The sequence below is a fragment of the Oncorhynchus mykiss genome, chromosome 17 (genome assembly GCF_013265735.2).
Source record: "Oncorhynchus mykiss isolate Arlee chromosome 17, USDA_OmykA_1.1, whole genome shotgun sequence".
NCBI classification, from domain to species: Eukaryota; Metazoa; Chordata; class Actinopteri; order Salmoniformes; family Salmonidae; genus Oncorhynchus; species Oncorhynchus mykiss.
The window spans coordinates 32,240,344-32,750,744 of NC_048581.1; the positions used below are offsets into that span (position 1 = coordinate 32,240,344).

Sequence of the window (510,401 nt, forward strand, 5' to 3'; positions counted from 1 at the left end):
GGTTTACATACATCTTCGCCAAATACATTGGTATTTGGTAGCATTGCCTTTAAATTGTTTAACTTGGGTCAAACGTTTTGGATAGCTTCCCACAATAAGTTGGGTGAATTTTGGCCCATCCCTCCCGACAGAGCTGGTGTAACTGAGTCAGGTTTGTAGGCCTCCTTGCTCGCATACGCTTTTTCAGTTCTGCCCACACATTTTACATAGGATTGAGGTCAGGGCTTTGTGATGGCCACTCCAATACCTTGACTTTGTTGTCCTTAAGCCATTTTGCCACAACTTTGGAAGTATGCTTGGGGTCAATGTCCATTTGGAAGACCCATTTGCGAGCTTTAACTTCCTGACTGATGTCTTGAGATGTTGCTTCAATATATCCACATAATTTTCCTTCTTCATGATGCTACTTATTTTGTGAAGTGCACCAGTCCTCCTGCAGCAAAGCACCCCCACATGTTGCTGCCACCCCCGTACTTCACGGTTGGGATGGTGTTCTTCGGCTTGCAAGCCTCCCCCTTTTTCCTCCAAACATAACAATGGTCATTATGGCCAACCAGCTCTATTTTTTTTTCATCAGACCAGAGGACATTTCTCCAAAAAATACAATCTTTGTGCCGTAGCAAACCATAGTCTGGCTTTTCTATAGCTGATTAGAAGCAGTGGCGTCTTCCTTGTTGAGCGGCCTTTCAGGTTATGTCAATATAGGACTTGTTTTACTGTGGATATAGATACTTTTGTACCCAGCATCTTCACAAGGACCTTTGCTGTTCTGGGATTGATTTGCACTTTTCACACCAAAGTACCTTCATCTCCATGAGACAGAACTCGTCTTCTTCCTGAGCAGTATGACGGCTGTGTGGTCCCATGGTGTTTATACTTGCGTACTATTGTTTGTACAGATGAACATGGTACGTTCAGGTGTCTGGAAATTGCTCCCAATGATGAACCAGACTTGTGGTCTACAATTTTTCTTCTGAGGTCTTGGCTGATTTATTTTGAGTTTCCCATGATGTCAAGCAATGAGGCACTGAGTTTGAAGGTAGGCCTTGAAATACATCCACAGATACACCTCCAATTGACTAAAATTACGTCAATTAGCCTATCAGAAGCTTCTAAAGCCATGACATAATTTTCTGGAATTTTCCAAGCTGTTTAACAGCAGTCAACTTAGTGTATGTAATCTTCTGACCCACTGAAATTGTGATAAGTGAAATAATCTGTCTGTAAACAATTTTTGGAAAAATGACTTGTGTCCTGCACAAAGTAGATGTCCTAACGGACTTGCCAAAACTATAGTTTGTTAACAAGACATTTGTGGAGTGGTTGAAAAACGAGTTTTAATGACTCCAACCTAAGTGTATGTAAACTTCTGACTTCAACTGTATATATAAATCAACCTTTAACAGTTTACAGGGTAAAGACATACATAAAACATACATATAGCATTACACACATTGAACAATGCACATTATATACAGGTTAGTTAGTTCAACAGACTCTTGTCCATACAAGTAACAATAGGCCTATGCAAAGAAAGCTCCACCTCTTGCATACTTTTGTTACATGTATAGTATCTTAAGAAAGTATTCATACCTGTTGACTTATTCCAATTTTTTTCTCACCTATCTACACACAATACCCCATAATAACGAAGTTAAAATATGTTTTTAGATAATGTTGCACATTTATTGAAAATGAAAAACAGAAATATCTAATTGACATAAGTATTAAATTAAACACCCCTGAATCAATACATGTTAGAATCCCGTTTGGCAGCGATTACAGATTTAAGTCTTTCTGGTTAAGTCTCTTAAGAGCTTTGCACATCTGGATTGTAAAATATTTGCACATTAGTCTTTTCAAAATTCTACAAGCTCTGTCAAGATGGTTGTTGATCATTGCTAGACAGCCATTTTCATGTCAAGCCGATTTAAGTCAAAACTGTAAATAGGCCACTCAGGAACATTCAATGTTGTCTTGGTAAGGAACTCTAGTTTATTACATGTTTTAGGTTATTGTCTTGCTGAAAGTTAATTTGTCTTCCAGTGTCTGTTGGAAATCAGACTCAACCAGGTGTTCCTCAAGGACTTTCCCTGTGCTTAGCTCTATTCTGTTTCCTTTTATTGTAAAAAAACAACTCCCTAGTATTTGCCGATAGGCCAGTGACACAAAATCTCAATTCAATCAGTTTTAAATTCAAGCTGTAACACAACAAAATGTGGAAAAAGTCAAAGGGTGTGAATACTTTTATATTTTATCATATCATCATATTTGAATATGTTTTATTATACTTTTATTGTGTAGCCTACTACTTGACATTGAAACGTTGAAACTTTTTTTTCTTCTCAGACATAAATAAAAAATTCCAAGTGAACGCCAAAGGTCATAGATAGCTATCTAGGGGGGGAAACATTACTACATTATTAAAATATTACTCTCTTGCTAGATTTATGACTAAAGCCATAGCGAAAAAGAGCAAAACGGCTGTCAGCTCAACTTGTTTTAACCTAAAGTACGTACACTTACATGTCCCAGGTGAAATGGAGTGTCTGATCCAAGCCATTTATTTACACCCACTATACTCAAATCACAGTATTCACTTCACTATGAGTTTTATCGTGATCAAATATAGGACCCTTACCTTTTTTATTCCCATTGACAGACAGAACATGCCACATCACTGAAGTTTTGACCAAAGACAACGTGTACATTGTGTAACAGGCATCGGTGTATCATTCTAGTTGGGCTACTGATTAACCTCACCCGGAGGAAGTCTGTGACCATATTGACAAAGCATCTCAGAGTAGGAGTGCTGATATTATATCAGTTTTGCTTTTCAGATCATAATGAATAATATTATATGGGTAGGGAGGACCTGATCCTAGCTCAGCACTCCTACTCTGAGACGCTTTATGATTAAGCTGCGGGTGCACAATGGTAATGATCAACTTTAGCGCAAGCAAATGCAGTCAAAGTCAAGTAAAACTGATTGCACCAGCTACACCAGGCCACTTAATTCATAGGTAGTATCACTTTTGTAAGTTAGGTTGCAAACTATACAAATTGCAACATTGCTACAAATTCCTATGCAGTGATTACAATATAGTGGCTATATACAGGAAAGCCAAAGTTCCAAAAGCTGGGCCTAAAAGATGTGTATAGAAGATTAAAAATATATTTTGCTGTGAATCTTATGTGGGTGTTTTGTTGGTCTGATAGATGCTGCACTTGATGAATTTATGAAATTGCTTCTTCCAATTATTGATAAACATGCACCTGTTACAAAACTGTTAGAACTGTTAAGGCGTCATAGAATGATGAGGAATTGAAAAACTGTATGGTTGAAAGAGATGGGGCAAAAGGAGTGGCTAATAAGTCTGGCTGAACATCTGACTGGCTAACTTACTGCAAATTGAGAAATTATGTGACTAAACTCAACTAAAAGAAGAAGAAACTGTATTATGAGGCCAAGATAAATGACATTTTCTACATTGTAGAATAATAGTGAATACATCAAAGCTATGAAATAACACATATGGAATCATGTAGTAACCAAAAATGGGTTAAAAAAATCTAAATATCTTTTATACAGTGGGGCAAAAAAGTATTTAGTTAGCCACCAATTGTGCAAGTTCTCCCACTTAAAAAGATGAGAGAGGCCTGTAATTTTCATCATAGGTACACTTCAACTATGACAGACAAAATATTAGGTTATTCATTTTTCATCCACATGTCCATAGATCTATGTTAATTCCCTTTATTCAACATAGGACATGGTGAAACTTTAGTTTTTCTTCTTAAAAACCCTTAGTGGGCTTCCTGTTAGTAACATGACAGAAAACAGGGCAGTGGAGTTTAAAAAAAAAAAAAAAAGGTTTTATTTTAGTTTAGGTTTACACAAAAATCTTATTAATTGTTTTGTTTTTGTTATGCACTGTCTGGGTTAAGTTACTCGTGTAATGAATACTCAGGGAGAAAAAGGTGTAGATTCACACGCAGAGCGCGGCAGTTGTTTATTTCACCTTCGCAAAAGGCAGGAATCTTGGTCACAGGCGGGCAATGGTCATACACAGGTAGGCAAACAGGCAGGTGAATCAAAACTAGGACTGAAGGCTATAACTGGTTCTCACAAACGAGCTAGGAAAAGGCTTAGTAAGAGTCAAAACAAACAATACCTCACAAAGGTACAAACAGAATGAACTGAACTAAATAAGGAGCTGATGAGACCAGGTGAGTAACTAACACAGGTGAAATCAATAAACAAAAATGAAAGACAGGACTACGTTCAAGAACACAAAGAAACAGGGCTACGTTTAAGAACACAACGAAACAGAACACAAGGTAAACTAAGAAAATAAATAATGTGTTTTTGTCTTGTCTAGGGGTTTTGTATGTTTATGGGGAGTGTTTACTAGTCTAGGTGTTATGTATGTCTATGGTTGCCTAGATTGGTTCTCAGTTAGAGGCAGCTGTTTATCGTTGTCTCTGATTGGGAACCATATTTAGGCAGCCATATTCCTTAGGTTCTCTGTGGGTTATTGTCTATGTATTAGTTGCTTGTGGCTGCACTTATATTATATAGCGTCACGGTCGGTTTATTTAGTGTTTCTTCGTCTTCATTAAGGAAGTATGTATTTGTCTTACGCTGCACTTTGGTCTCGTCCATACATTGAACGTGACAACTGCTCCAGTCTTGAATCACAGCCTCAAATACTCTTAAGATGCATTTGTGATTAATCTTGTTCAGTAGACATATTGAGAGAGCTAAAAACCTAATGTCAGAGACTATACTTTCTACTCTAGACCCCATAATTCAGATTCTAGATTGGACAATAATAATGTATGCCCTCTATTTACATGCATGTTGTCCAGTCATGTGCTATTGGTTCTAGTCATTTCAGATCATGCCCTAGTGTATATAGATATTGAAATTGACAAAACAGTCCCCAAAACGAGATATTGGAGACTTAATATGTCTCTGCTTAACAATTAATTGCTCTGTGATGATTGTCTCGACAATCAATTCTCTCCTGTCTCAGCTGCAACTATCTGGGATGCTGCTAAAGCAACCATAGGGAGTTATATCATTTCCCAAGCCTCTCTGATCAAGAAGCTTAGAATGGAAAATAGGGTGAAAAAATACCAGTCTCAATGTCAACAGTGAAGAGGTGACTCTGGGATGCTGGCCTTCTTGGCAGAGTTGCAAAGAAAAAGCCATATCTTAGATTGGCTAATAAAAAGAGAAGATTAAGATGGGCAAAAGAACACCGACACTGGACAGCGGAACTCTGCCTAGAAGGCCAGCATTCTGGAGTCGCCTCTTCACTGTTGACGTTGAGACTGGTGTTTTGAATGTACTATTTAATGAAGCTGCCAGTTGAGGACTTGTGAGGCATCTGTTTCTCAAACGAGACACACTAATGTACTTGTCCTCTTGCTCAGTTGTGCACCGGGGCCCCCCACTCCTCTTTCCATTCTGGTTAGAGCCAGTTTGCGCTGTTCTGTGAAGGGAGTAGTACACAGCGTTGTACCAGATCTTCAGTTTCTTGGCAATTTCTCGCATGGAATAACCTTCATTTCTCAGAACAATAGACAAGAGTTTCAGATGAAAGATCTTTGTTTCTGACCATTTTGAGCCTGTAATCGAATCCACAAATGCTGATGCTCCTGATACTCAACTAGTCTAAAGAAGGACAGTGTTATTGCTTCTTTATATCAGGACAGCAGTTTTCAGCTGTGCTAACTTAACTGATCATTTCCTAATGATCAATTAGCCTTTTAAAATGAAAAACTTGTATTAGCTAACACAACGTGCCATTGGAACACAGGAGTGATGGTTGCTGATAATGGGCCTCTGTACGCCTATGTAGATATTCCATATAAAAATCTGCCGTTTCCAGCTACAATAGGCACTTACAACATTAATGTTTACACTGTATTTCTGATCATTTTGATGTTATTTTAATAGACAAAATGAGCTTTTCTTTCAAAAACAAGTACATTTCTAAGTGACCCAAAACTTTTGAACGGTAGTGTGTGTGTGTGTTATGGATTTTCAACCTCTGCCATATCGTGGATTCAGAGCTATCTAATATAACTCAAAGGGTTTTCTTTAATAGGAGCTTCTCTAATGTCAAGCATGTAAAGTATGGTGTACCGCAGTGCATCTCCTGTCTATTTTTACCAATGACCTGCCACTGGCATTAAACAAAGCACGTGTGTCCATGTATGTTGATGATTCAACGATATACACATCAGCAATCACAACTAATGAAGTCACTGAAACCCTTTACAAAGAGTTGCAGTCTGTTTTGGAATAGGTGGCCAGTAATAAACTGGTCCTGAACATCTCTAAAACTAAGAGCATTGTATTTGGTACAAATAAGTTCTAGACCTCAGCTGAATCTGGCAATGAATGGTGTGGCTGAGGGTCGGCGAAGTTGAGGACACTAAATTACTTGGTGTTACTTTAGATTGTAAACTCTCATGGTCAAAACATATAGATTCAATGGTTGTAAAGATGGGGAGAGGTCTGTCCATAATAAAGAGATGCTCTGCTTTTTTGACCCCACACTCCAAAAAGCAAGTCCAGCAGGCTCCAGTTTTGTCTTATCTTGATTATTATCCAGTCGTGTGGTCGAGTGCTGCCAGGAAAGACCAAGTTAAGCTGCAGCTGGCCCAGAACAGAGCGGGATGTCTTGCTCTTTATTGTAATCAGAGGGCTGATATACATAGTATGCATGCCAGTCTCTCTTGGCTAAGAGGAGAGACTGACTGCATCACTTCTTTTTATAAGAAACATTCATGTGTTAAATCCCAAATTGTTTACATAGTCAACTTATACACAGCTCTGAAACACACACTTACCCCACCAGACATGCCACCAGGGGTCTTTTCACAGTCCCCAAATCCAGAACAAATTCTGGATTAATTATTATATAGAGCCATTATTACATGGAACTCCATTCCATCTCATATTGCTCAGATGAACAGCAAACCTGGTTTAATTTTTTATATTTTTTAGATAAAACACCCGACGGCACACCGCTCCCCTATTTGACCTAGATAGTTTAAGTGTATGCATTGGTATATGTAGGCTATGTGTGCCTTTTTCAATGAATGTAGTTCTGTCCTTGAGCTGTTCTTGTCTATTAATGTTCTGTAATGTCATGTTTCATGTGGACCCCAGGAAGAGCAGCTGCTGCTTTTGCAACAGCTAATGGGGATCTTAATAAAATACAAATTGCTCCTCCTGTCTCTACCTGTTTTCAGGGAAACAAATGGTCGAAAAAATGTTACACATAGTTCATACACACACTAGGCTCCCAGAATAGGTTATATTGCATACAAGTTTTGCTCAAAGCAGCCAACTAAAGTGATGTAGTTAACTTCATCATGGGCACATTGGGAATTTATATCTGTGATGTTCAAACGATTTCTTACCCCCTGTCTTACTTGCTGAAGGCCCCAGTCATCCCTGCCTGTACCTGAACAATGAATAAAGATCATACACAAACAATAGGCTCCCAGAATAGGTTATATTACATACAGGTTTTGCTCAAAGCAGCCAACTAAAGTAATGTAGTTAACCTAAGTTCAATCACAAAGGCCGGTCTGAGTGCATCTCAACAGTTCCGATCAGTAGTACACATTGTAGTGGCACATTGTCTACTAGCCCAGTCTGAAAACTACTAGACTCGGGATAGCTTAATTTCAATCCCTGCTGACATGTATAACTGACTTCATTGGTCATTTGATTAGTCATGTACTACAGATGCACTCGTGGAGCAAAACCGTTTGTGTTTAGTATGGGGAAAACACTTTTTGAGCTAGCTAGCCAACTTAAACTAATGTAGCTAACTAGCCAACCAAGGTGCCTAACTAGCTAGCCCACCTGACGAAAGCTGTGTTCCAATACCCATACTAACATATTAAGTATGTAGTATACAGTGAGTATATACTACAGTGGCAAGAAAAAGTCTGTGAACCATTTGGAATTACCTGGATTTCTGCATACATGTCATAAAATTGTATCTGTTCTTCATCTTAGTCACAACAATAGACAAACAGTCTGCTTAAACTAATAACACACAAATGATTGTATTTGTCTTGTCTATATTGAATACATAATTTAAACATTCACAGTGTAGGTTGGAAAAAGTATGTGAACCCCTAGGCTAATGACTTTTCCAAAAGCTAATTGCAGTCAGGAGTCAGCTAATTGGAGTTCAATCAATGAGATGAGATTGGAGATGTTAGTTAGAGCTGCCCTGCCCTATAAAAAAACACTCACAAAATTTGAGTTTGCTATTCACAAGAAGCATTGCCTGATGTGAACCATGCATTAAACAAAAGAGATCTCAGAAGACCTAAGATTAAGAATTGTTGACTTGCATGAAGCTGGAAAGGGTTACAAAAGTATCTGTAAAAGCCTTGATGTTCATCAGTCCACGGTAAGACAAATTGTCTATAAATGGAGAAAGTTCAGCACTGTATCTACTCTCCCTAGGAGTGGCCGTCCTGCAAGAGCACAGTGCAGAATGCTCAATGAGGTTAAAAATAATTCTAGAGTGTCAGCTAAAGCCTTGGGTTATGTATCGGAGGACGCATGACTTTCAACCTTCGTCTCTCCCGAGCCCGTACGGGAGTTGTAGCGATGAGACGAGATAGTAGCTACTACAACAATTGGATACCACGAAATTGGGGAGAAAAAGGGGTAAAAATTCAACAAAAAAAGTTTTAGGTTGTAGTTATTATAGGAATTATGACGCGCCAACTATTTCTCTCTATAACATTTGTATTTCATATACCTTTGACTATGTCACACCCTGGCCTTAGTTATCTTTGTTTTCTTTATTATTTTGGTTAGGTCAGGGTGTGACATGGGGGATTTATGTGTGTCTTGTCTAGGGTTTTTGTAAGTTTATGGGGCTGTTTCCTTTCTAGGTAAATTGTATGTCTATGGTGGCCTAGATTGGTTCTCAATTAGAGGCAGCTGTCTATTGTTGTCTCTGATTGGGAACCATATTTAGGCAGCCATATTCTTTGGGTATTTTGTGGGTGATTGTTTCCTGTGTCAATGTTTGTGCCACACGGGAGGGACTGTTTCGGTGACAGTTCACTTTATTATTTTGTATTTGTGTTCATGTTTAGTTTTTCTTATTAAAAACCATGGACACCTACCACGCTGCGTATTGGTCCGATCCTTGTTTCACCTCTTCAGAGGAAGAGGAGGAAATCTGCCGTGACAGAATCACCCACCAAAACAGGACCAAGCAGCGGCAGGAGGAGCAGCGCAATCAGGACTTTTGGACGTGGGAGGAGATACTGGATGGAAAAGGACCCTGGGCACAGCCAGGGGAATATGGCTGCCCCAAGGCAGAGCTGGAGGCAGCCAAAGCGGAGAGGCGGCAGGTTTGAAGAGGCAGCACAGAAGCAGGGCTGGAAGCCCCAAAAATGTATTGGGGGGGCACACAGGAAGTGTGGTGAAGCCAGGTAAGAGACCTGCGCCAACTTCCTGTGCTTGCCGGAGGACGAGAGAGACTGGGCAGGCACTGTGTTATGCTGTGGAGCGCACGGTGTCCCCAGTGCGGGTGCATAGCCCGGTGCGGTACATACTAGCTCCTCGTATCGGCCGGGATAGAGTGGGCATTGAGCTAGGTGCCATGAAGCCGTCTTTACGCATCTGGTCTCCAGTGCGTCTCCTTGGGCCGGCATACATGGCACCAGCCTTGCACATGGTGTCCCCGGTTCGCCTGCACAGCCCAGTGCGGGCTATTCCACCTCGCCGCACTGGCAGGGTAACCGGGAGCATTCAACCAGGTAAGGTTGGGCAGGCTCGGAGCTCCAGTGCGCCTGCACGGTCCGGTCTATCCAGTGCCACCTACACGCACCAGCCCTTCGGTGGCAGCCCCCCGCACCAGGCTTCCTGTGAGATTTGCACGGTTATCAAAATGTCACGCCAGGTTAAGCCTACACGAAACACAGACCTTAAATTAAGTAGTTCTAAAATCCTGATGCAAAAATGAATGGTGAAAAAAATGTATTCTTCTTCGATGAGGTTTAACAGCGGTTGGCATCCAATAAATATTGCATTACCGCCACACACTAGACTGGGGTATAAATCCCTTATACTTTGTTTGAAAAAGATTATATATAATTATTATATGAAATAAATACAACAAATACTCTACCATCTAACATTACACTCACAAAAATTTTTACACTAATATTTAAATCTATTCAGTCCTACGCCAGGCCAACAGCCTGAAAGGATGGGACACCACCACTTAACACACCCTCTAACTCTTCTGATGTCAAGTCTTGCACACCCAAATACCGCTCTGCAGCTGCCACCACAAACGTTATTTTCTGTGAGTTACATTCCATCCCTGCAGTACAGTTGATAACCATTGCTATAAATACAAAAAATCCAATCTCACTGAAACATATCACTTATTGGTTTATCCCTCTGTACTGGTACAGATCTACTACTGACACCACTCCTCTCAGGATCCCTCCACCTTGACACATCTTCCTCTACTTTCTTCACTGCCTCAGCATATGACAACTTCTGCACTTCTCTAACCCTGGAAACCTCCACCTGCCTCTCTCACACGGGACATGTATGATCCCCAGCCACATGGGCACCCCTACAATTAACATATACCGCTACTTCACCCAATGCTACACATTCCTTTCTCTCATGCCTTTCTGCATACTTCTCACACCTAGGAACCTCCCTCCTACACACTGCTGCCACATGCCCACAAGCTTGACATCTGTAACAACATAATATACTCGGCACAAAAGCTCATACAGGATAACTTATATATCCTAACATCACTTTGTCAGGCAAAGACAACATCAAAATGCAAAAGAACAGACAATGACTCTTCTGTTTCTCCACTCACGCCACCCTGTCTGCGTCGCACCAAACGACGAGCATCACAAACACAGAATCTTCCCCTTCAATTGGTCAACTTTCACATTTAACACTACCCCAGTAATCACTCCTTTCAATGGCTCCCTTTCTTGAGAGCAAAACAATTCCCATCTCTCGCCCCCATTCGTTTAACAAGGAGCGCCTGCTCCCTCTGACCAGCAGAAACACAAACAATTATCACAAGACCATTTCTGGTTACCCTCACAGCACCCAACTCTGTTTTCACCCACCCGGAAACCACAAATGGATCAGCCAAAAGGCAAGGGTCCACTTTTTCCAAAAACCTCACTCCTACTGTCACAGACTCCTCTTTATCCTGACCCTCAGTGCAAGCCTTGGGCTCCGGGAACTTGGGCTCCACACCTACCACCTCTGATACTTTGCCCTCATCCACTTCAATTTCTCCTCCAGTCTTCAACTCACTCTGCTTACACTTTCTACCATTCTTATTTAACAAATCATCTCCTTTTTTCCTGCCATTTTACCCGACTCAAGCTCACCCTCTTCCCCCCTCGCTCTCTTAGACCTCCTCTGACCCCCTCCATATTCCAAGTAGAAGTCTCCTTATGATAATACTGCACTTCTCCTGATATACATCTTGTTCTTGCCTTGACAAGGGGCGCCATTTAACCAGCTGTCAAATCTCCGTACAATCAGCACGAACCCCTCGGGATGTAGCGGTAAAACAGTGCATCCCACTGGTAAAGCAGCTGCTTCGTCTTTATGTTCTTCCTCATCAATAGCTACCACAAAGCTTTTCCATTTCACACACGCTCACAATCTTTCTCGCGGAATCCTCTATTTCAGAAAATTATGAAAAAACGATTGGGTGGTAGAGAGACGCTATGCTACTACCCTCATTGCCTGAATATGCATAGACAACTCCCACATAAAGTGTTTTTTCTCAAAGTTTTTGGGATATCACGTGTCCTAATATCACTACACTCCTAAGAACTAAAGCATTACAAAACTTTTATAAGATCAAATAAACCTAGCAAATAAGTCCTACTTCTTTTGTTGTTGCGCAAAATCGACATTCATTTGACCGCCATACAAAAACTCCTTGCTTGGTGGGCGAAAAAACGCCACCTGCTGGAGGGAGACAGATTTCTCGCTTCCGCTTTGTTTACACTGGATTCTGGAGAGACACGATCGTCGCTGAGGAGTGACGCATTCTGACGTGAGACAATGCACGCTCTCTACATAACAGCCCGGAAGTTTCTGAAGAAATCCATTAAGTTTTCACGTTTTTCTCAGCACCAAGCTACCTAGAACAGGTAAAATAATGTATATAAATCATTTTGCATTAAGCAGTATACTCCGGTTGGTCAGTTAGGTAGCTAATTATCTGAGCTGCTATTCAGTAGAAACAGGCTGGAAGTTCAGCAGAGGGGAAGAGGCGAAGCGAGAGGGTTTACTCCGCTCAAAATCTGTCCACGAAGTAATTCATTTTTGTATGGCGGTCAATGAGGGTGTCGAATTTGGTTAACCAAAGATGTCATTGCTGATTTGCTACGTGAGACTTATTTGATCGAATATAAGTTTCGTAGTGGTTAGGTTGTTACTAATGCACTGGTATAAGTGGACGCGCATTTCGACAAATTTGAAAAATTATTATTTTTTTTGTCGGGAGTTGGCTAAAATGTTCTTATCTCGCCTCTCGTCTGCCTTCCATCTTCGAGGACATTAATTGCCATTGTTTGAGCAGGCACTCTACTATCTTGTCAATATAATAGATCATCTTTGAGTCTAGAGTCCGTCAAACGCTTGTCAGTTTAATGAATTAGCTAACTAGCATTATGCTAGAAGAGAACAGTTTGGAAAAACAAATAGTTCAGAAAGGGGATAGTTATCATATTCTTTGCTTATAGCATGTTATTCTGACTACAACAACCACCCGCAGATGGCGGGGTTCGATCTCGTGCCTGTAGATGGTGGCAGTCCAATACACCTGCCCGAGGGGGAGACACTGCTGGGAAGGGGTCCATTCCTTGGCGTAAGTAGCTAGCTTTAGTTGGAAAGTCTAGACTAGTAGTATGGAAAGCCGTTTTAACATAAATTAATTACATTTTTATATCAACTATTGTTTTTTTTATATCGATAATTGATTTTTTTATGTAAAATTCGAATTATCGATATTCATAAAAAAAATGATCAGTCATTTATTTTTTCATATCAATAATTCCCCATAGCATTGCATTTGTGACATCAACACATAGGTGACTGTGAGTTAGATTCCCCCTGCAGACCAACTTGTCACCCCCCCCTCCCCAATAAGGCAGAAGGCATATGTGAAGATCATTATAACAATGCAGCTAAAGTTTTATTCTCTCATGAGAAATCAATAATTACATTTGTTTATCTAACATCACTAACCACTTTTTCCCCACCTAACATCGCTTGCAGGTGGCGGAAGATGCTAATGTGCAAGACTAATAATATTTTAGATACAGTGAGTTTGAGTTCGATTCCCCCTGCAGACAAACTTTTTTCTTCAACAGCAGCAGAAGAGCCATGCTTAGGCCTACATAATGTGCATATTACTCTAGCGTCAGGGTCACAGCGGCCTGTGCATCTTTGCTGCAATGCTCCTTCTAACTTGGAGAAATACATAGTTGCGGTGTCTTCCTGTTGGGAGAAGAGAACCTGTAGGAGCATGCAAATGTGATCCTGCCCCTATGAAGGTCATTATCATATACTTTTTATGCATTAAAAAAATTATTTATTGATCAAAAATTCAAATGTATTGATATAAAAATGTAAATTATTGATATTAAAAAAAATACCCATGTTGACTCTCATTGTCAAGTTGGCTGGATGTCCTTTGGGTGGTGGACCATTCTTGATACACACAGGAAACTGTTGAGTGTGAAGAACCCAGTTGCGTTGCAGTTCTTGACACAAACCGGTGTGCCTGGCACTTACTACCAAACCCTGTTCAAATGCACTTAAATATTTTGTCTTGCCCATTCACCCTCTGAATGGCACACATACACAATCCACGTGTCAATCTTGAGGTTTAAAAATATTTTTTTAACCTGTCTCCTCGCCTTCATCAACACTGTTTTGAAGTGGATTTAACAAGTGACATCAATAAGGGATTATAGCTTTCATCTGGTCAGTCAGTCATGGAAAGAGCAGGTGTCCTTTATGTTTTGTACCCTCAGTGTATGTTAAAAAGGCATTCCATGCTAGTAGAGTTAGCTACATCTGTGTTCCCCAACCCTGGACCTGGAGCGCTACTAGATATAACCAAAGATTCTTGGTGTATATTACTGGCCAGTACAGGAAAGCCCCATACAAACCGCTGCCATAGATTTTATTTTTCAACTAACCTATTCTTAGCGATACTTTGTTCTCGTTTCGGTGAAAAAAGTAACTTACAAATGACAGTTTCCAGAAAATAACAACATCTTTGGTTATATCACATTATCTGGCATACAATCTGTAACTAGAGAGGAATCAGGGTGGTTCGTATGACGCTAAAAGCAGGCATCCCCTGGCCTGTACCTCTCCAGGACTAGAGTTGGTGACAATTGCTCTAGCTAATGCTTCATTGGTTTAATCTGCAATAAATGAATTATGACCTTTATGCTGGTAGACTTCCAAGCATTTAATTGCTCACCAAATTATTATTATTATTATATTATATTTTTTCATTTAACTAAGCAAGTCAGTTAAGAACAAATTCTTATTCACAATGACGGCCTACCCGTCGATTTAGACAAATATCCTAACTAGAAACTTGGAGAGAAAAAAGGATATACTGAACTGTACCTTGTTATATCTCCTGTCTCTTATGGAAAGAAACTGATGTCAGTGGACGTTTAAAATCCCTAGCCATACAACATTACGTTCATGCATAATATACCTACAGTACAAACAATTGTCTTTGCCCAGTCTGTACACAATTGACTATGGTAATTCTTGGGAATTTCCTAGTACTGTTTGACTTGTTTTTTATTCAGTTTCTGATTTCCCATTTGATTTCAGACTATAAAAAGCTGTATATATATATATATATATATATATATATATATATATATATATTAAACACAATGGAATTCCATGAAAACAGAACATCTACCATGAGGCAAAGATACAGCTGATTAGGCTACCTGATTATGACTATTGTGAAGCTAAAATATGCATTTCCTGGCTGGTTTCCTGGACCCAGATGAAGCTTTCTCCTGGACTGAAAATCATGATTTTTAGTCCAGGAGTAGGTTTCTTTTGGATCTAATTAAACTGTCCCTTGGTGTTTTACTGAAGTGCCTTTCAATTTGCAGTGGCAGATTTTTAGACTGCAATCAGATCAGTCTTACAGTGTAATATAGGTATTGAATTTGTAAAGAAAATGCTTTTGACGTGAATTTCAATTAAAGATCAGGACTTAGGATAATCATTTGAATGTGAGCCACATATTATCAACATGCACTTGTAACCCTATTTCAGCAGCCCAAAACTTTTTTTATTCTCAGGATTCAGGACCCTTTACTATGGAAGTGCCCTTCTTCATTTTGTATTTATTTGTATTGTCCGGACCTCCCGCCTGCTGAATGGCCGTTGTCTCTCAGGTCTGGGGCTGTATGTATCAAGCATCTCCGAGTACACTGAGGAAGGATCTCCCTGTCCATATAATCTTCATTAGGATCTAAAAGGCTAAACTGGTCCTTTTCAGCTCTCCTACTCTGAGATGCTTTAGATATCTTAAATATGGGCCCTGGTCTGTGAGTTTACGCTCTCTGTGTGTTTCAGGTCAGCGACAAAAGAGTCTCCAGACACCACTGCCTCCTTGAGAACCTGAATGGGCAGCTGCGCATCAAACCTGTAGGCTTAAGTAGAATTTATTCTTTATTCCGAGTAGACTATTCTCTCTCATCTAGGGCTCAAGTGCATGCCGACCCTATTAAGACCGCTAAATGCCGAGGCGGTCTATTGTGCCAAAGACAACAATTCTTTGAAATCCGACATCAATAGTATGTTCAAGAAGGCCCCTCGGTAATCATCATGTTTTCTTTTTATGTTTTGGAAGGGGTCTTGAACCATTTGAGAACCTGTAGATTTTTACCCCAGGGACACTGTCTTGTGTGGTTTTACCACACCTTTTATTAGAAATGTTTTTATTTCATAGTTTACAGAGTAAGGGAATACCGATTTCATGATTTCAATTGTTTATTTTAGTTGTGCAGCAGATTCATTTTCAGTAACGGTTTGGGCTAAAACCCCTCCTCAGGCTGCCTGTAAAAGGACAGAGATTCTCTCCATTTTGTCAAAGGTCACAGCCTGAGGATGTAGTAAGGCCTTTGGACTGCAACATTGCTGCAGATGAATTAAGGTTAAGAAAAAACAGTAGGAACATTTGAATTCAAGTATTTTCAACCTTCTCTTTCATCTAGTCAGCTTACTGAGAGTTTGGGAATTACCACTCAAGGGCAACACTTACACTACACTAAAGGGATAGTGACATTTTGGCAACTAACTAACTTTACTACTTAACCAGAGTCAGATGAACTTACCCTGAGTCCGTGTCTGGAGCAATTGCTAACTAGCGTTAGCATGCTAGCCCTTTAAAGTGAAGAGTGGTGTGAGAAAGACACTTATTTTAAAAGACCACTAATTGTTTACAGCCAGCTGTTGTGCAGAAATAACAAGTATATCCAACTGCACCTTATGGCCACCAATAACTCAAAAAATGCTATTCTTATTCTTTCCAATCCCAGACGCATGTGAACCCCTGCTTTTGTCAGTCCTCGCTGGATGACCTCCCACAACCCCTGGACAGGAACCAGTGGCATGAACTTGGACAGGGAGACATCATCTCCCTCCTTCCTGGGAAGTACATCTACAAGGTGGTGGCCCTGAGTGGAGAAGATGGAACACCCAGGTAACTCTACTCCTCATCTCAACCCCTGCAGTTTCCCCTCAAGGTCTAAGTATCAAATTGTCTAAAACTTGAAACCAATAAACAATGAAATCTGAAAAATGATGACTGGTTCGCACATGCACAAATAAGTAGCTTTTGAATTTAAAAAAAATATTTCTATACATACTTGCTTTTTTTTTGTACTACAAGAAGTACAATTTCTACAGGGCTAACAGCCTCTAATAAATGCCTCTGTCTAATGACTATTGTTTGCAGTTTCGCATTTTACCTTTGTTGTATGCTATAGTTAGCCAGTTCTCTTGGTAACCATGAGTGTTAAAGCACATAAAATTATCCTCAGTCTCCTCCATGCATTTTCACATTTCTGGTTAACCTGCATACTACAGCATACAACAAAGTTCTACACATGTAGGATCTTAATTTGATCATCCTTTTGCAAGAGAACGTTCCTGCAATCCAGGACATTTTTAACTTGTAGTGTATTTGAGGTTTAAAAAGGCTTAAATACAAATAAATATTCTCAGAAAAATTATTTTCTCTATGAATTACGTACTCACCTTATACGATGGGAGTCGTGATATCAAATCTATAGTCATAACAAATATTGGCATATAAGAAAGACCATCTGATTCCTTTTTAAATTCAGCTTTTCAACATCACCCTCTTTTTACCTATAAAGGTCTCATAATGTAGCTAACATCTTTGAAATCAAATCATGTATTACCTAGACTACTTAATATGTTTTTTGGGTCCATGCTTATGTATTCTTACTTTCACCTCAGGTTTAAACCTTCTAGAGTTGTTAGCTTTTCCCATTGGGAAAACATGTCACAATTAGTCGCTATGGTGGCATGACATTACGTCTCCAGTAGCAACATATTTTGTGGAGAATAATTAGTCGCTTAACATTGCTATATAAAAGGTCACACTAGTAGAGAGAGTTGTCTCCTGACTCCTTAATGAAGAGTTTTATATCTCCCCGTTTCTATGTTTCCTTTGTATACATGCAATCATCATCTATTTGCCGGTCAATATGCACATTGTGATTTATGAACGGCTCGCATCCCCGTTATACATTCTGACCACCCTTAGACAGATTTGGAAAGATAAGGATTGTTCTCTGGCACTGGCATCAGACAATAGCTTTACTAATTGGTTTGCAAATGACTACATTAATGTATGCCTTTAATCTCCTAAAGACAGGCTAGACTGAGTGTACTGAATTGGAATAAATACCAGTGTCTTATCTCTTTCTATGTAAAACCAACACCCAAGCAACATTCAATTATGGTCTTTTGTTTCTGAATTTTTACATTTCAGTTTTTATTTTCATGTTTCATTTTTGTTTGAAGTTTCGATCAAAAGGATCCTAACCAGACACTCGAGTCAATTTAGCTGCTGTCTACTGCCTACACTAAAGAAGGAACATGCATGACTCATGTAAACGGTGCAGAGAAGGTGCTCGTGTTTGCAACAAGTTGTCTCTCCCTTGCAGAAACAGTCAGGCTCTTCAAGATGAAGACGAGGCTGTTATTAAGTCTCCTCCTGCCTCCCCTGAACCAAGCGACGAACCTGCTTACCCCACTCGACAGGGCAAGGGGTGGACACCAAGCTCCCATGAACAACAATCTAGACTGGGAGGTAGTGTGGACCAGAAGGAGCCAGATGAACAGCTACCTAACCCACCTACCTCAAACCAGGTCAGGAAATCTGTAGTGTCAACAAAAGTTTTATCTTGAGATGTATCCTACTGCAATTTTCCTGGGATCCCACTGCTGACACCAATCACGCTTCAAATTCCGCTTCCTGCACCATTTACCCTTGTAATCCCATGCCTGGCACCATTTACCCTTGTAATCCCATGCCTGGCACCATTTACCCTTGTAATCCCATGCCTGGCACCATTTACCCTTGTAATCCCATGCCTGGCACCATTTACCCTTGTAATCCCATGCCTGGCACCATTTACCCTTGTAATCCCATGCCTGGCACCATTTACCATTGGAATATCACTTGTAACAGCTATTAACTTTGGCATCCCACTTCGGACACCAATTTCCCAGGGAATCCCACTCGTAACTCCAATTAATATGTATATTTCTAAATGTTTCCTGTGAGTATGGTGGTACCGATAAACCCGGTTTACATTGTGATTGTGTGCTCACAGACAGAAGCTGGGGTAGCTGAAGCAGAAAATGACAAGAACGAGCTGAAATTTGAACCAAAGAAAAGAGTGTTACCTGCTTGGATGACTGTACCCATTGCATCTCCCAAGAACCCCCCCACCACCACCAAAGGTATCGCTCCTATTTAGGACAGTGACATAATGGAATTTTGGATAACAATGAATTGTCATGCATATGACGGCAATTAACGTTAGAATTGTTATTGTTACAAATTAAGACAAGATTCCTCATCAAATGAATGATGCCAGGTTGGAGTGGATTGGCACATTTTACTATTGACACAAGGTTAGTGCATGAGAGAGACGGAATAACCTAGTTGTTAACTGCTGTTGCTATTTCTGAATAGGTCTAACTAGTCAGAGACTTCCACCATTTTTTTATAGAAGATTATTGCCCCACTCGATTCATGCACTGAATGAACTCCGCTGGAAGCAGTAAGCTGTGTCCACTGCTCCCGAGGAGCGGTATTGAACTGTAGTTCTATGTCAATATGTGAAAAGAAAGCTGAAAAAGCACGAGAAATGGCAGATCTGTGCTCAAATCCATATGTTTGCTTGCAAAAAAGAAAATCAAATGCATTAAGTTTATGAATAGTTGCTAGCTTTACAAGGCTCCATGTTAGGATTCCTCTGAGAGCCAGTTCTTAACAATCGAATCCTACTTAAATGAATAATAATATAAGGGGTTTACAACCCATTGTCTCAACAGGATGCACTGCATTGGTTTTAAACTCTTACTTATATTCAATAAAACTTGAGGCCAATTGCTTGTTACTTTACATATAGCCACCCTTTAACAACATGGCGTTAGGTGTGTGTGTATGTGTGTGTGAGAGAGAACATGTACAAAAGGATGTATCAACACACACAACTCTTACAAGGTCTTGTACAACAACAGCAGAGGCCAAGCCATAGCCTATTCTATTGGCAATCACTACTCACTACAGTAGTTGACAAATGGAAAACTTGGGAATTTCTAATATTGAGTCGGGAAGGGATCTTGAGAGCTAGGCCTACATTACCACAACGGTCGCTGTGATGTGTAATTTTGTACGTCGACGAGTGGAACACTTCGAAACACCCTACCACTCTTGAAGATGTCAATATCCTCTTCGACGTGCTGCCAAACCTTACTCTTTTGGATCAAGTCTTTGTTATTTCCTCACATCGTTGCCCTAGTTTCCTTAAAAGTTCCCCTGAAAGTTTCAACTTCCTCATACTGACTCCCTCTGGAGTCTAGTGACCCATTTACCATGCCTGCATCCAAAATGGCACCCTATTCCCCATAGAGTGCACTACTTTTGACCAGGGCCGATAGGGCTCTGGTCAAAAGTAGTGCACTCTGTAGGAAATAGGATGCCATTTGGGATGCGTTGTGCACTCTGTAGGAAATTGGATGCCATTTGGGACACGTAGTGCACTTTGTAGGAAATAGGATGCCATTTGGGACGCACCCATGGTTTCCTAATGCTAATTTAGGCTACATAGTGCTGACGTTATAGTCAACAATGTCAAAAAGGTTATCCATTAGGCTTTAGATTTGTAAATGGTGCAAACAGTGGCTTGCTCTGATTATTGATAGCCAATGCCTCTGAGCAAGCCTTTTAACAGGGACCGTCAATCTATATTTTAGGTTACGTCAATCAGCGGTCGACAGCACATAACCTTTTTCAGATTCCTAATTTCCTATCTTGAACTTCATCTAGGATCAGTTTTCCCTTTTCATTCATAATGAAAAGGATTACATGGACAGGGGGGTGGGTCCCTTATCCTAGATCAGCACTCCTACTCTGAGACGCTTTGAGAATAGGTCTGGGCAATGAATGGCATTAAGTGAATAATTAAACTCCAGGGAGAAACTGAAACCAGGGTGGACACTGCAGCCCCTGGGCCCAGTTTTTTTATTTTTTATTATCTGAAATTTGCCTATCCGATAGGATTAAATGCATAAAAATAGAAGGACTAGAATGGGAGTCCCCATTCAAGTCAATGATTCGTCCTTTCTATTCATTCTATTTCTACGCATTTAATCCTATCCAATAGGCAAAATCCAGATAGACAACTTTTGAAAAACTGGGCCCTGATGATCAGAGCTTCCCCATCTCTGCTGTTTTCATTGTGATTTGCACCTGGCGTCCCTTTATCAAGGATGGGCAACTCCAGTCGTCGGCGGCCTGAATGGTGTCGCATGTTTTCACCTGCCTTTGAGAACATATATTTTCATTGATATAGCAGTCACTCGACAATCTTGTCAATATAATAGGTAGTTTGTTACATGACACAGTCGACCCGTTCACCCAGAATTGTCCTCGTTTTAGGATTTGGAAATCGAGGCAGAGAAACCCCAACGACAAGCACCAACCAGGGCGCGGCCAAACGGGCCAGGTACACAGCGCCCTTGTCAGGGGAGGAAGAGTCTGAACACAGCGAGGCAGAGCCAACACCCAGGAAGAGGGTGAGGAGGAAGAAGAGTGATGAGGACAATGAGGAAGAGGTCCAGTCTACAACAGTTGAGTGTATACTAACGTGTGTGTGTGTGTGTGTACACAGTACAAGTCAAAAGTTTGGACACACCTACTCTTTCAAGGGTTTTTCTTTATTTTTACTATTTTCTACATTGTAGAAGGAAAAGCAGCCAACAAGTGCTCAGCATATGTGGGAACTCCTTCAAGAATGTTGGAATAATATTCCAGGGGAAGCTGGTTAACACTTTTTTGGTTACTACATGATTCCATATGAGTTATTTCATAGTTTGATGTCTTCACTATTATTCTACAATGTAGAACATTTTACAAAAATAAAAGAAAAGCCCTTTGAGAAATTTGAGTAATCAAGGTGACGGACAATGACATATTCAATACCGCCATGCACAATCTTGCCTGGATCTAGCTGATCTAGGGTGTAATCATTCGTACAAGAGTTTCTTTTGGACAAATTCAGGAATGTTTATCTCCGTTTTGTTCCATTTGCTTCCGTTTAAGAAACATTTTTCAACAGGATCTGCGCAATGAATACACCCCTGATCACAATCAAACACAATTCACTTTCATAGCAGCCACATACAAACAGCATGATCCCTTTGATTGTTGGATAATTCCTTCTCGCATCTACACACTCTCCTCCTTTCACCTTTTCCCGTCGCTTGTGGACTTCAATGCACAACACATCAGTTGTCTGTGACCAGCCGAGAGAACCTTTCCTAACCAAACCTTCATGTCATCATAACCGCCAAACGCTACACACAGCCTACATCGTTGTCACCATATTAGCTAACATCAAGTCAACATAGCTACTAAATTAACGTGTTAGTTAATCCGCTACAATCATCTAATAAAATGTACAGTTAGCAAGCAGTTACGCTGGTGAGCCCCGGTGGCAATAAATGAATACAACTAAAGTATACCTTGACTTGTAAGCGTTTGTGTTGGTTAGCCTCTCTCTTTGAGTCAACTACTCACCACATTTTATACACTGCAGCGCTAGCTGTAGCTTATACTTTCAGTACTAGATGAATTATCTGATCCGTTGATTAGGTGGACAACATGTCAGTTCATGTTGAAAGAGCTTTGATAGGTTGGAGAATGTCATCCGGAAGTTGTCATAATTACTGTATAAGTCTATGGAAGGGGGTGAGAACCACGAACCTCCTAGGTTTTGTATTGATGTCAATGTACCCAGAGGAGGACGCAAACTAACTGTCCTCCGGCTACACTATGGAGCTACCCTACAGAGTGCTGTTGAGGCTACTGTAGACCTTTATTGCAAAACAGTGCTTTAATCAATTATTTGGTGACGTGAATATATTTAGTATAGTTTTGTCTAAAAATAACTTTGAAAATGTTTAACTATTTACATTTTTCTGAAATACACAGATGAGGAAGGTCCTCCTCTGAGGAGCCTCCACTGTTCTCTATAATGTGCAGTATTGTGTTTGTTGTGTGTTGTTGGTTAATGTACATTTACAGTATATGGTATATCACTCCGCAGGCATTTAAAGCCAGGCAGCAGGTGAAGCCTAGTAAAGTAGAGGAGAGTGAGGAGTCGGACCACTTTGACGTGGAGGAGGATGATGGAGAGAAGAGAAGAGGAGAAGCTTCCCCAGTGAAAGGCAGCAGCACTTCTACGAGCAGAGCGGAGGCCAGCGAGTCCGAGGACAGGGAGAGAGAGCCTCAGAACGGTCAGAAGGTCGGCAAGGGGCCTCAAGGGTCAGGTGACGTTTCAGGCCCCGCCCAGTCCAAAGCTCGGCTCAGGACGACCTGCCCCTATGGAAAGGACTGTTACAGGTACATCCCCACATAACATTGTCTGAACAATAACTGTTAGAAATGTTGAAGATAGTACTTGAAAAGACCTGCACGTCCGAGAACATTAATTTAGGCCGGCAAATGTTCCAACAAGTAATTGAATTCAAAGACTTGACATAGTTGATGGGTATTTTTATTTTATGTTGCTCCAGGTACTACAGATGAGATAAGTGCACTTTATCCATAATGCATGTTACAAAACAAATGTATTCTGTTCAAATTGGTTCCACGGCAGCTCTTTCTGATATCAAAGAACTGAACATGTGCAGTATGTTTTCCCCCCAAGATAGTTTCTCTTATTTAAGGTTTTGTTTATTTTCAAACCACTGATAGTTAACGAACAACTACGTGAGGCATGGGATAAGCTACTGTATTCTCCAAGACGAGATGTACGTCCTGTGCGACCAGGACCTATTATGGCTCTGGTCAAAAGTAGTGCACTGCATGTGTATATATAGGGAATAGGGTGCCATTTGGGACATACACAAGGATTAGCCTAGATTGGGCCTCAGGGTCTAAAACTAAATGGCAGAGAGCAGGTTCAAATGTAGATTCTCTCTTTATTGAGGCAAAGGAAATGAGCAAAGAGAAAGTGCTAGCTCAAAAGCTAAATGTTCTTCAAAGAATACCAATCAAAATGGGATCGACCATAACTTTTTAATGATTTTCATTTTTGTTAATTGTTATTTCTATCAAAGGAAAAACCCAGTCCACTTCCAAGAATGCAGTCACCCCGGCGACAGCGACTACGAGGACAGTTCCGCAAAAGACGAGGAGGAAGAGGAGGACGCGGACCGACCTGAGTGTCCGTACGGCACAGACTGCTACAGGTGGGATGCACACCACAATGTTGTCACCATTACAGGATAAAAGAGACTGGTAATCGTGTCTCAAGACTATTATTGTCAGGAAAAAAGTAGCCTAATAGCTCCTACAATTTCAACAGGGAAAGAGAAAATAACCTATTTATTATAGCCAGATATCCCCTGTAAAAGAGTAATATAGAATAAGCCAGCAATCATAGGACTCAGAGTGTCTGACTGGACACAATTTGTTGGCCTCCATTTGAACCTTGTGCGGTTGACATCGGCGACCAAAAGGCTTGAACAAAAGGAGAGTCTGACATTTTAGCCTCATTGGCATTTGACAATACTAGTAGTCCTTGGTAGTTAATCAACCATTTTCCCTGTTTTCTTTCCAGGAAAAACCCTCTCCACTGGAAGGAATACAAACACACCAAGAAGACTCGAGGTATGTTCATTTATACCTGAGAGAGAAAGACATGCTAACCTCTCACCACCACCCCAAATGTTTTTGTTGGTTCCATTTGTGGTTCCTCTTCAATGCAGAATATAATCAGCCATGCATCAAATGAATCCAACTGGTATGCAGAGAGAAAGCAGAGACATAAGAGAAACCTTTGATCTGAAGCAATGTTGTAAATGCCATGGATTGTGCAGATGCCCAACAATCTTATCTGGGCTATTGGATAGTTTGTTTTTATCTTTCCAGATTTGGTCAGACAGCGATGTGTATGCATATCAATACACTGTCGCTCTAGTGAATACATTGAACAAACCTATAATCCACATTCCCCTCCAGAGTTTAAAGAAGCAAAAACGATCAAACCAATTGCACTCCATTTCTCTGACGTGACATCAGCAGGATCTATAAACTGATTGGGTAACATTGACTTTCTGGAAGGGAGGTGTGTAACTCAATTTGTATTGCCTCACCAAACAGACTCATAGTTATGTTATTGAACATGACTAGACACTGATCTTGGGTCACTTTTGCGTTTTCCCCACTAATGGTTAAGGTAAAGGATATGGGAAGGGGGTGCTTATCCAAGATTGGGTTGGGCCAGCTTTTTGGCTCGAGGGGCACATCGGGATTTAAAAATTCATTGGAGGGCCACGCAGATAATTTTTTTTTAACGATTTGTTTGTCAAAACCATTTCCATTTTTATTTATAATGCCCCACCACCAACAAACCTCATGTGGGCCATAGTTTGCCCACCCCTGTTCTAGATCATTACCAAGGGAAACGTCACCCCAGAGCATAGGTCACAGGGTTGGGTAGGTTACTTTCTAAATGCAATCCATTCCAGTTACTAGTTACCTGGCAAATTGCTTTCAGTTCCCCTTAAAAGGCATTAGAAGAAGACTTGTGGTCGGACTCGCTCAAGTGGGAACAAACTTAAACTTGCGCCTTTTTTTCCCCATGCTGAATTGAATGATACCTATTTGAATCCTTTTATGAGTGAATGTAATAAATTACCGTCAGCTGTTTTTGTGCAACGCACCATAAAATATTGATAGACACAACCAATGTCTTGTGCTAGCATCAATGGAATTATACAGCACGTTAATAATGCTAGAAATGGCCGTTAATAATGTTATACAATCCCTTCTACAGCGAAAAAGCCGGTATCATACAACAACGATGATGATGATGATGAGTTTGGGGACGATGACAGCTTCATCAATGATGAGAGCGAGGACATTGGTGAAGACTCTGACTATGAGCCACCTGACTCAGACGACAGTGGCAAAGAGGACCTCGAAACACTCAAGAAAGAAGCAAAGGCCTTCACAAGGCCGAAATGAACTAGTGGCCTAAACTGGACTAATCTCCCCTTACCTGTTTTAAACTGAGTGTGCTATTTAAGCGGAATATACCTTTTTTCCTCTATTCAAACACTCTTGGAATCCAGCAGGTCTACAATCTCAAATAATATTAGTCACCCTGTGCTGGGAAAATACAGTCAGCAATTTACCCCATCAGTTGGGAAGAATCAATAACGGGATTCTTGACTGATTTGTGTTTGAGGATGTCATATTGCTGACTTGACCTTTTTTAAAGTGATTGAATTTATGTGTGATACACAGTGATACTTTCTTGGATAGTAATTAATCACAAGCATTTTTGAAGTGTATGAATTCTTGATTATTGGTTTGTTTGAATAGTATGGACAAGCAGTTTCTTTTTATTTTTTACTTCCTTTAAAAATAAATGATCAGTGCCTTCAGAAAGTATTCACACCCCTTGACTTTTTTCACATTTTGTTGTTACAAAGTGGGATTAAAATGTCCTTTTTTGGTAAATGATCTACACAAAATATTTTGTAATTTCAAAGAAAAATGCTAGATTTTGTATTTATTAAGGAAAATAATCAGTACATGTTAAACACCTTTGGGTGTGAATTGTTTTGGGTAAGTGTCTAAGAGCTTTGCACACCAGGATTGTGCAATATTTGCCCATTATTGTTAAAAAAAAAATTCAAGCTCTGTCAAGTTCATTGTTGACCATTGCTAGACAGCCATTTTCAAGTCTTGTCAGATCTTCAAGCAGATTAAAGTCAACTGTAATTAGGCCACTCCGGAACATTCAATGTCGTCTTTCTGAGCAGCACCAGTGTAGATTTGGCATTGTCTTTTAGGTTATTGTCCTGCTGAAAGGTGAGTTAGTCTCCCGGTGTCTGTTGGAAAGACAACTGAACCAGGTTTTCCTCTAGGATTTTGCCTGTGCTTAGCTCTATTACGTTTATTTTTTTCCTGAAAAACTCCCTAGTCCTTGCCGATAAGTATATCCATAACATGATGCAGCCACCACCAAGCTTGAAAATACGAAGAGTGGTACTCAGTGATGTGTCGAATTTTCCCCAAACATAACACTTTGTATTCAGGACAAAAGTTAGTTTCTTTGCCACATTATTCACAGTTTTACTTTAGTGTCTTTTTGCAAACAAGATGCATGTTTTGGAATACTTGTATTCTGTACACTGTATTCTTTTCACTCTTGTCATGTAGGTTAGTATTATGGAGTAACCTCATGGTGAAATCCCTGAGGGGTTTCCTTCCTCTCAAGCAACTGAGTTAGGAAGGACGCCTATATCTCTGTAATGACTGGGTGTATTGACCTAATGAATAACTTCACCATGCTCAAAGGGATATTCAGCATCTGCTTTATTTGATTTTTACCCATTTACCAATCGGTGGCCACCTTTGCGAGGAATTGAAACTTCCCTAGTCTTTGTGGTTGAATCTGTGCTTGAAATTCACAGCTCAACTGAGGGATGTCACAGATGATTGTATTTGTGTTGTATGGAGATGAGCTAGTCATTCAAAAATCATGTTAACCACTATTATGCGACTTATGTTATTTGCTAAGCAAATGTTTACTCCTAAACTTATTTAGGCTTGTTATCACAAAGAGGTTGAATACGTATTGACTCAAGCCATTTCAGCCATTTTTTTTTTTCAGTTGTAAAACATTCTAAAAAAAAAAACGAAAAAAACATTGACATTATGGGGTATTGTGTGTAGATCAGTGACACAAAATGTAGTTCTTTAATCCATTTTAAATTCCGGCTGTAACGCAACAAAATGTGGAAGAAGTTCAAGGGAATTTAATATTTCTGAAGGCATTATAAATAATGTATAATACCAGAAGTTGTGTTTAATTGACAGTAGTTTGTCATGCTTTTTATACTCAATGCCAGTGTCATGTTTTTCTACAGTAAATATGCTTTTAATGAACAATATTCATTGTCTGTCTCAATGTATAAAGATTTGTAAAAATACACAAGATGGTAATGCAGTTTGAACATGTTTGTTGTATGCTGAATATTAGTTTCAATTTTCATGACCCTTCACTTGGTCATTGTAAAGCATTCTAAACCTGACACATTCACTTCCTTATTCATGGTTCCAATTACCTCTGGGATCATGAGAACCCAGAGTGTAATACAGTGTTTAATTCGATATTTTTTTGTGAACAAATTTAGATTTATTTTGTCATCCAGTTTGACCTCTCGTTTTGTAATCCAATCAACATGCATTAATTCATAAACAAAACCACTGCCAGACGGCCTTATGTTTTTCACTGGGCAGTGGTTTTAATAACATCTCTCTCACAATTCACCCTCTTTTGTGGACTGCATAACAAAAACAGGTAAACACAGCTCCATACATTGTAAAACATATGTTCATAAGAAACAGGAAAATAGATTAAAAGTGAAAATACTGAAATTATCCTAATCGGCATGTTCTCCTTTCCCATTTTCTGGAACCTGCTGGAAAAACATACATAATTTGGAGGCAGGTTGTTTGATTCCCATGTCTAATTCAAGCCTAGAAGTGGTAAGGGTTCTGACTTGAATTACTGTAAATGTCAAGCGCATGTCTCATAACAAGTACAAGCTAACTGGAGAAAACCCTCCTGTTGGTCTCGTAAGCATAACAAGCAAGGCAAAGACATTTCTTTTGTTTATACTATAACAAATGTAATTGCCCCCCATGTATGGCGCTACCATACGTTAACTGCAAATTTGTAAAAGAGAAAGAAAAATTGGTAGGCTACAACAGTGAAACACTTTCTATAATTGATTTACTCCTAAAATATGCTTTTGATTCAACCTAATTGTTTATAGTTATCATTCTTGAGATCCCAAAAGTTAGCAGTGAGAACTCAAAGAAGCCTGAGGAATTTCAACGCCAATTTGAACCTGGTGATTTCAATTTTTATTTCACCCTCTACCTGAACAGATTATCATTAGTACATTTCTTCCAGCCATTTATTTAATGTTACAGATGCAAACTGAGGAACTAATTGATAGCGAAAGAAGCAGTGACGATGTCACCAAAAAGATCCTCCCATGCTTTTGAAGCTGATCTGGGACCAGCACCAACTTGCAGCGGTTATTTCCCCCCAATCTCACTCCTGTCACATGCCAGGCTTTTACAGAGTGACTCCTCTGATGGCCATTGTCAAATTAAATTGGATTTGTTTACATGCAGCGAATACAACGTGAAATGCTTACTTGGTATTGTGCCATTTTGTTAGCTGGTAGATTAATACGTTAATTACGGGATTATGTTCTTTGTTTAATGGTGCACCACTACACTGTATTCTCCACTTGGTCTCATGATTACCTGCCATAAGAGCACTGTCGTGTAGGTGCTGGTGGGGAATGGCATGCTAGAAAATGTCAAAGTAAAGTCATGTGTCAGGATTTGTGAATGGAATGTTATTCAATCATGTGTTTTGAGAGTATGCATGGTAAAATAAAAAAATTAAAAAGTCAAACAAGAAAGCATGTCTTAATTAATTGATCTAACCTAACTCTTAATTGTCTATCTAGCCCCGCGCCACAATTCTATTTTAGATTGTTCGATTCGATAAATCTGCTCGTTTCTCTTGGATTATAATTGTTTTTGAAGAAGAATCGAGAGCGCTCTTATTTTATAAATGATAATATGTTGTATATTTCATATACAAATGTGTATTAGAAAGCACTGATCAATTACTTATTGTAAGACATAGAGACTTGAAATAACCACCTGAAATAACCTGTTTAGTAACCTCCAGGATTTCACCTCCAGGATTTCATCAAATCAAGCCTCTTGAATAAATACCTGGAAAAATCCTTTCAAAGTCTTAATGCCCTCCTCGTGAATGATTCCACATTCTAATTCTAATTCCATTAAACTTTCATGTTTTTTCAAAATGTCCTCCATGATAGCAGTGACAATGTGAGGCGCTGTACTAGTATGAACTAAGTTAACATGGCAGGACAATCAATCAAATTCACAATATTGACATGTGCAATCTCCGTATCGCAGAAAATGCAGTATTTTGAAACGACACTCGGCTGCGTGTAATGTCAGTTTTTATAGTTTACTCCGTCATCTCTCTTGGGGCTGCTTCCCACATACAAACCCCCACCGCCTGTCACTCGAGCAGTGCAGTTCTTCCTCCTCACTGTTAGATTCACTCTAAGGTTGCATGCTGTTCTGTTAGGTCAAATGCAGTTAACACATTGTTCCAAACAAGAACAATGCTGCTTTCCACTTTGCTTGTAAATGTAAATTGTATTTATATAATTCACCCAAGTGTTTTGATCTACTGTAGTTCGCAATATTTGGTCAGAAAAATCGCTATTAGATTTTTTGCCTTTATCGTGCAGCCCTACTCTGTGTCAACTGTCTGGACCTCTTGTCCAACGCCAAACCGTTCCCTTGACTCAATCTTATATCTCACCCTTTTGGATCTTAAAGAATGGGAAAATTGTGCAACTTGCCAGAATCCACTTGGCCTACTGGTGGTTCTACCTTTCGATAGTGTCGATCATCTCAGGATCAGGCTTCTATCTCAGGCGTGTGCACTCTACATCCTCTGTCATGCGTAAAGACGAGGTGTGCTCATCCGCCGTCGTTCCGCTGCACATTTGACAGACTTCCAGAGCAGCCTGGTCACTGTCCGCATGCACTTGGCGTTGTCGCGGACGCTCACGAAACACAGCGTGTTGATGACCCATTGCTCATGGCGACGCACTCGATAATGTAGAAGGCCACCAGGGAGTTCCTGTTCCTGGAGATCAGTGTGGAATGGAAGTCCCGGCACCAGTGTGAAGACGTAGTACGGCGCCCAGCAGAGCACGTAGGCAGCCAGCACCAGAATCAGCACCACCACCATCCTCTGCGCCTGTGCAGCCGCTTCCAGATCTGCTCTGTCTGGAAGCCAGACACGCTCTTGAACCACAGCTCCCGCAAGAGCCTGGCGTAGCACAAGGCCATGACGGCCACGGGCCCGGCGAACTTCAGGGCGAAGATGAAGTAGGAGTGGTAGTAAAGCTGGTGATCCCACGGGCCAGACCTGGGCGCAGAAGGTCTTGGGACTCTGACTGGAGATGTGCGGGTATGTGGTCTCAGAAGCAAAGTAGGCAGAGGGGATGGAGATGACGATGGGTACGATCCACACTCCCGGGATCAGGCTGTAGGCCGTCTGGTTCTTCATGCGAGGCTTCATAGGGTGGACGAAGGCCATGTACCTGGGATCACAAGGAAAATACAGACAATGCAAAGAAACTAGTTGGAAGGTTTGAGTTATGAGTGTCAAGGTGTTTTATGTCAAGCTTTATATGCCATGCAGTTGGAAAGACCAAGTGGTCTCTGAGGTTACTGAATGATCTTGGATGTTCTCTGAAAATCTGTCACAATGTAGAACTTGATTGATGGGACTGTTAACTAGGGCAAATTATTTATATCCCAAACCTGAAATGATATTATGGAGCTTACAGTCTCTTGGCTTCCTATCAAACCCTGCACATAGCAATAATTTGGAAATGCTTTAGCATTTTGAGATGATGGGAGATTAAATAGCTATTTTTACATAGTTGGGCATGTCAGCAATGATTAATAGGAGCACGTAGCCTTGTCCAAGTAACTTCCTCCCATATGATTCTAGAAGGGCAGTGTGATAGGACTAACTAAAAGCAGGTGATGGATTTTCGGTGGGAAACCCATTGGTTTTGTTCAATTGCTCTTACTTCACTGGGAATGTTGTTACCACACAACATGGCTATTTGTCAGTGCTATATATCTTAGTTAATTTTTTTCCCACATTTATTTAACCAGGTAGGCTAGTTGAGAACAAGTTCTCATTTACAACTGCGACCTGGCCAAGATAAAGCAAAGCAGTTCGACACATACAACACATACAACACATGGAATAAACAAACATTCAGTCAATAACAATAACGAAATAATTACAATTTAGCAATTTAAACACTAGAGTGATAGATGTGCAGAAGATGAATGTGCAAGTAGAGATATTGGGGTGCAAAGGAGCAAAAAGAAAATATAACAGTATGGGGATGAGGTAGTTGGATGGGCTATTTACAGATGGGCTATGTACAGGTGCAGTGATCTGTGAGCTGCTCTGACAGCTGGTGCTTAAAGTTAGTGAGGGAGAAATTAGTCTCAAGCTTCAGGGATTTGCGCAATTCGCTCCAGTCATTGAACTGGAAGAAAAGGCGGCCAAAGGAGCAATTGGCTTTGGGGGTGACCAGTGAAATATGCCTGCTGGAGCGCGTGCTACAGATGGGTGCTGCTATGGTGACCAGCAAGTTGAGATAGTGGGGGACTTTACCTAGCAGGGTCTTATAGATGACCTGGAGCCAGTGGATTTGGCGGCGAGTATGAAGCGAGGGCCAGCCAACAAGAGCGTACAGGTTGCAGTGGTGGGTCGTATATGGGGCTTTGGTGACATAACAGATGGCACTGTGATAGACTGCATCCAATTGATTGAGTAGGGTATTGGAGGCTATTTTGTAAATGACATCGCCGAAGTCGAGGATCGGTAGGATGGTCAGTTTTACAAGGGTATGCTTGGCAGCATGAGCGATGACAGGGTCTTGATCTAGTGGTCCTCCGTCCACACCTTGATTGACCTGGCTGTGTGGTACAGAGCATTGTCCTGCTGGAAAAACCAATCCTCAGAGTTGGGGTTCATTGTCAGAAGAGAAGGAAGGAAGTTTTCTTCCAGGACAACCTTGTACGTGGCTTGATTCATGCGTCCTTCACAAAGACAAATCTGCCCGATTCCAGCCTTGCTGAAACACTCCCAGATCATCACCAAACCTCCACCAACTTTCACAGTATGTGCGAGACAGTGGCTTGCAGGCCTCTCCAGGTCTCGCACACGACAACAGTCCCCGGATCCACAACCTCATCAGAATATATAGATTCTATAGATGTTATAGGTATAGAGGGTTAGATAATATACACTGAGGTTACAAAACATTAGGAACTCTTTACTCTTCCATGATATAGACTGACCAGGTGAGAGCTATGATCCCTTATTAATTTCAATCCACTTCAATCAGTGTAGATGAAGGGGGGGATTTTTAAGCCTTGAGACATGAATTGTGTATGTGTGCAATTCAGAATGTGAATGGGAAAGTACACCGGCCCACCGGTTTGAGTGTGCCAAGAACTGCAACACTGCTGGGTTTTTAACGCTCACCAGTTTCTCGTGTGTATCAAGAATGGTCCACCACCCATAGGTATTCCAGCCAACTGTGGGAAGCATTGGAGTCAACATGGACACCTTGTAGAGTCCATGCCCTTGAGGGCAAAAGGGCGTTCAGCTCAATATTAGTTGAGGTATTCCTAATGCTCCTCACACTCAGTGTAGGTATGTGTGGGAGGAAATCCAGAGTCCCTTAGTGGGGACCCAAACAATCGGTCAGTGACTGCACCCTATCCTGACCTGCACTTTGAGCCAACACATGTGTATGTTTGTGTGGTACCTGCCTAGTAAAATTAAGTTTCAATTACCCTGACAGTAAAACATTGGGACATGTGTAGAGGACTAGCTTTGTGGAAATGGCTCTCTTTGATGCCAGTCTGTGCTAATATAGAGCAGAATATAGTACTACAGCTCAAGCAGACCAGTTAGAAGTGGAGCAGATCAATATCCAGACACAAGTCCTAAATGGCACACTATTACCCAAAAAGTGCACTACTTTTGACTGGCGCCCTTTGGGAATAGGGTGCCATTTGGGACGCACACATACAGTATCTTATCTTAAACCAGTTGGACCATTTACCAGAACCCCCCCCCCCCCCCCCCCCCCCCAATGGAAAATGTGTCCTATCTTCACGAGGCACTTTATTTATCACAGCGTGCGATAGTCAAAAGCAGTGAACATCTGGACTCGTCGTGACGCCATCACATTTGAGATATCTTTGGGAGATAAATCGGTTTCTCATTTGACCCTTCTCTCTCCATTGCTCCAGGGAACATATACAACTTCATGACGAAGGTATAATTGTTCATTTGGAAATTGCTGAACCCATTGTCTGCACAAGCTTTCACCAGACATCTGATGAACACGTTGTGCTGACTATATATTCGTAGACAATATTACTGATGTGCCTGTCAGTTGAGATGCTGAAGTATTACGAAGGCAGTGCTAGATCCAAATAGATTGAACAGTCTGAATGAATGGTAGTGAATTTACTATTGTTGGGAATGCTGATCCAAGAGCTTTGCATTAACCTCCAATTCAAATTTAGAAAGTCAACCCAGCCACTTTTAAGTATTGTTTTGGGCTAATGACTGCAGGAGAGCCCAGATGCTAAACCCAACAGAACTGGCTAGATGGGTTTCTGAAGTTTAAATTGAGCTGTAATAACTGTATTCAGATCAATCTGACCATAAGTCATATAACCTATGTGCCGATGCTGGCACTAAGATCGCACTCAATGAGATGTGTACGGCCATAAGCAAACAAGAAAACGCTCATCCAGAGGCAGCGCTCCTAGTGGCTTTAATGCAGGGAAACTTAAATCTGTCTTACCTCATTTCTACCAGCATGTTAAATGTGCAACCGGGGGGGGGGGGTTCAACCACCTTTACTCCAGACACAGAGACGCGTACAAAGCTCTCCCTTGCTGAAGCAGATTTGGCAAATCGGACCATTTTTTTTTTTATACATGTGACTGGGATGGGAACTATAACAATTTGCCCACTTGATCACTGGACCAATGATTAGCATCCCCAATGTGAATTTCACATTTATGTTCAGAGAGTAAGGATATCATGGCACTACATTTTTACATGTTATTCGGCTTGAATCTACAATCACCAGCTGTCCTTTTGGGGCCTTCGGGACCAGGGCTATAAATTCAGAACATGTCAGAGGAAGCATCTGAGGCACCACAGTTACACAAAAGTCCTTTATTACTGTGCCATATAAAATAGAGACGATGTTTCGAGGATTCTCTTCACACTCCACCTCACAGCGACGGCACAGAAATCAGTCAACAAAAAAAAACTAGGAAAACTCCTGGGAGATTCCACAGTCGATGCATAAAAACAAAGGGGGGGAAAAAAATCAGGGGGTCCAACCAATCTCTAACCCAGAGTCCAATGTGTCCCCTGTCCAGTGACGTCATCGCGGGAACTACTTCTTGGCATAAGTGATCTTCATGGCGCATTGGGCCGTAATCCGGAAGCCCTGCAGTGCGTCTTTGGCCACTCCCGCCTGGCCCTCGCTCTCAAACTCTACAAAGGAGATGTCGTGTTTGCCAGGGACGAGTCGCACCTCTTTGAAACCAGGGAATCTACGAGGAGAAAAAAAAAGAGAAATCACAGGTGTATTGAGAGAAAGGAAATGTTCAGAAATCACAAATGTAATGGGATAGAGCTGACGTGATCTCCCTTTTCACACATGGCATTTCTATTTGAATGTTCTATAGTTTTGCACACTCTTGAACAGAGCCCCAGTTACCATGCTGCAAATATAATATATCAAAAGGCTTCACCACCTGGCAATGGTGAAGTCTTTAATGTGAATGATATAAAGCAGAGGTTCTTAAACGTTTTCAGCTCGCGACCCAAAATGAGAAATTGACCGCCCTCCTGTGACCCAAATCGTCCTCCAACGACCCAAATGAAGAAGAAACCGTGTGTGATTATACATGTATTCTCATAACACGCAACCCACTTCTCTCACGTGCCCAGGGCTCCTCCCCATAGTTCAAGAAACCCTGCTATAAAGCTACTACTGTATATTTCACAAGTTCATGAGCCAGACTCAATAACAATTGCTGCCGAAGTTGAATGAATGCAAATCGGGCATCTAGGCTAGTTTACTCATTTGACAACAAGATCATTCAATACTCACTGATTGAACAGCATGGAGAGCATCATTTCATTAGTTTCCTCTGGCAGGTTATTAAGGAATAAAATGTAGTTGGGTGGATTGTCTGGAACCTAAAAAGACAAAAGAAATCAGTCTAATTGTCACATGAAACCGGTCCATAAAACTTTTTTTTTTTTACAGCTTAGTCAATAAGCGGACCAGACTATCTGTAGCACTCCAACCGTTAATCCAAAACAGGGCGCATCAAACAGTAAAATGTTCCTAAAGTAGTGAGAGTAGAGATTCTTGCAAGAATACAAGGCATGGCAACATTGTGCTTATTAAAGAGTCCATCAGCACTAGTGATTTAGTCACTCACAAGGGGCTGAGTAAACACAACCCCATAGACATCTCAATGGAGTTGAGTTGTGATGAGTGTCGGCGTAGTGTACCCCCTATTCCAGTCGGTATCAGCCGATACTTTAAAATGCGTACCTTGTACCCATGTTTCTCCTGTGTAACTATGTTCTATTCTCTGGGTGCTGCAATCCGTCATTTTTGGGGAAACAGCATTATTTTACGCAACCTCCGCCAGGGGGGCTGTTGTTTGTTAACGGAGAAGGTGCAGCCACGTCATTGCTCAGCTGATTCATTTGGGGGGGGGCAGGAGATGCAAACACGTGGTAGTGCATGTTTGAAGTCACCAACTTCATATTCTATTGGAAAACAGTGGGTTACACAGAGCAATTTGCTTTTTATTTATTTTTTAAATCATAAACTACAGGTGGCAGCACCCAAAGAAAAGAACACAGGTACAAGGTACAAATATTGACTGATAACGACTTGATGTAGTCGGAGGTACACTCACAACGCCACTGAGATGTATATGATGCGGAGTTTACTCAGCAAAAGGGAAATGAACAAGTTCACTTAACATTCTAGGTTATTATACTTGATAGGGCTAGAAAGGCTTACCTGCATGGTCGTTGGAGCGTTGTTTGTGCTGGCTGATCCCTGTTAATATAAAAGATAAACAAGTTATGAAAATCGCGTTGGAGTAAAATGACTGACTACATTCAAAAGCATACAGGATGGCATATAGGCTCTGGTCAAAAAGATTGACTATAATATATAGTATAGGGAATTGGATGCCATTTGGGAAGCATTCATACAGCCTATGTGCCAGTGCAGGCGCTAAGACCGCACTCAATGAGCTGAATACGGCTACAAGCAAACAGGAAAACGCTCATCCAGAGGCGGTGCTCCTAGTGACCGGGGACTTTAATGAGGGGAAACTAAAATCCATTTTAACTTATTTCTCCCAGCATGTCTTAAATGTACAACCAGGGAAAATAATTACAACTCTAGACCACCTTTTGGTGGTCACCCTCCATTTTGAAAATCTGACCATAATTCTATCCTCCTGATTCCTGCTTTCAAGCAAATACTCATGCAAGAAGAACCAGTAACCAGTAACCAGTTTTGCTAGCAGACTGGAATATGTTCCGGGATTCTTGGTATTGAAGGTATTGAGGAGTACACCACACCAGTCACTGGCTTCATCAATAAGTGCATTGATGACGTCATCCCCACAGTGACTGTGGAGTATACCCCAACAAGAAGCCATGGATTACAGGCAAGAGCCGCACTGAGATAAAGAGTAGAGCTGCCGCTTTCAAGGAGCGGGACTCTAACCCGGAAGCTTATAAGAAATCCCACTATGCCCTCCGACGAACCATCAAATAGGCAAAGTGTCAAAACAGGACTAAGATTGGATCATACTACACTGGCTCTGACTCTCGTTGGATGTGGCAGGGCTTGCAAACTATTAAGGGAAGCACAGCCGAGAGGTGCCCAGTGATACGAGCCTACCAGACGAGCTAAATTACTTCTATGCTCGCTTCGAGGCAAGCAACACTGAAACATGCATGAGAGCATCAGCTGTTCCGGACAACTGTGTGATCACACTCTCCGTAGCCGATGTGAGTAAGAACTTTAAACAGGTCAACATTCACAAGGCTGCAGAGCCAGATGGATTACCAGGACGTGTACTCTGAGCATGCGCTGACCAACTGGCAAGTGTCTTCACTGACATTTAACCTGTGAGTTTGTAATATCAACATGTTTCAAGCAGACCACCATAGTCCCTGTGCCTAAGAACACTAAGGTAACCTGCCTAAATGACTATCGACCCGTAGCACTCACGTCTGTAACCATGAAGTACTTTGAAAGGCTGGTCATGGCTCACATCAACACCATTATCCCAGAAACCCTAGAACCACTCCAATTTGCATACCACCCTAGCAGATCCACATGATGCAATCTCTATTGCACTCCACACTGCCATTTCCCACCAGGACAAAGGGAACACCTATGTGAGAATGCTATTCATTGACTACAGCTCAGCGTTCAACACCACAGTGCCCTCAGAAGCTCATCACTAAGCTAAGGACCATTGGACTAAACACCTCCCTCTGCAACTGGATCCTGGACTTCATGACGGGCCGCCCCTGGGCGGTAAGGGTCGGTAACAACACATCCGCCACGCTGATCCTCAACACTGGGGGCCCCCCCAGGGGTGCGTGCTCAGTCCCCTCCTATATTCCCTGTTCACCCATGCGTGCATGGCCAGGCACGACTCCAACAGTGACAACAGTGGTAGGCCCGATCACCGATAATGGTGAGACAGCCTATAGGGAGGAGGTTAGACACCTGGCAGTGTGGTGCCAGGATAATAACCTCTCCTTAAAAGAGATCAAGACAAAGTAGATGATTGTGGACTACAGGAAAAGGAGGACGAGCACACCCCCATTCTCATTGACAGAGCTGTAGTGAAGCAGGTTGAGACCTTCAAGTTCCTTGGTGTCCACATCACCAACAAACTATCATGGTCCAAACACACCAAGACAGTCGTAAAAAGGGCACAACAAAGCCTATTCCCCCTCAGGAGACTGAAATTTGGCATGGGTCCTCCGATCCTCAAAAGGTTCCACAGCTGCACCGTTGAGGACATCCTAACTGGTTGCATCACTACCTGGTATGGCAACTGCTCGGCCTCCGACCGCAGGGCACTACAGAGGGTGGTGCGTACGGCCCAGTGCATCACTGGGGCCAAGCTTCCTGCCATCCAGGACCTTTATACCAGGCAGTCAGAGGAAGGCCCTAAAAATTGTCAAAGACTCCAGCCACCTTAGTCATAGACTGTTCTCTCTGCTACCACACGGCAAGCGGTACCGGAACGCCAAGTCTAGGTCCAAAAGGCTTCTTAACAGCTTCTACCCCCAAGCCATAAGACTCTTGAAGAGCTAATCAAATGGCTCCCCAGACTATTTGCATTGCCCCCCTCCCCCTTTTACACTGCTGCTACTCTCTGTTTATTATCTATGCATAGTCATTTTACCTCTACGTTACCTCAATTACCTAAACTAACCAGTGCCCTCACACATTGACTCTGTACCGGTACCCCCTGTATATAGCCTCGCCACTTATTTTACTGCTGCTCTTGAATTATTCGTTACTTTTATTTTTCACTTAAAACTTATTTTTCTTAAAACTGCATTTCTGGTTAAGGGCTTGTAAGTTAGCATTTCACCTGTTGTATTCGGCGCATGTGACTACCGTAAATTCCGGACTATAAGCCGCTACTTTATTCCCACGCTTTGAACCTCGTGGTTTATACAATGACGCGGCTAATTTATGGATCTTTCCCGCTTTCACAAGATTCATGCCGCCAAAAAACTGAGCACCGTCACATAATGTGACGTAAATCGAGCGCGCTCAAACTTCCCATCATTCTGATTACGGTAGTCATTTTGTCACCCTCATCATGGCAAAGACACGAAGAAATGCATATGATGCAGCTTTCAAGTTGAAGGTGATCGATCTGGCTGTTGGAAAAGGAAATAGAGCTACTGACAGCGTGGAGCATTGTCAAAATTCACTATCATCAACGTGTTTCGAAAGGCTGGACTGCTGCGTGTTGAAGAGGGCAGCGATCCAACATCGGATGAAGCAATTCAACTCCGACACCGAAGGAGATGACTTCAGTGGTTTCAGTGCACAGGAGGAGGAAGATAGTGACCAATGACTTTCTTGGTAGGCTACTGTTTCGTTTAAAGGCTGTGTAAAGTTAATTTGTTTCAATGTACCGGTAGGCACCTGCGGCTTATAGACATGTGCGGCTTATTTATGTACAAAATACATATTTTTTTTAAAATTCAGTGGGTGCGGTTTATATTCAGGTGCGCTTAATAGTCCAGCAATTACGTAACATTTGAACATTTGATATACTAGTCTCACCAGTGCTGGTTTCTTGGCCACATTGGCCACTTGATCTTGAGCCTTCTTCTTCCTGTCCTTCTTCTTGTCCTTGTCCCCAAATGTGCCTCTGATTTTGGAGATCACCTCTGAGTCTGTCTTCGCATACTGAATGCGCTGAAAATAAGAGATAAGTACAATCAGATGTATGCCAAGCACAGACGTGGGTCATATTCACTAGAAACCAAATGGTAGAAAACAGACCGAAAAGCAGAGAAAGTGTCTGAAACTCCCATTTTCATTGCAAAATGTTTTGCTGCTACTGTGCAATAAGTTTTGCTCATATACGGTAATGAATACCAACCACCCTGTACTACTGCCATTTGTGAAAATGACATACACAACTACTAAGTAATAACTTACCATGGGCTTATTGTAGAAAGGGAATCCTTGAAGTTGACGCAGTGCGTTCGTAGCTGATGCAAGCTCTTTGAACACCACAAATGCCTGCCCTCTCATCTTCATGGTTTTCATGGCAACAATGTCCATGACTTGCCCAAACTGCGAGAACAGGGCATAGAGTGACCGCTTCAGTTCTAGAAGGCAACAACAACAAATGTTACTTCACTGTTGTTACTTATAGACCATCGAAACAGACAAATAAATCTATGTAAACTTACTACAGCTCCAGTACAAGAGGATAAATTGCTATCTAGCTCTGAAGGAACGCTGTAGCTAACTACATGATCTTGGAACAAAGATGCACTGTGATTCTTACCATCCTTCTTGATCTTATCATTTACATTATTGATGTAAATGGTGTGGTTTGGTCGAATATCCATGATTAACAACTGTCCCCTAGCGCTCTTCCACCTGGAACAACAAAACAAAAACATCGCCACATTAGCTGGGTACTTTAGCTTGCTAACTAGCTGTAGCTACTACTGGCTAGCAGGTACAGTAAATGAAGTGGTAAGGCACGCTAACTAGCATTAGCTAGCTAGTTAACAGTTCTAATAAGCTTCATCAACTCGAACTGATAGCTGGTGCTACTGACCAGACAAATGTACAGATTAAACATATCAACATTTTTATGTGTGCAAACAAAACTAATTGCAGATAAACTGACTTGAAACTGTTAGAGCTCACCTCTCTCAACACACTTTCCAGAAAACACAGGAAGTAAATGTGTGCGCGCTGCTTCCTGGTTCTTCTTCGGTTAATCAATAGTTCTCTACCGCCATCGTCTGTACAGGAGTGTAACTATTTTCCCCACGAATGTATTTTGTCCTCTCCGACTACTCGTATCAGCCTTGTGATTTACTAACGGATGACACAGTGGATTTTGTTATTTTTCTGTGGCGGTAATGATAGCAGGCTAATATAAAGTGCACGCTCAAGTCTCAGGAGGGAGCACAAGTAGCTAGCGCTCTTCTTTTGAAAGTAACCTTGGCTCTGTGTGCAACCGGTCGGGAGGTACAGAGGGAACTGGACACATACTCAAGACACAGAAACGCGCTTGCCACATTTATTTGTACTTAACACGATTGGGTTGTGCCTTTCCAGGACAACTGGATCTAGTAACAGGTGAAGCAGACAGAAAGGGGATGTGCAATGGCATCGGTGCGGGTGGCTGTCCGGCTCAGGCCTATGAACAGACGGTAAGTAAAGCAGAAAACATGCTAAACATGCTGCTATTGTTGTTACTAATGGCTATATTGTTTCATTTTAAGAGAGGCGCTCGGCTGGACACTGGTTCACTGTGATACATTGTAACCAGTTCTGACTTCTAACAGTTTAATGCACTCTAATTTGACTGGCATCATATGACTGGCCATGTTGCAGGAACACTGCTTAATATATGTGTCATAACAAACACTGACGTTGCTACAAGTGTCTCTACCAAAATGTAAAGGGTTACAGCATTTGGGATGTAAATGCCAACCGCACTCAAAGGAACACGAGCCCACCACACACCCTCTTGCTAAACCACCAATAAGAACGCCTGGATGTTGGCACACAAACATTATTTTAGGTAGCAGACAGCTGGCAAGTTGACGGGTGAACAAGTTTAACCAACAAAACAAACACGAAGAGTAGGAACTAGAGCTACCATGGCTGTGCTGTGTCTGGTATTGGGAGTTAGTATTGGCAGCCACCCAGGGATTATGGGACGCCTTAATAATTTTCTGACAAACTATTTCCAACAGTAAATAGGATACATACATAGCTGCATGACAGAAGACAACCACCCTGCCACTTACTCTACACACCTATGTTAAATGTGGGTGTGTGAAATATGATGCACAGATGCCAAATAAGTAAGATGCACTATGCACCTGTAAAAAAAAACAAGGAAGGATTCTGAAGGAAGTAACCTTTCACACATTTTTTTGACCAAGCAGCCCAGAGTATAACCTGATCCAGTTGGCATCGTGTTGATGGTAATCTGTTCGTACGGTTTTATTTAATTCCAGTATGTCTTACTGGAAAGGCCACTAATAATTCAAGCTTGAACTGAATACTTCCACAGAGTGACTAGGAAGAGTCGTACCAAGAAACATTTCCTCCAGACTTCTAGTGATCAATTAAGCAAATAAGAACTGAGAGGATTCAGTTGGGGGCATTCTTCCAGATCCCAGACGGCCCCATCTTAGAGAGAATGTAGTCTTCTACAAAGATAACGATGCCCAACATAATAGATGAATTAGTCACAGTAAATTTGTTTACTATGTTGTCTTTTGTTGCTAATGTAACGGGTACCTTTCTTGTTGGTCCAATTTGTGAATCACAAAGTACTGCAATGTGGTACAACCTGAAAGTAATACTTTTCTTACTCTGATGCTCCTCCATTGGTTCACTGTCTCTGTTGCATCATGGTTTGGCCCAGAAAGGGAAAGCTTAATTATTTGGAAGTATTAACCTGTTTTATGTTTTTATTTTTACAGGGAGAAGGATTTGACTGCCAAGAACATAATTGAAATAAAAGGGGACAAGACCACCATTACAAACTTGAGGGTAATTTTAAGTTTTAAACAGCCTTTCTACAATAATAGCTAGGCCTGTATTTCTTTCTGTTTGGCAGATGTTTAGCATAAAGTGTTATTGAATATTATTTTTTTTAATACTAGTTCAAATTCATCAGTTTATTTTAAATGATTTGGTCTTAACATATGATCAGTGAACATGCCTCGTGTTCGGGGCTCCTGAGTGTCACAGCGGTCTAAGGCACTACGTCTCAGTGCTAGTGGCGTCACTACAGACCCTGGTTCGATTCCAGACTGTATCACAACCGGCTGTGATTGGGAGTCCCAAATGGTGGCGCACAATTGCCCGAGCGTTGTCTGGATTAGGGTTTGGACGGGGTAGGCCGTCATTGTAAATAAGAATTTGTTTTTAATTGACTAAATAAAGGTTAAATAAATGCAATTGCACTCCGCTTTGTGTTTACAGTATATTTCAGCCTATTTTGTTGTATTTCATTAGATACCAGATGGCATTTCCGGCGATTCGATGAGGGAGAGAAAAAAAACCTTCACCTATGACTTCTCCTATGATTCCGCCGACAGTAATAGCAACACTTTTGTCTCTCAAGAAAAGGTAAATGTCATATTTCGGTCGGAAAATGTGATCTTTTTTTTCCCTCCCTGTTGTTGTCCAAATCCGATTATAGTCAAAGCAGCTTACATTTGCCTCTGTTCAGGGGTCATTACATTTTATTTTTTTTTACTTGTAGGACATTTTTGTTATGGATGGAAGTTTGAGTCAAAGCAGTTTGCTAATGTTCTGTTAGTCTACATGTTGACTCACAAGCTTCAGACATAAGATATGACTTACAGTTGTGCAACTTTTTATTTTATTTTTATCATAATATTTCATCATACAGGGGTCAAAGTAGATTTAATTTCTGGTTCTGTACCTTCTCACATGCGCACATTTTGTTTTTGGAGGCCTAAACAGAATGACTTAAGACCTCTGTGGGCCAATTGGTAAAGAACCGGTTGTTTCATTTGAATGTATTTATTTTTAACGTGGCATTAAGATAACCAGTCATTATGTTTTCATCTGATTATCAAACAATTGGATGACAACGCTCTTGTAAGCCTGGTTACCTGCGCACGTTCCGCTACTCTAAAATAATTCCTGAATGTATACTGTGCACCCGCCATTAGAATAATGGAAAGAGACATCTGTAACAAAACAACACCATGAATGACATTCAGTGATCATTTTTGGTCAGGCTTACACTTGTAGCCTGAATTGCTGCGTCTGTCCACGTGCATCTCGGTCACAGCCACTCTTCTGTCTTTGCAAAATGTGTTATTGCCCAACTGCATTGCATTTTAGAACGTATTCCACACGTTTTCAAGTCCATTTGCTAATTTTTCAGGTGGGTGACAATGCGGTAATGATACAGTTTTCTTGGAATCTTTGTTTTAATTATTGTGAAAGGTTCATGTTCAACTGGCTTACTTTCACCCTTGGCATAATGTCAGTGCAGTATCAACAGTAACACAGCCTATGAGTTAACTCTTATAAATATGTTAACATTTTGCATGCTTAAATTCCATATTTTTGAGTTTGTGCTGTATTGGCTAGTTTCTTTCTTTCACTGACTGCTTAAAGTGAGATCTGTTTTAGCTAGTTAGATCTGGGGCCTGTTCAGGTTGCCGCAACTTTACAGACCATTCAGATCTAAATGTACTGTTTGGAACAAATGAGTCCCTGTCATTGTGAGTCATATCAGCTACATTCCAATTTGCCAACGCTCTGAACATTTCACCTTTTTGAACAAGGCCATGTTTGCCCTCTTCCTTTGTAGGTGTTCAAAGACCTGGGCTCAGATGTCCTCAAGGCTGCGTTCCAAGGCTATAACGCCTGCATCTTCGCCTACGGCCAGACTGGCTCGGGGAAGTCCTACACCATGATGGGAAATCCAGTGAGACGAACATTCCCTTTCTTGGCCTGTGGTCATAAAACATATCGGAGTAGGAGTGCTGATCTCGGATCAGGTCCCCCTTGTCTATATGATCTTATTCATAATTATCTAAAAAACCACTCCTACTCTGAGACGCTTTATGAATACCGGTCCTGGATTCCCAAATCAAAGACTGGGCTGTGTTCAGCAGGGCACAACGTTGTGGAATGTTTAAATATACAGTACCAGTCAAAAAAACAGTCACTACTCATTCCAGTTTATTTTTTTGTGACTATTTTCTACATTGTAGAATAATGGTGAAGACATCAACTATGAAATAACACCTATGGAATCATGTAGTAACCAAAAAAAGTGTTAAACAAATCAAAATAGATTTTATATTTGAGATTCTTCAAAGTAGCCGCCCTTGGCCTTGATGACAGCTTTGCACACTCTTGGCATTCTTTCAACCAGCTTCATAAGGTAGTCAGTCACCTGGGATGCATTTCAATTAATAGGTGTACCTTCTTAAAAGTTCATTTGTTTGAGCCAATCAGTTGTGTTGTGACAAGGTAGGGGTGGTATACAGAGGAGCCCTATTTGGTAAAATACCAAGTCCATATTATGGCAAGAACAGCTCAAATGAGCAAAGAGAAACAACAGTCCATCATTACTTTATGACCCAAAGGTCAGTCCATATGGAACATTTCAAGAACTTTGAAGGTTTCTTCAAGTGCAGTTGCAAAATCCATTAAGAACTATGATGAAACTGTCTCTCATGTGGACCGCCACAGGAAAGGAATACCCAGATCTGCTGCAGAGGATAAGTTCATTAGAGTTAACTGCACCTCAGATTGCAGCCCAAATAAATGCTTTGGAGTTCAAGTAGCAGACACATCTCAACATCAACTGTTCAGAGGACACTGCGTGAATCAGGCCTTCATGGTTGAATTGCTGCGAAGAAACCACTACTAAAGGACACCAATAAGAAGAGACTTGCTTGGGCCAAGAAACACGAGCAATTGACATTAGACTGGTGGAAATCTGTCCTTTGGTCTGATAAGTCCAAATTTGCGATTTTTGGTTCCAACCGCTGTGTCTTTGTGAGACGCAGAGTAGGTGAACTGATGATCTCCGCATGTGTATTTCCCACTGTGAAGCATGGAGGAGGAGGTGGTATAGTGGTGCTTTGCTGGTGACACTGTCAGTGATTTATTTAGAATTCAAGACACACTTAACCAGCATGGCTACCACAGCATTCTGCAACAATGCGCCATCCTATCTGGTTTGCGCTTAGACCCACTATCATTTGTTTTTCAACAGGATAATGACCCAAAGCACACGTCCAGGCTGTGTAAGGGCTATTTGACCAAGAAGGAGAGTGTGGAGGTCAGGTCATCTGATTCACCAATCACCCACTTCAACCCAACTGAGATGGTTTGGGATGAGTTGGACTGCAGAGGGAAGGAAAAGCAGTCAACAAGTGCTCAGCATATGTGGGAACTCCTCCAAGACTGTTGGAAAAGCATGTAGAAAATAGGAAAAATAAAGAAAATACCTTGAATGAGTAGGTGTGTCCAAACTTTTGACTGGTACTGCATAATGTACAACGATCATGCCTCTGACTTGGAGATAAGGAATCGGGTCTACTTTGTTTATGACATTTCTGGAACTTTCCACAACATTTGCTTACTCAACTGGGCTGTTTTTGTTATCAGACTATTGGGACTTCAGTCAGTCGTGGAGACCCTAAGCAAATATCACAGTAACGAACGAAGGCTCCGACAGTCCAGTTTTGCTTTCACAAGTCTAGGTGAAAGTGATTAGGGGAAAGTACAAAGTTCATAGTGTCAGTTTTCTCTGTGGACTCTGTTTTGGAGAAAGACTAAAGCCAAATGTGACATATTTAGAGTCTTCCTGTAATGAGTAATGGATTATTTTAAAGAACTGTTCTGTAACATATCAACATGTTTTCTCAGTCCAGTAGAGCCTGTTCAGTAGTCGATCGTTGTCAGACTTATCGTGAACTTAACTTCTGTGTTTGATTAAGCGTTTGCTCTATGGATTTATTTTTCATCAGGGAGATGCTGGTCTCATTCCACGGATATGTGAGGGTCTGTTCAGCCGGATTGCTGGGATGACTCGTTGGGATGAGGCCTCCTTCCGCACCGAGGTCAGGTAAGAAAACTGTGTCCGTTGTTATTCCCTGGAATTTTTGGAAGAATTAATTAAGAAGCTTAAAGGAATAATCCACTCAAACAATATTTTGCTATTTGTTGCATTAATCCACTGTTGATACTGTCCCAAAATGTTGAACATGTCAGCAATAAAGATTTCAAGATGATATAACTTTCAAAACACGTTGTCACAGCTTGTGTGACGCGTTTTGCATCATATGATGTGAAACTCGTCATACACTGGCTGTATTTCTACCTGTTTGAACGGCAATAGGTCCAATACACATGAAAACATTAAATGACCCCGGGAATTGATAGAACATCGTTCAGAGATGCACAAAAACTATATAACATTCAAAATGGGTGGATCTTTCCTTTTCAATGGTGGCTCAGTGAACACTTTTTAAATATATTAAAAAGGGATTGCACATGATCAATAGACGTTCCAGCAATTTGTACCTCATCCAAGAGATGACAAAAAGGGTCCCTTTAATAATAATAATTGGTAGATGTCATCAGGCTAAACTTGACCTCTGAATGACCTCTTTATCCTCTCATTGTCATCAGCTACCTGGAGATCTACAATGAACGTGTCAGGGACCTGCTCAGGAGGAAGTCTACCGAAACCTACAACCTGAGGGTGAGGGAGCACCCAAAAGATGGACCCTACGTGGAAGGTAAGACATTATAATTTTTGGATCATAATCAATATGGACATAAGGGACCTAATTTGGTCTTCCATACTGTATTTTCTCTATTCATTCTAAGACTGATCCCACACCTGTCTGTAAGGCAGAATGATGCTCCCAAACTAATTATAACAGTGGATATCTCTGTATATGAACTCCCTGTGTTAATCCAATCTGACCCCAGACCTGTCTCAGCTAGAACGATGGCTCCCAAACTCATTAAAACTAGAGGTCGACCGATTAGGATTTTTCAACGCCGATACCAGTTATTGGAGGACCAAAAAAAACCTATACAGATTAATTGCACAATTTGATTTATTATTATTTTTATTTTTTGTTTATAATAATAAAAATATAACAATTACAACCATACTGAATTAACACTTTTTAATTTTAACTTAATATATACATAAAATCTCAAATAAATAATGAAACATGCTCAATTTGGTTTAAATAATGCAAAAACAGTGTTGGAGAAGAAAGTAAAAGTGCAATATGTGCCATGTAAAAAAAGCTGATGTTTATGTTCCTTTCTCAGAACATGAAAGCTGGTGGTTCAATATTCTCAGTTCTTCAATATTCGCAGTTAAGAAGTTTTAGGTTGTAGTTATTATAGGAATTATGACGCACCGACTAGTTTTCTCTATACCATTTGTATTTCATATACCTTTGACTATTGGATGTTCTAAAACGCACTTTAATCTCAGGAGTTGATAGGCTTGAAGTCATAAACAGCGCTGTGCTTCAAGCATTGCTAAGAGCTGCTAGCAAACGCAGTAAAGTTTGAATGAATGCTTACGAGCTTGCTGCTGCCTACCACCGCTGTCAGACTGCTCAGTCAAGTATAAAATCAGACTTAATTATAATATAATAAACACAGAAATACGAGCCTTTGGTCATTAATATGGTAAAATCCGTAAATTATCATTTCAAAAACAAAACGTTTATTCTTTCAGTGAAATACACAACCGTTCCGTATTTTATCGAACGGGTGGCAACACTAAGTCTAAATATTGCTGTTACATTGCACAACCTTCAATGTTATGTCATAATTATGTAAAATTCAGGCAAATTAGTTCGCAATGAGCTAGGCAGCCCAAACTGATGCGTATACCCTGACACTGCGATGAACGCAATAGAAGTGACACAATTTCCCTAGTTAATGTTGCCTGCTAACATGAATTTATTTAACTAAATATGTAGGTTTAAAAAAATACTTCTATGTATTGATTTTAAGAAAGGCATTGATGTTTATGGTTAGGTACATTCGTGCAACGATTGTGCTTTTTTTGCGAATGCGTTTTTGATAAATCATCACCCGTTTGGCGAAGTAGGCTGTGATCCGATGATAAATTAACAGGCAACGCATTGATTATATACAATGCAGGACAAGGTAGTTAACTACACATGGTTGATGATATTACTAGGTTAACTAGTGATTGTGTGAAGATTGATTGTTTTTTATAAGATAAGTTTAATGCTAGCTAGCAACTTACCTTGGCTCCATGCTGTACTTGCGTAACAGGTGGTCAACCTTCCATGCAGTTTCCTTGTGGAATGCAATTTAATTGTCCGTAATCTGTGTCCAAAATGGAGTTTACCAATTTGTTATGAAATCGGCCCTAATTAATCGGTCGAGCTCTAATTAAAACAGTGGATGTCTGTCTCTCCATATTATGAACTAATGTGTTAATCCAATCTGACCCCAGACCTGTCCAAGCACTTGGTGCAGAACTATCATGACGTGGAGGAGCTGATGGAGGCGGGCAACATCAACCGCACCACAGCCGCCACGGGCATGAACGACACCAGCAGCCGCTCGCACGCCATCTTCACCATCAACTTCACCCAGGTGGGCCTCTAGGCGAGCTAATGCTACCGCTACTCCAGGAATTCTCAACTCCAGTGCACAAGGGCCGCAGAGTAGTTGTCCTTGTTTGTTAGTTAGGGACTGATTCAGTTGCCAAGTGAGTGGACTCCTAGCCAATCAATGCCATTAAAGGGGTTGCCACTAATAGCATCTGTGTGAGGCACTTAACCATTCTAGGAAAAATAGATCGCACCCACAGTTTAAGTGCAACATTTCGACTCAAAGGTCTTCATCAGACTTCAAGTTTTTTTACGCGTTTTCTCCTTCCTCTCCAGGCTAAGTTTGACGCGGAGATGCCCTGCGAGACAATCAGTCAAATCCACCTGGTGGACTTGGCGGGCAGCGAGAGAGCGGACGCCACCTGTGCCACGGGAGTCCGGCTCAAGGAGGGCGGCAACATCAACAAGTCACTGGTCACTCTGGGCAACGTCATCTCCGCTCTAGGTGGGTAACTGTTATACCAACTGTAATATCAATGAGACAGCAGATACGAGGACATATTCATTAAAGTCGTATAATAATATATTTTTTGTATGGAATAAAAACCCTTATCTGGCAACATCTGCCAATGTCTTACTTCTACTGAGTATGCAGAGTCGTGAGTTTTCTTCTCTGTTGATTTACCTATTGATCAGACCTGGATTCAAATACAATTTGAAATCTATCAAATACTTTGAGTGTTTGCTCTAGCCTGCCTGAAGTGCCAATTATTTTTCTTATTGGTTGATCTGAAATCTTTTCCCTGTCTTGGTCCAGCGGACCTGAGCCAGGACGGAGTGAACACCAACTTGAAGAAGAAGCAGGTGTTTGTGCCTTACAGAGACTCTGTGCTAACGTGGCTCCTCAAAGACAGCCTGGGAGGCAACTCTAAGACCATTATGATCGCTAGTGAGTCCTTAATAATGCAAAATGTTTTGCATTTAATCAAATGTTTCCAATCCTCCCCTTGAAAAGCCCCAAATACACCGGACTCTGAATCCTGGTTTTTACCTGTCCACTTCAGTATATAAGGGGAATCCTGGATTCTCATGAATATATCTCTAGATTAGATCCTGAGCCAGCCATGCTTCTTACTGGGATAAAACAACGGCATTGCTGCGGATCTGACTTTTCTGGGCCCTTCTTCCCGACAGCTAAAGGTCCCGAAGCTTCTGCACATGTGCGGGATTCTCTACTTTAAGCGCAGTCTCTGCTTTACTCATAGAGAACAGGCTATCAAAGCTTAATCAATGTCTGCAAGATATCATCTAATATGATAGTATAACTTTACTTTTAAGACAACAAAAAAAACTTAGGAGATTTTAGCATGATTGTGCAAAATATAATTTTTTTCTCATGTGGCCAAAACAGCATGTTCCACTAGGCAAAATATGTGCTTTGATTTAAACTAAACACAGGTAGACTATCCTATAGTTTAAGACCATCTGCTCAAAAATGTGCACATTTGCTATTTAACTGCAAGACCAGAGTAAGCACATTTGATATTTAATGCCACAGTTTTTGTGACAAAACTATCCGTGAGTTGGAAATGTATTGAACTTTTAGATTTTTATTCAGTGCATGAAAACTTAAGCGAAAAAGTGAATTTTGTGTGCACTACGTCAGCATGCACTGACTTTTATTGTCATGTGTCAGTGTGCAGCGGTAGGATGGAGTCAGGCGCAGGACACAGAACTGAGTAAAATATGTACTTTACTTGAAAAGAAACAACCAACAATTCCACGCAGGGAAACACACCAGCTCACAGAAGTAAAACACCAAACAAAGAACAATCACACACAAAACCATGTGGGAACCAGAGGGTTAAATAGGGAATAAATTATAACTAAATGGGAAGCAGGTGTGTACAATCAAGATGAGACAAATGGAAAACGAAAAGTTGATCGGTGGCAGCTAGAACGCCGCCTGAACAAGGAGGCACCAACTTCGGCGGAAGTCGTGACATTTATCTGCAAGAAGTTTGTTTGGTGGAAACACACCCCTGGTGTAAAACTTCTCATATTTTGTTTGAGGATTTTAGAATATTCTCATTAAAATATTTTTCCAATTGGATGGAAACTTTGCTACAGTCAACATGTTTTTACATGTCATTGTACATTTTAGCTGTATTTTGGATGTTTTCAGGGTATTTTCAACACACTAAAATCACACAAAGTTAACTGATTTAACTCTGGCAGTCCTATCATGCGCAGAATGTGATTAGGCTCTTCAGCTCAGGGGGGGCGGGATGGGGAGGTTACCTCGAGATCTGCAGTCTTTGCCAAAAAACATTAGGGACCCCAATATTTTTACAATTTTACCACAGCAGGAAGCATGAATGTGCTTTGCAGACATTTCTGGGTTCCTAGTCCAGTGTACTTGGTGCTAGAATTTGAGAACATGGCTTTCTAAACACTTGTTAAGGCTGACCTTTATGTATAAGACGCTTAAGTGTGGCGAGTGGCCATAAACTAAATACCTGTGATATGTTTGCAGTCAAAGATACAGCATTAGAACACGGCAAATGTAAAAGTGTTTTGTAGTACGACAAAGGTTTCAAAGATGTTTTGCTCTTGTTTGCTGCAGCCATTTCACCTGCTGACGTCAACTACGGCGAGACGCTGAGCACTCTGCGCTACGCCAACCGCGCCAAGAATATCATCAACAAGCCCACTATCAACGAGGACTTCAACGTCAAGCTCATCCGAGAGCTCAGGGCTGAAATCGCCCGGCTGAAGGCCCTTTTGGTCCAGGGAAATCAGGTGGGGGATTTGTCACACTGATCTAAATTGTTTTTTGTGTGTGTGTGTGCTCAACTATCCTGTCCACTACAACATTTTCTCTGGCCCTTCAAGTGTATTTATTTCATAAACAAAACAGCTCTTCAATACACTGCCTTACAAATTATGTAAAAAACTGTTATTGTACACAAATGGGTATAGCAAACATTTATTTTGTTAATTTATGGGCACATTTTTATAATGCATAACTAGAACATTATGTGTTATTGAAATGTAACATGTCCACCTTTCCAGCTACTGGCCTATGACCTTGTTGTTGTGTTTTAAATGTCCCATCTAATCTAACTAGATCGCACTGACTTAGAGTATTGAGGTGTGATTCAATAATGTGTTGATTGTTGGCTGGTTTTCATCCTTTTCAGATTGCACTTCTGGATTCACCCACTGCTCTGAGTATGGAGGAGAAACTACACCAGAATGAAGCCAGAGTAAGGCCATGTGGATTGTTCCTTTTTAGAGTAAAAAATAAACCTGATTACCCGAAATAAGCTATCGACACTTTGCAAGTGCGGTGTGTTATTCCTCAAATCAATAAACGAACAGGTCAACCATTTTCAGCAAGTTAGTGATGTGATCTCATCTTTGAAATTCAATACAATTTTTTTGTGCTATTTCTGTCATAGGTGTTGGAGTTAACCAAGGAGTGGACTAACAAGTGGAATGAAACTCAGAATATTCTCAAGGTGAGTTGGTATATATTTGTATAAAATGTCTAATTCAATTTAGCTCACAGAATCACTCTGGTTATATACATTTTTTTATTATAGTCAGCTGTGACATTTAATTGACTAAGTCAGAAACCTCAATGAATTCCTAATGATTGACAATATCTGTCCTCCATTGATCTCGTATTTACAGGAAGAAACCCTTGCCCTGAGGAAAGAGGGAATCGGTGTCGTCCTCGATTCGGAGTTGCCTCATCTAATTGGTATCGACGACGACCTCCTAAGTACTGGCATCATCCTCTACCATCTAAAGGTCAGTCACAGTTGATTTGATTATTTTTAGTTATTTTTACAATTAGTTTTTTTTCTCTCAGATTGATTCACAAGTTAATATGTCCTCCTATTAAACTTAAATATAATTTACATGGACTTGATATACTGTATCGCTTTCATTTTTGTCCCAGGAGGGCAGGACATATGTTGGTCGAGACGATGCGTCGACTGTTCAGGACATTGGTGAGTGGCCTCTGTTACATACTCTATCCGCTGTCATACTTTGCTACAAATCGGGACAAAGAAACAATTCATAATGGTAATATATGTGTGCACACACACACACTGTCTTTCCCTCTCATCCTCTCTTCTCTGTAGTTCTCCATGGGCTGGACCTGGAGAGTGAACACTGCATGTTTGCGAACCAGACTGGCACCGTCACCCTGGTTCCACTCAATGGGGCCCAGTGCTCTGTGAATGGAGTGCAAGTGACAGAAGCCTCCCCACTAAACCAAGGTATGCGCTTTTGGTCGCACATTATTTGGATTGTCTGGATTTTCCATCTGTAGATGCTACTCCAATATTATTTTAGAGCATTTGGCAGTACGTCTAACCGGCCTCATATCCCCAGACCACGTGTATGGTCTCGTGTGGGCGAGCGGTTTGCTGATGTCAATGTTGTGAACAGAGTGCCCCATGGTGGGGATATGGTATGGACAACAAACACAATTGCATTTTATTGACGGCAATTTTAATGTACAGCGATACCGTGACGAGATCCTGAGGCCTGTTGTCGTGCCATTCATCTGCCGCCATCACCTCATTTCAGCATGATAATGTCACAAGGATCTGTACACAATTCCTGGAAGCTGAAAATGACCCAGTTCCCGCATACTCACCAGACATGTCACAGATTGAGCATGTTTGGGATGCTCTGGATCGACGTGTACGACAGTGTGTTCCCGGCAGCCAACACAATGATTGTTCTGTGAATGTCCAATCCCACATTTACTAATCTCTAGTCATTTTAGAAGTATTTTTTCTCCCTTATTACCTTTATTCAATGTTTATTGTTCTATTGTGTTTGATAGGTGCTGTTGTCCTACTGGGGAGAACCAACATGTTCCGTTTCAACCACCCTAAAGAGGCAGCTAAACTAAGGGAAAAGAGGAAGGTAACACCAAAGGCACTTTCTCTCAAAGGCCTTTTAAAGAAGCTTATTAGTTGCGGTATTATTCAGTTGTTATAATATTATTATTATTATGTGGATGATCTATGCTCCCCAAGGGTTTAAATCAAGTAAGCCATGACTAGAGGTCGACCGATTAATCGGAATGGCCGATTTACTTCGGGGCCGATTTCAAGTTTTCATAACAATCGGTAATCTGCATTTTTGGACACCGATCATGGCCGATTTACATTGCACTCCACAACTAGACTGTGTGGCAGGCTGACTACCTGTTATGCGAGTGCAGCAAGGAGCCAAGGTAAGGTTCTAGCTAGCATTAAACATATATTTTATAAAAAATAATAAATCTTAACATAATCAGTAGTTAACTACACATGGTTGATTATATTACTAGTTTATCTAGCTTGTCCTGCATTGCATATAACCTGTTCATTTATCATTGAATCACAGCCTACTTCGCCAAACGGGTGATTTAACAAGCGCATTTGTAAAAAAAAGCACTGTCGTTGCACCAATGTGTGCCTAACCATAAACGTCAACGCCTTCTTAAAATCAATACACAAGTATATATTTTTAAACCTGCATATTTTAGTTAATATTGCCTGCTAACATGGATTTCTTTTTAAGTAGGTAAATTGTGTCACTTCTCTTGCGTTCTATGCAACAGAGTCAGGATATATGCAGCAGTTTGGGCCGCCTGGACTATTTCTTCCTAACAAAGACCGCCAAACGGGGGATGATTTAGCAAAAGCGCATTTGTGAAAAAGCACAATCGTTGCAGAAATGTACCTAACCATAAACATCAATGCCTTTCTTAAAATCAATACACAGAAGTATATTTTTTAAACCTGCATATTTAGTTAAAATAAATGCATGGTACCAGGCAATATTAACTAGGGAAATTGTGTCACTTCTCTTGCGTTCATTGCACGCAGCGTCAGGGTATATGCAACAGTTTGGGCCGCCTGGCTCGTTGCGAACTAATTTGCCAGAATTTTACGTAATTATGGCATAACATTGAAGGTTGTGCAATGTAACAGCAATATTTAGACTTATGGATGCCACCCGTTCGATAAAATACGGAACGGTTCCGTATTTCACTGAAAGAATAAACGTTTTGTTTTCGAAATTATAGTTTCCGAATTTGACCATATTAATGACCAAAGGCTCGTAATTCTGTGTGTTATTATAATTAAGTCTATTATTTAATAGAGCAGTCTGACTGAGCGGTGGTAGTCAGCAGCAGGCTCGTAAGCATTCATTCAAACAGCACTTTACTGCGTTTGCCAGCAGCTCTTACGCTGTTTATGACTTCAAGCCTATCAACTCTCGAGATTAGGCTGGCAATACTAAAGTACCTATTAGAACATCCAATAGTCAAAGGTATATGAAATACAAATAGTATAGAGAGAAATAGTCCTATAATAACTACAACCTAAAACTTCTTACCTGGGAATATTGAAGTATCATGTTAAAAGGAACCACCAGCTTTCATATGTTCTCATGTTCTGAGCAAGGAACTTAAACGTTAGCTTTTTACATAGCACATATTGCACTTTTACTTTTTTCTCCAACACTTTGTTTTTGCATTATTTAAACCAAATCGAACATGTTTCATTATTTATTTGAGACTAAATTGATTTTATTGATGTATTATATTAAGTTAAAATAAAAGTGTTTTGTTCATTCAGTATTGTTCTAATTGTCATTATTACATATATATATATAAAAATCGTCCGATTTAACCGGTATCAACTTTTTTTTGGTCCTCCAATAATCGGTATCGGCGTTTAAAAATCATAATCGGTCGACCTCTAGTCATGACTCGAATAGCTTATTACTCATGTAGCCAAGCATTTTGCTGCACCTGCAATAACATCTGTGTACGCGACCAATGAACTTTGATTTGAAATAACCATCTAGTGGAAGGGCACGTTTACTGTAAGCCTTTTAGGATGCAGTCGACTTGACCAATGAGTCATCATGAGGTCAATGGTCATGTTGTTGAACTTTGTTGTGTGTTGGAAATTTTTCCCAGAGTGGACTGCTCTCCTCCTTTAGTCCGTCTATGACCGATCTCAACAAATCATGTGAGAACCTCTCCACAGTAATGCTCTACAACCCAGGGTGAGTGTACGTGGGTGTATCACCTAATCCCAAATCGGCCTCTAGCCCCTACTATCTATGCACTTGTGGAGATCTGAGAGGATTGGATAGCTATAGGCAATATGGCAAACTCAAGAGGGCAAGGTGAAGCTATTCCCATATTGCTTATACTAATTTATTCCTCTCAGATCGCCAGAAGTGCATGGGGAGTAGGCAATAGGGACTGGTTTGGGATTAGTCAAATGTATGCTCCAGCGCATGAATGATTCACCCCAACTCCCTCTGCGCAGTTCCCCCTGCCTTTTCAGGAGTTCCTTTTCCTACATTCGCTTATCCGTTGCTGCTCACCCGCGTGACCACTGACTGAAGCAGTGGATTGATTGTAAAAAAACAATTCAATAAATAAAAATGTGACACTTTCTTTGCTGAAATACAATGTTACAGTGCCCAGTCAAAGACATGTGTTGTGGTAGTCTTTATGACAATCTAGGCAGTTGGCACAGGTGTAGCTCAAAAATGGAAATGGGGAAAATATTTACTTTGGATTGGAGGAGGTCTGTAACATTGCAACTGCTGTGACTCAAGCCTAAATCATGTGAGCTGGTAACGCTGCTCGTCACAAATGCCACATCACACAAACTGTATGGCCTTCATTGATTCTATTACTAACTCTCCAAAAATCTGTTGTGCCAGAGATTAATTTTGCTTGTACAGAACTGCCTGAGAATGCTTTGGTTTTGTTGTTTTACAGCACCCCTTGTGGAGGAAGTTCGTAGTCTTTTCAGTTTTGTCCAATACAACAAGTAATTCCATAGCACTTACTCCTAATTCAGACCTAAACTGGATTTTTTGTTTTTAACCTAGAGCAACCAACTAGGTACCTACTACGTAGGTATGCACACACAGACAAAAAAACAACAACGAAATTAGTAGGTCCAGAGCAACCATGGATATTTTGAGGAATACACAGCCAGTATTTAGTGAACGTTGGTAACAGTTATGGCTGTGTTTTAACTCCTTTGTGTAATTATTGCTCTTCATTGAGTCTAATTTTAAAAGTACAGTAACTCATGTATCTCTGAACCCTCCCTTGGCAGTCTCTTCACTGAAAAGGGGCCCATCTATCTCAGGTAGACCCGACCAGAGTGGTCAATGTTCACTGCTTTGTTTTAACAATGCTAGTGAAACATGACATCTTTTTCACTTTGTCTCCTGGCGCCACTGCTGTTTGTTTGAACATAAGCCGTCATCGTCTTGTTTTTTTGTTATGATTTTGCACGTCGCCCCGCTTGTTTCAAACACTGTTTTGTATGAAGCTCTTTAGTCACGCCAATTGCATCCTTCATTTCTGTGATCATGACGTCTCGTTGAGTAATACTCTAGTGTGTGTGTTTGAGTCCAGTCTCCCTGTCATTGTTTTTAAGCCAGCTAAATGCTATTGGTGTACTTGCCTAGGTTGGAAATTGAGAGGCAGCAACGGGAAGAGCTGGAGAAGCTGGAACACAAAAGGTGCGAGGGGAGACGCGCGCACACACGCATGCTCACATTTTGACTGTACAAAAAGTCCAATGTTGACTCACTAGTCACCTGCAATGCACCACACTGTAGGAACGGTGTGCTTTTTAAAAGCAAATATGCTGACATCACATGATGATTGGAGACTCTTATTGTTAGTCGTACAATACTAGTCATAATAGAAAAAATGCCTTGTTTGCTATGTACAGTACCAGTCAAAAGTATGTCCACCTACTCATTCAAGGGTTTTTCTTTATTTTTTACTATTGTCTACATTGTAGAATAATAGTGAAGACATCAAAACTAAGTAACACGTGGAATCATGTAGTAAACAAACATATTTTAGATTCTTCAACCAGCTTCACCTGGAATGCTTTTCTAACAGTCTTGAAGGAGTTCCAAAATATGCTGAGCACTTGTTGACTGCTTTTCCTTCGCTCGTCATTGGCCTATTGAAAAACAAATGATTGTTCCACTAAGCGCAAACCAGATGACATGGTGTATCACTGCAGAATGCTGTGGTAGTCATGCTGGTTAAGTGTGTCTTGAATTCTAAATGAATCACTGACAATATTACCAGCAAAGCACCCACACACCATCACACCTCCTCCATGCTTCACGGTGGGAACCACACATGCAGAGATCATGCGTTCACCTACTCTGTGTCTCACAAAGACACGGTGGTTGGAACCAAAAATCTGTCTAATTTGGACTTCTCGGACCAAAGGGCAGATTTCCACCGGTCTAAATGTCCATTGATCATGTTTCTTGGCCCAAGCAAGTCTCTTCTTATTATTGGTGTCCTTCATTGTTGAATTGCTCCACTACTAAAGGCCTGATTCACAGTCTCCTCTGAACAGTTGATGTTGATATCTGCTACTTGAACTCTGTGAAGCATTTATTTGGGCTGCAATTTCTGAGGCAAGTAACTCTAATGAACTTCTTCTCTGCAGCAGAGGTAACTCTGGGTCTTCCATTCCTATGGCGGTCCTCATGAGTGCCTGATTCATCATAGCGCTTGATCATTTTTGTGACTGCACTTGAAGAAACTTTCAAAGTTCTTGACATTTTCCGGATTGACTGACCTTCTTGTCTTAAAGTAATGATGGACTGTCATTTCTCTCTGCTTATTTGAGCCGTTCTTGCTATAATATGGACTTGTTCTTTTACCAAATAGGGCTATCTCTTCTGTTTACCAACTCTACCTTGTCACAACACAACTGATTTGCTCAAATGCATTAATAAGGAAAGAAATTCTAAAATGTATTTTTAACAAGACATACCTGTTAATTGAAATGCATTCCAGGTGACTACCTCGTGATGCTGGTTGAGATTATGCCCAGAGTGTGCAAAGCTCTCATCAAGGCAAAGGGTGGCTACTTTTGAAGAATCTCAAATATAAAATATATTTTGATTTTATATAAACACTTTTTTGGTTACTACATGATTGTGTGTGTGTGTGTGTGTGTTATGTCATAGAATAATAGTGAAGACATCAAAACTAATGTATTATCTGTATTTGGTTGGGGTGCAGGAGGCTGATTAAGGAGATGGAAGACAGGCAGAAGTGTGAGAAGGCGGAGCTGGAGCGCCTGCAACACGAGGTGACGTCCCAGCGCAAGGAGTCTGAGCAGGTGCAGCAGCGCATCCGCCGCCAGGAGGAGACCCTCCGCTGCCGCAGCCAGGACATTGAAAGCCGCCTGCGCGACCTCTTGACTGAGAAGCAGCGCTTTGAGGAGGAGCGCCACCGCGAGACCAAGGAGCTGGAGCTACAGAGGCGGCTGAAGCAGCAGGAGGAGCGCGAGGATGAGAAGCCACAGGACGAGGAGGCGTGCCGCCATAGCGAGGCGGCAGAGCGTGCCGAGCAGACAGAGATTTTCCGTGAGCTGGAACGGCTGAAGCGGGAGAACGAGGAGCAGGCGGTGCGGCTGGAGGCGGAGAGGCGGAGGCTGGAGGAGGGCGAGCTGGAGCAGCTAGGCCTGGTTGGGCGCCTGGAAGAGCAGCTGAGGGAGCGCCATGAGGCGGCGGCTGCCCTGTTGACCCGCGAGGACACCCGGCGACTGGACGAGGAGCGCCGTGCCTTGGCCGAGATCCGCGAGGCCCTGCTCTGCGCCAAGGAGGCCAGCGGGCGCTCCGACTGTGAAGGAATGGGTGTGGAGGCTGGGCACGCCGCCCAGGTCCGTTACACGGACTTCAAGGCAGCACAGGTGGAGGAGCTGGGTCAGTTGGAGGAGGGGCTCCTGCAGCAGAAGAAGTGCCTGGAGAGGGAGGTGGCTTCAGAGCGCGCTGCCCTGGCCCTCCTGGTCCACGTCCATAAGGAGCGGCAGCGAAAGCTGCGAGAGACCCAGGAGAAGGGAGTGCAGGACGCCTCTGAACTCTCCCAAGAGGAGCAGCGGATGCACCGGGCCGAGCAGTGCCTCCTCTTTAAGGAGCGCCGGCTAGCCAGCCTAACCGACAGCCTCTTGCCGGCGGTGGCCGAGGAGAGGCAGAGGGCGGAGGAGCTGCTGAAACTCGGAACCTCCACTGGTGCTGACAGCATATCTAACATATCCCTGGGACTAGACAACACCCTGTACCAGGTGGAGAAGGAACTTGAGGAGAAGGAGGAGCGCCTTACCTCGCACTGCGCCAGTGCCGAGCAGCTTCAGCAGTTGCAGGAGACGTACGAGTTCACGGCCAACGTGGCGCGCCAGGAGGAGAAAGTGCGGCGCAAGGAGAAGGAGATCCTGGAGTCGCGGGAGAAGCAGCAGCGTGAGGCCTTAGAGCAGGCGGTGGCGCGCCTGGAGAGAAGGCACTTAGCGCTGAGGCGCAGTGTCTCGCTGGTCCCCGATAGTGAGGAATCCAGGCGCAAGGCCTCCATTCTGGGGCCCGTGCGGGAACTCGACCAGAAGAGGTGAGCATGCTTGTTATTTATTGTCACTACAGATACATCTGTAGAATCAATTAATAGTAAAACATTTGTCATTTTAGTGGAAAGTGTGTAGAAGACACATTGCTGTCTGTTAAGGTCATGTTTTAAGTATCCTTATATTTCTGTTATTATACGGTGCTATCACTCTGTTATCAGTGCGCCTGTGCAGGAGTCTCATTGATGAACCTGTCCTGAGTGTAATGGCAACCATGTATTGTGCTAATACGGTTGAGTAAACGTTGTTAAACTGGAACCTTGTCGTATTTCAGTTAACACTGTCCACATAATTATGGAAAATGTAGATAAGCTTATGTCAAAGTTTCAAGAGATGATATGATGCGAGATGGTGTCCATTGAGTGATGATGGTATTATCACATTGGTCAATCTCTCCTGTTTTAAAATGGTGTTCCTCAATTGGTAATATGATTATGGACATGATAAATGAGTAACTCTGCCTTTTTTATAATGATATTGTACTAATAGTTTTGGGGAATGAGCGTATTTATCATGACTCTTTGGGTTGATAAACACATGACAACTTTCCATGTCCTCAGGGTTGAGAGGGAGATCCATAAGCTGAAGCAGAGGATCAGTAAAACTGAGGGAAGTGGAAGGAGTCACACTGGGAGCGGCGACGAAAAGACCGGTCTCAGCACCCCCCCCGTCAGCCCAATCCAGAGTCTACCCCCAGTGCTTCCTATCGCAGATGACGGGTACAGTGCCTTCAGAAAGTATTCACACCCCTTGACATTTTCCACATTTTGTTGTTACAGCCTGAATTTAAAATAGATTTTTGTCGTCCACTGGCCTACACAAAATACCACATGGAAATATGTTTTTTTTAAAATTTTAACACAAAAAAAAAACTATGAAAAGCTGCAATGTATTTATTCAAGCAGTATTCAACCCCTTTGTTAGGGCAAGCCTACATATTTATTTTACTTTTTAAAAATGTTACCTTTATTTAACTAGACAAGTCAGTTAAGAACAAATTCTTATTTTCAATGACTGCCTGCCTAGGAACAGTGTGTTAACCTAGGAACAGTGGGTTAACTGCCTTGTTAAGGGGCAGAACGACAGATGTTTACCTTGTCAGCTCGGGGATTCAATCTTGCAACCTTTCGGCTACTAGGCCAACGCTCTAAACACTAGGCTTACCTGCCACCCCAATAAATGAGTTCAGGAGTAAACATATGCTTAACAAGTCACATAATAAGTTGCATGTACTCACTCTGTGAGCAATAATAGTGATTAACAGGATTTTTTTTTAAGGACTACCTTCTCTGTACCCATACGTACAGTTATCTGAATGGTCCCTCAGTCGAGCAGTGAATTTCAAATACAGATTCAACCACAATGACCAGGGAAGTTTTCCAATGCCTCGCAAAGAACGGCACCTATTGGTAGATATTTTTTTCAATAAAAAGCTAAAAAGCAGACATTGAATATCCCTTTGAGCATGGGGAAGTTATTCATTATACTTTGGATGGTGTATCAATACACCCAGTCATTACAAATATACAGGCGTCCTTCCTAACTCAGTTGCCGGAACGGAAGGAAAACACTCAGGGATTTCACCATGAGGCCAATGGTGACTTTAAAACAGGTTTTAATGGCTGAGTGGAAAGAAGTAAGTCTGTACAGAATAAAAAATATTCCAGAACATGCATCCTGTTTGCAACAAGGCAGTAAAATAATACTGCAAAATATGCGGCAATTCACTTTTTGTCCTGAAAACAAAGTGTTATGTTTTGGGGCAAATCCAATGCAACACATTACTGAGTATCACACTCCATATTTTCAAGTATAGTGGTGGCCGCATCATGTTATGGGTATGCTTGTCATTGTCAAGGACTAGGGAGTTTTTCCAGGATAAAAAATAAACGTAATCGAGCTAATCTCACTTTGTAACAACAAAATGAGGAGAATGTAAATGGGTGTGAATACTTTCTGAAGGAACTGTATGTGTCAAATCCTATGCAATATTCACAATGATTGCCAGAAACAGCACAGGCAAATTTGTTGTAGGATTGGGAATGGTAAAATGTAGATGTCAACGTAACTACCAGATGATCATATTGAAGATGCCTTATTTTTGGACCCTTGGGTTGACCTGGCCATTGTAGTTTGAGTGTCTAATAAGTTTCCTTATCCGTTGACAGGATAAATGCATATATTGAGGAGGAGGTTAAGAGAAGGTTACAGAAGCTGAACCGCATCAATGGTGACAAAAACATCGAGCTCTCACTTTCATCTGAATCTCTGCAGGTAAGCATCAGTGATGCATTGTTTTGTTTGCATCCTCCGTACAGAGCGTATGCAAAATTCAGATGGTGTTATTCCTCAATCTCACAAATATATTTTTGATGTTCAAAGTCTTAGCCACTGTAGTCTCCCATACAATAGGAGCTTAATAAAGAAAACCCCATTTGGAAATTTTGCCTTCAAAAAATAGCAATTATATGAAGTTCTTCAATCCTACAGGAGGACAAAGAAGTTAATGATTCTAGCTCTGTTAGATTAACAGATGAGGTAAGCCCAGGTCCCCGACACGGTATACAAAATGAACTATAATCTGCATGCATTTCTGATAATTCTCTAGTAGAGGTTACATGGACCAATCACGTGGGATCTTTTTCCAACCTTTCTCTAATTATGTGGATGATGGTTTGCCTTGTTTGCTTTTATTTTCCCCAATAGGAGATGGGTCTGCCATCAGGCCAGACTCTGCTGCCTGATGCCGAAGTTGTCCATTTGCCGCAACATATGCAATTTTATTTTGAGATGAATTTGACATTGCAGTGTATCTTTTAGGAATTGTTTGTCATTGCTTAGAGGTGTGGTCTTATTCATTACAGGATGACAACAAGCTGCAAAACCCTGTCAACCCTAGGAAATTGAAATATGAGGTAAGACTTCAGTATTTTCTTTTTTTGATGGAGAAATTAACCAGACATTTTTAAACAGTAATTTAACTTGAGTGGCAATCATGCTGAATCTTCACAAACCACCACACCAACTATGGAAAAAATACATGCCGTTTGTAAAAGGCGCTTTAGGGAACATTCTGTTTTACAAATTTGGGATACCTGTATCTGATAAACCGTAAAAGATTCCTAAACCAAGAACCTTTTTAAGACCTTTATAAAGAAATGGCAAACACATAAGAATATAGCTGTTTATGGGGATATTGGCTAGAAAAATCCACACAATCACAAAGAAGCAGGAAATTGGATAAAATACTGAATTGGCTAAAGGAAACCAGTCACTGACCGAGGAGGCCGACCTAAGTGTAGAACAGGATAAGGAGAAATGTCCAGCCAAACAAGGTTGATATCTGGTTTTGTAAGAAAATAACAAGATTGCATGGAAGCCTGGGATGTGTAATTTTGTATTCCTGCTGCATAACAATCATCGATCTCTTTTAATTCTGTTTTGAATTGTAATCTTGCTCATCTCGATTTTATTTCAATCACAACTGGATTTTTACACTTGGTGGAGGAAGAACTTAATTTACTGGGGTGAGAATGAATAATTGAAAGACTATAATTCAGAGCTGTGATCTCTGGTTTGAAGTTATAGTCATGGAATCCCCCCCCTTGTCCACACAGAAAGACTCCATGCCCTTGCTGTGGCGTAGCTACCTGTATGTCCCAGGACTTGAGACGAGCACTCATCTGGAAGGGCATGCAACAAGTTCAGAAGAAGAAGGTGGCAAAGACCACTCGGAGTTAGATAAAATTCACAATCCAGAAGGGGAAACCAAAGTCTTGGCACAGAAGGGCATATTGCCTTATAAAGAGGGTGAAAAAGCAAAATGGTGGCAGGTGGGAGTGAAGGGAAAGGTTGACCAAGCTGAGAGCGAGAACAATGGCTGTGATTTTAAAACCAAGGACTGGAGATTTAGGTCTACAAACACCATAGTCAGTGAGGATGGAAGTAACAGCCAATGTAGCCCAGATAAGGGAGTAACCAATTTTAGTTGCTACATTGTTGACAAGACCAAAAGTCTATCATATTCTCAGTCCAGAGAAACCAGAACAGAAAACCCAGTGTTACACGGACTCACACAGTTTGACTCTGTGGAAGCTACCAAAGACCAAGTTCAGAACACAAGCAAGACAAGTAACGACACTGCAACCATGATCAACTCTGAAGTCCCCATACTGAGACAAAGTTCAAAGAGGCAAATCGTCATCAAGGGCTACTTTGGTCTCAACAAGATCCCCAAAGAGTCTGTAAATGGGCAGGTGCAGAGGAATCTGGTAACTTCAGAACCGGATCGACTAACCAACGAACTGGGAGCCAAACAGAGTTACGTCCTTGGATACTTGGCAGGCAAGCTGTCTGGAGTTTACAACGACGCTGGACGATATCTGCAGAGTACACGGGATATCATTAGGCAGGTTCGAGCAGGAGAGACTTCAGCATTGACTACTACATTCTCTCAGTACATGACCATAGTTACAAAAGATCTTCCATTTGTTCAGAAAAAGCAGCTTGACCATTCAATGAAACCCAACTCGAGGAAGAATAAAGTTCATTTTGCCAATTTGACAGGCAATTGCCTTTTCAATGTACCTGAGAAAGGTCATATGTCTGCAATTACGGACATTTCATTATGGCCTAAAGGCTCTGTGACAACCTACAAAGACGGGAAGCCTGTAGTTTATTGTCAGACGCTCGTGCAGTTTCCCATCTTCCTTTCGGAATTACAGTCTCTTCCACTTCAGAAGATTCTCATTCGTTTGTATTGTGTGACGCCCAAAATCGCTGCCACTTCCCACCACCTTTTGGGTATCTACTGGCTAAGCGTTGCCAATTGCAAACAGCCTACACCACAACCATGTTGCTTACTGTTATCTGAAACCGACCTCTATGCAGTCTCCGCTGGTACTGGTTTAGGTAACAACCAGCCATTGGCAGTTTTTCAGCACTTCAGTCTCTTGCACATCAAGGAGATCCAAGTGAGCTTTGCTGGGCAGCATGTACGACTCCTGGGCTCCACTGAAGACACCATCTTAGTTATCTTCACCCACAGCAGAGAGCTTACCCAGGAGCTATGCTGTACCCTGCTGAAAATCCTTGCCCCGGCAGAGGTTCAGGAAGGCCCAGGAGCCCACCCCTTGCTTCGTGGAGACCTCTCACGCCTCTCTCTGGACTGGAGGTCCCACGTTCCAGACCTCCTGCTGGATTGTGGCCTCTGTGTTACCTCACGCTTTAAGAGGATCATGGCTGACCTGCTCTACATCCTGCACGGCAACATGGAAGGACCCAACAAGCCCTCATTGGCTGACATACACCTTCTTCTCTACACTTCCATCAAGGTGGAAAACTATTCCACCTCGCGCCAAGATGTCCTTTGCCAGTTCTTTCTCACAGACAACCACATAGGCCTGGTGCAAGAGGATGCTGTGTTCCACCCGGTACCTCGAGGCTCAACTCTGGTTCCCATCCAACCCCAGTTTCAGGGAGTAGAGCTGCGCAGACGCTCAGACATCCGATGTGTGCTTGTGAGACACAGCGATAGATGTATGGTGCTTGACATCGCATTCTCCACGACTCACAAAGGGCTGATTGAGACCAAAAGAAAAACCAGGAAAGGCGTCGCCATTGTCCCTTTTCCTTCTGATTGCAGACCCCCAGCTGATTCCTGGAAACTAACTTTCAGCTCTACTTCGGATGCAGCAATCCTTATCAATCATCTGTCAACCTGATTTTAAGCCTGTGCTTACAGGTCATAAAATGATGTAATGCTAGTAGGTAATAAAAGGAAAGGAGTTTAACTGCCACTGCAGGCCTGAAGTGTAATGACCGTGCCGTCCTGCTGAACTCTTGTAGTAAATATTTCACTTGTAAATCCTATTTGTTTGAGCATGACGGCACCACCATACCACTTCAATATGTATTAAACGCTGTTTAAATGATTTTTTTGATTAGTTGAAAATTATATTAAAAAAAAAAAAAAAAAATCATTATTGTAACATGGGAACCATGCCTTTTGTAATTGTTAATGTACATCCACAATGTCAATGTAACATTTTATTGAAACGTATCTACATGAACATTGTGTTATAAGAAAATACATGTCCATATTATGAATATAGATCAAATACTAAAATGTAAAGGTGTAACTCCAATGGCTGCTATTGATTTTAACGTATTTTATAGTATATTTGAATGCTTCTCTTAACATACTGCCAATGTGGTGGTACACCTTAATCAAATCGTTGTCACTTTAAGAACAGTTTTACTCACAAACCTAATTGTTTTGTATTGGTGTAGTTGATTAATTGGATATTTCATAGATTTTCTTCCCCACTACAGGGAATAGGTTGACCTTTTTGTTTAGTCAACTTAGCTCTCCTTCTCTGTTCTTACGTGAATGCTCACATTAATCATTTTTGGCTGGTGAAATTGTTTTCTTCAATATGTTTGTGTATACGTTTATGCATATCAATCACATGGTAATGTGCGATATGGTTTTGAGGACTATGAGTGAAAAGTAACATGAAGAATGTCTGACGTACAATGACTTGTGACTATGATCACTGTAACAATGTTAATAAAATATGTTTAATTGTTTTAACAAAAAAATAAAGATGGTGTTCTGTATAAGCCTTTGCGTTGCCTGGTGGTATCTGGCTGTTCTGTTTCATACCTGTTCACTGTTGTCATATAAATAAGACTCCACCTTCCTGTCCATGTTTCTCTCTCTCTCTCTCTCCCAATTTCCTTTTGTTCCACCCATGTCTTTCCCAGCAGCGATTTGTCTCAGTCCCTCTTGGGACCAACTCCGGCTGCCTAAAGGACCCCGTTAAAATTAGCATTCCTCGCTACGTTCTCAGAGGGCAAGGGAAAGATGAGCACTTTGAGTTTGAAATTAAGGTACGCTTCTCTTGTTAATAAGTGTCTCAAGACCCAGGATCGTCACTTTGCTGTCTCTGGTCTTCCGTACATGTCTGACAGGTCCATGTCTTACTACTTACTTAGTGCTCCATTTAGAATTCTGCCCTTATTCAATGAGTTAGTTGTATCAGTCTTGTACTCAGTATTATTTTCCTCTCTCTTTAGATCACTGTAATGGATGAGACGTGGACCGTCTTCAGGAGATACAGCCGCTTTCGGGAAATGCACAAAACTCTCAAGATGAAATACCCAGAGGTAAAAAGACTGATGAACTAGGAATTACCACATACAACATGTCCTCCCCTATTGGAGATAATCGTAGTATAATTGATGCGATCTTAATGACCTTCTTCCATACCAGCTTGCAGCTTTAGAATTCCCTCCCAAAAAACTATTTGGAAACCGAGATGAAAGAATGGTTGCTGAGCGGCAGAGTCACTTGGAGGTGGGTGCTGCCATTGACACATACTATTGCGTTTCTTAACAGTAGTATAATTAAGTTGTAATGACTGACAGGGTTATCGAAATCTGACAATCACTGACAAAAGTCTGAAGGTTTGTCATCCGTCAGTTCAGGGACCTAATTGTTCCTTGACAGACATTTTAAAGCAGTAGTCACCAAACTGTCCATTGTAAGGCATTCCTTGTCGATCACCAAACATTTCTGTAGAAAGGCCAATGTTAAATCCTTATGCTCAAATGTTTTGTTTTTATTAGTCTTGCGTTGGCAGTAGGTGCACTTGATTCAGAAGCCCTGCACGCTGGGTAGGAAAAGTGTTTCCATTTTTGAACCTTTTAATTTGTCTGAAGGGACAAACTCTGCCTACCCTGCAGATCAAGAGAGCTGAATCAAGTGTGCCTACTGCGCTGGCCAATCAGATAGCTCAAATCACCATGCCTACAGCTTCCACGAACCCACAGCAAAGTTTGATACTAGCCTAGGTGAGAGTTCATAACTTTTAAAACCCTGACTAAACTGAGACTGTCAAAGATGCAGCAAATAGCTGATGTGTTTGAGTGAGTTCATGTTTGTTTTATTCAGCACTGTTTTTATTTAACACTTTCACTAAACTTAAAAAGTGTTTCTCCCTACTTCTACTCGCGCTACAACCACCACTGCAGCTGCAATGAATGTATCAACAGGCCTGTGTTTTTATTATTAGCAGCTCGTCATCTTTTTTGTTGTTTTTCGCCCCTTTCTCTAGTCATAAGAACAACGTGAATTTGTGCATGAGGCAGAAATAATGTAGTTAAATACTACTTGAGTTTCGCCATTAGGTGGAAGACTGTCCCCTCTCTCTCTGGTCAGTCTCCCCGAGGAAAGGAGAGAGCAGGGAACTTGAGGCAGACCCTCTGCTGCTCTCTCCCTCCACTGAAACTGACCATCAGATGCAGGTACCATCAGTACAGTAAAAAAAACAAAAGCTAATTTGTTGCAAATTATTTCAATTCATGCTCAGCTGTGCCTTGCAAGTTATACAACAACTGATCTTGTTCTCAATGTTTTGTTATCAAGGCTTAAGTTTTGAAATATAATAGTCTGAAGGCCAAGCATAGTGAAATGTGTTGTAATAATGTATTGGGCCTACTGCACAAACCTCATTAATGTTGCATAGGCTTACATTATTTTAAGTCATGTTTAAAAAAAAAAAAAAATCTGAGCGATAGATCTGTTTTGCTTTTTGACTACGAAAAGGTTGGTGACCACTGATTTTTAAAGTGTGTTGGAACTGTAGATGGCACTGTTATTGTTGTATTAATTGATATCCATTGTATGGATAAGAATAAATATTGTTCTATGGTTGGATGACTAAGCAGGAGATAAATGCTCCATGCTACTGTTGCTAATTCACACCCTACTAATCTATAGTATTCTCTCAAACAGACCTAACACACACTCTCTCTCTTCTGGAAAGTACATTATCTTTGTTTTCTTTTTGACTTGTGTAAATGTTTTACTTTTTACTCTCTTTTTTTTTTTAAACTCTTACTTGTAGTCATTCTTCACTCTTCTCTGTTTGTTCCTCCAGAAATATCTGAAAAACTTCTTCAGGGTTATGATGTCGCCCTCCTCGGGCTCTCCACTCCGCACTGATTCGGACTCTGAGGATGGTCTGCAGCTGTCCAAGTACACCGTCTGTGACTTCTCCCCGTTCTTCAAGAAGGGCGTCTTTGACTACAGCAGCCATGGAACTGGTTGAAGACATTTTAGATGAGGACGGGTTGGAGCTAGCCTTGCCCCAGATCTTTTTGTGCTGTTTTGCCATTTCCTATGGTCATTGTCATGCATTGCCCATTGGAGTTGCGCAAACAGATCTGTGACCAGGCTACGATGGAGCAGCTTTAATCCCAAAACCAAAGTGTGCAGTGCCTTCGCAGGTCGCAGTCTATGTATTGACCTCAGTACAACCAAGTTAGGCACTAAGGAACAGATATCCAACTTACTACTCACCTTACTACTTTTTTCCTTCTAGATCTCCTTTCCTACTCGCTCTCCTTCCTTTCCTACTCGCTCTCCTTCCTTTCCTACTCGCTCTCCTTCCTTTCCTACTCGCTCTCCTTCCTTTCTTGTGGAAATTGTACTTCTTTATGAGGACCAAACACATGAGAAATGGTCTCATCTTATAAGTCAAGTAAGTAATGTAATGACAACCGGTGTAGAATATTTGCTATTACAGTGACACAAAATGGTTCTAAAGCGGGCCTTGCTGAAAGGTAATGCAACCGCTGCCAATCTAGAAGACATTGCAAAGTCCTGGCATTATTGACTTGCTAAGTCATCCACTCTGCTCTCTTCCTGTTCACCACAGTTTACTCAGAAATAATGTTTTGAAGGGAGGCTTTACAAAAAAATATATTTTTATGCAGCTATAATTTCATTGGCAACTCTAGTTTCTACCATTTCTGGTGATATGCAATTGAGACTGACATGTGCTGTAACTATGGGAACTGACCATGAAGGCATTATTCTTCACTACCTGTAGTGTTAAGGGTGGCCTGTTTCTGTACTGTATGGGTCATGGCTTCTTGAACTTGCTTAAAGGGGATGTTCAGTATTTTATAACTTAATGTTAGATGGTTCCTACAAGGTTAGAAACCAAAAAACTGAACTTCCCCTTTTAATGTTGATACAAATTTCTCATTATTACACAATGTATCAATTGTAAATAGTCTTAGGAGAGGAACTTTTGAGTGCGATAACAAGGACTCATGATCCCTCCCAGTTTGGGTGAACTGTTAACTAGTCATTTTGGTGAGCTCTCGAAGTAATAGTCTTGGACTTCACCTTTATTGGTAGCTACTACAGTTAAACATAAAATTTAAAAAGTTGAGCTGATGTCACATATGGCATTGGTTCAGGTTGAATCATAGTATTCAGGATTGTGAGAATAATCATTGACTGTGGCATCAACTAATGGTGGCACAGTATAGTCTCTCGAGACTTCACCTTTCAACACTTAATTGTGTATTTTTGGGCCTAGGCAGTTGGTGTGCCTACTGGTCGTGAAAGCTGTTGCTAACAGTGTTCCTCTCCATGTGTCCAGCTGGCTAATAGAATGATGCTTTTGTTGACTGCATGTCTTCCGAGTTTCACACTTAATATAGTCACTGCTGCTGATTCAACATTTCAGAAACACTTTAATAACTGTACTATACTGTAGGTACAAATATACTACAGTTTCACATTCAATTTAGTATAGTGCAAAAAAAACTTGATTCACTCCCTTTGTAAACCATATTGTATACATATAATTTGAATGTTTATGTGCATAGTTTTCTAAATGAAGTGCTTGTACACACGCAATGTAAACTATTGACATTGAATGTCATAAAAGGAATTGTATATTATAACGTCTATTGTTGATTTTAGTTGGAGATGATTTAGCTTTGATATGTTAATGATGTAAGAGGAGTATCACTTTGCTTTACTGGTGTCCATTTTGAAACTCCAAATTGAGGGATTGAAAGTCGGTCATATGTAAGTACTGTAGTATAAACTTTTTGTTTTATATTTTAAAAAATTGAACTGGAATATAATTAGGATTATATTGATTTTCAGAACTGACAGCTCATTTGTGTGTATTTATGTCCTGTAAAAACACTTAGCTATCTGCAAAATAATGTACAGCAAGAAACTGATTAGCTGTACCATTTTATTGAAGTTGTAACTGACACATTTACAAAATCAATACATTTGATAAAACTTCTGCAATATATTTTGATGCGGCATTGTGTGTTTATAACATGGATGCAACTAATTAAAAATGATGGACAGTTTATGACCTCTTGAATATCTTACAGGAGCAATACACTTACTGGTGTAATACACAGCAAGCATATCAATCAATTTCTTGCGTAACTCATGTTCAAATGGGTGTAATATTTTAAATGATGAATTACGGTGCATTCGGAAAGTATTCAGATCCACATTTTATGTTACAGCCGTATTATAAAATTGATTAAATTGTTTTTTCCCCCACAGCTACACAACAAAATAACCCATAATGATAAAGCAAAACCAGGTTTTTAGAAATTTTAGCAAATGTATTAAAAATTTCAAAACTGAAATATAACATTTATATAAGTATTCAGACCCATTATTCAGTACTTTGTTGAAGCACCTTTCGCAGCGATTACAGTCTTGAGTCTTCTTAGGCTACAAGCTTTGCACACCTGTATTTGAAGTTTCTCCCATTTCTTCTCTGCAGATCCTCTCAAGCTCTGTCAGGTTGGATGGGGAGCATTGCCGCACAGCTATTTTCAGGTCTCTCCAGAGAGGTTAGATTGGGTTCAAGTCTGGGCTCTGGCTGGACCACTCTAGGACATTGAGACTTGTCTCGAAGCCACTCGTGCGTTGTCTTGGCTGTATGCTTAGGGTCGTTGTACTGTTAGAAGGCGAACCTTCACCTAAGTATGAGGTCCTGAGAACTCTGGAGCAGGTTTTCAAGGATCTCTCTGTACTTTGCTTTGTTCATCTTTTCCTCTATCCTGACAAGTCTCCCAGTCCCTACCGCTTTAAACATCCCCACAGCATGATGCTGCCACCACCATGCTTCACCGTACGAATGGTGCCAGGTTTCCTCCAGAAGTGACGCTTGCCATTCAGGCCAAAGAGTTCAATCTTGGTTTCATCAGACCAGAGAATCTTTCTCGTGTCTTTAGGTACCTTTTTGCAAACTCCAAGTGGGATTTCATGTGCCTTTTACTGAGGAGTGGCTTTCATCTGGCCACTCTACCATAAAGGCCTGGTTGTCCTTCTGGAATTTTCTCCCATCTCCACAGAGGAACTCTAGAGCTCTGTCAGAATAACCATCGGGTTCTTGGTCACCTCCCTGACCAAGGCCCTTCTCCCCCGATTGCTCAGTTTGGCCCGGCGGCCAGCTCTAGGAAGAGTCTTGGTGGTTCCAAACTTCTTCCGTTTAACAATGCTGCAGTAATTTGTTGGTACCCTTCCCCAGATCTGTGCCTCGACACAATCGGGTGGCAGGATGCCTAGTGGTTAGAGCATTGGACTAGTAACCGAAAGGTTGCAAGATCGAATCCCTAAGCTGACAAGGTGAAAATCAGTCATTCTGCCCCCTGAACAAGGCAGTTAACCCACTGTTCCTAGGCCGTCATTGAAAATAAGAATGGGTTCTTAACTGACTTGCCTAGTTAAATAAAGGTAAAACATTTATCCTGTCTCTGTGCTCTACGGACAATTCCTTCGACCTCAGTGCTTGTTTTTTTTGCTCTGACATGCACTGTAAACTGTGGGACATTTTTTTATATTTCTAAAAACCTGTTTGTGTGTGTGTGTAAAATGTCATAAATTTTAGAATAAGGCTGTAACGTAACAAAATGTGGAAAGTCAAGTGGTCTGAATTCTTTGCGAATTTTGTTGGCTGTGTGTGATTGTGTGTGTATAATTGTGTTTACTATTCCTGCATTAAAAGCTAAGCAATTCACTGACCATTCCAGTTTGATCATGAAAAAGGAACTTATCTCATTTAAGGTGACATACATACTCCAGTATTCTGAGGCAAAACAAGTTCACACACATCAAGGCTACTGGATGGAAAAATACACCAATATCAAATAGCCTTGTGAAAAAACAAAGTGATGTCTTAATGATTCAGAGTGACTTGCAAAGACTCGTCATGATAATTTCCTGTAGATTTATTGCGAAGGAGTTCATGCCCTCACTGTTGTGACTTCAGTTTGTGGAATATGGAGCATGACATAAGGGGATTCACTCTGTTTAGGAGTACCTTCACCCTTCATTCCTGGAACACCTGCCAGGTGATATATAGACTCACTCTGACCCTGATTGCTGCGTTCTGCTCTCGGCCTGGCCCCATGATCCTTTATGACAGCATAGATGTGGTCGTCTGCAATGTTCTTGCCTTCCGCTTCAGCCCTTACTGCTCTTCTTTTTGAGAAATATCTCCAGATGAAGATGCTCATTAACAGAAGCACCCCAAAACCAGAAACTACACCAACCAACACTTGCTTAGTATTATTGTGTTCGGTGTTTGGTCTTCTCTCTCCAGAACAGTTGGTTATTGGGACACTCTTGCCATTGTTTGATGTCACTCTTAGATCTACTGTTGGTTGCATGTTGCAGAAGTAGGTCCCAGTGTCTGAGGCTTTCAAACTCACTATAACCAATGACTTGTCTATTGAGCCATAATGGTTGCCTGGATCAGAAATGTGCTTTCTGTCATCGACTCCATCTTGAATAGTGACAATGTCTACTGTCTTACAATCTATTTCTCTGCTCCATGTTACACAACTTCCCACAGGGTGATTACAGCTCAAGGTTACTGTTTCTTTCTCTGGCATTGTCTTTTGGCGTAACCCTGTCATAAGAAACATCAATAAAGGGTTAGGATCCACACTTCAAGATGCTATATATTTTTTTTTACCCTGGATCTAACCCTATAGTAGGAAAATATGAATTTTGCTGCCTATGATGGTCAATGAAGTCATAAGTAAGACTGAGCGTCGATCAGACTAGACTGAGGTTAAAATAGACTGAATAGTTGTGTACAGTTTTTCCCATTAGCCAACAAAGCTCATCATACTACCCACAGGTGCACACTTTGTCCAGTTTTTCAAACATCAAATACAAGGATTTGGACACATTTTAAAATGTACTTACCAGCGCAGGTATTGCAGATATACCCAAGGATTAGAAAGTTAAGGTAAATGAACATCTTTGCTCTGTAAATTGTCTGACTGACTGGGAACTAAGGTCAGACCTCAGTCACATTTTCGTTCTTTTGAGGAACTTCTGACTATTACTGAAGCATGGGTGTGTGCATGTGTTTGTACATACACACTTAGACCATGTTATATGTATGAATTTTACAAGACTATCATTCAACATACTGTATTAGAGACAATCATTGTATTTTAACGTGTTTTAATGGTTATTTCTCAAGATTGACCACTGCATATTTTCCATGTTAAGTACATACGTTACATTATTACATGTTTATTTAAACAAGAAAAAGACAATATTACGATAATTAAAAGACAAAATAAATGCACATGTGCAGGAGACATAAAAAAAACAAGAGGCTTGTAAAAGCACCTCCCCTTTTCAAATCTAAACGTTTAAAAGAAATATACAAAACATACTTTATTTATCCATTATAAAAATCAAGTTTACATTTAGTACAGGATATGAGAACAATGTAATGATAAAATACAACTGACATTTTGTCAGTGACCACAAATTCCAGATGTGTGAATCCAGCTATGAAATAAAGAGTCCACTGTCCAAACTTAAATGGAAATGATATATTATTGCAATGCAGTTATACAAGAAGTAAAAACTATATCAAGGCATGAACGTAGGGGGATAATGTACAATTTGTGCATGAATAGGAACCCCTAGAATTACAGTGCATTCGGAAAGTATTCAGACCCCTTGACTTTTTCCACATTTTGTCACGTTACAGCCTTATTCTAAAATGTATTCAATTGTTTTTCCCCCTCATCAATCTACACACAATACCCCATAAGAAAAAGCAAAAACAGGTTTAGACATTATTTGCAAATGTATTTTTTTTAAATAAAACATTTTTTTAAACTGATCACACTCACATAAGTAATTCAGACCCTTTACTCGGTACTTTATTGAAGCACCTTTTGGCAGCAATTACAACCTCAAGTTTTCTTGGGTATGACGCTACAAGCTTGGCACTCCTGTATTTTGACATTCAGAGACTTGTCCCAAAGCTACTCCTGTGTTGTCTTGGCTGTGTGCTTAGGGTCGTTGTCCTGTTGGAAGGTGAACCTTCGCCCCAGTTCCTGAGCACTCTGGAGCAGGTTTTCAAGGATCTCTGTTCTTTGCTTCGTTCATCTTTCCTCGATCCTGACTAGTATCCCAGTCCCTACCGCTGAAAACATCCCCACAGCATGATGCTGCCACCACCATGCTTCACCAGAAGTGAAGCTTGACATTCAGGCCAACGAGTTCAATCTTGGTTTCATCAGACCAGAAAATCTTGATTCTCATGGTCAGAGTCCTTTAGGTGGCTTTTGGAAAACTCCAAGCAGGCTGTCATGTGCCTTTTACTGAGGAGTGGCTTCCGTCTGGCCACTCTACCATAAAGGCCTAATTGGTGGAGTGCTGCAGAGATGGTTGTCCTTCTGGAACGTTCTCCCATCTCCACAGAGGAACTCTGGAGCTCTGTCAGAGTGACCATCTGATTCTTGGTCTCCTCCCTGTAGACACAGTGAATTCAGAGAGTATTCAGACACATTTTGTTACGTCACAGCCTTATTCTAAAGTTGATTTATAAAAATGTTTCCCCTCATCAAAGTACAGAGAAATCCTTGATGAACCTGCGCTCAGGACCTCGGAAGGTGAACATTCACCCCAGTCTAACAGGACAAGACCCTAAGCACACAGCCAAGACAACGCAGGAGTGGCTTCGGAACAAGTATCTGAATGTCCATGAGTGTCCCAGCCAGAGCTCGGACTTAAACCAGATCGAACATCTCTTGATAGACCTAAAAATAGCTGTGCAGTAACGTTCCCCATCCAACCTGACAGAGCTTGAGAAGATCTGCAGAGAAGAAATGGAGAAACTCCCCAAATACTGGTGTGCCAAGCTTGTAGCTTCATACCCAAGACGTCTCACGGCTGTAATCGCTGACAAAGGTGCTTTGACAAAATACTGAGTAAAGGGTCTGAATACGTATGTAAATGTGATATATCCGTTTTTATTTTTAATACATTTGCCAACATTTCTACAAACCTGTTTTTGCTTTGTCATTATGGGGTATGGTGTGTAGATTGAGTGGGGAAAAAAGGATGTAATCCATTTTAGAATAATGCTGTAATTTTAACAAAGTGGAAAAAATCAGGAGGTCTGAATACTTTCCGAATGCACTGTACTATTAGTTCAAGAAAAAATCATTTGGACGCTGCACATATCAAGTTTTAAAACCTGTTGGGGCAAGGCGTTCCCCTCAGGGAACTCCATCCCCCCGTTCAGCTGAAAAGGTGGCGCAGGGAATTCAAAAATATTCTTTAGAAATATTTAACTTTCACACATTAACAAGTCCAATACCTCAAATGAAAGATAAACATCTTGTTCATCTACCCATCATGTCAGATTTTTAAAATGTTTTACAGCGAAAACACAACATATATTTGTTAGACCACCACCAAACCAAAGAAAAAACGCAGCCATTTTTTCCAGCCAAAGATAAAATCACAAAAGCAGGATTAGAAATAAAATGAATCCCTAACCTCTTGAAAATCTTCATCAGATGACAGTCATATGACATGTTACACAGTACATTTATGTTTTGTTGGATAATATGCATTTTTATATCCACAAATCTCAGTTTACATTGATGCCATGTTCAGAAATTCCTCCAAAATATCCGGAGGAATTATAGAAAGCTACGCCAGATAACAGAAATACTCATCATAAACTTTGACTAAAGATACATGTTCTACATATAATTAAAGATACACTGGTTCTGTTGAGGATATGGCAGACATACGCCCCCTTTGGAGAGATTGGGTACCCCTAGTAAACTGGAAAAAAAATCTGTCAAAAATTGTTAATATATGCAAATAAAAATTATTATTGGATAGAAAACACTCTAAAGATTCTAAAACCGTTGGAATTATGTCTGTAAGTATAGCAGAACTCACAGGGCAGGCATTCTTCCAAACTAGTTTTTGTGGCCATGAAAGTTGGAGCAACTTTGACGTCATGGCCCCCACCCTTCCCAACCAGCTATGATTCTGCGGACACTTTCTATCTCTTCCGCTAGATGTCCTCTTTCATTAGGGCTTCAAACCGTTCAAATCGCGCGAGAATTGACCCTATGGGAGTGAAATTAGTGCGTGCCACGAGAGAATAGGCTGTGCGTATGGGCGCGAATTGGTCACAGCCATTCCTTTGTTTCCAGCACTGAAGAGAAGGGCAGACGATGGCCGATTGAATTGAAGTTTGTTTTGCACGTCTAAAACATCATAAAGCTTGCTTCTGCACTTAGTTTGACCTGTTTAGTCGACATATAATGTGTAATTTTGAAGTTTTGATGCGCAACTTATCCGGACCAGAGGACGTTTTGGGTGCATTTCAGCTGATGTTATTAGCAGTAGCTAATACAAAGACGCAAGACTTGAAACCAAACGATGTATTGGGTAAGTATGAAGCCTTCCAGAACATTCTGAACGAAGACCATCGAAGGTAAGGGAATATTTATGCTTAAATCTGTGTTTCTGTTGACTCCAACATTACGTGGAAATGTAGCTTGGAACTGAGCGCTGTCTCACAATATGGAATAGTGTGCGATTTCTGTAACGTTAAAAATAAATCTAACACAGCGGTTGCATAAAGAAGCAGTGTATCTTTCTAACTATATGTAGAACATGTATATTTAGTCAAAGTTTATGATGTCTATTTACGTTATCTTGCCGCGCTACATAGATTTCCTGCGGGCATTTTTGAGTAATTTCTGAAGGTGAACTCACTGTAAATGGACATTTATGGATATAAATGGCATATTATTGAAAAAAAAAAATATGTACTGTGTAATATGTCATATTACTGTCATCTGATGAAGATTTTCAAAAGGTTGGTGAGCGATTTATTTTTTAATCCTGCGTTTGTTGATTGCATGTTTTGGCTATTGAAATGAGCTGTGTCTGGTGGTGGTTTTACATATATATGTGCTATGTTTTCGCCGTAAAACATTTTAGAAATCTGACTTGCTGGCTAAATGAACAAGATGTTTATCTTTCATTTGAGCTATTGGACTTGTTAATGTGTGGAGGTTAAATATTTTTAAGAATATTTTTGCGTTCCATGCGCCACCGTTTCAGCTGCACGTGGGAGGGTTGATTCCCAATTGGGAACCAGTATCGTAGACAGGTTAATGCAACCGCTGTGTCAGATTTTTTTTTAAACGTTACGGAAAAAGCCTAACATTGCAATAATCTGAGACGGCGCTCAGACGTAACCGCCATGTTGGAGTCAACAGAAATACGAAATTACAACATAAATATTCCCTTACCTTCGATGATCTTTCATCAGAATGTAGTGCAAGGAGTCCTAGTTCCACAATAAATCGTTGTTTTGTTCCATAATGTCCAATACTAGTGTCCAAGTAGCTGCATTTGCTATCACTTTCAGCTCACGTGCCCAAAAACTGACTGCTGGTCCAAGATAACTCGCACGAAAACTTCCAAAATATATATTCCAGGTCGAATAAACTGGTCAAACTAAGTTCGAGAATCAATCTTCAGGATGTTATTATCATATATATCCAATAACGTTCCAACCGGATCATACGTTTTCATCTGGGGCCGAATGGAACAGCCGTAGCACCCACAGAGAAATGCGCCACAGCAAAATGGCATTCAGTCGGGACACTGACTATTTTCCCTCCCATTAGGTCAAAGTGCACAGCAAATGCTCCATTACACTTTCTACTGAATGAGGACATCTAGTGGAAGGCGTAGGAAGTGCTTCCAGATCCATATCTTGTTGGGAAAGGAGGGGGCGATGACGTCAAAGTTGCCCCAACTTTCAGAATTTCAAAACTTGTTTGGAAGATTGCCTGCCCTATGAGTTCTGTTATACTCACAGACATAATTCAAACAGTTTCAGAAACGTCAGTGTTTTCTATCCAATAGTAATAATAATATGCATATATTAGCAATCTAGGACAGAGTTTGATGCAGTTCACTATGGGCACGCAATTCATCCAAAGTGAAAATACTGCCCCCTATCCTCAACAAGTTTTAAGAAATAACAACATTTTTACAATTCGGCACACAACATTGACAGACCGACAAGTAGTTAACTTCTGTGTAACCTTTGGTTGTTTTTTTTCTTCATATATTCCAACAGAAACAAGGGATTATTAATTGATACAACTGACAATCTTGAAATTGAACAAGAATTTAAAAAATGAACACGATGGTCATGACCTTGCTGTAGAGCCCTAAATTCACGTGGTCAAACTCATGGCCTCATCTCGATGTCTTCAATAGTAGTTTCACCAATGGCTGCGGCTCTCCTTTTTGACCAATATATCAGAAAGAAGATAATCGTTGTCATTCACAAGAACTCCAAAACCATTGACTAAAGCAACACACACTATCCAATGGGCTATGCGAGGTTGTTGGTCTTCTATTTTCTACATGTATTTGTTCTGCTTTGTACATTTATATTGGTTCCACTCTGTGGTGGGGTAGGTTGGGACCTCTTTTGCAGATTTTTATATAACTCTTGGATCTGCCATTGGTTGCCAATTGCAGTAGTATGTGTACCAGTCTGGGGTTTTCACTCTAACTATAACCAATGCCTTTGTCTGTTGTTGAACCATGTTTGCCTGGATCAGAAATGTATTTGACGTAGACTTCATCTTGGTCGACATTCTCCTTGTTCATCTATTTCTTTGCTCCCCACCGGGTGATTCCAGCTCAGGGTAGCTGCATTCATCTCAGGCACTGTCTGCTTGATTATCTTTGTCATAAGGAACATGAATTAACAATGACTCCTAGATCTGAGGATACAACAATAGATGGTGGACAATTGTGTCGTTTACTCCAAATACTGAGCTCGTGATAACACCGCAGCTTAATACTTTCACGCACCACAAAGGTCAAAGAAAGACATTGCTTTTGAGCACATCAAAATGTACTTACCAGTATAGGCACTGCAGAAATACCCAAAGACGAGAAAGTGTATACAAATTAACATCTCTGCTCAGTAAATTGGCTGTGTAATGTCTGACTGACATGTTTAGCCGATTACAAGTAATCCGATTACAAAAAACGTGTTAACGGCTAAAATATTGATTACGGATACTTATGAAGAAATAAAACGAGATTGTTACTTCTTGGATTACTTTGAAATTCACAAAGGATGTTGTCGGAAAAATATATATTGACACCTTTCGGTTTTCTCAATGACATTCAATTCAGAGTTGAAAAAAGGTGCAAGTTTGTTTGTTCCACCTGAGTGAGTCTGGCCACAAGTCAGAGACCACCATGATGACACCATTTGAGTTTGAAAGATCCTTTGTCTTCTAATGCTTCAACAATCTAAAAAAGATTGGGGTCAAAATTATTGGCACCCATTTTCAGTACTCCAGCACCCTACTATTGCGAGGATAATGACACTGAGCCTTTTTCTAAAATGTTTAATGAGATTGGAGAACACATTGGGAGGGATCTTAGACCATTCCTCCATACAGAATCTTTCCAGATCCTTGATATCATTTCTCTGAGCTTAAACACTGCCCTCTTCAATTTAAACCACAGGTTTTCAATTGAGACTGAGATGGCCATTGTAAATGTTATTTGTGGATTTCGATGTGTGATTGGGGTTACTGTCTTGCTGGAAGATCCACTTGCGGCCAAGTGTCAGCCTCCTGGCAGAGGCAACCAGGTTTAGGGTAAAATGTCCTGGTACTTTGTATAGGTAATGAAGCCGTACACCTTAAACAAGGGCCTCAGGACCAGTGGAAGCATAATAGCACCATAACATCAGAGATGCACCACCATATTTGACCATTTTCAAGGCCAAACCCACAACTCGTGTGCGTGGCCAAAGAGCTATATTTTCATGCCATCTGACCATAGCACCGGTTGCCATCAAATCAAATCTTATTTGTCACATGCGCTGAATAGCATGAAATGCTTACTTACAAGCCTTTAACCAACAATGCAGTTCAGAAAATACAGCTAAGAAAATATTTACTAAAGTAAAAAATGTAATAAAAAGTAACACAGAATAACAATAACGAGGCTATATACATACAGGGGGTACCGAGTCAATATGCAGGGGCACAGGTTAGTTGAGGTCATTTGTACATGTAGGCAGGGGGGGGGGGGGGGGTAAATGTAAATAGTCCGTGTGGCCATTTGATTAATTGTTCAGCAGTCTTATGGCTTGGGGGTAGAAGCTGTTAAGGAGCCTTTTGGACCTAGACTTGGCATTCCGGTACCATTTGCCCTGCGGTAGCAGAGAGAACAGTCTGACTTGGGTGACTGGAGTCTTTGACTATTTTTTGGGCCTTCCTCTGATACCGCCTAGTATATAGGTACTGGATGGCAGGAAGCTTGGTCCCAGTGATGTACTGGGCTGTCGCACTACCCTCTGTAGCACCTTACGGTAGGATGCCGAGCAGTTGCCATACCAGGCGGTGATGCAACCAGTGAGGATGCTCTTGATGGTCCAAATACCAATGCCGTTTATCAAACTCCAGGCGGTGCTTATGGTCAGATGACATGAAAATAGAGCTCTTTCACCACATTTGGCATTTGAGTACAAATTTTTCCACTTCTGACATACAGTATTACCTTCAGATGTACACACTGTATAAACAGTACACATTACAATCCATCATCTGGCATAAAGTGGAGATTAAATATCATAGCATTTATTTTAAGAACATGAAGCATGGTAAGACAGGAACACAAGACACCAAATTATAAATGTAATGTAGAAATGTATGCATTTGCTATTAATTGGTGAGAAACAAATGATCTGTCATGCAGCATGTATATCAGTCACTGTTACAACACAGTGTTGTAGCCTTTCTCAATCCCTGTCTGGCTTACACTGAATTTCTGTTGATAGTATTAGTAAAGTGATACACTGTAACTAAACGGTGACATCTGACTGATGTCACTGAGTGGACATCTCTTGGGAGACAGTCACCTATCTACTTTGGAACTTACCCTGCACTTTAATTTCATTGCTGTTTCATTTTCTTTATGCAACGGCTGCAGATGTTTCGTCTACGACTTGTCTTTAGTTGATGGCTGGCTGGACCTTCGAGGGGTCCCCAAAAGACACGTTCGCAGAGCCTCTTTTAGCTGGTTTCGCCTGCCAAAAACAAAAGAGCATTAAACATTGTATCTTTACCATTGACATATTTCCGCAAATATAATTTGTAAACATATGAGTGAAGATCACACACATGTGAGTCATGAGGCTTCCAACCAATCATGTAGAGGATCTCAAATGTTGCAGGAACAGACCCATTCTCACATCCCATACATCTCTGAGGGAAATCAATCAAATACAGTATCAGCATCTAAAACAACTGGTACCTGTAGAGCTGCTGGTTGTGCATGATTTTGTTCCAAGCCTGCGCAAACACACCCGATTCATCTGCTCATTAAGATTTGTTGAATCAGGTGTGTTTGTGCTGGGCTGGAACAAAACACTGCACACCCAGCAGCTCTCCAGGACCAAAGTTGGTGATCACTTCTCTAAAGCAGAAGTTTGAAATAAGAGTTACTTCTGCTTAGGGATTGATCAAAATGTACAGAATGGGTACCTAGAGGAAAATGGGGGGGGTCATGCTTTTTCAATTTCAGTTAAAGGGATTTATTTATTATTATTTTTTAAATTACATACACTACCGTTCAAAAGTTTGGGGTCACTTAGAAATGTCCTTGTTTTTGAAAGAAAAGCACATTTTTTTGTCCATTAAAATATCATCAAATTGATCAGAAATACAGTGTAGACATTGTTAATGTTGTAAATGACTGTTGTAGCTGGAAATTGAAGATTTTTTATGGAATATCTACATAGGCGTACAGAGGCCCATTATCAGAAACCATCACTCCTGTGTTCCAATGGCACGTTGTGTTAGCTAATCCAAGTTTATAATTTTAAAAGGCTAATTGATCATTAGAAAACCCTTTTGCAATTATGTTAGCACAGCTGAAAACTGTTGGTCTGATTAAAGAAGCAAAAATTGCTTTCTTTAGACTAGGGTATCTGGAGCATCAGCATTTGTGGGTTCGAATACAGGCTCAAAATGGCAGAACCAAATAACTTTCTTCTGAAACTTGTCAGTCTATTCTTGTTCTGTGAAATTAAGGCTATTCTATGCGAGAAATTGCAGAGAAATTGCCAAGAAACTGAAGATCTCATACTACGCTGTGTACTACTCCCTTCACAGAACAGTGCAAACTGGTCTAACCAGAATAGAAAGAGGAGTGGGAGGCCCCGGTGCACAACTGAGCAAGAGGACAAGTACATTAGTGTCTAGTTTGATAAACAGATGCCTCACAAGTCCTCAACTGGCAGCTTTATTAAATAGTACCCGCAAAACACCAGTCTCAACGTCAACAGTGAAGAGGCGACTCCGGGGTGCTGGCCTTGGACATGATTTGGAAAACAAAGCTGAAGGAATTGTCCATAGAGCTCCGAGACATGATTGTGTCGAGGCACAGATCTGGAGAAGGGTACCAAAACATTTCTGCAGCATTGAAGGTTCCCAAGAACACATTGGCCTCCATCATTCTTAAATGGGAGAAGTTTGGAACCACCAAGACTCTTCCTAGAGCTGGCTGGCCAGCTAAACTGAGAAATCTGGGGAGAAGGGCCTTGGTCATGGAGGAGACCAAGAACCCGATGGTCACTCTGACAGAGCTCCAGAGTTCCTCTGTGGAGATGGGAGAACCTTCCAGAAGGACAACCATCTCTGCAGCACCCCACCAATCAAGCCTTTATGGTAGAGTGGCCAGACAGAAGCCACTCCTCAGTAAAAGGCACATGGCAGCCCGCTTGGAGTTTGCCAAACCAAGATTGAACTCTTTGGCCTGAATACCAAGCATCACTTCTGGAGGAAACCTGGCACCATCCCTACGGTGAAGCATGGTAGTGGCAATCATCATGTGGGGATGTTTTCAGTGGCAGGGACTGGGAGACGAGTCCGGATCAAGGAAAAGATGAACAGAGCCCTCCCGAGTGGCGCAGCGGTCTAAGGCACAGCATTGCAGTGCTTGAAGGGTCCCTACAGACCCGGGTTCGATCCCAGGCTGTGTTACAACCGGCCATGATCGGGAGTCCCATAGGGCGGCACACAATTGGACCAGCGTTGTCTGGGTTAGGGGAGGGTTTGGCCGGGGGAGCTTTACTTGGCTTGTTGCGCTCTAGCGACTCCTTGCTGGGTGTCTGCAGGCTGACTTCGGTCGTCAGTTGAACAGTGCCAGCCTCACATTGGTGAGGCTGGCTTCCCGGGTTAAGCGGGCGGGTGTTAAGAAGCGTGGTTTGGTGGGTCATGTTTCAGAGGACGCATGACTCTGCGGAGCCCATTGGGGAGTTGCATCAATGAGAAAATATTGCAATTGGATATCACGAAAAAGGGGGTAAAAAAATGTTTTCTTTAATTAAGATGAACAAATTACAAAAAGAGCCAAAGTACATGCTCTAAGATGTACTTTGTTCATCTTAATCTTTTTTTTACCGTCAGTTAAGAACAAATTCTTATTTACAATGACGGCCTAGGAACAGTGGGTTAACTGCCTTATTCAGGGGCAGAGCGACAGATTTCTACCTTGTCAGCTCGGAGATTCGATCTAGCAAGCTTTCAGTTACTAGCCCAACGCTCTAACCACAAGGCTACCTGCCGCACTCAGAACCTCAGACGTGGGCAAAGGTTCACCTTCCAACAGGCCAATAACCCTAAGCACACAGCCAAGACAAAGCAGGAGTGGCTTTGGGACAAGTCTCTGAATGTCCTTGAGTGGCCCAGCCAGAGCACAGACTTGATTCCGATCAAACATCTCTGGAGACCTGAAATAGCTGTGCAGTGACGCTCCCCATCCAACCTTACAGAGCTTGAGAGGATCTGCAGAAAATAATGGGAGAATCCCCCCAAATACAGGTGTGCCAAGCTTGTAGTGTCATACCCAAGAAGGCTCAAGGCTGTAATCGCTGCCAAAGTACTGAGTAAAGGGTCTGAATACTTATGTAAATGTGATATTTACTTTTTATATTGTAATAAATGTGCAAACACTTCTAAATACCTGTTTTTGCTTTGTCATTATGGGGTATTGTGTGTGGATTGATGAGGGGGAAAAAAATATTTTATCAATTTTAGAATAAGGCTGTATGTAATGTAACAAAATGTGGAAAAAGTCAAGGGGTCTGAATACTTTCCGAATGCACTGTGTGGATGATAATAATAATAGTATAAGACGGTTTCATTTCAAGTACGTCTTTCTCCACTATGTAGCTCACCTTGGTAGATTGAAGCTGCAGCTAAAATGGTGTCTCTGTTCAACATGGACTTCTTGTTCCAAGTGCAGTTGCTCTCCCTAGAGAGTTGAAACAACGGTGAAAACTCAGCATTCGGGCACTAAACATGATTTAATGGCCAAGGCACCAGGGAGATCATTGATCCAGTGTAGGCTAAACAGGAGAAACATACAGTCCTAGATAATTGCGTGCTGCAAGTAAGCCATACAAGCCATACAAAACCCTGGGAAATATGACATGGAGGGCTCAAATCGAATATTATGTCAGAAACATGTACAGGGCCAAATCACCTCTGAGATGATGAATAGAACAAAAATAGAATAGAAACAATTAAACTATAAAAACTCAGTATGAACAAAAAGCACAGATCTACAACAGTATAACTGTGGTATACAGTAAACCTACCTTGCAGGTCACTCATGACCTCAAGTATCCCAGGATAGTGCACTTGAATTTCATCAATGTCCTACAGAAAAATAAAATGCAATATGATCGCTTGCCACAAACATTATCATTTTGCGCTAATCGCTAGTATCACAGCTAGGACCACAGGATAAAATAGAACACTCATATTAGCCTATATTGTATATCTATGGCAAGGAAACCCAAGGCCTCACCACTGTCAACATACTGAAGCCTGCCTGCCTGCCTGGCCCAGCAGGATGCCCAGGTCTGTGACGGCCATGTAGGAGAACCCCCCTTCCCGCTCGAGCTCAGCCAGCTGCAGGGAGCAGCGCAGCTTGTACAGGGTCTCCGCGCCCACCATGGCCCCCATGAACACCACATCTGGCTTCAGGACCTGGTTGATCTTTGGTAAAGGAAAGGGATTAGAATGAGAGCACAGCGATACAGACTGAAAAACCTGGATTGTTGTAATCCTGAATCCTATGTGTAATTATGTTGTTATAAGAAGGAAACGTATTTGAAAAAACAGCCGGCAAAAGGCAATAGACAATAAAGTACTGATGTAAAAAATCATATGAGGCTGTCAGTTATCTGTCCCAAGGCACCAGGGAGATCATTGATCCAGTGTAGGCTAAACAGGAGAAACACACAGTCCTAGATAAATGCATGCTGCAAGTAAGCCATACAAAACCCTGGGAAATAGGACATGGAGGGCTCAAATGGAATATTATGTCAGAAACATCTACAGGGCCAAATCACCTCAAGCTGCTGACCACCAGATGAAGCTGCTGACCACCAGATCAAATGTGTTTTCTTTAAAGGGCAGAAACTCTTCATCGGCCATGACACAGTGGGTAGGGATCTCACTTTCTCTTGTGTTTCTCTGAGGAGCGAGAAGAGCGTTAGATCATCCCCAAAAAAACAGAAGTCCCTCCATAACATGCCTCTGATTTTACAGACCATTCTATCAATCTATTGATCTATAATTAGTGGTCTCTGCTCAAAAACCCAATCATTCCACCTAGGCTATGGATGTTCTAACAGAAATACATATTAGAATTCCTATTAGTAATTTAAAGGGATATAAGGAGAAGATTTAACTCACCAAAGACTTTTCTGAGATGCCAATTAAGAAGAGCTGCTCAACTACTTCCTGAAAAGAAAAGCACAATTCAATATTCAGCCATACATAGTGAGTTAACATTTTCCCTAAAAGGGGCGATTTGCAGTTGCTACATCCATTTTTGGACTTATAAATTAATATGTACCCATTGATTCTTGACAAATACAGCTAATAAATGCCTCATAAGCTTAGTTCAACTGTTGTACCCCATCAGAACCCAAAACATGTATAAGCTTATTTTACTCTAATGTTTGTCAACAAAGTAAAAGTAAACAAACACAATATAGCCTCAAAACATTGTTAAAACTATAATTTGAATATCATGGATATGTTGCAGCCATAGCTCTGTCTATGCACTTGAGAGTGGTTACATTTCTCCAGCCTCATCCCTCAACTTTCTACCGAAACAGGGGCGGGGAATGCTTTGTTATTGTTTAAAAAGCTGCCTGCCTGTTTATGAGCAACCATTGAAGGCTACTTTGTACAAATGCTCAGCAATGTGACTTTTCCCACAGCCAATGTCCAATGCCAAAGGAAATGTCCTGTGAAAATAACTCCAAAATGTCAGCAAAATACACACCCTCACAAGAACAGATATACACTTCAATTTCAACAACAGTGCCATGAATGTGACAATTTTCATAGACTATGTCCATGCATCACAACTTCTGTTGCCTTAACTTGCAATGTCACAGGCCCTGTTTGCAACTCTGCTTCCAACCTGCAAATGAATATGAACAGTACCAGAACACATATATTTTCTTGGATAAAAGAGAGCTAGGATGGGACAAACTATCCCATACAAATACAGCTACTGTATACCTCATCTCTTCAGATAGTCATATTTGTCACTGTCTTGTATTGATGCAGCCCATTTCTTCTGACTCCTCTTCATAGTCGTGTCAAATACATTAATTGTACCTCCAGCCCTGCCTGACAACTGCATCTGAATTCCAGTCCATTGAAAACGCCGAATTTTGGAAGAAGTCAACTCTTTCACCGGTGGAAACCTTGAATGAGCTGTCATGACATTTATTTGTGAATGAGCTGCATCATATTGCTGAAGGACCAGACATCTAAAGCCGCATATTTTCAAGACTCTCCGGCAGACACAACTACCATTGAGAAAACGACTACCTATTGCATTGTTTATTTTTACTAATTGTTTACAGACTAACGAACCATTTACAGTAATACGTAGCAAACCATTGCACAACAAATATATTTTTTGGAGCGTGTTCTTCCAGTCGTCCCCATTGACTGACCTCGTCACAGTGTTATTGTGTTATTGGCTTGTTTGTTTACTCCATGTGTAACTCTGTGTTGTTGTTTGTGTCACACTGCTTTTCTTTATCTTGGCCAGGTCGCAGTTGCAAATGAGAACTTGTTCTCAACTAGCCTACCTGGTTAAATAAAGGTGAAATAAATAAATAAATAAAAGTGGACAAACAGAAAATATGGAACTGTTTTTTAATTCATTTGATAGAAAATGTGGAACTGGATTTAAGTCTGTTCACTAGTTCTACCCCCTCTTCTTGTTGTAAAGGCTAATGCATATGGTGCTGATTTCATTTTAAATCTCGAATGATACATTTATATTGCTAAATGTATGTATTGAATTTGAATACATTATGTATTGAATATGGACTGAACTGTGGTTTTGTACTTCCTGGCTTGCCGTATTGCGAAAAGGGGTGGGACAAGAAAAAGGTCACGGAAGTGGTGCATGCTGGGAGAACACGTGGATATTGGTTCGATCTCACTGGAGAAGTTGTTTTGGTAAGTCTCTATTCACCAAAATACTTTTGCACTCTTTATCTCTGCCAAATATTTCTCAGTTTACACTTTGAATTGTGTTCCTTATGCTAACTGCAGGTCTTGGAATGGCCCTTATCAAGTGTTGTTTACATATCTGACTCGTGTGTCTGACTTATGTATCAAAAGTGTTAGCTTGCTTGTAAGCTATGCAATAAAACACTCACTCGTTAGAATAGTATTATGCACCCAGGGTATTGCATTGTGGTACAGTGTACCTATTAGGACTAATAGAGAGTGGGAATTAGCTTATGTCATTCTGAGCTTACCTAGCTAACTAACTAACTACCTAGCTCGGGTGCCCATAGAGAATGATAGAGGCCTCGAGTGGCCAAAAGGTCATTTTAGCATGGGAAGCGCTATTGAGGGCGTCCACCATTTTAATGTAGTCAACTGGATGGGACTTCCAACTTCATTGGCTGATCCCTCCTGATTATCCAGTTTGAGTCATGTCCAACCTGGTCATTAGAAGGGATCAGCCAACCGTGAAGAAGAAAATGGACTACTTTAAAGTTGAGATGGCCTCTGGCTCTGTCACATATGCTATAATGTAGTGTTCACTTGCTGCTGTACAATGTATAGAAAATGAGGCAATTCAAGAGAGTGCTATGAAATTAATGTCAAAATGTGGTTTTCTTTTGCCTTGGGTATTTTTTTAGGTATTTTCTTAAAATGTAAGGTCTACTACACCTGTTGCATTCGGCACGTGACAAATATATCATTTGATGTAATAACTTCCATTGACAAACTGTCTGTCCTCTTTATAGATATTGCTCCGACGACTTAGCCATCATGGCTTCCAAAAAGGACCAAAGCGCCGATGTCCGCTTCCAAAAAGTGAAAAAGGACCCCCGCTTCTGGGAAATGCCAGAGAAAGAGCACAAAATCAAGATTGACAAGCGCTTCCAGTCCATGTTCCACGACGATCGCTTCAAGCTCAAGTACACGGTCGACAAGCGCGGCCGACCCGTCAACCACACCTCCTCTGAGGACCTGAAACGTTTCTACAATCTCTCTGACTCTGAGGGGGAAAGGGAGGATGGAAAGGATAAAGAGGAGGAGGAGAAGAAGAAAAAGAAGACCCAAGCGAAGTTGGGCTCTGTGGAGGGAGAGGATAAGGTAGTGGATGAGCCTAAAAAGCCTCTGAAGAAAGGAAAAGCTTCACAGTCCATAAAGAGTGGACCTAAAGGAGACCAGCCTATCAAAGGAGTCAGACTGTGTGAGGAGGGTAAGTAGAAGAGGGGACCTTATTGTATGACCTTCTGACTAGTGGTCGACCGATTTATGATTTTTCACCGCTGATACTTATAACAATTATTTTTTATGTAATAATGACAATTACAACAATACTGAACACTTATTTTAACTTAATATAATACATCAATAAAATCAATTTAGCCTCAAGTAAATAATGAAACATGTTCAACTTGGTTTAAATAATGCAAAAACAAAGTGTTGGAGAAGAAAGTAAAAGTGCAAAATGTGCTATGTAAGAAAGCTAACGTTTCAGTTACTTGCTCAGAACATGAGAACATATGAAAGCTGGTAGTTCCTTTTAACATGAGTCTTCAATATTCCCAGGTAAGAAGTTTTAGGTTGTAGTTATTATAGGAATTATAGGACTATTTCCCTCTATACCATTTGTATTTCATTAACCTTTAACTATTGGATGTTCTTATAGGCACTTTAGTATTGCCAGTGTAACAGTATAGCTTCCGTCCCTGTAGTTAGCGCGCGCTAACTAGCTAGCCATTTTACTTTGGTTACACCAGCCTCATCTCGGGAGTTGATAGGCTTGAAGTCATAAACAGCGCAATGCTTGACACACAACGAAGAGCTGCTGGCAAAACGCACGAAAGTGCTGTTTGAATTAATGTTTACACGCCTGCTTCTGCCTACCACCGCTCAGTCAGATGCTTGTATGCTCAGTCAGATTATATGCAACGTAGGACACGCTAGATAATATCTAGTAATATCATCAACCATGTGTAGTTAACTAGTGATTATGATTGATTGTTTTTTATAAGATAAGTTTAATGCTAGCTAGCCGCTTACCTTGGCTTACTGCATTCGCGTAACAGGCAGTCTAGAGATGATGACGGTTTTACTTTGACCTGCTTGCTCAGTCCTAGCAGAGCTGCTACTGCAGCCAAGTGGAGACTTTATACAGTGCAGTCGGAAAGTATTCACACCCCTTCCCTTTTTCCACATTTTGTTACATGGCAGCCTTATTCTAAAATGGATTGAATCAAACATTTTAAAATCCTCATCAATCTCCACACAATACCCCATAATAACAAAGTGGAAACAGGTTTTCAGAAATTGTTTCAGATATATACAGTTGATGTCGGAAGTTTACATACACTTAGGTTGGAGTCATTAAAACTTGTTTTTTAACCACTCCACACATTTCTTGTTAACAAGCTATAGTTTTGGCAAATTTTTCCAACAATTGTTTACAGACAGATTATTTCACTTATAATTCGTTGTATCACAATTTCTAGTGGGTCAGAAGTTTACATACACTAAGTTGACTGTGCCTTTAAACAACTTTAAACAACAAAATGATGTCATGGCTTTAGAAGCTTCTGATAGGCTAATTGACATAATTTGAGTCAGTTGGACGTGTACCTGTGGATGTATTTCAAGGCCTACCTTCAAACTCAGTGCCTCTTTGCTTGACATCATGGGGAAGAAAAAGAAAAACAGCCAAGACCCCAGAAAAACCATTGGAAACCTCCACAAGTATAGTACATCTTTGGGAGCAATTTCCAAACGCCTGAAAGTACCACGTTCATCTGTACAAACAATAGTACACAAGTATAAACACCATGGGACCACCCATCTATCATACTGCTCAGGAAGGAGACGCGTTCTGTCTCCTAGAGATTAACGTACTTTGGTGCGGAAAGTGCAAATCAATCCCAGAACAACAGCAAAAGACCTTGTGAAGATGCTGGAGGACACAGGTACAAAAGTTAAATCTTGGTCACAAATAGGTCTTCCAAATGGACAATGACCCCAAGCATTCTTTCAAGGTTGTGGCAAAATGGCTTAAGGACAACAAAGTCAAGGTATTGGAGTGGCCATCACAAAGCCCTGACCCCAATCCCATAGAAAATTTGTGTGCAGAACTGAAAAAGCATGCGCAAGCAAGGAGGCCTACAAACCTGACTTAGTTACAGCAGCTCTGTCAGGAGGAATGGGCCATAATTCACCCAACTTATTGTGGGAAGCTTGTGGAAGGCTACCCAACACGTTTGACCCAAATTAAACAATTTAAAGGCAATGGTACCAAATACTAATTGAGTGTATGTAAACTTCTGATCCACTGGGAATGTGATGAAAGAAATAAAAGCTGAAATAAATAGTTCTCTCTACTATTATTCTGACATTTCACATTCTTAAAATAAAGTGGTGATCCTAACTGGCCTAAAACAGAATTTTTACTAGGATTACATTTTTACTGGGATTAAACTGAGTTTAAATGTATTTGGCTAAGGTATATGTAAACTTCCGACTTCAAGTGTGTGTGTGTGTGTGTGTATATATATATGTGTATATATATATGTATATATATGTATACGTATATATATATGTGTATGTATATATATGTATGTGTGTATGTGTATATATATATATATATATATATATACTCATTGTTTTGAATCAATACATGCTGTTTTTACAGGTGAGGAAGATGACAAGGTGCCTCACGTTGAGGGGGACGATGTGGACCAGGCGGCCAGCATCTCAGACGGCAGTGAGGATGAGGAAGACGATGACGAGGATGAAGCAGATGTGGAGAGTGACGTGGAGAGCGGCTCCGAGGACGAGTCCGGTTCAGAGTCAGATGAGGACAGTAACAGCAGCGGGCCTGATCTGGCCAGGGGGAAAGGCAATGTGGAGACCAGCTCGGATGAGGACGACGATGACGATGATGATGTGGAAGCCATCTTGAAACGTGAGGAGGAGGAGATCCAGCACGACTGGGGCGAGCTGTGCAAGGACGCGCCGCGGAGTGAGGAGGTGAGGAGGTCTAAGGCTGTGTCTCAATTGTCCAGAGGGACTTCCTCTTCTCATTTCCTTTCGTCATCTTAAATGACATAAGAAATGGCATGTTCCAATGTTGTTTTTTACCACAACAGGTAACACAAAGGCTGGCCGTGTGTAACATGGATTGGGACCGGATGAAAGCCAAGGACCTGCTGGCTCTGTTTAACTCCTTCAAGCCTAAAGGAGGGGTTGTGCTCTCTGTGAAGGTAAGGCTAGATTAATTTGCCTGCTGGCTGTCACTCAAATATGATGGAAGTGACACTGCTTCACCAGACCAAGTCACAAATGTTGTGTATGTTTAACACTGTGTGTTTGTTTAGATCTACCCCTCAGAGTTTGGGAAGGAGCGGGTTCAGCAGGAACAGACCCAGGGTCCCCTGGAGCTGATGGCCCTGTCGGAGGATCCGGACAAAGACACAGAGGAGGAGATGTATGATCTAGCTACCCCATTCACACATCCCTATCCTCCCTGTATTGTTCAACCAGAAATTAACCAGAGATAAAATGTAGTGGTCCTAACAGATCAAAGGTAGGCAGTGAAATAGTTTCTATGAAAAGTTAATTGGTATTCATTTATGTGTTTGTGTATTGCAGGATTTACAGAGAGAAGATGCGGGACTACCAATTCAAGCGGCTAAAGTACTACTATGCGGTGGTGGAGTGCGACTCGCTTGACACAGCTGCTAAAATCTACCAGGAGTGTGACGGCTTTGAGTACGAGAGCAGCTGCTCCATCCTGGACCTGCGGTGAGGGAATAGACAGACACTCATTTATACTGAAGTGTACACTGGAGGAGAATGTGTTAAATAAAAGTGTAATAGAATGTTCTGTATAACTTGATAACGTAAAGCATGGTAAGGAAGCTGTCCTCAAAAGAGAGGTGGTACACAACATCTTATCAATACATAGAATAACATAATGGCACACATAGTGAGGAATCTTATCCTTGCTTAATATATTACCAGTATATCATCGTACATCAAGGTATTGCGTTTGTACATGCTAACTACTTATTAGCATGATACCATTATCGGTGCTGCTGGTTCATTCTAAACATTAGGATGTCGCTATTCTCCCATGCTAACTGTTGTGGTGGTCCCTCTTTTCTGTGGGAACAGGTTTATCCCTGATGATGTGACGTTTGACGAGGAGCCAAAGGACTTAGCCGCAGACGTGGACCTGTCTGCCTACACCCCCAAGCTCTTCACCTCCACAGCAGCAGCCACGTCAAAGGTTAGACACACTCTGTCTAATAATCTCTTATGGTCATAGCAATATTTCCTCCATGGTCGGTCCCAGGCTTACCACCTGTGGAGCGATGGTCCTGCAGTACACTGAACAAAAATATAAAAACAACATGCAACAATTTCAAAGATTTTACGGTGTTACACTTCATATAAGGAAATCAGTCAATTTAAATAAATTAGGCCCTCATCTATGGATTTCACATGACTGGGAATACAGATATGCATCTGTTGGTGACAGATACCTTACAAAATAAAAGTAGTAGCGTGGATCAGAAAACCAGTCAGTATCTGGTTTGACTGCCATTTGCCTCATGGAGCGTGACACATCTACTTCACATAGAGTTGATCAGGCTGTTGACTGTGGCCTGTGGAATGTTGTCCCACTCCTCTTCAATGGCTGTGCAAAGTTACTGGATATTGGCGGGAACTGGAACACACTGTCGTACACATTGATCCAGAGCATCCCAAACATGCTCAATAGGTGACATGTCTGGTGAGTATGCAGGCCATGGAAGAACTGGGAGATTTTCAGCTTCCAGGATTTGTGTACAGATCCTTGCGACATGGGACTGTGCATTATCATGCTAAACATGAGGTCATGGAGGCGGATGAATGGCATGACAATGGGCCTCAGGATCTCATCATGGTATCTCTGTGTATTCATATTACCTTCTATAAAATGCAATTGTGTTCATTGTCCGTAGCTTATGCCTGCCCATACCATAGCCCCACTGCCACCATGGGACACTCTGTTCACAACGTTGACATCCGTAAACTGTTCGCCCACACGACGCCATATACGCTGTCGGTCATCAGCCCGGTACAGTTGAAACCGGGATTAATCCGTGAACACACCCATAGTCTCATCAGCTGTATCGAGTTGCTGGTCTTAGACAGTCCTGCAGGTGAAGAAGCCGGATGTCAGTTATCTGGCAACAGCTCTACAAGAAGACCAAGGCCACCCAATTGCACACTCCCTCAAAACTTGAGACCAAACTTGTCTGACAAATTTTTTTTTTTGTGGCCTTTTATTGTCCCCAGCACAAGGCGCACCTGTGTAATGGTCATGCTGTTTATTCAGCTTCTTGATATGTCACACCTGTTAGGTGGATGGATTATCTTGGCAAAGTAGAAATGCTCACTAACAAGGATATAAACAAATTTGTGCCTAACATTTTTGTGAATTTAGTTTTTTGTGCGTATGGAACATTTTGGGGAAATCTTTCATTTTAGCTCATGAAACATGGGACACTTTACATGTTGCGTTTTTTTAAAATGTTTTAAAAAACATTTTAAATGTTTTAAAATGAATAAATATTCATTGTTCAGGGTGACATTTTTTGCTGAATATTTGCATCTCGTACATTTTCCTCTAGTCCTATCATCTTCTTTAGTTGAGAAAGGACTATGTAGTTATATTTCAGGTTGTTTACATTTATGACCTATTGTGTGTTTTCCACCCCAGGTGGAGTTGACCTGGGACGAGACAGACCATGAGCGTGTCACTGCCATGAACAGGAAGTTCAACAAGGACGAGCTGCTACAGATGGATTTCAACGCCTACCTGGCCTCCTCCAGCGATGATGAGGATGGAGTGGAGATGGAGAAGGAAGAGGAGCTTCCAGAGGGTAAGAAGAAAAAAACACTAAGTGATTTTGATGAGCTTTTATAAAATACCTTTCAAGCCTGTATACTCGAAGGACAACCTCACTTTAAGGGTATTATTCTTTGTGCTGGTAGATTATTGCCAACGGGGACAAATCACTATTACTGTCATTTAAAGGAGAGATGTTATTTTATGTATATTGCTTATGTTTGTTGCGTTGACTTTTATTTCCCCTTTTGGTCACCTAGTTAAACAGCCAGAAGAGGCCAGCAAGGAGGTGGAGAAGAAGGTCAGGAAAGGGAAGCAGAGCAGCGGTAAGCAGATAGAGAAATACAGAGAGATGCTGAAGAGCATCCAGGAGAAAGACCAGAAGAAGGAGGACAAGGGCATGGAGATGGAGATCACATGGGTGCCAGGTAGGGACAAATAAAAAATTCCCCTGTGTCAGACAGACTTTTTCATTGTCAGTAGTGCAACTTTTCATTATGTCAGTGCGACCTTTCCCCATATGTCAGACAGTGCAACTTTTTGTTGTCAGACTGACTTTGACTCGTCAATACAAATTGCATTTAGTTGGCACAACCAACCACTAAGCAGCCTCAATTACACTCCCATCTTCCTCACCTCAGGACTGAAGGAGACAACTGAACAGTTGGTGAAGGAGAAGCTAGAAGGAAAGGACAAGCTGACACCCTGGGAAGAGTTCATTGAGAAGAAGAAGGACAAGAAAAAGCAGAAAAAGACCAAAGGAAAGCAGGTGAGATCACTAGATTAAAGAAGGTTGTTAAATGTCTCACACACATTGTATTGGAGGGTGACAGACTTTTTTTTCCCTTTCCTTCAGGAATCTGATGATTCGGACCTCAGTGGCGATGAGCTTCCTGCAGACGTGGACTTTGATGACCCGTTCTTTGCTGAAGAGCTTGGTTCTATGGGTGAGTCGCGTCGTGTATCATACTCAATCAGTTGCCACATTTACTCGAGTGCACTGGTAAAACAAATCACAATATGCTTTTATGCATGATTTGGTCATGACTTGTTTTCTTCCTAAACTCCCAGATCTGAAAAAGAAAGCAAAGAGCAAGAAAAACAAAAAGGTGGAGGAGAGGACAGCTGAAGAGGAGGAGGAGTTGGAGAAACAAAAGGTAGGTGTCAGTGACGTGGAGTTGAAAGCACTCGTATACACTAATGCAATGGACTTAATACTGTTACTGGTATTCAGGACGTTGCACATTACGTTTTGTGAGCAGATGTCTTGACACGGTTCGTGAGTAAGCTAAACAAAAGTAACCTATTTTATTTCTCCATAAACCCACAGGCTGAGATGGCCCTGCTCATGGATGACGACGACAAGCACAAACACTTCAACTACGACAAGATCGTAGAGGAGCAGAACCTGAGCAAAAAGAAGAGGAAGAAGCTTCTGAAGAAGGACAACACCAGCCTGGAGGAGGACGACTTCCAGGTCGGAGCAGCCTTTTGGTTTCTTTTCATGGCAAAGAAATAGCTTGTACTCAACAGGCAGTATTTTGAAGTGGTTCTTTTTTCTTACCATCGTTTCCCATTGACATCAATTAATGATTTTGTAAAGTCTCAAATCAGAGGCTTCATGAATACACTTATTGATAGGGGAGTGTAGGTTACATTTCCTGGAATAAGGTGGAATTGGTTACACATACAATTTTGCCAAAGTTCATTAACATTAATTAAGGACCATTTTTCTGTTGCCTTAAGATGCACAATTTGTTTTACTGTCGAGGATTTTTTATAGACTTCAATGAAATCTCACCCCCCAATCTCTTCTCTCTGACAGGTGGATGTGAAGGACCCTCGTTTCCAGGCCATGTTCACCTCCCACCTCTACAACCTGGACCCGTCCGACCCGGGCTACAAGAAGACCAAGGCCACCCAGAGCATCCAGGTCGAGAAGCAGCGGCGAAGGGAGGAGCGCCAGCGCGACCAGGACGAGGCACTCAAGAGCTCACAGGCCCCGCCCGCACAGGAAGTGGGAGCAAAGAAACAGGAAACCGATGCCAGTGGCCAGGCGGTGGCTGAACCCACCAAGAAAATGGACCCCGGACTGTCCATGCTCATCAAGTCTATTAAGAACAAAACGGAGCAGTTTCAAGCACGAAAGAAACAGAAGACCATATAGATATTTTTAACTGGACTATTGAGGACTACGTTTCTAGGTGAAAAGCCATGGACTGCTCTTAACCAGCAGCTATGTGCAGCGGCCTTACGCTACACTATCTCTTTGTGATGAAGATACTGTTGGTGTGTGTGAGGCCTGAGACAAAAGCCTTGCCCACTTTTATTGTGAACTATCACTCTACAAAAGAGGCCTAATCAGGAACACAAAGTTGAAGATAGAATAGTTTGTGTATTTGAATGTGAAAATATGCTAATTAACATTGAGACACTTGTATAAACCATGTTCTGAGGGACTGCCAACAGTAAATGGTGGTTTGATACATCTCTGAATAGTATTTTTTTTACTCTTGATTTACATTATACAAACCTGCTCTATAGCCCCAGTCTGAGCCCTTTAAAATACTTATTTTATGTAAAAAGACACTTCACACAATTTTAGAGAACTGGTTAATTGTATTTTCTATATGCAACAACAGTACATTCATTGGTCCATTGATACCGTCAACCTCACAGCATGGCAACATTCTCATTGGAACCTCATTCTTCAACAATTCATACTGATTCATTCATTTTTTTTAAAAGCCCTAAATGAATGTACCGGTAAGCGAGATACAAAAAGGCTGTCCCGTTTGAAAAGAGGACCAATAGTAGTGCAAAAAAAAGTTAGCTATATACTGAGATGGCAACATACTCATGTATCTTAAACCTCAGCACAGGTTTACATTGCGTTTTTGTCTTGTTCTCAGTTTTATTCATCTCACAGAAAACCCAAGGGGATACTTGGATTGAGGTAACAATATTAACAATACAAAATCTTTAGAAATTGCACCATCAAAATGTTTAACAATTTATCAAGTTACAAAGTACAAAAATATTTGATTATACATTAAGTATCCTCTATATCAATGTCGAGTTTCTTGCACAGGTTGAAATATTTTGTTTTCAAGTTGTAGTGTTTTCTTTAAAAAAAAATAGGAATGTTTGAAGTTTTTAAAAAAAGTTGTTTTTTTTTAAGCTACCTGCAACACACTAATAATCTTGTTAAATGAGAACTGTGCTTCATAAACAGTAGAACAAAAATGTGTGAAAAGTGTTAAATGTGTTATGACCTATCCTTTATAAGAAAATATTTGGTCACTGCAACCCAGTCACACTAGGTCCGACATACTCATAAGGCAATTGTATAGTGAACTAAATAACCACCACAATAAATTGGATATGTTTGTTTTTTCCTAACCAGGTATACTTTTAAAGCCATAGCTAAGAGCTGATGCTTTCTGAACAGCCGGAGGGGTGCATTTACTGTGGCAGTAAAGATGGAGGGTTATGTTTCCCTCACATTCGACACCTCAAGCGTAAAAGATGAGCTCAGGTATTTGCCCCCCCTGCACACCTGTCCCGTTGGTGCTGTCCGAGGAGCACTGGAACTGGAAGGTGACCTTGCCACACTGTACCTCAGTCATCCCCTCCTGGCCAAAGTAGCTGAGCTCGTTGCCGTCCAGCACGACGCTGGCCGTGTAGAATGTGTCGGGCTCGATCTGCACAGGGTATTCAAACCACACTGGTAATGTGCTGCTGGAGCCGTCTGAAAAGTACTTGATGAGGCTCTGGCCCAGCGGCACGCCTTGCCTCTTGAGTTCAATCTTGGCGTTGTACTCTGCTGAGCCACAGCTGGAGCCGTACAGGCCAAAGCCGGCGATGAACACTCGCTTGTCCACGGCGAACTGGATGCTGTCGCAGCGGCCCCGGTAGCGCCACTGGTTACTCCGGTAGGCGCACGACTGGAAACGGTGGCAGCGCTGCGGCGCCAGGCCCTTGCGCAGCTTGCTGGCAAACAGCAGCTCAGGCTTCTTGGCAGCCGTGTACCACAGGAAGATGTCATTGGTCTCGTTGAGCGTCAGCACGCCCGACTGTGCCGCACTGTTGGCGAAGTCATCCAGCGTCATGGTGGGAATGCGGATCAGGTAGATGGCCTTGCCCAGCGCCAGCCGTTTGTTCTCAATGGTGGGCGTCAGGTCCTGGCGCTGGCATTCGGCCTCAGCCCAGCTCAATGCCGCCTCGAACACCACCATCTCCTTGGCATTGAGCGTCTCGCGGCGCAGGATACTCTCCAGGGTCACCGAGTCGATGTCTGTGAAGCCCTCGGAGCGCAGCGCCAGCTCGGCTTGGGCGTCGATCACCTCCCAGCAGCGCAGCGTCAGGTCAGGCTCCTCAAACAGGCAGCTCTGGGAGAGCAGAACGCAAGCATTCTTGGCGCTCAGGCTCGTCTCCAGGAAGTTGACGCATGCCCGAGCCAGGTGGGGCACGATGTACTTCTTGGCGGCATAGAGCGTAGCCAGGACAGTGTCAGCACACAGGTCGATCTCGTCACAGTAGATGTACCTGCCAGACCAGAGTGGGGAGAGTCATATTAGAGCGCGACAAGTTCACTTCAACTTCTCATTTATGGGAAGGCTAACTATATAATTTCACATGCCATTGCATTGTCAGCTGAATATTCAAAGGAACACATTCTAACCTGAATACGGCCAAGTAAAACTTTTCATCTGGAAAAAAACTTGGTCCCATCATTCAGTCAGAGGCAATTTTCCTTTATAGCTTACTTGCAAAGACCACGAATCAGCCTACATTTCAAATGAACTAAGGTCGCCCTCATTCTGAAATGTACAATGAACACTGGGACTGCATCTAATGAGATGTCAGGAGGAACCGGCCACGTACTTCAGCATGGCTAGGAACGAGGGAGGCTCCACATCAGGGATACGGATCTCTTCCTTGTCCTCTGCCAGTTCACCGTAAAACATGGCGTGGAACACATTACTCCCCACAGCCAGCACATACTGAGGGACAACATGATAAAAGGAAGGGAAGCAAAGAGGGAGCAAGTTATGGTGGGAGGATGTATGAGGGATAGAAGGTGGAGAGAATATACATTTGCACATATATAAATGTAGATATTTGCAAAAGGATTTGGCATAAAGAGACTGGTGTGGAGACATCTAATTGCATTTTATTTAACATTTTGGTCATTTAGTAGACTCATCTGTCTGTACATGTGTTTTGTCTTGCTCAGTGAAGTACACACATATGTTGGACAGGTTTAAAGGGGATTGATTACCTTGTGCCCAGGTACTCGCTGAGTCCCTCCTGGGGGGCCAACAACAAAGTGAACATCTGCCATCAACTCATTGTTGAACATGACTGAATTCCTATGAAAGCACGAGTCATATGATTAATAAACCGTGTCCATGGCATCACATTCTGACTTCAGTATCTGCATGTAAGAACTGGTAGACCCAAGAAATGTGTTTTCTTTGTTCATTTTAAATCTATTAAAATGTACACATCGTCTCCCCTCAAAAGGCAGTAGAATCCCAGTTTAACTACTGCTTACTGGGCTCACCTACCTCTCTCGGATGGTAGGATAGAGCCCTTGCCAGTTGCAGCTGTGAATGGTGTTGTTATTCAGGTTCTGCTGCTGGTATTGCTGCACAGCTGTTTTGGTTGAGGATGCTGGGGCCAGCTTCTTGGTGGGAAAGAGCTCTGCAGCCATCTTTACCCCACTAGTTTTTGTTAGGGTGATCTCATAGCAGGCGCGAGGCTGCGATTGTTGGGGCAATATTTTAAATTGCCTTTATTTGACGATCGTGGCTGACACTAGAAAGGACAAAAGAAATGCGAGCAACAAAAACAAAGTTCTAACGTTAGCTAACTACCGTAGCTGGCTAATGTTAGCTAGCGTAAAATAGTTCGCAATGTAGTCAAACAATACATGCAAAAATACACACGATAAACATCTAACGTTAGCTAGCAAGATTCTAGAGCGTTGTTTAAATCCTGGCTTAATTTGAGACGTATTAGCTAACGTTAAAAATCTACATGTAGCCAGTTTGCTAACTGCTAGACTGCGGCCAAGACTGGCCAGATGTGATACAGGAAGTGGCTAATGAACGCTTGTTTTTTTGAATTTGTCAAAACTAAGAAATGTAGCTATCCTCTTACCTGCCGCATTTGACGTCTAGTAGCTATCACCAATCGTAAAGTGGGCGCCCGACGATTGTATGAAACGTTTCCACATCCAAATAGCTTGCTACACAACTCGAGTGTACACAATACACATCTGCCAGGCACTATTGTTTAGGTGTCATACAAGTTCATACCACTACGAGTTAAGGAGGGCTGTACTCCTGTTTTTTGGGGGGGTAGAATGCTGAACAGGAATCCTTTCAAAACGCTTTTGTTCATTTTTGTGACATTGATAAAGAAGAAAAATATTAAAGCAGATTGTCACTGAGATATATTTTTGTAGGTATTGAAGTTATTTCAAAATAAATGTAACACAGTATGTGTGAGTGTTTCTGCTGCCTCTGCCCAGTGTTGTCACGTTAGTACTCTGTCTCGAGACCACGTATTGACCGTCTCGGTGTCATTGACATTTGTACTCGGTCTTGACTCGGTCTCCGACAGTGAGAACTCATAATTTCTTCCCGAGACAAGCGGAGTAAAAAAACGAATAATTACCGATTTCCATTCAGTCAGCGCATACAATCCCTTCGCCAGTCATAATCTATACACTCCTTTCTTGAAACCTGATTATGTTATTAAGAGCCTTTATATATATTATAGGCATGATTGCGCAGAGACGAACCTATAGGCCTTCATTGTGTGACAGGTTCGAGATTCTGGAAGGACAGCAACCGTAATACCAGCACAATCATATAGGAAAGTGCACTTTTTGTAAAACACGGCCAGTATACGCAACGTATGTATACGATTTTTTTTGTCAGTGGTCATTGCTCATATTAATTTCGTAGTCCCTATTGATGCGTATCAAAGTAGTGTAGTGGAGGTGTACAATGTATCAATTATGTAGTACAATAGAGAAATTATGCACAAAATAGCCTACACAATCGCAAAGTACATTAAATATATTCACATTCGCACCGCACCTCCTGAGCTCCTGAGTTGGAAAATCTTGTGCAATACACCGACCCATGTCTTGTATTCAAGATCCTAAATGGCCTGGCTCCCGCGCTACACAGAAAACCCAAACATATGGTAGCTGATCCACAAGGTCTGCCATGAGAGGTGACTGTAGGAAAGCACCTTTAATCAATCTGCTTTCTCTGTGAGAGCTGCCCATGTTTGGAAATCATTGCCATCAGACACACACAACTGCACTACCTATCACACTTTCACAAAAAACATGAATACATCGCTAAAGGCCAATCAGATTTGTGAATATAATCCATAGTTGTGTATTGCCGCTTTCAATGTTGTCTGTAGTTTGTGAGGTGTGGGAACACTATGTTGCTTTTGTGGATTTTGTCGTGTTGCTTTTTGTGCTATGTTGCTTTGTCTGCGTACTACGTCTTGCTTGTCCTATGTTGCTCTGCGTGTGTTCACTGCTGATTGATTGTCTGTATTGTTATTGTTTTTAATAACCTGACCAGGGACTGCGGTTAAAAATTAGCCGGCTGGCTAAAACCGGCACTTTTACTGAAACCTTGATTAATGTGCACTGTCCCAATAAAAATAAACTCAACGCACACAGCCTAGTTTCAACGAGATATAATCTGCAGGCAGCTAGGGTGTGCAGCTCTCAACTGGTTTTAATATCGGTAGGGTAAGAAAGACGTTTCAATTTATGATCTCTACCAGTAAATGCTAACTAAGGAACAATGGGTAATGCAAACAAGGTATTGAAAAAGTTTAGTCCGAAGTGGTGGTTAGTCGGCTATTTGTGATGCGCAATTGTCATCATCCACTGTTTGCATCAGGGGCGTAGACATTGATAGGCCTTTGTGGACAGAGGCCCAATCACTGGGAAGCCAGGCCCTGACAGGCCCATGAAATCACATTGATGTGGTTTAAGCATTGTTGTAGATTTAGACCATCACGTTCTATAAAAAATAATGTGTGATTGTGGGAGTGAATATCTTAAAAATGTTTTGGAAAACAAAAAAAAACAACAGGTAAACATAGTATTTTTCACACATGGCGCTTTTCCTTCGCTGGGCGGGCCGTTTGGGAATGTTTTGGCAACATTTGCGTATAGCCACTTCTCTAGGCACCACTACACCACCGCATAGGGCCGATGGAAAGACTGCAGTCACACACAGCATGATGTTAAAGGATAAGCAGTCCATAAACTCAGACATAATAAGCCAGTAGGTTCCAATCATAAGTTTACAAAAACACAGCCATTAAGCATTTCACAATCAAAATGTACAACTATTACTTCCCATTGCAAAAAAACATTTCACATTTAGCACACAGTAACCTGACCTAAAGTTTAAAGTGGAACATATAGCATTTGAACTACTTTGCAGAAACAAACAGACAATCATAATATCAGTCAAAAATATACAATTTCCAGGTTATTAAGCTACAAAACCAACTTTATTAGAGGTTTTACAAATAGGTTATATTTGACTCAACGTTCCATGACTAACACTAAGGCATTGTTGGCTGAATAGATAAATGCCGTTCAATGCAATGAATAATATAATTCACCAATACATTTCTTGGTAGTTCAAAAAATATTGCTATCAGGTTGTAAATCACAGCTGGCCTGGTACATTGTTTGCTGCCGGTACATTGTTTGGTGCCGGTACATTGTTTGCTGCCTCCATTCGGGATGTACTGTTTCAGTTTCAATGACTCAATATTCTGGACAAAAACAAATGTATGTAAATGAGGCTGGAAAGGTCAATACAATCAAACTAGCAAGGGCAATGATCACAAGTCAGTCAACGTGGCTAATAGGTTAGAGTATCCATTTATGTAGCAAGCTAAAAACACAGAGCCTAACGTTAGCTAGAGTTGCTAGCTAGCTAGCTGCTAGGAGGATGTCCTCTCATGCCATTGGAGGAGTCGGTGAGTGTGACTTTTTCCCCTCATATCATATTTCGGTGGCTATACACAGCGAGAGATGCAGGTGTTATTTGGTTAGCTAGCCAGAACTATTATACTGTGATACAATTAGCATATTTCTTGCATTCGTAAATTCACACTGACTATATACTCTGACATAGCACTGAACAACTGATGAATTTACAAACGCGCAACACCTGCTGAATATGACCGTGTCAGTAAACATAGGCAAAAGAAACGCAGCCCAACCAGCTCTGCTACGGTGAGTAAAATTGTCAGAGTGAGGTGTTCTCTCATTTGTGTCTGGAAGTGGCTAGCTATCAATTTAGCCAACTCTAGACCGTTAGCTTGGGTGCTTTGTTGGGGCAAGCATGCACTGGCAGGCAAGCTGCAGATGGACGAGGAGGCTACAATTCTCCATCATTTATCAGTGCAATTTTGATGGCCAACTAGATTTTTTAAAAGTTTCAGAGGGTTTATCTAGTGTTCCTTCGTTAGATTTTAGCTCATCTTGTTCTGGCTTGCATTAGATGTTGACCTTGTTGTTGATGTGCATAATTGGGGGAGACAAGAGCCTACCTTGTCATGGTTGTTTGATCAATAGGACTGTAAAGTTCCCAAATGTAAGTGGACTCCCGTGGTGTTTACATTTTTGCAGAAATCCATTCATGTGTAATTTGTGGCTTTTGGCGAATGCATTCTAATGATCTAAAGTTGTGCTACTGCAACTGCCTGTAAAAACACATAGTCCAATTCAAAGTGAATGATGGCAGGCCCGTGTGGCAAATGGCTTGTTTGTATAAAGGTCTACTGTAGATCTGATTGGCTATAACGCACCGTCTGTGTAGATTCCATTCCTGGACAAGATAGATGTTTTTTCCCCCGGTTTTATTTACTGCCATGGTCTATTAATTGTCCAAATGTACGGCTGCTTTCCCACTCTATATTGCTATAGAATTTTCACATATGCCGTAATTCCCAAACATTCTAAGAATGTATGACAATGTGAAAATTACCACATCTAATTGGTTGCTTGTCAGATTATTGTTTTTTTTAAACTGTCCTTTTCTTCCTGGGGATGTATACAGCACATTCGGAAAGTATTCAGACCCCTTGACTTTGTCCACATTTTGTTACGTTACAGCCTTGTTCTAAATTTGATTAAGTCAAAAAATGTCCTCATCAATCTACACACATTAACCCATAACGACAAAGCGGAAAATGGGTTTTAGAAATGTTGGCAAATTTATTCAAAATAAAAAACAGAAATACATTATTTACATACGTATTCAGATCCTTTGGTATTACTTGAAATTGAGCTCAGGTGCATCCTGTTTCAATTGATCATCCTTGAGATGTTTCTACAACTTGATTGGAGTCCACCTGTGGTAAATTCACTTGATTGAATATACCTATCTATATAAGGTCCCCCAGTTGACAGTGCATATCAGAGCAAAAACCATGCCTTGAGGTTGAAGGAATTGTCCGTAGAGCTCCAAAACAGGATTGTGTTGAGACACAGATCTGGGTAAGGGTACCAAATAAATTCTGCAGCATTGAAGGTCTCTAAGACCACAGTGGCCTCCATCATTCTTAAATGGAAGAAGTTTGGAACCCCCAAGACTCTCCCTAGAGGTGGCCGCCCGGCCAACCTGAGCAATCGGAGGGAGAAGGGTCTTGGTCAGGGAGGTGACCAAGAACCCGATGGTCACTCTGACAGAGCCCCAGAGTTCCCCTGTGGAGATGGGAGAACCTTCCAGAAGGACAACCATCTCAGCAGCAATCCACCAATCAGGTCTTTATGGTAGAGTGGCCAGACGGAAGCCACTCCTCAGTAAAAGGCACATGACAGCCCGCTTGCAGTTTGCTTCGCTATGGTGAAGCATGGTTGTGGCAGCATCATGCTGTGGGGATGTTTTTCAGCAGCAGGGATTGGAGACTAGTCAAGATCGAGAAAACGATGAACAGAGCAAAGAGTACAGAGAGATCCTTGATAAAAACCTGCTCCAGAGCAGCTTAGGACCTCAAACTGGGGCGAGGGTTCACCTTCCAACAGGACAACAACCCTAAGCACACAGCGAGGACAATGCAGGAGTGACTTCGGGACAAGTCTACGAATTTCCTTGAGTGGCCCAGAAAGAGCCCCGATTTGAACCCGATCGAACATCTCTGGAGAGACCTGAAAATACCTGTGCAGCGATGCTCCCTATCCAACCTGACAGAGCTTGAGAGGGTCTGCAGAGAAGACTGGGAGAAACTCCACCAAACACAGGTGTACCAAGCTTGTAGCGGCTGTAATCGCTGCTTCAACAATGTACTGAGTAAATGGTCTGAATACTTACAGTACCAGTCAAAAGTATGGACACACCTTCTCATTCAAGGGTTTTTATTTATTTTTACTATTTTCTACATTGTAGAATAATAGTGAAGACATGAAAACTATGAAATAACACATGGAATCATGTAGTAACCAAAAAAGTGTTAATAAAATCAAAATATATTTTATATTTGAGATTCTTCAAAGTTGCCACCCTTTGCCTTGATGACAGCGTTGCACACTCTTGGCATACCCTCAACCAGCTTCATGAGGTAGTCACCTGGAATGCATTTCAATTAATAACAGGTGTGCCATGTTAAAAGTGAATTTGTGGAATTTCTTTCCTTAATGCATTTGAGCCAATCAGTTGTGTTGTGACAAGGTATGGGTGGAATTGAGAAGACAGCCCTATTTGGTAAAAGACCAAGTCCATATTATGGCAAGAACAGCTCAAATAAGCAAAGAGAGAGTCCATCATTACTTTAAGACATGAAGGTCAGTCAATCAGGAAAATTTCAACAACTTTGAAAGTTTCTTCAAGTGCAAAAACCATCTAGCGTTATGATGAAACTGGCTCTCATGAGGACCGCCACAGGAAAGGAAGGCCCAGAGTTACCTGCGCTGCAGAGGATAAGTTCATTAGAGTTACCAGCCTCAGAAATTGCAGCCCAAATAAATGCTTCACAGAGTTCAAGTAACAGACACATCTCAACATCAACTGTTCAGAGGAGTCTGCGTGAATCAAATAAAAGCAAATGTTATGTCACATGCGCCGAATACACCATGTGTAGACCTTACAGTGCAATGTTTACTTACAAGCCCTTAACCAACAATGCAGTTTTAAGAAAAAAAGACCATTTGAAATATAACAAGTAATTAAGGAGCAACAGTAGCGAGGCTATATACAGGGGGTTTCCGGTACAGCGTTGATTTGCAGGGTCACCGGTTAGTCGAGGTAATTGAGGTAATATGTACATGTACAGTTGAAGTCGGAAGTTTACATACACCTTAGACAAATACATTTAAACTCAGTTTTTCACAATTCCTGACATTTAATCCTAGTAAAAATTCCCTGTCTTAGGTCAGTTAGGATCACCACTTTATTTTAAGAATGTGAAATGTCAGAATAATAGTAGAGAAGATTTATTTCAGCTTTTATTTCTTTCATCACATTCCCAGTGGGTCAGAAGTTTCCATACACTCAATTAGTATTTGGTAGCGTTGCCTTGAAATTGTTTAACTTGGGTCAAACGTTTTGGGTAGCCTTCCACAAGCTTCCCACAATAAGTTGAATGAATTTTGGCCCATTCCTCCTGACAGAGCTGGTGTAACTGAGTTAGTTTTGTAGGCCTCCTTGCTCGCACACGCTTTTTCAGTTCTGCCCACAAATTTTCCATAGGATTGAGGTCAGGGCTTTGTGATGGCCACTCCAATACCTTGACTTTGTTGTCCTTAAACAATTTTGCCACAACTTTGGAAGTATGCTTGGGGTCATTGTCCATTTGGAAGACCTATTTGCGACCAAGCTTTAACTGATGTCTTGAGATGTTGCTTCAATATATCCTCAATTTTCCTTCTCATGATGCCATCTATTTTGTGAAGTGCACCAGCCACTCCTGCAGAAAAGCACCCCCACAACATGATGCTGCCACCCCCGTGTTTCACGTTTGGGATGGTGTTCTTCGGCTTGCAAGCCTCCCCCTTTTTCCTCCAAACATAATGATGGTCATTATGGCCAAACAGTTCTATTTTTGTTTCATCAGATCAGAGGACATTTCTCCAAAAAGTATGATCTTTGTCCCCATGTTCAGTTGCAAACCGTAGTCTGGCTTTTTCATGGTGGTTTTGGAGCAGTGGTTTCTTCCTTGCTGAGCAGCCTTTCAGGTTATGTCGATATAGGACTAGTTTTACTGTGGATATAGATACTTTTGTACCTGTTTCCTCCAGCATCTTCACAAGGTCCTTTGCTGTTGTTCTGGGATTGATTTGCACTTTTCGCATCAAAGTATGTTCATCCCTAGGAGACAGAATGCGTCTCCTTCATGAGCAGTATGATGGCTGCGTGGTCCCATGGTGTTTATACTTGCATACTATTGTTTGTACATGAATGTGGTACCTTCAGGCGTCTGTAAATTGCTCCCAAGGATGAACCAGGCTTGTGGAGGTCCACAATTTTGTTTCTGAGGTCTTGGCTGATTTCTTTTGATTTTCCCATGATGTCAAGCAAAGAGGCACTGAGTTTGAAGGTAGGCCTTGAAATACATCCACAGGTACACCTCCAATTGACTCAAATTATGTCAAGTAGCCTATCAGAAGCTTCTAAAGCCATTACATTTTCTGGGATTTTCCAAGCTGTTTATTAAAGGCACAGTCAACTTCGTGTATGTAAACCTCTGACCCACTGGAATTGTGATACAGTGAATTATAAGTGAAATAATCTGTCTGTAAACAATTTTTGGAAAAACTACTTAGGACATCTACTTTGTGCATGACACAACTGAATTGCCAAAACTATAGTTTGTTGACAAGACATTTGTGGAGTGGTTGAAAAACAAGTTTTAATGACTCCAACCTAAGTGTGTGTAAACTTCCGATTTCAACGGTAGGTAGAGGTAAAGTGACTATGCATGGATAATAAACAGAGAGTGGCAGCAGCGTAAAAATGGGGGGTGTGGTGGGGACAATGCAAATAATCCGGGTAGCCATTTGATTAGCTGTTCAAGAGTCTTATGGCGTGGAGGTAGAAGCTGTTAAGAAACCTTTTTTGACCTAGACTTGGCGCTCCGGAACTTCTTGTGGTGCAGTAGCAGAGAGAACAGTCTATGACTAGGGTGGCTTGAGTCTTTGACAATTTTAGGTCCTTCCTCTGGCACCGCCTGGTATAGAGGTCCTGGATGGCAGGAAGCTTGGCCCCAGTGATGTACTGGGCCATACGCACTACCCTCTGTAGTGTCTTGCGGTCAGACGCTGAGCAGTTGCCATACCAGGCAGTGATGCAACCAGGCGGATGCTCTTGATGGTGCAGCTTATAATTTTTGGAGGATCTGAGGACCCATGCCAAATATTTTCAGTCTCCTGAGAGGGAATAGGCGTTTTCAGTCTTGGTGTGTTTGGACCATGTTAGTTTGTTGGTGATGTGGACACCAAGGAATTTGAAGCTCTCAACCTGCTCCCCTACAGCCCCGTCGATGAGAAAAGGTGTGTGCTTGGTCCTCCTTTTTCTGTAGTCCACAATCATCTTCTTTGCCTTGATCACGTTGAGGGAGAGGTTGTTATCCTGTCACCACACTGCCAGGTCTCTGACCTCCTCCCTATAGGCTCTCTCATCATTGTGAGGGATCAGGCATCACTGTTGTGTCATCGGCAAACTTAATGATGGTGTTGGAGTCGTGCTTGGCCATGCATTCATGTGTGAACAGGGAGTACAGGACGGGACTGAGCACGCACCCCTGAGGGGCCCGTGTTGAGAATCAGTGTGGCAGATGTGTTGTTACCTACCCTTACCACCTGGGGGCAGACCGTCAGGAAGTCCAGGATCCAGTTGCAGAGGGAGGTGTTTAGTCCCAGGGTCCTTAGCTTAGTGATGACCTTTGAGGGCACTATAGTGTTGAACACTGAGCTGTAGTCAAATAATAGCATTCCCACATAGATGTTCCTTTTGTCCAGGTGTGAAAGGGCACTTTTTAAAATTATTATATGCAAGGCAAAATAGAATGCCATTTTATTTTATCTTGCAGAACAGTTCAAACAACTGCCAGTAGGGCATCCAGCAGCCTGTCCTGGTCCAGGTTCTCCACCCTGGGGGTCTGCTCTGAGGAAGATCTCGTCTTCTTCCTCAGGTAGTTGCGGAACCTCTTCCAGGCAGAGAACTTTAGCTTTGCAGTAGAGAAAGCCTCAGTTTCCTTGTCATCGGCATCATCATGGTCCTCCACTTCAGCCACTTCAAGCAGAGTGTCCTCTGTGACGAGCTGGTTGGACAGGGGGAGGCTGACCTGGACTGGCTTCTGCTCTACAGGCACTCATTCCTCCTTCAGAGTGAGGATCTCCTACTCACACTTTGGAAAATTGGCAAAGGACCAGGAAGAGTCTCCATTCTCTGAGGAGGGATCAGCATCTTCCTCCTTTCACCAAACAGCCTTGCAGTCAATTCGCCTTTCCCCAAGAGGGTCTGATGCAGAGATCTCGATATTGTCTCTTTGGCCAACCTCTTCCAACAGTGCAAATCATCACTGACAATGTTTTAAAGCTTAGGGCCTAAGGAAAATCTAACTGGAGACTAGATATGAAAAAAATACATCAGCTAGTGCTGCAAAAATGACACTGCCACAAATTACAGTATATTTTTCATTAGGCTATTATAACTAGTCACCTGAATGCGTTTCACATGTATACACACAGGATGTAAAACACGCAGTAACATTTTATTCATTTTTACCGTACGTCCTTCACCTGTACCCCTTTGCTTTCCGTAGCTGATTTTTTTTTCAATCGTCTCGGGTCGACAACTGTTTTTTTAGATGGCAAAACTTGGGATTTTTGGATTTGTAAACATTATTTACAACGACTACTGGTGATACTAGACATTATCACAAGTTACTACTGAAGATACAGTCGTACAGCTGTCAGCTTTGGTTGGAGACTTTCATTTATCATTACGACAAGCGAAGAAGATTTTCTCCGCTGTTAGGTAGTGCGCACTAGCAACAACAAACGACGTTAGCTAGTAGCACATCATCATTAGCTAGCCTGCCAACTATCCAGTTACATTTCAAAACTGTCCTTTGTTTTTGTCTTTCGTGGCACGTTGCATTTGCATCAGTGATGATAAAAAACACGATACAATCCGCAGGACTTCTGGTTTTGTTGTGGTTGTTATTTGGGGACTTTGTCTTTGTTCTGGGTTGGTTTCACAACAGAGTCAAAACGTACAACAACCAATATTCTTCCAAAGAAGATGCTCCAGACAGTCAAGACCAGAGCTGTTTTTGTCACGTAAGTTCATCCAACTTGCAATATTAATGTCCGTTTGGAAAGGCTAAATGACTAGCGTTTTCTACTGTCACGTTAATTTTACGTCATCATACCGAGATAGCTTGCTGGCGCCTTAACACTGACTTAACCAACTTTATGGACAACCGGGCATAACATCTAACCATATGGTTTATTTCGCCTTGCACATCGAAACACTACAATGGGTGGATAAAGATACTCTTAGCCAACTATTTGTTTTTTGTAATTGCTTGTAACTGCTGTACAGTGTAATTTGACACAACCAATATCTCGTGCTTGTGCGCATCTCAACTCAATAACGTTACCCCTGTCATAGTCGAACTTTCCCTTATCATGCGAATATCTGATTTTAATTCACCAAATCTGCCACTTCCAGTATCACGCGTGTTTTGTATGCCTATCTCGTGCAATGTTAAATTGCGGTGTATGTTTTCTTGATGTTTGTCATTCATGCCGACGTTCGAAATTAGTTAGGTACTAAGATGAGTGGTTGTGTATGTGATCGACGGCTGATTTGACCCACATACTGCAATCCATTTTTTTTATACTATGGAACGTGCCTTTTATTATTTCTAACAAATTGCACACACATGAGTAATATGAGAAGACCGAGACGTGGTGTCTTCTGATTGGCCATACTAAAGTTTCCTTCCAATGAGTTTGTGGGACATGTAGTCTTCTCTTCCGTGAGTAATACTTGTTTTAAATGTCCTTGAATCGAAGTAAAGACTACAAATGTCAGGTATAGAGGCGGGACTAAGTTTGACAGCTGCAGACACATCTTGTTTGGAGGCTAGGCCTGGGCAGGAGAATTATGCACGAGGAAAATAAGTGGTCTGAAATGACAGCTCATCCCCAGGTTAGGTCAGTCTTCCCATCAACTCTGGCAAACTCTCACCTGTCTGAAGTAGGATACAGCAGTCCCTAAGGCTGGTCTTATTTTTGTAATTTGAAACTATTGTTAAAGATAGCAGCTCCTCAGAGAAATAGCCAAATTAAACTAATATTTTTAATTAACAACAACCAGGGAAACCACTCAATGGTTTTGAATTCACCAGCATGATCAGAGGACTTTGTTACTTATGGACGGCTTCACTGCTTCCCATTACATTCTCTGGACAGCTACACTCAGAGGTCAGATATATGGTTATGTTTCCAGCTGTGGGCTATATGATGATGCTTGTGTCAATGTACAACTGTTAGTTACATTTCTGACATATTGTCACAATGACATAGAATAAAATGAAAGAGAAACGTCTTTCTGCTCTTTGTATAGTAGCCAGTTTGTGAAACTAGTTGTCAGTAACAGCTGGTCAGATAGGCTACCCGGTTTTCACCTCCTCATGACACACAACCACTGATGTGAAAGTGACTGAATAGTCTACACAGTGCTAAGAGAACTTAATTTCATAGAGTTCTTGCAACATGCAGTCTTGCGCAACTTGTTCTTATAAAATAGTGTATGTCTCTGCTTTGGTGACAGTGACCCACATACCTTTCATACGACTGTAGTTAGAATATACTCCTAAAATGAGTTTTTAACAAATATTTTCTGTAACACCATTTGCATTGATTGGCTCTAGACCTGAATACTTTATGATGAGAGAGAGAGAGAGAGTGGGAAGACTTAGGTGTCTTCTGGACCAGACCAACGCAGTTGGTCTATTTCATTATGCATGGGGGAGTTAAGCCGGTTGTCCGTAGGTATCAAATGTATGAAAAGGTGGAGGGAGAATGGTACATGTTTTGGTAACCAAATTTTGGCCAACAACCTCAACCCGGCAGCTAGGGACAAATGTCGTCATGCTGCTTAAGTGTTTTGTTGTGTTTTAGAGTATGGGGCAGTTTTAAAGTAGGCTAAATGTGTGTAAGAGGAAGTTAACATTTGCAAGCCAGCTTTTGCCCTCGTTCTGTCCTTCTATCTCTGCCCCCCCCCCCCCCCCTCCCTTTTGGGAATATTATGGAGGGTTTAGGGTCTAATTAGACCCTCCGATAGCCACTTTGACAAGTCAACGCTGCTTCAGAGCGGAGTGTTATCCCATAACGCACTGCGTTATTTTATTTTGTGCAATTTCACCCCAACAAGATGTAGTGGTGTGCTTTATGAATGTAAAATGCGGCCCGCCAATGCACGATTGAACATAGCGCGGCTATTATGGATAATTTATTTTGAGCGGTAATGGCTAGAAACAAGCTAGACTAGTTTTACTATTAAACTTAATGCTGCTATTGTTTTTAATTTCGTAAAGCAGCATGTGTTTCTTAACCAGGCAAAGGGTGACTGGTTAGCTACAGAGAAACAAAAGAGTCACCTGTGCGATGTGTTTAATTGGCAGTGGTGCTTGAGCAGAACCTGTCTGCCTAACCTGCCCACACTCATCGTTTTTTCCCCTGCAGCTCACCAGCTGATGTAGGCTAGGCTGTGTGTGGCGGGTTCTTCGCACTGCTGAACAGAGCCATGCTGTGCTTCTAATACTGTTAGTATTAATTGTGCTTATCACTGAAAAGCTCTCAATCTCTCCAAAAACGCTTGTCCAGACCACCTAGTAGTCTGATTTTACCTACAGAGATAATTTAGTCTTGTCTCGTTTTAGTCAACTGAAATGAACAATCTTTTTTGTTTAGTTATTGTTTTTCCTGGGTCTATTTAGTCAGTTATGGTGTAGTCAATTGCCACTGAAAAATCGTTGTTTGACTAATATTTTAGTCACTATTTGTGTGACTAAAATTAACACTGGTGTACAACCTTAATTCTTAAGGCGTTCTCTGTGTGGTTTCCCTCAGTTGACAGGCGTCTTGGATGACTGCTTCTGTGACATCGAGAGCATCGATGTCTTCAACAACTTCAAGATCTACCCCCGCATTCAGAAGCTGACCGAGAGAGACTACTTCAGGTACTACAGGGTAAGTACTAAATAGACTTGCAGAGGTGACTAAACATCCCCCTCTGCATCTTGATCCTGGACTTACTGACGGGCCGCCCCCAGGTGGTAAAGGTAGATAACAACACATCCGCCATGTGCCCTCTTCACGATTGTCTTGGTGTGCTTGGACCATGTTAGTTTGTTTGTGATGTGGACACCAAGGAGCTTGAAGCTCTCAACCTGCTCCACTACAGCCCTGTCGATGAGAATGGGGGCGTGCTCGGTCCTCCTTTTCATGTAGTCCACAATCATCTCCTTTGTCTTGATCATGTTGAAGGAGAGGTTGTTGTCCTGGAACCACACGGCCAGGTCTCTGTCTCATCGTTGTCAATGATCAGGCCTATTAATCCTGTTGTGTCATCGGGAAACTTAATGATGGTGTTAGTCTTGCAGAGGATGTCTCCGCTTGGGACTAATGTTCTTGTTGGAATTGTGCTACTCTTGTTTACATTATAATGTCCAGGGGTGTATTCACTAGGAACCAAACGAATGCAAATGGGCTGAAATATGATGGGACTAACCTGAACTTGTCCCATAGGGTTGGTTGTTTAGCAACAAAACCATTGTGTGCGCAACAATGGCGCAAAACAGACGGGGTTAGCTTAGATTGTTGACATGTTGGAAAAAATATATAAATGAGCACTTATGGTCTCAAATAAATTGTTAGTTGTTGGTTATAGCTAGCTAGCTAGCTAGCTAGCTAATTTTAGCCATATTAGCATAGGCATAACATAAGTCAAAACAACATCGCACCGAGCTAAAACGAGCCACCTACGATTCCCAACATGGCATCTTCTTGTTATTGTTGCTAGCTATCTGACTGTTCAGAATCATAAACCCACACGGCCTTCTGCCTCATTGATGATTACGCATCATTTTTGTGACGTTGTAAGCCAACCCTTCTATAAGAAAGGCTTGTTTTTGTTGCAAAACATTTTCCGTTGCAAAACAGTGTGCTCTAATGAATACAGGAAAAAGGAAAAACATGCTTGGGCCCTTGTTACAGCAAAAACAAATTGACCGTGCGTTCCAATCATGGTATGTGATACTTGTCAGGTACAATAAGTGTGAAAATTAGATGCTCCTCATACTGAAACCTAGGTATTAGAAAGAATGCACGAGGATGACATCACCGTGTGGATGTAACTGAATCTTAAAGGAAAATGCAGTAGGTCAAGTCCAGTGCTGACAAACCTTGTCATCCCTCTTTCCCAATCATCCTCTTTTGCTTCTCTAGACAGTCTTACGAGTTGCCCATATGTAGAACCTGATGCAAATATATAATTCTCTCTGATAACAGGGGACAGAGTGCTGGTACATTTGTATAACTGCTCGAACGCTTTCCCAACACCTAGCATCCATAAGGAAACATTGAGGCCCATCGAGTCACTTAATCTTTTCACAAAGACAGTAAAAAAGAACAATCGCTGTGTGAGTCCAGCTGTTGCGTTCATACACCATTCATACACACCAAGCCACCTCATTCTAAAGGCAGAGTGTATTGCCCTTTTCTCACTGTGAACATCCCATCAGGAACTCTGAAAAGGAAGAATGGACTCATAGGAACATTCATTAATATTTTCAGAATACTCATCTGGCCCCTAGTGTGATAATCCAAATAATTTTCTGTCTGCCGCTGGTTAGTAATCTGCTCTACTAGTCACCATCCCATTGACCGAGCGATGCTTTTGAACCCGCAGACAGCGTGTCACCTTTTTCTAATTATGAAGTATTCTCCTCACACTGTCGCCTTCGTATGAGGTTGACGTCTCCAATGACGAGCACAACTGGGGGAAAAAGGTCACCAGCAGCGACTATTCCCTGTGGCGTTTACGACGGAGCTCGTCTCTGGAACGTGTCAACGGAAAGAGAATCTGAGTCATTTGTTAACATCATTATTTGAGACGCTTATGCTCATACATATAAGTCTAAATTGGGAAAACAGTGAATTTAGTCTAGCTGTTCTGTCTTGCCTGTCTCCAACACATCACATCTCTGTGTGACGCAGTCACTTTCATAGCATATACCATGCCATCCCAACTCTTCTCTTCTCCACAGGTCAACCTGAATAGGCCCTGTCCCTTCTGGGCCGACGATGGCCACTGCTCCATCAAGGACTGCCAAGTGGAGCCCTGTCCAGAGGTCAGTTCAACTGACCCACAATTATCTACGTTGGTCCCCAAATCGACTTCTAGTATTCATTACCCACAGGCACCTCCTGTAGGTCTGAAATGGTTAAATAAGTATTGGCAATGTGGTGAAAATTCCACGTAGGCTACAACAAGGTGGAGCTATTATTAGTATATTGCTAATCACTCTAATTATTTTAGTTCTAGGCCTACAAGAAGAGACCGGGGCAAGGGCCCCTAACCCTTAGTGGGTTAATTTACAATTGTTAATATACTGTTTCCCGAGTCTTTGTATTCTCATCTGTGTTTTCTGTTAGTTATAGCTTAGACCTGCGTTCTGCGTTGTTGACAGTGATCTTCACCAGTCCCATCGGTTTTCTTTGTGTGTGTTTGTTTACAGAGCAAGATTCCAGTGGGAATTAAGTCTGGAAACTACAATAGGGTAAGGCGGTCACTCCCCAGACAGACAGGCAACGTTCACTCAGCCATTCAACTCTAATGAATACAAACACACTCTACACACACGTTAAAATGAAAGGGAAAGAGAATGTACCATATGCACTCTCTATTTTCATGCAATATGGCAAAGAAATAGGAGTGTGCTTAACTATGTTTTAAAGGGAATTAGGGCAAAGGAGTACGTTAAACAGATAATACTGTGTAAATTGATGGCTAGAAGGATTTCTAATAGTTGGATATGTTCTATTTTATATCTGATTTTACCTGAGGGTCTCTGGAGTGTTATGTACATGTAGGCTAGGCTACCTCTAGAGAGCAGACAGAAATAGGAAAGAGAAGCAAGCGTTTGTTTGCCTTGTCACAGTGTGGCCAGGTAAATAGTGTGTGTGCTTGTTCCAGCACTTTCTGACTAGGTTATGTCCAAAATGGCACTCTATTCCTTATATAATACTCGACTTTTGACCAGAACCCTTTGGGCCTAGGTTGTTATTTGGGACGCAGTCTCTGTCTTTCTTGGCTGCTGATTCCGTACTTGGTGGCCACTGAAATCGCTCATTACTCTCTGCTTGTTTTTGTTCTCTTCTGCAAAGTAATTTTTTTTGCGTGCCCTAATGAACACGACTCTGGCGTAGGGCCTTCTGTTTATCTTGTATTGACCCACCAGTGTTTGTTGGACATCTGGACTGATTGCCAGTCAAGGTCAAATCCGGCCACATCTTTAGTTAGTGGGAAAAGTTGATGTTTGGACACATCGGTTGAGCTTTTCAATGGGCGCCTTGTTTGGTGTATTTAGTCCCATGGCTTTTTCACACTTTCCACTCCAGCAGGGGCTATACACATGATAGGGGTAGTAACATGGCTATAGGCTACATTATGTAGCAGTTTTAATGAAATCAACCCCATCTCATAGATTTTCGACCAACAGCGTTAAGCCAGACAGCTCTTCAAAACTGTACAGTAGTTTATTAGCCACATCTAGTTTGACCTCCCGAGGTCTCTGGTCCCTTATTGTGTGGTCTGTTGTATGACGATTTCTGCCACATCACCCCCAGTGTTAGGGGTTAGCGTTAAGTGTGCTACTGGAGACGTGTGAGGAAAAAGGCTGATTAAATTCACAGTTAGAGCTGTGGTGGTGATCTCCCACAGCTGAAGGCACAGAGGGAGAACTGTCTAGCATATTCTAGGCAGCGTTGGCTAGAGACGCTATGTGGCCGGCGACGTGGCCATGCCGCAGGAAAAAGCACAGCAGGTGTGTGAGGTCGTGACGAAACATTAGCTGACTGTGCACATTAGAGTTGTTTATTTAGCTTTTAATGCTTCGTTGCTAGTGGCATTAGCTTAACTTATTTGTTTAGCCCCTCAGGCATTTATTGTCTTGATTGACTTTCTATTTGAAAAGTTTAGTCCTATTGCAGACAGTGTGTGAAGAACTCAAGTTGAAGTCTGCAGAGTAGGGAGCCCTATATGAAGGATTTAGCCCAATTGATATGAAAGACGGGTCGTTCCATTTGATTTCAATCACCGTTTGACTGCACCCCTTTTGATTTGAACGAAATGTTTAAAACATATTTATGGTAGTGGTCAGAAAGTAGCTTTTTGGGCTTGAATGCTAAAACATTTAGGAGATCAAGGTGCTCAAAGATGACCCATTTTGCATACCCTTCCTTACCATGAGACATCCACGTCTTCATCACTGGAAAAGATAGGTTGAGTTTGATATAAGCTTTTAAATTACGCAAACATTTACTACTAGGACAGACAACCCAGCTCAAAGTTATGCAAGCATGGCAAAACACCGTTTGTAGCACACACAAAACAAATATTAGGCAGCAGCGATCTTAATACAAGAGGTGATGTTCTCTGCTGCTCCAAGAAGCTTGATCTTGCAAGCTAGTATTAGCAAGTTATCAAAATGAACAAGTTAGTAAAAACCCAGCTGGAGAGAATTTATTTATAGATAACTTAATAGTTATAGGATATATAGCTGGCAAACAGTAGTGAATTTCATACAAGTGTAACTTGATCACCTCACTTAAGTTGTGCTGCAGGAGTGACTCACCCATGTTGCTCGTTGTGCTTCTTTGTAAATAAACATGATTGGCTCAAACTGCTGTTTTTGGGGAACTAGTACCGATAATCTTCATAATGAAAAAATAATTTTTAACGGCCGAAATGATGAACGCAATCTGGCTTATCTATTACCTAGTGGACAAGTTGACTGCAGGTATTTTTCTGTCTGTCTGTCTGTCTGTCTGTCTGTCTGTCTGTCTGTCTGTCTGTCTGTCTGTCTGTCTGTCTGTCTGTCTGTCTGTCTGTCTGTCTGTCTGTCTGTCTGTCTGTCTGTCTGTCTGTCTGTCTGTCTGTCTGTCTGTCTGTCTGTCTGTCTGTCTGTCTGTCTGTCTGTCTGTCTGTCTGTCTGTCTGTCTGTCTGTCTGTCTGTCTGTCTGTCTGTCTGTCTGTCTGTCTGTCTGTCTGTCTGTCTGTCTGTCTGTCTGTCTGTCTGTCTGTCTGTCTGTCTGTCTGTCTGTCTGTCTGTCTGTCTGTCTGTCTGTCTGTCTGTCTGTCTGTCTGTCTGTCTGTCTGTCTGTCTGTCTGTCTGTCTGTCTGTCTGTCTGTCTGTCTGTCTGTCTGTCTGTCTGTCTGTCTGTCTGTCTGTCTGTCTGTCTGTCTGTCTGTCTGTCTGTCTGTCTGTCTGTCTGTCTGTCTGTCTGTCTGTCTGTCTGTCTGTCTGTCTGTCTGTCTGTCTGTCTGTCTGTCTGTCTGTCTGTCTGTCTGTCTGTCTGTCTGTCTGTCTGTCTGTCTGTCTGTCTGTCTGTCTGTCTGTCTGTCTGTCTGTCTGTCTGTCTGTCTGTCTGTCTGTCTGTCTGTCTGTCTGTCTGTCTGTCTGTCTGTCTGTCTGTCTGTCTGTCTGTCTGTCTGTCTGTCTGTCTGTCTGTCTGTCTGTCTGTCTGTCTGTCTGTCTGTCTGTCTGTCTGTCTGTCTGTCTGTCTGTCTGTCTGTCTGTCTGTCTGTCTGTCTGTCTGTCTGTCTGTCTGTCTGTCTGTCTGTCTGTCTGTCTGTCTGTCTGTCTGTCTGTCTGTCTGTCTGTCTGTCTGTCTGTCTGTCTGTCTGTCTGTCTGTCTGTCTGTCTGTCTGTCTGTCTGTCTGTCTGTCTGTCTGTCTGTCTGTCTGTCTGTCTGTCTGTCTGTCTGTCTGTCTGTCTGTCTGTCTGTCTGTCTGTCTGTCTGTCTGTCTGTCTGTCTGTCTGTCTGTCTGTCTGTCTGTCTGTCTGTCTGTCTGTCTGTCTGTCTGTCTGTCTGTCTGTCTGTCTGTCTGTCTGTCTGTCTGTCTGTCTGTCTGTCTGTCTGTCTGTCTGTCTGTCTGTCTGTCCGTCCGTCCGTCCGTCCGTCCGTCCGTCCGTCCGTCCGTCCGTCCGTCCGTCCGTCCGTCCGTCCGTCCGTCCGTCCGTCCGTCCGTCCGTCCGTCCGTCCGTCCGTCCGTCCGTCCGTCCGTCCGTCCGTCCGTCCGTCCGTCCGTCCGTCCGTCCGTCCGTCCGTCCGTCCGTCCGTCCGTCCGTCCGTCCGTCCGTCCGTCCGTCCGTCCGTCCGTCCGTCCGTCCGTCCGTCCGTCCGTCCGTCCGTCCGTCCGTCCGTCCGTCCGTCCGTCCGTCCGTCCGTCCGTCCGTCCGTCCGTCCGTCCGTCCGTCCGTCCGTCCGTCCGTCCGTCCGTCCGTCCGTCCGTCCGTCCGTCCGTCCGTCCGTCCGTCCGTCCGTCCGTCCGTCCGTCCGGATCAAACCAAATGTATTTATATAGCCCTTCGTACATCAGCTGAGATCTCTAAATGCTGTACAGAAACCCAACCTAAATATTTATATAGCCCTTCGTACATCAGCTGAGATCTCTAAATGCTGTACAGAAACCCAACCTAAATATTTATATAGCCCTTCGTACATCAGCTGAGATCTCTAAATGCTGTACAGAAACCCAGCCTAAAACCCCAAACAGCAAGCAATGCCTCCCTAGAAAGGCCAAAACCTAAGAAGAAACCTAGAGAGGAACCAGGCTATGAGGGGTGGCCGGGTGGAGATTATAACAGAACATGGCCAAGATGTTCAAATGTTCATAAATGACCAGCATGGTCAAATAATAGGTCTGGGACAGGTAGCACGTCCAGTGAACAGGTTCCATAGCCGTTCCATAGCCGCAGGCAGAACAGTTGAAACTGGAGCAGCAGCACGGCCAGGTGGACTGGGGACAGCAAGGAGTCATCATGCCAGGTAGTCCTGAGTCATGGTCCTAGGGCTCAGGTCCTCCGAGAGAAAGAGAGAGAGAATTAGAGAGAGCATACTTAAATTCACACAGGACACCGGATAAGACAGGAGAAGTACTCTAGATATAAAAACTGACCCTAGCCCCCCGACACAAACTACTGCAGCATAAATACTGGAGGCTGATAAAAGAATGCTATAAAGAATGCTCATAAAGAATGCTAACGAGCATATTTTGTACAGTTTCTTACCTAAACTATACAAGTAACTCGAAAGCTACTCAGTTTGTTGCATGCAGGGCCACCACTTTAGTTTTAGAAGTGGGGGGGGCATAACCTGGTGAATTTGTTTGGGGCATCTAAAGCTAATTGCCTGCATTTTTACACAATTCAATATGTCATTTCCATTTAGAACAAAAAGTCAGCATAAATGCCCACAGTCGTCAAGCTAGGTAGGAGATCATAATTACATTTAAGTGAATAATAAGACTGAGCTAGATCGACGGTAATTCAATAATAAATATTATGTTGCACCTAACAAACTCTTAATTCAAAAGTTTTTTTTTTTTTTTTTGGTCTTCATTAAGAAATCCTCTATATCAAATTTCAGCCAGAACGACCACCCAGCCCGAGCCACCTGCATGCCTGACCCCCACCAGTCTCCACCAATTTCCTTTTAATTTTCTTAATTCCAAGGGAAAGTTTTGGAAACAAAAAAAATAAACAAATAAAACGCACCTTAAATATACATTAACACACAGAAACCGCAAATCTTACATATAATTAATCTCATGGGACTAAAAGTGTAGAGCTCTTTTTACTTGCACACAATATAGCTAGGTCGCCCTGTCTTGTCCCTAGGGGTCCAACACCCTGCAGTCCCCAAACCCAACCAACACACCCCACTCAGCTTTAGGATCTTAGTGAAACAATAAATTCTTAGTTTCGGTTGTGTTAGGCCAAGATCAGAGTGACAACCCACAGGACGGCACACCCTCAGGGCCAGGACTGAGCAGCCCAGCAGCTAGGGATTGCCTAAATGGGTATCTCCCTTGACGTGGGCATGTTTTCAATACAGACTCCTTTAGTCGTACTGTAATCCTTATAAAACAGGTATTCCCAAACTGCGGTACGCCAAATAAAAACGTGATTCTCATTTCAAAACAGAAAAAAAAAAAAAATGTTCACAGTCCATTTATATTTTCTAACGTTTGGGTGAGGTTTTTTTCTCGCCTGAGTAGCCTCGTTTTACTGCCAAAAATAAAAGTAGACCATCTAGTGTGGAGCGAAATAACAGCACAATGTCAAATACAGGTAGCCTAGTCAAATCATTTACATCCAATCACGTTACTCTCTCGGGGGAATTCCACATACGGACGTATGTAGCCAAAAGTAGCTGCTGCTCATGTTGGTATCTGTACTGATGGCGCAAAAGCCATGACAGGGAGACCTAGTGGAGTGGTAACGCGCATGCAAGCAGTTGCTCCCGATGCCACTTGGGTACACTGCAGCATCCACCGAGAGGCTCTTGCTTCCAAGGGAATGCCTGAAAGCTTGAAAGACGTTTTGGACACTATAGTGAAAGAGGTTAAAGCAAGGCCCCTGAACTCTCGTGTATTTTCTGCACTATGCAATGATCTGGGCAGCGACCATGTAACGCATTTACAACATACATAAGTGCGCTGGTTATCAAGGGCAAAGTATTGACACGTTTTTTAAAAATTAAGTGACGAGGTTAAAGTTTCCTTTACTGACCATCATTTCCACTTGTCTGACCGCTTGCCTGATGACGAGTTTCTCACATGACTGGCCTATCTGGGTGATGCTTTTTCTCGCCTGAATGATCTGAATCCAGGATTACAAGGACTCTCCGCAACTATATTCAATGTGTGGGACAAAATTGAGGCCATGATTAAGATGTTGGAGCTCTTCTCTGCATTAACAAGGACGACACACAGGTCTTTCCATCATTGTATGATTTCTTTGTGTGCAAATGAACTCAAGCTTACGGACAATGTCAAATGTGATATAGTGAAGTTCCAAAAACTCCTGTGGCCTTCTTTTCAAATTGTCATGTTTCGTTTCTAAATGTCTGCGCAAGAGTGGTTTCCCGTGAGAGAGTAATGGTTAATGTGATTGGATGTACATTGTTTGACTAGGCTACCTGTATTTGACATCTTGTTGTTATTTCGCTGAACACTAGATGGTTTGATTTTATCTTTCGGCAGTGAAACGAGACAACTCGGGTGAGGGGGGGGAAAAAACTTCACCCAAATGTATAGCCGCGTTGGAAAATATAAATGTACTGTTTGAAAATGTGAAGATTTTTTAAAATTAAATGTGAATCACATTTTTATTTGGTGTACCCTTGCCGGCATTGTGCATACCCCAGTTTGGGAATACCTGTCCTAACGTATTGCACAAGTTGACGACAGGTATTTACTTAAAAAGTAGCCAAAGTCTACGGAGGAGTGGGGTGATATGGGAGAACTTGGGAAGGTTGAACACCAGACAGGCTTCAGTGTTCTGGATAAGTTGCAGGGGTTTGATGGCATAAGCTGGGATCCCAACAGACAATTGCAGTAGTCCAGACGGGATAGGACGATGGCCTGGATTAGGACTTGCGCTGCTTCCTGTGTGAAGAAGGGTTGTACTCTACAGATGTTGTAGAGCATGAACCTGCAGGAGCGAGTCATTATTTTGATGTTTGCAGAGAACGACAGGGTGTTGTCCAGGGTAATGCCAAAGTTCTGTGCACTCTAGGAGGGGGACACCATGGAGTTGTCGACCATGATTGAGTCGTCTTGGAGCGGGCAGGTTTTCCCCGAAAGTAAGAGCAGCCCTGTCTTGTCAAAGTTGAGCTTGAGGCGGTGTGCTAACATCCAAACTGAGATATCTGCCAAGCAGGCAGAGATGCGTGTCGCCACCTGGGTGTCAGAAGGGAGGAATGAGAAAAGTAGTTGAGTGTTATCTGCATAGCAATGATAGAAGAGACCATAAGAGGATATGATGTAGCCGAGTGACTTGGTGTATGGAGAGAGAAGAGGATGGGGCCCGAGCCCTGGGTGACACCAGTAGTGAGAGCATGCGAAGTGGTTCAACATTGAGGTCCAAAAAGTAACCATGGGCAAATATGTATGGAGGGTTTGGTTCAAATCAGAAGGGGTGCCATCAAAAAGTGATTTAAATCCAATTGAACGACCCAGCTGGAGCATTTTTCTTAGGCTACAGATTTTTTCTTTAAAGTTATCTTATTTCTTCTAGCTAATGCTATTTTCTCTTTCTATCCTTGTGGCCAGTACTCCCAGGTGGCCAACGCCAACACAGACATAGTAGATTGTGAACAAGCCCAAGACCTGGGGGCCATTAACAGCACCCTGAGGTAAGAGCACACGCAAAGGCCTCATACATACACGGGCATCTGTTTTGATAAGAAATTACTAAACCAACACTGCAAAACATGGTGGTTATTTCCGATGAATGAAAGCATTGTCCGAGAGTGGTTTTCTGTACTACTTTTCTTCCTCCTATAGTAACTATAGTAAAGAGGCCTTTGAGGACTGGGCCCGGCACGATGACGCACAGGACCACTTCTGTGAGCTAGATGGTAAGGCCCACTCTTCTTCCACTTCAATTCTCCACCTAAGAGACTTATTGACTTTTTAGACGGTGCCTATCTTTTCCATTTGTATGGGATCGAGGTCGGTGTATTTCTTCTAAGACTGGAAGGGGAACTTTTGGCCAGTGTGTGAGAACCGCTTTTATCAATTGTTCTTGGGCGTGAGCTACGCTACAAATCTTGGAAATAGTACCAGAACTTAATTATACGCTCAGTGATCTTTGATGGCAAACGCATGTAACTGTCTGAGAGTATCTGTTTAGAGAGGTGGAGACTTCTCTAGTCTCGTTAGAATATTTTCTAACACGTCTCCCCCCCAGAACATAATCAAGCATCTGATGAAATTCCGAAAATATTTAGTTCTGGGTGTCTGAGATTATACGCTCAGCAACGCGAGCCTCTCGTGAAGCCGCGCGTCTTACATCCAGGTTTCATTCAAATTAGTAGGAGCGTCTCATGCGTGTGAAAACATCGGACACATTTTGTTATTGGTGTCAAATACCCCTTTAACATTGACAAGATATTTTATAAGGTGTATCTCAATAGTGAAAGTGATTCATCTATCCATCCATCCCAATGTTCTCTCATTCTTCATACCTTTCTTCTGTCAGATGAGACGTCACCAGATGCAGACTATGTGGACCTGCTCCTAAACCCAGAGCGCTACACTGGCTACAAGGGCCCCTCAGCCTGGAGAGTGTGGAACAGCATCTACGAGGAAAACTGCTTCAAGTGAGAGACACACACACACACAAAAATAAACTTGTGCACATGCCTCCTAATGCAGCTTTACACACACATTAATAACATCCTGTTGCGACTCTAGGGGGCAGTATTTTCATTTTTGGAAAAAAAAAAACATTCCCGTTTTAAACGGGATATTTTGTCAGGGCAAGATGCTAGAATATGCATATAATTGACAGCTTAGGATAGAAAACACTCTAAAGTTTCCAAAACTGTAAAGATATTGTCTGTGAGTATAACAGAACTGATGTTGCAGGCGAAAACCTGAGAAAAATCCAATCCGGAAGTGCCCCATATTTTGAAAGCGCTGCGTTCCAATGAGTCCCCATTGAGCTGTGAATGTGCTATCAATCAGCTTAAACTTTCTACGTATTCCACAAGGTGTCCACAGCATTGTGACGTAGTTTTACGCATTTATGTCGAAGAATAGCCGTAGGCGGCTACATTGCGCCTAATTACCTGATGCCCCCAGAGAAATTCTTGCGTAAAATACAGAGGTAGCCATTACTCCAATCGGTCCTACTGAAAAACGAATTGTCCCGATGGATATATTATCGAATAGATATTTGAAAAACACCTTGAGGATTGATTATAAACAACGTTTGCCATGTTTCTGTCGATATTATGGAGCTAATTTGGAATATTTTGACTGCAATTTCCGGGCGATTTCTCAGCCAAACGTGAAGAACAAACGGAGCTATTTCGCCTACAAAAATGATATTTTTGGAAAAAAGGAAGATTTGCTATCTAAGATTTGCTATCTCAAAGGTAAACAATTTAATTTTCTTTTCTGATTTCCGTGACCAAGTTACCTGCTGCTAGCTGGACAAAATGCTATGCTAGGCTATCGATAAACTTACACAAATGCTTGTCTAGCTTTGGCTGTAAAGCATATTTGAAAATATATGAAAATCTGAGATGACAGGGTGATTAACAAAAGGCTAAGCTGTGTCTCAATATATTTCATTTGTGATTTTCATGAATAGGAATATTTTCTAGGGATATTTATGTCCGTTGCGTTATGCTAATTAGTGTCAGGCGATGATTACTCTCCCGTATGCGGGATGGGGAGTCAGTAGAGGTTTTAACTCAATGTCTCACATGCCTACTTGCGTACGGTCCACTCACACACACCACGAGGGACATGTTCCCTAATCTGTAGCTAGCTGAAATATTTCAGCTTCCCTCTCTTCGATGGGCTGATGTACAGTCAGGTCCATAATTATTTGCATGTGTGCATCAAAGATCCACCACCATATTTTACTGCAGTTCTGTTTTCATGTCATCTGACCATAGCACAGGTTCCTATCAAACTCTAGGGGGCGCTATGGTCAGATGACATGAAAATAGAGTTCTTTGGCCACGCACACCAGTGCTGGGTTTGTCATCAAAAAAGGGAAGCATATGCAATAAAGTACCTCATACCTATGGTAAAATATGGTGGTGCATCTTTGATGTTATGGGGCTGTTTTGCTTCCACTGGTCCTAAGGCCCTTGTTAATGTCAACGGCATCATGAACTTTACCAAGTACCAGGACATTTTTGCCTAAAAACCTGTTTGCCTCTGCCTTGGCTTCAAGTGGACTTTCCAGCAAGACAATAACCCGAAGCACTAATCAAAATCCGCAAGGTAATGGTTAGCCACAGAATCAACATATTGCAATGGTCATCGGTCTCCAGACTTGAACCCCATTGAAAACCTGGGGTTTGAATTGAAGAGGGCAAGTCCATAAGCGCAGGAGAATGATATGGAACGGTCTAATATCCCTGCTACTGTGTTATCTAATCTCAAAGAATTTTAGAAGGGGAGGGTGCTATAGTATTAAAAACAGGGGTGCCAATCATCAATTGTATTAGTGTAAAATAATATAATTTCCCAATTACTTTGAAGATACAATATAGCTCACTATTTGTATAATTTATTTATTTTTATTTTATAGTATTGTTTCCTATTTTTTTGCTCGTCTTTGTCAAGTGTGCCAATAATCATGGACCTGACTGTATGTCTTGTGATTAATCCAGTATAGGGTCTGATTGCGCATTGTTTGTGGTTTGCAGGCCCAGATCAGTGTACCGGCCCCTTAACCCACTGGTTCCGCCCAGAGGTAAGGGATGCTCTTCTTGGACTGTCTTGTCTCCATTGTCCTTGTCAGGGTGGCCTGTATTTTACACACTTAAACCGACAGCTATTTTTGATTTACATTTGCCCTGTGTATTCACATGCTTTCACTTCGCTATTAGGTTATAATAATAGTTTTTATATTGTTTCCAGAATAATTTCTAGAAATGTGTGTGTGCATATTCAGCTTCTGTGTAATAGATAATGACCTCTCTCTATCAGCTTACCTGATGGTAATAGATTGTTGATGGTGGTAATTAAAGCAGGGATTTTGTTTGTTTGCCTTGCAGTGTTACTTGAGTTATTTATAAGTAAATACTGTAGAGTTTTCTCCTCCAGATGTATGTGTGTGATTGTGTGAATGCGTGTCCTCATGCATGTGTAATATTAATAGCCCACAGTATGTGTGTAACATGCCTTTGTCCTCCCCTCTCTTTTGTATTTTTTCATTCCCATAGGAGGAGATGATGACGGTAAGTTGGAATTTATGCATGTTAATCTATGTATATTGAATTGTGCTGTTTATAATATGCTTTCATGAATGCAAACTGACACGAGGCCTATTGTCGTCTTGTATCCGTGCAGGCGAAGGTTTCTACAACTGGCTGGAAGGTAACTTTAAAAATGTATTTTTATCTCATCAAATTATTTAAATTTGCTAAATTAGCATTATTTTCACTTCAAACACACAATATATTTTGGAATGAAGCATCTTTTATCAGCACTGTTACAACCTACAGTAATTTCCCTGTATGAGACACCACAGGACAGGTAGAAACTTCTAAATGAATTCCACTAGAATGGGGTTATTTGTAATTTAGTCCGTTTCAGAATCAATTGAATGTTACGCGTCATCGTCGAATGCCCCTTAACCACACCACTCAGAACAGCCACTCACATCCAAACTAATTCAGCCGAGACTCTCTCTCTCTTCAACATTTTCTCTTGACAATGGGTTTTCAACATCTCTCAGGTTGCATCCCAAATGTCATATTTTCCCTATATCATGCTGCACTACATTTGGGGGCGCTGGTCAAAAGTAGTGCACAATATAGGGAAAAGGGTGCAAAAAAAAAAGTTCCCACTTTGTATGCCTTCATTAAGTTTTTTTTCCCAGGCAGACAGTAGTGATGGAAACCTATTGGGGTGGGCTACAAAGAAACCAAACACAGTTATATTCCTTGGCTCTAGTATAGCGAAGACTATGAAATAAGCCTTTGTTGTGAATGTCCTGTGACGTGCAGACACACTTACTGGACCAAGAGAGGGGACTCTAGTCACTCAAATGCGATGAGTCGACAACACACATACACAGTGATGGCAGAATTTTTCTTAACTAGGGGTGTGTGTGCATGTCTCAAGCTTTCTTTTTTTCTCCTCTTTCTCCCACCCCTCCCCCCTCTCTCTTTCCATCACCGCTCTACACACTCTCTCTCTCTTTCGCCCCATCCTCCCTTCTAGGTCTGTGTTTGGAGAAGAGGGTGTTCTACCGGCTCATCTCTGGTCTCCACAGCAGCATCAACATCCACCTGTGTGCAGAGTACCTATTGGACGGTAGGAAAAACAGACCACATCCTCTAGATGGATGTCAAAACAGTCACCAGCTTTATATGGTCATAGAATTATAATTCTTAGACTCGAGGTGCTTCTTCTATTCTATGGCAATTTTGATGATGAACCGTGGCAATTTGGGTGGCGGATTCTATCTCTGGTTGTAGTAATGTATGTGGTGTATTCGTGTTTGTGTGACACCAATTGAGCATTTTCTGTATATTTACTCTACTTTTGTAAGTGTTCTTGTATTGGGATACCTTCATATGGGTCTGTTTTATCCTTGTATAACTGATTCACTGTGTTTACTTCTTCGTAACGTCAATGCATAAAGGTTGAAAATCAGTGGTCCCAATTGTTCACCCTAACGTCATAACGTTGTGCCAATGGCAATGTAACCCTCACTATTCACTCACTCCTGCTCTCGTCAGAGGGCTGGGGCAAGTCCCTGTGGGGCCCCAATGTGCAGGAGTTCCGCCATCGCTTCGACCCGGCCGAGACCAAGGGCGAGGGTACGCGGCGCCTCAAGAACCTCTACTTTCTCTACCTGATCGAGCTACGCGCCCTCTCCAAGGTGGCGCCCTACTTTGATCGAGCCTTTGTCAACCTGTACACGGGTGACCGTCAAGAGGACCGAGCCACCAAAGAGTTACTGCTACAGTTCTTCAATGAAACCAAGTTAGTTTTTTGTTATTTTACTGTTCAAAAGTTTGGGGTCACTTTTTTGAAAAAAAACAAGGATATAACATAACATCAAATTGATCAGAAATATAATTTTACCCCCTATAATTTTACCCCTTTTTCTCCCCAATTTCGTGGTATCCAATTGTTTTAGTAGCTACTATCTTGTCTCATCGCTACAACTCCCATACGGGCTCGGGAGAGACGAAGGTTGAAAGTCATGCGTCCTCCGATACACAACCCAACCAAGCCGTACTGCTTCTTAACACAGCGCCATCCAACCCGGAAGCCAACCGCACCACTGTGCACCTGGCAACCTTGGTTAGCGCGCACTGCGCCCGGCCCGCCACAGGAGTCGCTGGTGCGCGATGAGACAAGGATTTCCCTACCGGCCAAACCCTCCCTAACCCGGACGACGCTAGGCCAATTGTGCGTCGCCCCACAGACCTCCCGGTCGCGGCCGGTTACGACAGAGCCTGGGCGCGAACTCAGTCTCTGTTGGCGCAGCCGGCGCTGCAGTACAGCGCCCTTAACCACTGCGCCACCCGGGAGGCCAGTGTAGACATTGTTAATGTTGTAAATGACTATTGTAGCTGAAAACAGCAGCAGAAGGCTCTTCACTGTTGATGTTGAGACTGGTGTTTGGCAGGGACTATTTAATGAAGCTGCCAGTTGAGGACTTGTGAGGCGTCTTTCTCAAACTAGACACTCTAATGTACTTGTCCTCTTGCTCAGTTGTGCACCGGGGCCTCCCACTCCTCTTTCTATTCTGGTTAGGGCCAGTTTGTGCTGTTCTGTGAAGGGAGTAGTACACAGCGTTGTAAGATCTTCAGTTTCTTGGCAATTTCTGGCATGGAATAGCCTTCACTTCTCAGAACAAGAAAAGACTGACGAGTTTCAGAAGAAAGTTATTTGTTTCTGGCCATTTGGCGCCTGTATTCAAACCCACAAATGCTGATGCTCCAGATACTCAACTAGTCTAAAGAATGCCAGTTTTATTGCTTCTTTAATCAGATAAACAGTTTTCAGCTGTGCTAACACAATGGCAAAAGGGTTTTCTAATGATCAATTAGCCTTTTAAATTGATGAACTTGGATTAGCTAGCACAATGTACCATTGGAACACAGGAGTGATGGTTGCTGATAATGGGCCTCTGTACGCCTATGTAGATATTCCATAAAACATCTGGCATTTCCAGCTACAATAGTCATTTACAACATTAACAATGCCTACACTGTATTTCTGATCAATTTGATGATATTTTAATGGACAAAAAATGAGCTTTTCTTTCAAAAACAAGGACATTTCTAAGTGACCCCAAACTTTTGAACAGTAGTGTATATTTTATAAAGGAATTTAAAAATATATATTTATAGAAGAGATAGTGAGAGAGGAGGGTGACAGTGAAGAAAGATCGAGAAATGGTGGATAAATTTGCAGTAGGCTGGATTCAAACCCATGCCAACACTGTAGACATGTGCCAGAGGCTGCAGCATTACAGCTAGACCAACCAGGCCACAAGACCAATTGAGTCTTAAGGATCTTTCGCCCTACTGAACTCCAGGGCTTCAATGAGACCACGAGTTTCAGTTCAAGTGGTCGGTTTTGACTGTGAATTAGAGCGGATATTGTCTTGGCTTTGAAATAACCGTCTATTCTCGTCTCCCAGAGCTTTCCCAATGCACTTTGACGAGAAGTCCATGTTTGCTGGGCAGAAGATCGAAGCAAAAACGTTGAAGGTGAGTCCACGCATCTCACTTTCATTTCACTATTAGTACCACATAGCAATGCTAACTAACATGCTTATATTTGCCATAAGCAAATCGTAGAATAGTTTTGACCCCATATCTCAATGGTTTGGTCCCTACCATAGTTTTGTACAGTGGGACTTAATTTGGACTGTGGAGAGCAGATGTGTCTATACAGACGTCTGTGCTAGCTCACTACGCGAGCAGCTAACTGTGTGTGTGTGTGTGTGTGTTTAATTCCTCAGCCTCACTGATTATGACTAAATCTGTTCAAATTACACTGAATTAATGCAGGTGTTTGCAGGCTATTTATCCACATTGAGCCTAGCTCATACCCCCACAGGATGCAAAGCCTGAAACATTCCCGTCTCTCTCCCCCCGCTTTTACCAGGAGGAATTCCGGCTACATTTTAAAAACATCTCCCGGATCATGGACTGTGTGGGCTGCAGTAAATGTCGACTGTGGGGGAAGCTACAGGTACGCCATTTTGTCACCTGTGGACCCATGGTTATTTGTTAGCGGTAGTTACCTATTATCCATTGTGCTGTGCTGTGCTGTGCTGTAGTTAGCTGTTATGCAATGAGTGCTATTTGTAGATGTGATCAGACAATTTTTCCTTTATTTCTCTTCATATCAGGGTTATTTAGTTACTTTGCAAATTACAGTGCAACTTGCTTCAGTTTAAAATACATCAATTTAAAATACATCTTAAATTGTTGATGTATGAAGACTTAATTAAAAGGATACTTTTCTGATTTCAAACTGATCCCGGCATATAACACAGGCACAAATTATAAGCAGTAACAATACCCTTAGGACAATAACTAAAACCAATGGATTTTGAGTAAAGTCCAGAGGAAGAAGCCATATGGAATTGTACCCTATATCGTGGGACAGTGCTAGATCTGATGATGTATAGGAATATATTACACACCAGTATCCACATTCAACGTTTCTGAGCAATTTACTGGATATCAAATATGTTCATAAGGTAAAAAGAGACTCTGATAATTGAAATCTACGCTCCCATTGTGGTTCACGGGCGACAACGTTTCAACCCTTTTGGCAGTGTCTCAATCCGGGTCCTGGAGGGCCAGGGCACATTTTAGTTTTTGCCTTAATAAGAAGACTTCCACTAATCATAGACTTGATGATTAGTTGAATTAAAAGTGTGCAGGACCAGGATTGAGAAACCTTAAAATAATTATACGCTCATGAAACCTTATCACCAGTAAACCACGTGGGATCATGGATTGGCGTGTACGAGATCTCAGGCTTTCTCACATGATAAACCTATTGCTCCCCAACACCCAATTGCAGACCCAAGGGCTGGGCACAGCGTTGAAGATCCTTTTCTCTGAGAAGGAGATCAAGAACCTGCCGGAACACAGCCCCTCTAAGGGCTTCCAGCTGACACGCCAGGAGATAGTGGCCTTGCTCAACGGCTTTGGGAGGTTGATACCACTTTTATACACGTTGTGTCTTTATGGCTGGTACTACTGCCTTGGAAACTGGGTGGTGTTCATTAGGGCACACAATGGAAAATGTTTTAAAATGGAAAACAAAAATGATAATTTCATGCTGGAAAAATACAGATAGTCCTTTGGTTTCAGTCTGTTTTGTTCCCTTTGGTGCGTAATGAACACAGTTGGCCTCATGACAGGGGATTCATATTATTTTCCACTAATCCTACCACCCCTCCCCTAATTGGATTAAACTAAAACAATAACACTTAGGCTTCTACTTCCAGCTTATACACACTATATACATTTTACGGACACAATCCATTTTACAATAGTTATATTTAGTTTGTTTTTAGTCCTGTCCTGTCCTTTACCCTCAACCTCTCCCATCTATTTTTGATTTCTATTTGCCATATTTTTAACTGTGCTGTTTCACAAAAGTTCTGAACCTATATACATTTTACAGACACAGAATATTTTGCATTTGTTGTGTTATTATTAGTCCCACCCTTCTGCTCCATTCAACTCCTCCATCTATCTCTCAACACCATCCATATTGGATTTCTATTTGTCATATATTTTTCAACTGTGCTGTGATGCTTCACAAAAGTTCTGAACCTTTCTATTCTTATAGTTTCTAAAGATTGTAAATTAAAGATAAACATTTTTGCTTAAAGTATAATACCATTTTTTTGCTAAAAGTATTATATATTTTAATTATTATTATTATTGATTGATTGACTATTCTTTTCAAATCACTAAGTATTGCTATCTGCAGTGTTAGCGCCAGGTAAATGTTGCAATTCTTCAACCATTACTGGACCTGTGACCAAAAACAAGCTACATATGGACAGTCCCCCATATATATTACATTCTGTTGGTTGCAAGAATTTAAAAATTAGAAGTTTTGAATCCGATATCGTTTTGTGTATCAGTTCATAAACCATGTGCTGTGGAATTGGTACATTCAAGTAGTGTTAGCATCTCTCTCTCTCTCTCGCGCTTTCTCTGTCTTGCCATTTCAAATTACTATTAGCATGACATACATTTAGTAAATATTGCCAAATATTGCATACATTGTCATAAATAGTTTCTTAATCTATTTCTCTCCCCATCTCCTCCCCCCTTCTGTTTTCTCGCTAGGCTCTCCACAAGCATCCACCAGCTCCATAGTTTCCGTGCCTTGCTGAAGGAGAAGAGGTAACACCCTTCAACAGCACTACCACCTCCTAGCCACCAGGTGGAGCAAGCCCAGAGGGAACTGCAATAGTCTTAATCCTCCCCAGAATAAGATCAAGTTCAGGGACTTCAGGATAGACACTGAACCCCCATCCCCTCCTCCCTCTATGTATAACTCTCCTTCTCTCCCCTTCCTTCTAAATCTAGGTCTCGTCTTTCCATAAAGCATAGCGCTCAATGTGAGAAATCTGTACCTCCATTTCGTTGTTTTTAAATGTTTGTTTTTACTATTGTGGGTGAAAGTGTTCACCATTTCAGGCATACTAGTTGTGAGCTAGACCCATCAGTGTGTGTGTTTTTGGTGTGTGTTTGTGAGAGGGAGTACTTGTTTGTTGGTGATCGCCAGTTGCAGCTAAATGATACCGAAAATTAGGATTCATTCCATACTTTTACGACCACAAACTTGATAAGCATACTGCGTTTTGCTATCCTAGAGGTGTAACCTTTTTTTTCTGTGATTGAGTGCCTGTATTGAACGAACGTCTATGGAAGCGACTGTGTCTGCTGTTGCTTTTGTCTGTGCATTTAGCTGTTTAGGGGTGTTTTTAACATCTCCACGTGGCAATCCAGTCTTTCTGCGCATCACAAATGTATTATATAAAGCCTCGTTTAAATGTGAAAAAGGAACAATTTGCGGATTGTGCATCTGTTGACAACGATAAGCTTGCGTCACTTCTCTCATACCTGTTCTATTTGGTGGCAGAACGGTTCCTGGTGTTTTATTCTTATCCTATTGTTTTATTGGTTTTATGAAAGACGAGACTTGCCAGGGTGACGGCAATCCCAAATGTGTAAGAGGTGTTTTCATGGCAATGTAAAAGCAAAACCAGTATTTGTTTCATAGTTCACTTAAATAAGCTGTCATCCTGTGAAACTGCCATGTTGGAGAAGAGTACTGTTAAAGTATAATGGAGAATGCAGCCAATGGTGTGAAAAGAAGCTAATCGAAACGAGCAGTGGGATTTGTTCTCCCATGATGGTCAAGTTCACTGTGGTGTCTTGGTGAGCTTGCCGTGTAAATCAATTCAAAATGGATACGCGTAATGGCATTTAACGTCGCGCAACCTTTTTAAACCGTCATACCCTTTAGGGCTGGGACGATACCAGTATCGTGATACTCGTTAGTATCGTGGCAAGGAAACAAAACACAAAAGCGGATTTAACTTCTTTAGGAAAACAGCCCTAATGTTCCCCACACTATACGTGTTTTATTTCTGTCTGAAGTAGGTATTTCACCATGTGGACCAAAGATTTTACGTTGCCTTTTATTTTCTATCATGTCAAAGCACCTTTTGAGTTTTTCCACCATATACGTTTTTAGTTTGTGCATCCTCGCCCCCTTGAGTAACATTAGTTAGAAAATGTCACAAGCAAAGATTGCCTTATGTGCAAAGATCAAACAATCGGTAGCCAGACAATACCTGTGTAATACTTTGTAACACGTGTTTTGTAAAAGAAAAATCTCTATCCAATCAAACAAAGGTAGACATGGGGTCCAGTAAGTAGGAATTGAGTCAGTGGTAGCTGTCGGATGCTTATGCTAACGTAAATAGCAACGCTAATGTCGCCTTGAATGTGAACGCTATGGAGATTGAACAAGCTGTTCCTACTTGGCTTAAATTGAAGGATAAATAGACAAGATAAAATATTCTTTCTTGGATGAAATCCACCATTTCGTCTCCAATGATCTCTACGCTCTTCTGCTAGCTCTGCCTTTGTAACATATTCAGATGACCCAGGAAGTTGTACTATTTGTAAAAGGAAAATTGCTGAACATTTTTCAAATCTATATGAATATATATATATAGTTGCACCTGTATTGATGTGTATTCTTATTTGATTATATTTATTTGAACAGAGGAATAAAAATGTCTGGTTGTCACTCAAACTTTTTGTGCATCTTTTCAGATTTGTACCATGTACAAGCACTTTCGGAACAATACTATTTGACCTCACCGTAACAGAAAGGTATACTTTATACCCCTCAAAGCAAGTTCCACTGTGTTGTTTTGTCATTGTTCCCCTTTAATCAGGGACTTATTTAGACCTTGGACACTAGGTGGGTGCAATTTAATTATCAGGTAGAACAAAAACCAGCCGGCTCCGGACCTCGTACCCCTGCTCTATACGCTTAAAAATATTAAATTAAGTCATTTTTAGCAATAAACCCTGAAAAGGGTTCTGTTGTGTTATTTGGACTTGTTCTGACCTCAAATGAAATTGTAGACAATGTTGCGGTCAATTCTGTTTCAGCTAGTGACTAAATCAAGAACTGTAAGTAAGCTGTCAACACAAATGTCCTTTTATTCATGTTTGTGTCAATACCGACCACGATACAGACAGAAAAGCGGACACAAAATAGAGCGTCTGATCAGTGAAACTTTCTTCATTACAAATTACATTAAAAAAAACAACTTCCTGTTAGAAATATAGAATCCAATTCTTTTCACCATTCCATCACCAATAAATTAATGTATGTTTATAGTCATATTTACTGCAGATCTAGATATGACATGCTTTTGTTTCTGTATTTGTATCATTGTTATATACAGGCTTTAGGATATTGATATTGTCTAAGGTCAACTACCTTGATGTATATGTTTGTGCATGACTTAGTGCTAGCTTATAGTATGGGTTTATTTCACAGGTTTTCTAGATTACTTTCTAAAATGTCTATCAGTGGTTCCCAAACTGTGGGGCGGTCAATCGGGGGGGGACGCAGAGTTTTTTTGTTTGTTGAGGAACTCAGTCAGGCTTACAACTTACTCTTGAAATTTGTAATAGTAGAATGCACAAGGCACAATTTTGGGTAGTGTATCATCCATTTTCCTCTTGTCATTAATTGCATAACTTCGAGAGCTATTTATAACTTGTCAGAAATGTCCAGATCAACGAGCCCATGTCAGCTAACAGGAGGTTCCCCAATGATGGAACGGGGCCCCAAGTGAAATAGTTTTGGAACCACTGGTCTACATTATCACTAAGTGACTAATGCAGTACGTTGGCTGATGGACAAAATACAGATGCTGTCGAGAAGTGTCAAAGTGCATTGCAGTGCTGTACAGTGCAGTGTGGACTGGTTCAGAGTTGTGGTCAATTCCATTATTTTGCTTTTCAATTAGGAGAATTTGAATTTTTGCTTCCTGATTTGAATGAATTGAAATGGAATTGACCCCGACCCTGGACTCATGTCTCAGTATGGACGAAGCTCTCCCATCACCGGTGCCAACCGTTGTTCGTCCGTCCCTGTTTGGCCAGTGAAACTGCTGTTGTGGCTGCCCCAGTCGTAGCAGTCTGTAATTAGGCTATAGAAACCAAAAGATAAACAAATACTTTAGTTTAAAAATAAAAACCAAACAATTTCATTGATTTTACTGAGTTACAGTTCATATGAGGAAATCAGTCAATTTAAATCAATTCATTAGGCCCTAATCTAACGATATCATATGACTGAGAATACAGATATGCATCTGTTGGTCACTGATAACTTTTTTTAAAAATGGGCCTCACAATGGACCTCAGGATCTGTTTTTGTTGTGCATTCAAATTGCCATCTATAAAATGCAATTGTGTTCGTTATCCGTAGCTTATGCCTGCCCATACCATAACCCCACTGCCATCACGGGGCACTGTTTACAATGTTGACATCAGCAAACCGCTCACCCACACAACGCCATACGGTTGTGGTTGTGAGGCCTGTTGGACATACTGACAAATTTTCTAAAATTACATTGGGGGTGGCTTATGGTAGAGAAATGAACATTCATTCTCTGGCAACAGCTCTGGTGGATGTTCCTGCAGTCAGCATGCCAATTGCATGCTCCCTCAACTTGAGACATCTGGCATTGTGTTGTGAGTAAACGCCACATTTTAGAGTGGCATTTTATTGTCCCCAGCAAAAGGTCCACCTATGTAATGATCATGCTGTTTAGTCATATTCTTGACATGCCACACCTGTCAGTTGGATGGATTATCTTGGCAATGGGGAAATGCTCACTAACAGGCATGTAAACACATTTGTGCACAACATTTGAAATAAGTATGGAACATTTCTGGGATATTTTAGTTCAGCTCATGAAACATGGGACCAACACTTTACCTGTGGTGTTTATATTTTTGTTCAATGTAGTTATTTCAATATGTCTTTTAAATCTATAACATACTGAAAAGTAACCTATCCCTGTCTTAACTGTACTGTACCTTGTGGAGTTGTTCTGAGGAGGGATGCTCCACGCCAGGTCATCGTCGCTATCGTACCGACGGGGGTTGTCAAAGAAGTAACCTCTGGACGAGAGCACGTGGTTTCGGATCCCTGATCCACTCTGCAAAGACAGAGCATACTGAATAAGCTAAAGAAATCGGGAACGCTTTATTTAAGAGTCCAGTTTAAGCTGGTACTCCCCTCAGAATTTAACACAACTAGTAACTACCTGGCATCAAATGGTATTGGCTTACACAGTGACATTAGCGTCAATAAATCCCAGTGAAACCGATGTGTAGAAGGTCCCTGGTTTGGGGCGGCAGGTATCCTAGTGGTTAGAGCATTGGGCCAGTAACCCAAAGGTTGCTGGATCGAATCCCTGAGCTGACAAGGTTAAAAAAAAATCTTGCCGTTCTGCCCCTGAACAAGGCAGTTAACCCGCTGTTCCCCGGTAGGCCGCCATTGTATCCTGGAAGGATATTGACCTCATCCCGTCGGTCGAGGATGCCTGGTCATTCTTTAAAAGTAATATCCTCACCATATTAGATAAGCATGCCCCATTCAAAAAATGCAGAACTAAGAACAGATATAGTCCTTGGTTCACTCCAGACCTGACTGCCCTTGACCAGCACAAAAACATCCTGTGGCGGACTGCCATAGCATCGAATAGTCCCCACGATATGCAACTGTTCAGGGAAGTCATGAACCAACACACGCAGTCAGTCAGGAAAGCAAAGGCTAGCTTTTTCAAGCAGAAATTTGCATCCTGTAGCTCTAACTCCAAAAAGTTTTGGGACACTGTAAAGTCCATGGAGAACAAAAGCACCTCCTCCCAGCAGCCCACTGCACTGAGGCTAGGTAACATGGTCACCACTGATAAATCTGTGATTATCGAAAATTTCAATAAGCATTTCTCAACGGCTGGCCATGCCTTCCTCCTGGCTACTCCAACCCCGGCCAACAGCTCCCCCCCGCAGCTTCTCGCCGAAGCCTCCCCAGCTTCTCCTTCACCCATATCCAGACAGCAGATGTTCTGAAAGAGCTGCAAAACCTGGACCAGTACAAATCAGCTGGGCTAGACAATCTGGACCCTCTCTTTCTAAAACTATCCGCCGCCATTGTTGCAACCCCTATTACCAGCCTTTTCAACCTCTCTTTCGTATCGTCCGAGATCCCTAAAGATTGGAAAGCTGCCGCAGTCATCCCCCGCTTCAAAGGGGGTGACACCCTAGACCCAAACTGTTACAGACCTATATCCATCCTGCCCTGCCTATCTAAAGTCTTCAAAAGCCAAATTAATAAACAGATCACTGACCATTTCGAATCCCACTTCCGAGCTGGTCACGGGTGCACCTCAGCCACGCTCAAGGTACTAAACGATATCATAACCGCCATCGATAAAAGACTGCAGCCGTCTTCATCGACCTAACCAAGGCTTTCGACTCTGCCAATCACCGTATTCTTATCGGCAGACTCAATAGCCTTGGTTTTTCTGACGACTGCCTCGCCTGGTTCACCAACTACTTTGCAGACAGTTCAGTGTGTCAAATCGGAGGGCATGTTGTCCGGACCTCTGGCAGTCTCTATGGGGGTACCACAGGGTTCAATTCTCAGGCCGACTCTTTTCTCTGTATATATCAATGATGTCGCTCTTGCTGCGGGCGATTCCCTGATCCACCTCTACGCAGACGACACCATTCTGAATACTTCTGGCCCTTCCTTGGACATTGTGCTCACTAACCTCCACACGAGCTTCAATGCCATACAACACTCCTTCCGTGGCCTCCAACTGCTCTTAAACGCTAGTAAAACCAAATGCATGCTTTCAACCATTCGCTGCCCGGAACCCGCCCGCCCAACTAGCATCACCACCCTGGACGGTTCCGAACCTAGAATATGTGGACTACTATAAATACCTAGGTGTCTGGCCAGACTGTAAACTCTCCTTCCAGACTCATATTAAACATCTCCAATCCAAAATCAAATCTAGAATTGGCGTTCTATTTCGCAACAAAGCCTCCTTCACTCACGCCGCCAAACTTACCCTAGTAAAACTGACTATCCTACCGATCCTCGACTTCGGCAATGTCATCTACAAAATAGCTTCCAACACTCTACTCCGCAAACTGGATGCAGTCTATCACAGTGCCATCCGTTTTGTTACCAAATCACCTTATACCACCCACCACTGCGACCTGTATGCTCTAGTCGGCTGGCCCTCGCTACATATTCGTTGCCAGACCCACTGGCTCCAGGTCATCTATAAATCAAGGCGGAGCTTTACCTAGCATAATCTCAGTTCACTGGTCACGATAACAACACCCACCCGTAGCACACGTTCCAGCAGGTATATCTCACTGATCCTCCCTAAAGCCAACACCTCATTTGGCCGCCTTTCCTTCCAGTTCTCTGCTGCCAGTGACTGGAATGAATTGCAAAAATCGCTGAAGTTGGAGACTCTTATTTCCCTCACCAACTTTAAACATCAACTATCTGAGCAGCTAACCGATCGCTGCAGCTGTACATAGTCCATCTGTAAATAGCCCACCCAATCTACCTACCTCATCCTCATACTGTTTTTATTTTATTTACTTTTCTGCTCTTTTACATCAGTATCTCTACTTGCACATCATCATCTGCTCATTTATCACTCAAGTGTTAATCTGCTAAATTGTAATTATTCGCTCCTATGGCCTATTTATTGCCTACCTCATGCCTTTTGCACACACTGTATATAGACTTTATTTTCTCTACTGTGTCATTGACTTGTTTGTGTTATTGGCTTGTTTATTGTTTACTCCATGTGTAACTCTGTGTTGTTGTCTGTGTGACACTGCTTTGCTTTATCTTGGCCAGGTCGCAGTTGCAAATGAGAACTTGTTCTCAACTAGCCTACCTTATTAAATAAAGGTGAAAAAAAATTGAAAATAAGAATGTTCTTAACTGACTTGCCTAGCTAAATAAAGGTTAAAATAAAAAGTGCAAAGCAATTATTCGGTATTTACCGTTTATACAACTAACTAGCTGGTTAAATTAAAGAGTTTTACAAATCAGACATTTCCAAGCTTCTCTTTCCTTGTCATCTGAATTCTGGACACACACTCACCCTGTCCTGTGGCAGCCTGCGGACCCTGAAGAAGAAGACCACCAGGGAGGTTGGCAGCAGTTCCCAGACAAAAAGGATCACCCCGAACACGATGTAACCAGCGTCTCCCAGAGTGGACCTCAAGTCAGCCTGCACAGAGAGAGTGCATTTGTGTTTATCCCTCCAGAGGGTCTTCATTTGTGGCTTGTTGGTGTTAGGCTGTGTTTGAGTGTGTCTGGCGAAATGTATTTGACTTGTCCCACATATACTGTGTTTGTATCTGCCTGTCTCGGTGTGTCTGTCACATTCTTTTTTCTCTGTCGCTCTCTTCTCCCTCATTCTGTGTCTGGGATAGCGTGTCATCCTTACCTGGTCGGACACGTTGTACCAGTCGTAGTCGAAAGAGTTGATGGTCTCGATGTCGGTCAGAGCAAGCACCACCAGGTTGTAGCAGGCCCGTGATGCATACAGCAGAACCACCAGGACGCCAATCAAAGTCACCTGACACACCGACGTTCCCTGCAACCAATGTTGAGGGAGGTCATGAACTACCAATCAGCATTAGTATTTCCGAGGGTTCACAATTTCCCACCTCCAAAATAAATAAAGACGTTCAATTAAATTGAATTTAACTGCTTTTTAAGTTGACCTTAAATCTTATACGTCCTGTCCTACTTTCCGAAAACCATGGAGCAGACCCAGACAATCTTAAGTGTGTAGCTGTATGTATCAAGTGTCTCAGAAGGAGTGCCGATTTACGATCGCATGGACAGGCAAGACCTGATCCTGGATCAGCAATGCTACTCTGAGATGCTTGATACAGCCCTGTATCTACAAGTTCTGAAGGTCCTACCTTGGACTCGAGGTATATGCTGGCCAGGGACATCTTAGCCACCTTGTAAAGGCAGATGGACAGTGAGACGGCGCAGAGCACGAAGAGCGTATCGTTGATGGTGACTCTGACCAGGACAATGGTCTTGACATCGGTGGCGGTCATCTTAACCAGCAGGGCACAGGCCAGGTTGACCACCAGGAAGAGAAGACTGACCGCCAAGAAGACCAGGTAGAGAGGGAGTCTGCAAAAGGAAAGATATGGAAGGGGGAGGGGGGTCTAAAACCCTGCAATACATACCACATGAAATTTATAAAGGCTGTCACTAGGGCCCATACATTTTGAGCTATGTGAGGGTCCTGTATGTGGACAGGAAGAGAGGGGAAAACTCAGCCTACTTACTTGTATTTAAGGAGCTCTGGGGTATACTTGGACTTTGCCTTGAAGTAAACCTGTTTTGGGTGACATCAGAAAACAAGTTATACTTTGGATATTTTCCCAATGTTCTTTTAAGAATTTGCTCCCAAGAAAACAACAAACAATCAACAATGTGGCCTCTCAGCTGAAGAACCAGGTAATGAACTGATTCTGTCTCCAGATCAGATATATTTCAAAGAAATCCAAATAAATTGGACCCCTGTAGACTGAGCTCTTATCAGTTACTGTAAATAGCACCAAAAGAAACCCATGACGTGATGTCAACAGCAGACAAACGAGGCCCTACTGTATTATATTTAATAGTCATGTGTGAAGGGAAACAAATGCTGCGAATAGATGTAGCATTGTGTCTCTAACTAGCTATACAGAACAGTGGGTATGAGAATGTCAAGCAAGTGTGTGATTGCTGGTGTCTGCAGACTGGGCTGACAGGGCTGTGTAAGTCTCTATTGTGGGCCACCCCTCTGAGCCGGGTTCCTTTTTAGGTTTCCTTCCTCCTAGGGAGTGTTTTGTGCCCTGTGCTTTCGCTTCTGCTTTGCTTGCTCTTTGGGGTTTAAGCCAAGTAAATGGAAAGCACTTTGTGATAACTGCTGATGTGAAGAATCTATATGAAATTATTTATCCTCTATTTAAGTCTATTACAATTTAATTACGTGCTTCTGATAATGATTAATCATCTACACTGAACATGTAAAGTGTTGGTCCCATGTTTCATCAGCTGAAATAAAATATCCCAGAAATGTTTAGCACATAATGCATATTTGTTTTAGATTTTGTGCACAAATTCGTTTACTTTCATGTTAGTGAGAATTTCTCCTTTGCCAAGATAATCCATCCACCTGACAGGTGTGGCATATCAAGAAGCTGATTAAACAGCATCATCATTACACAGGTGCACCTTGTGCTGGGGGGCAATAAAAAGGTAGCTCTAAAATGTGCAGTTTTGTCAAACACCACAATGCCATAGATGTCTCAAGTTGAGAGTGTGCAATTGGCATGCTGACTGCAGTAATGTCCACCAGAGCTGTAGCCAGAGAATTCAATGATAATTTCTCTACCATAAGCCACCTCCAATGTCGTTTTCGAGAATTTGGCCATACGTCCAAACTGCCTCACAACTGCAGACCACATGTAATCACGCCAGCCCAGGACCTCCACATCTGGCTTCTTCAGCTGCGGGATGGTCTCAAAAGAGCCACCCGGACAGCTGATGAAACTGTGGGTTTGCATAACCGAAGAATTTCTGCACAAACTGTCAGAAACCGTCTCAGGGAAGCTCATCTGCGTGCTCATCGTCAACACTGGGGTCTTGACCTGACTGCAGTTCGAAGTCGTAACCGACTCCAGTGGGAAAGCGCTCACCTTCGATGGCCACTGGCACACTGGGTAAGTGTGCTCTTCACGGATGAATCCTGGTTTCAACTGTGGGCGAGCGTCTTGTGGGCGAGCGGTTTGCTGTTGTCAACGTTGTGAACAGAGTGCCCCATGGTGGCAGTGGGGTTATTATATGGGCAGGCAAAAACAATGAACACAATCAAATTTTATCGATGGCAATTTGAATGCACAGAGATAACGTGACGAGATCCTGAGGCCCATTGTTGTACCATTCATCCGCTGCCATCACCTCCTGTTTCAGCATGATAATGCTCAGATAGCCCCATGTCGCAATGATCCATGCACAATTCCTGGAAGCTGAAAATGTCCCAGTTCTTCCATGGCCTGCATACTCAACAGACATGCCACCCACTGAGCATGTTCAGGATGCTTTGGATCGACGTGTACAACAGCGTTTCCAGTTCCCACCAATATCCAGCATCTTCGCACAGCCATTGAAGAGGAGTGGGACATAATCCACAGGCCACAATCAACAGCCTGATCAACTCTGTGCAAAGGGTTACACCAGACACTGACTGGTTCTCTCATCCACGCCCCTACCTTTTTTTTTAAAGGAATTTGTGACCAGTGTATCTAAAAGCAGCATGCCCACACCTTACCACAACACCCGCTATGATATATTGTAAATAACTAGCTGTATGACTATATAATTGCCAAATGCTGTGTGCACATTGCACAATGAGGTGGCTGTGCTAAGCTACTAAATAAGGAAAATGTTGCTAATCTTCCTTTGCGGGGGCTTCATACCTTTACACTCCTGTCTTTCTTGAGCCGCCCCCTCCTTCCCATTGCCTTCGCGACCATCCCACCACTTACCTCTTCTAAGGGGAGCGTTCCCCATAGGATTGTATATCCCAGCTATTGGGGATGCCACCATTTCAACAATATCGGAAATAACAGTCCACAGCTATTCTGTATACACAACACTCACACCTCAATGTATAATTATATTAATACTCTGAACTACTTCCTAGACACTGAGGCTGAAAAAAAGGGCAGATTGGTATTTACAACATATAGCATCCAACCGTAATCCACATTTTGGATCCCAATGGACCCTCACAATGGCCCAAATATGGCTCTTGTGGCATCCTGAGACCCCCCATTCCCTAAATGTGTCCCCTGGGAGCGCATCCTCACCTGGGCGCAGTAGAGGTTCATGAGGCTCAGCGTGAAGAACTGCAGGCAGACGGGGAAGCAGTAGAGCAGCCAGAAGGCGAAGGGCCCCAGCGTGTTGGCCGTGACGCAGTCGCGGAAGTAGAAGGAGAAGAGGAGGGCGCGCAGCGCGGCCCACAGCAGACACAGGAAGAGGAAGGCCGTCTGGTAGCTGAAGCGCTTGTGTCGGTATCGGAGCACCAGCCACAGCTGGGCATAGATGAAGGCAAAGAGGAGAGAGTAGAAGACGGTGTAGGCCACAGTGAGGCCAAGCTTGACGTAGGGTGGGATGGCCGGGGCCATGGTGGGCGGGGGAGGCAGGGAGCCGTTACCGGCTGCTGCCGTCGTGAATGCCGGCTCTGGTGCCGCTGAAATCCCCCCGACGGTGCTTTTCTCCACCACCTGGGATGATGACTCCAGGGACATGTCCATCGCTTCTCCATTCATCCTCTGTTCCTCAACGAGAGAGAGAAAGAAGGGAATCCTTCTTTTTTCTTCTCTCTCAGGCAATGTGTGTCTGGTAGAGATGATATCTCCTCTCCATGGAGCCTTTGCTTCAGACTCACAGCTCTGCTGTCTGACTCAGAGAGAGGGAGGGAGACAAAGGAGGGAGGAGAGGGGGAAAAGAGACACCCCACTCTTTTTGCCGGTGCTCCTCGGAGAGTGGTTGGAGGTAATGTCACATGACCGTGGCTCGGGGCGTTTCATTGGCCGGGGGCTCGGCAGGAGGCTGTGATGCATTTGAAGAGGATGGAGGGAGGCTACAGATGGATCGAGAAAAAGAGAGCGAGAGCGAGAGAGGGAGGGAGTAAGCGAGAGGTGCACTGACTGTACCTTAGACCACGTGCTGGAGGGACCTGTCATCTGCTCCCGCCCCCCTCTTCTGTCATAGACAGCATCATCATGCAGCCTGTGCCAACTGTTTATCACCCCTCCCCCATTTGTTTCTCCTCATTTCATATTTCATCCATCCATACTGAAGGTTGTGTAATGGATGTATCACAGTGATGGTGGGTGCTTTAGAATACAGTGGGGAGAACAAGTATTTGATACACTGCAGATTTTGCAGGTTTTCCTACTTACAAAGCATGTAGAGGTCTGTAATTTTTATCATAGGTACACTTCAACTGTGAGAGACGGAATCTAAAACAAAAATCCAGAAAATCACATTGTATGATTTTAAGTAATTAATTTGCATTTTATTGCATGACATAAGTATTTGATACATCAGAAAAGCAGAACTTAATATTTGGTACAGAAACCTTTGTTTGCAATTATAGAGATCATAAGTTTCCTGTAGTTCTTGACCAGATTTGCACACACTGCAGCAGAGATTTTGGCCCACTCCTCCATACAGACCTTCCCCAGATCCTTCAGGTTTCGGGGCTGTCGCTGGGCAATACGGACCTACAAAGATTTTCTATTGGGTTCAGGTCTGGAGACTGGCTAGGCCACTCCAGGACCTTGAGATGCTTTTTACAGAGCCACTCCTTAGTTGCCCTGGCTGTGTGTTTCGGGTCGTTGTCATGCTGGAAGACCCAGCCACGACCCATCTTCAATGCTCTTACTGAGGGAAGGAGGTTGTTGGCCAAGATCTCGCAATAAATGGCCCCATCCATCCTCCCCTCAATACAGTGCAGTCGTCCTGATCTTGCATGGAGCCCCAGACCGAGGGTGATTGACTGTCATCTTGAACTTCTTCCATTTTCTAATAATTGCGCCAACAGTTGTTGCCTTCTCACCAAGCTGCTTGCCCATTGTCCTGTAGCCCACTCCAGCCTTTTGCAGGTCTACAATTTTATCCCTGATGTCCTTACACAGCTCTCTGGTCTTGGCTATTGTGGAGAGATTGGAGTCTGTTTGATTGAGTGTGTGGACAGGTGTCTTTTATACAGGTAACAAGTTCAAACAGGTGCAGTTAATACAGGTAATGAGTGGAGAACAGGAGGGCTTCTTAAAGAAAAACTAACAGGTCTGTGAGAGCCGGAATTCTTACTGGTTGGGTAGGTGATCAAATACTTATGTCATGCAATAAAATGCTTAAAAATCATACAATGTGATTTTCTGGATTTTTTAGATTCCGTCTCCCACAGTTGAAGTGTACCTATGATACAAATTACAGACCTCTACATACTTTGCAAGTAGGAAAACCTGCAAAATCGGCAGTGTATCAGTGTACCACTGTATGCCAGTTAACCACTTGGCTGAGTAAACATTTTGTCCACAAATGTACCAACAATTCTATTATACGCTGGGTGTACAGAACATGGACAGACTGACCAGGTGAATCCAGGTGAAAGCTATGATCCCTTATTGATATCACCTGTTAAATCCACTTCAATCAGTTTAGATGAAGGGGAGGAGACAGGTTAAAGAAGGATTTTTAAGCCTTGAGACAATTGAAACTTGGATTGTGTATGTGCGCCATTCAGAGGGTAAATGAGCAAGACAAAATTTTAAGTGCATTTGAACGGGGTATGGTAGTAGGTGCCAGGTGCACCGGTTTAAGTGTGTCAAGAACTGAAACGCTGCTGGGTTTTTCACACTTCCCAATTTCCCACCCAAAGAACATCCAGCCAACTTGACACAACTGTGGAAAGCATTGGAGTCAACATGGGCCAGCATCCCTGTGAAATGCTTTTGACACTTTGTAGAGTCCATGCCCTGACGAATTGAGGCTGTTCTGAGGGCAAAACAGAGTGTAACGCAATATTTTGTACACTCAGTATATATCCTGCCTTGTGGCACTATTGAGCATTGGCCTGCATGATGATTATACAATGGGGCAAAAAAATATTTGGTCAGCTACCAATTGTGCAAGTTCTCCCACTTAAAAAGATGAGAGAGGCCTGTAATTGTCATCATAGGTACACTTCAACTATGACAGACAAAATGAGAAAAGAAAATCCAGAAAATCACATTGTAGGATTTTTTATGAATTTATTTGCAAATTATGGTGGAAAATAAGTATTTGGTCAATAACAAAAGTTTCTCAATACTTTGTTATATACCCTTTGTTGGCAATGACAGAGGTCAAACGTTTTCTGTAAGTCTTCACAAGGTTTTCACACACTGTTGCTGATATTTTGTCCCATTCCTCCATGCAGATCTCCTCTAGAGCAGTGATGTTTTGGGGCTGTTGCTGGGCAACACGGACTTTCAACTCCCTCCAAAGATTTTCTATGGGGTTGGGATCTGGAGACTGGCTAGGCCACTCCAGGACCTTGAAATGCTTCTTACAAAGCCACTCCTTTGTTGCCCGGGCAGTGTGTTTGGGATCATTGTCATGCTGAAAGACCCAGCCACGTTTCATCTTCAATGCCCTTGCTGATGGAAGGAGGTTTTCACTCAAAATTTCACGATACATGGCCCCATTCATTCTTTCCTTTACACGGATCAGTCATCCTGGTCCTTTTGCATAAAAACAGCCCCAAAGCATGATGTTTCCACCCCCATGCTTCACAGTAGGTATGATGTTCTTTGGATGCAACTCAGCATTCTTTGTCCTCCAAACACGACGAGTTGAGTTTTTACCAAAAAGTTATATTTTGGTTTCATCTGACCATATGACATTCTCCCAATCTTCTTCTGGATCATCCAAATGCTCTCTAGCAAACTTCAGACGGGCCTGGACATGTACTGGCTTAAGCAGGGGGACACGTCTGGCACTGCAGGATTTGAGTCCCTGGCGGCGTAGTGTGTTACTGATGGTAGGCTTTGTTACTTTGGTCCCAGCTCTCTGCAGGTCATTCACTAGGTCATTTAGGCTAGCTAGGTCCTAGCGCCTGAGAAGGGAGATATGGAGAATTAAAAGAAGGAAGAAGTGGGAGTTTTGTTTGTTTTGGAAATGTACTATTTTTATTAGGGAGGATTAAGTTAGTTTCACGATTACGTATGGATTTATTTCTTGGGGGGTTTCAACTTTCCAGTTTGTGGCGGCAATACACCTTTTTGGGTTGTAGCCCGCTATAAACAGCAAAGAAGAAGAAGCTCACATGTAAAAAGCATGAAAGCCAGTGAGGAACATTTGTATATGGTTAAGTAATTAAACAGTGCACCAGCGGTACTTGCTACTGTGGTTCCGGAAATTCAGAGCCTGTTGGGAGTATTTTGTTCCATAGGTTGCTGGCTGAGCTGGTTAGCTAGCGCAGTCACATTAACCATCATAAAATGTTGCTAACGCTAGCTAACTAGCAACTAAATACAACTTAAACAAGTCTCTAAATGTATGTTAGCTAAGTTATCCATGTTATTAATACAACTCCCATCTGCTGTCGACATCAGGATATGATGAGAGCACTAGTTTGTTCCAAAAGTGGTTATAGCTTTAACTGCATGCTCTGTGTGAATTCAGAGACATTTGGTGTCTAGCCAAACTGCAAACATAATTTTACCAGGTCACCGTGAAGCAATTTTAATGAGTTTTACTGAGCACCGTGTCACCAACTCGCCTTCCTAACGCTCTATTCCCAGACCATTGTTCTACGTCACAAAGCCTGTATTCCCAGCCCATTGTCCTACGTCACAAAGCCTGTATTCCCAGCCAATTGTTCTACGTCACAAAGCCTGCATTCCAGCCCATTGTTCTAAGTCATTAAGCCTGCTTCGCTATCGCTGGCACTGAGACCTGCCCACATTGAACTCGAAGTCTTACCTCATGTGATGATGATGATTATTATTATCAAGGTTACGGCTACCTTGTGCACAAGCTCACTGTTCGCCTGGCTACACGTTTTTGTGTCCCACAGCGTTTACGATGACATGGTTAACCATCTTTTTTTTCCAGAAATAGGTGTAAACCTGAACAAAATGCATGTCCCTGTCCTCTTTTTCAAGATGTGGTCGATTTAAACAGCCAGACTACATTTTTAAATTAAGAAATAACCTTTTTTGTATATATTTTTTAAAACTATTTGTTGCTTCTAAATGGCTGCTGGGTAATTTGATATGCGTCGAAATATGTTTGTTCATACGCATCAAATTGAACGAATACTGCGCAGGTTCACTGAATTGCAAACAAAATGGATAGGTCTAGCTCATTGATTGGTAGATCACGCAGTTGCTACTTCCAGATTATGAACCTATCAGTGTCACGAATGAGTTATGTAGTACCCACAGAAGGCCACATGGAGGCGCAAGAGAGCTATAAACCTATACTGTTTTTTTTGCCTTAAAAACCCTAACCCTAGTAGGTATAACCCATTTTTAGGTATAACCTATTTTAACCCTAACCCTAAACCCTAACCCTGACTTGTAACACTATGCACCTATAGCTGTAATGGTCACCATTTTTCTAACCCTAAACCTAACCCTGATTGACATAAAATAGCATGCAACAAAAGACTATATGTCCCATGATTTTCTAAAATGGTTAATCATTACCTATACTTATATATATATATATATATATATATATATATATATATATATATATATATATATATATATAATGATGAACCATTTTAGAATATATATATATATTAGGCCTGTGTTGGTTTTGGGAGAGAGAAAACAAACATAGCAGGTACTGATACAAATAATCGCTAGTCAGATGCGCTAACCTCAACTCTAGTATACATGCATTATGTAATCATCTTAATATCTCATATAACAGTAATATAAAACACAAAAGACTGCCTCTTCAACAGCCCGCGAAAAAAAATGACATAATGCAACCCTCGCAATTAACACATATACCTCAACATGCCCTTTGCTTGCGCGAGAAGGCAGTGATCGCTGCCGCTGACAGTACGAGCTTTTGGCAAGTATTAGATCATGCTGGTTGATGAATTTGACAATGAATGTTATAGGAAAATAAATTTCTCGACTAGAGGTGACTGAATTATGTCCAGGATTAATTGATCAAAGTTATTGAAATAGTAATCAAGTATAATTTCAAGTTTCAAGTTCAAGTTTAACAAGGAGTTACCTTGTTGGCCCCCCTGTCTCATACCACTTTCCTGCCAGTCCTTAAGCAGCTACGTTGTATTGCAACATAGTTATATATTAGAACAACACAATTCTATGAAAGAAGTCTAACCTAATTTTCATAATAATCGAATAGAAGTGGATATTCTGATACAGAACTACTCACTTCTTCATCTTCGTCTTCTTCATAGTCTATTACAAATGTGTCTCCTTTAGAACTAATTACATTACCCAGCCACCAGCACACACTTCCATCCTAGCTGCTAATAAACATGTGTTCAATTTTTTCCCCCAACACCAGATCCTTTGCACAAACAAGGATTAGCTGTGTACGGTTTTCTTGATATTCCTGACAATAAGGGAAACCAGGTCATATTACTAGTTTTGTCATATTGTATTCTAAACACATACATGTCATCTGATTTTCTAATGTCTACCACTGTTGCATCATATTCTGTATCTAAAACGTTTCCACTAAACGTATGCTGAACACATTTTCCAAGTAACTGCAGTGGCATTTTAATACATTTTAATACTTTAATACTTGGTAATCTAACCACATCTAAATGTCCTCTCGTACGCCCCAGATCTTGTGCTTTAAGGTGCTGTTTGCTAGCATCTCTCATCTCATCTCTCTACCTCGTTCCTTTGTGCAACAAGATCAGTTTGTCACACCCTGACCATAGTTTACTTTGTATATTTCTATGTTGTGGTTGGTCAGGGTGTGATCTGAGTGGGCATTCTATGTTTCATGTCTAGTTTGTCTAGTTCTATGTTCGGCCTGATATGGTTCTCAATCAGAGGCAGGTGTTCGTCATTGTCTCTGATTGGGAACCATATTTAGGTAGCCTGGGTTTCACTGTGTGTTTGTGGGTGATTGTTCCTGTCACTGTGTTTGTTGTCACAGGATAGGCTGTATAGGTTTTCACGGTCCGTTTGTTGTTTTGTAGATTTGAGTTATTTCATGTATTGTTCAGTTTTCCATTAAAGAACATGAATAACCACCACGCTGCGCTTTGGTCCGCCTCTACTTCACAAGAAGAGAATCGTTACAGAATCACCCACCACAACAGGACCAAGCGGTGTGGTAATGGGCAAAGGAAAAAGCAGCAGCAGGAGCAGCGCGAGGAGGTATGGACATGGGAGGACGAATTAGACGGAAGAGGACCCTGGGCTCAGCCAGGAGAATATCGCCGTCCCAAAGAAGAACTGGAGGCGGCGAAAGCGGAGAGGCGCTGGTATGAGGAGGCAGCGCGGCGTCGTGGATGGAAGCCCGGGAGTCAGCCCCAAAAATGTCTTGGGGGGGGGGCTAACAGGGAGTATGGCTACGCCAGGTAGGAGACCTGAGGCAACTTCCTGTGGTTACCGGGGGGCTAGAGAGACCGGGCAGGCACCGTGTTATGCTGTGGAGCGCACGGTGTCCCCAGTGCGGGTGCACAGCCCGGTGCGGTACATTCCAGCTCCGCGTATCGGCCGGGCTAGAGTGGGCATCGAGCCAAGTGCCATGAAGCCGGCTCTACGCATCTGGTCTCCCCACGTCTCCTTGGGCCGGCTTACATGGCACCAGCCTTGCGCACGGTGTCCCCGGTTCGCCTGCATAGCCCAGTGCGGGCTATTCCACCTCGCCGCACTGGCAGGGCGACCGGGACCATTCAACCGGGTAAGGTTGGGCAGGCTCGGTGCTCAAGAGCTCCAGTGCGCCTGCACGGCCCGGTCTATCCGTCACCACCTCCACACCCCAGCCCTCCGGTGGCAGCTCCCCGTACCAGGCTGTCTCTCCGGCCCATCCGTCCAGAGCCTTCCTCCTCTCCAGCGCTGCCGGAGTCTCCCGCCTGTCCGGCGCCTCTGCCGGAGTCTCCCGCCTGTCCGGCGCCTCTGCCGGAGCCTCCCGCCTGTCCGGCGCCTCTGCCGGAGCCTCCCGCCTGTCCGGCGCCTCTGCCGGAGCCTCCCGCCTGTCCGGCGCCTCTGCCGGAGCCTCCCGCCTGTCCGGCGCCATCGGAGCTTCCCGTCTGCCCAGCGCCGCCAGCGCCGCCCGTCTGCCCAGCGCCGCCAGCGCCGCCCGTCTGCCCAGCGCCGCCAGCGCCGCCCGTCTGCCCAGCGCCGCCAGCGCCGCCCGTCTGCCAGGGGCCGCCAGCGCCGCCCGTCTGCCAGGGGCCGCCAGCGCCGCCAGTCAGCCAGGGGCCGCCAGCGCCGCCAGTCAGCCAGGGGCCGCCAGCGCCGCCAGTCAGCCAGGGGCCGCCAGCGCCGCCAGTCAGCCAGGGGCCGCCAGTGCCGCCAGTCAGCCCAGCGCCAGCGCCGCCAGTCAACCAGGGGCCGCCAGTGCCGCCAGTCAGCCAGGGGCCGCCAGTCAGCCAGGGGCCGCCAGTGCCGCCAGTCAGCCAGGGGCCGCTAGAGCCCCTCCGCCCGGAGCAGCTGTCCCTCTGTCCCGAGCAGCTGTCCCTCTGTCCCGAGCAGCTGTCCCTCTGTCCCGAGCAGCTGTCCCTCTGTCCCGAGCAGCTGTCCCGAGCTGTCTCTTAGGAGGGTCACCTATCTAGGGACGCTAAGGAGGTGGACAAAGACTATTATGGAGTGGGGTCCACGTCCAGCGCCAGAGCCGCCTCCGCGGACAGATGCCCACCCAGACCCTCCCCTATAGGTTCAGGTTTTGCGGCCGGAGTCCGCACCTTGGGGGGGGGGGGGTACTGTCACACCCTGACCATAGTTTACGTTGTATATTTCTATGTTGTGGTTGGTCAGGGTGTGATCTGAGTGGGCATTCTATGTTTCATGTCTAGTTTGTCTAGTTCTATGTTCGGCCTGATATGGTTCTCAATCAGAGGCAGGTGTTCGTCATTGTCTCTGATTGGGAACCATATTTAAGTAGCCTGGGTTTCACTGTGTGTTTGTGGGTGATTGTTCCTGTCACTGTGTTTGTTGTCACAGGATAGGCTGTATAGGTTTTCACGTTCCGTTTGTTGTTTTGTAGATTTGAGTTATTTCATGTATCGTTCAGTTTTCCATTAAAGAACATGAATAACCACCACGCTGCTTTTTGGTCCGCTTCTCCTCCTACAGACGAACGTCGTTACACAGTTGGCGCAGTCATGCGTGCTTCGTCTAAACTACAGTGCCTTGCGAAAGTATTCGGCCCACTTGAACTTTGCGACCTTTTGCCACATTTCAGGCTTCAAATATAAAGATATAAAACTTTATTTTTTTGTGAAGAATCAACAACAAGTGGGACACAATCATGAAGTGGAATGACATTTATTGGATATTTCAAACTTTTTTAACAAATCAAAAACTGAAAAATTGGGTGTGCAAAATTATTCAGCCCCTTTACTTTCAGTGCAGCAAATTCTCTCCAGAAGTTCAGTGAGGATCTCTGAATGATCCAATGTTGACCTAAATGACTAATGATGATAAATACAATCCACCTGTGTGCAATCAAGTCTCCGTATAAATGCACCTGCACTGTGATAGTCTCAGAGGTCCGTTAAAAGCGCAGAGAGCATCATGAAGAACAAGGAACACACCAGGCAGGTCCGAGATACTGTTGTGAAGAAGTTTAAAGCCGGATTTGGATACAAAAAGATTTCCCAAGCTTTAAACATCCCAAGGAGCACTGTGCAAGCGATAATATTGAAATGGAAGGAGTATCAGACCACTGCAAATCTACCAAGACCTGGCCGTCCCTCTAAACTTTCAGCTCATACAAGGAGAAGACTGATCAGAGATGCAGCCAAGAGGCCCATGATCACTCTGGATGAACTGCAGAGATCTACAGCTGAGGTGGGAGACTCTGTCCATAGGACAACAATCAGTCGTATATTGCACAAATCTGGCCTTTATGGAAGAGTGGCAAGAAGAAAGCCATTTCTTAAAGATATCCATAAAAAGTGTTGTTTAAAGTTTGCCACAAGCCACCTGGGAGACACACCAAACATGTGGAAGAAGGTGCTCTGGTCAGATGAAACCAAAATTGAACTTTTTGGCAACAATGCAAAACTTTATGTTTGGCGTAAAAGCAACACAGCTCATCACCCTGAACACACCATCCCCACTGTCAAACATGGTGGTGGCAGCATCATGGTTTGGGCCTGATTTTCTTCAGCAGGGACAGGGAAGATGGTTAAAATTGATGGGAAGATGGATGGAGCCAAATACAGGACCATTCTGGAAGAACCTGATTCTGGAAGAACCTGATAGAGTCTGCAAAAGACCTGAGACTGGGACGGAGATTTGTCTTCCAACAAGACAATGATCCAAAACATAAAGCAAAATCTACAATGGAATGGTTCAAAAATAAACATATCCAGGTGTTAGAATGGCCAAGTCAAAGTCCAGACCTGAATCCAATCGAGAATCTGTGGAAAGAACTAAAAACTGCTGTTCACAAATGCTCTCCATCCAACCTCACTGAGCTCGAGCTGTTTTGCAAGGAGGAATGGGAAAAAATGTCAGTCTCTCGATGTGCAAAACTGATAGAGACATACCCCAAGCGACTTACAGCTGCAATCGCAGCAAAAGGTGGCGCTACAAAGTATTAACTTAAGGGGGCTGAATAATTTTACACGCCCAATTTTTCAGTTTTTGATTTGTTAAAAAAGTTTGAAATATCCAATAAATGTCGTTCCACTTCATGATTGTGTCCCACTTGTTGTTGATTCTTCACAAAAAAATACAGTTTTATATCTTTATGTTTGAAGCCTGAAATGTGGCAAAAGGTCGCAAAGTTCAAGGGGGCCGAATACTTTCGCAAGGCACTGTAGTGTCACTCATAACAACTACTACACTCTTCAGGTTACTGAAGAGCTGATCCAATGACAGCCGTTTCCCATATTTTGATTAAAGTTAAATATTGAATTCTCATTTTTCTGGCCTAATAACAAAGCGTCTAAATTTTAACTGCGCTGTCACGGCTGGTATTTTGTCCACATCACTTAAATTAGCTATCTGCTCATCCACTTCCTCTACACTGGTCCAGAACCCACCGTATTTGCCCATGTCTACAGTCATCTGTTGTTTTTACTGACTCCCTGGAGGTAGTTTTGCTTTTGTCTACATTGTTTATCTTTAAGTGCCTGCAGTCTCTCTTATTTTGACATGCGCTCACAATATATGGCTCTCTGTCCTTTAACTGATGCCCTAGATGTTTCAAGGACCTCAGCTTTCCTCTCAGGACCTAAACTAGCCAACCATTCCCAAGACCTATTCTGTTTAAACATGATCATGCCTTCTAATGCTACCTTGCTTGCCCTAGTCTTTAATCTTATTAACTGATTAAAAATCCCAAGATCCCTGTCACACACAACCTTCGTTTTTGGAGCAGATTCTAATGCTTTATACTGCTCGTCAGATACGTTGTCCTACCGTTCATGCTTTCACTAGACTAGCAAAAAATTTGCTCTAGAGCTTGTTTTGTCATGCCATCAAACTCTTCTGATTCTTGTGCTATAAGTTTGTCGAAGATGGGTCCCCTGTGGACGTCTACGCCATCAAACAAAGTGACCTCACCTATAATGAAAGTGTTGCTGTCTGCCTGCCACTCTGGGAGCTTTCTAACAAGCATACTATACCTGTTGATTAATGCAAGGAAGTGTTCTTTCGTTCCAAGGACTCTCCAGAATGGTTCTGTAACCTGTTTGGATATAAGGCCTAATGCCCTACGTCCCGCAATGAACTGAATAACATTCAGATCAGCATGGACGGCTTGAATGAACCTGTTTTTATTTTGTCTGAGCCTCGTGAAGTCCAACAAGTCAGTGTAGAGATAGTAAACACCTGCTGCATTGTGGAACATCACATTTATGCGGTTTCCTGTGAAAGAAACTAAAGGAACGTCGTTCCTTGTTAAGCAAGAATGTTCTGAATTCGACTGGCTTGCCACTCTTCTCACATGCACGTTCCTGTACCGCTTTAGATACAGTTTGGATAAGACTAACTGTACCACTCTCACCTCCTGATGTGTGTGGGATCTACTTTAGCACTACCTACCTTGTCCTGTTGGAAAAGAAGGGATTCCCACATAGGTAATGTTGTAACCGCCTGATGTGCCAGCCCATCAATAACGTGCATACCGCAAAATAGCTCATTGACAAGAGAAAGTCTAGCCTTTTCTGTGTCATCTAAGTCATTGAACCCATCTACAATATCTGGTAATATGTTTGACCTGAACTGGGATAGAATCTCATGAAATGTTTTCTCTACGCTCGCTCTGACACCCATTAAGTTTGTTATTTTTGTAGACATGTCTTTGAAGTGGTGATCGCATACACATGGTGAGCAGATGTTAATGCGAGTGTAGCGAAATGCTTGTGCTTCTAGTTCCGACAGTGAAGTAATATCTAACAAGTAATCTAACAATTTCACAACAACTACCTTATACACACAAGTGTTAAGGGATGAATAAGAATATGTACATATAAATATATGGATGAGCGATGGCTGTATGGCATAGGCAAGATGCAGTAGATGGTACAAAGTACAGTATATACAGTGCCTTGCGAAAGTATTCGGCCCCCTTGAACTTTGTGACCTTTTGCCACATTTCAGGCTTCAAACATAAAGATATAAAACTGTATTTTTTTGTGAAGAATCAACAACAAGTGGGACACAATCATGAAGTGGAACGACATTTATTGGTTATTTCAAACTTTTTTAACAAATCAAAAACTGAAAAATTGGGCGTGCAAAATTATTCAGCCCCCTTAAGTTAATACTTTGTAGCGCCACCTTTTGCTGCGATTACAGCTGTAAGTCGCTTGGGGTATGTCTCTATCAGTTTTGCACATCGAGAGACTGACATTTTTTCCCATTCCTCCTTGCAAAACAGCTCAGTGAGGTTGGATGGAGAGCATTTGTGAACAGCAGTTTTCAGTTCTTTCCACAGATTCTCGATTGGATTCAGGTCTGGACTTTGACTTGGCCATTCTAACACCTGGATATGTTTATTTTTGAACCATTCCATTGTAGATTTTGCTTTATGTTTTGGATCATTGTCTTGTTGGAAGACAAATCTCCGTCCCAGTCTCAGGTCTTTTGCAGACTCCATCAGGTTTTCTTCCAGAATGGTCCTGTATTTGGCTCCATCCATCTTCCCATCAATTTTAACCATCTTCCCTGTCCCTGCTGAAGAAAAGCAGACCCAAACCATGATGCTGCCACCACCATGTTTGACAGTGGGGATGGTGTGTTCAGGGTGATGAGCTGTGTTGCTTTTACGCCAAACATAACGTTTTGTATTGTTGCCAAAAAGTTCAATTTTGGTTTCATCTGACCAGAGCACCTTCTTCCACATGTTTGGTGTGTCTCCCAGGTGGCTTGTGGCAAACTTTAAACAACACTTTTTATGGATATCTTTAAGAAATGGCTTTCTTCTTGCCACTCTTCCATAAAGGCCAGATTTGTGCAATATACGACTGATTGTTGTCCTATGGACAGAGTCTCCCACCTCAGCTGTAGATCTCTGCAGTTCATCCAGAGTGATCATGGGCCTCTTGGCTGCATCTCTGATCAGTCTTCTCCTTGTATGAGCTGAAAGTTTAGAGGGACGGCCAGGTCTTGGTAGATTTGCAGTGGTCTGATACTCCTTCCATTTCAATATTATCGCTTGCACAGTGCTCCTTGGGATGTTTAAAGCTTGGGAAATCTTTTTGTATCCAAATCCAGCTTTAAACTTCTTCACAACAGTATCTCGGACCTGCCTGGTGTGTTCCTTGTTCTTCATGATGCTCTCTGCGCTTTTAACGGACCTCTGAGACTATCACAGTGCAGGTGCATTTATACGGAGACTTGATTACACACAGGTGGATTGTATTTATCATCATTAGTCATTTAGGTCAACATTAGATCATTCAGAGATCCTCACTGACCTTCTGGAGAGAGTTTGCTGCACTGAAAGTAAAGGGGCTGAATAATTTTGCACGCCCAATTTTTCAGTTTTTGATTTGTTAAAAAAGTTTGAAATATCCAATAAATGTCGTTCCACTTCATGATTGTGTCCCACTTGTTGTTGATTCTTCACAAAAAAATACAGTTTAATATCTTTATGTTTGAAGCCTGAAATGTGGCAAAAGGTCGCAAAGTTCAAGGGGGCCGAATACTTTCGCAAGGCACTGTACATATGAGATGAGTAATGTAGGGTATGTAAACATTATATAAAGTGGCATTGTTTAAAGTGACTATACATTTATTACATCCAATTATTAATTATTAAACGGACTAGAGATTTGAGTCTGTATGTTGCCAACAGCCACTCAATGTTACTGATGACTGTTTAACAGTCTGATGGCCTTGAGATAGAAGCTGTTTTTCAGTCTCTCAGTCCCAGCTTCGATGCACCTGTACTGACTGACCTTGCCTTCTGGATGATAGCGGGGCGAACAGGCAGTGGCTCAGGTGGTTGTTGTCCTTGGTGATCTTTTTGGCCGTCCTGTGACATCGGGTGATGTAGATGTCCTGGAGGGCAGGTAGTTTGCCCCCGGTGATGCGTTGTGCAGACCGCACTACCCTCTGGAGAGCCTTACGGTTGTGGACGAAGCAGTTGCTGTACCAGGCTGTGATACAGCCCGACAGGATGCTCTCGATTGTGCATCTGTAAAAGTTTGTGAGTGTTTTCGGGGACAAGCCAAATGTATTCAGTCTGCTGTGGTTGAAGAGGCACTGTTGCGCCTTCTTCACCACGCTGTCTGTGTGGGTGGACCATTTCAGTTATGTGTAACGCCTAGGAACTTAAAACTTTCCACCTTCTCCACTTTTCCTGACACCACACTCCGAGGGCCCTTACCTCCTCCCTGTAGGCCGTCTCGTCATTGTTGGTATTCAAGCCTACCACTGTAGTGTTGTCTGCAAACTTGATGATTGAGTTGAAGGCGTGCATGGCCACGGAGTAAAGGGTGAACAGGGAGTACAGGAGAGGGTTGAGAACACACCATTGTGGGGACCCAGTGTTGAGGATCAGCGGGGTGGAGATGTTGTTTCCTACCCTCATCACCTGGGGGCGGCCCGTCAGAATGTCCAGGACCCAGTTGCACAGGGCGGGGTTGAGACCTAGGGTCTCAAGCTTAATGAGGGGTTTGAAGGGTACTATGGTGTTAAATGCTGAGCTGTAATCGATGAACAGCATTCTTACATAGGTATTCCTCTTGCCCAGATGGGTTAGGGCAGTGTGCAGTGTGATTGCGTCGTCTGTGGACATATTGGGGTGGTATGCAAATTGGAGTGTGTCTAGGGTATCAGGTAGGGTGGAGGTGATATGATCCTTGACTAGTCTCTCAAAGCACTTCTTGATGACAGAAGTGAGTGCTACAGGGCAATAGTTGTTTAGCTCAGTTACCATGTGGACACAGCAGACTGGGATAGGGATTGATTGAATATGTCTGTAAACACACCAGCCAGCTGGTCTGCGCATGCTCTGAGGACGAGGCTAGGGATGCCATCTGGGCCGGCAGCCTTGCGAGGGTTAATACGTTTAAATGTTTTACTCGCGTTTGCCACGGTGAAGGAGAGCCCACAGGTTTTGGTAGCGGGCCGTGTCAGTGGCACTGTATTGTCCTCAAAGTGAGCAAAGAAGTTGTTTAATTTGTCTGGGAGGAAGATGCCGGTGTCCAAAACGGGGCTGGTTTTCTTTTTGTAATCCGTGATTGACTGTAGACCCTGCCGCATACGTCTCGTGTTTGAGCTGTTTAATTGCGACTCTACTTTGTCTCTATTCTGATGCTTATCTTGTTTGATTGCCTTGTGGAGGGAATAGCTATACTGTTTGTATTCAGTCATGTTGCCGGTCACCTTGCCATGATTAAAAGCAATTGTTCACGCTTTCAGTTTTGCGCGAATGCTGCCATCAATCCACGGTTTCTGGTTGGGGAAGGTTTTAATAGTCACCATGGGTACAACATCACTGATGCACTTGCTAATAAAGTCGCTCACCGAGTCAAAGTAAACATCAACGTTGTTGTCTGAGGCTATCCGGAACATATCCCAGTCCATGTGATCGAAGAAATCTTGAAGTTTGGCATCTGATTGGTCGGACCAGCGTTGAACAGATCTGAGCATGGGCGTTTCCTGTTTAAGTTTCTGTCTATAGGCAGAGAGCGGGGGAGGGAGGGGGAGGGCTTTGTATGCGTCGCGGAAGTTAGAGTAGCAATGATCCAGAATGCTGCCAGCTCGAGTTGCGCATTCGATATGCTGATAAATTTAGGGAGCCTTGTTTTCAGATTAGCTTTGTTAAAATCCCCAGCTACAATAAATGCAGCCTCTGGATATATGGTTTCCAGTTTACATAGAGTCCAGTGAAGTTCTTTCCGTTCTTTCAGGGCCGTCGAGGTGTCTGCTTGGGGGCGGGGGGGATATACACGGCTGTGATTATAATCGAAGAGAATTCTCTTGGTAGATAATGTGGTCAGTGTTTGATTGTAATGAATTCTAGGTCAGGTGAACAAAAGGACCGGAGTTTCTGTATGTTGTTATGATTACACCATAAATCGTTAATCATAAGGTATACACCCCCGCCCTTCTTCTTACCATAGAGATGTTTGTTTCTGTCAGCGCGATGCGTGAAGAAACCGGGTGGCTGTACCGACTCTGATAACATATCCTGAGTGAGCCATGTTTCCATGAAACAGAGAATGTTACAATCTCTGATGTCTCTCTGGAAAGCAACCCTTGCTCGAATTTCGTCTACCTTGTTGTCAAGAGACTGGACATTGGCGAGTAGTATTCTCGGAAGCGGGGAGCGTTGTGCATGCCTACGGAGCCTGACCAGGAGGCCGCTTCGTCTGCCCCTTCTGCGGTGCCGTAGTTCTGGGTCGGCTACTGGGGTTAAATCCATTGTCCTGGGTGGTGGGCCAAACAGAGGATCTGCTTTGGGAAAGTCGTATTCCTGGTCGTAATGTTGGTAACGGGTGGCAGGTAGCCTAGTGGTTAGAGTGTTGGACTAGTAACCAGAAAGTTGCAAGAGCGAATCCCCGAGCTGACAAGGTAAAAACCTGTCGTTCTGCCCCTGAAAAAGGCAGTTAACCCACTGTTCCTAGGCTGTCATTGAAAATAAGAATTTGTTCTAAACTGACTTGCCTAGTTAAATAAAAAATAAGTTGACGTTGCTCTTATATCCAATAGTTCCTCCCGGCTGTATGTAATAAGACTTAAGATTTCCTGGGTAACAATGTAAGAAACAATACTGCATACTTTCCTAAGAACGCAAAGCGTGCCTTGCGAAGAACCAGATGCCTGTTGTCTTAAACCTAAATGAGGCCTAGAACTGTCGTGGGGGAGTTGTGTATGCAGGGAGGAAACTGATCTTCTGAAACGTCAGTCTATTGGACTGATTTAGAAACTGCAGTTCATTCATTTTTTTAAACAATCTGATCATACTATCAAAAAATGGCGATACCTAAGGTCACGGGATAAAGTGTATATCCTTACTGAAATAGTAATTACTCAGAAATGCTTAATATAAGATATTTGCTAGTTCATTTAATCAATTACAATCATAAAATAAAACATTTACAGCATAACAATTAAACTGATGGTCCATACGCATATACAAAAAACACCATAGATTGAGTTAATTCTTTATAAAACACTTTCTTTACATAGGTAACATTATTTGAGCCCCCCATATTAGTAAGGATAATCTCTTCTTTCTAATTATTTAAGGCTGGGTAGTGTATCTCGTTGTCATCGATCGCTTGCCCCAAAATACTTTTCTCTTGGAACGCTGAACTCCCCCCATTGTTTTCCTATGAAGGGTCATGCTATTATATTTAGCCAAATATCTCTCATTGCTGCACATCTGAAGTTCGCAAAAGAGCACCTGGATGTTCCACAGCACTACTGGCAAAATATTCTGTGGACAGATGAAACTAAAGATGAAACTCCCATGTTTATCAAGACATTTTGCAGGAGAATGTAAGGCTATCTGTCCGCCAGTTGAAGCTCAACAGAAGTTGGGTGATGCAACAGGACAACGACCCAAAACACAGAAGTAAATCAACAACAGAATGGCTTCAACAGAAGAAAATACGCTTTCTGGAGTAGCCCAGTCAGAGTAGCCCAGTCACCTCAACCCGATTGAGATGCTGTGGCATGACCTCAAGAGCTGAGAGTATTGCTGAACTGAAACAGTTTTGTAAAGAGGAATGGTCCAAAATTCCTCCTGACTGTTGTGCAGGTCTGATATGCAACTACAGAAAACGTTTGGTTGAGGTTATTGCTGCCAAAAGAGGGTCAACCAGTTATTAAATCCAAGGGTTCCCATACGTTTTCCACCCTGCACTGGGAATGTTTACACAGTGTGTTCAATAAAGACATGAAAACGTATAATTGTTTGTGTGTTATTAGTTTAAGCAGACTCTATTTGTCTATTGTTGTGACTTAGATGAAGATCAGAATTTTTTGACCAATTTCTGCAGAAATGCAGGTACTTCCAAAGGGTTCACAAACTTTTCTTGCCACTGTATGCCTCTAACTTTCTCACTCACCATTATTCATTATTTTTTAAATGTATGTTTGTTTAACCTTTATTTAAGTAGGCATGTCAGATAAAAACAAATCCTTATTTACAATGACGGCCTACCCCAGCCAAATCCTAACGACGCTGGGCCAATTGTGTGCCTATCTATGGGTCTCCGATCACAGCCGGTTGTGATATAGCCCGGGATCGAACCAGGGTCTGTAGTGACACCTCTAGCACTGAGATGCAGCACCTTAGACCTCTTTACCACTCGGGAGGCTATGATTATCCATTATCATGGTATCCACATTAATGTAGAAGTGTTCAAAACTATATGAACATGAATGCCGTAAAAGTCAGCAGGTGGTAGTCTATGCTTTAATTAGAAAGGAGAACATTGAACACTGGATGAAAGCTGTATTTGCCTTAACCTGCTTATTAACTAAACCCCCAATGTTCTCCTCCTCCTCTTTGTATTTCAGGAGGTCCTCCAGCTATTTTTGAAATTGTACTGTTGAAACACAATATCCCAAGTATACATATAGTAAAGTGGGCACACTAAAGTGTAAAAAAAACAAAAAAAATTTGAGCAAAATAGTGTTTTTTTTAGACACAACTTCAATGGAGTAGGGCACAGGTGTCAAACTCATTCCCGGAGAGCCAAGTGCCTGCGGGTTATTCGCTTTTCCCTTATACTTGACTGATGAATTAAGGTCACAAATTAGTAACTCCCCACACCTGTTTGTCTAGGCCTTAATTCAAAGGAAAAAACAAAAACCTGCAGACACTATGCCCTCCACTGAAGGAAAATAACCTCACACTCAACATCAACAAAACTAAGGAGATGATTGTGGACTTCAGGAAACAGCAGAGGGAACACCCCCCTATCCACATCGATGGAACAGTAGTGGAGAGGGTAGCAAGTTTTAAGTTCCTCGGCATACACATCACAGACAAACTGAATTGGTCCACTCACACAGACAGCATTGTGAAGAAGGCGCAGCAGCGCCTCTTCAACCTCAGGAGGCTGAAGAAATTCGGCTTGTCACCAAAAGCACTCACAAACTTCTACAGATGCACAATCGAGAGCATCCTGGCGGGCTGTATCACCGCCTGGTACGGCAAATGCTCCGCCCACAACCGTAAGGCTCTCCAGAGGGTGGTGAGGTCTGCACAACGCATCACCGGGGGCAAACTACCTGCCCTCCAGGACACCTACACCACCCGATGTCACAGGAAGGCCATAAAGATCATCAAGGACATCAACCACCCGAGCCACTGCCTGTTCACCCCGCTATCATCCAGAAGGCGAGGTCAGTACAGGTGCATCAAAGCTGGGACCGAGAGACTGAAAAACAGCTTCTATCTCAAGGCCATCAGACTGTTAAACAGCCACCACTAACATTGAGTGGCTGCTGCCAACACACTGACACAACTCCAGCCACTTTAATAATGGGAATTGATGGGAAATTATGTAAATATATCACTAGCCACTTTAAACAATGCTACCTTATATAATGTTACTTACCCTACATTATTCATCTCATATGCATACGTATATACTGTACTCTATATCATCGACTGTATCCTTATGTAATACATGTATCACTAGCCACTTTAAACTATGCCACTTTGTTTACATACTCATCTCATTTGTACATACTGTACTCGATACCATCTACTGTATCTTGCCTATGCTGCTCTGTACCATCACTCATTCATATATCCTTATGTACATATTCTTTATCCCCTTACACTGTGTACAAGACAGTAGTTTTGGAATTGTTAGTTAGATTACTTGTTGGTTATTACTGCATTGTCGGAACTAGAAGCACAAGCATTTCGCTACACTCGCATTAACATCTGCTAACCATGTGTATGTGACAAATAAAAAATTGATTTGATTTGATTTGAATTTGAAACCTCTAGAGTAGGGCATTCAATGAGTTGGTCCTGTTGGGAATCCTCTGACGTCATCGGCCTCCCTCCTACCTTGAGGAACAATAAATCAAATCAAATTTGATTTGTCACATACACATGGTTAGCAGATGTTAACGTGAGTGTAGCGAAATGCTTGTGCTTCTAGTTCTGACAATGCAGCAATATCCAATGAATAATCTAACCTAACAAATTCATAACAACTACCTTATACACACAAGTGTAAAGGAATGAATAAGAATATGTACATTAAAAAAATTGAGGAGCAATAGAGAACAAAATAGCAAAGCCCCCCCCACACACACAAACACACACACACACACACACACACACACACACACACACACACACGCATACCTGGACCATCTATTGAGATGTGCCTTTTGTTAAGTAAACCAGGTCTTAAACTGGTGTGCCTCTTGACATTCAGCTCCATTGTTTGACTGAGTTTAACCTCTTGGTCCTCCCCTGTGAATGCCACACCCTCTCTCAATGTGGTGTACATGTGAACACATTTCTAACAATGGCTTCATTATGTTCTGTGGTGCTTGAAAATAAAAGAAACACTTGTGGTAGACTGGTGCCATCAGAGTTAAGTTCACAGCTCTTTCATACTGAGCATTTAGGTGATAATGTCTTACCCTGAAAAGGACCATTGATAAACAGCAGAGCTGTAAAAGATCTACATGTATTTGCACAATCAACTGGTTCAGTGATTTCAATGCAGTCTCACACTCAATTTGCACAAATAACATGCACATGTGTTGCAGCAGATTTCAAAGCTGTTCAGGTGTCCTCAAATGCACAAAAAGGCACCAAATCAACGTTTTGCATGTTATCGCACGAATTGCGTGTGAGACTGTGTTGATGGGTAACAGGATTGACAGTGTCATGAGCCATGTGCTTTGTTTTCCACTGCAAAACACCAGAGCAGAACCAGTTCACCTGCTTTTACAATATGATTTGACAAGATGTTCAAAGAATTACAGAAATAATAGTTTTTCCATATTTAAACGAGAGTTCAGCTCCCATCACAGGGTTGACCTTAAACCGGATGGACAAATGTCAATTTATCATTAATCACATTAACCCTTTTCTCAACCAACTGCAGAACACGTTTTGACAGTGGATTTAGAAGTGTATACGAAAAAATTATTCACTTGAGCTTGATTGGTCAACTCCCCCAGCACTCCTGCATTAATTTACACTAGCGGCACCCTGCCCTTAAGGGCGGTATAGATAATTGGAAATGAGTCATTTGATTCGATTCAATTCCCAGTTTCTGTAAATAAAAAATATGTTTATCTGTTTAGATTTTTGTTCTCTGGATGTACCAATATTCGTAAGCATTATACAATCTCCATAGGCCTATTTCCTGTGGGATGGCACATGCTTTCTCTTTCAAAATTCAATGTTGTGACAGGCCTACCATAAACATGTTATCTATTTAAATACAGTATAAAAGTGCTCCAGACAAACTTTTCCCATGGTGCCACGAAGGTTTGCAGTGGTTGGCACCAACCCAAGATTTGGTCCCACCAAAATGAGGTCATTGGCTTCACACAATAGACGCATGAGGAGTAATGTTATACAGTCATTCACAGTGCTATTGAGATGGTTTGATTCAATAAATACATTTCAGAATGGCCAACACTTAATCTAAAATGGCCAAGCAGGAATTATGACAAATATATTTTTTATGTCCAACACTTAAACCAATGCTTGGCATACTTTTTGGTTCGACCATTAGGCATTGTTGCTATGATTTTACTGTACAAATAAGGCTCCAGAATTGCAGAATGGAATTTGTTTACATATTTTTGTTGTGTACAAATATCTATAGGCTAATGAATTTGTGAGTAAGTTCACCATTTGAGGAAGAAGAAACTCAAAACCTATTAGCTAGATCGCTAAATATAATTTCCATCTAGTTAGTTGTGTTATTGGTAAGAGGTTATCTTGTCTTGGGGTCATTATCTTTGTGCATCTGGAACTTTCTCACTCAGGTATATGGAACAAAATACAAAACCTTTGACAAAATGTAAAACACTGAAGAAAATTTGTCCTAGTTGCCTGCTAGACACATTGAAATGGGGGGACTAGATACAGTGCCTTGCGAAAGTATTTGGCCCCCTTGAACTTTGCGAACTTTTGCCACATTTCAGGCTTCAAACATAAAGATATAAAACTGTATTTTTTTGTGAAGAATCAACAACAAGTGGGACACAATCATGAAGTGGAACGACATTTATTGGATATTTCAAACTTTTTTAACAAATCAAAAACTTTGAAAAAAAAATTGGGCGTGCAAAATTATTCAGCCCCTTTACTTTCAGTGCAGCAAACTCTCTCCAGAAGTTCAGTGAGGATCTCTGAATGATCCAATGTTGACCTAAATGACTAATGATGATAAATACAATCCACCTGTGTGTAATCAAGTCTCCGTATAAATGCACCTGCACTGTGATAGTCTCAGAGGTCCGTTAAAAGCGCAGAGAGCATCATGAAGAACAAGGAACACACCAGGCAGGTCCGAGATACTGTTGTGAAGAAGTTTAAAGCCGGATTTGGATACAAAAAGATTTCCCAAGCTTTAAACATCCCAAGGAGTACTGTGCAAGCGATAATATTGAAATGGAAGGAGTATCAGACCACTGCAAATCTACCAAGACCTGGTCGTCCCTCTAAACTTTCAGCTCATACAAGGAGAAGACTGATCAGAGATGCAGCCAAGAGGCCCATGATCACTCTGGATGAACTGCAGAGATCTACAGCTGAGGTGGGAGACTCTGTCCATAGGACAACAATCAGTCGTATATTGCACAAATCTGGCCTTTATGGAAGAGTGGCAAGAAGAAAGCCATTTCTTAAAGATATCCATAAAAAGTGTTGTTTAAAGTTTGCCACAAGCCACCTGGGAGACACACCAAACATGTAGAAGAAGGTGCTCTGGTCAGATGAAACCAAAATTGAACTTTTTGGCAACAATACAAAACGTTATGTTTGGCGTAAAAGCAACACAGCTGAACACACCATCCCCACTGTCAAACATGGTGGTGGCAGCATCATGGTTTGGGCCTGCTTTTCTTCAGCAGGGACAGGGAAGATGGTTAAAATTGATGGGAAGATGGATGGAGCCAAATACAGGACCATTCTGGAAGAAAACCTGATGGAGTCTGCAAAAGACCTGAGACTGGGACGGAGATTTGTCTTCCAACAAGACAATGATCCAAAACATAAAGCAAAATCTACAATGGAATGGTTCAAAAATAAACATATCCAGGTGTTAGAATGGCCAAGTCAAAGTCCAGACCTGAATCCAATCGAGAATCTGTGGAAAGAACTGAAAACTGCTGTTCACAAATGCTCTCCATCCAACCTTACTGAGCTCAAGCTGTTTTGCAAGGAGGAATGGGAAAAAATGTCAGTCTCTCGATGTGCAAAACTGATAGAGACATACCCCAAGCGACTTACAGCTGTAATCGCAGCAAAAGGTGGCGCTACAAAGTATTAACTTAAGGGGGCTGAATAATTTTGCACGCCCAATTTTTCAGTTTTTGATTTGTTAAAAAAGTTTGAAATATCCAATAAATGTTGTTCCACTTCATGATTGTGTCTCACTTGTTGTTGATTCTTCACAAAAAAATACAGTTTTATATCTTTATGTTTGAAGCCTGAAATGTGGCAAAAGGTTGCAAAGTTCAAGGGGGCCGAATACTTTCGCAAGGCACTGTAAATAAAGTGCATAAAGTCTAAATTGCATTCATGTAGCCTTTTATATATATATATATATATATATATATATATAAAAAAAAATATATATCAAATGCAACATGCTGGAGTATATAGCCAAATTAAACGTTTTAGCTTCACTGTCCAAATGAATATGTAGGGGGGTGTATGTCTCAGACTTAAGCCATATGCTGGTCATTAGCATGTCCATACCAGAAAATTCTGTGTTGATGTGATGTTTCGTGTGGTGGAGATAAGGGAAGGGAGGAAGAAGAGAGTGCTGGGGGAGTTGACCAAATCAAGTTCAAGTGAATAATTGTTTCATATCCACTTCTAAATTTACTGTCAAAACATGTTCTGCAGTTGGTTGAGAAAAGGGTTAATGTGATTAATAATGAATTGACATTTGTCCATCCGGTTTAAGGTCAACCCTGTGATATGAGCTGAACTCTCGTTTTAATATGGAAATACAATTATATTTGGAATTATTTCCCCCCCGAAAGAAACACTGAACATCTTGTCAAATCATATTGTAAAAGCAGGTGAACTGGTTCTGCTCTGGTGTTTTCCAGTGTTTTACACATTTGTATGTTATTTGTGCATATTGAGTGTGAGACAGCACTGAAATCACTGACCCAGTTGATTGTGCAAATACATGTAGATCTTTTACAGCTCTGCTGTTTATCAATGGTCCTTTTCAGGGTTTATGTCTGTAAACACACCAGCCAGCTGGTCTGCGCATGCTCTGAGGACGAGGCTAGGGATGCCATCTGGGCCGGCAGCCTTGCGAGGGTTAATACGTTTAAATGTTTTACTCGCGTTTGCCACGGTGAAGGAGAGCCCACAGGTTTTGGTAGCGGGCCGTGTCAGTGGCACTGTATTGTCCTCAAAGTGAGCAAAGAAGTTGTTTAATTTGTCTGGGAGGAAGATGCCGGTGTCCAAAACGGGGCTGGTTTTCTTTTTGTAATCCGTGATTGACTGTAGACCCTGCCGCATACGTCTCGTGTTTGAGCTGTTTAATTGCGACTCTACTTTGTCTCTATTCTGATGCTTATCTTGTTTGATTGCCTTGTGGAGGGAATAGCTATACTGTTTGTATTCAGTCATGTTGCCGGTCACCTTGCCATGATTAAAAGCAATTGTTCACGCTTTCAGTTTTGCGCGAATGCTGCCATCAATCCACGGTTTCTGGTTGGGGAAGGTTTTAATAGTCACCATGGGTACAACATCACTGATGCACTTGCTAATAAAGTCGCTCACCGAGTCAAAGTAAACATCAACGTTGTTGTCTGAAGCTATCCGGAACATATCCCAGTCCATGTTATCGAAGAAATCTTGAAGCTTGGCATCTGATTGGTCGGACCAGCGTTGAACAGATCTGAGCATGGGCGTTTCCTGTTTAAGTTTCTGTCTATAGGCAGAGAGCGGGAGGGGGAGGGCTTTGTATGCGTCGCGGAAGTTAGAGTAGCAATGATCCAGAATGCTGCCAGCTCGAGTTGCGCATTCGATATGCTGATAAAATTTAGGGAGCCTTGTTTTCAGATTAGCTTTGTTAAAATCCCCAGCTACAATAAATGCAGCCTCTGGATATATGGTTTCCAGTTTACATAGAGTCCAGTGAAGTTCTTTCCGTTCTTTCAGGGCCGTCGAGGTGTCTGCTTGGGGGCGGGGGGGATATACACGGCTGTGATTATAATCGAAGAGAATTCTCTTGGTAGATAATGTGGTCAGTGTTTGATTGTAATGAATTCTAGGTCAGGTGAACAAAAGGACCGGAGTTTCTGTATGTTGTTATGATTACACCATAAATCGTTAATCATAAGGTATACACCCCCGCCCTTCTTCTTACCATAGAGATGTTTGTTTCTGTCAGCGCGATGCGTGAAGAAACCGGGTGGCTGTACCGACTCTGATAACATATCCTGAGTGAGCCATGTTTCCATGAAACAGAGAATGTTACAATCTCTGATGTCTCTCTGGAAAGCAACCCTTGCTCGAATTTCGTCTACCTTGTTGTCAAGAGACTGGACATTGGCGAGTAGTATTCTCGGAAGCGGGGAGTGTTGTGCATGCCTACGGAGCCTGACCAGGAGGCCGCTTCGTCTGCCCCTTCTGCGGTGCCGTAGTTCTGGGTCGGCTACTGGGGTTAAATCCATTGTCCTGGGTGGTGGGCCAAACAGAGGATCTGCTTTGGGAAAGTCGTATTCCTGGTCGTAATGTTGGTAATGGGTGGCAGGTAGCCTAGTGGTTAGAGTGTTGGACTAGTAACCAGAAAGTTGCAAGAGCGAATCCCCGAGCTGACAAGGTAAAAACCTGTCGTTCTGCCCCTGAAAAAGGCAGTTAACCCACTGTTCCTAGGCTGTCATTGAAAATAAGAATTTGTTCTAAACTGACTTGCCTAGTTAAATAAAAAATAAGTTGACGTTGCTCTTATATCTAATAGTTCGTCCTGGCTGTATGTAATAAGACTTAAGATTTCCTGGGTAACAATGTAAGAAACAATACTGCATACTTTCCTATGAACGCAAAGCGTGCCTTGCGAAGAACCAGATGCCTGTTGTCTTAAACCTAAATGAGGCCTAGAACTGTCGTGGGGGAGTTGTGTATGCAGGGAGGAAACTGATCTTCTGAAACGTCAGTCTATTGGACTGATTTAGAAACTGCAGTTCATTCATTTTTTTAAACAATCTGATCATACTATCAAAAAATGGCAATACCTAAGGTCACGGGATAAAGTGTATATCCTTACTGAAATAGTAATTACTCAGAAATGCTCAATATAAGATATTTGCTAGTTCATTTAATCAATTACAATCATAAAATAAAACATTTACAGCATAACAATTAAACTGATGGTCCATACGCATATACAAAAAACACCATAGATTGAGTTAATTCTTTATAAAACACTTTCTTTACATAGGTAACATTATTTGAGCCCCCCATATTAGTAAGGATAATCTCTTCTTTCTAATTATTTAAGGCTGGGTAGTGTATCTCGTTGTCATCGATCGCTTGCCCCAAAATACTTTTCTCTTGGAACGCTGAACTCCCCCCATTGTTTTCCTATGAAGGGTCATGCTATTATATTTAGCCAAATATCTCTCATTGCTGCACATCTGAAGTTCGCAAAAGAGCACCTGGATGTTCCACAGCACTACTGGCAAAATATTCTGTGGACAGATGAAACTAAAGATGAAACTCCCATGTTTATCAAGACATTTTGCAGGAGAATGTAAGGCTATCTGTCCGCCAGTTGAAGCTCAACAGAAGTTGGGTGATGCAACAGGACAACGACCCAAAACACAGAAGTAAATCAACAACAGAATGGCTTCAACAGAAGAAAATACGCTTTCTGGAGTAGCCCAGTCAGAGTAGCCCAGTCACCTCAACCCGATTGAGATGCTGTGGCATGACCTCGAGAGCTGCTGTGGCATGACCTCGAGAGCGGAGAGCCGAGAGTATTGCTGAACTGAAACAGTTTTGTAAAATAAACACTTGTGGTAGACTGGAGCCATCAGAGTTAAGTTCACAGCTCTTTCATACTGAGCATTTAGGTGATAATGTCTTACCCTGAAAAGGACCATTGATAAACAGCAGAGCTGTAAAAGATCTACATGTATTTGCACAATCAACTGGTTCAGTGATTTCAATGCAGTCTCACACTCAATTTGCACAAATAACATGCAAATGTGTTGCAGCAGATTTCAAAGCTGTTCAGGTGTCCTCAAATGCACAAAAAGGCACCAAATCAACGCATGTTATCGCACGAATTGCGTGTGAGACTGTGTTGATGGGTAACAGGATTGACAGTGTCATGAGCCATGTGCTTTGTTTTCCACTGCAAAACACCAGAGCAGAACCAGTTCACCTGCTTTTACAATATGATTTGACAAGATGTTCAAAGAATTACAGAAATAATAGTTTTTCCATATTTAAACGAGAGTTCAGCTCCCATCACAGGGTTGACCTTAAACCGGATGGACAAATGTCAATTTATCATTAATCACATTAACCCTTTTCTCAACCAACTGCAGAACACGTTTTGACAGTGGATTTAGAAGTGTATACGAAAAAATTATTCACTTGAGCTTGATTGGTCAACTCCCCCAGCACTCCTGCATTAATTTACACTAGCGGCACCCTGCCCTTAAGGGCGGTATAGATAATTGGAAATGAGTCATTTGATTCGATTCAATTCCCAGTTTCTGGAAATAAAAAATATGTTTATCTGTTTAGATTTTTGTTCTCTGGATGTATCAATATTCGTAAGCATTATACAATCTCCATAGGCCTATTTCCTGTGGGATGGCACATGCTTTCTCTTTCAAAATTCAATGTTGTGACAGGCCTACCATAAACATGTTATCTATTTAAATACAGTATAAAAGTGCTCCAGACAAACTTTTCCCATGGTGCCACGAAGGTTTGCAGTGGTTGGCACCAACCCAAGATTTGGTCCCACCAAAATGAGGTCATTGGCTTCACACAATAGACGCATGAGGAGTAATGTTATACAGTCATTCACAGTGCTATTGAGATGGTTTGATTCAATAAATACATTTCAGAATGGCCAACACTTAATCTAAAATGGCCAAGCAGGAATTATGACAAATATATTTTTTATGTCCAACACTTAAACCAATGCTTGGCATACTTTTTGGTTCGACCATTAGGCATTGTTGCTATGATTTTACTGTACAAATAAGGCTCCAGAATTGCAGAATGGAATTTGTTTACATATTTTTGTTGTGTACAAATATCTATAGGCTAATGAATTTGTGAGTAAGTTCACCATTTGAGGAAGAAGAAACTCAAAACCTATTAGCTAGATCGCTAAATATAATTTCCATCTAGTTAGTTGTGTTATTGGTAAGAGGTTATCTTGTCTTGGGGTCATTATCTTTGTGCATCTGGAACTTTCTCACTCAGGTATATGGAACAAAATACAAAACCTTTGACAAAATGTAAAACACTGAAGAAAATTTGTCCTAGTTGCCTGCTAGACACATTGAAATGGGGGGACTAGATACAGTGCCTTGCGAAAGTATTTGGCCACCTTGAACTTTGCGAACTTTTGCCACATTTCAGGCTTCAAACATAAAGATATAAAACTGTATTTTTTTGTGAAGAATCAACAACAAGTGGGACACAATCATGAAGTGGAACGACATTTATTGGATATTTCAAACTTTTTTAACAAATCAAAAACTTTGAAAAAAAAATTGGGCGTGCAAAATTATTCAGCCCCTTTACTTTCAGTGCAGCAAACTCTCTCCAGAAGTTCAGTGAGGATCTCTGAATGATCCAATGTTGACCTAAATGACTAATGATGATAAATACAATCCACCTGTGTGTAATCAAGTCTCCGTATAAATGCACCTGCACTGTGATAGTCTCAGAGGTCCGTTAAAAGCGCAGAGAGCATCATGAAGAACAAGGAACACACCAGGCAGGTCCGAGATACTGTTGTGAAGAAGTTTAAAGCCGGATTTGGATACAAAAAGATTTCCCAAGCTTTAAACATCCCAAGGAGTACTGTGCAAGCGATAATATTGAAATGGAAGGAGTATCAGACCACTGCAAATCTACCAAGACCTGGTCGTCCCTCTAAACTTTCAGCTCATACAAGGAGAAGACTGATCAGAGATGCAGCCAAGAGGCCCATGATCACTCTGGATGAACTGCAGAGATCTACAGCTGAGGTGGGAGACTCTGTCCATAGGACAACAATCAGTCGTATATTGCACAAATCTGGCCTTTATGGAAGAGTGGCAAGAAGAAAGCCATTTCTTAAAGATATCCATAAAAAGTGTTGTTTAAAGTTTGCCACAAGCCACCTGGGAGACACACCAAACATGTAGAAGAAGGTGCTCTGGTCAGATGAAACCAAAATTGAACTTTTTGGCAACAATACAAAACGTTATGTTTGGCGTAAAAGCAACACAGCTGAACACACCATCCCCACTGTCAAACATGGTGGTGGCAGCATCATGGTTTGGGCCTGCTTTTCTTCAGCAGGGACAGGGAAGATGGTTAAAATTGATGGGAAGATGGATGGAGCCAAATACAGGACCATTCTGGAAGAAAACCTGATGGAGTCTGCAAAAGACCTGAGACTGGGACGGAGATTTGTCTTCCAACAAGACAATGATCCAAAACATAAAGCAAAATCTACAATGGAATGGTTCAAAAATAAACATATCCAGGTGTTAGAATGGCCAAGTCAAAGTCCAGACCTGAATCCAATCGAGAATCTGTGGAAAGAACTGAAAACTGCTGTTCACAAATGCTCTCCATCCAACCTTACTGAGCTCAAGCTGTTTTGCAAGGAGGAATGGGAAAAAATGTCAGTCTCTCGATGTGCAAAACTGATAGAGACATACCCCAAGCGACTTACAGCTGTAATCGCAGCAAAAGGTGGCGCTACAAAGTATTAACTTAAGGGGGCTGAATAATTTTGCACGCCCAATTTTTCAGTTTTTGATTTGTTAAAAAAGTTTGAAATATCCAATAAATGTTGTTCCACTTCATGATTGTGTCTCACTTGTTGTTGATTCTTCACAAAAAAATACAGTTTTATATCTTTATGTTTGAAGCCTGAAATGTGGCAAAAGGTTGCAAAGTTCAAGGGGGCCGAATACTTTCGCAAGGCACTGTAAATAAAGTGCATAAAGTCTAAATTGCATTCATGTAGCCTTTTATATATATATATATATATATATATATATAAAAATATATCAAATGCAACATGCTGGAGTATATAGCCAAATTAAACGTTTTAGCTTCACTGTCCAAATGAATATGTAGGGGGGTGTATGTCTCAGACTTAAGCCATATGCTGGTCATTAGCATGTCCATACCAGAAAATTCTGTGTTGATGTGATGTTTCGTGTGGTGGAGATAAGGGAAGGGAGGAAGAAGAGAGTGCTGGGGGAGTTGACCAAATCAAGTTCAAGTGAATAATTGTTTCATATCCACTTCTAAATTTACTGTCAAAACATGTTCTGCAGTTGGTTGAGAAAAGGGTTAATGTGATTAATAATGAATTGACATTTGTCCATCCGGTTTAAGGTCAACCCTGTGATATGAGCTGAACTCTCGTTTTAATATGGAAATACAATTATATTTGGAATTATTTCCCCCCCGAAAGAAACACTGAACATCTTGTCAAATCATATTGTAAAAGCAGGTGAACTGGTTCTGCTCTGGTGTTTTCCAGTGTTTTACACATTTGTATGTTATTTGTGCATATTGAGTGTGAGACAGCACTGAAATCACTGACCCAGTTGATTGTGCAAATACATGTAGATCTTTTACAGCTCTGCTGTTTATCAATGGTCCTTTTCAGGGTAAGAAATTATCACCTAAATGCTCAGTATGAAAGAGCTGTGAACTTAACTCTGATGGCTCCAGTCTACCACAAGTGTTCCTTTTATTTTCAAGCACCACAGAACATAATGCAGCCATTGTTAGAAATGCGTTCACATGTACACCACATTGAGAGAGGGTGTGGCATTCACAGGGGAGGACCAAGAGGTTAAACTCAGTCAAACAATGGAGCTGAATGTCAAGTGGCACTCCAGTCTCCTATTCACGTCATCTAACACCTGGTTTACTTAACAAAAGGTACATCTCAGTATATGGTCCAGGTGTGTGTGTGGTGGGGAGAAGGGGGAGGGGGGGGGGGGTTGCTATTTTGTTCTCTATTGCTCCTCTATGGTTCCTCAAGATAGGAGGGAGGCCGATGACATCAGAGGATTCCCAACAGGACCATCTCATTGAATGCCCTACTCTAGAGGTTTCAAATTCATTCAATGGAGGACATAGTGTCTGCAGGTTTTTGGCTTTTCCTTTGAATTAAGGCCTAGACAAACAGGTGTGGGGAGTTACTAATTTGTCACCTTAATTCATCAGTCAAGTATAAGGGACAAGCGAAAACCCACAGGCACTTGGCTCTCCGGGAATGAGTTTGACACCTGTGCCCTACTTCATTGAAGTTGTGTCTAAAAAAACACTATTTTGCTCAATTTTTTTTGTTTTTTTTACACTTTAGTGTGCCCACTTTACTATATGTATACTTGGGATATTGTGTTTCAACAGTACAATTTCAAAAATAGCTGGAGAACCTCTTGAAATACAAAGAGGAGGAGGAGAACATTGGGGGTTTAGTTAATAAGCAGGTTATGGAAAATACAGCTTTCATCCAGAGTGTTCAATGTTCTCCTTTCTAATTAAAGCATAGACTACCACCTGCTGACTTTTACTACATCCAGAGTTAATATATTTTTGAACACTTCTACATTAATGTGGATGCTACCATGATAACAGGAAATCATAGCCTCCTGAGTGGCTGCATCTCAGTGCTAGAGGTGTCACTACAGACCCTGGTTTGATCCTGGGTTATATCACAACCGGCTGTGATCGGAGTCCCATAAGTATGTACACAATTGGCCCAGCGTCATTAGGGTTTGGCTGGGGTATGCCGTCATTGAAAATAGGAATTTGTTTTTAACTGACTTGCCTACTGAAATAAAGGTTAAATAAACATAAATAAAAAAATGAATGAATAATGGTGAGTGAGAAAGTTAAACAGGCGTAAATATTATACCCCCACCAAAATGCTAACCTCCCGTGTTACTCCCATGGTAATGGTGAGAGGTTATCTTGTCTTGGGTTCATGATCTTTGTGGATCTGTAACTTTCTCACTCAGGTATGTGGAACAAAATACTAAACTTTTGACAAAATGTAATACACTCTAAGTAAATTTGTCCTAGTTGCATACTAGACACATTTAAATGGGGGGACTGGATAGATAAAGTGCATTAATTTCTAAATTGCATTCATGTAACATTTGATATCAAATCCAAAATGCTGGAGTATAGAGGCAAATGAAACTTTTAGCTTCACTGTCCAAATGAATATGTAGGGGTGTGTCTATCTCAGACTTAAGCCATATGCTGGTCATTAGCATGTCCATACCAGAATATTCTGTGTCGATGTGATGTTTCCTGTGGTGGAGATAAGGGAAGGGAGGAAGAAGAGAGGAAGAAGAGGGCAGGTGAGAAGGGGTGGTGATTAAAACTATAATGGCTCAGTAGGCTGATTGCCTTTCATTCATTCATTCATTCATTCATTCATTCAAACCCACTGTAGTCCATTAAAAAGCCATTGGAGACTCTTTCAGCTGCCCATACATGGCTTGAATGGATAGAATTTGGTTAGTGATAAGAGAACTAGATTTGTTTAGTTGGTTTAAGTAAAGGACAGTGCACTCTTAGAAACTAGTTTTACCTCGTGAGGTTTGCAGAATCATATTTTCGGGGAAAATAAATACTTTAATTAGAATACCATCAGTCATCTTTATAATGGGGGGTGGAGGGGTACAGTATTAACTCTGAATGTAGCAAAAGTCAGCAGGTGGTAGTCTATGCTTTAATTAGAAAGCAGAACATTGAACCCTCTGGATGAAAGCTGCATTTGCCTTAACCTGCTAATTAACTAAATCCCCAATGTTCTCCTCTTCCTCTTTGTATTTAAAGGGGTCCTCCAGCTATTTCTAAATGTTTCCTGTTGAAACGCAAATTTAAGTATATTAAAGTGAGCACACTAAAGTGTAAAAAACAACAATATTTTGAGCAAAATAGTTTTTTTTTAGACACAACTGCAAACTTTAATGGAGTAGGGCACAGCTGCCAAAGTACTAATTTCAGGCAAAGATGGAAGGGTTATTTAAGACCAACCAAAAGCTGTAACTTGGTTGGTTGTGGCAGACATTTTGCAAGGGTTAACACGTTTGTCAGCATGCAGCCCTCATTGTCCTCTGGGGCTCTCCTTAGCAGCTCAGAGTCGTCGTTGTCCTCGAAACGTGAGAAAAAACACGTAGGGCGGTGTTGTTGTCCGCAAAGTGGCTGGCTCTCTTTTTGTAATCTGTGATCATTAGGAGCCCCTGCCACATAGGCCTCGTGTCCGACCCGTTGAATTGCTCATCTACTTTGTGCCTATACTTGTGTTTCGCTAAATTGATTGATCTGCGTAGGTCATAATTGTACTGTTTAACCATGCTATTGCCCCCAGTCACCTCGTCGTGTTTATTAGCAGTATCTCTCTCCTTCAGTTTCCCTACAAGGCTGATTCGGGTAAATTCTGAAAGTCACTGTCGGTATCACATCTATGCATTTTTTTTATGAAACTGGTGACTGAATCGGCTTATTCACTGATGTTATCCGCAGAGGCGACCCAGAGCATATTCCAGTCCACATGATCAAAACCGTCTTGGAGTGTGGATTCTGAATGGTCAAACCAACGCTGTGCAGACCTGACCACTGGAACTTTCCTTTTGAGTCTTTGTTTGCAGGTGGCGATAAGCAAAATGGCGTCGTTGTCAGATTTACTGAAAGGAGGACGAGAGACGGCCTTACCTGTTTCTAAAAGACATGTAGCAGTAGTCAAGCCTGCAATTTACACAGGCAGGACAGTCAATGTGTTGGTAATAATTCTGGAGCACGGACCTCAAATTACCTTTTATAATTTTCAAGATATAGGATTTTCATAAGCAAAGTGTCATGTGGCAAGTGACACTTTACTTCTTGAAAGTCCAATATCTGAAAAACGTGACTGCTGACGTGCAAAACATTTTGTGACTGTATCAACAGTGGTATAATGATAAAAAATACCAAAAGATAGTTTTTTCATGGAGTTTTCCTTTAATGTTCAGTTAGGCTATATGTTTTAGTAGGCATACAGACAATATCATTGCGATACAATCTATTTCAATATCTGCCCAAATACAAAAAAAAGATCAGTGGACAAATGGAAAAATACCAAAATATAGTTTTTTTTGTGGATTTTTCCTTGAATAAAGAACAAGTGTAGAACTGACATAAAATGACAGTAAATGGCATCTTCCCGTCTTTATGACGCTGACGTTTTAGAGAATTTCAATTCGTTTCACAAACGAAAATATATCTTATTATTCGGCTGCTTTTACTCCTTAGTATTGTCACGGGCGTCGTCGTGGAAATGACCGGACCAAGGTGCAGCGTGGTGAGCGTACATTTTCCTTTATTTATGTAAACGTCGCCAACGAAACAAAGCCACGACCGTGACGCTTACTAGGGCTATAGTGCCACTAACAAAGATAACTACCTACAAAATACAAAGGAAAAAGGCTGCCTAAGTATGATTCCCAATCAGAGACAACGACAGACAGCTGTCCCTGATTGAGAACCATCACCGGCCAAAACATAGATATAGAAAACATAGAAATATAGAAACTAGAATGCCCACCCTAGTCACACCCTGGCCTACCCAAAATAGAGAATAAAAGCCTCTCTATGGCCAGGGCGTGACAAGTATGGTGACAATGACCATTTTCTAGCATAGTATCGGCCTTTCTCCCCACACCTAATAATATCACATTGAGGGGTGCTGGCCACTGTCTGATGGCTATAGGTGAGAGTCATTAACAATATGAACAATCCATTACTAATTATCCATCTTTAATGTCAATGAAGACGTGGGAGGGGCAATCAATTGTGGGGGCAGTAGTCTAATTATAATATCTAAACCGAAGTGGGTCTGGGTATGGTGTATAAAGTCCCCTCTGGTGGGATCGAATTCAGACGAGTCTTTCTGCAGGAGAAGAGCCGTGCGTGACCTGTAAAAAAGAAGCGTGCGTAATTTACAATGGCGAAATGGGAAATGCGAATGGACGTTCTAAAATGTTTGGCGGTGCTTGAGCTGGATGACATGGATTCAGACGCAAGGGGGGAACTTGATGAGATGTATCAAGAGATCTATGATGATAAATATGGTATTTTTTCAGTAGATTCCGATTCTGACAGTGAGACGTATGAGATCCCTCCCAGGGTGCCAGCGGCACCACAACGCAATCAGCAAAACTCCCGCAGTTGCTACAGTCAACATGGGCGCAAAAAAGCCCCTACGTTGCCCACCGTGGAGCCGTCATCAACTGAGATAGAGAGAGATAATACTGGGGTGGACGGCACAGTTTGGGTGAAACAGCCTGTTGGTAACGCCACGGGTCGATTATTAACACAGAACGACACCAGAGTGGAATCAGGCCCTACACCATTTGCAAAAGACAGAATCGACGGTGCCTACGCCAGCTTTCATTGTTTGTGTGACATGGAGATGTTGCAGCGCATCAGGGACTGTACTGTGGCTGAGGCGCACCGGGTGCAAGGAAAGAATAAAACATGGGACTTGTCTGTGGAGGAATTGGAAGCATTCATTGCGGTCCTTTATGTCCGTGGGCTACACGGCAATAGACGAGCGTCTTTGGATGACTACTGGTCATGTTTAAAATTAGATTTTTTTCGAGACACCATGCAAATGGACCGCTTCACAGAAATCTTGCGGTACCTGCGTTTTGACACCAGAGAGATCAGAAGCCCCCGGACATATTCGAACAAATTCGCCGTGGTCTCAGAAGTTTGGAACGCGTTTGTACGGAACTGTATTGCATGTTACAAGCCAGGGTTGAACATCACTGTTGAGGAGCAACGGTTCCTTTCAAGTGGAGAGGTCATCAAGTTTTCGTTGATCGCTGACGTAGACAGCAAGTACGTGCTAAATGTCATTCCTTATATCGTTCCTTATTCGGGGGAAGATGAATCTCAGAAGCCTGAAAATGTGGCATTGAAGCTTGTGGAACCTTACCTCGGTGCGGGGAGAACGGTCACTACGGACAAGTTCTGCACATCCCTGCCATTAGCAAATAAGTTGATTGCCAACAAAACCAACTTGGTCGGGGCAGTGAGTCATTGCGGACGAGAGCTGCCTCCCGTGATGCGTAATCAGACACAGACAAAGCTATACTCCACTACCGTGCTAAAGCATGACAAAGCAACCCTTACGGTTTACAGAAGTAACCCAAGAAAGAACGTCTGTATTCTGAGCACTATGCACCCGACTGTCGCCATCGGGAACGACCGAACGAGAGAACCGGAGACCGTGACGTTCTATAATAGCAACAGGGTGGGTTTCACATTACGATATTTTAAACGTCATGCCATACACGTGTCATGCACTTGCAGACTACCAAATGGGTTGTTTTTCATTTGGGGATGTAATGCTAATCAATTGTATTCTACCCATAGGTTGATGTAGATACGATGACAAGAGAGCGTACGGTGGAGGTTGTGACAGGGTTGGAGAAAGGAGGTTCACACCGCTGGCCCCTTGCGGTATTCTTCAACCTTCTTGACCTGGCTGCAATCAACGCATATGTTTTGTTCACGCAATGCACCGCTAAGACAGTGCCAACGAGGGATTTCATCATGGATCTGGCATTCGAGCTTCGCGAGAAGCACATGAGGGCCAATGCCGCACCGCCTCCTCCCCTCCCACCCATCCAGGACACAGTCTGTGAAACGAAGACACACAGCAGGGTGCGCAGATCGACACGGAACAAGGCTCCTGAAAGCTGTGGATAGTGCAACGGACTTGCTTGTGGCTCTTGCGCACGCAAATATCCAGAACAACAGAAGACGAGAGATTAATTCATGCGTTAGGCTAAAGGCGCATATCCCAAAGGAGACTCGGTTGTTAATTAACTGGAGTCTTTGTTATAGCATGGATATATTGCCACTAATTCTCCTGTATGCATGTAAAGTTTCAACATTGTGTTTTCACCCTATCAATTGTGTTACAAATAAAATACAGAGACTTGATAACATTGTGTTTTTTTATTCAAAGAAACAAAACAGTTTTTACACGAGTTGTCTATTATCAATTTATAACCACGTATTATGCCAACACGTGTAACCGCTGAAAAGTTGGGTGTTTTAGTGTACTGTAATTCCTCTTCAACGTTTAGTAAATGATTACACCCTATATTATTATACATTAATTGTGTGTTAGAGTGTTGGACTAGTAGGCGAAAGGTTGTAAGATCGACTCCCTGAGCAGACTAAGGCTCAAATCTGTCATTCTGCCCCAGTTAATAACCCACTCTTTTTAGGCCGTAATTGAAAATCAGAATTTGTTCTTACTGACTTGGCTAGTTCAGAAAAAGAAAGCATCTGAGTGAGAGCTGAACATTGCCCCTTTGTCTCTGTATGTGTAGCCCATGTTTCTGATGTTGTCTGGTCCAAAAACAGTACAAAGCACCTTCCTGATATTGAGTTGCCCCCCCCCCCCCCCCCCCAACATTTGCCATCAGATCAGCCTCAATTTGTCAGGGCATGGACACTTCAAGTCTTGAAAAGCATTCCATAGGGATGCTGACCCATGTTGACTCCAAGCTTCCCACAGTTGTGTAAAGTTGTCTGGATGTCTTTGAGTGGTGGACCATTCTTGATACCCACAGAAAACTGTTGAGTGTGAAATACCCAGTAGTTGCGTTGCTTGTTTTGTTTATTTTTAGGCTGGGTTACTGTATAGCACTTTGTGACATCTGCGGATGTTAAAAGGTCTTTATAAATATATTTGATTTATTGATTTATTGACACAAACCATTGTGCCTGGCACGTACTACCATATCCCGGTCAAAGGCACTTAAATATTTTGTCTTGCCCATTCACCCTCTGATGTCACTTTAATAACTTTACCTACATGTACATATTACCTCAATTAACTCGACACCCGTGTCCTCGCACATTGACTCTGTACCGATAATGCCTGTATATAACCCCGCTATTTTTATTTACTGCTGCTCTTGACTTATTTGTTATTCTTATCTCTTATCACACATACACAATCCATGTCTCAATTGTCTCACGGCTAAAAATCCTTCTTTAACATGTCGCCTCCCATTCATCTACACTGATTGGATTTAACATGTGACAACAATAATGGATCAGAACTTTCACCTGGATTCACCTGATTAGTCAATGTCATGGAACGAGGTGGTGTAATATTTTGTACACTCAGTGTATATCGGCATATAGTGAGTTCAGTCGTGGCCAAAAGTTTTGAGAATGACACAAATATTAATTTCCACAAAGTTTGCTGTTTCAGTGGCTTTAGATATTTTTGTCAGATGTTAATATGGAATACTGAAGTATAATTACAAGCGTTTCATAAGTGTCAAAGGCTTTTATTGACAATTACATGAAGTTGATGCAAAGAGTCAATATTTACAGTGTTGAGCCTTCTTTTTCAAGGCCTCTGTAATCTGCCCTGGCATGCTGTCAATTCATTTCTGGGCCACATCCTGACTGATGGCAGCCCATTCTTGCATAATCAATGCTTGGAGTTTGTCAGAATGTGTGAGTTTTTGTTTGTCCATCTGCCTCTTGAGGATTGACCACAAGTTCTCAATGGGGTTAAGGTCTGGGGAGTTTCCTGGCCATGGACCCAAAATATCAATGTTTTGTTCTCCGAGCCACATAGTTATCACTTTGCCTTATGGCAAGGTGCTCCATCATGCTGGAAAAGGCATTGTTTGCCACCAAACTGTTCCTGGATGGTTGGGAGAAGTTGCTCTCAGAGGATGTGTTGGTACCATTCTTTATTCATGGCTGTGTTCTTAGGCAAAATTGTGAGTGAGCCCATTCCCTTGGCTGAGAAGCAACCCCACACATGAATGGTCTCAGGATGCTTTACTGTTGGCATGACACAGGACTGATGGTAGCGCTCACCTTGCCTTCTCCGAAAAAGAAAACAATAAAAACCAAATATGTTCAAAACCTATTAAATATGCTTCTTTAGAGGTTTCTACACAATGTACACTACCGTTCAAATGTTTGGGGTCACTTAGAAATGTCCTTGTTTTTGAAAGAAATGTACATTTTTTGTCCGTTAAATAAGTAATATATCTACATTGTTTATCTTTAAGTGCCTGCAGTCCCTCTTATTTTGACATGCGCTCACAATATATGGCTCTCTGTCCTTTAACTGATGCCCTAGATGTTTCAAGGACCTCAGCTTTCCTGTACCGCTTTAGATACAGTTTGGATAAGACTAACTGTCCCACTCTCATTCCTGATGTGTGTGGATCTACTTTAGCACTACCTACCTTGTCCTGTTGGAAAAGAAGGGATTCCCACATAGGTAATGTTGTAACCGCCTGATGTGCCAGCCCATCAATAACGTGCATACCGCAAAATAGCTCATTGACAAGAGAAAGTCTAGCCTTTTCTGTGTCATCTAAGTCATTGAACCCATCTACAATATCTGGTAATATGTTTGACCTGAACTGGGATAGAATCTCATGAAATGTTTTCTCTACGCTCGCTCTGACACCCATTAAGTTTGTTATTTTTGTAGACATGTCTTTGAAGTGGTGATCGCATACACATGGTGAGCAGATGTTAATGCGAGTGTAGCGAAATGCTTGTGCTTCTAGTTCCGACAGTGAAGTAATATCTAACAAGTAATCTAACAATTTCACAACAACTACCTTATACACACAAGTGTTAAGGGATGAATAAGAATATGTACGTATAAATATATGGATGAGCGATGGCTGTATGGCATAGGCAAGATGCAGTAGATGGTACAAAGTACAGTATATACATATGAGATGAGTAATGTAGGGTATGTAAACATTATATAAAGTGTCATTGTTTAAAGTGACTATACATTTATTACATCCAATTATTAATTATTAAACGGACTAGAGATTTGAGTCTGTATGTTGGCAACAGCCACTCAATGTTACTGATGACTGTTTAACAGTCTGATGGCCTTGAGATAGAAGCTGTTTTTCAGTCTCTCAGTCCCAGCTTCGATGCACCTGTACTGACCTTGCCTTCTGGATGATAGCGGGGCGAACAGGCAGTGGCTCAGGTGGTTGTTGTCCTTGGTGATCTTTTTGGCCGTCCTGTGACATTGGGTGATGTAGATGTCCTGGAGGGCAGGTAGTTTGCCCCCGGTGATGCGTTGTGCAGACCGCACTACCCTCTGGAGAGCCTTACGGTTGTGGACGAAGCAGTTGCTGTACCAGGCTGTGATACAGCCCGACAGGATGCTCTCGATTGTGCATCTGTAAAAGTTTGTGAGTGTTTTCGGGGACAAGCCAAATTTATTCAGTCTGCTATGGTTGAAGAGGCACTGTTGCGCCTTCTTCACCACGCTGTCTGTGTGGGTGGACCATTTCAGTTATGTGTAACGCCTAGGAACTTAAAACTTTCCACCTTCTCCACTTTTCCTGACACCACACTCCGGGGGCCCTTACCTCCTCCCTGTAGGCCGTCTCGTCATTGTTGGTATTCAAGCCTACCACTGTAGTGTTGTCTGCAAACTTGATGATTGAGTTGAAGGCGTGCATGGCCACGGAGTCAAGGGTGAACAGGGAGTACAGGAGAGGGTTGAGAACACACCATTGTGGGGACCCAGTGTTGAGGATCAGCGGGGTGGAGATGTTGTTTCCTACCCTCATCACCTGGGGGCGGCCCGTCAGAATGTCCAGGACCCAGTTGCACAGGGCGGGGTCGAGACCTAGGGTCTCAAGCTTAATGAGGGGTTTGAAGGGTACTATGGTGTTAAATGCTGAGCTGTAATCGATGAACAGCATTCTTACATAGGTATTCCTCTTGCCCAGATGGGTTAGGGCAGTGTGCAGTGTGATTGCGTCGTCTGTGGACATATTGGGGTGGTATGCAAATTGGAGTGTGTCTAGGGTATCAGGTAGGGTGGAGGTGATATGATCCTTGACTAGTCTCTCAAAGCACTTCATGATGACAGAAGTGAGTGCTACAGGGCAATAGTTGTTTAGCTCAGTTACCATGTGGGCACAGCAGACTGGGATAGGGATTGATTGAATATGTCTGTAAACACACCAGCCAGCTGGTCTGCGCATGCTCTGAGGACGAGGCTAGGGATGCCATCTGGGCCGGCAGCCTTGCGAGGGTTAATACGTTTAAATGTTTTACTCGCGTTTGCCACGGTGAAGGAGAGCCCACAGGTTTTGGTAGCGGGCCGTGTCAGTGGCACTGTATTGTCCTCAAAGTGAGCAAAGAAGTTGTTTAATTTGTCTGGGAGGAAGATGCCGGTGTCCAAAACGGGGCTGGTTTTCTTTTTGTAATCCGTGATTGACTGTAGACCCTGCCGCATACGTCTCGTGTTTGAGCTGTTTAATTGCGACTCTACTTTGTCTCTATACTGATGATTATCTTGTTTGATTGCCTTGTGGAGGGAATAGCTATACTGTTTGTATTCAGTCATGTTGCCGGTCACCTTGCCATGATTAAAAGCAATTGTTCACGCTTTCAGTTTTGCGCGAATGCTGCCATCAATCCACGGTTTCTGGTTGGGGAAGGTTTTAATAGTCACCATGGGTACAACATCACTGATGCACTTGCTAATAAAGTCGCTCACCGAGTCAAAGTAAACATCAACGTTGTTGTCTGAAGCTATCCGGAACATATCCCAGTCCATGTGATCGAAGAAATCTTGAAGCTTGGCATCTGATTGGTCGGACCAGCGTTGAACAGATCTGAGCATGGGCGTTTCCTGTTTAAGTTTCTGTCTATAGGCAGAGAGCGGGAGGGGGAGGGCTTTGTATGCGTCGCGGAAGTTAGAGTAGCAATGATCCAGAATGCTGCCAGCTCGAGTTGCGCATTCGATATGCTGATAAAATTTAGGGAGCCTTGTTTTCAGATTAGCTTTGTTAAAATCCCCAGCTACAATAAATGCAGCCTCTGGATATATGGTTTCCAGTTTACATAGAGTCCAGTGAAGTTCTTTCCGTTCTTTCAGGGCCGTCGAGGTGTCTGCTTGGGGGCGGGGGGGATATACACGGCTGTGATTATAATCGAAGAGAATTCTCTTGGTAGATAATGTGGTCAGTGTTTGATTGTAATGAATTCTAGGTCAGGTGAACAAAAGGACCGGAGTTTCTGTATGTTGTTATGATTACACCATAAATCGTTAATCATAAGGTATACACCCCCGCCCTTCTTCTTACCATAGAGATGTTTGTTTCTGTCAGCGCGATGCGTGAAGAAACCGGGTGGCTGTACCGACTCTGATAACATATCCTGAGTGAGCCATGTTTCCATGAAACAGAGAATGTTACAATCTCTGATGTCTCTCTGGAAAGCAACCCTTGCTCGAATTTCGTCTACCTTGTTGTCAAGAGACTGGACATTGGCGAGTAGTATTCTCGGAAGCGGGGAGTGTTGTGCATGCCTACGGAGCCTGACCAGGAGGCCGCTTCGTCTGCCCCTTCTGCGGTGCCGTAGTTCTGGGTCGGCTACTGGGGTTAAATCCATTGTCCTGGGTGGTGGGCCAAACAGAGGATCTGCTTTGGGAAAGTCGTATTCCTGGTCGTAATGTTGGTAACGGGTGGCAGGTAGCCTAGTGGTTAGAGTGTTGGACTAGTAACCAGAAAGTTGCAAGAGCGAATCCCCGAGCTGACAAGGTAAAAACCTGTCGTTCTGCCCCTGAAAAAGGCAGTTAACCCACTGTTCCTAGGCTGTCATTGAAAATAAGAATTTGTTCTAAACTGACTTGCCTAGTTAAATAAAAAATAAGTTGACGTTGCTCTTATATCTAATAGTTCGTCCTGGCTGTATGTAATAAGACTTAAGATTTCCTGGGTAACAATGTAAGAAACAATACTGCATACTTTCCTATGAACGCAAAGCGTGCCTTGCGAAGAACCAGATGCCTGTTGTCTTAAACCTAAATGAGGCCTAGAACTGTCGTGGGGGAGTTGTGTATGCAGGGAGGAAACTGATCTTCTGAAACGTCAGTCTATTGGACTGATTTAGAAACTGCAGTTCATTCATTTTTTTAAACAATCTGATCATACTATCAAAAAATGGCAATACCTAAGGTCACGGGATAAAGTGTATATCCTTACTGAAATAGTAATTACTCAGAAATGCTCAATATAAGATATTTGCTAGTTCATTTAATCAATTACAATCATAAAATAAAACATTTACAGCATAACAATTAAACTGATGGTCCATACGCATATACAAAAAACACCATAGATTGAGTTAATTCTTTATAAAACACTTTCTTTACATAGGTAACATTATTTGAGCCCCCCATATTAGTAAGGATAATCTCTTCTTTCTAATTATTTAAGGCTGGGTAGTGTATCTCGTTGTCATCGATCGCTTGCCCCAAAATACTTTTCTCTTGGAACGCTGAACTCCCCCCATTGTTTTCCTATGAAGGGTCATGCTATTATATTTAGCCAAATATCTCTCATTGCTGCACATCTGAAGTTCGCAAAAGAGCACCTGGATGTTCCACAGCACTACTGGCAAAATATTCTGTGGACAGATGAAACTAAAGATGAAACTCCCATGTTTATCAAGACATTTTGCAGGAGAATGTAAGGCTATCTGTCCGCCAGTTGAAGCTCAACAGAAGTTGGGTGATGCAACAGGACAACGACCCAAAACACAGAAGTAAATCAACAACAGAATGGCTTCAACAGAAGAAAATACGCTTTCTGGAGTAGCCCAGTCAGAGTAGCCCAGTCACCTCAACCCGATTGAGATGCTGTGGCATGACCTCGAGAGCTGCTGTGGCATGACCTCGAGAGCGGAGAGCCGAGAGTATTGCTGAACTGAAACAGTTTTGTAAAATAAACACTTGTGGTAGACTGGAGCCATCAGAGTTAAGTTCACAGCTCTTTCATACTGAGCATTTAGGTGATAATGTCTTACCCTGAAAAGGACCATTGATAAACAGCAGAGCTGTAAAAGATCTACATGTATTTGCACAATCAACTGGTTCAGTGATTTCAATGCAGTCTCACACTCAATTTGCACAAATAACATGCAAATGTGTTGCAGCAGATTTCAAAGCTGTTCAGGTGTCCTCAAATGCACAAAAAGGCACCAAATCAACGCATGTTATCGCACGAATTGCGTGTGAGACTGTGTTGATGGGTAACAGGGTTGACAGTGTCATGAGCCATGTGCTTTGTTTTCCACTGCAAAACACCAGAGCAGAACCAGTTCACCTGCTTTTACAATATGATTTGACAAGATGTTCAAAGAATTACAGAAATAATAGTTTTTCCATATTTAAACGAGAGTTCAGCTCACATCACAGGGTTGACCTTAAACCGGATGGACAAATGTCAATTTATCATTAATCACATTAACCCTTTTCTCAACCAACTGCAGAACATGTTTTGACAGTGGATTTAGAAGTGTATACGAAAAAATTATTCACTTGAGCTTGATTGGTCAACTCCCCCAGCACTCCTGCATTAATTTACACTAGCGGCACCCTGCCCTTAAGGGCGGTATAGATAATTGGAAATGAGTCATTTGATTCGATTCAATTCCCAGTTTCTGTAAATAAAAAATATGTTTATCTGTTTAGATTTTTGTTCTCTGGATGTACCAATATTCGTAAGCATTATACAATCTCCATAGGCCTATTTCCTGTGGGATGGCACATGCTTTCTCTTTCAAAATTCAATGTTGTGACAGGCCTACCATAAACATGTTATCTATTTAAATACAGTATAAAAGTGCTCCAGACAAACTTTTCCCATGGTGCCACGAAGGTTTGCAGTGGTTGGCACCAACCCAAGATTTGGTCCCACCAAAATGAGGTCATTGGCTTCACACAATAGACGCATGAGGAGTAATGTTATACAGTCATTCACAGTGCTATTGAGATGGTTTGATTCAATAAATACATTTCAGAATGGCCAACACTTAATCTAAAATGGCCAAGCAGGAATTATGACAAATATATTTTTTATGTCCAACACTTAAACCAATGCTTGGCATACTTTTTGGTTCGACCATTAGGCATTGTTGCTATGATTTTACTGTACAAATAAGGCTCCAGAATTGCAGAATGGAATTTGTTTACATATTTTTGTTGTGTACAAATATCTATAGGCTAATGAATTTGTGAGTAAGTTCACCATTTGAGGAAGAAGAAACTCAAAACCTATTAGCTAGATCGCTAAATATAATTTCCATCTAGTTAGTTGTGTTATTGGTAAGAGGTTATCTTGTCTTGGGGTCATTATCTTTGTGCATCTGGAACTTTCTCACTCAGGTATATGGAACAAAATACAAAACCTTTGACAAAATGTAAAACACTGAAGAAAATTTGTCCTAGTTGCCTGCTAGACACATTGAAATGGGGGGACTAGATACAGTGCCTTGCGAAAGTATTTGGCCCCCTTGAACTTTGCGAACTTTTGCCACATTTCAGGCTTCAAACATAAAGATATAAAACTGTATTTTTTTGTGAAGAATCAACAACAAGTGGGACACAATCATGAAGTGGAACGACATTTATTGGATATTTCAAACTTTTTTAACAAATCAAAAACTTTGAAAAAAAAATTGGGCGTGCAAAATTATTCAGCCCCTTTACTTTCAGTGCAGCAAACTCTCTCCAGAAGTTCAGTGAGGATCTCTGAATGATCCAATGTTGACCTAAATGACTAATGATGATAAATACAATCCACCTGTGTGTAATCAAGTCTCCGTATAAATGCACCTGCACTGTGATAGTCTCAGAGGTCCGTTAAAAGCGCAGAGAGCATCATGAAGAACAAGGAACACACCAGGCAGGTCCGAGATACTATTGTGAAGAAGTTTAAAGCCGGATTTGGATACAAAAAGATTTGAACATCCCAAGGAGTACTGTGCAAGCGATAATATTGAAATGGAAGGAGTATCAGACCACTGCAAATCTACCAAGACCTGGTCGTCCCTCTAAACTTTCAGCTCATACAAGGAGAAGACTGATCAGAGATGCAGCCAAGAGGCCCATGATCACTCTGGATGAACTGCAGAGATCTACAGCTGAGGTGGGAGACTCTGTCCATAGGACAACAATCAGTTGTATATTGCACAAATCTGGCCTTTATGGAAGAGTGGCAAGAAGAAAGCCATTTCTTAAAGATATCCATAAAAAGTGTTGTTTAAAGTTTGCCACAAGCCACCTGGGAGACACACCAAACATGTAGAAGAAGGTGCTCTGGTCAGATGAAACCAAAATTGAACGACTTACAGCTGTAATCGCAGCAAAAGGTGGCGCTACAAAGTATTAACTTAAGGGGGCTGAATAATTTTGCACGCCCAATTTTTCAGTTTTTGATTTGTTAAAAAACTTTGAAATATCCAATAAATGTTGTTCCACTTCATGATTGTGTCTCACTTGTTGTTGATTCTTCACAAAAAAATACAGTTTAATATCTTTATGTTTGAAGCCTGAAATGTGGCAAAAGGTTGCAAAGTTCAAGGGGGCCGAATACTTTCGCAAGGCACTGTAAATAAAGTGCATAAAGTCAAAATTGCATTCATGTAGCCTTTTATATATATATATATATATATAAAAGTATATCAAATGCAACATGCTGGAGTATATAGCCAAATTAAACGTTTTAGCTTCACTGTCCAAATGAATATGTAGGGGGGTGTATGTCTCAGACTTAAGCCATATGCTGGTCATTAGCATGTCCATACCAGAAAATTCTGTGTCGATGTGATGTTTCGTGTGGTGGAGATAAGGGAAGGGAGGAAGAAGAGAGTGCTGGGGGAGTTGACCAAATCAAGTTTAAGTGAATAATTGTTTCATATCCACTTCTAAATTTACTGTCAAAACATGTTCTGCAGTTGGTTGAGAAAAGGGTTAATGTGATTAATAATGAATTGACATTTGTCCATCCGGTTTAAGGTCAACCCTGTGATGTGAGCTGAACTCTCGTTTTAATATGGAAATACAATTATATTTGGAATTATTTCCCCCCCGAAAGAAACACTGAACATCTTGTCAAATCATATTGTAAAAGCAGGTGAACTGGTTCTGCTCTGGTGTTTTCCAGTGTTTTACACATTTGTATGTTATTTGTGCATATTGAGTGTGAGACAGCACTGAAATCACTGACCCAGTTGATTGTGCAAATACATGTAGATCTTTTACAGCTCTGCTGTTTATCAATGGTCCTTTTCAGGGTAAGACATTATCACCTAAATGCTCAGTATGAAAGAGCTGTGAACTTAACTCTGATGGCACCAGTCTACCACAAGTGTTCCTTTTATTTTCAAGCACCACAGAACATAATGCAGCCATTGTTAGAAATGTGTTCACTTGTACACCACATTGAGAGAGGGTGTGGCATTCACAGGGGAGGACCAAGAGGTTAAACTCAGTCAAACAATGGAGCTGAATGTCAAGTGGCACTCCAGTCTCCTATTCACGTCATCTAACACCTGGTTTACTTAACAAAAGGTACATCTCAGTACATGGTCCAGGTGTGTGTGTGGTGGGGAGAAGGGGGGGGGGGGGTTGCTATTTTGTTCTCTATTGCTCCTCTATGGTTCCTCAAGATAGGAGGGAGGCCGATGACATCAGAGGATTCCCAACAGGACCATCTCATTGAATGCCCTACTCTAGAGGTTTCAAATTAATTCAATGGAGGACATAGTGTCTGCAGGTTTTTGGCTTTTCCTTTGAATTAAGGCCTAGACAAACAGGTGTGGGGAGTTACTAATTTGTCACCTTAATTCATCAGTCAAGTATAAGGGACAAGCGAAAACCCACAGGCACTTGGCTCTCCGGGAATGAGTTTGACACCTGTACCCTACTTCATTGAAGTTGTGTCTAAAAAAAACACTATTTTGCTCAATTTTTTTTGTTTTTTTACACTTTAGTGTGCCCTCTTTACTATATGTATACTTGGGATATTGTGTTTCAACAGTACAATTTCAAAAATAGCTGGAGAACCTCTTGAAATACAAAGAGGAGGAGGAGAACATTGGGGGTTTAGTTAATAAGCAGGTTATGGCAAATACAGCTTTCATCCAGAGTGTTCAATGTTCTCCTTTCTAATTAAAGCATAGACTACCACCTGCTGACTTTTACTACATCCAGAGTTAATATATTTTTGAACACTTCTACATTAATGTGGATGCTACCATGATAACAGGAAATCATAGCCTCCTGAGTGGCTGCATCTCAGTGCTAGAGGTGTCACTACAGACCCTGGTTTGATCCTGGGTTATATCACAACCGGCTGTGATCGGAGTCCCATAAGTATGTACACAATTGGCCCAGCGTCATTAGGGTTTGGCTGGGGTATGCCGTCATTGAAAATAGGAATTTGTTTTTAACTGACTTGCCTACTGAAATAAAGGTTAAATAAACATAAATAAAAAAATGAATGAATAATGGTGAGTGAGAAAGTTAAACAGGCGTAAATATTATACCCCCACCAAAATGCTAACCTCCCGTGTTACTCCCATGGTAATGGTGAGAGGTTATCTTGTCTTGGGTTCATGATCTTTGTGGATCTGTAACTTTCTCACTCAGGTATATGGAACAAAATACTAAACTTTTGACAAAATGTAATACACTCGAAGTAAATGTGTCCTAGTTGCATACTAGACACATTTAAATGGGGGGACTGGATAGATAAAGTGCATTAATTTCTAAATTGCATTCATGTAACATTTGATATCAAATCCAAAATGCTGGAGTATAGAGGCAAATGAAACGTTTTAGCTTCACTGTCCAAATGAATATGTAGGGGTGTGTCTATCTCAGACTTAAGCCATATGCTGGTCATTAGCATGTCCATACCAGAATATTCTGTGTCGATGTGATGTTTCCTGTGGTGGAGATAAGGGAAGGGAGGAAGAAGAGAGGAAGAAGAGGGCAGGTGAGAAGGGGTGGTGATTAAAACTATAATGGCTCAGTAGGCTGATTGCCTTTCATTCATTCATTCATTCATTCATTCATTCAAACCCACTGTAGTCCATTAAAAAGCCATTGGAGACTCTTTCAGCTACCCATACATGGCTTGAATGGATAGAATTTGGTTAGTGATAAGAGAACTAGATTTGTTTAGTTGGTTTAAGTAAAGGACAGTGCACTCTTAGAAACTAGTTTTACCTCGTGAGGTTTGCAGAATCATATTTTCGGGGAAAATAAATACTTTAATTAGAATACCATCAGTCATCTTTATAATGGGGGGTGGAGGGGTACAGTATTAACTCTGAATGTAGCAAAAGTCAGCAGGTGGTAGTCTATGCTTTAATTAGAAAGGAGAACATTGAACCCTCTGGATGAAAGCTGTATTTGCCTTAACCTGCTTATTAACTAAATCCCCAATGTTCTCCTCTTCCTCTTTGTATTTAAAGGGGTCCTCCAGCTATTTCTAAATGTTTCCTGTTGAAACGCAAATTTAAATATCTTAAAGTGAGCACACTAAAGTGTAAAAAACAACAATATTTTGAGCAAAATAGTTTTTTTTTTAGACACAACTGCAAACTTTAATGGAGTAGGGCACAGCTGCCAAAGTACTAATTTCAGGCAAAGATGGAAGGGTTATTTAAGACCAACCATAAGCTGTAACTTGGTTGGTTGTGGCAGACATTTTGCAAGGGTTAACACGTTTGTCAGTATGCAGCCCTCATTGTCCTCTGGGGCTCTCCTTAGCAGCTCAGGGTCGTCGTTGTCCTCGAAACGTGAGAAAAAACACGTTTAGCTCGTCCGGTAGGGCGGTGTTGTTGTCCGCAAAGTGGCTGGCTCTCTTTTTGTAATCTGTGATCATTAGGAGCCCCTGCCACATAGGCCTCGTGTCCGACCCGTTGAATTGCTCATCTACTTTGTGCCTATATTGTGTTTCGCTAAATTGATTGATCTGCGTAGGTCATAATTGTACTGTTTAACCATGCTATTGCCCCCAGTCACCTCGCCGTGTTTATTAGCAGTATCTCTCTCCTTCAGTTTCCCTACAAGGCTGATTCGGGTAAATTCTGAAAGTCACTGTCGGTATCACATCTATGCATTTTTTTTATGAAACTGGTGACTGAATCGGCTTATTCACTGATGTTATCCGCAGAGGCGACCCAGAGCATATTCCAGTCCACATGATCAAAACCGTCTTGGAGTGTGGATTCTGAATGGTCGGACCAACGCTGTGCAGACCTGACCACTGGAACTTTCCTTTTGAGTCTTTGTTTGCAGGCGGCGATAAGCAAAATGGCGTCGTTGTCAGATTTACTGAAAGGAGGACGAGAGACGGCCTTACCTGTTTCTAAAAGACATGTAGCAGTAGTCAAGCCTGCAATTTACAAGGGCAGGACAGTCAATGTGTTGGTAATAATTCTGGAGCGCGGACCTCAAATTACCTTTATAGTTTTCAAGATATAGGATTTTCATAAGCAAAGTGTCATGATGATGTGGCAAGTGACACTTTACTTCTTGAAAGTCCAATATCTGCAAAACGTGACTACTGACGTGCAAAACATTTTGGGACTGTATCAACAGTGTTATAATGATAAATAATACCAAAAGATAGTTTTTTCATGGAGTTTTCCTTTAATGTTCAGTTAGGCTATATGTTTTAGTAGGCATACAGACAATATCATTGCGATACAATCTATTTCAATATCTGCCCAAATACAAAAAAAAGATCAGTGGACAAATGGAAAAAATACCAAAATATAGTTTTTGGGGGGGGATTTTTCCTTGAATAAAGAACAAGTGTAGAACTGACATAACATGACAGTAAATGGCATCTTCCCGTCTTTATGACGCTGACGTTTTAGAGAATTTCAATTCGTTTCACAAACGAAAATATATCTTATTATTCGGCTGCTTTTACTCCTTAGTATTGTCACGTGCGTCGTCGTGGAAATGACCGGACCAAGGTGCAGCGTGGTGAGCGTACATTTTCCTTTATTTATGTAAACGTCGCCAACGAAACAAAGCCACAACCGTGAAGCTTACTAGGGCTATAGTGCCACTAACAAAGATAACTACCCACAAAATACAAAGGAAAAAAGGCTGCCTAAGTATGATTCCCAATCAGAGACAACGATAGACAGCTGTCCCTGATTGAGAACCATCCCCGGCCAAAACATAGATATAGAAATATAGAAACTAGAATGCCCACCCTAGTCACACCCTGGCCTACCCAAAATAGAGAATAAAAGCCTCTCTATGGCCAGGGCGTGACAAGTATGGTGACAATGACCATTTTCTAGCATTTAGTATCGGCCTTTCTCCCCACACCTAATAATATCACATTGAGGGGTGCTGGCCACTGTCTGATGGCTATAGGTGAGAGTCATTAACAATATGAACAATCCATTACTAATTATCCATCTTTAATGTAAATGAAGACGTGGGAGGGGCAATCAATTGTGGGGGCAGTAGTCTAATTATAATATCTAAACCGAAGTGGGTCTGGGTATGGTGTATAAAGTCCCCTTTGGTGGGATCGAATTCAGACGAGTCTTTCTGCAGGAGAAGAGCCGTACGTGACCTGTAAAAAAGAAGCGTGCGTAATTTACAATGGCGAAATGGGAAATGCGAATGGACGTTCTAAAATGTTTGGCGGTGCTTGAGCTGGATGACATGGATTCAGACGCAAGGGGGGAACTTGATGAGATGTATCAAGAGATCTATGATGATAAATATGGCATTTTTTCAGTAGATTCCGATTCTGACAGTGAGACGTATGGGATCCCTCCCAGGGTGCCAGCGGCACCACAACGCAATCAGCAAAACTCCCGCAGTTGCTACAGTCAACATGGGCGCAAAAAAGCCCCTACGTTGCCCACTGTGGAGCCGTCATCAATAGAGCGAGATAATACGGGGGTGGACGGCACAGTTTGGGTGAAACAGCCTGTTGGTAACGCCACGGGTCGATTATTAACACAGAACGACACCAGAGTGGAATCAGGCCCTACACCATATGCAAAAGCCAGAATCGACGGTGCCTACGCCAGCTTTCATTGTTTGTGTGACATGGAGATGTTGCAGCGCATCAGGGACTGTACTGTGGCTGAGGCGCACCGGGTGCAAGGAAAGAATAAAACATGGGACTTGTCTGTGGGGGAATTGGAAGCATTCATTGCGGTCCTGTATGTCCGTGGGCTACACGGCAATAGACGAGCGTCTTTGGATGGCTACTGGTCATGTTTAAAATTTGATTTCTTTCGAGACACCATGCAAATGGACCGCTTCACAGAAATCTTGCGGTACCTGCGTTTTGACACCAGAGAGATCAGAAGCCCCCGGACATATTCGAACAAATTCGCCGTGGTCTCAGAAGTTTGGAACGCGTTTGTACGGAACTGTATTGCATGTTACAAGCCAGGGTTGAACATCACTGTTGAGGAGCAACGGTTCCTTTCAAGTGGAGAGGTCATCAAGTTTTCGTTGACCGCTGACGTAGACAGCAAGTACGTGCTAAATGTCATTCCTTATATCGTTCCTTATTCGGGGGAAGATGAACCTCAGAAGCCTGAAAATGTGGCATTGAAGCTTGTGGAACCTTACCTCGGTGCGGGGAGAACGGTCACTACGGACAAGTTCTGCACATCCCTGCCATTAGCAAATAAGTTGATTGCCAACAAAACCAACTTGGTCGGGGCAGTGAGTCATTGCGGACGAGAGCTGCCTCCCGTGATGCGTAATCAGGCACAGACAAAGCTATACTCCACTACCGTGCTAAAGCATGACAAAGCAACCCTTACGGTTTACAGAAGTAACCCAAGAAAGAACGTCTGTATTCTGAGCACTATGCACCCGACTGTCGCCATCGGGAACGACCGAACGAGAGAACCGGAGACCGTGACGTTCTATAATAGCAACAGGGTGGGTTTCACATTACGATATTTTAAACATCATGCCATACACGTGTCATGCACTTGCAGACTACCAAATGGGTTGTTGTTTTTCATTTGGGGATGTAATGCTAATCAATTGTATTCTACCCATAGGTTGATGTAGATACGATGACAAGAGCGCGTACGGTGGAGGTTGTGACAGGGTTGGAGAAAGGAGGTTCACACCGCTGGCCCCTTGCGGTATTCTTCAACCTTCTTGACCTGGCTGCAATCAACGCATATGTTTTGTTCACGCAATGCACCGCTAAGACAGTGCCAACGAGAGATTTCATCATGGATCTGGCATTCGAGCTTCGCGAGAAGCACATGAGGGCCAATGCCGCACCGCCTCCTCCCCTCCCACCCATCCAGGACACAGTCTGTGAAACGAAGACCCACAGCAAGGTGCGCAGATCGACACGGAACAAGGCTCCTGAAAGCTGTGGGTAGTGCAACGGATTTGCTTGTGGCTCTTGCGCACGCAAATATCCAGAACAACAGAAGACGAGAGATTAATTCATGCGTTAGGCTAAAGGCGCATATCCCAAAGGCACAATATACAGTCTCCAGTTAATTCACAACCGAGTCTTTGTTATAGCATGGATATATTGCCACTAATTCTCCTGTATGCATGTAAAGTTTCAACATTGTGTTTTCACCCTATCAATTGTGTTACAAATAAAATACAGAAACTTGATAACATTGTGTTTTTTTTATTCAAAGAAACAAAACAGGTTTTACACGAGTTGTCTATTATCAATTTATAACCACGTATTATGCCAACACGTGTAACCGCTGAAAAGTTGGGTGTTTTAGTGTACTGTAATTCCTCTTCAACGTTTAGTAAATGATTACACCCTATATTATTATACGTTAATTGATAAATATATCGACTAGGCCATGACAAGAGTGCATGTGCAACAGCTATACCAGAGATTCTATGTATCTTTTTGGTATAAAACGTGTGGTAAAAGGCATATCGTTTTCTATTACTAAACTAGATGTGCTGTTTACCTCAAGCATATAATAATATGATAGTAAAACTAGAAAGGTACTAACTATCTCGTTTGTCTTTAATGAAAGCTAATTGGAATTTACACAGTCACTACATTCAGAAGTAATGTGCCATCCCATTCCTATCAGGGCCTGGCCAATTTGCTGTATGGTGCTTCCCGACTTATTGTATGTCAATATAAAAAATATACAGTGTGTTTTAAATGGTATGATGCAATCTTCTTTCTTCTTAACATACCTGCTTGCCCCTCCAAATTCAATATTTATACAGAAAGAAGCACCAATCCCCGTTATAGGGCTGCAGGTAGCCTTGTGGTTAGAGTGTTGGACTAGTAGGCGAAAGGTTGTAAGATTGACTCCCTGAGCAGACTAAGGCTCAAATCTGTCATTCTGCCCCAGTTAATAACCCACTCTTTTTAGGCCGTAATTGAAAATCAGAATTTGTTCTTACTGACTTGGCTAGTTCAGAAAAAGAAAGCATCTGAGTGAGAGCTGAACATTGCCCCTTTGTCTCTGTATGTGTAGCCCATGTTTCTGATGTTGTCTGGTCCAAAAACAGTACAAAGCACCTTCCTGATATTGAGTTGCCCCCCCCCCCCCCCCCCCCCCCAACATTTGCCATCAGATCAGCCTCAATTTGTCAGGGCATGGACACTTCAAGTCTTGAAAAGCATTCCATAGGGATGCTGTCCCATGTTGACTCCAAGCTTCCCACAGTTGTGTAAAGTTGTCTGGATGTCTTTGAGTGGTGGACCATTCTTGATACCCACAGAAAACTGTTGAGTGTGAAATACCCAGTAGTTGCGTTGCTTGTTTTGTTTATTTTTAGGCTGGGTTACTGTATAGCACTTTGTGACATCTGCGGATGTTAAAAGGTCTTTATAAATATATTTGATTTATTGATTTATTGACACAAACCATTGTGCCTGGCACGTACTACCATATCCCGGTCAAAGGCACTTAAATATTTTGTCTTGCCCATTCACCCTCTGATGTCACTTTAATAACTTTACCTACATGTACATATTACCTCAATTAACTCGACACCCGTGTCCTCGCACATTGACTCTGTACCGATAATGCCTGTATATAACCCCGCTATTTTTATTTACTGCTGCTCTTGACTTATTTGTTATTCTTATCTCTTATCACACATACACAATCCATGTCTCAATTGTCTCACGGCTAAAAATCCTTCTTTAACATGTCGCCTCCCATTCATCTACACTGATTGGATTTAACATGTGACAACAATAATGGATCAGAACTTTCACCTGGATTCACCTGATTAGTCAATGTCATGGAACGAGGTGGTGTAATATTTTGTACACTCAGTGCATATCGGCATATAGTGAGTTCAGTCGTGGCCAAAAGTTTTGAGAATGACACAAATATTAATTTCCACAAAGTTTGCTGTTTCAGTGGCTTTAGATATTTTTGTCAGATGTTAATATGGAATACTGAAGTATAATTACAAGCGTTTCATAAGTGTCAACGGCTTTTATTGACAATTACATGAAGTTGGTGCAAAGAGTCAATATTTACAGTGTTGACCCTTCTTTTTCAAGGCCTCTGTAATCTGCCCTGGCATGCTGTCAATTCATTTCTGGGCCACATCCTGACTGATGGCAGCCCATTCTTGCATAATCAATGCTTGGAGTTTGTCAGAATTTGTGAGTTTTTGTTTGTCCATCTGCCTCTTGAGGATTGACCACAAGTTCTCAATGGGGTTAAGGTCTGGGGAGTTTCCTGGCCATGGACCCAAAATATCAATGTTTTGTTCTCCGAGCCACATAGTTATCACTTTGCCTTATGGCAAGGTGCTCCATCATGCTGGAAAAGGCATTGTTTGCCACCAAACTGTTCCTGGATGGTTGGGAGAAGTTGCTCTCAGAGGATGTGTTGGTACCATTCTTTATTCATGGCTGTGTTCTTAGGCAAAATTGTGAGTGAGCCCATTCCCTTGGCTGAGAAGCAACCCCACACATGAATGGTCTCAGGATGCTTTACTGTTGGCATGACACAGGACTGATGGTAGCGCTCACCTTGCCTTCTCCGAAAAAGAAAACAATAAAAACCAAATATGTTCAAAACCTATTAAATATGCTTCTTTAGAGGTTTCTACACAATGTACACTACCGTTCAAATGTTTGGGGTCACTTAGAAATGTCCTTGTTTTTGAAAGAAATGTACATTTTTTGTCCGTTAAATAAATAATATAGGCGTACAGAGGCCCATTATCAGCAACCATCACTCCTGTGTTCCAATGGCACGTTGTTTTAGCTAATCCAAGTTTATAATTTTAAAAGGCTAATTGATCATAAGAAAACCATTTTGCAATTATGTTAGCATAGCTGAAAACTGTTGTGCTCATTAAAGAAACAATAAAACTGTTCTTCTTTAGACTAGTTGAGTATCTGGAGCATCAGCATTTGTGGATTCAATTACAGGCTCAAAATGTCAAGAAACAAATAACTTTATTCTGAAACTCGTCAGTCTATTCTTGTTCTGTGAAATGAAGGCTATTCCATGCGAGAAATTGCCAAGAAACGTAATATCTTGTACAACAATGTGTACTACTCCCTTCACAGAACAGTGCAAACTGTCTCTAACCAGAATAGAAAGAGGAGTGGGAGGCCCCGGTGCACAACTAAGCAAGAGGACAAGTACATTAGAGTGTCTGGTTTGAGAAACAGACACCTCACAAGTCCTCAACTGGCAGCTTCATCCCGGAGTCACCTCTGCACTGTTGATGTTGAGACTGGTGTTTTGCGGGTACTATGGACCCCACAGCCCAAAAATGGGGGGGTCCAAAAAATCCCCCTACGTGCCACATTTGGTCTGTGGGCAATGAGTTGGGGGAACCCTGCTCTACATAATTTGCATTGAACATGCGAATGGCGTTATTAGATCCTTAATGTTTTAGCTATACGGTAAGACATACTGATCTGTTAAAATCTCTATGATACCACATAACAACCAACTCAGGTCTGATTTCATGACATTTGATTGAAATCTTGGCTTTCAGTTTATTTTCAAACGATAAAGAGAACAGAATTAAGACAATGCAGGATAATTTTTTATTTGGATTAAACATTCAGAAAAAGTGGCCTTAGGTTATTGAGCGATCTAGTCTGGTTTGAACCTCAGAGGAAGTTTTATAACGTGGAGGTTCCATTCAGGAGGAAAGGAAAAGACTCAATGCTCACTTACCATTACAAATGGTTTAATTTAAGCAAAGTAAGAAATCATGACTTTTGGCCAACATAACAATGGCAGGTGAAGCCAATGACCCCAGTGCCTCGTACTGTGAGGACAAACTTCTATTGTAGAGCGTTTTTTTCCTAATTGTCTTCCCCATTCCCTTTGTGCCATTGTTCAGATTTGTGTTTTACCTTTATTTTAACAGGGAGTCTCATTGAGACCAAGGTCTATTTTGCAAGGGAGCCCTTAATATACACAAATTAGAACATACAATATAATGCAAATGTAACAAAGTAAAACACACTCAAGAAAAACACTGACATTCCTCAGAAAAGATGTCCCCAACCACCAATTTCAACCCGAGAGGCACCAGTACATCCAGTTGTAGGTAACTCGTACTCTACGGCTGGCCATGCTTTCCACCTGGCTACCCCTACCCTGGTCAACAGCCCTGCACCCCCCACAGCAACTCGCCCAAGCCTCCCTCCTTATCCATCACCCAAATCCGGATAGCTGATGTTCTGAAAGAGCTGCAAAATCTGGACCCTCTCTTTCTAAAATTATCCGCCGAAATTGTTGCAAACCCTATTACTAGACTTTTCAACCTCTCTTTCGTATCGTCTGAGATCCCCAAAGATTAGAAAGCGGCCGCGGTCATTCCCCTCTTCAAAGGGGAGACCCTCTAGACCCAAACTGCTACAGAACTATATCTATCCTATCCTGCCTTTCTAATGTCTTCGAAAGCCAAGTTAACAAACAGATCACCGACCATTTCGAATCCCGCCGTACCTTCTCCGCTATGCAATCTGGTTTCCGAGCTGGTGCACCTCAGCCACGCTCAAGGTCCCATATGATATCATAACTGCCATCGATAAAGAGACAATACTGTGCAGCGGTATTCATCGACCTGGCCAAGGCTTTCGACTGTCAATCACCACATTCTTATTAGCAGACTCAACAGCCTTGGTTTCTCAAATGACTGCATCGCCTGTTTCACCAATTACTTCTCAGACAGAGCTCAGTGTGTCAAATCGGAGGGCCTGTTGTCTGGACATTTCACATTTGGCAGCGATTATAGCTACTCTGAGTCTTTCTGGGTAGGTCTAAGAGCTTTTGTACACCTGGATTGTACAATATATACACATTATTATTTTAACTCTTACTGACAAGCCCTTAACCAACAATGCTGAGGTTAAAAAAATAACACACATATTTGCTAAATAAAAAGAAAATAGTAACCCAATAGAAACAATAATCAGGCTATATATAAGGAGTACCATTACCTAGTCTATTTTTATTTATTTGATTTATTTAACCTTTATTTAACTGGGCAAGTCAGTTAAGAACAAATTCTTATTTACGATGGCATACCAAAAGGCAAAAAGCTTTAACTGTATATATATAAAAGGCCTCGGGGACAGGGCCCTGTCCCCGAGCCCTTTTATATGTATACAGTTGAAGTCGGAAGTTTACATACACCTTAGCTTGTGGAAGGCTACCCAAAACCCTTGACCCAAGTTAAACAATTTAAAGGCAATGCTACCAAATCCTAATTGAGTGTATGTAAACTTCTGACCCACTGGGGATGCGATGAAAGAAATAAAAGCTGAAATAAATCATTCTCTTTCCTATTATTTTGATATTTCACATTCTTAAAATAAAGTGGTGATCCTAACTGACTGAAAACAGGGAATTTTTACAATATTTAAATGTCAGGAATTGTGAAATACTGAGGTTAAATGTATTTGGCTAAGGTGTTTGTAAACTTCTGACTTCAACTGTAGATGGTGCAGAGTGAAAAGCCAGCAGTAGGTCGTGCGACAAAGACCCCCTCCAAAACGAATCATTTGGACCATTTGGAGTCCCTACTGAGTATTTCCCACCCCATTTTAGCTGAGACAGGTACAACATTTCTCTCTACAGCTGAATATTCTCAACATACCAGTGTCAACATTGTATTTTTTTTTAATTTGAATTATTGGTATTAAAAAAAAACATGTTTTTTAAAACCATGTTTTTCATTTGTTTTCATGAACGACTCATTGCACTTCAAATATCAGTGAATGACCTATCCACATTGCAATGTTTTGAAATGCGCGGTTCTATTTAGAAGATTTCCTCATTACCATACAAACAGGACGTCATCGTTTGTGCTGCTGATAGAAGTAGAAGAAGTAGAAGAAGACGCTTCTTCAACAACAACACGGCTACTGATTCAGCCATCTCTGTACCGGTAGCTTGTTAGCCAACATAAAACCGACCCATTGCATCACTTTAGACCATTTTTTTACATGAATAGTAGTGTTTCAAACCCAATTCGGATAACGTATGTACTAGTTGATTTAAACGGAATTTGCAATTTAAGATTGATACTGAGCCTAGCACCAGGGCAGTCGCTCATGCTAGCTAGCTAACATCCCCGACAATGAGCTCACAAAGCTTCTCCCCCGCTGCTGAAAAAGAGGTCTGCTGGACAGAGAAAGAACCTCTGGGGCTGAACATTGTCGTAAAAGAAGAAGACGGGGATACAGTAAAAGGAGAGGAAGAAGCTTTCAGAACGACGAATGAGAAAGAAGAGGCTATCACATTGAAAGAAGAAGAGGGGGCTGTTATGGTGAACGAAGAGAAAGGACCTTTTGTAGTGAAAGAGGAAGTAGACGAATTCAGAATGAAAGAGGAGACTATCACATTGAAAGAAGAAGAAGAAGAATATTGTATAATGAAAGAGGAAGAGATGGCTATCTCAATAAAGGAGGAGGAAGACGTTTTGGAACTGAAAGAGGAGGCAGGAGGGGAGACTGAAGACACCAGTGAGTTTTGTCACAGATAGAACAAGGTTTTGTCTAGAAGGGATTTTACAGATTTTTCGTAGCAGGTTTAGGAGATCTTGTGCAGCAGGTTAAGGTTAGCTAAAATATCCCCCCCCCCCCCCCCCCCCCCAAAAAAAAAACCAACCTAAACCTGACAAAAGCTGTATCCCATCTAGCCATGACTATAGATCAACGAGCCAGATGTTTTACGGGATGTATAAATCTGAAGCATCCGGTTGGAATTTCCATTCCCTATTCCCCATCAAATATGTTGAGGAGAGGAAGGAAGCCCAGTGTCCAGCAGTGGGAGAGTATGGAGTGAGATGGAACTGGGACGACATTCAGCTAATTTTCTAAATCTACGGAACCTTTAATCACAAAACAAGGAATATGTTATGAACAGAGTGGTACGTTTTGTAGACTTTAACCTTTGCTAAAGTAAAAAAAAATGCTGGTGTTTAGAAGAGATTTGAGTTATTGTACACACACACACACTTCACAAAGTAGGGGTGCCATAATGGCAAAATGTATGTTTGTTCTGCCCAGTATGCTTAATTTGATCCCTTTGGAAACAACAGACTGTGGTGTATCTTGGGTTAGTTATACAAATCTTTGGTATTGTCTTAAAAACAGTTGCGGAGGCATTCTACTGACCTCCGTTTTTTTCCTTTTCATTTTAGTTTAGTTTGTATTCAGAGTTCGCTCTCCGACTGAAGGTTCTAGGATTTAGAGAGTGATATGCCTGGAATTAGGTAGAAAGCCAGCTACACCCTTTGTTTTAACCAATAGTTGAACTCTTCTCTTTACAGAACCTAGGCAAAATGCTGTTTTCTGGCCCTCCCAGGGCTGTATAGTGAAACAGGACATCAGAAAGATACAGGAAGAATATAGTGTGGCTCCCATGAGTCCCAGCCAGACTGTTGATGATGATGGCAATGTTATTCACTGCAATGAAGAATGGGACATGGAGGACAAGGATTGGTTTCCTAGCAACCGGCTGGAGGTAAGTATTTCCCAGTCATTGAGTGTTTTGGTTCTCAACAGTCCTTCCTTGATTCTTCAACCTCCTTCTTTGAATACATTAGAGGAGAATATTTGAGGTTCCTCCAAATGTCCTATATATGTAAATGTACGTGGCAAATAAAGGTGATTCTGATTGGACTTTCTCTTCCAATACAGTTTGGGAAGGAGGTCCAGAGAATGAGAGGAGTCAAAGAAAGACTGCTGAGACTTTTGAGAATTCAAATTTCTTTGACATGTAGGAGAGTTTCCCACCCTAAATTGATTCTGTCATTATTTACGCATATGTGTTTTCCAGGACACGTCTTTCCCGCCCCCCTCCCCTCTCCCGGAGTCCCCAGGTCGTGCCTCACTGTGGGGTCTGAAGAGGGTGTCTGTGTGGCTAGTCGATTGCAGGAAAACACCAGGGCTGAGTGGAACTGCGAGAGAAGGAGATGAAAAGGGAGATTCAGATTCAATGTCATCAGGTAAGAATAATGGTGTGTGTGGATTAGACTCCAGTCTTCTTCTGTAACAGTTCACTAATTGATCAATATTTATTTGTTGACCCATATTTGCAAAACATAGCTATTTAGTGTTGATTAGCAGCTCATCTGTCAGGGCTATACAGTGCAACCGTTTTGGTCTTGTGTAGGGCTGTGATGGTCTCGAAATTTAGTCAGCCGGTGATTGTCAAGCAAATAACTGTCGGTCTCACAGTAATTGACCGTTAATTCATCTTAAACACATTTAGCATCGTCTGGCTTCCACACACAGCCTACAAGCCACTGATGCAGAACTTTGGAACATCTACATTTTAAAAAGTCAAATAAATCCATGTAATATAGCCTACACCATCACAATAAATCCATGTAATATAGCCTACACCTTCACAATAAATCGATGTAATATAGCCTACAACTTCACAATAAATCCATGTAATATAGCCTACACCATCACAATAAATCCATGTAATATAGCCTACACCTTCACAATAAATCCATTATTTTATTTTAGACTGGTCTAAAGAAACATGATATGAAGAAAATGTATTCTACTTCAGAAGAACAGAATAGCATACTCTGAGTTGTCCTTATGGCATAGCCAGATCAGGACCTAACATATGGCTGTGGGCTACACTAGTTCATTTAGCAGATAAGATTTGCTTAGAATTCCATGGCATTATTTTATAGTGTGAAGAATACAATTGAACAAAGCTGAATAATATAGAAGGGATATTTTCTCCAAACAATTTGAGGGAGTGTGCACATGTGGCTATTCTGTGTTGAGCAGTTAACAAATAAATAGGTACTCTTATATGCTTAATTTAGTGTTATTAATGTAACTTTAGTTGTTCTACAAACATTGGGCTATATGTTTAGATGTTTAATACATTGTCAGGCTGCATGATGTGACTCTAATGATGATTTGAAAAAAGTTGCCTGAAAGGCATGGGCTCTGCTTTGTTTCTACACACTTCATCAGTCCCTCATTCACAATTTGACAAGCACTTGATAATGCCTTGAATTTCCCGGCGGCATCCCCTTTGTGTGGCCATAATACACCCTAAAAAAATCACATTTGCAGCCCTTTCCCTGAGTGCTGCCTGCTCCAAAGCATCTATCATCTCACTCAAATGGCTCTCCATCACGTGATCGGGTCTTTCTCACAGGCTACAAGTGAAGACACTTGTAATAGGATAAGAACGCGTGCATAGGATAAGGACACTTGCAGTTGCGTCCCCAATGTGTCTATCGGGGACGCAACTGCACGCGTCCTTATCCTATTTCGAGGTGCATATTGAAGATATTGGAAGAACTGTCTACATTTACCTTTCGTCAGCCAACAAGATGAGTAGGCCTAACGAACAGCAACAGCACTAACCTATGTCAATCTACTGTTCCCCATAGTACAAGAGTTGACCTATTCTGTGCAAGAAATAAATATTCCAAACATAGTCTGGGACAGTTGTGGGATGTGATAGAGCTCAAATTAATACAACCATTAGCTTTAAAAAAAACTACATAATGAGGCTGATGCAACAGATCAGAACGTTTAGCTTAATTAATTTTTTTTTTTTTTTGAAGAACTACTCAGAGTATGACATCTTGTAACTGTACAACAAACATAGTGATCCTAAACGTTAACACTGTACACTGAGTGTACAAAACATTAGGTACACCTTCCTAATATTGAGTTACACTCCGTTTTGCCCTCAGAACAGCGTCAATTTGTTGGGGCATGGACTCTACAAGGTGTTGAAAGTGTTCCACAGGGATGCTGGCCTATGTTGACTCCAATGCTTCCCACAGTTGTGTCAAGTTGGCTGGATGTCCTTTGGGTGGTGAACCATTTCTTGATTCTGTACTGTTCTGGACATAATATAGACTTGGTCTTTTACCAAATAGGGCTATATTCTGTATACTACCCCTACCTTGTCACAGTACAACTGATTGGCTCAAACGCATTAAGAAGGAAAGAAATTCCACAAATTAACTTTTAACAAGGCACACCTCTTAATTGAAATGCATTCCAGTTGACTACCTCATTTTGTATGTGTATTTATTATGGATCCCCATTAGGCAGCAGCTGCTCTTCCTGGGGTCCAGCAAAATTAAGGCAGTTTATACAATTTTAAAATCATTACAATACATTCACAGATTTCACAACACACTGTGTGCCCCCAGTTCCCTACTTCACCACTACCACATATCTACAGTACTACATCCATGTGTATTTATAGTGTGTGTGTGTGTGTGTATATATGTCTGTGCCAATGTTTGTGTTGCTTCACAGTCCCTGCTGTTCCATAAGGTGTTTTTTAATCTGTTTTTTTAAATCTAATTTTGCTGCTTGCATCAGTTACTTGATGTAGATAGAGCCATGACTACATGGAATTCTATGTAGTACTGTGTGCCTCCCATAGTCTGTTCTGGACTTGGGGACTGTGAAGAGACTAGAGGTCGGCCGATTAGGATTTTTCAACGCCGATACCGATTAATGGAGGGCCAAAATAAGCTGAAATCGATTCATCGGCCTATTAAAAAATAAAAAATAAAAATAAAAAAAAGACAATTACAACAATACTGAAAGCACACTTATTTTAACTTAATATAATACATCAATAAAAATTATTTTAGCCTCAAATAAATAATGAAACATGTTCGATTTGGTTTAAATAATGCAAAAACAAAGTGTTGAAGAAGAAAGTAAAAGTGCAATATGTGCCATGTAAAAAAGCTAACGTTTAAGTTCCTTGCTCAGAACATGAGAACATATGAAAGCTGGTGGTTCCTTTTATTAACATGAGACTTCAATATTCCAAGGTAAGAGGTTTTAGGTTGTAGTTAATATAGTATTTATAGGACTATTTCTCTCTATACCATTTGTATTCAATATACCTTTGACTATTGGATGTTCTTATAGGCACTTTAGTATTGCCAGTGTAACAGTATAGCTTCCGTCCCTCTCCTCGCTCCTACTGTCATGGAGAATCGTCTCAGAAATATAACACTCTTACAAGAACTTTTGAATTCAATATACACTTTAATACAAAGTAGCAAAACTGAGCCCTTCCATGGAAGGACCCTATCACAAACATAACAGGGCCGAGCCCCTCCATGGAAAGAGACCAAATTCTCATATTACAGAGTCCTGCCTTTATAGGATTCTGTCTTTGCATAACGTATAGAGTCCCCTTCCTCTATATGAAAATAGCTTCCCTTGACCTGTCCATTATTTTCTTCACATCTCAGAGGTAGTTCACGCCCACTAACGCTCATATCTGCTTTTGGTTAGGTTATAACGATGGTAGAACCCTTTTGACGTCCTAAAAATAATGTATCCATTGCATGCTTATGTTTCATGTGTTAGTCATCAGTTATCTTGCTTCCATCTTTCTTCCTGTATCCTGCTGACCATAGTACGTCCAGCTGTCATAAATGTACGTATGGTCTGGGTGTCATATGGCCTGGGTGTCATCTTCTCTTAATGTGCATGTCCTTGCTACTTCAGCCTGGCAACTAGACCTATTTATATTTAATGCTTTTGCTCTCCTTAATGGTTCGCTCCTACACTACCTGGGCTCGAACGAGGAACACATCGACAACAGCCACCCTCGAAGCAGCGTTACCCATGCAGAGCAAGGGGAACAACTATTCCCAGTCTCAGAGCGAGTGACATTTGAAACGCTATTAGCGCGCACCCCGCTAACTATCTAGCCATTTCCTAATCTCATGGGTTGATAGGCTTGAAGTCATAAACAGCGCAATGCTTGAAGCACAGTGAAGAGCTGCTGGCAAAATGCACAAAAGTAATGTGGTCGAATCCGGAAACTATAATTTCGAAAACAAAACATTTATTATTATCGCATATACCCTGACTCTGCGTGCAATGAACGCAAGAGAAGTGACACAATTTCACCTGGTTAATATTGCCTGCTAACCTGGATTTATTTGAGCTAAATATGCAGGTTTAAAAATATATACTTCTGTGTATTGATTTTAAGAAAGGCATTGATGTTTATGGTTAGGTACACATTGGTGCAACGACAGTCCTTTTTCCGCGAATGCGCACCGCATCGATTATATGCAACGCAGGACACGCTAGATAAACTAGTAATATCATCAACCATGTGTAGTTAACTAGTGATTATGATTGATTGATTGTTTTTTTATAAGATAAGTTTAATGCTAGCTTGCAACTTACCTTGGCTTCTTACTGCATTTGCGTATCAGGTAGGCTCCTCAGGGAGTGCAATGAGAGGCAGGTGGTTAGAGCGTTGGACTAGTTAACTAAGGTTGCAAGATTGAATCCCCGAGCTGACAAGGTAAAAATCTGTCGTTCTGCCCCCGAACAAGGCAGTTAACCCACCGTTCCTAGGCCGTCATTGAAAATAAAAATGTGTTCTTAACTGACTTGCCTAGTTAAATAGAGGTGTACATTTTTTATTTATTTTAAATCGGCCAAATCGGTGTCCAAAAATACAGATTTCCGATTGTTATTTAATCGGCCATTCTGATTAATCGGTCGATCTCTAGAAGAGACCTCTTGTGGCATGTCTTGTGGGGTATTTATGTGTGTCCAACCTGTGTGCCAGTAGTTTAGACAGACAGCTCGGTGCATTCAACATGTCAATACTTCTCATAAATAAAAGTAGTGATGAAGACAATCTCTACTCCACTTTCAGCCATGAGAGATTGACATGCATATTATTAATGTTAGCTCTCTGTGTACATCCAAGGGCCAGCCGTGCTGCCTTGTTCTGGGCCAATTGCAATTTTCCTAAGTCCTTTTTTGTGGCACCTGACCACACGGCTGAACAGTAGTCAAGGTGCGACAAAACTAGGGCCTGTAGGACCTGCCTTGTTGATAGTGTTGTTAAGAAGGCAGAGCATCGCTTTATTATAGACAGACTTCTCCTCATCTTAGCTACTACTGCATCAATATGTTTTGACCATGATAGTTTACAATCTAATGTTACTTCAAGCAGTTTAGTCATATCAACTTGCTCAATTTCCACATTATTTAGTACAATATTTAGTTGAGGTTTAGGGTTTATTTCCAAATACAATACTTTAGTTTTGGAAATATTTAGGGCTAACTTATTCCTTGCCACCCACTCTGAAACTAACTGCAGCTCTTTGTTGAGTGTTGCAGTCATTTCAGTTGCTGTAGTAGCTGATGTGTATAGTGTTGAGTCATCCGCATACATAGACACTATGGCTTTACTCAAAGTCAGTGGCATGTCGTTAGTAAAAATTGAAAAGAGCAAGGGGCCTAAACAGCTACCCGTGGTTATTCTAACTGGATTATATTTGAGAGGCTTCCATTAAAGAACACCCTCTGTGTTCTGTTAGACAAGTAACTCTTTATCCACATTATAGCAGGGGGTGTAAAGCCATAACGCATACGTTTTTCCAGCAGCAGACCATGATTGATAATGACAAAAGCTGCACTGAAGTCTGACAAGACACCCGCCACAATCATTTTATCGTCAATTTCTCTCAGCCAGTCATCATTTGTGTAAGTGCCGTGCTTGTCGAGTGTCCTTCCCTATAAGCATGCTGAAATTCTGTTGTCAATTTGTTTACTGTGAAATAGCATTGTATCTGGTCAAACACTAGCTTACTAGGGGTTGGTAACAGGCTGATTGGTCGGGTGTTTGAGCCAGTAAAGGGGGCTTTACTATTCTTGGGTAGCGCAACGACTTTAGCTTCCCCCCAGGCTTGAGGGCACACGGTCTCAAGTAGGCTTAAATTGAAGATGTGGAAAATAGGACTGGCAATATTATCTGCTATTATCCTCAATAATTTTCCATCCAGATTATCAGACCCCGGTGGCTTGTCATTGTTGATAGACAACAATCATTTTTTCACCTCTTCCACACTGACTTTATGGAATTCAGAAGTACAATTCTTGTCTTTCATTGTTTGGTCCGATATACTTAGATGTGTAGTGTCAGCGTTTGTTGCTGGCATGTCATCCCTACGTTTGCTTATCTTGCCAATGAAAACGGCATTAAAGTAGTTCGCAATATCAGTGGGCTTTGTGACGAATGAGCCATCTGATTCAATGAATGAAGGAGCCGAGTTGGCTTTTTTCCCCAAAATGTAATTTAAGGTGCCCCAAAGCTTTTTTCTATCATTCTTTATATAATTTATATTTGTTTCATGGTGTAGTTTCTTTTTATTTTGTTTAGTCTCATGATTTCTTAATTTGCAGTACGTTTGCCAATCAGTTTGGCTGCCAGACTTAATTTCCATACATTTTGCCTCATCCCTCTCAACCGTACAATTTTTTAATTCCTCATCAATCCAAGGGGATTAAACCGTTTTTACACTCATTTTCTTAATGGGTGTGTGCTTATTAGTAACTGGAATAAGTAGTTTCATAAATGCGTCAAGTGCAGCGTCTGGTTGCTCCTCATTACCCAAAACAGACCAGCAAATATTCTTTACATCATCAACATATAAATCACTACAAAACTTATTGTATGACCTCTTATACACTATATTAGGCCGTTGGAACTTTGGTTTTCCTAGATATGGCTATTATATTGTGATCACTATATCCTATGGATTTGGATACTGCTTTAAAGCAAAATTCTGCAGCATTAGTAAAGATGGAATCAATACATGTTGATGATTTCATTCCTGTGCTGTTTATAACTACCCTGGAAGGTTGACTGACAACCTGATCCAGGTCGCAGGCATTGGTTACAGTTTGACGTTTTTTCTTGATTGGGCAGCTTGATGATAGCCAGTCAATATTTAAATCACCCAGAAAATATACTTCTCAGTTGATATCACATACATTATCAAGCATTTGACACATATTATACAGATACTGATTGTTAGCACTTGGTGGTCTATAGCAGCTTCCCACCAGAATGGGCTTTAGGTGAGGCAGATGAACCTGTAGCCATATTACTTCAACAGTATTTAACATTAGATTGTCTCTAAGCTTTACAGGAATGTGGTTCTGAACATAGACAGCAACACCGCCTCCGTTGGCATTTCTGTATTTTCGGTAGATGTTATAACCATGTATTGCTACCACTGTATCATCAAAGGTATATCTAAGTGAGTTTCAGAGATAGTCAGAATATGAATGTCATCTGTTACAAGCAAGTTATTGTCTTCATGGATCTTGTTTCTTAGGCTACATATGTTATATGGGCTATTTTTAGCACTTTTCTGGGTTGCTTGATTGTTTTTAATGCTTTAATGTGAAGCTTATCAGAGGTAGACTTACTCATGTTATTTACATTGGAGCTGATAGTGCAGGGTGAGCTGCATAAAGGGGTCTTCCTACTATTGCACACCGCCTCAGTGCTAACAGTGTAACTCTGGTTTATAGGGTCATGATTACTGCAAACAATAGCTGTAGGATAAACAGATGTATTTGGTGCAATTAGGGGTACATAAATTAAATGACTTACATTGTGTTTGCCAATGCCCCTAAGATCATGTACATTTGATGCAGCATTATGACGACTCATTGTCACAATGGTAGAGATTAACTTAACTGGTTTTGGATAATTTACCAGTCATTGTTTCAACGCAGCCTTGAAATGCGTGGACCGAGTCCAGGAGCCAAGAGGAGAGAGTATCCTGTAGAGTATCTTCTGTTTCCAGAAGGTGTCAAAGTTATCAATAACAGTGACTCCAGCAGAGCTACGACAGTCTTTTAGCCAGATGTCTAATGCCAACAGTCTGCTGAATCTTTCACATCTGCGGCCCAACGATGGTACTGGACCTGAAATTATTGGCCATTTTCTTTAGAGTCTTTTAATGCTAAAATCGGTTCTTTAAAATCAATTTTCAAATGTTCCGAGCTAGCCTTTCTGATGTCGTTTGACCCCCACATGGACTACGACAGTGTCAGCTCCCGGCATCTGTGGTAGAACAGTCGGAAGCAGCCTTGTTATGTCCTGTACTCGTGCTCCTGGGTAGCACAGAGTTTTTGCCTTGGGGACCGAGATGTTTCTCACCATAGAGCTGCCTATGATGACAGCTGGTGATGTTGAATGGGCCGGTCTCTCAGGCAGCCTCATGTTCTGTTGAGGCTGGGAGCTCCGAGGATCTGAACCCGAGGTAGAAGAATACCAAGAGTGTGCAAAGCTCTCATCAAGGCAAAGGGTGGCTACTTTGAAGAATCTCAAATATAAAATGTATTTTGATTTGTTTGACACTTTATTTGGTCACTACTTGATGTGTTATTTCATAGTTTTGATGTCTTCTCTATTATTCTAAAATGTAGAAAATAGTACAAATAATGAAAAAACCTTGAATGATTAGGTGTGTCCAAACCTTTGACTGGTACTCTACATATAACCTCAATTAGCTCGACTAACCTTGACATTGACTCGGTACCGGTACCCCCTGTATATAGGAAAGGGGGATACCTAGTCAGTTGTATAACTGAATGCCTTCAACTGAAATGTTTCTTCCGCATTTAACCCAAGCCCTCTGAATCAGTTTCGTTATTGTTACTTTAGAATTGTTTTGATTTAGTTTATTTAGTAAAAAATGTTCTTAACTTATTTTTCTTAACTACATTGTTGTTTAACTGCTTGTAAGTAAGCGTTTCATGGTAAGGTCTGCACCTGTTGTATTCGGCGCATGTGACAAATAACATTTGATTTGAAGGCTTAAAAATCTCCTCCCCTACATCTACACTGATTGAGGTGGATTTAACCGGTGACATCAATAAGGATCATGGCTTTCATCTGGATTCAGCTGGTCAGTCTTTGTCACGGAAAGAACCCAACCTTAACCTTAATGTTTTGTACACAGTGTTTATGACATGAGTTGTATGATATGGAAGTGTGAAGTGTATATTTAGACTCACGGGTGTTTGGTTTGCTTGTATGACGTCAAAGCAATATTTATTATAATCCTCAACGTCTCATCTTTCAAAATACATACTCCTCTTAATTTACAGCAATTCCCTCACTTAAGCAACAAAAAGTGTATAAAAGCTGCCAAATTAGTGGGAGGGATGGGGGCAACTTCTTGTCGTGCGAGGGGCTCAAGTTCAGAACAGCTGTCAGTCAAAACCCATACAGCGCTGAGAAGTGCAGTCAGAGCTCTGACGTCATGTATAGCATGTTACTGTATAGCCACTGCATGGCAATTTAGGCATTTATCAGTGCACAAATCTCAAATGTTTACCCGTATGCAAGTACCCATTGTCAAGTTTTTCGGGGCAGGCTAACTCCACTGTAACCTGAATTAAGTGTTTGAGGTGTGAGTTGAGGAACAATAAAATCGGATTCCATCCCTGTAGCACAGAAGGCGTTAAAGGACAATTCTACCACTTTTCAACTTCATTCATTATATCCAGCACCAAACCAGTGTCAACATATGTGATCTTTGGTTAAAAAGATAAGAAGAAAGGTCCTAAAAAATGCTTCTCTGTGACATCACAGGGTAGGATTAAAATAGGGATGAGCACGGTTGTCAGAATATTTGAATATCTGAAGGAATGTTAGTATTATTTACTTGCAAATATTTTTTGCTAATAATTTTTTTTTTTTTTATAAATACTTTGGAAATGTTTTTATAAAATTGTCTGTGACTTTGTTACATACAAGGATTGACCATGTCATTAGACATTTTAATAAAACAACAGTTATATTACAGTTTTTATGAGTGTGCCAGTGGAGGCTGGTGACTTCAAAAATTGAGGAGGATGGGAGACCCATGGTATAGGCACGGGAGGCATAGAGACCACAAAGTGTGTTTAAAAAATCATCAAAGACAAATTATTTTTAACCTAAAGCATTTAATAAAGACATTTATAGTACAATATTTTGGGGAAGGGGAATGAGAGGGCTACTTACACAGTGTTGGAAAAGGATCACAGCAGTGATTGAATGAGGGTATGTGGCATGAGTTGAGGTGTTCAGAGGCTTGACCAGTGTAGGATAGGATTTTACTGGGAAGACAAAAAACAATAACACAACACACTACACAGTTATACAAATTTGATCTGTAATAATGTGATTTGTGTATGTGATTGACTCTACATACAGCAATGAGAGAAAATTGATAGGGGTACTTGCAGTGCTTGGAAGGAAAACATTCAATGTGCCAGTGGATGAACAGGTACATGAGACGTTGTGGCTTCAGTTCATGTCACGAGAAAGTTGACAATCGTAGTGGAGCGGAGTAGTCATCACCTGTTAATCAGGGAACAGGAGGGGACTTAGCTGTAAATACAAATAGCAGATACATTATTTTACAGCTGCGCCACCGTAGGTTTGGATGAGTTTCTCTATGAAGTTAAACTCCGACATCTCAAAATTCATGTAGTCAAACACAGACTGCGCATCTCACCCACTTGACACATCAAAGTAGCCCAAGAAACGTTCCTGAATAAAGCCCTGATCATCCACATACCTGACGATAACTGACTACTGCAAGCAGACTGGTGGCACCAGAGGTCCCAGAGCGGTGGGGTTTTCCTGATAGGTTAACCTAACTATGAAAACTCTGGACCCAATAAGGCATGACAGTGATTAATCAGTTGTAAAAATGTTTTATAATGGCTATGATGGGACCATTTTTTCCTAATCAAGTCACATTGTTTAAAAAAACTCCTGGCCCTGGGGGTTGATGAAAACCCTGTCAAACTGCAGCTTCCTTAAATTTGTTCATATAAATTATATTTAGACTAGATTAGGAGGGGGATTTCCTCTACTCAGACACAGATAACAACTGATAGACAATGGAATTCACAGGGCTGAGCTGGCTTTATGCATGTTTGCATCATGCAGGCCTATGAAACTGTAGGCCTTGTAAATAAAATGACACATCTGCCATCACTATTATGTTGATTGATTCATTCCTGGTAATACTTTTGGATGAAAAACGTATAGGCAGCCTAGCCAGCCCAATTTTGAATATAATAGAAATGTGATCAAATTCACATTTTCTCCTGACACACAAATGGACTATAAATACATAACGTTACCAATTAGTTTACCCTGACCAGATGGACAGGGAGCATAGGACGCATGCAGCTGCTCTTATTAGTAGCCTGCAGTTGATCAGACGGAAAAATCATCTTGTTTTCATCCCATAAAGCATGTCAGATTTCTAATGTTTAGGTGTAGCCTAGGCTGCGGCAACATTTATGTCATGAGTTTTTGCTTATTATGTGTTATTGTCTTTGCTAAATAAACACTGGAGGAAAGTGCAAAGCCTACTTGAGTACATGCGGGAAAAAAATGTGCTGCGTCAACCTCTCTCTTTAATCTAACGTTTAATGGATGATGCGATGGAAGCTATCAAATCATTCTGAATTGTTTTTGACAACCCAGAAAAGATGTTCAGCTTGTAAAGAATTGTAATGTGCAATTACAGGTGGCTTGATGATAGGCTCCCTGTTAACCAGCTATACATTTGATACCAGTTGATATTGAACGCTCTCACCTTTTCAGCCTTCTTCATGAAACTGATCTCAGGCAGAGGACAACCCTCGCTTTTAATTCACACCTTTTCCGTGTACCCCAGAGAATGAAAGGGGTTCTTCAGCAAAAAGTCTGCACACTTGCGCTGGTAGTTAGCTACTGAAGTTAGCAAGGCAACTTTAAATACAGTTGAAGTCGGAAGTTTACATACACCTTAGCCAAATACATTTAAACTCAGTTTTTCACAATTCCTGACATTTAATCGTAGTAAGAATTCCCTGTCTTAGGTCAGTTAGGATGACCACTTTATTTTAAGAATGTGATATGTCAGAATAATATTAGAGAGAATGATTTATTTCAGCTTTTATTTTTTCATCACATTCCCAGTGGGTCAGAAGTTTACATACTGTACACTCAATTAGTATTTAGTAGCATTACCTTTACATTTTTTTAACTTGGGTCAAATGTTTCAGGTAGCCTTCCACAAGCTCCCCACAATAGGTTGGGTGAATTTTGGCCCATCCCTCCTGACAGAGCTGGTGTAACTGAGCCAGGTTTGCAGGCCTCCTTGCTCGCTGTGCCTTTAAACTTCCAAAGTTGTGGCAAAATGGCTTAAGGAGTGGCATCACAAAGCCCTGACCTCAATCCCATAGAAAATGTGTGGGCAGAACTGAAAAAGCTGCCCACACATTTTCTATGGGATTGAGGTCAGGGCTTTGTGAATTTCACCCATTTTCTATGGGATTGAGGTCAGGGCTTTGTGATGCCACTCCTTAAGCCATTTTGCCACAACTTTGGAAGTATGCTTGGGGTCATTGTCCATTTGGAAGACCCATTTGCGACCAAGCTTTAACTTCCTGACTGATGTCTTGAGATGTTGCTTCAATATATCCACATAATTTTCCTACCTCATTATGCCATCTATTTCGTGAAGTGCACCAGTCCCTCCTGCAACAAAGCACTCCCACAACATGATGCTGCCACCCTGTGCTTTATGGTTGGGATGGTGTTCTTCGGCTTGCAAGCGTCCCCCTTTTTTCTTCAAACATAACAATGGTCATTATGGCCAAACAGTTGTATTTTTGTTTCATCAGACCAGAGGACATTTCTCCAAAAGGTACGATCTTTGTCCCCCATATGCAGTTGCAAGCCGTAATCTGGCTTTTTTTATGGCAGTTTTGGAGCAGTGGCTTCTTCCTTGCTGAACGGCCTTTCAGGTTATGTCGATATAGGACTCGTTTTACTGTGGATATAGATACCTTTGTACCTGTTTCCTCCAGCATCTTCACAAGGTCGTTTGCTGTTGTTCTGGGATTGATTTGCACTTTTTGCAACAAAGTACATTCATCTCTTGGAGACAGAACGCGTCTCCTTCCTGTGCGGTATGACGGCTGCGTGGTCCCATGGTGTTTATACTTGCGTACTATTGTTTCTACAGATGAATGTGGTACCTTCAGGCGTTTGGAAATTGCTCCCAAGGGATGAACCAGACTTGTGGGGGTCTACAAATTTTTTTCTGAGGTCTTGGCTATTTTCTTTTGATTTTTCCCATGATGTCAAGCAAAGAGGCACTGAGTTTGAAGGTAGGCCTAGAAATACATCCACAGGTACACCTCCAATTGCCTCAAATTTTGTCAAGTAGCCTATCAGAAGCTTCTAAAGCCATGACATTTTCTGGAATTTTCCAAGCTGTTTAAAGGCACAGTCAACTTAGTGTATGTAAACTTCTGACCCACTGGAATTGTGATACTGTGAATTATTAGTGAAATAATCTGGCTGTAAACATTTGTTGGAAAAACTACTTGTGTCATGCACAAAGTAGATGTCCTAACCGACTTGGCAAAACTATAGTTTGTTAACAAGAAATTTCTGGAGTGGCTGAAAAACAAGTTTTAATGTCTTCAGCCGAAGTGTACAGTCGTGGCCAAAAGTTTTGAGATGACACAAATATTAATTTTCACAGAGTTTGCTGCTTCAGTATCTTTAGATATTTTTGTCAGATGTTACTATGGAATACTTAAGTATAATTACAAGCATTTCATAAGTGTCAAAGGCTTTTATTGACAATTACATGAAGTTGGCGCAAAGAGTCAATATTTGCAGTGTTGACCCTTCTTTTTCAAGACCTCTGCAATCCGCCCTGGCATGCTGTCAATTAACTTCTGGGCCACATGATGGCAGCCCATTCTTGCATAATCAATGCTGGGAGTTTGTCAGAATTTGTTGGGTTTTGTTTGTCCACCCACCTCTTGAGGATTTTTAATTTTTTTTTTTTTTATTTCACCTTTATTTAACCAGGTAGGCTAGTTGAGAACAAGTTCTCATTTGCAACTGCGACCTGGCCAAGATAAAGCATAGCAGTATGAGCAGACAACACAGAGTTACACATGGAGTAAACAATTAACAAGTCAATAACACAGTAGAAAAACAAAGGGGGGGAGTCTATATACAATGTGTGCAAAAGGCATGAGGTAGGCGAATAATTACAATTTTGCAGATTAACACTGGAGTGATAAATGATCAGATGGTCATGTACAGGTAGAGATATTGGTGTGCAAAAGAGCAGAAAAATAAATAAATAAAAACAGTATGGGGATGAGGTAGGTGAAAATGGGTGGGCTATTTACCAATAGACTATGTACAGCTGCAGCGATCGGTTAGCTGCTCAGATAGCTGATGTTTGAAGTTGGTGAGGGAGATAAAAGTCTCCAACTTCAGCGATTTTTGCAATTCGTTCCAGTCACAGGCAACAGAGTACTGGAACGAAAGGCGGCCAAATGAGGTGTTGGCTTTAGGGATGATCAGTGAGATACACCTGCTGGAGCGCGTGCTACGGATGGGTGTTGCCATCGTGACCAGTGAGCTGAGATAAGGCGGAGCTTTACCTAGCATGGACTTGTAGATGACCTGGAGCCAGTGGGTCTGGCGACGAATATGTAGCGAGGGCCAGCCGACTAGAGCATACAAGTCGCAGTGGTGGGTGGTATAAGGTGCTTTAGTGACAAAACGGATGGCACTGTGATAGACTGCATCCAGTTTGCTGAGTAGAGTGTTGGAAGCCATTTTGTAGATGACATCGCCGAAGTCGAGGATCGGTAGGATAGTCAGTTTTACTAGGGTAAGCTTGGCGGCGTGAGTGAAGGAGGCTTTGTTGCGGAATAGAAAGCCGACTCTTGATTTGATTTTCGATTGGAGATGTTTGATATGAGTCTGGAAGGAGAGTTTGCAGTCTAGCCAGACACCTAGGTACTTATAGATGTCCACATATTCTAGTGACCACAAGTTCTCAATGGGATTAAGGTCTGGGGAGTTTCCTGGCCATGGACCCAAAATATCAATGTTTTGTTCCCTGAGCCACATAGTTATCACTTTTGCCTTATGGCATGGTGCTCCAGCATGCTGGAAAAGGCATTGTTCGTCACCAAACTGTACCTGGATGGTTGGGAGAAGTTGCTCTCGGAGGATGTGTTGGTACCATTCTTTATTCATGGCTGTGTTCTTAGGCAAAATTTTGAGTGAGTCCACTCCCTTGGCTGAGAAGCAACCCCACACATGAATGGTCTCAGGATGCTTTACTGTTGGCATGACACAGGACTGATGGTGGCGCTCACCTTGTCTTGTCCGGACAAGCTTTTTTCTAGATGCCCCAAACAATCGGAAAGGGGATTCATCCGAGAAAATGACTTTACCCCAGTCCTCAGCAGTCCAATCCCTGTACCTTTTGCAGAATATCAGTCTGTCCCTGATGTTTTTCCTGGAGAGAAGTGACTTCTTTACTGCCCTTGACACCAGGCCATCCTTCAAAAGACATCGCCTCACTGTGCGTGCAGATGCACTCACACCTGCCTGCTGCCATTCCTGAGCAAGCGCTGTACTGGTGGTGCCTCGATCGCGCAGCTGAATCAACTTCAGGAGACGGTCCTGGCGCTTGCTGGACTTTCTTGGGCGCCCTGAAGCCTTCTTCACAACAATTGAACCGCTCTCCTTGAAGTTCTTGATGATCTGATAAATGGTTGATTTAGGTGCAATCTTACTGGCAGCAATATCCTTGCCTGTGAATCCCTTTTTGTGCAAAGCAATGATGACGGCACGTGTTTCCTTGCAGGTAACCATGGTTGGCAGAGGAAGGACAATGATTCCAAGCACCACCCTCCTTTTGAAGCTTCCAGTCTGTTATTCGAACTCAATCAGCATGACAGAATGATCTCCAGCCTTGTCCTCGTTAACACTCACACCTGTGTTAAGAGTATAGAGTGATAGTTGACTTTCAATTCAAATGAGTTTTTTCAAATTACACGATATGGAGGAGGTATATTATAAATTGTTTTCTTGGGTTAAGAACTACATTTCTTGTCCAGTTAGTGCAATTTACAGTTGAAGTCAGAAGTTTACACACAGTCGAGGCCAAAAGTTTTGAGAATTACACAAATATGAATTTTCCCAAAGTCTGCTGCCTCAGTTTATATGATGACAATTTGCATATACTCCAGAATGTTATGAAGAGTGATCAGATGAATTGCAATTAATTGCAAAGTCCCTCTTTGCCATGCAAATGAACCGAATCCCCAAAAAACATTTCCACTGCATTTCAGCCCTGCCACAAAAGGACCAGCTGACATCATGTCAGTGATTCTCTCATTAACCTCTTGGTGTTAGGGGGCAGTATTTTCATTTTTGGAAAAAAAATGTTCCTGTTTTAAACAGGATATGTTGTCAGGAAAAGATGCTAGAATATGCATATAATTGACAGCTTTGGATCGAAAACACTCTAACGTTTCCAAAACTGTAAAGATATTGTCTGTGAGTATAACAGAACTGATGTTGCAGGCGAAAGCCTGAGAAAAATCCAATCCGGAAGTGCCCCAGGTTTTGAAAGCGCTGCGTTCCAATGACTCCCTATATGGCTGTGAATGTACCATCAACGAGCTTACGCTTTCTACGTATTCCCCAAGGTGTCTACAGCATTGTGACATAGTTTTACGCATTTCTGTTGAAGAATAGCCGTATGGGGGCACATTGCGTAAGTGGTCACATGGTGGCTCCGAGAGAGATTCTCGCGTAAAGTGCAGAGGTAGCCATTACTCCAATCGGTCCTAGAGAAAAAGGAATTGTCCCGACAGATATATTATCGAATAGATATTAGAAAATCACCTTGAGGATGGATTCTAAACAACGTTTGCCATGTTTCTGTCGATATTATGGAGCTAATTTGGAATATTTTTCGGTGTTGTGACCGAAATTTCCGGGCGATATCTCAGCCAAACGTGAAGAACAAACGGAGCTATTTCGCCTACAAAAATAATATTTTGGGAAAAAATTAACTTTGGCTGTCTACCTGGGAGTCTCGTGAGTGAAAACATCCGAAGTTCATCAAAGGTAAACGATTTCATTTGATTGCTTTTCTGATTTCCGTGACAAGTTTGCCTGCTGCTAGCAAGGCATAATGCTATGCTAGGCTATGATAAACTTACACAAATGCTTGTCTAGCGTTGGCTGTAAAGCATATTTTGAAAATCTGAGATGACAGGGTGATTAACAAAAGGCTAAGCTGTGTTCCAATATATTTCACTTGTGATTTTCATGAATAGGAAGATTTTCTAGGAAGATTTATGTCTGTTGCATTATGCTAATTAGTGTCAGATGATGATAACGGTCCCGTTCACGGGCTAGGCGCACTACAGGTTAATCTCTATCCAAAAATGTCACCAAGCTTCTCAACACACAGAACACCTAAAATGCTCTGTGGCACAATCCCAATACAACACACTAGGTTCGTTCTCTGATCCTACATCTATGATTGGAGGGACAACATGTCAGTTCATACTGCAAAAGCTTTGATTGGTTGGAGGACGTCCTCTGGAAGTGGTCATAATTACCATATATGTCTACGGAAGGGGGTGAGGCCTACCAACCTCCTAGATTTGTATTGAAGTCAATGTAGCCAGAGGGGGACGGAAGCTAGCTGTCCTCCGGCTACGCTATGGTGCTAGCCCAGACAGTGCTGTTGAAGTTACTGTAGACCTTCATTGCAAAACAGTGTATTTTAACCGATTATTTGGTGACAAATTAATATATTTAGTATAGTTTTATCTAAAAAGGATAACTTTTTTAATGTTTCACTATTTTTATTTTTATGAAATTTCACTGAGGAGGATGGTCCCCCTACTTCCTCCCCTGAGGAGCCTCCACTGGAGTGCGCATCATAAAAATGACTGGTAGTCTACACACTTTGTTATTATCGGTCAGTCAAAGCAGCACTACTGTCAGAAGCTCCATGTGTACCAAGCCATGTGGAAGATTTGTAATCAATGCTACATTTAATTACAATTATGGTATAAAGTTGTCTAAATGAGAAGCAGTAGGCTCCAATGATCAACCAACAGGTAGGCTGTTGTTTAATCTGAATAGAGTTGTTGTAGACCAGGACGCGGGGAGCGCTTCTAAATAGCCTCAGTTAGCCTTGCTAACTAACTTAGCTGGCTAGTGTAGCTATCTGGCTTCTTGATGCAGTCAAGACAGACACTACCAGATGAGATGATAGACAACATATCGCAGCGACATATTTGTGTAACTTGCGCGAGTCAGTTTGGCTATTTTCTCGCTCTCCCTCTGTGTCAGACACAACCGGCCCCTGCTCACTCACACCCCCTCCCCCACATGTCTGTGCTGAAACTACTAGAGTGCACCGCCTCTCCTGAGTTGCGCGAGCATTGTCCAATTGAAGTGCTGTCTTTAAAACACATGTACACTGAACAAACATGTCATCACAATATGTAAAGTGTTGTCCCATGTTTCAAGAGCTGAAATAAAAGATCCCAGAAATGTTCCATACGCTGTCGTGGCATTTTTCTGCTTTACCAAATGAGGAGAGTTACAAACTACACACCAGTCCGAGTTATACTTAAATTACATCTTTAATAATAACAATAGCTTTGCAATAGCCTTTTTTGACTTTCAATGATGCGCTATCTCTAATGAACCCTTGAAAAGTGACTACAGAAAATTACAAAAGATATTTCATAGCCAAGATACACCCCTCTCTTGAGCATTTATCCTTTGCCAAGATAATCCATCCACCTGACAGGTGTGGGATATCAAGAAGCTGATTAAACAGCATGATCATTACACACGTGCACCCTGTGCTGGGGACAGTGAAAAGCCACTCTAAAATGTTTTGAGGGAGCATGCAATTGGCATGTTGACTGTAGGAATGTCCACCAGAGCTGTTGCCAGAGAATTGAATGTTAATTTCTCTACCATAAGCAGTTGTTTTAGAGAATTTGGCAGTACGTCCAACCAGCCTCACAACCGCAGACCACGTGTAACCACCCCAGCCCAGGACCTCCTCATCTGGCTTCTTTACCTGCAGGATGGTCTGAGGCAAGCCACCCGCCCCGTCAATATTAATGGGGGCCTGTTTGGCCTGCCTTTTCCTGTAGTACACGATCGGCTCCTTTGTCTTGCTCACGTTGAGGGAGAGGTTGTTGTCCTGGCACCACACTGCCAGGTCTCTGACCTCCTTATAGGCTGTCTCCTCATTGTCGGTGATCAGGCCTACCACTATCGTCAGAAAACGTAATAATGGTGTTGGAGTCGTGTTTGGACACGCAGTCGTGAGGGAGAACAGGGAGTACAAGAGGGGACTGGCCTCCCGAGTGGCGCGGTGGTCTAAGGCTGTGCCACTAGAGATTCTGGGTTCGAGTCCAGGCTCTGTCGCAGCTGGCTGCGACCGGGAGACCCTTGGGGCGGCACACAATTGGACCAGCGTCGTCCGGGTTAGGGGAGGGTTTGGCCGGCAGCGATGTCCTTGTCCCATTGCGCACTAGCAACTCCTGTGGCGGGCCGGGCTTAGTGCACACTGACACGGTTGCCAGTTGTACAGTGTTTCCTCCGACACATTGGTGCGGCTGGCTTCCGGGTTAAGTGGCATTGTGTCAAGAAGCAGTGCGGCTTGGTTGGGTTGTGTTTCGGAGGACGCATGGCTCTCAACCTTCGCCTCTCCCGAGGCTGTATGAGAGTTGCAGCGATGAGACAAGACTGTAACTACAAATTGGATATCACGAAATTGGGGGAAAAAAGGGCTAATAAAAAATAGGAGGGGAGTAAGTACAAACCCCTGAGGGGCCCCTGGGCATCAGCATGGCAGGCGTGTTGTTGCCTACCCTTACCACCTGGGGGCGGCCCGTCAGGAAGTCCAGGATCCAGTTGCAGAGGGAGGTGTTTAGTCCCAGGGTCCTTAGCTTAGTGATGAGCTTCGTGGGCACTATGGTGTTGAACACTGAGCTGTAGTCAATGAACAGCAATCTCACATAGGTTTTCCTTTTGTCCTGGTGGGAAAGGGCAGTGTGGAGTGCGATTGAGATTGCGTCATCTGTTGGGGCGGTTTGCGAATTGGAGTGGGTCTAGGGTATCCAGGAGGATGCTGTTGATGGTAGTCCTTGACCAGCCTTTCAGAGCACTTCATGGCTACTGAAGTGAGTGCTATGGGGCGGTAATTATTTAAGCAGGTTACCTTCGCTTCCTTGGGCACAGGGACAATGGTGGCCGGCTTGAAACATGTTCGTATTACAGACTCGATCAGGAAGAGGTTGAAAATGTCAGTGAAGACACTTGCCAGTTGGTCCGCGCATGCTTTGAGTACACGTCCTGGTAATCTGTCTGGCCCCGCGGCTTTTTGAATGTTGACCTGTTTAAAGGTCTTGCTCACATCGGCTACCGAGAGTGTTATCACATAGTCATCCAGAACAGCTGGTGCTCTCGTGCATGCTTTAGTGTTGCTTGCCTCGAAGGGAGTATAAAAGGCATTTAGCAGGCTCGTGTCACTGGGCAGTTCCCTTCCGGGCTTCCCTTTGTTGTCCGTAATAGTTTTCAAGCCCTGCCACATCCGACAAGCATCAGAACCGGTGTAGTAGGATTCAATCTTAATCCTGTATTGAGGCTTTGGTTGTTTGATGGTTCATCTGAGGGCATAGCGGGATTTCTTATTAGCGCCCAGATGAGTGTCCCGCTCTTTGAAAGCGGCAGCTCTAGCCTTTAGCTCAATGCAGATGTTGCAGGTAATCCATGGCTTCTGGTTGGGATATGTACGTATGGTCACTGTGGGGACAACATCGTCGATGCACTTATTGATGAAGCCGATGACTGAGGTGGTATACTCCTCAATGCCATTGGATGAATGCCAGAACATATTCCAGTCTGTGCTATCAAAACAGTCCTGTAGCATAGCATCCTGACCACTGACCAGTTCTGTATTGAGTGAATCACTGGTACTTCCTGCTTTAGTTTTTGCTTGTAAGCAGGAATCTGAAGGGAAGGGCAGGGCAGAGATTTGTATGCATCTCTGTGTGTGGAGTAAAGGTGGTCTAGAGTGTTTTTCCCTCTGGTTGTACATGTGACATGCTGTTAGAAATGAGGTTAAACAGATTTAAGTTTGCCTGCATTAAAGTCCCCGGCCACTAAGAGCGCCGCTTCTGGATGAATTTATGGCCTTGTAGAGTTGGTTGAGTGAGGTCCTAGGGCCAGCATCGTTTTGTGGTGGTAAATAGATGGCTATGAATAATATACAGTTGAAGCCGTAAGTTTACATACACTTAGGTTGGAGTCATTAAGTCTCATTTTTCAAACACTCTGCAAATGTCTTGTTAACAAACTCTAGTTTTGGCAAGTTGGTTAGGACATCTACTTTGTGCATGACACAAGTAATTTAAATGTAAAACTTGTTAGGGATAGGAATTTTGGATGACTGAGGTGTCCAAAGTAAACTGCCTGTTACTCAGGCCCAGAAGCTAAGATATGCATATGCATGGTAGTTTTGGATCGAAAACACTCTAAAGTTTCTAAAACTGTTAAAATTATGTATGTGAGTATAACAGAACTGATTTGGCAGGCGAAAACCCGAGGACCAATTGTTTTTCTGTTGACCTGCCAGCCAATTCCAAGCTTAAACTATTGAAACCAAAGACTTCCGCCTCCCAAATTGCAGTTCCTATGGCTTCCACTAGATGTCAACAGTCTTAATACATGGTTTCAACCGGGTGTGTAGGTTTTTCAATAACAACGGGAGGAACAATGGCCATTTTACTCTGTAGCGCAAAACTCACTCTGAGAGCCCCCACCTATCCACTTACGCAATGTGATCTTTCACGCTCATTTTTCAAAATAAAAGCCTGAAACTATGTCTAAAGACGGTTGACACCTTAGGGATGCCATAGAAAAAGGAATCTGGTTGATATCCCTTTAAATGGAGGATATGCATGCATAGGAACAGAGAGGTTTCAAAATAAGAGGCACTTCCTGATTGGATTTTGCTCAGGTTTTCGCCTGCAATATCAGTTCTGTTATACTCAGACAATATTTTTACAGTTTTGGAAACTTTAGAGTGTTTTCTATCCTAATCTGACAATAATATGCATATTCTAGTTTCTGGGGCTGAGAAATAGGCAGTTTCAAATGGGTACGTTTTTTAGCCAAAAACGAAAATACTGCCCCCTACACGCAAAAGGTTAAAGCTTGGTCGCAAATGGGTCTTCCAAATGGACAGTGACCCCAAGCATACTTCCAAAGTTTTGACAAAATAGCTTATGGACAACAAAGTCAAGGTATTGACTGACCATCACGAATCCCTGAACTCAATCCTATAGAAAATTTGTGGGCAGAACTGAAAATGCATGTGCGATCAAGGAAGCCTACAAACCTGACTCCGTTACACCAGCTCTGTCAGGAGGAATGGGCCAAAATTCACCCAACTTATTGTGGGAAGCTTGTGGAAGGCTACTTGAAACGTTTGACCCAAGTTAAACAATTTAAAGGCAATGCTACCAAATACTAATTGAGTGTATGTAAACTTCTGACCCACTGGGAATGTGAGGAAAGAAATAAAAGCTGAAAGAAATAACTATCTACTATTATTCTGACATTTCACATTCTTAAAATAAAGTGGTGATCCTAAGACAGGGAATTTTTCAGAGGATTAAATGTCAGGAATTGTGAAAAACTGAGTTTAAATGTATTTGGGTGAGGTGTATGTAAACTTCCGACTTCAACTGTACATGTAGAGATGAAACGGTCTGAAAATTTCATATCACGATTATAGTGACCAAAGTTATCACGGTTATCAATATTATGGCAGTGTTGTTCAAATGTGCTTGAAATGCTAAAAAAATGACTGATACGCACACTGAAATCACTTCACCAAGTTTTATATTGAAAACCAACAAACAACAAATACAATTAGCAGCACGATGCACTTTTTGTGTGCATAAACATGAAAATAATAACATTAACATTAAAGATGGCACCATGTGGCCATGATGGGTAAAAGTTTCCCTAGTGCAGGTTTAAATGAACACAACCGTCTCACCTCGTCAACAGCCAGTGAAACTGCAGGGCGTCAAATTCAAAACAACAGAAATCACATGTATTTTACACCATTTTAAAGATACACTTGTTGTCAAGTGTCCGATTTCAAAAAGGCTTTACGACTAAAGCAAACCAAACGATTATATTAGGTGAGAGCCAAGTCACAGAAAAACACAGCCATTTTTCCAGCCAAAGAGAGGAGTCACAAAAATCAGAAATATAGATAAAATGAATGACTAACCTTTGATGATTTTCATCAGATGACACTCATAGGACTTCATTTTACACAATACATGTATGTTTGGTTCGGTAAAGTTCATATTTATATAAAAAAATCTGAGTTTACATTGGTGCGTTATGTTCAGTAGTTCCAAAACATCCGGTGATTTTGCAGAGAGCCACATCAATTTACAGAAATAGTCATCATAAATGTTGATGAAAATACAAGTGTTATATATGGACATTTAGATGCCCTTCTCCTTAATGCAACCCCTGTGTCAGATTTAAAAAAAACTTTACGGAATAAGCAAACCATGCAGTAATCTGAGTACAGCGCTCAGACAACAAATCAACCCAAAGAGATATCCACCATGTTGGAGTCAACAGAAGTCAGAAATAACATTATAAATATTCACTTACCTTTGATGATCTTCATCAGAATGCACTCCCAGGAATCCGAGTTCCACAATAAATGTTTGTTTTGTTCGATAATAGCCATAATTTATGTCCAAATTCCTAGTCCTTGTTGTTCGCGCGTTCAGTACACAATCTAAACTCACAACGCGCGTGCAAGTCCAGTGGAAAGTACGGACGAAAAGTCCAAAAAGTTCTGTTACAGTCCGTAGAAACATGTCAAACGATGTATAGAATCAATCTTTAGGATGTTTTTAATATAAATCTTCAATAATGTTCCAACCGGAGAATTCCTTTGTCTGTAGAAAAGCATTGGAACGGAAGCTACCTCTCATGTGAATGCGCGTGACCAGCTCGTGGCTCTCTGGCAGACCTCTGACTGATTCCCCTCTCATTTGGCCCCACTTCACAGTAGAAGCATCAAACAAGGTTCTAGTGGAAGCCTTAGGAAGTGCAACATGACCCCATTTCCACTGTATTTTGGATAAGCAAAGAGTTGAAACAAACGTACAAACTCAGATTTCCCACTTCCTGGTTGTTTTTTTTCTCAGGTTTTTGCCTGCCATATAAGTTATGTTATACTCACAAACATCATTCAAACTGTTTTAGAAACTTCTGAGTGTTTTCTATCCAAATCTGCTAATAAATGCATATCCTAGGATCTGGGCCTGAGTAGCAGGCAGTTTACTCTGGGCACGCTTTTCATCCGGACGTGAAAATACTGCCCCCTACCCCAAAGAAGTTAAGTAAACAAATCAAATAAACAAACAACAAATCAAATAAGCAGCACTATGCACTTGTGTGTGCATAAACATTAAAATAACAACATTAACATTAAAGATGGCGCCATGTGGCCATGAGAGGTAAAAGTTTCCCTAGTGCAGGTTTTAGTGAACACAACCATGAACATAAGCAAATCAAATGTGCATATAAAAGCAACACAAGCAAAGCAATGTGCATGTAAGAACAATACAACCATATGTAAACAAATCCAATGTGCAGGTGTTGACATTAAAATAACACAAAATATGTAAACAAGTCGAATGAACAGCATTGATTGAATGTCCGTTCTCTCCTTCATAAAGAAATAGGGTGCTGCTGGCCTAACTTCCTGTATGTATGCAATTTTTGTTCACTTGAGATTGAAATGTAAAAATGTCAGCATATTTACTTTGTCCGGTTTAAGTAGTGATCTGCGAGGGGAGTCGATGTGCCCGCTGGCACTGAACACTCCCTCTGATGGCACGCTGGTTGCTGGGATGCGCAAAAGCTTCCTTGCAACCCTGGCAAGGTGAGGGAGCTCTGATGCATGGCCCCTCGTTGTTATAATTATTATTATTCACGCACACGCATACACACACGCACACACACACACACAGTCTATCTTCTGTGTTGGATTTGAGTATATGCAATGACCCCATGCACAATTTACATAAATACAAATGAGTCTTAAGAAGACGGTGATAGTAATTGCAATGAGCCCAACAATTGACATAAATACAGGAGTCGTGTATAGGAGTCTATAGTGTTTCTCCTGTTGGAACACTTTTACATCCAAGTCGACGACTGACACATTTTTTATGAACAAAATATGATGGTTTGGTGACTAAACTACATAACGTGTTATCGTGTGTAATGGGCGAATAGAGTCTGCAGACACAATGCATACAGCAGCAGAACAACGTGTAGTGTTTTTACAAGAGTAGGTAACACTGAAAGCTTCAGTTTACATTATTGACAAGCTATTAGCAAGTTAGAGAGACAAACCATGACGTTTTCCCCCATTCCGAAGTCCCCACATCATGCATTGAGCTAAAAGTTCACTTGCCTTGCATTGGCTATAAAGTAGTGGATGGTGGTCACGAAGATGACTCAAAAGATTTGAAGTGTTGCAGTGTTTTTTGTTGTTGCATGTTCTGCAGACAGGGTGACCATCTTCGATTTAAGATTCCCTCAGCACTTTTGTAAAACCCAAAATATGACCACTCTTCAGATTTGGTCCTATTAGAAGGCTGAAAAATCTCCTGAGCTCTGTCACTGCCTTCCGCCATGTTTTCACACAAAACAAAACCCACGTTGCATGCTGCGCCTGCACTAGACTGTTGCTAACTTTGGTTGATGTTGGACAATATTTACCGTGAGTTTTTCAAACCACGGTAATCAAAAACGGTTTTAAAGATGATTACAATTTGAAATGGTAATACTAACCGTAGGGAATTTTACAGTGGTTTATTGTGAAACCAGTAACCATTTCATCCCTATATAGATTAGAACTCTCTTGGTAGATTGTGTGGTCTACAGCTTATCATAAGGTACTCTACCTCAGGCGAGCAATACCTCGAGACTTCATTTATATTAGACATCGCGCACCAGCTGTTATAGACAAATAGTAGCTTCTCTGTCCTGCCGCTGCATGGAGAATCCCGCTACCTCTATATTATCTGTGTCGTTGTTCAGCCACGACTCGGTGAAACATATTATTTTACAGTTTTTCAATGTCCCGTTGGTAGGATAATCTTGATCATAGCTCATCGATTTTATTTTCCAATGATTGCACGTTGGCCAATAGAACGGATGGCAGTGGGCGTTGACTCTGTGCCCAAAATTCTGGGTTGTGAAAATACAATACATTTTACTGACACTCCCCCTCGAACCTATAGTGCGACAGCCAGTGTTAAGATTTACTGCTGCGTTTAAGTTAGTTTAAATAGAGCTCAGAGTGCGTTATCACCCCCTTCATTCTCTCAACAATATGAGGAAGATGACTGAAATAAATATTTTATTCGTAAAATGTTCTTGTGTAAAAAATATATATCACGCCACATTTAGGAATAACAGGATGCATTTGAAACATCATGCACATTAAAACTTTCATATGAATAAAATGAAAGGAGTCGGAAAGAAGATGCTTGTGTATTGATAAGCACATCAATGATGGCATTATGATACACATACAATAAAAGAAAGACGGCACTTCTAATAGCGTATTTCCCACCTTAGCCTGCTGAATTTGCAAGATAACTTTCATTTTCATTTCGGCAAAAATGAAAACGTGGCACTGACTCGCCCATGGATTGCCGTTTTCAGGTTTGTATCAATAAAGAGTGGCGTTCGACTCACTAGGTTGTCCACGTGCATCATGGACAAGTAGTTACATGCCTGGCTGGAGTTAGTGGCAGCTGCAGGATCAATATCCACATCCGTAACGTGGATGAAGCCTGCTGGAATGTGAAGCTAACTGAAGCTGGCTTACTTCAGAAAACCATAAGTAGATCTAGCTAACCTTGTAATATACCCCTCAGAACCCCAAATGTAAGCTTGTTTTACTCCATTGTTTGTATACACTGTAATTGTAGTCCATTAGGTCTAATAAATGCATAACAGTCAAGTTCTAGTTTGTTTTTATTAGGCTACAAAACACTACTGCCATTCTGTGATGACGTGTGCTGCTGTTTTTACTGATGGATCTAGTCTTGATTAAATCTCATAGGAAGACAATTTTATCATATGGATGTTTCATTCAGGTCTCTGTTTAGTATTTAACTAAACACTCTGTTTGTCTTTGGCAGGAGAGAGACTAGACTCTCACTCGAACAGCGGAAAGTGTACTTCAGGGAAACCAGACCCAGAGATGCCCAAACCAGCGAGACAACACCGCTGCTCGCAGTGTGGAAAGAGTTTTACTAAGTTACGGAACCTAACAGATCATGAAAGAATACACACAGGAGAAAAGCCTTACCACTGCTCACAATGTGGAAAGAGTTTTACTCAGTCAGGGCACCTAAAAACACATGAGAGGACGCACACAGGAGAAAAGCCTTACCCCTGCTCCCAATGTGGAAAGACTTTTACCCGGTTAGGGCACCTTAAAGACCATAAGAGAACGCATAAAGGGGAGAAGCCTTACCACTGCTTTCAGTGCGGAAAGAGTTTCACCCAGTCAGGGAACCTGAGAACGCATGAGAGAATACACACTGGGAAAAAAAACACACACCCTGTAGAGAGGCCTTTCCAATGCGCTCAGTGTGGAAAGAGATTTATCCGGTCAACTCATCTGAAAGAGCATAAGAGAACACACACAGGAGAAAAAACATTCCAATGCACTCAGTGTGGAAAGGGTTTTACTTGGTTATGGACCCTGAAAGACCATGAAAGAACACACACAGGAGATAAGCCTTTCCAATGCTTCCTGTGTGGAAAAAGTTTTACCCATTTAGGGAACTTAAAAATGCACAAGAGAATACACACAGGAGAGAAGCCTCACCACTGCTCCCAGTGTGGAAAGAGTTTTACCCAGTTAGGGCACCTGACAACACATGAGAGGACACACACAGGAGAGAAGCCTTTCTACTGCTCCCTGTGTGGAAAGAGTTTTACTGAGTTAGGGAGCCTGAAAAAACACAACAGAATACACAAAGGAGAGAAGCCTTTCCAGTGCTCCCTGTGCGGAAAGAGTTTTACCCAGTTAGGTAGCCTGAAAACACATGAGTGGACACACACAGAAGAGAAGCCTCACCTCTGCTCACAGTGTGGAAGGGGTTTTGTTGAGTTAAGGGGCCTGAAAGAGCACGAGAGAATACATACAGGGGAAGAGAAAACATACCACTGTTCTCATTGTGGGAAGGGTTTCGGGCGATCAGGGCATCTAAAAGTGCATGAAAGAACACACACTGGCGAGAAGCCGTATCAGTGCTCTCAGTGTGAAAAGAAATTTTTCTCATCAGGGGACCGGAAATCACATGAGAGAACACACTTAGTAGAGAGGCAGAGGGCTTTCCAATGCTCTCAGTGTGGGAAGAGATTCATCCAGTCATCTCATCTGAAAGATCACATGACAATACACACGGGAGAAAAACCATTCCAATGTTCTCAGTGTGGAAAAGGTTTTACCAGGTTAAGGAGACTGAAAACACATGAGATGACACACACAGGAGATAAATAATCCTTTCAAATCCTCTTAGTGTGAAAAAGCTTTTACCCGGTTAGGACACCTTAAAATGCATGAGATGACATGCAGGGAAGAAGCCTTTCCACTGCTCCCAGTCTGGAAAGAGTTTTACCTAGTCAAGATACTTGAAAAAAACATGCGCTAACACACTTTTCAGAGAATCCTTGAATAAATCCACACTGCAGGAAAATATATTTTTATATGATTAAGTTAACTCATTGATTCTACTTTGTTGTATACCCCTCAGGTCTAAGTTTGCGAAAAAGAAACCAGGCCCAGTCCTTGCCGTTCTGCCACTCTAGGCGAGAAAATAAATTGCCGCCATCCTCCTCTCTCTGCAAAACTAGAATAGTGTGCCGTGTCCACCCAGTGGTGGAAAAAGTACCCAATTGTCATACTTCGGTAAGAGTAAAGATACTGTACCTTTAATAGAAAATGACTCAAAAGTGCACGTCACCCAGTAAATTACTACTCGAGTAATTGGTTTTAAATATACTTAAGATTCAAAAGTAAATGTAATTGCAAAAATATACTTAGTGCATTCAGAAAGTATTCAGACCCCTTGACTTTCCACATTTTGTTACTTTACAACCTTATTCTAAAATGTATTAAATTGTTTTTTCCCCCTCATCAATCTACACACAATACCTCATAATAACAAAGCAAAAACAGGTTTAGATTTTTTTGCAAATGTATAAAAAACAAAATGGAAATATCACATTTACATAAGTATTTGGTTGAAACACCTTTAGCATCAATTACAGCCTCGAGTCTTCTTGTATATGATGCTACAAGCTTGGCACACCTGTAGTTGGTTCAAGTCCCGGGCTCTGGCTGGGCCACTCAAGGACATTCAGAGACAAGTCCCGAAGCCACTCCTACGTTGTCATTGCTTTGTGCTTAGGGTCATTGTCCTGTTGGAAGGTGAATCTACGTCCCTGTCTAAAGTTCCTGAGCACTCTGGATCAGGTGTTCATCAAGGATCTCTCTGTACTTTGCTCTGTTCTTCTCTCCCTTGATCCTGGCTAGTCTCCCAGTCCCTGCCGCTGATAAACATCCCCACAGCATGATGCTGCCACCACCATGCTTCACCATTGGTTTCCTCCAAAGAGTTTAATCTTGGTTTCATCAGAACAGAATCTTGTTTCTCATGGTCTGAGAGTCTTTAGGTGCCTTTTGGCAAACTCCAAGCAGGCTGTCCATGTGCCTTTTACTGAGGAGTGGCTTCCATCTGGCCACTCTACCATAAAGGCCTGATTGGTGGAGTGCTGCAGAGATGGTTGTCCTTCTGGAAGATTTTCCCATCTCCACAGAGGAACTCTGGAGCTCTGTCAGAGTGACCATCAGGTTCTTGGTCACCTCCCTGACCAAGGCCCTTCTCCCCAGATTGCTCCGTTTGGTCAGGCGACCAGCTCTAGGAAGAGTCTTGGTGGTTCCAAACTTCTTCCATTTAAGAATGATGGAGGCCACTGTGTTCTTGGGCACCTTCAATGCTGCAGAAATGTTTTTGTACCTTTCCCCAGATCTGTGCCTCGACACAATCATCTCTCGGAGCTCTGTGGACAATTCCTTTTACCTCATGGCTCGGTTTTTGCTCTGACATGCACCGTCAACTTTTGGACCTTATATAGACAGGTGTGTGCCATTCCAAATCATGTCCAATCAATTGAATTTACCACAGGTGGATTCCAATCAAGTTGTAGAGATCTCAAGGATGATCAATGGAAACAGGATGCACCTGAGCTCAATTTCGAGTATCATAGCAAAGGGTCTGAATACTTATGTAAATAAGGTATTTCTGTTTTTTCTTTGTCATTATGGGGTATTGTGTGTAGATTGATGAAGAAAAAAACATTTATTTAATCAGTTTTAGAATAAGTCTGTAATGTAACAAGATGTAGAAAAGCCAAGGTGTCTGAATACTTTCTGAATGCACTGTAAGTATCAAAGTAACAGTATAAATAATTTAACATTCCTTATATTAAGCAAACCAGATGCCATGATTTTCCTGTTTGTATTTTTTTAATTTAAAGATAGATGGGCACACTCCAACACTCAGACATAATTTACATACAAAGAATTTGTGTTTAGTGACTTTGCCAGATCAGAGGCAGTAGGGATGACCAGGGATGTTCATTTGATAAGTGTTAATGTTTTAAAATGTAACTTTTATTTAACTAGGCAAGTCAGTTAAAAACAATTTCTTACTTACTATGACAGCCAAACCCGGACGACGCTGGGCCAATTGTACGCTGCCCTATGGGACTCCCATTCACGGCCGGTTGTGATACAGCCTGGTGTCTGTAGTGACGCCTCTAGCACGGAGATGCAGTGCCTTAGACCGCTGCGCCACTTGGGAGCCCATTTTAGTAACAAGTTATTTTGGGTGACAGGGAAAATTCATGGAATAAAAAGAAAACGTAAAAAATATAAATAGTAAAGTACACACACCCCCTAAAAAGACTTAAGGTGTACTTTTGAAGTATTTTTACAACGTTGTACCGTTTGTAAAACATGCAGTTGCATTGGATTTATTAGTCCTGGTGTTAGTCCTGGTTCCTGACAAAGGTTTTTCTATTTAAGCTTTGAATATCAATTCCCCAAGTTTATCAGGCTTTATCTTGAGACTATTTGCTATGAGAATCAACGCGTTTACACAGCGGGAAATGCAGATATATTTTCTTCGCTATAATCAGTCAAAACTTCAGGGATACAAATCTTAAACACTTATCTATTTTACTACTGCAGTGAAGTTAGCTTTATATTGAAGATTCTGACTTTACTCGTCAATACCTCAACAGAACATGCCAGGAATTTATAAAAATGTAATTCTAAATCAGCTGACAATAGTGAACAAGTTCGACCCCTTGTTTTAACATATTTACTTTTTGGAGACAAAATGTAGCTCAAACATTGCTCTCCTCTGCTGCAAGGGTTTAGGCACCCATTTTAAAACAGAAACGCTTACTATAGCATGTTAATGAACAATGTCAATACCTTCTCAACCACAGACATACCCAGATAACACATTTAGGTTCTGGCAATAGTCCCTGAAGGTTGTGGGAATGTTCCCCGAACGTTGCACCAATGTTCCCTAAAGGTTTAAACGGATGGTTTTCTTAACATTCTTATAACGTTCTCTTTTGGTTTTACAAAGATAGCGGGGCACGTTCTCTGAAGGTTACACTGTAGGCAATGTTCTCTGAAGGTTCTGGGAATGTTCTCTGAAGGTTAACAATGGTCCCTATAGGTTCAACATTATGGTTTTCTTAACACACACACAGAATGGCACAATTAAATATGAACAATTAATTATTATATTTATACCAATTATCCCACTGAATACTTAAAAAAAAAAAAGTATACTACGTCATAACTGACTTTGTATGGGCAAATACAAAATAAAAGTTTAAATTTCTTCCAAGACTTAAAAAGAATTGATGATATTGGACAGAGGGAATGTTAGTGATGTTCCAACGAAATTACAGTTAACAAAAATGACCCTTAATCCAGTATAAACTAATGTATAGAATGTATTTTACAAGTTAAAATCACAAATTCTACAGCAAAACGGCAGAGTCATGTTTTAATTAAGTGATAATGCCCGAGTAGCCGCTGTTTGGAGGATATATTGGCACGGCCTGAGACCAAGTCAAATCATGCCAAAATCAGCAACTTCGAGGGCATTATCACTTTTATACAATGGGTTACCAACATATATAAATAATGATTGACATATTTTCATTAACAAACAAATATTTTAATTTATTCATGATATTTCATCCTTCCACAAGATATAGTCCCGACACAAATCTAGGGTTGCTACCCAAGCCGCCTGGTCGTTCCTTCTATCTGTTCAGTTGCCAGTCGTTCAGTCTTTTTATTCTGTATCTATGGACGCAACCCAGATCTATATGTTCCATTGCCATATTGGCTGGCAATGTTCTTATCCCTTGCTAGCTAGCTAGTCATGTCAAACAGTGCAGACAGAAAAACAACAAAGTAGCTGCATTTGTTTGTTGTTTTCTAGTGATATTGATTTGGATACATCCATAACAATGAGCTAATGATGCGCGATTTCACCTGGCATAGAAAATCTGCTCTCTTTCGTCAGGACACTGTTGCTCAAGAGCTAGCCAACAACACAGCTAACACAATAATTTTAAACTGAAGCGGGAAAGACTACAAACTAGCTGCACATTGTTTTGTTAGACATGTTTTCTATTGCTAGTTCTTTGTATATATCCATAAAAATGTTGATTTCATGATTTCGAACTGGCTGAGAAAAGCTCCCTACCTGTCTGTCTCATCCCAACACTTTCATTACTATGGGACAGGTGGAGATCGAATTTGAATATTGAAACAATTTAGCAAATGTCGGAGAGACAGACAGCAAGGTTTATACAAATCTCCGATGTTGAAAACTAGATGTTAGTCGAAAAGAAGTGGGAAATAATGTCTACATGCTTTTTATAGTGGAGATCAAGTTTATAAATTGCCTGGCTGGGCTGATGAGACAGAGGATTGCACAGGCAGATGGAACAGAGTAAATAGGCATTTTAACATCATAGATTTAGCCGGTGGTAACTTGTGGAATAGACACAGGCTGGAATGCGGTTTTAAGCAATCAGCATTCAAGATTAGACCCATCTGTTTTATAAGTGTAAAACTAATGACTCAATAACCTGCTATAAAGTCCAAAAGTTTTGGGCGGAGTTAGAAAGTTGTCTGTCTGATGTATCAAAATGTAAATGTACTTTTAATCGGTCTGTCTGCATATTTCAAGACATGGCATACGAATGAGCAGTGAGATACCTGACGGGCTGGATGATACTTTTCTCATCAACCATCTTGACAAAATGCACACTTAACTGGAAATCAACCAATCGTCAAGGTCAAATACTTTATTATCTAAATGTTGAAAGTGCGTGGGTGACAGAGAGAAACAAAATGGTGCAGTTTTAGGCCATGTGTCAGAAATTGATGCTGGTGCTGGAGATGAATGGGGGGGGGGTGAGCAGATAGGTCTGGCCAGATGTGATGACATTGATGTTTTTGTGCTGTTGTTTGGATGTGCATGTTTAGTACTGTTTTTAAAAATGTATCATTTTAACAGTTAACACATTTATAATTTTAGTTAACAATTCAGAAATCTGCAACCTGGTGACTGCCTCATAAAGCTGGTTGAGAGAATGCGAAGAGTGTCCAAAGCTGTCAAGTCAAAGGGTGTCTAAATATATCTTTATTTGTTTAACACTTTTTTTGGTTACTACATGATTCCATATGTGTTATTTCATCGTTTTGATGTCTTCTCTATTATTCTACAATGTAGAAAATAGTCCAAATAAAGAAAAACCCGTGAATGATTAGGTGTGTCCAAACTTTTGACTGGTACTGTATATGAATGTGTTTTCACATTTATTTTGAATGTTCCTAATTTAGAGTCACTGCAGTGTACCTCTAGTGCTGCAGACATTGTTGTTTTCTGAGCTGACATTTTTAATAAATGTTTAATATACTTTAAATAAAAGTGAGAATCAAACATGTATTGTTTTTTCAATGACTACACCACATTTGAACAAAACAGGTGTGATTCAGTATAGATCAAGAACAGCCTGCACTTGTGCTTACTTTCACAGTCTGTCTGCCTCCTTTCTCTGCTCTGCCTCTTCACCTTTTTGACCTGAAGGACCTGTAAGTTCCATACAATCAATGCAATGGCAACAAATGTAAGTTAAACGTGGCCTGCTAGGGCACCGTAATGTTAACGGCTAGTTATATAGATTACCGGTATTGCCATGACTGATAGTTTTGAAAATGTGAGTTACATTTTTTTTGGCCGGAAGCATTTTTTTTCTCATGAATATCTGTCTCTGCCAAATTAGCTTTCTTCTTTGCTCTGTCATATGAGTAAAACAATAACATCGGGTTACAAATAATTATTCAATGGTTATTTGTTTGAAATTATATGCCACACCGGACATACCCTATTAGATGGTCATACTAGTATAGATTTCATATATACTATCACTTTCAAAACATATTCACTTTACCTGTGGTCTCCAGAATTCTGCCCCCATTGTATCATTTTCTATGTCTTGTCTGGTCGTTCACAGTTTTGACCTTTTTTTGGTCCAGTAGCAATACACAACCTGATGAAGAAGTTAGTGTATTTCAATTATAAGCCACAGAAATACTTTGAAAACAGCTACTGCAGAATTGTTCTGCTATAACTCACACGTGCTCATACTTGACGTGTTACTCTATTTTTATTCAGAAATGGGAATGTAATTTTTGCAGTGTAGAGCCCTGAAAATTGACCACCCGCTTATGTGGCTGGTGAAATTTACGTTCTTTACCCACCAATACCTAAATCTACCTGAATTTGGCACGTTTTAATGTTATGCCCTGCTTGTATTTATGTATACATTTTTTTGGAACACAGCCCTGCGTCGACACCAATTTTACGGAATCCAAACACTGTCCAATATAAATTGACCCGCAACCTGGGTCAGGTGGGCATCATTTGAAAGCTTATTCTATTGCCAACATGACTAGCTAAGTTATAAAATATGACCTTGCAGTGTTAGACAAGTATATTAAGCTATAATATTGGAGAGAACAATCTAGCTAATGATTAATTCAGCTGATTGTTCGGTCCCATCGCAGATTGGAGCTCTGACCCTCCCTCTCGTCAGGGGATACAGCTGTCTCTGCTATTGCAAACTCCTTCTCCAGCCTGATAAAAGTCAGAGTTCCTGCGTCAGGGAGGAGAGCATATTTTTATGTCCTGTGTTGATTGTTGTAGCCAATCCTTCCCGAGGTATGTGTATGCCAATAGGGCTTAGTGAACAATTGCAATAACCCAAAACACTAACATTAAGTATTAGTAATTATTCTGTTTCATTTGTTCCCAGGAGGGGAAGGGGAACGCACCTTGGGAGCGGTTAGGCAAGAGGCCTGCGGGCATACATAACCGTAGTATTTAATCTGTCTATGCACACTAGGTAACACCTGGGCTTCCCACCCCCTTGTATTTTGTTAAGCGCGCCAGGTGGTGCTAAAGGTTAGGTAAGTAGTGGGAAGGTAGGAGCGGGGACTCTTTTTAATTTTTACTTTGGTTCCGTCCAGCCCCTTTTCCTCACCTTACCATGTTAAGGAATAACAAATACCCTGTAAACGGTATTTTTCTCTGCCTCTGTCCGTCCCTCCCCGCACCTACGATCACATACTTATTCACTCCACGGGGTGTTGAGATATAGCAGAGTGTTGCGTTCCCACTAAGAAGCGTATAATGACAAAGGGAAAATAACTACTTTTTGACATTCATTTCATAGCACCCTCTTGAATTGCCCCGTTTTTCTTCTACATTGTTGTACAGCAGTGTGTGAACGCCCTAAAAATGCAAATGATGTTAGCTAGCTAGCTATCAACATCAAACATAGGAGTTATAGATGCAGTTAAGGGGATAGGAGGACATAAATGCAGAGGTCCACCTTTAAAAAAAAAATCCTAATCACATGTTTTTAGCAATTGTTATTTTACTTAAGATCACTTGATAAGAAAATACAATTAGTTGTCAGTAACAGAAACACAAAACCAATGGTTTTAAGACGGTGTGTATTACAAAATGCATGCAAGCATACTGAAAGATCTAGTTTGTGAATGATCTGATCCTTACAGAAGATGACACAGATAATAAGGCATTCAATGGTGGGTTACACATTATTGAAAATTACTTATTTGAAGAGTTACTAAAATTAAGGTGAATTATTACAGAATAAGATCTGTAGCTGTCTGGCAGAACTAGTGCTCTCGTGGAGAGTGTGGGTAGTTCACCCTCTCTCGCTGCTCCTCAAGTGCACTCCCAGGCGGAAGGGCTTTTGAGACTGTGTCCCACCAAAGATGAGGCTGAAATCTGGGACACCTCCATCCTCAGGCCAGACGAATCGGAAACGCCGAAGCAATGTCACTAGAACCAGGAAGAGCTCCATACGTGCTAACCCCTCCCCCAGACACACACGAGATCCTGGGGAACACACACACACGGCTATCAATAAGAACAACATTTCACTCATACCTTCATATGCATGCAGCCTGGCATTTTATGTCAACATATTCTCCTGTCTGTGTACAACACACTATCATTTATAAGCCATAGATATTGACGCTTTTGCAAAAAGGCACCTGCTGAGAATGGCAGAAAGGCTTCCGGTTTCACAAACTCTCCGACCTCGTTGAGGAAATTTTCAGGGTTGAACTCGAGGGAATTTCCACTGGCCTTCTTCATGCAGCACCGAAGACAGATTAGGAATTACCATAGTGCCCTGGAACAGATGAGGGATGAAGGGTGCGGTGGAGAGGTACACTAAAGACTGACACAGCACCCATCATGACATCACTCCCTCTAGCCCAGGCGACCTTTATAGTTCTAAGGTCAACAACAGGCAGCATATCAGTCGTCATGGTAATGCTCACCTGGGGCAGCTGGTAGCTGTGTAGTTGTGTGTCGCTGCAGGTAGTACGGAACACGCCAAGAGGAACGGTGTCACTCATGCGCTGTACCTCATGGATCATGGCTTGAACATACGGCATGGCATGTCTGTCCTCAAACGAAGCGTCTGCACGTCCCTCAAGAATGTTGGTGATCTCTCGGTAACAGCGATCTGGGACAAACACACACTCTTTGGCCGGGATTCAATCCGATCAAGCTTTGTAGAACAATTTCCTATTTAGCCGACATACTCATCTCATATACATATGTATAGAAATATATATATATATATATATATATATATATACGGTACTCTATACCATCTACTGCATCTTGCCTATGCCGTTCAGCCATCGCTCATTCATATATTTTTATGTACATGTTCTTATTCATTCCTTTACACTTACTTGTGTATAAGGTAGTTGTAGTGAAATTGTTAGGTTAGATTACTTGTTAGATATTACTGCATGGTCAGAACTAGAAGCACAAGCATTTCGCTGCACTTGCATTAACATCTGCTAACCATGTGTATGTGACAAATAAAATTTGATTTGATATGCAGTGTTTACCATAAATGCCGACACATTGTCTACAAGCGCCATCGAATTGAATGAAATGTATGCCAGTGTGTGTGTGTGTGTGTGTGTTGTGTGTGTATTTCCTCACCCTGTACATGCTGATTTATCATCAGGTGTAGCACGGCAGAGCGGAGGGTGTTGGAAGTGGTGTCTGTCCCAGCCATGAACAGGTCAAGTAGTAGAAACACCATATGAGTGTCATTAAATGTGGAGCCTCCATTAGCTGTCTGAAACACACACAGACACCAAATGCCTCTACATTAAATTCTGCTCCATCCTGTAAAGTACTTCCTCCTCTTCCAGCAGCCCAAAAAATGTTATTGCCCTTCTCAAGTCATACCAAAGACTCTAAAAATGGGATTCGATGCCTCTCTGATTGGCAGATACTCAGGGTAAAGTCCTGCGGCAGACTAGTGTCCTATCCAGGGTTGTACTTCTACATCAAGCTGCTTAAATGCTACAGAAACAGGAGATAGGCTCCTGCCCCATGTATCGTTCAGGCTTACTTGTACAAGGCTACTTACTTTATATCATATTTATTTTACTTCTAGAACCCTAGTTCTATTGTTCTCCTACCTTGTCAATCTGGTCCAGGTAGCAGTCAAGGAGGTCTCTGGGCTCTCCCACGACCCTTGAACTTTTGTGCTTGGTCACAATCTTCTTGATATGTTCCTTCATTTGATTAAATTTGTGTGAAATGTTCCTGAAGGGCAAAGGGAAGGGCCTCAAGGCTGGAATGATTTCATAGAGCTACAAAATATAGATTGGAGGAAATCAATCAATCAATCAAATGTATTTTATATAGCCCTTCGTACATCAGCTGATATCTCAAAGTGCTGTACAGAAACCCAGCCTAAAACCCCAAACAGCAAGCAATGCAGGTGAAGAAGCACGGTGGCTAGGAAAAACTCCCTAGAAAGGCCAAAACCTAGGAAGAAACCTAGAGAGGAACCAGGCTATGTGGGGTGGCCAGTCCTCTTCTGGCTGTGCCGGGTGGAGATTATAACAAAACATGGTCAAGATGTTCAAATGTTCATAAATGACCAGCATGGTCGAATAATAATAAGGCAGAATAGTTGAAACTGGAGCAGCAGCACAGTCAGGTGGACTGGGGACAGCAAGGAGTCATCATGTCAGGTATTCCTGGGGCATGGTCCTAGGGCTCAGGTCCTCCGAGAGAGAGAAAGAAAGAAAGAATTAGAGAGAGCATATGTGGGATAGCCAGTCCTCTTCTGGCTGTGCCGGGTGGAGATTATAACAGAACATGGCCAAGATGTTCAAATGTTCATAAATGATCAGCATGGTCGAATAATAATAAGGCAGAACAGTTGAAACTGGAGCAGCAGCACAGCCAGGTGGACTGGGGACAGCAAGGAGTCATCATGTCAGGTAGTCCTGGGGCATGGTCCTAGGACTCAGGTCCTCCGAGAGAGAGAAAGAGAGAAGGAGAGAATTAGAGAACGCACACTTAGATTCACACAGGACACCGAATAGGACAGGAGAAGTACTCCAGATATAACAAACTGACCCTAGCCCCCCGACACATAAACTACTGCAGCATAAATACTGGAGGCTGAGACAGGAGGGGTCTGAAATGGATGTAAAACAGAGGGGAATGTGGATCAGTGTATCATGTCTAGCACATGCCATGTCTAGCACAGAGAGGTCAGTGAGCATTATGTACACTTAAAAAAAATAACAAAAGGTTCCATCTAGAACCTAAAAGGATTCTTTGGCTGTCCCCATGGGAGAACACATTTGAAGAACATTTGAAGAACACATTTGAAGAACACTTTTGGGTTCAGTGTAGAACCCTTTCCACAGAGAGTTCTACCTGGAACCCAAAAGGGTTCTACCTGGAGACAGCCGAAAGAACCATTTTGGAATCCTTTTTTTTAGTAAGCATGGAGTGACACAGGGCTTAGACTGTACCATGGCCCAAGGTCCAAAAGCTTCCTTGGTCAACTCCTCTAACCTCTGGATGAGGGTGAGGATGACCGGGTCGTCATATTCGAACCTCTCTCCGAAAATCAGTGAGCAGATGATGTTAGACGCAGTCAGATGGAACAGGTGCTGAGGGTCCATCGAACCGCCTACCAGGACACAACAACGGTCACCACATGAGGCAATATACACAGACAAGGTAATAACAACGATCACAGAGCTACTGAATTGAACACACTGACAGGATAGATAAAGTAACAATCCCCACAGTCTTTATACCTAATGTTAAAACAAGTATAGTAAATATAGTCATACTGGGAATATTACTGAGAGTATCTTATTTCTGTGATGTTTGTGTGGTTTATGGAAGCGTGTTACAACTACAAGGGGTTAATAGTAAAATTGTTTGATACAGTATTTGGAGGATCTTTGAGGTCACTAAGCGCTGATAATGACATGAATATGTACAGTAATGATTATGATTACGAGGACGTTGTGTGTGTGTGGGACTGTACCAGCACTGCTCTCCAGCTCAGTGCAGATGTGGGACACCTCCTCTAGGATGCGCTCTTCCATGGAGCGTTTGCCCAGACCAAATTTTCTCAGCGTGGTCAGAGCAAAGCGCCGGTGGTCCCTCCAGCTGGAGCCATAATTGGCCAGGACGATCCCTGATCGGCACACCCACATACAAACACACACGGAACATATGTGGGTCGGGCTCACGGTCTCATGCCTGCTACTTTAAAATCAGTGTCAACCTCAGCCCAAGGGGGGATTTCCTATTGGGCTAATTCCTGTTTCCTGTTGGGCTAATTCCTGGTCTCCCATGGGTTTCTCCCATGGTAGACCAGGGCCCAGATACCGCCGGTGACACACACACACACACACACACACACACACAAACTACCCTTATTATACCACATATTTCAAAATCGGTCAAGAACCTACTACCTTTGCTTTCAAAGAGGTGGCTGATGAGGAGATGGGTTGGTCGTCCAGCATATTCCTCTGCGTGTGTCACTAGTGCTTCACGAACCACCTCCAGGCCATTCAGAACCACAGCAGGCCGTGAGCCGATGTACAGACTGAACACGTTACCATAGCGCCTCTTCAGCTGAAGCACAGAAGGAAAGGGACATGGGGACGATTTATTGTGAGAATATAATGTGGGACTTTTCTTTTGAAATGCTATTCAGGCACTTGGGAGACAATGGAAGGGTTGATGGATAAGCTCTCAGTCTTGAGTTTTAGAGTGGTTCCAGGAGTAACTCTTGGCTGACTACTATTATTTTGTCCCTTTACAAGTTGCAAAGCACTCTGATATTAAATATTGAGTCGCAGTGTCCCTGGTTTCCATCATTATGTGAAATGACAAAAAAAAGCTCAACCTTATTCACAACATATCTATACAGTGTTATTAGTGTGTAATAACACAATTTCTTCCCAGGATAATAAAGTGTTTCCCTTTCCCTAGAATTTTATGGTTTAGAAATAATGTGAAGCGTGGTTTTTATCCACAATTTTCACAAATTATTTTAAAACATTACACTAAATTACATAATTATTTCAGTTTATTGTCAAATGAATGAATTATTGTCTTTAAATTGAATATGTTTTATGACATTCCAACCTTTTTGAGTATTTTCTAGTCCAATTGTTGCCTGATTCTGCTGTTTGTATCCTTTTGCATCAGTTTCAATGCAATACCTTTATTTTGAAGGTGAACCACCGATTCCACTATTCTTGCTCATTGTCCTAAAACTTTAGTCTACATCAGACTTAATACCCATTCAGTCAGACTGGTCTCATAGACTAGACCTAACATAGTAAATGTTAGCATGATATGTTACCTCTGGTATGGTTACATAAGACAGATACTTAAGGCAGTGATTCCCAAACCTTTTTGCTCTTTTTCAGAACTATGTCCGACTTTAAACTTACTCTTGAAGGTTGTTTTAGTCCCATAGATTTTGTTGTATTTTTTTTGTCACTCAAATATCACATGAATACACATTAGACATGGCAAAAGGTATAGAATTATTAAAAATGTAGCTTTAAAACGGCAACATTTTCTTTGCACCCCATGACAAAATGTGTGGAATTGCAGGAAATATGCTTTAAACCTGCAAAATTATCTCCACCAACAAGAAGGGTGTGAACAGTTTGTGTCATAAACAGTGCTCGTGCCCATAGAAATAGACGTGGTGCGTGCGCGGCAATTTCATAACATATTGTAATGAAACAGTAGGGAGCAGGTCTCGAACCGTCGATCTTCGAGCCCGAGGTCCAGCGCGCTATCGACTGTGCCGCAAAAGCATGCTCTTGCAGCAGGGTCGATTTCCGCGGTTATAAACCCAGGGTCGTTACACGATTGTACGTTTTGCAAATTCGTTCAATTGTAATACGTAACATATCATACGAAATGGGTGATGGACATCCATAATACATACCATACGAAACGTAACATATCATACATACTAAATGGAGTGTCTCGGATTTACTATACATAATAATATACATCCCTTTACCTATATTACGGACTGCTTGTAGAAAGCTTTATCACAAATATTAGTCACAAAAAAAAAGTAATTTCCAGCAGGGTTATCGTAACAGGTATCGAGACTAGGTCTAACCCTAGCCTACAACATATTGCCCACTTTACCCTTTCCAGGTCTTTGAGAGGGTTGGCAGGATCCAGCTGTAGCAGATTGCCGAGGATGGGCAGGGGACGGGGTCCTGGTGGGAAGTTTTTAGGTCGGCAGACCCTGGTGATGAAGAATAGAAGGAGGGAAAAGAAGCACAACAACACGACCGACCCTAGCATCGCGACTGGGCTTCAGGACATGTTTAGGCTTCTTCACGATTTAAAGCTGGTTGATTTAAAGATGCCGTTTGCCACCCACACAGATTGCAGACTTTGTTTTGAACGCTAGTCAGCAGAGGTTTATAAGAGGGATATTTGCTGACTCGTAAATGTACATTAAGCCTAGTTTCGTAAATACCAGATCTAGGGCAACAGTTAATGTGGGAGGTAACCTGTCTGCCAATGGGAGACTAGTAAGTTTAAAGCCTTGACAGGACTCGATGCAATTTCTTTTGGGACAATTTCTTGTTTGATTTGGTATTGGAACTGGGGGGTCTCGTAGCCAAATCAAATTTATTGTGAAGTTTCTATGCGAATATATGAGCTGCAACAACAATATTTCATGCTCTAATTTATTATGACGTTCTTTTCGAGAATATTGTGATATTTGCCAAAATTAAGAATTCTAACAATTACCATTTATACCATGGATGACACAAAACAAGAGCTTTTTTTTTGCAAACATTCAAACACAAATAGAATATTGATCCAAACCTTTCAACAAAGGAATACTTAAAATGGACAACATGAGTAGTTTTTTCCTCGCTTTTTTGTTAATTTACTGTTGTGCATCGACTTAAAATGTTAGTAAAAGTGGACTGGTTTAATGCCAGTGGCAAGTCATTGGTAACAATAGAAAAGAGTAGAGGGCCTAGAGAACTGCACTGGGGTACATAGGATTCAACTCTGAAGAGAACCCCAGTTTTCATAGTGACAGTGGCCTACAGGTCAAGGTTTTGGTCTCCAACAGCCCGGCTACAGACCCAATCTCTTGGCGCCAAAGTCAGAGCTGCTGAACGGTGCAAGGCCAAAGTCCTCTGGGAGTGCATCCTGTGTGCTAACCCCAGAAACCCCTCTGCAATCAGGATGATCCTGAAGAAAGTTGGTTGTCCAGGCTCATCTCAGAAGGTTGTGTCAGGTCCCAAGCTGACCCAGCAGGCCTTGTGTAACAGGGTTAAATAGACATCCTCATGCTGACCACACTGCTCGTGTCGTGCGCATTGCAAAATAAATGTACACATACATGTTATTCAATCATTGCACCCAGACTGCTTGCGTGCGCCAATGAGCGTCTGGGTGCCAGGCGTTAAAATTGAAGTTGCTTCTATTTGTGAAGCAGAACGTGATGCAAGTCCTGCCTCTCCCATCTCCTCATTGGCTTTTAGAAGCATATACCCATGTGCCATCTCCTCATTGGTTATACCCACGTGGGTGACTGAAAGATGAACTGAGGTCGGTTATGGTAATACACCTTATTATGAAAGTTAGTCTCCAATCGCCATATAAAGTCCAAAGAAGAAAAAGCCTGGAAGGAGGGGAGATGACTAGAAACGATTCGGTTGACCATTTTATGTGTGAATTGTCCGAGTAGAGGACCTTGTGCATTTCAGGTAAAATAACAAATCAATGTTTATATCCCAGGAAAAATTAGCTAGCAACAGCAAGCTAGCTAGCTAAATAGGACAAATTAGCTAGCAACTGCAAGCTAGCTAGCTAAATTGCCATAAATGTTTAATGCTTTTTGATCTGTCCCCAAATTAATATAATTGGTTCATAGTTTGTTTTCATATTTCAACCTACGTGTCGTGATCGTGTTTGGTGTGGGCGGGACAAAATCAATTTGCGCAAGCGGACGCACACAGGCGTCCGGTTTGTGCATGGGTCAGTTGTATGAGTTTTGTCATAATTAAGCAGTCAGGTTATGTATGTATAGCTGTGAAGCCAGCTGCTGTATTGTTTGAGTAACTGCATCCCCGTGTGTATCTGTGCGCATGATCACGCAGCATCCAGCCAAAGAGTTGTTCAACTTTGATGGGGGTATGTATTGTGATCCATGCTGCACTCAGTGTTTTAACTTTTAAAATGATACATTCAGCAAAAAAAGAAACGTCCCTTTTTCAGGACCCTATCTTTCAAAAACAATTCGTAAAAATCCAAATAACTTCACAGATCTTCATTGTAAAGGGTTTAAACACTGTTTCCCATGCTTGTTCAATGAACCATAAACAATTAATAAACATGCACCTGTGGAACGGTCGTTAAGACACTAACAGCTTACAGACGGTAGGCAATTAAGGTCACAGTTATGAAAACTTGGACACTAAAGAGGCCTTTCTACTGATTCTGAAAAACACCAAAGGAAAGATGCCCAGGTTCCCTGCTCATCTGCGCGAATATGCCTTAGGCATGCTGCAAGGAGGCATGAGTACTGCAGATGTGACATGACCCTCCTGACATGACCCTCCAGCATGACAATGCCACCAGCTTTGCTGCTCGTTCTGTGCGTGATTTCCTGCAAGACAGGAATGTCAGTGTTCTGCCATGGCCAGCGAAGAGCCTGGATCTCAATCCCATTGAGCACATCTGGGACCTGATGGATCGGAGGGTGAGGGCTAGGGCCATTCTCCTCAGAAATGTCCGGGAACTTGCAGGTGCCTTCGTGGAAGAGTGGGGTAACAAATCACAGCAAGAACTGGCAAATCTGGTGCAGTCCATGAGGAGGAGATGCACTGCAGTACTTAATGCAGCTGGTGGCCACACCAGATACTGACTGTTTCTTTTGATTTTTGACCCACCCTTTTTTCAGGGACACATTATTCAATTTCTGTTAGTCACATGTCTGTGGAACTTGTTCAGTTTATGTGTCAGTTGTTGAATCTTGTTGTGTTCATACAAATATTTACACATGATAAGTTTGCTGAAAATAAACGCAGTTGACAGTGAGAGGACGTTTCTTTTTTTGCTGAGTTTATCTAGTGCGTGTTAGGCTGAACACCATATTGTTTTATAATCATTATCGATGTTGTTACGTGATAGTGTTACAGAGTTGTGTCATGTATTTATCATTTTATGGACATTTACAAAATTTGCACGCTGCGTTATGCTAAAGGTTAGCTAACGTTCACCTTGTACTTTCTTAGCTAATGAGGCTAGTCACCTCTTGAAGTGTAAATGTATTTTGATCTTATGTTGTTTCACATCACTCAGATTGCATGTTGGGTTTGCAGTTGTGCTGAGGTGTACACAGTGTTGTGTATGTATTCGCAGGTACGTGCTCCCAAATTATATTGAATAATGATATGCTACTGTACACGTGTAACCCATGTGCTGTGGTGATTTGTTATGGCAGTCAGACGGAGTCCTATGTTGAGCACTCCTCTGCAGCCATGTTGTTATACAGTTGAAGTCGGAAGTTTACATACACCTTCGTCAAATACATTTAACCTCCGTTTTTCACAATTCCTGACATTTAATCAGAGTAAAAATTCCCTGTCTTAGGTCAGTTAGGATCACCACTTTATTTTAAGAATGTGAAATGTATAGAGAATAATAATAGTATAGAGAATTATTTATTTTAGCTTTTATTTATTTCATTACATTCCCAATTAGTATTTGGTAGCATTGCCTTTAAATTGTTTAACTTGGGTCAAACGTTTTGGGAAGCCTTCCACAAGCATCCCACAATAAGTTGGGTGAATTTTGGCCCATCCCTCCTGACAGAGCTGGTGTAACTGAGTCAGGTTTGTAGGGCTTCTTGCTCGCACACGCTTTTTCAGTTCTGCCCAAAAATGTTCTAAGGGATTGAGGTCAGGGCTTTGTGATGGCACTCCAATGCCTTGACTTTGTTGTCCTTAAGCCATTTTGCCACAACTTTGGAAGTATGCTTGGGGTCATTGTCCATTTGGAAGACCCATTTGCGACCAAGCTTTAACTTCCTGACTGATGTCTTGAGATGTTGCTTCAATATATCCACATCATTTTCCTTTCCTCATGATGCCATCTATTCTGTGAAGTGCTTCAGTCCCTCCTGCAGCAAAGCACCCCCACAACATGATGCTGCCACCCCCGTGCTTCACGGTTGGGATGTTGTTCTTCTTCTTGCAAGCCTCCCCCTTTTCCTCCAAACATAAGGATGGTCATTATGGCGAAACAGTTCTATTTTTGTTTCATCACACCAGAGGACATTTCTCCAAAAAGTATGATCTTTGTCCCCATGTGCAGTTGCAAACCGTAGTCTGACTTTTTTATGGCGGTTTTGGAGCTGTGGCTTCTTCCTTGCTGAGCGGCCTTTCAGGTTATGTTGATATAGGACTCGTTTTACTTCACAAGGTCCTTTGCTGTTGTTCTGGGATTGATTTTCTCTTTTCTCACCAAAGTACGTTCATCTCTTGGAGACATAACACGTCTCCTTCCTGCACGGTATGACGGCTGCGTGGTCCCATGGTGTTTATACTTGCGTACTATTGGTTGTACAGATGAACATGGTACCTTCAGGCGTTTGGAAATTGCTCCCAAGGATGAACCAGACTTGTGGAGGTCCATATTTTCTTTTCTGAGGTCTTGGCTGATTTCTTTTGATTTTCCCATGATGTCAAGCAAAGAGGCACTGAGTTTGAATGTAAGGCCTTGAAATACATCCACAGGTACACCTCCAATTGACTTAAATTGGGTGGCATGTAGCCTAGTGGTTAGAGCTTTGGACTAGTAACCGAAAGGTTGACAAGGTAAAACTCTGTCGTTCTGCCCCTGAACAAGGCAGTTAACCCACTGTTCCAAGGCCGTCATTGAAAATAAGAATTGGTTCTTAACTGACTTGCCTAGTTAAATAAATAAATAAATGAGCCTATCAGAAGCTTCAAAAGCCATGACATAATTTTCTGGAATTTTCCAAGCTGTTTAAAGGCACTGTCAACTTCTGTCCTACTGGAATTGTGATAAAGTCAATTATAAGTGAAATATTCTGCCTGTAAACAATTGTTTGAAAATGTACTTGTGTCATGCACAAAGTAGATATCATAAACGACTTGCCAAAACTATAGTTTGAAAAACGAGTTTTAATGACTCCAACCTAAGTGTATGTAAACTTCCGACATCAACTGTAAATGTAATGTATAACATGTATATTATAAATAGACTTTTAACTTTTCTAAAATTATTACAGATCCAGATGAGTTGTTATACTTTGATGGAGATTTCATGGTGGGTTTGCAGTTGTGCTGAAATTTACACAGTGTTGTGTATGTATTCACAGAATAATCCGTGAACGATAGCAGTACTGTGTCCATTGTCGATGAGCCATACAAGACCCGTTACACTTGCAATCTCTAGACCTGTCTCAGAGTGCTGTGCAGTATGTGGAGGCCAGTGCCAATGCCAGTCAGGTGTCTGGGTACCTTCGCTGCCCCCTGACATGGGAGCAGTTGAAGGATAGTCATCCCGTCAATCAGGAAGTGAGCCAGCTCAAGAGACCTCAACTGTCATCCCCTGAGTTAAATCTGTGCAGCATGTGGAGGCCAGTGCCAACGTTGTCAGGTGTCTGCGTACCTTTCCTGCAAGCGGCTGAGGTATAGTCTCGATCAGGAACTGAGAAAGTCAAAGAGGCCTAGACTGAAGCAGCAGCGAGAGGCCTGCTGGTATGTCAGATAAGGTGTTTGGCAGCAAGGGGCTCAAGAGAGCACATAGCCAGATTGAAGAAGGAGGAGACCCCAGATCGCAAAAAAGACGAGGGACCATAGTCACTGATATTCACCCATTCATATGCACACATCAGGGTTGGGATCAATTCCATTTCAATTCAGTCAAATCAGAAAGTAAGCTGAAATCCCAGTTTCCATTAAAACAAATTATTAAAGCAAGGCATTGAGGAGTATTGGAACGGGAAGTGGAAAGTCAGTTTATTTCCTAAATTGAGAGAAATTAAAAGGAATTGACTCCAACCCTGGCACACGTATACAAAGACACACACACACACACAAATATTTTTGTAATAAATATTTTAATTAGCAAACAATCAGTCAGTGATGTGTTTTTATTCACCATTTATATTTTAGTTAAATGTAACATCTGTCAATAAAGACTGCACTGTACGTCAAACTGCCAAACCACAGCCTGACCGACCCAGCCCTTAGAGCCAATCCTTATCCCGAAGTTACGGATCTGACTTGCCAACTTCCCTTACCTACATTGTTATAACATGCCAGAGGCTGTTCACCTTGAAGACCTGCTGCGGGATATGGGTATGGCCCAGCTTGAGATTTACACCCTCTCCCCTGGATTTTCAAGGGCTAGCGAGAACTCACCGGACACCGCCGGAACCGCAACGCTTTCCAGGGCTTGGGCCCCTCTCTCAGGGTGAACCCATTCCAGGACGCCCTGCACTTCACAAAGAAATGAGAACTCTCCCCGGGGCTCCCACAAGCTTCTCCGGGATCTGTCGCATTTCTGCACTGGACTTGCGGCGCCCGTCTCCGCTGGTCTGTGGACATTCTGAAAGTAGGTCAGTAGGTCACATGAGGTGTGCAATATGTAGGGTGTGCAATGTGTAGGCCCACTAATTGCACAGTCTGAACCTTGTTAGTGGTCAGTAGGTCACATGACCAAGGAGCTATTGAAATTCTAAAGATGACAAAATTCATGTAAAATCGTGTGGGGTGAAAATGGACAACCTAAAGGGTGTGCAGTATAGAAGGGTAGCCAGTGGACATTCTGAACCTTGTTTGAGGTCAGTAGGTCACATGACCAAGGAGATATTGAAATGCTAAGTTGACCAAATGAATGTAAAATCGTCTGAGATGAAAATGGACAAACTAAAGGGTGTGCAATATAGAAGGGTAGCCAGTGGACATTCTTGTTTGAGGTCAACATGACCAAGGAGCTATTGAAATTAGAAACATTGATAAACATTGAAAAATAATGTTAAACTGCGTGAGATGAAAATGGACAAACTAAAGGGTGTGCAATGTGTAGGCTCACTGATTGTACATTCGGAACCTTGTTAGAGGCCAGTAGGTTATATGATCAAGGAGCTATTGAAATTTGAATGTAAAAAAGTGTGTACTTTGTTTATGCTCCCTAACTAATTAAACTAGGAATGCAAAATGCTGCTCAAATTTCCATGTTTTTTCGCTTTGGAAAGCGAATTAATGTCCAAATCTTGAAAATAAGACATGTGCGTTGTTGTGCGCAATTTTTCCAAAATCATGACACTTATTTGGAGTCTGTGGCTCAAGTGGTTTGAAGGTTATTGAGGTTTGAAAGCGTGAATATCCGTCGAATATCCAACCTGAAACTGATTTTACCTTCGCGGAAAACCTGCATGTGAGACAGGCAACCCCGCGCAAGTATCCCATGCAAATTTCTCTGCTTTCTCCAACTCCACCCTCCCTTTATATTGGATTTTGCTACCGCCGATTCATTCCGTTATTGTGCGCCCTGAGGTGTGCTCTGCATCGGAACCGCTTTGGCGAACTGGGTAGCCAAGCCTATAGGTCAAAACTAATAAGAGTTCTGGGCATATACGTATTTAAACATGGATCTTCATCAACGAGGTTGGTTAGGATGGGCAACTTTGTTTGCCATTGCGTTATCAGTGAACAGTTTGAGCAAACACGACATGTTTGATTATGGAGAGCAAGCTGGAGACCAACTGTTGGAGCAGGGGACCGACCAAACTCAAGCACTTATTTTGAACCAGTCAATGTTCTTCTTCGATGGCGCATATGACACTGTTTATGTGAGTATAATTATGTTTTATGCGCATGCGAAAATAGTAGCTAAATTATACACGAGAATAGCGGGGAAATATATCAATAGCAAACATGCACAGCCATCAATTATGATATTCACGTGCATGTTGGCAGTTGAGAACCCCTTCCTATGCATCCATTGTGATAGGCTATTTTATCCATGAAAGATAGGATGTAATTGTTTTGTTAGCTATGTTCTCAATTAGTTTACCATCTCATGCATGTGCCACATTTCACATCATTCAAAATCTGTTCACATATTAAAGTACTCTTTGATGATAATTACATTAGCATAAATTGCTCAAATCCCATGAATTGGGGGGATGAAAGGCCATGTGGAATGTTGCTGGGAGGGTGTGGAATGCCAGTCAATTCATTATGTGACTGATAAGGCTATCAATGCCCACCTTCATAAACAATGTCTTGGCTCTGTGCCTCCTTATACTGTAGAATATCACATACCAACAAATCATGTGATGATGGTTGATAGAGAATGATACATTCATTGATCCACAAATGTCTTTAGTTTAGAATGTTTCAGATCTTCCCAAGCACCTGAATGTTGCCCAAAATGTCACATTGGCAATTGTCACACCTGCTGTCCCCAAATGTCCATATCTCTCTCTCTCTCTCTCTCTCTCTCTCTCTCTCTCTCTCTCTCTCTCTCTCTCTCTCTCTCTCTCTCTCTCTCTCTCTCTCTCAATTCAATTCAATTCAATTCAATTCAGTTCAATTCAAGGGCTTTATTGGCATGGGAAACATATGTTAACATTGTCAAAGCAAGTGAAGTAGATAATACAGAAAAGTTAAATAAACAAAAGTTAAAAAGTAACATTACACTCACAGAAGTTCCAAGTTCTCTCTCTCTCTCTATATCTCTCTCCCTCTCTCTCCTACATCTTTGTATGATGTATATACTGCATTATAAGTGAATTCCCCTTTAACTATGGGCCCCAGACAGTGCAGTGTAAGGCTTAATTAACCCAAACAATGACTAGTCTGTTCATTAAAAAGCGCTGAGCCCCATTGTTGAAGATTGACAAAACATTAAACCCAGTAGGTCCAGGTAAACTCATCCCAATGCCCCATTAGATAGCTTTGTCTGTGACGTGACCCGCCTTTTGTCGGATCAAAAGACAGAGACGGCACAGAGAACTGATGAGGTCCCCACACCTCAGGACTATTGTTTGATTTATCTCCAAAGAGGCTACAGAGTGACCTTAAGGCTCAGCCATACCGGTAGGATTGTCAAACGTTTGTCTGCCGACTGTACTTAGCACCAGTGAACAGCATCGGTAGTCAATCTCTTTTGTGTTCACACAGCAAAGACCTTGGAAGGTGTCAGCCACTCAGTCTTGTTAACTTCTTGGTGACAGGGGGCAGTATTTTCTCGTCCGGATGAAATGCATGCCCAAATTCAACTGTCTGCTACTCATCCCCAGAAGATAAGATATGGATATTATTATATTTGGATAGAAAACACTCTGAAGTTTCTAAAACTGTTTGAATCAAGTCTGTGAGTATAACATAACTTTTTAACAGGTGAAACCCAGAGGACAAACCATTCAGATTTTTTTTTGTTTTGAGGTCACTCTCTTTTCAATGAGTTTTCATTGGGAATCCCGATTTCTAAGGGACCTTCTTGCAGTTCCTATCGCTTCTACTGGATGTCCACAGTCTTTAGAAATTGGTTGAGGTTATTCCTTTGTGTAATGAAGAAGTATGGCCATCTTGAACGAGGGTCACTTGAAATGTACTGTTAGATAGAGGTGCGTGACCAGAAAGCATGCTTCAGTTTGTTTTCTTCCTGTATTGAACACAGATCATCCCGTTAAATTTTATCGATTATTTACGTAAAAAAATACCTAAAGCTGTATTACAAAAGTAGTTTGAAATGTTTTGGCAAAGTTCACAGGTAACTTTTGAGATATTTTGTAGTCACGTTGAGCAAGTTGGAACCGGTGTTTTTCTGGATCAAATGCGCCAAATAAATGGACATTTTGGATGTATATCGACGGAATTAATCAAACAAAAGGACCATTTGTGATGTTTATGGAATATATTGGAGTGCCAACAAAAGAAGCTTGTCAAAGGTAAGGCATGAATTATATTTTTATTTCTGCGTTTTGTGTCGCGCCTGCAGGGTTGAAATATGGTTTCTCTCTCTCTCTATGGTGCTATCCTCAGATAATAGCATAGTTTGCTTTCGCCCAAAAGCCTTTTTGAAATCTGACATGTTGGCTGGATTCACAACAAGTGTAGCTTTAATTTGCTGTCTTGCATGTGTGATTTAATGAAAGTTTGATTTTTATAGAAATGTATTTGAATTTGGCGCTCTGCATTTCCCCTGGCTTTTGGCCAGGTGGGATGCTAGCGTCCCATATATCCCAGAGAGGTTAAAATGCTCCAAACCAGAAGCTGGCAGTAGCGTTGTTTGGCAATGCATATCCATGTGTATTGCTTATGGCCTAGATTTGAAGCTACTGTATCTGCGCTAATTTTGCTAGATAACTAGCAAGATGACGAAGAAACTATTTAATTCACTCTCCATAATCGCATACTGCCAGTACCAGCCCTTAGCAAAATGTTTAGCTAGCTAGATAACATTAGCATATACGCTCGCTAGTACAACATAAGGACACTGCACTAACTTCTTTTAATTTTTTTTTTACCTGTTATGGCTAGACATTCCGCTAGCGGAACCACTCAACAACATCAGGTGAAATGGCAGAGTGCCAAATTCAAATGAAATTACTACAAATATTAAACTTTCATGAAATCACAAATGCAATACACCAAATTAAAGCTACACTTGTTGTTAATCCAACCAACGTGTCAGATTTCAAAAAGGCTTTACGGCTAAAGCAAACCATGCGATCATCTGAGGATAGCACCCCACCAAACAAACACATGACATTCATATTTCAACCCACCAGGCGCGACACAAAACCCAGAAATAACGATATAATTCATGCCTTACTTTTGAAGATCTTCTTTTGTTAGCACTCCAAAATGTCCCATAAACATCACAAATGGTCCTTTTGTTTGATAAATTCTGCCGTTATATCTACAAAATGTCAATTTCTTTGGCGCGTTTGATCCAGAAAAGCACCGGTTCCAACTCGGAAAACATGAATACAAAATATCTAATAAGTTACCTGTAAACTTGTTCCAAACATTTCAAACAACTTTCCTAATACAACTTTAGGTATTTTTTTACGTAAATAATCAATCAAATTTAAGACGGGATAAACAGTGTTCAATATCGGATGAAAACAAAGTGGAGCGAGCTTTCAGGTCGTGCGCCCCTAACAAACAGTACACTACACTCGACCCTCGTTCTGAACAGCCCTACTTCTTCATTTCTCAAAGGAAAAACATCAACCAAATTCTAAAGACTGTTGACATCTAGTGGAAGCGATAGGAACTGCAAGCAAGTGCCTTAGAAATCTAGATCCACTCATTGAAAACACTGTTACCTCAATTGTTTTTTCCCTGGATGGATTTTTCTCAGGTTTTCCCCTGCCAAATCAGTTCTGTTATACTCACAGACATTATTGTAACAGTTTTAGAAACTTTCGAGTGTTTTCTATCTAAATCTACCAATTATATACATATCCTAGCTTCTGGGCCTGAGTAGCAGGCAGTTGACTTTGGGCACGCTTTTAATCCAGGCGTGAAAATACTGCCCCCTAGCCCGAAGAGGTTTTAAGGGGTGGATCAGCTTAATATTGCGGAACGATTGTTGCTTCCATCAATGTAATTGTCTGCATCATTTCCAATCCCCCATGTATTTTTGGGGTAAATATATATATATATATATATATATATATACAGTATATCCATATACATACACGTATGCATACATATACACATATATACATACACATACCTATATAGATTTACATACATGTACTTTTTAAAGAATATACCTTTATTATTCCCCGCAAAGCCTACCACCCTTCCTGCAATTGGAGTAAACTAATAAACACTTAGGCTTCTACCTTCAGTTTATACATCTTATACACATTTTCCAGACACAATCTATTTTACAATAGTTATATTTTGTTTGTTTTTAGTCCTTCCTCTATTTCTGATGTCCATCCAGTTTGATTTCTATTTGTAAATGTGCTAATTCAGAACATTTCTGAACCTATATACATTTTACAGACCCCATATCTTTTACATTGGTTATCTTGTTATTGGTCCCAGCTTCCAGCTCCATTCAACCTCTCCCATCTATCTCTCAACATCATCCATTTTGGATTTCTATTTGCCATATATTTTTCAACTGTGCTGTGATGCTTCACAAAGTACTGAACCTTTCTATTCTCATAGCTTCTACAGATTGTAAATTAAAAATGCTTTTTTTTGCTAAAATAATTATTATACTATTGATTGATTAACTATGGCTTTTCAAATCACCCAGTATTGCTATCTGCAGCATTAGTTCTAGGCAAATGTTGCAATTCTTCAGCCATTCCTGGACCTGTGACCAAAAATGATCTACATATGGACAACACCAAAATATATGATCTAATGACTCTGCCTCCTCACAGCAAAATCTGCAGAGCTGGGAAGATTGTATCCCCCCATATATATAACATTCTATTGGTTGCAAGACTTTTGTATATTAATTTAAATTGAAAAATTTGAATCCGGCGTTGTTTTGCATATCAATTCATAAACCATGTGCCATGGAATGGGTACATCAAAAATCTCTTCCCAACTATTTTGCAATTTATATGGCACAGCTGTCAGTTTGTTGGTCCTTAAATGAAATTGGTATATGTTTTTATTTATCACACTTTTCTTTAACCATTTATGTTCTTTAATACAGGGCCGACATACAAGTTCCTTACTTTTTCCATTTCTACTTGCCTCTTCCATTCTTGTGGTAATGCTGCAATTAACTGGTTGTAATTTTGGGTAGAGCAGACATTTCCATATGTCTGTGTTAGCTGCATGTGTGACATAACTCCACAAGTCCTATTTATGATATCATTCACTAAAATTATACCTTTTTTAAACATGTCTTCGAAAAATGTTTTTTTTAATAAATTAGTATATTTGAGTTTAACCACAATATTTGTTGTATTATTTGTTCTGTCTTTTCAGGTGGATTAAACTGAAATTGCAACCAACTTTCTAAGGCTTTAAAAAAAAAAAAAACGATATTTTGGAGATTATTTCCTTTTCAAACAACCGAAAGTGAGCAGGTGTAATCTGAATAAAGGGGAAAAGGCCCTTCCTGAATATAGGATGAGACATTCCTACCAATTTACTAGAGAACCAGTTTGGATTTAAGTATAACTTATGTATGACTGATGCCTTTAGTGAGAGGTCTAATGCTTTAATATTTAATCATTTCTGCCCTCCGGATTCATATTCGTTATATAAATAGGCCCTTTTAATTTTATCTGGCTTGCAGTTTCAAATACATTGGAATTTATATAATTTAAAAAGCAGGTCACTAGGTGTAGGCAAAACCATAAGCAAATAGGTCAACTGTGATATGACTAAAGAGTTAATCAGGGTGATTTTACCACAAATAGACAGGTATTTTCCTTTCCATGGTTGCAAGATCTTATCTATTTTTGCTAACTTTCTATAAAAATGTATTGGAGTGAGAATATTGATCCAATACGTAATAGTACACTTATCATAATTTGGTATCAATCCAGAGAGGATAGCAAAAGTATCTAGATCCTCTAAGAGGCCGTGGAGAGATTCTAATTGTAATTTTAAAAGAAAACATGAATCATCAGCGTACATTGACACCTTAGTTTTTAAGCCACGGATTTCTAATCCCTTAATATTATTGTTTGATCTAATTTTAACAGCAAACATTTCGATGGCAATAATAAATAGATATGCCGATAGTGGACAACCTTGTTTTACTTATCTAGATAGTTTTAAACTTTCTGAGATGTAGCCATTATTTACTATTTTACACCTAGGGTTACTATACATAACAACCCATTTTAGAAGAGATTCCCCAAAATTGAAATATTCTAGGCATTTATATATAAACTCATACTTTATACTTTATCAAAAATCTTTTCAAAATCAGCTATGAAAACCAGGCCTGGTGTCATATTATTCTATTGTTTCCAGTACTTGTCTTATATTAACTCCAATGTATTGACCATGTAAAACCTGTCTGATTAGGATGAATAATATCTGACAGTACTTTTTTAATTCTATGTGCCAAGCATTTTGCTAAGCATTTTGCTATGATTTTTGCATCACAACACTGAAGTGTAAGAGGTCTCCAATTTTTTTAATGGACTGGATCTTTATTTAATACTACTTGGGTCCTGTTTCAGTAATAATGGAATCAGACCTTCTTGTTGCGTGTCTGATAATCTACCATTTATATAGGAGTGGTTAAAACATGCCAATAAAGGTCCTCTGAGTATATCAAAAAACGTTTTGTATACTTCCACTGGTATGCCATCCAGGTCTGGAGTTTTCCCAGTGAACTGCACTAACTTGGCAGCTAACACAGGCAGCTGTTTCATGGAAACTAGCTAATACATTGTGATTTAGTTATAATGTCAATACTAGCTACAGTGGTTAGCTAGCTTGGAGGAAGTATTTAGTGTTGTATGCATTGCGTCTATGCGCTTAGCTAGCTACCATCCCATAGCCTACATTGCATAAGAAATGTGACTGGCTCATCCCTTAATGTACGGACAAAAAAGCTGGATTGGAGAATGCCAAGAGTGTGCAAAGCTGTCATCAAGGCAAAGGGTGGCTACTTTGAAGAATCTCAAATATAAAATATATTTTGATTTGTTTAACACTTTTTGGGTTACTACATGATTCCATGTGTGTTATTTAAAAGTTTTGATGTCTTCACTATTATTCTACAATGTAGAAAATAGTAAAATAAAGAAAAACCCTTGAATGACTTAGGTGTGATCAATTAAGTTATTTTAAATGGACAACAGATGTGCTTATAAATACATTTAAAAAAAGGAAATTTTCCGAGTGACCCCAAACTTTTGAGCAGCAGTGCATATATTATTATTTTGTTGATTGCAATGGGATCATGCATTGCATGTTTTTTCTGTTCAGTTTTGATCTCATTTCCTTCTAAAAAAAACCCCCCACAAAAAGCCCAGAATGTTTCAATGCGTGACAGCAAACGGAAGATGAAAATCTTCCGTTTGTGTTGTATGGTCACTGGTGTGAGTTTGTTTAAGATAAATCAGAGTGATGTTTTCCTGCTTGTCCTTCACCGTCGTGGTCTGTTGCGTGTCATCTGTAAGCTTCAGCAACGAGTTCTAAGATCTGCTTTCCTCCCACCAAACTCTGCTCCCACACCCCCTTGTGCATGTGGGATTTCCACTTCACTCTCAATCGCGGTCAGTTGAGCTTCTGCGAATGCCTAGAGCTACCCCTCCCTCCATCCGTTGCTCCCTCTCTCCCTCGGTTTCTTCCTTATTTCCCTCTCCCCCTCCTCGGATGCACAGGTCGAGGCTATGTTGCTCTAGTCAGTGCCTTTCCAGCTGTCCCAGCAGCTGTCTTTGAAATTGCCCCCCGACACACACACACACACACACACACACACACACACACACACACACACACACACACACACACACACCTACCTCCAGGAGGGAATGTTTAGAGGTTGGCAGAGGGGTAGAGGGTGGATATGTATGGGGGAGTTGGGGAGTTTAATTCTTTCAGTGCTCTGTAGGAGTGGGAGAAGGGTATGTTTGTTCAGGAAGAAGTTTTGCGACTTGTTATATTTTGGGTGTTAAAGTGCATTGAGATGGTCAATGTTGATTCTTTAACTCAGTGTACTTCTGACTAACTATATAATGGCAAGCATTTCGCTATACTAGCAATAAAATTTGCTAACCATCCTAATATTGAGTTTCACCCCTCTATTTTGCCCTCAGGACAGCCTCATTTTGTCAGGGCGTGGACTCTATAAAGTGTTGTAAGTGTTCCACAGGGAGGCTGGCCCATGTTGACTCCCAATGGATGTCCTTCGGGTGGTGGACCATTCTTGATACACACGGGAAACTGTTGAGCATGGAAAATCCAGCAGCGTTGCAGTCCTTGACACAAACCGATGTGCCTGGCACCTACTACTATACCCCTCTGAATGGCACACATACACAATCCATGTCTCAATTGTCTCAAGGCTTTAACCTGTCTCCTCACCTTAATCTACACTGATTTAAGTGGATTTAACAAGTGACATCAATAAGGGATCATAGCCTTCACCTGGATCCACCTGGTCAGTCTATGTCATGGAAAGAGGAGGTGTTCTTAATGTTTTGTACACTCAGTGTATATTTAAGGGCACCTTATTTAATATACCAGGATTTTAAAATGCAATATTGGTGCACAATTTCTACTTAAAATATCAAACGGATGCAAAAGGCACTCTATTCGTGGAATGACCCACGTAATCATTTTTCAGTGGGAATCTTAAGGATTTACCCACAAACAATGCCATTATTAGACTAACACATCTGTAAAGCTGGACAGGAGGCAAGACTGCTTGGTTTGTTTTCTCTCTCTCTCTCTCTCTCTCTCTCTCTCTCTCTCTCTCTCTCTCTCTCTTTCTCTTTCTCTTTCTTTCTGTCTAAGAAAACAAGTAGTTGGTTCATCTTCTCACTTCCTCCTCTCTCTCTCTGTCTCTCTCGCTCTGCTTGTCTTTCCCCTCAACTGATAATTATGATCCCAAGTGTCTGTATGATGTAACTAAGATGCTGTTCCTGTTCGTACCTCTCAGGAAAGCTTTACAGCCTTTATAGCGTTCTTTGCATAACTTTACAGCCTTGAACTTCACAGTTTTCTCTTGGGTGCGTTTTTCCAGACCCAGAGTAAACCTATATTCCTGGACTAAAAAGTCATTTTTTTAAGCCCACGTATCCAGATTAAGCCCACTCATGGATTCTGAAAGCCTGCTCAGTGGAGAATGTCAGATTCTCTATTGAGCAGGCTTTCAAAAACCAGGAGTGGCTTAATTTGGGTACATGGAAAGGGTCCCTTAAAGTGATATTGGTAATGCCTACGGGCGGCTTTAGTTTGATGTCCAAGACCATATCTGAAACAAAGAGAAGGGCTTCCTGTCTTCTCAACCCCTGGAGGACTTTAAGCCAAATTCTTGTCACATTGCAACCAAGCGACTCCTGCACTACAGGCATTTTCTTCAAGTCAAATACCTGCTGTGAGGGCAGCTATTCACCCAGATGCTTTTGTCATTCATGCGTTCCTTTGGATGAAGTGTCGTTTAGAGACGAGAGCCAAAGGCTGAGCCTGAGAGCCTGAAACAGATGTAGTACTGTAGTCTAGATTCCCCTTTGGTCCAAGCCAAAGGCTATCGCCAGCTAATAATAATAAAATAATAATATATGGAATTTAGCAGACACTTTTATCCAAAAGCGACTTTCTGTCATGTGTGGATACAAGTCTCATGTATTTAAATCAATGGTGTTTAGCCTAAAGACAAATATTTCAAATATGATTTGAAATCTTTCAAATAGTTTAGCCAGCTAAATCCCTCCGGCTTTTCAAATTCATTCAACCGGATGGGAGAATGGACATAACATTGGTTTAGTTCCGCTATTTCTCCTTGTGCCGTATGTAGTTGTTATCCGCCGTTTTCTTCTCTTTTTTTCTTCTTCTAGAGAGCAAGCTAAATTCACAAGTAATTCCAGCTAGACCTAGGCTCAAATATTCAAAATCTGTCAAGAACTATGTGTGTTTGCTTGCACCTGCCAGGTGCACTTTTGAGACTTATCAATTAGTTCCATTGTGCCAGGCAAGTTCAGTCAAGCACAGCTAAACTATTTGAAAGATTTCAAATTCCATTTGAACTATTTTTCTTTAGGCTAAACACGGTTGATTTAAATACATGAGACTTGTCAGATGTGATTTGCATCACATTGCTTCTTCCGTTGTGGCAAAGGCACCTGAGGCTTATGGCTTTGTTGTCTGGTAGCTAGTATAAAGTATAGACCATATATTGTGTTCCCTAAAGGTTATTGAAAAAGAGCAGAGGCTCTGAACTATCTATTCAGACCCCAGTCTTACCTACAGGTTATGGGAATTGTGCTCGTGTAGTATTTCTCCAGTAGATAATTCGATTGAAAATCGATTGAAACATAATTACACTTTGACATTATGGAGTAGTGTGTGTAGGCCATTGACACAATCTATTTTAAATACAGGCTGTAACACAACTTGAAAAAGGCATGGGGTGTGAATATTTTCTGAAGACACTGTACTACAGTAATTTACGCAAAAACACAATAGTAAATACTACAGTATACTACAGTCCGTAAAAACACTACATGAATTACTATAGTATATTAAAAAAATTGGACTATAGTTAACTGTAAATACCAGTTTTTCTTCTCTGTTCTTTATTATGATTTGACTACACTACAATGCATTCGGAAAGTATTTAGACCCCTTGACTTTTTCCACATTTTGTTACGTTACAGCCATATTCTAAAATTAATTGAATTGTTTTTCTTCCCCTCATCAATTTATAAACAGTACGTCATAATGACAAAGCAAAAACTGTTTTTTAGACATTTTTGCAAATGTATTAAAAAAACAACAACGGAAATATCACATTTACTTAAGTATTCAGACCCTTTACTCAGTACTTTGTTGAAGCACCTTTGGCAGCAATTATAGCCTCAAGTCTTCTTGGGTATGTTGCTACAAGCTTGGCACCCCCTGTATTTGGGGAGTTTCTTCGATTACTCTCTGCAGATCCTCTCAAGCTCTGTCAGGTTGGATGGGGAGCGTTGCTGCACATCTATTTTCAGGTCTCTCCAGAGATGTTTGATCGGGTTCAAGTCCAGGCTCTGGCTGGGACACTCAACGACATTTAGAGACTTGTCCCGAAGCTCCTCCTGCATTGTCTTGGCCGTGTGCTTAGGGTTGTTGTCCTGTTGGAAGGTGAACCTTCACTCCAGTCTGAGGTCCTGAGCGCACTGGAGCAGGTTTTCATCAAGGATCTCTCTGTACTTTTCTCTGTTAATATTTCCCTTGATCCTGACTAGTTGCCTAGCCCCTGCCATTGAAAAACATCCCCACAGCATGATGCTGCCACCATCACGCTTCACGGTAAGGATGGTGCCAGGTTTCCTCCAGACGTTTGACATTTGGCATTCATGCCAAAGAGTTCAATCTTGGTTTCATCAGACCAGAGAGTCTTGTTTAGGTGACTTTTAGCAAGCTCCAAGTGGGCTGTCATGTGCCTTTTACTGAGGAGTGGCTTCTGTCTGGCCACTCTACCATAAAGGCCTGATTGGTGGAGTGCTGCAGAGATGGTTGTCCTTCTGGAAGGTTCTCCCACCTCCACAGAGGAACTCTGGAGCTCTGTCAGATTGACCATCGGGATCTTGGTCGCCTCCCTGACCAAGGCCCTTCTCCGCTGATGGCTCAGTTTGGCCGGGCTGCCAGCTCTAAGAAGTCTTGGTAGTTCCAAACTTCTTCCATTTAAGAATGATGGAGGCCACTGTGTGCTTGGGGACTTTCAATGCTGCATACATTTTTTGTACCCTTCTCCAGATCTGTGCCTCCCCACAACCCTGTCTCGAAGCGCTACGGACAATTCCTTCAACCTCGTGGCTTGGTTTTTGCTCTGACATGCATTGTCAACTGTGGGACCAATCAAGTTGTAGAAACATCTCAAGGTTGATCAATGAAAACTGAATGCACCTGACCTCAATTTCTGGTCTCATAGCAAAGGTTCTGAATACTTTTGTAAATAAGGTTTTTCTGTTTTACATTTTTTATACATTTGTAAAAATATCTAAAATTATGTTTTTGCTTTGTCATTATGGGGTTTTGTTTGTAGATTGAATAAAAAAATCCTCAATCAATTTTAGAAAAAGGCTAACGTATTTGTTACTTTTATTTCTTATTTTTCTTTTGGTAATTTTCTTAAAACGGCATTGTTGGTTAAGGGCTTGTAAGTAAGCATTTCACAGTGAGGTCAACACCTGTTGTATTCAGTGCATTTGACAAATAAAATTTGATTTGATTTGGATCAAAATGTTGAAAAACAGAAGGGGTCTGAATACCTTCCGAAAGCATTGTACAGTGGGGCAAAAAAGTATTTAGTCAGCCACCAATTGTGCAAGTTCTCCCACTTAAAAAGATGAGAGAAGCCTGTACACTTCAACTATGACAGACCAAATGAGAAAAAAAAATTCCAGAAAATCACATTTGTAGGATTTTTGATGAATTTATTTGCAAATTATGGTGGAAAATAAGTATTTGGTCAATAACAAAAGTTTATCTCAATACTTTGTTACATACCCTTTGTTGGCAATGACAGAGGTCAAACGTTTTCTGTAAGTCTTCACAAGGTTTTCACACACTGTTGCTGGTATTTTGGCCCATTCCTCCATGCAGATCTCCTCTAGAGCAGTGATGTTTTGGGGCTGTTGCTGGGCAACACAGACTTTCAACTCCCTCCAAAGATTTTCTATGGGGTTGAGATCTGGAGACTGGCTAGGCCACTCCAGGACCTTGAAATGCTTCTTACGAAGCCACTCCTTCGTTGCCCGGGCGGTGTGTTTGGGATCATTGTCATGCTGAAAGACCCAGCCACGTTTCATCCTCAATGCCCTTGCTGATGGAAGGAGGTTTTCACTCAAAATCTCACAATACATGGCCCCATTCATTCTTTCCTTTACACGGATCAGTCATCCTGGTCCCTTTGCAGAAAAACAGCCTCAATGTATGATGTTTCCAACCCCATGCTTCACAGTAGGTATGGTGTTCTTTGGATGCAACTCAGCATTCTTTGTCCTCCAAACACAATGAGTTGAGTTTTTATCAAAAAAGTTATATTTTGGTTTCATCTGACCATATGACATTCTCCCAATCTTCTTCTGGATCATCCAAATGCTCTCTAGCAAACTTCAGACGGGCCTGGACATGTACTGGCTTAAGCAGGGGGACACGTCTGGCACTGCAGGATTTGGGTCCCTGGCGGCGTAGTGTGTTACTGATGGTAGGCTTTGTTACTTTGGTCCCAGCTCTCTGCAGGTCATTCACTAGGTCCCCCCTGTGGTTCTGGGATTTTTGCTCACCGTTCTTGTGATCATTTTGACCCCACGTGGTGAGATATTGCGTGGAGGCCCAGATCGATGGAGATTATCAGTGGTCTTGTATGTCTTCCATTTCCTAATAATTGCTCCCACAGTTGATTTCTTCAAACCAAGCTGCTTACCTATTACAGATTCAGTCTTCCAAGCCTTGTGCAGATCTACAATTTTGTTTCTGGTGTCCTTTGACAGATCTTTGGTCTTGGCCATAGTGGAGTTTGGAGTGTGACTGTTTGAGGTTGTGGACAGGTGTCTTTTATACTGATAACAAGTTCAAACAGGTGCCATTAATACAGGTGGAGGACAGAGGAGCCTCTTAAAGAAGAAATTACAGGTCTGTGAGAGCCAGAAATCTTGCTTGTTTGTAGGTGACCAAATACTTATTTTCCACCATAATTTGCTAATAAATTCATTAAAAATCCTACAATGTGATTTTCTGGATTTTTTTTCTCATTTTGTCTGTCATAGTTGAAGTGTACCTATGATGAAGATTACAGGCCTCTCTCATCTTTTTAAGTGGGAGAACTTGTACAATTGGTGGCTGACTAAATACTTTTGTATATACAGTTGGGCAAAAAAGTATGTGGAAAACCCTTCAAATTAGTTGATTTGGCTATTTCAGCCACACCCGTTGCTGAGATGTGTATACTATCGAGCACAGAGCCATGCAATCTCCATAGACCACTGGTTCTCAATCCTGGTCCTGGGGACATTTTTGTTTTTGCCCTAGCACTACACAGCTGATTCAAATTATCAACTCATCATGAGGGTTTGATGATTTGAATCAGGTTTGTAGTGCTAAAGCAAAAATACAAATGTGTACCCCTTTGGGCCCCCAGGACCAGGATTGAGAACCGCTGCCACAGACAAACATCGGCAATAGAATGGCCTTACTGAAGAGCTCAGTGACTTTCGAACGTGGCACCATCATAGGATGCCAACTTTCCAACAAGTCAGTTCGTCAAATTTCTGCCAGAGCTGCCCCGGTCAACTGTAAGTGCTGTTATTGTGGAGTGGAAATGTCTAGGAGCAACAACGGCTCAGCCGTGAAGTGATAGGCCACACAAGTTCACAGAACGGGACCGTCGAATGATGCAGCACGTAAAATCGACTGTCTTCGGTTGCAACACTCACTACCAAGTTCCAAACTGCCTCTGGAAGCAACGTTAGCACAAGAACTGTAGGTTGGTCACTTCATGAAATGGGTTTCCATGGCCGAGCAGCCACACACAAGCCTAAGATCATGCACAATGCCAAGCATTGGCTGGAGTGGTGTAAAGCTCGCCGCCATTGGACTCTGGAGCAGTGGAAACGTATTCTCTGCAGTAATTAATCACGCATCACCATCTGGCAGTCCAACGGACGAATCTGGGTTTGGTGGATGCCAGCACCAAAATGTAAAGTTTGGTGGAGGAGGAATAATGGTCTGGGGATGTTTTTCATGGATCTGGCTAGGCCCCTTAGTTCCAGTGAAGGTACAGCATACAATGACATTCTAAATGATTCTGTGTTTCCAACTTTGTGGCAATAGTTTGGGGAAGGCCCTTTTCTGTTTCAGCATGACAATGCCCTCGTGCACAAAGCGAGGTCCATACAGAAATGTTTTGTCGAGATCGGTGTGGAAGAACTTGACTGGGCTGCAACGAGCCTTGACCTCAACCCCATCGAACACCTTTGGGATGAATTGGAACACTGACTAATCGCCCAATATCAGTACCCGACCTCACTAATGCTCTTATGACTGACTGGAAACTGCAGCAATGTTCCAACATCTAGTAGAAAGCCTTTCTAGAAGATTTGAGGCTGTTATAGCAGCAAAGGGGGGACCAACTCAATATTAATGCCTATGATTTTGAAATGAGATGTTCGACAAGCAGGTGTCCACATACTTTTGGTCATGTAGTGTATAAATAAAGCAGTCAGGCCTTGTCCAGGTTGAACTGCTCCTAGATCAGTAGGTGAACCATATCACATTTATAAGGTCTGCTCTAGAATAAACTGATCCTAGATCAGTAGGGGAACCTCAGACATCTTTCACAACAGGGGGAGAAAGATACTCCATGTTCCCTGGGGGGAGGGGAGAAAGCCTTAACTAATGTGAAGGAGGTGTCATGGCATGTTAAGATTTACTGGGCAACTATTTTCACGAGGACCCTGACCGTGCTGGAAAACCAGATATTTACTTAACCGAGTTTGCAGCAGGAGAGGGTTCACTTGAGCATATTTTCATAGCTACAATTGCTTCACATTGTCAAAATTCCTACGATTTCAATTCTAGAAGAAGTCATCATGATAAAATGTACTTTCTGAACCCAACAGCCGGTCATTCCCAGCAGTTTTGGGGTAAAAAGTGACAGGATCTCCGATTGTATCATGGACATTGACAGTTGTGACTTCAACCACATTGTGGTTCAAAAACATCATTATCCAAAAACCTATTTGGCGTTATGAGAAAATCTTGAAGTTGCAGAAAATTCTGCCAAAAAATGATCATTCATGTCTTTGCTGATAACACATTTGTGATATTCCAATCCCAGATCAACACCAATGGCTTTCTGGCAGTAGAAGAACCTAAGGTGGAGTCCGAGTACCTGGGAAAGATGCCTGCCAGCTTCGGAATGATAGCGATTTTCCTCGGAGATCTGGACAACAGCGACGGAGTGGGGAAGGTGTACTACCGGCAGGACAGCAGGCCCTCCGTGCTTCTCCGGACCATTGACCACATCAGCCAGGCATTCCCTCAGGACGATGAGATCAAGCCCACCCACGCCTTAATCATCACATGGGAGAACGTGGCGGCGCACGGCGAGCATGGTCGAGGAGATGGGCTGGACAGAAAGGTAAGGAGAACCCTCATAGATTGGCCTAGATAGGGTCATATTCATTTTATGTCTTTTAAAATATGTCATTGGATATATTGAACTGTTGATAAACTTGTTTTAATGCAACGTTGATATGGATAGCATTTGAAATTATAATTTGACACCATCTTTTCTATCCACCTAATATGAAGTTGCCTAAAACCCATACATTGTACAATGTAGTTGCAGGTACAGTATAGTTAGAGTATTGTTACACATGGCTACATAGTCCTTCCAACTGTGTTTGCAGTTTTTATGGTGGGCTACATAGATTTTTTTTGTTACATATTTAGTTCACTCTCTCAAGCCAAACTCAAAGGTAGTGCACAAAATAAGTAATAGGGTGCTAGGACTCAGTGTCCCACTTCTACCTTTTCTTTCTACCATGTAGAGAAACACGTTCCAGCTGGTGGTGGCGTCCATGGCGTCCGCCTCCTATGCCATCTTGTTCTACCCCAGGGAGGGGCTGCAGTACATCTCCACGCCTGTGGCGGGCCAGAGCGTACCAGTTCAAGCCGGTTTCAGCCAGGGCCTGGTTCAGGCCTGGTTCAGCTGGAGCAGCAGCCAGGGGCCCTACTACCGCATCGCCACCGACGACGAGGCGTCCGTCAGACAGCTCTCCGAGTAAGTTGATTGGTTGGTGTTGGTTGGGTTGGTTGATTGATTGGTTGATTGATTGATTGGATGATTGATTGGATTTCTGTAGTGTGCTTCCAGATGCTCCAAGAACTTTACATAGGCTTAGTAAGTGTTGTTCATAGAAAACTTGGTTAGGTTTCTGTCATTATGTTTTGAACTGGTATTTGCATAGTTACATTGCATTATGGTAATTATGTAATGATTACATATACCCTGACATATGCATAAAGCTTCTTCATAGAGGCAGGTCTCATAATGATGCATTCTGTCTCCCGCTAGGGAGACCAACTCAGGCAGGCGTGGTGTGTGGGTGTACGAGATCGGCACCTCCCCGTTCTTCTCCTCCATCACCCCAGGCCTGGTCACCAACCTGTCCCCGGAGGAGGGCGTGGCAGTTGGGCAGGTGGAGCCGGTGTCAGAGTCTCCACCCAGAAACAATGGAGAACAACAGGAGATTGATTTCCCTCCCTATGAGCACGAGGAGGAAGAGGAGACACCTGAGCCGGAGCTGCCCCCAACTGTCTACCCGGTCCAGTACCAGCCCAGATACCCTGTTGTCCCTGAGTCGCCCCAGCCCAGGTACCCTGAACCGGTCCAGACCAGCTACCCTGAGCCGGTCCAGACCAGCTACCCTGAGCCGGTCCAGACCAGCTACCCTGAGCCGGTCCAGACCAGCTACCCTGAGCCGGTCCAGACCAGCTACCCTGAGCCGGTCCAGAACAGGTACCCTGAGACAGTCCAGACCAGCTACCCTGAGCCGGTCCAGAACAGGTACCCTGAGACAGTCCAGACCAGATACCCTGAGCCGGTCCAGCCTGCCCAGCTGCAGCCACCCCGCTACCAGCCTCAAACCCCACAGGTGGTGGTCGTGGATGAAGATGATGCCCTTGATGTTGATGGTAACCCATGAAAGAAACAACACCAATTGAATCTGTGTCTGAAATAGAAACAGTCAAGACTGCCATGACATAAACATTGGTTTAGTTTAGTTTAGTTTATTAGGATCTCTGTTAGCTACTGCACATGCAGCAGCTACGCTTCCTGGGGTCCACATAAAACATACAAATACATGACAAAGTACCAAACAGGTATAGACAAGAACAACATAAGATATTACATTAAATTTAAAAAAATTAAAGAAATAAGTTATATATAGGAAAGACAAAAATACTATTTACACACTATTCATATTCATACAGTACAGTTAAATTCGATGTTTAGAAAGAGGAGAGGCACTGTGATACATAAAAAAAAAAAATTACAGCTCAGGTTTTGCCTGAGTAACCTCTGGAGGCAGAGCATTCTGAGCGACGCATTAAATCTGTTTTTGGTTTGGGTAACGTGAAGAAACTCTGGTGGGGTATGTATAGTGCATTCGGAAAGTATTCAGACTTTTTGCATATTTTGTTACATTACAGCCTTATTCTAAAATTGATGAAATTGTTTTTTCCCCTCATCAATCTACACATAATACACCATAATGACAAAGCACAAACATGTTTTTAGACATTTTTGCACATTTATTTAAAAGATAAAACTGAAATATCACATTTACATAGGTTTTCAGACCCTTTACTCAGTAGTTTGTTGAAGCACCTTTGGCAGTAATTACAGACTCAAGTCTTCTTGGGTATGACACTACAAGCTTGGCACACCTGTATTTGGGGAGTTTCTCCCATTCTTCTCTGCAGGTCCTCTCAAGCGCTGTCAGGTTGAATGGGGAGCGTCGCTGCACAGCTATTTTCAGGTCTCTCTAGAGATATTCATTCAAAGATGTTCAAAGACTTGTCCCAAAGCCACTTCTCCGTTGTCTTGGCTGTGTGCTTAGGGTCATTGTCCTGTTGGAAGGTGAACCTTCGCCCCAGTCTGAGGTCCTGAGCACTCTGGAGCAAGGTTTTCATCGAGGATCTTTTAGTACTTTGCTCCGTTCATCTTACCTCAGTCCCTGCCGCTGAAAAACATCCCCACAGCATGATGGTGCTACCACCATGCTTCACCATAGGGATGGTGCCAGGTTTCCTTCAGACATTCCTACTTGGCATTCAGGCCAAAGAGTTCAATCTTGGTTTCATCAGACCAGATAATCTTGTTTCTCATGGTCTGAAAGTCCTGTAGGTGCCCTTCGTTAATCTTCAAGAGGGCTGTCATGTGCCTTTTACTGAGGAGTGGCTTCTGTCTGGCAGAGTGACCAGTTTGGCCAGCTCTAGGATGAGTCTTGTTGGTTCCAAACTTCTTCCATTTAAGAATGATGTTCTTGGGGACCTTCAATGCTGGAGATATTTTTTGGTACCCTTCCCCAGATCTGTGCCTCGTCACAATCCTGTCTTGGAGCTCTATTGGAGTGAAAATTCCTTCGATCTCATGGCTTGGTTTTTGCTCTGACATGCAGTGTCAACTATGGTATCTTCTATTCCACTCCTATTCCCCAGGCACTATCATTTGTTGACTTCTGTAACCGTAAAAGCCTTGGTTTCATGCATGTTAACATCAGAAGCCTCCTCCCTAAGTTTGTTTTATTCACTGCTTTAGCACATTCTGCCATCCCTGATGTCCTAGCCGTGTCTGAATCCTAGCATAGGAAGGCCACCAAAAATTCGGACCAATTACCACATTTTCCACCAAGATAGAACTGCCGAAGGTGGTGGAGTTGCAATCTACTGCAGAGATAGCCTGCAGTTCTATCATGCTATTCAGGTCTGTGCCTAAACTGTTTGAGCTTCTACTTTTAAAAATCCACCTTTCCAGAAATAAGTCTCTTACTGCTTGTTATAGACCCCCCTCAGCCCCCAGCGGTGCCCTGGACACCATATATTAATTAATTGCCCCCCATTTATCTTCAGAGTTTGTACTGTTAGGTGACCTAAACTGGGATATGCTTAACACCTCGGCCACCCTACAATCTAAACTAGATGCCCTCATTCTCACACAAATTATCATGGAACCTACCAGGTGCAACCCTAAATCCGTAAACACGGGCACCGTCATAGATATAATCCTGACCAACCTGCCCACTAAATACAGCTCTGCTGTCTTGTACCAGGATCTCAGCGATCACTGCCTCATTGCCTGCGTCCGTAATGGATCTGCGGTCAAACGACCACCCCTCATCGCTGTCAAACGCTCCCTAAAACACTTCAGCGAGCAGGCCTTTCTAATCGACCTGGCCTGGGTATCCTGGAAGGATATTGACCTCATTCCATCAGTATTTTGTAAATGGTTATTCTTTAAAAGTGCTTTCCTCACCATCTTAAATAAGCATGCCCCATTCAAAAAAATGTAGAACTAAGAACAGCCCTTGGTTCACTTCAGACTTGACTGCCCTTGACCAGCACAAAAACATCCTGTGGCGTACTGCATTAGCATTGAATAGCCCCCACGATATTCAACTTTTCAGGCAAGTTAGGAACCAATATACACAAGAAGTTAGGAAAGCAAAGCTAGCTTTTTCAAAGGAAATTTGCATCCTGTAGCACAAACCCCCAAAAGTTCTGGGACACTGTAAAGTCCATGGAGAATAAGAGCACCTCCTCCCAGCTGCCCACTGCACTGAGGCTGGGAAACACTGTCACCACCGATAAATCTACGATAATCGAGAATTTCAATAAGGATTTTTCTATGGCTGGCCATGCTTTACACCCGGCTACCCCTACCCCGGTCAACAGCTCTGCACCCCCCACAGCAACTCCCCCATTTCTCCTTCACCCAACTCCAGATAGCTGATGTTCTGAAAGAGCTGCAAAATCTGGACCCCTTCAAATCAGCTGGGCTAGACAATCTGGACCTTCTCTTTCTAAAATTTTCCGCCGCATTTGTTGCAACCCCTATTACTAGACTGTTCAACCTCTCTTTCGTATTGTCTGAGATCCCTAAAGATTGGAAAGCTGCCGCGGTCATTCCCTTCTTCAAAGTGGGAGACACTCTAGACCCAAACTGTTGCAGACCTATATCTATCCTAGCCTGCCTTTCTAAAGTCTTCAAAAGCCAAGTTAACAAACAGATCACTGACCATTTCGAATCCGACTGTACCTTCTCCGCTATGCATTCTGGTTTCCGAGCTGGTCATGGGTGCACCTCAGCCACACTCAAGGTCCTAAACAATATCATAACTGCCATCGATAAAAGACGATACTGTGCAGCCGTCTTCATCGACCTGGCCAAGGCTTTCCACTCTGTCAGTCACCACATTCTTATCGGCAGACTCAACAGCCTTGGTTTCTCAAATGACTGCCTCGCCTGGTTCACCAACTACTTCTCATATAGAGTTCAGTGTGTCAAATTGGAGGGCCTGTTGTCTGGACCTCTGGCAGTCTCTATGGGGGTGCCACAGGGCTCAATTCTCAGGCCAAGTCTTTTCTCTGTATACATCAATGATGTTGCTCTTGCTGCTGGTGATTCTCTGATCCACCTCTACGCAGACGACACCATTCTGTATACTTCTGGCCCTTCTTTGGACACTGTGTTAACAACCCTCCAGGTGAGCTTCAATGCCATACAACACTCCACTTCCGTGGCCTCCAACTGCTCTTAAATGCAAGTAAAACTAAATACATGCTCTTCAACCGATTGCTGCCTGCACCCGCCCGCCCGTCTGGCATCACTACTCTGGACAGTTCTGACTTAGAATATGTGGACAACTACAAATACCTATGTGTCTGGTTAGACTGTAAAACTCTCATTCCAGACTCACATTAAGCATCTCCAATCCAAAATTAAATCTAGAATTGGCTTCCTATTTCGCAACAAAGCATCCTTCATTCATGCTGCCAAACATACCCTCGTAAATCCTGCTGATCCTTGACTTCAGCGATGTCATGCACAAAATAGCCTCCAACTCTCTATGCAGCAAATTGGATGTAGTTTCGTCACCAGAGCTCAATATACTACCCACCACTGCGACATGTATGCTCTCTCGTTGGCTGGCCCTCGCTTCATATTCATCGCCAAACCCACTGGCTCCAGGTCGTCTATAAGTCTTTGCTAGGTTAAACCCCGCCTTATCTCAGCTCACTGGTCACCATAGCAGCACCCACCCGTATCACGCGCTCCAGCAGGTATATTTCACTATACATCCCCAAAGCCAACTCCTTCTTTGGCCGCCTTTCCTTCCAGTTCTCTGCTGCTAATGACTGCAACGAATTGCAAAAATCACTGAAGCTCTCCCTCACTAACTTTAAGCATCAGCTGTCACAGCAGCTTACCGATCATTGAACCTGTACACAGCCCATCTGTAAATAGCCCACTCAACTACCTCATCCCCATATTGTTATTTATTATTTTGCCTTTGCACCCCAATATCTCTACTTGCAGATTCATCCTCTGCACATATATCACTCCAGTGTTTAATTGCTAAATTGTAATTATTTCGCCACTATGGCCTATTTATTGCCTTCCCTCCGTAATCTTACTACATTTGCACACACTGTGTATAGACCTTTCTATTGTGTTATTTGACTGTACGTTTGTTTATCCGATGTGTAACTCTGTGTTGTTTGTGTTGCACTGCTTTGCTTTATCTTGGCTAGGTCGCAGTTGTAAATGAGAACTTGTTCTCAACTGGCCTACCTGGTTAAATAAAGGTGAAAAAAATATATATATAGACAGTTGTGTGCCTTTCCAAATCCTATCAATCAATTGAATTTACCACAGGTGTACTCCAAGTTTTAGAAACATCTCAAGGATGATCAATGGAAACAGGATGCACCTGAGCTCAATTTCTAGTCTCATAGCAAAGGGTCTGAATGCTTATGTAAATAAGGTATTTGTGTTTTTTTGTTTTTATAAATTTGCACAAATTTCTGAAAACCTGTTTTTGCTTTGTTGTTATGGGGTATTGCGTGTAGATTGATTGGCATATAATCACTTTTAGAATAATGCTGTAACTTAACAAAATATGGAAAAAGTCAAGGGGTCTGAATACTTTCCGAATGTACAGTGCCTTGCGAAAGTTTTCGGCCCCCTTGAACTTTGCGACCTTTTGCCACATTCCAGGCTTCAAACATAAAGATATAAAACTGTTTTTTAACAAATCAAAAACTGAAAAATTGGGCGTGCAAAATTATTCAGCCCCTTTACTTTCAGTGCAGCAAACTCTCTCCAGAAGTTCAGTGAGGATCTCTGAATGATCCAATGTTGACCTAAATGACTAATGATGATAAATACAATCCACCTGTGTGTAATCAAGTCTCCGTATAAATGCACCTGCACTGTGATAGTCTCAGAGGTCCGTTAAAAGCGCAGAGAGCATCATGAAGAACAAGGAACACACCAGGCAGGTCCGAGATACTGTTGTGAAGAAGTTTAAAGCCGGATTTAGATACAAAAAGATTTCCCAAGCTTTAAACATCCCAAGGAGCACTGTGCAAGCGATAATATTGAAATGGAAGGAGTATCAGACCTGTTATGGTGAGTGAATGAGGACCCAAAAGCGAACTAACTTAAACAGAGCTTCTTTAATAACCAAACATAGGTAGGCTCAGATAGACCGGCAGATTCCGACAGGACAGGACAAGGTTACAGCAAACATGACGATAGTCTGGCTCAGGCATGAAACACAAACAAACAAGAATCCGACAAGGACAGGAGCAGAAACAGAGAGAGATATAGGGACCTAATCAGAGGGAAAAAGGGAACAGGTGGGGAACGGGGTGAATGGGTAGTTAGAGGAGACAAGGGACAGCTGGGGGAAAGCGGGGGAGAAAAGGTAACCTAACAACGACCAGCAGAGGGAGACAGGGTGAAGGGAAAGGACAGAGACAAGACACAACATGACAGTACCCCCCCACTCACCGAGCGCCTCCTGGCGCACTCGAGGAGGAAACCTGGCGGCAACGGAGGAAATCCTCGATCAGCGCACGGTCCAGCACGTCCCGAGAGGGAACCCAACTCCTCTCCTCAGGACCGTACCCCTCCCAATCGACAAGGTACTGGTGACCACGGCCCCGAGGACGCATGTCCAAAATCCTGCGGACCCTGTAGATGGGTGCGCCCTCGACAAGGATGGGGGGGGGGGGGGGAAGACGAGCGGGGGCGCGAAGAACGGGCTTAATACAGGAGACATGGAAGACCGGGTGGACGCGACGAAGGTATCGCGGAAGAAGAAGTCGAACTGCGACAGGATTAATGACCCGAGAAATACGGAACGGACCAATGAACCGCGGGGTCAACTTGCGAGAAGCCGTCTTAAGGGGAAGGTTCTGAGTGGAGAGCCAAACTCTCTGACCGCGACAATATCTAGGACTCTTAGTTCTACGCTTATTAGCAGCCCTCACAGTCTGCGCCCTATAACGGCAAAGTGCAGACCTGACCCTCTTCCAGGTGCGCTCGCAACGTTGGACAAAAGCCTGAGCGGAGGGGACGCTGGACTCGGCGAACTGAGATGAGAACAGCGGAGGCTGGTACCCGAGGCTACTCTGAAAAGGAGATAGCCCGGTCGCAGACGAAGGAAGCGAGTTGTGGGCGTATTCTGCCCAGGGGAGCTGTTCTGACCAAGACGCAGGGTTGCGAAAAGAAAGACTGCGTAAGATGCGACCAATAGTCTGATTGGCCCGTTCTGCTTGACCGTTAGACTGGGGGTGAAAGCCGGAAGAGAGACTGACGGAAGCCCCAATCAAACGGCAAAACTCCCTCCAAAATTGAGACGTGAATTGCGGACCTCTGTCCGAAACGACGTCTGACGGAAGGCCATGAATTCTGAAAACGTTCTCGATGATGATTTGTGCCGTCTCTTTAGCAGAAGGAAGCTTAGCAAGGGGAATGAAATGAGCCGCCTTAGAGAACCTATCGACAACCGTAAGAATAACAGTCTTCCCCGCTGACGAAGGCAGTCCGGTGACAAAATCTAAGGCGATGTGAGACCACGGTCGAGAGGGAATAGGAAGCGGCCTGAGACGGCCGGCAGGAGGAGAGTTACCGGACTTAGTCTGCGCGCAGACCGAACAAGCAGCCACGAAACGACGCGTGTCATGCTCCCGGGTGGGCCACCAAAAACGCTGGCGAATGGAAGCAAGCGTACCCCGAACGCCAGGGTGGCCGGCTAACTTGGCAGAGTGAGCCCACTGAAGAACGGCCAGACGAGTAGGAACGGGAACGAAAAGAAGGTTCCTAGGACAAGCGCGCGGCGACGGAGTGTGAGTGAGCGCTTGTTTTACCTGCCTCTCAATTCCCCAGACAGTCAACCCGACAACACGCCCCTCAGGGAGAATCCCCTCGGGGTCAGTGGAGGCTACTGAAGAACTGAAGAGACGAGACAAAGCATCAGGCTTGGTGTTCTTAGAGCCCGGACGATAAGAAATCACGAACTCGAAACGAGCGAAAAACAGCGCCCAACGCGCCTGACGCGCATTAAGTCGTTTGGCAGAACGGATGTACTCAAGGTTCCTATGGTCAGTCCAAACGACAAAAGGAACGGTCGCCCCCTCCAACCACTGTCGCCATTCGCCTAGGGCTAACCGGATGGCGAGCAGTTCGCGGTTACCCACATCATAGTTACGTTCCGACGGCGACAGGCGATGAGAAAAATACGCGCATGGGTGGACCTTGTCGTCAGAGAGGGAGCGCTGAGAAAGAATGGCTCCCACGCCCACCTCTGACGCGTCAACCTCGACAACGAACTGTCTAGAGACGTCAGGTGTAACAAGGATAGGAGCGGATGTAAAACGATTCTTGAGGAGATCAAAAGCTCCCTGGGCGGAAACGGACCACTTAAAGCACGTCTTGACAGAAGTAAGGGCTGTGAGAGGAGCTGCCACCTGACCGAAATTACGGATGAAACGACGATAGAAGTTCGCGAAGCCGAGAAAGCGCTGCAGCTCGACGCGTGACTTAGGGACGGGCCAATCAATGACAGCTTGGACCTTAGCGGGATCCATCTTAATGCCTTCAGCGGAAATAACAGAACCGAGAAATGTGACGGAGGAGGCATGAAAAGTGCACTTCTCAGCCTTCACAAAAAGACAATTCTCTAAAAGGCGCTGGAGGACACGTCGAACGTGCTGAACATGAATCTGGAGTGACGGTGAAAAAATCAGGATATCGTCAAGGTAGACGAAAACAAAGATGTTCAGCATGTCTCTCAGGACATCATTGACTAATGCCTGAAAGACAGCTGGAGCGTTAGCGAGGCCGAAAGGAAGAACCCGGTATTCAAAGTGCCCTAACGGAGTGTTAAACGCCGTCTTCCACTCGTCCCCCTCCCTGATGCGCACGAGATGGTAAGCGTTACGAAGGTCCAACTTAGTGAAAAACCTGGCTCCCTGCAGGATCTCGAAGGCTGAAGACATAAGAGGAAGCGGATAACGATTCTTCACTGTTATGTCATTCAGCCCTCGATAATCTATGCAGGGGCGCAGAGACCCGTCCTTCTTCTTGACAAAAAAAAACCCCGCTCCGGCGGGAGAGGAGGAGGGGACTATGGTACCGGCGTCAAGAGCTACAGACAAATAATCTTCGAGAGCCTTACGTTCGGGAGCCGACAGAGAGTATAGTCTACCCCGGGGGGGGGTGGTTCCCGGAAGGAGATCAATACTACAATCATACGACCGGTGTGGAGGAAGAGAGGTGGCCCTGGACCGACTGAACACCGTGCGCAGATCGTGATATTCCTCCGGCACCCCTGTCAAATCACCAGGCTCCTCCTGTGAAGAAGAGACAGAGGAAACAGGAGGGATAGCAGACATTAAACATTTCACATGACAAGAGACGTTCCAGGAGAGGATAGAATTACTAGACCAATTAATGGAAGGATTATGACAAACTAGCCAGGGATGGCCCAAAACAACAGGTGTAAAAGGTGAACGAAAAATTAAAAAAGAAATGGTTTCACTATGATTACCAGAAACAGTGAGGGTTAAAGGTAGCGTCTCACGCTGAATCCTGGGGAGAGGACTACCATCCAGGGCGAACAAGGCCGTGGGCTCCTTTAACTGTCTGAGAGGAATGTCATGTTCCCGAGCCCAGGTCTCGTCCATAAAACAGCCCTCCGCCCCAGAGTCTATTAAGGCACTGCAGGAAGCAGACGAACCGGTCCAGCGTAGATGGACCGACAAGGTAGTGCAGGATCTTGAAGAAGAGACAGGAGTAGTAGCGCTCACCAGTAGCCCTCCGCTTACTGACGAGCTCTGGCCTTTTACTGGACATGAAGTGACAAAATGACCAGCGGAACCGCAATAGAGACAGAGGCGGTTGGTGATTCTCCGTTCCCTCTCCTTAGTCGAGATGCGGATACCTCCCAGCTGCATGGGCTCAGCACCCGAGCCGGCAGAGGAAGATGGTAGTGATGCGGAGAGGGGGGCGACGGAGAGCGCGAGCTCCTTTCCACGAGCTCGGTGACGAAGATCAAACCGTCGCTCAATGCGAATAGCGAGTTCAATCAAGGAATCCACGCTGGAAGGAACCTCCCGGGAGAGAATCTCATCCTTTACCTCTGCGCGGAGACCCTCCAGAAGACGAGCGAGCAAGGCCGGCTCGTTCCAGCCACTGGAGACAGCAAGAGTGCGAAACTCAATAGAGTAGTCTGTTATGGATCGATTGCCTTGACATAGGGAAGACAGGGCCCTGGAAGCCTCCTCCCCAAAAACAGATCGATCAAAAACCCGTATCATCTCCTCCTTAAAGTCCTGATACTGGTTAGTACACTCAGCCCTTGCCTCCCAGATTGCCGTGCCCCATTCACGAGCCCGTCCAATAAGGAGAGATATGACGTAGGCGACACGAGCAGTGCTCCTGGAGTAAGTGTTGGGCTGGAGAGAAAACACAATATCACACTGGGTGAGGAACGAGCGGCATTCAGTGGGCTCCCCAGAGTAACACGGCGGGTTATTGATTCTGGGCTCCGGAGATTCGAAAGCCCTGGAAGTGGCCGGTGGATCGAGGCGGAGATGGTGAACCTGTTCTGTGAGGTTGGAGACTTGGGTGGCCAGGGTCTCAACGGCATGTCGAGCAGCAGACACTTCCTGCTCGTGTCTGCCTAGCATCGCTCCCTGGATCCCGACGGCTGAGTGGAGAGGATCCGAAGTCGCTGGGTCCATTCTTGGTCGGATTCTTCTGTTATGGTGAGTGAATGAGGACCCAAAAGCGAACTAACTTAAACAGAGCTTCTTTAATAACCAAACATAGGTAGGCTCAGATAGACCGGCAGATTCCGACAGGACAGGACAAGGTTACAGCAAACATGACGATAGTCTGGCTCAGGCATGAAACACAAACAAACAAGAATCCGACAAGGACAGGAGCAGAAACAGAGAGAGATATAGGGACCTAATCAGAGGGAAAAAGGGAACAGGTGGGGAACGGGGTGAATGGGTAGTTAGAGGAGACAAGGGACAGCTGGGGGAAAGCGGGGGAGAAAAGGTAACCTAACAACGACCAGCAGAGGGAGACAGGGTGAAGGGAAAGGACAGAGACAAGACACAACATGACAAGACCACTGCAAATCTACCAAGACCTAGCCGTCCCTCTAAACTTTCAGCTCATACAAGGAGAAGACTGATCAGAGATGCAGCCAAGAGGCCCATGATCACTCTGGATGAACTGCAGAGATCTACAGCTGAGGTGGGAGACTCTGTCCATAGGACAACAATCAGTCGTATATTGCACAAATCTGGCCTTTATGGAAGAGTGGCAAGAAGAAAGCCATTTCTTAAAGATATCCATAAAAAGTGTTGTTTAAAGTTTGCCACAAGCCACCTGGGAGACACACCAAACATGTGGAAGAAGGTACTCTGGTCAGATGAAATGAAACCAGATGAAACCAAAATTGAACTTTTTGGCTACAATGCAAAACGTTATGTTTGGCATAAAAGCAACACAGCTGAACACACCATCCCCACTGTCAAACATGGTGGTGGCAGCATCATGGTTTGGGCCTGCCTTTCTTCAGCAGGGACAGGGAAGATTGATTATTGGTTAAAATTGATGGGAAGATGGATGGAGCCAAATACAGGACCATTCTGGAAGAAAACCTGATGGAGTCTGCAAAAGACCTGAGACTGGGACGGAGATTTGTCCTCCAACAAGACAATGATCCAAAACATAAAGCAAAGTCTACAATGGAATGGTTCAAACATAAACATAATTTTGCACACCCAAACATAATTTTGCACACCCAATTTTTCAGTTTTTGATTTGTTAAAAAAGTTTGAAATATCCAATAAATGTCGTTCCACTTCATGATTGTGTCTCACTTGTTGTTGATTCTTCACAAAAAAATACAGTTTTATATCTTTATGTTTGAAGCCTGAAATGTGGCAAAAGGTCGCAAAGTTCAAGGGGGCCGAATACTTTCGCAAGGCACTGTACGTCTGTTTGAAGTGTATGCAAATAGATTATACAATTGGTTAGGCATTTTCAACACACACTTTTCTTAAAAAGACTAGAAGAGAAGAAGTACGTTTCTCCTCAACCCTCAACCATGATAGACTATCATGCATGTTGTTGATGTTAGTTCTGTGTGTGCGGTTAGGGCAAGGCATGCTGCTTTGTTTTGTGCTCCTTAGTCTTTGGCCATGCTTCTTTGTTTAACCGGCCTACTAAAGTATTTTGTAGCAAACAAGAGCTCCAATGAAATTACAATCTTAGAAAAAAAGGGTTCCAAAATGGTTATTTCACTGTCCCCATAGGAGAAACCTTATTGATTCTAGGTAAAACTATTTTTGGTTCCAGGTAGAACCCTTTTGGGTTCCATGTAGGGTTCTTCAAAGGTTTCTCCTATGGGGACAGCTGGATAACCCTTTTAGGTTCTAGACAGCACCTTTTTTTTTCTTCTAAAATTGTATTTTTTCTAAGAATGTGGTTTGTCTTCTTTTCGGCAGTGTTTGCGTACAGTTCTGAGACATGCGCCAGTAACAGGCAGAAGTGCTCGTCCTTCGCTGACTGTAAGGACTACACCAATGGCTACTGCTGCCACTGTAGGCCTGGTTTCTATGGCAACGGCAAGGATTGTGTGGCTGAAGGTAGGAGTAACCCGATACCCAAAGTGCATACAGTATTTGTGTAATAAGGGTTAGGGCTATCCTGCTACCTTTCGTTAATGAAACATGTGAAATAAAGTTTTAGAATGATTCAAAATTTCATAATGAAATTGAAAACCTGAATGCTTGACACACAGTCCCACATCAGTTACATTTGAACTTATATTAATTAAAATCGAATTAAATTAAGTTAATTTCCTTACATTCCACACCCAGGTAAGCCCCAGCGGATGAACGGCAAAGTGAGCGGCCGGGTGTTTGTGGGCAACTCGCCCTCGCCACTGGAGTTTTACAACAATGACCTGCACTCGTACGTGGTGGCCAACGATGGGCGCGCCTACGTGGCCATCAGCACCATCCCGGCCGGCTTGGGACCCTCCCTGCAGCCCCTCTCTTCCCTGGGAGGGGTCATCGGCTGGGCCTTCGCTCTGGAGCAGCCTGGCTATGAGAACGGCTTCAGCATCATCGGTAAGAGCTGGTTCGCCTATTATCTTGCACATTGTTGTGTCATTAAGAGTTGTTTTAAGGTAAGAGCTGACATTGGGTGAATCACGAAAGTGATTCCTCGCTTCCTTGATTCATAGCGTCTTTCTCAACACTTCCTTGCCCTGGAGAATGTCCATGAGAAGGGAACTCTGATCTTCTGCTTTAATGCAGCAGGTGATTTGAATACATTAGGCTTTTCTAATGTGAATAGGGTCGCATTTGGTTTTGCTTCTCCTTCCATTGTTGCAAAGGCACCTGGGGCTTGGAACTTGGTTTGCTGTGGTCTAATGAGATGTCCTTCAAAGACAGGTGTGAATGACCGCTGTGGGATTGCTGCTTAGGTCAACATTTATTCAAGTTAAGTTTGATTAGTTTGATTTATTTGCTCTCTTTGAATGACAGTTTTTTTTGTATATGTCCAAAATCTGGCTTACATACTATTTACCTAAACTGCATACTGTGTACTAATAGTACTACACACTGTTAAGAATGTGCTGTTTAGTAAAAATCGAATGCAGTAAGCAACAAATATCAGCATACTAGGCTCATCCATACTGAGAATGTGTCATCTAATGAACAATTGCGTTGATTCCCGCCATTCGTTCATTTTGGTACAGCACGTCCCCTCAGGTGAAAATCAGCTATTGTCAAACACACGTTGGTCTCGATAGACGATTCTATTCCTCACTAGTGTGTAGCGAGTTCTACAAGATTAAAAGCCGAAATGAGTATGACGTCCTGGCATTTAAAGCATACAACATTTTGGACATTTCACATACATAAAATGTCTTTGCCTACTGTTTAGAACGCAAGTAAGGGTATTCGGACACTGCCAATCTCCTTGCTCAGGGAAAGTACATGCTCTACTGGCCATTTGAGTGGTATACGTGGAAGTTTAAGTGAATTGTGCCAAGTGATTAGGACTATCTTTCTATGTTTGATACATTCCTCAACAAGTTGAACTCCACTTTAGTCTTCCACTTGGACGTTTAAAAAAAAAATGTAACCTCTATTTAACAAGGCATGTCAGTTAATTAAGAAAAAATTCTTATTTACAATGACGGCCTACCCCGGCCGACGATGGGCCACTTGGGCCTGGATTTGAACCAGGGACTACAGTGACACACGCCTCTTGCACTGAGATGCAGTGCCTTAGACCACTGCACCACTCGGGAGCCCATGATTTGTTGGTAGAACGATGATGGGTAAAATTATTGGGAATTTGTTCTGTGTTCCCGTTTTCGGTGCATTTTCCTGCTTTTCGGGCCTCAAAATGTTGCTCCAGCTCATTGCTTCCAGCTGACTTCACTTCTTTCAAAATGTTCCCCTTTGATGTGTAATGTTGTTGGCTCCAGGGAGAACCAAAAGTCGGGGGATATACTCAAGGGTATGGGTGAGGATGCAGAATTAAGTTGCCCCTAAATGCTGATCTTCAGTACGGCTAGGTTTTGTGTTTCATCACATAATGGTTGAGCTTTTGGGTAAGGCAAGACAATCCTACATTTGTGCTCAGGAGCTGAAGAGAACCTATGAGACTTGGTTATCTCTCACTTTCCTTCTCCCACCACCATCTCTCCTCACGCACACACAAACACCCTTCTACCCCACAACCACCCTCAACTGTCCCCCCCCCCCCTCCCCCAGGTGGCGTGTTCTCCAGGCAGGCCGAGGTGACCTTCTTACCGGGCAACGAGAGGCTGACCATCAAGCAGGAGTTCAAGGGCGTCGACGAGCACGACCACCTGGTGGTGAGCACCGAGCTGGAGGGCCGTCTCCCTGAGGTCCCACACGGCTCCACTGTCCAGATCGACCCATACAAGGAGCTCTACCAGTATGGCAGTAACCGTGAGTCATGACCACACCATTATAACTTGGAATGCAGTCAATTCCATTTCAATTGAGTCAATTCACAAAAATGATTTTGATCTCCTGAATTGAGTAACCCCAATCCTGGAACTCAACACTGTCACAGTTTGTAATACATCTAATCACATAAGAAAGGTCAGCATGAATCCCAATGTTGTTATTAGTCCAATTGCTCTTACATGCGACCAGGTAGTAGTCTATCTTATTCTTTTCATGAGACACATAGTCTTAGAAACACTTTTGGCAGCAATTACAGCTGTGAGTCTTCTTGGGTAAATTCTCTAAGTGCTCTGCACACCTGGATTGCGCAATATGTGCCCATTATTCTTTAAAAAATTCTTCAAGCTCTTTCAAGGTGTCATATTCAAGTCTTGCCATAGATTTTCAAGCAGATTTAAGTCAAAACTGTAACTTGGTAAAGCAACTCCAGTGTAGACTTGTGTTTTAGGTTGTCCTTCTGAAAGGTGAATTCCTCTCCCAGTGTTTGTTGGAAAGCAGAATGAACCAGGTTTTCCTCTAGGATTTTGCCTGTGATTAGCTCCATCCTGTTTCTATTTATCCTGAAAACTTCCCAGTCTTTGCTTCGAGAATACCCATTCCATGATGCAACCACCACAATGCCTGACAATAAGGAGGCAATTACTCAGGGATGTGTTGTGTTGGATTAGCCCCAAACATAAGACTTTCCATTTAGGCCAAAAAGTATATTCCTTTGCGTGCTTTGGACTATTCTGTATATATTCTGCACATTTTTATCCTTAATTTTGGTCATTATTGTGGAGTCACTACAATGTTGTTGCTCCATTCTCAGTTCTCTCCCATCACAGCCATTTAAAATCACCAATGGCCTCATGGTGATAATCACTGAGCAGTTTCCTTCCTGTCCTGCAGCTCAGTTCAGAATAACAACTGTATCTTGGATGTGCCTGGGTGGTTCAATACATCATCCACAGCAATGCTGTGTGTCTGACTTGTTGTTGTTACCAATCTACCAGTGGAAAAGCTCTTTGTGGTTGAAATTCAACACTTGACTGAGGGACCTTACAGATATTGTATATATGGGGGAGAGAGGAAGGGGTAGTCATAAAATATTCATGTCAACCCTTATTATTTCACACAATGTGATTTGTTAAGCGAAATTTGACTCCTGAACTAATTTAGGCTTGGCTGAACAAAAGGGGTGAATTCTTATGCAGCAACTGTATTCATTTTGAGATTTTTTTTTTCTTCACTTTTATTTTTAGTCACTTTGACATTATGGACTATTTTGTCTAGATCAATTACAAAATATCGAAATGAAATCTATTTCAATCAAATCAAAATCCAATCAAAATCCAATCCAACTTCGTAACGCAACAAAATGTGGGACAAAAAAGCCAAGGGGATGAATACTTATGATACCAACTGTAATATGGATGTTCAATGTAGCAACGTTCCACTTCTTCAAATTCTCTTCAGGGATCACCTCCTCCTCCAACCGCGACTACACCGTGAGCCTACTGGACGGCAGCGTCCAGACCAAGACCTACCAGTGGCGTCAGACCATCACCTACCAGAGCTGTCCCAATGACGAGGCGGTCAGGGCCGTGCAGCCTACCCAGCAGCTCAGCGTCGACCAGATCTTCGTCATGTACGACTCGGGTAACCAGCTGATCCGCTACGCTATGAGCAACAAGATCGGCTCCATCCACGGTGAGTAGAACCCCTTGTGTTACAGCTAACTATAATGTTACTCTAACCTTGTGCTTACGCTCTGCTAGTTGTGTTCACATTCTTCTAATGTTCCGCTAATGTTCTGCTAGTTGTGTTAGTCTTCTGTTAATATTCTGCTAATGTTCTGCTTGGGCCCATCCTAATTGAGTATAGCCTGTCATGTAAATACTGATAATCTTCAGCTAACGTTGGGCTTATGTTCTGCTATATTTCTGCTAACTTTCCCACTACATCTGGCTTATCCGCTATGTTTGGCTGGATGTGGCTGTAAGACAAACACCTGATCCTTAAATTTAAATGGTGGTGGAAACCCTGCGTGGATTTGCAACAAGATCATATGATCGATGTTAATAATGACAGGCAAACAGGAGTACCAAGAAGGACAATCAAGGCAAAATAACATTGCTGTGGATGGAATCCCAGTCTCCACACAAGACCTGGACGGAATCTGAGGAGAAAGTGAGAAAAATGATCGCTGAAAAGCTGCAGCTAGATCATAAGAAGATTGAGGTGTCAAGTTCTTCCACACCGACAAAACATTTCTGTATGGACCTCGCTTTGTGCAAGAGGGCATTGTTATGCTGAAACAGGAAAGGGCCTTCCGCAAACTGCTGCCACAAAGTTGGAAGTACAGAATTGTCTCGGTCATTGTATGTGGTAGCATTAATATTTCACTTCACTGGAACTAAGGGGCCTAACCCGAACCATGAAAAACAGCCCCTGACCATTATTTCTCCTCCACCAAAATGTACAGTTGGCACTATCCATTCAGGCAGGTAGCGTTCACCTTCTCCTGACACAGATTTGTCTGTCGGACTGCCAAATGGTGAAGCATGATTCATCACTCCAGATAACGCATTTCCATAGCTCCAGAGTCCAATGGCGGCGAGTTTTACACCACTCTAGCCGATGCCTGGCATTGCGCATGGTGATCTTAGGCTTGTGTGCGGCTGCTCGGCCATGGAAACCCATTTCATGAAACTCCCGATGAACAGTTATTGTTCTGACGTTGCTTCCAGAGGCAGTTTGGAACTTGGTAGTGGGTGTTGCAACCGAGGACAGATGATTTTTAAGCAGTACCCGCTTCAGCACTCGGCGGTCCCATTCTGTGAGCTTGTGTGGCCTGCCACTTCACAACTGAGCCGTTGTTAATCCTAGACGTTTACTCTTCACAATAACAGCACTTACAGTTCACCGGGGCAGCTCTAGCAGGGCAGAAATTTGACAAACTGACTTGTTGGAAAGGTGCCATCCTTTGACGGTGCCACGTTGAAAGTCTGGTTTTGCTGAAATAGCCGAATCAACTAATTTGAAGGGGTGTCCACATACTTTTGTTACATATAGTGTATGTTAGCCATCACTGAGACTCACTTAGATAATTAATTTGACAACACAGCAGTAGCAATACAGGGATATAACATCCCAAAAAAGACAGGAATAAATCCGGGGGAGGTGTCTCTGTATACAGTGCATTCTTAAAGTATTCAGACCCCTTCCCCTTTTTCACGTTTTCTTACATTACAGCATATTCTAAAATAGAATAACGCTGTTATTACCCAATAATACCCAATAATGACAAAGTGAAAACAAGGTTTTTAGAAATGTTTAAATGTATTGAAACACAAAAACAGAAATACCTTACACAATTATTTGCTATTTACAGACCCTTTGCAATGAGACTCAAAATTGAGCTCAGGTGCATTCTGTTTCCATTGATTATCCTTGAGATTGCATATGATTTGTGGAGATGGGAGAACCTTCCAGAAGGACAACCATCTCTGCAGCACTCCACCAATCAGGCCTTTATTTCATAGTGGCCAGATGGAAGCCACTTCTCAGTAAAAGGCGGCAGGGACTGGGCAACTAGTCAGGATCGAGGGAAAGATGAACGGAGCCAAGTACAGAGAGATCCTTGATGAAAACCTGCTCCAAGCATTCAGGGCCTCAGACTGGGGTGAATGTTCACCTTCCAACAGGACAATGACCCTAAGCACACGGCCAAGACAATGCAGGAGTGGCTTCAGGACAAATCTCTGAATGACTTTGAGTGGCCCAGCCAGAGTCCGGACTTAAACCTGATCAAATATCACTGGAGAGACCTGAAAATAACTGCAGTCATCCAACCTGACAGAGCTTGAGGGATCTGCAGAGAAGAATGGGAGAAACTCCCCAAATATATGTGTGCCAAGCTTGTAGCGCCATACCCAAGAAGTCTCAAGGCTGTATTCGCTGAGAAGGGTGCTTCAACAAAGTACTGAGTAAAGGGTCTGAATACTTATGTAAATGTGATATTTTAGATGTTCATTTTTAATACATTTGTACAACAACAAAAAATCTAAATCTATCTTTTTGCTTTGTCATTATGGGGTATTGTGTTTAGACTGATGAGGGATAAAACCAACAAATATTTGCTATAATAAGGATGTAACGTAACAAAATGTGCAAAAAGTCAAGGGGTCTGAATGCACTGTATGTTCAGAGCCAAATTCCAGTGAAGCTCAGAGATCATACCTTGCCAAAGGTTGTTCCAGTGTTGTGGTTTCAGGTTCATCTGCCTCATCTAAAGCCTTCTTTTGTGGTGCTGCTACTGGCCACCAAGTGCTAACATTCATTATCCGGATAATATATGTGCAATGCTTGATAGAACTTTGTTCTATAGGTGCATCCACACCCATTGGATGTAGTGACCACAATATAATAGCTACATCCAGAAAAGCCAAGGTTCCAAAGGCGGGGCCTAAAATAGTGTTTAAGAGATCATACAACAATTTTTGTAGTGATTCCTATGCTGAAGATGTAAAGGAGATTGATTGGTCAAATGTGTGTAGTGGGGAGCATCCACACGCTGTAATACATTTCTGAAATTGCTCCTTCCAGTTATTGATAAACATGCACCTATTTATTAAGAAACAGACTGTTTAGAACTGCTGAGACGCCGTGGATCGATGAGGAAGTGAAAAAGAGTGGAGTGACTAATGAGTCTTGCTGCATACCTGATTGGCAAACCTACTGTAAATTGAGAAATGGTGTGACTAAACAAAAAGAAGAAGAAACTGTATTACGAAACTATGATAAAATATATAAAATATGATGGAAAAAAGCTTTGTAGCGCATTAGATTCAATTATGGGCAGAAAGACTTATTCAACACCGTCTTTTATTGAATCAGATCATTCGTCACGAAACCCTGTGATGTGGCCAATTATTTCAACAACTACTTAATTGGCAAAGTGGGCAAATTCAGGCATTAAAACTCCAAAAACAAACTGTGAGCCATCATATTCAAGCATAAAATACCTAATTATGAAAGAAAAGCAAGGTTCATTTAAACGTCATAAAGTTAGTGTGGAAGAGGTGAAAAAATGGAGAAACCACCTGTTATTGACAACTTGGATGGAAAGCTCCTGGGGATAGTAACGGAATATGTTTGCCGCTCCTATGTCTCATATCTTCGGTATGAGCTTGGAGAAATCAAAAATCTCAGACCTGAAGGGAAGCTAAAGTCATTACGCTACCCATGAATGGTAAAGCGCCCTTTTCTGGTTCTAATAGCAGGTCAACAAGTCTACTGCTGGCTTGAGAAAACGTTCGGAAAGAATTGTGTTTGACCAGATACAATGTTATTACTTCATGAACAAATGAACAACAGACTTTAAGCATGCCCAGAGAGAAGGGCATTCTGCACACACTGCACTAATACAAATGACTGAAAGAAATGGATAATACACAGACGGTGGGAGCTGTACTGTTAGATTGCAGTGCAGCCTTTTGATATTGACCCTAATCTGTTAGCGGAAAAATGTATGTGTTATGGCTTTACACGCATATCATGGATTAAAAGCTATCTATCTAATACAACACAGAGGGATTTCTTCAATGGAAGCCTCTCTAACGTAAAACATGTAAAGTGTGGAATTCCGCAAGCCCCGTTACTGTTTTCTAGCCTCAAACAAAGCCTGCGTGTCTATGTATGATGAGTATTCAACCCTATACACATCAGCGGCCACAGCTAGCGAAATCACTGCAGCTCTGACTCTGGGGGAAGTAGATTAAGGGCCTCATTGCCGAAATCCCGAAGTATCCCTTTAAGCTCTAGACCAAAGATGGACCTGGTTATGAAAAATGTGACTATAGAACAAGTTAAGGAAACTAAACTTCCTGGTGTCACCGTAGACTGTGAATGGTCATGGTCGAGGTATATTGATTCAATTGTTGACAAGACGGGGAGCTGGGGGAAGGAGATGCTCAGCATTCTTAACACCACAACAGGCCGAACAAGTCATACGGGCTGTAGTTGGATCATATCTTGTCTACTTCCTAGTAATATGGTCAGGTGCTGCAAAGAAAGACATAATAAAGCTAAATCTGGCTCAAAACAGAACAGCACGTCTTTCCCTGCAATGTTCCAAGAGATTTAATGTCAACAAAATTCATGTTGGCCTTTCCTGGCTCGAAGTACAGGAGACATTGTCTGCATCGCTTCTCAATTTTGTTAGAAATATTAAGGTGTTAAAAACTCCAAACCGTCTATTCAATCCACTGACACACAGCTCTGACAGACATTCATATGCCACAAGGCATGCAACTAAAGGTATCTTCATAGTCCCTAAAGCCCCAAAAGATGAACGTCAATGATAGCACAGAACTCTCTGCCGTCTCAAATCACTCAATCAAGCAACAGTAGTTAAAACATTTTTTTAAAAATTAAGCAGCACATCACAGCACAACGCCTCTGACCTAAATAGCTGTATCATCTCCCTCCCGAGCACATCTGGCAGTCAAGTTAAAGTTAAGATGTGCCCTTGGCATCAGGTTATCAAGAACTGCTCTGAGAAAGCAATTGTAAACAAAGCCCTAGTACAGTAAGGACTTAGTGGTCTGGTCAGCTTACTGATGTTAGTGAGAAGAGCAAAGTTTACGAAAGTGTATTTTGTTATGTGACTGGTGGATGCTGCTGTGTGTGAGTGTGGTGTGGGGAATGACAATGGAAATTCAAAAACAAGTTCTTGAGAACCCGGAGGAAACTCCATAAGAGAATCGGACGAAACTCTGTATCAAGGGGACTTTATTCATTTTATGAATGAGTCCGAAAGCCACGCACTGTACATTAATTAGCTATCCCTTTACGGGCTGTAACACGGCAAATGTTTGGTTTAGCTCATCTCAATAGACTAGACGGGGGGACAAGGACATATGTGAAGCCCATCTGATGATAATGACGACTGTTCAATTTATTGAACGGAGTGGAGTGATGGATCTCTAAAAAGTCCACATATGTAGCTAAAGGATTACATTTAAACTTGCACTTGCATTCAGTAGCATCTATGAATCGCAATATTATTATGAAACATATTGACGTCAAACGGGAAAACCAAAGACACCGGTGGTTCCTAATGTTGTGAGATTCTTGCTGGTGTTTCCAGAACAGCTGGTTCTAAGAGATTCGAATTCAGGACCTGCGATTGTAACAGTATACATTTTCCCAACAGATTCTTCTGTCTCTACTCATACGTGTGTCTTCTTTAGACATCTGGGGATGTTGTTACCACTCATTTGTTGTCTCAATGGACCATCGTATTACATACATTTCGCTTCAAGAGCGTTTGAATTCCTGACTATACACAGTATGGAATGTCGAGCCAAATGAATAGTAATTATCTTTAGTGTAACATTATCCGTAGGTTAACCAAAAACCTAGTGTTGTTGTATTTCCTCAGCTGGCCTTTCTAAGACACCCAAATCCTTGACAGGGTAAAGGTTAGCGGATAAGGTAAACAAGGGGCCGTGCTTCAGTTCACACAAGGTTATTTACTGCAGGTAGGAGGTGTAAGAAGAAGGGGAGAGGGGGGGGGGGTAAAGGCACCGGGAGAGGGGTAAAGGTACATAGTGGATGGCCGAGGGTGGCGATCAGGGGGCCGGGGGTAAGTTATGCAAGCAAACTTGACTCAGCTGGAGTTTATTGGCCAAAGTGGAACATCTGTGCCGAGTTTCCTGTGAGGACGCAATGGGGTCTGGAGGAGCAGAGACTTCAAACGTGCCCCCCCCCCTCCCCAATAAGCAGCTGTCTGATAAGCAGTCGGCGCATCTAACAGCCAGGAGAGGTGTCTTACATGCCTGTGTCTACAAAACTGAGACGTGTGTGTGTGTGTGTTTGTGTTTGATGTCACTACATCTTGTCCAGCTATTCCACAGCGTAAGCCATTTCCAACAATAACTAACATGAGGGTTACTGGGAATCTATTAATTTCAGGTTGTAGTACTATACTGTGGCTTTTCAGACTGAAGTATCCAAAGACTGAAGTAACTCCAAAGTAGAACTCCCCTGATCCCTTGTTTTACAAAATCCATCATCTGAAAACAGCCACATAAAAGCCTTACTGAAGGACTATATGTAGCTTATAAGTGAATTGCAACCAATTAGTCCATTCCATGTTTACTGCAACTATTTCACTTAAATTCTAGCTATAACATCAGAACGATCCCTGAACTAGGCATTGATGGCATCACCCACTAACACGGAACCCACTGCTGCCCCTCAAGAGAACGGACGTTTGTTTTGATTGACAGGTGACCCACCAGAGCAGAACCCATGTTTCACCGGCAGACACGGCTGCGACACCAATGCCGCCTGCAGACCCGGAGAAGGCGTCCAGTTCACCTGCGAGTGTTCCACTGGTTTCACTGGGGACGGACGTCAATGCTATGGTAGGGGCCCTGCACACTATACATATCAGCTTAAACCTACACCAGCTGATGCATAAGGGACATGGGGAATAGTCTTGAAGTTTGGGTTATACTTTATTTTACCTATTTTCCTGGTAATTCATTAAAGAATGCATTGCCATAACTTTATTACATTGTTATTATCTAATCAACTTATCGGTTTCATGGGGATTCTTTGAACTAAAGACTACTTGGCACCATTTAGTGGTGACCAATTTCCTTAAATGATTTCAATAGCAAAGCATACCAATTGTAGCAATTTTTTGAGTAAATACTAGCTGCAATAGGACTGAAAGTGAAGTTGCCCTAGATATTGATCTTCGGTCAGTTTAGCAATTTCTCCACTAAGGATTGGGGGAAGATTGGGCTGAAAACAGCTCATTACATTTCATATGACTGATCTTCATAAAATAGGTAATATTGGTATCTTCATAGCAGTGGTCATGATATTACATTTAGCTTATTGTGTACTTTCTAAGAACTCAGACATCAGTAAAGGGCAAGACCGCACAAAGAGAGAAACAAGTATTACAGGACTGAGAGACTGTAGCACAGGAAAACAAGCAATGTCATCAGGACTGCCCCATCACTAATAATTAATATTATGAATATACTGTAATGTACAGTATATTGCTACATAAACTACAAATGATCACACAAATGATCACATTAAATCATGTATTACAAATATGCAATGAAATAATGTAAGTATTATTATGGCTGTTGATATGACTTGCGGTTAACATGAATCTGGTGCAACATAATTGACCTCGGGACAAAGACAGTTGTTTTGAATTGGATTGAGTTAAGTTGAATTGAATTGAATGTGCTCATTTTGTAGACATTGACGAGTGCAGAGAGACACCCGAGATCTGTGGTTCTCACGCCGTATGCAACAACCAACCGGGAACATTCCGCTGCGAGTGTGTGGACGGTTTCCAGTTCGCCAGCAATGGCAAGACCTGTGTCGGTATGTAGTGCTGAAAAAGTGTGTTTGCAGCTGTGTTGGTCTTTGCTTGGATGGCCCCCAAAATAACTGTTGTAGTTCACACAACTTAATAAAACACTTAATTACACTAACTGTTTACAGATTTTTTCATAGCATCTATATTCATCTTCAGCTCCAATTTAAGCGTTTCTGTGCAATATCAGTCTATTAATCTGTTGTTTTCATTAGTCTATCAAACCGTCTACAGAGAACTTTCTCACATTTGCTACTACTTTTTATGGTTTTAGTTTAATCAAACTATTGATTCAGGGGATTTCTGTCTCCACCAAGTCTAAAATCTGCCTCCCTTTCCCCCCTATCCCTTGTAGAAGTGGACCGTCCCATAGACCACTGCCAGAGGGGTACCAATAACTGCGACATCCCAGAGCGGGCACGTTGTAGCTACACGGGGGCGTCCGCCTATATTTGCTCCTGTCTGTCCGGATTCGTGGGTGATGGTCATACTTGCCAGGGTAGGGTGACACTTGTGTGTGTGTTTGAGGGTGCATGTTTAATTATTATTGTGGGGACAAGAAGCCCAAAAAGAAAAATTGGACCAACTGGGGACATTTTGTTGGTCCTCACAAGGTCAAATGCTATTTCTAGGGGGTTTAGGGTTAAGGTTAGAATTAGTGTTAGGGTTAGGAGCTAGGGTTAGAGTTAGAGTACGGGTTAAGTTTAGGGTTAGGGGTTAGGGAAAATAGGATTTTGAATGGGACTGAATTGTGTGTCCCCACAAGGTTAGCTGTACAAGTGTGTGTGTGCTGTGTATGCGTCCGTGCTGTGTGTGTGCGTGCGTGCGTGCTTGGTGGCAGCCTGTTTTCTGAGGTTGAAGCACTGTTTTTTTTTTACTAATAAAATGATTAATTTGACTTAAATGATCTGAACTCACTCACGGGAATAATATTTATTTGTCATTAGGTCTTAACCTTTTTTAAAATGTTTTATTTGTTATTAGGGGGTAGATCAGCTTTAATATTGCAGGTAGATTGTAGCTTCCATCAATGTAATTGTCTGCATCATTTCCAATCCCCAATATATTTTTTTGTAAATATATGTACAGTACAAGTCAAATGTTTGGACACCTAATCATTCAAGGGTTTTTCTTTATTTTTACTATTTTCTACAATGTAAAATAATAGTGAAGACATCAAAACTATGAAATAAGACATATGGAATCACTTAGTAACAAAACAAGTGTTAAACAAATAAAACAACTTTTTTTTATTGGAGATTCTTCAAAGTATCGACCCTTTGCCTATCAGGTATCAAGGTAAGACCCAGATGCAGACCGTGTCGAAGTAACAATGTTTACTACAGCAACAGCGGCATCAGAACAGGACAGCAGGCAGGCTCAGGTCTGGCAGAGGTCTGTAATCCAGAGGTGGGGCAAAGGTACAGGCAGGCAGGCTCCCCCAGGCAGGCAGGCTCAGGGGCAGGCAGAGTGGTCAGGTGGGTGGGTACAAGGTCAGGACAGGCAAGGGTCAAGAACCAGGAAGACGAGAAAAGAGAGACTGGGGAATTGCAGGAGCTGACACAAAAACTCTGGTTGGCTTGACAAACAAGGCGAACTGGCAACAGACGAACCGAGAACACCTGTATAAATACACAGGGGATAATGGGGAAGATGGGCAACACCTGGAGGGGGGTAGTGACAATCACAAAGACAGGTGAAACAGATCAGGGTGTGACATTGCCTTGATGACAGCTTTGCACACTCTTGGTATTCTTGGTATTAAGCTCAGGTCTACCCTGTTTTCATCCTTGAGATGTTTCTACAACTTGTTTGGAGTTTACCTGTGGTAAATTCAATTGATTGGACATGATTTGGAAAAGCACACACCTGTCTATGTAAGGTCCCACAATTGTTAGTGCATGTCAGAGCAAAAACCAAGCCATGAGGTCGAAGGAATTGTCTGTAGAGCTCCTAGACAGGATTGTGTCGATGCACAGATCTAGGGAATGGTACCAAAAACATTTCTGCAGTATTGAAGGTCCCCAAGGACACAGTGGCCTCCATCATTCTTAAATGGAAGAAGTTTGGAACCACCAAGACTCTTCCAGGAGCTGGCCCTCCGGCCAAACTGAGCAATCAGGGGAGAAGGGCCTTGGTCAGGGAGGTGACCAAGAACCCGATGGTCACGCTGACAGGGCTCCGGAATTCCTCTGTGGAGATGGGAGAATTTTCCAGAAGGACAACCATCTCTGCAGCACTCCACCAATCAGGCCTTTATGGTAGAGTGGCCAGATGGAAGCCACTCCTCCGTAAAAGACACATGACAGCCTGCTTGGAGCTTTCCAAAAGGCACCTGATGACTCAGAAACAAGATTCTCTGGTCTGATGAAACCAAGATTGAACTATTTGGCCTGAATCTCAAGCGTCACGTCTGGAGGACACCTGGCAACATCCCTACGGTGAAGCTTGGTGGTGGCAGAGTCATGCTGTGGGGATGTTTTTCAGGGGCAGGGACTGGGAGACTGTCCTTGAGTGGCCCAGCCAGAGCCCGGACTTGAACCCGATCAAACATCTTTGGAGAGACCTGAAAATAGCTGTGCAGCAACACTCCCTATTCAGCCTTGAGAGCTTGAGAGGATTTGCAGAGATGAATGGGAGAAACTCGCCAAATACAGGTGTGCTAAGCTTGTAGCTTCGTACCCAAGAAGACTCGAGGCTGTAATCGCTGCCAAAGGTGCTTCAGCACAGTACTGAGTAAAGGGTCTGAATTCTTATGTACATTTGATTTTTTAGTTTTTACAAATTTGTAAACATTTCTAAAAACCTGTTTTCACTTTGTCATCAGATTGATGAGGGAAATATCTATTCACTCCATTTAAGAATAAGGCTGTAAAGTAATAATGTGGAAAAAGTAAAGGGGTCGGTATACTTTCCGAATGCACTGTATGGACAGTACCAAAATAAATGATCTAATAACTGTCTCTTCCCAGCAAAATCTGCAGAGCTGGGGAGGTTGAATCACCCATATACAGTTGAAGCCGGAAGTTTGCATACACCTTAGGTTCCCACAAGCTTGTTGGGTCAATTTTGGCCCATTCCTCCTGACAGAGCTGGTGGAACTGAGTCAGGTTTGTAGGCCTCCTTGCTCGCACACGCTTTTTCAGTTTTGCCCACACATTTTCTGTAGGATTGAGGTCAGGACTTTGTGATGGCCACTCCAATAACTTGACTTTGTTGTCCTTAAACCATTTTGCCACAACTTTGGAAGTATGATTGGGGTCATTGTCCATTTGGAAGACCCATTTGCGACCAAGCTTTAACTTCCTGAATGATGTCTTGAGATGTTGCTTCAATATATCCACATAATTTTCCTACCTCATGATGCCATCTATTTTGTGAAGTGCACCAGTCCCTCCTGCAGCAAAGCACCCCCACAACCTGATGCTGCCAACCCCGTGATTCACGGTTGGAATGGTGTTTTTCGGCTTGCAAGCCTCCCACTTTTTCCTCCAAACAAAACGATGGTCATTATGGCCAAACAGTTCTATTTTGTTTCATCAGACCAGAGGACATTTCTCCAAAAAGTAAGATCTTTGTCCCCATGTGTAGTTGCAAACCGTAGTCTGACTCTTTTTTTATGGCAGTTTTGGAGCAGTGGCTTCTTCCATGCTGAGCGGCACTTTTCACACTCTAGGAGACAGGAGATCTAGGAGATCTCTAGGAGACAGAGCGGTATCTCCTTCCTGAGTGGTATGACCGTTGCGTGGTCCCATGGTGTTTATACTATTGTTTGTACAGATGAATGTGGTACATTCAGGCGTTTGGAAATTGCTCCCAAGGATGAACCAAACTTGTGGAGGTCTACAATTTTTTTTCTGAGGACTTGGCTGATTTCTTTTGAGTTTGAAGGTAGGCCTTGAAATACATCCACAGGTACAACTCCAATTGACTCAAATTATGTCAATTAGCCTATCAGAAGCTTCTAAAGCCAGTCATCATTTTCTGGAATTTTCCAAGCTGTTTAAAGGCACAGTCAAGTAAGTGTATGTAAACTTCTGACCCACTGGAATTGTGATACTGTGAATTATAAATGAAATAATCTGTCTGTAAACAGTTGTTGGACACATTACTTCTGTCATGCACAAAGTAGATGTCCTAACCGACTTGCCAAAATTATAGGTTGTTAACAAGAAATTTGTGGAGTGGTTGAAAAACGAGTTTTAATGACTCCAACCTAAGTGTATGTGAACTTCCGACTTCAACTGTATATAACATTCTATTGGTTTCAAGAATATTGTACAATAATTAAAATTGAAAAATTCTAAGTTTTGAATCGGGCTAATAACGGTCCTCTAAGTACAGTATATAATTTTTTTTTTGGTGTACCTCCACTGTTATGCCATCCAGCCCTGGAGTTTTCCCAGACCTAAACACTTGAATTGCATCAATAAGTTTTTCCTCTGTAATTTAGCCTTCACATGAGTATTTCTGTACAACTGTTTATTTTACTTTATTAATAGAAAATAAATCCATACAGGTGAATTTGGTTAGTGGATATGAAGGAGACTGAAACAAAAATATGCTTTAAGTACTTTATTTCCTCTTTCAAAATATAGTTTGGTGAATCATGGGTGACTGTCATTTGTGACAAGTTTCAGTAAATTATTTTTGGCAGCATGTTGAAGATGAAAAAATTATTTGGTGCATTTTTCTCCATATTCCATCCAGTTCGCTTCATTTTTTATAATATATTACACATAATCTTTCTTGAACAAATTCCTCGATTACTTTTTGCTTTTCTTCTAACTTATTCTGAGCCTCTATGGTTAAGTTTTTATTGCTATCTATCTGTTCTGTTAGTCCTTCCATTTCCTTTGTTAATATGGACTCTTTTGACCGAAATTGCTTTTGAGTACTGAATTTCATGGCACATTTAAAAGTGTCCCATACAATAAGGGGATCTGCTGTACCTATATTATGTCTGAAAAAGTCAGTTATACATTTTTCTGTCCTAGTTAAAAACAAGATCATCCCATAGGCTTTGATTACATTTCCAATATCCTCGCACATGTGTAAATTCTGTAAGAGTAATATAAATGGCAATTATTTGATGGTCTAACCGCATTCTGTCCCCTATAAGCACCTTTTAAACTTTTGGTGCCAGAGAAAATGACATAAGAAAGTAGTCAAGACGACTAGCTTGATTGAGCCTCCGCCATGTATATCTCACTAGGTCAGGATTTTTACTCCTCCATATATCCATGACATTCTTGATTTCCTTAAGGGTGATAGTTTGAAGTGTGATTTCTTTTACTGTCCTTAGAGGTATTTAAAACCTTATTATAATCTCCCACCATAATAGTCTTGTATTGCTTATTGGGTTGATCAATTATTATATATATTTTCAAAGAAGCGTGGATCATCATTGTTTGGAGTTAATGAGCTATATCTGTTTATGGTTCAATAACATATTTAAAATCATCCATGTACCTAGAGGATCTGCTTGGACAATTTGCACATTCGGATCAACATTACTGTTAATTAATATCATCACCCTTTTAAATTTCTTTGCCCATGGGTGAAATATATTTTGCCGCCCCAGTCCTTTTTCCACACAACTTCATCTAAAATTGTTGAATGAGTTTCCTGTATACACTAGATATTATATTTCCTCTGATTATTTCTTATTATTATCTGTTACACCATTACAATTATAACTGGCTATTCTTATTTCACAATTTACCATAATGAGATACAAGTTTCAAATCTAAACTCAGCAAAAAAAGAAATGTCCCCTTTTCAGGACCCTGTCTTTCAAAGATAATTCGTAAAAATCCAAGTAACTTCACAGATCTTCATTGTAAAGGGTTTAAACACTGTTTCCCATGCTTGTTCAATGAACCATAAACAATTAATGTACATGCACCTGTGGAACGGTCATTAAGAAACTAACAGCTTACAGACGGTAGGCAATTAAGGTCGCAGTTATGAAAACTTAGGACACTAAAGAGGCCTTTCTACTGACTCTGAAAAACACCAAAAGAAAGATGCCCAGGGTCCCTGCTCATCTGTGTGAATGTGCATTAGGCATGCTGCAAGGAGGCATATGTGGCCAGGGCAATAAATTGCAATGTCCGTACTGTGAGACGCCTAAGACAGCGCTACAGGGAGACAGGACAGACAACTGATCGTCCTCGCAGTGGCAGACCACGTGTAACAACACCTGCACAGGATCGGTACATCCAAACATCACACCTGCAGGACAGGTACAAGATGGCAACAACAACTGCCCAAGTTACACTAGGAACGCACAATCCCTCCATCAGTGCTCAGACTGTCCGCAACAGTTTGAGAGAGGCTGGACTGAGGGCTTGTAAGCCTGTTGTAAGGCAGGCTGTAACGTGACAAAATATGGAAAAAGTCATTGGACCAGACAGGACTGTCAAAAAGTGCTCTTCACTGATGAGTCACGGTTTTGTCTCACCACTGGTGATGGTCGGATTTGCGTTTATCGAGGTGGAGGGTCCGTCATGGTCTGGGGTGGTGTGTCACAGCATCATCGGACTGAGCTTGTTGTCATTGCAGGCATTCTCAACGCTGTGCGTTACAGGGAAGATATCCTCCTCCCTCATGTAGTACCCTTCCTGCAGGCTCATCCTGACATGAGCCTCCAGCATGACAATGCCACCAGCCATCCTGCTCATTCTGTGCATGATTTTCTGCAAGACAGAAATGTCAGTGTTCTGCCATGGCCAGCGAAGAGCCCGGATCTCAATCCCATTGAGCACGTCTGGGACCTGTTGGATCGGAGGGTGAGGGCTAGGGCCATTGCCCCCCAGAAATGTTCTGGAACTTTCAGGTCCCTTGGGGGAAGAGTTGGGTAACATCTCACAGCAAGAACGGGCAAATCTGGTGCAGTCTATGAGGAGGAGATGCACTGCCGTACTTAATGCAGCTGGTGGCCACTCCAGATACTGACTGTTACTTTTGATTTTGACCCCCCCCCCTCCCCCTTTGTTCAGGGACACATTATTCAACATGTCTGGGGAGCTTGTTCAGTTTATCTCTCAGTTTGTTGAATCTTATGTTCATACAAATATTTGCACGTTAAGTTTGCTGAAAATTAACACAGTTGACAGTGAGGACATTTTTTAAATTTATCATAAAATAATATATAATTTTGTTTATTTATCATAATATATGTGTGTAAACTCACCATTAAAAAGTACCATAATGATTGAGTTTCCATAGCTATACCATGATATTTGCATTGCTACTAAGTAAACCTCCAATTGTTCTCCACTATTCCACCCAATAAAACCCCTCCCTGTCCCAAGATGGGTTGTCGTCCCAGTGACCGGCAGACCACCCCCGTCACCCCGGATCCCAGGGACCCCGAAAGACCGGGACCCATCCTTCGAAAGAGCACACAGTGCCACCGACAGATTATTTGTACCACCAGGTCCACAATAATATGCCCCCTCTCCGATTGTCCGAGTGTGACCCCCCCTCCATGAGTTACTGCAGATGTGTCTCGACTTGCATTTGTAGCCCTTGTCTAGTTACTAGGCCATATTAGAATAGTATACGTTACTGTCCATCATGCAAAATAAAGTTGTCTTTTTTTTTCTTGGATCCCCCAGACACCACAGAAACACACAAACCCTTCAGCTTAAAAAAAAAACAGACCATGTCTTCTCTCTAAACTCTCCACTGGGTCTCTCTACGTTGGACCCTCTGAGTCCTTCTCGTTGTAATACACCCACACCGAGGCCCCTGCGAGAGGAAATGTGTCCACCTGGACAGGAAATGCAAACAACCCGGCCCTACAGCTGGGGAGCCCGTTGATCATGCGTTTTATTCATCCATCCATCCCTGTATTTCTTATTGTCCCTCGTCCAATGCAACATGGCCCACCACCAAACGAAAGCAGTAGGAATTTCCATATGTCCTTGTGGAATTTGTGGATTTGTAGAACTCCTTTTTCATTTGTTGACCTTAGAGTAGACTTTAGAGGTTGAGGTAGTGAGCTGGGTGTGTTGCATCCAAAGAATGGTATCCCTGACCTTATCGAACGCTAAGCTTCAACACGTGTACAAGCCATGACATGCCATGAATGTATGTTTCACATTTAGATACTTTATATAGTAGTGTAATACCAATACTTTTTGTATTTTTGTATTTCCATAGCAGGATTTAATATTCACATTCCAATTGACTGTATATTTCAGCTGTATATTATAATATTTTGAAACCTTATTTTCAGTTGAATTTAGCATCTGTGTCCTTATTGTTTCTCATTGACTGTTGTTCCTCACACACAGACATTGACGAGTGCGAGCAAGGTCGCTGTCACCAGGACGCCGTCTGTTATAACGCTCAGGGCTCCTTCACCTGTCAGTGCCGCCCTGGTTTCCATGGCGATGGCTTCCGGTGTGCCCCTGGCTCCCCAGGTAGGTAACCCCTGTGCTTTTTGGTGTAAATAAATCCCCTTTTTCAAACCCCAAGTTGTGTGAGAGGAGTTCTTCTCAGGGTCATGGTCTTTTGGAACCAAACAGAAGTTTGATCCCCGGTCAAGTCATACCAATGACTCTAAAAATGGGTGAATCTGCAGTTCAAACACTAACAAAGTTGTCACCCGGCCAGTGCTTTGGTAAATAGCTATGGGATGGGGCTGGAGAAATGTAACTATTCTCAAGTGTATAGATGGAGCAATGGATGCAAGAACTGACCATCCATGACATCAAAATGATAGTTTTAACCATGTTTTAAAGCGATACATGGTTGTTTAAAATGAGAATGTTTACAAACATTGGAGTAAAATAAGCTTATATTTTGGGTTCTGATGGGGTACGGCAGTTGAAATAAGTTCATGAGACATTTGTAAGTTGTGATGTGCAGATTGGCCCTTTAAGGAAATGGACAGGGGGTGTACACTAAGCTGCCTCATGCTGCAGAAACAGGATATTGGTTCCTACTCTATGGGCCATTTTGTCTCAGACAAGGCTACTGATAGTTATAAGTTAAACAGCAGCCAGAGGCAGTATAGTCCAAAATGTGCAAGGGAAGTCAAGAGACATGCATTCAGAAGGAACCTCTAAATTGTATGGCTATGTCCGGAAGTATCTAAATAGTGTACATTGCATGGGTATAGCACGAGCTCTCATCAGACATCTTCTTCCCCTCAAAACATTAGCATTTGCGTAGTTTTACTTTTCTGTCTTAGTGCCAACAGCTGGAACATGTGAAGCTCCTAACAGTATAGTTTGGTTTAGAGGGAGGGGGTAGGGGGGAGAGGGGGGCGGGGGAGCAAGACAGATTTGTTATCAAAGGAAAGCATAATATACCAGAGACAAACTGTTTATATTGAAAGTCCACACAAGCCATAGTGGACTAAACAGTATATACAGTGCATTTTATTAACGGAGGTCTGTTCGCTAAGTTAAACAAGTCTATCAGTGTTGCGTCATCGCCTGGCACCAATAGAAAGTTATTTAATCATGGAACGCTCCCAGCATGGCAGAACGTGGATTGAGGCGAAGGCCGGAACAGTGTGTACTTCAACAAGACTGATATAAGACTATATGAGACTGCTAAAATATGGAACTGTTAGGGGGAGGGAGGATGGATGAAGGGTGTGTGTGCGTGTGCTTCGGGGTTCTGAAACTCTGAACTGAGTGTCCGTTGGTTTCTGGTGTGCCTTGACCACATGTCCCCCTCTTCCCTCCCCCTGAATGACATTTAAAGGTTGACATTTGACACTGTGCAGCCTTCCTGTGCGGGGATGGGTATAACAACACACAGATGTCATGTAGGGAGGATAAAGGAATGGAAAGGGAGGTTGGTGTTGATACATAACATACGATCCCCGTTAGGAAAGACCAACATAGCTGCTCATTCTCCATACAAATAGGGCCAAAGGCCTGGAACATGTCACAAGGATGTGCTGGAATAGAGCCAATGGTCCCACACTCCCGAATACAGACTCCTGAGCTGTGTCCCTAATGGCCTATATAGTGCAATACTTTTGGCCAGGGCCAATAGTCCAATTTAGATGAACATAAAAAGTAAAGATGCCCTGGAGTTACAAACAGGAATTTAAAACGTTTAATAAACAACAACAACTGCACCTACTGACGTCCATTTTCTCTTTGATTCAACTCACCACTGTATATTTGGGAATGTAGGCTATGTGTATTCAAGTGTTCCATTATTTTTCTATAGGCTGGCCTTGGGTGTTTGTGAGTTGGCATCTTTCTCAGATGTTACCTCTTTGTTCAAGTCCAATCCAGGTGTCAACTGCATGTATGTACTCCACCACGCTAATTATACCTCCTTCTCCTCTGCCTCCAGCTTTGTCATATTTTGTACAAGCCTTCTGCAAAGGGGGTTAATCTTGTCCTCCTTTGTATGAACTTATACTTGTAGTACACACTGTAGCGTCTGGACCCTGTGAGAGTTGACCTGGTTGTCTTCTGCTCGTCTCCACGGTTGACGACCGTCCGACAAAAACTGTTAACTGTTTCCATCGTTGACTAGTTGTCTTTATGTGGTGGCTTTTGTTGATTGTTGCGGCTAGACGTTGTGCATAGCGCAGATTGTATGTTCCGGCTGTTTGAGATTGTTATGACTAGTCTGTGGTTAACCAGACAGATACCCTGGGGATGAGACACTGTATTCCAGATGTCACCGTGTCCCCTATGTCAGATTTACAGGACTGCAAAAATATTCTACATTGAATCATATGCTCATCGGCTCTCTCCTTATTCCATGTTTTCCATATTAGTAGCAGGCAATTAACTTTCGTTTTGAACTGCCATGTGTACAGTAAGGCAATTATATTTAAACCAAAGCTATATAGCGCTTTAAAAAAAAAGCAATTTCTTTAAAAACCTTTCTAAAAGACATGTAGGATCATTTTTATTTTCTTAATTTCCTCTAATTATTTTATTACTTCTCTCATGTCACCTTTCTGTTTCATTCCAGAGCTTGAGAAGACGCAGTGCGAGCGAGACAGAGAAAGCATCCAGGTCTCTTCCGACACAGGCTCGTTTACCTTCTTCCGCCCACGCCCCGCCGTCAGTCAGTACGTTCCTACCTGCGACCAGCATGGTGCCTACGAGCCCACCCAGTGCCACGGTAGCATTGGGCAGTGCTGGTGTGTGGACGGCAATGGTCAGGAGGTCCCCAACACTAGAACTGGCCCCGGCCAAAGACCTTTGTGTGAGTGACTGCCTCAAAGGGTGGTGGGGCCGATTTGGTCATCCTTGGCTTTTACCTTAATATTCAACATATTCATGCATTCATAGCACTCATGTCTATTCCATTACACTCAACATTTGTACCCGTTTGCTGAATAAAAATACAGTAGGAACCCACTGGGCACATACTGGTTGAATTAACATTGTTTCCACGTCATTTCAACAAAAAATATATATGTGATGACATTAAATCAACGTGAAAAACTGATTGGATTTTCAAAAAGTAATCAAAGTAAAGTAACTTTTAACCTAAATTCAATGGCATGGTTGAACGTTTTGTTGATTTCGCATTGAAGTCAGGTTAGTTGAAAACTCAATCGAATATAAACCAAAACTAGATGTCGATAGGGCGTCTGTGTCCAGTGGGAAATGTAACTTCAGTTGTCCTTCCTTGACAGGTATTGACCAAGGAGTGATTCCTCCCCCGATCGGACCCACCACCAGGCCGGATGTCTCTCCTGTGGCCCCAGGGACCCACCTGCTGTTTGCCCAGAGCGGGAAGATCGAGCACATCCCTCTGGACGGATACAGCATGAACAAAGGGGAGGCCAAAGCCCTGCTGCACCTGCCTGTGAGGCTCCACATTGACGCACCTCAACTCACCTCACATTATCTCAAACAGACAGTCAGATAGCTACTCATTCAGTCAAGCACTGCACATCACTCGCTAAAAGCACTGTGGGAAGTGACTTATTGACTCACAAACGTTAACTCACTCACTCTCTTCCCGAGTGAGAGATTCACTCAGTCAATAAGTCACTCCTCTGTAAGCCCCGGTGTAACCGATGTGAAATGGCTAGCGAGTTAGCGGTGGTGCGTAGCGATACTTCGTGGGTGACTGTTGTCTGTGTGCAGAGGGTCCCTGGTTCGAGCCCGGGCGAGGGGACGGACTAAAGTTATACTGTTACACCGGCATACCACACTTTGTTAAGATGGCCGCTCACCAGATGGCCATAGCTGTCTTCTCAGACCCCCAGTCTTAGGTTGAATGAAAAGAGGGGGTTTTGCTAACCTCTTGCTCGCATATCAGATGTTTCCTTTAACCGGACTGAGAGTGCGTTGATGGGTGTTGTGGGTCCACGCACCCACTCTCTGTAATGTCCCAAATGCCACTTGAACAATCTCCCGATTGTGTGAGTCGACCATCGTCCTCAGGCTTTTCATCTTTCTTCTCACTGGCGTGGAATGGTCTGGCAGAACGTGTAACTGGACATACAGAGGGATTCTTCCCCATAAAAGCTTCAATTGTTGGACGAGCCGCATTCTGCCAAATGTAATGTAACATTATGTACTTCAATATGTCATTTGGTTGAACCCCATCTGTGAAATGAATGGGGTGAGATATTATCACTGTTAAAGTAGTTCCTGTTCTGCTTGCAACGCAAATGTGACAGTCTAGTTAAACAATTTATGACATTATAAATTGTTCTCTTGCTGTGGACAGGGGCTCTATTGAGTGTGTGTGACATCCTATATTCTGACACTTGCATGGTTTCCAATTAGCAGTTAAGAAGGGAAAAAAGAAGGGCATTTTATTTGTATCAGTGCCAGGCCAGCTACACACGCTACTACGGTGCAAAGTGCATCGGATGAGTGGTCTTTTCAATGTGACAATGTGTTTGTATCTGTCCCGATCTAAATAAACCATGAATCAATAAAACCCTCTGTCTTTATGTGTTGCTCCCAGGACAGAGTGGTGATCGCCGTGGCCTACGACTGTGTGGAGAAGATGGTGTACTGGACGGACATCACTGGGCCCTCCATCAGCAAGGCCAGCCTGGAAGGAGGAGACATCATTTCTCTCGTCACAACAGGTGAGCAGTGCACAGGTCTCAGGACAGTCTGGAGAGAAGAGACACCATCTCTCTTGTCACAACAGGTGAGCAGTACACAGGTCTCAGGTCAGCCTGGAGGAAGGAGACACCATCTTTCTCATCACAACAGGTGAGCTGTTCACAGGTCTGAGGTCAGCCTGTAGGGAGGAGAAACCATCTCTCTCGTCACAACAGCTTTAGTACACAGGTCTCAGGCCAGTCTGGAGGGAGGAGACACACTCTCTCGTCACAACAGGTGAGCGGTACACTGGTCTGAGATCATTTCAAACCTAGCTAGCATGGTCCATGAAATGCATCAAGAATGGTAATAGTTAACTTTTTATTTATCATGTTTTGTTTCTCTTAATTTCTCTTTATAAAGGCTTTACATGTGGGTATAATGAGTAAACAAAAACACATCGGCGATTTGTCTATCCATCAAAAGTTCCATTCATTTCATCTTTTGACATGTGTGAAACAACACAGACAAATGGCAGATTGCCATCCATTGTCTTGGTAGTCTTTCAATGTTCACTATATATCCGAAAGTATGTGGACACCCATTCAAATTTGTGGATTCGGCTATTTCTGCCACACCCTTTGCTGACAGGTGTATAAAATCGAGCACACGGCCAAGTAATCTCCATTGACAAACATTGGCAGTGGAATGGCCTTACAGAAGAGCCCAGTGACTTTCAATGTGGCACCGTTATAGGATGCCACCATTCCAACAAGTACGTTTGTCAAATTTCTGCCCTGCTAGAGCTGCCCCGCGGGGTCAGCTCTAGTAGCAACAACGGCTCAGCCGCAAAGTGGTAGGCCACACAAGCTCACAGAACAGGACTGCCGAGTGCTGAAGCACGTAGCACGTAATACTCACTAGCGAGTTCCAAACTGCCTCTGGAAGCAACGTCTTTACAAGAACTGTTCGTCGGGAGCTTCATGAAATGGGTTTCCATGGCCAAGCAGATGCACACAAGCCTAAGATCACCATGCGCAATGCCAAGCGTCGACTGGATTGGTGTAAAGCTCTCCGCCATTGGACTCTGGAGCAGTGGAAACGTGTTTTCTGGAGTGATGAATCACGCTTCACCATCTGGCAGTCCGACGGACAAATACCTGCCCGAATGCATAGTGCCCACTGTAAAGTTTGGTGGAGGAGGAATAATGGTCTGGGGCTATTTTTCATGGTTCGGGCTAGGTCCCTTAGTTCCAGTGAAGGGAAATCTTAACGCTACAGCATACAATGACATGCTAGATGATTCTGTGCTTCCAACTTTGTGGCAACAGTTTGGGGAAGGACCTTTCCTGTTTCAGCATGACAATACCTCCATGCACAGAGCAAGAGCAAAAATTATATGTTGAGATCTGTGTGGAAGACTGGCCTGACACAGAGCCCTGACCTCAACCCCATCGAACATCTTTGGGATGAATTGGACCACTGACTGAGGCAGCTCTAATTGCCCAACATCAGTGCCCGACCTCACTAATGCTCTTGTGGCTGAATGGAAGCAAGTCTCTGCAGCAATGTTCCAAAATCTAGTGGATAGCCTTCCCAGAAGAGTGGAGGCTTTATAGCAGCAAAGGAGGGACCAGCACCATATTAATGCCCATGATTTTGGAATGAGATGTTCAACAAGCAGGTGTCCACATACTTTTGACAATGTCGTGTCCCCCAGGGATGGAAATATTGCTTGCCTAAGGATAGTATTTTTTTTCCTGGGCTTGTAGAAAATATGACCAACTAGCTTGCTGTCTATTGAAATTTTCTCTTCTGAAAGATTTTGGACCCGGGCTTGTAGGAATTGCAGTCTACTTCCCCAGCTGGCCAGTGCCCCAACTCCTTAAGTTCCATCCCTGATGACTCCCATAGAAAATCAGCAATTTCTGTCTGATCTAAGCGTAATGATGTCCTCCTCCTCTCTTCCTTAGACCTGGAGAGTCCAGAGGGTTTGGCTATCGACTACCTGGCCCGACTAATGTTCTGGACGGACTCCATGAAGGACAGGATTGAGGTGGCCAAACTGGACGGAAGCCAGCGCCGTGTCCTCTTCGACACCGACCTGGTCAACCCTCGGCCCATCGTCGCTGACCCCTCCTATGGGTACGTGTTTTTGGGCAATGTCTGAGTGATTCCTTTGATGAAAATGTGTGATTAAAGAAGCAGTTAGTTCTTTGTGCTGAAGATATATTATCCTTAACCGCTAAGGCCTGGAATGATTTCGCTAGCGAATCTGGCAGGTTAGCCTTTTCATGATTTCGATAGCATAATGTAGGTTGACAACACAAATCACCAGTGCTGTGTTCCTTTTAAAGCTGTTGGTTTAAAAATATGGTTCTAAGCATCGTGCCAGGAACATGTTTTCTCTGGCTTGTTGTCCAGACGACTCTACTGGGCAGACTGGAATAGAGACGGGCCCAAAATCGAGATGTCTAACATGGACGGAACCGACCGGACAGTCTTGGTTAAGGACGACCTGGGGCTGCCCAACGGTCTGACATACGACCCTGAGAGCCAGCAGCTGTGCTGGGCCGATGCTGGTAAGAGGCTATGCTAAACATAACACTATCGATGCTGGTAAGAAGTTACGAAAAACATGCTAACACTATCTGTAAAAAGCTATGCTAAACATGCTTACACTATTGATGTTGGTGAGAAGGTATGCTAAAAATGCTAACACTAGTGGTGCTGGTAATGAACTATGCTAAACATGCTAACACTAAACATGCTATGTAGCAATCCATGGGAAAATCCCACTCTACTGAGGCAGTTCAGATGACTTAGTTAGTTGAAGCATGGTGCTAGCAACAGGGATGTTGGTTTGACTGCTGCATGTTTTCTTTTACCTTTACAGGTACTCGTAAGGTACAGTGTATGGACCCCAACGGTAGGAACCGTAGGACTATTGTGGAGGGGATTCAGTATCCTTTCGCCATCGTATCCCATGGGAGGAACCTTTACTACACTGACTGGAGAAGGTATGATCACCTGGGTCCGGTTTCCCAAAAGCATCTTAAGGCTATGTTCATTGTTTGAACCGTCGTAGGAGCATCGTTAAATCTCCAAGCTGTTTCCTAAAACTATTGTTACTAAAGTTGCACTTGAAAATGCTTGTTATTTACTGACTGCCCTTCTTTAGATTCTCCTACTATACACATAAAATCTCTGCTATACATAGAGACAGATAGGCCTAAACATCTTTATTCTGTGTGACTGACGATAACTGCAGAACGAAGTTGACTACAAATACAAAGTCGCCAATGTCTTGGCAATTGTTACAAACAAGCAAAGGATTCAAAGATGCTTCAACTTTAAAACAGAGATGACTGCATTAAAATATAAATACTGTAGGTCTAGACCTATAGGCTACATATCCCTATATATTTAAATCATATAAAAATAAATTCCATGATCAATAATTTGAGTTCTAATTTGCTAATTGTCAGTTGTCAAAAGAGTAAGAGCCTTCAAAAGAATGGTAGTAGACTTCATAGTTATGAGTACGAGGTGTTTTTTCATAGCCATTTGAAACAGTACTGTTTATTTAAAAACGCAAGTGTCTCATAAATGTCTTAAGTTTGTTTAATGCCAATGATTGTTTGACGTGGCTGAAACATTGTTGTGTGGTTCCGGGGGGGGGGGGGGGGGGGGGGGGGCAGCAATGAATGAGAAAATGTTTTGATAATGTTGTTTGCTGTTGCCAGGGAGGCGGTGGTAGCCGTGGACCGCACAACGGACAGAGAGACGGACGAGTTTCTGCCACAGAAGCGTTCGCGAGTGTACGGCATTGCCACGACCCCAACTCAATGCCCACAAGGTAAGCCTCCTCACACTTCTTCACTCTCTCAATAGCCTTGGTTTGCATCCCAAATGGCACCCTATTGGCACTCTAATAGGGTGCCATTTGGGGATAGTCGAGGTCAGGTGGTCACCAACCTTTTCTGAGTCAAGATCACTTTCATAGTCAAAAAGTAAGCCGAGATCGACCTGTCAGGTAAAAAACATGACTTAAAAAAATGGAACAATCTAATAACTGTTCTGTAGGAATGAGGTTTGTGCTGTAGGCCTAATACATTATCACAGCATATTGGCTACAGTTTACGTACACCTAGGTTGGAGTCATTAAAACTCCTTTTTCAACCACTCAACAAATGTCTTTATAACAAACTATAGTTTTGGCAAGTCGGTTAGGACATCTACTTTGTGCATGACACAAGTCATTTTTTCCAACAAATGTTTACAGACAGATTATTTCACTTAAAATTCACTGAATCACAATTCCAGTGGGTCAGAAGTTTACATACACTAAGTTGACTGTGACTTTAAACAGCCTGGAAAATTCCAGATAATTATGTCATGGTTTTAGAAGCTTCTGGTAGGCTAATTGACATAATTTGTGTCAATTGGAGGTGTACCTGTGGATGTATTTCAAGGCCTAGCTTCAAACTCAGTGCCACTTTGCTTGACATCACAGGAAAATCAAAAGAAATCAGCCTCAGAAAAAAACATTGTAAACCTCCAGAAATCTGGTTCATCCTTGGAAGCAATTTCCAAACGCCTGAAGGTACAACGTTCATCTTTACAAACAATAGTATGCAAGTATAAACACCATGGGACCATGCAGCCGACATACCGCTCAGGAAGTTCTGTCTTCTAGAGATGAACGTACTTTGGTGCGAAAAGTGCAAATCAATCCCAGAACAACAGCAAAGGACTTTGTGAAGATGCTGGAGGAAACAGGTACAAAAGTATCTATTTCCACAGTAAAACGAGTCCTATATCGACATAACCTGAAAGGCCGCTCAGCAAGGAAGAAGCCACTGCTCCAAAACCGCCATAAAAATGCCAGACTACGGTTTGCAACTGCACATGGGGACAAAGATCATACTTTTTGGAGACATGTCCTCTGGTCTGATGAAATAAAAATATAACTGTTTGGCCATAATGACCATCATTATGTTTGGAGGAAAAAGAGGGAGGCTTGCAAGCCGAAGAACACCATCCCAACCGTGAAGCACGGGGGTGGCAGCATCGTGTTGTGGGGGTGCTTTGCTGCAGGAGGGACTGGTGCACTTCACAAAATAGATGGCATCATGAGGAAAGAAAAATTATGTGGATATATTGAAGCAAAATCTCAAGACATCATTCAGGAAGTTAAAGCTTGGTTGCAAATGGGTCTTCCAAATGGACAATGACCCCAAACATACTTCCAAAGTTGTGGCAAAATGGTTTAAGGACAACAAAGTCAAGGTATTGGAGTGGCCATCACAAAGCCCTGACCTCAATCCCGTAAACAAAAATGTGGGCAGAACTGAAAAAGCGTGTGCGAGCAAGGAGGCACACATACCTGACTCAGTTACACCAGCTCTGTCAGGAGGAATGGGCCGAAATTCACACAACTTATTGTGGGAAGCTTGTGGAAGGGTACCTGACATGTTTGACCCAAGTTAAACAATTTAAAGGCAGTGCTACCAAATCCTAATTGAGTGTATGTAAACTTCTGAACCACTGGGATGTGATGAAAGAAATAAAAGCCAAAATAAATCATTCTCTCTACTATTATTCACATTCTTAAAATACATTGGTGATACTAACTGACCTAAGACAGGTACTTTTTTACAAGGATTAAATGTCAGGAATTGTGAAAAACTGAGTTTAAATGTATTTGGCTAAGGTGTATGTAAACTTCTGACTTCAAATGTACCTACTGCTGCTTTTGGTGGGGTTTGCTCTTATTCTTATTCACCACACATGTAGTGTGCATTTGATTTCAAAGTACAATTGTGCCAAGTAACTAGAAACTCCTGTATGTGATGGTAATGTTATCCGAATGTCTCCCGCAGCGTATAACTACTGCTCGAACAACGGAGGCTGTTCACACCTTTGTCTACCCCGCCGCGGCGGCTTCACCTGCCGGTGCCCAGACGTGGTGGACGGAAGCTGTGTGGGGAGGAACTTGTGAGGAGTGAAGAGAGAATAGTAGATTCTACTCCTAACTGCACAAAGGGGTTGTGACACGTGTACCTTCCAACTTCCTCTGTAGAGGAATAATGATAAACTGCCTCCGGGTGGGGGTTACTCTGTCGCCCAAATCCATTCAGATCGCTAGGCCTCTACTGCTCAGTTTATTGTTGAATCCCCTGTGGCATATCTGAGAGGATTGGGTCGTTTGTAAGGATATGATAGCGATCTCTACTGTAGTTCTCTGGTTAGTTAGGTGGAGATGCTATCCTATTGCTTACACCTATCTCGTCCTTTGATCTTGTTACTGTTACGGTGTGTATTTGAAACCTCCCAAATTATTTTGCCATTATTTTCTGATCCATTTGATAAAAGGTCACATTTGTATTTTTTTGTATTGTAAATAAATACCTGAAATATAGACGTATTATCTGAAGTACACGTTTCCATTGGTGCTCTTGATGACCAGTTATAGCTGATTATTACTGTGAAGGTGTACAGATTGTTGGGCATAACCAGGTTGTCGGTGTTTGGCTGCCACAAGCCTATCTGGAGAGAAGTTGGCCCATCGCCTTTTGATGACCTCATTCTCCCCTTGGGTTGACAGCCCACCATAGGAGTGTTACATAAGGTTAATGCGTGTACTGTGTGTGCAGCTGTGCGGTGACTGAGAAAAAACAAGAACATTTACATTATGTGCAGCTGTCCTATTAACATTTTTACAAGTTTGGTGTACATGGTCTTTTTTCTTGTTAGTCCAGTAACATGTTTGTTATCAGGAAGATATTTGTCTTTTTCTCTTTTTTAAAGCATACAGTAACTATAATACCAGTTTGTGGTTTGTGAAAATACACATTGTCATTTGTAAATGCATTATATTTCTAATAGATCTCAAAATGAACTGTGGCGAACGCAAAATCTCTGGTCATGGCCTATGTACGTAAGCCCTGTCCGAGCCAGAACAGCCAATAGGGCAGATGCCCATCTCCTGCCTCTGTAGCGTGAGGCAGCTTGACGTACAAGTACACCCATGGACAGAACGCTAGTCTATCAAAGGGCTATACCATAAGTCCATCTCCTTAATGCTGAGTGCCAAGCAGGGGCATCGGTCCCATTTTATAAGTCTTTGGTATGACTCAACAGGGGATTGAATCCCTAAACTTCCAATCTCAGAGCAAACACTAACAACAGTTGGCCAGTTATTGTCTTATATGATTGGGCAAAATGTGGATTTCTGCCTAAACAGGCATACCCAAATGTAATTATTTTATCATGAGCCATAAACAACAACTGCTAACGTTGCATAGTTTTAGAAATGTCTGGAACTCACCTTTCTGGTAAAAATGTTTTATAAATTGTTGAGGTGTACTCACTTTTGAGGACACAAGTTCAAGTACAATGTACAAATGTGATTTTTAAAAAAAGTGGAATTTTTTACAAAAGTGCCGAATTTCTCCTAACATGCTGACCACACCGGTCGCGTCGCGTGAGTGAGTATTCTAAAATATATTTACACACGTTATTCAATCATTGCTCCAACTCTGCATGCGAGCGTCTGCGTTGCCAGATGCTAAAATAGAAATAGTTTATTTTAGAAATAGTTTATTTTAGTCTCTTCTGGCCTCTCCCATCTCATTGGTTTTTAAGAGCATATACCCATGTGCCATCTCATTGGTGTTTAGCAGCATATACGTGGGTGATTGAAAGATGAACTGACGTCCACACTCCAATCGTTGTAGTAATACACTGTAAAGTTGGTTGCCAACCGCCATATAATGTCCAAAGAAGTGAAAAAGAAGCCTGAGGAAGGAGGAGAGATGACGAGAAAGGAATTCAGTTTACCGTTTTATCTGTGGATTAATTGTCGGAGTAGAGGACCTTGTGCATTTCAGGTAAAATAACAACCCAATGTTTATAAAATAGCTTGCAACAGTAAGCTAGCTAGCTAAATTAAATGTTTAATGCTTTTCAACCTGTCCCCAAAGTAATATAATCGGTTCAGAGTTTGTTTTGATATTTCAACCTGCGTGTTCTGATTGCTTCTGGTGTGGGTGAACAAAATCAACGTCCGGTTTGGTCAGCATTTAAACATCCACTGAGCAGTTCAGAGACACCATTCAAATGTGTGCAGACTCGTTAGAACAAGTGATTTCATGAAGTGGGCCACCTACTGGTAGAGTTCGTTTTTTGGATTATTTAAAAGTTGGTTTGAAAAAGAACTGCATTGCATTACAACACCAACCAGCCAGGCCATAATTTCTTTGTAGATTTACCTTCATGGATATATGTCTTTACTCTTAACTGGTACATGCATACATTTTCATATGGGTATGCCCAGACGGTGTAAGTCAATTGCTTTACCTACTGAGCCACACAGGACTGCATGGGACATGGATGACCCTGGTTTAACCCCCTGACTGAGACTGGTGTCAAATCAGAAAATTGGAATAACATCTTTATTCATGTTTTTTTTTCTTCGCAATTATCTTCCAGTACAACAAACAAAGCATTTTAATTGACAAGTACAGCGCTAATTTTGGCTACAGTTGGTGCAGACATTCTTTTGCAAGGAAAAAATGTAACTGTGACAAATGAAAACAGAATAACACATGTTCACTCTAGTTTACACATCCTTCGTTTTCCATTACGTGAACAAAGTCATTGATTTCCAAACATCTTTCCCTGGTCGGACCCTGGATATTGCACTCATCACTTGTGGGCCAGGATTCGATCCATGTCCGCTCACCCAATACGTACTCGAATCTAGACACAAAGACATAGCTCTTAGCAGGGTTTGCGGTCTAGTAGCGGGACAGAAATGTAGTTACAGTTAATGAAATAGCTCATTTATAGCTTTGACAACTTGATGTTAGATGAAAGTAGTCTATGGGTCAGGAGAAACTGTAATCCATGGTTCAGTTTTCTTTAAACAGCCGCTACAAACTTTAGCCACTGCTCGCATAAAAAATAATTGAAATTGATGAGAGCATCAACTCCATATTCGGCTTGATGTTACTTAAAGGTGATTTGGTCATTCAAAAAATAACATGCTCACATCCCCCACATCACTTCCATTGATTGTTAGCTAGCGGTGGCTAAAGTTAGTTGAAGTTTGTAATGGCTGTTTAACGAAAACAGAACCATGGATTACAGTTTTTCCTGGCCCATAGACTGCTTTACGGGTGAGGAACCATCTAACAGCAAGTAGTAAAATACTGAACTACTCCTTGAAAGTGGATGCTGCATGCCATTGTTTGTTTCATCTGATCTACACTTGAAGGGTTAATCAGGAATCTGATTCCAAAGTCAGATTTAACATCAGGGTGTAACTTTCAAGCTCAATTTCAGGCTTGCCCAACCCCTTAAAAGAATGCATTCAAATGAGAAGTTGTGGATGGGGGAATGGCTCACACTTACCAGTACACTGGCACACTGATAATAAAATTATGTGCATCACAAGGAAATACGGCTCTGAACAGTTAGCTCACAGTGAAATGTGGACTCACATTTATTGCGGGATTATGTTGGGAAGAAAAGTGCAATTAACACCTTGAAAATGAAGACTAGGGGTTCAATTCAATCCCGCATTGCAGTATTTACACAGTAGCTCTTTATAAAAACCTTCAACTACTACCAGGGCGACCCCTCTCATAGGTATATTTTCATAATTAGAAGTGTGTGGGCACAGGATGAATATTGTAAATACATTATTTTTTACTATTTTTCTACATTGTAGAATAATAGTGCAGACATCAACTATGAAATAACACCTACGAAATCATGTAGTAACCAAAAAATGTTAAACAAATCCAAATATATTTTATATTTGAGATTCTTCCTTGTAGCCACCCTTTGGCTTAACGATAGCTTTGCACACTCTTGTTATTCTCTCAACCAGCTTCATGAGGTAGTCACCTGGAATGCATTTCAATTAACAGGTGTGTCTTCTTAAAAGTACATTTATGGAATTTCTTTCCTTCTTAAGCCAGTCAGTTGTGTTGTGACAAGGTAGGGGTGGTATACAGAATATAGCCCTATTTGGTAAAAGACCAAGGCCATTTTATGGCAAGAACAGCTCAAATAAGCAAAGAGAAATGACAGTCCATCATTACTTTAAGACATGAAGGTCAGCCAACCCTGAACATTTCAAGAACTTGTAAAGTTTCTTCAAGTGCTGTCCCAAAACCCATCAAGTACTATGATGAAACTGGCTCTCATGAGGACCGCCACAGCAATGGAAGACACAGAGTTACCTCTGCTGCAGAGGACAAGTTCATTAGACTTACCAGCCTCAGAAATTGCAGCCCAAATAAAACAGACATATCTCAACATCAACTGTTCAGACGAGATTGTGTGAATCAGGCCTTCATGGTCGAATTGCTGCAAAGAAACCACTACTAAAGGACACCAATAAGAAGAAGAGACTTGCTTGGGTCAAGAAACACAAGCAATGGACATTAGACTGGTGGAAATGTATCCTTTGGTCTGGAGTCCAAGTTTGAGATTTTTGGTTCCAACTTCATGTCTGTGAGACGCGGAGTGGGTGAACGGATGATCTCCGCATGTGCATTTCCTACCGTAAAGGATGGAGGAGGAAGTGTTATGGTGTGGGAGTGCTTTGCTGGTGACACTGTCACCATGGCCACCACAGCATTCTGCTGCGATACGCCATCCCATCTGGTTTGGACTTAGTGGGACTATGATTTGTTTTTCAACAGGACAATGACCCAACACACATCCAGGCTGTGTAAGGGCTATTTTACCAAGAAGGGGATTGATGGAGTTCTGCATCGGATGACCTGGCCTCCACATTCCCCCGACTTCAACCGCAGAGTGAAGGAAAAGCAGCCAACAAGTGCTCAGCATATGTGGGAACTCCTTCAAGACTGTTGGAAAAGCATTCCAGGTGAACAACGCGGTGTGGGGGCTGCTGAGTGGCGTAGCAGTATAAGGCACTCATCTCAGTGAATCAAGCCACGTACAAGGTTGAATTAAGCCACGTACAAGGTTGTCCTGGAAGAAAACTTGCTTCCTTCTGCTCTGACAATGTTCCCCAACTCTGAGGATTGGTTTTTCCAGCAGGACAATGCTCTGTACCACACAGCCAGGTCAATCAAAGTGTGGATGTAGGACCACCAGATCAAGACCCTGTCATGGCCAACCCAATATCATGACCTGAACCCCATTGAAAACCTCTGGATTGTGATCAAGAGGAAGATGGATGGTCACAACCATCAAACAAAGCCAAGCTGCTTGAATTTTTGTGCCAGGAGTGGCATAAATGCACCCATCATCAATGTGAAAGACTGGTGGAGAGAAATGTCAGTAGTTTATAGAATAAAACTAAAATGTTCATTTTACCCAAACACATACCTATAAATAGTAAAACCAGAGAAACTGATAATTTACAGTGGTCTCTTTTATTTTTTTCCAGAGCTGTATATGGAGATCTGCCTTATGTGGAATTAGAACCAATAACGTATATAAACCCTGGATTTCTAATGCTATGTATTGGCCATTGAGAGGCTTTGAAGCCACCGGTCGGCCATATTGGCACTCCCAAGTAGGAGCAGTCCACCATAGGAATGAATGGAATTCTATAGTATTTCAATGAAATGTTTCAAGGACGAAATTACATGTATTTAAGTATTTTTGTTGTAACATTAGTACTCCAAAACATACTTGAAGGAAAATGTTATATCTTTTTTCATTTTTAAGTTTAGCTCACATAATATCATTTAAAAGTATGCATTAAGGTGTCTGTAATATAATACTGTACATGTGTCAAAAAGGAATGTAGACAGTAACGCATGTATTTCTATAGCTTCCTAAATATTTTTTACAAATGAGGAGTAGTACCAAGATGGCTGCGCGGTGGCTTCAATACAGTGCCTCTCTTATAGGCTACCTGCCAGGGTGGCAGATTAGAGGTTAGAGGTTAGGTTAGAGAGTTGGGCCAATACCTGAAAGGTAGATCAAATCTCCAAGCTGACAAGGTAAAAATCTGTCATTCTGCCCCTGAACAAGGCAGTTAACCCCACTGTTCCTAGACCGTTATTGTAAATAATAATTTGTTCATAACTGACTTGCCTAGTTAAATAAAAGGTTAAATTAAAAAAGTTATACATATTGATTAGAGCTCACAACCATTCAACTACAGTATGAGCCAACTGTTTTAGCAGACTGCACCACCATTCAGTCATTGGTTGGGGAAAAAATACAAGTTGACATGACCACCATTGGCATCTATTTCTTCTTAGGATGTAGCTACAAATATAAATGTATAATCCTCATAGCTTACATGTTTTTTTTTGTAAAATACATAGATGTGTATGAAACGGTAAGCAAAAACTTTGAATTGTTGTTCAAATGGGGAAATGTGCCTTACTGCCTTTTGAATTTTGTGTAACTTCAGTAGTCTAGTCAAGGATGAATCGGGCAAAATATATTGGCACACTCCAATTACCAAGACCATTACCAAATAAGGCAGGCTTTCACCTGCTTTTATAGAAAGACTTGAGGTGGTACCACCCAGCACATCTAGAAGGGAGGGTATTTCATACGGAACCCCTCCCTTGAGATGGTACCACCCAGCACATCTAGAAGGGAGGGTATTTCATACGGAACCCCTCCCTTGAGATGGTACCACCCAGCACATCTAGAAGGGAGGGTATTTCATACGGAACCCCTCCCTTGAGATGGTACCACCCAGCACATCTAGAAGGGAGGGTATTTCATAAGGAACCCCTCCCTTGAGATGGTACCACCCAGCACATCTAGAAGGGAGGGTATTTCATATGGAACCCCTCCCTTGAGATGGTGTGGAGTCACTTTACATTACGATTCCAATGGTACTCCTAGGGGCGAAAAGAGCTAGATTTACTACTAAAATACCTAAATATATCACTTTCGCAACGAACAGTCCAAATGAAGACCAGAATAGACGTGTTTCACTATAACTGAGCCTAAAACATCCGGTTTTCGTATAAATAAAAAATGAATCATGAAAGTTGCTCTTTGCAAAAATATGAGTCGTAGGCAAGATTTCTCTTCAAAACTCTTTTGAAACTAGCGTAATGATGAGACATTTCTTACCTGTCACCACTCTGGATAAGAGCTGCAGTGTCTCCCATGAGCAGGTAGCTCTGGCCTTCTTCCAGATCCAGTGCCTTTCTACAGGAGGGGTGGGCCAGGAACAAGCGCTTTTCCCCGTTCAACAGAAGGTCAGTGCCTAAAGAGAAATTGAACATTAACGTTGATCTAATTTCTAAAGAACTTGGTGTTAAACTTTCTGAAAAAAGAGCGGCTTGCAAAACAAAAACATTTTGCATTTGTGTGTAAAGCCCATATTGTGTTTCTAGGGAATATTTGGGTGACTCCACGAATACATTGCCTTTTATGTACTTAAGACATTGTGTGTAAATGTTGATAACACTTGATTTACCATTTGGATCACAAATATCTATGCTTTAACCAAACCATGGTAATAATTCCAATAGGAGTGTGTTTTTATTCAAGTAAGGGATTTGTTTTCTCTGAAAATCCCCATTTTTGGCATGTCCCACATCATGTCAACTTCTTAGGAAAATGTAATCCCACATAACCCCAAGATTTTCACAAGTTTTCACCATCATTGTGAAGCCCTATTTACTTTGTTGCTTTGGGAAAGTCATTTCTGAAGATGTTTACTTATTTCATGTGATTAGGGATTCATTAACATATGTCCCTCAGTTTTAAGGTCAACCTGAAGTCTCGTTTTAATCTGGTAAAATTAAGATTTTTTTTCCAATTGAACATTTAATAGTCAAATCAAAGTGTAAAAGCATTTTCCATTTTCTGGCCATTTTCTGGTGTTTAATGGTGGAAAACTGAGCACATTGAACATAAGTCAACCCTGTTACCAATCGATAGGTAGGCTAGAAATATTTGAACAAGCTTTCATTCAATTGCCCCTCCCTGTTGCACACTACAAGCTTCCATTTCCCCTGTCAGAAGGGAAGTTATGGTTGATTCAAGATTAAATTGTCAACACTGTTACGATCAACCCTGTCACTTTTATAGTAATTCCTCTTAATTAAACCTCTTCATGGGGAAACATGTATTTTTATGAAGTTGAACAGAATGTGAAAATTAGGTGAAAAATTCAAAATATTTTTGACGAATTACACTACCCAATAGGCACTCTATTTGTGGAATGACACATTTGTGTTAAAGTGAGAGGAGCATTTGAAAATGTTAACAACATATCAACTGTCACTGTTGATACACATAGTCATCCTCAAAATAATCCAGCAGTGAATGATTATCGTTTGGAAACTCCGGACTAAACATTAAGGACTTATCCTACCTTCTTTGATAATCCTTTTTATTTCCATTAGGTATGTATCGGTGTAGGACTCCAGTGTTGCGTTAACCAAGGAGGCTTTGAAAACTGTGAAAAAAAGACAGTCATATGAATAAGGTAACATAAACTCAGAAAAAAAAGAAACGTCTTCACTGTCAACTGCGTTTCTTTTCAGCAAACTTAACATGTGTAAATATTTTTATGAACATAACAAGATTCAACAACTGAGACATAAACTGAACAAGTTCCACAGACATGTGACTAACATAAATATAATAATGTGTCCCTGAACAAAGGGGGGGTCAAAATCAAAAGTACCAGTCAGTATCTGGTGTGGCCACCAGCTGCATTAAGTACTGCAGTGCATCTCCTCCTCATGGACTGCACCAGATTTGCCAGTTCTTGCTTTGAGATGTTACCCTACTCTTCCCCCAAGGCACCTGCAAGTTGCTGGACATTTCTGGGGGGAATGGCCCTAGCCCTCACCCTCTAATCCAACAGGTCCCAGACATGCTCAATGGGATTGAGAGCCTGGCTCTTCGCTGGCCATAGCAGAACACTGACATTCCTATCTTGCAGGAAATCATGCACAGAACGAGTAGGATGGCTGGTGGCATTGTCATGCTGGAGGCTCATGTCAGGATGAGCCTGCAGGAAGGGTACCACATTAGGGAGGAGGATGTCTTCCCTGTAACGCACAGCGTTGAGATTGCCTGCAATGACAACAAGCTCATTCCGATGATGCTGTGACACACCACCCCAGACCATGACGGACCCTCAACCTCGATAAACGCAAATCCGACCATCACCAGTGGTGAGACAAAACCACGACTCATCAGTGAAGAGCACTTTTTGTCGCTGGTCCAGCGACAATGGATTTGTGCCCATAGGTGAAGTTGTTGCCAGTGATGTCTGCCTTACAACAGGCCTACAAGCCCTCAGTCCAGCCTCTATCTGCCTATTGCGTACAGTCTGAGCACTGATGGAGGGATTGTGCATTCCTGGTGTAACTTGGGCAGTTGTTGTCGCCATCCTGTACTTGTCCTGCAGGTGTGACGTTCGGATGTACCGATTCTGTGCAGGTGTTGCTACATGTGGTCTGCCACTGCGAGGACGATCAGCTGTCCGACCTGTCTCCCTGTAGTACTGTCTTAGGCGTCTCACAGTACAGACATTGCAATTTATTGCCCTGGCCACATCTGCAGTCCTCATGCCTCCTTGTAGCATGCCTAAGGCACGTTCACACAGATGAGCAGAGACCCTGGGCATCTTTCTTTTGGTGTTTTTCAGAGTCAGTAGAAAGGCCTCTTTAGTGTCGTAGGTTTTCATAACTGTGACCTTAATTGCCTACCGTCTGTAAGCTGTTAGTGTCTTAATGACTGTTCCCAAAGGTGCATGTTCATTAATTGTTTATGGTCCATTGAACAAGCATGAGAAACAGTGTTTAAAGCCTTTACAATGAAGATCTGTGAAGTTATTTGGATTTTTACGAATTATCTTTGAAAAATAGGGTCCAGAAAAAGGGCTGTTTCTTTTTTTGCTGAGTTTATAATTTTGTTCACTTTAATTATACCTGAGTTTGTGTCCAGTAGGGAGAAAATACAAATATTCCATTGCAAAGCACTTTGCATCATTGTGCCATACTACTGAACACAATTGTCTGTCTCAAAAGACTAGAGACTTACCATAATCCATTCCAGCTTCGCAGGCTTTGTCCAACAATTTCACTTTACTCATGTCTCCATGTTTCTTCTGGAAGCTACAGCTCTCTATGAAAGAAAGGTCATGTGTGAGAATGAACATGTCAAAGTAACCAGCCAATCTATATAGTGAGGACAGTATTACTTTGGCATTCAGTATATTAACATTAAGCTGAAATTCGGAACCTGTTTTGTGCAAACATTCCACTCCTTGTACTCTGGAGTGGAATGATGGCAGAAACAGACTGTTACCCAGGCTACATTAACATATTATTGTACAGGCAAAATGATCATTCCATGTGAAAATGGAACATGATATTTTGGATTTTCCTCAACATTGAATGGATGATGGTAAAATAATCAGAGTAGGGTAAGCTGATCCTTGACTGCAACTACTTTTTGGCAGCTATTTGGCCACCGAGGCATGGTACCTTCAGCACAACGGCACACATCTTCCTGACAAAGCCTGTTCAGGGTTCCGTCCTTCTTATTTGGGTGGTAGAACTTCACACAGCGGTTCTCTAAAATGACAAAAGTCCCTATTCAAGACAATTTCCTTCTGTGCGTTGGCATTTCTAGTGAATGCATTGTAGTCTATGAGGCACATGTGAGTGTCTGTGCTTACATCAGACCTGGGTTCTAATAGTATATGTTTTCTTTCAAATACTTTGAGTGTTTGATTGAGCCTGCCTGGAATGCCAAATGGGCAGGGTTTATACTTTTGGGACTATTCCATTTGTTCCATTCCACCAGACAAGCTGAATCAAGCACAGGTTAAGTATTTTAAAGAAATGTGAATTATTATTTAAACCAGGTCTGGTTCATATCCCCTCTAAAAATAATGCATACCTTGAGCATAGTATTCATAAACGGTGACCCCAACAGGTTGAAGCAGACCTACATCTTGTACCTTGTGTATTCTGAACGCCACCTTGTCTGCTAGTTTATTAGAAACCTTGAAGGATACCGGAGATATAGTGAACGTTGAATAATACAATTAAGTTACGCCATTGTATACATGTCACTGAGAAGAAGAAAGCCATTTCAATACCAGCGTGGCATGTCACAAACAGATACCTGGTCAAGATAGATGATGAGGGAGCCCCTCTCAGACAACTTTTTGTCCATTTCAAACCTCTGAATGTACCTTTCCGTCCCGGTTGACAACTGCAAGCAGAAACACAAGAGTGAACTTTGAACCATTAATGTTTATGGTATTATCCACAAAACACAACAAACATTGCAAAATGAAGAAAAACTGTGTACTTAGGCAATGCTGTGTGTTCATGCAGCCTGAAGGTTTAAGAGTATTGCCATAACTACATCAGAGCGGCATTTAAGCAGTTGTAATGGGTTGAAAAATTAGACACTAGAAAAAGAGACATTCTTTTGATATTTTTTAAACCAAAAGTTAAGCTGTCTAATTAATGTTGCATTTATCTCCTACAAGCTGTATCTGTAGTTCTACTATCAATACAATAGATGGCGCTGTTACTCTGTGGCGGTAGTAGTGATGGAAGAAGTTCTGGCTGAGATTCTTCAGAATAAAGAATGCACCAGAACTGCGAACACAGTAACTTTTGTGTCCAGTTATTGACTACTACAGGTATGTAAAATTATGTATGTAAAAATAACATGTTTATAATATCCTCAGTATCAATTCCGCCAAAGGTGTAATCACGTGTGAGGCCCAGTGCAGTCACAATTCTTTTTTGCCTGTGTTTTTGTATTCTATTGCGCAACAGCTGATGAAACTAACATTGTAAACGTGTGAAATAAATTGATCTGTGTTATTCATGATTGTTGCTGGTTGAAACAGGACCTTGTAATCAGGTTTTGCAAGACCTCTCAGCCAACAATAACAGCTAGTTTTCAGGATACATATCCCTTCTTTTCGGCCCCTCACTCAGACCACTCTCAGACAGTCCTAGCAAAATTATTTATCTGTAATTTTTTGTTGTTGCTAAAATGCAAACACTTTTTTCTTATTTTTTCCTATTTTAATGGAAAACTAAAAGAGTAAGGTACTTAACTGCTAAAAAGTGCAGTATGGTTGCAGAACAGTATAGACACAATTTAATGGTTTACATAATCTGGTGACACTGAATGTAATGTTTAACAGTTTTATGCATTTTGTCCATATTCCGCCACACTCAGTTGGTTCTATCTGTATCAGAGGATGCTGGTGGGAGGAGCTATAGGAGGACGGGTTCATTGTAATGGCTGGAATGGAATAATTGGAACGGAGACAAACATGTGGTTTCCATATGTTTGATGTGTTTGACTCTGTTCCATTGATTCCATTCCAGCCATTACAATGAGCCCATCCTAGTATAGCTCCTCCCACCAGCCTCCTCTCATCTGTATGTATAGCTAGCTACATGTTTATATTGTGTGAAATGGAAATATGTAGGACCATACTTGAGAACATTCAGAAAAGTTTCAATTCAAGGTTAAGTTTAAGCATCAGCCAATTAAAATAGTTGACTTAGTGTCACATGATAGAACGCTACATTGTAGCTGGTCCCATCAGATAACCTGGCATACGTTAGCCCTATGCTAACCTCACCAGGTGAGCTAATCGTCCAAAAAGTTGGTGCTCGTTTTAGTAACTGATTAGATTTTGCCGTTTGACTGCTGTTAAGGAAAAGTGTTCTATCACGTCCAACTACATCGCCAATTTGAATGGCCTAATATGGAATTTTAACCGGATATAATCATGTTCACATAGTGAGGTTAGCATAGGGCTAAATTTGGCAGGTTATGTAATGGAAACCGCTTAAATGTAGCCTTTGATCAAGTGCAACTACGTTAATTAGGGATAGGCGTTCCATCAACGGGACAATTGTAAATCATGTAGCGCTGTGTGTCATGATCTCAGATTTGAGAGAAACAACAAATATCGGAACATATTCAGTCTTATATCGACTGAAAGCTTAAATTCTTGTTAATATAACTGCACTGTCCAATTTACAGTAGCTATTACTGCGAAAAAATGCCATGCTATTGTTTGAGGAGAGCTCAAAACAAACACTTTTTTCACCACGACAGGTTTGATAAAATCCCCTCTGACGGTGAAATGTCTACTTACATTCTGAAATCTTGCTCTGATTTATCATCCCAAGGGTCCCAGAGATAACATGAAGTTTCGTCAGATAAAAGCCTTTTTCACATCCTAAAAAGGTCCATATAGCATGCACAATCGATTTTGTATTTACACTCATTCAATTTGCAAAGAAAGGAATCTGTGAAAATCTAACCCTAAATGTTGTTTCAGCCAGTCAAATGATGTTCGTATTTATTCCTTAGAGATCCTAGAACGTAACCAGACTTCATTATATCATTAGGAGTGTAGTATATCCTCTAGGACACCAAATTTGGTCAGAGAGCGACACCTTCATGGCGTGTCAATGACACGGGCGTTCTTCACTTGATTGACTGTAACTTTGTCAAAAGCACTAATCGGGGTCAAGCAAAGCTATCTAGATAGCCAATGAGCTGGGAACCCCCGTATCTGTTGCACAATTTTGCTGCTAACCTTGTGCGACAGCAAACCTTTTCCTTTTGGACAAAAATTGCAAGAATATGGAGAGATATGAAGTTACGAAAACTGGGTGTTTTGCAAATGTTGAACTTACAATATGACTACTAATACTGGAAAAGCTAAATCAAAGTCCAAGTATACAGATTTGACAATATACTTGCAGAAAAATGTAAATGTGTCCTCCACGATTTGCCCAAATGTACCTGGGTGACTTCACTCTAAATGTCATGTAGCTTGCTCATACTTCCAGTATCAGTCTGAAACTTTGCACATACACTGTTGCCCTCTTGTGGACACCATCGGAATTACAACCGGAGTGATGTCTAGATTTGGGACCTCTGTTGCATTTCAAAGATGGTGGTAGAAAAAAAACCCACAAAAAAAATGTTTTTTTTTTCTTTGTATTTTCTTCTACCAGATCTATTGTGTTATTTTCTCCTACATTCAATTCACATTTCCACAAACGTCAGTGTTTCCTTTCAAATGGTATGAGGAATAGCATATCCTTGCTTCATGGCCTGAGCTACAGGCAGTTAGATTTGTGGATGTCATTTTAGGCAAAAATGTTAAAAGAGGGGGCTATCCCTAAGAATTAACAATTTAATTGGCTGATGCTTAATTTTAAACTAAAACTTAAAAAAAAAAATGTTTGCAAGTATAGACCTAATTAATTTTACAGGGAAATATCACAATTAGGCCAATGAAAGACTATTAAGGATAAGAGTACATACAGATCTGCTATCAGATCTGCTATCCATGTTTCTCACAGCAGGAAGATAGTGCTGCAGCAACAAGACATGTGAATGATCATGTGGATTATAACTACTGAACATTTTTTGTGGGGTTTGATACATTTTTCTTTAGGGCAAATCAAGTCAGACATGTGGAAACTTTAGAAGCCTTTTTAAACCTCAAAAACAGTACAATTTGCATTTCTCTGCAACAATGGAGTGATCAAATGAAGATGGCATATCTGCAAGCCGTTTTCCTATGTATGTGAAACAGAAATTGTCCAGCCAAAAGGAGCACTGTGATCCCTCTCTGACATCCAATGAATCCAGAATACCTGGAGTCGAAGCTATCTGCAAGAAGCACAGTCGATGCTAATGACCCAGTACCTGACAATACGTTTTCTGGATCCATGCCCGGGCAACAGTACTTCAAGGTCTCAGAAAGGCAGTAGCGACGCACCATAAGCCATCTGCTACATCAACATTGATAACTCACCTGTTTCAGATCCTGGACTTCAACTACAAAGCCAGTCAGCAAGCTGATGTCTAAAATGGTCATGGTGGCATTTCTGTCAGATTTAAACCTTGGGAGAGAATAGGAGTGTCCTTAAGAAAGACTTGATTTTATCTGATTTCATTTTTGCATGTACTGTGGTTCCTTTTCCTCACTGGGTAAGAATACAATCTAACAATAATATTGGCCTAAGACAAAGTATGATGGTGATTATAGTATTGCCCGAGTAATCCGGTTTTTCTTTTACTTACAACATGTCAATGTGGAGCATATATGTCTCTTGCGCTCCGTTGAGTGCAACTTTAAAGACAAGAGATGTCATTTTGAAGGTAGATTTAGCATTACGACATCATCGTACACAGTGGGGCCACTTCGGTCATGCAGATATCAACAACCACCAAACTAGTAGCTCTAGTAGCTCTTTTCCACATTTCAATGAATTAAAACAAAACAAACGAAACGTCAGTTATCACTGTTGAGTGGGAACAAGTTAAAATACAATAGCCACGACAAGTAGCCTACCTTTAGCCTGCTTTATTAGGTCCACATCAAGCACAAAGTTTTTGCAGTCTTGGTTCTTCTCTATGGGCGTGGCATAGTATATGGTTGTAACCTTGACATGGATAGGCAAGGAGAGGGTTGGTGTTACTTGGTTATCCCCCGGGTACTAATTTTATCTTTATGTTATCAATCAAATGTCTTCACACACTAATTAGGCTAATTTAAATCCAGTGCAATTTAACCCCCCCTTCCTTCTTACCAATAATTCCCCAAGACCAGTTCCTTTGGCAGTTACTGTGAAGTTATCATGCTGCTGGACCTATACAGAATACAAACTTTCATTTAAGACCTGCCTAACAGACAAAATAGACTTCCTCCGTCTCTCACTAATATCAACTATTCTCTTAATTCACTTTCTCTAACATACATTTCTCCTTCCCCCTCTGTGATGCAGGTTGCCTTGTTCCTTTCCTCAGGGAACCATGTTCACACCACAACATTCTGACTGAGAAATGTGATTCGAGTGACTCAAAAGTTTGTCTCGACTGTGTTCTAGGCTCATGGACAATAGGTTTGCACTTCTCACATGTTACAAAGAGACTTATGTGTGCATACGTCCTTACCTTGTCGGTGCGTGTGAGTAAGGCGGTACTCTTGCTGAATGACCACTTGACGACTTCAGTTCTCCCTGAGATATCAATGTCCACATTCAGATCAATGTCTTTTACTTTTCCTGCTTTCGCCATGTACTCTGCCACAGCCTGGAACACCATGATAGTGGACTGTTTTGGAAGAAACGGAAGGAGGGGGTTGAATGTGTACCAAGCCTGTATACAGTTGGGTCCGGAATTAATGACACCCTTGATAAAGACTAGCAATAATGATGTATAAAATAAATAATTCAAATAATGAGCTATATTGTATCCTGCAAAAAAATCCCTGTCATGTAAAATCGATAGATTAAGGCCTAAATTAATTTATTTCAATTGACTGATTTCCTTCTGTGAACTGTAACTCAGTAAAATCCTTTAAATTGTTGCATGTTGCGTTTATATTTTTCGTGGAGTCTAATAGAATTGCTCAGAGAAAGATATATATATATTTTTTTACAAGTAGTACTTTATTTTCTGAAAAGGTAGGGGTCAAAATGATTGACACCCCTAAAGATTCATATAAATAAAGTTTAGTATTTGGTCCCATATTCCTAGTACACTACAACCTTGTTGGAACCATGTTCAGTTAGTTTTGGTTGTGTTTCAGATTCTTTTGTGCCTAATTGAAATGAATGGTAAATTGTATTGTGTTATTTTGGAGTCACTTTTATTGTAAATAATAATAGAATATGTTTCTAAACACTTCTACATTAACGGGGATGCTACCATGACTACGGATAATCCTGGATGAATCATGAATGACGATGAGTGAGAAAGTTACAAAGGGCCGAAGATCATACCCTCAAGACATGCTAACCTCCCGTTTGGACCCTTACCTTTTTGAGAAAAAAACGTATACTTAAACAAAATCTCTTTCTCTGAGCAATTGTATTAGTATAACATAACGTAATTTCCAAAACATTTTGAGAATACAATATTACTCAGTATTTGAATTATTTATTTTACAGTCATTATTGCTCAGCTTTATCAAAGGTGTCCATCATTTTAGACCTCACTGTATGTGGCTCTTGAGTGTTGTTTGTTGTATCCTAAATGCAGATTTCTATAACATGATGCATCCCCACAAGGCATATTTCCTTATATTGAATTATAATGTTGCATGACCCCGAAGCAGCCTGTTTCAAACGATGTATGGACATTAGCCCGTCTTAGCCAAGGTTAACCAGCCTGTTTGCCCTTGTTGGATGCTTGATGGCACGTGTTACATGGGTCTGGCTGTACCTGAGTGGATGAGTCACCTCCTCTTTGAAAACCCTGGCTTTTGAGCCACCTAACGATGGGACCAGCTTCCTCGAAGGCACCAGCCTTCACCAGGGCCAAGAGGGCGTAAGCTGTGGCCTCCAGAGTGAGAAGGTGGTTCTCTGAAACAGGCCAGTGGGTCCGGTCTGTGGGGGAAACACAAACATAATTTATTATTAACAAAAACCAAACTGTACAAAAACATCTGCTACACTGGCAAAATGTAGCTTTTTAATGCAGAGAGTATTGGGCTATAAAAGTAAAAAATGGGTTAGGCTACATAATACTGTCCATAGGGTTCAATTACTCAATATTTCCTACTATAAAGGAGGATTTATACTGTCACCTGTAGATGAGTGTTTGAATAGGATAGACTGGTTGAGCTTGCCCTCGTTAGCCAGGGCGTATGAGGTTATAGCCACTGAATAAGGGTTGGTCAGGTGTTGATTCCGGAATTCTAGGTATTGCTTAGCCTTTTCAATGCTCTCTGGCAGGTTCTGGAGGTAGAGGAAGAGAGGCCATTGCTAACTTCTTTAAGTATCCTAAAAGGCATTCAAAAACTGCTCAATGCCTTTGTTATTTGAATATGCATGGCCATAGAAAACATGGGTATGAGAGAAGTAATAGGAGGACATGAGAATGTGTAAATTCCACTTACCCTGATACCATCGTCCTTTATGCAAATTGTGTGTGCTTCCTGCATGGTTATGAGCACAAATGCTGTCAAGGTGTCATCCACGTCTTTCCCCAGTACATCTCCCTGTAGATTGGCACAGACAGAAATAACCATATCTACGTTGGTATCTGGGTTTTTTGTTTAATATTTTACGTTCTCAATATTTTACAGACTCAAACTCAAGATACAACTTAGAAATACACTGAACAAAAATATAAAGGCAACATGTAAAGTGTTGGTCCCATGTTTCATGAGCTGAAAAAAAAGATCCCTGAAATGTTGCATACACACAAAAAGCTTATTTTTCTCAAATTTTGTGAGCAAATTTTACATTCTTGTTAGTGAGCATTTCTCCTTCGCCAAGATAATCCACCTGATAGGTGTGGCATATCAATAAGATGATTAAACAGCATGATCCTTACACAGGTGCACCTTGTGATGGGGACAATATAAGGCCACTAAAATGTTCCGTTTTGTCACACAACACAATGCCACAGATCTTTTTTTGAGTGAGCATGCAATTGGCATGCTGACTGCAGTTATGTCCATCGGACAATTGAATGTTAATTTCTCTACCATAAGCTGCCTCCAACTTTGCTTTAGAGAATTTATCAGCACATCCAACAAGCCTCACAACCGCAGACCATGTATATTGCGTCATATGGGCGAGCGGTTTGCTGATGTCAACATTGTGAACAGAGTGCCCCATGGTGGTTATGGTACGGGCAGGCATAAGCTATGGACAACGAACACAATTGCATTTTATCAATGGAAATTTAAATGCACAGAGATACCGTGACGAAATCCTGAGGCCCATTGTCGTGCCCTTCATCCGCCGCCATCACCTCATGTTTCAGCATGATAAAGCACGGCCCCATGGTGCAAGATTCTGTACACAATTCATGAAAGCTGAAAATGTCCCAGTTCTTCCATGGCCTGTATACCAGAAATGTCACTCATTGAGCATGTTTGGGATGCTCTGGGTCGACGTGTATGGCAGCGTGTTCCAGTTCTCGCCAATATCCAGCAACTTCACACAGCCATGGATGAGGAGTGGGACAATATTCCACAGGCCACAATCAACAGCCTGATCAACTCTATGTGAAGGAGATGTGTCACGGTGAGGAAAAGAGTGGTCACATCAGATACTGACTGGTTTTCTGATCCACACCCTTAACTTTTATTTTATATATTTTATATATCTCATATCTGCATTCCTAGTCATGTCAAATCCATAGATTAGGGCCTGATTTATTTATTTCAATTGACTGATTCCTTATATGAAACCTAACTCAGTAAAATCTTTTAAAATCTTGCATTTGTGTTTATTTAGTTCATTATTTATTTTATAATTCTTGTTACATTTACATGGATACTCTGAACATAAGAGATCATTCCTGTAAGGCAATGGTAATGAAAATATTGTCACGGGTAGGAGTGCGATGTATTAGTCTTAGAGAAAGTTTGCAAAATAATATGATTAATACAATTAAATAAATTAAATATGAAATAGTTTAATAAATGTATTTAATCAAATTTCTGCCAGCAACACAAACAGTACCATCATGGTGGGATGTAGGAGTTTGCCAGTTTCCTCGAAAATGCCATTGGGTCGCTGTCTTTTCATGACAAGCCACTTGACTGCACTGCACAGGACATCTTCCGAAATAACGATTAAAGGGTTTGCCATGGCAAATACCTTAGCAACATAAGCTGTCAACCTAGATGGAAGGATGAGATGTAGGTACAGTTAGGTATAATTTACCCTGCCATGAATGAAATGTCAACTTGTACAGTGCCTTCAGAAAGTATTCACACCCCCTGACTTTTCCCATGGGGGGGGGGGGGGGTCACTTGGGTCACTACACACAATACCCCATAATGTAAAAGTGAAATTATGTTTTACTTTTTTTATTTTTTACAAATGAATAAAAAACTGAAAGTTGAAACATCTTTAGTCAGTGAGGTCAATGTTTATCTGCTGACCTTCAAAGCATTACATGGATTCTTATTTACAATGACGGCCTATCCCGACCAAACCCAGACGACACTGGACCAATTGTGCGCCGCCCTATGGGACTGCCGATCACTGCCGGATGTGATACAGCCTGGAATCAAACCAGGGACTGTAGTGACGCCTCTTGCACTGAGATGCAGTGCCTTAGACCGCTGCGCCACTTGCTACTACCTATCTTTCCGATTTGGTCCTGCCGTACATACTTACATGTACGCTATGGTCACAAGACGCAGGCCTCCTTGACGTCTCTAGAATTTCTAAGAAAACAGTTGGAGGCAGGGCTTTCTCCTATAGAGCTCAATTTTTACGGAATGTTCTGCCTATCCATGTGAGAGACGCAGACTTCGTCTCGACTTTTAAGTCTTTACTGAAGACTCATCTCTTCAGTAGGTCTTATGACTGAATGTAGTCTGGCCCAGGGGTGTGAAGGTGAACAGCAAGGCACTGGAGTGACGAACCACTCTTGCTTTCTCTGCTTGGCCGGCTCCCCTCTATCCACTCGGATTCTCTGCCTCTGAAGTCTATGTACATAGGGCAGCAGCCTCTAAGGTGTCCTGAATACAAAGTGTTGTTTTTGGGACAAATCCAATGCAACACATACTGAATACCACTCTCCACATTTTCAAGCATAGTGGTAGCTGCATCTTGTTAAAGGTATGCTGGTAGTCCTTAAAGACTGGGGAGTTTGGTTCCCATGGTTCAGTCTGCTTTCCATCAGACACTGGGAAATCACTTTTCAGCAGGACAATAGCCTAAAACATAAGGCCAAATCTACACTGGAGTTACTTACCAAGAAGATAGTGAATGTTCCTGAGTGTCCGAGTTAAAGTTTTTACTTAAATCTGCTTGAAAATCTATGGCATGATTTGACTCAGGGGTGTGAATACTTATGTAAATTTGATATGTCAGTATTTCATTTTCAATAAATGTGTTAAAATAAAACAATTCACTATGGGGTATTATGTGTATATGGGTGAGAAACAAATGAATCCATTTTAAATCCAGGCTGAAAAAAAAAAAATTGGGAATACGTCAAGGGGTAAGAATGCTTTCTGAAGGCACCGTAAATTGCCTTAATTTGTGATTCCTTAAAGTGGATTCCTCAAAGTGTAAGCTGCTTCTGGTCTTTTCTCACCATTACGAGGTCCTATTGTCTTAAGTCAACATATACAGTGTCCTCCTGAATTATTGGCACCCTAGGTAAATATGAACCAAAAAGCCTGCGAATAATGTCTTTGTTGATTTACAATGGGCACCTTTTCATCCAAGCTACTCAATACTGCCCCTGCAGCCATAAAAAGTTAACAAGATTACCTTTAAAACGGTATAAGATACATGTATTTTTAAATTTAAAAAAAAAAATTAATTATGAGATTTCTGTTGTTTTGAATTTGGCGCCCTGCACTTTCACTGGCTGTTGTCATATCGATCCCGTTAACGGGATTGCAGCCATAAGAAGTTTTAAGGTCAATAACCTTTTGTCTCATTTCATTTATGTGTACTCTGGCCTTTCCCATGTTGATGGATAACTAAGGAAGTTTAGCCTGTGTGTCACCTCATATTCATACCCCAGTGAAACAGGAATTCATATACCACTTAAAATGTCTTTGGGACTGGGGGGCAGTATTGAGTAGCTTGGATAAAAAGGTGCCCAGAGTAAACTGCTTGCTACTCAGGCCCAAAAGCTACAATATGCATATTATTAGTAGATGTGGATAAAAAACACACTCTGAAGTTTCTAAAACTGTTTGAATGATGTCTGTGAGTATAACAGAACTCATTTGGCAGGCAAAAACCTGAGAAGAAATCCAACCAGGAAGTGGGAAATCTGAGGTTTGTAGTTGCCTATCGACTATAGAGTGTCTATGGGGTCATATTGCACATCCTAAGGCTTCCACTAGATGTCAACAGTCTTTAGAACCTTGTTTGAGGCTTCTACTGTGAAGGGGGAGAGAAAGAGAGCTGTTTGAGCCAGGTGTCTGGCAGAGTGCCATGAGCTGATCACACGCGCCCCCGTGAGAGGTAGCTGCATCCCATTGCATTTCTAAAGACAAAGGAATTCTCCGGTTGGAACATTATTGAAGATTTATGTTAAAAACATCCTAAAGATTGATTCTATACATCGTTTGACATGTTTCTACGGACGGTAATATAACTTTTTTGACATTTTGGCTGAACAAGTGATCACGCATTATGCATTTGGATTACTGGGCTAAACGACATAAATTATGGACTTTATCGAACAAAACAAACATTTATTGTAGAACTGGGATTCCTGGGAGTGCATTCCGATCAAGATCATCAAAGGTAAGTGAATATTTTTAACGCTATTTCGGACTTTTCTGACACCTCTCCTTCTTTGGAAAATGGCTGGATGTTTTTCTGTGACTAGCGCTGACCTAACATAATCGCAAGGTGTGCTTTCGCCGTAAAGCCTTTTTGAAATCTGACACAGCGGTTGCATTAAGGAGAAGTTGATCTATATTTCCATGCATAATACTTGTATCTTTTATCAATGCTTATTATGAGTATTTCTGTAATTTGACGTGGCTCTCTGCCCTTTCACCGGATGTTTGTTTGAGACTATGCATTTCTGATCATAACACACCAATTTCAAATGAGGTTTTTTGACATAAAGATTAACTTTATTGAACAAAACACACATTTATTGTGTAACATGAAGTCCTGTGAGTGCCATCTGATGAATATCATCAAAGGTTAGTGATTCATTTAATCGCTATTTCTGATTTTTGTGAGCCCTCTCCTTGGCTGGAAAATGGCGTTGGTTTTCCGTGACTAGGTGCTGACCTAACATAATCGTTTGGAGTGCTTTCGCCGTAAAGCCTATTTGAAGTCGGTCACTGTGGCTGGATTTACAAGAAGTTTATCTTTAAAACGGTGCGAAATACTTGTATGTTTGAGGAATTTCAATTATGGGATTTATGTTGTTTTTAATTTGGCGCCCGGCAATTTCACTGGCTGTTGGCGAGCGTCCCACATATCCCAGAGAAGTTTTAGGAGTTCCCAAAGACTCAGACTAACTTCATGTTCATAAGAATTTCTAGGGCTGCCAATAATGGTGACACGCATGTTTTTGAATAAAATAATAATTTCTTGATGACATTTTTTTTCCTTTGAATAATTTTAGAGGTTTAAAAATGTGAGGTTATAGACATGATATTTAGAGTATAAAATCAATCTGATGAACAAACATGACATTTTTTCACATCCTTTTTTGTTCATATTTACGTAGGGTGCCAATAATTCAGGGGGGTACTGTACTATTCAGTTAAAGAAGCAAATTATTTGTTATTTGACGTGTATCTTTTTGACACGCAAAGACCCAAATGGGTTTACATACAGTGGATGCAAGGACCGACCATTCATGAGATCAAAAACTGTAAACATTTTTACAAACATTTTAGTAAAAATGTGCTTATATTTTGGGTTCTAATGGGGTAAAACAGCTGTTAAATCCTTGAAGAATCAATGACAATGTCATTCGTTTAGTTAAAAAAATGGACGCACCAATCGCAGATTGTTGCTTTAACATACAGTAGACCTCGGCCTATATGTTGTACAACTAAAGTTGTGTCCCTGGTATTGAGAGGAAGTGGGTGAAGGTGTAGCTCACCAGGTACCACTAGGCTCATTATCAAAGGCAGCATATGATCCATCTTTTTTCCGGTAGGCCAGTTCTTGCTCATAACCTTGATAATAACACAAGAAAACCATGAACCATGAAGATCATCAAAGCTGATTGGATTTGTGCTGATAAGAAATAACTTGTACTGATAACACCACAGGTAGTGTGGTGAGTTTCCCAAAGCCTTTGTAGCTAACATGTTATGTTATTTCACTCCACAACTCAGTCACAAAGCAGCGAGAGAGTAACAATGATAAAAATCTATGTTTATGCTTCTGTGCGTTTACAAACAAATGTCAACAAATGAAGCTATTTTCTTTTGTACGAGTAGCGGTCAGTCTGGGTTGTCGATAGTTGTGTAGTGGAAGTAAACACACTTATTTTGAAAATATAGGGAGCGTTACTCATCCCCAACGACGATCAGCATTTACCCACCTATTTTAATTTACCCCTACATCACTGATTGTCGAAAGATAAATTACCAAATTCGCTACGAAGGCTAGGAAACCCACGCCTGATCTGTTCAAGCAGAAAAATAAAAATGTCAAAAAAAATCGAACTATTGCTTTTTTGTGTGGTTGTTAACCAAATCAAATGTGAGAAACAAAAACATTCATTGTTAAAACTGCACTGTAACATGAGGCCTATAGCATAACTATAATGTGTTTACTTCCAATCAATGCCATCCTCTCTGGGAGGTGTGCAACTGTAAATGCAAAACTAAAATGTGGAATTCATAACTTTCTCACCCCTTTGAATGTAGCTGACTGCTTGATTTCTGCGTTCTAATCCCACCTTATCCCACTGTTTGGTCGTGTCCAGGTAATGTGTGGCGATGAGAGGTAAAGTCATGCCTATCATGTTCTGCTCCCCACAGCCACCTGGTTGTCTAAGGAGGTCGCCCAGGGGTGAACCACTGATGGCTGCCTCTATCGTGCTGGCCAACTGCTCACCTGAAAAGATGCAGATAGTAAAACATATATAAATGCAGACGTTAAAACATTATAAATGCACACAATTAAACATAATAATAACTGGAATATGACTTAGTCAATGGTCAGTGACAACATGACAAAGACAGTATATTTTTATTTTTTAACCTTTTTTAACTTAACCTATAAAGAATAGACTTGCTACTCAGTGGTCCTCTAGCTTTGTGAACCAATACGACGTTAGTGAGCCTAGGGCAACTAGCTTATTCAACTAATGTTGTTAACACGTATTCGTAGTACATTTCTAAATGGTCCATGTGTGTCAGATCATTCCGTCTCACCTGTCACACTTATGTGTGTTCTGGCAGGTGTATTTGGAACCTGGTTAGCCAGTGGACCACTCCTAACACGCACAGTATCCGTCCCCCCTTTTAACCGGAGAAAGACAGAGACAGAGAGAGAGACAGCGACAAAGACAGAGAGAGCAAATAATGTAAACAGTTGTTACGAGTTTTTCCATTCAATCTCACCTACAGGTAGAGCCATACAATTTGACTTGCATATTAAGAGAGGAAAATGTATATTATCAACCATCATGATACTCATCAGTGCCACGAATGGTAATACTGTCACTGGAACTATAGATTATCTACATCTGTATATGCTACCATACACTCACCGTGTTTGGCGGGATCCAGTTCCACTTTCTTCACTTGAAGCCTTGTTAGCACCCCTTCGGGCTGTCATTGTTAGAATGAAAACACGTTAATTTGCTCATTTACTTATTAATCAACTCAGCATATACAGTATGTTTTTGCTTGAATTACAACAATTCACCTGGTGGCCTCGGTTTTCCAAATAGGGGCGATAAAGTATTTACTTTAACAGCAAATAGGCCTACTTCTTATGGGAATGGTCTGGAATCACAGTAAAATAGCTGGGCTTTCCAGTTACCAAAGATTCAAGATTCAACATCCGCCACAAAGTTCAAGAACTGCCACATTACTTTCGTATAAAAAATGAGGACAATGGTCTCATGGACCATCGGATCTTAGTACAAGAAGTCCCATTAGGTGTATTTTTAAAGGAGAGCTCACTGTATTTGCTAACAGGTTGAGGCAACAGTACAATACCAGACGAGCCAAAAGTCAACCTCTTCCAAAAGCACCTCACACCAGCTGAAATCTTCTTAATCAAGATTCATATTTTGTTCCAAAACACCTATTATTGACTTTAACATTTCTATTGACCAGAAAATGTTCAGCACTACCAGATTGTGTGTTTTTTCCCCCCACAAGTGATACCCACTCCACCTGTCTTGAAGAGATTCAATTCAAACCCATGAATACCTTGAATACGAGGTAAAGTCTGGTGGGAGCAGAATAAACAAAACAAAAAACAAAAATCTGTCCCTGAACAAACTACAGGCAGATTCTACACTCAATATCAAGTGGACCAGGGCGGGCGACAGTGATTATGGATACTGGCAATTATATTGTTGAATACAAAAGACAATTGTCAGACTTCAATTTATACAGGCCATTGTCCTCCGACCCCACCCCAACCTGCAACAAACTGAACAAGGAGACATCGATGTGCCTCCCGAGTAGCGGAGCGGTCAAAGCCACTGCAGCGCAGTGCCGAGGAGCGTCTATAGTCTGTGTTCGATCCCAGGCTGTGTTACAGCCGGCTGGGAACTCCATAAGGCAGCACACAATTGGCCCAGTGTCGTCCAGGTTAGGGGAGGGTTTGGCCTGAGGGCTTTCCTTGGCTCATCGCACTCAAGCATCTCCTTGTGGCGGGTCAGGCGCCTGCAAGCTGACCTCAATTATGAGTTGAATGGTGCGGCTGGCTTCCGGGTTAAGTGAGCAGTGTGTTAAGAAGCAGCACGGCTTGGCGGTTCACATTTCGGAGGATGCATGACTCGACCTTCGCCTCTCCCCAGCTCAGGGGAGTTTCAGCGATGAGACAAGATCGTAACTACCAATTGGATATCACGAAAAAGGGGTAAAGGAGACATTGGTGGAAGCAGTAAATCACTGATGAGAGAGCATTCCTGTATGTCCAACATCCCCCTCTTCTACACGTAACTGAAGATCCACAAGGGCCTGGACAAGGGCCTTGTGTCAGATACTGGGAGCTTTCTACTCTGCCATCTTATCATAAAGACAAGTGATTTCAGTGGCAAGTGAACTTCCTTTTTTCTAGCAACACTAATTATTTAGTGTTCTTCTTACAGTGTAGTTGGGTGGCACCAAATAAAGCCAACCTGCACCTCGGGATAGGTTGGGAAAGGTCACATTCTAAATGAGAAGTCAAAACCTTGTTTCAATAACTTAGACATTTGGAAATGGCTACATTGACAACAGGATGTTTCTGTGAAGGGCAAGGGCCCCTTCCCTATGTTGGCCCAAAGAACCCTCCCTTATTGGTTACAATTGGGCCGTTTCTTTTTTTATGCGGCACCTCATCTGAAATTGGTTGAGCGCCTTCTGCTCCTTTCCAGGTTTGACCTCTTAGCATAATTATAAGGTGGATGCCCTCATTTTTCGAGGACTGGGATTTCAGACTCAATCAATCAGATTCACACTGATCGACACATGTCCATATATAAATTACATATCATCCACAGGGTAGTTACATCTGTTAAGAAGCAATGGTTTGCCTTACCACCACACGTAGCTCCTTCTTAACACCGTCGCGACCACCCCAATCTCGGACGGAGGCCTTCACCTCGATGGTATGGAGGCCCAGCTTCATGGGGATGATGACAAAGGGGACACTTCGTGTGGACCTGGGGTCCACCATAACAGTAACAATGTACCTCCCCTTCTTGCTGGCAGAGCTGCACACGTCTGGTGTCTCCCTCAGTTCTACACGGACCTGCCATTAAGGTGGAGAGGGGTAGTCACATCGCCGTGCATCTAATCAGATAAATATCACACTGAATGGTATAATAATAATTATAATAATTATAATAAGGCACAGAAGAGGTCATACTGATTTTAGAATGAAATATTTGGGCAATCTAGCAGTTTACTCTGTATACTACCTGCATCTGCAGGTTCAACTCACCACGGTTGCGTGCCTGCCTTTAAATTACAATAAGCTTACGGTTATAGAGCCCTCCATGTAGTTGTGAAGAATGGCTTTGATTTCCAGCTGCTCATTGCGCACGGCAGAGTAGGGCAGCTTCAGATCAAGGAAGAAGTTCTTCCAAACAATTAGTTTGAGGGGTTCAGACACACAGATTCCTATTGAGCAAGAGAGTTGCCATAAGATGGAAGATGTAGAAAGAGTAGCCACCAATATAGAAAGATGGGCACAAATAAGTGAGAGTACCATGTGTTTTGGACAGGCCAATGGCAGTGATCTGCCAGCTGGTGATGGAACCCGGTAAGGTAATTTTTCTGTTATGCACAGGACTAAAATGGTAAAAAAGAGAAAGAAAATATGTATTTTCATTACATGGGAAAAGGAATATGGATTAGAAGGCATTTTACTGTAGTGCATTGAACGATCTCAATAAATACTGCTCTTACCACTGCTTATTGTCAGGACACCGCGGCAGACTCTCCTCAATCCACAGCCAACTCTCAGGGAAGAAGGAACGGGAAATGATGTCGTTAAAACTTTCGAAATCTTCATCCTCTTCTTCACCTTACCAAGAGTGACAGAAAGTCAGACAGTTCCCATCACTGTTAATGTATTTCCCTTTCACACAGAAGGGAATACCAGAATATTTTATACATTCACACTCTGTTTTTTTTCATCACACTGGATTTACATAGTGTGCAATTTTAGAATTGACCACTCCAGTCCACTACAGTTGTTTCACTTACTGCGGGCTAATATGAGCTGGTCAGTCTTGGCCTCTTCACGTTTGGTGGCCATTTCTCGACAACATTTCAGGAAGGCTTCCACACAGTCTGTTCCATCGCTGATGTATTGGGCACGCCGCTCGCATGTGTAATCTAGAATGTTCTTCCTCATACCGTCCATGCAGCATTGTCTCTCCAGGCCTATGTACTGGCTCGCTAGGACAGAGAAGTGCATTATCAGTGAGATTCTGCATTATCGCAGAGTGATCTGCAAAACCTTTAGGGAAACCCAGTGCTGAATTTTGAAAGAAAAAAAAACTGAACATCATTTGAAGTTTGTTTAGTGGCCAATCTGGACAGCAGTCTTCCTATTTCGTAATTGGTTCTCATTCCCAGAGGTTGAAAACATAAACAATAAAACACTATTTGACATCCTTGCAACAGATGTCTGTTTGGTAAGAAAGAAGTACTAAGATCTACTAACAAATAAATACATATATATGTACATGGTTAAAACAAAAACATCCAGTTTTAAGATCAGGCATCACAAGAAGAGAAACTCCTGTCCTACCCAGTGTGGTTACGACATCATTTATAGTCACTGCTCGTCGTCTCCTTGAGTTGACAGGGCAGCTGGAGACTAAAGCACACAAAGAAGAAGATGGATTTCAATGCACAAACCTGCCTGGGAGACTTGACAAGGCAATATTAAGGACAAATGTTTTAGGCCTACATCAACCAAATTCCACAGTGAGAATGAAGATACTATGGTGAAGTAAAATATGATACACCAGCTGATAACTGGCTAAAACTGGCTAAAATGTGATATTGCCAATTGTGTATTTTACAATTTAAGTATTATTATAATAAATTAAGTAATAATAACAATAATAATAATACTTGGGATTACAGTGCCTTGCGAAAGTATTCGGCCCCCTTGAACTTTGCGACCTTTTGCCACATTTCAGGCTTCAAACATAAAGATATAAAACTGTATTTTTTTGTGAAGAATCAACAACAAGTGGGACACAATCATGAAGTGGAACAACATTTATTGGATATTTCAAACTTTTTTAACAAATCAAAACTGAAAAATTGGGCGTGCAAAATTATTCAGCCCCTTTACTTTCAGTGCAGCAAACTCTCTCCAGAAGTTCAGTGAGGATCTCTGAAGGATCCAATGTTGACCTAAATGACTAATGATGATAAATACAATCCACCTGTGTGTAATCAAGTCCGTATAAATGCACCTGCACTGTGATAGTCTCAGAGGTCCGTTAAAAGCGCAGAGAGCATCATGAAGAACAAGGAACACACCAGGCAGGTCCGAGATACTGTTGTGAAGAAGTTTAAAGCCGGATTTGGATACAAAAAGATTTCCCAAGCTTTAAACATCCCAAGGAGCACTGTGCAAGCGATAATATTGAAATGGAAGGAGTATCAGACCACTGCAAATCTACCAAGACCTGGCCGTCCCTCTAAACTTTCAGCTCATACAAGGAGAAGACTGATCAGAGATGCAGCCAAGAGGCCCATGATCACTCTGGATGAACTGCAGAGATCTACAGCTGAGGTGGGAGACTCTGTCCATAGGACAACAATCAGTCGTATATTGCACAAATCTGGCCTTTATGGAAGAGTGGCAAGAAGAAAGCCATTTCTTAAAGATATCCATAAAAAGTGTTGTTTAAAGTTTGCCACAAGCCACCTGGGAGACACACCAAACATGTGGAAGAAGGTGCTCTGGTCAGATGAAACCAAAATTGAACTTTTTGGCAACAATGCAAAACGTTATGTTTGGCGTAAAAGCAACACAGCTGAACACACCATCCCCACTGTCAAACATGGTGGTGGCAGCATCATGGTTTGGGCCTGCTTTTCTTCAGCAGGGACAGGGACGATGGTTAAAATTGATGGGAAGATGGATGGAGCCAAATACAGGACCATTCTGGAAGAAAACCTGGAGTCTGCAAAAGACCTGAGATTGGGACGGAGATTTGTCTTCCAACAAGACAATGATCCAAAACATAAAGCAAAATCTACAATGGAATGGTTCAAAAATAAACATATCCAGGTGTCAGAATGGCGAAGTCAAAGTCCAGACCTGAATCCAATCGAGAATCTGTGGAAAGAACTGAAAACTGCTGTTCACAAATGCTCTCCATCCAACCTCACTGAGCTCGAGCTGTTTTGCAAGGAGGAATGGGAAAAAAATTCAGTCTCTCGATGTGCAAAACTGATAGAGACATACCCCAAGCGACTTACAGCTGTAATCGCAGCAAAAGGTGGCGCTACAAAGTATTAACTTAAGGGGGCTGAATAATTTTGCACGCCCAATTTTTCAGTTTTTGATTTGTTAAAAAAGTTTGAAATATCCAATAAATGTCGTTCCACTTCATGATTGTGTCCCACTTGTTGTTGATTCTTCACAAAAAAATACATTTTTATATCTTTATGTTTGAAGCCTGAAATGTGGCAAAAGGTCGCAAAGTTCAAGGGGGCCGAATACTTTCGCAAGGCACTGTAGATCTGTTTGAAGAACACCATCCCAACCGTGAAACACAGGGGTGGCAGCATCATGTTGTGGGGTTGCTTTGCTACAGGAGGAACTGGTGCACTTCACAAAGTAGATGGCATCATGAGAAAAAATAATTATGTGGAAATATTGAAGCAACATCTCAAGACATCAGTCAGGAAGTTAAAGCTTGGTCGCAAATGGGTCTACCAAATGGACAATGACCCCAAGCATACTTCCAAAGTTGTGGCAAAATGGCTTAAGGACAACAAAGTCAAGGTATTGGAGTGGCCATCACAAAGCCCTGACCTCAATCCTATAGAACATTTGTGGGCAGAACTGAAAAAGCGTGAGCGGGCAAGGAGGCCTACAAACCTGACTCAGTTACACCAGCTCTGTCAGGAGGAATGGGCCAAAATTCACCCAACTTATTGTGGGAAACATTTGATCCAAGTTAAACAATTTAAAGGCAATTCTACCAAATACTAATTGTGTCACTGTAAACTTCTGACCCACTGGGAATGTGATGAAAGAATAAAAGCTGAAATAAATCCTTCTCTCTACTATTATTCTGACATTTCACATTCTTAAAATAAAGTGGTGATCCTAACTGACCTAAAACAGGACATTTTTACTAGGATTAAATGTCAGGAATTGTGAAAAACTGTGTTAAAATGTATTTGGCTAAGGTGTATGTAAACTTCCGACTTCAACTGTGGACAGGTGTGTGCCATTCCAAATCATGTTCAATCAATTACACTTACAACAGGTAGATTCCAATCAAGTTGAAGAAACATCTCAAGGATGATCAAAGGAAACAGGATGCACCTGAGATACATTTCAGGTCTCATAGCAAAGGTTCTTAATAGTTATGTAATAAGGTATTTTAAATTGTATTTTTTTATTAATTTGCAAACATTTCTAAACACCTGTTTTCGCTTTGTCATTACGGGGTAGTGTGTGTAGATTGATGAGGATACATTTTAGAATAAGGCTGTAACGTAACAACATGTGGAAAAAGTCAAGGGGTCTGAATACTTTCCGAATGCAATCTACGCACAATGAGTGATAAAGTATGGTCACATTTAATTTGCTCTGTTAAACCAACCCATTGGAATTAGTTCGAAGTCATTCTGCACCCTCATTGGGTCATTGGCCTGCCTGTCCTCCGGCTTCCATCCCCAGTCGAACGGTCAGTCGGAGCGAGCCAACCAGGACCTCGAGACCACCCTGCGCTGCCTGGTCTCCGCCAACCTCACCACCTGGAGCCAGCAGCTGGTGTGGGTGGAATACGCCCGCAACACCCTTCCCTGCTCTGCCACGGGCCTATCACAGTTTTATTGTTCCCTGCGGTATCAGCCCCTGCTCTTCCATGAGGTCGGCACACCTTCTGCCCAGATGTTTTTCCGCTGCTGTCATCGTCCTTGGAGGAGAGCTCGGTCGGCCCTCCTCAAGACCACCTCCAGGTATCAATGACAAGCGGATCCCCATCGGATCCCGGCTCCCCGGTATTGTCTCGGGTAGAAGGTATGGCTATCCACCCGGGATCTGCCCCTCTGGGTGGAATTCTGCAAACTCTCCCCCCTGGAATATCGGCCCGTTCCCCATCTCCAAGATCATGAGCCCCTCTGCTGTTCATCTTCTGTTGCCCCGTAACCTTCATATATACATTCCACCTTTCACGTGTCCAGAGACAAACCCATGTCTCACAGCCCTTTGTCTCCCATTTCCAGGCCCAGTCTTATCGATGGCCAACCGACTTACATGGTGAGGCGTCTCCTGAAGGTTTGACCTCAGGGCAGGGTATTCCAGTGCCTGGTTGACTAGGAGGTTTATTGTCTCCATCCCCCTCCAGGTGTCGCTCATCTTTCCCAATATATGTATTTATACCTGTGTTCTCTGTTTGTCTGTTGCCAGTTCGTCTTGTTGGTTCAATTCAACCAGCGTTTTGTGTCTCAGCTCCTGCTTTTTCCAGTCTCGCTTTTCTCGCACTCCTAGTTTTGACCCTTGCCTGTCCTGACTCTGAGCCCTGACCACTCTGCCTGACCCTGAGCCTACCTACCGACCTATACATTTGCCCCCCTCTGGATTGCCGACCTCTGCCTTACCCTGAGCCTGCCTGCCGCCCAGTTCCGTTGCCCCACCTCTGGTTGACTAACCCCTGCCTGCCTTGACCTGTCTATTGCCTGCCCCTGTTGGAATATTAAACTATTGTTTATTTGACGTGGTCTGCATCTGGGTCTTACCTTCATACCTGATATCAATAGCAACAGTGAATCTATTTAGTTTTAAGTGGAGATTTTTCTAGCTAAGCAGTGCTTGGTTAAAAGCCTAGATGGGAGAACAAAAGGCAGCTGTTGATAGATCAAGTCTCCAGTTGGAGGTCCTGCCCAGCCTATAGTTTTTTTCTGATACTGGATATAACGTTGAAGATCTGACATTGTTTTAAAGGTACAAAGGTTTGTCTATGATGCAATTTGGTTACCACGATGACATAATCCTGTGGTTGAAATTTCACCCTCAAAACAACAGTTCCCTTCCCTTTTTCCCAGTTCCCTTCCCTTTTTCCAAAAGTTTGACAAATCCAATTTATTTCCCACATAGATTCGATGTCACAATATGTTGACAAATGATGTTGAAACAACGTTGATTCAACCAGTTTGTGCCCAGTGGGTAGTGACACATTGCCTCTATCAAACCAATAAAGTATTTTGAATGGGTGCAGTTCCAAAGCGATATTGAGTGAAAAAAAATACCTCTGACTTGCAGCAAGCTAGCGTGCATAAGATACAAAACAAATGCCTCATAGGCTCCTAAAACAGAGACCCGGACAAAACAAACAAAAAATGAAAAATTGCCTCTACTAAGGCTATCAAATCCGAGTGCTGAATGCAATTGACTCCGACCGTTCCCATTCAAACTAAAAATCCAACTGTGAAGTTCGTCTGTCTTCCAATAATCAAGTGAACGAGATAGGAATTTGGAAGGCTGGCCACGCAAGACTAGGCAGGCCTGAATGTGTATTTCAGCTTTTATATAGAGGCCTTATAGTTGGGTTTCACATACCTGTCCTCTCACGGGTGTGCCCTGCACCGCTGGATGCAAACACCAGCCCAGCGTCGTAGAAAACCCCCATACTGTCCATTCCACTCCCTGCAGTGCAGCCTGTGTCATGTTTCTCTATCATGTCCCAGATCTAAGGATGGATTCATGCACATACCAATGCCATGTACACACACACACACACACACACACACACATTTACCTATTCTTGTGGGGACAAAACAATTGATTTGATTTCATAATCCTATTTTCCCGAACCCAACCGTGCACTTAACCCTAAACCTAAACCTCTAACCCTAATTCTAACCCTAATTCTAACCCTAACCCCTAAGCCTAAAATAGCCATTTTCCTTGTGGCGACCGGCGAAATGTCCACACTTGTCCAAACATTCCTATTTTACTATCCTTGTGAGGACTTCTGGTCTGCTTCTGGTCAGCACAAGGATAGTAAAACCAAAACACACATACACACAAATCACCTAAGTCCGAATACATTCCCAAGTGTTGGTGGGCAAGTAGGGCGCAATCTTCTGTTTGGGCCTAATTATTTCAGTCAAAGAGGACATAGAACAAACGGAAATGTTGCATCTATCAAAAACCCATTTAGCAATATGTTTCTATTTGAAGATTCTCCTAGTTGAATTCCCTCGTAAATTCATTTGAGCAGAATTTTGTTAAATACAGTGCATTCGGAAAGTATTCTGGCCCAATTCCTTTTCCCACATTTTATTACATTATGTTACGTTTTAATCCTAAATAGGATAATTTTTAAAAATCCTCATCAATCTACTCACAACATCTTTTTTTTGCGAATGTATAAAAATAAAATAACTTATTTACATACAGTTGAAGTCGGAAGTTTACATACACCTTAGCCAAATACATTTCAACTCAGTTTTTCACAATTCCTGACATTTAATCCTAGTAAAAATTCTCTGTTTAAGGTCAGTTAGGATCACCACTTTATTTTAAGAATGTGAAATGTCAAAATAATAGTAGAGAGAGTGATTGATTTATTTCAGCTTTTATTTCTTTCATCACATTCCCAGTGAGTCAGAAGTTTACGTACTCTCAATTAGTATTTGGTAGCATTGCCTTTAAATTGTTTATCTTGGGTCAAATGTTCTGGGTAGCCTTCCACAAGCTTCCCACAATAAGTTGGGGGAATTTTGGCCCATCCCTCCTGACAGTTGGTGTAACGGAGTCAGGTTTGTAGGCCTCCTTGCTTGCACACGCTTTTTCAGTCCTGGCCACAAATCTTCTATAGGATTGAGGTCAGTGCTTTGTGATGGCCCTCCAATACCTCGACTTTGTTGTCCTTTTGTTGCCATTTTGCCACAACTTTGGAAGTATGCTTGGGGTCATTGTCCATTTGGAAGTCCCATTTGCGACCAAGCTTTAACTTCCTGACTGATGTCTTGAGTTGTTGCTTCAATATAGCCACAATTTTCCTCCCTCATGATGCCATCCATTTTGTGAAGTGCACCAGTCCCTCCTGCAGCAAAGTACCCTCACAACATGATGCTGCCATCTCCGTGCTTCACCGTTGGGATGGTGTTCTTTGGCTTGCAAGCCTCACCCTTTTTTCTCCAAACATAACGATGGTCATTATGGCCAAAGAGTTCTATTTTTGTTTCATCAGACCAGAGGTAATTTCTCCAAATAGTACGATCTTTGTCCCCATGTGCAGTTGCAAACCGTAATCTGTCTTTTTTTATGGCGGTTTTCGAGCAGTGGCTTCTTCCTTGCTGAGCGTTCTTTCAGGTTAAGTCGATATAGGATTCGTTTTACTGTGGATATAGATACTTTTGTACCTGTTTCCTCCAGCATCTTCACACGGTCCTTTGCTGTTGTTCTTGGATTGATTTGAACTTTTCTCACCAAAGTACGTTCTTCTCTAGGAGACAGAACACATCTCCTTCCTGAGCGGTCTGACGGCTGCGTGGTCCCATGGTGTTTATACTTGCGTACTATTTTTTGTACAAATGAACGTGGTACCTGCAGGCGTTTGGAAATTGCTCCCAAGGATGAATCAGACTTGTGGAGGTCTACAATTTTTTTCTGAGGTCTTGGCTGATTTCTTTTGATTTTTCCATGATGTCAAGCAAAGAGGCACTGAGTTTGAAGTCAGGCCTTGAAATACATCCACAGGTACACCTCCAATTGACTAAAATCATGTCAATTAGCCTATCAGAAGCTTCTAAAGCTATGACATAATTTTCCGGAAATTTCCAAGCTGTTTAAAGGCACAGTCAACTTAATGTATGTAAACTTCTGACCCATTGGAAATGTGATACATTGAATTATAAGTGAAATAATCTGTCTGTAAACAATTGTTGGAAAAATTACTTGTGTCATGCACAAAGTAGATGTCCTAACCGACTTGCCAAAACCATAGTTTGTTAACAAGAAATTTGTGGAGTGTTTGAAAAACGAGTTTCAATGACTCCAACCTAAGTGTATGTAAACTTCTGTAACTATTCAGACCCTTTGCTATGAGACTCGAAATTGAGGTGCATCCTGTTTCCATTGCTGATTCTTGAGATGTTGAGAACATGAGATGTTGAGATGTTGAACATGATTTGGAAAGGGACACAACTGTCTACATAATATTCCATAGTTGACAGTGCATGTCAGAGCAAATACCAAGCCGTGAGTTCGAAGGAATTGTCCGTAGAGCTTCGAGACAGGATTGTGTTGAGGCACAGATCTGGGGAAGGGTACCAAAAAATGTCTGCATCATTGAAGGTCCCCAAGAACACAGTGGCTTCCATCATTCTTAAATGGAAGAAGTTTAGAACCACCATCATGGAGCTGGCCGCCCAGCCTAACTGAGCAATTGGGGGAGAAGGGCCTTGGTCCGGGAGAAGACCAAGAACCCAATGGTCATTTACAGAGCTCCAGAATTTCTCTTTGGAGATGGGAGAACCTTCCAGAAGGACAACCATCTCTGCAGCACTCCACCAAGCAGACCTTTATGGTAGAGTAGACAGATGGAAGCCACTCCTCAGTAAAAGGCACATGACAGCCCGCTTGGAGTTTACTAAAAGTCACCTAAAAGACTCTCATACCATGAGAAACAAGAGTCTCTGGTCTGATGAAACCAAGATTGAACCCTTTGACCTGAATGCCATTCATCACGTCTGGAGGAAAGCTGGCACCATCCCTACGGTGAAGCATGGTGGTGGCAGCATCATGCTGTGGGGATGTTTTTCAGCGGCAGGGACTGGGAGACTAGTCAGGATCAAGGGAAAGATTAACGGAGCAAACTACAAAGAGACCCTTGATGAAAACCTGCTCCAGTGCGCTCAGGACCTCAGACTGGGGTGAAGGTTCACCTTCCAACAGGACAACGACCCTAAGCACACAGCCAAGACAACGCAGTAGTGGCTTCAGGACAAGTCTCTGAATGTCCTTGAGCGGCCCAGCCAGAGCCCGGACTTGAACCCGATCTAAAATCTCTGGAGAGACCTGAAAATAGCTGTGCAGCGACTCTCCCTATCCAACCTTACAGAGCTTGAAAGGATCTGCAGAGGAGAATGGGAGAAACTCCCCAAATATAGGTGTGCCAAGCTTATAGTGCCATACCCATCAAGACTCAAGCCTGTAATCGCTGCCAAAGGTGCTTCAACAAAGCACAGAGTAAAGGGTCTGAATACTTATTTACATGTGATATATTATTTTTTTGTATATAAATATGCCAAAAATTCTAAAAATGTGTTTTTGCTTTGTCATTGTAGGGTATTGTGTGTAGATTGAGGAGGGGGAAAAACAATTTAATCCATTTTAGAATAAGGCTGTAACGTAGCAAAATGTGGAAAAAGTAAAGGGGTCTGAATGTCTTCCGAATGCACTGTACCCACATTGTTTTTTTTTAAAAACACGTCACTTTTTTTATACCGACATGAAATTACATTCCGTGGGGTCTGAAATTTGTGACACCATTGATAAAGATTTGCAACAATGACTGTATAAAATAATAACTCATCTATTGTACGCTCCAAAATTGGGAAATTATATTATTTTTTGCTAATACATTTCTCTGAGAAAGAAGTAATTTATTTATTTATTCTAAAAATGGGTAGGTGTCAAAATGACAGACACCCCTAAAGAGTCTTATAAATAAAGTTGTCAACATTTTTTGCATTTGGTCGCATATTGCTAGTAGACAATGACTACATCAAGCTTGCATTTGCAGTTCCAATGACAGGGGAGGTGAGCATGTCTTGGGGGGTGTCATCTTGGACCCTCTCATCATCATTATTCACGATTCATTCAGGACTGTCCGTAATCATGTTGGCATCCACATTAATGTAGAAGTGTTTAAAAACATATTTTATTCTAAAAGGACAAAATACACTATTTACCATTAATTTCTATTGGGCACAAAATTATCTGAAACACAAATGCATCCAACAAGTGTGTAGAGTCACAAGCTTTATGTAGTCATTGCGTGCTAGGAATATGGGACCAAATACTCAACTTTTGACTACTTTATTTATCAGAATCTTTAGGGGTGTCAATATTTTTTAACCCTACTTTATTTTTATTAGTTGTTAAACAAAACCGCTTTCTCTGAGCAATTGTATTAGTATAAAATAATATAATTTCCCACTTTTTTGGGGACATGCAATATAACTCAGTATTTCTTTTATACAGTCATTATTGCGCATCTTTTTCAAGCATGTCAATCATTTCCGGACCCCACTGTAGGTATGGACTAACATCAATAAATAAACAATTATGGACTATTTAGATGAGAAGACTCAGAGTCTTATTAATTAGGTGTCAGAAATGGGGTATGTTCAGTCTGCAGTTCTTCACCTTCGTCTGAGTAAGTCGGTTTTTGTCATTCAAGACGTAGACCCCATTATCCACAGCCACAAGTCCCACCCTGGCCTCTGAATCACCAATGACAGACAGGGTGACTTCTGCCCCAGGTGCATAACTAGCACGGGGACTGACAGCATCCACTTTTAGCTGTGGGACACAGACGGAGGTAATGTTTGAGGAGTCTTGAATGCAATACCTCACATAGAAATACTAACACAGCAAGGCAACTGTTTTAAGAGGGGGAGATGGGCAAATGTGTATAACAGTAGAAAGGTTGGACACTCTCCGGTGGAGAGTGGTAGATGTGACTAGAGCCGAGTGTAACCACTAGACGATGGGTTCTGTACTGCGAGGCAACATTCTTACCGATCCCATGCACGTATCCTTGACGTCGACCCACACAGAGTCAGACACAACCTCTTTCTGGCCCACGTGGTAATATGCCACAATCCGGAAGGAGGGGATCATATCCTTGTTCACCGTCAGATAATGTGTATTCACCAGTCCTTGTCCCTTCCTCCACTCTAACCTTTGGGAGGAAATGAGCTGTCCTTTGCTCAAGATCTGTGAACACAGAGACTTGTCAGTATTCATCTCTAAGGGGGGGGACAAACTGGCATTAACTGGAAAAGAGTGCCAGCCCGTGATGGGTGGAGTCAGAGAGTTCCCGGTTTAAGTAAGGAACAGAGTGGGAGGCCTTGGTGCACAACTGAGCAAGAGGACAAGTACATTAGAGTGTCTAGTTTGAGAAACAGACGCCTCACAAGTCCTCAACTGGCAGCTTCAATAAATACTATCTGCAAAATACCAGTCTCAACGTCAACAGTGAAGAGGCGACTCCGGGATGCTGGCCTTCTAGGCAGAGTTCCTCTATCCAGTGTCTGTGTTATTTTGCCCATCTTAATATTTTATTTTTATTGGCCAAGAAGGCCAGCACCCTGGAGTCGCCTCTTCACTGTTGACGTTGAGACGGGTGTTTTGCGGGTACTATTTATTGAAGCTGCCAGTTGAGGACTTGTGAGGCGTCTGTTTCTCAAACTAGACACTCTAATGTACTTGTCCTCTTGCTCAGTTGTGCACCGGGGCCTCCCACTCCTCTTTTTATTCTGGTTAGAGCCAGTTTGCACTGTTCTGTGAAGGGAGTTGTACACAGAATTGCACAAGATCTTCAGTTTCTTGGCAATTTCTCGCATGGAATAGCCTTAATTTCTCAGAACAATAGACTGATGAGTTTCAGAAGAAAGATCTTTGTTTCTGGCCAGTTTGAGCCTGTAATCAAACCCACAAATGCTGATGCTCCAGATGCTCAACTAGTCTGAAGGACAGTTTTATTGCTTCTTTAATCAGAACAACAGTTTTCAGCTGTGATAACATAATTGCAAAAGGGTTTTCGAATGAGCAATTGGCCTTTTGAAATTATTAACTTGGATTAGTTAACACAATGTGCCAATGGAAGACAGGAGTGATGGTTGCTGATAATGGGCCACTGTATGCCTATGTAGATATTCCATTAACGATCAGGCATTTCCATCAACTTATACAAATAAAGTTGGTTTAAAAACATTAACAATGTCTACACTGTATTTTCGATCAATTTGATGTTATTTTAATGGACAAAAAATGTGCTTTTCTTTCAAAAACAAGGACATTTCTAAGTGACCCCAAACATTTGAACGGTAGTGTATATTTTATATATATATATATATATTTTTTTACATACCACACGATACACACCATGCAGCATTTTTACCCTGTAATGTTGCCAACCATAGCACCACAGCTTGGCCAAATGCACAAGTCTAAGTGATTAAAGTTGACTGGTACACACCAGATAGGTTATCTCATGTTTGGAATGCTGGGCCGCAGGACTGCTGCCGAGGCTTAGGTCTACTTTGAGTCGCTCTCCGATTTTGACCTCTGCAGAATGGATGTTTATGTGAATGTAGTTCTGTGAGTTGTCTTTTGATTTATAGGGCTTGGCAGTCATCATCTGTGTGCCCTGCCTGTCATCTCTAAGTCCATTGACATTGGTCTTCACCTGTGTTGAAATAGAGCAACAAAATGAATGACTACAAGGTGTCAACACTGTTCTTGACACAATTAAAAAACAAGTTTGGGTTTTGAACTTGCCGTGATAGGCAGCTCAGCAGTGCCCACATCCGTGTTAATTGTCATTTTGGCAATACCATTTTCATGTGTCTTCCCCTGCACTTGTTGGTGTTTGTGTGAAGCCTCCACATCAATATCTTTGGCTGGAGAATCATCTGGATTGGTCACATACACCTAATGGTACAAATTGAAAGTGGTACAATTAGACCAATAGGTGGGAAAGACAGTGCAAGCCCAATATACCATCCTACCCCTTTGACCACAGTTACTTGGTAGGTTTCCATGGTTAAAATAACTAGGCAACACTTTGGAATAGCATTGTAATTGAGTTCATGTAGAACACAGTGATTGAATGCTCTTAAATGTACCGAGATGTCATATGGCATTCCTGGTTTGAAGTATAGTGGGGTCTTCTTGAAGTGAATGCTATACGGTGACTTGACTATGAAGATTCCCTTTTTCTCTGCTTTCACCATCTCACTCCCTGAGGGATAAAACCAACACCTTCCCTGTTTTGAGATTGTACACAAACGCACACTTCATGAGATGCAAAAGTATGCACGTACCACACACACTCTACTTACCTGTGTCTGTTAACACATTGACTGATATGTAGAGGGATTTCTGCAAAAGGTTATTGATGTCTGGAAAAGGTTCTTTAATGTGCTGTCTCTTCAGAACCGCTTTGCCCACTCCTTTAATAAGCTGCATTCGCAAGAAACAAAGAAACGATGTCTGTCTGTCAGACTTCTTGTGATATTATAGCTATAGAGCTCATCAATGGTGAATGTTTGTGAATACCTGTATGTGTACCGAATTATCCAAATAAACTCCCTCCCATATTACATGCACAAACCTCCACTCTCTGGAGAGAGCTGGGAAAACTCGTCCTGCCATCTCCTTGGATCACCCCGAACACCACAAAACCAAATCCTGTCACAGGCTCCCCAAACAGGTACCTTCAGACCCAAACCATACAGAGGGGGGGGGGGGGGGGGGGGGGGTGTAAATTAGGTGATATGTTAAGTAGAAATTCTAGTTACTAGTTACCATGGAAATAACAACAATAGATATATTTTACATTCTACAATAGCTCCAACCTGGCATCAATGTTGACCGATAGCTCAACATCATCAACGTGGAAGAAGGACTTGCTCACTTTCAATATGACTTCAAAGCTGGGTAGAACTAGATAGGAAGAATTCATATAGTAAACAAAAATATAAATGCAACATGTAAAGTGTTGGTTTCATGTTTCATGAGCTGAACTAAAAGATCCTCAACATTTTGTAAACACACAGAGGGTACTTCTCAAAAAATTGGTGCAAAAATGTGTTTACATCCCTGTTAGTGAGTATTTTTCTCCTTTGCCAAGATAATGCATCCAACTGACAGGTGTGGCACATCAAGAAGCTTGTATTGGGGACAATAAAAGGTAACTCTAAAATGTGCACAGATGTCACAGATGTCTCAAGTTTTGAGGGAGCGTTGCACTGTAAGAATGAGAGATGAAACTGGGGGTTTTCTGAAGAATTTCTGCACAAACTGTTAGAAACCGTCTCAGGGAAAATCATCTGCGTTCTAATCCTCACCAGGGTACTAACCTGATTGCAGTTCGGCGTCATAACCGACTTCAGTGGGCAAATGCTCGATTCAACTGTACTGGGTAGATGGCAGACAGCGTGTATGGCGTCACGTGGGCGAGCGGAATGCTGATGTCAACGTTGTGAACAAAGTGCCCCATGTTGGCGGTGGGGTTATGGTATGGGCAGACATAAGCTACGGACAACGAACGCAATTGCATCTTAGCGATGGCAATTTAAACGCACAGAGATACCGTGACGAGATCCTGAGGCCCATTGTTGTGCCATTCATCCGCCGCCATCAGCTCATGTTTCAGCATGATAATGCACGGCCCCATGTCACAAGTGTCTTTACACAATTCCTGGAAGATGAAAATGTGCCAGTTCTTCCATGGCCTGCATACTCCCCAGACATGTCACCCATTGAGCACGTTTGGAATGCTTTGGATCGACGTGTATGACATCGTGTTCTAGTTCCCGCCAATATCCAGGTACTTCGCATAGCCATTGAAGAGGAGTGGGACAACAATCCACAGGTCACAATCAACAGCCTGATCAACTCTATTTGCATGAGGCAAATGTTGGTCACACCAGACACTGACCGATTTTCTAATCCACACCCCTACCTTTTTTAAGGTATCTGTGACCAACAGATTCATATCTGCATTCCCAGTCATGTGAAATCCATAGATTAGCGACTGATACATTTATTTTTTGTCTGTTCAACCTCTCTTTCGTATCGTCCGAGATTCCTAAAGATTGGAAAGCTGCCTCAGTCATCCCCCTCTTCAAAGGGGGTGACACTAGACCAAAACTGTTACAGACCTATATCCATCCTGCCCTGCCTTTCTAAAGTCTTCGAAAGTCAAGTTAACCAACAAATTACTGATCATTTCGAATCCCACCGTACTTTCTCCGCTGTGCAATCCGGTTTCTGAGCTGTTCACGGATGCACCTCAGCCACACTCAAGGTACTAAACCACAGGGTTCAATTCTCGGGCCGACTCTTTTCTCTCTATAAATCAACGACGTCGCTGTTGCTGCAAGTGATTCCTTGATCCACCTCTACGCAGACGACACCATTCTGTATACATCTGGCCCTTCTTTGGACACTGTGTTAATAACAAACCTCCAAACGAGCTTCAATGCCATACAACACTCCACTTCCGTGGCCTCCAACTGCTCTTAAACGCTAGTAAAACTAAATGCATGCTTTTCAACCGATCGCTGCCCGCACCTGCCCGCCCGACTAGCATCACTACTCTGGACGGTTCTGGCTTAGAATATGTGGCCAACTACAATACCTAGGTGTCTGGCTAGACTGTAAACTCTCCTTCCAGACTCACATTAAGCATCTCCTATCCAAAATTAAATCTAGAATCTGCTTCCTATTTCGCAACAAAGCCTCCTTCACTCACGCTGCCAAACATACCCTCGTAAAACTGACTATCCTACAGATCCTCAACTTCGGCGAGGTCTTTTAAAGAATAGCCTCCAACACTCTAATCAGCAAACTGGATGCAGTCTATCACAGTGCCATCTGTTTTGTCACCAAAGCCCCATATACCACCCACCACTGTGACCTGTATGCTCTCGTCGGGTGGCCCTCGCTACATATTCGTCTGGCTCCAGGTCATCTATAAGTCTTTGCTGGTAAAGCTCCACCTTATCTAAGCTCACTGGTCACAATAACAACACCCACCTTTAGCACGCGCTCCAGCAGGTACAGTGGGGAGAACAAGTACTTGATACACAGCCGATTTTGCAGGTTTTCCTACTTACAAAGCATGTAGAGGTCTGTAATTTTTATCATAGGTACACTTCAACTTTGTGAGACGGAATCTAAAACAAAAATCCGGAAAATCACATTGTATAATTTTTAAGTAATTAATTTGCATTTTATTGCATGACATATGTATTTGATCACCTACCAACCAATAAGAATTCCGGCTCTCAACAGACCTGTTAGGTTTTCTTTAAGAAGCCCTCCTGTTCTCCACTCAGTACCTATATTAACTGCACCTGTTTCAACTCGTTACCTGTATAAAAGACACTTGTCCACACAATTCCACCACCACTTTTTTTTTCATTGAAAATGGTACATTTCTAGATTTTATTGAAAAAATATAGAAACTAAAATGTTCTACATAATGGCATCATTAGAGATTAAAACATCTTGTTTTGTTAACCACAGATTATAGAAATGTGCCATTTTCACATATGTAGTAGACTGGTACACTATGGTTCCGGAGATAATGAATATGAGGTTGAAAGTGGCGGAATTGTCCTTTAATAAACGGCTGCCCAAATGAAAACCCTTCTTACCATATTCTTTCACCTCAAAATCTGCAGTGAAGTTCTTATGTGGGTTATTCTTGAAGTTGGAGACCACTTTCCAGTTTCCATTTCTATATTAAGAGAGAATGAGAGCAGAAGAGTTCACAGGCAAAAGTTTTCCTGATAAGTGTGTTACGATGATTGAATAACAAAAACAAACCTGGTGATCTCTGGGATAGGGAAGTGTCCAGATATTATTCCATTGTGTGGTTTGTAATTGTTCTGCTTTAAGGTGATTCCATCAGGATTCTATGAGTAAACAACATACAGTCGGAAATGTACATACACTTAGGTTGGAGTAATTAAAACTGGTTTTTCAACCACTCTACAAATTTCTTGTTAACAAACTATAGGTTTGGCAAGTCGGTTAGGACATCTACTTTGTGCATGACTCAAGTAATTTTTACAGACTATGTTTACAGACTACAGATAATTGAACTTATAATTCAATGTATCACAATTCCAGTAGGTCAGAAGTTTACATACACTAAGTTGACTGTACCTTTAAACAGCTTGGAAAATTCCAGAAAATTATGTAATGTCTTTAGAAGCTTCTGATAGGCAAGTAGACATAATTTGAGTCAATTGGAGGTGTACCTGTGGATGTATTTCAAGGCCTGCCTTCAAACTCAGTGCCTCTTTGCTTGACATCATGAGAAAATCAGCCAAGACCTCAGAAAGAAATTGTAGACCTCCACAAGTCTGGTTCATCCTTGGGAGCAATTTCCAAATGTCTGAAGGTACCACGTTCAAACAATAGTACGCAAGTATAAACACCTTAGGACCATGCAGCCGTCATACAGCTCAGAAAAAAGACACGTTCTGTCACAGAGAGATGAACGTACTTTATTGCAAAAAGTGCAAATCGTTCCCAGAACAACAGCAAAGGACCTTGTGAAGCTGCTGGAGGAAACAGGTACAGACGTTGCTTTGTTATATCCACAGTAAAACGAGTCCTGTATCGACTTAACCTGAAAGGCCGCTCAGCAAGGAAGAAGCCACTGCTCCAAAACCACCATAAAAAAGCCAGACTACGGTTTGCAACTGCACATGGGGACAAAGATCATACTTTTTGGAGAAATGTCCTCTGGTCTGATGAAACAAAAATAGAACTGTTTGGCCATAATGATCATCGTTATGTTAGGAGGAAAAAGGGGGAGGCTTGCAAATCGAAGAATACCATCCCAACCGTGAAGCACGGGGGTGGCAGCATCATGTAGTCGGGGTGCTTTGCTGCAGGAGAGACCGGTGCACTTAGTGGTTAGATTGGTTAGCCTAGTGGTTAGAGTGTTGTACTAGTAACCGAAAGGTTGCAAGATTGAATCCCCGAGCAGACATGGTAAATATCTGTCGTTCTGCCCCTGAACAATGCAGTTAACCCACTGTTCCTAGGCCGTCATTGAAAATAAGAATTTGTTCTTAACTGACTTGCCTAGTTAAGTAAAGGTAAAATATAAATATAAAAAATAAAAAAACGTCACAAAATAGAGGTAGGAAAATCATCATGAGGTAGGAAAATTATGTGGACATATTTTTTTGTTATTTTACTAGGCAAGTCAGTCAAGAACAAATTTTTTTTTTAATGACGGCCGAGGAATAGTGGGTTAACTGCCTTGTTCAGGGGCAGATTGACAGATTTATGTTCCTTGTCAGCTCAGGGATTTGACCCCAAGCATACTTCCAAAGTTGTGGCAAAATGGCTTAAGGACAACAAAGTCAAGGTATTGGAGTGGCCCTGACTTCAAGGTATCACAAAGCCCTGACTTCAATCCTATAGATAATTTGTTGGCAGAACTGAAAAAGCGTCTGTGAGCAAGGAGGCCAATAAACCTGACTCAGTTACACCAGCTCTGTCAGGAGGAATGGGCCAAAATTCACCCAACTTATTGTGGGAAGCTTGTGGAAGGCTACCCAAAACATTTGACCAAAGTTAAAAAATTTAAAGGCAATGCTACCAAATACTAATTGAGTGTACGTAAACTTCTGACCCACTGGGAATGTGATGAAAGAAATAAAAGCTGAAATAATTAATTCTCTCTACAATTATTCGGACATTTCACATTCTTAAAATAAAGTGGTGATCCTAACTGACCTAAGACAGGGAATTTTTACAGGAATTGTGAAAAACTGAGTTTAAATGTATTTGGCTAAGGTGTATGTAAACTTCCGACTTTAACTGTACATGATATGTGAAAGAATACATGGACAGATCACAGATAATGAATCTGTTGCTACTCAAGATTGACAGTAGTAAACATTAGTAATGCCAGAAAATACCTATTTTGTCATCTGGCCATATGCATCAACCATGACTAAGGAAGCATTCTCAATGCAGTTTCATTTTTTATGAGGACAACTTACCATGATTTCCACATTGATGATATCTGATACAGGCTCTAGACCGGAGTTTACGGCAAAGACTCTGTAATGCACTAAGAATGCAGTTTAAGATGTTAGGTTTATATAGTGTAACACCCTTTTATCTGTGGATAAATCAGAGCAACACGATTTTGCCTCTGGGTCACAATCACCCCAATGTTCATCTCCCAGCTAGCTAGATACCTAATTTGCACATGCTGTATATAGATTTTTCTACTGTATTATTGATTGTATGTTTGTTTATTCCATGTGTAACTCTGTGTTGTTGTATGTGTCAAACTGCTTTGCTTTATCTTGGCCAGATCGCAGTTGCAAATGAGAACTTGTTCTCAACTAGCCTACCTGGTTGGTTAAATAAAGATGAAATATATTTTTTTTAAAGAAGATAAATGTCCATTAATGTTTCATGTGACTTTCGACCTGACCCCAAATTAATCAAACTGAATCACAGGGGTAGACTGGCCGTCTGGCAATTCAGGCAAATGACAGATGGGCCGGTCCATTTTTAGCCCAGTGGGCCTGTCTAACTAGCTTTTTTTATCTGGCTAATATTTGGGGCCCCAAGAAAAAAAACATGGTGGTGGCCTCAAGTTTAAAAAATGGTCAGGTTCGTTGGAAATAATAGGGTCGATTTCTGTTTCCAGTCTGCCCCTGAGCAGAGGTGATTGCTGAGCAATGCTAATTCGAAGGCTTTGGGTTAGTGGGCTCAGCCATACCTTGACTTTCTGGCGTGTAAATGGTTTTGTCCGTTTGTACAAATATGTAGCCGGTTTGAAAGGAGACCAGGACTACTTTTTCAAGAAGGTGACCTGGGAACTCAGCTTGCAGGTACACATACTGGTTCACTGTGTAGTCCTCATCAAAGAAGCCAGGTCGCTCCAAGATCTGACAAGTTTGAGAAAAAAAAAGTTAACAAAAAAAACATCACCCCTCTACACACAGTACCCCATTATGACAAATTGAAAAAATGTTTTTAGACATTTTTGCAAATGTATTGAAAATGAAATGCAGAAATATCTCATTTACACAAGTATTCACAATCTTGAGTCAATACTTTTCAGAAGCACATTTGGCAATGATTACAGCTGTAAGTCTTTCTGGGTAAATCTCTAAGAGCTTTCCACACCTGGATTGTGCGACATTTGCCCATTATAATTTTCAAAATTCTTCAAGGTCTGTCAAATTGGTTGTTGATCATTGCTAGACAAGTATTTTAAAGTAGATTTAAGTCAAAACTGTAATGGCCACTCAGGAACATTCACTGTCTTCCTGGTACTGTACTCAACTCCAGTGTATATTTGGCCTTGTGCTTCAGGTTATTTTCCTGCTGAAAGGTGAATTTGTCTCCCAGTGTCTGGTGGAAAGCAGGCTGAACCATGTTTTCCTTTAGGATTTTGCCTGTGCGTAGCTCCATTCCATTAATTGTTTTAGCCTGAAAAACTCCCCAGTCCTTAATGATTACAAGCATACCCATAACATGATGCAGCCACCACTATAATTGAAAATATGGAGAGTGGTACTCGGTAATGTGTTGTATTGGATTTGCACCAAACACAACACTTTGTATTCAGGACACCTTAGAGGCTGCTGCCCTATATACATAGACTTGAAATCACTGGCCACTTCAATAATGGAACACTAGTCACTTTAATAATATTTACATATTTTTGCTTTACTCATCTCATATGTATAAACTGTATTCTATTCTACTGTATTTTAGTCCATGCCCCTCCGACATTGCACGTCCTAATATCTATATTTCTTTATTATTTTACTTTTAGATTTGTGTGCATGGTGTGTATTGTTGTTTTTTTTATTTTTATTACTGCACTGTTGGAGCTATAAACACAAGCATTTCACTACGCCTGCAATAACATCTGCTAAATATGTGTATGTGACCAATAAAATTACATTTGACTTGATTGCTATGCCACATTTTTTTGCAGTTTTACTTTAGTGCCTTGTTGAAAACAAGATGCATGTTTTGGATTATTTTTTATTTTTTCCAGGCTTTCTTCTTTCACTCTGTCAATTAGGTTAGTATTGTGGATGAACTACAATGTTGTTGATGCATCCTCAGTTTTCTCCTATCACAGCCATTAAACTATTTTTTAAAGTCACCATTGGCCTCCTGGTGAAATCACTGAGTGGTTTCCTTCCTCTTCGGCAACTATGTTACGAAGGACGCCTGTATCTTTTTAGCGACTGGGTGTATTGATAGACCATCCAAAGTGTAAGTAGTAACTTCACCATGCTCAAAGGGACATTCAATGTCTGCTTCTTTTCGAGGCATTGGAAAACCTCATTGGTCTTTGTGGTTGAATCTGTGTTTGAGTGAGTGCATACAATGAATTATGTGAGTAGTTAAGCATGTTTACTCCTGAACTTATATAGGCTTGCCACAACAAAGGAATTGAATACTTATTGACTCAGGACATTTCAGCTTTTCAGTTTTGAATTTGTCAAATAAAAAATAAAAAATACACTTTGACATTATGGGGTATTGTGTGTAGGCCAGTGACAAATCAAAATATTATCAATTTTAATTCACTCTGTAGCACAACAAAATGTGGAAAAGGGCAAGGGGTGTGAATACTTTCTGAAGCCACTGTACATGTCATTTCTGTAAGGAAACATATATAAAGACTTACGGTAACGTCAATAAGTGCCTGGTATTTGTTAACTAAATTCAGGGACACACTTGTAGATGGGAGCTCTTGATCTTTTGCAGGGAAGTTCTTCACCGTGATTTTGACATTGAAATCATCCCCTGAGTAATCTTGAGCTTCAACAAAGACCCTCTCCATGCTACCCACCCGTAGAGGGTTGGGAGCAGACATGACATACCTGCAGTAGTTAAGAGAGGAGAAAGGAAGATGAAAAATATGGAGGGTGGAAGATTGATTTGTACTTGACTAAGGCCGGGATTTAATTCAAGGCACATCATAGCACAGCACACAATAACAGACTTTAAAGGTAATTTACAGTTGAGCTGACATGAGCAGCATTTACCATGAATGTGATCTCAGTGAATGTTGGGGAAAATGCCTTTTAAAGGCATATTGGTGACTGTCTAGTGCACTCAATCCCGGCCTACACCTTTTTGTTATGGAATGACTGACATCTGATCAGTGTGTGTGTACTTGCATCTGTCTGCATATGTGTTTATTGGTCATCTGTCTGCAGAAACATGCTGTGTTTGGAGCTGCATAATAATCCTTTTTAGTTCCCATTTCTCATGCCATTCATAAAGTATAAAAAAATGCTGTAAACTGCAGAGACCATCATTGTGTGTTAGAAATGTATTACCCCTGAACAAGGTTCTAGTAGGCTTATGTACAAATTAGAATTGTGCAATAACAGAGCATAAGATATCTATGTTACACTGAATGGATTTGTTAATTAGTTAAGTTATTGTTATTAAATGTTATATTCCAATGTTATTTAATGTTATTAGTTATATTCCTATTCCAATTTATATATATATATATTTTTATTAATAAAAAATAACTATTGAAAACCTTTTGCTCCTAAATGTAATTTTATTGACTGCTGGGATTTAAAATCTTGCATTATTCAAATAATATTCAGTGCAATTGTACATAATTGTCACACCCTGACCTTAGTATTCTTTGTTTTCTTTATTATTTTGGTTAGGTCAGGGTGTGACATGGGTGATGTATGTGTTTTTGTTCCTGTCTAGGGGTTTTGTATGTCTATGGGTGTTAACAAATCTAGGTGTTATGTATGTCTATGGTTGCCTAGATTGGTTCTTAATTAGAGGCAGCTGTTTATCGTTTTCTCTGATTGGGAACCATATTTAGGCAGCCATATTCCTTGGGTATTTTGTGTGTTATTGTCTATGTAGTAGTTGCTTGTGTCTGCACTTATACACTGCTCAAAAAAATAAAGGGAACACTTAAACAACACAATGTAACTCCAAGTCAATCACAGGTGGCAATTATAGGCAATTAGCAAGACACCCCCAATTATGGAGTGGTTCTGCAGGGGGTGACCACTTCTCAGTTCCTATGCTTCCTGGCTGATGTTTTGGTCACTTTTGAATGCTGGCGGTGCTTTCACTCTAGTGGTAGCATGAGATGGAGTCTACAGCCCACACAAGTGGCTCAGGTAGTGCAGCTCATCCAGGATGGCACATCAATGCGAGCTGTGGCAAGAAGGTTTGCTGTGTCTTTCAGCGTAGTGTCCAGAGCATGGAGGCGCTACCAGGAGACAGGCCAGTACATCAGGAGACGTGGAGGAGGCCGTAGAAGGGCAGCAACCCAGCAGCAGGACCGCTACCTCCGCCTTTGTGCAAGGAGGAGCAGGAGGAGCACTGCCAGAGCCCTGCAAAATGACCTCCAGCAGGCCACAAATGTGCATGTGTCTGCTCAAACGGTCAGAAACAGACTCCATGAGGGTGGTATGAGGGCCCGACATCCACAGGTGGGGGTTGTGCTTACAGCCCAACACTGTGCAGGACGTTTGGCATTTGCCAGAGAACACCAAGATTGGCAAATTCGCCACTGGCGCCCTGTGCCCTTCACAGATGAAAGCAGGTTCACACTGAGCACATGTGACAGACGTGACAGAGTCTGGAGACGCCGTGGAGAACGTTCTGCTGCCTGCAACATCCTCCAGCATGACCGGTTTGGCGGTGGGTCAGTCATGGTGTGGGGTGGCATTTCTTTGGGGGGCCGCACAGCCCTCCATGTGCTCGCCAGAGGTAGCCTGACTGCCATTAGGTACCGAGATGAGATCCTCAGACCCCTTGAGAGACCATATGCTGGTGCGGTTGGCCCTGGGTGCCTCCTAATGCAAGACAATGCTAGACCTCATGTGGCTGGAGTGTGTCAGCAGTTCCTGCAAGAGGAAGGCATTGATGCTATGGACTGGCCCGCCTGTTCCCCAGACCTGAATCCAATTGAGTACATCTGGGACATCATGTCTCGCTCCATCCACCAACGCACCACAGACTGTCCAGGAGTTGGCGGATGCTTTAGTCCAGGTCTGGGAGGAGATCCCTCAGGAGACCATCCGCCACCTCATCAGGAGCATGCCCAGGCGTTGTAGGGAGGTCATACAGGCACGTGGAGGCCACACACACTACTGAGCCTCATTTTGACTTGTTTTAAGGACATTACATCAAAGTTGGATCAGCCTGTAGTGTGGTTTTCCACTTTAATTTTGAGTGTGACTCCAAATCCAGACCTCCATGGGTTGATAAATTTGATTTCCATTTTCATTTTTGTGTGATTTTGTTGTCAGCACATTCAACTATGTAAAGAAACTATGTAAAGAAAAACGTATTTAATAAGAATATTTCATTCATTCAGATCTAGGATGTGTTATTTTAGTGTTCCTTTTATTTTTTTGAGCAGTGTATTATATATCGTCGCGTTCGGTTTATTGTTTTGTAAGTTTGTTTAGTGTTTCTTTGTCTTCATTAAAGAAGTATGTATTCATCTTACTCTGCGCCTTGGTCTCCTCCATACATCGAACGTGACAGAATAACCCACCATATAAGGACCAAGCAGCGTGAAAAAGAGGAGTGGACATCATGGACTTGGGAGAAAGAGGAGTGGAGGACATCGTGGACCTGGGAGGAGGTAATGGCAGGGGACAAGACCCTGCCATGGAAGCAGGTGGAGAGAGCACAGGAGGAACGGCGACGATATATGAAGACACGACTAGCACGGAAGCCCGAAAGGCAGCCCCAATCATTTTTTGGGGGGAGGCACACGGGGAGATTGGTTGAGTCATGTAGGAGACCTGAGCCAACTCCTCGTGCTTACCGTTGGGAGCGTGTTACTGGTCAGGCACCGTGTGTCTCCAGTGCGCATTTCTAGCCCGGTGCGCTCTATTCCAGCTCCTCGCATTGGCCGGGCTAGAATGGGCATCCAGCCAGGAAGGAGGGTGCCGGCGCAGCGCTCCTGGTCTCCAGTATACCTCCATGGACCAGGATATCCTGCGCCGGCTCTGTGTACTGTGAGTCTACACAGCCCTGTGCGTCCTGTGCCAGCGCCCTGCATTTGCAGGGCAAGTATAACCATTCAGCCAGGACGGGTTGTGTCAGCTCTACACTCCAGACCTCCAGTGCGCCTCCACACCCCAGTACGTCCTGTCCCTGCTCCACGCACTCGCCCCGAGGTGCGTGTCCTCAGCCCGGTACCACCAATGCCGGTACCACATACCAGGCCTCCAGTGCGTCTCCAGGGTCCAGTACTCCCTGCTCCTCGCACTCGCCCTGAGGTGCGTGTCCCCAGCCCGGTACCACCAGTGCGGGCACCATGCACCAGGCCTATAGTGCGCCTCGGCAGTCCAGTACGCCCTGTTCCTCCTCCCCGCACTCGTCATGAGGTGCGTGTCCCCAGCCCGGTACCACCAGTGCCGGCACCACGCACCAGGCCTACAGTGCGCCTCGCCAGTCCAGAGCGTCCGGCGACAGTACCCAGTCCAGAGCGTCCGGCGACAGCACCCAGTCCAGAGCGTCCGGCGACGGGCCGCAGACCGGAACCCCCTACGACGGGCCGCAGACCAGAACCCCCTACGACGGGTCGCAGTCCGGAACCTACCACGATGGGTTGCAGTCCTGAACCTACCACGACGGGTCGCAGTCCGGAACCTACCACGACAGGTCGCAGTCCGGAACCTACCACGACGGGTCGCAGTCCGGAACATACCACGACGGGTCGCAGTCCGGATCCGCCAGAGTCTCCCTCCAGTCCGAATCCGCCAGAGTCTCCCTCCAGTCCGAATCCGCCAGAGTCTCCCTCCAGTCCGGATCCGCCACTCACTCCAGACTCGTCCATCAGTCCAGTGGCGTCCTCTAGTCCGGGGTCGGCGGTGAGGGTTCCCGCTCCAGAGACATTAAGTAAGTGTGACGAGTCAGAAGTGGAGCGGGGTCCACGTCCCGAGCCAGAACTGCCACCTCGGCGTTATGCCCACCCAGACCCTCTCATAGATGTCATCCTAACTAATTCGCCCTCCAAATACACCTCTGCTGTTTTCAATCAAGATTTCAGCGATCACTGCCTCATTGCCTGCATCTGTAATGGGTCTGCGACCAAACGACCACCCCTCATCACTGTCAAACGCTCCCTGAAACACTTCTGCAAGTAGGCCTTTCTAATTGACCTGGCCGGGGTATCCTGGAATGACATTGACCTCATCCCGTCAGTAGATGATGCCTGGCTATTCTTTAAAAGTGCCTTCCTCACCATCTTAAATAAGCATGCTCCTCTCAAAAAATTTAGAACTAGGAATAGATATAGTCCTTGGTTCACACCAGACCTGTCTGCCCTTGACCAGCATAAAAACATCCTGTGGCGTTCTGCATTAGCATCGAATAGCCACCGTGATATACAACTTTTCAGGGAAGTTAGGAACAAATATACACATGCAGTTAGAAAAGCTAAGGCAAGCTTTTTCAAACAGAAATTTGCATCCTGTAGTACTAACTCAAAAAAGTTCTGGGACGCTGTAAAGTCCATGGAGAATAAGAGCACCTCCTCCCAGCTGCCCACTGCTCTGAGGCTAGGAAACATTGTCACCACCGATAAATCCACTATAATTGAGAATTTCAATAAGCATTTCTCTACGGCTGGCCATGCTTTCCACATGGCTACCCCTACCCCGGTCAACTGCCCAGCACCCTCCACAGCAACCCGCCAAAGCCCCCACCATTTATCCTTTACCCAAATCCAGATAGCCGATGTTCTGAAAGAGCTGCAAAATCTGGACCCCTACAAATCAGCCGGGCTAGACAATCTGGACCCTCTCTTTCTAAAATGATCTGCCGAAATTGTTGCATAGGGAGAGACAGAGCTGCCGCGGTCATCCCCCTCTTCAAAGGGGGTGACACTCTAGACCCAAACTGCTACAGACCTATATCTATCCTATCCTGTCTTTCTAAGGTCTTCGAAAGCCAAGTTAACAAACAGATTACTGACCATTTCGAATCCCACCATACCTTCTCCGCTATGCAGTCTGGTTTCAGAGCTGGTCATGGGTGCACCTCAGCCACGCTCAAGTTTCTAAACGACATCATAACCGCCATCGATAAGAGACATTACTGTGCAGCCATATTCATCGACCTGGCCAAGGCTTTCGACTCTGTCAATCACAACATTCTTATTGGCAGACTCGACAGCCTTGGTTTCTCAAATGATTGCCTCACCTGGTTTACCAACTACTTCTCTGATAGTGTGTCAAATCGGAGGGCCTGTTCTCTGGACCTCTGACAGTCTCTATGGGTGTGCCACAGGGTTCAATTCTCGGGCCGACTCTCTTTTCTAACATCTATGATGTTGCTCTTGCTGCTGGTGATTCTCTGATCCACCTCTACGCAGACGACACCATTCTGTATACTTCTGGCCCCTCCTTGGACACTGTGTTAACTAACCTCCAGACGAGCTTCAATGCCATACAACTCTCCTTCCGTGGCCTCCAACTGCTCTTAAACGCATGTAAAACTAAATGCATGCTTTTCAATCGATCGCTGCCCGCACCTGCTCGCCCGTCCAGCATCACTACTCTGGACGGCTCTGACTTAGAATACGTGGACAACTACAAATACCTGGGTGTCTGGTTAGACTGTAAACTCTTCTTCCAGACTCACATTAAGCATCTCCAATCCCAAATTAAATCTAGAATCGGCTTCCTATATCGCAACAAAGCATCCTTCACTCATGCTGCCAAACATACCCTCGTAAAACTGACCATCCCACCGATCCTCGACTTCGGTGATGTCATCTATAAAATAGCCTCCAACACTCTACTCAACAAACTGGATGCAGTCTATCACAGTGCCATCCGTTTTGTCACCAAAGCCCCATACACTACCCACCATTGCGACCTGTACGCTCTCGTTGGTTGGCCCTCGCTTCATACTCGTCACCAAACCCACTGGCTACAGGTTATCTACAAGTCTCTGCTAGGTAAAGCCCCGCCTTATCTCAGCTCACTGGTCACCATAGCAGCACCCACTCGTAGCACGCGCTCCAGCAGGTATATCTCACTGGTCACCCCCAAAGCCAATTCCTCCTTTGGTCGTCTTTCCTTCCAGTTCTCTGCTGCCCATGACTGGAACGAATTGCAAAAATCTCTGAAGCTAGAGACTCACATCTCCCTCACTAGCTTTAAGCACCAGCTGTCAGAGCAGTTTACAGAGCACTGCACCTGTACTTAGTCTATCTGTAAACAGCCCATCTATCTACCTACCTCATCCCCATACTGGTATTTATTTATTTATTTTGCTCCTTTGCACCCCAGTACCTCTACCTGCACATTCATCTTCTGCCGATCTACCAATCCAGTGTTTAATTGCTGTATTGTAATTACTTCGCCACCATGGCCTATTTATTTCCTTAACTTACCTCATTTGCACTCACTGTATATAGACTTTTTGTTTTATTTTGTTCTACTGTATTATTGACTGTATATTTTGTTTATTCCATGTGTAACTCTGTGTTGTATGTGTCGAATTGCTACGCTTTATCTTGGCCAGGTCGCAGTTGCAAATGAGAAATTGTTCTCAACTAGCCCACCTGGTTAAATAAAGGTGAAATAAATAAATAAATAAAATACGCTTAGGTGTGCGGCCGGGAGTGTGCGGCCGCACCTTCTGGGGGTGCCGGCCCTGACCTTAGTATTCTTTGTTCTCTTTATTATTTTGGTTAGGTCAGGGTGTGACATGGGTGATGTATGTGTTTTTGGACCTGTCTAGGGGTTTTGTATGTCTATGGGTGTTAACAAATCTAGGTGTTATGTATGTCTATGGTTGACTAGATTGGTTCTCAATTAGAGGCAGCTGTTTATCGTTGTCTTTGATTGGGAACCATATTTAGGCACTTGTGTATATCGTGGGTTATTGCCTATGTATTAGTTACTTGTGTCTGCACTTATATTATATAGCATCACGTTCGGTTTATTGTTTTGTAAGTGTGTCTTCATCTTCATTAAAGAAGTATGTATTTATCTTACGCTGCGCCTTGGTCTCCTCCATACATCGAACGTGACAATAATGGATTGTATGGAAAAGAAACAACAAAGAAAGAACAAAGTAAATTCATGTGCAGGTGAATTAAAAAGTCACTTTACAATAAAACTCCTCATACTGTGGATATTAATAGTGACATGTGCAACACCATTCCCCCCGCCCCACATATTTTATGTAAATAATTAAAATTAGACGTAGCTTTTAATTATTACTTACTAAATAATTTCCAAATAAAACGTATTAAATGGAGTTTAAATGTAAACTGTACCCATGTATTTCCCTTTATAGTTTATTCGCCTAAGCATGACCTTCAATTTTTTTCCAAAGGTAGCTTTTTTGTTGTCAACAATTAGACATTTTTCTTAGGAGGGGCTAGTTACCCCCTAGTATTCTAAATGTCAGTTGGCTTTTCATAGCCGAGCATTCAGAGGTGGAGACAGCAGAGGTCGAGACGGTGGCTAAAGTAAGCTGATGTTTGTTGAGGTTGTTTAAAGAGAATCAAACCACAGATTACAAATGGTAAACAATAAATTGTATGGCGCTAGCCACGTATCATCCACAGTGTAAAAATCATCGTCTAAAAAAAAAAAAAAATCACGACAGTTGTGTTGGAAACTATACATTTCGGTACAATTTTATAAATGCAGACAGATAATTTGTTTGTTTGACATGTCATCTTTTTGTGTCTGTAAAATTAATTATGCGAGAAATTGCTGTGGAAAGTCCTTTATGCACAAATATTGATATAATAACCATCATATCGAGCTACATTTGTGAGTCACGCGGTGAAATGGTGTGTGGTCCTCCCACTACGATCTGGTAAACCATTCGGTTTATTAGGCTACAGATTCAATTATGAAGATATGATAAACTTCACAGGGTGGTTAAAAGTGCACAGTGATCTTGATGCTTCTTTCCAATAAATATTGAGGGTCTTATTCTGGTGATATGATGATCGATGCTTGACTGCCGTTTGACAAATACAAATATTCTCTCTCGCTCTTATCCATAATAATCTCATCAACTAGACTAGCCTACCCGCACTGTATCTGCGAGCGGTTGGCTAGAGCGCATTTGCCAAAACCAGGGTAGGCACATTTGCTATTTAACGCAAATTGAAAATGCGATAGAAACACATTGAACCTCTGTGTGTAATGCACTACGTCATTATTGTTGTTATTATTATCGTAATTGTAATGCACTACGTCATTACACGCAGATATTTATCCACAACTAGTCAATTTTATCCGCAACAAATCCGCAATGTCGCCAATTGGATGGAAACCTAGCTATTACTACTACCATTTTTAGAAGTACTACTTATCAATGTTTCTATGATACGTTTACCATGACAATTCTTGGAATGATGGCTGATGTATTGCTTTTACAATTGTGGGACCAAATGTACCACGTTAAACTATCTTATTTATGATGTACTCACAGCACTTCACCATTGGAGAGCATAGGGAGAGACAGAGCCACAGCCGCCAGCAACATCAGTTCCACCCGCATCATGTGAGTCTGATTCAAATCCAAATTAAATTGCTTCACCCAGGCTCAAGCTTTTATCGTTGCATTTTCCTGACCGTAACTGTTCTTGACCCTCCACATTGGGACGGGTGCCAGACAGACAACACGCTCACCCTCCCTCCCTCTATTTGTTCTTAGCAGAATTGGGAATTCCCAGGACAGCGAGATACAAGACTCCCCTTAAATCCTACTTCTGCCACCTAATTAATGAGACTCATCTTAACTGTGTGTAATTCTATATTTATAGCTGTTAAGTCTATACCTATGCATGTCAGTGCTTAAGATGGCATGTGGGTATCTTAAAAAAACGAGACCTTGGGAAACCTGTGGCTAGATAAATTAAATGAATGTGTGAAGGAGTTCAACTGAGAGACTCTAATGAAAAACAATAGGCTAAGTAGGTTTCTGATAGATGCAACATTTCTGTTTCTACTTAACTTTGACCAAATAGATGTTTGAGCCATTATTCTTGCCCACCAATAACTGGTACATTTTTTATGATTTAGCTGATGTGTGTGTGGGTTACTGATTGATAATTTCAACGACATTTCCTGGCAGTTTTTCTCTCTCTCTGCAAACAGTGTTTGTTATGTAATGGACAAGTGGCAATGCCCCCAATCTTTTTCAGATAACCCTACCCAATACAATCTATCGGCATATCTATTTATTGCCATCGAAATGTTAGCTGTTAAGATTAGATCAAACAATAAAATTAAGGGATTAGAAATCCGTGGTTTAAAAACTAAGGTGTCATTGTGCGCTGATGATTCATGTTTTCTTTTAAAACCATAATTAGAGTCTCTCCACGACCTCATAGAGGATCTAGATACTTTTGCTATTCTCCCTGGATTAAAACCAAATTATGATAAGTGTACTTACTATATTATGTATTGGATCACTAAAAAATGCAAATTTACATTACCATGTAGTTTACCAAAAAATGGTCTGATGGAGAAGTGGACATACTCTGTATACAAATCCCAAAAGGAAGAAATTCTCACTCCAATAAATTTTAATAGAAAGTTAGCAAAAATAGATAAGATCTTGCTACCATGGAAAGGAAAATACCTGTCTATTTGTGGTAAAATCACCCTGATTAACTCTTTAGTCATATCACAGTTGACCTATTTGCTTATGGTTTTGCCTACACCCAGTGACCTGCTTTTTAAATTATATGAACATAAAATATTCAATTTTATTTGGAACGGCAAGCCAGATAAAATTAAAAGGGCCTATTTATATAACGAATATGAATTCGGAGGGCAGAAATTATTATTATTATTATTAAATATTAAAGCATTAGACTACTCACTAAAGGCATCAGTCATAAAAAAGTTATACTTAAATCCAAACTGGTTCTCTAGTAAATTGGTACGAATGTCTCATCCTATATTCAAGAAGGGCCTTTAACCCTTTATTCAGATTACAACGGCCCACTTTCAATTGTTTGAAAAGGAAATAATCTCCAAAATATCTTTATTTTTTAAACAAATCTTAGAAAGTCGGTTGCAATTTCAGTTTAATCCACCTGAAAAGACAGAACAAATAATACAACAAATATTGTGGTTCAATTCAAATATACTTATTGATTAAAAAAACAGTGTTTTTCGAAGAAATGTTTAAAAAATGTATAATTTTTGTGAATGATATCATAAATAGGACTGGTGGAGTTATGTCCCACATGCAGCTAACACAGACATATGGAAATGTCTGCTCTACCCAAAATTACAACCAGTTAATTGCAGCATTACCACAAGAATGGAAGAGGCAAGTAGAAGGGGAAAAAAGTAAGGAACTTGTATGTCGGCCCTGTATTAAAGAACATAAATGGTTAAAGAAAAGTGTGATAAATAAAAACATATACCAATTTCATTTAAGGACCAACAAACTGACAGCTGTGCCACCTGTGTAGAAATATTTTACGCAAAAGTGGTTAAATTGATAGATACTGTGACAACCCCCTGCCCCTAAACTCAAAAAGTGCAGAATAATTCCTGGCTGGAGTGGTGATGGGGCACATAACTCATGCAACCCAATATCATGTGCTCTGATATTGCTCAAATTTGGAATAAAAGTTGTCAGTCGTATGCACTACTTACACAAATAGCATTAAGATATCTTATTTTATCTTGGACATACCTGGAAACACAGAGATACAATAGGCATAAACATCTACAATTCATATTTATAATGAATGTAAGTTTTACGTTTTGGAAGCTGATAAATAGAACACTTTACAAGTCAAATTTGCTGTATGGTCCTGTCTGACGAAAATACAAACAGTTACACATGTTTTTGATGTTGTGGCTATTGTAATCTAATCGGCTCTAAGGAAAACAAGTGGGCTCAGACGCTAAAAACGGTCTTTTTTTTCAGTCAATGGTTCATCTGTGGATTTCATTTGTTCAGCCCACACTCTTGCAATTACGTTAGAGCCCTCCCCGCAAAAGAAACTCCAATATGGCTGCCACAATACCATTCAATTACCGTTTAATCACCTGTTTTATGAGAGACATTCCGAATGGTCTAATGTTATTATGATCTGGACTCAATACTGTTTTTGTGCAATTCAATTATTTTGGGAATCCAATGTACCTGCCATAATTACACTCAAACATATTTTTCTGGATATAGAAAAGGCAGCAGACTGCTTGTCATGGCAACACCAAGTATTCCAAGTCATGAGCCTCTGAGGTTCAATGAGCCAACTCAAAGTCTCCAACAAAAGGAAAGTGAAAGTTGACTTGGTGACATTATACACTGTAAACCCTTATTATTTACTAGCACAAATATATTGAGTAGACGGAATTTAAATATTCCCAAACGTTTCACACACTCAAACACTTTAAGTGGTACTGACACAAAACCTGATGAGAAGTCATGTGAACTTTACATGTGTAAGTTGACCTAAACAATTACACACTTTTAAGTACTTGTAACATATTATTTTTATGGTGACAGTAGCTTAGTTGTATAAGTGCATGTAACAAAATGTACGTAGCTTGTACATTAATTTGCTTGTAGATGCAACTTAAAAGTAATTGTAACATAACAAAACCTGATTATTAAGTATTATATATTTTTCTTTTGATACATGTGATACTTAGTTGGCATTTCTAACATTGTAATTTTGTGTTCAAATCAGGTAAACATATTGTGTTTACAATTACATTTTAATTGTCAACCTTGAATTACATATTTTTGTTCAGCTGACTTCGCAATAAAAGTATTATTACCTTGCTAAATTTAAGTACTTATGTAGCACTCAAATATTAAAGTAGGCTACTTTGTTGATTTATAAGTGTCATGTCAGGTGAACATAAAACTTGCAATGGGTGTGTACAAAACAATTCCAGTATTACATTACTTTCAATAAAAAAAGCATGTTGAAATTAGAGCAACTTTGTGTTAACTTCAATTTAAAATATTGTGTGTCTTCAACTTACAACTTATTTATCTAATATGACTTACAGGTTTTCGTCCAGCTGACTTTGCAATAAAAAATAGCCTAATTTAAGTAATATTTTTTTTACTTGGAAATTCACAGAATTTTCTTTACCATGGTGAAATTCCCAGCCTAGATATGTCATGCCATGCAGTGGCTAGAGGATCATTAGCTAACGTTACTTGCTTCCTGCTAAGAATTTTCAGGGTTTGGCTGCAGGGTCGCGATTACTTCCATTGTACTAGATCATTTACGATTACGTTGCCACTGCTAGCAAACGACAACGCGCGGGACTGGAGACGTTTTTGTTCTAATGGTACGTAGAAAGCTAACTTTCTGTACTGCATGTTTGCATGTTTGATATATGCAAATGTGATATGCGAGGTTCAGGGTAGCTGGATACCGCTAACCTGCTGCCCAACAGTAAAGGTATCTAGCTAGTTAAAGAAAAGTGCATGTGTTTTGTGTAACCTATACTTTATGTATGCCGTTCTGTTAGATGGAATTTAAGGTTTAGTTAGTGCCCACCTCCATGTGGTGGCACCATACTTTTTGTTGTGTGTGGCCACCAACATCACTCAAAACAACTTCACATTCACATATTATGGATATGCTTAATTCGAGCAGATGCATATTAATTCCGTTACTACTTATTAAATTACAGGCTTGACATCAGTCTTCTTAACATAATTGTTATGTTCTCTCTGGTTTTGCAGAAATGGGTATGGCATCATCTCCCTTCAAACTCAGTGACCTTGTAGGAAGGTGGAATTGAAAGGATGATACTATCAGAACGTCCAGCCTCAATTGACCAACTTATCATTTTACTGAGACAGCAATTTGACATTACTTACATCCTTGACATTCCATTTCAAAAGTCAGTCTGATTCACTGTTTTGTAAGCTGACCCGCATTGATGATCTGCCAAACAGGGGCACAATTAATCTTTTGATATTGGAGGATGCCATGACTAGCTCTGGTGTGTCATTGAGTAATCAACACTTATCAACTTCACAGCATCCAAGACAACCGAGTGACAATCTTTTCACATGATCTTGAATTGTTACTGAGAGAGGGAAATCAAGGGTATTACCAATTTGGAAGACAACTGGTGTTGTCCAGAAATCAAAGACAGATTTTGGATGGCGTGTGCCACGCTGGTATAAAGGATTTGGAGACAGGTGCAGGAATACACAATAGGGGTTTTTAATACACGCAAAACACGTATACAAAACACTAGGCTGTACCCAAACAAAAGAGCGAGGGTAAACCTCGTTGAATGACACGATACTGTCAGAAGGTGAGTGTAGCTGGTGCATGAAGTCAGGCGCAGGATAGCAAAATGAGTGAGCAATGTACTTTCCTCAAAAAGGCACAAGATAAACAAATACACTTGACCAATAACCAATAGCAAACATTACGCAGGGGTGAACACAGTACCCGTAGAAGAGCCATCATTAACCAAACTGAACATAGAAATAATCACGCCCACAAACATGGGGGAAACAGAGGGTAAATTTCCGCAGCATCAATGGGTCTAACATGTCCACCTCCAGCACCCAGCATCTCTCCTCCAGACCGTACCCCTCCCACTCCACAAGGTACTGAAGGCCCCTCGCCCGACGCCTCAAATCCAGTATGGATCGACCTGCAGACGCCGGGGCCCCCTCGATGTCCAGAGGGGCGGAGGAACCTCCCGCCCCTCAGACTCCTGGAGTGGACCAGCCACCACCGGCCTGAGGAGAGACACATGGAACGAGGGGTTTATTCGATAATCGGGGCGAAGCTGTAACCTGTAACATACGTCGTTCAGTCTCCTCAGGACTTTGAATGGCCCCACAAACCGTGGGCCCAGCTTCCGGCAGGGCAGGAGGAGGGGCAGGTTTCGGGTCGAGAGCCAGACCCGGTCCCCTGGTGCGAACATCGGGGCCTCACTGAGGTGGCGATCTGCGCAGGTTTTTTGGCGCCTCACGAGGTTAGTGGAGGAGTGGCGGAACGAGTTCTGGGCCATCTCTGCCCAGGGTACGAACGCCTCCCATTCCCCCGGCCGGTCCTGGCAATAGGACCGCAGAAACCTACCCTAATCCTGGTTCACTCTCTACACCTGCCCGTTACTCTCAGGGTGAAAACCCGAGGTAAGGCTGCCCGAGACCCCCAGACGTTCCTTGAACGCCCTCCAGACCCTTGACGTGAACTGGGGACCTCGATCAGATACTATGTCCTCAGGCACCCCGTAGTGCCGGAAGAAGTGTGTAAACAGGGCCTCCGCAGTCTGTAGGGCCGTAGGGAGACCGGGCAAAGGGAGGAGACGAAAGGACTTAGAAAACCGATCCACAACGACCCGGATCGTGGTGTTACCCTGTGATGGAGGAAGATCCGTTAGGAAATCCACCGACAGGTGCAACCACGGCCATTGTGGAACGGATAAGGGTTGTAAACTTCCCTCTGGGCAAGTGCCTAGGGGCCTTGCACTGGGCACACACCAAGCAGGAGGAGACATAAACCCTCACATCCTTAGCTAAAGAGGACCACCAGTACGTCTCACAAAGACAGCGCGCTGTCCGACCGATGCCCGGATGACCAGAGGAGGGTGACGTATGGGTCCAATAGATCAAACGGTCGTGGAAAGCAGATGGAACATACAGACGCCAAGCTGGACATTGGAGGGGAGTGGGCTCTGTATGTAACGCCCGCTCAATGTCCGCGTCCAGCTCCCACACTACCGGTGCCACCAGGCAAGAGGCCGGGAGTATGGGAGTGGGATCCATGGGCCGCTCCTCTGTGTCATACATCCAGGAAGGTGCTTCTGCCTTCGCATTCTGGGAACCTGGTTTGTAGGATAGGGTGAAAACATGGCCCACCTTGCCTGGCGAGGATTCAGTCTCCTCGCTGCCCGGATGTATTCCAGATTGCAGTGGTCAATCCAGATGAGAAAAGGGTGTTTAGCCCCCTCAAGCCAATGTCTCCACGTCTTCAAAGCCTTGACGACAGCCAACAACTCCCGGTCCCCCACGTCATAGTTTCGCTCCGCCGGGCTGAGCTTCTTCGAAAAGAAGGCACAGGTGCGGAGCTTTGGTGGCATACCCGAGCGCTGAGAGAGCACCGCTCCTATCCCAGCTTCGGACGCGTCCACCTCCACTATGAACGCCAAAGAGGGATCCGGATGAGCCAGCATGGGAGCCGAGGTAAACAGAGCCCTCAGCTGACCAAAAGCCCTGTCCGCCTCAGTGGACCACTGCAAACACACCGTTCCCCCCTTCAGCAGTGAGGGAGCCGCTACCTGACCGGTAGTAGTTGGCAAACCCTAGAAACCGCTGCACTTCCTTTACCGTGGTGGGAGTCGGCCAATTACGCACGGCTGTAATATGGTCACTCTCCATCTCCACCCCTGAAGTGGAAATGTGATACCCTAGGAAGGAGACAGACTGTTGGAAAAACAGGCATTTCTCATTCTTGAAGTACAGGTCATGCTCCAATAGTCGACCAAGTACCCTGCGCACCAGGGACACATGCTCGGCACGTGTAGCGGAGTATATCAGAATGTCATCGTGCAGGTCCCTGAAAGTCTCGTTTACAAAGGCCTGGAAGACTGATGGCGCATTCATCAACCCGTACGGCATGACGAGGTACACATAGTGCCCTGAGGTGATACTAAATGCCATCTTCCACTCGTCCCCCTCCCGGATATGCACCAGGTTGTAAGCGCTCCTGAGATCCAATTTTGTGAAGAAGCTTGCCCCGTGTATTGACTCAATCGCACTGGCTATGAGAGGTGGGGGGTAACTGTACCTTACCGTGATCTGGTTGATACCTCGATAGTCAATACACGGGCGCAGACCTCCATCCTTCTTCTTCACAAAAAATAAACTTGAGGAGGCAGGTGAAGTGGAGGGCCAAATGTACCCCTGCTCCAGGGATTCGGAGACATATCTTTCCATAGCCGCCGTCTCCTCTTGTGACAGGGAATACACGTGACTCCTGGGAAGTGCTGCGTCTACCAGGAGATTTATTGCACAATCCCCCGTCGATGGGGTAGTAATTGAGTCAGCACCACGGGAAACGCAGGAGAATCAATAAGGAAAAAACTGATTTTCTCCTTGTGATCCTCCCGCGTCACCATGCCCAGTGGAGCGTTGGCCTCCCCAATTAGCCCTGACCCCAATGGTCGACTGTCTAGGGCAATTAACAATGGTGTGTGTAGTCAGTAAATCAGTAGTGTAAGTGAGTGGTTGCATGCATAAATGTGATAATGAGGGGTGTTGAAAGGTGCCAACGCAAACAAACAAAAATACAACAACCAAAATCTATCAGTGAATGCATGGAGAGAGTCTCCTCAATGAATGGGGAAGAGGTGCATTTATCCTGGGACACATTTATCCTGGGACACATTTATCCTGGGACACCCCCCCATAAAAACAAGGGAACAACAAGGACCCCGGAATACCATACCAGTCACACAAACAAATTGACCCAGCCTCTGCGTCCCAAATTGATGAGGGGGTTACGTTTTCACACTTCCACTTGCCCCAGCCAACCTCGTCCTCCCCAGACCTCAGCAACCTCTCCGAACAGGAAGCAACCTTTTAAGAGGAAAGAAGAAAACGAGACCAGAAGGGAACAGACAGGAGCGACAGAACAGGACAATACCAAACACAATATAACAGTGGTCATTCACGTGGACATTCAGGAATAGGGCGCACGAGAGAGCGCGTCAGCAACGACATTATCAGAACCCTGGATGTGCCGCACATCGAGATGGAATGCTTGTAAAAAATAACCACCATCTCATTATCCTCTGATTAGGAAACATCATGCACCTCAAAAAGGTGAGGTTACGGTCAGTGTAGATTACAATAGGTACTAATCTCGACCAGACAGACCTCGAAGTGTTGTAGCGCCCATATGAGTGCTAGCGCTTCTTTTTCAATGACCGAGTAGTTCAACTGATTAAACTTTTTGGAAAATAAACTAACAGGCCTCTCAACACCAGACACATCTGCTTGCAGAAAAACTGCACCTGCCCCCACATGACTAGCATCCACCTGCAAAGTAAATTACAAATCCACGCGAGGAGAAGCCAGCACCAGAGTTGAGGTAAGCAACATCTTTGCAACTTCAAAAGCCTGTTGACAACGAGAGGACCATACGTAAACAGCCTTAACTTTCAGCAAAACTGTCAAGGGAGCGACCACAGTAGAGAAGTTCCAACAAAATCTACGGTAATAACCAATCATTCCCAGGAAACGCATCAGTTCCTTTTTAGTAGTTGGTGGTGGAAAAGCATCAATAGTTACCACCTTAGCCTGAACAGGACGCACTTCACCCTGCCCAACCACCTTTCCAAGGTATGTAACGGTCGCCTGAGCAAACTCACATTCAGCCAGATTGATCGTGAGGCGACCCGCAGCTAGGCGGTCGAACAAGGCTTGAATACGGGACAGATGTTCCTCCCAAGTATCTGCATATATCACTACATCGTCCAGATAAACAGCGCACCTGGCCCGACCAGGAGTACACAGTACAGTACACAGACACAGTAGTGACACTCTTGACCAAAGTCAGCTTTACCACGGGAGTCAGGCTCAACCCTAGTTGAATAAAACTCTGCCAGTGAACCAAAGTATCTCGGTGAGCGAGGCCCAAATCTCTCCTAACGCCCCCACTCACTCCGAATATGGGGCTCTGCAAAGACACTTTTGAGTCAAAACATACTCGTCCGCCAAAACCGCAACTTCAGCGACAGTCTTTAATTTTTGTTCGTTAATGTACATGGCTATATGATCAGGGATTGTGTCCTTAAATTGCTCTAGCATAATCAGATCACACAGCTCTTGGAAATTCACAACTGCAGAGACGGAACACCAGCGATTAAACTGTGAAGATAACTCACGCAAACATGAGTCTGTTTATTATTATTTTTTAAAGTTCTAAATCATTGGCGGTACGCTTCAGGGACCAATTCATAAATCTGTAAAACAGCCATTTTAAACTAAGAGCTGAATATGCTTCCTGTGCTTTACCAGTCAACACACGCTGCAACATTAGTGCACACTCAAATAACGAAAGAATGTCTCAGGGTCCATCTCATTAAATTTAGGCAACAACCGTAAGTTCCCAACAATATCAAATGTGTCCGGGGCACGACCAAAAGAGGAACGACCCCTAGGTAAATCTGGGTCACCTTCCCAGGGCAAACTCTCCCCTGAGAGATTTCCTTCCCTAACCAGCTCTAGCCGCTCTTGTTGCAGCTTTGATTTTAGCACGCTCCAAATCCTGTTTAAATTACAATTCCTTTTCATATTTTACACCGTCATGCTCCAGTTTCTCACGATTATGCTCTAGCTGTAACAGAAGCAGTTCTTTCTGCTGTTCAAAAAGAAGACTACTAGGACAAAGAGATGGAGCGGCCATTGTAACGTTACGGGAGACCTCAGCAGAGGCTGCCCCAGTGGTAACGTCAAGAATACCTCTCCATCAGATTGGCCTTCAATATTAACCTAATAGTTTTAATTTTAGTTTTAATTTTAGACGTTTATCACTAATTCCAACCTTGTAGTGTTCAGCAATCTTCAACAGCTGTTCTTTAGTACATAATTCTAACAGTTCCTCTAATGGAAAGCGAATGAACTCATCTACATTAGACGCCATAGTCAGAGGTAAATACAACAACAAAAAATCTCGCTCTTCCCCTCTACTGAACACACCAGACCGGACCACAAGAGAAGTGACAATCACACTGGGCACCACAGAAGAGAGATGAGATATATGGAGCTTCCCCAAATCCTACAGTAACTCAACCCTAGTCTTCGTGCAGATTTGCAGTGGGCACACTGTAGCCCGCTGGCAAGGAAATAAACCACCCGGCACGCTGGCAGATTCCCCCAAGCCACAGATGTGCCTCCGAGACCACAGCTCAGTCCAGACACCACACAAAAATAAACAAAATAACTATGCCCAACCAAAAATGAAACACGTCGCTAAGCCTAACATGGGAAAAAGGCTATAGATCAAAGGTAACCAATACTGGGCACCAAACATTACAACTCAAACAAGCTGTAACAGAAAATGCAAACAAAGCACTTACAGAGTTTAACTCCACGTTTTCTCCCAAACACAATACCTTCAAGATCCCCGATGAGCCCCCACTTGTCACGAACCGGCTCAAAGTTCGTAACAAAAAGGGAAACAACATGGAGATAAGGAATAACAAAATATATTTTAACTAAAGTAAACTAAAGACAATTAACAATGGTGTGTGTAGTCAGTAGTGTAAGTGAGTGGTTGCGTGCATAAATGTGATAATGAGGGGTGTTGATAGGTGCCAACGCAAACAAACAAAAATGCCACAACCAAGATCGATCAGTGGCTGCATGGAGAGAGTCTCCTCAATGACTGGGGAAGAGGTGCATTTATCCTGGGACACACCCAAACCCAGGTGTGTCCCATTTCGCTGACAGCCCTCCCGGCTCCACCCACCGACATCCTATTAAGGAAAACAAGAGCAAAGAGAAAGAATTCGGCAGACAGAGTGGGAAGGTCATCACAGCAGAGAAAGGAGTCCTAGGTTGGAGAAAAAAAGTGCTCTTAGAAAAGAGAACTTGGTGATTGTTGGAACAAAAAAAAGTTTCAGAGTGTATGCTTGCTTTGTTATTTCCCCTCATTTGGGTTCTCTTGAAGTGTAACCAGAGGGTTACATTTGTTTTCCACAATAGTACTCACTTCAGCTATTATGTTTGTTTTAGGTTATATTGCCTAACCAGCAAATAGTCACAATCATTATTTAAATTATCAGACGTCAATACTCGTATTTATTAACATGAAGTCATTAGACGTTTACAAAGCAACGCATAATGAACTGCTAAATGGGTTGGCTTGGCTTTGAACTTTGCTCCTTGGTTTGCTTTGAAAGAACATGCCATCATGATAACCCCTACTTACAGTGCTATATGTATGCACTCAGTATTAGTAGTCTATACAGTAATATAATCAGTCATCTGTCTGTTTATAATATTGTGGTGTTGAGGGAGCTCATGGTCTCCAGGTGCTCCTTCAGGCAGTTGTGGTGGAAATTACAAGATTATGTTACAATGCTGTTATTGCATCAAATGGTTGTTTTATGCAACAGAATAAGGGGGTGTTAGAATGCTCATCTGTGTGTGTTCTACTGAGGATGGGCCTCTAGAGGATTTACGATGTCTTTGGGAATCATGACCTCCCCAGAGAAATTGCTAGAATGCTTAGAATATGTGTTGAATGTTGAAATGGGAGACAGTGCTAAGTTTTTTGGGAGGAGGCTGAGCCATGTGCTACAGCAGCCGGTCACATGCAGGAACCCATGCAATGAGTTATTGCTTTTATGCTTCTTGTTTTATGAAGAATGTATGCATTTTCTACATGTGAGTTAATGTTCTTAAATCTTGTAACTTTCTTTTAAATTGAGAGAATTCTCAAAAAAGGGGGTTTATGGTGGAAATTACAAGATTGTTACAATGCTGTTATTGCATCAAATGGTTGTTTTATGCAACAGAATAAGGGGGTGTTAGAATGCTCATCTGTGTGTGTTCTACTGAGGATGGGCCTCTAGAAGATTTACAATGTATTTGGGTGATACCGCATTCTAGAGCATGAGTTAATGTTTCTGTTCTATAAGGTACCAGGGAGAGATGACTCCATGGCCAGACCCTGGTCTCTACACAATGAGATACTGCCTGCTGTGAATTATGAGTATCTTTCATACAAATCTTAACCTTGTGACCCATTCCATGCATCTGTTGTTTGTCATGAACATCCAGGAGGATGGACTTTGCTATAAAATGCTGTGGCTCAAATCCACTCGTTGAGTTCTCAGTGATCCCCTCCTGGGGTGATTACCGACCAGCTCCATTACTGCAGTAATTAAATAATAAAGTTAGACTGTTTTGAAGAAATCTAAAAGTCTCTCCATTTGATTACAATAATTTCACCACACAGTGTTAACAGCAGTGCTACAATGAGAATTGATTTTGGCATGTTGGGTGGTATCTACCTGTTCGTTGCACAGCATAAAATTGTTTTCCACAGCAGGGTTAACTGGTGCATCTGAACATCACTGTTAGTAGACCCAACTTCTAAGACACACCATACATGCAATTTTGAAACTAGGGAAATGGAAAGCTTCGGAAAAGGGTGGCTAGTGAGGTCTAAGTCTGTAACGGTCTTCTAGGTGTGAAGGAGAGTCGGACCAAAATGCGGCGTGTAGATTGCGATCCATGTTTATTGTGACTATAGCAACATGAATCCAAATACAAACAGTGCAAAATAATAAACGTAATGAAAACCGAAACAGCCTAAACTGGTGCAAACTAACACTAAGGACAATCACCCACAAACACACAGTGAAACCCAGGCTACCTAAATATGGTTCCCAATCAGAGACAATGACTAACACCTGCCTCTGATTGAGAACCATATCAGGCCGGACATAGAAATAGACAAACAAGACATCCAACATAGAATGCCCACCCAGTTCACGTCCTGACCAACACTAAAACAAGGAAAACACACACGAACGATGGTCAGAACGTGACAGTACCCCCCCTCCAAGGTGCGGACTCCGGACGCACAACTTAAACCTATGGGGGAGGGTGTGGGTGGGCATCTGTCCGCGGTGGCGGCTCTGGCGCTGGACGTGGACCCCACTCCATAACAGTTTTAGTCCACCTCCTTAGCGTCCCTAGATAGGTGACCCTTCTTAATGACAGCTCGGGACAGAGGGTCAGCTCGAGACAGAGGGGCAGCTCGGGACAGAAGTAGCTCGGGACTGATGGGTAGCACAGCACTGAGAGGAAGCTCAGGCAGGTAGTTAGATCCGGCAGATCCTGGCTGGCTGGCGGTTCTGGCAGATCCTGGCCGGCTGGCGGTTCTGGCAGATCCTGGCCGACTGGCAGATCTGGAAGATCCTGGCCGACTGGCAGATCTGGAAGATCCTGGCCGACTGGCAGATCTGGAAGATCCTGGCCGACTGGCAGATCTGGAAGAGTCTGATCGACTGGCAGATCTGGAAGAGTCTGGTCGACTGGCAGATCTGGAAGAGTCTGGTCGACTGGCAGATCTGGAAGAGTCTGGTCGACTGGCAGATCTGGAAGAGTCTGGTCGACTGGCAGATCTGGAAGAGTCTGGTCGACTGGCAGATCTGGAAGAGTCTGGTCGACTGGCAGATCTGGAAGAGTCTGGTCGACTGGCAGATCTGGAAGAGTCTGGTCGACTGGCAGATCTGGAAGAGTCTGGTCGACTGGCAGATCTGGAAGAGTCTGGTCGACTGGCAGATCTGGCTGCTCCATGCTGACTGGCGGCCCTGGCTGCTCCATGCTGACTGGCGGCCCTGGCTGCTCCATGCTGACTGGTGGCCCTGGCTGCTCCATGCTGACTGGCGGCCCTGGCTGCTCCATGCTGACTGGCGGCCCTGGCTGCTCCATGCTGACTGGCGGCCCTGGCTGCTCCATGCTGACTGGCGGCCCTGGCTGCTCCATGCTAACTGGCAGCTCTGGCGGCTCCTTGCAGACTAGCAGCTCTGGCGGCTCCTTGCAGACTAGCAGCTTTGGCGGCATCCTGCAGACAGGCAGCTCTGGCGGCTCCTTGCAGACTGGTAGCTCCTTGCAGACTGGCAGCTCTGGCGGCCCCTGGTTGACTGGCGGCGCTGGCGCTGGGCTGACTGACGGCACTGGCGGCCCCTGGCTGACTGGCGGCACTGGCGGCCCCTGGCTGACTGGCGGCACTGGCGGCCCCTGGCTGACTGGCGGCACTGGCGGCCCCTGGCTGACTGGCGGCACTGGCGGCCCCTGGCAGACGGGCGGCGCTGGCGGCTCCTGGCAGACGGGCGGCGCTGGCGGCGCTGGGCAGACGGGCGGCGCTGGCGGCGCTGGGCAGACGGGCGGCACTGGCGGCGCTGGGCAGACGGGCGGCACTGGCGGCGCTGGGCAGACGGGCGGCACTGGGCAGACGGGCGGCACTGGCGGCGCTGGGCAGACGGGCGGCACTGGCGGCGTTGGGCAGACGGGAAGCTCCGATGGCGCCGGGCAGACGGGAAGCTCCGGCAGAGGCGCCGGGCAGACGGGAAGCTCCGGCAGAGGCGCCGGGCAGACGGGAAGCTCCGGCAGAGGCGCCGGACAGGCGGGAGGCTCCGGCAGAGGCGCCGGACAGGCGGGAGGCTCCGGCAGAGGCGCCGGACAGGCGGGAGGCTCCGGCAGAGGCGCCGGACAGGCGGGAGGCTCCGGCAGAGGCGCCGGACAGGCGGGAGGCTCCGGCAGAGGCGCCGGACAGGCGGGAGGCTCCGGCAGAGGCGCCGGACAGGCGGGAGGCTCCGGCAGAGGCGCCGGACAGGCGGGAGGCTCTGGACGGATGGGCCGGAGAGACAGCCTGGTACGGGGAGCTGCCACCGGAGGGCTGGGGTGTGGAGGTGGTGACGGATAGACCGGGCCGTGCAGGCGCACTGGAGCTCTTGAGCACCGAGCCTGTCCAACCTTACCCGGTTGAATGGTCCCGGTCGCCCTGCCAGTGCGGAGAGGTGGAATAGCCCGCACTGGGCTATGCAGGCGAACCGGGGACACCGTGCGCAAGGCTGGTGCCATGTAAGCCGGCCCAAGGAGACGCACTGGAGACCAGATGCGTAGAGCCGGCTTCATGGCACTTGGCTCGATGCCCACTCTAGCCCGGCCGATACGCGGAGCTGGAATGTACCGCACCGGGCTGTGCACCCGCACTGGGGACACCGTGCGCTCCACAGCATAACACGGTGCCTGCCCGGTCTCTCTAGCCCCCCGGTAACCACAGGAAGTTGGCTCAGGTCTCCTACCTGGCGTAGCCATACTCCCTGTTAGCCCCCCCCCAAGAAATTTTTGGGGCTGACTCCCGGGCTTCCATCCACGACGCCGCGCTGCCTCCTCGTACCAACGCCTCTCCGCTTTCGCCGCCTCCCGTTCTTCCTTGGGGCGGCGATACTCTCCTGGCTGAGCCCAAGGTCCTTTACCGTCTAATTCGTCCTCCCATGTCCATACCTCCTCGCGCTGCTCCTGCTGCTGCTTTTTCCTTTGCCCATTACCACACCGCTTGGTCCTGTTGTGGTGGGTGATTCTGTAACGGTCTTCTAGGTGTGAAGGAGAGTCGGACCAAAATGCGGCGTGTAGATTGCGATCCATGTTTATTGTGACTATAGCAACATGAATCCAAATACAAACAGTGCAAAATAATAAACGTAATGAAAACCGAAACAGCCTAAACTGGTGCAAACTAACACTAAGGACAATCACCCACAAACACACAGTGAAACCCAGGCTACCTAAATATGGTTCCCAATCAGAGACAATGACTAACACCTGCCTCTGATTGAGAACCATATCAGGCCGGACATAGAAATAGACAAACAAGACATCCAACATAGAATGCCCACCCAGTTCACGTCCTGACCAACACTAAAACAAGGAAAACACACACGAACGATGGTCAGAACGTGACAAAGTCAGTCTCTCTTTCTGCCTATCATTTGTTCTCCTCTTATGCCTTGTCATATTATTTGTCTCCTATTGTCTCCTCCCACAACACACACTAGCCACATCATGTGGATACAGACAGATAAGAAATGAAAGGGTGTGGGAAATGGTTGGTGAGGTCTTCTCATGCCCTCTACTCTTTTGTCAATTTTTTTTTGCCTTACATGCTGATCAGACCGGACACGTCGCGTGCGCGAGCGTCACAAAATAAATGTAGAAATCAATGTTATTCAATTATTGCACCCACACTGCTCGCGCGCGCCAACGAGCGTCTGCGATGCCAAGGGCTAAAACAGAACTCCTTTCTATTTCTTTTTTTTTTTTTTTTTTTGAATTTTACCCCTTTTTCTCCCCAATTTCGTGGTATCCAATTGTTGTAGTAGCTACTATCTTGTCTCATCGCTACAACTCCCGTACGGGCTCGGGAGAGACGAAGGTTGAAAGTCATGCGTCCTCCGATACACAACCCAACCAAGCCGCACTGCTTCTTAACACAGCACGCATCCAACCCGGAAGCCAGCCGCACCAATGTGTCGGAGGAAACACTGTGCACATGGCCACCTTGGTTAGCGCACACTGCGCCCAGCCCGCCACAGGAGTCGCTGGTGCGCGATGAGACAAGGACACCCCTACCGACCAAGCCCTCCCTAACCCGGGCGACGCTAGGCCAATTGTGCGTCGCCCCACGGACCTCCCGGTCGCGGCCGGTTACGACAGAGCCTGGGCGCAAACCCAGGGACTCTGATGGCACAGCTGGCGCTGCAGTACAGCGCCCTTAACCACTGCGCCACCCGGGAGGCCCCTCCTTTCTATTTCTGACGCAGATCGCGCTGAAAGTCCTGCCTCTCCAATCTCCTCGGTTTATAGAAGCAGGTACCCACGTGCGTTCTCCTCATTGGTTATACCCACGTGGGTGATTGAAAGACTAAATGTTTTGCCGGTTGTCGTGGTAAAAGTGTAGATGCCAATCACCATATAAGTTCAAAGATGAAAAATCCTGGACGGAGGAGAGATGACTAGAAATGATTCGGTTGGTCGTTTTATGTGTGGATTAACTGTCGGAGTAGAAGACCTTGTGCATTTCAGGTAAAATAACAACTCAATGTTTATATCCCAGGACAAATTAGCTATCAACAGCAAGCTAACTAGCTAAATTGCCATACATGTTTAATGCTTTTCGACTTGTCCCCAAATTATTGTCACTGGTTCAGAGTTTGTTTTGATATTTTAACCTGCGTGTCGTGATCGCCTTGTGTAGGGGGACAAAATAAATATAAATGGAATGGCATTAAACACATGGAAACGATGTGTTTGATGTATTTCATACCATTCCACCTATTGCGCTCCAGTCATTACCACAAGCCCGTTTCCCCCAATTAAGGCGCCACCAAACTCCTGTGTTGGAAGCACAGAATCATCTAGAACATCATTGTATGCTTTAGCGTTAAGATTTCCCTTCACTGTAACTAAGGGGCCTAGCTCAAACCATGAAAACAGCCCCAGACCATTATTCTTCCTCCGCCAAACTTTACAGTTGGCACTATGCATTGAGGCAGGTAACGTTTTCCTGGCATCTGCCCAACCCAGATTCATTCGCCGGACTGCCAGATGGTGAAGCGTGATTCATCACCCCAGAGAACGCGTTTCCACTGCTCCAGAGTCCAGTGGCGGTGAGCTTTACACCTCTCCAGCTGACGTTTTTGACATTGCGCATGGTAATCATCGGCTTGTTTGCGGCTGCTTGGCCATGGAAACCCATTTCATGAAGCTCCCGACTAACAGTTATTGTGCTGGCATTACTTCAAGAGGCAGTTTGAACTCTTAGTAAGTGTTGCAACCAAGGACAGCCAATTTTTACTCGCTGCGCACTTCAGCACTCAGCGGTCCCTTTCTGTGAGCTTGTGTGGCCTACCACTTGGTGGCTGAGCCGTTGTTGTCCTAGACATTTCCACTTCACAATAACAGCACTTACAGTTGATCGGGGCAGCTGTAGCAGGGCAGAAATTTGACGAATTGACTTGTTGGAAAGGTGCCATTCTATGACGGTGTCATGTTGAAAGTCACTGAGCTCTTCAGTAAGGCCATTCCCTTGCCAATGTTTGTCTAAGGAGATTGCATGGCTGTGTTCTTGATTTTATACACCTGTGAAAAATAGGTGTGGCGAAATGCCCGAATCCACTAATTTCAAGGGGGGTCCACATACTTTTGTATATACAGTGCATTCGGGATGTATTCAGACCCCTTGACTTTTTCTACATTTTGTTACATTACAGCCTTATTCTAAAATAATTTTCCCCTCATCAATCTACACACAATATCCCATAATGACAAAACAAAAACAGGTTTATAGAATTGTTTGCAAAAACAAAAATCAAATATCACATTTACAGAAGTATTTAGACTCTTTACTCAGTACTTTGTTGAAGCATCTTTGGCAGCGACTACAGCCTTGAGGCTTCTTGGGTATGACGCTCCAAACTTGGCACACCTGTATTTGGGGAGTTTCTCCCATTCTTCAGAGATGTTCGATCGGGTTCAAGTCCGGGCTCTGGCTGGGCCACTCAAGGACATTCAGAGACTTGTCCCGAAGCCATTCCTGCGTTGTCTTGGCTGTGTGCTTAGGGTTGTTGTCCTGTTGGAAGGTGAACCTTTGCCCCAGTCTGAGCTTCTGAGAGCTCTGGAGCAGGTTTTCATCAAGGATCTCTCGCTACTTTTCTCTGTTCATCTTTCCCTCAATCCTGACTAGTCTCCCAGTCCCTGCCATTGAAAAACATCCCCACAGCATGATGCTGCCACCACCATGCTTCACTGTAGGGATGGTGCCAGATTACCTCCAGACGTGACAATTGGCATTCAGGCCAAAGAGTTCAATCTTGGTTTCATCAGACCAGAGAATCTTGTTTCTCATGGTCTGAGCGTCCTTTAGGTGTTTTTTGGAAAACTCCAAGCGGGCTGTCATGTGCATTTTACTGAGGAATGGCTTCCGCCTGGCCACTGTACCATAAAGGCCTGATTGGTGGAGTGCTGCAGAGATGGTTGTCCTTCTGGAAGGTTCTCCCATCTCCACAGAGGAACTCTGGAGCTCTGTCAGAGTGACCATCGGGTACTTTGTCACCTCCCTGACCAAGGCCCTTCTGCCCCGATTGTTCAGTTTGGCTGGGCGGCCAGCTCCACTGTGTTCTTGGGGACCTTCAATGCTGCAGAAATGTTTTGGTACCCTTCCCCGGATCTTTGCCTTGACACAATCTTGTCTCTGAGCTCTACGGACAAATCCGTCGACCTCAGGGCTTTGTTTTTTCTCTGACATGCACTGTCAACTGTTTAACCTTATATAAACGTTTGTGTGCCGTTCCAAATCTTGTCCAATCAATTGAAATGACCACAGGTGGACTCCTATCAAGTTGTAAAGACATCTCAAGGATGATCAATGTAAACAGGATGCACCTGAGCTAAATTTCGAGTCTCATAGCAAAGGGTCTGAATACTTATGTAAATAAGGTAGTTCTGTTTTTTAACATTTTCAAATGTTTCTAAAAACCTGTATTTGCTTTGTCATTATGAGGTATTGTGTGTAGATTGATGAGGAAAAAATCAAATCAATTTTAGAATAAGGTTGTAACATAATAAAATGTGGAAACGGGGAAGGGTTCTGAATACTTTCCTAATGCACTGCAAGTTTTTGATAGCTACAAAATGTCTGTTTGTAATATAACCTCTTAGATCAACTTAGACCAAACAGAAGATTGAGTCTTTTCTACCCACCAATACCTGGTGAATGTTTGGCGATTTAGCTGGTTTGTAAGCATGTGTGTGTGTTATGTTATAAATACTGATCGATCATTTAAACCAGAATTCCCAGCAGCTCTTATCTCTCTGCAAACATCAGTGTTTGTTTAGGTAATTTTGCTTACCCAGCACACTGGAGTCAACGAAATCAAACACACCTTGCGTAATCAACAGAAAATAAATACGTATTTGACACAGGTCTGCAGTAAAAAGGGTAAGCAGAATTGGGATGTATTGCCAGGAAGGAACGGACAGTGTTGGAGAAGCTTACATTTTGGAGTGTTTAACCAGGGGACCAAACCAATGAACTTGTTTCTTCAATATACATTTTTAACAGAGTTGTGTGAATGCCAATGAACATCGGCAAAATGGTTGCATCATTAAACCAGCCTGATCTCACATGAACTGTTACAAATCATGAGAGCAGCGGTCAGTCTGGTTTCACAAGGCTACAAAAAATCAGGGCTGCCAACTTATGTAGAAAGCTTGAGTGAGATTTGCTATGTGAATTTCATTGCCCTCTTGCACAACCCCTAGACTGGGGGTCCTCTCCCAGGATCATTTGACTGTTTTTAAAGCAAATTTCCTGTAATTCTGCGTATTAGGCCTATGACAATTAAATTAAAAAAATACAGGTCAGGTGTATTCAGGATGACTTGAACATTAAATTAACACATTTTACAACTTTGTTACTTTGAGTTTTGGGGGGATGAAATTTGAAGTATGCTGATCTTTTTTTTAAACATATTTTTTTAGGTGGTTTGACACTTTATTCAGACAGTAATGAAAAGAGTCAGGGAGAAGTGCAAATGGGAGAAACAGTGACAAGGTTGGAAGCAGAGATTGATCCCTGTTCTCAGGTGGAACGTTATATGTGACACGTGCCAGATACAACATGGCTCTGCACAGAAAATACTAATATTATTGGTTGATGGCAGTTGAGTGACCACATTTAAAATAGTCAAATGCGGGACAACAGGATGATTTTGCGGGACCCACATCCACAACAATCCCCCTCCCGTTCATGGTGTAGTGCAATTTTTTTAGGTGCCGGAAATCAATACTAATGTAAATTACATCATCATTTCTCAATGTACCAACAGATGTAGCCTATTGAATATCATTATGGAATATCCCCCTGACAGGTGTGGCATATCAAGAAGCTGATTAAACAGCATGATCATTACACAGGTGCAACTTGTGCTGGGGTCAATAAAGGCACTATAAAAGGTGCAGTTTTGTCACATCACAATGCCACAGATTTCTCAAGTTTATTTGGATCGTGCAATTGGGCATGCTGACTGCAGGAATCTCCACCAGAGCTTTTGCCAGAGAAATGAATGTTCATTTCTCTACCATAAGCTGCGGGATTGTCTAAGACCAGCCACCTGTACAGCAGATGAAACTGTGGGTTTGCACAACTGAAGAATTTCTGCACAAACTGTCAGAAACTGTCTCAGGGAAGCTCATCTGCGTGCTTGTCGTCCTCACCAGGGTCTTGACCTGACTGCAGTTTGGTGCCGTAACTAACTTCAGGGCAGCCTCCCGAGTGACGCATTGGTCTAAGGCACTGCATCACAGTGCTAGCTGTGCCACTAGAGATTCTGGGTTTGAGTCCAGACTCTGTCACAGCCGGCCGCGACCGGGAGACCTATGGGATGGTGCACATTTATCCCAGTGTCGTCTGGGTTAGGGGAAGGTTTGTCCGGGAGGGACGTACTTGTCCCATCACGCACTAGCGATTCCTGTGGTTGGCTGGGCTCAGTGCACACTGACACGGTCGCCAGGTGTACAGTGTTTCCTCCAACACATTGGTGAGGCTGGCTTCCGGGTTAAGTGGGCATTGTGTCAAGAAGCAGTGCGGCTTGTTTAGGTTGTGTTTCAGAGGACGCATGGCTCTCGACCTTCGCCTCTCCCGAGTCCGTACGGGAGTCGCAGTGATGAGACAAGACTGTAATTACCAATTGGATACAACAAAATTGGGGAGAAAAAGAGGGTAAAAAATATATATACATTTAATCATAGTAAAAATTCCATGTCTTAGGTCAGTTAGGATCACCACTTTATTTTAAGAATGTGAAATGTCAGAATAATAGTAGAGAAAATTATTTATTTAATGATTTATTTCACATTCCCAGTGGGTCAGAAGTTTACATGCACTCAATTAGTATTTGGTAGCATTGCCTTTAAATGGTTTAACTTGGGAAAAAGGTTTTGGGTAGCCTTCCACAAGCTTCCATAAGTTGGGTGAATTTTGGCCCATTCCTGTAACGGGATTCTTCTGTCGAAGGAGAGGAGGACCAAAATGCAGCGCGGTAATTGTCCATGGTTTTTACATTTTTTAACCTTTATTTAACTAGGCAAGTCAGTTAAGAACAAATTCTTATTTTCAATGACGGCCTAGAAACAACAACTGCCTGTTCAGTGGCAGAACGACAGATTTGTACCTTGTCAGCTCGGGGGTTTGAACTTGCAAGCTTCTAGTTACTAGTCCAACGCTCTAACCACTCGGCTACTCTGCCGCCCCATAACCAAAGTAAGAAAGTGAAAACCCGAAAACAGTCCCGTGTGGCACTGACACAGGAAACAACCACCCACAAAACCCAACACAAAACAGGCTACCTAAATATGGTTCCCAATCAGAGACAATGACTAACACCTGCCTCTGGTTGAGAACCATATCAGGCCAAACATAGAAATAGACAAACCAGACACACAACATAGAATGCCCACCCAGCTCACGTCCTGACCAACACTAAAACAAGGAAAACAGCAAATAACTATGGTCTGAACGTGACAATTCCTCCTGACAGAGCTGCTGTAACTGAGTCAGGTTTGTAGGCCTCCTTGCTCGCACACACTTTTTCAGTTCTGTCCACAAATGTAATATTGGATTGAGGTCAGGGCATTGTGATGGTCACTCTAATACCTTGACTTTGTTGTCCTTAAGCCATTTTGCCACAACTTTGGAAGTATGCTTGGGGTCATTGTCCATTTGGAAGACTTCCTGACTGATGTCTTGAGATGTTGCTTCAATATAGCCACAAGCTGCTTACCTATTGCAAATTCAGTCTTCCCAGCCTGTCCTTTGACAGGTCTTTGGTCTTGGCCATAGTGGAGTTTGGAGTGTGACTGTTTGAGGTTGTGGACAGGTGTATTTTATACTGATAACACGTTCAAACAGGTGCCATTAATACAGGTAACGAGTGGAGGACAGAGGAGCCTCTTAAAGAAGAAGTTACAGGTCTGTGAGAGCCAGAAATCTTGCTTGTTTGAAGGTGACCAAATACTTATTTTCCACCATAATTTGCAAATAAATTAATTAAAAATCCTACAATGTGATTTTCTGGATTTTTTTTCTCATTTTGTGTACCTATGATGACAATTACAGGCCTCTCTCATCTTTTTAAGTGGGAGAACTTGCACAATTGGTGGCTGACTAAATCATTTTTTGCCCCACTGTACATCCACAGGTACACCTCCAATTGACTCAAATTATGTCAATTGGCCTATCAGAAGCTTCTAAAGCCATGACATCATTTTCTGGAATTTTCCAAGTTGTTTAAAGGCAGAGTCAACTTAGTGTATGTACATTTCTGACCCACTGGAATTGTGATACAGTGAATTATAAGTGAAATAATCTGTCTGTAAACAATTGTTGGAAAAATAACTTGTGTCATGCACAAAGTAGATGTCCTAACCGACTTGCCAAAACTATAGTTTGTTAACAAGAAGTTTGTGGAGTGGTTGAAAACAAGTTTTAATTATTCCAACCTAAGTTTATGTAATCTTCCGACTTCAACTGAATACATATAATAATAATAACAATAATGATAATAATAATTTCTTCAGGGGGCAAATGCTCACCTTAGATTGCCACTGGCACGCTGAAGAATTCTGCTCTTCACGGATGAATCCCGGTTTCAACTGTACCGGGCAGATGGCAGACAGCATGCATGGTGTCGTGTGTGCAAGCGGTTTGCTGATGTCAACATTGTGAACAGAGTGCCCCATGGTGGTTGTGAGGTTATGGTATGGGCAGGCATAAGCTACGGACGACAAACACAATTGCATTATATCGAAGGCAATGTGAATGCATAGAGATACCTTGACGAGATCCTGAGGCCCATTGTCGTGCTATCACCTCATGTTCTGCCATCACCTCATGTTTCAGCATGATAATGCACAGCCCCATGTTGCAAGGATCTGTACACAACTCTGGACTACTGGACATTTTTTATAAATTATTTTGACTTAGTTAAGAACAAATTGTCCCCCAGTAGACTTTGATTACATTTCCAATATTCATTAAGAGTTATGTGAAGGCCAATTAGATGATGGTCCAATCTCATTCGGTCTCCTATCAATATATATATATTTTTTTACCTTTGACGCAAGAGAGAAAGAAACAAGAAAGTAGTCAAGACGACTAGCTTGATTAAGTCTCCTCCATGTATATCTCACCAGGTCAGAGTTTTTTAAATCTCCAAATATCCACTATTTCTAATGTGTCCATAATATTTGTAATTTCCTTAAGGGCACGATGATGATAGTTTGTAGAGTGATTTCCTTTGCGGTCCATTGAGTTACTTATAACACTGTGTTATAGTCTCCCACCATAATGATTTGATCGTTTGTTGCATGTAAGTTCAATAGGTTGGTGTAAATATTTTCGATGAAGTGTGGATAATCCTCGACCATATAGTTTGGACCATATAGATTAATGAGCCAAATCTGTTTTTCATCCACTTTCATACTCAAACCTTGCGGATCATTTGACTGTTTGCACTTTCAGAGCTACATTTTTGTTCATTATTATTATCATTACACCGTTTGAGTTCCTTTGTCCATGACAGAAAATGATTCCACCACCCCCATTCCTTTTCCCACGGAACTTCATCTAAAAAATGTAGAGTGAGTTTCCTGTGAACGGTATAGGGGAGACCGGGATGGTTGTTACACTTTTCACCTTTTGGTCAGTTTCTCAATGATCGTTTATGGTAGTGTATTCCAAACGTGATACAAACAACCTGCATCTGTCCTTTACAAATTGGTGTGGTTTATTATACAGTGTATGTAAATCAAAGTGCAAATCATGGTGTTGTCTTAAATACAAGGAGTGAAGTGTTACAATTTACCCCATGATCTGGGTTAGTTATAACAGTGAATTGTAACAGAATGAAAAAGTGCATAACTCATGTCATGCAACTAATTATTGAACTCCTTTATTGAGACCATGAGAGTAACATTGCCATATTTAACATTTTGTTGGGCAGAAATATTAATAAATATCAATAATAAAATGTTTATTTTACTCTCCACTAAATAGTATTTCTCAACCAAACAACAACGAGGCTAAACTAAACACCTGAACGTTTGTGGTGTGTGTGTGTGTGTGTATGTGTGTGACTGAATGTTGGACATGTTCACTTAATCCGAGTCACAGTTGTGACACTGGTATGGTTGTCCTGGGGTACAGGCTTGTGGGTCCATAATTTGCATTCCCAGCAATTCACCCAGACCTCCTTGGACTTGGAATTGTTAAAGTGCTCCTTGCACACAATGCAGAAGTTTTCATCATTGGAGGAATCTGAACTTTCTAGTTCAATGTGCTTTGTTTCGAAGACGCACTACTTCGTCCACTACCCTAGCCTGCTACTTGCCTATGGAACTTTGATCCACCAGTCCACCATGCGATTTGAAGCGGAACACCAATATTTCAACAGGCTCTCAGCAGTTGTGGGAAACTTTCAAAATAGAACGAAGAAGACCCTTGCAAAAATACATCAGCTCAGACAATGTTGGGAGCAAACCAACAGCAACTGCCTTGGCAACACAACAACACACTGTGCGGACACAAGAGATGTCCCACTGCATGCACTTCTAAACTCTACCGTGGAGTATCAGATAGTGCCAGATTCGGAGAAGCCATCAGAGAAAAAAGTGTCACCAAGACAAAGTCCATTGCAGTGAACAACGTGCGATACAATGTAAGAGACTATCTGGTCATCAACACTGTCCATTCAGATGAGATCCCTGTGTTCATGGAAGTGTGTGGAATATACAGTTTCCTTGGTGCTTGTGTGGTAAAGTACTACTACCAGGCAGTTTCAACAGCCATCACCACGCATACATGGTTCAACATAGTCAACAATGGATTGCTACAAGGCCTGATGAGGAGATAGATTTCCATGGGTTAGATGGATACAGGGACCCAGAGGGAAGAGTATCCATTCAACTCGGGCCACTAGATTGCAGTTAGTTCAAATGTATTGATTCACTTAAGCACAACACACTTTTGTTTTCACATTTTCATATGCTTTTCCTATTGTGATATGCCCTGACCAGAACACCAAATTGATGTCATTGGACCAAAGAATGGTGGAGCAACTCGTTCCAATTATCAAAGTTTGAATCAAAAATCACAAAATGATTTGGAGAATCTAAAAGCTGTAAATCGATAAGTCAATCTATGACTGTCATCTGCGTCATTGATTTTATCACACTGATCCTATTCCAAATCTCTGCTCTTTTTTTTTTGCTTTTTGAGCACGAAAGTGAAAGAATTTATATTATTATTGTTAGCTCACAGCTGCAGCAAACAGACCAGCAAAATTAGCCAACATCTGTCCAGCAAAATGAGACACCAATTGGCCTTTAGCATGACATATCAACTGGCCAGCAACAGGACACATCAATCAACCAGAGTTTCGCCGTCTGTGTTTAGACTTCCAGACTTTCCAGCCGTATTAAAAGTTACTTTAAAAAGCAGCATCAGTGAAAAGCACAATGCTGTTCATTCAGAAATGTCTTCTGGGAATTGATAAGGGGATAAATTACCAAATATTGTATGAATGGCAAACTTTTTGCTGTAGAGCGAGATAGGGGAGACCAGATATTCCTGTGATGTCTGCAAGTGAGATTTCTGTGACTTTTAAAGTCAATACAACGTGTGATTTGTGACTTACAAGGTACCCACTCAATGTCATTTGTATTGTTATTAATAATAGAATACATGGGACATAAAAAGCTTCTAACACCCTAAAAAGGTTATTTGAGGAACCTGTTTTAAAGGTTCCTCAGGGAAAGGTTCCTGGAAGTACCTTTGGTGGTTCCACCGGTGTGGAACTCATAAAGGTGTCTCCATGAACCCTTTTATTTTAGAGTGGGTGTACTTCTAAATGTGTAAATCAGGTGCGCGTCTTTACTCAACATTGACAGGAGCGCTCCAAACAAAAGACAACCAATAAAATTGACAAAACTCATAAACGGAATGAAATAAACCAAAACGTGTTTCTTACAAGTGTAGTATAGGTTGTGAGCCCTGCAAACAACGTAGCCACTCCGACAAAGAGAACGGCAAACGAATAAAAAATAATATTGAATGCATCAGCGGAAATTACCGTAACCAAAGAAACATTGTAGATTAGAAATGATGGGAATGACCTGTTAATGTAGGCTACTACTAGTGACATGTAATGGGGAATTGATAGGCACTAACATCAAAGGGCAAACAATGAACACAATGAAGATATGAAACAATGAATGTGCACAAAATGGTTGGAGAGCGCATTCTAGAGAGAGATGTGCATTGTGCATCTTAGCCACGCTCCCTTTCTTCTTGGGCCGTGGCATCCCTGTGGCCTCCTCAATGGATTAGTCCACTGAGACAGGCGTGAATCATACAGGTGTCTCATGTGGCATGAAAAAAGAAACTATTTGCTACAACAACAAAACATATTGGTCGACCAACAGCCTATCTACCACATATTCAGAGCTATATATGCTGGAAAGTTTTGGGTTAATTTGACACCACCTGATGATACTGGACAGTTTCATCGCAATCTCTTCATTCAAAGACTCAATCATGGACACTCTTACTGACAGTTGTGCCTGCTTTGCGTGATGCATTGCTGTCTCTACCTTCTTGCCCTTTGTGCTGTTGTCTGTGCCCAATAATGTTTCTACCATGTTTTGTGCTGCTACCATGTTGTGTTGCTACCATGCTGTGTTGTCATGTGTTGCTGCGTTGGTATGTTGTCATCTTAGGTCTCTCTTTATGTAGTGCTATGTTGTCTCTCTTGTTGTGATGTGTGTTTTGTCCTATATTTATATTGGATTTATTTTGTATTTTTAATCTCAGGCCCCCGTCACCGCAGGAGGCCTTTTGCCTTTTGGTAGGCCGGCATTGTAAATAAGAATTTGTTCTTAAAACTGACTTGCCTAGTTAAATAAAGGTTAAATAAAAAAATACCTTAACTGCTGCTAACTCACTAAAGGCCAAGCTATGAAAGCTGCCATAGCTCAGGGATGGTAAAATCCACCATTCAAGGGCCTAAATGTCTCCTAATTCTCTTTTGCCCGGTGCCTCATTGAATGAAAGTAATAAGTCATTTTTGTATTATTTATTGGATGATGAATTGTTTTATTTATGATGTAAGCTGTTGATACGATCCTAATAAATTCAAATACACATTGCTCATAAGGGCACACAACTCTTATTGGACAAGTTCAGATGTTCCCTTCCTGTTTCACTCCATTTTGGACAGTTATCTTCCGTTTCATGACAAATGAACACGACCCTGTGTTTCTTTCTCCTACATCGATTGGTCTCCTCAGGCTGAATAGGAGCTGCGCTGTGTTTTTGTCCCAGGTTTAGTGCTGTACATTTTTCTCGTGGATTTCGGAATATCGCTTAAACTTCAAACTCGGTTGCCTGGCTACCCAAACTCCTTGCTCCGGCCAAACGTTATGCCATGGAAGAACTCAGTTTGAGTCATCAGGCAGCCAATCCGGACCTTTGCGGATCACAACCAGCGGACAAGGACCTTGTCTCCGTCTTCGATGGAGTAGAACTGCAGCGGTTTCAGGTCGTTGTCGATCTCAATCTCTTTGCCCTCCATCTGAGGAAAGACAAATGTCGTTTTAGGGAGCCCATTCCACTGCTAAGAAAGTGGGACTGTACCATTGGTCTATAAACAGATTCACCTATGAGTGGCGAGGATGGTTACACCAACACATAAATAAAACTAGACTGTGGGCTAGTCTAGGTGAGTAAGACCATTTCACCTAGTCTATTTAGACCCCTTTACCTTTGAGGTAGTATAGAGCAGTTGCTGTTGTCAGTAAACCTCTTTACCTTTGAGCTTGTGTAGGAGAGTTTCAACTCAGCACCCGGTATCTTTAGCAGTCTGTAGAGCAGGCCCTTCACTTTCTGAACGATCATGGAATCTAAAACACATCAAAAGAGTGGAGTGACCCCTGAATATCTTTATTAAAATGCAATTGGTTACAGTCACCTCACTTCAAATCAGGGTCCCGACCTCCTTGCATATTTTGCATTGTTATTTGAAAGCACAGTCAGAAATGACCGAGGGAGAAACATTAAGAGGAACAGAAAGAGGAACAGACATTTACCAGGGGCTATATCTGAGTCTGGCACATGTGAAAAGTCCACTAACATCCATGCACATGTCAATTCATTAGCTTAGCTACTGAACATAATATGATAATAATAATAATATTAAATGCCATCTAACTAGCTGATGAAGACAGGTGGGAGCCTTTACCTGGGAGTTTCTTCACCACAGATTTTCGGTCCGTCTCATCTGGACAAACAAATGTTATGCCTGGTGGGGGAGGTTTGAAATGCTATATTACTCTTAAGAACTAATTAAGCAATAAGGCCCGAGGGGGTGTGGCATATGGCCAATATACCACGGCTAAGGGCTGTTCTTACGCACAACACAACGGGGAGGGCCTGGACACAGCCATTAGCCGTGGTATATTGGCCATATATCACAAACCCCCAAGGTGCCTTATTGCTATTATAAACTGGTTACCAACATAATTAGAGCAGTAAAAAAAAAATATGTTTTGTCATACCCGTGGTATACGGTCTGATATACAGTACCACGGCTTTCAGCCAAATCAGCATTCAGGGTTTGAACCACCATAATGCAATTTAGATACGCCGACTCATCTCCTGGGTAAATATTTCAATGTGTGTATTGGGTCACGGCACATGCAGTTCTGGGAATGAGATTATTACCGTTTATTAGCAAATCGTTAAAAAAATCTAATTAATTCCAATCCTGCTCTTGCGGGCCACACTTTTGTTTATGCCCTAGACAGCCGATTTAGACTTATTAAATGTTTGATAATGAGTTGCTTAGTGGAATCCGGTGTGTAGTGCTAGGGCAAAAATCCCAGGACCAGGATTACGTAACACTGCTTTACACGAATGTGTGCAGCCCGGGAATTTGTAACTTGACGCATCTACACAGGATCGCCATTTTGCATAGCGAATTGCGTTCTTGCGTTGTGTACTGTATAAATTAGACTTAAGAGAAGTGAGGAGGACTCACTTAAGAGCTGGTTTTTCAGTGCAAATGGCTCCTGCTTCTTCAGTTCGCTGTCTTCTGGAGCTCCGTATTCTGAAAAACAAAAGAAAAATCGAGCCTCTCTTGTCAATTCATTGAACTTATAATGACTACAGGGCGGGAATTAGGATCACCACTGTCTCTTTGTAAGAGTGACATGGGCTGCGTTGTATCACTTCTTCCTCGGGATATGGGTAGCACTACGGCAGATGTTTTTTTCTTCAGAAATGCCTATAGACGAGTAGATATAGGGTGGGCTGTACCACTTCTCAGTCTGAAATAGGGTGTTGCCGGGGAAACCTTGGAAGGAATGTACCACTCTTGACTCACTCTGTATGAGACTCTGATAGCGGGGGTGCTGTGCGGTGAATTCAGCACTGGGGCGGTTCTGCTGGGGGTCTCGGTGTCCTCCGGATGCCAGCCACTCTAGCCCGAACATCTTGCAGTAGTCCAGCTCTGCCCCCCTCCTGTCCTCAGGCAGGACCTACAGGTAACCACGGTAACAAGGAAAGAGAATGGAGGATTTCAGCAAGAACATCTGCAAACACTGATGTATTCATAGTGGGAGATGCGAGAAGGAAACATATATAGCTTTAAAGGAACATTTCACAATGTCTAGATAAAAGTTGTGTAGCTCCAGCTACTATATGCCTCAATCTCAAATGAAGATATCGTAAGCACTAATTTCCTGGTTTTCTTCGGTGCATATCTTTTCCATTCATTTGGGATGGAGGCATAGAGCTGGATCTATCACTGTGATTACTTTAGGTTTGCGTGGACAGTGGCTGACCATTAATCGCACCAGTATAAATTGCATGTCGGCCATGTGGGGATCAACTGTAAGAAGCTGGATCTGTCGTTCAGAACCGGGTAAATTAAAATGGAGCTTAATGAACACACCCAGGTTTGGCGGTAGCGTTAAAACAGATGACGGGGCCTCACCGTCCACCTATTGAGGGCCTCCAGCCGGCCCACCCTGGCAATAAGCAGCTGCATGGCCGTGCCGGGGTTCCTTTCCTGGCTCAGCAGGGGGTTCTGGCGACACGACAACCGGACCAGGCTCTGCAGCTTCTCTAGCTCGTTTATTACCGACCACTGTGTGTGTCAATGAATGTGTCCGTGAGTGAATGAGATTGTAAGAGTGTGTTGGTGGGTGTGTGTGCGATTATTTAAATTGTTGTACGTATTGCCGTGTCAGTGTGTAAGCACAAGCGAGTATACGTGTAGGGTTGAGAGAGAGAGAGAGAGAGAGAGGAGATAAAGGGTTGAGTTAGAAGGATTTCACATTCATATCCATCTTCACAGAACAAGTATTAACTTTTTGCAGACTAGTGACATTCATCAAATTTGTTTAGTAATGAATCATTTATATATCCGGATATATTTCACTACGATCAAATCTTTCTTAGACAACGCTCACCTCTGAAATGTTGTTGCTGTTAACTGCGAGACTTTTCAGGGCAGGAAACATAGCCGTTTTGCAACCTTCAGAAGACGTGATAAAATAATAAATTTACAGAGTCTTACCAGTATACTCAATGCCCATCTTTCGCCCTTACAGTTCTACACATTGTCAAATGCATGTGTCATCGAAACACATATCCACATGCATCTTCTGGGATCTTGTTCAACTACCTCTACTGCTATGCTAATTCAACTTGACTTCCATTAATAACAAACACGTCAAAAAAAAGGTCACGTTTTTTTTTCTCCAAATGATGTCCGACGTAAACTTTACCAGGCATTGCGTCATCAAACCGCAAGGTTGACAAACCAGTCTTAGACATATTTAGATTCTCCAGTCTGAAATTCATGAAAAGCACGGATGTAAAAGGTTACACTTTATGGCAAATTACATTATAAATGCTACATAAGTTATTATAAATGACACAAATGCTTATTCATTGAAATGTCCTTGTTTGTAAAGATTAGCATTTATTAGGATAATAGTATACATTTTGTTGTTGTTGATAATGCTCATGAAAGTAAAGCTAACAACAGGGCTATGTCATTTGTCATACGGTGTAGTGAACAGTTATGAGAAGTGTCTGTGTTGGAACCGTTATGCCCGCTCTTACCTAGGCAGTTCGCCAATACTCAGTACGGTTCCATCAACCAAAGGGTTTGTTGAGAGATCCAAAACTGTCAAAGACTGTAAGACATCGTTAGGCCTGTGCAAAAGAGGCGGAAATACAAGTCAGTCCTATATGTTGCTTTAGAAATAAAATTAAAAAATACATTGAAACGGAGACCCAAAATGGACAGCTAAAACCTTACTTCTGTAGCTCAGTGATGTCATTCTCAGAGGCGTAGAGCTCTTCCAGCAGTGGCCACATGGGGGCGCACTCAAGCAGCTAACAGATCAACACCAAAGGGAGATGGATAAATGTAGAGACTCAGCATTTCGATCAGTTCTTCTCATTTCATTAGGCCTTCACATGTTTGCACCAGCTCATTAATTAACATATTGTGCGCTGCAACTTAATTATCTATTACCGTATTAACGGGTACAAAAACACCTTTAAAAATAAAATCTGCCTACAATATTGTATTTACTTCACATGGGATCGATCCGAATGAATCTTTCATCAATTCCTCACACCCTATCTCTTTGCCTCCTCAACCATATTGGTGGATAAAATCCAAGGTTCTTCCTCACCAGCCTTCTTCTCCAACGGGTTTTGAGAAGGATGTAAGTATAGAGACCCATAATAATTAAGGGAAAGGTACAGGGTGGTGGCTGTCACCTGAGGCCACGTGAGGGCACAGTTGGTGAGGGAAAGGACCCTGAGGCAGGAGAAGGCCCGGGGTCGCACCGTAGGGTTGGAGGGCACACGCAGTCTGTTGTGGCTGAGGGGAAAGAGGACAAGAGAGACAGTCATTGAGGGGATCAGAGTTAGAGAAAAGTGAGGCACAAAAACACACACACATCATTTTATTCAGCGTGGTCTACCTGAGCTGAAGCTCTTTGAGTTCCTCCATCTGCTCAGTGACGGCCATCACGTCGTCCCAACAGCACAGGAGGTTCCCACACAGGTCCAACATCAGCACGTCTGACAGGGACCATTAAGGATGCAGTAGAAGTGCACCTTCAGCTAAATGTCCAATCAACGCTTCCCCAAGCTAATTCAATTGGGTGGGTGGACCGTACATTTACTAATGGGGTTGTGTCCCAAATAACACACACATTCGCTAAAGTGCACTACTTTTGACCAGAGCCCTAGTCAAAAATAGTGCACTATATCGGGAAAAGGGGTGCCATTTGGGACGCAAACATGGTGTAAAGTAGCTACATATCACAGTAAGTTCAGGTCAGAGAAGTGCACTCAAGTATTATTGTTTTTAAATTTGATTTTTTAAAACATTTTTACCCCCTTTTCTCTCCCCAATTTCATGGTATCCAATTGTTAGTAGTTTACTGTCTTGTCTCAACGCTACAACTCCCGTACGGACTCGGGAGAAGCGAAGGTCGAGAGCCATGCGTCCTCCGAAACACAACCCAACCAAGCCTCACTGCTTCTTAACACAGCACGCATCCAACCCGGAAGCCAGCCGCACCAATGTGTCGGAGGAAACACCGTACACCTAGCGACCTGGTCATTGTGCACTGCGCGCGGCCCGCTACAGAAGTCGCTAGTGCGCGATGAGATAAGGATATCCCTGCCGGCCAAACCCTCCCTAACCCGGACGACGCTAGGCCAATTGTGCATCGCCCCATGGACCTCCCGGTTGCGGCCGGCAGCGACAGAGCCTGGGCTCGAACCCAGAGTCTTTGGTGGCCACCCGGGAGGCCCGCACTCAAGTATTATTAACATGAACAATTTCATATGATTGACAGTTGTAACTTTTTGAACATAAGCACTTATTTAGCTAATTAAAAGCTACTAAATGAAAGGATACGGGGAGTGGTGTTTCGGATTTCATTTGCAGGGCCCGGGCTGGAAACCTCGCACAACCTCAGTGCAACATCGGTCAGGTTTTCCACCCTGCGGAGGAGCACAGATGACAACAACGCATTTCACTGAATAAGTACAGATGACTGCAGATCAGACAAGTGAAACTCTGTTGGAGTGTGGTGGAGTTCAACAGTCCCAACTCAAGTGCCTACTTTTTTTAACCATTCTTTACTTAATATTTATTGAGCCTTTATTTAACCAGGGTTTCTAACCCTTTAGGTTAGAAACCTATTTTGCGAGGGGGGCCTGATACTGGCATCCTCTGGTATAGGTGGCATGCTTTAACAATATTCCAAACAGTATATACAGAGTTGACCGTACAAATAAGCACACTTTGGGACAGATTCCCGGAGTCAGATTAAGCCTAGTCCTTGACTAAAATGCACTCTCACTCTCAGGCTCCAAAGCCTTGTTGTCCCCTTACTTTTGTTTCTCTGTGATGGCCTCGAAGCCCACCATCTCCACCGTCCTCGTGGAGATCTGGATCTCCTCTCCCAAGACCTGCTGGACCTCCATCTCGTAACGCCGCCTGATGGCCGTCAGGTAGTCCACCCCGAAGCTGGCCTTCTTGGGCCGGACAAAAGAGCCTCCCTTCGGGTGCCTTAGGTGGGGTGGAGGGGGTGAGAACCTTTATCTGAGAGCAGCAAAACACATAATGGCCACATTCCAAACCCCCAAAAATTGTGTTTCCTGTTTCCTTTTTTTGAGGGTGGAGACTTCATTTTTACCGGAACTCTCAATTTCTAACACGTATGAACACAGAAATTAATCACGCAGCTGACCAAATTACGCTATATTTGACAGAGAGGGTTAACAGAGGGTTAACAGAGATTAGGATGACACCTATCTCAACAGGTCAGTGTAATTTCATGCTACCATCATTGTGATACTAGATAGGGTTTACTTTACCTGCAAGTGAAGTAGTGGACACCTTCATGGCTGCCATCGTGCTTGCCTCGATCAGGGTTGTCCCACTCCACACCAAGCCACAACCCTAAGCACAGAGGCATTGGTAAGCACAGGCACTGAATAAGTACTTGGTTATAGTACATGACCAACAATAATGCAGAATTTCTCTCAAACAGTGCTGCCACACCCACTGTGGATAACACTTATGTTACTTTGCCTATTATATCCATATCCCAAGCAGTCTGTAGCTAGTTAGCTTACCTGCAGTTGGTGGTACAGTGCCAACAAACCGCACCGTGCCACGCTCCCCGTCACAAGCCACCCGTCTGCCCACTGCGTCTGATGGAAGGCATTCGTGCATGGTGGTGGGTTGTGTCTGGTCAGGGACTCTCATTGTACTCACTGTATCTATAACGTTGGATATAATTCTACCTATATATGTACAATGAAAAAGAATGAGCAGGTAAAGCCTTCTGTACTTACTGTACTTTGACAGCGCTGTTTAAGAAAGAGTTAGGTAATACCGTTATAGTAGCTAGCTGAAATACTTGCTGTCATGTCAACTCCCAGGAAACTGTGATGTTGTTTAGCTTTATTTGCTTGGCTAGCTAGATTAGCTACAACAAATATCTTCACTGCCAAAGAAACACGAGTACCACTTATCCACAGAATCAATATGCTGTTATTTCCAAATATTTGTTTGAAAGTTACCTTTATCAGAGAGTGTTGGTCATATTACGCAGCAGCATAAATAATCACAGCTCACAACCTCCCGACAGGAAGTAACTGAATATGATGATGCACACGTTTGTCGTACAAGTTTGATAGATTATTAATGATGAAGTTATCGGCAATAAACGTTATTTTAGTATCATTATTTAAATAGCTATCATCGTTATAATCAGGTAACAATCAATGCATCTATATTTAGATCACTGGATGAAAGAGCTAGATATGATGATACAGCTAGCTAGCTGTATGATACAGCTAGGAACCATTTACAATTGCGTTGTGCATGGTAGGATATAATTAGGTGAAGGACAGGCCTTCGTTGAGTAAAGCGTGAGGAAATAGCTACAGTTCTTTTTGGAATCAACAAATAGTTCTAATGAGATGTGTTCATTATAACTTCCCGTCAACTTATTTTCATGATAAAAAGCACGTTTTTATAAGATTGTCTCATCATTCAAACCAGCTGGGATCGACCATCGAGAACTGACCATGAAAAATAAACTTTCTGGAAAGAGGTTAGTCTCCATTCCACGAGTGTCCGCATGTAACTAACGTTAATACTAATTATGTTCAATTTGTACATTGTTGGAAATACAAGGTAGTTGGGGAAACTCACACTGTGTATTACACTGAACTAACATTTTATCGCAACATGTAAAGTGTTGGTCCCATGTTTCATGAGCTGAAATATGATCCCAGAAATGTTCCATATGCACAAACATATTTCTCTCAAATATTGTGCACACATTTGCGCACGAAGGACTGCGGGCTCTCCCGACATGAGTACGACATTTAAGCGTGTTAACCCTCGCAAGGCTGCCAGCCTAGATGCTGATCCTCAACACATGGGCCCAACAAGGGTGCGTGCTCAGCCCCCTCCTGTACTCCCTGTTCACCCATGACTGCATGGCCACGCACACCTCCAACTCAATCATCAAGTTTGCAGACAACACAAGAGTAGTAGGCCTGATTACTAACAATGATGAGACCGCCTACAGGGAGGAAGTGAGGGCCCTGGGAGAGTGGTGCCAGGAAAATAACCTCTCACTCAATGTCAACAAAACAAAGGAGCTGATTGTGGACTTCAGGAAACAGCAGAGGGAGCACGCCCCTATCCACATCGATGGGACCGCAGTGGAGAAGGTGGAAAGCTTCAGGTCCCTCTGCGTACTCGTCACTGATGATCTGAAATGGTCCACCCACACAGACAGTGTGGTGCAACAGCGACTCTTCAACCTCAGGAGGCTGAAGAGATTTGGCTTGGCCCCTAAAACCCTCAAACTTTTACAGGCGCCCAATTGAAAGCATCCTGTCGGGCTGTATCACCGCCTGGTACGGCAACTGCCCAACGCATCACCAGGGACAAACTACCTGCCCTCCAGGACACCTACAGCACCCAATGTCACAGGAAGGCCATTTGGTAGTCCGTTCTTGTGGGCCGCTAAGGAGTATTGGTGTCTTTGAGGGGTGTTTGGCCTGGTTTGCTAACTACCTCTCTCAAAGAGTGCAGTGTATAAAGTCAGAACCTGTTGTCTCAGCCACTGCCTGCCTGTCACCAAGGGTGTACCCCAAGTCTCGATCCTAGGCCCCACACTTTTCTCAATTGACATCAACAACATAGCTCAGGCAGTAGGAACCTCCTCCTCGGATTTTGTGTTAAACGCTCTACAACAAAGCTTCTTAGTGTCCAACAATCTTTCTCTGCCCTTAACCTTGTTCTGAACACCTCCAAACCAAAGGTCATGTGGTTTGCTAAGAATAATGCCCCTCGGCAGGGAAGGGTGCTCTAGAGCGGCTAGATATTCTTCACTATTCGGCTATCAGATTTGCCACCAATGCTCCTTATAGGACACATCACTGCACTCTATACTCCTCTGTAAACTGGTCATCACGGTATACCCATCGCAAGGCCCAGTGGTTGATGCTTATTTATAAAACCCTCTTAGGCCTCACTCACCCCATCTGAGATTTCAACTGCAGCTGTCTTCCTTCAAATACAACACCCGTTCTGCCAGTCACATTTTGTTAAAGGTTCCCAAAGCATACACATCCCTGGGTCGCTCGTCTTTGCAGTTCACTGCAGCTAGCGACTGGAACGAGCTGCAACAAACATTCAAACTGGACCGTTTAATCTCAATCTCTTCATTCAAAGACTCAATCATGGACACTCTTACTGACAGTTTACTGACAGTCACTCTTCATCTTGTCGTGATGTGTGTGTGTTGTCCTATATTTTTGTTTAATTTATTTTTAATCCCCCGTCCCCACAGGTCTTTCGCTTTTTGGTAGGCCGTCATTGTAAATAATAATTTGTTCTTAACTGACTTACCTAGTTAAATGAAATAAAATATAGTTGTGAATTGTTATACTACTGCACTGTTGGAGCTAGGAACACAAGCATTTCGCTACACCTGCAATAACATCTGCTAAATACACTACCGTTCAAAGGTTTGGAGTCACATAGAAATGCCCTTGTTTTCCATGAAATCATACATGAAATTAGTTGCAAAATGAATAGGTAATATAGCCAAGACGTTGACAAGGTTATAAATAATTCATTTTAATTGAAATGATAGTGTCCTTCAAACTTTGCTTTTGTCAAAGAATCCTCAATTTGCAGCAATTACAGCCTTGCAGGCCTTTAGCATTCTAGTTGTCAATTTGTTGAGGTTATCTGAAGAGATTTCACCCCATGCTTCCTGAAGCACAAGTTGGATTGGCTTGATGGACACTTCTTACGTACCATACGGTCAAGCTGCCTCCCACAACAGCTCAATAGGGTTGAGATCCGGTGACTGTGCTTGCCACTCTATTATAGACAATTGGCATTCGGACTGCAGGAATATCCAGAGCTGTTGCCAGAGAATTGAATGTTAATTTCTCTATTATAAGCCTCATTCAACGTCGTTTTACAGAATTTGGTAGCACATCCAACCACCCTCACAAGTGCAGACCACGTGTACAGCATAATGTGGGAGAGCATTTTGTTGATGTCGACATTGTGAACAGAGTGCCCCATGGTGGGGTTGTGGTACTGTATGGGCAGGCATAAACTACGGACAACGAACACAATTGCATTTTATCGATGGTAATTTGAATGCACAGAGATACGACAATTGGCCTCGTCGTGGTGACATTAATCAGTCGCCAACACCATGTTTCAGCATGATAATGTACGGCACCATGTCTCTGTACACAATTCCTGGAAGCAGAAAATGTTCAGTTCCATGGCTTGCATACTCAGACATGTCACCCGTTGAGCATGTTTGGGATGCTCTGGATCTACGTGTACGACAGCTTGTTTCCAGGTCCCGCTATATTCAGCAACTTCGCACAGCCATTTAAGAGTGGGACAACATTCCACAGGCCACTTTAAACAGCCTGATCAACTCTATGCAAAGGAGATGTCATGTTGCATGAGGTAAATGGTGGTCACACTAGATACTGACTGGTATTCTGATCTACGGCCCTACCTGTCACCAACAGATGCATATCTGTAGTCCCAGTCACGAAATCCGTAGAGTAGGGCCTAATTAATGTATTTCAATTGACTATCATATGAAGTGTAACTCAGTAAAATCATTCAAATTGTTTCATGTTGCGTTTTATATTTGTCTTCCATAAGTTGCTTCTAGTCAGCAACCAATTTGTTTTAGTATCTCAATGGCACTGAATAGCCTACCTTTTGATTGTGTGTTACCTCTATGGATGTTCAGGAAATGCTTATGAAGATGTCTTTTTGTAGCAATAAATATTACACGTACCTTGGCATCCATGCACATCTAGCTACCTAATGCAGCACTGTGGTAGTGAACTGCTGCAATATCTCATGAGTCTAACAATGTTTCTTGTTTTTCCTTAGTGAGGGGCCATCTGTGGACAAACAGTCCATGGACTATGTAGTGGGATCAGTATCGGGCAGCTTGTTTCCAAAGGAGTCTGCATCCAGCTCGGGATCTTTATCTGCCTTGTTCCAAGCTGCGCCAGTAGTTGACACACTGTTCTTTGTTCCTGCTCCTAAGGTAAGGCCATAAGTCCCAAGGAAAGGATGCACAGCTCAGGTCTTTTAATGCTGCAGCCCAGCTCATTTTTGTTTTCCAGGATACCAAGGCCATGTTCAGTAGAGAAAAGGTTTTTGAAATATGTGAAACGGCGTTTCTACCTGTCCACTAAGAAACACACACTTTCGCTTTCCGTTTCAAAATGATGATCAGTGTCCAGTAGGGACGTAATGGGGAGGTATTATCTGGAAAACCAACAGGACTACAGAGCTTGAGGGCCTGAGTCGTGTACCCTTGCTAGAGTCTTCTGTGTTTGCCAACTGAGTGAAATTATAATGTAACTTTTTCTTCCCTTCATAGCCTGAACCCAGGAGCGTGGAGGTGAAGGAAGGCGCAGTCACAAAAGTCCCGAACAACCAGAAACAAACGAAGAAAGCTGCAAAGGACAAATCGGCTGCAGACCTAAATCTAGAAAACAGGTGAGCGATTAAAAAAGTAAATGACATGCAAAAGAATATGCACGAGATGTAGATTGATAGTTAAAGCTCTCTCTCTCGCTTTCAGAGAAAGTGCGTTACAAAATGCTGACGAAGATGAACAGGTCCCAAAGATGCCCAAGAAGACTAAAAGGAAAGCTGTTGAGATGGAAGAAGGGGGTGCGACAGAGGAGGAGGAAAGGCAGACAAAAAAACAGAGGACTGGAGCCCAAATTGCGGCGGAGAGGGTAAAGCAGAAACGAACCGTGTTTGTCGGCAACCTTCCTGCCAGCTGCACAAAGAAGGTAACAGCAGCCCCAGTCGTTATAAACAGTGACCATAATCTCATTGATTAGGTATGTCGAAAGCAGACCCGGGTTTAAATCTCATGTGAAAATACAAATATGCCTTATGTTCCTTCCAAACGGTTTCTCCGTTTGGTTTTTCAGACACTACAGCTTGTCTTCAAGGATCAGGGAGCCATTGAAAGCATTCGATTTCGATCCGTGGTAAGTACTCCATTCGCTGTATTAGATTAATCTAATACCCATCAGACAATATGAGTGCTCATTTCCACTAGGGTTGAGCTTCCTGAAAGCTTCATAGTAATGGATGAAAGATGATACAACGCTTTCTGAAGACTCAACCCTGATCGGTGAAGCTAAAACATGGCATTTTTCTTGCAGGTAAGAGAGGATCCATCTATGTCACGCAAAGTAGCAGCTATTCAGTAAGTTCCCCTGAATTTTTAACCATGAGAAATGCTAACACTGATTGAATGGGAGTTTATCCGTGGTAACATGACGCATGTATTCGAGTACTTTTTGCTGTTGCTTTCCCTTTCCAGACGTAAGGTTCACCCAAAGAAGCAGAGCATCAATGCCTACGTGGTGTTCGAAGCTGAGGAAGGAGCCGAGAAGGCATTGGAAAGGTAGTCCCTGACAAGCATTCAACTTTAATTTTAGCGTGACTGTTTTAAGTTATCATAATCTGGTAAACCCAGAGCTGAAGTCTTGCTTAATTGCATCAGATGCTTTATTACGTTTCCCTTCAGAAATTTGAAAGATGTGAGCGCACTTGCGAAGTCAAAAAAAAAAAAAATCTGCATACTAGAACAAAGTTCCTCATTGGTCGTTTTAAATGTTAAATGTTGCAGGAACGGCATGGAGATTGAGAAAAACTTTCACATCCGGGTGGACAGGGTCTCCAAAAGTTCATCGGTAAGGGTGTCCCATGACATTGGATATTTTAAAAACACACCAAGCGTTAAGACCGGTATACTTGGTGGCAATAGAATGCACTTGCTGACAGTTAAGGTCATACATTTGCTTAATCTTTTTTGATTTTGTATAAACTTGTTTGAGGAAGGATGCTGCGACATCTATTGAATAGAATTGTTTCGTCTTTCAGCACGATCACAAGAGGTCAATATTCATTGGCAATCTACCATTCGGTGAGTAACTATGAGGGTTTACTTTCCTGTGAACTTGTCAGTCAAAAGGAAACCAATAACATGCAGGTTATTGGGTTCATGTTTCATACGGTATTTCACTTGCAGATATAAACGAATTGCCAGTGCGACAGCACTTTGAGGAGTGTGGCAAGGTGGAGGGGGTGCGGTTGGTGCGGGACAAGAACTCTGGAATGGGCAAGGGCTTCGGCTACATCTTATTCCAGGTGAGGAAATATAACATTTCATATGCACCAGACCCGCTCAGAGATGTTATGTATGCATTTCAAGACGCTTCTTCTCACTGAGCTGGGCCAAGTCTCATACTGCAGCCAATGCTTTGCATGCACACAGTTTGGGTTTAGACTACTACTAATTTGTCTTATGAAACCTCTTTTCTAACTACGCCCCTGCATCATCTCTAACGGCTAATGTTTTTGTTGTAGAGCATCGATGCTGTCCAGCTGGCCTTGAAACTAGACAGCTCCAAACTCCTCGGGAGGTCGGTCCGGGTGAAGAGGTCAGTGAAGAAGGAGAAAGAGAAGAAGGTGGTGCACAGAGGGCCTAGAGGGAAAGAAAGAGAAACTAAGGGTGCAGGGAAGGAGCCTACCAAAGGAGGATTTAAGGGGAGACCGGGCCAGGGCGTTCCCCACAACAAATCTTCCGGGAGGCCGCAGGGGAAGGGGCCTCAAATGAAATCGATGGGGAAGCCATTCAAGAAAAGTCCAGGCGAGGCACAGAAAGCCACCACAGGCCCCTCTTCCTTCAAAGGTGAGATGGCCGACCCAAACAGCAAAAAAGCCAAGGCGAAAGCACTGAAGAAGAAACTCAAACCGAGGAAAAGGAATCAGGTTGTACACATTTGATGGTCTGTGCCTTCTGATGCATCGTTAAAGCAGAAAATTTGTTGTAAAATGATCATGGTGTGTAAACGTTCCTGACGTAACATCCAGGCCCTCCCACATTTCCAGTTGAAACATGGTTGTTTTTTAGGTTGGGGCTGGTAAGGTAATGGTAAGGTTAAACATTCATGAACTAAATAACATTTTAGAAGAAGCAAAGGTGTTGTCATTTACCTTTTTATTTAGATTTCTTACAAAGAGGAACAACCTTAATGACCTAAGAGAACATTCAATCACTTTAAAGTATCCATGTCAGACTGAAAACAAAACAATAACTTATACAATGAAACAACAGCGTTGAGACATCACATGTAGGATCAAGGAAATTGAAAGAAGTTTGTAGAAAGAGGTTTTAGTACAGGGGCTATATGTATCAAGCCTCAGTAGGAATTATTTTTAAAGATCAGTTTCCTTTCAGATCACAATGAATAAGACTGCATGGGCAGGGGGGAGGACCTGATCCTATTCAAGAAGCTTAATACATATGGTCCCAGAGCTGTGTAAACATGGGGGTGGTTGCAAGGATGGTATTGTAAATGCTGAGAAATGTTTTACTATACCTTTCAGAGACGACACTGTAAGAGAAGCGAAACACTAACTGCATATGAATCCAATAAAATGGGTCCAATAGGCATTTGATTGGTTACCATTGCTGCAAATCAAGAGATGGCAATCTGATGCGACCAATAGTAACACACAACGTGTGGTAATTGGACGGGTTCATGTTTTACATTTGGACAGAAGCAAAAAGAATACCTTCAAGTGAGTTAAAAAAAAAAGTTTACCAATTTTCTATACAAGTCAGGATAAGGGGTTATAAGAGCTCCGGGATGAACTTTCCCCTAAGTACCAATCTAGGATCACCTTTCCCTCCCCAATCCTAACCTTAACCATTAGTGGGGAAAATACATAACTGACCCAAGATCAGCATCTAGGGGCAACTTCACCCTACTCCTGTTATAGGAGGGTCCAGAAGAAGAGCGTTCCGAGGGGAAGCTTCCATCGACGATCCTCATTCTAAGTCGTCTTCATTCAAGCTACCTTGTGCGCTCACAATACGCTGCAGGAAAGAGGGAAATTCTAAATCCATAAACATGAAGAGGAAATGGAACACATTTCTTAAGCATTGTTGATATGGGAAAATAATCAAAGAGTCTCAGGAGTGCTGATCTAGGGTCAGGCCCCGTATTCAAAAAGCATTACTCAGATTCTATATGAATACGGGCTCAGGTCCCCTCTGTCCATGTTCTTACTCAAGGTAAAAACAGATCCTAAAATCAGTACTCTATGGTTGAGACATGAAAGGACTGAAGATGGTTAAACAGTGTGGTGGGTGCCTTTCATTAGGTTAGAAAGACCACCATACACTGCTTTTACCTCAAGCTTTGTAAAAAAAAAATTATAATGCTGGAACTGTACTGGGAGGCACATACAGCTCTACCAAAGTCCTGACATGTTTGTCACCTAAACTCATTCTTGAATCAGATTTGACTTCTGTCTAGCAGATTATACAAATGGTTTAAGGGCTGGGCGATAACTAATTCATTCAAATTTGTTTTAGCACAATGTTCAAATGCCTGTATCGCAAGAATCCGTTTTTATTAGAGTTCAGTCTCGTCTCCTTCGCTCCTTGTGTGCGTGCACTGTGCACCTTCCCACTAGCACACAGACAACAAGCCCCTCCCCCCGCCACTCACAACGAACAATAACTTCCTCTGACAACAAGCAGTTAAAAAAAACGTATAGAATTGTTCACATGGACACCGAAACGCTTACACTATTTTACTGTAAGAGACGAGGACTTAACCTTTCTGATGATACCCTTTTTATGTCTCAACTATCAACATGTAGAACAGACCCCACTAAAACGAGAGTATCAATGAACATGATTGTGGAAAAGTCATGCTCAGTTTGTCGGGCACGGCATTGCGGCACCGCTAGCAGCATTTTAGCCACAGCCTTATGCAATGTTGCATAAAAATACGCATTTATATTAGGAATTGGTAACTCGTTCTGAGATAAGCATCGGTTTATCCAGGTAGGCCTCTTGATTTCGATATCTAAATAAAGTGGACAGGCTGTGTTGTTCAAACAGTTTGAGACAGATTTGGAGGGCCTGTTCATACCTGTTCTACCTTGTTGGCAAGCAAATAGATCCAAGTTGGTTAGACTTGAAATATAAAACGTTAGCTGTTGTGCTTGAGAAATTGTTTACGAGATCTGTTACATTTTCTATAATGCCTGCTACAAGAAATTGGTCATTGTACATGTTTCTGGTTAAATTTGTAACAAATGGCATTTTCATGGACTTGAAAGCCAAATCAATAATTTTTTTTTAAAAGCAGGTTAAAACTATTTTAATTAAATTAGTCAGTCTTATGGTTGTGGAAGGCTTATATTTAGCCTAGTTATAATTTTACAAGCCCTGGATTCATTATTCCTGATTGTTTGAAATGCAGTGTTGACCTTTTACTGCAACAAGGCTTATGAGAGAACGTTTAAAAGTTAAATCTAGGTATATTGGGAATCGCCCATGTTTAAAAATAAAGAAGTGATTTTTACACCATACCAGCCAGCCATAATTGGTTTCTGCTTTCTTGCTTTAATACACTTACTGCAAGTTGCTCTGAATAGGAATTGGACCTGTTGCAGTTGCAGGCATTAAAAAGTTAGTTTGTCACAAACAGTAGGAGACGACAGAGCGCTGTGTTGCACACACATTGTGGCAATGTTTCTGCTAATAGTGCAGCAACCATCCTGAAACGTATAAGAGGCACTGTACCTGGCTGATGGTTAGTGTTGTTACATAAGCTCAATGTTGAATAGGCTTGCAGTTCTGACTATATTATTATACATATCTAATATCATTAGATACATTATACATTAGCTTCCTTGATTGTATGCACTTACTGTACACAGCCCAGGGTAGGAGTGTCTGCTAAATGACCTTGAAGTGAAGAAAAGGACTGTACCTGGCTGATAGTGGGCAGTTTGGTGAGTAGCATCTGGAAGACAGGTGGCGGGAGGGTCTGCTGCAGCACCTGGAGAAGCTGCTGGGGCTGGCCGCACACGGCGATGGCGTTGGTCAGATGCTCCACGCCGTTCTCGTAGTCACCTATACCGGAACACCAAGTGCAGAGAGGTTTAGATCGACAAAACGAGTAGTACATCACATGGAGAAGTGTTGTTACTCTGGTCACAAGTAAATTAGGTAGTGCATTATATGGAGAACAGTGCATCACACACACAGACCAAGTGATGTCAATGTAAGACTGGTTTACCCTGAGCCAACAGCTCCTCTCCCAGCTGAATCTCCTCCAGAAAGAACTTCTGGACCGCCTCTGCATCCTTCAGGTCTGGGAGCTGCAAGAGTCCCACAACACACACTACTTTCCATAGGTCAAGGAATAACTAAAACGTAATGTACTGGTGGAAAATCTGTTGTCGGTGGCCTATGCTCCAGGAGAAATAAAAGGTCTATTCAAATGAGTCGGGCAATCCACAGAGGCGTGCCACTTCATCAGGTGCCAGGTTAGAGTTCAATTTAAGTGAACTCTTAGCGCACAGCAGTTCTTGCTGGGTTTGCACTGGGTTTGCACTTGCTGGGTTTTTCCATTGGAAAAACAATAGTTCTGTGGCGAACAAGCCATTCTCGTGCGAGTCCAGTATATGGGCCTTAAGGGAAGAGTAGTCAAGTCGGTCAGTTTCTATTGGGGAGCTATACAGTTGTGTTGACTAAAATTTGGTACCACTGTACAGACAAAAAGGTTTTGTCCATGCACTAATTCCAGTCTCAAAACAGTCCTACCCAGCCATCACCTTGCGGTGTCCCAATACATACCAGTGAAGATCGTCTTATTTATTTCACTGGAGAATATTTCCCACATGGTATCATCTGACGTGTACTAGACATTGCTTCTTTAGACATGTGTTCATTGAGGAAGAATTTAAATATTACCTTGAGGGAATTTTACTCACCTTCGACAGTCCTGTCCCTTGTTTTGCAGCCGCCTGATTTCTCCTCCCTGGGGCAGAGGTAACACAATCACTGTTAATATAAATAGCTTTGGGGGATTGTTCCTGTTTGTACTTAGACATCTTAGTTTCTCTGGCAATCCTACAATGCAAGACTACGATTAGGAACAATAAGGAAGTCACATGAACATCCTAAATTGACACCCTGAAGTAGAGCTTCAGTCTTGAACAACGCTCCAATATAATCCCCCCCCTCCCTCTGATATCCCTTGATAAAGTGGTTTACCCGGGTCAGAATCAGGAGATAAGTGTAGTTGCTAAGTAGCAAGTGACAACTAGCCAAACAATCCCTTTTTTTCCTGATAGGGTGATGAACTACCACAGTGGAAGGTGAATGACAAAAAGGCTAACAGAGGAACGTGGCTCATTCAATTGCAATAAAGCAGGTGTATAAAGCATTGTGGCCAGCTGACAACCAAAGTCCAGCTTTCATACTGTAGTCCAGCTAGAATTGTAGTCCAATTAATGTGGGACTGGAATGCGATTTATTTTTTTATTTTTTTTGGGGGGGGGATGTGATATGTATAGGATTTGTGACATGCATCCATATTTGTATTCTAATTCATAGCTCTATTGGAGCAAGGGATTCTGGGTAGAAGACAAGGCAGAGCTGCCATGATGTAGTGTGTGGAGGTGTGGCCATTCCCACTCATTTATTTTAGATCCCCTTATGAGTTATGCAGTCTCATCATTAAAGTTCGCAGTCTAATGCACTTAAGGCGCATTGTCAGCTTCTTCATACCAACAACCCACGGCCTTAAATGAGCGGTAGGCCTGGATAGATTAACATTAGGGATATCCAGGTTGCTTTTAATCCTGCTTGGCAAGCTCTGTCTGATATGGCTAGTAGCCTAGAATGGTTGGTTTAGGTTACATAACAGTTCAAAACACTACCAATGAATGAATCAGGGTAGGTGCAGCTTTCCATGTCTGAATTCAACTAACAGAACGCTTGTGAGTAGGAAGTACATTAATACATGAAGCTAGTTATCTGAGAAACGCTCAACTCCTCTAAGAGAACAGAGTTGGGCGTTCCTCTGCTAGGAGCTAACGTCAGCACTGGCTAGTTAAGTGCAGGGTTTTTGGTGTTAGCAGTGCGGTGACAATGAATGAATGAATCAGATCTATTGCACAAACCATTAACGTTACCATTCAAGCTTCTATACTTCGCTAATTGGGAATAGTTAAACGAGTTCGGCCTGGCTCGGGCATTTTGTTGCACCTCAGGTCTCCCAAACATAGACCTGAGTGGGGTGTACAGGACGCAGACAACACTCACGTTCTCGCAGCCTGTTCTTGAAGTTGGGGTCACTCCGTCTTTTCCTGTCGAAGTAGATGCAGTAGCCGACGAACAGAGCCCCGCAAACACCGGCGGCTATCGTGCTCGATTTACCGCCCATCATCACTTCCGAAATGGTTGATATTTCTGTGTTAACAAAGATAATATTTCAATTTTGGCTTATATCAGAGACGGTACATGACCTCACACAGGCGCAAGTTCCCAGCAAAAAGGACCAGTAGGACCACTGACTAATTTGACAGCTAGGGTGTCCGCATTGACCGCCTGATTAAAAATAATAAAACGTTAATTCCCAATCACATTATATCTCCGATAACGTATGCATTTTGAGTGCATATAAAGTGTTGGATGTTGTTGAACTCAGATGGGAAAAAATACATGTGTTAGGATTTCTTCAAATCAATGTAAGTAGCAGTCGGTCGCATTGAAATGTAAGTGCCACAAGGTGGCAGTAGCAGTTCATTAAAAAAAGAAGCAGCAGGCTAATGATCACATATGATACAATTTAACAGTATTTTCCCCAGAGTAACACAAATAGAAACAATTTAACTACAACTCTAGGTATTTTGACTGTCTGGGGTAGACCACACAGCAGCAAACAATGGCCAAGTGAAATATTGAACATTAGGCTACAATGGTGAGTGACACAATCATCTAGACAAGTAAGAAAACATGTACAATTTTGCTTTCACTATGACCAATTCATTTACGAAAAATTATGGCAGTTGCTCATATGCCTGTCTGGCCTTAGTTGGCACTTCTCATCTCCCAGATGATAGCAAATCCCTAGAAGTGCTGCTCAACAGAACAGATGGTCAGCTGCATTACATGTGCAAATCCAGACTGCTGCAAAAATATACCACCTTTACTATTAGGCTTCTGAGGGCACATGCTCAGACCTGCATTAATACAACCATCAGGCATGCACATCCTTGCATGGATTACATCATCACCATACTGTGTCTGGTATTACATGTACCTTTGCCTTTAAATGGCAATCGAGCCGTTCTGCACCCTTGCACAATTTCTGTGGCCGGTTGTTGTGGTTACAGTTTATTAAAGGGATAACTGAACCTTAGAGATTGACGTCATTGACCACACGTCGCCGGTTGACAGGATTTTGGAAGGGTGTGTGTGCTTTTGGGGGGGGTTTCCAGTTAAGCTGTGGGTGTGTGGTTGTGTGTGTGCATGTGTGTTTGTACAAGTGTGTGTTTGAACAAGTGTGTGTATACCTTCATTCCCTTATTTATGTATCTATGTGTGTGTGTATGTGCGCATGCATTGCATGTGTACTTCTTCATACTTCCGTGTGTGTGTGTGTGTGTGTGTGTGTGTGTGTTTATGTTTATGTATGTATCAGTGGAGGCTGTGGAGGAGACTCATAATAATGACCAGAATAAAGTGAGCCGTCCTCCCCTCAGCAGCCTCCACTGGCATGTATGTGGTTGTGCGTACGTGTCTACACTTGTCTGTGGACAGTTTACATGGTAGGTGGAATATCCGTCTGCCCTGTCATCTCTCTTGCCAGCGGCTTAGCAGCTTGCACCTGGCATGCAGCTGCCTGGGGGTTGGCGAAGAATTTTCCCCTCAGGGACATCTAGCGCCGCTGGTGCCCGGGCATGACGTGAGGCGGCTCAGCCAGAGGCTCGTCTTCTCGCGGCGGTGGGTTATTATTACCATTACTCAATCGTTCCTGGAAGCTACTTTGGAAGCCCTACTGTATGTGATCCATGTGCGTGTGTGTTCGGAGGTCTCCTAATCCATGCTGTCATCCCAGGCCACATTATACATGTCTGTAGCAATTCCCTAGAAAACAAGAACTCTTGTCAATAGCTGAGACTCAGACAGATCTGATGTCGATGTGGGTTGGAGGTTTGGATAGAAGACATTGACACACACATCAGAGACTGTTTAGGGATGTTGTACATTTAATGGTTGTTGCAAAACTATCTTTCAATCAGATAGTATAATTATGTAAGACTTCAGAGTTTACAAAGAGAACCGACCAATGGGGATGCTTTACTGACTGATTCCTACACATCTCTCTTAAAACCACTTATATGGGAATAACTTGTACTGTTCTCCTGGGTGTGCTAAGGTTGGCAATAAGACAGGAGACACCCTGCAGTTGCTTATTGTGCAGTATACGAGCCACACTGTATACCTTTATTGGCTGTGCACATAGCAGTATTCAAATAATTAAGCGTGCTCCATAAAGGCTAGGCAATTAGCATGCTTGGGCTCATAATCCAATCAGTGTGCATGATGCTGCACGGTGAGCTCGTCGCTATATGACGTTCGCAGCCATGTTGACTCGGCACATTTACTGCAAAACCTGGCACGGCGACTTGCGTCTGTAAGTGCAAAAGTAATTATCTTCCTCTGCACTGTCATCTTCCTTGGAATGGTGCACTTACTCCTCCGTTGCCATGGTTTTGGACCAGAGAGGTAACCATGGCAACACTGTTGGTATTCCCTAAAGCGGTGGAGAGAGATAAGATAGAGAGGGGGGGATGTTGAGAGGGCAAAGGAAAGAGAGAGCTGTTCAAACATTTTTAAAAAGCGGTAATTTCAGAGCAGCTGAATAAGGCAGATATGCAAACACGACCACAGGTCTTTCCCACTGATGCTTCACATGCACGCTCACATGCAGACACACACACACACACACACACACACACACACACACACACACACACACACACACACACACACACACACACACACACACACACACACACACACCAAGCAAGTGTTTTTGAGTGGAGATTTGCACAAGGGCTCCAGTGAAGGAAAGCTTGCAGGGACAAACAGAAAAGTAATTATTTTTACCCTGGCTGCAGCTGTTTTTCTGTTTGTCTTGGCAGCCCTGGATCCAGCAGAAGAGAGACAGGCCAGGAGACAGGAACTGAAAAAAAATCCCCCTCTCTTACTATTGGAATAAAATACAGAACGTTTTGAATCCCGGCCCAGGAACGTCCCATAAAACTGGAAATGGCAGGCCTACCCTGTATTTTCCATGAACCCTGTGCTCTCCCCATTCCAAAGGCTATGTCATTAGATGTGTTTTCAAGGGAGCAACACGTAGTGGAACCAGGAATGGAGGGAAGAGGGAGAGAGGATGGCAGGCTTGCCAACTCTCTAAGCCAAGTGGAGAAAGAGAGATACTTTTCTGTTTAGGTTGTCTGAATGGAGGAGAGAGTGCTGACTGAAAAGGAATGGAAAGTGAGAGAGAGAGGGAAGGGAGAGCGAGAGGTAAAGACGACCGCTTGTGTTAGCATGGTGTTGCGCCCCAGGACCCCGTTAGCTAGCTTTCTATTCAGCTCTTGGCATCGGCATTGGCGGTGGAGGTTTAATCGGCGGCTGTAAGTGAACCATGTCTCCCTCTCTGCAGTGCTCCAACTAGTCCTCCATGTTGAATCACCACTCCCTCCCTCTGGGGTCAGTAAGAGGAAAGTAAGCGCCCGCGGTGGAGGCTGGCTACAGCTCCAGACAGTTTCCTTCCCTTTCCCTCCACCCTTGTGGGTGAGTGCAATCTCTGGACGGATATGAGTGCAACAGAGTTCTGGCCAGTGAGAGTTGGCTACCATTTCATCTCCAAAAGTTAGCTGAGTTAGCTCCCGGACCAAGAGTTAGCTTTCAGGCTATTTAGCATTTTAGAATTACCTCTATATTCTGAGTTAGCTCTAGGATTATCATTTTGTTGTAGAGCTTGAGATATAGTTTAGGGTTTGAGTTGTGAGGGAGCCAAAGAGGACTAGAGGGATTTGATAAAAGAGGGAAAGATTGAGTGGGCTGTTTGGCACAGTGAGAGAGAAGAGGCTGCTGAGCCGAGGCAGATAGCCCACCACCCTTCAGCTTTCAATAGGGGTAGCTGCTGCTCCAGCACAACATTCACAGCACCACACACACACACACACAGAAAAACACACTCGCTCACTCAAACACTAACACACACACACACTCAGAGAAACACACACTTTCCCAAAACAAGATAACTTTCAGCTGAAGTAATGAGTGAATGACACTAAAAAAGTAGTAGTCTACGAGTAGGTTATATCAATACGCACAACCCACTGGGCACAGACGTCAGCTCAACGTCCAGTCAACTAACATGAATTCAACGTGAAATCAACAAAACATTTCACCGTATCATTGGATTTAGGTTCAAAGTTGGGTGGAAAAAAAACGAAATTCCCTTAAATGGATTACTTTTTTCAAATCCACTCCGTTTTCAATCTTGATTCAACGTAATGACAAGGAAACAACTTTGATTCAACCCGTTTTTTTGCCAAGTGGGAAGTTTAAGAGTGGACAAAACAAGGCCTTAGAAGTTAGTATTGCTAACTAAACAGGATTGTATTCCTTGTATACAATAGGTGCTTTTCTGTCATTGCTGTAGTTTAGTACAAAATACAGATTCTTACACTTGGGGAATTGCAATCTAGCACAGCTCAACCTGTAAAGTTACTTTGTGTCGATCTGTGTATTTGTTTGTTTTCTTGGCTCTCTATTCCATAACAGCCTACTGCAGCTACAGGAGCTATAGGGAGACAGTTCTCCTAAGCACTGATCTATGCTGAGGAGAACCATCTCCTATCAGATCAAAGATTGGGTCCTGGTAAGCTGTTCCTAGATCTGTTCTTGGGTGGCAACATACATCTAATCCCAGCCCTATTCTGCGGCACCTGGTTAGTAGTGCTAGCTAGCTATAGCGTCCCGGTCTGCTGTAGCCTGGTTAGCAAGCTAACTAGCTATATCATCTCTCTGCCATCACGGCTGCCTGGCCAAGCACGCCCGTAGGAAGGCCTTGGCAGCGACGCTGTCTGTGCAGATGGCCGGGGATGGCAACTCAGTGTGACGCCTCTGCCTTAGATGCCTCAGATGATTAGACCCTCTTTGAAAGAGATAGACATCCATTTACATGGAGGCTCTTCTCTCAGCATACCAATTGGCCTTGGAGGTCCCACTCTTCTTTGAAGTATAGCTATTGTGTTGTCGCTATGTAATGTAGCCATAGTGTTATTTTTGTCTTAGCAATTGAACATGTTATTTTTGTTGTTGTTTGGTCATCAGCCAGATTTGGAAGGAAGGGTTGAATAGAGGGAATCTTCTTTGAAGTCAGCCTCTTTGCTTTGCGTTGAGAGGACTGGGTATAGGTCGACGTCCACAAATGTTTTGTCCACAAATGTTCTCCTTCTCTCTGTGTCGAGAAGGAATCAAACAAAGGAAATAATTTGGGCACAAGAGGAGGAAGTGTGTCGGGAAGCTTGGCAGGTAGCAGTCTGGTTGAAAATGTGGCTTGTCCCAGCCTGCCTGGAGGTGGGTAAACCAAACAAACAAGCAGACTGATCAGTAGATGACTATTTAAAACCAGACTGGGCCTTAGCGTGGTCGTGGGACACCCACCATGCAGTGACTTGTAGCGAATCTCTGCACTCCTTCGGGTTAAGTCTTTGGGGGATTAATGAGGTTGTCTGTGAGCTTTTAGCAGAGTTTCCCGTCGTCAAGGATGTAGGCAGACACGCTGCCTTTAGTTTAGCACGCTGTACCAGGAGAAAGGAGGGGGAGGAGTGCTAGAGGGGTGTTAAAGAGGTGCTGTGTTCAGGAAATTATGACAGAGCCCTGGGCTTTCTCAACACACAGGCCAAGCTGTTGTTTGGATTCCCCAGCAACTGTTTTTCGCTCTTTTTTTCTGGCAGAGGAAAAATGTAAACATGGTTGTGGCTGTGTAGTGACGGAGGCGGCCATATTGCTTGGGGTCATATAATGTTGTTCAGCTTAGTCATGGGCATGTGTTCATTTCCTGGTGACAGGAATGCAAATCTTTTAAATGGTTTGTAGTATAAGGTTGCAAAAGGATATTGCAGAGCCAGTATCATCCCCCCCTTCAGCATGCAAGGTCATTTTGACCGTACCCATAAGCATGATTCAGAATAGTGTAGAAATGATTCAGAATGGTGTAGACATGATTCGATCCAGGGTGATATGTGAGCAATAGCGTCCACCTATGGCCAATAGAAATGGGTAATCGGACTACATATGTGGCCAATAGAAATGAATGTACATGTCTAACATGTGTAATAGTCCAGTCATAGCTTAGGATATGTAGCAATGAAGTGGTGGGGGGGGGGGGGGGGTAGAATAGAGGGGTTAACCACCCGGGATCATGGGCGAAGAAAAGAAAAGAGGCTTTATGGGAGCATGACGGCACTCCTGTGAAAAAGAGGGAGAAGAGAAGAAGAGAGCACTTAAGAAGTGTAGAGTACATACCGAGGAGGTAGACCTACTTTAAAGGTTGGGACAGTGACCTTTTTTGAAAGATCTTTTTTGAAAGAGAATTGAACTGGTCCGCCTCTCTTTTGATCTTGACACCTTTCATTTGACTGTCACATGGTCTCTGTCAAAGTCATTGGTTGACTTCTACATCCCAGCAAAGCCCAGCCCCCCCCCAACCACATTCGCCTTCCACTCACATCCCCTCCTCCACAAAACAGAAAATACCTTGTTCTCAGACAGTCAACCCTATCCCTCCCACCCTCCACCATCTCTCTATGCTTTTCTCATGGCAGCCTCGAGTGCGTTAAAATTTCCCGTGCCCTCCGACCTCCCGTTAGCACATGGCAATGATTACCCACCGCATTAAATGAGGGCTCTGGTGGTCACCCCAGACTTAAAGGGGAGCTTTGGTGGAGTCCAGATGACCGGGCCACCGCTTCCCACATCACATGTGCGCAGTCCGGGGAGGAGAAACATCCATCAAAAGACGGGGAATTTCAGATGGAATGTATGTTGGAAATCTGTCCCGGGATTGGTTTGAGTAAAATATCCTGTTTCTTTTTTTTAACTTTTGGGCAGTCTCAATCGACATTGAAATGACTAAAACCAATTTGAAATTAATGGACCTACATTTTATAGCCTCTTCACTCTGTCCAGTTTGCTAGCAGTCATCAAAACGAAAGTTAGACAGTCAGGGAGCATTAAAAATCCAAAAAGGGATGGATAGACGATTATTTTTGACGATAAGGAAATATAATACATTTTAGATGCTGCTCTCCTGACCCCAGTGAAAACCGAATGTGGCCCCCTGGGCAACATTTTTTGATACCCCTACTCTAGCCCATGCCTCCATCAATCCAAACTTGTAGATTTCTGGGAAATAGTTTGATTTAATAATGACATTATATCATATATTATATGAGCTTAAATCATTTGGATGAGAGAAGAGACTCAAAATACCAAGCTTTTCATAGCGATTATATAAAGTGAATGATAATTTATTGATATGGGACTTATGTTAGGGTTTCATGTTGTTTGTGAGGATCAGCGAGTTCCATCCCTGGAGCCTGACCTGTCCTCTGTTCACGTTCCGAAATAAACCCTACTATTTCAGTCAGTGTACCAATCATACACGGTCCTTTTACTTGAATTTTGACTTAGGATGGGGACACACCACTGTGTGTATGGGTGTGTGTGTATGTGTGTGTGCGTGCACGCATGTACATGTGTGTGAGTAATCAGATCGGATGGTTTGTTCGGAAGACAGACAGACAGCTATGTCTCCGGTTGGAGGAGGTGTATGGTTTCACTTTACCTCATGATGTCAGCTCTCCCATGCGGTCGCCGGCTAGAGTTTCTCCATTAGCTCAATTATTTACAGTGTTTAATTGAATCATCCCGAGTTCACAATGTTTCCCATGATCCTCCAGGCCCGGCACACCCCACGGCCAAATGATAGCCCTGCTGGCGTGTACACACATATGCATGCATTGATACACACCCACGTGCACACACAAACATATACACATGCACAAACACACACAAGAACAACAGACCCCCCCCCCCCCCCCCCCCCCACACACACACACACACACACACACACACACACACACACACACACGGGTGTTGCACGGAATACCAAAACTTCTGTACATTCTTGATACTAGAACATGAAAAACAGCTCGGTAAATGTGTCTTACATGTACTGATTAAGAGAGGATCAAGTCTGTCCATCAGAGCAGCCGATGTCCCCTTATGTTCCCTTATAGCGCGAGAGCACCGTGACTTCTCCACTTACTCAGTGCTAGCTCTAACCTGCCATGAGGAACCACTGAACTCACTGAGAGTCCGGGCTTCATTACCACTTACGATGTACAGAAGTTAACACACTTGAATAATGTAACAAGGCATGTAGAAATGTTGAAACGGCTAATTACTGTTTCCAAAACAATGTCCAGTACAGGCTAGAACACTACAATGCAAGATGATACCGGTAGCTTCCAGCTTTGAAGGCTAACTTTCCTTGCTAGCTACAGCTCAAGCCGACATCCATTCACTGCCCTAGTACCTTGTTTGTGACCATATGAAAACCATTTGGCAAAATATTGCCGATTACATGGCTGATTGTCAGCCAAATTAAATTGACTTCATCTCCCACACCTCACATCTCTCCCAGTCAAGATCATCTTTGCTTGATAGTTGGTGGGCCGTAGCCGAAAATAGTGAAGTCGATCAATCCCTGTCAAAGGAGGAGCAGATTTTTTGTATATGACAGTAAACATTCTTTTGATGACTATAAAATTTGTTGGCACATTTAATTCTAGCCTATTTTCTCATAAAAAGTATATCTGCTCAGGCAAATTTAACTAACTGCTAAACTTGGAACCAATCAGAACTTCCATACATACCCCTCGTGATGAAGACAGCCAATGGCCTGCTTCTATCTACAATGTAAACACAGCCTCTTGATGAAAAATAGACAGATATACATAGCTCCCAAAGACTGAATTAAGATACATACTGTATCTGTTTTCGAGTGCACTTGCAATATGCAGCATGCAATACGAATTGTTTTGATTGTATGAAGAGAGACCATTTAGCCAATTTATTATTACCATTTAGCCCCTCCTGTCTCAGCCTCCAGTATTTATGCTGCAGTAGTTTATGTGTCGGGGGGCTAGGGTCAGTTTGTTATATCTGGAGTACTTCTCCTGTCCTATTCGGTGTCCTGTGTGAATCTAAGTGTGCGTTCTCTAATTCTCTCCTTCTCTCTTTCTCTCTCTCGGAGGACCTGAGCCCTAGGACCATGCCCCAGGAATACCTGACATGATGACTCCTTGCTGTCCCCAGTCCACCTGACTGTGCTGCTGCTCCAGTTTCAACTATTCTGCCTTATTATTATTCGACCATGCTGGTCATTTATGAACATTTGAACATCTTGACCATGTTTTGTTATAATCTCCACCCGGCACAGCCAGAAGAGGACTGGCCACCCCACATAGCCTGGTTCCTCTCTAGGTTTCTTCCTAGGTTTTGGCCTTTCTAGGGAGTTTTTCCTAGCCACCGTGCTTCTTCACCTGCATTGCTTGCTGTTTGGGGTTTTAGGCTGGGTTTCTGTACAGCACTTTGAGATATCAGCTGATGTACGAAGGGCTATATAAAATAAATTTGATTGATTGATTGATTGAAAGCTAGCCAATGTTACAGTTTGACTAGCCTAGCCAGCTATTGTAAATGCAAATTTGTGTTTCAATAACTATCTCTCTGTCAGTGAATTACATTTTATTTTATCATGTTTTGGCATGATTATATGTATCATTTCAAGTAACTAGCTGCAGGCCTAAAAAAAAAAACTTCTGTCATATAATTCACATAGAAACCCAAATAAAAGCAAGTACATAGAAAGATGTGTGTGTCATGTTCGCTAGATTGGAGGTTTATAAACGACAGCTGCATAAGCATATTAACCAATACATATGGCATAGCCTACATATATATATACAGTGCATTCGGAAAGTATTCAGACCCCTTGACTTTTTTTTATTTTTTACGTTACAGCCTTATTTTAAAATTGATAAAAAAATGAATACATTCTCATTCATCTACACACAAAACCCCTAATAACAAAGCGAAAAACAGGTTTTTAGAAAATTTAGCAACAGAGATACCTTATTTGCAAAAGTATTCAGACCCTGTGCTATGAGACTCAAAATTGAGCTCAGGTGCATCCTGTTTCCATTGATCATCCTTGAGATGTCTCTACAACTTGATTGCAGTCTACCTGTGGTAAATTCAATTGATTAGAAATTATTTGGAAAGGCACACACCACACCTGTCCATATAAGGCCCCGCAGTTGACTGTGCATGTCAGAGCAAAAACCAAGCCATGAGGTCAAATTAATTGTCTTTAGAGCTCCAAGACAGGATTGTATCGAGGCACAGATATGGGGAAGCCAGTAAAAGGCACATGACAGCCCGCTTGGAGTTTGCCAAAAGGCACCTAAAGGACTCAGACCATGAGAAACAAGATTCTCTGGTCTGATGAAACTAAGATTGAAATCTTTGGCCTGAATGCCAAGCGTCACGTCTGGAGCAAACCTGGCAACATCACTACAGTGAAGCATGGTAGTGGAAGCATCATGCTGTGGGGATGTTTTTCAGCGGCAGGGACTTGGAGACTAGTCAGGATCGAGGGAAAGATGAACGAAGCAAAGTATAGAGAGATCCTTGATGAAAACCTTCTCCCCAGCGCTCAGGACCTCAGACTGGGGCAAAGGTTCACCTTCCAACGGGACAACAACCCTAAGCACATAGCCAAGACAACGCAGGAGTGGCTTTGGGACAAGTTTCTGAATGTCCTTGAGGGGCCCAGCCAGAGCCCGGACTTGAACCCGATCAAACATCTTTGGAGAGACCTGAAAAAGCTGTGCAGCGACGCTCCCCATCCGACCTGACAGAGCTTGAGAGGATCTGCAGAGAAGAATGAGAGAAACTCCCCAAATACAGGTGTGCCAAGCTTGTAGTGTCATACCCAAGAAGACTCTAGGCTGCAATCACCGCCAAAGGTGCCTCATCAAAGTACTGAGCAAAGGGTCTGAATACTTATGTAAATGTAAATATTTCAGTTTTGTGTTTTGTATGAATTTGAAAACATTTCTGAAAAACAGTTTTTGCTTGTTTTGTGTGTAGATTGATGAGGGAAAATATATATAATATATTTTCGAATAAGGCTGTAACGTAACAAAATGTGGAAAAATTCAAGGGGTCTGAATACTTTCCGAATGTACTGTATACTGAACCAAAATATAAATGCAACATGTAAAGTGTTGGTCCCATGTTTCATGAGCTGAACTAAATCATAGAAATGTTCCATATGTACAAAAAGCTTATTTCTCTAAAATGTATGCACACATGTATTTATATCCCTGTTAGTGAGCATTTCTCCTTTGCCACGATAATCCATCCACCTGACATGTGTGGCACATCAATAAACTGATTAAACAGAATGATCATTACACAGGTGCACCTTGGGGACAATAAAAGGCAGCTCTAGAATGTGCAGTTTTGTCACACAACACAATGCCACAGATGTCTCAAGTTTTGAGGGAGCGTGCAATTTGCATGCTGACAGCAGGAATGTCCAACAGAGCTGTTGCCAGAGAATTTAATCTTAATTTCTCTACCATAAGCCGCCTCCAACATACTTTTAGAGAATTTGGCAGTACATTAAACTGGCCTCACAACCATAGACCGCGTGTAACCACGCCAGCCCAGGACCTCCACATCTGGCTTCTTCGCCTGCGGGATCAACTAAGGAAGGGGAGGGGGGGGGGGGGGGGGGGGGGGGGGAGAATGCTGAGGATTATTTCTGTCTGTAATAAAGCCCTTTTGTGGTGAGAAATTCATTCTGATTGGCTGGGCCTGGCTTCCCAGTGGGTGGGCCTATGTGCCCCCTGTCCAGTCATGTGAAATCCATAGATTAGGGCCTAATGAATTTATTTCAATTGACTGATTTCCTTCTATGAACTGTAACTCAGTAAAATCTTTGAAATTGTTGCATGTTGCGTTTATATGTTTGTTCAGTGTAGAATTTCTTGCAAGACAACCGTTTTACAATGTGCTCTGCAATAAGATTACCAGAGTTAGATGAGTTCTCAAACAGCAGCTGCTCGATACTATGGTGGGCATGCATGTTGGACACATTGGAATATTAGGTATGGAGAATGATAAAGAGTTTGTAGGATCATAGAAGCATTTGGTAAATCAATGTTTGAGTTTGAAATACTAAATGTTCAGTGAATGTGATTATACATAGGTGGTTTAAATGATTAACTTTCCTACTAATCTTCTAAAAGTTGACGGTGCCAACATCTTACCAATCCATTAATTATTCCGTTTGAGACATGTTTTCTATAATGTATGTTTCATGCATATACATTTGAACAAAGAACTCAATCACAAATAGTGTTTCACCATTTATTGAGTACAGAGACAAATAGCAAAGGTGTCTCAGGCAGTATTTGAAGTATCTAAATATAGTGTAATCTACCAATCAGTGTGTATCAAGTGCCGTGTAGGGCACGATCTCACAATCTATGCCAAAAGTTTGGGCCTCTGATGGAGACTGTAGAACTGTCATCATGGCATGCTTCAGAATTCCCCCTTCTCTCTTGGAGCATTTGTGTGCCCAGGCCCCATAGGCGTATCGAAAGGATCCCACTGCCGTGTCTTTGGCATCATTAAAAGTGAAGACTGTTATTTTATCAAATAAATTCTATGTAATTATTATTACGTGATTAAATTAATCATGTAAATGTAATTAATTCGGAAGTCGGTGCACCATGGAAAATCTTCAGATTACAAAGTTAGAATTTTCCAAATATAACTCTTCAGATATTTTAATATCTGATCAATTAGTCTTCTATTAATTAATTATTCTTTACCTCATGTCAGACTCATCTGAAAGTCATAAATTCTTGGTTATATACAAACAGTATATATTGGTTACTAACAAGGATAGGGAAGATTCCCTAGTGGGCTAAGCCGATATGATGGCCTGGTGGACAAAGGGAAGTGGGTGTGGACTGAGAAAGAAGCGGGAAAGACAAAAGGGATCACTACACACAGTGGATAATAATATTAATTGAAATGCTAATCCTTTGCACATGAACGCTCACTCATTCGGGAATAATTGCAATCAATATATATTTACGCCCATGTGTTGTTGTGATCTTCTCTGTTGGAATCTGGTCCGTCTGCTGGAGAGTTCATCCGATGCAAACACCATAATTGAGAAATGTACACATTCAGAGATATAGTTATGTGTGTTTCCTGTCCTTTGTAAGGTCACCAAATGAAACACACTCAACATAACTGTCCCTTAAGTGTCCACAGACCATTCTCACACTCTCAAAGGTTAACACACAGTTTCATTTTCCCATTTTGGGGATTTAGGAGTTCGGCCAAGTGAAATCCTTTGTTCACTCCGGTCTCTCTCTCTGCATGAAAAGGGGGAGAGAGTCTCTGCCAGGAATTAACGACCTGAGATAACAGAACCTGGGTGTAGGAGATAGTGAGAGAGGGGGAAGCCACGATCTACACCCGAAAAGGGCCACGTCATGACACCACCCTGGTCGGCAATGTAGCTGGACAAGTGCCATAGCAGAATGCAATTGAAAGCCTGTGTGGTCCAGAGAGGAGTACTCTACCATCAATGGAAAATCCTGGGCTCCTGACGGGGTACATAGAATTCTCCCCACTGCATGTTACAATACAAAAAAATATTTAGATTCTACATTGAATTTAGTCTTTGAGATGCTCAAACAAGCACGTGTACAGTATCTGAAGTTGTTGTTCTTCAACTCTAAAGTGTACTAGACCATGTAAGACAATACCCACTAAGAAATAACAGCAGTCATATTTTTTATTTATGTTTTTAACCTTTATTTAATTAACTAGGCAAGTCAGTTAAGAACAAATTCTTATTTCAATGACAGCCTACCTAGGAACAATGCCTTGTTCAGGGGTAGAACTACAGATTTTTACATTGTCAGCTCAGAGATTCGATCTTGCAACCTTTTGGTTACTAGTCCAACACTCTAACCACTAGGCTACATGCCACCCCATATGTAGTCTCAATGTCTAAATAGTGACAGCAGGGTTAGTTCAAACTGCAAGACTTGGTGAATAGATCATGGGAGACAAAAGTGAGAGACAAAAATGAATAAAGATGCTCAAACAAGCACATGTATCTGCAGTGGGTGTTCTTCAACTCTAAAATAATAAATAGATCATGTGAGAAATGCCTATCTAACACTTCCTTATCTCCCAGCCCTTCTAATGCGACTAGCCCTGATGCTCCTCCCTCTTTTCCCCCTGCCCCACTACACAGCTTCTCCCTGCAGGCGGTCACTGAGTCTGAGATGCTAAAGGATCTCTTTAAACTTGACCAACAACAACAAATATCTGCATGGTTTAGATGCTTTCTTCTTTAATGTTTAAAGCTCCTATCATCACCGATCTTATCTCTTAACTTTGAACCTGTCTCTCCTCTGTGTGGAAGTTCCCAGTGCTTGGAAGGCAGCCACGGTGAATCCTTTATTTAAAGGGGGAGATCAAGCTGATCCTAGCTGTTATCGATCAATTTCTATCTTGCCCTGTTTATCATAAGTGTTGGAAAAACATTCTTGATGTCTATAGTATTCTGTCTGGTATTCAATCTGGTTTCCGCTAAGGTTATGGATTTGTCACTGCAACCTTAAAGTTCCTAAATGATGTCACCACTGCCGTTGATTCTAAGCAATGTTGTGCTGCTATTTTTCTTGACAAAGCTTTTGATACGGTAGACCATTCCCTTCTTGTGGGTCGACTAAGGATTATTGATGTCTCTGAGGGGTCTCTGAGCTGGTTTGCTAACTACCTCTCTCAAAGAGTGTAATGCCTAAAGTCAGAAAATCTGCTGTGTCAGCCACTGCCTGTCACCATGGCTTGATCCTAGGCCCCACGCTCAATTTCTCAATTTACACCAACAACATAGCTCAGGCATTAGGAAGCTCTCTCATCCTTTTATATGCAGATGATACCGTGCTATACTCAACTGGCTCCTCCCCGGATTTTGTGTTAAACGCTCTTCAACAAAGCTTTCTTAGTGTCCAACAAGCTTTCTCTGCCCTTAACCTTGTTCTGAACACCTCCAAAACAAAGGTCATGTGGACCCCCCCCCCACCAGTGTAATTACTGCCTCTGAGGGTTTAGAGCTTCATACAAGTTCTTGGGAGTATGGCTAGACAGTACACTAGCCATACTCCCAAGAACCTGACGATCGGCAGGTAAGGGTGCTCTCGAGCGACTAGATGTTCTTTACCTTTCGGCCATCAGATTTGCCACCAATGCTCATTATAGGACACATCACTGCACTCTATACTCCTCTGTAAACTGGCCATCTGATTGATGCTTATTTATAAAACCCTCTTAGGCCTCACTCCCCCCTATCTGAGATATCTACTGCAGCCCTCATCCTCCACATACAGCGCAACACTCGTTCTGCCAGTCACATTCTGTTAAAGTTCCCCAAAGCGCACGGATCCCTGGGTCGCTCCTTTTTTCAATTCGCTGCAGCTAGCGACTGAAACGAACTCCAAAAAACACTCAAACTGGAAAGTTCTATCTCCAACTCTACATTCAAAGACTCAATTATGGACATATTTACTGGCAGTTATGTCTGCTTTGCTTGAAGTATTGTTGTTTCTACCTTTTTGCCCTTTGTGATGTGTGATGTGCCTAAAAATGTTTGTACCATGTTGTACTGCTGCCATGTTGTGTTGCTACCATTTTTTTGTCATGTTGTGTTGCGACCATGCTGTGTTGTCATGTTTTGCTGTCATGTTGTGTTGTTGTCTTCTGTTTTGTCCTACTTGTTTAAAAAAAATCCCAGCACCCATCCCTGCAGAAGCCCCTTTGCCTCTTGTTTGGCTGTCATTGTAAATAAGAATTTGCTCTTATTTGACTTGCCTAGTTAAATCTCCAAGATCGCATAGCAGTTCAGACGTCTTTTGTCCTCGTCTTGTCGTGTCCTGTATATATATATATTTACAACTTTTTTCACATACATTTTATTTTTATTTTCCATCAACTCATCTTCTAAACACTCTCCTGCAACCAGCCTCACCAATTTATATTTATAAAAAAGTATTATTTACCTCAGATCTGCAATCCTTCAGGAAGCTAGCCAGAAACTCCAGGAGGCTGGCCAGAAACTAGCCAGAAGCTAGCCAGGAGCTAGCCCAGAAGCTAATCAGAAGCTAACCACGGTTTGTGGTCATCGGCTGTCCTTTAGTTCGAAAATCTATCGAAAATCTATCGCCAGTTTTGTACGGCGCAGCGCGGCTCGGAACGGAACATACCGGACCAATTTTTCTCTCCATGTCCCTGGATTTCAACTGCTCTCTGGACATTCATACCCGGATCTCACAGCTAGCTAGCTGCTATCCGTGTGACAGTCGGCTTTCGTCGATTCCGGAGCAAACATCGATTGTTCCGGTGCTAGCCAGCTCCGTCAATCACGCCTGAGTTCCATCATTCACTCCTGGGCTGCAGTCACCTATCCGGACCCGTTTCACTGCCTACGCGGAGCCCCACCGGGCCTTCACAACCGGACTGCCGACGTTATCTACCTGAAGGAGATCCGGCTGGCTCCTCTGTCGCGACGTTACCGGAACGCCCATCTGCGGCCCGCTAACCGTTAGCTGTCTTTCCGGCTGCTATCTGAATAGACAATCGGACAATTTATTTATTTGAATTATTATGTTTTCTTCTCGGGCCTCTATAACTCTATCTATTGTTCTTATTTTTGTTGTTGTGTGATTTGGATTAATCCCCTCTACCACACGGAACCCCACTAATCTACTGACCGAACGCAAGAGGTGGCTAACAACAGACTCCATCCTATGCTAGCTTGCTACCGGTTGGCTTGGCTAGCTGTCTAAATCGCCGTGACCCTAAACCAACCTCTCCACTCACTGGACCCTTTTGATCACTCGACTAAGCATGCCTCTCCTTAATGTCAATATGTCTTGTCCATTGCTGTTCTGGTTAGTGTTTATTGGCTTATTTCACTGTAGAGCCTCTAGTCCTGCTCACTATACCTTATCCAACCTATTAGTTCCACCACCCACACATGCAATGACATCTCCTGGTTTCAATGATGTTTCTAGAGACAATATCTCTCTCTTCATCACTCAATACCTAGGTTTACCTCCACTGTATTCACATCCTACCTTACCTTTGTCTGTACATTATACCTTGATGCTATTTTATCGCCCCCAGAAACCTCCTTTTACTCTCTGTTCCAGACGTTCTAGACGACCAATTCTTATTGCTTTTAGTCGCACCCTTATTCTACTCCTCCTATGTTCCTCTGGCGATGTAGAGGTGAATCCAGGCCCTGCAGTGCCTAGCTCCACTCCTATTCCCCAGGCGCTCTCTTTTGACGACTTCTGTAACCGTAATAGCCTTGGTTTCATGCATGTTAACATTAGAAGCCTCCTCCCTAAGTTTGTTCTATTCACTGCTTTAGCACACTCTGCCAACCCGGATGTTCTAGCTGTGTCTGAATCCTGGCTTAGGAAGACCACCAAAAATTCAGACATTTTAATTCCAAACTACAACATTTTCAGACAAGATAGAACTGCCAAAGGGGGCGGTGTTGCAATTTACTGCAAAGATAGCCTGCAGAGTTCTGTCCTACTATCCAGGTCTGTACCCAAACAATTTGAACTTCTACTTTTAAAAATCCACCTTTCTAAAAACAAGTCTCTCACCGTTGCCGCCTGCTATAGACCACCCTCTGCCCCCAGCTGTGCTCTGGACACCATATGTGAACTGATTGCCCCCCATCTATCTTCAGAGCTCGTGCTGCTAGGCGACCTAAACTGGAACATGCTTAACACCCCAGCCATCCTACAATCTAAACTTGATGCCCTCAATCTCACACAAATTATCAATGAACCTACCAGGTACCTCCCCAAAGCCTTAAACACGGGCACCCTCATAGATATCATCCTAACCAACTTCCCCTCTAAATACACCTCTGCTGTCTTCAACCAAGATCTCAGCGATCACTGCCTCATTGCCTGCATCCGTAATGGGTCAGCGGTCAAACGACCTCCTCTCATCACTGTAAAACGCTCCCTGAAACACTTCAGCGAGCAGGCCTTTCTAATCGACCTGGCCGGGGTATCCTGGAAGGATATTGACCTCATCCCGTCAGTAGAGGATGCCTGGATATTTTTTAAAGATGCCTTCCTAACCATCTTAAATAAACATGCCCCATTCAAGAAATTTAGAACCAGGAACAGATATAGCCCTTGGTTCTCCCCAGACCTGACTGCCCTTAATCAACACAAAAACGTCCTATGGCGTTCTGCATTAGCATCGAACAGCCCCCGTGATATGCAGCTGTTCAGGGAAGCTAGAAACCATTATACACAGGCAGTTAGAAAAGCCAAGGCTAGCTTTTTCAAGCAGAAATTTGCTTCTTGCAACACTAACTCAAAAAAGTTCTGGGACACTGTAAAGTCCATGGAGAATAAGAACACCTCCTCCCAGCTGCCCACTGCACTGAAGATAGGAAACACTGTCACCACTGATAAATCCACCATAATTGAAAATTTCAATAAGCATTTTTCTACTGCTGGCCATGCTTTCCACCTGGCTACTCCTACCCCTGTCAACAGCACTGCACCCCCAACAGCAACTCGCCCAAGCCTTCCCCATTTCTCCTTCTCCCAAATCCATTCAGCTGATGTTCTGAAAGAGCTGCAAAATCTGGACCCCTACAAATCAGCCGGGCTAGACAATCTGGACCCTTTCTTTCTAAAATTATCTGCCGAAATTGTTGCCACCCCTATTACTAGCCTGTTCAACCTCTCTTTCGTGTCGTCTGAGATTCCCAAAGATTGGAAAGCAGCTGCGGTCATCCCCCTCTTCAAAGGGGGGGACACTCTTGACCCAAACTGCTACAGACCTATATCTAGCCTACCATGCCTTTCTAAGGTCTTCGAAAGCCAAGTCAACAAACAGATTACCGACCATTTTGAATCTCACCATACCTTCTCTGCTATGCAATCTGGTTTCAGAGCTGGTCATGGGTGCACCTCAGCCACGCTCAAGGTCCTAAACGATATCTTAACCGCCATCGATAAGAAACATTACTGTGCAGCCGTATTCATTGATCTGGCCAAGGCTTTCGACTCTGTCAATCACCACATCCTCATCGGCAGACTCAACAGCCTTGGTTTCTCAAATGATTGCCTCGCCTGGTTCACCAACTACTTCTCTGATAGAGTTCAGTGTGTCAAATCTGAGGGTCTGTTGTCCGAACCTCTGGCAGTCTCTATGGGGGTGCCACAGGGTTCAATTCTTGGACCGACTCTCTTCTCTGTATACATCAATGAGGTCGCTCTTGCTGCTGGTGAGTCTCTGATCCACCTCTACGCAGACGACACCATTCTGTATACTTCCGGCCCTTCTTTGGACACTGTGTTAACAACCCTCCAGGCAAGCTTCAATGCCATACAACTCTCCTTCCGTGGCCTCCAACTGCTCTTAAATACAAGTAAAACTAAATGCATGCTCTTCAACCGATCACTACCTGCACCTACCCGCCTGTCCAACATCACTACTCTGGACGGCTCTGACTTAGAATACGTGGACAACTACAAATACTTAGGTGTCTGGTTAGACTGTAAACTCTCCTTCCAGACCCATATCAAACATCTCCAATCCAAAGTTAAATCTAGAATTGGCTTCCTATTTCGCAACAAAGCATCCTTCACTCATGCTGCCAAACATACCCTTGTAAAACTGACCATCCTACCAATCCTCGATCCGTTTTGTCACCAAAGCCCCATACACTACCCACCATTGCGACCTGTACGCTCTCGTTGGCTGGCCCTCGCTTCATACTCATCGCCAAACCCACTGGCTCCATGTCATCTACAAGACCCTGCTAGGTAAAGTCCCCCCTTATCTCAGCTTGCTGGTCACCATAGCATCTCCCACCTGTAGCACACGCTCCAGCAGGTATATCTCTCTAGTCACCCCCAAAACCAATTCTTTCTTTGGCCTCCTCTCTTTCCAGTTCTCTGCTGCCAATGACTGGAACGAACTACAAAAATCTCTGAAACTGGAAACACTTATCTCCCTCACCAGCTTTAAGCACCAACTGTCAGAGCAGCTCACAGATTACTGCACCTGTACATAGTCCACATATAATTTAGCCCTATCAACTACCTCTTTCCCAACTGTATTTAATTTATTTATTTATTTTGCTCCTTTGCACCCCATTATTTTTATTTCTACTTTGCACATTCCTCCATTGCAAAACTACCATTCCAGTGTTTTACTTGCTATATTGTATTTACCTTGCCACCAAGGCCTTTTTTTGCCTTTACCTCCCTTCTCACCTCATTTGCTCACATTGTATATAGACTTGTTTATACTTTATTATTGACTGTATGTTTGTTTTACTCCATGTGTAACTCTGTGTTGTTGTATCTGTCGAACTGCTTTGCTTTATCTTGGCCAGGTCGCAATTGTAAATGAGAACTTGTTCTCAACTTGCCTACCTGGTTAAATAAAGGTAAAATAAAATAAATAAAATAAATAAAAATGAATGTTAAATAAAAACAAATAAAATAAAAATGTAATAGATAATAATTAATACAAAATAAACAATCACAGCAAAGGAATGTAGTATGTGAGCTAGAAAATAAACATCTTGACAGTCTGAGGCAGGGTGCTCTGCATTCATCCTCCAAATATTGACAGGGATAGTGTGGCTTTTCTTATTTGTCAGTAATAGAATTAGTGGGTCCTGTCTTGATGACTGTATTAGATTTACACTACTAGTCCTATAGACGTTTGTAGTTTTAAATTATTACTTTGAATAAACTGATAGCTAAAACGCCCTTGTCCCAGAATGACATGCTAGCTAGTGACAAAGCTCCCTGGCAACTGTTCTACTTGTGGTAACTAGCTAACTAGCAAGATAGCTACATTACTAAAGTTGCTGTTCTAAGCTGGGAGACATTTTACAGCTTGCATTGATGGTATCACGTTTCTATAATTAAATAGTTTTATTACAAATAAAAAAAAATCTGTCGGACAGAGATCTCTCTACTATCTTGGAATCGGATAATGTGATTGGCAGATATGATCAGTAGAGATAGTACAATGGATAGTAGTCAAGTTTGAATTTGTTTACAGTTTAGTACGCCGTGGCATTTGCCTGTTCAGTTAGCGAATATAAAAGTAAGTATTTAGAAAACAAATAGCAAGAATTGACATTGCTAACAAACGTATGTCTTCAGAATAAATAAATATACACAATATGTAAAAACCATCTCCTCCCTCGACAGAGGTAAATCATCTCAAAAATGAAAGAAGATAGGTTGCTACGGCCCACCACCTACGAGCGGTCATGGCTAGAAGGGATCTAGCTTTGGTATAAAATTAGTAACAAAAAATGTATTCCGAATAGAAGGTAAACAGGTAAACAGTTTGTCATCTGTAGCCTCATGAAATCAGCCAAAACAAGCTGAATAATAATGTATGCACACACTCCTACTGAATATGCATTTCCCTGTATTGTGAATAGCCCTAGGCTACATCTTGATTCACCCAGTTTATCAATAGAGATTTACCATTCAAATAAATGTTAGCTGGCCCAAAAAATAAAAAAGTAAAAATGTATTGAATAGTTCTATAATTGATTAATTAATGCATGCATTCAAAAAGTCTAAAATATTAAATGTAACGATATTGAACCCAAACGATCTGTGAAGTACCATTCTGTGACTTTGGCTAATAAGGCTTATTTTTTTGCTGTGGTATCATTCTGGTATTGTTTTGCTATCAATTGATTGTGATGGTATCGAGTATTGTGATACTAAACCTGGTATCGGTAAGTCAAAGTTCTAACCCGCATGTATGCACAAACAAAAGTAGAGCCGTTACTCCTGCCAGCACACAGCAAAGCAAGCTGTACCCTTCCCCTGGTCGGGGCCCACATCAATGATGCAAAATACCCATAATTATCTCATCAGATGCCTGAAAAAGAAACATCTCTAAGGAATTCTCTATGGAATCCCAAACTGTGGAATGGTTTCACCAAGGGCTTGGCAAAGAGACTATGTCCACGGAAAGCTAAGCAATATTCCCCCACACAAACAAAAGAGGTCCACATGCAAACCCACACCACATTTACATTTTTGTCATTATTTTGTCACTTATCCAGAGCAACTGACTATTTTCATACTTTTTTTCACATACACACACACACACAAACACGCACACACACTCACACACAGAAAAGAAAGCTGCATGTGTCAACCATATAGGCTTAAGCCTAATCCCGGTGGTATTTGTCTATCATATCAAGACGCAAAATGGTACCCCGTATTCATAGTGTCGACGGTGTGTCATGGTTGTGAGAAAGGCTTTGCTTCGACTATGTAGGCCCTGGTTGCATCCCAGATGGCACAATATTCCCTATGAGATACTTTTGACCAGGTTCCATAGGCCCTATATAGGGAAAGCCATGGTCTAAAGTAGCGCACTAGGGAATAGGGTGCTATTTGGCACGCTTCCCCTGTGTGTGTGTACCGTGTGTACCTTGTGTGTACTGTGTGTGTGTGTACCGTGTGTGTACTGTGTGTACCTTGTGTGTATTGTGTGTGTGTGTGTACACAATGTACTCTCATAATTTCCCATAGTCAGCAATGGGGGGGCCACATTAACCGTAAAGCATTTATTTATTTTTTATTTTACCTTTATTTAACCAGGTAGGCAAGTTGAGAACAAGTTCTCATTTACAATTGCGACCTGGCCAAGATAAAGCAAAGCAGTTCGACAGATACAACAACACAGAGTTACACATGGAGTAAAACAAACATACAGTCAATAATAAAGTATAAACAAGTCTATATACAATGTGAGCAAATGAGGTGAGAAGGGAGGTAAAGGCAAAAAAAGGCCTTGGTGGCAAGGTAAATACAATATAGCAAGTAAAACACTGGAATGGTAGTTTTGCAATGGAAGAATGTGCAAAGTAGAAATAAAAATAATGGGGTGCAAAGGAGCAAAATAAATAAATAAATTAAATACAGTTGGGAAAGAGGTAGTTGATAGGGCTAAATTATATGTGGGCTATGTACAGGTGCAGTAATCTGTGAGCTGCTCTGACAGTTGGTGCTTAAAGCTAGTGAGGGAGATAAGTGTTTCCAGTTTCAGAGATTTTTGTAGTTCGTTCCAGCATAACACAAGCTCTTAGTTATGAGATATACACGGTTTAGAGAGAGATAGGAAGAGAGAGAGAAAGAAAGTGGGAGAGAAAAAGAGAGAGGGAGAGAGCAAGAGAGCGGGAGGGAGGGAGGAGAAAAATGTTCTCCAGCAGCAGCGAGCTAGTGCTAATTCATCACAATGAGCCTCTAGCTCGCACAAAGGATGCCCTTGTTTGGGGCCTACATCTCAATGGGCCTCCCTTACTCCTCCACCCCTCTTTCCCTCCTTCCCTACACCTCTCTTCTCCCTTCTTCCCCAAAAAACACACATTCTCCACATCCATCCATCCCTGAGGGCATTGGGTTTCTGGTGCTGAGAGGGAGTTTCTTGGAGGCAGGATAGCATTAATTGAGGCCCTGGTTCAAAAGACAAGCCTCATGGTATGCGTTGTGTTTGTCGGGGGGGGGGGGGGGGGGGGGGGTCTGTGTCTGCATATCTGCCCTTTTCAGCTGCACTGATATAACTGCTTTTTCAACAACACACACAAGCACACACACACACACACAGTCTGCGGCTAAGGCTTTTGGGGATTTGGAGAATGTGTGTTTCCAGGAAATTGTACATTTACCTTTCTCCCTGCTGATCTGTGTTGGTATTTCATTTGAACTTTGTCTGGGGGCCACAGACATGGACACAGTCTACACACACACATGCAATCCCTAGCCCCCAACGCACGCACACACGCACACGCACACACACACACACACACACACTCACACACACACACACACACACACACACACACACACACACATACATACATACAATCTTGTACAGCTAACCTTGTGGGGACACACAATTCAGTCCCATTCAAAATCTTATTTTCCCTAACCCCTAACCCATACTCTTACCCTCACCCTAACCTGAACCCAAAACCTAACCTTAACCCTAACCCTAACCCTAGCTCCTAACCCTTAATGTAATTCTAACCCTAACCCTAACACTAATCCTAACCTTAACCCTAAACCCCCTAGAAATAGCATTTGACCTTCTGGGGACTAACAAAATGTCTGTTTACTATTCTTGTGGGGACCTCTTTTTTATGTATCCTTTATTTAACTAGGCAAGTCAGTTAAGAACAAATTCTTATTTACAATGACAGCCTACCCCGGCCAACCCAGACGACAGTGTGCCAATTGTGCGCCGCCCTATGGGATTCCCAATCACGGACAGTTGTGATACAGCCTGGAATCAAACCAGGGTCTGTAGTGACACCTCTAGCACTGAGATGCAGTGCCTTAGACCGCTGCACCACTCGGGAGCCCACGGAGTCCCCACAAGAATAGTTACACACACACACACACACACACACAAACACACACACACACACACACACACACTGAGTACATGAGGTAGGAGAAGAAGGGGGGACACTCAGTAGAGAGAGAGGGAGAGAAAGCAAGAGAGAGAGAGGCCTATCACACAAACAGCCTAGCCAGGAGTCTGCTCTACTTTCCATTAATGGTAACTGGAGCTCATCCATGGTGCATGGAGGGTCACACTAAGAAACAAGCCACAACATCGGCCCGTGTAATGTTTCTCACGCACACTAGATTTTCTTCAGGGCTTTGGCTGACCACAAACCCAGAGCAGCGATTAAGTCTAAGAGTACATTCCAAATGGCACCCTATTCCAAACATAGTGCACCCTATGGGCCCTGGACAAAAGTAGTGCACTATGTTGGGAATACGGTGCCATTTGGGGCGCAAGCCTAAGCACTATTGCTTTTACTTCACCTCTCCTGGCCCCCTGCAGTCAATATAATCTGGGACCTGAACAAATTCTGCATTTTCATTTTTATGGAGAGGGACTTACTTGGGAAAGTGTTGTTTTCTTTTGCGCAAGCAACCAGAGGTCAGGCCTTGTGGTGAAAATAGAGATTTGAACAGATTTTTACTCATTAGGCACTTTTTGCCGATTGTTAAAAAATATCTATGTTTTTGAATCAGTATCAGTCTATATTGTAAGTGTCTGTCTTTCTAAAAAAGGTAAATGATTCCATTTGCTACATTAAGTAACTGCACACACTCTCTAAAGTTATTTAAAACTTAGGTTAATTCATCCCCATAGCTTTTTGGTCGTCAATGCTAATGCTAGCTTGATGCTAATGTTAGCATGTTAGCACATAGCGACTGTGTTATGTTGTACAAATTCAAAGAGTGTGAATAACAATCTCCCCAGGTCCATAGACAGCTAAAGAAAACACACAGTATAGGTCATTTTGTAATTATATGTGAACTGGCCCTTGAACCCTTTACAGTCGTGGGAATTGGCCTATATGAATGGGGCTAAAATGAAATGTTTATACAGAAGAAATATGAAAGCATATGCATAATAATAGCAGCAATTGAAAGGGAACAGTTTGGAGATAACAGTTCACCTGTTCACACTGTTGACTTTGTCTGCATTTTACATTTACTTTACTTTTCGCTGCAGTTATTGAAAACGATATCTGAAAATACATTGATGGATACATTGAGTAACTTGATAAGACTACTCCTGGAAAATGTGAGGTAGGTGCAACATAAGAAAAACAAGGGTTTGAGTGAGAGGATTAACTGGTGTGGCCACACACCTCTCTAAAGTGTGCATAGTTCCTAAGCAATTTCAAAGCACTTTTATGACTCAAAGAAGAGTCTTCAACTATAAGGAACTTTTTTGAGCTCTCCTAGCTGTGCCGTTGAGGAACTAGAGCAAGCACACTTGTGGTTGTTTTGTTTGAAACACAACCCTGCATTCCCACCATCACACAATTATTGTTGTTGTTTATGCAATCCAAAATTATAAATTATAAATGGCAATCTGGGTCAGGTGGGGCATGACTTGAAAGTTTGTTCTAAGTTAACAAACAGGTCACCGACCATTTCGAATACCACCGTACCTTCTCCGCTATGCAATCAGGTTGCCGAGCTGGTCATGGATGCACCTCAGCCACGCTCGAGGTCCTAAACGGTATCATAACCGCCATCGATAAAAGACAATACTGTGCAGCCGTATTCATCGACCTAGCCAAGGCTTTCGACTCTGTCAATCACAGCATTCTTATCGGCAGACTCAACAGCCTTGGTTTCTCAAATGACTGCCTTGCCTGGTTCAACAACTACTTGTCAGACAGAGTTCAATGTGTCAAATCGGAGGGCCTGAATCGGCTTCCTATTTCGCAACAAAGCATCCTTCACTCATGCTTGCCAAACATACCCTTGTAAAACTGACTATCCTACCGATCCTTGACTTCAGTGATGTCATTTACAAAATAGCCTCCAACACTCTACTCAGCAAATTGAATGCCATCTATCACAGAGCCATCCGTTTTGTCACCAAAGCCCCATACACTACCCACCACTGCGACCTGTATGCTCGTTTGCTGGCCCTCGCTTCATATTCATCGCCAAATCCACTGGCTCCAGGTCATCTATAAGTCTTTGCTAGGTAAAGCCCCGCCTTATCTCCACTTACTGGTCACCATAGCAGCACCCACCCGTAGCCCCCCCTCCAGCAGGTATATTTCACTGATCCCCCCCCCCCAAGCCAATTCCCGTTTTGGCCGCCTTTCCTTCCAGTTCTCTGCTGCCAATGACTGGAACGAATTGCAAAAATCACTGAAGCTGGAGACACATATCTCCCTCACTAACTTTAAGCCTCAGTTGTCAGAGCAGCTTACAGATCATTGCACCTGTACATAGCCCATCTGCAAATAGCCCACCCAACTACCTCATCCCCATATTGTTTTTTTTTCTCCTTTGCACCCCAGTATCTCTACTTGCACATTCATCTTCTGCACATCTATCACTCCAGTGTTTAATTGCTAAATTGTAATTATTTCGCCACTATGGCCTATTTAATGCCTTACCTCCCTAATCTTACCTCATTTGCACACACTATACATAGACTTTTCTATTGTGTTATTGACTGTACGTTTGTTTATTCCGTGTGTAACTCTGTGTTGTTGTTTGTGTCGCACTGCTTTGCTTTATCTTGGCCAGGTCGCAGTTGTAAATGTGTTGGTCTGTGTGTATGTGTGTAATATGACAACATGTCATATTGTAACTGTACATCAAACATAGTGATCATAAATGTTGACACTGTATATGACATCAGTTTTATGATTTGGAGATGTGAAGTGCACATTTGGACTCACGGGTGTTTGGCTTGCTTGTATGACGTCAAAGCGGTATTGATTATAATCCTCATGTCCCATCTTTCAAAATACATAGAGTCATCTTAATTTACAGCATTTCCCTCACTCAGACAACAAAACATTTGCTGAAGTTCCCCAATTACCTGGAGGGATGGAGGCACCTTGTTGTGCGCAGTGCTCAAGTTCAGAATGGCTGTCAGCCAAAACCAATACCGCGCTGTGAAGTGCAGAGCAAGAGCTCTGACATCATGTACAGCCACTATGTTCTAATTTTTCAACCCGTATACGACCGTAAGCATCTTTACACCTACAGTATGTTTACCATCAAGGGACTGTCCAAGTTTAGGGGTCAAAGGTCAGGATAGGTAGGCTAAGCTCTTAATAAGAGAGAGAGAGAGAAAGAGAGAGAGAACAGGATGGTTCAAACCTCCTCCTCTTCCTGCCATTGCAAACAGTCAACAACATGAATGAACACACGTACATCTAAGTAGCCCATAGACCACTAGGTAATCTTGTGTAATAGTAATACATTGTGGCAAACAGTGAATCGATAAACCCCAGTGGCCCGTTGCAAATGGACCAGCCAGCCACCAGCCACCACTGACTGCACTAGGAAGATTACTGGGAAATGGCGGGGCAGAGCCGTTTCCCAGTAATCCTCCTGAAGCCATTTCCCAGGAGAGCGGAGTGAAGGCTCTGTTCTGCTGCCAAGCGATCACAGTAGGCGAGTACGGACCCAAATAGATGAAAGAGTCTTGGGTTTGCTTATCGCACACTTCCTTTCGTTTCGGGGTTAGAGAAACAGAATTAGGCTAAGACAGCAAATCCAGTTTTTGCTGAGATATTGAGAGACAGTAGGAAGGTTGAACTTTCCCCTCATGTCGGCTGTTGAAAGGTGGGGCCTCCCGTGAAGAGCCCACTTCCTCTTACTTGAGGTCTTTTGTTCAGTTTCCTGTCCCAAATGACTTACAATGCGTCATGAAATCATATTTTGGTTTTCGCTACAAAGACTTCTTGATGGTGGGAACGTCACAGATATAGAATCACTGAATTGTATTTCATGCACTATAGGAGAGAAAACCTAGTTAGCATATTTGGTTCCTTGGAAGTTGTGAGAATGTATATTTTTGGTTTACCATTGGTTCTGGGAATGAAGCCTTAAGTTTCCTGACCGATAAAACGGAACGTTTTTTAAACGTTCTGAGAACGGAAGTGAAAATTTTGCCCTGGGAACATTAATTTTAAAGTTTAAAGTTGTTTTCAAGCGTTTTTTAATGGAAAGTTTCCTTAACATTCTCAGAACAATTTGAGCATATTACACTGAATAAAACCATGAGGAAACCCGAATGAAACGTTATGCTGAAGTACTGACGTTACCACAGAAGAATGTTGTTCCTTAACATTTTCCAAACTATTTGAAGACATTCCCAATGTCAAACCAGTTGGAGAACGTTCCTAGAATATTACCAACATTGAAATATAATCATGTTTGAACTTTCAGGAAACATTCAGTTAAAGTAATGAAATACCAAGAAAATCGTGTTTTTTTGTCTAGTGTCTTAAATGCGCTGAGAACGTTCCAAAGCCAACCAACCATTCCTAGAAATGTGTGGTATGGTTGTATGCAAAATAAACATAGGACAACCACAACCAACCAACATATGGTTCTCAGAACGTTATTTTACTAGGCAAGTCAGTTAAGAACAAATTCTTATTTTCAATGACGGCCTAGGAACAGAACGACAGATTTGTACCTTGTCAGCTCGGGGATTTGAACTTCCGGTTACTAGTCCAACGCTCTAACCACTAGGCTGCCCTACTGCCCCATTATGTGCTAGCTGGGAAGACTGACATGCCAACCCATTAACATTGGAATCCATGTTGCACCCCATAGAATTATAATTGGAATCTATGATGTTCCCCATAGAAATAGTAAATCTAGTCATTCTATTTCTATGTGGTATGCAATTGATTCCAAGGGCCATGTGCTATGGGTTTGCCTGCTAAAGTCTTGGCTCTACTCTAGATTGCATGAGTGGCGGATTCCAGCCTCGTAGTCCTCATTTACATCCCACACGCACCATTTACAACCCTACATCACAATCCATTTACCAGCTTCACCTGACCGTATCACATTGTGACCATTGACCTTTGGTGACCTTTCCCAATGTATCAGACCAAAGGTACCTGGAACCCGGGCTAATCATCTTTAGTGTTCAGTTAACCACGTCCCATCAAAAGATGAATTATCTTAAACTCAAATCCCATCTCACTGTCAGTCAGTCAGAGGCTGGTGTATGTGTCAAGAGGCTGTTGTGGCCAAGTCAAGAAAAGTCCAGACAAATCAGGGTTGTGTTCAGCATGGTGACATTTTATTAAAATGGTGTGAAACAAGGAAATATACTATTTGAACGTGGGAAAGGTTTGAAAACGCTTGGCCAAGAGGAAAAATCACAGTTGTGTTCTTCTGTAGTGAGAAAATGTTTTGAAACAGGAGTGAAGCTTTTTGAACTTGGAAAATGTGCCTGAACACAAACCCGGTGTAAAATGGACAACGTTGGATAATACTGATAACTGTTTAACTATATCTGGTATACCGGTTTGAGTTCATCTCACTGTTGCAGAACTGAAAATTGGTACAAAGTTCACCCTCTTGTAGGCTTTCAGCCACATATCCTCTTGCAGGTTTTTTCAACATTTTGGATAAAGCGCCACCACTACACCCCGACAAACTAAACTCACTGCACCGCTGATTCAACTTAGCCCACTAAACAAGTGGCTAAGGCTACAAGAAGATAAAATATCTGAGACATCCCCACTTTCCCCCCTTCCGCTAAACCTTGCACTCTACAGTTTTTTTTTGGCAAGCGATCTCTGTCAAGGAGATGGGTCCTACTCGATGAAGCCCGACGGGCCATCTGATACGTTATGAACGGAAGTGCTCTCACCGGCTCCCTTTATGCTGATGCCGAGCACTTTTTTTTGAAGGGAACGGACGTCAGACTCCGGAGGACAAGGGCTCCGGGAAACGAGCCAAAGATGGCTAAGAAGGAACATTTGTTTCTGATTTGGCCCGGGAGCTTAATGACCAGAGCGGATACTCAAATGTCTCTGGTTACAGAGTCTGTCCTGTTTTGTTATGTTCCAAATGATGGAGAACTGGAGGCCGTACAAAAATGAAACCCAGAAGTGAACCGTTACTTATGAGGGAGAAGGGGGAAAAGAGTTCGGATTTGGACAGGGAGCTATGTTGGCGTATGAGAATGTTTATGGTTTATGGTTGAGGCCGCTTCAGTCAGTGTGGGATGTGCCAAGTTCCAGTCTTGTAAAAAAAATCCCCCTTTGAGGATTAAAACTATTTGAGAAAAACTATGCTTCTCTACTATCCTACTATCGGACTCAAGCAGCTTCGTGAACTGGTAGAAAGGACAATAACAAGCTTCTTACAGCAGTGGAATCTATGTACTCTAGACGTTACAAAGATAGGCCACCTTTTACTTTTAGAAAGGTGTCACTTCAAATCTCGCCATCCTTAACAGTTAGTCATTTGTGACGTGAAATCCAGCGCTCGCTAATGAGGCAGTTCAAAAATAGAATGGTGTGAGCCATTTCCTTGCCAGCTCTCATCCTCCACCCCAAGCCTCCGTTCTATAATCCTTGTACCATCAACTCACCTTTCTCTGTTACTTTGGAAAATGATAGCACAAATAACTATGGACGTGAGGCAAACCCAAATCACTCAGAAATATTCCTTTGGTTACTGAGCAATTTTGGAGGACAGAGAATAATTGATTATTGATATTCGGTGCAGGGTTGGAATCAATTCCATTTCAAGTGAAAACTCTGGAAACTAGTTCAGATCTTGTAGGTTAATGAAAATAAATCTTTATTTTAGAGGCTATTTTTAATTCAGTTTGAGTTGAAACTGTATTTTTACAGACACTGACCAATATGTCTCTTCCTGCTTAAGGCCAGTATGTAGCCTACAAGCTAGCATACTGAATTTTGGCACTTTAAGTAGCATCTTTCTAAGAACATTCTGTGTCCTGATTCATACAGTACGTTGACATAGTTAATTCTCTATCAACTTTGGTTGTAGGGGTTGAGGTAACTTGGTTGTGTATTTGGCCTCTGCAAAGGTCTTCAAACAACATCTGGTTTCAACATGAGGTAGTGGTTCTAAGCTCTGTGATGTTTTCATAAGGTAGCCAACAGTGAGCTTTTAGTAATGGCTACCAGGACCAACCACCGTCCAAAGACACTTCTGTAGCAGACTGGTGGTTTATAAGACTCAAATAATCCGGCGCAACAACCTAGCCATAACTAAGAATTTCTGCCTTTTTATGTCTCCCTGTCATCCCTTATCTTTATCCTTGCCTCCCTCACTCCCTTTCTCTCTCCTCCCTTCCTCCGCCACCTACCCCGTCTATTTTTATCCTCCTCTCCTTTTGATCCATTATGTATTCTCGAGCTGTCGTGCCCCCTTTACTTTCGTCTCCTTCCTCCCTCCATCCTCCCCCTCTCCCGATTAAATTATACCGCTCCACTACCAGTAATTGTAAGTCTCCGCTGGACGACCCCTGAGGACACCACAAGACGGGAGAGAGGGGAGAGAGAGGGATGAAGAGGGAGAGAGAGAAAGACAGGGCAGAGACTGGAGGAGAGAAATCTAGAGTGAAAGACGGGAGAGAGAAATGAGAGTTGAGGCATAGAGAGAGAGGTGAGGAGAAAGAAAGATAGACTGAGGCAGAGATGAAACTGGGGCTGTTATGCAACGGCGGCTCCCTCCACAGTGTTATCTCTGTTTGGTCTGGCTGGGGAGGGGAGGGGAGGGGAGGGGAGGCGAGGGGAGGGGAGGGGAGGGGAGGGGGGGAGAAAATAAAAAATGCACTGCAATCATAGAGCGAGCCCCCCCAGGCGACGGCTCCCCTCCAATCACCACGCAGGGCCTCTGCCATGACGACGAGTTACCGAGCAGAATTTCCTCACCAGAGCACATCGATCGGTAGCTTACTACCTGCAACACATCCACAGAGGCCTAGTATCCACGGAAACACAACCTGCTAACTCTGCTCTCTGAAAGGAGGGAGTGAACAGAAAATAATTGAAGGAGAGGAGAGGAAGAGACATCAAACACAGCCCAAATCCTCACAACACTGTTTACGTAAGCCTGCTAGGATCTATTCTAAGGGCTTCTGTCTACCGTTCCTTTACTGAGTGAGCTAAATGTACTCCATCTAAACTGCAGCTCTTCATTGCTCACAGTTGCAGACACACAAGTCCATTGCACTTTGACAATAAGGGGTTTATCCCTCGAAAATAACAAAGTCCGCGAACGCAGACAGCCTCTGATGTTGGTCGTTAAAAGCCCCCATGCGTGTCTGTGTTTTTTTTTGTTGCTTTGCCAACTTATTCCTGGCACCTTGACCTCTTACTCGAGAAGACCACCCAAAAGCCCCCCCCTAATACTGCTGAAAGCCCCCCTTTGGAATTAAAGGGGGAGGAAGAAGTGGGGTCTCACAAAATCCAGGTATTGGTTCTCCAACAAAGATCTTTGTGTTGTATGGAGGGAGACCAAAGCACCAGCCTCTCTCTCTCTGATGACCTGGGGGGGGGGGGTTTAAAGTGAGCGGACATGACCCCCTGCCCCCCACTTATAGGACCCCAATAAGCGAGGACACATAGTGGTGCCATATGTGTGGGGGGGGGTGTGTTGTACGAGTTCACTGGGTTGGGCCATTAGCGTCAAGGGCGGACCCCAGCCCCCTACGCAAACCCTGTAGGTTTAAAAATAGAACAATTTATATCGGCGAGGCTGAGTGCATTGATGTTACTGGACTTGACACACACAAAATGTATTTCTCTTTCTTTCTCTCTCTTTCTTTCTCTGTCTATCCTTTCCCCGATTGTTGCAAATGAACACACCACAGAGGCTCCACTGTGACCGGGCCAACAGACAGGCCATGTCATCAGTCTCTCTATCTCTTTCACCACCGGTCGGTGACTCTGGAAAGCCCTCTCTGTCCCATTCATACACAGAGAGAGAAAACAGGGGTCAGTGGAGATAGTGTGGCATCAGCAGTTTGAACCTACCTGGACTTGTCCAACAAGAAACACTTCAACATTTTTCAGCTGTAAAAGGTTTTTAAATGTTTTCCATTTCATGCCCTAATGAACACTCCCCTGGTCTCGGACAACTAACTGGGTCAGTTACAATGACTGTCATCTAAACTCAGCAAAAAAAAAGAAACGTCCTCTCACTGTCAACTGCGTGTAAATATTTGCATAAATATTTGCATAAACATAAGATTCAACAACTGAGACATAAACTGATCAAGTTCCACAGACATGTGACTAACAGAAATGGAATAATGTGTCCCTGAACAAAGGGGGGGTCAAAATCAAAAGTAACAGTCAGTATCTGGTGTGGCCACCAGCTGCATTAAGTACTGCAGTGCATCTCCTCCTCATGGACTGCACCAGATTTGCCAGTTCTTGCTGTGAGATGTTACCCCACTCTTCCACCAAGGCACCTGCAAGAGTCAGTAGAAAGGCCTCTTTAGTGTCCTAAGTTTTCATAACTGTGACAATAATTGCCTACCGTCTGTAAGCTGTTAGTGTCTTAATGACCAATCCACAGGTGCATGTTCATTAATAATTTATGGTCTATTGAACAAGCATGGGAAACAGTGTTTAAACCCTTTACAAGGAAGATCTGTGAAGTTATTTGGATTTTTACGAATCATCTTTGAAAAACAGGGTCCTGAAAAAGGGCCGTTTCTTTTTTTTGCTGAGTTTATGACTATATCACCACCATCGATGACCATCTTTGTTTTGGTTTATGTTGCAATGCATCCATCCTTTCCATTATATCTACTAATATTGATAACCAAACAACGAAACACGTCACCTTGCCGTGAAACATGGTACACATGAAAAGAAGTTGTAAAGGGTGCAATTCAAATATCCTCCATTTTGAACAACAGAGTGAGAAAGTAGAGAAAAGTGGAGGGGGAAACTCAGAAGGGAGGAGGAGGAAAGGCCTACCGTTCTCCTCTCAGCATTCCACTCTACTCAGCATGTTTGTGTCTGTGTGTGTGTGTGTGTGTGTGTGTGTATGTATGTGTGTGTGTGTGTGTGTGTGTGTGTGTATGGAGGGTTCCCGTTTGTTCAGAAGAATGCAGCAATCTTTCGTAAAAGGGTGGAACTGTGCGGCTGCCAGCTCCAGCTGGGCAGGCCTTTCTCCTTTCAGAGCTGGCCGTCGAATGACCCCCCCCCCCACACCCGCGCGCTGCTGGGGCAGCATATGCACAGATGCACTTACACACACACGTTCATATGCACATACAGACCGATGGACAAATAGACACACACACACACACACACACACACACACACACACACACACACACACACACACACGCAATATATGTTTAATGGATGAGGGGCCTACACAGGTGAGCAGGAGTGAGGCTAACATTGTGATGAGAGAAAACATGGCACAGTCATTCCTCCCTAACCCTTGTCTTTGTTGGGTGTACACATCTGCAATACCCTACTGTGTGAAAGGGAAAACCCCAATGATGTCGGCATGTATCCCCGGGGTCAAACTGAAAACAAACTAGAGCCTCTCTTTGGTCGAGATTCAATCGGGACCACGAAAGATACTGATATTTAAAGGTCATTTCGATTGAGCCGACATCTGCAGTGTTCACCGTGAACGTGGTTTCCACAAACATGCATAGCGGACATAACGTTGGGTTGAATTTGGAGTTCTCTCTCTCCAACTCTCTGTCTCTTTTTACTATCATGTTATCTAATTCTATAGCGTTGCTATTGAGTAAGTACAGTATGGCTGTAACTTAACAGGATTTGAACAGTTTCTGTTACTAGCATCTAGATTTCTGGCTTACTCCGGATTCCTTTGATTATTGTGACACAAACTACTGAGATGTTTTTTGATAAAAGTGGAGGGAAAAAAGTAAGGGAAAAATGTGAAAACCGTAACACGAAGGTCATCCATACTGACCTATGGGCCCTGGTCAAAAGTTAACTCTGAAAGTGTAAAATGGACACTATTTTCAGAGAACACACACAGTGTACTGGTGTTAAAATAACACGGTTTAAAGTGTTGAAGATTTAACTCTGTTGCAGTGTTCCCCTTTTAACTCTTGAGGAACTTGATTGTGGTGTTTGTATAGCTCTAATGTAGAGTAATATGCAGTGTAAAAGATAACACTTGATTTACAGTATGCTGGACTCACTTGGCTTAGTGCTGAAGCTGTTACAGTTTCTCAGTGTAAAACATAACACTTGATTTACAGTATGCTGGACTCACTTGGCTTAGTGCTGAAGCTGTTACAGTTTCTCAGTGTAAGATATTAACACTTGTAGTTTTACAGTAAATCATTTTGGGGTATTGTTTTAACACTGTATGGTGTAAAGCCTAATTTGCTTATTTCCCAGCGTGCCTTTACTTTTTGAGTAAATTGTCACAGTTAACACCCATGAAGGTATTTGTTTGTGACAGAGACATGGTTGTTGAATTATTTTCCTTTTAAAGGCCCGTAAATAAAATTAAGTTATTTATCTTTGTGTAGCATAAGTGTACATGCAAAAACACAGATGTTAAAAACAATCCTAAAAAAATCTACCTGCAGTAGAGCATGCTGGGAAATATGAGAATGAAGGGTGTCGTGTTAATGAGACTGTTTTACTCTCCACAGTGTAAAACAATAACTCTGGTTATTAAAACCAACACTGGGGGTTATTTTACAGAGTGAATTTAACTCCTGAATCAACACTCAAAATGTGCTGTGTAGTTCACATAAGAACATACGTACAGTATATAAGGAATAGGGTGCCATTTGGGACACAGCCAAGATCTCCAATCTACATATAACTTCCAAGCCACATTCCTCGGCTCCTTGCAACCCAATATGGACAATTTACTGTAGGAACCAAATCTATGTTTTCTCTGTGGTCATCACTAGATAGTGGTGTGTGTGTGTGTGTGTGTGCACGCATGCACATATGTGTGTGTATGCGTGCATGTGTGAGTGCATGTTTGTGTGAGTGTGCGTGCGTGCGTGCATGCATATTTAGAACTATGTGTGTGTGTGTGTGTGTGCCTGTGTGTGTGTGTGTGTGTGTATGTGTGTGCGTTAGTGCCTGTGCGTGCATATACACGTGTGTGTGTGTGTGTGTGTGTGTGTGTGTGTGTGTGTGTGTGTGTGTGTGTGTGTGTGTGTGTGTGTGTGAGGGTGTGGGGGGTCACATTCCGTTGCATTATCGTAATGATAACTGCTGTTGAAACATTCCATATAACCTCCAGTGTACTTGTGCCAAGCCAGCGTTCAGTAATTACCGGGGTGGAGGCACCACTTTGCTCCTGTTACCGGAAATCTTGGAATATTTTGCCCGCTTAAGCGTCCTTTCAGAACAAAACAACAACAACATCAGCATCTATTAAACCAGGAAACGACATAAGCCCTAGGGCTTAGTTTAGTGAATGTTATAACTCTCTTACGTGCATTTGTTGGCACACACGCATTCATGCACGCACGCACACACACACACACACACACACACACACACACACACACACACACACACACACTTGCAGACAACTTGCAGACAACTTGCACACACATTTCAGCAAAGCCATCATTTAAGGTAAGAGTCATAGACAATCACATTGCACTACTATTTGTTTTGAACGTTTGAACTGGCTCTACAAACAATTAAACAATTAATTATATAGATGAAAGCATTTTCTAATTTTCTCAAAACAAGCAACGTAAGTAGTGCATATGCATTTGTCATTGTAATGTAAGCACAGAACGAGGCAGTCAGGCAGTCCCCATGTTTTGACTCACTCAGTCCCCCCTCCATGAATCATGGTTAGCACCTCTGTCAGTCTGTGAGGGAGTGTTGGCCAACCGGCCCTCTGATTCGCTGGAACCCTGTAAAATCTCAACTGGCTTTGACCTCTGGTGTTGCTAGGCAATGCTGAGGGGAGAACAGGGCCCTCTTTGAAAAACAGGTTGGTGTGTGTTCACACTGGCTGACCAGAGCAGACCCCGCTCTGCCCCTCAGGCAGACCATTAAGTACACAGGAGGGAGCCTCTGGACAGACTCAAACTGGATTTTACAAACACAGACAGACCGGCCTACAACTGGACGTCTCAGCCAAAAATATTGTACATTTGCACAGAGGGCTGTTTTCCCGGACACGGATTAAACCTTGTCCTGGAAAAATAAGCATATTCCATGTTCCTTAAAAATATGTCTACTGGAGGTTCTTAATTTAAAGTTCCTTTAAGTCCAGGACTATAGGCTTAATCTTTGTCCAGGAAACTGGCCAAGGGAGTCCAGATTAAAAAAAGAGTTCCATCCTTGACAGATGACAAAGTAATTGTGGCCCTCAAGGCATCTGAGGTCATGGGTCGTAAAAAAATTACATTTCTTCAAACCATTGATAAAATATTAACTTTGAGTCAATGTGAGTCCATGATCAGAGCGTATCATGCAGCTCATTGTTTCCACTAAACACACAATAACAAAAAGAGAGGCGGATAGGTAAAAGGAAGGGAGGGACAGGAACTGTGTGTGTGTGTGTGTGTGTGTGTGTGTGTGTGTGTGTGTGTGTGTGTGTGTGTGTGTGTGTGTGTGTGTGTGTGTGTGTGTGTTTGTGTGTGTGTGTGTGTTTTGGAGGGTCTGACTGTGTGGTCTGCTGATGGAGGGGAATTCCATACTCCAGATCAACTACACCCCCCCCCCCCCCCTCCAAAGTGCAACCTAGCGCAGCATAGACACCCTGATATACTAACACTAGTTGGGATGGGGTGGGGGGTGGAATGTGAGTAATTGCAGCTTGCAGCATGGAGGAGTACACATTGCCAACAGGGTGAAAAAAGAGAGCTTAACACAAGCACAGAAAGTCAATCATTCCCCGGGGTGAGTCAGATTTAAAAGTAAATCACATCGACCAATGTGTGGAGACATGACATTGGAGGTTGTTTTGTAAAGTCATGGTCAAAACAATGTTATTTATGAAAAAAAGGAAGTGACATCAGAATGTTGATAGTAAAGAGGCGACAGGGGACACTTTTATCCTATGACTTTGTTTAGAGTGGTGTATGAAAAGGGTCGGTCCCTTCTTGTTTAAATGTAGCTTGTTTTGCAGAGTTTTTAAACCTACCCGAACACTAAATAGACACACCAACAATATAGGTCTCAAACAAGAGCCATTGAACACTCTTAAGTTGCTGGTCTCCACAACCCCACAGCACAGGAAGAGCCAAGTACAACATACACCAACTTCAACAATATGTTGCCGTTTCTTGGCTTTAAATTGAGATGTTGTGTTATTATTTACATCCTCTCATGTAAACAACCAATATTTCTGACTGTAGTTGAATGAAAATGATGTTGACTATAATAAACTACATTAATCAATCGGACTCCATTTTTAGGTGAATAAACACTATAGGTCCATAGGCCTATTCATTGGGTCTTGTTAAGGTAGCAAGCCTTGCATCACCACTCGGAATACTAGAAGTTACACGTGACCAAAAGAGCTAATATCTTGCGATCTACGTCTTAGCATTAAATGATTGATCTAACCTTAGCTCAGAGATGCATAGTTAGAGGACAAGCATGTATGCTATGTGTATTGTGAATTATATTTACCAATAGACCTACTAAATTATGAACATAGAGTCAAAGTGTTACTCTGTACTCTGTTACGCTGTAAAACGAGGGATGCATTCACTCACTAATAGGATTTAAATAATTGACACTAAACTATTACAGGGTACATGAAATATATGATACACTACATAATAACACAGAGCAAATGACTATTGACTAAATGAGACTAAAAGTGGTTCCACGTGTCTTCAGTTAATAATGATCTCAGAGAAAAAAAAGGATGTGTGTCAGGAGCTTGCTAACAAGTTCTCAAAGTATGAGCGAATTCACTGCCCTTTTAATCAAATTCAAGCGGGAACTCCCCCTAACCTGAATGAACATTTATTTGCACTTTTGCAACCCAGTTAGCAATGAGCAATCGGGAGGCCGGCGTCCCTCCAGAGTACCCATCGCCTCATGGGGCGCCCGCGATATGCCACTTCGTCAAGCGGCAGCCGTGCTCCTGCCGTTCAAGTGTCGTTTTCCTCACACAGCCCACCCGCCCTTCACCCGCCTTTCTCCCGACCGGCGACACTACAGCTGACAGCCGGAGGCACGGCACTTTTTCAGCCTCAAGCCAGCGGCGTGCCTACTCCCTTTCTCCACTCATTTATTCATTTACGTGTATTATTTAAGATAGATTGGATGCCATGTCCATTTGAACGAATAATAATATAGATAGGCTTCTCACACAGTGCAATGGCAACAAAACTGACTGCAATCAATGTGTCATTGACTATGCGACGTACCAACAACGAAACAACAAAAACAAGTGCAAAAAGAAGCATGCAGATCAAAGAAAATAAGATGTAAATAAGAATAAGATCAAACCAAAATAGCCTACATTCATATAGTATGGACATTTTTTTTGTTGCCCATGTGCTTAGAGTGGAATAACTACAGTGCAGTAGCAGCATAGAACTATAATGAAAGTATATCTACATAGTGCAGTTAGGTGACATAACTATTTCATTGGTCCGGTAGACTAAAGGAATTTAAGTGTGTACAGAATATGAATAAATGGTAAGTGTGTGGTAGGGTGCAGGAGTCAGCCCAGGGTTCAGCTGTTGGATCAGTCTTGTGGCTTGGGGGGTAGAGGCTGGTTTTGAGATAGGTGGTCCGAGACTTGATGCTGACCCTCACTGCAGCCGATCCCTCTCCCCTGTCCGCCGCCTTCTCCCGCCTTCACAATCGGAGGCCCCTTTCAGCTAAAGGGTGACCTGAATCTGGACCCCCTTATCCATGGCATCCTGGGTTGCAGGTTCTTCCGAATGGCTTCTGTACACAAAGAAAGAACGTTGCATTCGATTTGAATAGCACAAGTTGGGAAAACAAGTTGGGAAAACAAATGTAAAACATTTAATACTATCACAACTTACTGTGAAGAATGGTCTTCAGAAACATGTCCCTGAAACAGGCCTTATGCTCTGCCCCAGTCCAGGTTGTGACAATGGCAAGGCGGTTTGACAGAATGCAATGTAAGACCATCCGCCACACAGTTAACTTCAGGTCCTTGGCATTACAGACAGAAACCTAAGGAATTACACATTATGTTAACATCTTTCCCACCCCCTATATTTTAAATACATGTATTGTGACAGTCCTAAAGACAAAATTGCAGATATTTCCAATGAGTATTTACATTTAATTTGGTTACAGCTATGTTCTTACAGTGAGAACAAAAGGCAGGAACAACAGACCCAGATTCTTATCTAATCAACTCAATTTGAATGTTATGACCAGACAACAGGAATGTGCCCGATAACCAGTCAAAATACACCAACCATAAAACATGCAATTCAATGAAACACTGGTCTTCATCATGGTTCACATTTGTTCACTCTTTAAATGTCAACTAGATGACTGATACTACACCTTAAACACTTAAAACATGTGGTCTCACCAGTTCTCTGGACTAAAGCAAGGTCAGTCGAGTTCACCCAAACCGGACTCGAAATGGCCCCAGTGACCTCACCACTCAACCAAATACCAGATGCTTTGTGCCTTTTCCTCTGGCACTTCTCCATTATCAATCACAACCAACTCTCCTGTGACATGTTTATGTAAATAACCACTAGGCATTGAATAATGCCTCTCAGGTGTGTCTGCTCCAGAGTCCAGAGTCTCTCTCCCTTTCAGGATGTGTCAACATGTTAATTGCCGGGTGAAATTCTACAGATAGTTCAGCTACGGAGTTGTCAGGCTGCATTTTCAAACAAAACCTTTTGGTCGTAATTTAAATGTGAGAGGAGAAGTGTGTCATTTTCACCGCCTTTTCTGGTTGCGGCCAACTACTCCAAATCAATCGCCACTGTCGAGTTAGTTACATCATACATTTTGCAAATAGTGCAAAGAAAAGTGGCTGAATTGGAAGCAAACTCAGACAGCAGTCCGATTCATTAGTCAGGCAATTCATGGCAAGAAAAAGAGAATGTGGACAGACAACTGTTGGACTGTGTTTGTGCCAAGACAACGCCCCACGAATCAGTGATGTGGCCTCCCAGCCAGGTCGTATCTGTGTCTGTCCCCCGGCAGATCAAATAACCCCCACAATGCTGAGTGGCTAGAATGGGGAGGACTGAATAGAAAATGCCGACCTTGAGGGCCTCAATGTGAAAGATATAACTAACTCCAGTTGGCCCCCTATCAGTACATACCATACCAGTCATATATTTGGATTTAATCTGTTTATATTTTTAATCCCAGCCAACGTCCCTGCAGGAGGCCTTTTGCCTTTTGGTAGGCCGTCATTGTAAATAAGAATTTGTTCTTAACCTAGTTAAATAAAGGTTAAATATAAAAAAAAGTTGAATTGAAGAACCTTGAGGTCTTGTGAATGGTTTTGCTCTTCAATAAATCCTGTAGATACCCAATCCATTTGGGTTATGATGAAAAATGACAGCGTTCTTCTGTGGGCTGAGCCATCCTGTGTTAATGTGGTGCCCTATCTACCTAAAATGGGAGAATTATACATGTTAGTGCTTTACATGAGGGTGCCCTTTGTAAAGGGTACCTTATTGTAAAGTGTCACCTTATAACTTTATCACAAGTCTTGTATAAGGCCAGAAATATGAACCCCCTGACAAAGCCACATTGTTGTTCAGTTACAGATCATAAAGATTAGATAAGCACAACCTCACTGCACCAGTGCTTCTAACAATAACATAACTATATGGGTGGCTGTTAAATGTAAATGGTGCACTAATCAAATCATATGAGAAACAGAATGTTCAAGGGGCCACTGTGAATTTGTGTACATTTTGGTAAACATGCCATGGCAAATGATCAAAAACCGAAACATTTTTTTTATCAACTGTAAGCAAATGATATGAGAAACAAAATGGTTTCCATATGCCGCTGGGCATGAGTCAATCAACATGCCATACGATCTGTATACAGAAGCAGATAAATAATGAAGGCCCCATGATTGTTGCACGACAAGGCTTTACTTACCATGTTCTACCTATGGCCAATGTGGTTCTCTCCAGTGGACGTTTGCACAAAAACAGCCACTAAAGAGAACGCATCCGTACGCCTTTTTGGCTACTTCCTAATAGTTTTACACAGAATTCTGTCCTTGTCTCCTGTCCTATAAGACTAAAAGCTCTGGACAAGTAAAACAATGGGTGCATATCAATAGTCTAAAAAAAAAAACCTACCTATCCTCCTCGTCTTCCCTTTACCTGAACAGACATGAAAGAACTGGAGAGGTGAAAACAAATGTACAATATTGACACCCACAATGTTGCTTTCACCTATTCTGTGTTTTCAGATTAATCGAGATGAAGGCGAGGAGATGAGGTGAGGCAGCCTCTTCAGGCCATTTAGATGCAAAACATGTGAGACATAAAGGCTTTTTACCTATCACTGGTGATTAATAAAATAAGCAGAAGAACCTCTGTCTCATTGGCCTTTATGGCAAATATATTGTAAGTGTCAGTGGAGGCTGCTGAGGGGAGAACGGCTCATTATAATGTCCGGAACGGAGCGAATGGAATGGCATCAAACACATGGAAACCACGTGTTTGACGTATTTGATATCTTTCCACTGATTCCGCTCCAGTCATTACCACGAGTACGTTCTCCCCAATGAAGGTGCCACCAACCTCCTGTGGTAAGTGTACAGCATGTCAGTGTGACGGCAAGCTGATAGCTTTGGGAAGCTGAGATCAAGTGTGAGAGGTGTGGCTCTCGTGCTCAATGGGAGTGTAGTTGAGTTACAAGAAGCATAGTTGTCTCGAACAATGTGGACAGCAATACCCAACGCCTCCCAGAGACAGTAACAGTACAATTCGCACCGTCATCGCTGAGGCATTGTTTCGATAGAAACCCTAGGCATGCACTCTCTCACGCACATGGGGCCCGTGCACACTCAGGTTGTACAACTAATGTACAACACATTTGACACATCGGGTTGTGATAAAGCTGAGAGTTTTTCTGCACAAAGACCATTGGAGATACCGTACAATAGTTTTATAAACACTTTTGAGCAGACAAACTCTGTTGTATCACAAACATACCAGTTGTGTCACAACCATCAAATGCGTTGTACATCAGTTGTACAACCTGAGTGTGTACAGGGCTATGGACACACAATGATCCACATAGGGCACCCTCCTTCACAAACAAACCCTGAGCGAAACCCAAATCTTCCCCGGCAACACAATGGGTCCCGCACACACAATTATAGACCTTACTGTGCCCTTTGATATACAAGCCTCTTTTTCCCACACTTAATAAATAACCAATGAAAGGCGAGATGGATCGGGGGGGGGGGGGGGGGACTTAGACGTCGTCGCGTGAACACATGAACTTTTCCTCCCTTCCTGCCGAGACGGCAAGCGAGGTCACCTGATCCCTCCACCAGGCAGCGATGACGAATTCCACATCCCCTCGCTTCAGCTGGGCAGCCAGTCGTGTAAGGAGAGGTTATTACTGTTGTCTCTTCTTTTCCCCCTACAAGTCTGACATAATCAGTCCACGCCAGTGGTGCGTAACGTGGCGCATGAATAAGACATCATCTCTGTGGTCTCTTTTTTCCACTCTAAATGTTTAATAAGTGATGAGATAGAAGATGATCCGTGACATATTTAGAGCAGTTGTTAGTGACAGTCTGTTGGCTCGGGTGTTTTGGACAATAGATGTTTTCAAAGTGATCATACGCTTTGAGCGTACTTTGTTGTCAGAGAAAGTGGTGGAGGTGTGTGTGTGTGTGTGTGCATAAGTGTGTGGATCCGTGTGTGTGTGTGTGGCCTACAAATGGGATAGGAAGCATCTTTCACATGTCAGTAATGTTGAAAATTCTCTTGGGGATTAGAGTAGCTGTAGCTCCATTTCAAAAACCTTAATTCTTCTCTTTAGTTGAAGTAAGACAAAGCCGAACCAAAACAATGAGCAGTTCCCAGATCCAATTTCCGACTCAAACACAACAAGTGCCTATTTTTAAATTCCTTTGAACCAACTATGCCACATAGGAGTGCCCATTATTGTTTCAAATGCTTTGTTTAGTCTTACCAGAAAAAAAATATATGCAGCAATGGTACAGTAGCTTGGGAGAGATAGAGCTGAGGTGGCAGTCGGAGGGTTTCAAGTGGTGAGTGTTATACGTAACGCACACAAAGGCCAGTGTGAAATTCTATCATGGACGCCCACTGGAGGTTCTCACATGGTTTACACAGGGCAGTGTCATGATGAGATAGCATCAGGTATGTTGTTGTTCCAAAGATTACAGCTCACCTGCAACAACACAACAGTAGTAGGCTTGATTACCAACAACGACGAGACGGCCTACAGGGAGGAGGTGAGGGCCCTCGGAGTGTGGTGTCAGGAAAATAACCTCACACTCAACGTCAACAAAACTAAGGAGAAGATTGTGGACTTCAGGAAACAGCAGAGGGAACACCCCCCTATCCACATCGATGGAACAGTAGTGGAGAGGGTAGTAAGTTTTAAGATCCTCGGCGTACACATCACAGACAAACTGAATTGGTCCACCCACACAGACAGCATCGTGAAGAAGGCGCAGCAGCGCCTCTTCAACCTCAGGAGGCTGAAGAAATTCGGCTTGTCACCAAAAGCACTCACAAACTTCTACAGATGCACAATCGAGAGCATCCTGTCGGCCTGGTACGGCAACTGCTCCGCCCACAACCGTAAGGCTCTCCAGAGGTTAGTGAGGTCTGCACAACGCATCACCGGGGGCAAACTACCTGCCCTCCAGGACATCTACACCACCCGATGTTACAGGAAGGCCATAAAGATCATCAAGGACAACAACCACCCGAGCCACTGCCTGTTCACCCCGCTATCATCCAGAAGGCGAGGTCAGTACAGGTGCATCAAAGCTGGGACCGAGAGACTGAAAAACAGCTTCTATCTCAAGGCCATCAGACTGTTAAACAGCCACCACTAACATTGAGTGGCTGCTGCCAACACACTGACTCAACTCCAGCCACTTTAATAATGGGAATTGATGGGAAATGATGTAAAATATATCACTAGCCACTTTAAACAATGCTACCTAATATAATGTTTACATACCCTACATTATTCATCTCATATGTATATGTATATACTGTACTCTATATCATCTACTGCATCTTTATGTAATACATGTATCACTCGCCAATTTAACTATGCCACTTTGTTTACATACTCTCATATGTATATACTGCACTCAATACCATCTACTGTATCTTGCCTATGCTGCTCTGTACCATCACTCATTCATATATCTGTATGTACATATTCTTTATCCCCTTACACTTGTGTCTATAAGGTAGTAGTTTTGGAATTGTTAGCTAGATTACTTGTTGGTTATTACTGCATTGTCGGAACTAGAAGCACAAGCATTTCGCTACACTCGCATTAACATCTGCTAACCATGTGTATGTGACAAATCAAATTTGATTTGATTTCTATGTGAACTTGGTCAGGTCACCCAAAAAGTTACATATTGCAGCTGCAACTTTGCCATCAAATCAAAATACAATGACATTTGGTGGTAGCTGTTTATATTTTCTCTCATTGGTAAAACTACGTAAAAATGAGCACCAGAACAAACCAGGAAAACAAAATTATCTCACAATACTGTTCATTTCTTGACCTGTCTTTTTCAAGCGAGACAAATGTCCCTCTAGACCAGGCCTGGGCAACTCCAGTCCTCTGGGGCCTGATTGGTGTCACACTTTTACCCCGGCCCCAGCTAACACACCTGACTCCAATAATCAACTAATCATGATCTTCAGTTAAAAATGCAATTAGTTTAAATCAGGTGTGTCTGCTATGGATGGGGAACAAGTGTGACACCAATCAGGCCCCCGAGGACTGGAATTGCCCAGGCCTGCTCTACACCCTGACATTGATCAACCGAACAGGCAGCCATTTTGAATGCTCAGCCACCAGTTGGCATGATCTGCTGACAGACAGGCACTGTTGCTCTCTGCCTGTGGACCCGAGTCATTTCCATGGCAACAGTAAAGCTCTATCTTTCCTTGGCACTGGTCGATCTCCACCAAGGCCACAGCGAAAGACAACCCACGTCTTCCGATAGCTGGGCGTTTGGGATAAACCAAGGGAATATATTTATTTGCATTCGAATCATTGGCTGTCCTTAGACATATCCCAAATGAAATGAAAACCCCTACAGTTGTACTCAATATTTCCTTTTTGGCAAGTGTATGATGAGCCCATATTAAAGAGACACTATCAAAATCTCCATGACACCAAAAATAAATGAGGTATTTAAGCAAGGCTTACCATATCACCAGCCTCCCTTTGACTTCAAAGCTGTCTGTTACGGCATCCATGTTAGATAGCTTTCAGGCAATACATTCAGGAGATCAGCAATCCCACCCTCCCCATGCTGACATCCTCCCACGATGGGCCAGTATGCACTTCAGATGTTGCTTTTATGGGTGTCTTGGAAGACCCGCTACACTGACGTCTGTGAAGATACTGCTTGACTTGGACACGCTCTATCACATTAGAAGGGCTTAGGGCTTTGGCACCATGTTGAATCGCCACTGTCAAAAAGTGGCATGGCCACCCTTTAACCCTTTAATCAGATGGAGATTTCTGCCAATGGAAATGGGGCGATTCAGACGGGAGGCTTCATACGTTCTGTAAGGCTCCTGCTTCCCCCCCTTTTCCGGAAACATACAACTGTCTGTTTGAGATAATGTACTGTGATACAGTATCATATGTCTCTAATATATCTACTGTGATACAGTATCATATGTCTCTAATATATCTACTGTGATACAGTAGCATATGTCTCTAATATATCTACCGTGATACAGTATCATATGTCTCTAATATATCTACTGTGATACAGTATCATATGTCTCTAATATATCTACTGTGATACAGTATCATATGTCTCTAATATATCTACTGTGATACAGTATCATATGTCTCTAATATATCTACTGTGATACAGTATCATATGTCTCTAATATATCTACTGTGATACAGTATCATATGTCTCTAATATATCTGCTGTGATACAGTATCATATGTCTCTAATATATCTACGGACAGTATTGGAACAGAATCAGTTATAGTCTCCTATTTATGAAATGGCTCAAATGAGGACACGTAACAACGAACGTTTTGCAACATCTATTGGTCAGCATTCTCAGTTCGACGCGAAAAAGCTATCGCAACATCTACACATATTTGTTCATTCATACACCCTCGATCGAAACAAGCAGATATTCGGTTGCCTTATTTAGGTATAATTATAGACAAAAGTGTTGTACTTTAGATTGCCCTTGCATCGTTGTTACAATTTTTATTTTATTTTTAAGCTCATACCCCCCCAGGAGCATTAGCTGGATCGCCAGATGTATTTGAGAGGTCAAAGTCAAACAGAGCACTCGGAGCAGTGCTTTAGTTTTGTCGTTTTGAGAATTCACTCTGTTCTCTGTTCTGTCACTTGGCTGGCAACATCACACGGGTCCCTCAAAATAAACCGCCTCTCCTCCACTGACTGCCTCACTAGTAGATGTTATGAAAATGACACAGAGAGAAATTCCTATGCTTTATCTCATTCGGGCCCATCCTAACACGTTTGTGGACACAGCTGGCAATCCGCCACCTCTCCTCTCCTCTATCATCCCCCTTTTTCTTCTCTTCTACCCTTGCTGGCTTACATCCTTTTTTGTGAATAACTCCCCTCCCTCCCTCTCCCTTCCCCCTCCTCCTCTTCCCACTGTCCTTCAGGAGTCCTGACTTTGAGTGAGCCACTCACCAGGTGCTCCTCACCAGTCGGCCCAGTTGTCATGGTTACTAACCAGAATCACACCCAATCGCGAGGCGGTCGACACCCTGGAGATGGGTCCCTGAAGCCCGAAGGATGAATCATATCGTACACATAGGACATCTACTTCCTCTGTCACTATCTTAGAGGGAAAAAGAAGAGTTTAAGGGGTTAATATCTAATGTTGTTTTTATCATTTGAAAAGGTTCAAAAGAGTGTAAAGGGTCAAAGACACGATGGTGCTCAATTTACTAGCGGAATGGCACATCTGCCATCAGAACATAACCGCTGACTGAAAGATTGCCTGATTGAAAATGTCTTGGTCAGATGTCAGGTAACTTCAGTGAGGATCATTCAGAGATCCTCACTGAACTTCTGGAGAGAGTTTGCTGCACTGAAAGTAAAGGGGCTGAATAATTTTGCACGCCCAATTTTTCAGTTTTTGATTTGTTAAAAAAGTTTCAAATATCCAATAAATGTCGTTCCACTTCATGATTGTGTCCCACTTGTTGTTGATTCTTCACAAAAAAATATAGTTTTATATCTTTATGTTTGAAGCCTGAAATGTGGCAAAAGGTCGCAAAGTTCAAGGGGGCCGAATACTTTCGCAAGGCACTGTATAAACTCAGCAAAAAAAAGAAACGTCCTCTTACTGTCAACTGGGTTTATTTTCAGCAAACTTAACATGTGTAAATATTTGTATGAACATATTTGTATGAACAAGATTCAACAACTGAGACATAAACTGAACAGGTTCCACAGACATGTGACTAACAGAAATTGAATAATGTGTCGCTGAACAAAGGGGGGGTCAAAGTCAAAGGTAACAGTCAGTATCTGGTGTGCCCACCAGCTGCATTAAGTACTGCAGTGCATCTCCTCAGTCCTCCTCCTCATCTCTCCAGTTCTTGCTGTGAGATGTTACCCCTCTCTTCCACCAAGGCACCTGCAAGTTGCCGGACATTTCAATCCAACAGGTCCCAGATGTGCTTAATGGGATTGAGATCTGGGCTCTTCGCTGGCCATGGCAGAACACTGACATTCCTGTCTTGCAGGAAATCATGCACAGAATGAGCAGTATGGCTGGTGGCATTGTCATGCTGGAGGGTCATGTCCAGATGAGCCTGCAGGAAGGGTACCACATGAGGGAGGAGGATGTTTTCCCTGTAACTCACCGCATTGAGATTGCCTGCAATGACAACAAGCTCAGTCCGATGATGCTGTGACACACTGCCCCAGACCACAATGGACCCTCCACCTCCAGATCGATCCCGCTCCAGAGTACAAGCCTCGGTGTAATGCTCATTCCTTCGACGATAAGTGCAATCTGACCATCACCCCTGGTGACCATCACCCCTCAGTGAAAAGTACTTTTTGCCATTCTTGTCTGGTCCAGTAATGGTGGGTTTATGCCTATAGGCAACGTTGTTGCCGGTGATGTCTGGTGAGGACCTGCCTTACAACAAGCCTACAAGCCCTCAGTCCAGCCTCTCTCAGCCTATTGTGGACAGTCTGAGCACTGATGGAGGGATTGTGCGTTCCTGGTGTAACTCGGGCAGTTGTTGTTGCCATCCTGTACCTTTCCCGCAGGTGTGATGTTTGGATGTACCGATCCTGTGCAGGTGTTGTTACACGTGGCATGCCACTGCGAGTCCTACTGTAACCGATGTGAAATGGCTAGCTAGTTAGCGGTGGTGCGCACTAATAGCATTTCAATCGTTTGACGTCACTCGCTCTGAGACCTGAAGTAGTTGTTCTCCTTGCTCTGCAAGGGCCGCGGATTTTGTGGCACGGTGGGTAATGATGCTTCGAGGGTGGCTGTTGTCGATGTGTGCAGAGGAGCCCAGGTAGAGGCGAGGAGAGGGACGGAAGCTAAACTGTTACACTACCACTTTGGAAGGTCAAGATGGATAGAAAAGGTGGACATGGCATTGTGAGCGGCTCACAGTATTGTTTGATTTGTCTCTCTGTCATTGAGCAGATGGTTACCTCGGTGTTGTGAAGCACTGTCACCTGAACGAAACCAATTTATTGTCCATTGTGATGAAATCAATGCCATCTCTATGATAACCTGTTGTAAATGGGTTGCTGTGCATCCATGGGTAACCTGGCTGATGTGTATTGACTCTGAGCCAATGACTGACACCATTCATTCCTATGTGAAGACTAAATAGCACATTGAAGCCAAATTAAGTTGGTTAAGATGACATAACATGCAGAGTTTGAGGTACTTGCTGGGCCAGTAACCGAAAGGTTGCTGGATCGAATCCCTGAGCTGACAAGGTCAAAAATCTAATTGTTCTGCCCCTGGGCAAGGCAGTTAACCCACTGTTCCCTGGGCGTCGAAGACGTGGATGTCGATTATGGCGGCCCCAACCTCTCTGATTCAGAGGGGTTGGGTTAAATGCGGAAGACACATTTCAGTTGAATGCATTCAGTGACTAGGTATCTCCCTTTCCTTTTCTCTTTCCCTATTCCAGGAAGTGAAGTTTTTAGGCTAGCTCAGTGCTGTCCACTCTTATTGAGTAACTCATGGTGAAGGCTAACCGGTGTACTGCAGGCTGCCATTAGCAACTAAATTATCCTAATAACTTTTTCTGTGTGCGATTTTAAAATACATCGGTTCCAGGACATACATCTGTGGTATTAAAAGCAATTATTGGTACCATGACTGTCTTCAAAACATTTTTTGTTTTTACAAGAAGATTGACCATGAAGATTGCCATTTTCCCATTCACTATAATGGTGGATCCAGTTTTTCTGCTAACAATACATGCAGTACAGCAGTCGGCCTTGAACTTCCATGACTTCAATGAGAGGGGGCAGTCGTTCTCCCCTGCTCTGAGCACAGCTTTAAGTGATAAGTCTAGGGAATCCATCTCAAGTAATCATTTGTGTTCATGAGGAGTTACAATGTTGAATGGTTGTCCTTGATTAAAAACAAGTATGTGTTAGGCAAATCGCATCGCTCCAAGGTACATTTTGAGTAAAAAAAACATTATGGAAATATTTACTCCGACACATATGCTGTATACAAGGGCAGGGACATGTGTGACAGAGAAGGTTTAAGACTGTTTATATAATAGGCGTTTGACAAATATCCCCAATCTCTGTGCCTCAAACTATTTTTAGTTCTCTGAGAAAATCAGAACATGATAGGTTTCTTTGAAATGTTTCCAACCTTTGGATACACCCTACAGATAAATACTGCAAGAATGTCGGGCTTTGCGGGGTTTAAGAAATATGATACAGCTGTTATTTTGTTTTTGTTGCGGGTAGAAATTGAAGAGGTTCCAGCAAACAGCGGGGTCAAAGGTTCCCCCCAGTAAAGATAAGAGGTTTTTATTGAAACCACAAACAAGAGACAGATGGAAATAGATCTTCATTTTTCAGGAGCTAAGGTTCCTCCTAATTCATCATAAAAATAACAAATAGAGTTGTTATTTTAAGTTTCTTTCAGAGAACATGCTATTATTTCTGGCTTTGTATGCATAATGAAATGGCCGTTTTCCATCACTGAAACCGTCAATCACGTTTGAATAGAGCTAATGGGGATTGTGGGAACTGGACTTTCTTGAGTTTGAAAAAACTGGACACAGATGGGATAATAACCAAATGATACTTTTGCCAAAAGTTACCGACTGTAACCACATTGAGTGGTAAATAATATTGCCTGGATAGTCAATCCCATACGGAGACGCAAGACTTCTAACAGAAGGTTGCCGCTACACAACCCATAAATATGTTGAGGCAAGTTGAGTGCTCCAAAAACCCTAGATGGATTCCTTTACCTGGGCTAACTCAGTATATACTGTATGTATTGAGAGCCTGCCATTTTGGCCCCTCGCTTCTTGCCACTTCCTGCCGAGCGGCGTGTCATTGAGATTTATGAGCTCATTTCATTTGATGAACAGCCAGACGGGCAGAGGACACTGAAGAACAACCATGCTCTTTAAGACTGCAACCGCATCAGACAAGTAGCCCGCGACCGCTCCTTATCACCCAGAATAGTTTCCAACACAGGTGTTGCCACCTTTATCATCAGATTAGCCATGATAGATTACGATAAAACACTTCAGCTGACATCACACTCTGTAATAAGTAATAAAAAAATAAAACGTCAGCTCAACGGACAGTAGTATAACTGTAATAACTGTGTTGTGCCCGCTTGACACAACTATTACTTAGTAATAACGTCATTATTACACTAAGAACTGTAAAATGAGATTTAATCTCAATGGCTTCCTAAGGATACCTTGGACGTCATATGGTGCACTTTAAATTGTCGTGACCTGTCATAAATGGGTCACTTTTTAAGTGAAACATGTCCCACATATCAATTCAATTCAAATCAATTAAATTCAATTCAAGGGCTTTATTGGCATGGGAAACATGTGTTAACATTTCCAAAGCAAGTGAGGTAGACAACATACAAAGTGAATATATAAAGTGAAAAACAACAAAAAATTAACAGTAAACATTACACATACAGAGGTTTCAAAACAGTAAAGACATTACAAATGTCATATTATATATATATATATATACAGTGTTTTAACAATGTACAAATGGTTAAAGGACACAAGATAAAATAAATAAGCATAAATATGGGTTGTATTTACAATGGTGTGTGTTCTTCACTGGTTGCCCTTTTCTCGTGGCAACAGGTCACAAATCTTGCTGCTGTGCTGGCACACTGTGGAATTTCACCCAGTAGATATGGGAGTTTTTCAAAATTGGATTTGTTTTCAAATTCTTTGTGGATCTGTGTAATCTGAGGGAAATGTGTCTCTCTAATATGGTCATACATTGGGCAGGAGGTTAGGAAGTGCAGCTCAGTTTCCACCTCATTTGTGGGCAGTGAGCACATAGCCTGTCTTCTCTTGAGAGCCATGTCTGCCTACGGCGGCCTTTCTCAATAGCAAGGCTATGCTCACTGAGTCTGTACATAGTCAAAGCTTTCCTTAATTTTGGGTCAGTCACAGTGGTCAGGTATTCTGCCGCTGTGTACTCTCTGTGTAGGGCCAAATAGCATTCTAGTTTGCTCTGTTTTTTTGTTAATTCTTTCCAATGTGTTAAGTAATTATCTTTTTGTTTTCTCATGATTTGGTTGGGTCTAATTGTGCTGTTGTCCCTGTTACAAAGTCTGTGTCTCAAATGGCACCATATTCCCTATATAGTGCACTACTTTTGACATAAAAGGTTGTGCACTATATAAGGAAGAGGTTGTCATTTGGGATGCACACATCGACTTATTGGACCAGTCAGATGCTGTGAAGTGGAGGGCGAGAATCACAAGTCCCTGTCAAGGGTTCAATGTGATGTCCGGCTTTTCAAGTCCCCTTCACACTGACCATCTGAACAAACAGACTCTGACCCCACTCCTGGGCTCGGGGTGAAGGAGTGGGAGAGGAGGCAAAAGAAGAAAACAACTTGGTGGAAGAAAAGAGAGCGGTTATGTTACAAATGGTACCCTATTTCCTACATAGTGCACTACTTTTGACAAGGGCCTTTAGGGCTCTGGACAAAAGTAGTGCACTATTTAGGGAATAGGGTGTCATTTGGGGAAAAGTCAGAGAGTGAAAAAGAGGGAAAGCGAGAGAGAGATGTTGCTTTGTGACTCAGCAGAAACAGTATGGGTTGATGACCAGACCAGCACGGACGCTCGACAGGTTACCCAATGCAAACCTTATAGAAAAAACGCTAGCAGTCACACACAACAACAAACATTTCTGGGAAGCGGGGCGCCTGCTGAGGCAAAGTGGGTATACATGGAACTCATTTAGGTTTTGTGAACATGTGTCTTCATCAGTGACTCAATGCTTAGACTGGCCTGCTGGCTGCTCTCTCTCTCTTCATTTCTGCTCTCTTTTATGTTTCTTTTATGTCTTACTCAGTTTTGGTTTGGTGAGTTATGGCTGGTGTGGGGTACGTGCCACTGTACCGTACATCCTTACCAGAATGAGCATAAAATGTTAGTGAGAATCAAAGCAATAAACTAACAAAAGTGGCACATTCATTAATCCACTATATCTGGGGGCATCGTGATTCCCCCAAAAATATATACAAAAAATGACATTAACATTCTTTATGGTATTGCCCTTCACTGAATGTGCTGGCTCTCCCCACATCTTCATCTGGAACACAGCCAAACAGAGCATATACTAAATCCCAGAGTCATCCTTTAATTTGAAAGTGAAGCATGCCCGTATTTGGACACGTAACCCATCACCTGATTCTTAAGACTCCACCCCCAGCGCCTCCACCCTTGCAGCCATCTCCTTTCTCTGAGACATGAATTGCTTGTTGTTCCTCCCAGAGAAAAAAGCAAACATTGTGTACCGTGTCAAGGACAATCACAATTTCCCTTGAAGAGCTCTTCCAGGAAAAACTGGTTTAACAACAACAAGCTGTGTCAGGGTCGTCGACAGAGTGGTTGTGTAAGGGGTGTGAACCCTCTGCTCTCAATTTCGCTTTATGTTTTCCCCATACACTGACTGTTTAGACAAGCGGGTTTCTGAGGAGCACATGGCCCCATCTGTGCAGTTTGACCTATTATAAAGCAACGATATAGAATGAATGAAGCATGCATACGGCATGAATAGAGCATGCATAAGGCATGGATAGAGCATGCATAAGGAGGCATGAATAAAGAATACATAAGGCGTGAATAGAATGTGCATAAGGCTTGAAAGAAGAATGCAAAGGATGACTAGAGCATGCATCCGACTTGAACCTTTATTTAACTAGGCAACTCAGTTAAGAACAAATTCTTATGTTACAATGACGGCCTACCCCGGGCCAAACCCTCCCTTAACACGGACGACACTGGGCCAATTGTGCGCCGCCCTATGGGATATGAATAGAGCATGCATAAAATAGAGCATGCATAAGGCATACATAGTGTTATCAATATTACATGGGTTGCAGAATATTGCATAGCTATGGCATACCTCTGCCACACTCTTGCAGTTATCATTTTCAACATGGGAGTGGTGGACAGAGGCCTTGTGGATAACCGAGTGAGGTCATGATCGCCCTGTGCATTAGCTTCCTGCCCTAACTCAATTTGTGGGCCGCCACCACAGATGGTGCTGGCAAACTCAGCTCTATACAAGTCTGATATGTTTTTAATGCAGTCTTCCCATTTGCCCCCCACTCACAACAATGATGTTATCCCATATCCACTAGGAAGCCTCTATAGCACATGTGATCCCATTCCAAAACAGGAAACAAGCAAGGCCTTTTAAAGTGAGAGCAGAAAGATTTGAAAATGATGTGGCATGTCATATTCTGGCTGAGAACAGGACGGACCAGATGGCTTCCTCTCTCTGACGGACTATATTAAGCATGGCGAATGAACAGGCTGACAGCACGATGATGACCTCATCCCAACTCTATTTAGGCTTCATCCCTCCCTATAGCCTACTCTACATTTATTTTAGCGCTGTCATGCACACTTAACTGGGGAAATGGGGGAAGAGGCCATTTATCTTGTGACAAGGGGCAGGATTAGGATATGATACAGCATCAATGTGGTTTCTCTAGCTCTGCTCTGTTATTGATCGGACAGACAGAAATCAACCGATAACAAGTGTTAGCTTACTTGTTGTTTTTAGCATTAGCATCCTGAAGTGTTTCTAATAATTGTTATTGTGAGCCCCCTAAAGTGTTTCTCATAGTTTTTAGTGTTAGCTTCCTGAAGTATTACTCATTGTTTTTAGCGTTAGCCTCCTAAAGTGTTTCTCATAGTTTTTAGTGTTAGCTTCCCGAAGTATTACTCATTGTTTTTAGCGTTAGCCTCCTAAAATGTTTTTCTTCGTTTTTAGTGTTAGCTTCCTGAAGTGTTTCTCATTGTTTTTGCCATTAGTCTCCTAAGATAACCCTGCAGAGTGATGAATACTGTATTTATCTGTGCCTCTGGCGCACAGGAGTCATTTTATATCTAACTGTGAGAAAGGCTCTGCAATGTCAAAAGCATATTGTTGTATGGATGTGCACAATATTGCGCGACATGCAATATGCCCACTAAACCACTCCAGCAATCCTGATGCCCTTGGCATAACCTTCTGTAAAATCCTAGTTGATTCAAACCCAAAATATGAGTGACTAAAACAGACCCTTGCGGCGTGCCAGGTAAACAAATTGTAGCTACGCATAATGTTTTACTTCAAATGATAACGCTTCAAAAGTATGCTAATGCTCCACATTCTGTCTTACTACTATTGCGCTCTGAGCACTTGGAGCAAAATCGAAAGCAGAATGTAGCTGGGGCTGATTAGATGGTTCGGAAAAAAAGAGACTTTAAAAATGAGGCAATCAGGGGAAAGGAATTGGCCTCAAGTGACAGCGTCAAGAGAGGGCGGCCATTTTGTTCCCGGAACCTTGTTGTTGTGATTTTGGCGTGGGAAGTTAGAGTGGTGGAATTGCTGACTTGTGAGTCACTCAGGCTTTGTTTGGAGATGGGGACGGGGTGTGTGTGTGTGTGTGTGTGTGTGTGTGTGTGTGTGTGTGTGTGTGTGTGTGTGTGTGTGTGTGTGTGTGTGTGTGTGTGTGTGTGTGTGTGTGTGTGTGTGTGTGTGTGTGTGTGTGTGTGTGTGTGTGTGTGTGTGGAGAGAGAGGGAGGTTAGACAGGGGGCAGGCAGGGAGCTGTTATACTGCTTAGGGTGCTCATTTAGCATGGGATACGCCGCAGCATGACAGCACAGAATGGAACGGCTGTCTTCGAACCCAAGAGGGAAGAAGGGTGGACAACTTTCACCGGTTTTTCCCACACCCCTCCCTCCTATATACCTACACTGATTAATCAGTGTCATTATGCAATTTGAGTGGACTTTCGGACAACAATTTGAATATGTTAAAGTGTGTTGACTCAACAAACTCTGCTCGAAGTCAGCTGAATTTCAACAAGCTAGGAATTTGCAGTTCTGCATAATGTGAATTGGAGGCTTGATGTACACAGAGTTTCAGACCACTGTATTAGGCCCCAAAGAAAGTCCTTATGCTATATTTGCAGGATTACTGTACCAGGAGCTTCAGACCATAGCATGAAGGTGTAACTAAGACCCACCTTATACTACATGTAATGTCATAAATAGTTTAACCTTAAAGAAAACATTCACTTAGAGAAGGCTACAATACTGAAAACAATTGAATACAACAACCATGTCTCTGTCACTAACAAATACAATCATGGGTGGTAACTGCAATTCACTCAAAAGGCAAGGCACTCTGGGAAATATGCAGATAAGGTAGAACTACATACAAGTTGAATTGTATGTTCAGTCAACCTAAAAATTTAAGTTGAGTTTACAGAACATTCATCCTGAGAATGTGTGTTTGTTCAGCTATATGTCCAAATGTTGAGAAAACTCACAATCCTATTGCAGCTGCTTGTGTCACAATTGTGTGTTGAATCAGCATGAATGCTATTTTGTTGAGCAAACTCACAATCCTATTGCAGCTGCTTGTGTCACAATTGTGTGTTGAATCAGCATGAATGCTATTTTGTTGAGCAAACTCACAATTCTATGGCAGCTGGTTGCCTTCAATTGCACGTTGAATATATATATATATATATATATATATATATATATATATATATATATATATAATTTTTGTATGTATATATATACAGTGCCTTGCGAAAGTATTCGGCCCCCTTGAACTTTGCGACCTTTTGCCACATTTCAGGCTTCAAACATAAAGATATAAAACTGTATTTTTTTGTGAAGAATCAACAACAAGTGGGACACAATCATGACGTGGAACGACATTTATTGGATATTTCAAACTTTTTTAACAAATCAAAAACTGAAAAATTGGGCGTGCAAAATTATTCAGCCCCCTTAAGTTAATACTTTGTAGCGCCACCTTTTGCTGTGATTACAGCTGTAAGTCGCTTGGGGTATGTCGCTATCAGTTTTGCACATCGAGAGACTGACATTTTTTCCCATTCCTCCTTGCAAAACAGCTCGAGCTCAGTGAGGTTGGATGGAGAGCATTTGTGAACAGCAGTTTTCAGTTCTTTCCACAGATTCTCGATTGGATTCAGGTCTGGACTTTGACTTGGCCATTCTAACACCTGGATATGTTTATTTTTGAACCATTCCATTGTAGATTTTGCTTTATGTTTTGGATCATTGTCTTGTTGGAAGACAAATCTCCGTCCCAGTCTCAGGTCTTTTGCAGACTCCATCAGGTTTTCTTCCAGAATGGTCCTGTATTTGGCTCCATCCATCTTCCCATCAATTTTAACCATCTTCCATGTCTCTGCTGAAGAAAAGCAGGCCCAAACCATGATGCTGCCACCACCATGTTTTACAGTGGGGATGGTGTGTTCAGCTGTGTTGCTTTTACGCCAAACATAACGTTTTGCATTGTTGCCAAAAAGTAAAATTTTGGTTTCATCTGACCAGAGCACCTTCTTCCACATGTTTGTTGTGTCTCCCAGGTGGCTTGTGGCAAACTTTAAACGACACTTTTTATGGATATCTTTAAGAAATGGCTTTCTTCTTGCCACTCTTCCATAAAGGCCAGATTTGTGCAATATACGACTGATTGTTGTCCTATGGACAGAGTCTCCCACCTCAGCTGTAGATCTCTGCAGTTCATCCAGAGTGATCATGGGCCTCTTGGCTGCATCTCTGATCAGTCTTCTCCTTGTATGAGCTGAAAGTTTAGAGGGACGGCCAGGTCTTGGTAGATTTGCAGTGGTCTGATACTCCTTCCATTTCAATATTATCGCTTGCACAGTGCTCCTTGGGATGTTTAAAGCTTGGGAAATCTTTTTGTATCCAAATCCGGCTTTAAACTTCTGCACAACAGTATCTCGGACCTGCCTGGTGTGTTCCTTGTTCTTCATGATGCTCTCTGCGCTTTTAACGGACCTCTGAGACTATCACAGCGCAGGTGCATTTATACGGAGACTTGATTACACACAGGTGGATTGTATTTATCATCATTAGTCATTTAGGTCAACATTGGATCATTCAGAGATCCTCACTGAACTTCTGGAGAGAGTTTGCTGCACTGAAAGTAAAGGGGCTGAATAATTTTGCACGCCCAATTTTTCAGTTTTTGATTTGTTAAAAAAGTTTGAAATATCCAATAAATGTCGTTCCACTTCATGATTGTGTCCCACTTGTTGTTGATTCTTCACAAAAAAATACAGTTTTATATCTTTATGTTTGAAGCCTGAAATGTGGCAAAAGGTCGCAAAGTTCAAGGGGGCCGAATACTTTCGCAAGGCACTGTATATATTTTTTTTTACAATGCATAGGCAAGAACAGACTTTATGCTGTTGGTTAACATTTCTAAGCAAGTACATTTGGTTTAATAGTATTGATAAGAATGGTCGCTGAAACCCTACATGATAAGGGGATATAGTGTGACTGTGCATATAGACTTACTCTATTGTTTGAAAGCAGTGATCCTTGCAGTAGAACATTAATCATTAATTAATATTAATTATTAAACATTTCTCAACTGACGTGAGTCACAGAACAAACATCACAAGCATACTTGTGTCAAGTCTGGGTCAACTATTTTGTTCAAATCAAATGGATGCCGTGTCCCAGTTTGCTTTCTGACAACACAAAATAGGAAACATCACAAATAAATGACATCTCAAAATGATACAGTATGCACTTTCATTTCAGTCTGCGTTTGTCAACAAACCCTTTGCTGCAAGCATTCTTCCTATTTTGTGAATAGAAAAGTACTAAATCTGGCATGATCAGAATAGGAAAATTCACAGATGAGTTTTGGGGCTGCAGCCCAAGAGTATCCAAAAATAAATAGAAATATGTTATATTCTCACATATGTGCATTGAAATGTGTTGATTTACAGGTTCAACTATAGTAGTACGGAGCCCCTGTAGCAAATTAGGGTTAAGTGACTTGCTCAAGGGCACATCGACAGGTTTTTCACGGCTCGGGTAGGCAAACCAGCAACCATTCAATTACAGTATTGTTTTTGTTCATTTCATGACAGCAGTTTTGATACTTCCTGTGTTGTGACCAGATTTTTTATCAGCCCACTCAGGTATTTCTCTATACATCATCCCAGAAAAAGCACCGTCCTCCATCTTCCCTTCCTCTCTTCCCATTGTTGGGGATGACTGGAACTGAGGGAGCCTGGGGTTGGGTTTTCTGCTGAGCCAGTGAAATCCACTCCCAGTAACTAGGCTAGGATTACCCCAGTTTGCTGCCACCGAATCCCCCCCTCTAGTTTCCCAGCCCCCCAGGAGCACTAACGCCCAAGCCAGAAACGCTTTTGAAAGCCACATGAGGCAGATAGAGTTGCCAGGGACTCTGTCCATTTCCCCAAAGGCCAAGGCGTCTCTTGTATCCATCTTGGGTTATAGCCTATTTTGGCGACAACGATCGCTTTGGCATCCGAGCCCCTTGACACAGAAAGACCAAGGGCAAACAGGGCAAAATGTCCTGTCAATATCATAGAATTCTGAAAGGCAAATCGGTAACAATTTGCTTGAACCCTCCATACATAAGGTTGTCATAAGACTGTCATTAGGAGTCATTTGGTATGCATAGTTTGCTATGACAGCTTATGTCAGTTGCTAAATGTTGCTATTTGTGCTGAAGCAAAAACATACAAATATGATGATTCAATATGCACACAAATGATTTCTCAATCCCATTTAGCCTACTCAAGTTGTCAAATGTAAAAATGTATCTAATTTGAGTTGTGCCTCAAAAGTTACATTTGATATGGTGGAACATACTAATCACCACCCAGTTAAAAACACACACACAAAAATCTGAATTGCCATGGTTGATGGAGTGGTTGATGAGTTGCTAATTACGGATCATTTTGTCCAGCAGAGCGTTCATTAGCATAACATTGAAGACACCACTCGTGTGGGTGAATGCTAATGTTGTCTCATCCACCCATCCCTCTCTAGGCTATTTTGTAGGCTATACTGACTTTTTTTTTTTAATTACCTTGATTAAAAAAGATTGAGGAAAGAAAGCCTATCAAAAGAGAAAATAATGTTTGTATTTTTTTTGACACATGTTTTTGGGGGTATTTAAAAAAAAAGTAAATTGTAAATAATTTAAAAATATATCCTTTTTTCGATATAACTATACTAAATATAAACACGTCACCAAACAATTGATTAAAACAAACTATTTTGCAAAGAACGTCTACAGCAGCCTCAACAACACTCCACTGTAGGGTAGCACCATGGTGTAGCCAGAGGACAACTAGCTTCTGTCCGCCTCTGGGTACATTGACTTCAATACAAAACCCAGGAGGCTCCCTTCCATAGACTTACACAGTAATTACGACTACTTCCGGAGGATGTCTTCCAGCCTCTTGCAGCATGAACTGACATGTTGTCCACCCAATCAAAGGGTCAGAGAATGAATCTAGTATTGAAAGCTTAAGCTACAGCTAGTTGGCACTGCAGTGTATAAAACGTGGTGAATAGTTGACTCAAAGAGAGAGAAAGACAATAGTTGAACAGTTTTGAACAAATCAATTTCTTCTGAAATGAAGTAGAAGCAAAAGAGAAATAGAGATTGTCATTTTTTTTCACTTTTAGTTTCACTTACTTAGCTAACAAATGCAGCTAGCTAGTTCTGCCTACTGAAACACAAACAGAGGGATGTTATGTTAGCTAGCTGGTTATGACTATCCTACAAAACACTGGAACTCTTTCAAGTCAAGCTTTTGGTACTACTAATTTATTGGCACCAGGGCCCGCCGGTGTAAATGCTTAATGACTGTACAGTAACGTTACTGCATGACTGTAGCATGATTACTAAAGTGTTAGTTCTGAAAGCTATGCTGACTATGACGTTACTTTAGCTAATATGGTGACAACAATGTAGGTTGTGTGTAGTGGTTTGGCTTTGAAATATGTTTTTCCCCTGGTCACATACAGCTGATGTGTTGTGCATTGAAGTCCACAAGCAAAAGGAAAATATAAGAGGAGTAGAGCACATAGAAGGAATACAACGTGGCTGCTATGAAAGTGAACTGTGAAGAACGCGTGATCAGGGGTGTATTCATTTCACCGTTTCTGTTGAAAAACATGTATTAAACGGACGCAACTGGAACAAAACGGGGAGAAACATACCTGAATTTGTCCAATAGAAACTCTCGTTTGCAACTGTTGGACTAATGATTACACCCTATATCAGCTAGATACAGGCAAGAGTGTTCAAGGCGGTATTGAATGTCTGTCCATGTGTCACTGTCTGTCGCCTCAAATTTGTCTCTTGACCTGTGTGCACCTACATTGTAAACTTTCATTAATAGGCTAGTTTGTAGCCTAGGGAAAATGTAAGTATTATGTAGTAGCCTAAATCTATCGATGTTACATTGAACTGTGTGAATGGAATATTAATGAGAGTCATTCAATATGCTGTAATATAAATAAGGTCATGCTCATTATTTTTTTTTTACGTCATTGACCACTGGCGTAGAACTAGAACAGATGATACGTAAACAAGTAGTGAAAGTGAACTTTAAAAGTACTTTAGTAGTACTACTACTTTACCGCCGTTCTAGAATAAATGGCTTGTTAAACACCATAACAACATGAGTAACACATTTCAACCACATGGTTTTTGTCAGCCAATGTTGCTGTTTCCTTCTGCATTTGGAAGAAGCCACATTTCTGACACCCACAAACCCTCAGAGTGTACTGTAGCAATGGTCGCCATGTGACTTTATAAGTGGCAGGGAAAAACATCTCAAACTGCCTAACGGCATAAAAATTCCCCTTAAGAACACTTTCACTTCTTACGCATGACTCTCACTTCCCTTTCCTTCTCTGTCTTTGTACAGTAACGGTGAGAGGAGAGAATTTAAACACCTGCCTGTAATGATAATGTCACACAGTGAAAAAGGATGTGCTGTGTGGGTAGTCTCCCCTTGGGTTCGTGCCGTGGGGGAGATCTTTGTGGGCTATACTCGGCCTTGTCTCAGGATAGTAAGTTGGTGGTTGATAACGTTCTAGTGGTGTGGGGGCTGTGCTTTGGCAAAGTGGCTGGGGTTATAGCCTGCCTGTTTGGCCCTGTTCAGGGGTATCATCGGACGGGGTCACAGTGTCTCCCGACCCCTCCTGTCTCAGCCTCCAGTATTTATGCTGCAATAGTTTGTGTCGGGGTGCTAGGGTCAGTCTGTTATATCTGGAGCATTTCTCCTGTCTTATCCAGTGTCCTGTGTGAATTTAAGTATGCTCTCTCTAATTCTCTCTCTCTCTTTTTCTCTCTCTGTTTCTTTATTTTTTTTCTCTCGGAGGACCTGAGCCCTAGGACCATGCCTCAGGACTACCTGGCCTGATGACTCCTTGCTGTCCCCAGTCCACCGGGCCATGCTGTTGCTCCAGTTTCAACTGTTCTGCCTGCGGCTATGGAATCCTGACCTGTTCACTGGACGTCTTACCTTGTCCCAGACCTGCTGTTTTCAACTCTCTAGAGACAGCAATAACGGTAGAGATACTCTGAATGATCGGCTGTGAAAAGCCAACTGACATTTACTCCTGAGGTGCTGACCTGTTGCACCCTCTACAACCACTGTGATTATTATTATTTGACCCTGCCGGTCATATATGAACATTTGAACATCTTGGCCATGTACTGTTATAATCTTCACCCGGCACAGCCAGAAGAGGACTGGCCACCCCTCAGAGCCTGGATCCTCTCTAGGTTTCTTCCTAGGTTCTGGCCTTTCTATTGAGATTTCGTAGCCACCGTGCTTCTACACCTGCATTGCTTACTGTTTGGGGTTTTAGGCTGGGCTTCTGTACAGCACTTTGTGACATCAGCTGATGTAAGAAGGGCTTTACAAATACATTTGATTGATTGATAGTTGTAAGGGGTATACATTTGTTGATTGATTGATAGTTGTATGGGTATGAGTCTCAGGTCTGGAAGGGGGATTGTGTGTGACCTACAACTGAGTGAAATCTGGGGTGTATTTACTAGGAAGCAAAATGGAGAGGGACGATCTGAACTTGTCCAATTAGAAACTCTCGTTTCGTTTCATGGTGTGCACTAATGAATACAACCCTTAAAAACGTGCTGCCCTGTCAGTGAGAATGATAATACATTACCGAAATACTACTGTTTCTCATACTTAAAAAATACTATCTGTGAGAATTTAAACATGAAACATAAAACAATAAAATGCGACATCCAAACGTAATGTACTAATAGGTACAATACAAGAACACGTCAACATCTGAAGACGTAGGTCTAGCTATGTGATTTCTCTTGAGTCAAAACCATGTGACTACATTTTTTCCCCCCTCCAAATGACAACCAAGAAACACAAAGAAACCAGTCATTTTTTTTTTGTCTTAACTCTATTTGAAAGGCTACAACGAAAACAATATGGAACAGCATTGTGCCACTGAAAAACTTGTTCAAAACACGTGTAGATGAGTATTGCAAGCCAGTTCTGCTCAATTCATTTGGAGAAAATAATTTCATGGCTCATTAGAAATTGTCATTGTCAAATGTTTGGAAATCATAAGATTTACTGCTATTTGTCTTTGAATTTAAAAATAAACGTTCATTACTTTTACAGTTACAGCTGAACAAAAAATCTGATATAAACACAGAGATGGAATCTAATATAGAAACAGTGAGGCTGGACAATGTTTTCTGCAATATTAGACAAAATAATAGAAATAAATTCAGTTCTTCCACATTTCAGTTCATGTAACCTTGTCTTGTTTTGAACGCTACACCAAACAAGTAACATTATTACATCACCTTCAATGGTACGCCAACCATTTAAGCACATGGTCAATATCAGCTCAAAACATGAATCACACACATAAATGTCCAGTGTACCTCCAAAACCACCACACAGCAAACTCATAGTTAAGATGGCCACTTTATGGCCTAGTTGGCCTAGTTGGCCAACTACCACAAACAATCTCTCGAGACACATTTTTCCTGTGATTAAAATGTCGACCTCTCATGAATATCCGAAACAAGCTCCAGGCGAGAGAGAATCCATTTTAATGTTGATGTAACACAAAAGGGAAGAGGAGCGATCCCTTTGAAAACCTGACGCTCTGTGGAGAACTCTCATAAACTCCTTTCAAAGCTTATAACTCCCCATGTCTTTTGGTGAGTCGCCCAAAGGCCTCCTTCCTCCATGTCCCGAAGGACTCCAGCCACCCAAGTCAAACACGGTTCTCTCTGCAACCGCATGTCAAGCGGTTCCGATGCACCAAGTCTAGAACCAACAGGACTCTGAACAGCTTCTTGTTAATAAATATACAAATAACATTTGGTTTGATTTGATTTGAACCCTGACATTTTCCTGGTCAGTTCACGTGGTCAGGAAAAGCTGTTCCTAGTTATGACAGACCATGTTTATTGAAGTGTTACTGAAATGTTATGGAATACCATGAATTACATTACTTTCACAAACCCATCAACAGATCTGGCACAGATGAGAGGTACATTTGTCTAAAGTGTTTGACGAGCTTAGTATATTAAAATCAAAATCAAATCAAATTTTATTTGTCACATACACATGGTTAGCAGATGTTAATGCGAGTGTAGCGAAATGCTTGTGCTTCTAGTTCCGACAATGCAGTAATAACAAGTAATCTAACTAACAATTCCAAAACTACTGTCTTGTACACAGTGTAAGGGGATAAAGAATATGTACATAAGGATATATGAATGAGTGATGGTACAGAGCAGCATAGGCAAGATACAGTAGATGGTATCGAGTACAGTATATACATATGAGATGAGTATGTAAACAAAGTGGCATAGTTAAAGTGGCTAGTGATACATGTATTACATAAGGATACAGTCGATGATATAGAGTACAGTATATACGTATGCATATGAGATGAATAATGTAGGGTAAGTAACATTATATAAGGTAGCATTGTTTAAAGTGGCTAGTGATATATTTACATCATTTCCCATCAATTCCCATTATTAAAGTGGCTGGAGTTGAGTCAGTGTCAGTGTGTTGGCAGCAGCCACTCAGTGTTAGTGGTGGCTGTTTAACAGTCTGATGGCCTTGAGATAGAAGCTGTTTTTCAGTCTCTCGGTCCCAGCTTTGATGCACCTGTACTGACCTCGCCTTCTGGATGATAGCGGGGTGAACAGGCAGTGGCTCAGGTGGTTGATGTCCTTGATGATCTTTATGGCCTTCCTGTGACATCGGGTGGTGTAGGTGTCCTGGAGGGCAGGTAGTTTGCCCCCGGTGATGCGTTGTGCAGACCTCACTACCCTCTGGAGAGCCTTACGGTTGAGGGCGGAGCAGTTGCCGTACCAGGCGGTGATACAGCCCGACAGGATGCTCTCGATTGTGCATCTGTAGAAGTTTGTGAGTGCTTTTGGTGACAAGCCGAATTTCTTCAGCCTCCTGAGGTTGAAGAGGCGCTGCTGCGCCTTCTTCACAATGCTGTCTGTGTGAGTGGACCAATTCAGTTTGTCTGTGATGTGTATGCCGAGGAACTTAAAACTTGCTACCCTCTCCACTACTGTTCCATCGATGTGGATAGGGGGGTGTTCCCTCTGCTGTTTCCTGAAGTCCACAATCATCTCCTTAGTTTTGTTGACGTTGAGTGTGAGGTTATTTTCCTGACACCACACTCCGAGGGCCCTCACCTCCTCCCTGTAGGCCGTCTCGTCGTTGTTGGTAATCAAGCCTACCACTGTTGTGTCGTCCGCAAACTTGATGATTGAGTTGGAGGCGTGCGTGGCCACGCAGTCGTGGGTGAACAGGGAGTACAGGAGAGGGCTCAGAACGCACCCTTGTGGGGCCCCAGTGTTGAGGATCAGCTGGGAGGAGATGTTGTTACCTACCCTCACCACCTGGGGGCGGCCCGTCAGGAAGTCCAGTACCCAGTTGCACAGGGCGGGGTTGAGACCCAGGGTCTCGAGCTTGATGACGAGCTTGGAGGGTACTATGGTGTTGAATGCCGAGCTGTAGTCAATGAACAGCATTCTCACATAGGTATTCCTCTTGTCCAGATGGGTTAGGGCAGTGTGCAGTGTGGTTGAGATTGCATCGGCTGTGGACCTATTTGGGCGGTAAGCAAATTGGAGTGGGTCTAGGGTGTCAGGTAGGGTGGAGGTGATATGGTCCTTGACTAGTCTCTCAAAGCACTTCATGATGACGGAAGTGAGTGCTACGGGGCGGTAGTTGTTTAGCTCAGTTACCTTAGCTTTCTTGGGAACAGGAACAATGGTGGCCCTCTTGAAGCATGTGGGAACAGCAGACTGGTATAGGGATTGATTGAATATGTCCGTAAACACACCGGCCAGCTGGTCTGCGCATGCTCTGAGGGCGCGGCTGGGGATGCCGTCTGGGCCTGCAGCCTTGCGAGGGTTAACACGTTTAAATGTCTTACTCACCTCGGCTGCAGTGAAGGAGAGGCCGCATGTTTTCGTTGCAGGCCGTGTCAGTGGCACTGTATTGTCCTCAAAGCGGGCAAAAAAGTTATTTAGTCTGCCTGGGAGCAGGACATCCTGGTCCGTGACTGGGCTGGATTTCTTCCTGTAGTCCGTGATTGACTGTAGACCCTGCCACATGCCTCTTGTGTCTGAGCCGTTGAATTGAGATTCTACTTTGTCTCTGTACTGACGCTTAGCTTGTTTGATAGCCTTGCGGAGGGAATAGCTGCACTGTTTGTATTCGGTCATGTTACCAGACACCTTGCCCTGATTAAATGCAGTGGTTCGCGCTTTCAGTTTCACGCGAATGCTGCCATCAATCCACGGTTTCTGGTTAGGGAATGTTTTAATCGTTGCTATGGGAACGACATCTTCAACGCACGTTCTAATGAACTCGCACACCGAATCAGCGTATTCGTCAATGTTGTTGTCTGACGCAATACGAAACATGTCCCAGTCCACGTGATGGAAGCAGTCTTGGAGTGTGGAGTCAGCTTGGTCGGACCAGCGTTGGACAGACCTCAGCGTGGGAGCCTCTTGTTTTAGTTTCTGTCTGTAGGCAGGGATCAACAAAATGGAGTCGTGGTCAGCTTTTCCGAAAGGGGGGCGGGGCAGGGCCTTATATGCATTGCGGAAGTTAGAGTAACAATGATCCAAGGTCTTTCCACCCCTGGTTGCGCAATCGATATGCTGATAAAATTTAGGGAGTCTTGTTTTCAGATTAGCCTTGTTAAAATCCCCAGCTACAATGAATGCAGCCTCCAGATAAATGGTTTCCAGTTTGCAAAGAGTCAAATAAAGTTCATTCAGAGCCATCGATGTGTCTGCTTGGGGGGGGGGATATATACGGCTGTGATTATAATCGAAGAGAATTCTCTTGGTAGATAATGCGGTCTACACTTGATTGTGAGGAATTCTAAATCAGGTGAACAGAAGGATTTGAGTTCCTGTATGTTTCTTTCATCACACCATGTCACGTTAGCCATAAGGCATACGCCCCCGCCCCTCTTCTTACCAGAAAGATGTTTGTTTCTGTCTGCGCGATGCGTGGAGAAACCCGTTGGCTGCACCGCCTCGGATAGCGTCTCTCCAGTGAGCCACGTTTCGGTGAAGCAAAGAACGTTACAGTCTCTGATGTCCCTCTGGAATGCTACCCTTGCTCGGATTTCATCAACCTTGTTGTCAAGAGACTGGACATTGGCAAGAAGAATGCTAGGGAGTGGTGCACGGTGTGCCCGTCTCCGGAGTCTGACCAGAAGACCGCCTCGTTTCCCTCTTTTTCGGAGTCGTTTTTTTGGGTCGCTGCCTGGGATCCGCTCCGTTGTCCTGTTTGTAAGGCAGAACACAGGATCCGCGTCGCGAAAAACATATTCTTGGTCGTACTGATGGTGAGTTGACGTTGATCTTATATTCAGTAGTTCTTCTCGACTGTATGTAATGAAACCTAAGATGACCTGGGGTACTAATGTAAGAAATAACAGGTAAAAAAACAAAAAACTGCATAGTTTCCTAGGAACGCGAAGCGAGGCGGCCATCTCTGTCGGCGCCGGAGTAGTATTGAGCCATATTCTAAGCAGAATTTACTACCTCCAATTATTTCCATGGATGCAACGACAAACTAGTATCCGATGCCCTTCGATCATCTCAGTTGTCATGGAGACCAGTGGTCATACACAGTTGAAGTCGGAAGTTTACATACACTTAGGTTGGAGTCATTAAAACTCGTTTTTCAACCAGTCCACAAATTTCTTATTAACAAACTATAGTTTTGGCAAGTCGGTTAGGGCATCTACTTTGTGCATGACACAACAATTGTTACAGACAGATTATTTCACTTATAATTCACTGTATCACAATTCCAGTGGGTCGGAAGTTTACATACACTAAGTTGACTGTGCCTTCAAACAGCTTGGAAAATTCCAGAAAATTATGTAATGGCTTTTGAAGCTTCTAATAGGCTAATTGACATCATGTTAATCAATTGGAGGTGTACCTTTGGATGTATTTCAAGGCCTACCTTCAAACTCAGTGCCTCTTTGCTTAACATCATGGGAAAATCAAAAGAAATCAGCCAAGACCTCAGAAAATAAATTGTAGACCTCCACAAGTTTGGTTCATCCTTTCCAAACACCTGAAGGTACCACGTTCATCTGTACAAACAATAGTACGCAAGTATAAACACCACGGGACCACGCAGCCGTCATGCCGCTCAGGAAGGAGACACGTTCTGTCTCCTAGAGATGAACATACTTTGGTGCGAAAAGTGCAAATCAATCCCAGAACAACAGCAAAGGACCTTGTGAAGACGCTGGAGGGAACAGGTACAAACGTATCTATATCCACAGTAAAACGAGAACTATATTGACATAACCTGAAAGGCCGCTCCAGCAAGGAAGAAGCCACTGCTCCAAAACCACCATAAAAAAGCCAGACTACGGTTTGTAACTGCACATGGGGACAAAGATAGTACGTTTTGGAGAAATGTCCTCTGGTCTGATGAAACAAAAATATAACTTTTTGGCCATAATGACCATCGCTATGTTTGGAGGAAAAAGCGGGAGGTTTGCAAGCCGAAGAACCCCATCCCAACCGTGAAGCACAAGGGTGGCAGGATCATGTTGTGGGGGTGCTTTGCTGCAGGAGTGACTGGTGCACTTCACAAAATAGATGGCATCATGAGTCAGGAAAATAATGTGGATATATTGAAGCAACATCTCAAGACATCAGTCAGGAAGTTAAAACTTGGTCGCAAATGGGTCTTCCAAATGGACAATGACTACAAGCATACTTCCAATGATGTGGCAAAATGGCTTAAGGACAAGAAAGTCAAGGTATCGGAGTAGCCATCACAAAGCCCTGACCTCAATCCTATGGACAATTTGTGGGCAGAACTGAAAAAGCGTGTGCGAGCAAGGAGGCCTACAAACCTGACTCAGTTACACCAACTCTGTCAGGAGGAATGGGTCAAAATTCACCCAACTTATTGTGGGAAGCTTGTGGAAGGCTACCCAAAATTTTGACCCAAGTTAACAATTTAAAGGCAATGCTACCAAATACTAATTGAGTGTATGTAAACTTCTGACACACTGGGAATGTGATGAAAGAAATAAAAGCTGAAATAAATCATTCTCTCTACTATTATTCTGACATTTCACATTCTCAAAACAAAGTGGTGATCCTAACTGACCTAAGACAGGGAATTTTTACAAGGATTAAATACAGGAATTGTGAAAAACTGAGTTGAAATGTATTTGAATAAGGTGTATGTAAACTTCTGACTTCAACTGTACATGACGTTTGGAATCATTTTATCTCAAACCCACCGCTGTACATTTTGGGACTGTTCTTCGAACGTTACGGTCTGTTCCCCATTGAGGTAACAATATGTTTAACCTTATTCTTACCTCGGCAACGTTTAACTACTTTAAACCCTGTGTCCTAGGTGCATGATCAGCTGTCCACCTGCGTCACCATGGTAACGGCTAAACTCATCCAGTCTTGTTTTTTCCCATGATCCACCTGGAACATGTGCCGCAGAGGTATGTGCGTGCTATGGCCTTCTTTCTGTTTGTGTTCACCTTCATCAGGGGAGACAAAACACTCTGTCTGCACTGAAGTACTAACACGCATCATTAGCCACTCCAACAGATGCTCTGCAGCCATGTCTGGAGAAATAGATGCCCTGTGTGTGTGTGCGCGCATGTGTGTGCGTGTGCATGGGTGAGAGACAGAGAGCGTGAGAGAGGGGTCAACAAAGTGATCAATCAATGGTCAACAGCATGCGTCACTGTTGCACGACTATCTGCACGTTAACACTAAACAGCCACTTCGTTTCGTTAACCCCGTGCTCCCTGGATGGACACTAGTGATGTGGACCACATCCATGCCCTTTATCGCAATCACATTGTGATAGCCTGAGTCCCAAATGGCACCCTATTCCTACATAGTGCACTACTTTTGACTTCAGCTTTATGGGACTTGGTCAAAGGTAGTACACTATATAAGAAATAGGGTGCCATTTGGGACAGAGCCCTAGAGTACACATGCATACATGCTAACGCTAGGACCTCAGATCTACCAATCAATCAACCAACCAACCAAATGACGCACTGACCAATAAATCAACCAATCAGCCAATTACCTATAAACAACATTTATGGTGCGGATGAAAACTGTAAGATTACTTAAAAGGGAAGAGATTGATAGCGACATATTATTGTCACCATGGTTTTTGCGTTACAATTGTTCAATGTGATATTTCAGTCACAATTTACATCATATTGTTTTTTGACTAAAGCCATTTCAGAATAACCAGCTAGCTACAGTATATCAGTATCATGCAAGGTGACAAGCAGCACCATCAACATGCTGTGTCATACTATACTGCACATATATAGATGCCTCTTTGCATACTGTTTTTCAAATCTTTCTTCAGGCCACATGACGGTTATACATGTGCTCTTACTGCAGGAAGTGAGAAAAGAGTCGGTTTTCAAACCGCCAGCATGACAAAAGCTGAGCTCACCTCAAAGAAACATACACCCCTCCCCCTCCCTCCCTCCCACACACACAAACACACACAAACACACACACACATTTTGTCTGAGGAGGAAGTGGCGGTTGTTTGTTTTTTGCAATGTGTGATGTTGCACAGCCTCCCGCATTTTTTTCAACATTTCTTCTGACATTCATTTGAAATTGACTCTGGCTGGAGGTCACAGGGGTATAGAGCAGAAGAGCACAACACTGCAGCCGGCATTTGGTTTCTGTTTGTAAGAGCACGAGAAGACACACAAACAGTTTCCCTGACAAAAGGCCCTGTATGGAAAATAGCCCTTTTGAAAAGAGAATGTTAGTACCGGTAGTTAGGATTGTACTTGAAAGTTAGTCAAAGAAATATACTATCAGGCCAAGATTTTGAAGGTGACCCACATGGTCTTAAAATTGTAATGGCTGACTATTCTTTCCTATTTACAGTATATTGAAAGGTGGTGGTTGAGGAAAGCCTGTATTCATCTTGCCATCTCCCACACTGTAGGCTATAACACTCTCTGCATCCCAAATGGCACCCTATTCATTATATAGTGTACTTTTTTTTAACAGGGTCCAAGCATTACACTATATAGGGAATAGGGTGCCATTTGGACACAACTTACTGTCTGGATGTCCTTGGGTCTAGCCTTTTTTTCCCTCTGTGTTTTTCCAGTTTAACCCACAGAACGCAACCCTAGACAGTGATGTCATCATTTTCCCTTTGTGCCTCAGCCTCAACCTCTTATCTCCGGGTAGAAGTTGCCCTTAGGCACAGATCTACGAGCAGCTTCCTCTCCCTGAAGCCTAACATTTAGGACTAAGAGGGGAAAACACTAAACTTACCTTAGATCAGTGTCTGTAACCAACTTCCTACTAGCGCACCCCTTACCCATCTGCCTCATTCCACTCTCTCTCTCTACATGCTCAAGCACTCCTCGACCCAAAACAAACTCCATCTCCTCTTTTTTCTCTCTCCTCTCTCCATGATGCCTTTGCCCACCTGCAGTGGGTTTGAGATAGGCCTCCGTCCAAAAATACCAGGATAGAGAGAGAGAGAAAATAGAAAAGAGAGAGAGAGAGTTGGAATTGGGGACAGATATCTCTTGGGTTTTGTATGTGTGATAAGAGCCCACACACAGAAGGACAGTGGAAAGAGTAGGAGGACACACTAGTATCCTATGGGTGAGACAGTGATAATCGTGACGGCAAGTACAAGCAGATCCGAGTACTGCTGTACTTACAGAATGTTAAGACATCCAACATAAGCATTTTCTGAATATACAAATTAATTGAATGAAAAGCATGGATATTATTTATTTGGTTGTTATACTCAATGTCAGAAAACCTCTAATGCTTGTACCAAACAGTTGGTTATAGTAAAGCACAATAGTGGCAGTATATGTAGCCCCTTGCAACGATGTGCGCTGAGCGTCGGGAAGCAAGTCCAGGGAGTGAGTGTGTTAATAAATAAAACGTAGCATAACATAACATAAAACAAGCAAACACGAACAACGCACAGACATGACACGGAAACAGAAACAATGACGCCTGGGGAAGGAACCAAAGGGAGTGACATACGTAGGGAAGGTAATCAGGGATGTGATGGAGTCCAGGTGAGTCTGACAACACGCAGGTGCGCGTAACGATCGTGACAGGTGTGCACCATAACGAGCAGCCTGGTGACCTAGAGGCCGGAGAGGGAGCACATGTGACACCCCAGTTTTGAATGCTGATCTGACTGGCTACAGAGGAATAGCTGTACCTTGATTTACCATCAAGGCTTCTTAGTTCCTTCAAAGATTTCACAATCTCACTTAGACTTTCACGTAGTATCTTCCTGTACGACTTAAGTTGAAGTTAAAAACCCAACCAGGTGATTGGTTGGGACAAAAGATTGACTTAAAAACAATGTTTAGCCAAAGTGACAAGTGACCTTTAAGAACAGAGGGACAAGAGTGGAGTGTCACGGGAGGCCAAAGGAGCTGATCGCTCACTTTGGCCCTTTGCAAGTACTGACTGGTTAAGCGGATGCACACACACTCACCCAGAAACAGACACAGAGATACACACACACACACACAGACACACACGCACAGACACACACACACACAGACACACACGTACACACACACACACACACACACACACACACACACACACACACACACACACACACACACACACACACACACACACACACACACACACACACACACACACTGAGTAAATACTCACACACAGACACACAATCAACCCAAGCTAGTCCCTGGGAGGTGGACGGTGTGGTGAGGTAATGTTTACATGCCCCTGTCTTAGGGGACTTAGTGTGTGACTCATAAACCCATTACAAACATTCTGGTGACACTCCGGTCAAAGGGTTAAACTGCTGCGCCTGTTTTTCCTCCTCCCCCCCTTCTATGAGAGAGGACTTAGTGAGTAAAGCCGGTGGCTGATCGCATGAGACACGGGTTCACCCTCTCCCACTGAAACACACAGCTCGACAGAAAGTGACGGGCCGAGCTATTTAGGACGCGGTCACGGCCTAATCACTGGCGGCTTATCTGCCCACCAGTCAGATCCTCCCTCCCCCTCAACCTCACCCGTCCAGACCAAGGCCAGAGTGAGTGAGTGAGTGAGCGCTGCATCCCAAATGGCACCCTATTCCCTAAATAGTGCACTACTAGTGCGCTATATAGGGACATCCAGTATTTAGTAGTGTACTGTATAGGGAATAGGGTGTCATTTGGGATACAACAGTGAGTGAGTGCCATGGCCAACCCTCCTCTCTTCTCTAGCCTTTAAACCCCCCGCCACCTTTGACACCCTTCTGTCGCGGCAACCCTTCATCCCTTCAAATGGCCTGTAGAGGATACAGGCATGCGCACACACACACAGTCCAACACATGGCTGTAGTGATTGGGTAATCCGCACTAATATCAACCTCCCCCTCCCTTCTCCCTCTCTCACCCGCTTGATGAGACAGCGTCTCACAAGACATAGGGGCAAATCTCTCCACACCCCACCCTCTCCCCTTCTCCCTCCCCCTTCCTGTCACTGAGCGCCGCTCAACAAGGCTGAGCCTGAAAATAAACGAGGCAGCACGTGGATTCACAGAGACCCGGGCCTGTCACATAGAAAAGTGATGCGGAGAGATTTGTACTCCGCCGCTGCTAAAAACAGATACGAGCCACATTCATCACCTTAGTAGCTCCGGGTCACTCTGTTATGGGAACAGGCTGAGGTGCAATCCCTCAGCTAAAGTTTTGGGCCGATAGGGCACAGATACTCTTATCCAGAGCAGCTTAAAGGAGCAACTTGCTCGAGGGCACATCAACAGATTTGTCACCTTGTTGGCTCAGGGATTCAAACCAGCGACCTTTCGGTTATTCCCCCGGGTAGAAGGACTGACATTTTCTGCCCTTTCATATGGATTCCCTATTCTGTTGTTTTTAATAAACACTCTGTTTTCCTGTATTTTGTCTTGTGTTTGTGACCATCTAGGTTTAGATTAGCCTATTCTCAGGGTTTAGCATTAGCTTCTTAGCCTCAACAACAGTTCATCTGTGGCCTAGAGTGTTAAACAGCTTGGTCTACAGAAGGCAGGACTTGTTATGTACCTTTCAATCAGACAATGCTCCAAACTGTTTTGAGAAATTTCCACCAATGAGATTAATTTCAAGAAATTCAGTGTGATTTAACCCTTTGGTGACTGCCGGTCGACAATGCCGACAATTAGCATGTTTCTACATTTCAGAGAGCAGCTTCAACTTAACTGCATCAGATGGCAACACTGCGACAACAACACTGCACCCTGTCATGTAAAATGTTTACATTTTTGAGAGCTGTTCATAAAATAACAGCTTGTTTTAGTGCTTCAGATGACAAGCTAGCACCGAGAAGCCGTATTTGAAGAGAACAAAGAGAGAGAGAGAGAGCGAGAGAGAGAGAAGAGAGGAGACTGAAGTCAGACATGGTCTGGGCTGGAAGATAAAGGGGCAAGCCTTCACAAGCTTCCTCTGCCCAGCTCTCCCTTGCTGCTTCCCTCCCCTCCTCCCCGCTAACATTTATCCGCCATGCGCCAAACACAATTTTTCAAAGGCCCCCCGAAAGTAGGCCACAAAGTTTTAAGAGAGAGCGCGAGAGAGAGAGAGAGAGAGAGAAAACATTTACTGAAAACACTGCACAAGTCCACTCCTCCAGCAAGTGTTTCAACGAATGGATAGATGGAGAGAGATTGAGGAGGGAGTTAGCAAGAGTTCTAAATTATATCTCTCTTTTTATCTTCATGCTTAACCAGATTGGAGAACTGTTTCATCTGAGACTGTAAACTGATTTGGCTGTCACTCTCAACGCATCAGACACCCCTCCACCCTAAACCCAACTTTTTGGGCTGGCGCGAGCATAAATGACTGGTGCACAATAGCTCAGACGTTATGCTTGTCCGAGATAACACCACCAGCCGCCACTTCAATACTTGTCGATTGGCTGCGACAACTGTCATTGTTTTTGGAAGCGCCGTCGCGGTCCACTTATGTCTAAACAAATGTCAGTCGCACGTGAAACCGTCTGACTAGTATCTGACACAGGGAGATTGGATGGTGGCGATAAAGAGGATGGGTAACGCGGGACGATTACACGAGGGCTGTTGTTTTGAGAGGAGCTAGCTGCGGCTCTTGGCAGCTCTAACCGAGAATAGATTCCTCCTGCGTCCCAAATGGCACCCTATTCCCTATATAATGCACTATTTTTGACAAGGGCCCATAGAGCTCTGGTCAAAGGTATTGCACTATATAGGGAACATTGGTGCCATTAAGGATCACATATTCTCTTATCTGAACGACCAGGAAGACAAGCAGCACTGTCTGAACGTCTACGATGCGGGGAGGAGATAAGGAGTAGTCGGATGGAGAGCCCAGGATGGATGACAGGAGCAAGGGAGAGGAGGGGGGACGAGAGAGGGAGGGTTAGTGGAGGAGAGGGCTGGCTTAATGCTCAAGCTAGCAGTCCCCTGGGGGACATTAAGACCTCGTCATAAGCCAAATCCAGGTTTCCATCTCAAACTCAGGAGTTTGGAACGACTCAAGTTTCCCATCTTCGTCTCTAGTTACCCGAGGGAGTTTCTTATGGCCTTGCTGTGCCAGCCAATGCTTGCTTCAGGACAGGTTTAGGATCTGGCCTAGTTATAAAAATGACTTGCGAAAAAGGGCTTTTATAATGAAAGTTTCGAGTCTTATTCAATTGAAAGACATGACTAGCAAACAATCTTGCTCTGTTTTTTTTTGTCCAATATAAGCCAGATAGCAAAGATGTGGGAAAAAGCAGTTTTGAACATGCTCTGTAATTTAATTATGGAAAAAAGTATATTTTGGTGTCTTTCTCTGGCCTCAACTTATCAGTTCAAGCAACCTTCTCCGCCCATTTTATAACGGAGGTTTGATTGATTGACCGGTTCCTTCAGTGGTCTCACCAGAGGTCAGAGGCCAGAGCCCATCCCAGGATCATCAAAAGAGGGGTTCTGACCGGTATAGGAGTTATATGGCTTGAGCTGACCTCTGCCCTGTCACCTCATTTCCAAAATCTCACCATGAAGCTCAGTTTACCTCGTCCAAAATATAGCATGACATCAATTGTCCTAAGCTAAAGTTGAAATTTGCTGCAATTTAGGATGCTATCAGATGAGCTAGCCATGGTTAAGTAAGTCCCATTATTAAGTACAAGTCCCATTATTTCACATATAGCCTACCGATGCCAGCTATGGTGAAAACCTACGAGCTCTGTAATACCTTGCTAATGTCCGTGTAAAGTATGCTATGTGGCACGGTTGGTTCATGTACAGTGTTATCGCCTGTCTTGGGTCAACTGTCTGACAGTACGATCTCCTCCATCTCCATGTTGAGGGGCTTCCACACAACAGAGGCAGCCAGGCAGACATGAGGGCCATGAGGCAGCTGGGGGAAGAGTGCATTGTTGGGGAGACAGTTCATCGGGTCGCCATGGTTATTTATGTCGCCGCAACCGAAGCAGCTGTTATGACACCTCGTGGGCAATTGTCACACTCCTGCTATGGTGGTGGTGGGTGATTGCTGTGTCGCAGAGGGCCAACCGCGACACTCTCCCCTAGAGGAGCTTCTGCTGAAGATCTTATTTTGAGGAGGTGTCAGATACGAAGACGGTCCGACAAGGGGATAAGAGAGCGGTCTGTTTGTGAATATTGAGTGTCGTGTTTGGTTTTCAGTGTGTGTAGTCATCTTTTCCGACTGCGCTGGCGAGTGTGATATTTTTTTGTTTACGTGAATGGGTCTGTGTATAAGACAGCTTCAAGTTACACGTGGGAAAGTGTTTATGTTTACATATCTGGATGCGGACATGTGAATGGGTAGCTTTCATTTTGAATACATGCATGTCTGTGCTGCTGCTGTGTGTGTGTGTGTGTGTGTGTGTGTGTGTGTGTGTGTGTGTGTGTGTGTGTGTGTGTGTGTGTGTGTGTGTGTGTGTGTGTGTGTGTGTGTGCGTGTGTGCGTGTGTACGTGTGTACGTGTGTACGTGTGTGTACGTGAGAATGCGTGCGAATGGGAGCGCGTCCAAAACTATTTCGGTGCACTCACCAAGAGGGGACTTAAAGGTCATCGTCAGGCACCGAGAGGTGTTTGTGCGTAAACAAGTCCCCGTTACCATGGTTGTGTATCCGCCCCCTCCCGTAGCGACGACGCAGGCTATTTTAGGGGAAAGATGCCTAACCAGTCATCACCCCCCCAGCAACACCCTCCCCCTTCACCCCCTAAAAGCATACCAGCCACGGCAGCTTGTATCCAGGCTCCCTCCAGCTGATCTCTCCCAGGCAACCATCTCTTCCAGATGGGGGCAGTGGTCCAGGTATTTGGCCTTGGTCATCTATCATTGTCCCCCAACAAATGCTACAAAGTGTCCCTCCTCGACAATTCAACTCTGGCACGAATGCACTGTTCCAGACATGAAGCTTAAACAAAGTGAGCGATTCATGGCCGTTCAAAGGAATACCTGCAAACGCCAGAGTCCCAAGTAAACACTATGGAGAAAACAAAGGGAGAAGTCATGGTGATGGGCCATGTTGCTAGCAACGGCCCACGTCACTAGCTCACCGAGGCTACCCAACAAAAAGTGCCTGGTAGAATGCATGACATACAGTATTCTCACTTTGTATTGTATGAAAGCTTGGACTTACAGGACTTGCTAACTTCCTCCCAAAAACCATTATGGCTGACGTCATATAAGCATTGGATGAAGACAATGCTAACAGTGCTAAAAACACCATTACAAAACAGTGACAATGCTAACAAGTAGGCTACAATATCCCTCTGTTTTGTGACGTTTCTTGTTCATCTCTCTCCTTTTCTCTTCAATTTCATTCACATGTTAAGTTTATCTCATATACAACCGTGGCTGCAGTTGTGTTGTCTTTTCAGGGTTCGACCACCATTTACACATTTTTCACTGCAACCTGCAACAATAGCCGCCACTGACAACAACACAGAGAAGGCAGCAATCCTGCTGCTTCGCTCTGGACCTCGCTGTGATCTCCCCTGGTGGGTTTAATCAGGAAAAGGTTCAGCATTTTTCAACATTAATCCTCTTTGTTTTGCTCTCCCTATGTAGAGGGAAGGGGCCCGTTCTCTCTCGCTTTCTCCCTCTCTCTCTCTCTTTCTCTCTCTCCCTCTTTCTTTCTCTCCGCACCATTTTAATTAAAGTAATGGCAGAGGCAATCCAGAGAGGTGTAAGACTCTTTTGTTTCTTTCGGGGTGACATCAACGTCACTGCCATGATACCGCTTCCTCATTTAGAAGATGAAAGGAAAGTCACACTCAGCTAAAGGTTTAGAGCTGTGTGTCCGCGACATGCTAGTGTGCGATTTAGTACACTCTGCCTGCAAATCACACCAAGCTAAGAGGTAGACTCTCTGCTAGGCACCGCATCACTAGCCTTTGCGAGAACGGATAGGAGGTGGGATAAGAAGACACAGTGCTCGGGTAAGAGAGTGTACAGCCACACTAATCAAACACTGATGACTTGCACTTTAGCCAACGCAGAGATCAATGGCGGTCCAGCTCACTCCTGTTTTTCATTAGCGAGAAGCAAAGGAAAAGACTGCTTCCCAAATGGCACCTTTCTCCTTTTATAGTGCACTACTTTTGATCAGGGCCCATAGGGCTCTCCCGTAAGTCTCTGGGGAAAAGTGTTACACTATTTAGGGAATAGGGTGCTTTTTGGGACGTAAACAAACTCTGTGGGATAACCCTTGAGCCAAACCATTGATTGGTTCTGTAGATCTCCAGGACTGATTGCAGCACATTGTCACCAGGGAGATGAAAGGGAATGTATGGTAGGAAGTTCTGTCAGTGGACTTTCAACTTGTTATCAGAATCAGGGTCTTTCTGGGTAGAAAACACACACACAACCTGAGTCGCATCCAATGCCACAGATTTCCCTTTTATTAATCAAGAATGGACTGTTTAATCTTAAAACTGTCAACTCTCAGGTTCTTTCAACGTCCCACCCTGTTTTTACGCCATGTCTCAAAGACATTATCGCTATGTTACATTACATCAGAGGTGCGTTCAACTTGGCAAATGTTTGCAAACCAATTGGAGAAACCTGATGAAGACCTAAGGGTTGATACCTTGTCAATAAAGCACATGGCAGTATGCAGTCTTTTTTAACCTTTAGTGCAAACTAATTAGAACATGTTTTATTGTTAACTTGTTTCCTTGCCCTCCTGGTTGTCCGTCAGTCAGTCTGGCCTCTAGTGCTAAGAGGGTGCTGGACAGACTACGTACAGTAGCTGGTTTAGACTCCATAGCCCCCCTGCTCCCTGCTCATGGCACAGAGATCTGCTGAGCTGACAGTCAGACAGAGTTCCTGTTAGAGCACATGGCGGGAGGTTTCCAGGAAACTCAGACACACACGCGCACGTACACATACATGCACACACGCGCGCGCGCGCACACACACACACACACACACACACACACACACACACGCGCACACACACCCACACACACACACACACTTGTCCACTTCTATCCACCCTTTCCATTGGCCCCCGAACAGTGTCACTGTGAGAGCCAGTGTAGACACAATTAAGGAAGGTGAAATGTGCTGCCATATCTCTTTGAGTGGTAAGATACGATGTTCCCTTTGAGATGGAAGCAGGGTAGCTGGGTTGCCAGTTCTGTTTCTGCTCCAGCAAACACCGGTGGTTGTTGTTGTAGTCAGGTTTGACTGTTGGCTGGAGCCGTAATGGATCTGGCAACCAGGCTAGTAGCAATGGGAAGAAAAGAGATGGACAGACTGAGAGTAGCTACTATAGAATGAGGTGGGTGTTTGAAATTACAAGTCACAGTATGTATCATAGTGTGTCTGTTTGGAACTGATTGATGATGGGTGTCTTATCTGTCGAAGTGTGGCTGCGTGTGCCAGTGTGTGTGTGTATAGGCTGTGCTGGTAACAGCTGTGTTGGTCAAGTGGCTTTGATCATGTGTTCATGTGCCATGTGTGTGTGTGTGTGTGTGTGTGTGTGTGTGTGTGTGTGTGTGTGTGTGTGTGTGTGTGTGTGTGTGTGTGTGTGTGTGTGTGTGTGTGTGTGTGTGTACACCACATGTACTCTACAGAGGTAGGATAGGGTGTCAGGCCAGCGATTTCCATCACCTAGGGCAGCTTTCTCTCTCTCTGCTTAGTCAAGGTGTTGGCTTTGTTCCAATGCCTCCATCCATGCCGATTGGTTTTCCTCCTTCCCTCTATTTAGGTCTACGACAGGGGAGTGAGAGTGTCAGACGGGTGAGGAGGTTGTCCTTGATTTGTTCAACACAGTGTGACGTCCGATCGCTACTCTGAGCACTCGCCATAAATCATCATCTACATTCTTAGGAAAATGGGTTCCAAAAGGGTTCTGCGGCTGTCCCCATAGGAGAACCTTTTTTGGGAAGGGAAAGGCTTTAGTCAGTTGCGCAACTGAATGCATTCAGTCTTCCACATTTAACCCAAAGTGTCTTAATTAGAGAACTGTAGGAGGCTGCCTCATCGGCACTCTGGGGGGGAAGTTGTTGTGGGGGTTAACTGCGTTGCTCCACCTTGCTGTCCCAATGCTCTAACCGCTAACGGATTCTACATGATACCCAAAACGGTTCTACCTGGAACCAAAAGGGTTCATCCCGGAACCAAAAGGGGCTCTTCAAAGGGTTCTCCTATGGGGACAGTCGAAGAACCCTTCTTGGATCTAGATAGCACCTTGTTCTCTATGAAGCGCTAACGCTAAACCCCTACCCCGTGTAAGAGAATACAATGCTGTACGTACGTTGTGCCCAGATGGGGTTACTGTTGCGGCGTGTCTAAATATAACTGATTCACGATAGCTGGGGTTGACTTTCACTGTCTTACATGAGCACTGGGGCCTTCTCGCTTTACGCAAATACACAGAGACCAAACCCATGGACATGCTGGGAACCACGTGTAGATAATGTTACGGCTATGGACGAATACACATACAGTGACTTCAGAAAGTATTCACCTCCCCTCCCAAAAATGAATATATATGTATATATATGTATATACACTAATACACTAATATATCTTGATTAGATAAGTATTCAACCCCCCCTGAGTCAATACATGTTAGAATCACCTTTGGCAGCAATTACAGCTGTGACTCTTTCTGGGTAAGTCTCTAAATCAAATCAAATCAAATGTATTTATATAGCCCTTCGTACATCAGCTGATATCTCAAAGTGCTGTACAGAAACCCAGCCTAAAACCCCAAACAGCAAGCAATGCAGGTGTAGAAGCACGGTGGCTAGGAAAAACTCCCTAGAAAGGCCAAAACCTAGGAAGAAACCTAGAGAGGAACCAGGCTATGTGGGGTGGCCAGTCCTCTTCTGGCTGTGCCGGGTGGAGATTATAACAGAACATGGCCAAGATGTTCAAATGTTCATAAATGACCAGCATGGTCGAATAATAATAAGGCAGAACAGTTGAAACTGGAGCAGCAGCACGGTCAGGTGGACTGGGGACAGCAAGGAGTCATCATGTCAGGTAGTCCTGGGGCATGGTCCTAGGGCTCAGGTCAGTTGAAACTGGAGCAGCAGCACGGCCAGGTGGACTGGGGACAGCAAGGAGTCATCATGCCCGATAGTCAAGAGCTAAGAGCTTTGCACACCTGGATTGTACAATATTTGCACACTATTTTTACAATTCTTCAAGGTCAGTCAAGGTGGTTGTTGATAATTGCTAAACAGTCATTTTCAAGTCTTGCCATAGATTTTCAAGACGATTTAAGTCAAAACTGTAACTAGGCCACTCAAGAACACTCAATGTCATCTTGGTAAGCAACTCCAGTGTATATTAGGCCTTATGTTTTAGGTTAGCTTTATTCTGTTTCTTTCAAACCATAAAAAACGTACTAGTCCTTGCCGGTGACAGGCATACCCATAACACAATGCAGCCAACACCATGCTTGAAAATATGAAGAGTGGTACTCAGTGATGTGTTGCGTGGGATTTGCCCCAAACATTTCAGGACAAAAAGTGAATTTCTTTGCCAGTTTTACTTTCATGCCTGGTTGCAAACAAGTATTTCTAAAAACAACAACACACAATTTGTAGACATTTGAGTGCTTGACTTTTAAAGGTAGTTTACCTTTGAGCCGACATCTGCAGAGTTTACCTCTGAACGTCAGGGAAACTGCCTTTAAAGTCAAGTGCAGTGCGATGTTTGCACAATAGTTTGCCAATAGAATTCACCCCCCCCCCCCCCCCCCACTCCAAGGTGACTCACCTCCAAAAGGCCTTAAAATAACAGCTGGCTCCTCTATTTGGGTCTCAGTCACGTAACACACACACTTGGCAGAGGCAGCTGGCCTAAAGGCCAAGGGTGGTTTACTCCATCTCAGGGCATGCAACTGACACCCTCCATCCTCGTCCTATTTCTCCACTTCATTACATACAATCGGTCACATCCAGTTTCACTGTACATTTCCATGTGAACTGGTGCAACCTTCTCGATTTGTTTGTTACTGCATGCAGTAAACAGTGTGTGTGGCGTGCTACAGAAGAAGAGTGGGTAACACTTTACATTTAGGTAATGTTTATAAAAGTACGTAATTAATGTTTATTTAATCGTTTATAAGTGCATTATAACAATTAATAACTACTGAAATGTGTATCTTGATACTTTTATGTTGCTGATTAAATAAACTTGTCTTTTCAGATACTTTTGTATGGAGAAATGTATGAAC

The 510,401-nt window shown here is 42.5% G+C and overlaps 16 protein-coding genes, 2 long non-coding RNA genes and 2 pseudogenes across 41 annotated transcripts; 9 read left to right on the top strand and 11 right to left on the bottom strand.

The window, feature by feature from the left end:
• The first annotated feature begins 12,081 nt into the window (after positions 1-12,081).
• On the top strand, positions 12,082-27,868 carry aplf (aprataxin and PNKP like factor). Of its 5 annotated transcripts, none has more exons than XM_021568175.2 (11): positions 12,082-12,222; positions 12,817-12,941; positions 15,704-15,775; positions 16,669-16,832; positions 18,328-18,532; positions 19,000-19,129; positions 21,336-21,526; positions 23,005-23,300; positions 24,020-24,151; positions 24,523-24,572; positions 25,741-27,868. In XM_021568175.2, exons 2-11 carry the CDS (start codon positions 12,849-12,851, stop codon positions 25,929-25,931), a joined length of 1,524 nt encoding a protein of 507 aa, XP_021423850.2. In that variant the 5' UTR covers positions 12,082-12,222; positions 12,817-12,848; the 3' UTR covers positions 25,932-27,868. The 5 variants fall into 5 exon arrangements, with proteins under 5 accessions (XP_021423850.2, XP_021423849.2, XP_036805634.1 ...); XM_021568174.2 differs by having other exon boundaries at positions 12,849-12,941; XM_036949739.1 differs by lacking the exon at positions 15,704-15,775.
• Positions 27,869-28,017: 149 nt separating this feature from the next.
• On the bottom strand, positions 28,018-32,619 carry LOC110493167 (annotated as a pseudogene).
• A 2,217-nt stretch (positions 32,620-34,836) lies between these two features.
• On the bottom strand, positions 34,837-41,307 carry LOC110493740 (U2 small nuclear ribonucleoprotein B''). 2 transcript variants are annotated; one of them, XM_021568190.2, is made up of 7 exons: positions 41,165-41,307; positions 40,794-40,888; positions 40,439-40,611; positions 40,058-40,192; positions 36,734-36,772; positions 35,801-35,889; positions 34,837-35,237 (listed from the first exon to the last, which is right to left on the bottom strand). In XM_021568190.2, the coding sequence occupies exons 2-7, from the start codon at positions 40,855-40,857 to the stop codon at positions 35,078-35,080; spliced, it is 660 nt and encodes a 219-aa protein (XP_021423865.1). In that variant the 5' UTR covers positions 40,858-40,888; positions 41,165-41,307; the 3' UTR covers positions 34,837-35,077. The 2 variants fall into 2 exon arrangements, with proteins under 2 accessions (XP_021423865.1, XP_021423866.1); XM_021568191.2 differs by lacking the exon at positions 41,165-41,307 and adding an exon at positions 41,145-41,164.
• A 29-nt stretch (positions 41,308-41,336) lies between these two features.
• LOC110493739 (kinesin-like protein KIF16B) lies at positions 41,337-72,296 on the top strand. 14 transcript variants are annotated; one of them, XM_021568183.2, is made up of 28 exons: positions 41,338-41,676; positions 42,964-43,033; positions 43,502-43,615; positions 44,838-44,954; positions 47,014-47,111; positions 47,678-47,787; positions 49,509-49,651; positions 49,945-50,113; positions 50,426-50,557; positions 52,235-52,410; positions 52,812-52,877; positions 53,073-53,132; positions 53,308-53,427; positions 53,579-53,630; positions 53,766-53,903; positions 54,479-54,561; positions 56,615-56,703; positions 57,780-57,812; positions 58,138-58,191; positions 59,732-61,090; positions 61,664-61,840; positions 63,272-63,377; positions 63,594-63,641; positions 63,968-64,018; positions 67,872-67,997; positions 68,184-68,273; positions 68,380-68,463; positions 70,049-72,296. In XM_021568183.2, the coding sequence occupies exons 1-28, from the start codon at positions 41,630-41,632 to the stop codon at positions 70,217-70,219; spliced, it is 4,083 nt and encodes a 1,360-aa protein (XP_021423858.2). In that variant the 5' UTR covers positions 41,338-41,629; the 3' UTR covers positions 70,220-72,296. The 14 variants fall into 14 exon arrangements, with proteins under 14 accessions (XP_036805635.1, XP_021423858.2, XP_021423859.2 ...); XM_021568184.2 differs by having other exon boundaries at positions 67,875-67,997; XM_021568185.2 differs by lacking the exon at positions 63,594-63,641.
• Positions 72,297-74,162: 1,866 nt separating this feature from the next.
• On the bottom strand, positions 74,163-75,272 carry LOC110495165. Its single transcript, XR_002469388.2, has 2 exons — positions 75,163-75,272; positions 74,163-74,860 (listed from the first exon to the last, which is right to left on the bottom strand). It is a non-coding gene; the product is annotated as an uncharacterized LOC110495165 (long non-coding RNA).
• A 7,490-nt stretch (positions 75,273-82,762) lies between these two features.
• LOC118940094 lies at positions 82,763-89,399 on the bottom strand (annotated as a pseudogene).
• A 348-nt stretch (positions 89,400-89,747) lies between these two features.
• Positions 89,748-99,916, top strand: LOC110493741 (ESF1 homolog). The gene is made up of 14 exons (XM_021568192.2): positions 89,748-89,858; positions 90,662-91,122; positions 93,586-93,923; positions 94,043-94,156; positions 94,271-94,380; positions 94,545-94,697; positions 95,070-95,184; positions 96,664-96,826; positions 97,053-97,220; positions 97,434-97,561; positions 97,649-97,739; positions 97,864-97,949; positions 98,123-98,269; positions 98,618-99,916. The coding sequence occupies exons 2-14, from the start codon at positions 90,687-90,689 to the stop codon at positions 98,957-98,959; spliced, it is 2,391 nt and encodes a 796-aa protein (XP_021423867.2). The 5' UTR covers positions 89,748-89,858; positions 90,662-90,686; the 3' UTR covers positions 98,960-99,916.
• Positions 99,917-100,232: 316 nt separating this feature from the next.
• Positions 100,233-103,142, bottom strand: LOC110493742 (BTB/POZ domain-containing protein 3). The gene is made up of 5 exons (XM_021568193.2): positions 102,961-103,142; positions 102,366-102,615; positions 102,077-102,167; positions 101,680-101,798; positions 100,233-101,340 (listed from the first exon to the last, which is right to left on the bottom strand). Exons 2-5 carry the CDS (start codon positions 102,509-102,511, stop codon positions 100,308-100,310), a joined length of 1,389 nt encoding a protein of 462 aa, XP_021423868.1. The 5' UTR covers positions 102,512-102,615; positions 102,961-103,142; the 3' UTR covers positions 100,233-100,307.
• A 9,463-nt stretch (positions 103,143-112,605) lies between these two features.
• On the top strand, positions 112,606-136,840 carry ero1b (endoplasmic reticulum oxidoreductase 1 beta). 2 transcript variants are annotated; one of them, XM_021568194.2, is made up of 16 exons: positions 112,606-113,143; positions 115,946-116,065; positions 118,144-118,227; positions 118,615-118,656; positions 126,219-126,301; positions 126,453-126,526; positions 127,150-127,270; positions 129,341-129,387; positions 129,860-129,874; positions 129,987-130,013; positions 130,863-130,955; positions 131,384-131,630; positions 133,303-133,372; positions 133,773-133,859; positions 134,703-134,836; positions 135,989-136,840. In XM_021568194.2, the coding sequence occupies exons 1-16, from the start codon at positions 112,973-112,975 to the stop codon at positions 136,047-136,049; spliced, it is 1,476 nt and encodes a 491-aa protein (XP_021423869.2). In that variant the 5' UTR covers positions 112,606-112,972; the 3' UTR covers positions 136,050-136,840. The 2 variants fall into 2 exon arrangements, with proteins under 2 accessions (XP_021423869.2, XP_021423870.2); XM_021568195.2 differs by lacking the exon at positions 112,606-113,143 and adding an exon at positions 113,965-114,295.
• A 1,482-nt stretch (positions 136,841-138,322) lies between these two features.
• On the bottom strand, positions 138,323-148,244 carry gpr137bb (G protein-coupled receptor 137Bb). The gene is made up of 7 exons (XM_021568196.2): positions 147,176-148,244; positions 144,605-144,654; positions 144,224-144,446; positions 143,740-143,889; positions 143,392-143,520; positions 140,285-140,406; positions 138,323-139,389 (listed from the first exon to the last, which is right to left on the bottom strand). Exons 1-7 carry the CDS (start codon positions 147,635-147,637, stop codon positions 139,278-139,280), a joined length of 1,248 nt encoding a protein of 415 aa, XP_021423871.2. The 5' UTR covers positions 147,638-148,244; the 3' UTR covers positions 138,323-139,277.
• Positions 148,245-182,662: 34,418 nt separating this feature from the next.
• On the top strand, positions 182,663-184,919 carry LOC110495166. Its single transcript, XM_036949743.1, has 2 exons — positions 182,663-184,224; positions 184,347-184,919. The coding sequence occupies exons 1-2, from the start codon at positions 182,911-182,913 to the stop codon at positions 184,680-184,682; spliced, it is 1,650 nt and encodes a 549-aa protein (XP_036805638.1). The 5' UTR covers positions 182,663-182,910; the 3' UTR covers positions 184,683-184,919.
• A 14,472-nt stretch (positions 184,920-199,391) lies between these two features.
• Positions 199,392-201,449, top strand: LOC110493168. The gene is made up of 2 exons (XM_021567457.2): positions 199,392-200,748; positions 200,874-201,449. Exons 1-2 carry the CDS (start codon positions 199,441-199,443, stop codon positions 201,207-201,209), a joined length of 1,644 nt encoding a protein of 547 aa, XP_021423132.2. The 5' UTR covers positions 199,392-199,440; the 3' UTR covers positions 201,210-201,449.
• A 5,702-nt stretch (positions 201,450-207,151) lies between these two features.
• LOC110493746 (zinc finger protein 2) lies at positions 207,152-238,233 on the top strand. The gene is made up of 4 exons (XM_036949744.1): positions 207,152-207,787; positions 208,597-208,790; positions 209,106-209,274; positions 236,267-238,233. Exons 1-4 carry the CDS (start codon positions 207,403-207,405, stop codon positions 237,637-237,639), a joined length of 2,121 nt encoding a protein of 706 aa, XP_036805639.1. The 5' UTR covers positions 207,152-207,402; the 3' UTR covers positions 237,640-238,233.
• Positions 238,234-245,248: 7,015 nt separating this feature from the next.
• LOC110493747 (cytochrome P450 2B4) lies at positions 245,249-251,683 on the bottom strand. The gene is given in 10 exon segments (XM_021568199.2): positions 245,249-245,674; positions 245,833-245,909; positions 245,911-245,972; positions 246,124-246,311; positions 246,806-246,944; positions 247,294-247,467; positions 248,650-248,810; positions 249,177-249,329; positions 249,613-249,775; positions 251,324-251,683. Coding segments are annotated over 10 exon segments (1,473 nt in total). The 5' UTR covers positions 251,486-251,683; the 3' UTR covers positions 245,249-245,480.
• Positions 251,684-258,702: 7,019 nt separating this feature from the next.
• On the top strand, positions 258,703-320,167 carry LOC110493748 (nidogen-1). Its single transcript, XM_036949746.1, has 20 exons — positions 258,703-259,037; positions 274,694-274,996; positions 275,409-275,641; positions 275,936-276,555; positions 288,463-288,603; positions 288,838-289,089; positions 290,752-290,952; positions 292,432-292,665; positions 299,253-299,390; positions 300,250-300,378; positions 300,726-300,869; positions 308,677-308,805; positions 311,339-311,575; positions 312,012-312,184; positions 313,301-313,427; positions 315,360-315,531; positions 315,811-315,968; positions 316,283-316,406; positions 317,133-317,245; positions 319,272-320,167. The coding sequence occupies exons 1-20, from the start codon at positions 258,834-258,836 to the stop codon at positions 319,388-319,390; spliced, it is 3,951 nt and encodes a 1,316-aa protein (XP_036805641.1). The 5' UTR covers positions 258,703-258,833; the 3' UTR covers positions 319,391-320,167.
• Positions 320,168-321,831: 1,664 nt separating this feature from the next.
• c3-3 (complement component C3-3) lies at positions 321,832-378,120 on the bottom strand. Of its 2 annotated transcripts, XM_021568201.2 has the most exons (41): positions 377,989-378,120; positions 369,199-369,394; positions 367,264-367,432; positions 366,530-366,600; positions 364,329-364,417; positions 364,157-364,239; positions 361,349-361,436; positions 361,105-361,207; positions 360,833-360,953; positions 360,617-360,732; positions 360,270-360,422; positions 359,968-360,177; positions 358,506-358,703; positions 358,131-358,286; positions 353,310-353,439; positions 348,300-348,368; positions 347,750-347,944; positions 347,450-347,567; positions 347,250-347,332; positions 347,022-347,161; positions 346,578-346,790; positions 344,587-344,647; positions 344,249-344,335; positions 343,725-343,928; positions 342,964-343,039; positions 338,874-339,033; positions 337,295-337,396; positions 336,983-337,133; positions 336,619-336,782; positions 335,347-335,505; positions 334,983-335,042; positions 334,745-334,835; positions 334,474-334,522; positions 334,205-334,292; positions 330,511-330,600; positions 330,283-330,388; positions 329,865-329,954; positions 329,419-329,502; positions 327,737-327,820; positions 326,485-326,620; positions 321,832-322,152 (listed from the first exon to the last, which is right to left on the bottom strand). In XM_021568201.2, exons 1-41 carry the CDS (start codon positions 378,060-378,062, stop codon positions 322,008-322,010), a joined length of 4,962 nt encoding a protein of 1,653 aa, XP_021423876.2. In that variant the 5' UTR covers positions 378,063-378,120; the 3' UTR covers positions 321,832-322,007. The 2 variants fall into 2 exon arrangements, 1 of the variants encoding a protein (XP_021423876.2); XR_005036956.1 differs by lacking the exons at positions 321,832-322,152; positions 326,485-326,620; positions 327,737-327,820; ... (1 more) ...; positions 329,865-329,954; positions 334,474-334,522 and having other exon boundaries at positions 330,371-330,388.
• A 28,098-nt stretch (positions 378,121-406,218) lies between these two features.
• tbce (tubulin folding cofactor E) lies at positions 406,219-413,936 on the bottom strand. Of its 3 annotated transcripts, none has more exons than XM_021568203.2 (17): positions 413,791-413,936; positions 413,341-413,522; positions 413,080-413,164; positions 412,595-412,771; positions 412,115-412,200; positions 411,168-411,267; positions 410,962-411,064; positions 410,492-410,568; positions 410,293-410,385; positions 409,953-410,017; positions 409,635-409,699; positions 409,157-409,309; positions 408,545-408,698; positions 408,200-408,268; positions 407,402-407,461; positions 406,972-407,063; positions 406,219-406,735 (listed from the first exon to the last, which is right to left on the bottom strand). In XM_021568203.2, the coding sequence occupies exons 2-17, from the start codon at positions 413,471-413,473 to the stop codon at positions 406,640-406,642; spliced, it is 1,608 nt and encodes a 535-aa protein (XP_021423878.2). In that variant the 5' UTR covers positions 413,474-413,522; positions 413,791-413,936; the 3' UTR covers positions 406,219-406,639. The 3 variants fall into 3 exon arrangements, with proteins under 3 accessions (XP_021423878.2, XP_021423879.2, XP_036805642.1); XM_021568204.2 differs by having other exon boundaries at positions 413,341-413,511; positions 413,791-413,909; XM_036949747.1 differs by having other exon boundaries at positions 413,341-413,517; positions 413,791-413,867.
• Positions 413,937-414,086: 150 nt separating this feature from the next.
• Positions 414,087-421,419, top strand: rbm34 (RNA binding motif protein 34). Of its 2 annotated transcripts, none has more exons than XM_036949748.1 (11): positions 414,087-414,326; positions 417,674-417,833; positions 418,173-418,291; positions 418,377-418,593; positions 418,738-418,801; positions 418,979-419,018; positions 419,136-419,219; positions 419,445-419,508; positions 419,699-419,741; positions 419,847-419,965; positions 420,185-421,419. In XM_036949748.1, the coding sequence occupies exons 1-11, from the start codon at positions 414,301-414,303 to the stop codon at positions 420,602-420,604; spliced, it is 1,356 nt and encodes a 451-aa protein (XP_036805643.1). In that variant the 5' UTR covers positions 414,087-414,300; the 3' UTR covers positions 420,605-421,419. The 2 variants fall into 2 exon arrangements, with proteins under 2 accessions (XP_036805643.1, XP_021423880.2); XM_021568205.2 differs by having other exon boundaries at positions 418,738-418,797; positions 418,975-419,018.
• On the bottom strand, positions 420,802-426,213 carry tomm20b (translocase of outer mitochondrial membrane 20b). Its single transcript, XM_021568206.2, has 5 exons — positions 425,955-426,213; positions 424,619-424,665; positions 423,922-424,003; positions 423,613-423,755; positions 420,802-421,700 (listed from the first exon to the last, which is right to left on the bottom strand). The coding sequence occupies exons 1-5, from the start codon at positions 426,076-426,078 to the stop codon at positions 421,653-421,655; spliced, it is 444 nt and encodes a 147-aa protein (XP_021423881.1). The 5' UTR covers positions 426,079-426,213; the 3' UTR covers positions 420,802-421,652.
• Positions 426,214-427,885: 1,672 nt separating this feature from the next.
• LOC118940397 lies at positions 427,886-429,781 on the bottom strand. The gene is made up of 3 exons (XR_005036957.1): positions 428,983-429,781; positions 428,808-428,883; positions 427,886-428,451 (listed from the first exon to the last, which is right to left on the bottom strand). It is a non-coding gene; the product is annotated as an uncharacterized LOC118940397 (long non-coding RNA).
• Between the last annotated feature and the right edge of the window lie 80,620 nt (positions 429,782-510,401).

Excerpts from the sequence above, each read along its gene's own strand:
- aplf (XM_021568175.2), top strand. The coding sequence starts at position 12,849 with ATGGCGGGGTTCGATCTCGTGCCTGTAGATGGTGGCAGTCCAATACAC. Across the intron at positions 15,776-16,668 it reads GGCAGCTGCGCATCAAACCT|ACGCATGTGAACCCCTGCTT; the intron begins GTAGGCTTAAGT and ends TTCCAATCCCAG. Across the intron at positions 24,152-24,522 it reads TACGGCACAGACTGCTACAG|GAAAAACCCTCTCCACTGGA; the intron begins GTGGGATGCACA and ends TTTTCTTTCCAG.
- LOC110493740 (XM_021568190.2), bottom strand. The coding sequence starts at position 40,857 with ATGGATATTCGACCAAACCACACCATTTACATCAATAATGTAAATGAT. Across the intron at positions 40,612-40,793 it reads TGATAAGATCAAGAAGGATG|AACTGAAGCGGTCACTCTAT; the intron begins GTAAGAATCACA and ends GTTGCCTTCTAG. Across the intron at positions 35,890-36,733 it reads ACGCTCCAACGACCATGCAG|GTTCCAGACAATCCACCCAA; the intron begins GTAAGCCTTTCT and ends TTGTCTTTTTAG.
- LOC110493739 (XM_021568178.2), top strand. The coding sequence starts at position 41,630 with ATGGCATCGGTGCGGGTGGCTGTCCGGCTCAGGCCTATGAACAGACG. Across the intron at positions 53,133-53,307 it reads AAACTCAGAATATTCTCAAG|GAAGAAACCCTTGCCCTGAG; the intron begins GTGAGTTGGTAT and ends TCGTATTTACAG. Across the intron at positions 53,428-53,578 it reads TCATCCTCTACCATCTAAAG|GAGGGCAGGACATATGTTGG; the intron begins GTCAGTCACAGT and ends TTTTTGTCCCAG.
- LOC110493741 (XM_021568192.2), top strand. The coding sequence starts at position 90,687 with ATGGCTTCCAAAAAGGACCAAAGCGCCGATGTCCGCTTCCAAAAAGTG. Across the intron at positions 97,562-97,648 it reads AAAAGACCAAAGGAAAGCAG|GAATCTGATGATTCGGACCT; the intron begins GTGAGATCACTA and ends CCTTTCCTTCAG. Across the intron at positions 97,740-97,863 it reads TGAAGAGCTTGGTTCTATGG|ATCTGAAAAAGAAAGCAAAG; the intron begins GTGAGTCGCGTC and ends CTAAACTCCCAG.
- LOC110493742 (XM_021568193.2), bottom strand. The coding sequence starts at position 102,511 with ATGGCTGCAGAGCTCTTTCCCACCAAGAAGCTGGCCCCAGCATCCTCA. Across the intron at positions 101,799-102,076 it reads AGCGAGTACCTGGGCACAAG|TATGTGCTGGCTGTGGGGAG; the intron begins GTAATCAATCCC and ends GTTGTCCCTCAG. Across the intron at positions 101,341-101,679 it reads TCGTTCCTAGCCATGCTGAA|GTACATCTACTGTGACGAGA; the intron begins GTACGTGGCCGG and ends CTGGTCTGGCAG.
- ero1b (XM_021568194.2), top strand. The coding sequence starts at position 112,973 with ATGATAAAAAACACGATACAATCCGCAGGACTTCTGGTTTTGTTGTGG. Across the intron at positions 126,302-126,452 it reads GCCATTAACAGCACCCTGAG|TAACTATAGTAAAGAGGCCT; the intron begins GTAAGAGCACAC and ends TTCCTCCTATAG. Across the intron at positions 134,837-135,988 it reads TTGCTCAACGGCTTTGGGAG|GCTCTCCACAAGCATCCACC; the intron begins GTTGATACCACT and ends TTTTCTCGCTAG.
- gpr137bb (XM_021568196.2), bottom strand. The coding sequence starts at position 147,637 with ATGAATGGAGAAGCGATGGACATGTCCCTGGAGTCATCATCCCAGGTG. Across the intron at positions 144,447-144,604 it reads CCAGAGCTCCTTAAATACAA|ACTCCCTCTCTACCTGGTCT; the intron begins GTAAGTAGGCTG and ends TTCCTTTTGCAG. Across the intron at positions 143,890-144,223 it reads GCATATACCTCGAGTCCAAG|GGAACGTCGGTGTGTCAGGT; the intron begins GTAGGACCTTCA and ends CATTGGTTGCAG.
- LOC110495166 (XM_036949743.1), top strand. The coding sequence starts at position 182,911 with ATGGCGAAATGGGAAATGCGAATGGACGTTCTAAAATGTTTGGCGGTG. Across the intron at positions 184,225-184,346 it reads CGTTCTATAATAGCAACAGG|GTTGATGTAGATACGATGAC; the intron begins GTGGGTTTCACA and ends TTCTACCCATAG.
- LOC110493168 (XM_021567457.2), top strand. The coding sequence starts at position 199,441 with ATGGCGAAATGGGAAATGCGAATGGACGTTCTAAAATGTTTGGCGGTG. Across the intron at positions 200,749-200,873 it reads CGTTCTATAATAGCAACAGG|GTTGATGTAGATACGATGAC; the intron begins GTGGGTTTCACA and ends TTCTACCCATAG.
- LOC110493746 (XM_036949744.1), top strand. The coding sequence starts at position 207,403 with ATGAGCTCACAAAGCTTCTCCCCCGCTGCTGAAAAAGAGGTCTGCTGG. Across the intron at positions 207,788-208,596 it reads AGGGGAGACTGAAGACACCA|AACCTAGGCAAAATGCTGTT; the intron begins GTGAGTTTTGTC and ends TTCTCTTTACAG. Across the intron at positions 208,791-209,105 it reads TTCCTAGCAACCGGCTGGAG|GACACGTCTTTCCCGCCCCC; the intron begins GTAAGTATTTCC and ends TGTGTTTTCCAG.
- LOC110493748 (XM_036949746.1), top strand. The coding sequence starts at position 258,834 with ATGGATCTTCATCAACGAGGTTGGTTAGGATGGGCAACTTTGTTTGCC. Across the intron at positions 292,666-299,252 it reads CAAGATCGGCTCCATCCACG|GTGACCCACCAGAGCAGAAC; the intron begins GTGAGTAGAACC and ends TTTGATTGACAG. Across the intron at positions 300,379-300,725 it reads CAATGGCAAGACCTGTGTCG|AAGTGGACCGTCCCATAGAC; the intron begins GTATGTAGTGCT and ends TATCCCTTGTAG.
- c3-3 (XM_021568201.2), bottom strand. The coding sequence starts at position 378,062 with ATGATGCGGGTGGAACTGATGTTGCTGGCGGCTGTGGCTCTGTCTCTC. Across the intron at positions 360,423-360,616 it reads GAATGCCATATGACATCTCG|GTGTATGTGACCAATCCAGA; the intron begins GTACATTTAAGA and ends TTGTACCATTAG. Across the intron at positions 337,397-338,873 it reads TCCTACATCCCACCATGATG|GGAGATGTACTGGGGAAAGA; the intron begins GTACTGTTTGTG and ends GCCAATCTACAG.
- tbce (XM_021568203.2), bottom strand. The coding sequence starts at position 413,473 with ATGAGAGTCCCTGACCAGACACAACCCACCACCATGCACGAATGCCTT. Across the intron at positions 411,268-412,114 it reads AATCCGAAACACCACTCCCC|ACGTGCTGATGTTGGACCTG; the intron begins GTATCCTTTCAT and ends GGTCCCTGTCAG. Across the intron at positions 407,064-407,401 it reads TGTGGTGAAGAAACTCCCAG|ATTCCATGATCGTTCAGAAA; the intron begins GTAAAGGCTCCC and ends GATGTGTTTTAG.
- rbm34 (XM_036949748.1), top strand. The coding sequence starts at position 414,301 with ATGAAAAATAAACTTTCTGGAAAGAG. Across the intron at positions 418,594-418,737 it reads CTGCCAGCTGCACAAAGAAG|ACACTACAGCTTGTCTTCAA; the intron begins GTAACAGCAGCC and ends TTGGTTTTTCAG. Across the intron at positions 419,742-419,846 it reads CATTGGCAATCTACCATTCG|ATATAAACGAATTGCCAGTG; the intron begins GTGAGTAACTAT and ends TTTCACTTGCAG.
- tomm20b (XM_021568206.2), bottom strand. The coding sequence starts at position 426,078 with ATGATGGGCGGTAAATCGAGCACGATAGCCGCCGGTGTTTGCGGGGCT. Across the intron at positions 424,004-424,618 it reads AAGGGACAGGACTGTCGAAG|CTCCCAGACCTGAAGGATGC; the intron begins GTGAGTAAAATT and ends GGACTCTTGCAG. Across the intron at positions 423,756-423,921 it reads AGAGGAGCTGTTGGCTCAGG|GTGACTACGAGAACGGCGTG; the intron begins GTAAACCAGTCT and ends GTTCCGGTATAG.